Below are 576,716 nucleotides of genomic sequence, written 5' to 3'. Positions count from 1 at the left end.
AACCTTCTCACGTGGTTTGCCTTATGCGATAATTAACATTGGGTTTTCCATTGCAAGGGGTAACTTTTAAAAATGTGAAAGCAGTTATGAAACCAAATTATGATGTGTATTCAGTGGCGTAGCGGCCGCCCCAGCAATGTTCTCTCTGTGCTCTTGAAATTTTATAGCCAGAAACAGATAGTCTAGCTTACAAAAAAAATCGTTTTACAAAACAGATATGGGTCAACAATGACACAAAATTCCAACTCGAACTTCTTTGAGGTGAACACTTCTTTTATTTTCTTCTCGGCGAACTTAGAATACGTATCAACAGAGAAGTATTGTAGGGGTCAACGGGCATCACAAATAACTACACGCCACATTGTTACTTTATTCATTTATTTATTATTTTAATATGTGGAAGGTGGTCGAGTGATTCCCAGTAACATATGGTAAGATTAAAATTACAATTAAAATTAAACACACTTTTGGGTCTCAAGTCTTTCCTATTGACTTTTCATTTTCGAATTGAGCCCCATTGCAGCTTTATTAGCTATCTCTCAAGACTAGAGTTCTCGACTATTTCTTAGTAGTAAATTCCAATTGACCTTGTGATGTTGACCGACACCAATAATTATCATCTGGATGTCCTGTTCAAATCCCAAAACTTAAGTAGTAAGTTTGCTTGAATATATTAGTCTCTATTAGTGTAGTATTATTATTAACTCTTTAGTTAAAAACAGTTGTAGTAAGAAGAAACTTCCCATATTTCTAACTATTTGACTTCGTCCTTTGAAGAAGTGATGTTTGAATTGGTTTGGTTTATTTTTCTTCGCTTTTCTGCCACTTTTAGCTAATCACGAAGATGAAGATGAGTGATCATATGATGAAATTAATGTGGGGACTCTCGCAAAGGACATCCATGCCCAGGTCGGTATTCGAACCCGTGACCCCGTGCATCGCAGCGCGCTGTGCTAATCAGTGTGTGAATGTGAGTAACATTTCTGTTGAATCCCGGGCTGGCGCAGCCTAGGGGATGGCTTTTTGATCTGATGCCCCACCCACGTCAAATTTCAAAAGAGGAGTGTTTACTCTCCTTTAAACAATTCCCCAAAATAGTATTTGTTGGAATATTTGCGTATGTGCATATGTAGTCTAATTCTTTATTATTTTTAATTGTATCTAGAAAAAATACTACAAATCATGCATCACATATGTGACCCTCCTCTAAGAAAGAATCTTGTCTGCGGCACTGCATTGAAGTAAAAGAAAATATTTCTGATTTCTTCTTCCAGTTATTTATCAGATGTTCAGTCCATCCTGATTTATTTTCCAAAAGATGCAACAAAAAATGAGAAGGCAGGGTATTTGGGGTAAATGTAGAATGACCGAAAACGTGAATGGTAGCTGCCTAATAGTTATGCCTATATTTTATGGAAGTGAGAATGCATAAAATACAATGTTTTTTCGCTGTTTTGATGTTTGTGATGCGTTAATTCTGTCGAAATCTGCAAAGAAAAAAACTTATTTGATATCGTTTCTTGTTGTTAAGTGCCGAGAATAGGCAAAGCATAACGATTGTTCGATGCAACCGCATCAGTGGCTTCTTCCTCAAACAATTTAACGTAATTTGCCTAAATAATAACCTTAATTTTCCTAAAATTGCTGTATGTATTGATTCAATTTTGACTGTTGGACACGATAATGATTTTAACCGTCTCATTAGCACAGAATGTCCACAGAGTGAACTCGCGATCTGTACCTCCCATTTCCTGTACTGGGCACACAAAAAATGTCATTATCTTTTTCCCTTTAAGAAGTCCACATTTCAAAAGAAGAATGTTTCTTTCAGAATATTGTTTGTTCCTTCATGAGTCGAATATCAGAGAAAACTATACCACGTGCATTTGAAGTAAGATATATCCTACCTTTAGATTATTCTACATAATCTTTGTATGTGGCATAAATATAATTAAGTTTTGTTCCAAGTATTACAAAAAAATAACTATTATGTTGTGTTGCACATGATTCTTCTGAAACATTCTTTCTTTATTTTAACTATATTGATTCCAAGGTGTTATGAGTATGATTTAATATTTTGCTTTCCTGTGAAAAATCGCTCTACTCTTTCTCTATCAAATTCACTTTCCCCTTTCTAATCCTTGGCCTTCCACGAGGTTAGCTAGCATATCGATTGACGTCACCTCATAGAATGATTATAAATAAACCAACTAGTACAAATAAGCCAATGGAGACAGGTGTCCCATATTGATTGCCTGGAAAATAATTGTTCATAACCTTGTTTGTCCGAAGTATCGATCAGAGCGTAGTGTCATTACTGGCACCGATCGAACAATAATAAGGAAACTTGTAAAGGTACAATTCTTATCATAAAAGTAATTTATTGCTTACTTGTATTTTCTTGTTTCATGTCTTACGTTTGCTGAGCAGTAGATAACAAACAAAGGGGCGGCAAATAAGGTGAAAGGCAAACATTGTCATTACTTTTCGTCAGAACGAATAGTATCTCAAAATATTGCTAACTCGAAAAATATTAATTTTAGCTTTTCCTGATGCAGTACAATTAAAATCTGAAAACACACAAGATTAGGCCGCCTCAGTGTCCGAGTCGGTTGACAGGTCAAGTCACGCCCTCGCCACCAACAGTTCCAAGTTCCTTTGTGAGTGTGTGTCTACTCCCAAAGAGGGGAGAGGCACACACATACATACACACATATTAGGGTGGATCAAATGAAAACGGAACAGGGGCCACAGAATGGAATCAACAAGGTTCATTTCAAACGTAATCTCCAAAGTTACACAAGAACTTGTCCCACTGTTTCACCAAGCAGTGAATACCCTGCTCGTAGAACTCCTTTGGCTGAGATTGGAACCAGTTGCGAACATTGTCCATGACTTCATTGTCCGAGTGGAAGCGCCAACCTTTCAATGCCCTTTTCAACGGACCAAAGATATGGAAGTCGCATGGCGATAGATCAGGGCTTTACGGTGGGTGTTCCAATACTGTCCACCCAAACGTTGCCAACGTGTTCTTTGTAACAGCTGACGAATGTGGCTGCGCGTTGTCGTGCAGCAAAACCACTCCAGAAGATAACAGGCCAGGTGTTTGGCCTTGATTGCTGCTCGGACGAAACTGCTACCCGACCGCCTACGTATATCACGTGCTCCCGCGCCACTATCTGGGTCGAGTCCATTATGCAGTAGGGATTTCCATCCTTACCTTCCGCTCTACCTCTACACAGGGTTGTCGCCATAAAATCACATAGATAAATATAAACCAATACATCCACTGTTCCGTTTTCATTTGATCCATCCTCATATATGTATGTATGTGTGTATATGTATGTAAGGTGTGTTTGTGTGCGTGTGTGTGCGCGCGCGCGTGTTCATATGCATACACAATATTGGCCAAAATATATCAACTTTAAGTTTTTTGCAAGAACATGTATGTGTATATTTATATATATCTAGTAGTAAAGAACTCGAGAATAACCCCTTCTAACAAACAAATAATGTATTCTAACAAACATTTTGTAACCTTACAAAATATAAAATACTATTATTTGGATCGAGAATTATTAAGAGTTTCAACTCGCAGTTATTCACATAAAATATTATAAATAGTGAATCTCTACAAAACTACTATTTTTTATATTTCGAAAATAGATTTATTGATTTTTTTTATGGAAGTTTACACTACTTGGCGTATTTCTGAGAAAACCGGACGTTGATTCATGTCAACTTCCCGAGGTGAGGGAGACTGATAGAAGCACACATCAATATATAATAATATCCAATATGGGGGTATTTTTTTTTCAAAATGATGGCCATCAGCACGCAGATGGCGATTGGCTACTCGACTGAAAATATCTTTATCTTACCAAGTCTCCTGCTTTTATCAAAAAGTCAATGATTTGGAACTTAACAGCTAGACTGTGATAAAGACACACTCTTTTGGAGACATTTCATGCTGTATCATCTATTAAAATATATTAAAACTTAACACAGTTTTTAAGCTTATGAATTAGGCTACAACTTTTATTTGAAACAGTTTCTTGTCATTTAATTTGTTCAAAAGTTACTTACTTACGTACTCTGATTCTCTTCAACCCAAAGGTGTCGAGGTTTTGCAGCGAGGTCTACACTGCTAGATTCCTTGCTTCATCCCATTGAATGCCTCTTCTGGTCAGGATCTGCTCAATGTTCTTGTTCCATGTTTACCGTGGTCTTCCCTGAGTCCTCTTCTTTCCGACTCCTCTTGCTCTTGCCTGCCATATTTCCTTAGGTATTCTTTCATCCTTCATTCTATTTAGTGGCCAAACCATCTTAGTTGTGCCTCGATAGCATTTTGTTCCACTGGTTTGGAGTTTAGTGTTATCCTGATTGTTTGATTCCTAATTTCATCTTTTCTTGTTTTTCCAACCACTCTTCTTAAATATGAAGGGGTCAGTGGTAGATAGTCATAAGCCACAAGTTTGAGTTTTTTTAGTTGAGTATACCATCATGCAAGGTTAAGCAACCCTCTGTCCAGGCAGTGCGAAACGTTGCAATCCATTTGATGGGAGTACAATACATGACTGAAGTTCTTGGCCTCCCACCAGGTGGGAAATCTGTGTAGTGACATATTCATAAGATGGACGCACTCGCAACATCGGCCGTTGGAAAAAGTGGATTTTTGTGACAATAGTGACGAAACGTATGAGTCAGATTTTTTGTATAGTGAAAGTGAAGATTCCTGGCACCCGTCAACTAGCAGTTCAGGGTCGAAGGAACCTTCGGTAATTGTAATAATGAATAACAGTTGTGGTTATGCTCCAGGGGTTTATCCAGGATTTTTCTCTTGGGGGGGTGTTGGAAACTTTTGGGGGGGTGTAAGTTTGGGGATGTTAAGTGAATATTTTGGACCGTTTCTACTTCAATTTGTTCATAGATGTTTCCAGAGATCAACCCCCCCCTTTCCCTTCACGTATCATTTCAGTAGAAAAGATATAGTGAGTGCAAAAAGTGTTTGGACACTGCAGTAGTTACGTTAATAATGAATTCTCTTGCCGTTCTGGATGATGCTAGGTAAGCGGGATAAAAGTGCAATGGTTCTACCTCAAATTCTTTTTTTCTTGGCAAAACAACGAAATAAAAATATCAAAACATAAACAATCCATGAACAATTATAACAGAAATGCCACAAATTATGGGCACAGAAAGTCTTTGGACACTTAGTAAAAAAAAACATTAAAAAGGACCTCTGTGAAACACGATCAATAAACCTGGACTACCATATACGTACCACTGACCCCTTCAACCTCTGGGCTCGCAGCTGTCAGTTCGCAAGTCTCAGTACGGGCAGTAGCTCTGCGTCATTGAACACGATAGTGCAACATGGTTTCCGGAAGGAGAGTGTTCATTTTTTTAACGTCGGCAAGTTATCCGGCTTCACAATCAGTGCAAATCAGTAAGGGAAATGTCACGCTTGTCTGGAATTCCTAAATCAACAGTGCACGTGATCATAGATCGCTTTGGCGAAAGAAAAACAGTAGAAAATAAGCCGAGGACTGGACGACCAAGAGTGTTTTCTGTGCAAGACGAATGGTTTATTTTGCGAACTATAAAAAAAGACCCCCAAAGCTAGTGCTCCGACGTTGGCTGCGAGCCTTCAAGACCGAGCTGAGCAAGTTTCTTCCAGTACAGTTCGTAATATATGCCGACGAAATGCCTACCATAGACGAGTGGCAAGGAAGAAATTTTGGGTTAGTGCAAAAAACAGAAAGAAACGCCTCGAATTTGCCCTATACCACCGCAATTACGATGCAGACTTCTGGAACAAAGTCATTTTTTAAGGCGAAAGCAAATTCAACTTATTTGGGTCGGATGGTAGGCATATGGTATGGCGGCAAAAAATATATAGTTGGAGTCGCGAAACTTAATCCCAACTGTCAAACACGGTGGCGGTTCACCCTTATTATGGGGTTGTATGAGTGCTGCTGGGGTCGGAAAGTTGCATTTCATAGAGGGGACGATGGATCAGTACATGCACATTGATATATTGAAGAATAATTTGAGCGCTAGTGCGGCTAAAATGAACTTGGGTAATGATTACTTGTTTCAACAGGACAACGATCCTAAGCATACCGCCCTTAATACAAAATTTTGGCTGTTATATAATATAACACTCCAAAACAACTTCACCCCTCCCCCCTCAATCCCCAGATCTGAACCCCATAGAAAATGTATGGAGTGTATTAGAGAAAGAGATAAGAAAAAGAAACATATCGGACAAATCCGACCTAAAATTAGTATTGCAGGAAGAATGGAATGCCATTTCACCTCAGATTAATTCAGATCTGGTTAAATCTGTACCAGACAGGCTCCAGGCAGTGATTCGTGTCAAAGGAAATCCAACAAAATATTAAATGCTTTTGTTTTTGCAGAAAATATGGACAAGAATGGCAAGTGTCCAAAGACTTTTTGTGTTCAAAATATGTGATATTTTCGTTATTATTGTTTATAGATGGTTTCTTTTTTATATTTTGTATTTTCCTGTTGTATCAGATAAACAAGTACGTATATGAGGTAGAATAATGTAATTTTTATTCCACTCGCCTACCTGCACCCACAACCCTGAGCGGATCCCTTTTTTACGTACCTTCAATGGTGTCAAATGCAGGAAAAGATGGAAAATAGATTTTTGTGATAATGTTAACATTTCAGTCTAACGTTTCGAGTATTGCTCTCCAATAAAGTTCACCACTTGATTTAATCAATCGTTAGACAAAAGACAAAGGATGACATTGCAAAAGACAAGAGATGACATTGAAAAACACAAAATTTAAACATATTATTACCAGAAACCATTTCATGCAATTCTTAAGCTAGTTTTAAAGAAATTAGGAACACTTGCGCAATATTCTCTAACTTTATTTGTATGTTTCTTGTCGTAGGTGTAAGACGGAGTTCATCTTAGGGGGTGCCCAATTCATCGATGAAATATCAGTGAAAATGCATTGCATGGTTGTGTGCGCGGTTGCATGCCTGAATACAAATATAATATGACTCTTTAATAAATCAACAAACTGCGAGCGAAGCGAGCAAGAAAATTTTTAGAACTATTTCTTTGCAAACTGATAATGCATATTATTAATTAAACATAGCGACAATACTTTCATTTCACAGTATCCCACGATGTTTACTCTTTACAATCTTGCTTTGCTCGTTCGGCGCCCTCTTTACCACAGCACATGCCCCCTGGCCCCTCCTGCTCTAGCTTCAGTCAGTTAGAAAATATGCATATATATAATTTTCATAGTTCTATGTTGCGAGTGAGTTACAAATTCTGCTGTTGTTTTCAAATCTCTATTTAAACAATGATTCACAAACTGAAATAAAGTAATGAAACTACGTATATATTTAGAGCATGGTTATGAAGACTTTAAAATATAGTGGGAAGTTGGGATGCTTTATTGTTTGATTGATTGATTTAGTTTATTTTACTTCGCGTTTTGTGCCTCTTGGCTAATTTGCGAAGATGGGGATGAGTGATGAAATTGATGAATGGACATTCACAAACAACCAAGCCCGACCGGGATTCGAACCCGGGACCCTTGGCGTCGCGGAAGTTGGGATGCAAGTTCATATATGCTTGGTATTGCTTTTGAACAAAATCGGTCAAGGAATTTCATGTTGAAGTCCTATACCCTTACAAAACTTTGGAAAATACTCTTGACGCTGTTCAGAGTTTATCTTTCAAATACTGGACGAGAGACTCTGGGGAATTAGGAGTCATGTGTATCTCTGCCTTAAAAGAAAACTAAAAAACATGTGCAAATAAACGTATGGCATGTTAGCTGCAAAGGGAAGGCAAGGAATTTTCACTTCTAAATTGAAGTAATGTTTTATTTTCAATTATTTTAAAATTGAATAGCATTTATTTCACTTTCCAGCACAAAGAGCACAATGAACCAAACAAATTTTTTATCTCTACGTTTTCCAGCAGGTAGTGAGTGGCAAGCGCCGTCGTGTCCCCACTGGTGCGCTTATGGTCAGATATAAATTTGGGACTTAATGTAAATTAAATTTATTTTTATGTTTAATTCCTTATACTTCATTTGCTTCCTCTTAAAAGTTGCAAAAAATTAAATATGTCATTATGTCAGGGAACCGACTAGCCTACATATAAAGAGGAAGACAATTTTTACTAAATATATATCTTTGCAAACTGACAATAACTTTAATTTAATAGGATGCCAGTAATTTCACAGGTCACCACGACCTTAACGCTTTTCTATTTTTATCTGTTTTGCTTGCTCGACACCCCATTTGTCCTTAGCTCCCAGGCAACCACCTCGTGCGAACCCCCCCTTTTTTACAACTCTCTTTCTAATATATAGTTTTTTTACAGAGGTAAGAACTCTTAGAGCTACAACAATGGTCACATACATCAACTATAGACGTGAATGAATCACTTCGGTTCTTCATAAAATATTTGTCGTTTTATATCGAATACTCTGTCAGTAAATTTTATATTGGTAAAAATAGGTAAAGTGCTCCCCCGTGCTTAGCACCACGCCATGAAGGCGTATAGGGGGTGTGGGGGTAACGCCCCACACTTCCTTGATCCGGTCGTGAGTGGGGGTGATGTGATCAGCATCAAGCCCCTGACCGCCTTTACCCCCCCAGGGTTTCCCCCAGGTACCCATGTTATTCGACGCTGGGTGGGCGCCGGGGCCGCTTCCATCGTTAGAAAAGTTCCCGTATTTCAACCGGCCGGGGATCGAACCCGGGACTTTATGAATATCAGTTGGGAGAAATTACCTACATATAGTGTCACTGCTTCTCTACTCACCCCTTTCGGTTTCTTTCTGTCTGATTTCATTCTCTTTGTCAAAATCCCGTATCTTCTTCAACCACTTTTGCAATAAAGTTTCAGACAGTTACACTAAGCAGAACGACAACTCACGAACTGAGATGCTACACTAAGATTCTGACCTAAGGCCTAAGGCATTTGACAGTTCTCTTCTTTACCACTCCAAAATCATCCATCTCGGCCAGGTTACAGAAAATAGTGTTGCTAACCATAGTAACACAATTCACTACAAGAAGTCAAACCTGTATCTTTGAATATCTTCCCTTACTTTTATCGTACACTTTTCACATGAACGAATCGAAAGGAAAATGCAACAAAATGTAAATTTCATTGACTCAGGGGTTCAATTTACAAGTCTGTAACGTATTTAAGAAATATTTATTTAGGTATTCAAATGCTGAACTGTCAACACTGTGTGCGGTATGTCTCCCTGGAAGGAGGGCGAGAGGTCAGTTTGATATTTTCCAGATGTCAGTGTTCCTTCCAAAGCCTTGTCAAGGAAGCTGGTGTTTCCAGGAAATGACCATGCTGAACATTCCACCCTCCAGGTCCATTGGACTACACTTCTGGTAGAACTACAAATGGTTCCTTTATGTTGGAGTATTGTTATTCTATTGTTGATATAAAATCCATACTTACACCCCCCCCCACAGGGGGGGTGTTCCACTTTTCTGCTTGGGGGGGTGTTCGTCAAAATTTGGGAGGGTGTTGGGGGGGTGTTATGGGGGTGTGGATAAATCACTGTTATGCTCACTGTGGCTTGTGACTATCTCCGTCGACAGTTAATGTGCTGCATAAAACTTTGATTCTTACAATCCCCTGATCACATTAACTAAATATGAGGTATCTATCGTGAAAAGCAAGTAAATATCTATGTCAAACTTGATTCATTAAGTAAGAAGTGCCGTCAAGCAGGCGGTAGTATTGTAATATTTATTTCTTGTGGCTTGATACTATATCTCAGTCTCATGGCAGCTGTCCATGCTGAGTTTTCTCACTCTTGCACCCTAAATCGGGCCGACCAGAATAAATATCGCCACAATATCCCAAACCTTTAAGGAAAAGGTAGCTAAATTGCCCACAATAGAGCCAAGAGAAAACAAAATGGCTACGTAATGCCGGACGCCATTATGTATCAGATAAAACAAAGAAGACGGCGGATGCTGCCACCTTAGAACCTTCCTGCTCTTGTCGAGGGGAAAGGGTACAACAAATAGCTCAGAGAGTAAGAAAATATATTTTAATCAGTTTGGGATCAGGTAGATTTTAATGCCCAGAATATTAAACTTATGGCTGGCATGAAAATGATGCGAAAGGAAAAAGATGAAGAGCAGTGAACAAGATCAGTATTTTTAAGTATTACGTACAGGTTCATAAAGTTGAAATTTCAATCTACAATTTCCCATGGCTTGCAGAACCATGCATGAAGAGTGAGAAATTTTCAACAGCAAATAAAGGATAGTTTAATAATAACAAAACAGGAAGGGATAGGTAAACATGATAATCATCTACATATAATCAGATAACAACGTGCAATCTACATATCTCCGGAGGAAATTGCTGAAACGGAATGTGCACATGAATTAGAATTGGCAAAGGTTGAGAGTGGGCTAAAGTTCATTGCGGGTTAACCACTTTGGCAAAGGAAAATTCACAAGAGTATCACGTAATAGCAATATATATGCAGCACGCATTTCTCACTCCAAAATCTAATACTGCTCCTGCATTTCCAAAAGAAACATTTCACCTAAAACTACAGCATACGTGGCAAGGGTCTTCCTTATCGCACAACACTTTAGCAACCTTGCGTTCCGACGTCACCGGCAAATGCTTTTATTGTTAGGCTAAATGCATAAGTTGTTTGTTTAGGCTACCTAGGTTCAGTTCCCTTAGCATAAATAATAAATTTTCTGTGTATTTATGCTAATACGTAGAACCAAACCTAACAACCTAGGTATTCCTCGTCTGACGTCAGAACGCAAGGTTGCTAAAGTGTTGTGCGATAAGGGAGACCTTCCGATAACACAAATCTGGTATCCCCCACCCCATTGCTCACAATCTGTCACAGGTTTGGCAGTGGTGAATAAACCTTTTCTTTCCTAATCCCTCGTGTACGTACAAAGGGGAGACTTAAGGGCCGACTGACCGGGGCGCCGTCCTCTGGGGAGGGGCGACAAACTGGGACGTCCCGCTTTGATTAGCCCCTTAGCCTTATTTCTGATTACATAAGAGTGGCTATTTATTTGTTTGTCTGTCTGAGATATTTTTTTAAGTCTACTTTATTCACATAAAGCTAATCAGGACTGGGCCTATAGTTTAAAGTGGAATCCAAACCACTACGTGCCTCCATCTGGTGCGTGACTAAAAGAGTTGGATTAATTGAAGTTACTGGTGCATAACATATTAAGTGTATTTCAAAATCACGCAGAATCCCAGCGTTAGATTTGCAGCAATAGGAATCACAAGATCGAGAAGTAGAAGTGATGCCACCATAAAATATTTTGTCGTCTGCATTACTGGACTGAAAATCACGAAAATCCAGAAAGAATACAAAAACCTGTGTTCTTTTAGCTTAACATTACACTTTTTCTCATTGCCCATTCTAATGAATTCAACACAAAAGTGAGAAATTGTGCCACAGCACTTCCGAACAAGTTTCACCGCTTTCGAGACAATCAATGTCGCGACGATGTGTCTACAGGTTTTTAGAATTACAACTCCACTCTCAGATAATCTACAAAGAAGGAACTTTTATTTCGTTCAAACTGGTCGATATATTTCTATTGCAAAAATAGATTTGAAGGCTTCAAGGAATACATTCTCGAAAATCTACCAGGCTCCCAACAAGTTTGTTGCTATCATGTCGAAAAACATGAATAAGGGGGAAAGTGTCAGAACTTCAGGGTTTATCTATTCAAGCTGAATTTCCTTAAGAAAAAAGAAGAAAATTTAAAGAATGCTAGGAAAACTAGAGTTAGATGTTGAAAGCGTTGATGTTCTACTTTACGGAGTGAGTCTCTTTACTCACTCCAACCCTCCTCCTTTCTCATCCGGGCTTGGGACCGGCACTGGCGAGTTTTGTTCAATAGCTACAAGGCAACAACTTTAAAAAGTTCTAGAAAAATTAGACTTTTTATAGATTATTATTTTTAAATTTTAGCAAAACCACTGACATTATCGAAAAATTAAATAGATAATTGAGGACTAAAAGTGGTAAACGTTGTAAGTTCCAAAAGCGAAAGTGTTGGGAAATCGCATCGTTCCGCGCATCAACCCGTAAGAACGTGCACACTAGTGACCTCTTTACACGCCCTTTGAACTACTTAGAGGGCTACCAGCCACATTCCAAGTTTACACATTATAAAGCATGGCATATTTTACAGTTTAACGTGGAAAACGGTGTTTCAATTATTGTGTCACTTACAGCGTTTACCAATTTTAGTCTTCAATTTTTGTTAGCTCATCTAATGAGGATTAAGACTAAAAATATATTATCTGCCTATGACCATTAGTTACGGAGATCAGGTACTGAGAGTCTGGGAAATTGATGTTTGGAGGGTGCTGGGTTGGAGGGAAGGGCGGGGATGTTTGGGATTTTAGGGATTTCTCACCTCTAGTAGTGTTCCAACAACTCACCAAAATTCAGCTTTTACGAAATTATTCCCGACATTCGACGTTTTTTCCTTATCATTGACTGGGAATGTGGAAGCTTCACATTTTCGAGGATGTCCATGGTGTCGAGTCCTTTGCGGACAAAGCACCCCACAGGAGGACCTATCCATTCTATGCTTCATAGTTGGAAACTGGTATTGAGGTTCAGACATTTGTCTTTAGGGAGACGCTACGAAACAAAATAAACTTACTTTCGTTTCTCCAGAACACGTTAGACCATTACTGAGGTGTCCAGTTTATTGGTAACTGCAGTTTCTTCTTCGCGTGTCACTGTCTATTTAGTTCTATACGACTTGCAAGCGACGGCATATGGATCGTTTACGTTGTCCAGAAGTAGATAATTTCTTTACATTGTCCGACTCCGTGAGCTGTGAGTTGCAGCGGAATGTTCTGAGAACGTTAATCAACGAGAATAGTAGTGCAATATGTTCGACCGCTCCTCTAACGCTTGAGAAATTTGGTTACCTTCATTTGGAGACGCCAAACTGCTGCTCTAACAACTTATGTGTCCGTCCTTGTTTGCGGCCCTACATGATGTATTTCTGCTCTTGTTCGTCCTGATCTCTAGCACCAAGCGTCCTCGTCATACTGATCATACAAATAACAACAAATTTGTAATTTCTAGCGGCAAACAGAACGAAAGAATACTAAAAAGAAACACTAAAAGTTTATTTTTGGATTATTAATAGACAGCTTCGAAAATCATATTTTTTGTAAAAATTATTCACACACCAGATACTACACGATAAGGTTGCTATCAGATATATGCTAAAAAGTATTTTGACAAAAGTTATGTAAAAAAAACTAAACAATTTGTCTGTTGGTTTAAAAAAAAATATTTCCAAAATTGGCTGGTGTCGTATATATAGCATAGAGCGAAATAAAGGTAAAGAGTTTCATTTTACAGCCTTTACTAGTTTTAAGTAATGATAATTATACCGTAACAATGTAATAATTGCATCTGATATACACATGAAATGGTAAACTATTCACATAATTAATTATTAAATTCTTCTCCCTTTCTATGCTCTTGCAACTATTTTCATCGCCCTTGTATTGACATATTGTCATATGTTATATATTTTTGTTTCTATTTCGGGCCTCCCTGGATGACGTAGTGGTAGCGTCGTCGCCTTATAATCAAGGGGTACCGAATTCGATTCCCGGTGAAGGCACATATTAGTTCGGATACAACTTTAAACTGTATGTCCAGTCCAGATTAGCTTTACTGTGCATGAAGTAGACTTAATTAAAACATCTATTCAATCAATCTATCTATTTCGGTTAATTTATGTCACTTTTCTACTTCGTTGGTTAATGGCGACGATGGGGATGAATGGTGGATGGATGGAATGGATCATGGAACAAACAAAATAACACATCCATGCTTTAATCATGGATCGAACTTGTAGCCTTTGGTTCTCTAGTGCGTTTCACTCCACTCCCCCATGGAGGCCGACCCCAATGCCGTGTCATCCTACTGTGAAAGTTATCATCAAAAAATATAACTTTTCACACTTGTAAAAACATCAGCACGTCCATCATATATTTTACATCGCAGCGATACATTGACGTCACCTTCTCGAAATAACGTCTCAACACGATACATTTATCAAGTTCTTTTTTTTTAAAAAAAAAATAAACTATACGTTGACAAGTGTAAGCATTATTATAAAATTGCATCTGACATACATATAAAAATGTAAACAATTCATTTAATTAATGATCCAATTCTTAATTGCTAGTAACAAATATAAGCCTTCCACTATGTGGCTATTGAATTTTGAATCCGAAGTGTCTAAACAAGATAAATAGTTATTTGAAACGGTGGGCAGACATTAAAGGATTCTGGAGTATTGCCGATATTGAAAAGGTAAAAGAGGTAGAAAAGGTCTTAAAATTTGGGAAGAAATCATCGATCACATGTCAAATTTAATTTACAGTGCGAGAAATGTATTATTACTATGAATTCCACTCATCCATAAGTTCGCACATTATTATAAAGATTCAAGCACATACTGACGAAGTAAAGGATCATGTTATTTGTAATGTCATGTCCCTCTCTTACATACATGGTGTTTCTGTGGCCGTGTTACAAACTTGCAGGGATGATGGAAGGGAACAAACGCAACAAAATGAGATAAGGAACCTTGGTCCGGAGATGCCCCAGTCAAAAGTTACAAGCCAAAACCTTCGAAGGGCAGGCAACCACACACAACGCGGAGGGGAACCATAAAATATGTCTGGGGAAGTGGAAAACAAAGAATCACTGTAGTGGCTTTAATGAATAGTAACTGCAACCATCATTACAGCAGTTGTTCAAAGTGACGCCCCCCCCCCCGCCTCGATACAAGCATGACAGCGTCGCATCCGCTCTAATATCCCAGGAGTTGTTGGGCCTAGATCACAGGCTGCAAGGATTCTTGCCAAGAGTTCCTTACATTACTCACACTTGCCTCGATACAAACTTTCTGCTTCCATACAGTTCCCATTTGCTCGTCCATACGCAAACACCATATCAGCCAGTTCATCTACCGTATATTCCATTGTAGGGCCTCCCATATGGCGCAGTGGTTGCGTCGTCGCCTTGTAATCAAGGGGGCCCGAGTTTGATACCCGGTGGAGGCACGTAGTGGTTCGGATCCCACTTTAAACTGTAGGTCCAGTCCCGATTAGCCTTGCTGTGCATAAAGTGAACTTAAAACACCAAATCAACCAACCAAGTATACTCCATTGCACTGATTGCAGCCGTAACACTCGTGCTTCTAGGCTACACACGTCGATTTTGACGTTACGTCTTCTCTAGGGCATGCGCGGTGGATTCTTTACCCTTTCCTTTATGGTTCCCCTGCGCGTTGTACGTGGTTGCCTGCCTTTCGAAGGTTTTGGCTTGTAACTTTTGACTGGGGCATTTCCGGATCAGGGTTCCCTATCCCATTCTGTTGAGTTTGTTCCATTCCCTCATCGTTGCAAATCTGTAACACGGTCGCAGAAACATCCTGTATACGTATATATATATATATATATATATATATATATATATATATATATATATATATATATATATATAGGGTGTGTCGCAAAACAACTTCAACAACGCTTGGGTGCTGGTAGATATCTTAAAAACAAGTTATTTGTACTCGAGTTTAAAGTGAAATGCAACAAGGGAACAATGACAGATAACAATGTAGAAAGTGAAAGTCATAAGTCCACTTTATCCGTAAAAACTAATCAGATTTAGGCTTACAGTTTACATGGCACACGAACCTTGCGCGTTTGTGTGACAGTGTTTGGAAGTAATTAGTTACAAGTACGCAGTTACAAGTTACTGAAATTAAGGAATTCTAATTGTAACTACATAGTTGAATTGAATTGAATTGAATTGACTTTATTGCTGGGCGAGGTTCAGCTGTTGCTGGTCTACCACCTAACCCCAAAAAGTTGTAACGGTATAGTTTGTGCTTTTAAGCTGATTCTCAGCAACATACACAATATACACAACCATACATTTTTGAATCCTTGTCCCGAGGTTCAAAACTTGCAGTACCTGAAGTTCTGTGGATGCTAGTTTAGGCAATAGACACGTACTTCTTCAAATTATAGCTAAACGCCCATTTCCTTTTAGATATATATATAGGTTTATTCATAATATATTTACAGAAATTAATTCTTGGCCGTTATTCACAAAATTACATTCCGTTGTACCCTGTCCCCCCTTCCCGAAGAGAGTGTGTAGACTCGCGTAGCCACTGGCTCCACGAGTAAAAAAAAATATAACCCTCAGTACCAAAAAAGGTGGCTGAAGGTATGTGTGTTGTGTACCTGGTTTCCCACATGAAATAAACTATTGGAATAATATGAAAAGAGCAAGTGTGTGTATTAAAAGAAAGAAAGTTAACATCCCCGCCGTCGGTTCACATAGTAAGGAAAGAAAGCTCGCCCAGCCGCTCCCCTTAGAGAAAAAGATACCTCTTACATTGCTGTACTCCGCCAAATATCTGCACTGTAAAAAAAAATACGCTTTCTGAACACTTTTGCAACACTTCCTAGAAACTACTTTTGATCACTTCTTGTACACATTAAATGTGCACAAGAAGTGTACAGGAAGTGCTTCAATAGTGTACACGAAGTGCTAAAAAGTGTACAGGAAGTGTAGAAAAAGTGCAGCAAAAGAAGTGTACAGGAAGTGTGCAAGAAGTACTTCCAATATAAAGGTATCCCAAAAGTGTGTAAGAAGTGTGCTGCAGAAACTACTTTTGATCACTTCTGGTACACTTTACACATTTGGAACACTTGTGAAAATACTTGAGCGACACTTCTTGCACACATGAGATATATCGCAATTCAGTACTCATACTTAGTTTCTAGAATAAAAATACAGTTCACTCACATTTAACTTGACAATTGAAAGAGGAAAAAGCAATAACTTTCAACTGTGAACCTTAAATTTTGTGAGATGCAGGTTTGTTTTTCTGCGACACACGTACCTTCTACTTATATAGTCCAGGATTAAAAAGGTTGCTCATGGGAGATTCACTTTTATTCACTGCAGTACATTTTCTTCTTTAATTTGTATCTTAGATGTTCACATATTTTTCGAAGAGTGTTAAAGCACAATTTTTCACTATGATTACAATCGAACATATCATTATTTGTTGTACAAAAACTTATGTTTCTTGTACACATTTTGACAGAACCATCTAGCGGCCGGTGTAGGAACAACCAGCCCCCCGAAGTTAACGATCTGTTTTGGTGTGCTTTAAAGATGAATAGTTCGATTTAAGAAAATCTATTAATTTCCTCGGAACATTCAACTTTATCCTTCTTCAATTTTAATGAGATTTATCCAATTATCAAATTGGTACATTAAACAAAAAAGTATTGATAGTTTCATGATGCAATGCGATTTCCATGTGTTCCAGGAAAAAAATAGTTATATTTTGTTATTGTTTAATGTTGCTTGCTTTCAAGTGTGTTACTGCTTTATATAATGAAATTGATTTATGTTCATAACATATTCATTTGTCAAAAAAGTATAAAATAACAATCGATATGACCAACAACACAAAATGAAATCATGTGCTACAAAAGTGTACAAGAAGTGTACACTTACTTTAAACAAAAGTGTACAGAAAGCGTTGAAGAAGTGCACACAACTTTGAATGTGTCCCCAAAGTGTGCAACAAGTGTACAAAATTTCGTCATTTCGGGTCGCACACATCTAGAACACTTTAAGTACACTTTTGCAACACCTTCAGTACACATCTTGTGCATATTATATGCAAGAAAGTGTACCAAAAGTGTACAAGAAGTGTATTTTTTTTTACAGTGTGAGGCCGACTGTTCCACTGCCCTTCCTATTTATAGGCCCCGCTAATGACCTAAACCGTTACTGGAAACTTACCGCTCCCCAACGGCCAAGAACCCAAAAGTACAGGAATACATAGCCATACACAATTTATAACATAAAAAAGGATCCAGTAATGATCGCATCATTACAAAGTACATATTAAAAATTAAAATAAAATAAAATTCAAGATTACAAAGAAAATGAACAAGAAAGTACAATAAAATACAAATGGATAAAATATCATACAATAGAACATATAAAAACTAAAAATTAAAATGAAATTCAGATTACAAAGAAATTGATCAAGAAAGTACAATAAAATACAATAGGAATAAAATCATATACATTGGAACAATATTGGCAGTGAATTAGATAATAAAGTAACTGAAGTCGAGAAAGTTGGTAGTAAGAAAGAAAAAAATTCTGGCAACTCTCAGTATTTATCATTATTCATAAGTTGATTTACCCTGCTTCTGATCGTTGATCAGTGATTCATTGAGCATATCGCGAAAACGTCTGAAGTTTTGATTTTGTTACTTTTAAAAGTAAGTAAAAACTGTAAGATAGTTAATTTTTGCATACGAAGTGACGTTTTCAACAGTTTTTTTTACAGTTGCTTTATGCCACTTAAATTGTTAACTTGAAAATTTGTAACGTGGGGAAGAGCTCAATTTCTTAACTCTCTTTCCAACTATATGTCTTCTCTGGATGCTAAGGAGAGATCATTTTCGTGTAATTGCCTAAGACAAGGAAGGTGGGCATCATTGCATACCAAATATAAAACATAGAGCTTTATTGTAATTTATCATTTGTAATTTTGCACGAAAACTTCAGCATTTCGGGTGGATTGCTGAATATTTGGAAAATCATAGTCGAGCTAGAAAGAAGTTATCGCCGAGGGAATGTATCTTGTTGAGCTTGGAATGGAAGAGAAAGAAACAGGTGCAAGCGGGATTGATGTCATCATGTGCAAAGTACCGTGGCTGGAACATGAAGACATTTTTGAATTAAAATGATTCAATCAAAGCTGACTCCTTGTTCCATCAATTATTTGTTGTACAGGGTGTTTCCCCTGATTTCAATATTTATTTTAAAAAATACTACAGTGTGATTTCATCTTAAATCATGTGTCACCTGAGAATTACGAAATCAGCTGAAAAAAATATATGTTAAAGCCCTGCATGACGGACGTCCAATAATAAAACATTTATATTTTCTGTTGATTTCTTACAGTGTTGCAAGATCACAAAGAAAGACACTATTCGATAAGAAAAATACACAAGGAAAATTATTCAATTTTCAAACCACTATAAATCAAAACCCAAAAATTGTAAAGACTTAAGGTTTTCTTTATTTGAAAGCTTGTTCAAAGCATTTCCAAAACCTTATTAAGGAACATATTCATAAAACTCTCTTCAACTCTAAGATTGAAAATCAAAATACAAAAATTTGATTTTTCCCCAAAGTTCTGTTTTTTTTTCTTTCTTTAAGTGAAGAGCTACAGGACATGAGTATTGCTGGGATAATATAAAATGGAAGCTGGGATAACGATTAGCAATGCCATTTCTGCACTAACGTCTAACGTTATGTAGAAAATTCTTTGTGAAATATGAAAAAAAAAAACCTTTTTTTGGAAATCATTTTCTCAAAATTTCTCAAAATTGTACATTATAGTCTTTGGTTACTGTACTTGCAGAAGTTGAAATCAGACAGGGCAATAATTTTGTGTGTAACCGGGGAGGATTTTGTTCAAACAATTTCCTCCATATTCCATATTTATTTTATTTTTACTGTAAAATATGTTACACTGGCAACTAACTAACTGATGCTCATCAGGAAACCTGTAGAGCATCAAAGATATTATTGACATCATTTTGTGCGTGCATGCACGCTCGCGCGCGTAGTGTGTAGTGGTGAGAAACTACTTAAAATAGGGTAATTCCATACCATTTCGACTAACCCTTGTCGCATCATGTTTTTGACCAATAAAAATAATACAATTCTAACACACAATATTTTAAAAAATAAATTATATGTGTAATCAGAACAATGACTACAGTAGTGCAGGAGCATTCCTTTATAGCAAATAGAGTTCGACGTAGACCCAGAGACCTATGATTTTTTTTATTTTTAGCGAAGTACTTTACGATTTTTGTAGTATTCGTCACATTTTTGTAGTATTTCTTTAGTATTAAGTATTATTTTTTTGTAGTATTCACAGAGTAAGTAAAATGTAACCATGTTATTATTATTTCTTCATTTATTCGATTTTTCTTGTACATGTGTGGTCGTGTTGTTGTTTAATTATGTAACCCCCCCCCCCTTATCAGTTCTACAGGGGTTGGCTGGTATCGCCGCCACTGCTTTTCCTGTTGTGTATCAACGTTATTAACATAATCTACCTTTAATCAAGATGTCTCTGATTTTCAGTTGCGGTACATTTCAATTTCAAATAGATCTAATATCGATTAGCCTGTTCATGCTAAACGTTTCCTTTTCATTCTATCGCTGTGTGGAAAAGGATACTATTGAAGGATTTTCCATTTATGTTACTTGAACATTTTCTCTTAGTTGGGAACAGCAACGTCCCCAGAGGGAAAACAGGCGTCCCCCCAGTCAGGCATACTGTTCCCCCTCAACTGGCGTTAATGAAATATGGTATAATAAGGTTCTTCAATTCTAACAGTATTGCGATTAACATCTATCGTCGCCAGGGGTCCCCGGTTCGAATACTGGCCTGGGCATGGATGTTTGTGAGTGTCCATTCATCAATTTCATCATATCATCACTCATCCTCATCTTCGCAAATTATCCAAAAGTGGCACAAAAACGAAGTAAAATAAAGCAATTCAACAGCATCTATCCGGAGTGGTGTATTCTGCATGTAAATACTTTTCCTGCTCATAATATCAAACTTGACTCTCAAAAATTAATTTTCTTTTAGTATATGTGTGTGTGTGTGACTCTAGTTCAAAATTCCAGTGCCGACCTGGAGATTAGCGTTTTTTTTCTTTCATTTATCTCCTGTAATCGTCGCGATTAACAAAAGTTTTAACCAGATGTTAAGAACTGGAAAGAAAAAAATACGTTAAATGCGGATGGACTTAAAACATCATCAAAATTCTAAGAACCACAAAACATTAATTGTAGAACGAGCAATTTATTCTAATAGTGGATGGTCAGTGGAGGACATTCAAAGGTGGTTCAGAAAACCGACACTACATGTTGGTTATTGTAGACATATTGCTGTATATTGCTATTCAGGGGCTTGCTTTTCGAGGTGACGGTGAAACTGAGGGAAGCCTAACAGAGGAAATTTCTTGGAACTCTTGAAGTTAATTTCAAAATACGGTCGCTTGCTAAAATTGAGACCATATTTTTTCCAACTTACGTTTCGTTTTGACAAAAAAAAATATATATATATATATATATATATATTTGCACTAGTTACATGAAGGTCGACTCAGTTGCTACCAGCAAGGAGTACGTGCGATAAGAATGGCATCCACGTCTCCGCAAATCAAGTGTAAGGTGGAATTATCCCCTTAGGAAGTCGCCGCTTCGGTTTCCAGTTTTCCGTTGTATCTACCAGGTTTTGTACGTACAGGTGCGGTCGGTGTGAAACAGTAAACCCAGCGTACCCGGATGCAAAGGGAGGAGGGGGCAGAGAACTGCTTAATTTTAAATCTCTTCCTTTCCACCTACAACTACATTAAACGGATACAAGGACTCCGAAGCAGGGGTAGATGAAGCTTGGGCTTCTAGGTAAAAAGTTGAAGGTGGAAAAAATTCGAGACGAATGCGAGACGACGCGGTCGTCTAGTTGGTAGGGCATCTGACTGCCACACTGGGACCAGGGTTCGATTTCCGGGGTGGATTATCTAAGGTCGGAATTTTTCAAGCCTTGTCCCCGCATAAAGCAGCTCCGGGGCTCATCGAGCCTCGAATCAATGGGTCGGTACCGGGGCAACCCGGGAAGGCGTCTCGAGCGTAGTGCTGATCACATCACCTCCATCGAGAATGTGTGGACCCTACCATCACATCCCCTAAATGTGCCTTCATGGGACGGTGCTATATGTACGGGTAAAAAAAATAATCACACGTGAACATAAGAATAAATGGTGTTACCTCTTTCTGAGGTCTAGAACTAAGCCATCAGGCCTGAACTTGGCGTTTAAAACAAAGAGTAAACTTTTAATAAATCTAAATGGCCAAGAAAAAAAGTTCCTCCCTGGGCTCTTCCGTCTCTACCCACAAGTGCTATCAGTAATGCCTGATGTGAAGAGACTCCCACAGAGGAAGGGCAAGATTGTATTTTTGCTCCCCCCCTTCCCCCCAGTCACGCCCTAAAGAATTAGACTACATCAATTTCAAGTTATCTTGGTTTTGAAGAATATTTGGAAAATTCCCGTAGGAATTCGCTGCTTCTGTTTCCAGTTTTGCTTAGAAGCCTGCCTGCCAGGTTTTGAACTTACAAGTGCCCTTGCATATAACAATACACCGGGGTAGGGAGATAGAGGACAGCTTAAATATTCCGGTGCACTTTCCGAACACGAGCTTTCTTTAAGGACCCCTTGCTGTCAAAAAGGTCATCGGCCACTAGAAAAGGTGCGCCTTGTAGGTTCTTGGGAATTCAAGTCTACGCTAATCTCCCCTTCCCTTTCAAAATTTAGACTTGGTCAGATGACACACAGTCATTCTTCAGAGTAGAATAACAGCAGAAGGTGTGTTTCGACAGTTACTCTGGAAATTGTAGTGATTAATTTGGATTTCCTTCCGCACCAAGCGATAAAACTGTGCATATATACGTGTAAATAAATCATTTGCAGAAAGTAGACCGACTGCAAGGTCGCGTCGGAAGATCACTGCACTGCACTTAATCGTCTTATATAGAATCAAAAGACTGATAAGTTCTACTTCTCTCCTTACGTTTTCTTGACTAATTTATATTTTTTGTGTGAAAGGACAGAAAAAGACGAGACTAGAGATATACCATCAGTTCTCTGCCCATTCAGATTTTAACACTGCAAACTTATCTCGTGAAAAGGGAGGAACTTTTATTTCTTGGCCATTTAGATTTATAAAAAGTTTACTGTTTGTTTTAAACGTCATGTTCAGGCTGATGGCTTAGTTTTAGACCTCAGAGAGAGGTAACACCATTTGTCCTTATGTTCACGGGCGATCTGAAAAGACACGTAAAGTTCAGACTGATTTCAATCAAATGCAATACCAGGTACCTAGCTGCTATGATAATTACAGATCAAAATATCTCATTTTAAAGCAGTTGGCGTAGCGTGGAGACTTGCCCCATATTTGACACCTCGGCCCTCTTCAACCATGCACTATTTGAAAGTTTTCATTGCAAAACTTTAGCTTAGCATATGCTCTCAAATTGCTGATAGTTTCATTTCTTAATCTCAATCTCTGAATAGCAGTCTGAGATTTGAAAATATAAGTAAAAGGTGAAAGAATCCTCTTTGCGTTTTTGTACACCATTTTAGAAGCAGAAATGTTTTATATGTTAAAATATGAAAAATATAGCGCCTACAAAATAAAAGATTTTATGTTGCCGCAATCTCATTGACGTCCTTCGCGGTTAGCCAAAAATGACAGAAAAGTGAAGTAAAATAAAATAAATATATCCTACGTAAAGCTGTAGGTCCAGTTATGATTAGCCTCTGCACATAGTGTAGGCTTGTGGCGTAGGGATGTGACGACCACAGCGTGTGGATGAAAAATGATTTGTACGTGTTTGAAACGTTTTAAAAGACTTGCTCACTACAGGCTGCAAGGTATTAAACGGTCTCATTTGGCTGTCCTTGCTTTTGAGAAGGAGGAATGTCAACTCTTGGACGTACCAGGTGGTTGGTGCATTCTCCAAAGCACACGCGAATAAGAGAATTGCACTTCGCTAATCTGACTTTCATTGTTTCTATACTCAAGAAAATTATTTTCTTCCAACAACATACTATTTATTTTACAAGGAGATTAAACTCTTCGAATCATTTGATTTTCGTAATTTATATTATTATCTTATAACTTATATATTTATATCAGTAGTTTCATCTCAAGATAGACAATGAATTATTTAATTATAAACGGGAAAACTATTTTAGACCATTTTCCAGCTATCTCCCATTATTTAATAAGCCACTAGAAGCATCGCAACTTAGGGCAGTTCCCACGAATAAAATAACGAATTCCTTTATTAAAACGTATCTTATGGAGATAAGTTCGTAAATTAAATTAGGCAGTAAACATCCACCCAGTACAAAGAAGGACAAACACCATACATGAATAAATTATGTACGTACTCGTATATTGTTGTGTTTTCAGTAGTTATATCATTGTAAGCCTACATTACAGGCTGCACTAGCTCGACGAGAGATCATACATGCAGGCGTATACATTGTGTGCAAGAAATTTAACTGCCCCTACAATATTTTCTCCATCCCCACCGTCACTTTCCCCTGGCGCCGTCACTGGTTGTAACGATATCATCTTTTCATAATACGGAATCGCTTTGGATGGGACACGTGCCCCAGCTAAGTCCGGCATTTTCTATCCCTGCATTTGATAATTCTCTGAACCACGTGTAGTATTACTTCGCAATTTCCTCCGAAAACCGATATGTTCAAACGGAGTATTTATTTACTCTGCACAGAAAGTAATGAGGATAGTCAATAAACCAAAGATTAAGAAAGATGGAAAACAAATACCAGAATTTGCTCCATCGCCACTCGATCGGCTGCACTCATAGTCCTTCACCTACGAACGTGAGTGCTTTTGATTTTGTCGGTCTTCAACCACCAAGGTCATCGAACAGTTTGTCTTTCTTTCCAGAGGTACTGCAGCTGGTCTTGAATTCCCAAGGTCTGCATCATTAGATGACGTCACCTAAGGCTCATCAGGCCCAAGGCAGTTTCGCGAAGGAAAAGCGCAACGTACCGAACAAGCAAAACGTAATCAATATTTTATCCGGATACTTACTGCCAAAATTACACTGCTGGATAATAGCCGCGACGGAAGTTCTATTTGAGGTGAAGATTGTAAGGTCAAGTACCAAGGTCGTTGTACATACCAGAAGATACGAGAACCTTAGATTTTGTACTTTACCGCAGCTTTGCAACAAAGTGAGGAATGTGCTTCCTATTGCAAATTTAACATAAGGCACCACAGCCGTAGCTAGGCGAGGACTAGGGGGGGGGTTGAGTCCCTATTGACCTGAACCTACCCCTTCATGTAGTTGGATTCGTTTGCATATTTCAAAATCTCCTTCCTTAGCATTCCTTCGTTTTCTCGCAGAATATGAAGTTCAAAATACACTATTTGCCTGATGCAGAAGAGGTCCGGATTTGTCTATGTGAAGACGTGGGCTAACAACATTGCGATACTCCCCTATAAAGCTCTTCACCGGATGTTTACAAATTTGATGAATTCAGTAGTACCTGCTAGATGCAGGCTTGCTACTTGTTTTCTATCAAAATCACCGAGAAAGCTAGTGATGACAGTTTTCACGCAAATAAAGGTGAAATATTGTTGTTTATATTCACATATTGAAGAAATACCCTTTTCCGTCAAATCCGACAGAAAGAAATCCGTGCATTCAAGAAATAGGACTATTAGGTAGGGACAGTCGGTTGTGCAGCCGATCTGCATATTGATTCAAGCGGTGCGTGGTATTGCAAATTCGTTGCAAGTTGAAAATTTTAATGTAGTAATACTTCAATTAAGTTAAAATGAATTTACTTTTCGAGTGAAATGAAGACGAGGATGGTGTTCAGTGTACAGTCCTGCAATTTAGTTTATTTAGTGATATGACATGAGGGCGGGGGTAAAAAGGGCGTTAAGAATAGATTAGTTTCCCGTATTTATATAATTAACAATATTATCATCTGAATGCTATTACATGGTTTATTTATATATTTCCACACTCTTCCTGTAGCTTTCTACAAACGAGAAGAAGACGAAATCACCACTCCAGGCTAGTTTCTATGTTCCAGTGATTGTTGGGTTCCGTGTCCTTACACATTCATTTGTGTTCTTTGGTATTTTATTGAATTTGTTGGACTCGTGCGAGGAATCATAGTATCAACGTTTATTGTAAGCCACGATTCAATGCGAAACGAGAGATTCGATTTTGTGATTGCGTTTCTCCAACAAAACACACGTCTACAGTTACACCTTATCCTACTATGACTAGTGAATCCTCCCTCCGTGTTAAACAGTGGATTCGCATGACATGGCGACATTTACTTTCCGGCAGGATGTTGTCCGAAATGTCATCCAAGGTCTGGAGCTACACCACAGAATAAACATCCATTTTCATTATTACATAACTAAATATATGACAATCTTGTAAAAAAAGAAAATATGAGTTTGGTTTGAGTTGGTGTTTTAAGTCCACTTTATGCACAGTAAGGCTAATCGGGACTGGACCTACGGTTTAAAGTGGGATCCGAACCACTGTGCCATGTGCCTCCACCGGGTATCGAACCCGGGACCCCTTGACTACAAGGCGACGACGCTACCACTGCGCCATCGGGGAGGCCCAAGAGAAAATATGAGTATGGGCTCGCGAAACAAGAATACCGATATGCAATGTAGCACACCTTCCCTACGCATATAAGCCGGCCACCGTGGCAGAGTGGTTAGCACATCGCGCTACGACGCCAGGGATCCCGGGTTCGAATCCCGGCCTGGGCATGGATGTTTGTGAGTGTCCATTCATCAATTTCATCATGTCATCACTCATCCCCATCTTCGAAATTAGCCAAAAGTGGCACAAGAAGCAAAGTAAAATTAAGCAAATCAATCAATCAATGTATTGCCATATAAATTATTACCGAGAATAAACATTTGTAAAGTCATAGATGGCCTGAAGTCTACTCTAGAAAGCATTTTTCTAACGCCAACCACAACAAATGAAATATCGAAAGAAATGGGGAATTTAAAAGACTGAAAGTCTGTAGGAGACGATTTTTTAGTCAGAGTAATAAAATAAATCTAGGCGTTGTTAGCACCTATTTTAGAATATCTCTTTAATGACTGTATCGCGAATGGTATCTTTCCCACTAAGTTAAAAATAGCAGAAGTCAACCCAATATTTAAAAATGGAAGTAAAAACCTGGTTCAAAATTAAAGACCACAACTTTATTATTACCTGTGCTAAGCAAGATTCTAGAAAAGTTAATAAAGGGGCCGTGGAATAACCGGGAAAGGGATTAAGCGTGAAACGGACTAAGCGCGAAAGAGCAGAACCGCGAAACGTAAAACAGGATTAAACGCGAAAGGAATAAGAGCGAAACGGAACAAGCGTGAAAGGAATAAACGCGAAGGAATCAGCGCGAAACGTTTCAGCGCAAAATGGAATAACAGCGAAAGGAACAACCGCGAAAGGAACAACTGCGAAACGCGAACCCGCCCCTAAAATTATGCTTTCCCGCATGAATCACATAGAATGTTATGGGAGCTGAGGCCCTCAGAGAAGTGGCCCGACATGCAACGGTAGAGCCCCTGGCATGGATGAAAATTTGTGGAAATTATCGTAAGGCCTAGAATTTTAGTTTTCTTGTATTAAGGCGTCCTTTAATGAAATTGTAAGTAATAAAATAATCCGTAATAGCCAAATATATTAGGGTAGGCCCGGCCTCCGGGCCTCTTATGACGCTTCGCCACTGCAGATGAATGTGAAAGCAAGTTCACTCAAAAGAATCAGTCTTAACTCATCATAGAAGTCGTTTAGAAGTTACAATACGTTCAGATTGTCCTTTCAATAAATAGGGCTCCAGTGTATTGCTTCGATGATGCAGAAAAAAATCGCAACAAAATGGATTTAAGCATGACAGTGCCCTTGGCAAGGCAACTGGCAAAACAGCGAAACCACAGGAACAATTCCATTTACGTAGATGTCTAATCTGATTTATATAATTTTGTTATTGTTTGATTTTAGAATTTAACTTCGAACGATTCGTTGTGTTACATTCGATATCCAAATTATATTTTAAACAATTAATGCTCAATTCTAACGATATTTAAGGTAAAAAAAACAAAAACATATTGCATGCGAAATTTAATTTAATGGAAACCTGTTTCTGGGGAACTTTTGGAAAACATCAACAATCTTATTGGGATAGTAAATCCACGAAGTTCATCCCTCCCTCTATATAAAATCACAAGTCGCACCTTGCTTTAGGAAACATCGCTGCTCAAAGAGGAATGGCATCGAGATGGAACGAGTCGAGACTTGTCACAGCCTCGTCTCGTCTACTGTGTTGTAGGGGGCGGATTTATATGCACTAAAAACAGCCAAAATATGCATGCATATATGCACTAAAAAGGCCAAAATATGCACTTAAAATATGCACTAACAACCTTCAAAACAACCTATTTTAAGGTTCTGTACGCCTTACACGGGAAATAAATGTATCAGTAACTGACTGAACGCAATTATAGAAATGAAAGTGTAATAAATTGCGCTATTTATGATCACCAAAAAATACTAATTTACAAATAGTAGTGTAATTGGGTTGGTTCAAAGCAACACTTGGTACGAGGCCTATTATTTTTATTAATTTAAGCACAATGGAAAACCTATTTTGACGATGTTTTTGTCGAATTTATACTATTGCAAATCTGTGTTTTTTCATCTCACACTTCGTACGAGTGTCATAATTTCTTTCGAGTTAAAGTACGTAACACCTACACCTACACCCACCCACGCACACCTACACCCACCTACACTCACCCACACTTACACCCACCTACACCTATTTACTTCCGGTCCACTTCCGGTCTACTTGACAGACACCTGTGAGTTTTTCCAGTATTTCTTAAGTATACAAGTACATATATTTTGGGAGTTCAAACCAACATTTGTTACGATTCCTATTATTTTTATTAATTTAACTACAATGGAAAACCTATTTTGATGATGTTTTTGTTGATTTTATACTATTTCAAATCTGTTTTTTTTTTTCACCTCACACTTGGTACGAGTGTCATAATTTCTTTCGAGTTAAAGTACGTAACACCCACGCATACCTACGCATACCTACGCATACCCACACACACCTACACCTACACCTACACCCACGTACACCTATACCCACCCACGCAAACCCACGCACACCCACGCCCACCCGCGGTATGCAACAAGTTATTACGCAATGTTTACGCAACAAGTTATTACGCAGACCCGTATCTAGCGTGTTGTTGGTTATGACGTAATGGGTGTCTTCTGATTGACTTACTGTTTCGGATGTTTTCATCCGCGCTTAGGTTACTTAAAGGGTTTTCGCATTACAGATCAGTCAGTATCGTGAGAGTGTTTTGCAGAGTACGGATGTGTTGTTGCAGTGTTAAAAGTTAAGCATTTAATTTATTTTAAAGCTACATACTATTTATTATTTTTAAGTTTAAAAAAGTGTATCAAGTGATTTTTTTTCCTAGTAATTTCGATCAGCTTGACTTTTGGTACATTTATTAATTTTTTATACTTAGTACAAATATATATTTTATATATAATAAAAAATAGCTAATATAAAATAAAACGTCATGAATATTTTTGGGTTTAAAAAGCAACAACATAATCAGCCTGTAGAGAGAATTACAGTAAACATGGATGTATTTAGAGAAATTTATCATCAATTGAAAGGGTTACTTCTTGTTCACTTGAATAGTATTTGGTCTCATGTTGACGAGGATACTGGAAAGCACTTATTTGTATTTAATAATAACGTATCATCATATAAGTTACCTGTTAGTGGGAAAATTCAAATAAACATTTCACCATTCAGAGTAAATTAGAGACACTGCAACAGTCTTCACCTACGCAGGATGACATAACGCAACTGCAAGAAATTTTGAAAAATGCAGCTGATGCAACAGAACTCCATGCTATAAAATTAACTCTCACCACACATCAGAATACTGTAGCTGCTTTGCCTACTTCTCAGGAAATCAGAGCTATGAGGAGAGCAGTACATCGAATTTTAAAATCTGAAGATATCAAAAACATTCAAGCAGAAATTGTGCAAATCAGAGAAACTGTTGCTAGTCTCCCCAACAATCAAATAATTAAAGAACTACATGCATTATTTACAGAAATCATGAATCAAGTACACGATCTTCCTACCCAGAGTTCTAAATTGAAACTTGCAGAAAATTTACAGGAGATTATTTCTAATATTACTTTACAAATTACTACTCTTGAAGCAAGTCAAGAATCTGTTTTATCAGGTTCTGCTACTCAACTTGCAACAACTGTATGTTGATGTAAAAATCAAACCTAGCTACGATGAGTTGGTTCGTACTATCAACGAACACTTGGAACCGATATTAAGCAGAATAGATGACGTAGATAGTGGTCAATTTTATTCTATGGAAATTGTTAGGTTACAAAATATTCCAAATGCTCGAGGGCACTGGACGTACGCCAATGCCAAATTATATCCGTACACTCAGGTACATGAATTTTTTGTTGATGGTAGTTTACGATTTCTGAAGTTTAGTTTTCTAAAACATGGAAAACATATTGAAGATCCTCAGTTTACTATAGTGCAAAAAGATGGTATACACAAGGCAGTTCAAATACCTATTGCATACTGGGATGAGTCTACCAATAAATATAAAGTACATGACGACGAACAATTATCAGTTTTTGATATTGAAATTGGTGACAAGCTAGTATTTAACATAAAGCGGTTATACCCTGAGGACAATCCATTTTATGCGATATTCTCACTTCGAACTCGATGTCAAGACAAGATATAGTTCATGAATTACACAAACCAGCCCGTCGCAATTACAAGAGATTAAGTGTAGTAACAAAAGGTATAAATGAATTCTTCCTGGCTGATCTGATTGAGATGGCTCCTCCAAGGGGGAGCACTACAGATACATGTTGCATATTATGACGAATCTGGAAAGAAATATAAAATACATGAGGATCAAGAATTATCTGTTTTCCCTGTGCAAGCTAATGACTAATTATTATTTGAAGTGAAACAATTATACCCCGAGGATAATCCATTTTATGTTATATTTTATTTTCAAACTAAATGTTAAGACAAGATATAGTTAATGAATTACACAGACCAGCTCGTCGCAACCACAAGCGACTAAGTGTGGTAACGAAAGGTGTGAATGAATTCTTCCAGGCTGATCTGATTGAGATGGCTACAGGGACTTTAAAAAATTTGGATAAGATAAATCATGGTTACAAATATATGCTTACAGTTATTGATACCTTTAGCAAATGTGCATGGGCTGTTCCCCTAAAATCCAAGACTGGTACTTGTGTTACCGAGGCATTTAAGTCGATATTTAGTGAGGGAAGGATACCATAATATTTACAGACAGATAGAGGGAAAGAATTTTACAATTCTACATTTGCTAAGTTAATGCAACAACATAATATTAAACATTATTCTACATACAGTGATCTGAAAGCACGTATAGTGGAACGATTCAACAGAACATTAAAAAATCGCAAGTGGAGACAATTCACTCTACAGGGCAATTATAAGTGGGTGCAAATTTTACCCGAGCTAGTTCATGATTACAACTATACAGTACACAGTACTTTCACATGAAACCTGCTGAGGTAACCAAATCTGATGAGCAACGATTGATATCTACTGTTTATTGTCAAAAAAATAAATATACTAGCAAGAAGCCAAAGTTTAAAATAGGGTATCATGTAAGGGTCAGTAAATATAAACAGTTATTCGAGAAGGGTTTTACTAAAAATTGGAGTACGGAGTTATTCTCTGTGGTTCAAGTTTTACTAGGGAATAGAAATACATATATCATAAAAGATAATCATAACAAAATATTGAAAGGGAGATTCTATGAAGAGGAACTTAGTAAAACAAAATATCGAGATACATATCTAATCGAGAAAATAAGGGAGAAGAAAAATAATAAATTGTATGTGAAATGGTTAGGTCTGCCAGACAAAAGTTGGATAGAAGCAAACCAGGTGATTCTTTGACACCAACATGGAATGTGGTACAGCGTTTACCAGATGTAGTGGAAACTAATAAAAAAAATGGAGAGTTGTTACCTGATAACAAAAGATGCCTCATTGCAGGACCATCAGGTTGTGGAAAAACCACTTTACTCGTTGATAATTTCTTGCTTGCCCCCAATTGGCTAGATTGGAAAAATAGACACTTGTATGTATTCTCAAAAAGTTTAGAACAACCGAAATACCAACAACTCATGAAGTTGTACGAGGGACTGGGCATAGCTACATTTGCATCAACAATAAAACATCTCGACCAATGTTTGAAAAATTATGTTGTGGTATTCGATGATGTTATTCTGGAAAATCAGAATGAAATTAGAATTTTTTTACACAGGGTTGTCACAAAAAAATAGACTGCTTTTATTTAGCTCAAACTTATTCCAAAATTTTCAAACAGTTACTACGAGATAATACAAACTTAATCTGTTTGTTTCGTCAAGATCATACTAATTTGAAACATGTATACGATGATTATGTGGGAGGAGACTTAAATTACAACCAATTTTCAAAATTTTGTTCATCTTGTTGGAACAGCGACGATTTTGGATTTGTTACTATCGACATGACTCGGAAACCTAACAATGGTAAGTTTAGAAATAAAATCTACGACTTTTTAAACGTTGAAACGATATAAAATAACCATTAATCAAAAAATAAATATGACGAAACATAAAATAGAAGATAATTCGAAATTACGAGAGTACTTGTCCAAACGTTTCAGAGGTTGGAAATCAGAGAATCGAGGTTTTTACGAACAACACAAGCGTCAAGACCAACCTATTATAGATTCAATCAGTGGTCTCGGTAAAGAGATTAAGAGTGTTACAGAACAAAATAAAAACCCCATCAATGAATTGGTACCTCTTACTGCTAAAAATTATGCAGATTTTCCACCTACCCCTTTATCGATCATCCACTCACCCCTGGTACTTAAGGAACCACCTGCTAAAGCAGCTATAGAAGAATCAGAGAAAATCGAGTTGGGTCCTCTGGCAAGGGATTACCTGAGTACTGGAAAATTCGAAAAAGATGAGGTATTTGGATTGTATCCAACTATGGAGGGAAATGAAGGCGTAGTATGGAAAACTGTCAAGTCTAAAGTAACATTTGAAGGGGATAACATAAAAATTAATTTGGGTGGGAGAAACAGCTGGTACAGATATCCTGGTACCATAGGGCTATGGGAGCTCATTACCAAAAAACAACCAAAAATTTTTACAGAAGATGATTATCAAAGTTACTCTGAAATTTTGACACTCTCTGATGCTTTGTACCAAAATAACGATGCCAGTCAAAAGCGTGGGAAATCGAGCAGCGGGGATAAATACAAAAATCTGATTAAACCTATTTGGAATCAACTAAAAACCGGTAGTGGTATAAAACAATACAATACTTTACCTAAGGAATTTGTATGGGTAAACGATGTGAGAAAACTTATAGATAGGTTGCTGGTTATAGCAGGGGAGGAAAATGCTGGGAACAATAATATCCATAATGAGAAAATGGGTATTGTAAACATTATTAGTGACAAATTAGCTAATTTTATTGTAAACGATCCTAAGGGTATAGGATACTTAATTAAAATTATCAATACTTTACCTCCTAAATTCTGGAATATATCAGAGGGTCGAGGTTTAGTGAATGATATTATTAATAAACTTCTTTTCGAGTTACACGTACCTGGTTACCAATATTGTGGTCCTGGTTCAAAACTTGAGAAACGAATAGAAAGAGGGGACAGGGGTATTAATCCTCTGGATGCAGCTTGCAAAGAACATGATATTGCATACAACACACACAAAGATCTGAATGATCGTCATGTAGCTCATCAAAAACTGGAAGAGGCAGCTTTTGGAAGATTAACAAGCAGAGATGCATCATTGGGTGAAAAAATAACAGCGTTGGGTACAACCATTGCTATGAATACAAAACAAAAATTAGGGTGGGGTTTGTAATATAAATACCCTGAAAAACAATTATAATAATAATAAAACAACATGAAACCAAAAGTAGTTGTATACCAAATACCATATCACGATCTTAAAAATTTAAAACTTAATTCGATTTTAACTAAAAAACAACAAGAAAAAAAGAGGCAATGTATAGCCAAAGGAAACGGAATGAAATTATTACTCAGTACGCCACAATTAAAAGGATTGCAAAATACAAGAAAGAAAACACACAGTGGAAGATTCCTATTCAGCATTTCAGCTAACTTGGCTGCATTGGGGCAGTTGGGAGCCTAGCCGGGGGCAGTGCTGCTATTGCCAAAACTGTGATTGATTCGAAAAAAAATAAGGCAGAACTACAAGAGCAAAAGCTTCATAATCTTGCCATGGAGTCTAGAGCACTCAGAAAATTTTAAAAAAGAAGAAGCTCTTACTAACTAAGACATTGAATCTTTAAATAAAATATTTAAAATTAAACACTTCAGGGTGGTTTTCATGTCTGATTCTCTTCCTAAAGGTAGTCCTCACTCTCGAGAAAGTGGCGTGGTGAATTTGGACAATTCCGAAAACGTTGGTACTCACTGGATATGCTATTATAAACAAAATCACAATGCTTTTATTTTCGATTCTTTCGGAGGGCTACCCCCTACAGAATTAATTCGTTACTTGAAACATGTTAAAATTTATTACAACGACGATCGTATTCAAGATTTCGATCAAATTATATGTGGTCATGTTTGCATTACGATGCTCAGAATTTTAAATAAAATACCAAACATCAAATTACAAGATTTTCAAAAAGCTGTATTATATACTGCTGGACAAAAAAAAACGGACACTTGCATTTTTTGTGATAACGCATACATTCTGATTCGAAGGCTAACTAAATTATTGGAAATATATTCAACAGAAAACAAACTTTGAGGATGTTCTACATACATTAATAAGTTAAATTAGAACAAAAACGAAAGTTACAGAAAACTACCAAACTGAGAGCGTAATTCATAAGTAATTGCAATTCAGATGTCAAATATTAAAGTGTCCGGTTTTCTTTGTCCAGCAGTATATATTAAATATGGGAATTTTTCATCTCTCCAGCGAGACTTCGGTTTTGAAACTACATCTTCACAATGATATTATCTATATAAAATCCATAGCTCTGAGAGCATTCTACAGTATGTATCTGATACCGAATGTAACTACCTACAACAATACTATATTAGTAGGTAATGAAAAAATAATTATTCCTCTTGGACAGTATAACTTATCTACTTTTTCTCAAAATTCTGTAACACACAGAGTAGAGATTGTAACTACCAATGAAACTGTGGACTTATCTACAATGGGATAACTTTTAGGATTCGAGAACAATAGCAAATTAGAACCAGGTGTTAGGCACGTAGGTAAATTTATACCAAAATTCTTAGCTATTGAGACATTGAATATTCACTGTAATATTGCCAAAGGTATGATCATCAAAGCAGAAGAAAATTCGATTGGCAGCCACAAAGAGACAGGTATTATTGCTACATTTAAACCGAATTCGGAATTTATGGAACCTATCTTCTATTCTCCAATCCCACCAGTCTATTTCCCTGTTTCTATTGATAAAGTTAATTACATAGAAATAACAAATATGAATGAGAAAAATGAAATACTCGATTTTGCCGGTGCTAATAGCACTGCGATAATAGAAATTAATATTTAAAATATATAAATAAATACCAAGATGGAAAATATCGAGAGTTATGAATTACAGGCTTTCCCTCCAAACAGGAGGACATTTGCAAACCCCCCCCGCAGGTGCTCTTGGCAGTCTGGAAGAAATAATGCAAGAAAGACGTGAGTATCCTTTTGTCCTGCTACTCTTTGATTCTGCTACTCTTGCTTTCCTTTACTTCCATGTTTGCCCCCTAAAATTGATTTCCGTTCAAGGTTGTGGGGGGATGTGGTTTCGCCACTGCACCCCTTCCCCCGTAGTTGCTTTGAACTTTCATCGGCTTGAAAATACTTAATTTTCTTTAAGAGTATAATATAGTTTAATAACAGCGATAATATTCATCTATCCTAAATTTCTAGGTGAAAATATAATAACATAGGGGCATAGATGTCTGGAAGGGGGGAAGGGATTGCCACACCTTCCCCTTAGAAAATGAATGTCAACCAAAAAGTACGTTTTCACATGTATAATTTGATTTCAGTCATAATCATTTACATTAATTATTATAATGAGGATGCAGGAATGCAATAATGCAACACTATTATCGGGGTAATATGCCCCATGGAAAAATGCCTTGCTTGTCTCTCCGTGGAAAAAATCTGCAGACGTCCATGATTATGGGGGCATTTGCCCTCCCCTGGCTCCCTGGGCGCACGCCTATGATCCCCGTGATGGAATATGTAGCACAAAGCCAGGGCTTTAAGATCAAATTTGTTTTGTTATTGTTTTTATTAGTAATTACCTCAGTTTTGTTCCTCTGAAGTTAAATTATTCATGACGACGATTTATGATTACATTAAAGACATGAATGAACATACACAATGAACCCATTTTGGTCGGAACTCGAACTCGGAACCTTGTTAGGCAAGAAATAAAATTATCCATAAGGCATGAGTGTTTCATTGGAGATGTTCCTCTACTTCCGTCATTTTATCACTAATATATTTCTTTAATATACAATAATAAATCACAACTACCTAAAAAAAAAGATTATTTTGCATTTTCACATGCATATGTTTTTTTACAGTTAGAGTGTGAACTGGCACCTGTTTATTTAGATTGATCTTTATGTTTCGTGTGTAGTTAAAGATAGGAAAAATGCTTGAGTTAGCACAGTGCGCTACGATGTCTGATGTCCTGGGTTCGAATCCCGTCGTGCGTATGGGTGTTCTTTGCGAGTGCCCCTTCATCAATTTAATCATAACACTCATCCTCGTCGTCGCGATTAGCAAGAGGTGAAAGAAAAACGACGCTAAATAAGAAAATCAAAAGACTTATAAGAATCAATCTTATTTCCGGACGTGTCCTACATTTTATGATTGTGTCTGGCCTCCGGAAGGAATTTGAAAGAAATCTCAAATGTCTTATACGTATTTTGGGCATCACGTAACTTCAAATTAGATGGAGAAACAGAAAAACTGAGGGGAGTCTAAGATAACGTGGTTCCTTGGAGAAGTATGCTTAAATCAAAGAGTGTGCATGGTTGCTACTGGATGTTCGGAAAAGCAATTACAATCCCAGCTCAGAAATTACTTCACGATTTTCTAGATCCGGAAAAGTCCGGATATATGTATAAAAATGCTTACTTTGTGAAGTTTTATCGATATAAGTGTCGGTAATTTGTTCGAAGTAACAAGTAATTATTCTCCTTATTGGAGAAATAAGGCACACAATTCTGTTTTTTCCCAGTGTATAGTGTTTTTTTTACATATTAATAAACAAGAACTTCCAGCCTTTGTTTACGAAATTGTGATTTTTTTCCTTCCCGAATTCATGGATTGTTTTCTCTTCCTGGCCCCACATCGACGAACAACGTTCTGTCTTACATACACAAGTTGAAATCACATACAGCCGTGCTATTAATTAACAGTTGAGGAATTTTGAACTCAACCGTTCACTTCAACATTAATTTTTGAGCTGAAGATGTGTCATATTCTCGTTATATGCTAAGATGTCCTAGTAACCTATTATATTTACTGCAAATACGTTCGCGTCCAACATTTTGAGACAATTTGTCCTACTTTCCGCTGAAGAGTGATCTGAGAGCCCTATGTGTGATGGAAACTGTTTTTACTCAATTTCAATTTCTGATATACAGCATTTGGGGAAGCAGTCAGCAATAGCTTCCAGAAACCCAGGTTTGCAGTTTCTGCGACGGGTAAAATATGTGTTGCAGGGGGAATCTGTCCAGGATTTGCCTGGGTATTCCACAACTGAAATTTATTTCTTTATTTGAAAATTCTGAATACAGAAAAATCTATTTTACATCAGGATATCAACACAGGAAATGAAACGAACAAATAATGTCCAGTGGTATCCTGTGAAATGGAAAGAAGATTTTCAAAATACAAAGACTCACTTTCTGACAATCGCAAGAGTCTGCTACCTGAAAACATCGATAGATAACGTCTAGTGTATTGAAATGCTAATGTAAAAGAATAAGATATTGATTAATGCAACGAAAAGAGCATAGTGTTTCCAACAAGATACGTATATTATTATAATTGCAATATTGCAGTTTTTAGAGCGAGCCTCCAGACAAAGAAATCCGTGTAATACAGTATACTCATTTCGTTACATGAAACTAAAAACATTTGTAGTAGTGTAATTGGGTTGGTTCAACGCCGTACCTGGTACAGTGGTGGAAAAAAGTTCTTCCCCATAAGACTTTAATGGCAGTAAATAATGCCGGAAGGGTAGGCAACACACATTGCATCATTAGGTGATCGGGTGATTCTGTCTGTCTCAAGAGCAACTCGTGTTTCATGCAAAAGCCAACAGGCACAGGAAATGTAGGAAAGTCACGTGACTTGTCAGGTGGAATGTTGTTCGTCAGAAAATCGCCTTTTCTCAAGCCAGGTCGCAGAACCGACAAGAGCTACACGTTACATCTCCGAAAATGATTCCCCTAGAAACGTTGAACGAAACGCTAAAACAATTCTTGTGCCGCAGTAGCACAGTCGTTAAGGCGTTTTATTACCATGTGAGAGATCAGGGTTCGATCCCCGACGGGGGATAATCGGGATTTTGTCCACCTGTCCAAACTGCTTCGGTACCCACCCAGCGTCGTATAAAGTGGGTACCTGGAGGAAACTCTGGGGAAGAGGGGGGGGGTAAGGCGGCCAGGGAGGTGGTGCTGATCACATCATTCCCACCTTCGGCCTGATGAAGAAAGCGTGGGGCCCTGACTCCACTAACTCCACACCCCCTATACGCCTTCATGGCTTGGTGCAAAGCACAAGGTAGGACTTTGCTTTTTAATTTACTATACATCCCAATTTTGTCGTAACAAAACTTCCCAATCTCTACGTGGGCTTTCTTCCAAGTTCCGTAGGGATGTGAATAGGCTCCAATATTTCTTGACACAATTCATACATGTTACATTTCCTTATAAGAACAACAGCCGATATATTTTGTGTGCGTGTGTGTAAAGGGGGGGGGGGTATAATCCAAACATGTGAGGTGATCCTTTTACCACAACTCAATTCTCAGAAATAAATCTCAATTCCACACACTGAAAATGCAGCACTTTCTACATCTTAGCATGCAAATATCTACATAGTAGCAAAACGGCACTCTGGAATTTTTTTAGTTTATTTTTTTCAATTTGAATTGACATTCATAACATTCATTAACAATCCCAATATTGACAAAAGAATAGCTTAGTCGTTCTGCTACTTTCAATTCTTCATTATCGTAGTCACCGTAACTCTCCTCTCTCTCTCTCTCTCTCTCTCTCTCTCTCTCTCTCATCCTTCCCGATGGCGCTGTAGTAGAGTCGCCGCCTTGTAATCAAGGAGTCCCCGGTTCGATACCCGGTGGAGACACAGTGGTTAGGATCCCACTTTAAACTGTAGATGCAGTCTCGATTAGCCTTTGTGTGCATAAAATGGACTTAAAATATCAAATGAAAATAAAAATAAAAATCACCGTAACTCTCTACAAACCCAGAGGATCCATTTTTGAAACCTGTTGAGGCTTAGATGTATCATTGCATTCGTATCATTACCCATCATCTTCATCGTCGCGATTATCGCAAGAGGTAAAAATGCGTCACAAAATAACCCAAACAGAAGCTTGGAATCAATCTGAATATTGGTTACGTTGGATACGTGGTAGAACTGTCTTAAATATCACTCCCTGTGATGTAATAGGGTTTTTGATTAGAGACCATTTGTATAATACATATCGGTATTGCGAACAATAAGTAGTTTCACGTTCACCACACTCTTCGGTTGTTTAGAAATCGTAAGGAAGAAGGATCTCCAAATTTCCGCTTTCACATGTCAATGAAACTTTAAAATAAGTTCAGTGTAGGTCACAAAAGAGATTTACATATTGTTATGGTATCTTTTAAACACCACGAAATCTAATTCTAATACAATACGATACTACTCCTTACGTTCCTGTAAATGTTCACCATTAGTCTGGCGAAAAAAAGTAACGAAGATTTCCGTGTTTCCTTGAGGAAAGATAAGGCGCCTGCTTGTAGTAAGCAAGCCTAACTGCTTCGATCAGTGACCTTCACTGCCAGAGTGACTCACAGCTGGCCTTCCCTCGTTCCAGTGTGCGTATAAAACAGGTATTTTATTTCGTTCGTTCCAATCCACAGTTATATCAAGCTAACATTCTAATATTTTCGTAAAATATGTAGTAAACAAGTTGTATACACTTCCAGAGTGTTGTTGCTTGCTATTTACACGCGGGAGATGGGGGTGTTGTAAACATTTCTGAACCCAAAGGTCGAGCACGAAGGAAAAGTCGTGTAAGCATTGGAGGTAATAACAAGGTAATAGAAGTTGAAGGAAATGCTGTATATCAGAAATTGAAATTGAGTAAAAACAGTTTCCATCACACATAGGGCTCTCAGATCACTCTTCAGCGGAAAGTAGGACAAATTGTCTCAAAATGTTGGACGCGAACGTATTTGCAGTAAATATAATAGGTTACTAGGACATCTTAGCATATAACGAGAATATGACACATCTTCAGCTCAAAAATTAATGTTGAAGTGAACGGTTGAGTTCAAAATTCCTCAACTGTTAATTAATAGCACGGCTGTATGTGATTTCAACTTGTGTATGTAAGACAGAACGTTGTTCGTCGATGTGGGGCCAGGAAGAGAAAACAATCCATGAATTCGGGAAGGAAAAAAATCACAATTTCGTAAACAAAGGCTGGAAGTTCTTGTTTATTAATATGTAAAAAAAACACTATACACTGGGAAAAAACAGAATTGTGTGCCTTATTTCTCCAATAAGGAGAATAATTACTTGTTACTTCGAACAAATTACCGACACTTATATCGATAAAACTTCACAAAGTAAGCATTTTTATACATATATCCGGACTTTTCCGGATCTAGAAAATCGTGAAGTAATTTCTGAGCTGGGATTGTAATTGCTTTTCCGAACATCCAGTAGCAACCATGCACACTCTTTGATTTAAGCATACTTCTCCAAGGAACCACGTTATCTTAGACTCCCCTCAGTTTTTCTGTTTCTCCATCTAATTTGAAGTTACGTGATGCCCAAAATACGTATAAGACATTTGAGATTTCTTTCAAATTCCTTCCGGAGGCCAGACACAATCATAAAATGTAGGACACGTCCGGAAATAAGATTGATTCTTATAAGTCTTTTGATTTTCTTATTTAGCGTCGTTTTTCTTTCACCTCTTGCTAATCGCGACGACGAGGATGAGTGTTATGATTAAATTGATGAAGGGGCACTCGCAAAGAACACCCATACGCACGACGGGATTCGAACCCAGGACATCAGACATCGTAGCGCACTGTGCTAACTCAAGCATTTTTCCTATCTTTAACTACACACGAAACATAAAGATCAATCTAAATAAACAGGTGCCAGTTCACACTCTAACTGTAAAAAAACATATGCATGTGAAAATGCAAAATAATCTTTTTTTTTAGGTAGTTGTGATTTATTATTGTATATTAAAGAAATATATTAGTGATAAAATGACGGAAGTAGAGGAACATCTCCAATGAAACACTCATGCCTTATGGATAATTTTATTTCTTGCCTAACAAGGTTCCGAGTTCGAGTTCCGACCAAAATGGGTTCATTGTGTATGTTCATTCATGTCTTTAATGTAATCATAAATCGTCGTCATGAATAATTTAACTTCAGAGGAACAAAACTGAGGTAATTACTAATAAAAACAATAACAAAACAAATTTGATCTTAAAGCCCTGGCTTTGTGCTACATATTCCATCACGGGGATCATAGGCGTGCGCCCAGGGGGCCAGGGGAGGGCAAATGCCCCCATAATCATGGACGTCTGCAGATTTTTTCCACGGAGAGACAAGCAAGGCATTTTTCCATGGGGCATATTACCCCGATAATAGTGTTGCATTATTGCATTCCTGCATCCTCATTATAATAATTAATGTAAATGATTATGACTGAAATCAAATTATACATGTGAAAACGTACTTTTTGGTTGACATTCATTTTCTAAGGGGAAGGTGTGGCAATCCCTTCCCCCCTTCCAGACATCTATGCCCCTATGTTATTATATTTTCACCTAGAAATTTAGGATAGATGAATATTATCGCTGTTATTAAACTATATTATACTCTTAAAGAAAATTAAGTATTTTCAAGCCGATGAAAGTTCAAAGCAACTACGGGGGAAGGGGTGCAGTGGCGAAACCACATCCCCCCACAACCTTGAACGGAAATCAATTTTAGGGGGCAAACATGGAAGTAAAGGAAAGCAAGAGTAGCAGAATCAAAGAGTAGCAGGACAAAAGGATACTCACGTCTTTCTTGCATTATTTCTTCCAGACTGCCAAGAGCACCTGCGGGGGGGGGGGGGGGGAGGGACAGAGCTGCAATTGCCCCCTTGATTTCAAATTTTATACAAATATATATACCTTTTGTAAAATGTTCTTCCTCGCTTCGCTCCCAATGTCTGCTTTTCTTGCAGTCTAGTCAAGTTCATAGCCGTTGCTAGGGATCGACTGGAGTTAACCCTGGACGCCAAACGATCTAGGCTAAATGAAAAAAATTGTAAAGAGAATAATATGGCACTCCATGAATTTTTTCCCATATTAAATCGACATTGTTTTCATTTTGCAAAAATTTGGATGTGAAAATTTATTGGTCGCTTCGCTCGCAAATTGTTTTCTGTAATGCATTTTAAATTACTGAGGAGAGAATTAATCTGCTGCTAAAAGGTTTTCTCTTAAGTGCATGAACAATTGTTTGGAGGAAAAGGAACGCACAGATTTGAGAGACAATTTATATGATTTTTACTGTTGGTATATATGTATGTATGTGTGAGAGTGTGTGTGTGTGTGTGTGTGTTGTATATATATATATATATGTGTGTGTGTGTGTGTGTGTGTGTGTGTGTGTGTGTATGTATGTATGTATGTATGTATGTATGTATTTATATGTGTGTGTGGGGCGGGGGAAGGGGTGTATATATAAACACACCCATCAATGCAATAAAATTTAAACAAGTGAGATGAAATTACGTTATTCTTTTCCGGCCTGAACTATCATCAAGGCTATCCCCCCTAATCAGAGGGTCTGCGCACGCCTATGACGGGGACTGATACTTTACGTAGGTGTAGACACGCTTCGTACAATTTGATGATATCGCGATTACGTAATGGATGTGCAGCCACTTAACTGAACCCCCCAAAATTCACATTTTATTACTAAATTCTAAATTAGCATAATATCACATAGTTTACCTATTCATAATTTGCGGCGCTTTGGTGCACTTTGTGGATTGTGCATTAATCAACATCAGGTTAATCGCGGCAGGCAAAGTGGAGGGAAAATGACAATGAAGCACAATGAAACTTTGTCTACATGCAACTGAGTCGCTGCGTGAAATCGCTGAAAATGTCATTTATTAATTTCTAATATTGCTTTTCTAGCACTTGGCGTCAACAAAGGCGATGAGCATGATTAATGAAGTTATGAAATGGATGATAGGACATGATGATCCATGTCTTCACAAAATTCTAAGTTGGGACTAATGAATATCGATTCGTCTTATCATTTGTCAAGTAGTTGTTTTTAACTCCAATCTTTTTCAAGGACTTCTGCGTTGACAGCATGTGTGTTGCGCGATGATGATTCGACGAAAACCACCATTTCAGTGAACTTTCTTGACAATGACTCTAATATCAGTAAAGAGAACATTTTCTTACGAATAGCTGTTGTTAAGAAACCAATTCCTGAAACTAAATCTGGTGGTCTCACTGCACCCAGCTGTTGTTTGCTATGGCTGGGCCTGGGGTATGACTCACGCTGCTGTCAATACTCAATCATTCTCGAGAATCCAGGTCCGCCAGGCAAATCCAAGTGACAATTTTGTTATTTGGGTTGCATAGACAACAGGCTTTAAGATGTTACGATATCCCATACAGCACAACATGGTTTCAGATACGTTAGCAACACATAAGTCGTGAAACATTGTAATATTGCGGCAATGTTGCAGAACATTACAAAAATGTTTCGGGTAAGTTTCAGTAATGTGGAAATGTCCGCGAACATAACACAACATTGATAATGTTACAGAAACATGTAAATGTAACATTACCGACATTACAGAGACATTTCCCTTAGGTTGCATAATATGTCAGTTACATTACTGCAATGGTATTTTACATTGTGGTTATATTGCATGTATTCATGGATGGCATATTTGAGGGGGGGTTATTGGGGTTAAGCCCCTTCAAAAATTATTACAATATTAGCTTGTAAATCATTTCCTGAAAATAGAATTCACAGGATTTTACTTAGAAAACTAGGTTTAGGCAAGATATCTAAATGTATTTATTTTACCTCTCATGAATTGACCACTTATCTTAATTGTCGCAATTAATATACGGGGAGAAAAACTGCATAAAAGTACTGGATATTAATTCATTAATATCAATTAACAGATAAAGCTAAAAAAAAAAAAGAAACTCAAATGAAAATGAAATATTGACAACTAAATCACTAAATTCTAAAATAACATCAAATTTGTATAAAATAGTGTTATACATGCTATAATAAAGCTCTCCCTGGTTTGTAACACCATGTCATGAAGAAGATAGGATTTGAGTGATGTTATCAGCATCATGCTCCAGTTGCTATCCATCCCCTTTACCAATTGATGAGAGGCTGGGAGGATGTAAAACATTTTGCAGAATCATGGTCATCTGATAATTCGATTCTCTCTGCATTTCTCAGGGATAACAGGGATAATTTTCAACTTTCATGGTTTTTCAACCTACACAGTGGTCAAACTATCAGTATTACACAGGAATATTCCAAATTAGATTTCAAATGTTACAAATTGAGTATGTGGTTTTAAAGTATGTAACTTCCATATACTAAAAATTACCATGTTTAAATTCTGGTATATTCTGGTGTAACATATTGCTCTGTTTTGTAATATTCCTGTTAATAACAAAAGAATCAAGACGTGACTTCAGCCTTTCATCTCAAATAAAATAATTAAATAGAACACTTGCATGTTTGTAGTTTATCAAAACCTTGTATTTACCTACTTGAAATTTTTGACAAGTCTGCATTCTACCTCTGGAGATAATGCAAAGGGTCCTAAAGTAACCTGAATTGGAAGACAATGTCTCTTATACTTACATAACTGGAGAATGTAGACACACATTGACCATGAAAAGAGATTCAGTTAATGAACCAGTAAAAAAATTTTAAAAACTGGGAAAAACTACCTGTTCACAAGAGACAAATGCAAAATGAATAAAAGCTAAACTTCAGGAATTTTTGTGCAGTAACATTACAAAAATGAGAAAACGCCAGACAATTGTTATGATGTTTGGCCGGTTTGAGCCTACACTGTAAGAAATATAAATGAGAGCCTTGTAATCAAGGGGTGTCTAGTTCGATACACAGTGGAGGTACATATCTGTGTATAGTGTGTTTAAAGCAACAATAACAACCAAACAAATATAAATAAACATACTTTGATACAGTTATGATGCCAGCGAGTGCTCAGGCACAATTCATGTCCAAGGGCTTCCCCGATGGCACAGTGGTAACGTCATTGACTTGTAATCAAGGATCCCAAGTTTGATATCTGGTGGAGGCACATAGTGGTTCACATCCTACTTTAAACTGTAGGTCAAGTCCCAATTAGACTTACTGTGCATAAAGTGAACTTAAAACACCAAATCAACCAACCAACCAAGCAATTCATGTCAGCATTGAAGTTCAAAAATTACACATACATTATGTGGTTATGGTTATTATGAAAAAAATAACATTTTTCATAAAATATATCCTTTATTTTTATTTTTGTTGTTTAAATACACTTTTTTCTGTAGTTCAGAATAATTCCATTGCAGGTTCTGCAATATACCCTCATGTTGGAGTGGAATAACATTCAGTTCCTTCCTGTAAAGGAAATACGGTCATGTGTAACATCAATTCGGAATTAACATTCTAGTCAGAACTTTCATTTAAAGAAAAATATTTGGCATCAGTAAAATAACAACAATCCAGATTTTTTTAACTTCTAGTTCCCATATACCAAATATTCTTAACTTCAATTTTATTTCTAAAATATATTGTGTGATAATATCTGCAAAAGAATACCTATGCCACACTAGGGCTTCTAAACAAAGATGACTTTCATCAACAAAAAAGACCAACTTCATCACAGAAAGAATACTCCAGCTGCCTCCATGATGGAGTGGAGTAGTTATCACAACATGCTATGATGCCAAGGGTCCCGGACCGAAGCTTGGCATAGGTATTTGTGAGTGTCCATTCATCAATTTCATCATCCCCATCTTTGCGATTAGTCAAAAGTGGCAGAAATACAAAGTAAAATAAGCCAATTCAATCAATCAACAATCAGGAATATTGCACAAATTTGGAAGACATTTAATTTGAAAATAAAAATGTTGCAACAATGTGAAAAGTGATCAATAAGTAATCGGGAAATTGTGATTTGACCAATGTTTGAAGATCACATTTTGGCATTCTGGGCTGTGCAACAACCTACTGCATAACATGCCAAGTTTTCTTGTGAGATGATAAGAGTTGCAAAAAATCTAGCTTTTTGAATGAACTGTTTCTTTCTTCGATAAAAAGCAGGCTTTTTTTAAAGAAAAAAACAACAGAAATTTTGGCTTTTTACCAATTGCAGCTAACCTATTTCACTTGAAGTTATTATTAGGAGTTTACAGGTTTGTACTCACATATTTTACAACTAGCTACAAAAATTTTACATGATGCAGCAGCCAAGAGACATATATTGGCCAATCTCAGTGGGCACATATTGCATAGTGGTTCAGCTACAATTTTAATCCTAGCTTACCGAGGAAGAGGGGGAGGGGGGTTTGCAGTCCAACCACCTCTTATTTTTTAGATTTTTCAACTGTTTGAAAATAAATTACATGGTTCCCTGGAATGTTCCTAATATTTCTGTATTACTTCTGCTCATAAAAACATAAATGTAATGTAATTAGGAGGCAAAATGCACTTGGGGGACATATCATGCGTCATCTTTGAATGCGTCTCATTCGAGATATTCATGCCAGTGACAGTGTACAATTAGTTGGTAATGATGGTAATTATTGTAATAATTATATTTAATAAACAACTGCACTTCTACAAACTAAAAATCATGGGTTTTGAGAGTTTTAGGGAATGATAAAATATATGTGACACACTCATGTAATAATTGGTTATTATTTTTTATTTGTGATAGTAATTTCTGTAATTATTATAATTAATAAATAACTAGCCATATATAATCAGCAAAGGAAGCAGTGATTCAATAATAGAATGGTTTCAATTTGACACCCCCACTACCAAGCGTTGCTTCGGTCTGAATGTTCTTTCTCTATACTTAACAAGATTATTAGCTACTTCATCCAAGATTAAGATTTATTTTAGCCTGCAAATCAGAGAGAACAATTTGCAAGTACTGTTGTTGGAAAAAGGCCAGATTTTTATATAAGGTACCTTTCATAAAAATAAATGGACCTCTGGAGTGGAATAAATTAAATGCTCTTGCCTTGTAATAAGAAGGGGTCTGAGGTTCAATCCTCAATGGAGGCAGAGTGCTTTGGATCTAATTTCAAACTGTAGGTCCAGTCCCGATCTCTTAAATATTTTTTTGCCATTTGCGGTCAGTCTTATTTGCTTCTGCTTCAGTTTTAATGCTAGTGCATTTCAACAAAAGGTCCGTTGCACCCAGGGGTTGACAACTAATTTAAATCTAATTTCATATTTGACAGCAAGCCTATACATAATTGAACTATGTATTACTCTTTATGATTATGCCATAGTTTATATATTAATATTGAATATTCATTGAGAGTGCATGTTAATTTACACAAACTTTAAAGATCAGAAATGTATTTATGAATGAAATTCTTGGAATCAGGGCATCGACTTTTAAGAAATAAATTTAGTAGGCTGTGATCTCAAAGGTGAGAACCACTGCAACAAGTAACAAAATTATATCACTAGTTCCTCCGTGTCCAGGTTTAGCCACCATTTAACCAAATTATACATTATGTACTGGAAAGCCAGAATACAAATGTATTTTACCGAACACAAACTTTAATGTAAAGAGATTTCATACAAGATTCTCAAAAGATAGAGGAGTATATTATTTTTTGCTTCATGTAAATTATCCTATAACAAATTCAAGCATTGAAAATCATATCATACTATTAGGTTACATTAAAAACACACACAAAACTACTCTAGTTATGTGAATATTTTTATACTACATAGATATATTTAATAAGCCTACCGAAATATGAAGATTACACTCTGAAAGAGCAGCCCATTCAAAAAAGCCAGCTTTTTGTAAAACATTGTTTATATCTAGCTACAAATTTCATAGTGTAAATTGTATTTTATATTTAGAAATGAGTGCCTATTTTACAGTAGGAAGATATACGAAAACCATGCAACAGGAAAAGTACTGCCAACTCCTGCATTTTCATTGATTTGAGCCACTTTTGTGAAAAAGCTCAACCAAAAATAACTACGGAGGAAAAAACTTGTATTTTTTCCCCCAAAAAGCCAGTTTTTCCGACCACTTCCAACTCTATGAGATTATAAAACAAACATGGAATGACAGTTATTCTATACATTTATATCAAAACTTTTACAGCAATTCCTTCAGTCAAGCATCTCAAACTCACTATGCCACATCTAAGGGAAGGGATAGATGTGCCAAAATGAGACTTGTTTTTCTAATGTCTGTGCTTTAAGAATACAATAGGATCAATTTTGGAAAGGGAGAAAATAAATTAATTATGAGCTCTGTATGTTTGTACAATTTCTCAAAGAACCAAAACCATTCTTGGAAAAAATTCTGCATCTCACATAAAAAATGATAACACAAACACTTTATTGCCTCCCTACTGGCATAGTGGTAACGTCGTTGCCTTGTAATTAAGGGGTCCCAGGTTCAATTTCCGGTGGAGGCACCTAGCAGTTCGGTTTCCACTTTAAACTGTAGGTCTAGACCCGATTGCTCATGTAGTTTAACATGGTGACAGTGAGACAACTAGGGTGGAGGGGTGCTTGTGATTTTTTTTTTATTTTTTTTTTATGAATTTTTATGCTTGCCATATGGAGGGAGAAAGTTTCACCAAGTTTTCTAGCCATATATGCCTTTAGCAAGCTGTCTGGTGGGAGGAACAATGGCTGATGGGAGCAATGGCAGATATGTATATCTTGCTGAAGCCAATGTTCTCACTGTAAATCAAGGAGAATGTGATGGTAGATTACACATTAAAACTAGCACAACCACAAGCCCGGCAAATATCTAATTCGTAGTTAGGTTTCTGTAACTGCAGTGTAAATATGTTAATCTGAATCAGTGTATTGCTTTTCATGACTTTTGAGAGTAAAAAAATGCAAATTATTCCAGTTTCCATTACATGTAACTTACTTGTTTTGTTTGTTGTTTCCGAGTTTGACCCGCACACGCCACTTCTACCATATTAGACACTTCTTGCTCTAGCATTTGGCCAGTGTTGGTGAACAGATCCTAAAAGAAGAAATTTTATGAATTAAATCAGTAGTAATTTATTTCTATTTAAATTGGATTCCTAATGTGGATGAATAAACAAAAAAATTACTTATGAATTAACATGTGAAATGCTCGGTAGTGCATAGAAGACAAATTGCAGAAACAATAATGCAACCTTGGACATTGGGTATATTCTACCCCAGCCAGAACACAACCATTACATGCAACAGTCAGTAATGAACTGACAGGATTATTTTCATGGGTGACTGACAGTGGAATTAATGTAGAGTATAAAAAGGGTAGTGGTGGAACCTACCCCACATGCAAGGTTGGAGTTAATGTTTCATTTCCCCCATAACATTGCAATTGAACATTCATTCCCCCCCCAACCGTGGGACCATTATTACCATTACAGCAAATTACTTTTCCCCCACAATTTAATAATGGAAAATTATTCATCCTTGTAGCATTTTAAAATAATAGGATTCAATTGTCTGGAATGGCACAGCAGCATTTATCAATCGTAGCACACTTTTGATGGACTTTCAATTCATCCAGCACTAAAATTGTTGCTTGAGAATAAGAAATATTAGGTGCATTTTTTAATTATTTTTTTTATAAGAGGCATGTTCCTGGCTATGATGTTTATATAACTACATATTAACCATTCAGTACCACGAAGGTCCATCAAACTAGCAGACTCACATTTTCATTTGGTTGACAACCCTCAACCCCTCTCATACAAAAATTCCTGGGTGCACATATGTTTAAAACAAATAAAACTGATTGAATTTTTTGATATTCTCCTCTCCTCGATTGCTGACCTTCCTTGGAACAATTTGGTTTGATTTTAACCACATGCCTATGTATGCAGGGCATCTCAAGCCTCACCAGAAAATAAGTCATACCTCCATCCTCAAAAGACTGGAGAAAAAAAATGAGTAGAGAACATACTTTTTTAAAACAGTTATGGCTTGGCTCTCAAAATGTATATCACAAAATTTAAAGACAGTACTGCCAGATACAATGAAAGGAAAACATTGCATTCTCTGCTTACAAGTGATAAGCCTAACTGAGTAACTTAACGACTGGTGCAAGTAAAGAATAAATAAAATTAGAAATTAAGTTTTGATTAATGGTGAAAATATTGGAAAAGCTGACTAAATATCTGGTGATATGGTCATTCCAAATTTTTAGAGTGGTGCTTACTTAACCCATGCACATAACTGCCTAACCTAATAAGCAGCATGGAAACTAATAATACAACACAATCACTTATGAATTAGTGTGTATCTCGTAACAAACATTCCTTATATTACAATGAATAATGAGACCAGATTCAATAATAATAATAATAATAAAAGCATTAGCTTCATCACCTGGCACACTTGGTCACTGTAATAGGAACGACTGAAGATGACCGAACCCAATTTTCTTCATATTTAGCATACTCACTAATTGAGGCCTCGTAATCACGAATCTGAAGTTAAAAGTTATCGGAAATGTCTAGAAATTGCAAAATAAGTGAAAATAAGGAGTTAGTTTTTGGAATGGAAAAAGTATATTTTCGCAAAATTTTTTGTTGCACAAGCAAATATATATATATATATTCCTGATACTACTACGACATGAAATTTTAACTATGTTTGCCTAACCTAACCACACGTCAATGGTTCGCAAATATTTTGCAATTTCTAGATGTTTCCGACAAATTTTAACTTCAGATTCATCATTAGCAGGCCTCAATTAGTAAGTATGCCAAATATGAAGAAAATCTGAGAGGGGTCCGGTCATCTTCAGTCATACCCTACACTAAGTGATTACCGTTTTATATCAGAGCCAAAATGTGATATTGAGAATTTTTTGAATAATATAAATCCTGATGTGCAGGATATTCTAAATAAGCAAAATAACTCTTATAAATTATCTTTTAAATTATTTACACAATATAAGAAAGCAAATGGAACAAAATTTACACACCCCCACATAACAGAAACTGTAGTTATATATTCAAATACAAATTTAAACAAAATAATAAGTAGTTTGATAGAGCAATTAATTATTAAACACTCTGAATTTGCGGCAAAAGAATCCGGATGGACCGGATGGACCAATGTTAATCTGTCCCATGAAACTGCACTGTGACACTACTGCAAGTCATGGCATGCTGTATCTTTCAGAGGGCTATGGTAGCCAGTACCATGTCTGTTTTGTCTATAATTGTATACTTAAATGTGAAAAGAATTTTGATTAAGAGTGTCATGTACATTTTGTGTTATCAACGGCTAATTTTATTATTGCCACCAAAGGAGCTGAAGTAACAAGAATCGAGATTCAAAAATAATTTACAATTTTACTTCGTGCATGTTGTAGATCCCATCCATATTTTAAAACAAAGTCTGATTGCGTAAGTTTGCAAGAATGTGACAATTATATTTTTGCAAGCAATGTAATCAAAAATAGAGTTGGGAAAAACAGCTTGGAGACATGTGCGAACATGTAACAAAAAATATTTTTGGGCCATTTATACAGTATGTATAAACCTGACCTGCCTAACCTACTGACGTATGCATCCAATAGGTGAAATAACCTAAACTTGACTTACCTATACTATTCACATATTTATTTCTGCTATAAATAGGATGCACATATGAGTAGGTTAGGCAGCTCAGGTTTATGCCTACAAAAGGGCAAAAAAAGGTTTTTGTTACATGTCAGCACATATCGCGAAGCAGGCATAGCTGTTGCTATCTACTCATCTAGCCAGTGTGTAAAATTCAAAAAACTGCATGACAATGGTGCTGCCCTCAATTTACACATTGTAACTATATCGCAGAATGAATTAGTTGAAACGTGAATATTTTTAGATAGAGGCTGGGAACGTAACTACTTATATGGTACAAGGTATTCTACACCTCTTCACTATACACACGAAAGATAGAAAATTTTCTTTTCCAAAGAATAGGGTAAGTTTTGTGCAAAATTAGGGGGGGGGGTATACTGTAAATGCAAAAGGTGTATATTTAGGCCACAGCTTCTTCAACAGGTGATGAGAATAGCATATGGAATTGCTATCACAACAGCCCTAAACCTGGCCTGCCTAACCTAACAAATGCATTTAGGAATGTAATACCCCTTCACACCTACATCGCGGGCATTGTAAAGTATTTACGGAAGAATTTTAATGCTTCAAATTTGAGATGTTTAACCTAACAATGAAAGCATTTTGGTCTGTAATAATTATTCATACCAACGTCAAGTGACATTAGCAGCAGCAGCAGTCCACAACGGAACACTTTCCATTATTCTTCCACGTTATTTTATTTGTGCGTGCTGGAAATGTTCACTTGTCCCTCTGTACCCGAAAAGAAAGTGAAATATCTTGCATTGTTTATGAAGATTTTCTTGTTTATGAACGTTTTCAGTTGATTTTAGCTTTCGGAAATGTGTTATTGTGAAGCAAAGTACGTTTGTTTCCTTAGCATGTTACTTTACTGTGAAGCAGAACAGCCCGAAGGCTTCACACAAGTGAATATAGCACCCAAAACGAATTTCCACAAAAGCAGCTATAATTTTACGTAGTTAGGTTAGGATTGTTAGGTTTGGTACTGATAGTCATTTTCGGCGCGTTCTTTCGCTATTTTACTGTACATACAAACAATTTTTACCAACAAAAAGTGGCGAAAATACTTAGAAATTGAAGATTTCATCTTACGTGTGCCATTCTATGGTATGAAATATATTCGTTATTTGAGCTTTCCTAAAGCTGGAACCACTTTTGCATTACATAAAACATTGAAATCTGTCGATTAAAAAAAATTCTACGTAATTCTCGAGGGGTACAGTGGGTAAACGGTCCCGCGATAGTCAGCCACGCTCGGCAGAATGATAACAAACTCTACATCCTTGATTACGTTGCACGCAGAAATAGGAATAAATTACACGGTACGTAAGTAATTCTGTTGTGTGTGTGTGTATATATATATATATATATATATATATATATATATATATATATATATATATATTTAATATATGTATGTTCACACACACTACTTTAATTTCACAATAAAAGTAACATACTTTTCGCTCTAATCTGAAACTCACTTTGTTTCCAATCATGGAGGAAGCAGAATTAATTATAGTAGCCTATATTTAATTTATTTCATGTTGTGAATTCTGTATTTTCGTCGTAAAAAAGACTACTGTTAAAAAAGTAAATATTAATACACTTACCTCTGCCTTTACAAAGACGATTGTCCCATGAAACAAAGCTCAAACCCAAGGGCTCAAACCACGCTACTCATCTGTGTTTGGTTTCGTCGGTGTGCAGCGTCGTTCAACTTTTTTCGCGCAGTGGATGATGGGAAGCAACGAGTCTGCTATCGCACGTAAAGATCCCTGTGTAAGATGTAACGAGCGCAAAATATGAAAGCAACACGCAACGTTAAAGCAACCACGACAGGGAAACACTGAAGTATGTTATGTAAATGAGACTTCGTAACCTTTCAGAAACATGATTCTGACTTCGTGTGCTGTATGGGATCGTAGGTCTCGTGGCCCAAGAACTACTTTCCATGACTGTACAAGGCCTATTATTTTTATTAATTTTAGCACAATGGAAAACCTATTTTGACGATGTTTTTGTCGATTTTATACTATTGTAACTCTGTGATTTTTCATCTCGTATTTTGTACGAGTGTCATAATTTCTTTCGAGTTAAAGTACGTAATGCCTACACCCACGCACACCTACACCCACCTACACTCACCCACACTTACACCCACCTACACCTATTTACTTCCGGTCCACTTCCGGTCTACTTGACAGACACCTGTGAGTTTTTCCAGTATTTCTTAAGTATACAAGTACATATATTTTGGGAGTTCAAACCAACACTTGTTACGATTCCTATTATTTTTATTAATTTAACTACAATGGAAAACCTATTTTGATGATGTTTTTGTTGATTTTATACTATTTCAAATCTATGTTTTTTTTTCACCTCACACTTGGTACGAGTGTCATAATTTCTTTCGAGTTAAAGTACGTAACACCCACGCATACCTACGCACACCTACGCATACCCACACACACCTACGCACACCTACACCTACACCTACACCCACGTACACCTATACCCACCCACGCACACCCACGCACACCCACGGTATGCAACAAGTTATTACGCAATGTTTACGCAACAAGTTATTACGCAGACCCGTATCTAGCGTGTTGTTGGTTATGTCGTAATGGGTGTCTTCTGATTGACTTACTGTTTCGGATGTTTTCATCCGCGCTTAGGTTACTTAAAGGGTTTTCGCATTACAGATCAGTCAGTATCGTGAGAGTGTTTTGAAGAGTACGGATGTGTTGTTGCAGTGTTAAAAGTTAAGCATTTAATTTATTTTAAAGCTACATACTATTTATTATTTTTAAGTTTAAAAAAGTGTATCAAGTGATTTTTTTTCATAGTAATTTTTCATAATAATATTATAATTATAACTATTGTTTTTTAAGTTAGATTCTATCAATTATCGTAAGTTTAAAAAGTGTTTTTTTTAGTAAATACAATCTTATTGAATTTTAAGTTGATTGTGCGTCTTATTGTTATTTACTTAAAGCATATTAAAAAAAAATCTTATCTACCAAGTTCATCGAATGTTCTATTTGTGGGAAATTCATCTCCAAAACTAATATTAGCAAACATAGGGCAAGATGTAGCGAAACAGGTTCAAAATAAATCATTTGTTACCTACTAAGCCTTGTACTCAATGTAGAAAAATAATTAGCATTACTAATTTAAGTAAACACATGAAATTTTGCAAATCATCAACCGGACATGGAATATTGAAAAGAAAAATTGATCATCCTGAAACTGAAGCTTCTACTTCCAAACAAATTAAGATGTCTAATGACCAAAAGCCGATTAGATCTGCATTCATCAACCAACTCCTGGATTTTCTTTTTACTTCGAAACCAGGCTGTGATATTTCTAGTTTTTTGAGTGAAATTAAAACATCTATCATAAATATTTTGAAAAATAAACTGGAAAACAACTCCATAATAGTATATGTTGATCTAATCTGTAAATATAAGAAAACCAATGGTACAAGAAATATTTTTTTTTCACAAAACGAAAAACCAAGTTCTTGGCAGACATTGATAATTTGAATGTTTTTTATTCTAATCTTACTAGTGAATTGGTTAGGAAACATGATGAATTCGAGGCTAAGGGATCAGGTTGGTCTTTATGTAGAAGTCCTCACAGATTAATCGCTTATGTAAACAAATTTACACCTTTTTCTGCTTCAAGCTACGTTCCACTTCCGGTAGAAATTCAGCATAAGAGAGCTGTGCTGAACATTCATAAAACTGACAATAAGTGTTTTATGTGGTGTATTTTAGCGGCGCTTCACCCGGTTCATTGGATAGATCATCCGCAACAGGTTAGTCATTACACACAATATATAGATGAGATTGAATATGCTATGACAGGCATCCAATACCCTGTTGCTATTTCTGACATAACAAAGTTTGAAAACAGGGTACGAAATGGAGAAGGAAAACGATTAGCTATAAATGTATATTCATATGCTTCAGTTAAGAATTTTGTGCATCCTGTTAGGATAACTAATATTGTTGATGACGAAGCCATGGAAATCAATCTGCTTCTTATTGCTGACGATGCTGTTCATCATTACACGCTAATTCGTTCACTCTCTCGCTTAGTCAGAAGTCAAACAACCAAGCATCCTGCACACATCGAAGTTTGTCCAAGATGTTTAACCGTATTCGAGGATCGTGACCGACGTAATTACCAATATTTCAAAAATCAAGAAATTGCCAAACAAAAACTTGCTGAACATAAAGTCTACTGTGGAGTCAACAGACCGGCTCGCATGTTAATGCCCAAAGCAAATGAATTTGAAGAATTTAAAATGCACAAGGCCTTGTTGGAACATCCGGTCATCATCATTGCAGACTTTGAGGCTTTTCTCAAACCATTGTCCTATTGCGATCCGGATCCCGAATTTTCTTCCACAACACCGTACGAGTTTCATGATCCAAATAGTTTTGGATATGTTGTTGTTTGGCAGGATAGGATAGATAAACCATATATATATATCGCGGACCAAATGTTATTGAACCCTTTTGCCAATCGAAATCAATGCTTCCATTATCCAACGATGAACTTCAATCTTACAATAACATTGAAACTTGTCCGGTGTGTGATCAACATTTCACGGATGAGAATCAAAAAGTATTTCACCATAATCATTTCACCGGAAACTACATTAGTGGAATCTGTAACACCTGCAACCTCAAGATCCAAACGCCTAAATTCGTACCAATATTTTTTCACAATGGATCCAATTATGACTTCCATTTTTTTATTAGGAATCTTGGATACGATACGCAAGAAATAGATATTCTTGCTCAAAACGAAGAACGTTATATTCCTATAAGTAAAAAAGTTAAGATTCCAGGAACGAATGAAATCATAGAGATGAGGTTTCTAGATTATTTTAGATTCCTATCGGCAAGTCTCGATGCTTTAGCAAGTAAACTTACTGACGAACAATTTAAAATTACAAAAGCTAGTTTCCCCAACATACACGTAGAACTGATTAAACGTAAAGGCATTTATCCTTATGAATATGTAACCGATGAATCTAAATTTGACGATGACACTCTCCCACCTCAAAAAGAATACTTCAGTCAACTGAAAAAAACCGGAATAACGAATGAAGAATACGAACATGCGAAATTAATATGGAAGGAATTGAGATGCAATACTCTCGGCGATTATCACTATGCATATCTCAAATTAGACATAACAATACTTGCTGATGTATTTCAGGTATTCAGAAAAACAGCAATAAATATTTATAAATTAGATCCAGCATACTTCTACAGTCTTCCTGGTTTGGCGTGGTCTGCTATGTTGCTCCAGACCAGGATCAAGTTGGAATTGATATCGGATGTGGACATGTTACTTTTTATAGAAAGAGGGATACGTGGGGGGATGGTGCAATGCTCGCAGAGACATGCAAAAGCAAACAATATTCACATGTCTGATAATCAATACGATGCAAATCAACCATCGAATTACATATTTTACGCTGACGTAAACAATCTCTACGGTTTCGCAATGATACAAAAACTTCCATACGGAGGATTCGAGTGGATAGATCCCATTTCAATTGATATTAATAATTTCGACGATCGTGAATTTGGTCTGTTCATTGAGGTAGACATTGAATTTCCAATAATTTGCATGATATTTTTTCCGATTTACCTCCGGCTCCCGAAATTAAATGTCCACCTGATTCTAATCAAAGCAAGCTTATGTTAACTCTAGAGAGAAAAGAGAGATATGTCGTCCACTACAAGAATCTCCAGTTTTTGATTGGGAAGGGTGTTCAGGTAGTAAATGTGAGAAGAATTCTCAAGTTCAAACACTCTTCATGGATAAAATCTTATATTGAGACCAACACGAGATACAGAACAGCTGCCATTTCAGAATTAGATAAAGATTTTTATAAACTAATGAATAATGCCGTTTATGGAAAAACGATGGAGAACGTCAGAAAGCATATAGACATAAAATTGGTTTCAGATAACAATAAATGTAGAAAATTAGTATCTATTCCTAGATTCAAATCGCGAAAAATTTACAACGAGAATTTAACACTTTTTAATCTAGATATAAAATTAATAAAATTCAGAAAACTTATTACGTTGGTGCAACAGTTCTCGACTTGTCAAAACTGTACATGTTCGAATTTATTAAATATTATGTAACCCTTCTATAATGATAAGCTGTCAATTTTGTACATAGACACCGATAGTTTTATTTATGACATACAAACACCTAAACTCTACGAAGATCTTAAACATCCTTCCATGCTTGGGTATTTCGACACTTCTTCCTACCCTCAACCTAACAGATTTGGAATTCCTTCCCACAACAAGAAGGTTCTCGGTAAGTTCAAAGATGAATGTAACGGTGATATTATTGTTGAGTTTGCTGGTTTGCGTTCGAAGATTTATACATTCAGAACAGAAAGTAGCGTCACGAAGAAAGCAAAAGAAACGTGCAAAGATACCGTAGAAAACAAACTAACATTCCAGGATTATATTGATTGCCTTTCTTCACAGTCGAGGATACTTCGAGAGGATAATAGAATACAAAGCTCAAACCATAAGATTACAACGAATAAAAAAAAGTAGCCCTGGATCCACACGACGACAAGAGGTGTATTCTCGAGTGTGGAATCCATACTTTGCGTTGTGGACACTTTAGTTTAGAAGTTAATAATAATTGCACTCAACACATGTGAAATATAAACCTAACATCAAACCAAAATTTTGAAAATAACAAAAAATAAATCTACACGTAGTTTAATTTTTTATATATTATTCTCTCCTATTAAAATGTTCTATCACTCTTTCATTTTTTACATCATAAATATATGATTTCTCCACAATTAAAATTGAACTACACGTAGTATTTTCTGGTAGAGTTTCATGAAATTCACAGATCAATTTTATATTAGTTCGATCATTTATAACTACCAATTTTCTTTTTGATGCATTGATTAAAAACATTGGTCTGTGAATTATGAACTCATCTGGATTATAATACATATCTATGTTACCTTCAGTTACTCTTTTAAATGAACTATAAGCTTCATATAACTTCAAATAATCTTGTTCTGCAATGTTCAAATTATAATTTTCACGAGGGAACACCTCATTTCTGCCATTCTTAAGATACACATTTTTAACTTTACAATTATCAAACTAGCTGTTATCCTTTTCCTGATTGTCATCTCTCCCTGTTTGAAACAGTACAGCTACGAACTCTGGCATGTCATATTGCAAAGATTGAAACTGATTAGTAAGGTCAAACTCAAACAATTTACCCTCCACTGACCTCTGAATGCATTGATAAGTATAAAATTGAATCGGAATTTGAGGATTTTTCAAAATGTTGGCTTTGTATTTGAGAGCATAATTCGATTCATATTCAACTATAGGCATTCGCAACTCCCTAGACTGGATCACACATTTCGCAGCTTCGGGTAAACTAGCCTCATTAGCTGTTCCATCTGCATTTAAAGTTTTGTATCATGATGGTATTATGATCATTGGGTGCTCTGTGAAATATGACACTCAAACCACCTTTCCACATAATTTCTTTATAATCAGAGAAAAATCCAAATAGCAATCTCATGGGGAACAGTACTGTGTGACTTTTTGGTTGAATGTTTGTTCCAGCTTCGAACCCACCAACTTATAATATGCACTCTCTGATTTGGACAGTTTCAATGTCCCCACTGTAGTGGTATGTAATTCCAGGACAATCAATCCTGTCACTCACTGTACCATGCTTTCTGACTTTAATTTGAGAAAATTAGAATGGAACAAAATTATCTATAAGTTTTATATTAGCCCCAAAGAGGGGATATTCTTCACCATTACTTTGTTTTACAATATCAAATTTTATATACAGATCAGATCTATGTGGATGAATAAACCCATCCCCCACCGTGATGTCATACTGTATCTCTTTGTTGGGCTGATTCAAATTTGCAAATGTCCTCCTGTTTGGAGGGAAAGCCTGTAATTCATAACTCTCGATATTTTCCATCTTGGTATTTATTTATATATTTTAAATATTAATTTCTATTATCGCAGTGCTATTAGCACCGGCAAAATCGAGTATTTCATTTTTCTCATTCATATTTGTTATTTCTATGTAATTAACTTTATCAATAGAAACAGGGAAATAGACTGGTGGGATTGGAGAATAGAAGATAGGTTCCATAAATTCCGAATTCGGTTTAAATGTAGCAATAATAACTGTCTCTTTGTGGCTGCCAATCGAATTTTCTTCTGCTTTGATGATCATACCTTTGGCAATATTACAGTGAATATTCAATGTCTCAATAGCTAAGAATTTTGGTATAAATTTACCTACGTGCCTAACACCTGGTTCTAATTTGCTATTGTTCTCGAATCCTAAAAGTTATCCCATTGTAGATAAGTCCACAGTTTCATTGGTAGTTACAATCTCTACTCTGTGTGTTACAGAATTTTGAGAAAAAGTAGATAAGTTATACTGTCCAAGAGGAATAATTATTTTTTCATTACCTACTAATATAGTATTGTTGTAGGTAGTTACATTCGGTATCAGATACATACTGTAGAATGCTCTCAGAGCTATGGATTTTATATAGATAATATCATTGTGAAGATGTAGTTTCAAAACCGAAGTCTCGCTGGAGAGATGAAAAATTCCCATATTTAATATATACTGCTGGACAAAGAAAACCGGACACTTTAATATTTGACATCTGAATTGCAATTACTTATGAATTACGCTCTCAGTTTGGTAGTTTTCTGTAACTTTCGTTTTTGTTCTAATTTAACTTATTAATGTATGTAGAACATCCTCAAAGTTTGTTTTCTGTTGAATATATTTCCAATAATTTAGTTAGCCTTCGAATCAGAATGTATGCGTTATCACAAAAAATGCAAGTGTCCGTTTTTTTTTGTCCAGCAGTATATAATACAGCTTTTTGAAAATCTTGTAATTTGATGTTTGGTATTTTATTTAAAATTCTGAGCATCGTAATGCAAACATGACCACATATAATTTGATCGAAATCTTGAATACGATCGTCGTTGTAATAAATTTTAACATGTTTCAAGTAACGAATTAATTCTGTAGGGGGTAGCCCTCCGAAAGAATCGAAAATAAAAGCATTGTGATTTTGTTTATAATAGCATATCCAGTGAGTACCAACGTTTTCGGAATTGTCCAAATTCACCACGCCACTTTCTCGAGAGTGAGGACTACCTTTAGGAAGAGAATCAGACATGAAAACCACCCTGAAGTGTTTAATTTTAAATATTTTATTTAAAGATTCAATGTCTTAGTTAGTAAGAGCTTCTTCTTTTTTAAAATTTTCTGAGTGCTCTAGACTTCACACCTTTGCCTATTTTTTTCTCCATGGCAAGATTATGAAGCTTTTGCTCTTGTAGTTCTGCCTTATTTTTTCTCGAATCAATCACAGTTTTGGCAATAGCAGCACTGCCCCCGGCTAGGCTCCCAACTGCCCCAATGCAGCCAAGTTAGCTGAAATGCTGAATAGGAATCTTCCACTGTGTGTTTTCTTTCTTGTATTTTGCAATCCTTTTAATTGTGGCGTACTGAGTAATAATTTCATTCCGTTTCCTTTGGCTATACATTGCCTCTTTTTTTCTTGTTGTTTTTTAGTTAAAATCGAATTAAGTTTTAAATTTTTAAGATCGTGATATGGTATTTGGTATACAACTACTTTTGGTTTCATGTTGTTTTATTATTATTATAATTGTTTTTCAGGGTATTTATATTACAAACCCCACCCTAATTTTTGTTTTGTATTCATAGCAATGGTTGTACCCAACGCTGTTATTTTTTCACCCAATGATGCATCTCTGCTTGTTAATCTTCCAAAAGCTGCCTCTTCCAGTTTTTGATGAGCTACATGACGATCATTCAGATCTTTGTGTGTGTTGTATGCAATATCATGTTCTTTGCAAGCTGCATCCAGAGGATTAATACCCCTGTCCCCTCTTTCTATTCGTTTCTCAAGTTTTGAACCAGGACCACAATATTGGTAACCAGGTACGTGTAACTCGAAAAGAAGTTTATTAATAATATCATTCACTAAACCTCGACCCTCTGATATATTCCAGAATTTAGGAGGTAAAGTATTGATAATTTTAATTAAGTATCCTATACCCTTAGGATCGTTTACAATAAAATTAGCTAATTTGTCACTAATAATGTTTACAATACCCATTTTCTCATTATGGATATTATTGTTCCCAGCATTTTCCTCCCCTGCTATAACCAGCAACCTATCTATAAGTTTTCTCACATCGTTTACCCATACAAATTCCTTAGGTAAAGTATTGTATTGTTTTATACCACTACCGGTTTTTAGTTGATTCCAAATAGGTTTAATCAGATTTTTGTATTTATCCCCGCTGCTCGATTTCCCACGCTTTTGACTGGCATCGTTATTTTGGTACAAAGCATCAGAGAGTGTCAAAATTTCAGAGTAACTTTGATAATCATCTTCTGTAAAAATTTTTGGTTGTTTTTTGGTAATGAGCTCCCATAGCCCTATGGTACCAGGATATCTGTACCAGCTGTTTCTCCCACCCAAATTAATTTTTATGTTATCCCCTTCAAATGTTACTTTAGACTTGACAGTTTTCCATACTACGCCTTCATTTCCCTCCATAGTTGGATACAATCCAAATACCTCATCTTTTTCGAATTTTCCAGTACTCAGGTAATCCCTTGCCAGAGGACCCAACTCGATTTTCTCTGATTCTTCTATAGCTGCTTTAGCAGGTGGTTCCTTAAGTACCAGGGGTGAGTGGATGATCGATAAAGGGGTAGGTGGAAAATCTGCATAATTTTTAGCAGTAAGAGGTACCAATTCATTGATGGGGTTTTTATTTTGTTCTGTAACACTCTTAATCTCTTTACCGAGACCACTGATTGAATCTATAATAGGTTGGTCTTGACGCTTGTGTTGTTCGTAAAAACCTCGATTCTCTGATTTCCAACCTCTGAAACGTTTGGACAAGTACTCTCGTAATTTCGAATTATCTTCTATTTTATGTTTCGTCATATTTATTTTTTGATTAATGGTTATTTTATATCGTTTCAACGTTTAAAAAGTCGTAGATTTTATTTCTAAACTTACCATTGTTAGGTTTCCGAGTCATGTCGATAGTAACAAATCCAAAATCGTCGCTGTTCCAACAAGATGAACAAAATTTTGAAAATTGGTTGTAATTTAAGTCTCCTCCCACATAATCATCGTATACATGTTTCAAATTAGTATGATCTTGACGAAACAAACAGATTAAGTTTGTATTATCTCGTAGTAACTGTTTGAAAATTTTGGAATAAGTTTGAGCTAAATAAAAAGCAGTCTATTTTTTTGTGACAACCCTGTGTAAAAAAATTCTAATTTCATTCTGATTTTCCAGAATAACATCATCGAATACCACAACATAATTTTTCAAACATTGGTCGAGATGTTTTATTGTTGATGCAAATGTAGCTATGCCCAGTCCCTCGTACAACTTCATGAGTTGTTGGTATTTCGGTTGTTCTAAACTTTTTGAGAATACATACAAGTGTCTATTTTTCCAATCTAGCCAATTGGGGGCAAGCAAGAAATTATCAACGAGTAAAGTGGTTTTTCCACAACCTGATGGTCCTGCAATGAGGCATCTTTTGTTATCAGGTAACAACTCTCCATTTTTTTTATTAGTTTCCACTACATCTGGTAAACGCTGTACCACATTCCATGTTGGTGTCAAAGAATCACCTGGTTTGCTTCTATCCAACTTTTGTCTGGCAGACCTAACCATTTCACATACAATTTATTATTTTTCTTCTCCCTTATTTTCTCGATTAGATGTGTATCTCGATATTTTGTTTTACTAAGTTCCTCTTCATAGAATCTCCCTTTCAATATTTTGTTATGATTATCTTTTATGATATATGTATTTCTATTCCCTAGTAAAACTTGAACCACAGAGAATAACTCCGTACTCCAATTTTTAGTAAAACCCTTCTCGAATAACTGTTTATATTTACTGACCCTTACCTGATACCCTATTTTAAACTTTGGCTTCTTGCTAGTATATTTATTTTTTTGACAATAAACAGTATAAATCAATCGTTGCTCATCAGATTTGGTTACCTCAGCAGGTTTCATGTGAAAGTACTGTGTACTGTATAGTTGTAATCATGAACTAGCTCGGGTAAAATTTGCACCCACTTATAATTGCCCTGTAGAGTGAATTGTCTCCACTTGCGATTTTTTAATGTTCTGTTGAATCGTTCCACTATACGTGCTTTCAGATCACTGTATGTAGAATAATGTTTAATATTATGTTGTTGCATTAACTTAGCAAATGTAGAATTGTAAAATTCTTTCCCTCTATCTGTCTGTAAATATTATGGTATCCTTCCCTCACTAAATATCGACTTAAATGCCTCGGTAACACAAGTACCAGTCTTGGATTTTAGGGGAACAGCCCATGCACATTTGCTAAAGGTATCAATAACTGTAAGCATATATTTGTAACCATGATTTATCTTATCCAAATTTTTTAAAGTCCCTGTAGCCATCTCAATCAGATCAGCCTGGAAGAATTCATTCACACCTTTCGTTACCACACTTAGTCGCTTGTGGTTGCGACGAGCTGGTCTGTGTAATTCATTAACTATATCTTGTCTTAACATTTAGTTTGAAAATAAAATATAACATAAAATGGATTATCCTCGGGGTATAATTGTTTCACTTCAAATAATAATTAGTCATTAGCTTGCACAGGGAAAACAGATAATTCTTGATCCTCATGTATTTTATATTTCTTTCCAGATTCGTCATAATATGCAACATGTATCTGTAGTGCTCCCCCTTGGAGGAGCCATCTCAATCAGATCAGCCAGGAAGAATTCATTTATACCTTTTGTTACTACACTTAATCTCTTGTAATTGCGACGGGCTGGTTTGTGTAATTCATGAACTATATCTTGTCTTGACATCGAGTTCGAAGTGAGAATATCGCATAAAATGGATTGTCCTCAGGGTATAACCGCTTTATGTTAAATACTAGCTTGTCACCAATTTCAATATCAAAAACTGATAATTGTTCGTCGTCATGTACTTTATATTTATTGGTAGACTCATCCCAGTATGCAATAGGTATTTGAACTGCCTTGTGTATACCATCTTTTTGCACTATAGTAAACTGAGGATCTTCAATATGTTTTCCATGTTTTAGAAAACTAAACTTCAGAAATCGTAAACTACCATCAACAAAAAATTCATGTACCTGAGTGTACGGATATAATTTGGCATTGGCGTACGTCCAGTGCCCTCGAGCATTTGGAATATTTTGTAACCTAACAATTTCCATAGAATAAAATTGACCACTATCTACGTCATCTATTCTGCTTAATATCGGTTCCAAGTGTTCGTTGATAGTACGAACCAACTCATCGTAGCTAGGTTTGATTTTTACATCAACATACAGTTGTTGCAAGTTGAGTAGCAGAACCTGATAAAACAGATTCTTGACTTGCTTCAAGAGTAGTAATTTGTAAAGTAATATTAGAAATAATCTCCTGTAAATTTTCTGCAAGTTTCAATTTAGAACTCTGGGTAGGAAGATCGTGTACTTGATTCATGATTTCTGTAAATAATGCATGTAGTTCTTTAATTATTTGATTGTTGGGGAGACTAGCAACAGTTTCTCTGATTTGCACAATTTCTGCTTGAATGTTTTTGATATCTTCAGATTTTAAAATTCGATGTACTGCTCTCCTCATAGCTCTGATTTCCTGAGAAGTAGGCAAAGCAGCTACAGTATTCTGATGTGTGGTGAGAGTTAATTTTATAGCATGGAGTTCTGTTGCATCAGCTGCATTTTTCAAAATTTCTTGCAGTTGCGTTATGTCATCCTGCGTAGGTGAAGACTGTTGCAGTGTCTCTAATTTACTCTGAATGGTGAAATGTTTATTTGAATTTTCCCACTAACAGGTAACTTATATGATGATACGTTATTATTAAATACAAATAAGTGCTTTCCAGTATCCTCGTCAACATGAGACCAAATACTATTCAAGTGAACAAGAAGTAACCCTTTCAATTGATGATAAATTTCTCTAAATACATCCATGTTTACTGTAATTCTCTCTACAGGCTGATTATGTTGTTGCTTTTTAAACCCAAAAATATTCATGACGTTTTATTTTATATTAGCTATTTTTTATTATATATAAAATATATATTTGTACTAAGTATAAAAAATTAATAAATGTACCAAAAGTCAAGCTGATCGAAATTACTAGGAAAAAAAATCACTTGATACACTTTTTTAAACTTAAAAATAATAAATAGTATGTAGCTTTAAAATAAATTAAATGCTTAACTTTTAACACTGCAACAACACATCCGTACTCTGCAAAACACTCTCACGATACTGACTGATCTGTAATGCGAAAACCCTTTAAGTAACCTAAGCGCGGATGAAAACATCCGAAACAGTAAGTCAATCAGAAGACACCCATTACGTCATAACCAACAACACGCTAGATACGGGTCTGCGTAATAACTTGTTGCGTAAACATTGCGTAATAACTTGTTGCATACCGCGGGTGGGCGTGGGTGTGCGTGGGTTTGCGTGGGTGGGTATAGGTGTACGTGGGTGTAGGTGTAGGTGTAGGTGTGTGTGGGTATGCGTAGGTATGCGTAGGTATGCGTGGGTGTTACGTACTTTAACTCGAAAGAAATTATGACACTCGTACCAAGTGTGAGGTGAAAAAAAAAAACAGATTTGAAATAGTATAAAATCAACAAAAACATCATCAAAATAGGTTTTCCATTGTAGTTAAATTAATAAAAATAATAGGAATCGTAACAAATGTTGGTTTGAACTCCCAAAATATATGTACTTGTATACTTAAGAAATACTGGAAAAACTCACAGGTGTCTGTCAAGTAGACCGGAAGTGGACCGGAAGTAAATAGGTGTAGGTGGGTGTAAGTGTGGGTGAGTGTAGGTGGGTGTAGGTGTGCGTGGGTGGGTGTAGGTGTAGGTGTTACGTACTTTAACTCGAAAGAAATTATGACACTCGTACGAAGTGTGAGATGAAAAAACACAGATTTGCAATAGTATAAATTCGACAAAAACATCGTCAAAATAGGTTTTCCATTGTGCTTAAATTAATAAAAATAATAGGCCTCGTACCAAGTGTTGCTTTGAACCAACCCAATTACACTACTATTTGTAAATTAGTATTTTTTGGTGATCATAAATAGCGCAATTTATTACACTTTCATTTCTATAATTGCGTTCAGTCAGTTACTGATACATTTATTTCCCGTGTAAGGCGTACAGAACCTTAAAATAGGTTGTTTTGAAGGTTGTTAGTGCATATTTAAGTGCATATTTTGGCCTTTTTAGTGCATATATGCATGCATATTTTGGCTGTTTTTAGTGCATATAAATCCGCCCCCTACAACACAGTAGACGAGACGAGGCTGTGACAAGTCTCGACTCGTTCCATCTCGATGCCATTCCTCTTTGAGCAGCGATGTTTCCTAAAGCAAGGTGCGACTTGTGATTTTATATAGAGGGAGGGATGAACTTCGTGGATTTACTATCCCAATAAGATTGTTGATGTTTTCCAAAAGTTCCCCAGAAACAGGTTTCCATTAAATTAAATTTCGCATGCAATATGTTTTTGTTTTTTTTACCTTAAATATCGTTAGAATTGAGCATTAATTGTTTAAAATATAATTTGGATATCGAATGTAACACAACGAATCGTTCGAAGTTAAATTCTAAAATCAAACAATAACAAAATTATATAAATCAGATTAGACATCTACGTAAATGGAATTGTTCCTGTGGTTTCGCTGTTTTGCCAGTTGCCTTGCCAAGGGCACTGTCATGCTTAAATCCATTTTGTTGCGATTTTTTTCTGCATCATCGAAGCAATACACTGGAGCCCTATTTATTGAAAGGACAATCTGAACGTATTGTAACTTCTAAACGACTTCTATGATGAGTTAAGACTGATTCTTTTGAGTGAACTTGCTTTCACATTCATCTGCAGTGGCGAAGCGTCATAAGAGGCCCGGAGGCCGGGCCTACCCTAATATATTTGGCTATTACGGATTATTTTATTACTTACAATTTCATTAAAGGACGCCTTAATACAAGAAAACTAAAATTCTAGGCCTTACGATAATTTCCACAAATTTTCATCCATGCCAGGGGCTCTACCGTTGCATGTCGGGCCACTTCTCTGAGGGCCTCAGCTCCCATAACATTCTATGTGATTCATGCGGGAAAGCATAATTTTAGGGGCGGGTTCGCGTTTCGCAGTTGTTCCTTTCGCGGTTGTTCCTTTCGCTGTTATTCCATTTTGCGCTGAAACGTTTCGCGCTGATTCCTTCGCGTTTATTCCTTTCACGCTTGTTCCGTTTCGCTCTTATTCCTTTCGCGTTTAATCCTGTTTTACGTTTCGCGGTTCTGCTCTTTCGCGCTTAGTCCGTTTCACGCTTAATCCCTTTCCCGGTTATTCCACGGCCCCTTTATTAACTTTTCTAGAATCTTGCTTAGCACAGGTAATAATAAAGTTGTGGTCTTTAATTTTGAACCAGGTTTTTACTTCCATTTTTAAATATTGGGTTGACTTCTGCTATTTTTAACTTAGTGGGAAAGATACCATTCGCGATACAGTCATTAAAGAGATATTCTAAAATAGGTGCTAACATCGCCTAGATTTATTTTATTACTCTGACTAAAAAATCGTCTCCTACAGACTTTGAGTCTTTTAAATTCCCCATTTCTTTCGATATTTCATTTGTTGTGGTTGGCGTTAGAAAAATGCTTTCTAGAGTAGACTTCAGGCCATCTATGACTTTACAAATGTTTATTCTCGGTAATAATTTATATGGCAATACATTGATTGATTGATTTGCTTAATTTTACTTTGCTTCTTGTGCCACTTTTGGCTAATTTCGAAGATGGGGATGAGTGATGACATGATGAAATTGATGAATGGACACTCACAAACATCCATGCCCAGGCCGGGATTCGAACCCGGGATCCCTGGCGTCGTAGCGCGATGTGCTAACCACTCTGCCACGGTGGCCGGCTTATATGCGTAGGGAAGGTGTGCTACATTGCATATCGGTATTCTTGTTTCGCGAGCCCATACTCATATTTTCTCTTGGGCCTCCCCGATGGCGCAGTGGTAGCGTCGTCGCCTTGTAGTCAAGGGGTCCCGGGTTCGATACCCGGTGGAGGCACATGGCACAGTGGTTCGGATCCCACTTTAAACCGTAGGTCCAGTCCCGATTAGCCTTACTGTGCATAAAGTGGACTTAAAACACCAACTCAAACCAAACTCATATTTTCTTTTTTTACAAGATTGTCATATATTTAGTTATGTAATAATGAAAATGGATGTTTATTCTGTGGTGTAGCTCCAGACCTTGGATGACATTTCGGACAACATCCTGCCGGAAAGTAAATGTCGCCATGTCATGCGAATCCACTGTTTAACACGGAGGGAGGATTCACTAGTCATAGTAGGATAAGGTGTAACTGTAGACGTGTGTTTTGTTGGAGAAACGCAATCACAAAATCGAATGTTTGTGAGTGCCCATTCATCAATTTCATCTTATCATCACTCATCCCCATCTTCGTAAATTAGCCAAAAGTGGCACAAAAGGCGAAGTAAAATAACTCAATCAATCAGTACTACCAAACATGAACCTAGTGACTTTACATTTTTCAAATCATTTTATAATGTCATATCACAGACACATACACACACACACATTTTTTGCATTTTAGGCTGCACAAGTCCAGAAAACTTCACTAGAGTTTTTCAAAGCCTCACTTATAAAGATGCCTGTGTAATTATTTTCATATTTATTTACTTTTTATTTTTTATTTTTTGTTGCTAACTGTTAAAACAACCTAAACAGACATCCTGAGAGTAAGATGAAACTACTCGCTAAAGGGAGGTAGCATTTCCCTACAAATAGAAAGTATTCTACACATGTCAATATATTTTGCATTCTAAATATTTGGAACATTTCACACTTTTTGCATTATGATATAGTGTACGATCTCAGTCCTTCTCGGATATTTAAAAACATAATAAACACTGTCGTCGTCTCCTAGCATGTAGCAGAGAGATATCAGGAAAATTAAAATGTGATCTGAAATTACATTACACTGTGGACACAGTGGAAGGTCCAATGCTTGCAGCAAGTGTCGATGCGGTAGACGGGTGTGTCCAATATGACGACGTTAGGTAATTCAGGTAATTTTTCCATGGGACCCAAGACCATAACGGTTTTTCCATGCAGACACGTGGCTGAACAATGAACAAGCGACCGAACGGGTATAGGTCTTCTGAACACCAAGGGGTGCCACAAGAAACGTGCCGAGAGGTCACACGCAAAGCCTCAAGCATAAACGTAGTATCGGAATAAGCGCGAAAGGAACAACCGCGAAACGGATTAAGCGCGAAACCAAAATTAAAAACAGGAATAAGCGCGAATGGAATAATAGTGAAACGGAATAATCGCGAAAAGGAAACTGAACACAGGAATAAGCGTGAAAGGAATAACAGCGAAACGGATTAATCGCGAAACAAAATTCAACACCGGAAAAAGCACGAGAGGAACAACCTCAAAACGGAATAAGCGCGAAACCAAAATTAAACACCGGATGAAGCGCGAAAGGAATAAGAGCAAAACTGACTAAGCGCGAAAGGAACAACCGCGAAACAGATTAACCGCGAGAATTTCACATTCGCGCTTAATCCCTTTCGCGGTAGTTCTGGCGACCCTTAATAAAACGTCGCCTTGTATAGTTCATTAATAAACACAACATATTATCAAAAGAACAACACGGATTTATTGGAAACAAAAGCACAGCAAGTGCAACACATACATTAATCGACTCCATCTTGCAAGGTATAAACGATAAAAAATTAGTACTGGGAATATTTTACGACTTGACAAAAGCCTTTGATTTGGTAAACCACAAAACATTAATTTCTAAAATGGAACACTATGGGATAAGGGGTAATGTGCTTCAAATTATGAAATCATACTTATCAAACAGAATGCAATGTTGTTAAACTTAGCCACGAAAGAGATGGAAACGTAAGAAAATACATATCCACTCTAAAGACGTTAAAATATGGAGTTCACCAAGGATAAATATTAGGCCCGCTACTTTTTCTGTTGTACATAAATGATTTACCATTAAATATACAAAATACAAAGATTTTGTTGTATGCAGACGATACTAGCGCAAAAGTAAAGGGAAATGATGTGAACGAGTTAGAAGCCAACAATCAAAAAACAATGGAAGAAATTAAATCTTGGTTTAACAGTAACAAATTACTATTGAATGAACAGAAAACAAATTACGTGCTTTTTCACACTAAACAAAACAATAAAATTAGAGCTGTAGTAAAGAATAGCCATCTTCCAGTAATATTAGTTAGCGAAACAAATTTTTTAGGAGTAACTATAAATGAAAATCTAAATTGGTCAAACCATGTAAAAATACTAGTTAAAAAACTAAATTCCAAAATATTTGCACTGAGGATATTAAAACAAACACTTAATACAAATTCACTAATTCAGGTATATTATGCAATGTTTCATTCACTAATAAATTATGCAATATAATTCTGGGGGAACTCGCCGGCAAGTTTAGAAGCATTTAGAAAACAAAAGCAAGCCATTAGGATTATAGCAGGAATAAAGACTAGGGAATCGTGCAAGACGTTGTTTAAGAAATACAAAGTATTAACCCGTATGAAATGTCATTATATGCGAGAAAAAATATTGCGCTACGAAGTTCAATAGAACATACATATAACACCCGAAACAAACAGCTTCTAAAGCCATACTTCACGAGGCTAACATTAGTTCAAGAAGGACCCGAACAGATGGCAATTACAATATTCAACCATTTACCAAATGATATAAAAGCAGAAAGTATGACAAGTTTCAAAAACAAATTAAGAAAACTGTTAGTTAATAAGGAATATTATAGCGTTAGTGAATATCTAGATTGTAAATTATAGAAATTTTGTAATTATATTTTCTTATATATGAACTGTACTGAACCCTCCAAATACCAATGTTATATGGTTTATATAGAGTAATAAATTCAATTCAATAATAAATTCATTTTGAATTCGAAATGCATGATCTAAACTATTTTCCGCACATTTTTCGTAATGTGATACACATCAATCGTCAAACATATTTCCTTGATATTATTTTTGTTGCTCAAAATGGATGTGTTAGAGAATTCAAAATTGGCGATTGCAAATCGCGAAATGATTAAAATGCTTACATGTATTTGGCGGCCGAATATCTTTCAAACGTGTTAAGCAATATTCATAGCATGGATCGTGTAGAATTAGTTATTTTAATTTGGGCAAATATCATCTCATTTCATTGCTTCAGCTTTACTTCTAACATCCTCCAAATCTTATCCTCGAGTGCCACTCTCTTCCATTTATTTATATTTCAGTTACTTTTCTACCTCTTGCGTGAAAGATGAGGAAGAGTGATGAGCTGATAAAATGGAAGATGGGAAAAACAATGATTCATAAATCAATGCCTTATCCGTTGCAAATCCTGATATTTCAGTGACATCATTTTTTCAAAAAATCATTCAAGAAAAACACCCAAATAAAAGTTAACATGTAACGGTGGCAGAAGAAAAACTAGGACTGGAAAGTACGATTAAAGTAACAAATGAATCTAAGAGCGAGAAAATATTAAGGGAAGTGATTTTGGAAAGACGACAAAATGCACACCAACTACTTTCAGAGAACTTGAAGCCAGCTCACATTTGGAGTGAATTTATGCAAGGTGCAAATTCGCACGAATATGTGTGAAGTGTACTTGTATAAAACAATGACAAGTGCTGAAAGGAGATTTTCTGGCTACCAGAAGATATTTCTGATTTACCTGCATTATAAAACTCTCTGTTCAGAAAACGAGAAGGTAAACGAAAACAGAAATCGGCTTAATGATATTTTATAAAATGCATATTTTTGGTAAGTTGCTCATTACTTGAAGTAGGATACAGAAAAATGGATGAACAGTTTTATATTACGTGAAATGTGAAACGTTTCATTACTTTGAACCAATTCAGTGATTTCCTACATTTTCATTTCCAACTTTGACAACTGGCTAATGTCACAATTTTATGATGCACGTGGTATTTAAATTCGGTTTGGACCCTTATTTGCTGGAAAAATATGAAATACTTTGACGTCCACTTTCAAAGGATTCAACTATTAATAATAACCCAAACAAATCTGAAATATAGCGCAGACATGGAATAAAGAGGGGAAAACTTCAGAATCAGAGAAATTTATACCCTACACCTTTAAGACCAATCCCTCTCAATAATTTCTTATCGCATAAAGAATGTGAAAGAAATTACTGATCCCTACAAGTTTCCTGCAAAATGTCTAGAAACGAATGTTTACATAGTGACATAGTGATAATATTGGAACACGATTTACTATTTGAATCAATTTGGTAGTTAATCTGAACATTAATTAATTTCTAAACGTTCTTGTAGCTTTGTCGTCCAGGTCGCGATTAACCCAAGAGGTAGAAATGCGACGTAAAATAACCAAAATAGAAAAATGGATTGCATGATGCTAATAATTCAGAAATATGTCAATGTACGAAGTTGCAAATGAAAAACACCTGGTGTGAATATTCCTCACGGTTTGCATGTTCCCTTTCAAATTCAGCTTGCAGCATATTTTAACCACGCCTGTATTATTTTCCCAAAGTTTTAATTCAACATTAAGATAATATATATCGTTTGAAACGCCAGGTATGAAGAGTATTTGCCATTTCTGAAGCCCTCTCAGTAAGCAATAAAATTCGTGATAAAAAAAAAAAATAGAAGTTAAGAAAATGCATGCGTTTTGCAATTAAGATTCATATTGGATTTACCTCCTTATCTTGGATTATGATTTTTTTCAAACTATACGTGTTGGCTAATGCGATGGAATCAAGTGTCATTAAATGGAGAAGAAGACTGGTACAGAGAAAATGGTATTTGTAATGTAGCAGAATGGCATCGCATGTGTTGAAATCCAATGATGAAATTAATCTCCCAAGGACCACTCGATAATTCAGCATTTCCTTCCTCACCTCTTCAAAATATTTTCCACGTCATGAAGCTCTAATGAACTAGTAAGTAAACGAATATGAAATAAGAGTAAATCCTTCTTAGATTTCGATTTAAGGAGAATAAACTGGACCATGCTACCTATATTCCAGAAAATGTTGCATATCAGTGGTTTTCACTGTCTTGTGCGCTTACACTTCCGCTACTTATCGCATTCTTTACTATCTTCCACTCTCTGCCTCTCTCTCAGTTCCGATTCATCGCGAGCCCTCCCCAGAGGGAGCAGCCTTCCTCCTCCAGATAGCTCGCGATGACACTGGTTATCGTTGTCATAATATTGTGGATGTGGCCCCACTACCCTCCTAAATTACACAATATATTATTTAAGAATTTTATTTCATGATTTTGTTCCAATACATCAGTTCGGCTCCCTGCACTTAGAAAATATTTTATCGACAGAGTTTTGATGAAACTTCTACACCACGGAAGAGTGCGCGTAAAAAAGAGAAAATCAGTTTCTCGTCCACCATTTTGAAACTTCCCATCATAGTTTGCTCAAATGCAATACTAAATCGCTCTAAATTTACGGCAGTTCTCGGTTTCACAACATTGATGATCTGCCTCTTTGCCACCTCCCCCCTCCCCTTTCTACCCGTCCTAAGACATTTCAAAGTTTTTAATGCCTAGTTACGAGGCTACTGATGTTGAACTCTACGAGTTGCTATCATAAGCTCCTAAACTGTAAAACCGTTGTTCGGGGCTCAGATTCCATCATGCACAGTGTATTTTCTTACATTCAAAATAAAAATAAGATTAGGACACTAGAATTCTTTAAGTGCGAAAAGCGTACAACTAAATGACATGTATGAAGAACGCGCATACTTTGAACGAGTGCTTAATAGCGTGCAGCAAGCGGCGAGAGATGCTGTAATGAATCCAGTGTTTACGGAGAACGCCCCCCCAAGAATCACGCCTGCAAGGTTTTTGTGTTATCATATTACAATGGAGAGCAACAGACGTGATGACTCACTCGTTTTCCAGCGCATGACTGCTGCAACGCAAAGGCCCTTTGCACTTCTGATAAGTCACGTTGCTTAGTACAATAAATGTTTGAACCGTGATATGCGTTCAAAGTAAACCGAGGTAAGCAACGAAATACTCGAATTGGTTGCACAATGCATCGATTGATTGAATTGCTTTATTTTACTTCGCTTCTTGTGCCACTTTTGGCTAATTTGCGAAGATGAGGATGAGTGATGATATGACGAAATTGATGAATGGACAATTACAAACATCCATGCCCTGGCCAGGATTCGAACCCGGGAACCCTGGCGTCGTAGCGCTATGTGCTAACCACTCTGCCACGGGGGCCGGCCCTCCATGCATCGAATAGCTTTAAAATTTGACATACTAAAAAAAAATAAAGAAATCACGATGACGACTATAGTTTCAGTGGCTTCAGGCTTTCTTGTACTGGTGGGTCACAGGATGGCTGTCAAAGATTTGGGTGGGCCACATCTTCTAAGAAAAATGTATTTCTGTATTTATGTTACGTGGCCCAAACGAGGAAGGCTCCCATCATGTTCATGTTTAATTATTTTTATCATTTTATTACATTACATTACATTTATTACATTTTGATAAGGAGGGCTGGTGGACCAGAGCGATTTTGGGCAGGCCGTGGCCCCCTCTTTAGCCCATTCTTCGCGCCGCCCCTGAACAGTTTGCATCAAAAAACAGCTTTGTTTCGCAACTTTCCTTTTGCTAAAGGTTTGCACTAAGCCAGGGCGACATGGCTATTCTGACACCTGTATTTTACATAACCAGTTAGCCTCCTTCTGCTTTACTTTTGCCGGCCCCCGTGGCGGAGTGGTTAGTACATCGCGCTACAACGCCAGGGGTCCCCGGTTCGAATACCGGCCTGGGCATGGATGTTTGTGAGTGTCCATTCATCAATTTCATCATGTCATCACTCATCCAAATCTTCGCAAATTAGCCAAAGGTGGCACAAAAAGTGAAGTAAAATAAAGCAAATCAATCAATACTTTACATTTTTTAAAACACATCTGTAAGCAGGGACGGCGACAGGGGTGGGCACGGGTGGGCAAGCGCCCACCCAAAAATTCCTATGCCCACCCGATTGCCCACCCAATCAAAATCTCTAAGTAGATATACTTGGGGTTATGTGAACGTTTCAATATTCTGGTATTCATTACATGTATATTTTACTCATGGATATTATCTATGCTAGAAATGTTCACATATCATCATCCCATAAAAAGCTGTCTTAACTTTGTCATAAGAAACGAAAAAGAATTACTGGAGAACTTGTAACAAAATAAACTGTCATCAATTGAATACTTCTATGATTAGAAGCAGCTAGTAGGCTCAGGAGGCGCAAAATTATGCAGGATATGGTCAAGATGAGATCAGGATTTAGGGTGCAGCTCTTGGCTTGCACTGGGGAAAACTTCTTAGAAAAGTACTGCATAACGAAAAAAAAGGAGGTACTTTGGATGTGATGAAAAATGTAGAAATACGTATAACTAACCACCTCATGTAGCTTAGCGAAATGTTACAACTGAAACTGTGGAGGGGATTGGGGTGGGATCTTTGTAAATCCCGGCCTGCGCATGTAATCTCTAAATAAACAATATTCTCCAGCAACACAATAAATTATTTCGACTTTTTACTTAGGTCTACATTGAAATTCCAGAAGTGTATCTTTCTTTATTCCATTACAATTTTTACATACATGTCATCTTCAAATATCTACGTGGTATAAAAACAACGACTTGTATTCGTCCCCGATGGCGTAGTGATGGTAGCGTCGTTCCCTTGTAATCAAGGGGTCCCGGGTTCGATATCCGGTGGAGGCACATAGTGGTTCGGATCACAGTATAAACTGTAGGTCCAGTCCCGATTAGCCTTACTGTGCACAAAGTGGACTTAAAACACCAAATCAAACCAAACCAAACCAAACTAATAAATACTAATAAGAAGTAATCACAATAATCACTACAATACCGAGGTGTATAAATTGTGATGTAACAGTTATGTGGGTTTGGAAAAAGCTACAGAATTATTGAATTGATAATAGCCTATTAGTTACGTAATCATCCAATTTTTCTTTTGATTAACTTACGTAGAATTAAGAGAAGAAAGGGGTTGGTAGGAAAGCTTTGTTATGAGGGCGTCAGAGAACTAATCAATCACGATGAGAATGGTTTAAACTTTATAAGCATCAGAGGTTCAGCCGAAAAGGTCGACAGAATCTGTAGATGCGGATGAAGTAAAGAAAAAAGGTGTCACGAAGTATCCATTAGAAAACTTTGTTTGTTTGTTTTTAAATACACTATTATGCTCAGATAGGCTAATCGGGACTAAATCTACAGTTTAAAGTGGAGTCCTAACCAGTGTGCATTGTGCTTCCACCAGGGGAGGGGGCAGTATAAACCAGAACAGAACCTCTTCATTATAAGGCGACAACATTATACCATTGGAGAAAAAAAATATGCAGAAAGAACTCACAGGAAACGTGTCATTTTATCACCACAGAAGATGCGTTTCATTTAAGAGCGAGCGTGTTTTTCCAGAGACAAATATTTGAGACTTTCGGAAAACTACGTTATTGTTCACGGAGTTAGCTGCCTTGATCCAAGAATGATTTGATTTGATTTGTTTGGTGTTTAAAGTCCACTTTATGCACAGTAAGGCTAATTGGGACTGGTCCTACAGTTTTAAAGTGTGATCCGAACCACTATGTGCCTCCACCGGGTATCGAACCTGGGACCCCTTGATTACAAGGCGACGACGATACCACGGCGCCATCGGGGAGGCCGATCCAAGAATGAAACAAGGTGAAATTGAAAAGACCACCTCAACTTTCGAAGGGGTATTAACTAATGAAACTCCACTTTTGGAAGAGTAAGTTGCTGATTCGACTGATTTGTTCTATGTGAAGTCACTTGTCTGCTAATTTGGCTAATGGCGACGATGAGGTTCAATGGTGATTAGGTGAAAGTGACGAAGTACGAAAACATATACACCCAGACACTAAAAATACAACCCCACACAATTAAATTATTATTTTGACTGTTCAGAGTTTCGTTCACCTGCAAGATTAAAGTTTCCAGGTTAAACTGGGCAGGATAGAGGTTAACATTTGAGCGCTTTCGAAAGGTCGCGGCATACAAATCAAGTCATCTATGAAAAAGAGATTAATTACCAGGTATGGCGATCAATTTCGATGAATTCCTTGTGTCCAAAATCACATTCTACAAAATGTAAACTATTTGATACCTCAGGTCATGTGTTCATCTAACCATACGTGTGTTACTTCTCCCGCATGAGTAACGAAGACTAACTTCAGAAAACGAATAGCAACTTAGCAAATAACTCTGCAATTCTTAACAAATTATTACTTTTGTCAAAATAGCCTTTCATAAGCCTTGGGATACTTTATGCAGAATGAAGAAAGAATTGTCTTTTTTTCCGCGCGTGTGTATGTACATTCCCAATAAGACATAAATTTTAATCAAAATATTCAGTGCCGGCGATTTGGAGGAGCAAGGGGGGAAAGTTTCCCCCGCCACATTTTGCCACTTGTTGCACCCGCACTACGGCCTCTTAATGCTAAGACTTTTCTACCAAAAAAAGTAAACTGTCCTTGCCCTAAGTTTGGGCACCCGATCGCCGTTACTGCAAACATACATTCAGATACATTTGTCAGTTGCAATAACCTTATAAGCCAAGAAAAGTGAACATCGTTGCTTTTTTGGAGTGTAGGAAGAAGTTATGGTAAACTGAGGAAGGTTTGAAAAATGAGTTCGATTACAGTCGCACAAATCGCTCGTACTATCCATTGCATTTAGAATGTTACCTGCGGGCCCACGCACAAGGTCCTTGTCCCCTTGAACTATGACATTTTGTAATGTGAACCTATAAAAACCAACGAAAATAATATTGACGATATTTCAGATTTTGTAAGAATTTCGATTTTGTCTTGTGGATTGAGGATAATAAAAAGTGCTGCTTAAACTTTGAAATTATGCTAAATGCTTCTAAATTGTGCTAGGATATATTATTAATTGTCCTCCTCCGTAGTCGAGCGGGTTAAGGCGTTCACTCGTCTTGAGATCGTTCGCTGCGGGACGGCGTAGGTTCGAATCCGGCTCTGGTCGGAATTTATTCGGCCTACGTATAGGGCCGGTGGCAACCCACCATCGTGAGGAAATGGGGGAGCTCCGAATGAGTGAGCGTAATCCGGTCGAGACGACCTACTATAACGGCTGGGGATACGTCGGGCCGACCCCCCGACTATTCCAATACTGGTTGAAGATCTCCACGCTTAGAGGTGACGAAGGAAAGTGTGGGAGGGAGACCGGCAGTCGGTAGGTAAGCCAAGGCCCTTCATGGGCTGTCGCGCTAAGGATTATTATATTATTAATTACGTTTTCCCCATAACTGCAGTTTTAAGTTTAATTATGCATACACTTTTCGAGTTTTGAACTTGCGTTACTTATTATTCACTACACAAAATTGTGTAGAATGGCTCAACAAACTAAATGGGTTCAGCATAGAACTTTAAACGGTTTGAGAAAATGGTTTGTTTACCCCCAACATTCTATCAATTCACTGCAGTACTCCTCAGGAACAAAATCGAAAGGATAAAGAAAAGATAGAGGATGATGGATCGTCGCATGGTTGTAAAAACATGCGTGTCGCTCTGTGCGCATACTCCCTTTAATTTGAAACAAGTCCACTGGTGTAGTATAAATGAGACTTGGAAGTAATTTTATTTCTATTTCCTGAAAACTTATTCCTTTGAATTCGATTTCCCTCTCCCAGAGACTCGCGTTTGCAGATTATTCTAGATTTAAGCATTATGCCAAAAGCAGGATGCTAGGGGCCAACGAAAATCAAACTGTGCTACGTTTAGCACCATTTTGATGGGGTTGGCACCACTGTTGAGGAACCCCTCGGTGCTTCCTCGCTGTATCTTTAGAAACCGCAACCTTCCCCCCTGCCCCTTTTCCACTGCTCACCCATCTGTCTGTAGGATGACCGCCGATGTTCCTCAGCGAGCGGCAGCCAAACCTGTGAGTCCATCGTCTTTGGGCTGCGGCTGGAAGAAGCGGCACCAATCGACTCTTGACAGTAGCTAACCTAGTCAATTGTACGTACATTGCGCTCATAATTTTATAACGCACATTATTATTAAACTCCTAAAAAGTAGAGAATTGGAAGCAAGTCTAAATGAACTGTAGGAAGTTGCTCACTTCCTACATGGAGGAATCGCCCCTGGTCTACCATCACACGTTCTATCACTGTCGCCGGATATATAAAATTGAGTATGTGCCTTGTGTTTTTTTGCACTTGAAGGACAAAATGTGATGCAACCGATTCACATTTATTTCACTACATTGACATGAATGAAAGAATGCGATTAGAACGTATGGCTGCGCAGACACAAACACTTCCTTGAAATAATTGTGTCCATCGGAGACAAAGAAGTGGAACAAGATGCGAGAATAGATTAGAAAAAAAGAGAAATATTTGAAGAATGGAACGAGAGAAAGTGAAAGGGAGAAAGAGGTAACAAGTTGAGATAGAAGGATATAAGAAGGCATTAAAGAGTAAAAAAAAAGAAAGTAAAGGGAAAGAAGTGTAGGGAAATCAAGAGTGTAAGAGAGGAGAGGATACATATACATATATATGGCCTTACATTTATACCTGACCACCCTAATCTATCAACATACAGCTTCTGCCCACCCGGTTAAAAATTTCTGGCGCCGCCCCTGTCTGTAAGTAACAGTAAAGCCTCTCCCGCACATTCAAACATGCCATGGAGGGGGTGGGGGTTGAGGGAGGAGGGAAGAGAGAAAAGAAAGGGAGATATATATTCACAATCTCAGCCAATTGTGAAGGGGGATGTTATCTGCACCACTCTTCGGTCGCATATATAGGGTAGTCTAGATAGGGTATTGAAAAAAGTATAGCGGGCGGAACAAAAGAGAAATCTATTTTTTTCCTCCATTCTCAGGGACGTTGAAACTCATTTTGGAGGGGAGCCGGCCCCCGTGGCAGAATGGTTAGCACATCACACTATGACGCCAGGGTTCGAATCCTGGCCTGGGCATGGATGTTTGTGAGTGTCCATTCATCAGTTTCATCATATCATCACTCATCCCCATCTTCGCAAATTAGCGAAAAGCGGCACAAGAAGCGAAGTAAAATAAAGCAAATCAATCAATCAATCATTAATTTGGGGGGGGGGTTAAACCACCAACCTATTTGTAATAAACAAATTAACCAGCCAGTCGATGTTCCGTTGACTTATTTAATGGGGAAATATGTCAAACAAGTGCATCGAAACCTTGAAACTATCGCGAGAAGAAGCAAAAAAATGTTGGTAACTGTGTGAGCAGTGTCTTATTGTAAAAGAAACAACAAAAAGCTTATCGTCGGTATGAATTCTTACGTATATTTACAGAAAGTAGAATAACTTTAGTACGAAAACTGCATTGCAACATTCTAAAAACTTCAGAGAGAATGTTTCAAGTAACGTGCGCTATATTTTGCAAAACTGTTATCAGTTGAAGACCTTAGTCTGCATTGAAATAACTCGTCTTTCGTCTTGCAATTAGGTGGATGTATTTTGAAGAGATATTTTCTTCTTTTTCCCTTAGGGGCTAATTGAAGCCAAAGGCGACTTATTGACTTTCTTATTTAATCTCATGGCTTCCTATGGATTTTTCGGAAGATCCCAATTTACGGCGATTTAATGCCAAATTTACCCTCATACCCCCTTAAAATTGATCCTACATCTTCCCCTCCGAATGGAAACTGCTGGATAAATCCCTGGGCCTTTCTCTAGAATAGTTGCTAAACCAGGTATACATCGTGCAAAATGCCGTTATTTATATGCATTTATGAAACTGTAAGGGAAAATGCGACTATATTTGCACCAGAACTAAAAACTATGGCGAATGAAATAAAGATTGGTAAAATCTTTAAAATGAAACTCTTTTAGATTTCAAGCTGTAAAGACGTAAAGAAGATATTGGATTGAACACTGACATCCGCACAGGTGGAAGGAGTCAAAGAGGATACTTGACCCTTTTCCAAGACAGAGAGAAAAGTTGTTTCTTTGCCTTTACCTTGTTCAATGTATGTCAGCTAAAAGCAAATATCCGTAAGTAATCGCCAATAAACATTCTTACGAAACTTTGTTGTCAGACTTATTTACTATTGCGCCTATCTAACTCTAAGCGAGCTGCGACAATGGCAACGGAAGGGTGAAAGAATGTTTCATTTATTCTGTAACTTATAAATAAATATTTTAACCAGTGGAGAAGCGTCCTAGAAAGCCCTTAGGGCGGGCTTGATGTATTTGTCTATTAACGATTTTATCATTTATAACTTCATTAAACGACGATTAATATAAATTTTGCTATAATTAACGCAAATTCCAGTCCCTGCCCGGTACTCGATCTTTGCATGCAGTGAGGCACCTTTGCGAGGGACTTATCTGGTCCCATAAGATCCTATATAGTTCATGCGGGGAAGTATAATTCCAGGGGCAGACATTCTTATAATATACAACACGAAACACGAGGCCGACCTCACGGTGTTTTCTGCTTATTTTATGTTGTCCCACGTGTGCAGTCCATCTGTAAAGTGGCGTTTTCCATAATATACAGCCTGGTAACGCCTTATGAACTTGCGGTGGGCACGCTGGAAATTATGCCGCCATATCATGAGAGAGGTGTAAGGGTGTAATCGCGATGGAGCAGCGAGTGAACATCAAGTTTCATGAAAGCCATTAGGAAATCTGCTTGCAGGAATAAACATTTCTTGAATTCCATTGTTGTGGAGGACGAAACAGAACATTTTCACTAAAACGACAAATCGCAGAATGGAAGTAGCTAAATTTACCAAGAGACAAGAAAATGTAGCTCCAAAAATCAAAGGTGAAGACTATGTTGTGTTTTTCACAATTGAAATTTGTTCCAGAGGGTGAAACTGCAATTGGTTGTTAAAGTGCGCGTCAGATTTCCTGCATATGGCCTTGAACGGCTGAACAGCACCAGCGAATCACAGACGTGCGGCGTTGCCTAGTTCCGTGACAAGGCGTTTCGCTCAACTACAGCGCCTTGAATAACGTAATGTGGAAAACGACCCAAGAAACTGGTTCCCCAGACGGATGAGAAACATAGATGGCAGTGCGATCAATGTCGGTGCTACTTTTCTTATGAAAGTAATGCGGCTTTGTTAGTTTTTGGAATATATTATGTAGATTTGTTTGTCTTGAAAGGCGGTACGTGAATTGATGGAAACAGTTATATTTGTGGAGTAATTTGCAGTCACGAAATGACATTAATTTGGAAAGAAAAGTAAAACAAAATTAATAAATAAATAGCATGCGTAACACAAGAAGAAACATCGCAAAGTGATTCCGGACGTCAGGTGTTGGATTGTGTACGAGAGTTTTATTTTTCTATGTTATTCGAATATAAATAGTATCCTGAGAGATATTTCATACCGAGGCGACAAACCACAAGTGTCGCTTGGAAGCGAGCAGTCGGTAATCAATGCACCCTTTCGAACCGTAGGGATACAAGCTCTGACTGCACCGTTTCCTCAAGGAGATTTTACACCAAAGCGACACGCGACAAACGGTACGAGGATTTCACACCAAAGCGACATGGGTTGCTTGGAAACGAGCCAATCAAGAGCAACATTTCACATCGTAGCGGCATGACGGGAAGCACAGGCCAGCGTTCGGTTGGTAAAATCCTCAAGCGATAAGTGTCGCGTGCTCCTTGTCGCTTTGGTGCGCAATCTCCCTAAAGCAAGACACTCATTGCATCGCGCATGCGCGAATAACAAACCACGGCAACATGTTGCAAGCTATTGAGGAAATGGCCCAGTTTGAGCGACTCACAAGCGACAAAGCGACACGTGTGACTTATCGTGTCGCCTAGATCTGTTGTTGTAATGTGCTGTTTTTCGTGTCGCCTATCTGTTGTTCGCACAATTAGCAGCGAACGCTTGCCAATAGACTGAAGGCACCATGTCGCTTGTCACTTAGTTGGGAACACCCCCTGTAGCGCGTCGCTTCGGTCTGAGCACCCTTCCTTTAAGGAGCTTTCCGACCGAAGTAACAAGTAGCACGCGAATACGCCATATGAACGTGTCATTTGCTGTTTGGACCCTCATGTGCAATGAATGCTATTTTACAGTCTGGAAGTGTGTGTCACTAGTGTGACAGTGTGAACATCTCGTGTCGCTTGTCCCATTGGTTTGAAAGTTTCCTTACACTCATGTCGATGGCACTAAGAAAGTTTTGTGGGGTTCCCCTTGTCGTTTCATGCAATCATCATTATCATCATCGCCGCGATTAGTTTAAAGCGGAAGAAAAGAGACAGTAAATATCCAAAATGCAAATGCTTCAGTGTGTATATCTTTAAAAGAAATGATGATGATGATAATAATAATGAACCTAATTCATACACAAAAATTTAGTTGCCAAGAGCATTCCACGCGTATTTTTTCTCAAGAATTATTAACGAAAGTATGACGATAACAGGACGTGGTCGACTGTCTAGAATGTTCGTTAATATCTTCGCGACCACTGTACCAAATATCATAGCAATTATCACATTCATAGAAATGCTTCATGTAAAAGAATCAGACGTTGCAGCGAAAACTCCATTTACTTCCATTATAAGCAGACGAATACCAAGCACCGGGTTCAACACCAGCGCCTCTAGCGGATCATTTTCGAGTGGAACCAGCCAGAGCGCGCAGAACTATGCCGTTTTCCACACTACGTTATTCAAGGCGCTGTAGCTCAACCACGCTGTCTCTTTTCCGTGTGAGATTTCGACATGGCACCGCTGATGTGCGCTGCTATTGGCTATCGCCATATGCAGGAGATTTGATGCGCACTCTACTATCTTAAACGCACGGCCATGAAATTAGGCGAGTGGCAGAAATTTGCGCTGTTGCCACGTCGGAGCACAACCTCGTGTGCTCGGAGGTTTAAGAGAATGAATGATCTCGTTGTAGAATTGGTCTTCGTAATCCATGTGATACAAACTAACAGTATTTGGTCAGGATCCAGGGATGACACAAAAGTGCCCCGGGGAGAGGTCGGTCTGACGCTGGAAATAGGAAACGCAGCCACACGTTGCCACACAGTGCGCGGGAACCAGCGACTTTTGTCCTGCTCTCGCTTTGCTTTTCCCATATGTGGCACCAGCGCAATTCTGCCCAGCTGCCTCTTTTCATGGCCGGGCGTTTAGTGCTCTGAATGATTAGGAAAGAGAATTGACTGTCTCAGACCTTCCTGAACCGGGAAGTTGGTTCCTGCTCCACGATAATGCAAGGTGTCCGCGAGCAGTGGTTGTCTAGGTATTCCTAGCCCAAAAACAAGTGAGTGTGCTAAATCATCCTCTCTATTCCCCACATTTATCCCCCTGTGATTATTTCCTGTTCCCAAAAGTGAAGCTGCTGCTGAAATTACACACTTCTGATGAACACAGGAACATCCAACAGGTTGTGATGGCCAATCTTCAAGTCTTACCACATAAATACTTGCAGATGTTCCAATCGTTGGCCAGCCGTGCCAATTGCTGTATTGATGTCTCTTGAGCAGTGACGGCGATTGAGTTTCAAAGCTGCGGGGGCAAGGTGCGGAAACTGGGGGGAGGGGGTGCAAGGATACTTTTAATTCCCCTTGGTAGATAAGGTTTAGTACAGTGCGGGGACAAAAGTGGCAAAGAGTGGGGGGCAACTGACCCCCTACGCCCCACCTAATCGACGCCACTGCCCTTGAGTAATAAACAGGGAATGCTCAAATATTTTGTTTCCTTTTCATTATAACGACTGTCTCATTACCTAATTGTCGGACTGTGTACTTTTGTCTGAGCTTGTAATGTTGGCTGTTGTGAACATAAGATTTTTCTTATACGTATTCAGATATTCAATTTCTCATTCCTATATGTAGGAAAATGGACGGAATAAAATATACAGTCCAATGTTCCCAGCATAAAAACGGAGGGGGCAGACGAGGGATGGTATCGAGACAACACTTGGCAGTCTCTTGTCATGGGCGAGGTCTATCTCGTACTCGGTGTTGTATCCAGTTGTACATGTCTGTCTTGCAGTGCTGGATCTAGAAACCGCAAAACCCCGCAGTGTGGGGGGGGGGGGGCGGAGACATGTAAGCCTTTATTGGGCCCTCAGCCCTTGACATAGTAGAGGGTTCTTATATGCGCATGTAAAAAATAAACGTAGGTACTCAGGGGTACAGAAACGAATACAATATATACAAGTATAGGCAAAGTTAAAGTTCCCTGTGCATATAGCACCATGCCATGAAGGCATAATTAGGGTGTGTGGGCCCCGCATATTTTCGACGTAGGCCATCTTGGAGGTGATGTGATCAGCACCATGCTGCAGCCGTCTTTACCAGTCAGACTAGAATTAAAACAGGCTGGAATTTCACGAGAAATACAGTGGTGAAGGTATCTTCAACTATCTTTAACCAGGAAGAAGTTACGACTGCATGATCGTAACAAATATATCATTTTCCAGGTGTGAGACAACATTGTTAATCACATCACCCCCTTGAATTGAATATGGCAGACGTCCACTTGGAACACACCAATGTGGTTCCCCCCTAAGCCTAACCTGTTTCTATCATGACCAATTATACCCAGCCTAACTCCCTTGGTTTTTATAAGGGGTGTTAAGGTACTTTTGAATCATCCTCTAGGCCCTTATATGTGACTTTGTCAACATGAGATCAAGAATTACATACACACACACATATTATACTTCTGTCTTGTACTGGGTCTCGTCTCTTGTTCTCTTCATTCTCGAATTTACAGGGGACTGTCTCGTTTCGACAAGTCTTGAAGGATCTAGTCGCGATTTCAAAGGGCGTCTCCGTCTCGTCTGAATTTATTTTTTTTCCACCTTGAACTTGTTTTTTCCCCGAGAGGGCTCACGTTCACACTGCTTGTTTCTTCCCCCGGTTCGGAGCCTTTGCATCCATGGAATGCAGTTGAAATAGAAAGAAGGACTTTAAAGTTAAGTGTCCTCTGACACCCCTTCCCCTCGGGGGTACACTAGGTTTATTGTTGCACCTGTACAAAACCTGGTGGACCTAAAAGGAAAACTGGAAACAGAAGCATAGAATTCCTACTGGAATAATTCCACGTTTCATTTAATTTGCAAAACCTGACTGCGATTCTTAGTTGGCTTGTCTCGTGTACTTCTTGCTGTTAACATAAACTTGAATCTGCGTTCATTTAAATAGTGCCAAAAAATTTTTGCAAATGTTCTTCAAAACCAAACATAAGTTGGGAAAGGATGTAGTCTCATTTTATACAGGCCCGTAGCCAGGAATTCTTATTAAGGGGGCAAATTTTTAATATATTGTGTTGCATTGGCAGATATAGTAGGGTACAGAGGGGCACTTGTATCCCTCCTCCAAAAGTGATATGTAACAGGAAAGGGATGATATCTTGATACTACAATGAATAAAAAAAGTTCGAGCAACATCAAATAACAATATTTCGATAATGACTTTTCGGAATACCAAAGAATACAAAGATAAAATTTAACATAAATAGCGAATGTATCTACTTTATATTTACAGGTCGAAAAGGTTAATAGACGATAAATATGTACCAACAGCTTTGGGCTTCTCTGCAGAACTGATTAAGGAAGTTCTTTATAAATCGTGCTTCATAATGTTTTCCTCTAGTTTCCAGTATGCAAGATTTTTACGCACAAAGGAATCTAATGAGAATCCAACACCACCATTGTGTTGTGTTATGCAAGAAAAATCTAATTAATTAAATAATAATGATTACATTACATCTACACTTCGATGAATTGTGTAAAAATTTGTAATATATTTTTTGTATTAGTACTAGAGGTTGATGTACGTATCTCCGAGCAGCTTGTTGTAATATAAGCAGAAAGGGTGTAAGTTTCGAATGAGTGGTCAGTGGAGGTTTACGGACTTCAGCTGCGTAGCATGCATGTAAAACTCGAAAATTTCGCATACCATACGACATACTGTGTGCGCTGTTGTGACGTGATCACCACATTTGTTACCATGCACATTACCACCACCATGTGGCTGAATTCGAAACTTACATCCTTTCTGCTTATATTACAACAAGCTGCTCGGATATACGTACATTAACCTCTTGTGTATATAAAGGTTTACTTTTCTGACATCTAAAACGGATCACCCGGTATTTTCCCAACATGTTGAATTTCATATTAGCTAATAATGGAAAAGAAGCAGAGGCCAGCATAGTCGGCCTTTTACCTACCCGCTGCCCGCTTGCACGCGAGGACAGGTATACCTGCTTGCCTGCCCACGGCAACGAGTCGACTTGCGTCTTTACCCGGGTTCTTGGTCTTCAAGGCGCTCTGCGCTTACAAGGTAACTGGGCATTCAACAAGACCCGGGCGCCTGCAAAACCTGCTGGAAGGAAACAGCCCTCCGGCAGCGTGTCGCTCCAGATGTTTCATCACCACGTGGACGGCTGCAGCCAGTGTTGCCTACTTACGTAGCTACTAAATCCTACGAAGTCCTAGGAGGAGCTTCTCCTCCAAGGAGAATTTATATACTTAGCGATTTGAGTTCAGCGTAAGCAGTTTTTTTCTTATTGCCAGGAAATGCACGCAATATGACAGCTTCATTTATCTAAATGAATGATCGAGCAAACAAAAATCTCCTCACTGAAAACGAATTGTTTTTCATTGCATGGTGCCTTAACCACGCACGCAGTGGCGCAACCAGAGGGGGGCAGGGGGCATTGCTCACAACCTTAGACGGAAATTTAGCCTAGCCGAGGGGCCAGGGTGTGGGTCCAACATTAAAGTACAAGAAAAACAGGCTAGCAGAATTTAAGAGTAGCAGGGCTAAAGGGTACTCAAGATGGAATTAATTTTCATATTTTTCTTGCATTTTCCTTCCAGACGGCCAAGCGCACCTGCAGAGGGGGAATGGAGGGGTAATTGCAACCCCTTGATTTCAAATTTTATGAAAGTAGAAATATATTATAAAATATTATACAGTCTCGTCAAGTTCAATGCCGTAGCAAGGGGGTAGCGGGAGTCGGCCCTGGGCGCCGAACGATCTAAGTGAGAAAAGTTTTAAAACAGAGAATGCCATGGCGGCCCGTGATATTATTTGCTATTAATGTTGGTTTGTTACGAGTTGGATGAATTGATTATGTAATGTATTTATATAATATATATGCTTTAATGAAATTTTGAATATGTACACAATTTAGTGTTAGCATATGTATTTCTTATTTTACGTCGCTACATGTGAAAAGAAAATATTGTAGATGGAAATTTTACATGCTATATGTATGTACATTTGGAATGCATTTATCATGCACTTTCTTTCTTTCAAAAACAGTTTGTGTGCTTGTTTTACATTATTAGCTAATGTGAAATTGACGTGCTGAAAAAAATATTTCTAATCCTCTGTTTCAACACAAATGCGTGAGAACCGACTTCCACCCCCTTTTTGCATGATTTATGAGGATAATAATGCCTTTCATGCTACTTTTATTACTATTATTGTGATTGTTGTTGTTGGCACGTTTATCCAAGTACTTGCCCCCTCCCCCCAAACGAGGGTAACGGCAATGCCCCTGGCTGGCTACGGCCCTGGTGTTCGCAGTAGAACAGTGTGTTGTTCGACTCGCGACCTCAAAGTCGAACGTGACATGTTTCAGTCCTGCCCTATATCACTATATATCTATACGTATATTGGTTGTTTACGACATATACTTATGGATCCTGTGCCACGGAAAACCTATTTCAATCTGTGTGTGTAGGGGGGGGGGGAGTAGCAACATTCGTAAATCTCATTTCATTGGCGATGTGGCTTACGAAGCTTTGAGTTCCCTTTTCTAAGTAGTGAAAATATATTGCAGTTGGCAACACTGCAGACAGGTGTGCGCCCGGTGCAGTTTCTAGTCGAAGCAACTACGTCATGCAGAGGGAGGGGCGTGCAGTTGATTGAATGAACGCACTGAGACCTACTAGGTATCTTACGACTGCGGGTACCCGGCGGGTTTTCGATACCTGCCAAGAACGATCTGGGCAGATGGTCAGTCAAGGTGCTCAAGCGAGGGTGTTGCGCAGGTTGCATGGCATTTCAGGAGCGATGTCTCGCGAACGGGTCTGCTCCAGGTCTTGTGCAGGCCTCTAAAAACAAGCACACAAACTGTATTTTTGAAAGACAGAATATGCATGACGAACTTTTTTTTGTACATATGACACGTATAAGTTTCATGTACATACAACATATATTTTACACATATGCAACATGGAGTGACGTAAAATAAGAAAATACATATGCAACATGTTAACGCCAAATTGTGTATGTATTCAAAGTTTATTTAATATATATATATTATTTAAATACATTACATGATCAATTAATACGCCAAATTCTCTCCAAAATGTGCGCGCTCCATTTCCTCAAAAGAATTGTTCGTGCATTTAAGCAGCAACAATCTGAAGTATATATTTGGTCTTACTTCTCTCTCTGGTAATTTATAATGCATTACAGAGAAGAATCATATTGGGATCGAAGCGAGCAGGAAAATCTTTAGATCCAAATATATGCAAACTGAAAACAATATTGATTGAATAGGGCGCAAATAATTTCACGGGGTGCCATGGCATCCTCTTTAACATTTATTTTTTCATTTAGATCGTTTTGGCTCCCAGGGCTTTGGACTATAAGAATAGCAGAACGTGCACTTGCGAGCGAAGCGAGCAAGAAAACTTTACGAAATGTACTTTTATTTGTATAAAATTTGAAATCGAGGGGATAATTGCCCCTCTGTGTCCCCTGCAACTGCCCTTGGCCGTCTGGAAGAAAAATGCAAGAAACACTTGAAAACTAATTCCATCTTGAGTATCATTTGTACTGCTATTCTTAGATTCTCCTAGTCATGTTTCTTTACTTCAATGTTTGCCCCCCTTAGATTAGACTTCCTACCAAAATTGGGGGGGATAATGCCCCTGCCCCCTGCTGTGGTTGCAGCACTCTGTTTGTGAGTGCCTCTTCATCAATTTCACGTCATCACTCATTGTCACGATTAGCTTGAAGTGGCAGAAAGGCAACGCTAAGTAACAAAAATCAAATATCCACTCCCTCTCTCTACCACATGAATCACTATTACCAATAGGTAGACTTCGGAAACAAAAGATTAAGCAGTTCAAACTTCATAGCAACACATCTAATGTAAGAAAAACATCCAAACACATTAGGCACCTTTAACACAAGACTTCTCAAAATGTCACAACTGTTCGAGATACTGAAAATTACGAAATAATTTCCCGAAATCTGAATCAGGAAGGGATTTCCCCGCCTAACCATTCTTCTTCTTTTTTCCTGGCACTATAATCCATCACAGACCCTGGCCTCCTTCAGAATATTCCGCCATCCATCTCTATTCACAGCCTTTCTTCTCCAACTCCTAATTCCCAGCACACTCAGGTCCTCTTCCACCGAATCAACCCACCTTACAAGTGGTCTTCCTACTTTTCTTCTCCCATCCATATTCGTAAATGTGATCTTCTTACACACTATGTTGTCTGGCATTCGGTATATATGCCCCAACCACCTCAGCCGTGTTAGTTTAATTTCCTTCACAATTTCTATATCCTCATAAAGCTGATATAGTTCCATATTATATCTTCTTCTCCATAACCCATTATCATATATCGGCCCATAGATCCTCCTCAGAATCTTCCTTTCAAAGCTTCCGATCATTGACTCAGCCTTCTTGGTTATTATCCATGATTCACATCCATACATTAAAATAGATTTTATTAAAGTTTTGTATACTATAACTTTTGTTTTCCTTCTGATGTACTGAGACTTCATATGTTTCCGAGTCCAAAATAGCTTCTATTTGCTATACTTATCCTGTGTTTAATCTCTGTCAGAAAATCTCCCTTCTCCATTATAGTATATGCGCCAAGATATTTAAATTCCCGAACTCTCTCAAAAGAGAGCCCGTTAACTTCAAAAGTTGCAGTGTTAGTAGACACTTTAGTTATTTCCATATATTTTGTGTTAGTTGCATTTACTGTGAGCCCCATTTTTGTGCTGCAGTGAGAAGGTTAGCTACAGCTTGACGTAATGCTGTTGTTGTTCTGGCTATTATTACTATATCATCTGCATATGCCATAATTTGCACTGATTTGTTTATTATGGTTCCACTAGTTTCTATGCCTGCTTCCCTGACAGCCTTTTCTAATGCAACATTGAATAGCATGCAAGACAAGACGTCCCCTTGACGCAATTCTTGTTTGGTTTCAAATTCTTCTGTTAGCTGGTTTCTTATTTGTACTCTACAACGTACTTTTTGAAGGGTCTCTTCTACTAAGTTTGTTAGCTTCTGTGGGATGTCAAATTCCCTCATGGCTTCGATTAACTCTCTCCTTTCTATGGTATCATATGCAGATTTAAAGTCTATATAAACGTGATATGTGTTCATTCCAAATTCCTTTGTCTTGGCACATATTTGTCTGATTGCATGTATGTGATCTGAGGTTGATTTCCCTCTCTAAAGCCACATTGGTAGTCACCTATTATTTTATTTACATATGGGGAAAGCCTTCGGAACAATATATTGGAAAAAAATTGTATCGAGTGATAAGTTTGCTAATACCTCTATAGTTTCCTGTTTGCAGACGGTCTCCTTTCTTATATATTGGGTATATGATACCTTCCTCCCATTGTAATGGAATTTCTTCATCCTTCCATATTCTATCTAGTAGATTTTGCATGCTTTCCATGAAATCCCTTCCATAAAGTTTCATCATCTCAGCTGTTGTTTTGTCAGATACTGGTGCTCTGTTGTTGTTCAGCTTTGCAATGGCACTCCTAACTTCTTCAAGGCTAGGTCCATCTTTTTCCCGTTCATTCATTTGGAGGTTCGTGGCATTCTGATTTTCTTCCCTATCCTGTATCTGTCCTTGCTCCATTTCATTCTCATTCTGGTTCTGGTCATTCAATAGTTCATTAAAATTGTAATAAAATTTACTTAGGCAAAACGTTAACGAACAAAACAACATTTATTTAACTTATAACTTCATGTTATAAAAACTACATGAAAGACATTCAACAAAAACAACTAGACTTGTTCACAGAATATCTTCTAAAATATTTTATCTTTTTCTTAACTTCTATCAATTCTACCCCTCTAACAAAAAAAAACATTCATAGGTTTCATAGGTCTTGTTATCAAAGGTAAGTTGTAGTTTATCCGGCTCCTTCTTGGATCTAGAAGATCTTCGAAATTCTCTGTTTTTTTATGTTCCTCGCTTCTGCAGGTACAGCTGCATCTGGTTCCTCATGTCCTGGTGCTGCCTCTGTATACATTGGAAACGTCCAGAAATCATCCAACTCCTCTTCTTTCTTCTCAACCTCCCGTCTCTGAACTTTATAGTTGTTCTTAAGCTTTCCCACCTGATGTGTGTGCACTCTTTTTGTCAATCCATTTCCGAGTTTCACTTCTAAAAGCCTTGCTCCTACTCTCTTAATCACCTTAGCCTTTATAAATTTAGGTACTAATGATGGAAAAAATTTTATCCAAACTATTTAACCTGATTTAGGCATCCAAGTTTCAGCCTCATATTTATTATTGTCTATCTTTTCATGTATTTGGCAATTTCGTAAATTGAATAAACTTCTCGGCTGATAACTCATAACTCTTTCTGCTGGAGACATTCCTAATCGTTGCCACTTCGAAAATCTTAGATAGTATAAAATACTATCTATAATTTTTCTCCAGTCAATTCTACGTCCCTCACTTCTACTTTGAAAATATTTCTTTCTTAATAAGCATTTAACAGTTTGCACCCACGTTTCCGCTAAACCATTACTTTCCGGATTCCAAGGCGGTGAATGTAACAATGTTATTCCGTGCTTTTCACAAAATTTCTCAAATTGAATACTCCTGAAAGGCGGTCCATTATCTGACACAATAACAAGGATAACCAAATATCTGGAAATTTCTTTTTAAACATTCTATAGTTTCTTCTCCATTTGTCGTTTGCACCTGCCATATTTCTGTCCATCTAGAGCAACTATCAATGAATAGTAAAAAATGCCTTCCTCCGCATTCAAAAAAGTCAACATGTATTCTTTCAAAAGGAATCTCTGTTTGTTTCCATCCGACATATTTGTTTTTGGATGTACTTCTTTGAAAACTATTGCATTCTACATATTGATTTCCCAACCTGTCAAGATCCTCGTCTATTAAAGGCCACCAGTAGAATTCTCTAGCCATCATCTTAATTTTAGATGTACCTACATGTTCTGCATGTAACAGCTTCAACACTGTTTCCCTGCATTCTTTCAGAATTATTATACGTCTTCCCCACATATGACATTCTTTATTCATTGTTATTTCATTCTTCCTTCTGTAATAATGTAAGATCACAGTATTCTGAAACTCTTTTGGAAATGAATTAGGCCACCCAACATCAACCCATTGTACAACTTCTTGTAAAATGTCATCTTCTTTTGTTTTCTTTACTGTGTTATCTAACAGTACAGGTTCTATTTCAAAGGTGTCAATATAATTTAAAGATTCCTCAGCATCTCCTGTGTCTTCCTCTATTGGCAATCTAGATAAAAAATCTGCTACATCTACACGTTTTGTGTAAACAATTGTGTATGAGTATTGTGATAATAACAAGGCCCATCTCTGTAAACGTGAACATGCTAACGATGGAATTGCTGCTGCCTCCCCAAAAATATATTTTACATGTAGAGAATCACTATAGACTATGAAATGCTTTCCATAAAGATACTTATGAAATTTCTTTATGCCCGTCACTAAAGCTAACGCTTCCCTTTCAAATTGGCTGTAATTTCTCTCTGAAGGCGCTAGTGTCGCCGAAGTGCAGGCAATTGTTTTCAATTCACCTTCAATCTTATTACACAACTTACCCCCAACTCCTACACCACTTCCATCCACAATCAATACAATATCTTGATCTGGATTGTATGAAGTTAATATCTCAGCTTTTCGCAATGCTTCTTTCGATTCAAGAAATTCAGCTTTATGTCGATCTGTCCACGACCACACTGCTCCTTTCTTTAGCAATTCATAAAGATGTGTTATCTTCATAGCAAAGTTTGGCATGCTTCTATGATAAAATGAAATCATTCCTAAATATGATTTCAACTCGTTAACGTTTGTTGACTCTGGACAATTCAATATTGCTGTCTTATTCTTGATTAAAGGTTGAAAACCATTACTAGATATCCTGTAACCTAAATAGTCTACCTCTTTCTTGAAGAACTGACATTTCTCGAGATTAACTTTTATATTGTAATATGTCAATCTATCCAAAACTAGTTTTGTGTTATTGAAACATTCTTCTTCTCCACGGCCTGTTATAATCAAATCATCGAGGTAGCATTTGGCAAATGTATAATCTAACAGTACTTGATCCATTGTTCTTTGGAAAATCTGTGCACTGCAGCTTAAACCCATTGGTAACCTGTTATAAGTGAACAATCCCCATTTAGTATTGAGAACCAATAACTTTTTAGCAAAGGATAAGTTACTTTTTCTACCACTTTATTGACGGTTACCTTAAAATCAGAACACAGCCGTAGATCACCATTATTTTTCTTTACCACCACTAAAGGTGTACCCCAATCAGAATACTGAATAGGTGACAAAACTCCCAATTGAACTAAATTATCCAATTCAGCCTTTACTTTCGGTTGTAAACTGTATGGAACCTCGCATGCTTTTTTGAATATCGGAACTGCTCCCTCCTTGATTGGTATTGTAGCTTTAAATTGCTTAATAGGCTCACAAATATTAACAGAAAAAACTTATTTGTACTTATTTATTAAGTAGTCAACTTTCTGATTATTAAAAGTTAGTTGCTTAGATACTGTTAACAAACAAGTGTCCCTAGAAATCCTTAACTGAAACCAAGATTTCCAATCTGGCCATAATTCATCCAACCAGGTCCTTCCTAAAATAGGTATCTTTAATTTATTTCGGGAAATGTACAAGGGCATTTTTAATCCTCTATTTTCTAACTGCACATCCAGCATAACTCTCCCTACTATTGGTAGTGGTCTCCCATCTGCATTCCTTAAAGTGAGAACACTCTTTATAACTGGAACGTTCGTAAAATTCGTTGTATGGAATTTCTCATCCCAAACAGTATCTACATCGAATTGGACCTCTTTGCCATTGCACATCAACCTAACCAAACAATTATCAGTTTCACTTCTAGAGCTACTCATGTCAACATCCGATTTTTGTACATATAATTGATTCTTATGTACATTATTATCATGTGAAGGGTCACTTGAATTATCATTAAGACTCATTAAGTCTAACCTACTTTTCTTATTACCGTACACTGGTTGTTTAACTTCCACATGTACGCCGTTTAACAACAAAGGCTTCATAGATGTATCAACATCATGTCTCACCTTAGTTGAAGCTTCCTTCCTAATAACATTGCTATTTTTATTCTTACAGCACTGCTGAAAATGACCTTTTAATCCACATTCAAAACAATGCACATTCCATGCTGGACATTTGTACTTTTCGTGTACATTATTACACCTTGCACATTTAAAAGCAGCTTTCTTATTTTGCTGACTAACTGTTCTATCTTTTTGTACATGATGTACATTACTGAATACCGTCTTATCTTTTTGATAAAACAACCTCACATCTTACTCTACCATTTCCATGGTTGATGCTAAAGATACTGCTTTTACAAAATCAAGCTCTGGTTCAGCTAATAATTTCTTTCTTGTTACTTCACTACGTATGCCAAAAACTAATTGGTCTCTGATCATTTCATTAAGAAACGTACCAAATGAACAATTAGCTGCTTGATGTTTCAAACATATTACAAATTCAGATAACGTTTGCCCTTCCTCTTGTCTCAACAAATAAAAAATTATACCTTTCAGCTATGACATTTTTTTAGGCTTGAAATGGGTTAGCAATAAAGAACATAAATCTTCATATGACTTTTGTGAAACTTTTCCTGGTGCCACTAAATCGCTTAGTATATCGTACACTCTTCCGCCAGCTTCGGAAATTAATGTACAAGCTCTTTTATCTGCTGCAATATTATTTGCCAAACAGAATTGGTCAAACCTTTCAATGTATGTTTGATTATTGCCACGTTCCACATCGAACTGTTCAAAAAACTGTACATGATTACTAACCTCCATTATTCATAGCTTCTTATTCATAATAAGACTAATCTTTTTATACACATTATTCTTGTTACCTTCGTTCCATCCCATCCTCGTCGCCAATTGTAATAATCTTTTCTTAGGCAAAACGTTAACGAACAAAACGACGTTTATTTAACTTATAACTTTATGTTATAAAAACTACATGAAAGACATTCAACAAAAACAAAAGACAATCTCTCTCCAACTAGACTTGTTCACAGAATATCTTCTAAAATCTTTTATCTTTTTCTTAACTTCTATCAAAAATGTTCCTGCCATCTGGTTAAAATATCCTGGTCATTGCTTAACAGTCGTCCATCCTTGTCCTTACATATACATTTTCCTCATGCTCCCTCTTCTTTCATTTATGTATTTTCTTTTCATTCTTCCTCAATTCCCTATATAGTTCTAACTTTGTTCTTGTAAAGTAGCTATTTATCATATTTCGATAAGCTTCATTTTTCTGCCCGGTTATCTCACTACACTCCTCATCAAACCATTCACTACGGTTTTGTTTCTTCATTTTCCCTATTTCTTCATCAGCTACTTTTATTATTATGTCTCTTATGTTGGTCCACCCCTCACTACTACTGCTATTCATATCACTTTCCAATTTCCTCAACCTATCAGTAATCTTTCGCTCATACCTTTTTCTTCCGTCTTTTTCCTTTAGTTTATTTATGTAATTTCACTTCGTTGTCTCCCTTTTATACAAAATATTCGGTTTTTAACCTTAGCAATAACCAGGTAGTGGTCTGTATCCACATTAGCTCTTCTAAAACTACATACATCTAAAATGTTATATTTGTGTTTACTATCTAAAATTACATGGTCTATCTGATTACTTGATCCCCCATCCGGAGTTCTCCATGTTGCTTTATGTATATCTTTATGAGGATAAAAGGTGCCTGCTATGATCATTTGATGTATATTTGCGAGATCAATCAGTTTCAATCCGTTATCATTACTCTCGTGGTGCAGGCTTTGCGTTCCAATCACTGGTCTAGCCCAGGTTTCCTGGCCTACCTTTGCATTAAGATCTCCAAGGATTATTTTAATATATCGAGAGCAGGAATCATAGGCCCTCTCCAATTTATCATAGTAGGCATCCTTTTCATCCTCAGTTTTATCCTCCGTTGGTGCGTGGGTTGTTATCAAGCTGTAGTTATGAAATTTTCCTCTAATTCTTGAAATACAGGTTCTGTCATCTATTGCCTTAAAATCCATTACAATATTTTTCAACTTCTTCTTTATTAAAAACCCTGTACCAAATTCATGTCTTTCTCCACAGCTATAGTATATTACTGTATCTTTTTGCTCCAACAGATCCTTCTCAGTCCACCTTACTTCCTCTAATGCAAGAATATCAAGCTTGTATTTATTGAACTCTTCGATAAGGTTTCTTAGGGCCCCAGTTCTGTATAAGGATAATACAGGGAGGTTATTGCAGCATGACACCGCAAGAGCGTCGGCCTCTTGCCGGCCCAGTCATGCAACAGGTGCCGGCAAATTGCGTAACAGATAGCCCGTTACACAAACCGCTTGTTTTGTAATGTTTCCACTTTTCACAATTATAGTTACAATTACAACTTAAATAAGCACGTACCTTGTCGTAAGGATGCTGGAAAAGGTGTCCTCTAAAATACAAATATTTCTGGCACTTTATTTTTGACATGTAATCTTTCTTAGACACCGCGAGAGCGTCGGCCGCTTACCGGCCTTGTCATGCATCAGGTGCCGCCAAATTGCGTAACAGATAGTCCGTAACAGAAACCGCTTGTTTTGTAATGTTTCCACTTTTCACAATTACAGTTACAATTACAACCTTATTTCAGACATCTAATCTTTCTTAGACATCTCTACTTTATCCTCGGTTGACAGAAAGGGAAGACAGCATCGCGACGCATAAAGCAAACCGAAAGTGTAAAATTATATTTAAAACTAATAATAATGATGATCACTAACCTTCTGTGTTATAAATGATGTTGAAAATGACCTCCTTCAACACCAATACATTTCCGGAATCTGCGTATGAAATTCCTCTGAACATCCATAAGCTCCTCAGGTGTGATTCTGGCAATTTCTCTTCTTATATTTTCTTTTAAATCCTCTATTGTACGCGGGTTATTCTGATACACTTTGTTTTTTAATGTTCCCCATAAATAATAATCACAAGGAGTAAGATCGGGGCTACGAGAGGGCCACAACTCAGTACTGATAATTCTGTCCTCAAAAATCTCGGCAATAAAATTAAGTGATTCATAAGCAGTGTGAGCAGTAGCAGAGTCCTGCTGAAAAAATGACTGCTGGCATTCAATGTCCGTTAATTGTTCAAAAAAAGGTTGTAGTATGTCTCTTCGATACCTTTCACCATTGATAGTACCTTCATAAAAAATAGGCCCTATTATTCTGTGCGCATTCAAACCACACCACACACCAATTTTTGCAGGATGGAGCGGAACTTCATGCACAAGGTCAGGTTTTTCTGCGCTCCAATAGCGATTGTTTTGTGAAATAACTCGGCCATTCAATTCGAACCAAGCTTCGTCTGAAAATATGATTAATTCTGGATTTACTCTGCCAGCAACAATATTATCCAGCATCCAGTTACAGAATCGAACTCTAGTCGCGTGATCGCGCGGTTGCAATTCATGAACCACTGTAATTTTGTAGGGTTTTAATCTAAGTAATTTAGTGGCATTTCGTGCTGAGGATTTTGAAATGCCTGTTTCCTGAGCAAGCCGACGGAGGGATTTTTTTGGAGTATGTTCAAGTCGTTCACCAATTTCGTCTAGCTTTTCTTCCGTAAGAACACGTCGTCTGGAAACACGTTTCTTAGGTTCAAGAGATCCTGTCTCTCGTAATCTTTTAACGAGGTTGTAAACAGTATGTCTGTCCGGAACAGGATTGCCATTAAATTTTCTTGCGAATCGCCTGACTACTTTTCTGCAAGAGTTCGTTTTCACGTAAGTATCGTACATAAAAACTCTTTGTTCAAGACTATATTTGTTTGGCGGCATAACTAATGAATGAATAACAAATAACACACGATAAAGCATTAGCACTTTAGCACACCAACTCAATAACACAGTATAAACAACACGAGTACTGATAAACGCAAACCGAAGTGAACACGTCTAAACAACTGGTAGCCGACAGCTGTCGCATTCGCGTAGTATCGAGAGGCTTCTCGCGGCTTACCACTACTCCGATAAGCCGCTGACGCTCTTGCGACATCTGAGGAATTTCGCTTCTAGCGTCGGCTCTATAGACACTGGATGGACCAAATTTTGAGGGAAGCACAACAAAAGACTACTCTATGAGGATATGTAATGCTCCTGCCGCAACTTTGAAAAAAAAAATATGGAAATTACGACGTTCAGAAATTTTGCGTAATTACGGGGAAAATAGAACTTTGGGATTTGGCCCCCGTTTCCCCCTGGACTCACAATTGTCGGAATTTACATAAAATGTTGCTTTTTGTTCATTCTTACATTTAGAATTTAAATTTCTTAAAAAGATGCAGTTGTTGAGCAGTTATAGCCTTTTATATTCAGTTTATCCCATAGTAGCAAAAGGGGAAAAGTGCTTATTTCAAATGGCGCTCTCAGAAAGAAAAACGCACACAGTGTATGATCGCTACTTTACTTCAAAAATATTCACACGTTAAAATTAAGTGACACTGTTAAATAATTCGTTTATCTGCGCTTTCGTTTTGCATAATAATGTATACGTAACCTCCCCCCTCGAAAATCTTGGGCACGCCACTGACTCTAGTGTTCAAAAGGATTAATCTTGTGTTATCTGCAAAATAAGAGTCACGGTTTTGTTTATTCGAAGGCAAGACAAGAATGAAAAATTGAATCCTTTATGTTGGATGAGTCATTGCTGTCAGAAGCGATATGGGCAGAAATAAAGTGCCAGAAATATTTGTATTTTAGAGGACACCTTTTCCAGCATCCTTGCGGCAAGGTACGTGCTTATTTAAGTTGTAATTGTAACTATAATTGTGAAAAGTGGAAACATTACAAAACAAGCGGTTTGTGTAACGGGCTATCTGTTACGCAATTTGCCGGCACCTGTTGCATGACTGGGCCGGCAAGCGGCCGACGCTCTTGCGGTGTCATGCTGCAATAACCTCCCTGTATGTTCCATGTTCCTAATTTCATAACCTTTTCCTTGCCTGTTCGTCTTACATTTTCCAGTCCGGCTCTCTGATTTGAAGGCTTCTCAACAATTGGTGTTTTTACTGGGAGGAATTGTCCGTCCCACGCCAAACCCCCAAACTTGGGGGACCAGGATTTTCCATTGGAGTTTACTCCCTTAGGGAGGCTTGCTTCGCTACGCCTTAAGAGTCCTCCCTACCCTTGGTTTTCTGTCAAGGTATCCTTCTTTTAACCTTCGGGGATCCCTCTCCTCCCTACAAGGCAGCAGGGGCAGTGCTTATTTAGTGGCGGCACTTCCTCGCCATGTCACAGTTTTGTCAGCGGGCTTTTCTAGGATTTTAATGGGGATGGTCCTGCCACCGGCCAACCCTCAGACCCTGATAACACTGCCGCTTCGGTCCGGGACTGCTCATTTGGCATTGCCTTATTCGCAGCTAACCACCATATCCGCCACCTGCGACCCGCCCAGTAGCTGAGGCTCGCCCTGGGCCGCCTAACACTAGTACGATATTATTCAGAATCCCACACACCTTAATAAATCACAAAATCAATAAGTGTCTTTGTTATGTTGCTAGAGTAATAGAGGATATAATTGTATGTAAAGATTAGTGAGAATTCCAGGTAGGAATGTGTTTTGTATTTTTGACAGGGGAGGGGGAAAGCAGGCTCTCAGGGGGGCGGACGCCCCCCCCTGCCCCCCTCTAGCTACTGGCCTGATTTTATAGGACGCGACTGGGGGCGTTTCCCTTGATGATGAGGGAAGTCGACCCGACCCCACTGTCCTCACTCGGTTCCGACGCCCTTGCTTTGTCCTTTCCGTCTCCTTGATACAAACTCTATTTATGAAACTGGGAGATAGAGATTTACAATTCCAGAGAAATGGAATCGTAAATAGGCCACTATCTTAAGGTTCGGAGAGATACAGAAATTCCATGTCTAGTTGCACTATAGACCTAATCACGTAGCCAACTTGTTTCAATACTTACATTACTATGGGGGATGTTCCTGGGTAAACAAAAAATCGATCAGGCAATTCGATTAACGCAGGTAGAAAATGAACTTCCGGTTTGACCAAATTCCCAATGTAAACAAGTGGGATAAAGATTATCTTAGAGCTTATTTTGTTATAAAAGATTGCATACAGAATGGATCGCTTGAAATTTGAAAGCGATATAGAAAAACAAAGGTATTTGAAAAAAATTGGGAAGTTCCCGGATCTTTTGGATGGACAATGCTAATAATTTCCAATAGAAATTCCAATAGAATTTCCAACATTGTGTACTTAAACACAGCCCACTTAATTTTATGGCTTAGGGAGAACCATGGGCGTCGCCAGAAATTTCTGTAGGGGGGTAAAGCCATTGATAAAAGTAATAATAATAATAGTTACCATGGTTATAAGTGTTATTATTCAATAATAATATAAACTAATTAAATAAACAACTTTTATTCGAAATTTATTATTATTATTATTTATTCATGCTATTAGATCCACAATCCGAGTGAATATCCAGCACAACTATTTTCCATTAATTTTATTTTACATTTTATACAGTTACTATACTGAAATGTACAGTTAATTTACTTTGTTATTAACTTTTGCAAGTGTCGTCCAAGAATAGACTTTTGAAGGTAGGAAAAATTTTACTCATGAAGTCTATATTGTGTGACCTTGCCTAAAATTGTAACTTGAAATGAACGATGTCAATTTCTAGGAGGGGGAATCGATGGACACGTTAGACACCCATTCCCGACGCCCATGGAGAGAGCGCTTAACTACAACCACAAGCCAAGTGCGTTTTGCGATTACAAACAGTTCCAACCTTTAAATTTAGTCAACACATGTGCGTTAGACAATTATAATTTTTGAAACATGTAAAATATTTTCATTTGTATTTTTTTTAAATATTTTTATTTGATTTGTTTTACTTCGCTTTTTGTGCCACTTTTGGCTAATTTTCGAAGATGGGGATGAGTGATGAAATTGATGAATGGACAATCACAAACATCCATGCCCAGGCTCATTTGGTTTCCTCCGTTGATGCAGTGCCGAGTGCAGAGCCTACTACCTCGTGTTGGTAGCTTTACTGCCTGGATCCACTGATATTTCCGTATCTGGTCTGTCTGAAAACGATGCATAGATTCCAGAGAAAAAAATATTTGTTTCCTATCTCATGTTGCAACCAAAAGCCACACAATGATTATCGCCTTTCCTTAAGGCACTGCCTGTACTGTACGTACACATTTGTACTCAATGTTATTCTCTCCAAAACCAGAAGCGAAGTTCCCGCCCTCGCCAAAGAAGCACAGAAAATGTAATCATCCGATGAATAGCCCCTATTCTCTTTTTAAAAATTCCCATATGATATTTGAGCGAGCAGTTGGTTGAGGTTACGATTATTTCAGTAGACCACATTCACCTCCCTGGTTGCCCTCCTTTTGTGTGGGTTTGGAGGAAAATATGGAGTTATAATGTTCTATTCTGCATGGACTTCTTACGAACTTTTGGCAATTATTATTATTATAAATTATGGATGCTACGAAGCCGAATATAAGGGGGGGAACGGACCCAGTATTGGAATCGATGAAATTTTAAGGTTTAAGCCAAATCCAATATTCACTTTTATTACTTTCAGCATGTAGAACATATCATATCTTTTCTTTGTTTTTATTTCTCTTATTTTTCAAATTTAATGCGGCACAGTGTTCCCTTGTAAGAGTTGAGGGTATAAAACTAACAAATGTGGTTTTGAGCTCTGTTTTTCACTAATTATTTCAGACATAATTTTATCCATTTCTCATATGTATTTTATAGTATTTATATTTTTGGGTAACTGAAAAGTATTTTGTATTTCTATTCAATAATCACATAAATATTGGCATCGTATTCGATTGAAATAATTGTTGGCGAATATATCGGAATTGATTAATTTCCTGTTTCGTCACATGACTACTGTAAACGTAATTATTTTTACACGGAAAATTTTCTAGAAGGATTTTACATTTTTAGAACATTCTGCTACTCTTTCCGTAGATTTCTTTTCTCACTTATGACACAACAATATATTATGTTGTTGGAGATGCTGATACACAGAAAATGCAATGGAAAGTATGTTCTACCTCTCAGATTTCATTACCATGCTGAGCCAATAAGAAGTCCAACCATCAACAACTCTCTCTTTGTCTGCATTTTCTTTCTAATTGTACTCGAAGGACAAGTGTTGATGCAAGTACACAGTCCTACATACTGAAAATACAACACAGCTAAATAATTTTTCTCAGTGCTTCAGACAATATACAAGGATAAGCTCGATGATGTCAGCTACTATGAAATATGGCGGTCTCATCATCCTTCCACACGTAGCACTTACGTTATAAATAAATGCGGTGTAATGTCTCGAGTCAAATCCTCCGATACGTAGGAAACGGTGATTTATGTCTTATCATCATTCATCTCCTTTGTAAGAGTGAGGAACGCCATACACAATACATAATTATTAGAAGAGTGTGATTCAATAAAAAGAGCTACGATTTATTTCCCCTCATTATTATCATTTTCTCTAATTAACTTAGTATAAAAATATACCAAACAGTAAAAAGCTAAAGTCTTCGAAATTGAATACATTTGCTATTCCAAGTGGCGAACATCTTGCTGTCTGACGCAATATTGTATACATGAGTGGGTGCCAGAATGTGGTGCTGAGATCCAGTGGCGGATGCCTTTACGACCCCCCATCCCTCCCAACTTTTAGCGTCGAGCATACACATGGCCAGCGAGGACAACGCAACGGCCTCTTATCTACCCTCCGGACACCAATGGGGCGAAAAGAATTCCGAAATCTTCCCCCACTGGAGGTTTTTAAACACACGCAATCCTTAACTGCAGTCTCATTTTATCCTACAGAAAAATAGATAAAGTTTCACAATTGCTCCAGATATGCAGCTACTACTCGAACTAAATACATCTCAGAAAACAATATTGTGTAACTTTCTTTAAAAATATCATTAACAGTCGTATTGAGGCAATGAAATCAACTGTGTCACAGACTTCCCCTAATAAATTTTAACATGAGTTTAGTTTGTATACATTATGAATATATGAAAATGTGTGTTTACTGAAGTGAAGAGAGCAGAAGGCCTTCGGAAGAGAACACTCGGACCCTGCGCTCCTCCAGGGTTAAGGGAGGTCTATCGCCTGTCGCCGCCATAACATATACCCCCCCCCTTCCAGCTAGTTTATGCAGTTTTTTGTTCGTTTGTAGGGAGGGGGTGCATATTGGTAGACCGAATTGGGTGTTCGCCTCAACCACCATAGTTCAACGGTTCAACTTCTTTGCCATGTGTTGAAAAATGCCCCAATATTGGTTTCGTTTTATCCCAACTGTGTAAATTGTTTATCAACCCAACATCTATCTCCCGACTTCTTCTATCAACCCTAGTAATGTTATACTGTACTTTGTTTCTGGAATCTGTATAGCAAGGCCGCGTATAACAGAAAAGAAGGGGAAGAAGCAAATTGGCGAAGCAAAGCAGTGTGCGCTACTGCAAATGGCTGCACTCACTTCCCCTCTCACGAGTTTATTGGTCGAGCCCCGTCGAGTCGCTACTTGTCCAGAGACTTGTTTTCGGTCGGTCGCTCCAGGGATTCCCGAGACGGAGTGCAGCCCTTCACCTAAAGCTCATTTCGATCTCATCTTTCGTCGCCACCTATCCTAGTTCGAATCGCGACTTGGGCATGGGTGTTTATCAATTTCATCGTATCACCACTCATTCTCATCTTCGTGATTAACCAAAAGGGGCAGAAATGCGAAGTAAGATAAACCACATCAATCAACGAATCGTCGTCACATATCTTTCGTAGCCTCCTATCTTTCATCTCCTCATGTCTTTCCTCGCCCACTTACCTTTCATCGCCCTATATTTCGTCGCCCCTTATCACTCGTTGCTACCTTATCATTCGTCGCCTCCTATCTTTCGTTGCCCCCTTAACTTTCGTCGTTCTTTATCTTTCGTCGCCCCTTATCATTCGTTGCTACCTTATTGCCACGTGCCAATGCCAATGCACGATCTTGGTACAGGACACTGTCTTTGTCGGAAGGATCTTCGAATCTCATTCCACGCAGCTGATCGTTTCTTGCTTGTTGGGTGGGAAGAGACACGGGTACCTGTACATGAGTACTTAACTGTCTATCGCTACCCATATTGTGAAGTCCATCAGCTGTTCGGGGACCAGAAACTGACTTACGGTTTAATTCACGCTCGTTTGTCACTGGAGGTGGAAGTTCTGGTGAAACTAAACCTGTACCTTCATGGAACGCCGTATCTGCACGTAGCGATAAGTTTGTCACTCGTTCACCAAGATCTTTTATTGTGTCCATTAAGGTCGAGCGTATTTCGTTGGCCGTACTCTGCACATGTGTTCGAAGTCCCGAAATTTCACTTGACAATCGACCACTGAGTCCCATCACTTCTTCCTGTACAGCAACAACTTCAGTCTCTAAAACAGTCTGTTTACAAACGAGTTCTTGTTGTGCCGACTCCACCTGAGCTGAGTTATTCTTTCTTCAGTTAACTGAATCCGTGCAGGAATGGAACTAAGTTGCTGCACCATTTCGGATAACTGGCCCGTAAGCTGTTCATGGCGTCTCTTCTCCTCCTCCTTTTCGGCCTTCAATCTCTCCTCGCGCTCTCGGTCTTTCTCTGAGAAAGCGGCAATCAACTGTCCATGTCTCTTTCTCTCTTCCTCTTTTTCAACTTTCAATCTCTCCTCGCGGTCGCCTTTCAACCTTTCTTCGCGTTCTCTGTCCTTTTCTGTGAATGCTGCGATCAGCTGTTCATGTCGCTCACGTTCCTTTTGCGCTAGGGAGGCCACCAAAACATTGACCCACTCAGGCATCACTGTTGCTGGAGACGAAACAGTAGCCATCGGAGTTGGCTGAAGTCGCACTTCGAAGCATTTCTGGCATCGAAACTCCTGATCACCTCCATCCACAACAGTCTCTGTCATTGGACAGCACTCCGGGTGATAAAGAAGCCGACACTCCAAACATTGGTAACCTGAAGCGTCGCTCCACGGCTGGCTGCAGCACGCTGCTGAAGTATCGGAAGGCTCGGTGCGAACTTGGCTCCTGAGTACCCGACGATCATCAAGATCCATCTTCGGGAAAATGGCAATGGATTGGGTGGACAAAACACTAAGGGAGCACTGGGCAACACTTCACTGGGAAGGGAGGAGTCTTCTTTCTTCGAGCCCCTTAGTAGCTGCGCCACAAAAACAATGCCACGTCCCACCACTCGTAACTCCAGGGTATTGAGATCCGAATTGGCAATACACCGCTCCTTGCTCCGGCTGGTCAGTTGGGAGCACCAGTTCTCACCCAGGGATCGGGATTAAGACGATCCACCCTTCCTCCAGGAAGGAAACCACCGAATTGCGACACGTGACAGTAAATACAATTCAAATTCTTTATAATTAAAATGTCCAAAATCTTTAATCACGAATCGCGCGCGTACATACTGATTCGCACAAGTTAAAATTATATTTTGTTGGGTCATGCACGCTCATAGGCAGTGATAAGCAACTTACTTAACACGAGAGTCCGCGCACCGCCTTCACAGTTAATAGCAAGACCTCAACTGCTTACCTTAAGCGCGAGGCGCAGCATAACAGATTGTTCTATCTTACAATAATACAAACTCATAACATAAAATAACACAAGAAAAACTGATAATTTATATAACACATCAATGTTAATTAGCGATAGTAAGCTAAAGTTCAGGTTGGCAACAATTAAAAATGCCAACGTGGAAGTTTTTACATCGCCAAAAACACGTAGCGTGGTTCCCCCACTACTAACATAAACAGCCAATAGGAAAACGATATTTTATTGAAAACGAGGGAGAAATACTTTGCTATAATATTACAATATTAAACTATATAGAAATAACTAAACTGATTTTATCAAATAAATCATATTTGCCCTTGCACATAAAAAGGATTAAATAAAGATAGATTTAGTATATGAATTTATAACGAAGATTATAATACTTTGATCTTGTCTATTGTTGAACAAAAATCGATATTAAGAAGAAATGTATTTAACTTGTGCTTAAACAACAAAATTTGCGTGAAAGATAGTAATAATCCTAGCCATCTTGGATTTGAAAAACAATGAAAACGTTGCATATATTATTTGGGATAATTATTAGCCTATAAATTCTGAATAAATGTTGCAAAAATACGCGAATAATATTATAACATAAGATAAAACGTAAAAGTAGACCTAAATAGAGAATTGACAAACACCAATTGGAGCTCGGTGGAGCTCGCCTTAATGGTTTCTTCTTGTAAGGCATGAGCTCCATTTTCTCGCAGTGTTGCCAACTCCTACCTACACCCTTTTTTTTTTTACTTGGCAAGGGCTAGAGAGAGAGAGAGACCTATAGCTGGCAACAGTGGTGAGCGAATGCACCTTATCGTAATTTTCCAACTCCGGCAATGTTCGTAGATCGTGACCTTTGTAAACCTACCTCTCTCGGGGGAACGACGTGCCACACACACACACACACACACACACACACACACACACACACACACACACGCACGCGCACGCGCGCGCATATGTATTGTAACACAAACAAACAAACAAAATAATAATTGTTGTTTTTAGGATGCCTGGCCCCTATAACCTCGCCAGGGTGCGTGGTGCCCAACCAAAAATGTAAAAGTTTTCTAATGGCTGCGGTTATAGATTACCGCACCTCTGTAGAGTTTCACGTGTTTTTTTTTTTTTCCCCAAACTTCCATGAAACCCTACAGAGGACCTCCGTAATGCATGCAACGTGTACTAACGACTCTAGTGTTATTTGATGTTGTGATATTTTTGGATATAGAGTTTTATTGTGAGATATAGATAAAAATAATTATGTTTATTATAATATTTTCTTGATGAAGATGGAGAATGTATGTGTGTGTTACAAATAAAGTTGCATGCTTTTTTTCTAGTGTGTGTGTATGTGTTTTTGATGTTTCGACTGCATCTGAAACGATAAAAAAGAAATTTTATTGTTAATTTTCACGTGTAAAAACAACAACAAATTTTTTTGTGCAAATTTTCTGATTGTCTCGTGCTATAGTGCAAAAACTGATAACTAATGAAATTGACATTTGTAACTGATCTGAACTAGTGAAATTCGTATTGTGCTATTGTAACTGATTGTGCTAGTACAAAAAATTACTTATTGTGCAAGAAAATAGATGTTAAAAACTTGTTAAAACTGCTCTGTGACCCTCTCGTTCTTCACGTCGTAGGCGAAGGACTTCTCTGCAATCAGGATGACACTGCATAGGGTATCCTCGGGCAAGGCATCGTGGAACTCGCAGACGACCTTGATGTTGGTTCGATCGTTGACCACAACCTTCTTTCTCTTAGATGTGTTGATGACGGTCATGGGTCTCCGTGCTTTGAACTCGCTGGGCGTGTAGTACATGTCCACGCTTCCCTCGGTCACGCGTTTGTAAGCCGAGAACGCTTCGTAAAGTTTGAGGTAATCGTTTTTGGTCACGTCGAGGTTGTAATTCTCGCGCGGGAACACTTCGTTGCGTCCGTTCTTCAGATAAACGTTCTTGATCTTGCAGTCGTCGAACTTGCTGGAATTTTTTTCCTGATTCTTGTCCCTCCCGGTCTGAAAAAGCACTACGACGAAATCTGGCATGTCGAACTGTATGTTGTTGAACTGCGTCGTCACGTCGAATTCCATGTGACTTCCCGACGCCACCTTCTGCACGCACTGGTAACCGTGAAAGTGAATCGGCACCTGCGGACTTTTCAAGATCTCCGCTTTGTACTTGAGGGCGTAGTTTGTTTCGTATTCCACCACCGGCATTCTCAATTCCATGCTTTGGATGACGCACTTGGCTGCTTCGGGTAGAGTGTTGGCTATCGGCGTGGTGCCGTCCGGACCCAAAGTAGCGTATCGCATCAGTACGTTGTTGTCGTTGGCCGCTCTTCGAAACGTAACCCTCAGTCCTCCCTTCCACATGATCTCCTTGTAATCGGAGAAGAAACCAGGCAGCAGACGCATGGGAAAGAGCACCGTGTGACTTCTCGTCGATATTTTGGTCCCGGCTTCGAATCCCCCGGCCTGGTAGTACGCTGCGTCCGTTTTGGATAATTTCAACGTTCCCACTGCCGTCGACGTGATGCCTGGATAATCTATTCTGTCGATGACGGTGTTGTGTTTCCTCACCTCCACCTGCGAGAACAGGTGAGGCACGAAGTTGTCCACGAGTATCAAGTTTGCTGCTGCAGGAAACGCGTCTCCGCTTTCCTTCTTCACCACGTCGAATTGAAGGTAGAGGTCCGCTCTGTGAGGATGAACGAACCCATCGCCTACGTCCACGTCGTATTCGATCTCCCTGTTCGCCTCGTTGAGATTGGCGAACGTGCGACGGTTGGGAGGGAAAGATTGCAATTCGTAACTTTCGATTTGCTCCATTTTACATGTATGGTTATTTATTATACGTTGATCTCCACGATGGCCGTCGTAGTGGCACCTGCGAAATCCACCACGTCTCCTTTCTCGTTCGTCACCACCAACTCTATGTCGTCTATGCGGTTGCGACATACTGGAAAATAGATCGGCGAAGAGGGCGTGTAGATGATCGGTTCCATGAACTCGGAACTTGGTTTGAAAGTGGCTATGATTCCCGTCTGCTTGTGACTTCCTAACAATCCGTCCGAAGATTTCGTGATCATACCTTCCGCCACGTTGCAGTGTACGTTCAGAGTCTCTATGGCCAAGAATTTAGGAATATTTGTTGCCGTGTGCTTGATGCCAGCTTCGAGTTTGGTGTCGTTCTCGAAACCTAAAAGTTCTCCCATGGTGCCCAGGTCCACGGTCTCCGTAGCGGATAGGATTTCCACTCTGTGCGTGACCGAATTTTGAGAAAAGTACGTGCCTTTGGGTAATTGAGCTTGCAAAGTGGAAAGATTGTATTGGCCTGGCGTGACGACGATGTGTTCGCTTCCGACGCTAATTTTGTTGTTGTGCTGCGTGACGTTAGGTATGAGGTACATGCTGTAGAATGCACGCAGAGCCACGGATTTAGGATAGACGATGTCGTCGTGCAGCGTGAGTTTCAAGATTGAAGATTCGCTCGTGAGATGGAACACGCCCATCCTAGTGATGCTGTTTGAGGTTCCACAGTGCTTTCTGGAAATCCTCGATCGTAGGGTTATTTATTTTAGAGAGAAACGCGAGCACGGAGAGGCAGAGATGGCCGCAGTTCACGTCTCCGAAATTTTGAATGCGTTCGTCGTTGTAGTATATGGAGGTTTTGTTCGTTTTCAGATAATGAATTAAATTTGTAGGTGGAACGCCTCCGAAAGAATCGAAAACGAATGCTTTATCATTATCGTTTTTGTGGTAACATATCCAATGCGTGCCTGGATTTTCTTGACCGTCCAAGTTGACTACTCCGCATTCTCTTCTTTTGACGGTTGAAGGTAACGAGTCGGACATGAAAACTCCTCTGAAGTGCTTGATTTGTAACGGTTCGATCAGAGATTCAATGTCTCGGTTGGTGAGTGCTTCTGTTTCTTTTTTTTAAACTTTCTCATCACACCCTTGCCCCTTTTCTCCATGGCCAGGTTGTGACGTTTCTGTTCTTCCAACTCGGCCTTGTTCTTCTTCGAGTCGATGACGGTTTTCGCGATGGCGGCACTTCCGCCGGCTAAACTTCCAACGGCCCCCAATGCTGCCAGGATGGCCGGGATGCTGAATATGAAACCTCCGACCTTTTGCTGTTTCCGCGAACGCTGCAATCTTTTCAATTGAGGTGTGCTGAGCAGCAATTTCATTCCGTGTCCTTTCGACAAGCAAGAACGTTTCTTCTCGCGTTGTTTCTTGGTGAGTAACCCATCGAGGGCACCTAGATTTTTAAGATTGGAGTATGGTATCTGGTACACGACACCCTTGGGCTTCATGTTGATGCTCTATGTGTTATTTTCACGGTATGTTATTTATATATATATTCTGAGATTTTTTCTTGTGTAGTTTTTTACGGTATGTTATTTATATATTTTCAAGGCCTCGCAGTCGTTACACAAATTCTATTACGTGCTTCGTTTTCTTGCCAAGAAGTTCCTTTGTCCCCTTGTACACGATTCGAGTTTTGTTCTCGATTAAAATAGATAGCTTCTCATCGGATAACATGTTAGCGTATCGATCTGGTAAAAATAGACTGTATTGTGCGTTGAGCAACAGGCGTACCTTGGGACCATACTGGGTAGAAACGATTGAACCGGAAGTTATCGTGTAAGGTTTGTCGACTTCCAATTCCTGAATTTTTACATACTCGACTGACAAATTTAGCATTTGTTTTAATGCTTGGAGATCACTTATTTTTTCGGTCGTCATATCAAAAAAAATTTCAAAGTGTTAGAGAGAAATTTGATTGTTTTTTTTTTTTCACGATGTGTGTTATTTATATATACCGAAGATTATTTTTTTTCACGATGTGTGCTATTTATATATCAATTTTTTTTTTCACGATTTGTATCGTATATATATTATTATTTTTTTTTAACAGAGGAAGAAAGTCCGTGCTTCGGAGAACGCGATGATGTGCGTAATGATATTTTTCTTCTCCTGCTCAGACTTGTACCAATCTACTGTGTACCGTCTTCTTCCCTGCATCGCCTCGTGCAATTCATCTAACCTATCGTTTAATTTCTCCCCTGCAGCCGAAAGCAGAATGTTGAGATCACCACACCTCAGGCCGCTGATCTCCCGAAGATGGTCCTTGAGAACTATTTCACAAGGGATGCGAAATTCCGGCGTTGTTCTTGCTATGATTACAAGTTTATTAACATCTCCGTTTACTACTTTTTTGAATATTTTAGATAGTAGCTCGGGTGGCAAATCAGTTATGCAAGCCATGTTGTTTGTTTTTTTTTTACGGTATGTTATTTATATACCCCACCCCAATTTTTGTTTCGTGTTCATGGCGATGGTGGTACCCAGTGCGGCGACCCGTTCACCCAACGATGCGTCTCTGCTCACGAACCTTTCGAAAGCTGCGTGCTCTAACTTTCTGTCTGCTTCGTGACGTGCGTCCAGATCCGTCTGCGTGGTGTTGTAGGCGATGTCGTGATCTTTGCATGCCGCGTCCAACGGATTCACACCCTTGTCTCCTCTCTCCAATCTTTTCTCGAGTTTGGTACCCGGTCCGCAGTACTGGTAGCCAGGTAGATGCATCTCGAAAGGTAACTTGTTGATGATGTCGTTCACGAGTCCCTTTCCTTCGGCCACGTTCCAAAATTTCGGAGGCAGCGTGTTGATGATTTTGATCAGGTAACCTATGCCCTTGTCGTCGTTCACGATGAAGTTGGAAAGTTTCGTGCTGATCATGTCCACGATGCCAACCTTCTCGTTGTAGAAATTACGGTTGCCTGCATTCTCTTCGCCGGCTATCACCAACAATCGGTCCACGAGTTTCCTAACGTCGTCCACCCAAACGAATTCTTTGGGTAACGTGTTGTAGCGTTTGACGCCGCTGCCCGTTTTGACCTGGTTCCAAATCGGTTTGATGAGATTCCTGTACTTCTCGCCGCTGCTCGATTTCACCCTATTCTGCGAGGCGTCGTTGTTCTGGTACAAGGCATCCGTCATGATCAGAATTTCCTTGTAACTCTGGTAATCTTCGTCGGTGTAATCTTTCGGCTGCTTTTTGGCGACGAGTTCCCACAGTCCCACCGTACCCGGATACCTGTTCCAACTGTCCTTGTCGCCTAAATTGACTTTAATGTCGTTGCCTTCGAAGGTCACCTTCGATTTCCCAATCTTCCACACCACACCGCCGCCTTCGCTGGTTTCCATGCTGGGATACAATCCGAACACTTCATCCTTGTCGAATTTCCCCGTGCTCAGGTAGTCTCGTGCCAAAGGACCCAACTCGATTTTATCCGAAGACGACGTGCTACCAATGGCTCGACGTCGTGCCGGTGCATCCTTCAGTTCGAACGGCGTCGAAGGAATGCTCGAAATGGGTGTGGGTACGGCGTAACTTTTAGCTGCGAGCGGTACGAGTTCATTAATCAAATTTTTATTTTGTTCCGTGACACTTTTAATTTCTTTACCTAGACTGCTGATGGCATCGATCACGGGTTGATCCTGACGTTTCTTCTCTTCGTAGAATCCGCGATTCTCGGATTTCCAACCTTTGAAGCGCTTCGCGAGGTAATCGCGAAGCTTGAGATTTTCGTCCTCGATTTTTCGTTTCGTCATGACGTTATTTATATACGTCGTTTCTCACAACGTTGCAACGTTTAGAAAATCGTTGATTTTGTTTCTGTATTTTCCATCGTTGGGTTTTCTCGTCATGTCGATCGTCACAAATCCGAAATCGTCACCGTTCCAGCAAGTAGAGCAGCCTTCCGAAAATTGATTGTAGTTCATGTCTCCGCCTACGTAGTCATCGTACGCATGCTTGAGGTTGGTGTGATCTTGACGAAACAAACATATGAAATTGGCGTTGTCGCGCACTAACTGTTTTGGAATTTTGGAAAACGTTTGAGCTAGGTAAAAACAATCCATTCCTTTGTGACGACCTTGCGTGAAAAAGTTGCGAATTTCATTTTGATTTTCCAGGATGGCGTCGTCGAACACAACAACTGAATTTTCACGACAATCGTCGAGTGGTTTTATTTCCGAGGCGAATGTTGCAATGTCCAGACCATCGTACAGTTTCATCAGTTGCTGGTATTTGGATTGCTCCAAACTTTTCGAGAACACGTACAGGTGCCTGTTCTTCCAATTTAACCAATTCGGTGCGAGGAGAAAATTGTCCACGAGCAGTGTTGTTTTCCCACACCCCGAAGGACCTACGATCAGACAGCGGATGCTGTCGGGAAGCAACTCGCCGTTCTTTTTCTTCGTTTGACTTTCCGGATCCGGTAGACGCTTCACCACGTTCCACGTACTTACAAGATCACTTCGTCCGCGTCGATCCAACTCTTTTCTGGAAGTCCCAGCCATTTGACAAACAGTTTGTCACCTTTCCTACGCAATACTTTCTCGATGAGGTACGTGTCGGGGTGTTTCGTTTTAGAGAGTTCCTCTTCGTAAAATCTTCCTTTCAAAATCTCGCCGCTACTATCTTTTATTATATACGTGTGTCGGTTTCCAGGTAAAACTCGAACCACGGTAAAAAGTTCCGTGCTCCAATTTTTTGTGAACCCCTTCTCGAAGGTGCGTTTGAATTTGCTGATCCTCACCTGGTCTCCAATTTTGTATTTAGCTTTTTTTGTCGTGGGTGTGTACTTTGGACAGTAAACGGTAGAAATTAAACGCTGCTCGTCGGACTTGGTAACGTCAGCTGGCTTCATGCCTATCGTTCTGTGTACCGTTTCATTATAGGTGTCGACGAGTTCCGGCAGGATGTCGACCCATTTGTAATTTCCCCGAAGCGTGAATCGTTTCCACATGTGTGTTTTCAAGGTTCGATTGAATCTTTCCACGACGCTGGCTTTGACGTGACTGAAAGTCGAATAATGTCGAATCTTGTGTTTTTGAATAAACTTTTGGAATACGGCGTTGTAAAATTCTTTACCCTTGTCTGTTTGCAGAAACCGTGGTCGTCTGCCGCCGCTTTCGCGAAAAATTGTCTTGAATGCTTCCGTGACGCACGTTCCCGTTTTCGCCTTCAAAGGTAGAGCCCATGCGAATTTCGAAAACGTGTCTATGACGGTGAGAAGGTACTTGTTGCCCTTGTTCCATTTATGTATGTTTTTCAAATTGCCGCTGCTCATCTCCACGAGGTCGCTTTGCCAGAGGTCGTCGATGCCCTTGGTTACCACAGCCAAACGTTCGTAGTTACGGCGTGCAGGTTTATGCAATTCTTCGACGATGGCTTGCCTAGACATTTTTTTTGTTTAGAGATTACGTTTCAAGAGAAGCACAAGCGTGATGGGATTCAAAGAGGGCGGCACTTCGCTCGTGTTTTGAATGATCAGCTTATCGCCGGCACTCACGTCGAAAACGGTGAGATCTTCGTCTTCGTGTATTTCATATATGTTGCGCGTTTCGTTCCAACGTGCCAGAGGAATGTTTCCTGCTTTCTGGACACCACGATTCGATATCAAAGTCATGGTGGGAACGCTAGCTTTTCTACCGTGAGACCAGTACGAAAATTCGTTTATCTGAATCGTGCCATCGAGGAGAAACTTGTAGTACGGATGATAAGGATGCAACATGTACAGTTTGTTACCTTCGACGAACGTGGAGATTCTCTGTTGATTGGGTACGCTGTTGATTTCGATGGCTTGCAGAAAATGCAGTTTAGCGAATTTAGTGTCGACGCCGAGCAGATTACTGTGAACTTGTCCGAGTTTATTTTCGATGGGCAGCAAATGCTCGACTATGGTATCCGTTACGGTAGAAAACGACGGTTTGATTTTCACTTCCACGTTCAACTGCTTGTAGTTTTCGTTGAGTTCTTGCAACTTGGCACCGAAAGAGGCCAGCGTCGATTCCTGCGTGGATTCCAGCACTCCAACTTGATCTCTGATGTTGACGACGATGTTCTGAAAGTTCTCGACTTGATTCAATTTCGAGCTCTTCTCGGTAAGATCGTTCACGATGCTTCGCATCTCTGTAAACTGCGTGTGAAGGTCGGCTACGCTCTGGGAAGTGGGCAGCGTCGACACCAGCGAAGCAAGTTCGTCTCGAATCTGTTCCACGTTCGCCGTTTCCGTTTCCAGTCGTTTCAGCATTCGAGATATGTTTCTTTTCAAAGCGTGCAATTCTTTGGAGGTGGGGAGATTGGCCACTTTACTCTCGAGATCGCTCAACGAACTTTTGATGTCGCTCGAATCTGATAGTGCCGTCACCGCCGTTTTCAATTTTTCCAAATCTTCGCTCGAAGGCACGCTCGTTCGTAACGATTCCAAGTCACCCTGTATGTTGTCCAGTACGTGATGGAAATGAGCGAGATTCGTTTCGACGTTTAAATTTTCTAAATATTCGATCTTCTGCTGAACCGTGCTCAACGTGTCTTGAATGCTCGTCAACGCTCTCGCTTCAGCGTGAATATTTTTAATTTCTTCGTTGATCAATTCCAAGGACGCCTGAAGCGTAGCGATGGTGGTTTGAATGTGTTCGAAATCTTGATAGGCCTCCAATTGAATTTTTATGTTCGCGACGCTTTTACCGATGACCTGCAGTTCGTCCGACGATGGTAGGTTCGTCATTGTATCTTCCAAAGTCTGCAACTTGGATTTAATTTCTTCCAACGTGCCGGTGAATTCTTCTTGTAATTTGGAAACGACGACATGCAAGCGTTCTGCGTCTATATCGCTCACGACGGTTTGAAGTTCGGAGAAATTCTTTTCTATTGCGGAAGTTCGTTCTTCGATTTCGAGTTTCAGTTTTTCCAAATCTTCATTTTTCGATTGAAATTGCTGTAATTTGGCCAAATCATTTTGAAGCGAATCCACGCTCAACTGTATATTTTGAACGCTGTCGTAAGAAGGTACGTCGACATAATTTTTTATCAGCGTCTTCAGTTCGGAATCGATTTTCAGAATGGGGTCGAGACATTGCGTTTGGAGCGTAGCGATTTCCGACTCTAAACTTTTGTTTAAGGTTTCCTGCAAAGCGATCAAATCGGTCCTCAACTTCTTAACTCGAATGTCCAACATGAGAATCTCTTCTGCGTGGTCTACACGCTTGGTGTTGCCGAAAATGTCGTTAGGCATTTTTGGTTAACGGTTATTTATAATAGGATAGACGATTCGTAATTCTACGAAGAGAGGAATAAGTTTGTCGTAATCTCCGAGGAGTTCCATGTAAAAATAATCTCCTGCAGACACATCGTACGTAATGTTAGAAAGCATCTTGTCGTGCTTGATTCGAAAAATGTTCTTGCCGGTAGAAATTTTGATTTCGCCTGCGTTCTCCGGATTCATGGTGATTTGAAGTTTCCCGTCGATCGGAATTTCGTAAAAATGTAAATTGTTGTTGAAAATGTAAAAAGTTTTGCCGACGTCTTCATCCAATTTCGTCCAAATGCTGTTGAGGTGAATGATCAACAGACCGTTGAGTTTAGGTAACACAGAAGGTAAGACTTCATGATCTGGTATGGACGGTGCAGTTTCCATGATGATCTGTTTTTTGAAACCGAACAAGTTCATAGGCATGCTGGTTATTTAAGGATACGGTCAAAGTTTTATTTTGTAATGACAGTCAAAGTGTTTTTTTTACTGAGTAACAAAATAATTTTTTTTTGTTTTGTTTTGTTTTTATGAATTTTCTGTTGAAGATGGGCATATGTTGCAGGTTTTGCTTTCTGCTAAGCGATAGTGCCCCCACGGCAGTGTGTGAATTCCGCACTTCAGGATGCACCTCTTATCATCGTGCGCATCCAAAGCAATCTTCCTGACAATGTTGGTTGTCAATTTATGGTTGACGCTCTGGATTCGATACTCTTTTCGTAGAACAGGTGAGCGAGTTTTCAGGCATTCAACATAATCCTCGAATGCGAGATGCTTTTGTACAACCTGCCTACCTACACCCTTGGCCTTCTTGGTGACAGACCCCCCGGCCCGAATTGCATAGGCTTTGGCCCGAAGTCCAGCAAACTCAAGAATAACATCCCCGTCCTTCTCGTCCTTGAGTTTACCGGGCACTTTTTTGTTTCGGGGCAGGATGCCGTACTGGTTCGGCTGGGGATAGCCTGATGTGTCGAAAAGCTCGATGAAAGGTGGAATCGACGCTATATCCTTATATGCATCAACTGTGCGAACATGGTAGACCAAGCTGTCCGTATCTGTATATAAAAGAGAAATGCCACGATCATAATGTTTGCACATTGTACCATAATATGTCTCAAACATATGCAACTTGCTCAAGTCCAAAATAGTAGCACCAACATAAATTGGCTTTGTCAGGCGCACCACCGGTTTATCCATGTGGACCAGAGCCAACTGCTTATTATAAATAGTCCTTGATTTAAAGAACGGGCTTGCAACCAGCTTACGACATCGCTTCGCATTGGTAACCAGCCTAACGTCCACGCGATTTCTCACGTTCTCCATCGTTTTACCGAACACAGCATTATTCATCAGCTTGAAGAAGTTTTTGTCAAGCTCCGAGGTTGCAGCGATGCGGTGTTCGGTATTGGCTTTGATGTAGGGTACTAACCAGTTACTGTGCTCGAACCTGAGGATGCGATGAATTTTACCAATTGTAACACCTTGCCTCATCAACCAAGCAAGATTCAGGTAATGTAGCACATACCTCTCTTTGGGCTCAACATCCATGATAAGCTTGGGTTGATTCGAGTTAGGTAAACGCTTAAATTCTGGAGCAGGTGGTAACTCGCTGAATACATCATGGAGGTTCTCAGAGAATTTGATGTCCACCTCGGCAAAATATCCGTATGTACAATCTTCGAAATTTTTCATGTCGAAATCCGAAGGATTAACCCACTCGAATCCCTTGTACGGAAGTTTCTGCATCATGGAAAATCCATACAGGTTGTTTACATCTGTGTGGAGGATGTAGCTTGTTGTTTTAGAGGGATCGTAACCGGTGGCCATGTATTGATTGTTAGCACGTGCATAGCGTTGCGTCACCTGGACCATACCGCCTCGGATGCCTCGTTCCAAAAAAAGTAACTTTTCCACATCATTAAGAAGCTGGAGTTTAATCCTGGTCGTGAGCAGCATGGCCGACCATGCCAGTCCGGGGAGGCTGTAGAAGTAGGCAGGGTCTAGGTGGTAGATGTTTATTGCTGTCGCGCGAAACGCCTGCAAAACGTCCGCGAGGAGCGTCACGTCAAGCTTTAAATATGCGTCGTGATAATCCCCAAAATTTCGACAACCTAACTCTTTCCACATGGACTGGGCGTGCTGGTATTCCTCATCTGTTATGTTAGAGCCTCTCAGCCGACTGTAGAATTTATCCTGTGGAGGGAGCGATGTTTCCTTGAACTTGTCGGGGTCCGTTACGTACTCGTAGGGGTAGACCCCCTTACGTCTGATGAGCCCAACATCCAAGTTTGGAAAACTAGCTGCAGTGATAGTCAGCTGCTCGTCCCTAAGCTTGCCTGCAAGAGCATCAAGGCTTGCATGGAGGAAACGCAGCGAGTCAAGAAACCGAAGCTCGATAGTTGCTTCCAATTCGGGGATAGACACCCACTTACTCACGCTAATGTAGCGCTCCTCGTTCTGTGCTAAGACCCTGATACGACTATCATCGTAGCCGAGATGGGGTACCAAGTGATGAAAATCGTATCCCGAGCCGTTGTGAAAGAAGATGGGAATAAAGCGCGGGTCCCTAGCTTTTAAGTTGCACGTGTTGCACCACGGACCGATGTAGCTACCAGTACCATAATGGTCGTGGTGGTGCACTTTACTGTTATCGTCGGTGAAGACCAAGTTGCAAACAGGGCAGTTGGTTGCCTCCTCGTGCCTACGCTTATTCTTAGGAGAAAGTCGTCGCATGCGCTTGGGGGACAGCAACACTTTTCCTATTTTTTGGGCCTCCTCTACCATCCTCTGCAAGAAGTGCTTGACCGGGTCGGGACCGCGATAGACATACGGCTCGGGGGCAACACGTCGGTCTCGCCACACCACAACGTAGGCGTAACTCGAGGCCTCGTGGAGTTGGTAAGGGGTGGTGGAAGAAACTTCGGGATCGGGATAGCAGGTGGAGAGGGGTTCGAGGAAGGCTTCGAAGTCTGCTACAATGATGGCAGGATGCTTTGCCATGGCGCTATGCATGCTAAATTTTTCTGTCGCATCAGGATTGGGTAGAATAGTTCGTGCAGGTTTGTTGGTACTGCAGTATAGCATGTGGCGAGCGAGCTTCTCGGCAGCGATGTTTTCTCCTTGTAAGCTCTGGTGTTTTTGTTGTTGGTTGTCAAAAGTGATCAGACACCTTCGACAAACTTCTATGCTACCATGATGCTTGCTTTTTTGACTCGACACCAACCGGGAGAGCGAGCGAATAAGGGCGTAGTGGTGTTGTGTCTCATTCTTCATGAGCAGGAGGTTGACTTCTCGTGCCTCGTTGTTGTTGCTCACGTTGCTCACCCGGATGGGGTAGACCTCATTTTTGTTCTCGGTGAGACCGTAAATGTTTATGGCTAATTGTAAGTTGCGAGCACGTGCCTCAAACTTGCCAACATCCGAAAGCGCCACGGGGCAATCTATTCCCACCATTGCATCCTCCAACTCCGACTCGTACTGCATGTAGTGGGTAACGCGACGCGGTTGTTTTTTCCAGTCGACGGGGTGCAACGCTGCCAGCACCGACCAGACGAAGCACTTGTTATCCCTGTTCTGAATATTCAGAACAGCCTTCTTTGCTGCAACATCTGGTGGTAGAGCGACGTAACTAGACCCGGACATTGGTGCAAACTGACTAAAAGTAACACACAATTTATGGGGTTCTCCGCACAGCGAACCGCCCGAGCCTGTGGCCTCGTGCTCCTCCTGTTTAACAAGCAGCTCTTCGGTAAACTTGTCGTAAATTTCCCCAATGCTGTCACCATCCGCCAGATGCAGCGTTTTTGCTTTCGTTGCATGAAAGAAAGTGTATCTTTCATCGGTCGGCTTCTTGTATGTGCAACATAGCGTACCGTAGAATTTAGTGGAGGAGTGCGTAGCCAGTGCATTACTAAGAATAGAAACTATCTCTGCTCGCTTCTCCTCTAAAAAGCTACGAACATCGCAAGAGCCGTCCGACAATCGGACATAATCTTCTAATATTCCTCCGAAAGCAGACCGGTCTGCTTTCATCGCAGGCTTGACGCGTTTGGCGGGTGGTGGCGAGTCGGCTACCGCTTTCCTCTTGGTCGAGCTGGTCGACGGTTGTGGAACAGGTGCTCCGACGACGACTTTGCATGTTGTGATATGCCTTTTCAGATGACCAATAGTAATATGTTTGTCGCACCTGGGACATGGTTCGGTGGCAGCCAAATGCTTGCCTGGCACGCAGGTGCGACAATGTCTTGCAAAATGTTGGCTTGACATGGTTCTCTTGCACACAGGGCAACTTTTCATGGAGCGCATTTTTTTTCCTTTTTTTCGGGGTATGTTTATTTATATGTGATCTGTTGGTGGTAGAGTGTTTACAAGACAAAAATGCCTTATGAGGAAAATTTTGTAAGCTAATTCTAATTAGTGTTAGTTTGAGGGATTATTTATATATGGGTGGTGTTGTCTTCCTCAAATATGTGCTTTAATCAGCCCTATAAAAAAAATAAAAAAAATATATAAGAAAAATATGATTGTAGATAGAAAAAACACAATAAATATTGTATGCATGTGTAATTCTATTTAGCTTATTTTTGCTAGACACGAAACTTCTTCAGATTTTATTGCCTACTAGTATATTTTTCTACCAATCTAGTAGAGGTGTGAAACTATGAAAATGTTCTTGTTTAAGCACTAATCATTATGTTTCCAATAGGACTCCTATGGGGCGTAAAACCTTGTAACTTTGCTCTATGTATATACTAGTGCTTTTCCAACATATTCACAAAACCTTAGAACCTTCACAGACAAAAAAAAATAAAATTTCCCCCTGTGTACATGTATAATTCGAATCCCACTGTAGGTCCAGTTTCGATTAGCCTTACTGTGCATAAAACAACAAATCCAGCCCAGAGTATCAACACATTCAAAAAGATAAAGTTTCTCCTGTACACTTGTATAATTTTAATCTCCAAGTTCGATACCCGGCGGAGGTGGTTCGGATCCCACTGTAGGTCCAGTTTCGATTAGCCTTACTGTGCATAAAACAACAAATCCAGCCCAGAGTATCAACACATTCAAAAAGATAAAATTTCTCCTGTACACTTGTATAATTTTAATCTCCAAGTTCGATACCCGGCGGAGGTGGTTCGGATCCCACTGTAGGTCCAGTTTCGATTAGCCTTACTGTGCATAAAACAACAAATCCAGCCCAGAGTATCAACACATTCAAAAAGATAAAATTTCTCCTGTACACTTGTATAATTTTAATCTCCAAGTTCGATACCCGGCGGAGGTGGTTCGGATCCCACTGTAGGTCCAGTTTCGATTAGCCTTACTGTGCATAAAACAACAAATCCAGCCCAGAGTATCAACACATTCAAAAAGATAAAGTTTCTCCTGTACACTTGTATAATTTTAATCTCCAAGTTCGATACCCGGCGGAGGTGGTTCGGATCCCACTGTAGGTCCAGTTTCGATTAGCCTTACTGTGCATAAAACAACAAATCCAGCCCAGAGTATCAACACATTCAAAAAGATAAAATTTCTCCTGTACACTTGTATAATTTTAATCTCCAAGTTCGATACCCGGCGGAGGTGGTTCGGATCCCACTGTAGGTCCAGTTTCGATTAGCCTTACTGTGCATAAAACAACAAATCCAGCCCAGAGTATCAACACATTCAAAAAGATAAAATTTCTCCTGTACACTTGTATAATTTTAATCTCCAAGTTCGATACCCGGCGGAGGTGGTTCGGATCCCACTGTAGGTCCAGTTTCGATTAGCCTTACTGTGCATAAAACAACAAATCCAGCCCAGAGTATCAACACATTCAAAAAGATAAAATTTCTCCTGTACACTTGTATAATTTTAATCTCCAAGTTCGATACCCGGCGGAGGTGGTTCGGATCCCACTGTAGGTCCAGTTTCGATTAGCCTTACTGTGCATAAAGTAGACTTAAAACAACAAATCCAATCCAGAGTACACGCGTCAATACCATCCACCATGAGTAAACTAACATGATCATAATTATCGTCCCTCCCCTCCCTCCGATTGTTACCTCGCTTTTATGTTATTCGCGATGAAGAATAGTTTTTTCAAGCGCACGTTATGTATGCTCATATTTTTGTTTTGTTTATCGTAAATTTCGATGTTTAATCAAAACAACACTTCCTGTTCACTAACGCCACTCGAAATTATTATTATTAACACACACACACATGCAAGAGAAATAACAAGAAACAAAACTTACCTACAAAAGGCTGCTAGCAATTTAACACTCACAAATGGTAGTATAATCGCGTACAGTCGCAAAAACTTCACTGTTCTGTCCAGAAGCTTTCACACTACTGTGTTTGATTTGACCTACATCCACACCACAGAAACGAAAGTCATCTGGCCTCTCCCCTTTCAGCGTGAACTTTGGGAGTGGCGCGAATTCCACGCCGGAACAAACGTCCCGCCTGGCACAGAAGTTGATGTTTATCGCGGCGTCACGAATCCCACACCGGCTGCATAGAAGTAGATATTCACGTGTATTTTTCACAGAACACGCTAAACGCTACGTGTATCTGCAAGATTATGGCCTTGCATAAAAAAATCAAAGAATTTAAAAACAATAAAACTTTACCGCCGGGCAAACTGCTCGAAATAGACGCCAAACAGAACACGGCTAAATTAATAATAAATAGCATGTACGGGCAAATGTACGAATTGAAGGACATCCCCGAAGAGATTCGCCCCCACGTCAATCAATTTTACGTTCGAAGGCCGTTAGAGAACCTTTTAATTTTTTGGTTGGGCACCACGCACCCTGGCGAGGTTATAGGGGCCAGGCATCCTAAAAACAACAATTATTATTTTGTTTGTTTGTTTGTGTTACAATACATATGCGCGCGCGTGCGCGTCCGTGTGTGTGTGTGTGTGTGTGTGTGTGTGTGTGTGGCACGTCGTTCCCCCGAGAGAGGTAGGTTTACAAAGGTCACGATCTACGAACATTGCCGGAGTTGGAAAATTACGATAAGGTGCATTCGCTCACCACTGTTGCCAGCTATAGGTCTCTCTCTCTCTCTAGCCCTTGCCAAGTAAAAAAAAAAAGGGTGTAGGTAGGAGTTGGCAACACTGCGAGAAAATGGAGCTCATGCCTTACAAGAGGAAACCATTAAGGCGAGCTCCACCGAGCTCCAATTGGTGTTTGTCAATTCTCTATTTAGGTCTACTCGTAAATATATACATGAAATATGAAAATAATTAAGTATAAATAACACTGGTCGACATGGGTTCTGATGTTTGGAAACTAATTGTGGTTTCTGAAACTACATTTGATGCTGATTTCAGAAGTGACCTTGTTTTTGTTGTATCACCCTCAGTTATTTAGAAATCTTCATTGTTGTATAAATCGCAATTCCTGCCCAGAAATTAGAAGTTAATAATATTCCCGATAGATGGCACCTCTTATTATATTATATGATTAACAAAATTGCTGAAGACGCCTAGTAACAATGAATGATTCAATAAATTTGTTTCTAAGTTTTGTTATTCGATACCAACTAATGCAAATAGTACAGTTTTTAATTTATTTACCGTGTATAAGGTTACGTGATCCGAAAACCTTAGTTAAGTGTATTGTAGATATTATATATGTAAATAGCAGTAGGGAATGCAAAATATTTGATAAAGTTTTCGTGATTGTCGATAGTTCGTGCTGTGTTGTGTCGAGAGACAATGTCGTCGTCGTCCAGGAAGTGTTTGAACTCGCCCCATGTATTCTGTTACATTTGTGGAAGCTATGTAGTGAAGAGGCAAAGACAACGTATCACCACATTTGTGAGGTCTGCTTACCACGAATATTTTGGTGTTAAAGTAGGTGATCAGGACAAAAACTGGGCCCCGCATGAAGTTTGCAAAACATGTGTGGAAGCTTTGCGATTGTGGAAATGTGGCAAGAGGAAAGCATTGCCATTTGGAATACCAATGGTATGGCGGGAACCAAAAAATCACATTGATGACTGCTATTTCTGTGCTATAGATGTTAGCGGTTTCAGTGCTAAGAACAAGAGCAATGTGAGCTATCCCAACAACATACAATCGGCCATTAGGCCCGTGCTTCATGGGCCAGATGTTCCTGTACCTGTACCACGTACGAGTAGTGATAATTGCAGCACTTCAAGTGACACTGAAGTTGAACGTGCACACTATGATGACAGTGACGATTTCTGTCCTGGTACAAGTACAGGCACTCCGCAACCTTTTACACAACATGAACTGAACGATCTCGTAAGAGACCTAAATTTACCAAAGGAGAGTGCCCAACTTCTTGGTTCCCGACTGAGTAAGAAAAACCTGTTGTCTCCAGGAACACATTTCTCATGGTACAGGCATCGAGAGACAAAGCTACTCCCATACTTTACTGAAGACGAAAACCTTGTTTATTGTAACAACATAAGGAAAGTCATAGAATTGTATGGTATTTCTTACAATGTAAGTGAATGGAGACTTTTCATTGATGCATCACAGACTAGTCTGAAGGGTGTTCTGTTAAATTACTGTAATGTGTTCCCATCGATTCCAGTTGCATATTCTGTGTCGCTTAAGGAAACTTATGAAACTTTGAGGTTCATGCTACTGAAAGTGAAATATGAAGAACATGGTTGGTCTGTCTGTGGAGATTTCAAAGTGATAGCTTTGTTGTTGGGTTTCCAGGCTGGGAACACAAAATTCCCCTGCTTCTTGTGCGAATGGGACAGTCGGGACAGGGAGAATCATTGGAAAGTGAAAACGTGGCCAAGTAGAGAATCTCTCTCTCCAGGGAAGAAGAATGTGACACAACGGCAATTAATTCAGTCGTCTAAAATACTGCTTCCTCCGTTGCATATTAAGTTAGGGATAATGAAACAGTTTGTGAAAGCGTTAGACAAAGACGGCGAATGCTTTAAATACATTGCCAGGAAATTTCCATCCGTCACTGAGGGTAAGCTCAAAGAGGGTATTTTTGTTGGCCCTCAGATACGGAAACTGATGTTGGATGCAGATTTTGAAGAAATAATGACTGCTACGGGAAGGGATGCCTGGGTAAGTTTCAAAATGGTGGTTTCTCATTTTCTGGGCAATGAAAAACACGTTAACTATGAACATTTTGTGAAAAATCTGCTAACGAATTTATGTAAACTTGGTTGTAAAATGAGCCTCAAATTGCATTTCCTTAACTCACATCTAGATTTCTTTCCGAGTAATCTCGGACACTTCAGCGAGGAGCACGGGGAAAGATTTCACAAGGACATAGCAGAGATGGAACGGAGATACCAGGGACGATGGAATGTTTCCATGATGGCAGATTTTTGTTGGATGTTAAAAAGAGATGTTCCTACTTCGGGTGTCGGGGAAGGCAGAAAGTCAAAAAGAATGAAGTTTGATCCTGAGTCTCAGTAATTCGAAATGCACTATGTTATATCTCTTTCTAGACATAGATTTCACAATCTCAATATATGTCCCACTGATTACTATATTTGCAAAAATTATTTATTCTATGTGTCTGTAATAGGGTAAGGACGGGGCAAACGGACACCCTAAGGATATATTGCAAAATAACTATCAAACTGTTTATTGAAAAATTATAATTATGGTCGATATAGAAAGTGTGAACATTGAGCTAACAAATAGTACAATGTATAATTCAAAATAATGAACGTTGTCCTCCAAATTGTTAAATGAATCAGTGTGTGTAGCAGTGTCCGTTTGCCCCACTATGGCGGGGCAAACGGACATGTGAGAGGGGCAAATTTACACTAGCTCATTTATGGACTGTCATGTCTCTCAGAAGAAGAACACACAAAGTATGGGTCATTTCCATTCGCAACGCACTTTACGTGGAACCAGACAGAACACACTAAGCACTGCACCCAGTGTTGACCCTGCTTGTACACAACGTTGCATACAAGGCACACATCTTTTGCGGTGCGTTTAACATGCTTTCCCAGTCTTGTTGTTTGATTATCTGCAGTCAGTTTTTCTCTTTGAGGCGAGCGAGGAAAGAAGGATCCGTTAATAAGTGCGATTCCCCCGTTTTTCGTTTCCTGCTCAAGGTCCCAGAAGTGGATGTCAAGGGGTTGAGTTCTTGTCATCTTCCTTGGGATGAGGCATCGTCTGTCGCTAAAGGTTCTGGTGATCGCTGATCTTGACCATTCACTTCATGGACAGTTCCAGGAATAAATACGTGCTCAGGCAGGCGTTGTGGATTAAATGGATGAATCCCACACGCATGAAACCCATTTACTGCATTCCCCACTGTGGCAGCACGATTCCAAGCCTCTGCAAAAATGCCACCCAAGGCCAATATATTGATACCATTCCCCGGATTTCTTCGAACGTAAACTCTACAGCCGTCGTTGTAAAATGTTTTAAGTGGCCCAAAGAACGAAACGTCGAGCGGCTGAAGTTTGTGTGTGCTGTGTGGATATAAACACAGAAGGTACATGTCATTGGCTAATGCCTTCTCCAGAGTTGGGGATCTGAGCAATGCGATCCGTGTCCATCAAGAATGAGCACTACAGGAGCAGGGGGTTTGACACTAATAAAATGAGCAAACTATTCCCATTGCATGTAGCCACTATCCGAAAGAACTATTTTCGTCCCAGGAGGCATGCCAATTTCATAGTTCTCGTTATATCTTTAACCCTTCATGATAACAAAAGGAGGCACATAGTGGCCAGTTGCAGATACACATGCCATAACACTGATTGTTTCTCCCCTTTCACAATTCGTTTGGCTCACGACTTCTCTTGCCCCGCATTGATGACTCGTTTTGGTTTGTAGATCAGTTACATGCCTGTCACGTCACAGTTGTATATGTTGGCAGGTTTGTCCCACATATTGTGTTCGTCTAGCAACTTTGATAAATTATTGTAAAAGATGTTAACACTTGCCTTAGATAATCCTTTAGCGCAAGCATATGACAGAGCCTCTGCAACACGCAAGCTGAGTTGCTTGTGACGAGCTAAAAATCCTTGTATCCAGTCCTTCCCTGCCATTTGTAGATCATTAAAGGAATGTGGCACACCATTTGTAAATGCATACCGATATACCAAACTGCGGAGTTCCTTATAGGTCAGACCATATCCTATAGAATCAAGTTTTAGAAGGTGCTCCACCAGTTGTACCTCCACTGCAATTGAAGCGTAGTGTGCTGGCCAAATTTCGGAATTTGCACGTTGCTACTCACCCGTCTCTGTAAACTGATCCGTGGAACAATGTTCTTTCGGCTGTAGCTAGAGGCATGCCATCTTGTACTGCATTAACAGCCCTCTGCATATTGTCATCTGTCCAGGAACAGCGGTCTGTGGATCGTTCACGATGTCGCACTATCCTGTAACAAGGACACACCATTTCAGAAAGACATACATCTGAAGGGTAAAACATGCATTACATACAATTCACACATGCCCTTTCGTCTTTGAGTTAAATGTAGATTAGTTGCTGAATTACATAATACCTTAGTAGTGTAATTGATGCTATTACTGGGGCGATAAATGATGAACCCCCTTTAGGCAGATTTGCCTACACTTAAAACTAGCTCAACATGCCCATATGAGCTTTTTGCTCAAGCGTGGTTCTCTGTCTAATCCAAGATTTTTGTAAAAATGCCCTCGGGAATTTCCCGTGAAATGATGAGCCCCCTCAGATTGATTTGGCTACACTTACAAAAGCTACATCTGTCAGATTGTTGTCCATAAGCTTGTAAAAAATATGCCCCTCTTGATATTTTTTTTGGATACACTTAAAACTAAGCCAAAAAGCCACACACACCCACACCCACCCACACACACACACACCCACACCCACCCACACACACACACACCCACCCACACCCACACCCACCCACACCCACCCACACCCACACCCACCCACACCCACCCACACCCCCACACCCACACACACCCACCCACATCCACCCACACCCACACACACCCACCCACACCCAGCCACACACACACACACACACCCACACCCACCCACACACACACACCCACACACACCCACACCCACACCCACCCACACACACCCACACCCACACATATTTACTTCCGGTCCACTTGTGGCCTATTTCTGGTTTATTTATATTGCATCATGTTTTGCAACAAATTATTACCCAATATTATGCAATAAATTATTAGGCATGTGTTGTTTTCTGATTGGTTGGTTATGACATAATGTGATGATGTGTTATATTCTGATTGGCTTATTGTTTCAGATGTTTTCAATGCGGTCCGTGCTTAGGCTATATAAAGAGATTTTGCATTGCATATCAGCCAGTATTGTGAGAGTTGTTGAAGAGTAAGGGTGTGTTGTTGCAGTGCTGCTCATATTTTTTAAACACAAAAATATTGCAGATTTGTATAAATTGAATTACAAATCTATTTGATTTAATATACAGAATTTTTTATTATCCATATCAAACATATTTGTAATATATTGAACAAAGGGTTTATATCTGCCCCAGTTTGTTATACATGACACATGGTATACAACCTGTCATAGGTTTATTAAGTATAGAGTTTTGATTTGAACCCCAAGAAATTTTATATAAATACCAAAGCCAAAAATATTAACACACATACACACACACACACACACACAAAGTTTACAAAGCACACTGCTGAACCCAACTGATATTTTTTATTTTTTATTAAGCATAGAATTTTGATTTGAATCCCAAGAAATTTTATATAATAAACCAACAACAAAAAATGCCAAATCAAAAATATTGTAATCAATGCAATAAGAATATATCCAGCCCCAATTGGGCCAGGCACCAAAGGAATTGTGATCCAGACAAATGCAGAACTCCCACAAAAATATGCCCAAAATGCCATAGAAAATATAGCATGGAATATTTCACATATAAACATATGGGTACTTGTTCTGCACAGTCATCAACATTGCCCCCACAACCATCTACATCTGGTCTGAAAAGGAAGCATGAAGCACCTGTTAATGCTAGAGCAGCAAAGCAGCCACGCTATGAACCCATCCATAGCAGTTTTAATGGCCAACTTAGGGATTACCGGTTTGTATCAGAGCAAAAATGTGATATTAAGAATTTTTTGAACAGTATAAATCCTGATGTGCAGGCAATTCTAAATGCACAAAATGGCTCTTATAAGCTGTCCCTCAAATTGTTTACACAATATAAGAAACCAAACGGCACAAAATTTACACAGCCCCACATAACAGAAACTGTAGCTGTATATTCAAATACAAATTCAGACAAAATAATAAGCAGTTTGATAGATCAATTGAATATTAAACACTCTGAATTTGCAGCAAAAGAATCGGGATGGAGCCTATGCGGAACTCCACACAAGCTCTATGTTAATATTTCTGAATTCAGCCCATTACAAGGATCTACATATCTGCCATTACCTGCCAATATTAAAAACAAAAGAGCCGTGGTTAACATAGAAAATAATGATGAGAAATGCTTTTTGTGGTGTATTTTAGCTGCTTTGTATCCAGTTTTAAATAATCCAGAGAGAATAAGTTATTATAAACAGCATGAACATGATTTTGATGAAGCAATGGAGGGCTTAAAATATCCAATGTCAGTTCAGAATATTGATAAATTTGAAAAAAAGGCCAGGGATATCAATGGTAAACAATTATCTATTAATGTATTTATTTGTTCTACTGGCCGTGGCAATTGCTTGATAGCACCTCTCAGAATCAGTACACTTGATGATGATTTTGCTGTTCCGATTGATCTGCTCTTAATTGAAGGGGATGACACACACCATTACACTCTGATACACAGTCTTGAAGCTTTAGTAAGAAAACAAGTAGACAAATCTAATAGAATATTCAAGTTGTGCCGAAGATGTTTAACTGTATTTGATGGTCAAAAAATGGTAAATGGGGTTCGTGAAAAAAATGCAGAAATTGCTAAAAACAAGTTAATTGAGCATCTGAAATACTGTGGCAATCATAAACCTGTTCATATGCTTATGCCTAACCCAAGTGAAAATGCCAAATTCAAAAAATTTGAAGCCTTGTTGGAACACCCAGCATATATAGTCTGTGATTTTGAATCAAACCTCAAACCCCTTGCATTCTGCAGCCCAGATCCTGATGAATCTTCAATTACATCATACCAGTTACATGAACCTTCTAGTTTTTATTATGTTGTTGTACAGGATGGTGTTGTTAGTGAAGAATATTTATACATGGGACCAGATGCCATCAAAAAATTTGCACATAGAATAGAAAATGAGAGCCATAACATAGCATCTAATATCTTATTAAAATCAAAACCTATGTTGCCTTTAACAGAGGATCAGATTGAAGATTTCAACAATGCAGAAAAATGCCCGGTATGTGATTCTGAATTTTCAGATACAAATATCAAGGTGAAACACCATTCTCATACAGATGGTAAATTCAAAATGGCCCTGTGTAATAGCTGTAATATTAAGATCCAGAGACCAAAATTTGTCCCTATATTTTGCCATGGTGCATCCAATTATGATTTTCATCATTTGATCAGGTACGAGGGGTTTGACAAGCAGAATTTAAATATTTTAGCAGAAAATAATGAGAAATATATTGCTATTAGCAAGATAATTAAAGTTAATGGTGTTCCTATTCACTTAAGATTTCTTGATTCCTACAGAATTCTGTCTGCTAGCCTGGCTACACTGGCAAATCAATTATCTGATGATCAATTCAAAATCACATGTGCTTTGTTTCCAAATCAGGACCTGAAATTAATTAGGCGGAAGGGTGTATATCCATATGATCATGTTACTGATTTTTCTAAATTTGATGAGTGTTCTCTGCCACCACAACAAGAGTTCTACAGCAAAATCAGAGCATCTGGAATCACTGATGATGATTATCACCATGCTCAGTTGATGTGGAACAATTTAAAATGCCAGACATTTGGTGATTATCACAAGGCATATTTAAAACTTGATGTCACTCTCTTAGCTGATATACTTCAGGCATTTAGAAAATCTTCCATGGAAAATTATAAACTGGATCCAATGTATTTTTACAGTGCACCAGGCCTAGCATGGTCTGCAATGTTTTTAAACACTAAAATGCAATTGGATCTGATCCAAGATCAAGATATGTATCTGTTTATGGAGCAATGTATAAGAGGGGGCATGGTGCAATGTTCTCAGAGATATGCCAGAGCAAATAACAAGTATATTCCTAATTATGATCCAGCACTGTCATCAAATTATATACTGTATGTAGATGCCAATAGCCTCTATGGTTATGCTATGATGGATAAACTGCCATATGCAGAGCTTGAGTGGGTTTGAAGATTTCAATATTGAAGATCTTAAGGATTTTGATGACAGTAACTATGGCCTATTCTTAGAGGTGGATCTGACAATTCCTGATGATTTACACAACACATTTTCTGATCTGCCCCCAATTCCTGAGGTTGAGTGCTCACCTGGCTCTAAACAGAAGAAGCTCATGATGACTCTAGAGCCAAAACAGGGTTATGTCATATATTACAAAAACCTTCAGTTCCTAATGAATCATGGTGTTCAAGTAACCAAAGTTGGCAAAGTTTTGAGGTTCAGGCACTCAAGATGGTTGAAGCCATATATTGATACAAACACAGAGCTTCGAACATCTGCAATGAGCCAATTTGATAAGACCTTGTTTAAATTGATGGTCAATTCTGTGTATGGCAAAACCATAGAAAATGTCAGAAAACATACTGATGTTAAATTAATTACTGACCCCAGCCGGAGCAAAAAATTGATAGCAAAGCCTAATTTCAATTATAGAAGAATTTATGATCAAAATATGGCACTCTTCAACATGAAAAAAACAAAGATTAAGTTTGATAAGCCTATTTATGTAGGGGCTGTGATATTGGAATTGGCCAAATTACACATGTTAAAATTGTATTATGATGTGTTGAAACCTTTTTATAATGATCGTGTAAAACTGATGTACATGGACACAGATAGTTTTATTCTTGATATTCAGACAGAAGATGTTTATCAAGATATATCACAGCCTGCATTGCTTAAATATTTTGATACCAGTGAACATACAAAGATTCAACCCCACAACAAAAAGGTGCCTGGCAAGTTAAAAGATGAGACACTTGGTGATGTTATTGTGGCATTTGCTGGGTTAAGGGCCAAGATGTACAGCTTTGAAACATGTAGTGGTGCTGTTGCCAAAAAGGCCAAGCGCATTGGCAGAGTAACTGTAGACAAAGAGCTTGAATTTGAAGATTACAAAAATTGTCTCAAATCATGTAGCACAATCAGAACATCAGAATGCAGAATTCAGAGTAAAGATCACTTGTTGACTACAAATGTTGTAAGAAAAGTGGCTCTGGACCCACATGATGATAAGAGAAGTATTTTATCATGTGGCATACATACTCTACCATGGGGTCATTGTGGTTTGAAAAGTGGGAATCAATGCCCAATTACAGAGCATCATTTGAAATAAATAAACATGCCTATGAACTTATTTGGGTTCAAAAAACAGGCTATTATGGACCTGCCAACACCAGCACCCTCTTCTGATATAATATCTAAACTAAGTGCTTTGTTAATTATTCATCTGAACAGCATACTTACAGACAGTAGCGAAGCGTGGTCTTAAGAGGAAGGAAAGCAATGCAGTACTCCGAAAAATGGGGGGGTATATAAATTATACAGCCCATTGCCCCAGTTTTTCTAGGAAAGAAAGGACATTTTAAATAATAATAATATATCCATGAACTCCTCTCTCAACGGCCATACTGCTAAGTTCAAAATTCTTGTCACGTTATTGATAATAAAATACTTGCTATTACTTACAGCTTCCCGTACGAAATTTGAAATATCCATGTTTGTTTTCGTAACTTCACAACACACCAAACAAAAGAGAACACTCACTTCAACCACTCGTTCTTCCCACACAAATGGAAAATATTCCGAAAAGCTCAGAAGCTAACAGATAAGTGATGTCAACCTCGTTGTAAAAATTAATGTTCACGGGGGAGTAAAAGAACTGACTTGAAGCTTAAAATTAATTAAGCTTTCGAATAATAGGTCATTACAATAGGAAGAACATGCGCTGGTTCTTCTTTTTAATAATGTATTATATTAATAAAAATAATATTTCGAGTTGGATAGCATTTATGACTTAACGTTTTTGTTATTTGCAGGTATCGGGATAGAGTTTCATTGCTTTTTTTTGTTTTACATACGTTTTATCGAAAAAAACATCAGTTTATTGTTTGTATGAAAACTTACGATAAATATAGTGTAAATTATTTGGTAGTTGTCAACACTGGCGTGCGTTGTAATTTGAGACAAGAGAAGTGTGAAGCGGACAACAGCCAGCTGTTCTGTAGATTCCAGCGCTCCCCAGTGCCGGAACACCATGTTTGTCTTAATCCCTGAACGTCGACATTATTGACACGTTTTACAAATCTTGAAACTCAAAGTAATGCTTTAAAGTTTATCTACATGGAATTTGGAACAGTTATATTAATTTATTTCAATAATTCTGTGTTTATAATAAAGCAAATATACATCTTCGAGATCATGTTAACACTTATATGTTTTCTGATAGTAGTGTCTGCTTTCTGCTTGGCTCGGGTGTTTTCGAGAAGCCGAAAAGCTCCGAAAAGCAGAGCTTTTATTAGTGGTTTGGGGACCGTACCTTCACCAGCATCTACCCTTCGCCATATGATACTTGAGAAGCGTTGGTTTCCCGCACAGTGGCTGCAAGCAGAGAGGTTGCTGCTTGCCAACGGGCTGCGGAGAGAGTTTGCGGCCGTAAAATTTCGCGAAATCGAGTGCGATAGAAAATAAATAATGCACTCAACGTTAAGTACATTAAATAATATTTTAATAGTGCAAGCAGTGCTTGCTTTGCTTGTACTATATCTTCGCCACTGCTTACAGATGTTGATGATGAAACAGGTAAAACATTGTACATATTTAACAATAATTTAAATCATTACCAATTACCTGTAGGTGGTCAATTACAATTTATTACAACCCCCGAGGGTAATGTCAAGATTTCAGTAGGGAGAAATATTTACAGGATAAAGCACTCAAACATGATTTCTGGCACTGTATATACTGTTTCTGCTGGTGACTGCTTATATATTGAGGTCCCGGGATCCTATGACAAGCTTATACCTTTTTTTATAGAATTAAGAATTAGATATTCAATAATAAATAACCACTAAAACAAAAATGCCTAATGATATATTTGGCCATACAAGACATGAAGATCACAGTGATGAGATTCTTATGCCTGATGTCAGAGTCAAAAAATTAAGAAGTGATTTACAAGCTTTACAAACCACACTCAATGCCAGTCTTCAACTAGAAATTACAAATTTACAATCACAATGCATGGACCCTCTTCTTAAAATTGATTCAGAACTCAAATTATTGCTTCAGAAATATGCTGATTTGGCTACATTGGATAATTTTCAAAGTTTAGAGGAGGCTGTAGCAGCTCTTCAAGCCAAATTTATGACCCAGGCCACCAACTCTGAGCAATTGAAACAACAATTGGAAGAGCAGATAAATAATGTCCAGACACAGCTCCAAACAATTGTCAAAAGCATAAAATCACAAGAAGATTTTGATCTAGTGATTTCCACTCTAAAAGAACAGATTCAATCACTGGAGATTCCTAATCTGGGCCCTCTCAACAATGCCATAGCCGAGGTTAAAGAAAAAATTGAGACACTTAAAAATTTTATGAACAACTTGCCATCTTCTGATGCTTTGAGTGCAATAACTCGGAGTGTTGCCAACATTAAGCTGCAACTTGAAACATATGAAGATTTTGGAAAAATTCAAAGTACCATAACCCATCTTGAGGGTACAATAGCAGCAGTGCAAAGTGATTTGACAAATGTACAAGAATCTCTAGAATCCCGCCTGCCTGGTATTGTAGATACCCTTGCCAGTGTCCAGCAACAGATCACAAAACTTGAAAACCCCAACACTGAATCTGAGCTATCTCATTTTCATCACTTGATTGATGATATCCAAACAAAACTTGAAATTTTACAACAATCAACACCCACTCAGGCAGACATAACCCTGCTCCAAGATGCTATGCGTGGTGTGGTTGATGCTTCTGAATTAAATGATGTGAAATTGGCACTTGAATCTTTGCAAAATACTGTATCAAATCTGCCTACTTCACAGGAACTTAAAAATATTAAGAGAGCTGTGAATCGCATATTGAAATCAGAAGATATCAAGAATATCCAGACAGAGATCAAACAACTTACTCAGACAGTGGCCACTCTACCAACTTATCAACATATTAATGAATTGCATGCCTTGTTTGAGGATATCAGAAGACAAGTCCATGATCTTACTGCTCAAAATTCAAAATTGGCAGTTGTTGAAAATTTACAGCAAATTGTAGCTAATATCAAGCAACAGCTAGGGACCATGGAATCCAATGAAGCAAATGCTCTGTCTGTTTTTGCCACACAGCTTCAAGAAATTGTGCAACAATACAAAAAACTTGTTGTGGACATAAAAATCAAGCCAGGCCATGATGATGTTGTTAGGACTATCAATGAGCACCTTGAATCTGTAACAAGTAGATTGCTTACAGCAGAAAAAGAAATAACTGGCATAATCGAGAATCCTAAACATACAGTAATTCTTGAATTGTACAGTATCCCCAACAAAGAATATGATTCACCATTTACACCAGGTGGCAAAATATATATGCTGTCCCCTGCACAATTTTATTAACAATTTTTTGTTGGGGCACACTTAGACCAGTCAAGATGAAATATTGGCTACAACCACAGGCACACCAGTACCCTACCTTATCAATAACAAATGCTGAGAACAAAGCAAAAATCACCAGTGTAGAGTTAGAAGATTTTACAGACCCCGATACATTAGAAACATCTTATGCTGAAGATGATGGCTCTCTGGAATTTAATATACAAATAGGAGACAAACTGTATTTAGAAAATCCTGTAGTATCAGCTGCTGAACACCCTATAGTTGAAATATTCTTGTTTACATACTATGTCTAGACAAATTATTGTTGATGAATTACACAGACAAGCCAGACATAATTATAAGAGACTGCCAGTAGTCACAAAAGGCATAGATGATTTATGGCAGTGTGACTTGGTGGAAATGGCAAGTGGACAGCTGAAAAACTTAGACAAGATCAACAAGGGCTACAAGTATCTACTCACTGTCATAGATACATTTTCAAAATTTGCCTGGGCTGTGCCACTCAAATCCAAGACTGGAAAATGTGTTACAGAAGCCTTCAGGACAATCATCAATCAGAGTGGAAGATCACCGTGCTATCTACAAACAGATAATGGCAAAGAATTCTATAATTCTGTGTTCCAACAATTTATTAAAAGCCAGTCAATACAACATTACTCGAGTTACAGTGATCTCAAGGCCTCTATTGTAGAGAGATTCAACAAAACCCTAAAAAATCATATGTATAAACAATTCACCCTTCAAGGTAATTATAAATGGCTTAATATTCTTCCATAACTTCTACATAAATATAACAACTCGGTCCATTCCACAATCAACATGAAGCCCTCTGAGGTAACTTCATCTGATGAGCAAAAATTGATCAGCACTGTTTATTATCCTAGATACCAGCCAACAACAAGGAAAGCCAAATACAAGGTAGGTGATCAAGTAAGAATCAGCAAATATAAGCACTTATTCAAAAGAGGCTTTACCAGAAACTGGAGCACTGAATTATTTACAGTGGTTCAAGTTAAACCTGGGACCCGATACACATATATAATAAAAGACCACCGAGGAGAAATTCTCAAAGGCAGGTTTTATGAAGAAGAACTCAGCAAAACTAAACAGCCTGACACATATCTCATAGAAAAAATCATCCGCAGAAAAGGCAACAAGATACTTGTCAAATGGCTAGAACTCCCAGAACACAGCTGGATCGATGCAGACAAAGTGATACTATGAACACCTGGGATGTTATAAAGAGGCTGCCAGAACCTGAACAGCAGATTAAGAGAAATGGCAAGTTGCTGCCTGATAATATTAGATGTCTTATTGTTGGGCCATCGGCTTGTGGTAAAACTACACTAATGATTGATAATTTTTTATTGGCACCCAACTGGTTAGACTGGAAAAACAGGCACTTGTATGTCTTCTCTAAGAGCTTGGAACAATTAAAATATCAGCAGCTGATGAAGCTATATGATGGACTGGATATAGCCACTTTTGAACCAGATGTTAAGCCACTCCATGAATGTCTTGATAACTCTGTTGTTGTGTTTGATGACATTATACTGGATAATCAAAACAAGGTTAGAAATTTCTTTACACAGGGCCGACACAAAAACATAGATTCCTTCTACCTGGCACAGACTTTTTCTAAAATACCGAAGCAGCTGATCCGAGACAACAGCAATTTTATATGTGTGTTTCATCAAGATCATACCAACCTCAAACACATACATGATGAATATGTAGGTGGTGACTTGAGCTACAATGATTTTTCTAAGTTTTGCAGTAGGTGCTGGAACCAGGACAGTTATGGCTTTGTCACAATTGATATGACAAGAAAACCCAATAGTGGCAAATAAAGAAATAAAATCAACAATTTTCTAGACATTGAAACATATATAAATAACCATGAAAAGGCCAATCATTGATGATCTTAAATTAAGAGATTATCTTGTAAAAAGATTTAAGGGATGGAAATCAGAGAACCGAGGAATCTATGAACAACACAAGCAAACAGAGCAACCTATTATTGATGCTATTAGTGAATTAGGTAAAAATATCAAAACTGTTACAGAGCAAAATCAAAATTTGATTTTGGTACCTGTAGCTGCTAGGAACATATTAGATTATCCAATCACCCCACTTTCTAGTATTCATACACCTAGTCCTGTTCCTCCTCGAAGAATTGAAGCTACTCAGGATCCTATTGAATTGGGTCTTCTTGCTCAAAAATATTTAAGCACACCTAAAGACAACAAAGATGAGGTCTCTGGCCTATATGCTGACACAGAGCGTGATGGTAGCATCATACATAGTATTGGCAATTTCAGAGTAACATTTATGGGAGATGATATAATTGTATATTCAGAATCTCATCTTGGAGAAAGAGGTGCTTTTGTTAAGTATCCTGGCACACCTGGATTGTGGGAACTGATGACTAGGAAGAGACCTGGCAGCTATACAGATCAAGATTATGAGCATTACAAAGAAATATTAATAAAATCAGATGCTCTATACCAGAACAATGATCCCACACAAAAAAGAGTCAAGTCTAGCAGTGGAGCAAAATACAACAACTTAATCAAGCCCATATGGTCACAGGTCAAGACTGGTAGTGGAATCAAACAATACAACACCCTGCCTAAAGAATTTGTGTGGGTTGATGATGTCAGGAAACTTGTAGATAGGTTGCTGGTGATAGCTGGGGAGGAAAATGCTGGCAACCACAATTTTTACAATGAAAAGGTTGGAATTATGGACATGATAAGCACTAAATTGTCTAATTTTATAGTGAATGACACTAAGGGGATTGGATATCTTATAAAAATTATTAATACTCTACCACCTAAATTTTGGAATATTTCTGAGGGTCGGGGGTTGGTTAATGATATCATAAACAAGCTGCCATTTGAACTACACATTCCAGGCTATCGGTATTGTGGTCCCGGTACAAAATTGGACCATAGATTAAACAGAGGGGACCCTGGTGTTAATCCCCTAGATGCTGCTTGTAGAGACCATGACATAGCATACAACACACATTCTGATCTTGACAAGAGACATGTTGCAGACAAAAAATTAGAAGAGGCTGCATTTGGTAGATTTGTAAGCAAAGATGCTTCTTTAAGTGAGAGAATAGCAGCATTGGGGACCACCATAGCCATGAACACCAAACAAAAACTGGGGTGGGGGTTGTGAATATGTATATAATAAACCTAGGATGAAGGCCAAGGGTGTTATGTATCAGATACCTTATGCAGGTCTTAAATCTCTTAAAACTATTGATAGTCTTTTAACCAAAAAACAGCGCAAGAAAAAAAGCTCTTGTCTTGCCAAGGGCCATGGTATGAAATTATTACTTAGTACCCCCCAATTAAAAAAATTACAGCAATCTAGAAAAAAATTGCATACAGGGGGCTTCATATTTACTATCCCGGCCATCTTAGCAGCACTTGGGGCTGTGGGGAGCTTGGCTGGGGGATCAGCTGCCATAGCAAAAACAGTAATAGATGCCAAAAAGAATAAGGCAGAATTAGATGAATTGAAGCGCCATAATCTGGTCATGCAGAAACAAGGCAAAGGTGTTAAGAGAGCCATGAATAAGTTTAAAAAAAACAAGAGCCGCTTACAAACCAAGATATTGAAGCTTTAATCAAGCCACTGGGCATCAAAAATTTTAGAGGTGTGTACATGTCTGATTCTTTACCAGAACAACCACTCAACAAAGAGTGTGGCATAGTCAATTTGGATAAGTACAAAAATCAGGGCACTCACTGGATCTGTTATCTTAAATATTTAAACAATGAGGCATTTGTGTTTGATTCATTTGGAGGTATTCCACCTGGAAATGTAGTAAAATATCTAAAATCAACTAATCTTTATTACAATAATGCCCGTGTTCAAAACTTCAAAGATGTTAATTGTGGACATCTGTGTTTATCTGTTCTTAGATATATGTCTCAAATAAATAAACCATCAATTGAAAATTTTCAAAAAGCCTTGTGGTATCTGAAACATCATGGGGGTATTCCATCTCACCAGCCAAAATTCAATATTGAAACTTAGATTACATGATGATATAGTGTATATCAAAACAATAGCTCTCAGAGCATTTTATGGCATGTACTTGATCCCCAATATTACACACCACAACAACACAATTGCAGTTGGTGATCAAAAAATTGTCATCACTCCAGGGCAGTATAATCTGTCCACTTTAAATGCTCAGTTACCCAGAGGTATAGTGTTAACTCAAAATTCTGTCACTCACAGAGTAGAGATTGTATCTGCTACAGAAACAGTGGATCTGGGTACTATAGGAGAGCTGTTAGGCTTTGAGAACAACACAAAACTTGAACCGGCCATTAAACACACTGCTATTAATATACCTAAATTCTTAGCCATAGAGACTCTGAATATTCACTGTAATGTGGCCGAGGGTATGATCACCAAATCAAATAGCATAGGCACTCACAAACAAACTGGCATCATTGCAACATTCAAACCTAACTCTGAATTTATGGAGCCCATCATCTACACTCCATCACCAACATTATATTTTCCTGTGTGCCATAATAGAATAGATTACATTGAGTTGATGGTCACTAATAAAAAAGAAGAATTAGTTGATTTTGCTGGAGCCACAACAACTGCAATCATAGAGATTAATATTTAAATAAAAATACATACAAAAAAATGGAAAATATTGAGAGTTATGAGCTACAATCATTCCCTCCAAACAGGAGGACATTTGCAAATTTAAATCAACCCAACACAGAGATTGAGGTTGATCTTGATGTAGGGGATGGCTTTATACACCCCCACAGAGCAGATCTATACATCAAATTTGATGTTGTAAAGCTCGATGGTACAGATTATCCGGCAAATTCAAATATAAGATTGGTAGACAATTTTGTGCCACATCTGTTCTCTGAAATTGAGATCAGAAAACATGGTGTTGTTATAAACAGAGTGGATTACCCTGGCATTACCTCTACAGCTTTGGCCACACTAAAATTATCCAAGACTGAGGCTTCTTACTACAAAATAGGTGGATTTGAGGCTGGTGATAAAATTATATCTAAAAGCCACACAGTGCTGTTCCCCATGCGCCTGTTGCCAGGATTCTTCTCAGATTACAAAGATATTATGTGGAAGGGTGGTTTAGGAATCACATTTAGAAGAGCTGCCAATGATAATAATGCTTTGATGAGGTACAGTACATTAAACTCTACAGGGGAAGCTCTGCCTAATACCCTACCTGATGAAGGCAAGTGCCTTATTCAGACTATGGAGCTAAGAATCCCGGTTGTTGAATATGAGGACAGTTATGCTCTTAAATACAAAGCAGATATCCTAAAAAATCCACAGGTGCCTTTACAATTTTATACATATCAATGTGTACAGAAGCCTGCCACTGGTACCTATTATGAGTTTGATGCTACAAATTCATTCTCCAGTATACAATATGACATGCCAGATTTTGTGGTGGTACTGTTTCAGACTGGAAGACACAATAATCAGGAAAAAAATTCAAGTAAATTTGATAGCTGCAACATCAAGAACATATATCTTAAAAATGGCAGAAATGAGGTGTTTCCTAGAGAAAATTATAATTTAAACATGTCCAAGGATGATTTTCTTAAATTATATGAAGCATTTACAGCATACAAAAGGGTCACTACTGGCAATACTGACATGTATTACACACCAGATGAATTCAAAGCACAGAGACCCATGTTTGTCATCAACACTTCAAAAAGGAAACAAGTTGTGGTTAATGACAGGACAAACATTAAAATTATCTGTGAATTCCACGATACACTCCCTGATGACACCATATGTAGTGTTATTCTTATAGGGGAAAAATCATATGTTTATGATGTAAGAAATGAGAGAGTCACAGAGCAATTCTAGAAAGCCTCTGCATATAGCACAAGTTGGGCCTGGTGTCCAATTAAACTTAAACCGGAAGTAAATATGTGTGGGTGTGGGTGGGTGTGGGTGGGTGTGGCTTTTTGGCTTAGTTTTAAGTGTATCCAAAAAAAATTTCAAGAGGGGCATATTTTTTACAAGCTTATGGACAACAATCTGACAGATGTAGCTTTTGTAAGTGTAGCCAAATCAATCTGAGGGGGCTCATCATTTCACGGCAAATTCCCGAGGGCATTTTTACAAAAATCTTGGATTAGACAGAGTACCACACTTGAGCAAAAAGCTCATATGGGCATGTTGAGCTAGTTTTAAGTGTAGGCAAATCTGCCTAAAGGGGGTTCATCATTTATCGCCCCAGTAATAGCATCAATTACACTACTTACCTTATACCGTGCGTTCATTTCGATCTGCAGCCGAGAGATCGGGAGAAGCGTGGCGGGCGGCGCTGACGGAGATGCCGACATTTGCGGCCTGTAATGCCCGCTTATTTTTATAGACATATGCAGACATTTATATAAATATTGCAAAACGATCACTAACCTGTGTTATAACACGCAAAAGTTCTTCTGTAATTCATCCAAGTTCTGCTCTTATATACACAAATAAATACGCTATAGAAACGATGTTAAGAGCCACAGATAATAAAGCATTTTAATCATAGTTTTGACCAGTAACGTCCTGTTTAAGTTTATATCCTTGAAAGAGTTTTGTGGCCATGGGAATCGTTTGGAGGTTTCGAATGTGCAACACTGTATCAGGATTGCACTGCAGACGAAAACGATAAAAGTGAATGGTTTTCGTGAGCTTCCTTGCAATCCGAAATATCCGAGCTCGAGTTTTTTGTTCCTTCGCGACTAGATGAAGACAGAGTTGTAAATATAGTGGCGAGCAATGTAAACCAAGACCTTGTTAATTTCGTACTGTGCGCAAGAGTGTTATTCTTGGTTACTTGCAGTTACTTGTTTGTGTTATTGTAGTGTGTATGTGTGACGTGTCAGTGAGACGATTGGAATGCCAGCTGCAAGATTCACGTTAGAACAAAGATTTTTTTAATGTATGACACGTACCTACGTGAAAACAAACTCGTGTCGAGACGTGTGTAGGTAATTTGTACAGAAATTCCCATGCGTTTCAACTCCACACAGAGATACGGTTAGACATCTTGTCCTTAAATTACGAGAAACTGTATCGTTAAATTTTAAAACACCTAAGCAAAAACGACGGATTCTAACCGAAGCAAAACTCGATGATATTGGTGCAGCTTTAGAACGTTCTCCAAACAAACCTCTACGCCGTGTTTCACAAGAGGTGGGCGTGTCAAAATCATCGGCACATACAGTCACTAAGCTACTAAAATTAAAACCATACTCTTAAAACACAGGTTAGTGCTCGTTTTGCAATATTTATATAAATGTCTGCATATGTCCATAAAAATAAGCGGGCATTTCAGGCCGCAAATGTCGGCATCTCCGTCAGTGCCGCCCGCCACGCTTCTCCCGATCTCTCGGCTGCAGATCGAAATGGACGCACGGTAGTATTTAAATGATATGCACTTTATGCATGTCCGTTTGCCCCAACACAAGCCTGTCCGTTCGACCCGCCTGTAGCCTTGGGCTTTACATTTTCGAAAGCCCACCAGATGGCAGCAGCATGTTGACACAGGCTGTGTATGTCGAGGAGGCAATGACATATCGACACTACAAAGCGCAGCTTTGGCGGGACCATCATAATCCAAGCAATCCTTATGTTCCGTACACAGATTTTTACTGTTTAGGTTTTTGCTAGTACAAATATCCTTACCTGGTCAGGTTTTACGGCTGGATTGGCGTTCTTCTTCAAGATTTCAACCGATGTTCAACACACCTTCTCGCCAACGTTCTGCTTCAAATCACAACGCCAACCGATACACTGTTGCAAACTTCAAAGCCAAGTTATTCGTATTTTTCTTAGGGACTGTCCGTTTGCCCCGTCCTTACCCTATGATTATATAAACCCCAAATGATTCCAATAATACCATAATAGACCCCTATATGCTATTCAGTTTTCACGATTTGTGAAAAATTGTGACGTGATGGAGCAAAACGGTTTTCAAATTTGAATTCAGCATGAAAAATCCTTTCAGGGTCACCTATTCATTTCAAAACATCGTTCAACTTTTGAAAAAATGTCGACCAGTGTAATTTAATCCAAGTTCTTAACTTGAAAGCATACGAATAAGATAAATGCCAATATACGACTGAAATCTGCCTAACATGGCGGTCGTTACATTATCATTGGGCGACCGCCCGGGGCCTCGCCTCCCATGAGACTTACGCAAAAAATGTAATAAATAGAAGTGAGAAAAACAGATGGAAAATGCTAATTTTGTGGGCGATAAAACTACAACATTCTAGTTAAACGTTACAATTTGAATGAATACGACAAACATTTAGTTGTTTTTTTTTAATCCTGGCAGTAGGTGCCTGATTTTAGAAGGCACCCCGCTATAAATAAGCTATGAATAAAATAATTTATCGTTGTATCGAATCTGTGATACTTGATCGAAAAGTTTAGTGGGTCACTGATGAAATATTCGAAAACGAATAAAAGGGAAAGTGTTGCAACTGACGAGAATATAACAGATGACGATGAGTGCCAAGTACCGGTTCACACAGAGGATGAACTTTCAGTGGATAGTGTGGGTGACCATAGTGTAAGGGGATTTCATTGTATTACTGATACAAAAGATCAGGCCCGTACCCAATGAGGGGCTAAGAGGGCCATGCCCCCCCCCCCCTCGAGCCATGAAATATTTTAATGCGAACCTATAAAAAACTACAAAAAAACACGGGCAGTTTTTCACATATTGCAAGAATTTCAATTTTCTTCTTGCATAAATGAATGGGTTGTTTCTGGAGATAGGTAGACACCAGAAGTCTGCATTGTAGTATATTTAGTAATTTTAGTTTTATAACCATTTATGCAAAGTTACCAAACGTCCCAATTTGGTCGGGACAGTTCACTATTTTTAATCCCTGTCCTGATTTTTTCGAACTGCAGATTTCAGAAAATCTCTCTCTCTTTTTTTTTTGTTAATTCACATTCAGACATGTTCTTCATTATTCCTAATACAAGTCACTTAACTTATAAATATATTACTTTGTAATCATAGATTATCGTTATTACAAATCAAATCAAATCATGGCTGTTCAATGGTGGTGGTATAAGAAAATTGAAAACATTGTTAATTTGTGAATATTGTTTTATTCAAATACTTTTGAGAATGGAATGTAAGCAATAAGCACCAAGCTGTACGCCAGGTGACAGTTTTTTTCTGTAAGCAACTGTATTTTTGATTGTCGGGTCAGGGAGAGAGGGAGAGGGGGGTATCACTGAGTTGATTTTTTTCCCGTTACTTTGGTCCATAATATTGCAACACTACAATTGTACATCCAGCTGCAATACTACCTTAGCGTTGGTGGTCACATCCAGGGTACGAATTCCCATGGCAGAGGGGGGGATCTCACACCTTCCCACCAACGATACTGCTCTATTAAAATTCACCGCTCCCCCCTCCCCCATCAAAATTTCCATTATAGTCACCCTATGCTACTGGAACACGTAAATTAGACCGACCTGCTATTTCTCCTCCACTTCTCACCTCCTCTCGTCGGAAGTAAAACATAGCACTTACATTGAATTTGAATTTAAAATTTTGGGTGCGTCAGCACTTAGGCTATTTTGCACCCGTCACATTATACGGGGCCCAGCCCCTTACCATAACTAAAATAGCATAATTGCAGTGTCGTGTTACTAAAATATTAAAATATTTTGACTTTCGTTAAAAGCTGAGGCTGTAAAGAGGCACTCAGCACACATAAAGACAAAAAACAGGACAACACACAGAATTATACTGGCCATGGGGCCAGTCGCCAGAGCCACGTTCGTCTGCAAAATGCAGTCCAGGGTGTACTACGTGGAAGTGAGGTTGACAGTTGGGTGCACTACGTGAAAGGTCACCCCTTACACCCCCATAGCACTTACATGTTAATTTAATAGGAAACTAATGTGTTCTCAAAGTCTCTTAATTTTCAGCCACTCCACCTAGTTACGTATATCAGATCTTTAATTTGCAATCGTATTTGCAGATGTGACCAATACCACACACTGCTTGAATGAAGATGAGGTGGGATGCACAACCGACTGTCCTTTTATTAGCCACATTTCTTGAATGCTAAGTTTTATTTTCGTCGGATTCAACGGAAAGATTAGGTACATAAATTTTCTTCATTGTCTAAGTATGTGAGCATCATCTAGGCAGGCAGGGGTGTGCAAATTCGGTGCAGGGGGTGCGAAAATCTATTCTCGTCCTGGGCGCTGAAATCTCTAGCTACAGCTCTGATAAGAAAATATTTCCTTTCGAGAGACCATTAACAGATTTACACCATTATAGAAACATACCACAATAAAAGTATGAAGTTTTGTTGACCATTATTTATATAAAGCAATAATTAAATAAAATCTAACACTTATGAAAAACATTTCACCTATTGTCTAATTTCTCGACATTTTGAACCAGTTGTTAAAGGAATTAATTTGCTAGTTTATAAATGTACCAAATTAATTTATTTTTACATGTTTAATTATATCAATTAATTATTTAATAATTGGCATATATTTCATGACAATAATATATATATATATATATACACGGTTTCGGGCTTGCCCCCCCCCCCTCAAGAAATCCTGGGTACGGGCCTGCAAAAGATAATGCGAGTTCCCGTTCATCAGTAAGCAAAAATGTAAGTGGATTGTACGTACGAGGGGGTGCTGAAAAGTTCGTAGCCCAACCCAGAAGGAGTGCACGTGGAATGATGAAATTTTACAGTTATTCTACATACTCCCCCCGAAGTTCAATACACTTCTTTGCACGGTGCTCCATTTTTTGCAGACCAGTGAAAAACAATTCTGAAGGCTGTTCCACACAACACTGTTCCGTAGCACTAATCACCTCCTTATCAGATCCAAAATGGCGTCCTTTCAAGTGTTGTTTGCGTTTGGGGAATAGGAAATAGTCTGACGGAGCTAGATCTGGGGAATAAGGGGGATGATCTAGACATTGAAATCCTAGATCATGCAATGTCAGTTGTGTTTGCAGTGCAGTATTGTCCTGCAGAAACAGAATTCCTTTTTTCATTTTTCCGCGGCGTTGCACTTTCAATTTGTCTTTCAATTTTGTGAGTAATGCAGAGTAATACTCTACGTTAAATGTCTGACCCTTGGGCAGGTAGTCTGTGAGTACGACTCCATCCTTATCCCAGAAGAATGTTGCAAACACTTTCCCAGCCGACTTCTGCCTCTTGAACTTCTTGGGACAAGGGGAACCTGAGTGTCGCCACTCCATTGACTGTTGTTTCGTTTCAGGATCGTAGTGGTACAACCATGTTTCATCCATGGTTAATATCCGTGACAGAAATTGGTCGGCATTGCGCTCAAAATGGGCAATGACTACCCTTGATGTCCTCACTCTTTCACGTTTTTGATCTGCTGACAGATTTTTGGGAACCCATTTTGCCGAGAGCTTGCGCATGTCCAAGTCATTATGAATTATGGTACCAACGCGTTCCCGAGAATGCCCATAATCTCTGCCACACGTTTTGCTGAGATTCTGCGATTTTCAAGAATAAGGTCATGAATTCCATCCACGATTTTGGGGACAGTCACTGTTTTTGGTCTTCCTGCACGTGGAGCATCATCTCTTGAAAAATTGCCACGTTTAAACTGTGCCACCCACTTCTTCACCACTGCATATGATGGAGGAGAGTCCCGGAGTGTTCCACTGATTTCCTCATGAATTTGCTTCGGCGACTTTCCTTGGTGGAACAAAAATTTGATGACACCTCTGATCTCGATGTTTGTGAAATTCGCTGGCTGGGCACACATGCATCACTTCAGGGGCCTGAAAACCACAATAACAATTCCGCTATTAATATGAAAATTTGCATGTGTACATACCACGATATGTTCTTTAAAACTGTAAAGTTTCATCATTCCACGTGCAATCCTTCTGGGTTGGGCTACGAACTTTTCAGCACCCCCTCGTACATGTCCGCCATAAATTGCTTGACGATATTTTTATAATAGTAATGGGACTAAAAAAAATAACTTAAATAAACTGGAACTATTATGATATATTTAATAATACAGTTTATAAATCCAGTGAGTCCCTGGTTGGGAGGTGTCGTTCATAAATAGAGGTTGCCCAGTCAACACACTAACGTTGCCACAACGTTGTTCGAATGTTGTATTTATGATGAATGTTGTATGTAGGGGAACAACGTTGTGATAACGTTGCCACAACGTTGTATGCTTGTTGTTTTTATGATGAATGTTGTATGTAGGGGAACAACGTTGTGATAACGTTGCATCAACGTTACAAAAAACATTCCACTGAATACGCTTTAGTTTGGTTGATCACCACCATGAGCGCCACAAGCGTCAGATCGGAGTGTTTTGTTTAATCTGAATTTGTGTGTGCACTGACCACCAAACCTTATATTTCCTACAGCATACACTAGATGGCAGTGCAACTCAAATGCAAAACATACATAACTTTTAGTAACACAAATAAGGATACTTTCGATTGTAATTAGTGAAAAAATGTGTTTTATTATCCTTCGAAAGATGTGTGAATATTGAAGTTGTAAGGAAGATCAGAAAATGAAATGTGTTGAATACAAGTGAAACTCCCATGATAAATATTTTTATTCCAGACTATATAATCAGGAGCTAAGTACTGCAAAAAGAAACTGATTACCAGGTGTAGTTAGATGGGTTAATTCATCAAAATCTCCAGACTAACAATTGCCTATTTTGGTGGAGCAGGAAAAGTTTTTATAATATGTAAAGAGAAACTGTGACGTTACAAACATGTATTATATACAAAAATGGCTTGGAAAGATTGCTAATAGCTTACCATGCGAAATAACCATATTTTAAATATGCATTGTTATATTCGTAAATTACACAGGCATCAAGGTAATGTTAACCCCTGACATACCTAACGTTGCTACATAATGTTCAGTATATGTTGTGACAACGTTGTCAACCAACGTTGAAAAAAATGACCCTTAAACGTTGACACAACCTTGTATCAACATACATTCAACGTTGTAACAACGTTAGGTATGTTAGGGGCTAACGTTGTGGTAACATTACCTTGTTGACTGGGTGGAATGGTTCAAGACAGAAGGTAGGGAAATTTCCCCCATCGCCTTTCAAATAGCACTATGTATTAGAATGAATAGATGTGTGTTTGATCACGACTTCTTATTATAAACTTCTGATTGTTCATTCCATTAAATTACAAATCAACCAAAAACGAGGAGCTTTATATGTTTCTGAATTCTTATCTGACAGAAATTCGTGTGTGCTGTTCTAAAATTGAATTTTCCATGCCCCCCCATAAATCTTTCTCTCTCTCTCTCTCTCTCTCTGTGTTTTTGTGTGGAGGTTAAATTTTGTACCCCCAAATGAAAAACGTTCCTGCGCCACTGCTGGCATACAAATCATTCACGTAAGTGAATTAGAAATAAACAAACACAAGAAAATGCTGAATAAGAGATGGAAACATGTTCCGGTGAGGGACTGCATTCCTTGCATTTTGTACAATGCCATGACAGATAAAATTTGATGGTTGGACAAACTTGAAATTAAAAGTCTCCGATGTATAACCGTTTTTTCAGATGTGGTCAATGAACCATCCATGGAAGAAACATGCAAGTGCAAAAACAGTTATCAAATGAAATCACACCTGGGGGTGTATTGCTTTGAGAATTTGAAACTTCAAGAAATAAGTGGCAACCTACACAACTCTATTGATACGCTGGTATTACTAGGAGCTTCCTTGAAGAAGATGGTGAAGTTAAGAGGAATGTAGAGGCGTCCAGAGTTAAAAAAAATTACAAATGAAAGAGACATACCTTATGTTTCCTTTGAGCTGTTTGTTGTCATTTGGATAGAAATCCAAGTATTATACATAATTTAGTTAATAGTACAAGGTATTTTACATTTATTTTTTTTTTGTTTTAACTTTTGATTTACTTTTGTGTTGTATTGTGTCCCACCCTTGACATCCTACTGTCCCACTTGTGACAATAAGAAACAATTTATTTCTTCTTTAACTGTTACATTTTCTCTTAAACTCCACTAGAATATTCAAAGGTCAATTAATTGCTCTCTTTATCAAAAATATTTTCTTTTCATCACTTGAAGAATAACAGAAATTAAAATAAAGTTATTATGAAATAAAAAGGCAGTTTTTTTTTCTGTCCACCTGTGACACAATATGGATAACTATAAATCTGGAAAAGTATTCTCAGGGTAATTATACTTAATCAACAGTATTTAGTTAAGCTGTAAAAAAATGTTGGTTAACTATTAGTAAAATACTTATTTTAATGTAAAAAATGTAATCTGGGTGTCCCAACCGTGACAATGTAACATTTATAAATATTTTCCCAAAAGAGTCAATTATGGCAATGGGCCTATAATTTTCAATACCTTTGAGATCTTGAACTTTGAAAACAGGTATAATTTTAAATGCATAGTGTTCAGTACCAAGATTAGTATTTTCTTTATGTTCTTTAAAATCGGTCTACTTTGTTAGAGTAGACAAAGAAGCATCGAATTTCAAGTACTCTATATTAGTAATAAACTAAATCTAAGACATTATTTCTGAATTGAGAATAGAATGCTAAATTTACTTCTTTGCAATTAAGTACCTCTAGTAATTCAGGATGTTTGTTACTTTTCAATTCAGGAGGTTGGAAATTACTAGGGGAGAAGTGCCGAATATCGCACCCATTTTGTTTTTTGTACATGGCAGAGCGAAAATAGGCCAAAATAAAAATGTAACAAGGGCAAAACAAACTATGGAATGTTTGCCAAGACGTCTGATGGTTCAAATGTTTTTCAATACATTATACACATGTACATAATGTTGTAAGCAAAACTCTACGATTTTGAGAGTTGAAAAAAAGTGTGCATAATATCGGACCCCGGTGCGATATTAAGAACACATTCTGTAACAGCACAATATTCCAAGACTTTATTACCGAAAGTAAGGACAAGAAGTAGTAATGAAGTATTTCATTAAACAAACGTAATAGTAACTGTTAAGGTCCTTCATATGGCAATACACATGTGTTACAAATTACAAATGAAACATGGAAATTGCAGAATACAAGCTACAAATGACAAATGAAACATGGAATGAACGCTTTGAAAAAACATCAGCAAAAAAGTAGTTTAAGAATGAGCCAAATAAAAAGCAATGCGGTTCAATGTCCACGTCAAAAGCAATGTAGAAGTGTACACATATTCTAATGTTCCAAACAAAAATCGCACACAAACCGTTTGTAGTCCTCAGTACCCGCGCATTGCTCATGACACCAAGTGCTACACTGAATAGAAATGATTCATTTTTCACCTGCTTTGTCAAGTGAAAATGTTCCGTTACAATAGGGACATTCACAGTCCTCATTTTCACTATCTTCATCATCAGTTGACACTACTTGAAGAAACATATCCAAATCTTCATCACTTGTTGTGCTAGGGCTATTCGTAATATCGCACCCGTGCGGTATTTGGAACACATGCAGCGTGTGATATTCGGCACAGCTGGGAAAGCCAACATGGCACCTATTTCTACCACAACAACGGAATCCACTTCACAATATACACTTTACACTACAACTATATAATGTACACATACCATTTATGCACTAATTATATGACTATATCATACCTTTGGCTACAGAATATGTCAATGATGACAACCGGGGCCCTCCCCCATGGCGTAGTGGTAGCATCATTGCCTTCTAATCAAGGGGTCCCAGGTTCAATACCCGGTGGAGGCACAAGTGGTTCAGATCCCACTTTAAACTGTAGGTCAAGTCCCGATTAGCCATACTGTGCATAAAGTGGACTTAAAACGGCAACTCAACTCAACAATTGACGACAATCTTGCAAAAATATTTTGGGCTTCACCGAAATTTAAACCTCTCGTGCTTTTCTTCCACCTGCACGCAGTGCGACGAAACTCTCTCCTCTGGAGTACCTACCTCAGTCGATTATAGTACAACTGTTCACACCAGAATGCAGCACTTCCTGGCCGAAATACGACGGGGTACGGAATTAGGAAGGGGTGTGATAATCGGTACTTCTCCCCTACTATTGTATTCACTCCAGTTAATAGTAGGAATATTAAAGTTACCAAAAAGGATTTTTGAGCAATCAATAAAGTTATCTATGATAAAGTTTATGTATGATTCAAATATGTTAGTCGATACATAATCAGGGAGAAAATGCAAGCGTAACACAACACTGGTATTTATGTAGAAAATCTCTACCCAAATTATATCTAAGCCATTAAAATTGATATCCAACAATTTGTACTTAATATTGTTTAAGGCCGATAACACCCCTGCTGGAAATTCTACTGTTCTCAAATGTCTTCTACTGTGTACTGTCAAATGTACTGAAATTCTATTGTAGATCTACTGTACAGCTACTGTACTCTACAGTAGGACTACTGTACTGTGCAATAAGGCTACTGTACTGAAAAAAAACTATGTAAATAATAATGCATAATACTTCCTACTATATTATAAAATCATTTATTGACTCCAAGAATAGACAAATTCATTATTGACACTATATTTTCAGCGATTTTGAAGTGAATTGGAAAAACAATATATGAACTGAATTTCTACTGTTTTTGTAATGAATACTACTGAAGTCAGATATATCTTAATGAATAAGTTACTATAATTCTTTCTTAAGAAATAACGCAACCTTAAAGCAGCTAGCAGTTTGAATACATGATCATATCAGTTGATTTTTTTTTCAGCATGGAATTTCCATGGTTATAATTATATCTGTGTAATGCAATTGCAGAAAGGATCCATTTTTTGATCAACGTAGTCAACAGTGTTTGCTTGTTTTGATTTTCCAAGCATTGAGGGTCAGGTCTTCATTTAAACTAATTTTTTGCTGTTTTCATGTGAATATAGGACTAACAATATGTCAACTTATGTATAAGAGAGTATGTTCTTCAATTTTCTACAAGTGCGTTAACCACAATGAAGCTAGACACTTAAAAACGTGTTCACTTTATTTGATTTCTTTGTTGTGTGAACAAATTCCTAAGTAGCAAGTTCCACATGCTTTACCATACAATTATTTTAGGTTTATACAGTTATTCCATTGCATTTTCAGTTGTGTAGATAAGAAAATTTTCATTACTGTCAAGAGTACTGTTTTCAGACAGCAATATACTGAACACAATAAAATATGTTAGTTGTACAATTATATTACTGCAAACGTTAAGAGTACAGTTCAACTACTTAAGATAGAAAAAACAGTTGTGCTACCAAAAACAGTAGAAAACATTAGCAGTACAGTTCATCTACTGAAAACCTAGCAGTACAGTTCATCTACTGAAAACAGTAGAAACAGTTGGGCTACTAAAAACAGTAGAAAACATTAGCAGTACAGTTCAGCTACTGAAACCAGTAGCCTACTAAAAACAGTAGAAGACAGTAGCATTACAGTTGATCTACTGAAAACAGTAGATGTTTCAAAACACCCATTGATCTACTGAAAACAGTAGACAGAATTTTCAGTAGGGACAGCCACCTCAACGAGACCTAAAGAGATTTTGCAAATTTCTATCTTTACGTATTACTTGATATTCTGGTAAAATATCAGTAAAATAAGATTGATTTTCATAAAACCAAGTTTCAACAAATAATAATATCATAAGATTCAGACAGTATAGCCGGCCTCCATGGTGGAGTGGTCAGCACATAGTGCTATGATGCCAGAGATCCCAGGTTTGAATTCGGCCTGTGCATGGATGTTTGTGAGTGTCCACTCATCAATTTCATCACATCATCACTTATCCCCATCTTCACAAATTAGCCAAACATGGCACAAAAAGCAAAGCAAAGCAAAGATTCAGACAGTATATTATTTTGTAGATCATCAATTTTGATATTTAGACCTCTTATATTTTGAAAATAACAAACAATCTGCTCATGTTTCATAATTGATTTGTCCATCATGAGTTTTCTGGGAGAGTTAGGTTCACATGATCACTTTCATTTTTATGCTTAAATTCAGTAAGTGCATGTTCTTGATCTGCTGGTTACTAGTTTTAAGTGGAAGTTATAATTTGGATTTTATATATAAATTTATGATATATTTTATTGCTTTTCTATTAGCTTTGACTGCAACCACTGGTAGCAATTAGGAGATATGGGGCAAGTCCCCCCCCCCTTTTCTGGCACTATGGTCTCTTAATGCTAACCCTTGTGTACCTATAGTGCCTCCCCATCTCCCCAGTTTTGGCTGCAACTAATTGTGGCAGAAAAGCAATGCAAAGTAACAAATCAAATCCATTCTTCACTTCTTTGTGATGCCAGAGGCCTGCATATCTTCATGATTTGAAGCTTATCCTCATGAAAAAGCCAAGTAAATTGTTTCGTCAATAGTTTGTTAATTATGTCACTCGTTTACGTTCACTACACGATGCAGCACAGATAATTCAAAACATATATACGTAATTCACTTACTCAATACACTTAAGAAAATCCACACAGTAAAAAACCTAATTTTCTTAAACTTCTTTCAATGCGATTTCCACTCGCAAAATGCACTTTGTCATATCCAGCCAGTCAGTCATAAACAAACCAGCAGAGGGGTTGAAAAACATTGTAAAGCGTGGTTGGTTGAAGGTCAGCGGCCTGTGATTTATGCATGTGTTCGATGGGACAGTGTTGTTTTGGCCTAGACCAGAAATTCCCTATCACATGCCAGCCACTCTTTTCCCATTCCCATAATAGTAGTTTCCTTTCAAAATTTCCCTTACCTGGGAAAAATCCCGTGCTGGTTAGCGAATTGGCATTGCTGTAAGGTTTTTCCTCCGTTATAAAATGAAGACTTCCCTGTCCACGCTTGGGCATGGAAGCTACTACAAATATGTCACTGATCACCTCCAGGTGCTGGTCGGGGAAGAATTTAACTAATGAAGCCTGGTTGTAGCTTCAAAGGAAAGGAGCCCATCCCCATGTACTATTGTTTTCTCCCACGGTCGTTATTTGAGAGTGAAGCATCAGTCACATTTGCTAGTTGATTATTTCCTGTATTTAATCTGGGCTTCGGAGATATCCTAGCTACCCTAGAATATACGTGTTTTGCTGTTAGAAAACTGTAGTTTTTTGGTTAATTTGGGGACTGATATTGTTGTGATTTATATTAAGTATTACTGAGATGTTGGCTCCACTGTCTCTTAATTTGATAGGCGAAGTTGGTTTATTAAATAGTGGAATTGGCTGATCTTATTTAGATTTTAAAGTTGTGCATATACTTTACATTTATATTCCTATACTCAGCATGCTATCTGGTCTATTTCCTTGTTAGGTGGGAAGAGTGTGAGAATATTTATTGTTGTTTTGTCATTTATTTCCTTTAAATATATTGTTCTTTAGCCAATATTTTCTTTGGCCAAAGTAGTTTAAATAAAATATTAAGTTGTAGACTTAGAGATGGTATAAATATAATTTATCCTTGAGATTGTAGGAAGCTAAGGCAATGATTTTTAAATTTTCTATTATGAAATATTATTAATTTACAGTGGCTCAGTCGGTAACACGTTTGACTACTATGCTAAAGGTCCCAGGTTCGATCCCTGGCCGGTTCAAATCCGGGAACTTTTCTAACGATGGAAGCGGCCCCGGCGCCCACCCAGCGTCGAATAACATGGGTACCTGGGGGAAACCCTGGGAGGTAAAGGCGGTCAGGGGCGTGATGCTGATCACATCACCCCCACTCACGACCGGATCAAGAAAGTGTGGGGCGTTACCCCCACACCCCCTATATGCCTTCATGGCATGGTGCTATGCACAGGGGAGCACTTTACCTTTTTTACCTAATAGTATTATAACATTAATATTTGATTGAACATCTCTAACATTGATAGGGTTGGTAATGTATGTTTCTTCTATAGTTAATTATTATAGTGGACAATATATGGAGGGGAATTGTAATATAGATGCCCAGATGACTTTTTAAAAATAGCAATGAGACAAGACTAGATCCTTCAATACTTGTTGAAACAAGACCAAGAATGAGACAGACTTCTGAAAAATCAAGACTGAGAATGAGATGAGACCCAGTAGCTACAAGACAGGCATTCGCAACTAGAGACAAGACCGAGAACAAGGTAAACCCCCTCCTTGAGATGAGAGACTGGCTTCTTCTGCCCTCAGTGGTGGAATATAAATTTTCTCTCAGAGGTGGAGGATGCCTTCATGGCGTCCCTTTCCCAACTTAAGATAAAAATATATATGTTTCCTGTTCTCAATAATTCCAACAATAATCTAAAGTTATTTTCAGTGCCTGAATCTCCAACCCCCCCCCCCCTCTGCCCCGCTTTCAATGCCCGTGACATTAGTCTATGCCCCTGTAGCTACAACCTTACCATGTGTGTTGTAAGATGTCACAATATTTGCTATATTTCACTCCAACTGTGCAAATCAAATGAATTATCAGTATCTGAGGTAAGGTAAGGTAAAGTTTCATGTTTCATGTGCCATGAAGGCACATTTAGGGGATGTGGGGGTAGGTAAAAAGGTAAAAAGGTAAAGTGTTCCCCTGTGCATAGCACCACGCCATGAAGGCGTATAGGGGGTGTGGGGGTAACGCCCCACACTTTCTTGATCCGGTCGTGAGTGGGGGTGATGTGATCAGCATCACGCCCCTGACCGCCTTTACCCCCCAGGGTTTCCCCCAGGTACCCATGTTATTCGACGCTGGGTAGGCGCCGGGGCCGCTTCCACTGTTAGAAAAGTTCCCGGATTTGAACCGGCCGGGGATCGAACCCGGGACTTTGAGCATGGTAGTCAGATGCGTTACCGACTGAGCCACCGCGGCCACAGATGTGGGGGTAGGGCCCAACATATTCTCAATCTTGGCCATTTTGGAGGTGCAGCACCACATTCTGGCTGCGTTTCCCCAAGTTTCCCATTGATTTGAGACTGGGTGAGCCCCAAAGCCACATTATATGGGGACAAGGCTGGAAAAATTCCAATGTCCCACTGACTAGACCACCCTGGCTCTACCAGTATCTGAGAAATAATAATAATAAAATCGTTTTATTAGAGTGGGCTTGTTTCAGCCGCTAGGGCCACTCTTACAACAGGCCCTTGTTTGGCTGATTATTTCAAAGTAAAAATGGAATCAGCGGTGGCTCGTGACTTTTCACAGATGCATGCTACAGGTAGATGTTGTTTCTTGCACTTACAATTATCCCCCCACAAAAACACATACACATTTACACACTCACTAGGAGTTGCTAGCGTACGCAGGGTTTTTCCCCCGAGTAGTGTTGCCCACGAGACGAGACTTTGGCCTGTCTCGTCTCGTGGAAATGCTCTCTCGTCTCGAAAATATTTGTTTGTCTTATGACACATGGTCAATCTCGTCTCGTCTCGAATTTTTAAAAGCCTGTCCCGTCTCGTCCCGTGGGCAACACTATTCCCGAGGTGTCTGGAATTGTAAAGGTCTGCATCACACAGCTGCTTTCTACGTACGGTCGGAATAAACTATAAAATATTTTGCAATCACCGATTTAAGCCCTCATTTTAAGTTATTCAAAGACAAAAATGGTAATCGCAGATTATTTTAAGGGGTGTTTGCATTCGTCCGAAACTCAACATTTGGAGATGGGATGTAGCCCCAATCAATTTCCTAACCCCAACCTCTCGTACGCCACTGCTTCGAACAACAGAGCACAACTGTCTTTTACAATAACTGCTCCATATGCCACGCGCATGACCCGGAACCGCACGAAAAAATTCCTGTCTGATTGTGTAAAGCTATCCGCAAACTTTCTTCTTATACTGAGATGACAACACTTACCGTGCTGTGGATCTGTGTAGCATGCTAGCAGACGAATTTCGTGAGCTGATTGGCTCCGACCCTACCTCCCCCGTAGAAGCGAGGAGTATTCGGCCAGATTCGGTGAGCAGCGAGATGGCGAAAGCGTGCTATGAAGCCAATAGCACGGTATTCGTTGTAGAGCGTGAGGAAAATACATAGCGCGCTGCAAATTTTTGAGCCTCTTAACGTGAGAAGTTTAATTTCACTGCAGTGTTTTATTAAACTTCTTCAATCTATGAAATGTGTCCCTTTCTTTCTTTCCATTTTAGTAAATTGAGTAGCGTGCTATAGCACGGTAGCACGTATTATGCAGCCGCCACTGAATAGAATACTAATTACATGTAAGCTTGATGGATACTAAGACCTCCCCGATGGCGCAGTGGTAGCATCGTCGCCTTGTAATCAAGGAGTCCCGAGTTCCATATCCGGTGGAGGCACATAGTGGTTCGGATTCCACTTTAAACTGTAGGTCCAGTCCCGATTAGCCTTGCTGTGCATAAGGTGGACATAAAACAGCAAATCAATCAATTGATGGATACTGAATATAAAAATATAAATTGAATAAAAAGAGGAAGAGAGAAAAAAGGATTGCATTTATAAACTAATGCACAGAGATGTCTAATGTTTGTCACTTTCATCTTTAGTACATGTATGACGGAGTCAGCTGGAACAATAAATGAAACAATAAAGCAATAATAATAATAATAAATTAAAAAGATAAAAGAAAATAATGAAGTTTCGAATGTTAATACTAGGGTCATCCACAAACCAAGTACAATGGTGGTATGTACAAACTGGTATAATAAGTGTTTGACCATAAAATTTTTGTACACATCATTTGTCGTTTGTGTTTTACACCAAAACGTTTCTTTCTTTCTGGATGATCCTCATAGTTATAAGAAGTTATATGCACACAGTTGCTAATTATTACAATGGACATATGTTTACAACAGAAACGTTGTTTGTGATTAAGTGCTTAGCTGCCTTGCAAGTACATGATTTTTAAGTTTCTATTTAAATTGCTTATGAGACTGAGTGGATGTTGAGAGGTTGGAAGGGAATTCCATACTTTGGTGGCAGATACGGTATACGATTTTCCGTAGGTGGTTGTACTATGTATTGGGCCTGACTTATTTTTCCATCACGTTACACATTGAAGCTTGCTCGAATTTTTATTCAGTTTCTCAATTAGATACTCAGGCTGCTTGCTGCATAGTAGCCTTCTTTATGTGTTAAAGTTAGTAATTGATAATTAACAAAATTCTAAGCCAATTCAAACTGAGTAAGTACTTTGAAATGTGGTCCCTTTTTCTGAGTTTGTAAATAAATCTCAAGCATGCATTCTGAAGTTTTACAGATGAAGTTATTTGCATTGAAAGCAACTTGGCTCTATAGATTAATGTCGACAACCTTTGGTATGTCCAAGACTTGACATGCGTGTTGAAAAGTAATGCCTCCTATTTTGATATTGAAAAACAGTTGAATTTATTTGAATAAAAGAAATGCAGGTAAGTTGTTTCTAGAACTTTATTCTCCATATCTACACAATTACTTTTCCACAAAATCGCCATGGCGATCAACACATGTCTGCTAAAGAGAGACCAGTTTCTTAATGCCATCACTGTAGAATTGTTGATCTTGAAGACAGAGCCACAGCCTCACTTCTGTTTGCACTGCATTATGAGAATCAAAGTGAACTCCTCTCAAGTGTTCCTTAAGCTTTGTAAACAAGGTGAAAATCTTCAATCACCTTCAAGTTCATAGTGCTGAAGCAATTGTTGGCTAATGTCCAGTCTCTTCTGCTTCATGTCGGGAGTGAGCTTTAGAGGCACCCACCGTGCACAAAGTTTTTGATATCCCAGATCTGCAATTATCACCTGCTCTTGCTTCTGTGATATGTCACACTTGAATGCAAGCTCTGCCTGGGTTATGCAATGGTTCTCTCTAATGAGTTGATCAACACAATTCTGATGAACTACATCAGTTGCAGTACACGTTCATCCACTCCATTCTTTGTCACACACGTTGAGAGTTCCTCAGGTGTGGTTTTCATTATGAGCATGAACTGCCCACCATCATACAGTACTGACATCTATATATTCATCCCCATAAAAAAACCTTCATTCTCCAATGAATGTCAATTGAAGGCACATTTTCTGCAGTTAGAAACTCGATCACCGCATGCTGATTCAGGTGCACCAACATAGAATGGTTACGTGCTGCCATTTTCCTTGCTATAGTTCAGCACCCCCTGAAGATAGAAGTTTGAAACCTGCAATGGAGAAGCAGGAAAATCTGTTGAGTACAATGTGTAGTTGCTCAAAATCCAAAATGCGTTTACACCATAACAAAAATATAAGAGGCATCACTTTTCAGCATTTCCTCGTACTTTGCTAGGAAATCGATTAAATCTATTAAATGGACTATATTTGTTCCATCTTTGTAATGTTGAAGAGTTTTGGGCAAAATCTGCATTTCAACTTTCTGGGCAACAATATTACAGGAATAAAAATTTGCAAAGGGTACAGTTATCTCATAATTCAAGAAATATTCTGAACCTGGTACACCTCTCACTCTCACTCTAGTTCCATCGTGTGTTTGTGCTACATAATTACAGGCATCTATGAAGTTCTTGGAAAGAAGTCCTTTGCAAAGAGCGAACCTGCATCTAATGATTGAAGAGCAGCGAATCCTAAATTGTGTTCTTTTACCTGCTCTTCCAGTTCCTGACTTATTTTGCTGAGAATAAGTGTGGACATTACGCAGATTAATTTATTTTGAATAGAATTATGAGTATACTTTGCATTTAAAGGTGCAAAGTCAAGTTCTGAATAATAATGTCACATTTTGAAATTAGTATCAAGAGTTCCAAAACATTTCCTCTGTTAAGGTTTGCTTCATACCCATCATCATCTCGAAAAGCAAGCCCCTGAATAATAAGATGCATCCCCACCAACTAACATGTAGAATTATTTATCTTGTAGCCTACAGTTATTGCAAGCATAAAGACACATCTTTTCGTTATGACATTTCAAAACACACACTCCCTTCATCAGACATTTATTTTTAGTTTCATTAAAGAAAGATACAGTTATAACAATTGTTAAAAAGTTTTAACAAAAAAGAAGCAGTTATACAATGGATGTTGTCAATGTTACATTGTTGTAATATAGCAGCTTAACTGTGAAATAAGCAGTCTTTTTTATTATTATTTCAGATAAAAAATTTTGAACATGAACATGAAAAACTTATATTATATATTCCTGTGGTTTCCACATCTGGTACAGATTTTCTCATATTGTATTCATTAAATGTACATTCCAAACTTCTTGGTTTGTGATGCAGAATACATCACTTAGAAAAGATGAAAATCGGCATACTCTTAGAAATGAAGACCCACATTATTCAATATTTCTTTAACGTCAGCTGGGGAATGGGCTGTAGAGTGTCTGACTGCTCCCTCTGGTGACGTCACCGATTTTATTTTGTTAGGAGCCTAATAACGAATTTTTATAGTGCCTACAAATACATATTATTATTATTATTATTATTATTATTATTATTATTATTATTTTACTCCTGCCTTATTTTGCAACTTTGGCTTTCAGTGTGTTGTAGTAATCTATGTCTTGTTTATAATGAACTGAAAAATTGACAGATTTATCAGATTGCAATGAATTTAAGATTCTGAAAATTCAAATTTATCAGGAAAAGCAACCTGGATAGCTAGAGTTGGTTGAAAATGCTTAAAGAAGAAACATCTGCAAGCCTGTTACTCGAGCTTGAGTTTTATTTTAAGTTTAACTTATGCACAGATAGGCTAATCGGAACTGGACCTATATAGCATTATCACCTTGTAATCAAGGGGTTCTGGGTTTGATACCCAGTGGAGGCATATAGTGACTCAGATCTCATTTTAAACTGCAGATCCAGTCCCAATAAGTCTATCTGTGCATAAAGTGAACTTAGAACATGCAAACAAAAAAAAAACTTAAACTGGACCTGCAGATTAAACTGGGGTCTGAACTGCTATGTGCCTGCATCAAATAACGAATCCAGGATCCTTTGATTATAAGGTGATGATGTAACTACTACGTCATCCGGGAGGCCCAGAAGCCTGTGGATTGCTGCAGATTAATGGTGCACAGGATCGATCTTGGGGCCAGGATTGGATTGGGACAAGAAATGTTTAAAATTTTCCATCACTGCAAAAATTCTGAAATGTACACAATATTTCTACACACTATTGGAATAAATACTGCAATTTTCAAGAGGTTTCATACATTTATAGTGCAGAAAACATCGAGAATTAACCACTTGTAAATATGTTCATTTCGAATATCCCAGCTGGTCCAGACCCCCAAAAGTTGGGAAATCATTTCTCGAAGTTGGAATCAGGATGGGACCCCCCCCCCTCCCCAAATATCAACTTTTTGGAACCCCACACTCTCTTACAGCAGATACCTGTTGTGCTACTGATGGAACATTCATTTACTGTCAAACTTTTATGAAGGAGGTATGTCTGTCTATCTGTTAAAATAATTTAAAAAATAATTATTTATTTCTTGCAAAGAAGTTGTATGCATATTGCTCTATCTTTTGCTTTTCTTCAAAAATATCTGTGGATGTGATTTGATGCTGTTCTGAAAGCTCATACAATGTTTATTCCTATCTGTCTATCCACAGAAAAATGAAGGTTAGGCTGTGTCTATGTGCCAGAATTTGCAATACCAGTGCCAGAGAAGGGAGGGGCAAGTACCGCTCCTCCCAAGTTGAGCACTCCATCCACTTGCTGCTTCCCCTACAGACAAGAAAAATGCTAATTCAATGGACCTTTATCCTGAATATGCATTTTAAACATTAAATTTAAGGGTATATTAAATATGTCTCTTCCATCTCTCTGTAAAGTTTTCCCACCCCATCTTTTCAGTTGTTGTTACTGAAAGTTTGTCTTTTTGGCACCGTTTTCAAAAACATGAATTCATGGACAATAATGGGGGTGTGATGAGTTTCAACAGTCTGTTGATATCAGAACACTGGAGAAATGGAACATTCCCTAAGCTATGTAGGACAGTGGCTTCAGTGGCATATTTATGATATTATTTTGGAAGTGACCACAAGCACTTCTTTGCTGTCCACACCCTTCATGATTGCATCAAAACATAAATGCATTGAAAAGAAAGACCATTTAGGACCGATTTTATTTTCTCATGTCTTTTTTTCATGGAGATTCACTTTCTATGAGGTAGAAATAACCTTTTCACAATACAAGAACATCATTTACTGTGAAAAACTTTAAAAAAAATACTTATTCATCAATTGTAATGTCAATGCAAATCAATAACTGTAAAAATGACGAAAGGAAACTGAAATTACAAGTTCATATTAACTGTCTATTTTGATGACTTTTTGCTTTATAATGCCTATTTAAGTGCCTAACATAATTTTTGGTGCATATTTCCTTGTCTACTTTAGGTTTTGAACCCCCAAAAATCTGCCACTAATTATATGACAGTTCAGTTATCATGAATACAGGTATATTAACAAAATTTGAATTGAAAGAAACATAATTTCAAGCAAAACTTGTTATTTATTACTGGAATTTGATAAATTCATTAGGAAATTTCTACTTTTTTGAAAGACTGTACAAGTAAATACAATGTTATATACATCACACAGTTATGCATACACAAGAATTACATACTCTACAAACATTAGTAACACAAGTCACACTACTCAAAACAAAACAATAATTTCCCCATTCTGAGGAAATGTGGAAGAGCATTTTCCCTTTCTTTACCTCAGGCTAAAATAACCTGCAGCAAACTGAATGAATTTTTTAAAAATCTCAACAGATACATTTTTATATTGCAAGGTATGGTGCACATCTATATTAATATAATCCTAATACTGCCATCTAAATGGATTCTTCATTGCATACAAACGACTATAATTGGTATTGTTGCTGTAACAATGCAAAGGCCCAGTTCATCAACCACAAGAACAATTAAGTTTTTTTTGTTTGTTTAGATAAAATATATGTATATATATATAGTCATGTCTGTGTGTTGATGTGTGTGTATACAGTGTTTATGTTTATTACACATTCTATTTACCAAGTATTACACTTTTAATAAAGGCTAAAGAATAAGTATACAACAACAGCACAATTAGCCCGTCTCCTTGAAGGCAACAGAACATCATATAACATCATTATGGAAACTTAAGTGCTAACGACCTTCCACACTTATTTGGGGAATAGAAGACTAGCATGTACAATGGCACAATTTGTATGTGCCTGACTCAGAACAATGTATTGTTATGATACAAACATGACAATTACATGCTCAGAAAAAACTCCATGAATTTGACTTGTTAAGAATAGGCATGTAGTAATAACAAATTCATCGCATACCTCTCGTACCATTTCTCACTTTCACAGGTCAAACATGGTGGACATATGTACAAATAACAAGTGTATTTATTCCATATATTATATTCCAAGAAATTTGGAACACATACAAATTACCATGTAATTTTCTGGAATATTTTGTATCTTAAAAAAAGTACTTCTAGCAAGTACTGCCTGACAGATATTAACTTTTAAAGTTCTACTGGACTTGTATGATACCACTGTGTTGTTTCAAATGCTTGTGCCCACATTAAAGGCACTTCAACAGTACTTATGTAAGCTGGCAACTGTGATTTTTCTGTTTATTGCAAATAGCTATATTTGTAAACAAATTAAGAATTTCAATGGGAGAAACCATTCATATAACTGTTGGATTTCGTACCATTGGTAACCATACTTCTAGGTAAATATTCTTATGTGCACAATACCATCACATAAATAATATTGTGCTTTTCAAGTGCATAATGAATGTGGACATTTTCTGAAATTTGGTCATTGGCAAGTCTTCAAGAATTGTCTGAACATTTAAAGTGTCAGTAAGATCTAGGAGTGTTGTATGGCAGTGCTTCTTACCTGCAATTTGGGAACCTACTACATGAAGAAAGCTGACTATCTGATGGGATTAGTCATTGGTATCTTTGTAATAACTGATGTGAAAATTATATGCATGGTACATAATGAAAACAAGCAAGTGCAGCATATAAAAATAATATTATTTAACTCAGTCATTAAAAGTTCTTTAATTATTTTTTCGATTGTCTCAATAACATATTACATTTGAAATACTTAAAAAAGATGCAATATAGATATTTCAATTTCTACTTTCATTCCTTGACATGTTACACTGGTATCCTATATAAGGCAAACTACTTTGACTATTAAGAGGACATATATTTTAAAAAAAACATTCTGTAATCATTATTTTGTAAACCATTTTGCAAACTAGTTTTAGCAACACTAACTCGCAAATTTTATTACTTAAAACAAATAAAATATTCTTGAAACAAAGGTCCCTTTTCTAGGAGAAGCTTGTTTTAAAGTCCATTGTATGCTTCAATTGGTTAATCGGGACTGGAGATATAACTTAATATGGGATCTAAAGAATGGCTACGAAATGTGCCTCCACTACGAACCTTTGATTACAAGGTGTTTGTCACCATGATTGCATGATTACAACCAATGATTCACATTTCATAACACGATACCAGGTTGTATTTTAATTTTCCTGCATATTCCAATTCAGCATGCCTATTAATGATTCCAAGAAGTAAAGATTTGAAAATTTATTACCTTTTTTAAATTTCTCTGTTTTTATTTTGCCTATTATCTGATGGCAGTTGAATTTGTGCGCATTCGTGTGAAACTTGTATGAGCACTGGAGTTTCATATTCAGCTAGTTATAACAGATTTATCATTAATTAGCAAACACATTTGTGTGAAATGCCAATATATTCACATTTTTCTCTTTATCATTGTCTCTTGCTTTACAAATACATACCAGACAGATTATCATATTCTGATTTAATTGCATTCAAAAGCGACATATTCTGTTTTGTCAAAGAAATTTTGAATATAATAAACTACTTGTGTGTGAACAGCATTTTATCACAGTAACATGAAGTATTTAATATATTGTTTGTTGCAGAAAACCTTGCAGAGTAATATTCCAGTGCTGATGAAACTAAATATTAGGGTTATTGCGTGGTCTGCTAATCCATCACAGAAACTCAAGATAAGCCTCTCAATCATGTATGTTGTGGAGAGAGAGAGGGTGGAGGAAGGGAGAGAGAAAAATATATAAATATAATGGATGATACTCTTATCATATATTAATTGGTTATATCAATTACAAATTGAGGAAATTATTAGTCTCTCTCTGCATTTAAGGTTTGACATGTATTTTGAATAATAATGTATAGGTAATCCAGTATCAGATTTCAGCTCTAGAAAGATACAAAAATTAAAAAGTAATATTCTAAAGACTGTATTTCCAAAACAAGCAGATTTGACAAATGTCAAACAATGAGATTATTTTTATTTTAAATCAGTGTTTGAATTGAAAAGGATTCTATCCCCTCATTCTACATAACTATCACTGTTTTTAATTATTATTCAAGAATAATTTGTGGCATTAGAAATTGATTTTAAGGAAGAATTGGGCAATAATTGAGCTGACATGTCAAATCTCTGATGAAAATATAATAATCCTGAAACTATAACAACAAATTAAATATTTCATTTTCAGAAAATGGACTGCAGCTTTTTATAAGTACAGTATACTACAAGCATTACAAGAGTGTAGCTATTGTCGTTACAGTGATACAATTTTAGTTACATACTTTCTACTATCTATTAGATCATGACACTTTAAAAAAATCAAAAACTGAAAGGCAAAATTTGTTTCATGAAAATTTTCACATAAAACTGTAGTTCATTTCTCATAGTTCTCTATACGTTCACTGCATATTGTGTACTGTCCTGACTTTTTATCAGCTGTTTTCACTACTTTTAATATTGGTGAAGAAGTACTAAAATATGCAAGAAATCACAGTACTATTAATTGATTAATAAAATCTCCAGCATCAGCAATGTGATTCTGTATATAAAGTCCTTTCAAAAGTTAGGTAGTGAAATACCTTGTTTTGGTCAGACTTGATCCCTGCTCTCCAATGAGTGCCTGGTTTGTTAATCCATTGCAGGATCACAGAAAACCACATGGAGAGAATAAATAAAAGCATGTAGCTGGATCATGGTATCCCTACCAGTTAAAATCAAAATTGAAAATGTGTAAACATTAATCCTTTCCTCCATTTCATTTCATGACTTCAAGTACAGGCAGGAATGAGTATGTTGTAACAATGCAAGATTTTATATTTCTCATACAACAAAGTTGAAGTCTTATAAACGGGCATTTTCTTATGCATAACGATTCCTAAATGCTGTACTATCGAGAAAAATTATGAAGTAGGTGGACAATCATCTTGAATATTGACATGTGAAAGTTTCTTTTTTCTATCATTTCTAGTGCTGTAGAAATCTTTGTTGATATTTTCATGTTAAAGTAACAACAGTTTTAAAACACTATCCAGAAATGCCAAGTAGCAACTATTGTGTATATCACACAAGATTTCTGAAAATGCTCAATCTGCAATTGCTTTCACATTAAATATCTACTTTTTTTTGTTCGTAGAAAAGATCTGCATCTCTTATTCTTTATTATTGACTTTGCACATTTCTGGAAAAACTGTCCTGTATTGGTGTTCTCAAGGATGGATGTTTTGACAAAGTTTTAACAGTCATAGCATTTAATCAATAAAAGCTATACCAGTATCAGTTGTAACTTCAGATACATTTTGTAGCTTTGTAGAATTTACTACAAAATGTGTAGTTAGAGTAACTATTATTCAATACACCATTTAAAAATGTATCAAATGGAGATAATATTGCAAAATGCATGATCACTTTTTTAAAGAAATAAAGATATATATATAATATTTTGAGCTATGAAGGACAAGTAACATTCTTGTACTTCACATGAATTTGGTTAATCAGCCAAGCACAAATGTAAACTATGTTAATGAGCATGTGACAAATACTTAAGATCTATTTCAAGATTACTTGATATTTATATCATACTACATGCAATGTTTTATTGTTTTCTTTAGTTACAAAAAGTGGAGCTCTCTCTACTTGATACTCAATATTTGTAAAATTTTCTCAGACGATACAGTGCAAGCAAGATTTGCAAGCAGTTGAAGAAGAGTTCTGAAGCATTCCCCAAGGATATATAAAAATTAATAAGCACATTTTAACTAGTCTTTCTAGCCTATGTTGATGACATAAATGCTTGTTCCTACATGTAGCTGCTATATTTCACATTGTAAAATATATTGACATAACTTGATTGCAAGTATGGAGAGGTTAATTATCTGTGACAGATTACATTCATCATATGTATAGGATTTTAATATAAGACTATGTCCAGTCTGATAATGCTTCTACTATTGTTTATAGCCTTTTGAGTCAGGTCAGAATGTATGTGGTTCCACTAGGAACATCCAAGTTTCCTTCTTAAAGAGGAAATGTTTCTTTGCATTTCACTAAATGCACTTTTAATTCTATGGGCACTGGCAATTCACAAGAAAAGCATAAGCACAGTTTTTACCATAAACAATGTCGGACAACAAAGTATTTATCTTTTCTAAATCTTCTTTGAAACTTACTTGAATAATCACACTTCAAGAACATAAAATGATCTAGTCAATATTTTATTGTTACATTTCAATACAGAATTATATGAAAACTGCTTTTTAAAATTAATTATTGAGCATTTCACATAAGGCAAAATACAATAAAGAGCCACCCTGAACATTTTCAAGAACAGTCAAACAACAAGCAAACCTTATGGTAGCTACACTAAAAAAGAATTTGGTATATATTTATGTAACCACTGGTATATTATTACAGATATAACTCAGAATTTAAATTAACCATAATAAGTAGGCCATTATTCTGCAATAACATTGACATCAAGATACAGCTTGACTTCAGGATCATTCCCAAAATAATAGTTACACGTAAGGGAGAAGATGAAAATACAATATATGTTTCAGACATTTTCATGTCTATACTAACATGGTTTAGTAATAATTGCCAAAGTTAGAAGAAAGTTTAATATAAAGGAAATTAAAAAGAAATCTGATTTATTGGATTTATTTTAAGTGTTAAATATCTTTAAAATTCCTTACAGATTCAATTTCACAGAAAAGAATAATATAAGAATTACATTTTTTTGCAGTTATTTTTCATAGTCTTGCACTAGCAAGGAAAATTTATGCTGTTCAAATGTTGCTGTACAACTATGAAGTTAAAACTCTCGGCAAAAACATGACAATTAATGGAACTATTGTGCCATTATGATGAAACTATTTTTCACAAGGTTAAACATGTGAGTTATTCTAAAACTATATTCATCATTATTGTTTACAATATTTCAAAAGTAAGACTTGTCAGTCATATTCATGCAACTTTTAACTCGAGATGGGTCAAACTGGTAACCAACCAATAACAGCACATCTCTAGATAATTTCTAAGAATCCAATGTTTCTATACATAGTCTGTAATTTGATTGCATAATTCTGCCATTTTGTCAAAATCCATTTACCTTATTCCTTTAAAATAAATTTCTAAATACATAGGTTCCTTGCCTAAGGCAATAGCCATGGCTCACATGCAGCAATGAAAACAAATATATATCTTTCACATTCTTCATGAAATCTTTGCCGTTTTATACTTGATCTGTACAATATTGATCATGGATAAAATACCCTCTCTCTTCCCCTAAAAACTTCACAAGGAGAAATTAAGTGCCAAGTACACAAGACCCATGCCAATAGTCAAAACACCTGAGTATTTCACCTATTATAAGTGCCCTGCTATCATCTGTGCCAAGGTATAAAATTCTTTCCCAGAGAAACCTAACATACTTTTTAATTTCACAATGGTTTCAAGGACAGTGGATGGATGATGTTTTGTGTATGCTGTAGTTTGACTCTTATGTGAAAAGTTAACACATTGAATCCCATGAATATGGCGAGTGTCCCGTGCACGTGCATAGTACGGGCAATATCACTTGAATGTTTGGAGTCACGATGCCGGGCCATGCACATGCAGAATGTTCCTGGGAGTTCTTTTGGTATGCCTCTGCATTGTGCTGTACCCTGGTGGTGAAATTTTGAACAGTCTTCTCATTGAACGAAAAGCACATTCCTTTCATTGATGGCAGTACTAGGCCTAGTACTTTAGTGCTTTATCATCACTCACAGACACACACACATACGCACACTTGACCATGGACACCCATACGGGGGCAGGGGGGCTCGAGCTCCCCTTCCTGATTAATGGAATTTAGTATGCTAACATTACTTTTATGTTGATGACAGGATCCATTTCAGTACAACCTACATATGGAATCTTGAAGAGTCCCCCGAGAAAACTCATATGGGCGCCCATGCACTTGAGCAATATGCTTACTTGAAATATCGAAAGAAATGGAACACTTATTAATTTACTTGTAATGAGTTATTTACTTGCACACCACCTGTGTTTCATACTAAGGGTAGTATTAGAAGTACGGACTTTTTCATTATATGAAAAACAAGGACTATGTTGAACATCTCTAGCACATGCAAGAATACACAGATTCTAATTGTTTCTTTTTTATTGTATAGGCAAAGAAATTGCATTTATTTTGATGTATAACACGTGTATAGCAAGACCAAAAATAAATTGTTTCAGATTGTTGAAAATCACATAAAATGCCCGGGTTTCTGAGATATTGTCAATTTAAAAACCCTGGGATTCAATGTGTTAAGAGATGCTTTCAATTGTTCTGCATGCACTTAGGCACCTAGTTGTACTCAGTTCTGTTTAATAGACAGTTACATGTAAGGATGCTATCTGCTCCAGCATTTTCTTTGAAATTACACAAAGTTGATTGCAATTAGATAAGATTCTATTGATTATTTGATGTAAGCTTCTTCCTGTTACCTTTTCTATCTTGGAAACCATACAATACATGTATGTTAGTTAATCCATTGGCAAGGAAAAGATTCCGATCACATCTCTGTTGAAGTGTCAATAAACTGCTAGAACATTGCATACATTATTGCCTCAGTAACAGAGAGCATTGAGTTGTCAACTCACCATCTGGCTACTCAAAGTTCCAGGTTTGTGTTTGGCCTGGGCATACATGTTCCTTTGTAAGTGTCCCTTCAGCAATTTAATGCAATCACCTTTCATTGTCATCATCACAATTAACCAAAGGTGGCAGAAAAGTGTCAAAATAAGAAAAAATAAAATTTACCTACCTTGCATACAATGGAATTTGATATTAGTCATAATTCTACATAACTTGAACTAGAATATTTTTTTTCCAGAAGTGAATTCAAGTTTGAAGCTGAGATAGGTTGCATGAATATGATTGAACTTTACCCAAATAACTTATTTTCTATGTTATGTTGTTCAAAGCTTTTAAAAAGTTATTTCCAGGAACAAAAGTTAACTTCTTACTTTCACTGTCAGCTTGTACATGAAATCTTACTAGTGGTTACATTGGTAGGTAGAAGATTTCATTCAATAAGAGGTAGTTTTACAATCCATCAACAGGTACAAGATATGTCATTTCTTTAGTAATTATTGGTATCAAGTAAAGTAAAATATACAATATTAACAAAAAGAATGATGAATGGCAAAGGAAATTTGATTCCTTTACTAAAATTCCTAGAATATTTGTCCAATTAAAAACAAAACTTTGAAAAATGTAAACAATTGTTGATGAACTTTCACCAACTTAATAAAACAAACTTAAAATATTTAATGAAGAGACACCTCAAGTACTGATGTTATTTTTTCAGTATGACTAGTAAAACAAAGGGCAATAAGAATATTTACAATTGTGTGAAACTTTCATTTTAAGCCCTTAATATATTACATTCATATATTTTTTCATACAGTTCAGCATGAATTTTCATACTGAAAATTACATGACTCTACAGTCCATGGTGAGAGTAAGATCTTCAGGAAATGAAATTAATTTTTAAAAAATAATATTACACATATTTCCCCATTTCTCTCTTTCTATACTACACTTTGTACAATTGTAACATCTATACAAATATCAGATACTAAAGACATATTGTTCAACATAAAGATAGTTACAATGTGAATTCGTGATGGTCATTTATTTTTACACTCCATGCTTATTTGAATTGACATCAGATGTATCTACTAAAATGTTTATTCTACAGAGAACTTGCTCTACAGAAAGGCATATCACAGTGCCACCTACAGACCAACAATATTCACTTCTGGAATATTGCCACACATAATTAAATACTTTCCCAGGCACTTCTTTGTAGCTGATTTCAGTCCAATACTTTCTGCTTTTATATTGTTTATATTATTTTTTTCTCCTTATACCTTCCTCCCCCAAAGAAGGGGAAAAATTCTGTTATGTGTATCAATTTTAACGAAACAAACCACTAAAAAAGACTTTCAGTTTCTTCTTATTGTTTCATTTGTATTTAGTTCTGAAGATAACATATTTATATTCACTGTCTTACTATAAAGTAAAGCCAAGTACTACCGACATGTTACAGAAATACCAAAGTTGAGAAATTTTAAGTACATAGAATTACTGCTACCATTTGATACAGTATGACATAGCTTTCATCTTGCCTCCAGTTTACTTTCTAAATGCACTACTTTAGATTGAGTATATCATACAGTTATGTTCTTTAGTATTACCACTTAAAATACTATCATAACTGGGAATGTAGTGGATTACAAATTAAAAATTTCATATTAGAATTACACTACTTATGTGACTATTACATTATAACATGCATTATTCAACAACTTTTGTTTCTAGGAGACAGGAAAAATAAAGTCTTACTCTCACTTAAAAAAATATCAAATTTCAGTTTTACTTTCTGCAGAGCAATCAAAATTCCAGATGTAATCAACCTTCCCATTTAACAATTTAACAGCTTTCAGCTATAGCTCTATAAATCCAGTATCATGAAGCAATATTCAATTTCCAGCAGAAGCAAGAGCACACAATTAAATATAACCAAATTACTTTACTAGACTTCAATTCAGCTAATTTGGTTTCTCGTCAAATTCAACCAGAACTTCAAATTACTACTTGATTTAGAATTGATAGTAGTTATTATAATAGCAAAGAAGATAACAAATTGAATGATGAAAAGTCATACCCCATCTCCTGAACTGCATTAAGACTAATTTCATGTCAAGAATTTTGTGTTAACTGTGGACTTAATAAAGGAACATGTAAGTCTATAATTTCTGTTGTCACATATTGATAAAATTATCAAAACAACATTTGTTACATGTTAACTACAGTAAGTGTTGTTTTTGACAAGCAAATACAACTATTACGTGCAATTATCAAATAAAAGTGCAAATTAAATGGAAGATGATTGTGTTTTTACATTAATTTAAAATGGTTTCAAGAATTTGTAAACAGTGGTGATGGACATATAAGAATTCATCTAGATGGACACTTAAGTGCAAAAAAAAATATATTCATGCAAGGTTAAATTATGACATACATCTAAAACATCATCGAAAATAGGAACCAGATACTTTAAATCTAGACACAATAAAATATTTGCATAAAGCCTGAGATATATAGATATATAAGTATATATATATATATATATATATATATATTTATGAAGATTTAATTATTTGTCCAATAATACATTAAATATCACCACAGGTTCACTGGTTAAGAAACAGTCATAAATTTCAATCCTATCATACTTTACCACACATCACCTTTCACTCCTGTGAAAACAGAAGACAACACATAACACTTCCACCACAAATTCACATTCATATTTTGGAAAGAATAACACTGATATCTGACTGTTAGGTAAATAATAAACAATGCCCACAACTAGTCTGCATCCTTCTTTATAGATTAGATTACACTTCAGTACTTCGGCTGAAAGGGTTTGGTTCTTCAGTACGGGATGACTTTCGTTCCTTTTTCCCAAAGAGTCCACCAAGGAATGACTGCTGGTGATTCATGGGTTTGGCAACCTTGGCACTTGGAGAAGGCTGTATATTTTGAGGTGAAGAATCTCTGCTTACAGTGCTTGCCGATGTTGAATGAAATGATATAGACATTCCGCTATCCAGTGATCCAACACTTCCTCGTCTTTGGGGTTTATCACCTGGAACTAAATTACAAGAGAATATTATTGCATATGACCTGAACGTTAAGAAAGAAAGGTTTCAAAGCAACTACAATGGCTTCACTATAGTTTCATAAAACTGCTTATTCAATGAATTTCTGGATATTTTAATGTTAAAACTGCTGCAAGAAAAGCATTTAACCTTTAGTGGATGATCAGTAGCTATGTTTACTGGATCATGTATTTTGCCTGGGACAAGTGGTAACTATGTTTACCACCTCCATGTGGCAGCAAGTCATGCGTAATTTCTTCAAACTACACATGACTTCTGTCCTTTTTTGTTCATTTGTATATATATGAAGGTATGACATGCATGTTACTATTATTAACAAAGGGAATTTGAAAACGTTGATAATTTCCTTTAACATATTATGGGTTAGATTTCATAAATGGACTATTTATTCTTCATGCAGTGCTTTCTGCTGACATATTTTACTTTTACCAAAATATATGTTAATAATGTGCGACAATTAGGGGTCTAGCAGCAAACGTCCAATTTTCAAAATTTACCGAAAATTAAGGTTTTCTAAAATTTTGCATATTTTCAGGTTGTTTTTTTTTCAAAACTGAGGAATAGGTGTTACATGTCCTCAAAGAGTGGTCTTATCTAGTGCTTCCCTGCAAATTGGGTCCACCCAACTTCCATAGGGCCAACTTTACAAGCGATTATCCAGAATTTTTTTCTGTAAGCTGACAACACAGCTTTCCTTACACATTGTTATTATTTTTTCTCCAATCAATTGCCACTGCAACTTTGCATGGTTCTACACTGCTACATACTACATTTTTGCATTCATTTGGGTCACAGGAGCATGCCACAATGATTTTTTTTTAAAATAGTTTTCTTCTATTTCTTCCTTTCACTTTTATTATTGGGAGGTAAAATCTATAAATTTCACCTCTGCTAAAAGCCCTGTCATTAAAATAATAATAATAATAATAAAAGATTTCATCTCTCTATGACAATTAGTTCTTGAGCTATGATTTTTTTGTACTTTGCGGCAAGATTGAAAAGAACACACAATTGGAAAGTGCTCATCCGGAAGAGGCTAACCCATGGGAGAGCCTCTCGTCCACTAAAGGTTAAAAGTTTATGGTTTTATAAAGTCCTTGTGATGCACATTTTAAGCAGTAATCACATTATAACTGTAAGAAATTTACTGCAACTAGTACTACATTAGCCTTCTAGACTTTTTTTTTTACCACATTACAATAAGGAATTAGCTCACTACAGCTATGTACTAAATTTACAAGCTACTTCACATTCCACAAAACAGGAAATATTATGTTACTTTGCATGTAATACATGCAGTTTTAATATTCAAAATTGCCTGAATCATCACAATCATGAAATAAAATAAAATTAAACTTGTGCTTATAAGAGCATGCTGAACTGTTGGACAGTTATTAACATTTTCTGGTATCATCAAAAGTTGTACAGAATTTTTTGCTAAATCTATCTAATGTAAAATAAGAAGTTATACATAAAGAGACTACTTTCATGTAGTTAGGAAAAACCAGGAATTAAACATTAATTTAATATTTACAAATTTTCTTCTTGTAGTTGGAATTTAATTCATGTTCAATTCTAGTTAGACCCAGTGCTTGTCCCACTTTTTTGTTTGACACATAGATAAAAACTGCATACAAAAGATACACATAAAAGAGACCAATATGAGATTCTCTTTCTTTCTTAATGTGCTGTCACCTCTTGTTACTATGAGCCTAAGAAGCAAGGGTTGAGAATATTTTCAGTAATATTTCAAATCTTATAGTTTTGCAAATAATGAAATTGGATTAACCCTCCATCATCCGAGTCCTCATTGCAGCAGAAATGTCCCGTGTGCGGCACTCAGTGCTGCCTCATCAAATCCGTTATTTACGTGAATTATTGATGCAAATCGAGGTTGAATTACACCAACGTTTACTGGATATCAGGCGAAATATACATGAATGCAAATATGTCCATTTCAGACATTTTTATTACCTATTAGAAGAAAAAAAATTGACACAGAGTCTCATACAATTACAAGCTTAGACTCTTGAAGCAAATGCACCAAAATATTATTCTAAAAGTAATTAAAACTTTGCCACATAATGAAGGCACTAAAAAATTAAATCAAAGAATTTTCCAAAAATTTTCAACGCATTTTTCAAAACTTTTCCACATATTTTTCAAATCAAATTGAAATCATACAACTTATATGGGTGTAGAAAGGAACTATTTGTTCCAAAACTCTCTGTCAAAATCTTACTGACTTGCAGAAAAAGCAATCAAATGTGGAAAACACACCTCGAAGAAACTTACAAAATATTTTAAAACGTTCAAATCTCAATTTGTTTCTTGTACTCTTAGGAGGTATACGTAAGAAAAGACATAGTGACTCAAATACTATAAGGAACTGTATGTTGTTACTTTTCAATATCGTTATTTTGACAACTCTGACATCTCGTATGGGTACTGCAATGGTTTCTGCATACAAATAATTTGCATTCCGAAGAACCTACCGTGGTCTTATTCTTCTAATTTCCCCCAAATTCATGGCTTGCGTGCTGTGATTTAGGATATGAAACGTTCCCACGCGCGGTACTGAATGCCGCAAAAGGGGGACTGGTCACTTCAGAGGCGTGTAAGCAAATGAAAGAATGACAGGAAAAAAGGCGCCAACGCATCTATGTTTTCGGTGGAGTAGTGAAGATAAGTTACCTAGTGCTTTCACGAGCATTATTGCGCTGGTAAGAAAAATAATTCAAAATTTTAAAAAAGACGGAGGGTTAATTTGCATACCTGTCACTGCGTCATCATACAATGCCAGATTTCAATCATGACTAAGGCATGGATGCACGTTTGTTCCATAACATATTTTTATCACTCATCATCTTATTGGTATGATCAGCCAAAAATGGCAACAAAGCAATGTTACATAAACTAAATTTAACTAATCCAAACACTCATACAACAGTTAACCTAAAAGATATAACAGTGATATAAAATAACCAGAATATGGTAGAAAATATGCATGAATAATTGATATTCATGATTTTGTTCATCAGTTCAATCAAGGTCGTAATGCAACTCTAGAATCAAGTGTAAATGAGCATCGTTTTTCATGTTCAGTTCCTACAGGCTACAGCATAGTATGAAATATTTAAAAAAAAAAAAAAATTGTAGTAATTTTTAGCTCGAAGATGCTTCAAGACTAACAAAAATGTTAAGAGTGTATTTTGATATCTGACTATAGACAATTTTTACAACGCTGATTAGATGATACAAGAGGAAAATAAATTAGCAACAATGCAAAAATTAAGAACAACTGCATTTGTCCCCTTTCTAAGTTAAAACAATTTCATAAGTAAACAAATGTCAGAAAGACACTGGAAACATTGTATTATTTTTTAACATGGAATCGTAAAATATGATTCCATGTTAAAAAAAAATAGTACAATGTTTCCAGTGTCTTTCTGACTTTTGACACTGGAAACATTCTACTATTTTTTAACATGGAATCATATTTAATGATTCCATGTTAAAAAAATTAGTACATTTTTCCAGTGTCTTTCTGGCTTTTGTTTACTTATGAAATTGTTTTACCCTAGAAAGGGGACAAATGCAGTTGTTCTTAATTTTTGCATTATTGCTAATTTATTTTCATCTTGTATCATCTAATCAGTGTTGTAAAAATTGTCTATAGTCAGATATCAAAATACACTCTTAACATTTTTGTTAGTCTTGAAGCATCTTTGAGCTAAAAACTACTACTTAATTTTTTTTTTTTTTATGGAGTCATTACATATGAGCAGCCTCTCCGATGACGCAGTGGTAACGTAGTCACCTCGAAATCCAAGGGGTCCTGGGTTCAATTTCCGGTGGAGGCACATAGTGGTTCGGATCCCACTTTAAACTGTAGGTCCAGTCCGATTAGCCTTACTGTGCATGAAGTGGACTTAAAACACCAATTCAATCAATCATTAAATATGAAGCAAATGAAGCAAAATTATCAAGATATTTGCACAAATCCAATCTTGGCAATGCACCTGTATTGCCTATGAATGTCTCTGACTCAGAACCGTTACCTATCTTGCATAGAAATTTTGTAACTTGCAGTTTTCAATAGAACTTTGTTGTACAAAATACACAAATCGGTAACTTGTTGGTGTGATGAGTACCAATAAATGAAACTGCACATACAAATTATTTTAAACTAAAAACTTATCTGTTCTATCCAAATAGGAATATAATTTTAACTACAATAAAACTATCCTCTTAAAGAATCTATGTGGGATCCCTACATTACAAGAACATTATTCATTAAAGAACTCCTTGATATTATACCATGCTATTAAATTAAAACTGATGCTTTCCAAAAACCAATATTACCCATAATTTTTTGGTTACTTTATGTTCACTTACTATTTCTTTGAATCAAATTAGCCATTTTTTTCATATAATTTTAAAAACAACAAAAACTAAAGGTTCAAAAATAATACAGTAAAGAAATATTGATTTGGTTTATTTTACTTTGTTTTTCTGCATTTTGTGAAGATGAGGATAAGTGATGATATGATGAAATTGGTGAAGGGACATCCGCAAAGAACAACCATACCCAGGCCAGAATTTGAACATGGGACCCTTGTTGTGGTAGCACACTGTGCTAACTGGTCTGCCACGGAGGTTAGCAGTAAAGAAATAAAACTAAATTTTCTACATTGAACTCAGTCTATACAGGCAAGTCAAATGATCTTTAATATATTTTGACAAGACTTCAACGCATTCTCAACCTGGTACTTTTCAATCTACATTTAGAATGATAGAAAATGTTAATGCCCAGTCCTTCTGTTGAAGCTCTTACCTCAACTAATTCTGAAAATTGAAAAACTGGCTTTAATTCTTAGCACTAATATTATTTGGTTTTATTTATCACTTGTAATTTCTCAAAATGTTTTCACATCTACAGTTTCTATCTGCTGAATGCTACTTGAAGCACTAGCAACAATTATAGTGTAATTTATTTAAATGCAACAATGCTGCTAAATATTAAGTACAGGTGTTGCTGTTAAGTGAAAGCATACCTAAATGCAGGATGTATTCTGCACACATTATCTACAGTTAACACAAAACTGTTTAAATATTTCCCTTTATAGTTTGTCCCACTTTTCAGTCCTGTTGAAAGAAAGTGTTCACGTACAACTATAGAAGAATATATTGTATCCATGATGACTTTCATCTAATGTACATAGACAGAAGAGTAAGATATTTTGTATTAATGTTGGTCACTACTATGTCTGATTTATACAAGTAGAAATTAAATTCCAGGATGTTATTATAATCAAAATTAGTGACAATTTTCATCAAATTTCAGTGTAATTCTTAGTTCAATTCATTTTACTTTAGTTAAAATCAACAAACACTACAATGCCAAAACTTATTTCTTCAATATTTCTGAAGATTATGGTTTTGTTAAATATAATAATAATAATAATAATCAGTGATGCAACAGCCCATGAGGGCCAGGGCCTACCCACCGATTGCTGGCCTCATTCTCACCTCCCGAGGTGAAAGATCATCCAACCAGTTACGGGGTGATGTGTGGACCCTCAGTCATTCTTGTAGGTTTCAGTGACCTGGTTATGCTACTCATTTGTAGCTCCCAAATTTCCTCCTGATGGTGGGTGGCTGGCCACCAGTCCCATACACAGGCTGAAATCTCATGAGAAAAGTTGTTACGCTTCCTCCCAGGAGACTCAAACCTGCATGCATTCTGTTGCCGGAGACCAAAACATGATGCCGTAGACTGCACAGGCATGGTGCGGGATGAGTTTGTTAAATATCATCATTATTAAAAAAAGGGGTGGAACAGATTAATCGATATTCTATCAATATCAGCCGATATAGGCATTAATAGTTTTATTGGTAAAATTACTGGTAATTTTACTGATCTGATATCTGTATAAATATCTTCTAATTTAGTGCAATATTCGGTCATTTTTTAATTATTTTTATGGAAATAAACATGTAATATACATGCTCTATTTTTTAAAAATTATTGTGTAAATATGCAACTTCTTCTTTTGCATTGCAGTCACCTGGTAACATACATTTATTAGGGTGGAGAATGAACTGTTCAGATTTCTCACGGATCATTTGAAATTTTATATTGGATCCATAGAACACTGGTTATCATTATAGGTACATTTTATATCAGTACTTTATCAATATCAGCCAAAAATATCATCAATTCATCTCTAATAAAAACTAATCCTTGAAACTTGTAAAAATGAAAACAAAATAGCATGTAACATAAGTCAAAACTTCATATCAGTTTCCCCTTTATGAGCTTTATTCTAGTTTTTTCCTGATGTAGGTTCATATAGAACTGTCTGGTAAGGCTGGTTCTGACGTCAGCCTGCAATGTAATTCAGGTGGATGTGTATGTTTGAAGTAAAGAAGGAAGAGAAACAACATAGGTTAGTAATGTGTAAAAACATTTACTTGGGGAAAATGCCCTATAGTTTCTTGAGTTTGCACTTTTAAAGGTAGTGTACAAATGAACCCATTATTTCTGAAAAGTCAAAATTTCAAACATGAAAGTATATAATATGCATTTGGTAATGAAATGAAAAATGTTTTCTCCATCATTCGCTACAAGATTACCTGACCCTTTCACTCTTAATGCCATGTCTAAGGTATTCCTAATTTTATCTACCCTCACCCAGTAACGATGATTGGAAACTCGCCCAATACTTTTGAGTTTTTACTTTGGCTGTAGGAGGTCATCTGTTAACATTGTGTGGTCCAATGCAAATTTTTGCCTTATGCACCACCACTTTGTAATTTCTATACTGGCATATCAGCTACAGAAAATTTTTCTGAGGAGAACATACTTTGATAATGAGACAAATTTATTTTAAGTTGATGGCACAATTGAGTACAAGGAGCAACCAAGCAGAGTAAGAACAAGTGCTTAACATACCGTATTTACTCATGTATAATGCGCACTTTTTCCAAATTTTTTGCCCCCAAAATCTGTGGTGCGTATTATGCACGGAATAATTCAGACAGCCAACATGAAACCGTACAGGGTCATTCCATGATTTTGGGACACTTGCATTGATTTTTCATGTTTACGGAACCCAATCATGTTATATATCATTGTAAAGCTGCAGTTTCTCAATATGGAAACAGTATTCCATACAAGATAACGACATTAATGTGAAATGCAGTTGAAATAAGTTCATCAAAAATGAAGAAACGTTCTCATTTTTATGGTACTTTGGATGAAAGAAAACATAAGGAAAAAGATAAAAAAATTAAAATGTATTACTGGCCAAATAATATGACATACATGGAGCACGTAAATTCCTTAATGGAAGAAATCTTGTGCTGCTAACTGCTATTTAGAAGGTCCTGAATGTGCCTCATATAAATGTTACATTAGTCACGGAAAGAAAAAGTATATATTTTGAAAAAGAAGGAATGAGCAATTGAATAGGTATGGCATCATTCACTCTTGATCAGCATAGCAACAGATTTACAACCTACAACTAAGAAAGCCATTTCTTGAAACTGGATTGTACTGTACATTATATACAAGATATAATGTTTTGTCACTTTTACCTATCCAAAACCAGAGTGCACATTATACACACATACGCACCATACATGTGTAAATACGGTATTATGACAGACCACCTGGCAGAAAAAAGCAGCCAACAAAAAGTCCTACTGAAGCTTGGATATTACTTTTTATGAATGAGATGATAAAATTATAGCTAGTACAGAAGAGGATATTATAAAGAACTTATATCTCATAGCCTAGGAATAATTGCACATCTTATACCTCTGTCTTCTTGGTATTTTAAAAATTTTATATAAAAAAATTGTAAGCCTACTTTTCTAATCAAATAAATGGTTGAAAAAAATGGCCTATACGTGTCCCTACAAGTAAGAGTCACCTATGGTTAACTGCACATTTTCTTTCAAAGAAATATCCGTACTGCGTAATTTTATTCACAAAGAGATAGTGCTTTTAAAAGTACTATTATCCTTCTAAAGTGATCATATTAGGAAGATTTATCAACACACTTCCTTATAAATATATTTGTAAATTTTGTTTTAAATAATGATGACTAGGATGAGAAAGGTTAGGTGAGCACTGCTCATGCAACTGCATATTCACTTGATCCTGATTATACTTGGGATAAGAACCTAATTTTGTGACCGAGTTTATGTGTGCGCCTCCATACAACCTTAAGTCTCAAACTAGAAGAGCTACTATGAGAAACTCCATCCTCTGCACAATAGTAAAATATTTTTTCAGTGTATCTGCACTCATGAAATTTGCCATCTTTCTATTTCAACAGAAACAATAACACAATGAAGCATAAGCAAAGAAGCATGTTGCTACAAATGCTATCATGCTTTTGTGTATAAGTTCTATAACTGATGTAAATTTCCTGCCTCTTTTGCTTTCTTCAAAATTGTGTTTGTGTAACACCTCTGGGGTTAAAGCAAACAATGACACAGACAGAGTGAATATTTTTGCAATATTAACAATAATTTTTCTTGGGAATCAATAGTGGAGTGTAATAGTATGCCCTTTGCAGAGAGAGTGTTAAAGGCGAGCTATCTATTCCAACACATTTCTCTCCTAAGAGCTTAAGATAATTTGGATGTGCTTGCATGTGTGTGTATTCACATGTATTACACTACTTAGTCTAAGTTATGAAATGAAAATATACAAAACATACCAATATTTTGCTCAAGGTAGAACCCATATAAGATTTGTATAAAATAAGGATGAAATGTGAATTGTATTTGCCATCCTGAAATTTAAGATATCAGAATTGAAATATTTAAAAATATATTGAAAATGTGTTAGGGTGATGTTAGATGAAACTTACATTTCAAAATTTTTGAGTAAGTTTACAGTATGTAGCAGGTATAGATATGAAATAAAAAAATATGGTTTTGGTAATCAGTCAGGTTGAATCAGAGTTTGTGTCCAATGTTGTGGGAACTGACAAAGCTCTCATCTTGAGGAAATATAATGGAGAGTATAGTGCATGGAAATGTGTAGAGGTTCGGAATAGGCCCACCTGGATTTTGTAATCTGATTACAATTAATCAAGTTAGGCAAATCAGAAGTTTACTCCCGAACTCCTATACCATATTTTGTAACAATTTATCCACTAACAACAAAAGTGTTGATATATTTTGTACGAGCCTAAAAAAATTTAGACAAACTAATGTCAATAGAGTGGAACCTCGTTTACATTTTTCAGGTGACCAAGCTAAAAATAAAAACCACAAGTGTGGGAAAATGTAACATCGGGAAAAAAATTTATAACATTTTGCTACGATTGAATGTATAATGGAAGAAAATGTAAAATCCGGGAATGTACACTTTCACTGTACATCCTATTAAATGAAATCTTTGCTAAGAATATTGTGTTCATTAATTGAATTTATGTATATCTACATGTAATCAACTCTTCTATAATTCTATAATCTCATAATGAATTATGTCAGTGCCATGCTCTATCATATTAACAACACTTATTCTCTATTTCTTATGAAATTATGAACTGCTTAACTTCCAATTTGAAATTTGTGTTTTAGAAAGATGTAACGCAGTTGTCTGTTGTGTTCTTAATAAATAATAAATAAATAACTATATATTCCTTGAAGACAAGATCCATGAAACAGTGGACACAATCTTTAATCTAACCTGTTTGAATTACGTGGCAAAGCAAATGTCTCATTTCCTGCAGTCTATATTTCAGTATATACATGAATATAATACATGCCTCACAGATGTATATTTTAGGAATTGAAGGAAAACTGTTCTCAGTGCAGTAAATTCTATGCATGTATGACATTTTGACATAAGAAGGCATGAAAGAGAGATGACAGATCAAAGAAATAAAATTAATATTAAATCAAACATCTTGAGATATTTAATTAAGTCAAAATTTCCCACATAAATTATATGTCAAAGTAACTGTTACAAACTGTAACACATTCCGGTCATGTATACTATTTTAATGAAGAATAACTAAATTGAAGATATTTTAAATTGAATTATTTTTGTAAGGTTTAAGCTCTTGAATCACATTTTTCTACAGTCAACTGGCATCAAATAAACAAATAACAACTTGACACTGCTGAATGCCTGTGCATACAAAGCCACAATCTTGCTTAGTATTGCCTTTTCACTTGCTGATGATGATAAAAAAAAAAGGCAAAAGAGGGCAAAACACTCAGGGAGGGCAGAGGGGTTTTGCATTTCACTAACTTCACATGGACATGGTCAAAGTCATAAAAACTGGTTAAAAAGAAGAGAAAGTTGTCCTTTCTTTTCAGTTTCATACAGCTGTGAAATAGTTGAATTGCAGTAGTTACGAATTATTCTCCGAGTTATAGTTACAAAGTAAAGGGGTGCATTTTTCTATGGCCTTAAAATCAATAAGTTTTCAATGTGCATGTAAATTTGTGGGTAACTTCATCTAATTTGTATACCAAAAATTACAACATGTTATTGTTAAATACCAAGTAATCAAATATTCATTCCACATATTGTTTAATTTGTGATGTAATGGATTTTGGTGTCCTTTTCCACTTTTATTTTAATCAGATTTCTAGGGGTTTTATAAATCTGTTTAGTTCACAAATTTAGTCTCAAACAAAATCTGACCATTAGATTTTATGTGTTTCTAACTAATTATGAAAAGTTGAATTTTAGAAGATAAAAATCTTTTCTAATCATTATTATTATTCTATGTTTAATATGTACATACATTTTTATGATAATTACAATGATATTAAGAGAAAATATTGCATTTGTGTGTCATACTTCATCATATTTCACCATGATTAATGAGTCAGTTATTCAACCTTTCTACAGTTAGATATTATGCATGTGTGTGTGTGTGCGAGTGTTGTGTTAGAAGAAAAACAATAATTTTAGGAAAGCCATCAATAAACTTCCACTCTGTTTTAGTAAAAACTTACATTGATCATGAATATCCAAAAGAGAGTTACTAAGAGCAGATCTCTTCAGGCCACCTTCTACACCAGATCGTTCTCTTTCTCTCCCCCTGTCTCTACGCCGGATGACTCCCTCATCACAATTTTGTCCACCATCACAACCTTCACTATTTCCAATCACTTCTGTAACCCTCTCGGTTTCATGTTCTCGTGGTAAAGTGTGAGGAGACACTTCTACATCAGCAACACCACTGTCTCTGTTCTCAGTAGTAGCTCTGCTACGTCCACTTTTCTGCCGTTCAAGCTCAGCTTCTATTCGAAGATTTTCCATTTCATCCATTTCACTTATGGACTCCCGCAAATCCTCAGCAAATTTGCACCTATCATGCTCATTGCGAGCATTGAAAGTCACCAACACTTTATTGTCTACACGCTGTGACAATCTGATACCATAAGGGTAATCTGAAAAAAAAAAAAAATCTTAGTATAGTTCTTGACTTTCTCATAATATGAATAAAATTGGACAATATATTTTCTAACTGTATTATACAATCAAAATCATCCATACATCAAATTTCAATATATATATATATATCTGAATTTAGCTTCAAGAACATATTCTTATTCATCATTAAATTAAACATGTACTGGTGGCAATTGTGCAATAACTTTTTACCTTAAATATGAATAATTAGATAGTATATATAAAAATGTAATTCAATACTAAACTGGAATTGCACTGGAATCCTAATTTTACATTCCTGATTTAGCATTTTTCCACATTAAACTTTCAATCCTCATGGTCCAAACAGTGCAGAATAATATAACGTTTTCCAAATTTTACATTTTCCTGCATTCCAAGTTTTGTCACCCTCACCCTCAATTTTACATTATTCAGGGGGTGAGGGTGACAAAACTTGCAATGCAGGAAAATGTAAAATTTGGAAAATGCTTTCCAGCACAAATACTTTAGCTATTGTGTCAAACTTATCAAATTTTTAAGATGTAAGTGAAATTGAAGAAAATACGAAGACTCAAAAGCTAAATACATTGACTTGGTCCAACTATTAAAGCTAAATATGATGAATTGGATCAATTATTATGAGTAAGTCAGTATCTTTTTAAAGTTTATATTTTTTTGGAAAGTTTCTCCCACCATGATACCATGACTTGCTCTGTTAAAGTTATGCCATCTGGAGACTGATACCAGATTGAACCAAATAAGCACACAAACAATGAAAGTATTGCATTTTTTGAGAACAAAGAGATCTCTTCTAATTTTCAATTACACAGAAACTAGATACTTACAAGGTACTTCAAAGAGGGTCACCATCATACCACATAATGGAAAACTATGGCGAAAAGTGTAAGTCACTGAATTTTTCTTCTTGCTGAAGATTTTGGTAATAACAAGAAGGTCATTAAAAAGGAACACCTCACGTTGATGTACACCTGGTCTTTCTTTCTTATAAATATCTGGTATTTCATACAGTCGACAATAACAGACTAAACGACGATGTGGCAGCGCTAAATTCTGAAATTGCAAAGTAATGCACATATTAAGTATGACACAATTGCCAAAAAATGTGAAGAAGAAACCTTATATATAATTGTAACATACATGAAATACACACATAAAAATTAGTCTTAATATGTCCTTTATTTGCAAAAAGGGCAATACACACTGTCTTTCTTTCTATTTCAGTTCATTTACATCACTTTCCTACCTCTTGGGACAATTGCATTTGCATGTGTGTTATTTGCCATCACTTTTCACCACATTAGGCTAATCATGATGAGGATGAGTGATGGTTTGATGAAGTGAACTAACAAAGATGATGCCTAGGCTGCGACTTGAACTTGGAAATTTTGGTGGTGAGATCAAGGGTTAATTCTGATGATGAGGATGCATGGTGGGGCAAACATAATGATACACCAATGCATTAGCCAGGGTTCAAATGTGGAACCTTTGGCTTAAAATGTGTCATTAAGTAGTGATGAATTGATATTTTTTTTCCTGATAATGAAAAAATTATAAAAAAATTACTGATACTTATAACTGAAATTCTACCAATCTGATACAAAACTGCAAATGTTTCATGAAAACTCTTAATGGTTCATTTACTTTCTCAATTAATGTATCTAACTAGGTGACTGACAAAAAGAAACTGCATATTTTTACATTTTACAATACCAGAGAATAAGAATTTTACATTTATATTCATAAGAATAACAACAAAATGACAGAATCTTGCACTAAGTTGCAGATTATTTATAGAAATATCAGATCTGTACAATTACCAGCCATTTATTGATATTGGCAGACATTATCCATAGGAGTGCCAATTAATTTATCCCACCCCCAATGTCAAGTTTTGAACAAAGACTGGCATTTTTATGTTAAAAAATTTAAGATAGGCAAAACAAATGGCTGTAGCCTAGAGAAGCAACCATTCATGACAAACCATTCTTGACATGCACACAGTACATGAATGATCTGTAATGCCACCTCAGATGCAAAGAAAACCCCTGCAGTTAATAGACATACTACCGTGCGTCCATTTCGATCTGCAGCCGAGAGATCGGGAGAAGCGTGGCGGGCGGCACTGACGGAGATGCCGACATTTGCAGCCTGAAATGCCCTCTTATTTTTATGGACATATGCAGACATTTATATAAATATTGCAAAACGAGCACTAACCTGTGTTATAAGAGTATGGTTTTAATTTTAGTAGCTTAGTGACTGTATGTGCCGATGATTTTGACACGCCCACCTCTTGTGAAACACGGCGTAGAGGTTTGTTTGGAGAACGTTCTAACGCTGCACCAATATCATCGAGTTTTGCTTCGGTTAGAATCCGTCGTTTTTGCTTAGGTGTTTTAAAATTTAACGATACAGTTTCTCGTAATTTAAGGACAAGATGTCTAACCGTATCTCTGTGTGGAGTTGAAACGCATGGGAATTTCTGTACAAATTACCTACACACGTCTCGACACGAGTTTGTTTTCACGTAGGTACGTGTCATACATAAAAAAATCTTTGTTCTAACGTGAATCTTGCGGCTGGCATTCCAATCGTCTTACTGACACGTCACACATACACACTACAATAACACAAACAAGTAACTGCAAGTAACCAAGAATAACACTCTTGCGCACAGTACGAAATTAACACGCTCTTGGTTTACATTGCTCGTCACTATATTTACAACTCTGCCTTCATCTAGTCGCGAAGGAACAAAAAATTCGAGCTCGGATATTTTGGATTGCAAGGAAGCTCACGAAAACCATTCACTTTTATCAGTTTCGTCTGCAGTGTAATCCTGATACAGTGTTGCACATTCAAAACCTCCAAACGATTCCCATGGCCACAAAACTCTTTCAAGGATATAAACTTAAACAGGACGTTACTGGTCAAAACTATGATTAAAATGCTTTATTATCTGTGGCTCTTAACATCGTTTCTATAGCGTATTTATTTGTGTATATAAGAGCAGAACTTGGATGAATTACAGAAGAACTTTTGCGTGTTATAACACAGGTTAATGATCGTTTTGCAATATTTATATAAATGTCTGCATATGTCTATAAAAATAAGCGGGCATTACAGGCCGCAAATGTCAGCATCTCCGTCAGCGCCGCCCGCCACGCTTCTCCCGATCTCTCGGCTGCAGATCGAAATGAACACACGGTATATGCATTATCTGCATGTGATTTTATGACAGAAGAATTACAATGACAACACTTTAACAAATTAAAGGAAGTAACCATATTTATTTTTACACATAATATACAAAACACAATTTAACTGAAAAGTTATCCAGGGTAAAATATATAGGCATCATTACCTACACACAACCTCATTTGGTACATATATTAAGAACATGCCTTATGTGTAACTGAGAAAACCAAATATGTTCTCTGCATACATCACACTTAACAATAGTTTAGTGGCCTCCTCAATGGCATCATCGCCTTGTAATCAAGGGGTCCCGGGTTCGATACCTGGTGGAGGCACATAGTGGTTCGGATTCCACTTTAAACTGTAGGTCCAGTCCCGATTAGCGTTTCTGTGCATAAAGTGGACTTAAAACATCAAATCAACAACAACAACCACTAGCTTATTTTTTTAATCAATTTCCAAGCTGCTTAAGATAGGACAAACAAATGCAAAAGAATTTGGAAGATCAAATATAAATAAAGGATGTAAGGAGTGACCTTCAATGAAGGCACCCAAAAGTGAACCCCGGTAACTGCTCCTTGAAGGCCAACGAGGCCCTGGCATCTGGACCTATGGCCAGTATAATCATCTGTAGGGATGATACACACACTCAAAGTGTTGACTGTATTGTAATTATGGAAGGCACATAAATAATTCATTTTGTTCTGTAGCAAATCTAGCATGGTGGTCCTCACATAAGAAAATGGGAAAAACTTTAAGAATTCAAGAATTGAAAATAGCTTCTTAATTCAGAACACCACGTCCCGTTATGGGTAGAATTTGTACAAACTTCTTGCTTCTCTCAGATTCAGGAAATGTGTTGCATTTAAAACAATTTTTAGAGCAATAAATGTATGTATAGTAATGAAAATGTAGCATTGTTATATAATTATTGTAACATGCCAAAATTGCAACCAATTACACCCTTCAATAAAAGACAAAGTTGGTGTATTTATATATAGGTCTACAGATAAATCATAGGAATTTATTTTGTTTTAGGGAGATTTCTCACTGAAGTGATAAGTAACATGTGGGAATCAACAGGATTATTTCACCCATAGAGGTATGACTAGCTATGGAAGTCTGTATTCAATTGGTGAAATACTCAAGTGACATATGAGACTACCATGGTCCTTATCAACATGGAGAAAATTAGAGTCCTAAATTTATTTGGATGCACTCTTTGGAAGTGTCCCATGTCATACAAAAATTACATGCCAAAAATTTTAGAAGACACAGAATATAACTCAATCTCCATTGTATTATTATAATTAAAAAAAAAAGAAGCATAACTTAACATTGAAATGAGAGCAGAATGAACTTGGCTAACATGGAATTGAAATAAGATTAACAGGATAATTAAGACCTATCTGTGTTGCCGACTAAGAGAAGCTGCCCCCGTGGCAGAGTGGTTAGCACATCGTGCTATGATGCCAGTGGTTCCAGGTTCGAATCCTGGCCTAGGCATGGATGTTTGCAAGTGTCCATTCATCAATTTCATCATGTCATCACTCATCCCCATCTTCGCAAATTAGCCAAAAGTGGCACAAAAGTAAAATAAAGCAAATCAAGCAATCAATCAACCAACTAATAGGATTGAAAAACCTCCAAAATCATATTAAAACCCCTTGTTTTAGATCCAAAACTACTTGCATTTTGTAAGAAAAAAGGCATAAGAAAATTATGGTTATGATTTCTCTCATATTTCTCTTCACTCGATAAATGTAAAGCTAGTGGCCATGATAATTACTATGCACATCCCAACAATAATGGTAACTGCTGAAGCCTTTAGTTGTTGATATGAGGACACTAGTTTTGAACAGGTTTTCAGTAGAGTAGTTATGAAATACTCTTAGAGAAGAGAAACCTATGGCCTCCCTTGTGGTGTATTGGACCATGGTTTTTCCAGATTTCAGTCAGCATAGAACATTCGAGGTTACCAGTGGAAATATCCTTTGAAAGAAGCACTGAGCTGCTGGGTGGAAATGGAAAGATGTAGGAATACAAGCACTTTGAGACAGATTCTTGTTCATCATAAATTTTTATGTTGAAGCTTGTTGCAATTGTTGACATGTCGTGAAAGCAAATTAAAATGGCTTCCTGTTTCATAAAGCATACAGAATATCCTCACATTCTAGTTTCCCCAGTAGGCTTTATGCATTTTAACTGGCCATTTGTGGTATTTGGCTCAGGAGATAGTTGGTCCTAAAACAGATGAGAGTGGAGAAGATGAAGAGTGGAAAAGGAAATAGTGAACTGCATAATCTAAATTCATCCCCAGATATTATTACACAGATTAAATCAAGAACCCTTCAGTGGGCAGGCAATGTAGCAGCAATAGAAGAATAGGAGAAGATGGAAAAGTTTACAGAAACCTTGTTGGGAAACCTGGTGATGAGAGACCTGTATGAAGGCCAAGATGGAATGGCAATTTAACCTTTTGCATCCAGAGTGTCTCGATAAAGATCCTACATGTAACCCCTTGCATCCCGATCGAGATCCTCTAGCATGTTCGTAGTTTTTACGTTATAATGTCGCTATTTTTGGCTGGATTTGGATTTTCTTCTTTTACATTATTGTTAACACATATTCTGCACCGTAAAGACACTTGCACGTATTGTCTTCCATAAAAAGGGTGGGAAATGGCGGAAAAATGGGAGGCTTCCTTTGAAACTGAGTACGTGGCACATAGACATATCTTTTGGGGAGGGGGTACAAGTTGTGTTCTATTGCTCATATGATAATAGTGCAATTATTTTCTTGTGCCAGACATGCCAGCGATAATTTCCATGTGTTTTTTGACAATGTCCTGTACTTTGTTGTCCAGGGGCGGAGGGGCATTTTTTCTGAGATTTTGGAATTTCCGGTTCCTCCCCCCCCCCAATCCATATATACACTCAATGTGCATAAATTTTATATAGTCCGATTCTATGGTTCATTCAGAGTAAAACGATATATCATTTGTCTGTCTACGGCAATTAGCGTCCGATCTACACTTGTTTGAAGGTAACTATGCATTTTGTTGAAATTCGAGATTTTAGTCAGTGGCATGCAGACATGTCATTTTGGGGATGTAAGTCGTATTCTATTGATCATCAGTGCAATTTCTTGTTCCTAACTCCAGCAATTATTTCCATGTGTATTGTTACAATGTCTTGTACTTTTTGTCGAGGGGGGGACCCCATTTTTTCTTCAAAAATTTTGGAATTTTCAGTTTCCTCCCCCCCTGCTCCCTCCATATATACGCCGAATGTGCATACATTTTATATAGTCCAAATCTATGGTTCATTTCGAGTAAAACAATATATCATTTGTCTGTCTACGGCAATTAGTGTCCGATCTACAGTCATTTTTATAAAACTTGGGAGGCTAAAGAGGCTCGGGTGACTAAAGGTTAAAGATGAACCTGAAGGAATTGATAAGGATATTTTCAGAGTTGATTAATCTTGTCCAGGATAGAAACAGATGGAAGAATTATGTTCTGGCAATAAACCTTCAGGTTTAGGAATGCCAGAACGTCAATGGTGTGGTTTGAAATGTCAACAGAAAAATCATGCCTTCATGTCTGCACATAGTAAGAAAAAACTGCTTTTCGTCATGTGCGGTGATGTAAATGTTACCATTTGGACCAAAATGTACACCATATGCAAAATAAAGCAAGTATTCCATTCTTAATTTCAAGGGTTTTGAGGCACCACTTAAACTCATTCAACTGGGCTGGAATTTGACACATTTTAGTGTCATCATAAATGGAACCATTCTAGAGGATGGCCCTCAAGAGATTCCGATATTATAAAAATGGGGCCAACCTAAAGCTTGTCACTTCAGTGTGAAATCTCCCTTAATGATTCCATAAGAATATTAAATTTATCATGGTTGCACATGTGTACTGGTTTGAAAATTGTTGTTCACCATAGGAGAGAAGGAAATAATTTAGTATAGTATGGAGATGGTACGTGTTAGTATCTTTGGAAATTACATTGAAATTGTTAACTGCACATTATTTCTTTGCCCAATTTAGTGTTTGGAGACCTCCAATAATTGCAATTTTTAATTTACTTCTTTGCCCAATTTAGTGTTTGGGAAACTCCAATGACTGTGCAATGTTTAACTTACAGAGTTACTAAATTAGAATTAGAAGATATGTTAATTGTATACATTAAAAAAAAAATAAGTCTGCTACAATAGCAACTGCATGTGTTAGGTACTACCATGAGGATAAATATAGTTTGACCTTAAAGACAAAGAAAGAAGGAAGGAAAACACCTCTATATACCAATTACACTACAAGTGAACTGTATTTATACAATACTTACTGGTTTCTTTCCAACTATAGTTGATTGTACTTTAAGAACCTGAGTAACATGATCTGAACCTGGTTTAAATTCATTGGCTTTAACTCTTTCATATATCCCAACAAGCATATCACGATCAATGTCTCCACCATCATCAATATCTGCAAGAAAAGTATTACTTAACACACACAAAACAATAAAAATTCAGGCAGGCATGTACAAATATTCAGAGTAGTAGAGGGAATACTTTAAGAAAAGGATAGGAAGAAATTACATCTAATTCAAACAAAAACCACACTTTGATACCTTCCTCTCTTTTTCCACAGTAATTATGGTAACAGGATTACACATCACCCACCCTTCCACCACACACACACACATTATGGATATATTGATACAATGAGAGAAAATAAATGAAGAAATTATTATCAATACTGATTTTTTACCAAATTTGTGAACTGTCTTAGCAGGTGGATAGCTTTAAATAAAAAAAAACTCTAGTCCATGAATGAAGCTTATGCATCATGTATAAAAAATGAAGTAAATCCTCAACATTTTTATTTTTGAAAATATTCTTAAATTAAAAAAAACAAACTGTCACAGGTGTTTCAAATGATCTTGATCATGTGATCGTATTAAAGTTCAATACCAAATATACGTGATAAAAACAAAAGTGAAACAATAAAGTCATTGGATACATACAATTTGATATCTTCTAAAAGTTTTAATTAACTTAATTTTTGTTTAGTTTAAGAACAAATATTTCCCCCAATATTCTCACTTTTCATGTATTTGCACAACAGCATGTGCAATTTGCAGGTTTTCTATTGTAAGATGTAAAAAATAATATATAAAAATTTACTGGAAATATTTCAATGCAAAAGATCACATTTCTAGTGAAAATGAAATTAAATAGGATGCAATACTGTTAATTAAAAGAGAAAATTTAATTTTAAAATTCTGAATAACCATATACAGCAAATATTACAACTGGATGTTTCCTCAGTTACTTTTGACCCTCTACTTATATTTTGTGAAAGTTTTATGCAAAATGAACAAATATTATGACTTGTGCAAAATTTAAATGCTAATTTACGTAAATAATGTAGGGAATTTTCATGGTATGCAAAACCAAGACACATTGCATATCAGTTACAGTACACTGTCAGTACCTTTTTCAATCCTTCACTGCATAAAGTGTACATAAAATGTTTGCCAAAGTATGTTTTCAGTACCACCATGATCTTCATCTTGCAATTATGGAGCTAAGTATACTTAGCTGATTTGGGAAGCACACTTGTTTGAAAATAACACCTTGATTACACTAGCAGAGTCTACATCAATAATGATATTGTCAAGTTTGTTTAAAGTCCACTTTATGCACAGATAGGCTAATCAAGACTAGACCTATGGTTTAAAATGGGAACCAAATCATTGTGCCTCCACTGGATATCAAACGCAGGACCCCTTGATTACAAGGCAACAATGCCGCTATGCCATTGGGGAGGCCAATAATGAGTGGTGAGGTAGAAGGGAGGAATATTTTCTGTGGGCAGCGACATTTAATATAAGCCTAAAACACCATAAAAAACTGTACTTGGAATAAAGAAAAATAATTTATCAAGTTTTACTTGGCTGTTGGAGGAGCACTTGCCACCCACCCTGTATCATCACTGGTCTACGTTGTTCATTGTGAGCTATGTCAAAATAAACACCAACTGGTTAGAAATGTAAATGTTGGCTCAAAGTGAAAAGGCAAAGCTATCTTCTGCGCATCGCACTGTACTATGAAGGGACATGTTGCTTGAATAAAAATAAAAATGACTTTAATTTCTATACCATTACAGTTGAACCTTGATTTTACGTTTTTCAGGAGACCAAGCTAAAAACACTTAAAATGCGGGAAAATGTAAAATCGAGGAAAATTTTATAGCATTTTGCTCTATTGGAACCATGAATATTGAATGTATAATGCAGGAAAATGTAAAACCAAGGAACGTAAAATAGGGGTTCCACTGTATTTCATATTAAAATACTTTGATTAGCAAAACACTATTGCAAAATGCATACCAGCTCTATATATGTGCTATATATTACATATAACACCTAACATTTACAAATTACTGCATTTATAATACCTGTATGTTAATTTGCAAAGAATCCTTTCTCAGTGGACAAAAAATTGGATAGGCTACATACTTATATATCTAGATAGTTTCATCATTTCTATTTGGCAATATTGCATTTAATAAGACCATCATCAATATATATTTTGAACTTTCAATATATTTGCAATGTACCAGGTTTTCGTAAATGATTGTCGGGGTTTCCTCATTGTTGTAATCGATCTGGGTGAATGACACGGTGAACACAAATGCACGATATTGTTGAGAAACTCAACAAGTTTTGTTCCTTATTTGTTTCATAGACCTTTGATCCCCGATTCTGACACCAGGCAGCAGTTTTCCAAAATGGCGGATATTACTAGTGAGAAGGCATTCTGTGTCCTTGAATATCATGCAACGAGGTCCGTTACAGTTGTGCAACGACATTTTCATGTGCGAAATCGGAAAGATGCACAGTCAGACAATTCGATTAGAAGGTGGTATGCACAGTTCAAAGAAAAAGGTTGCATTTGCAAAGGCAAAAGCAGTGGTCGACCATCAGTGTCGGAACATGATGTGGAGCGAGTTCGTGAAACCTATCTACGGAGCCCGAAGAAATAGATTCCTGCTGGATCCAACGAACTAAACATTCCAAAGACAACATTATGGAGTTTTCTATGAAAACGGCTAATCATGAAACCATACCTACTAAGTCTGCATCAAAAGCTAACATGTAACGACCATTGTGTACAGGAAATGTTCGCCAGCGATATGCAAAATCTCATGGCTGACGATGACAATTTCATCAAGAATTTAGTTTCCACTGACGAGGCGACATTCCACCTAAGTGGAAAAGTTAACACACACAATGTGCGCATATGGGAAACAGAAAATCCTCATCAGTTTGTTGAGTTGGTTCGGGACTCACCTAAAGTGAATGTGTTTTGTGCTGTGTCACAAGAAAACGTGTATGGTCCATTCTTCTTCATGGAGAAAACGGTTACGGGTTTGTCATTCTTGGATATGTTGAATGAGTGGCTATTTCCTCAAGTGGAAGAAGATTCTAACACCTTCATCATGCAATTGGATGGAGCCCCACCTCACTTCCACTGTGAAGTGTGATCATTGCTCAACAGAAAATTACCACAACGTTGAATTGGGCGCGGGAGTGATGAGGATGAAAACCTTTTATCATGGCCGCCTCATTCCCCTGACCTTTCTCCTTGCGATTCTTTTCTCTGGGGATACATAAAAGATACTGTTTACTATCCTCCATTACCCACTACCATTGAGGAACTGAAAACACGCATAACAAATTCCATCAACAGTGTTACATGTGATATGCTATCCCGAGTGTGGCAAGAAATGGACTATCGCTTAGATATCTGCAGGATATCGCGAGGCAAGCACATGGAACATTTGTGACTTTGTCATAAAAACTTGGTGAGTGTTCTAACATTTTGGAAAAAATTGCATGTATCTATCTTTATTACGTAAAATACAGTGCTTGTTTGTAACCCCAACAATCATTTACAAAAACCCTGTATATTTTAATTCAAATAATATCTATTTGTGAGTTTATACAAGAATGAAAGTGAAGCAGAAAGTGTAAAAATTTTCAAAAGTTAATAACTCAGGACCTATAAGTGGTACAGTATACAAAGCTATATAGAAATACATCAGCAACTAAAGCTATGTAGATTATTTTATTGTAGGATTGTGTCTTACACAGTGTTACAAATTTAACAAAAGAAATCCACTTAATATACATTTATACGCACTTACCATTTCCAAAGTATTAAAAGATAGATATAAGCATATTGCACATAAAATACATAACTTGACAAGAGCTTTCCAACTTTGTAATACGATTTCAATTAGCATTAACAGTTTTAGCCATTTTATTTGGTAATAAACTTGATGTGAATGAATTGCAGTTATACTGTATGACAACATATGTTGCAACAGCCAACATTAATGCCATATTTATTTTTCAAGTACAATTCTGAGTGGCTGTGTGTGTGGATAGGCCATAAACCTATACACTGCCACTTGAGACCAATGCCCTACACTACTTAGGAACTCCACACGACCAGGAGTATACCACATTCTCTATGAATGTACTTCCTGATCATATTATCATCAATTATACTTGGATCTTTTTTTTAAAAATCTGATAAATGTGGGACACCATTCACTGGGAAAACAGGATGCAGAGAGGAAATAAACATCAAATCTACATTAGACTGTTCTAACCAGAAAAGTTAAAATTAGCAGAACACAGCATTACCAAATGTCACAGAATTTTTATCGCAAGACACCAAAATCATATCCAAATATGCCATTTACTGGGACAGAAGAGTAAAGAAGTCATAGCCATTGCCCAAGAAGGCATGAACCTCAACAGGGAAGTGGAACCACAGTTCAGACATGCCTAGTATCCACTTCTCCATAGAAGCACAACATCTGCCATGAAACACTGGGATACAGAGCAAACCAATCACAAAACAGAATCTGTGCTTCACCTCCTCATCCATGCATATTTAACCTTACGCTTGGTCTCCAATCAATATTCCCTCTTGATGCGAGCACCCGAAATATTGGAAGTGAATGCTGACTTAACCTAGCTGGTAACCCAAGAACACTTGTTTGAATCATGTCGCCAGGAAAAATCCAATTCCTAAGTAACCAAAGCATGTGTATCATCATATTTTATGCGAAATAATACAGAATACTTCTGGCATTTGCATTTCATATTTTGTGGCACTTTGTTGTCTGTATCAGGATGAGAATGAAAGACGATTAGATAGAATTGCCAATAAAATAAACACCTGTGCCAAGGCCAGGAGTTGAACCTGGAACCTTCAGTATCAAAAACAAGAGTGAAGAACTCAACATGCACAGCCACCATAGCAGCAGAATACATCCTGTATTTGCATTCACTTGTATGTCATCTTTTCAATGTGAGGTATTGATTACAAATTAAAAGGATTATCCATTTCATTAGTTTTAAAACTAATTATGAAAAGCAGATGCTAAGAGTAAAACAATTATTCTACATATCTTACATCAACACCAAAATCATATTCATGATTTTATTGTTCTTTAACTGTTTATTGGCATTTTGAAGTGCTCTCCTTTGCTACAAAAAGGCTCTTAATTATAACTATATTCCTGTGCAAATAAATTCTGCATGTCATGTTGCTCAAAATAAAAGATAAAAGAATATGAATTACAAATTTGTTGAAAATGAGTTCATTATATCTAACATAGAAAAGAACTACAAAGTTACATTGTACAAGAGAAGAACTACTGTCCTAGCTCCCCCTCCCAAAGCATTTTGTAACATACAAAATTACCAACGTAACTGCTATAAAAGTTTGTGGGAACCCATATTCAAGGAAAATTTAAATTAACTCCATGAAAAGCAAGTTGAAACTTGTGGCTTAACCAACTTGATTTCCATTAAGTTATTGCAAGGTATAGTGTGCCTAAGAATTTGTATAATTCAATTATATTTTCTGCACCATCAACAAAGATCTCTGCTAAACTTACATTAGAAATCATGAAGATGATAGCAACAGATGCATGGGACCTTTCTTAAATATTCCCATTTCTTCTATTTCAATATAGAGAAATTTACAATCAGTTAATTACATAGCAGATTAAAAAGGACTATTTTCCATAAAGTTCTCATTCTTTATCTTCATACAATGGATAATGCAAAAGTACCACTGGTAATTAAAACCTCATGCTGGGAACTAACACTCACTCAAAATTCAAATGGCACTACTTTAGCTTGAGAACTGAACATTAATTACGTAAGAGAATTATATCATGAGCTAGAAAAGTAGTTCTTCTAATAGAAAAGAGAAAAAAGAGAGAGTGAAAAAAAAAGATAGTTCACATTATTCAACATAGAGCATGAGAGTACTAGAGCCTATTCATTTTCAGAATATGTACAACATAAAAATTTTGACAGAAATTAAAATGACTACTTCGATTTCATATTTACCCCAACTTGAAATACAAGACAAGAATTGCATCACTTTGTTGTGAGCTGTTATAAGTGGATTTATCTATTGTTCGATTTCCTTCAAAAGTATGGAGGGAGTTAATACCAGCATAAATTAAAGAACTAATGAGTGATACAGTGAGAGTGGCAAAGAGCCCAAACTAAGGTTAGACTGTCAAACTAAGCCAAAATATAAAGGACACTGTAAGATAAGAAAAAGATGCTATGCTGTATCACTTACCCCTAAGATTCTTTACAAAGTCTTCTAATTTCATCCTTCTGTCAGGTTTCAAATTAGGAGTATGGAGATCGGTATTTAACATGATAATTGCAAAGGCTAGAACAAAAACTGTATCTGGACTTCGAAACCTTGCAACAATATCTCTATTACATTGACAATATCGCTGACCAAATACTTCCATAAGACGTTCAATTTTCTGAGCTTCACCAGGCATACGGAAATATGTCTGGAACTTTCGAAGTGCTACATCAACCTGCATTCCTGACAAATCCAATTCTTGAGCGAAGCAACTAGTAAAAGATAAAATCACTTATTTTATCAAAATTATTTACAAAATTGCAAATAAGTTAAGCATAGGAAATACAGATTATAAATATGAATTTCAAGGATCTAAAATTTAAATAATTTTTAGCAAATAATTATGGCTACAAAACATATACTGTAATCCTTCTAATGATTAGGCAAATCACAATACTGAACTCTCTGCCTGACTGTTTTTGTAAATACTTGTGCAATATTGAAATTGTAAAAACTCACAGAGAAAGATAACTGCTTTGGTTATTGAAACATTCATAAAATTCAGTTTGTCAGTGTATCTTGAAGGAGCAGAAAAAATTACTAATAAACACAGACATACTCAAACAGTCAAATCTTCAGAGAAAATATATTATCACATACTGACACAAAGTACTTTCCAGGATTTTGTAATAAAACAATTATTTATATATATGAGGGTTACAGCAAAAGTCATGGCAACAATTTTTTCCCATGATAATGTGGGTCAGGCAAGAAATTTAAAAACATACAATTGGAAGGTCACCATATATGCTAACGTTTAATGTATAGATTTTGAACAACATAGAGATCTGTATCAGGATAGAGAAAAGGACAAGATAAGAAACATCAATCATTTATTAAAATGTCACCCTGAACGTTGCATGTCGGCAGTTGCTTCTCTTCCATGCAACAGTTCAGTATGATAGAGCATAATTTCCTAAAGTTTCCAGAAGCTCAGTGTGACATTCTCTCTCATTCCTTCCATGGAGAACTGCCATTTTTACATAAGAATGCTGTTCATGCTGGGTCGCATTCATCTTGCATGACTGTTAAACACGCTGACTTCCCACTTCCCTCAGTTCAATGTCTTGGCAACCACTGCCATCTAGTGGTGTCACAATACATTGCATGTGATGGGGTATCCACTGTATATTTTAAAATTTCTTGCCTGACCCGCATTATATCCTCGTATATAAGGGTAATTGGTATTGACTGGTTTGATAAAATCAGATAAAAGTAGTGACTAGAGTTAACATAACAACCTTCTGGCAAGCACTGGCCCTCATAGAGCTACCATGTCATGCTTAGTTACAGAAATTAGCACTGAGAATTACACAAGGAAACAAAAACAGAATCACTACAAATTCAAGTGCTATCTTGTGCTATGACAGCTCTGACTTTAATGACAATGACACTCATTGACCACAAAATATTCAGTACAACTTGATTTAATAAGTTTGTAGTGCATATTTTTGCACACATTAAAAAAAACGCAATGCTAATTTCTACATCCAGCTTAATTGCAACTAAACACATATAAATAAAATTTATGTGTAGTTTATGTTGTTTAATATACATACTCAAGCACAGTCATGTTGAAAGGATTTTGAAGATTTCCGAGGTATTCTCCAATCATTTGTTTGCTAAGACCTTTTCTTGATATAAGAAATCTTGCTACTCCTTGTGGCGAATTTTCAAGGAAACCTCGTTGAATTAAATAGGTGATACCTCTTTCAGGTTTCTTGTTGAAAAGGTTGAGTCCTACCCTGTATTGTCGTTTCCTAATAGTTTCGGATACCTACAAAACAAATAAAGCCATAATCTATCATTATATCAAAACAATCACAAGATCTATGAGAAAAGTCATTTTTCACCAAAATTAATACACTTAAATTCAACAAGAATGCAAATATTGGATCATCCAATAAGTAAGGTTGTTTTCTGCAAGGCCGGGGAAAAGGTGCCATGTGACGGGTGAATTACGAACTAATCCAAGGCCAGGATACTATCAATGGAAAGGACAGTTCAGTGGGAAGTGTTTCCTTAGAATCTGTCAGATGCTGGATAACTATTGTTAGAAGTTATTTATGTGACAATGTGCATACTTCTAACATGAGTAAGAGGTATACACAAAGACAACCACACTGAAATATGTACATAAAGAAATGCAAATATGATTGGTTTTAGAAATTAAAGTAACATGCATGATATGATGCCGGAAATTCATGCAAACATTTTTGTGTTCCAAATCGAAGCAAGTTTTATGCACATTAGCTTGCAACAAATAGATAATATTAGTTTACTTTTCATTATTGGATAAAATCCACACGCACGTACATATGTATGTGTGTATGACTGTATGTTAAATTATCAGACAAATTCAAATATTGGAAAGGAAAATGGACAACAGAAAGTTCAAGTGATAGCAAATACAGAGAAGTAAGCGAGGAATAAATGTTAAATAAAAAGTTGAAATTATATGCTATTTAAATTTTATTTGGAATGTTCCAAACCTAACCAAATAATAAAAAGTTCACATTCCAGTTCAAGGAAGCCCAAGGAAAGTTTGATAAAACATCACTTTAAATATTGCAAACCAGTTGCATGAAACTTTTGTTATTTGGTGTGTGTGTGTGTGTGTGCATGCATCTGTGCATGTGTGTGTGTGATAATTTATACAGTATGCAAATTACAACAATGTAACAATGCAGAAATGTGATTTGATGTAATTACAAAATCCAAAATGTATATCTGCAACTTGAGATCAAAACATAATCACAACAAACCTTATACATTGGTTGTTGTCCATCAGAATGTCCCCGAAGTGGAAGTTGATATGAGGCATTAGAATGAGAATGAGCTCTGCTTATCTCTTTGCTTGATGGGACTATATTATCTGTTGAAGCTTCAGTGTGAGACATATGTCTGTCTTCTCCATGAGTACTATGTGAGTAACCTGGACAAGAAGGCTGGAAATAAAATTAATAGATGTTAATAGATGGATGTTAATGTCTGATTTAAGTCCACTTTATGCTGAGACAGACTAATCGGGAATGGGCCTGCAGTTTAAAGTGAGTTGAGTTGAGTTGTTGTTTAATGTCCACATTATGCACAGATAGGCTAATCGGGACTGGTCATACAGTTTAAAGTGGGATTCCAACCACTATGGGCCTCAACCAGATACTGAACCTGGGACCCATTGATTACAAGGTGATGATGTTTCCACTATGCCACCGGGGAGGCCCAGTTTCAAGTGGGATCCAAACCACTGCACGATGTACCTCCTTTTAAGATCGAACCTGGGACCCCTTGATTACAATATGAGAGCATTACCACTGCGATATCAGTAAGGCCCTAGATGGATGTTAAGTTCACTATAAACAAGGCAGTGTAAAATAAATTCTTCACTTAGACATGAAGGCAATAATCACATATTAAAATCTGTCTGATAAGACTCAAGATACAAGAGAAATAATTTTATTTCAGTGTTATTATTTTCTGGTGGCGTGGCTGCAAAACTTAAAATGCAGTAAAATCCAATAAATAATTGTAACATTTTGTTGAACTGGGCCCAGGAAAGTTCAGTGTAAATGAAGGTAAATATATAATTGAGGAACATAAAATCATTATTTTAACAGCTGCCAGCTAGCAGCACTCCAGGACATAAACTAACTCAACATCAACTCCTTTTCATTTGAATTTTTAACATTAATCAAATTCAGATTTGATTTGCCAGTTTCTACATTGTAGGATAATACAGACTGTCTCAAAAGTCACACAACCCAAACTTGATCCCCTGTAACATGAAAACTATAACAGACACTTACACTGGATTTTCTGCATTATAAAGTCTCATGCATTGAGATACTTTTCAGTACTTAACATTATCAGCTTACTCCTTACAGAAAATTATATAAATTAATAAATCGTGGCAGTCAGTGTTAATTTTTTTCCAGAATGCCACTTTTGAGTGAGAGAAATATATAAGAAATCATCACAGGGTCATGACTGATGCCATATTAATATGTCACTTGCAACCAACATTGGTCATGTGTACCATTTGATGGGTTTGGGACTGGCAATTATATGGGTTAAGTGAAAAAGTGCCATTTTAGGGACATACCACCTTAACATGATAACACTAGCAGGTCGAAATACTGTCAATAGACTCAAGCACATGTGCCTAAATATTGGCCATATACTTGCATTGATTGATTGATTGATTTGGTTTATCTTACTTTGCTTTTCTGCCACTTTTGGCTATTCACAAAGATAAGGATGAGTCATGGTATGATGAAACTGATGAAGGGACACTCATAAAGAACACTCATGCCCAGGCTGGGAACATAGCATGCTGTGCTAACCACTCTACCATGAAGGTTGGCTATATACATTTACATGAAAAATCATAATATTGCACCATAATTTAATTTTTAAGTGTAAAATTCTATGCACCTGACAACACCGTGATGGCATGCCAGTGGCTGACATGGCTTGTTTATAAATGGCAAGAATGAGTCATAAATGCAGGTACTGGCCATTCTGATTTCATTGAGACTGCATATTCCTATGCCAACTTTATTTTTCATTACATTTGAACATTAAATGTCATGATAAAATCATTAAACTAACCATGAAAGCTATAATTGAGCTAATAAATTTGTATGATCCTACCCTACATACACTTCCAGTTTCCCAAAATCGACTCACCAGTGATGAAATTGTTGCTTTGTGAGGTACAGTAACACCAGGGTATTTTTCCTGGCAGACCTCTTGCACACGAGTATAAGAACAAGTAGCTTTTGTATTAGCCAGGATCCTCTCATGACTCCAATTTTGGTGCAAAATCATGATTTATGATCTTTTATGTAAATATGTGGCCAATATTTTGGCACATGTTGCTTGCATCTGTTGACAAAATTTGAACCTGCTAGTGTTTGATATGCTTCTAAAATAGCACTTTTTTACATAACCCATATAATCGCCAGTCACAAACCCATCAAATGCTGCACATGATCCATATTGGTCTCAAATGACAGAATGGCAACAGTCATCAGACATCTACTTATGATCCTTTCATAATGTGTTATGTATTTTTCTCATTCAAAAGTGGCATTCCGGAAAAAAAATTAACACTGACTGAAAACATTTATTAATTTATGTAATTTTCTGTGTGCATTAAACTGATAATGTTAAGCATTGAAAAATATCTCAATGGATGAGGCTTTATAAAGCAGAAAACTCGGTGTAAATTTCACTTACGGTTGTCATATTACAGGCGATCAAAGTTTGGGTTCCGCAACTTTAGAACCACTTTGTATTACCTATTACTATTGTACATCAATTTGAAAGATTAGACCAATTCCAACAACTTTTGTTGGAAAATATTTTTGTTATAAAATTTTATACTTGTTTTTGCATTAGTATTTTCATTATACAGGGTGTAACATAAATATATGTCAATACTTGAGGAACATATGCCTCACATGGAGACGATGAAATAATGTTATATGAACATGGGTCCGAAAATGCGTCATTGACGCGTTAAGAGTGCATTTTGGAAAATGCTGCACACTCTGTACGAGGCGAAAGCGGTGTAGTGTGGAATGTTGAAACAGCTGTCAGATGCTACATACCCCACATCTGAACTGGCAGGAAATATGGTGGGAGACATTGGCATTGACCCCAGGTGAAATTGGGGGGGGGGGGGATTCAAGAAACACATCGTAGTCAGGAAACGCTTTATTGACACATTACAGTTTGTATGCTACTACATCACACAACACCCCATACCAGAACACACAGTCTGCATGTAATGTAGTAGACATTCTGGTGAACCCTCCAGATGAACGTATGTAGGAGGGGAAGGTACAACATGCAGTTCGGCGGTTTACCACAAGTGGCGTCCTGTGCGCACAGGAAGACGTAGTGAGCTTGCCATGCGAATTACATCAATGCTTGCCGGGCCAGCATCGAGGAAGTACTGTCAGTTGTTGTGTGTTCGTCACGGACGTGGGTGCAGGTACAGTCAAATGTACAGGCATTCAAATGCAGAATTGGCCGATGCCCATTTCATGTATGGGTTAGCAGGCGGCAATAGTAGTCGCGCTCAGCGTTTGTACCGCGAGATATCCAGAACAACAGTGCCCAGACAGGAGAATGTTTCAGGCAATACATCGTCGTCTGAGGTAACAAGGAACATTCACGCCTGCCACATGTGACAGGGGGAGGCCAAGAAGGATGAGGACACCACAACCGGATGAGGCGATTCTGCATGCCGTTGAAGGCGAACCGAGTGTCAGCACAAGACAATTAGCAGCCAGACGTAATGTGGACCACATGACTATCTGGAGAGTGTTGCGTGACAACCGGTTGTACCCGTACCATTTACAACGCGTGCATGCACTGTCAGCAGCCAATTTTCCCGCATGAGTAGTGTTCTGTGAATGGTTTTGCCAGCAATGTGCAAATCTTGACTTTAGTGCAACTGTGCTGTTTTCTGATGAGGCCTCCTTCCAACGTGACCAGATTTCCACAATCAGCACGTATGGGCCGACACGATTGTGCAATCACGTCATCAACACCGGTTCACCATCAATGTGTGGACTGGCATTGTGAGTGATTGCTTGGTGGGGCCCTATGTGCTCCCCCCCCCCAGGCTTAAATGACAGACATACAAAGCGTTCTTATGGGACACCTTACCTGTGTGAATGTTCGTCGGTTTCTGCATCGAAATTTCCGTGGTAGGTGGATCGGTAGAGGTGGACCCATTACATGGCTCCACGCTCTCTCCAGACCTCAACCCACTAGACTTTTATTTGTGTGGACATTTAAAGGCTCTTGTGTATCCAACATTGGTGCACGATGCTGAGTCTCTTCGTGTTCGTATTATGGATGGATGCAATACGATACAGAATTCTTCAGGGATTCATAAACGCATCTGGGAGTGTATACAATTGCAGGTTGCTGCATGTCTCTGTGCACATGGCGAACATTTTGAGCATTTCTTGTGAACCTGTTTGTCTGTTACCTACAGGTCTGGTGTGCAGTGTTCTGCTATGGGGTGTTGTGTGATGTAGTAGCATGTAACGTGTCAATAAAGCGTTTCCTGACTACGATGTGTTTCTCAAACCCCCAATTTCACCCGGGGTCAATGCCAATGTATCCCACCATGTTTCCCACCAGTTCAGATGTGGGATATGTGGCATCTGACAGCTTTTTCGACATTCCACACTACACCGCTTTCGCCTCATACTCAGTGTGCAGTGTTTTTGAAAATGCGCTCTAACGCGTCAATGACGCATTTCCGGACCCATGTTCATATAACATTATTTCGTCGTCTCCATGTGAGGAATATGTCCCCCCCGTATTGACATATATTTATGTTAGACCCTGTATATTTTTTCACTTTGTTTTGAAATTGTGAGAAAATGAATATATGCAGGGAAAAAGTGAAGATAACATTTTATATTCAACATAATGAAAGGAAGGTTTTAGAAAATTGATGAAAACTCTGTGGTGATTTGTTTGCAAGTTGTTTTAATGGCAGAAAACCTGCCATTGAATTATTTTGGATTTTTGGTGGCTGATGAGGAAACATTGGGCTACACATTCCACAAAGCTTGAGACTTTTATTTGAAATGTCAAAGTGTGGCTTCTTTCTTTCCTTGTCTAATTTCACTGCACTAATTACTTTTCATGTTTATTTTTATGTTGCATATTTTCAGTGCTCAGTCTAAAAATATGCTACATACAAAATACACAAACAACTTACCTGGCCTTTCCTTTTCCAAATTGGAGAAGCTACTTCCCTGTGAGAATCACTCTCTATACTCTCAGAGGTAGTACGATCTGTAGACATTGAAAGACTACTATCACTGCCCGATGACTGAACACTGCAAAGGCTTCCATTTTCTGCAGTCTTTGTTAACTCATTGGTCCCAGTCCCATACACTGTGGCGGCCCCTCGGTGATGGCCAGATCCAGTTGAAGAAGGGGTTCCTAGGCTATTAGGGCTCTGCTTTTTAGTTTCAGTAGAGCGAGATGAAATAGATGAGGTTCTTTTGGGTACTTCTGGAGGAACCTTCTTTTGAAGATGGTGAACATTACCACTTGGTCGTAAATTATGTGCAACAGATGTTTTTGTGACACTTTCTTTCTGGCTCCATGTTCCATTGTTTTGATGTGACGGTATTGTGGTTATAGTTTGCCTAACTATGGAGTCCCTACTCAAGCTACTTTCATGGCCAAGCTACAAAAACAAAAAAGGAATCAACTTTAAAAAAACTGGAACTAGGATTAAGCAACAAAGTCAATGGAATGCAAATTTCTTACATTAAAAATATAAAAAAGCAGAGTGTGCTGCAAGATAAGACAACATGGGAGACAGATTTGGAACACATGGCCAGTTTTTCCACATGTGCTATAATAAACCCAAAGCGTAAATTCTCATATGTACAAGGTGCCACTAAAATGGCACCCATGAACCACAGAAATGTATAGTGGACATCAAAATAAATTACTTAGTACCATTTATGTCATTTGTGTGCCATTTGCCACCTGTATGCTTGCAACCCAACCTAACATTTGATCACATGTATGACATTTATTCCTGTCCTGAAACGATGTGAGCCAGTGTTAAAAGGAACACACATTCTGAGAAAAATGACAAATTACCAACCTCATGTGTGTTTTGAATGTTCGTAGTCACCGTTTTGGTGCACCAACAACAAAAATGGAACTCAGACAAGATGTTTGTTTTGATGTCCTCTATATGGAACTCTGTGTATGGATATGTGCGTGTGTGTATGTATATAAATATACACACATACATACACAAGTATCATAGGTACTATGTTGTAGTATATTTGCATCTAATAGTACTCGACTCACTCCTTCATACATACTATTTGTTGTTGAAATACATTAACAGAAGAACTGTGACATATCTAAGGTGAGTGAAATTTAAATTCTTCATATCAACTTGAACACAATGTGTGTGTGTTGTGTAATTTGAAAGACCATTTGTTGTTTCCTCACAATTTAGTCAAACCACCTGCTACATCTGCTTTGCAAACTGAAAAATTAGTAGTGAACTTTCAGGTCATATTCTTTTAGTTTCTTCAGCAATGGGGTACTCCCCGATGTCACAGTGGTAGCGTCGTCATCTTGTAATCAAGGGGTCCTGGGTTCGATACCCGGTGGAGGCACATAGTGGTTCGGATCCCACTTTAAACTGTAGGTCCAGTCCCAATTAGCCTTACTGCGCATAAAGTGGACTTAAAACACCAAATCAATCAAATCAATCAATCAATCTTCAGCAGTGATTTGATCATTTGGACTAAACTAATATCTGAAACAGAGCATATGTATTGCTCAAAAGCAACAAACCTTTCTTTTAATTTATTTCACTTGTATGATGAATTACATAGCATCAGCATGGACTTTCTATTCTGTAGCTACATGCATACATACATAAACACACCTATATGAGTGCTTAAAGCTAAGCATATAAAATTATAAAATAATAAAATTCTACTTACTCCACTATCCTCTAAAAAGGCCTCCTTTGAAGTATAGTAATGGCTGCTATCACAGACAGAAAGTGAGATACCAGTGCGATCTGAAGCACTATAATGGCAGTTGCGGACCCTGGAGGGATCCACCCACGTATGACGAGAGTGGTGAGGACAGGGGGTTAGTGACGTAGGCGTATAGTACATACAACTTTCTTCAAACTGGCTGTAGGAGGGTGTATCTCGGTCTGAAAGATCTGATTCACCTTCCACTGTGTAACTTGACCTTGGAGTGCTAGCTGACTGACTTCTAGGTAAACCAGGATTTTCGTATCCTGCACCATTTCCATCTTTGGTAGTATTCATTTGTACAACACTATTTACACTACTCACTACATGGACTTCTACGCTTTTACTTGCACTTTGTGATAAGCTGCGCCTTTCCCGCATGGACATTGAGCGTACAGGCCTTGGGGGTCTCGAGCCTTGATCTTCACGTAATTCTCTATAAAGTGCAGCAAAATTGTTCCTAATTACCATTTCAGCATCTAGTTCTGTACCACATTGATCACACGACCCAGATCTGTCTTGTTGCCACTCATTAACTGTGTTTCCCTGTCCTGTTCCTCCTACAACACCAATATCTAATGCTTGGAACCGTCGACTAAGCCTTTTTTCAGCTTTGGCCATTGCAGTGATCGCCGTGAACTTTTTGACCATAGTGTAACGACGAAATGCACGTTGGATAGTAAGAGCAGCATTTCTAGCCTTTACGCCACCATATTTTCTTTCCAGCATTTCAATCTGCTTCTCCAGCAGATCTTGGGACAGTTCATACCTATGGGGAAAAATTAATACCTATTAGAATATGCTACTGTGTATCTTCACAAAAAGATTAAAATCTAACAGAATATGGTTGCAGCATTGATTAAATAAAAATAATACATTAAAATTAAATTTGCTAAAGTAGCTTTTATAAATTTCAAATCAAAATATTGGTAAAATACAACGAAACGACTCAGACAATGTATCGTTCTGTTGTTATATATTGAGGGAAAAAAATCATAAACGTCCAAATTATATGTGTCGTTTTTTTATATAATTACAAAAATGAAAATATAAAAATCAATAATGAACATGAAGTTCAATATATAACATATATATTGTTATTGTGCACTTTTTAATAAATTGGGAACTTAGGATTGTAAAAGCTCATTAAACACAAAAAATGTATATTAAAATGATGAGAAACAAAAGAGCAATAAGTACTAATGAAAGCAATTCAAGGAGACATGGTAAGAAGTAAATCACACTAAAAAAAATACAGTTCCTTGAATTTTACACAATCTGGAAAACAAGTGCAGCACCACAAACATAATGTAATTCTTTTCCTTTATATTTTGTTTGTGTCACTTTTCATAAAAGGTTAAGTGTGATGACAAGGGTAAATAATGATTAGAAGAAATACATGATGTTGATTGATTTATTAATTTGATTTATTTTACTTCGCTCTTGTGTCACTCTTGGCTAATTTGCGAAGATGGGGATGAGTGATGACATGAAATTGATGAATAGACACTCACAAACATCCATGCCCAGACCAGGATTCGATCCTGGGACCCCTGGCATCGCAGTGCAATGTGCTAACCACTCCGCCATGGGGCCAGCGAAATACATGATGTGTTAAACAGAGTGACTCATCCATGTCTTACCTCTGGTTTCATAGTACATTATGATAACCATGCTGCCACAGAGGCCAACAGAAGATAACTGTAATATGTGCATGAAAGTGTAGGGTTTTAATTACTATTTAAAAACAATATGTTAATTCTTTAATTGTTCAAATTCAAACTCTATAAAAATTACATATTTTTACTCAAAATAACACACAATGAAATATGGTAGAAATAAAATGAACACATTGGGAATAATACTGTATGAGAAATTGTAATCGACAAAAAATTAAAATTGCAATATAAGGGCCTTCCCGATGGCGTAGTGGTAGTGTCCTCGCCTTGTAATCAAGGGTTTCAAGGTTCCATACTCAGTGGAGGCACATAGTGGTTCAGATCCCACTTTAAACTGTAGGTCAAGTCCCGATTAGCCTTACTGTGCATAAAGTGGACTTAAAACACCAAATCAATCAATCAATTAAAATTGCAACATCCGAATATTCCAAATTTACATGCACAAGATTTAATAAATTCCCATTACTATCAAACAAGCAAGAAATTTGAAGTAAAAACAAGCAATTAGGGGAGACAAAAATGTGTCGATCATGTTTTTATGTTTAAATTTTTGCAGCTATTAAAAATTACTATATACTAATGATGGAATACTATGAGCAATACCTATAGTTTCTTCAACCTCTGTGAATTTTTAATTTCATCATAGTACTAAAGCTTTAAAGTTATTGCTTGTTTCTTCGAGAGGTGTGATAGTATTGTCAATCCACTCTGTATATGGGCTTAGAAGACTATGCATGTGGGGTCAGTTGACATTATATGTAATTAATGCTACACCTCATACGCTTTGGAATATTTAATTTCAAACAATAGACTGTCTTAAAAATAACAGATTAAAAAATGTATTCAAATGAACAGTATAATATTAAACATTAAAGTTTCAAACTTTTAAGAAAATATATTACAATAAGTGTTTACTCAATTTTTTACCTACCATTATTTTTTTTATTTTTACATCACAAATACAAATGAAATAGACTGCCCTATGATTCTGATCTAATATATATTTTTACAAATAAGTTGCTTATATAATGAGCTATTTTCTATGAAACAATTAATTGAAGAACAATTTTCTCAATATGCCTACAGTAGGCTACATAATTGTCTTTACAGTGAGTTGCAGTTTTTAAAAGACAAAACTTTTCTCCTCTATTTGTTATACGTGGACTGTCAGTACATATTGAAACCATTTCTTATGTTTCAACAGCTATATTTGCACACAAAATTCTAAACTTTTGCAATGTAAATTATATTAATTATAAATATGGTTCCTGAGATGACGCACAATCCCAGTAACCTGCAATGTCGCCAATTCTCATCTGGTAGGAATAAAACACACTTTGTCAACTCACCCTGGTCTCCCCTACTGGCAAAAGCTGATATATTCTACATGCTCATAATCTGGTAAAATTTGGAAAATCTCCATATTTCACTTGGAAGTGTGTGACACACACTAATCATGAGAAATTCTCAATATTAGTATTCAGTACATGAAAGACTTGTAAATTTCCCATAATTATTAATCTTGGAGAGTACATTACTAAAACAGGGGGAAATATAAATTATTTCTTTTCATCTATTAATATACTTAATATAAGTGTACAGTCATTGGCACTTCTGGGTTGTAATGACTCCAATAATGGGAGTATAAAGGAACCATTACACATTACAACCCCAAAATGTCCATCACTGTAAGGTACAGTGAGTGTATGAAGGAATACAATTCCCTGTGTGTCACACACCATGTTAACTAATAGCCACATAAAATTCCAATTTAGAATAACAATAATTATTTGAAACCTCTCAGATCCAGAAAGTAAAATTAAAGTTATGTTGCAAACTGGGAAATTCATGTTAAGGAACGCTGTCGCTTTTGGTAAAACGAAGATTATGCAGCAAAAGAATAATGGAAAACTTGAAATTAAAAGAGTTGATACAGCATCCCTAAATTACAAAACTTGACCATTACCAGAATATACACACACCTCAGCTCTTGAATGCAAATCGTATGTAACTCAAGTACAAACTACAGTACATAAAATAAAAATAGGAATGAGCAAGAATTATAATAGATGGAACAAGTCACTCGATTATTAAGCTAATATTAACTGAAGAACTCTCAAGCAAAGGAAAAGGAAGGCTCCTCAAGCCCACAGATACTGTTTCTTCCTATGTCATGATAAAATTTGTAATTATTATTAATGATGTGTTCTGCATTTCCAATATGAAAATTCTCAAGAAGTTAAGAAAAAAAATGTTTCTCTTGTGGGGTCTGGGACTCCATCCCTCCTCGTTGGAGAGTTTTAGGGGTATATCTTGTTATACAAGTTATCTTGTTATGCCTTAGTTCATAATCTATTGTCATATTGACATTAAAGAAAGCAATGTTCACAAAAATAAACTTTGCAACTTAAATGGGCATTGTACTTAAATAACCTAACACTAAAGCAAAATGTTGATGTAAACACATGTGCAGTAGTACAATACATGATAAAAGATCTCTTATTGAAAATTAAGAAACACTATACAAAGAAAAATGTTTGCATCCATCGAACCTACGTTGGAGATAACAGCATGGTAGTGTCAGGGTAAAGGGGGAGGAGAAACGCAAATTATTTTGACTAATTATCATCCAACAGTGTGTTTGCCTAGTAGATGGGTCACACAATCAGTCTTGCTTCAAAAATTAATTAAAATAAATATTTGACTCCAGGTCTCAGGTGCACTTAATTTGGACTTGAACCCAACAACCCTGGCTTGATTTCAGCTAAGACAAATGATAGATTAAAAAAGACCTGCTCTCAAATGTCATGTCTCACATTAAATTGATTGGTGTAATAAACATTGGGGTTTTCATCTTCTTACTATTATTAATAATAACCAAATATGCGCCGTTCGTTTCTCCAAATGAGGTGGGGGAAGTTTTATTCAAGGATAGTTGAGAAACAATTTTGTTAACTCACATCGCAACGTTAATATTGTGAGTAAAGATGACGAATTCAGCTCCACAGACCAAATGCAGGGTGGACGGTCGCCGTCGCCCCCAGGACGTCTAAAGTTAAAATCAATAAGTTCTAACTCTACAGGCAGACATTTATCGAATATCATTTTTTTAAACATTAAAAGCCAGATTCTTCTTTTCTCATTCATACCATATCAGAGTATATTTAAAAACCCAAAACAGAAATTTAATAAAAAGTAATAATAATAATGCACGCTCTTTGAAAACATCGCACCGTTGGAAATTACCAGAAACTGATGACAATGTGGATATTCGAACCGTAGTTCATATGTTAGCCGTCATAAACATTTTAATCTAAATCGAGAAATATGCACACTATGCTCGAGGTTTGCGGAAATCGTGTTACCTCACTCCGATTAGCGTAATGTACAGATTAAACTGACGTGAGAACAATAAAACATTCTCACAATTAAGAAACAAAACAATTGCGGGAAAATGACACCACTGGTCGTTGCCCTGTGAAACAATATCCTCCTCTTTGCATCATTTGTTACTAAGAAGAAAAAATGCCACTGCCTTCACACTTCCTGCTCATCCTCGACGCCACGTTTGTTGCATATCCAGCAGCGTGATCGCGAATTTTATAAAGATAGTGCGACCTACGAGCGGATGGGAGTAGTACTACATTTTATCATCTGTTGCTGTAACCCGGTTTATATATATATATATATATATATATATATATATATATATATATATATATATATATGTATGTATGTATGTATATAAAAGAAAAGGTGGACCAAGGGGAGGGGTATATCACCTATCAAGTCCTCTTTGACGCTCCAATGAGTTATTGAGATTTTAAAGTTGACTTCAACTGAAGTAGGCATTCGACAGTCGTGTTAAACATTGCAAAGCCAGGGTTCTTGGGTTCGAATTACAGATCAAGAACGACTTTTTCTGGGAGAGCTCTCTCATTAGTTCGTCGATCGGCCCTATGGCCTCGATTAATCTAGAAAAGCAGAAAAGTGACGTAAAACGACAACTTCAAACGGTAGCTGGGAACGAATGTGCTGCAACAGATCAATACGAGTAGAAAAGGATTAGTATAGCCTAACGTCAATTGCATGATAACCGATCAATGTTCCGGACGTATCTTGCAGAAAATCTGAAAGGATTATGAATAATTATTGTTATTCTAAATTGGAATTTTATGTGGCTATTAGTTAACATGGTGTGTGACACACAGGGAATTGTATTCCTTCATACCCTCACTGTACCTTACAGTGATGGACATTTCGGAGTTGTAATGTGTAATGGTCCCATTATTGGAGTCATTACAACCCAGAAGTGCCAATGACTGTACACTTATATTAAGTATATTAATAGATGAAAAGAGATAAATTATATTTTCCCCTGTTTTAGTGATGTAGTATATTCTAAGTTTCATAATTATAGCAAATTTACAAGTCTTTCATGTACTGAATGCTAATATTTTCTACTTTTTGAGAATTTCTCAAGATTACTGTGTCTTAAACACTTCAAAGTGAACTATAGGGATTTTCTACATGCACATAATCGGGTAAAGCTGGTACCCGTAAGAGAAAGCTGAGGTACTGAAGGGTGAGAAACAATTTTTCAGAGTTCCCGAATACATTTAACGCTATGTTTTTCACGTATTACCGGGCTAACCGAACAGGTAACTTTACATTATAATCGGGGTGTGTATATGCTGCGGACAAAGTTCTCCAAAGTTTAAGTCCCCTTTATGTTAAGACAGGTTCATTGGGACTGTAACAACAGTTTAACTGTGCAATGTGCCTACACCGGGGATTGAACCCGGGAACCTTTGATTACAAGATGACAGATTTATCACTACGCTATCGGGGAGGACGGCGAGAAGCTATTGCAAAGCATCTGACATTGTGCAAACCGTTGTCTACTAAATCTGTTCTTTTTTCGTACTAGAAAATTAGTTCCTTGGGGGTGTTGAATTCAGCTGAAATCTCACTTTCATGGAAAATTATTCATTTACTTATTATGTATTATCTTAATAGGGTTACATTTAAGCCGTACAATATTTCATTTAGTTCATTATTAATACAAGTAATGGCTTGATGTCCTATAATGCTGGCCTTCTCCCAAGACATTAAACACACTCATTATATATATATATATTGATTGATTGATTGATTTAGTTTATTTTACTTCGCGTTTTGTGCCTCTTGGCTAATTTGCGAAGATGAGGATGAGTGATGAAAGGATGAAATTGATGAATGGACATTCACAAACAACCAAGCCCGATCAGGATTCGAACCCGGGACCCTTGTTATATATATATATATATATATATATATATATATATATATATATATATATATATATATATATATATATGTATGTATGTATGTATGTATGTATGTATGTATGTATGTATATATAGCCGAATGGTTAGCTCTCTCGCTCCCTTGGTAAAAGCCCAAAATTTCGGTGTTGATCCAGCATCGTGAGGACAACTAGGGTGGGGAGCTCCTCGAAAAGAGTAGTGGGAAAACAGAATATAGAATATAGTTTTTGGTAGTGGGCCTCAGTCTATTAAACGATGGCGATGGAATTCCATGCACTCACAACACAACGTCCAATGAAAAGCCTCTTGGCAGGCCTTGCTCCTCAAAGGACTGCTGCGCCGTGGAATTTAGTGTAGTTAAATATCTGTAATATGTCTTATGCGCGCAATCAATGTGTTGATTCTCGCATTTTCTAATTGTATACCAGTTTGATTTATTTGCTTGATTTATGTAACTGGGAGGTAAAAATATATTTCGTTGCTGTAGTGACGATCCTCTGGCCACTTCAGTAACATTGTTTATTTTTATTACAACTGTTTTCTGTTTATTTCAAAAGACTGACAGATTGATTAACATTTTTTTTAAAAAAAAAATGACTACCGCACCGTTACACTGAACCTAAGAAGAACCTTCGGAGAATTTCAAAATAAATTTTAGCACTGCCGTAGTGACTTCTTCTTCCATTACATAGAAATTAGGTCTGCAGATTTGGTGATTCGGAAACAAAACAAAAAAAGTTGAAATGTGTGAAGGATATGGTCGTCTCGACGATTTGCCTGCATGCGAACATTGTAGTAAACAAGTTGTTCAAACCCACCTAAAATACACATTTTCATTTGAATAGGTCGCGGATTACATGTGCATTTAAACCAAATTAAAAAGTGAAGTTCCCCGTGCATATATAGCACCGTGCCATGAAGGCACATTTAGGGGATGTGGGGGTAGCGCCCTACACATTCTCGATCTCGGACATTTTGGAGGTGATGTGATCAGCACCACGCTCCAGCCGACTTTACCCCCAGGGTTGGCCCCAGGTACCCATTGATTTGAGGCTGAGTGAGCCCCAGAGCTGCTTTATGTGGGGACAAGGCTGGAAAAATTCGATCTAAGATCACCCACCTCGGGAATCGAGCCCGGGTCTCCCGCGTGGCAGTCAGACGCCCTAACGACTATAGACCCCGCGAATCAAACCAGAGTAACAAAAAATTAAAACTGTTAAAGTTCAATTGCTACTTTCACGATATATGGTACCATCTGTACTCAGGCCATGTCGGCAGTTACATCAGTTACATTAAAAAAAGAGACAGATACACTAAACAGAATCATATTGAGCTTGATTCGCCTCTAAGCAGTTCAATTTCTCGTATATTTTAAATACTGGTTTGATCTCCTAACAATGTATGAAATAGGCAAGAAAGTAAATACTTGTACTAAATACGAGTAGATATAGGCCACATAGAAACTCAGTAGTTCGCATGGGGAAAATAATATCTCGTGCACCAAAACTTGACTGCAATTAAGGTGTACAGCTTTAACAAACCACAACACCACAAGAAACTTTAACGCAAGGATTTCTTTTGAAATCCAGATTCTTATTGACTACTGAATGGATGCTTATAATCACTTCAAGGTATAGTATTAAGATACAACTGCAAGGCAAAGTTGTACGGATGTTCAACGGATGATGTGGGCGTTGGGAAATCATGGTCCAGGAGTTTTTATAATAAAATCCTGAGTAACGAGTGGATCCTTGTTTTTAAGATTAACACACACACACACAAATAGTCCACCTTATGCATGGGACTGATCCTAGTGCTTAGAGTGGGACCAGACAAGATTAATTAGAACATGCCCCTACTAAGTAGTGCCCGCATATTCATGTATATACTATATACGATACCTCTAGGCGTAGTGGTGACTTTAGGTTGCATAACACAATAGTATATCAAGGTCAAACTAACGACAAACTACAACGTGATTTATGACGCGAGCGAACGTCGGAAGTAAACACGCGAGAAAACACACACTAGTAACTTTTATATTTCAGTTACTATGATTCGAATACAATTTTACAAGTACGCAGACTTTTAGATTTGATTGTATTGGAAACATGTGAATTACTGTACTTTATGTTGGTTTTTTTTCATTTAAAAAAATAATATAGTGCGTTGTATTTAAACTTGAGGTAAATATGCATTTACGGAAGAAAACTACACTCGAGCAGAAGTGCAAGATAAATTCAGTAAATTTATTCAAGCTAGCAGATTCAGCACCTGCACGTTCATTAGTATGGAGATCACACTCCAAGTATATTAATTATGCAAGCACGAAATATAAAGGTGAAATGAAAAGTTTGTTTCCAGCCGAGTAACTACAACCCTTGGCCCGCCCCCACCACACACACACACAAATTACTCTCCATCAGAACAATACATACAGTACAAAAAAGTGAGTATAGGTACTGGTCAGGAATTAAGGGAGGCTTGGGGGGGAGAATACATAATGCCAGATCTCCAGCTGCAAAGGGGCTTCCACTGTGGAAAAAATATTTTCGAAAGAGACGGAACATGAAAAACAAAGATATTTGTTTTTTGTTATTTAGCGTCGCTTTTCTTCTACTTTTGGCTAATCGCGACGATGAAGATGGGTGATGATATGACATTGATGAAGAGACACTCATAAAGAACACCCATGACGGGATTCGAACCCGGGATCTATGGCGTCGTAGCACGATGGGCTATCCATTCCGCCAGGCCGAGATATTTGAATATAACTAATCATCCGACTTGTATAGTCCCGGGCTCCACATATATAAATCCTGGCCCGACAAGACCATACAAAATGTGTATTTGGGGTAAAGTGATTTGAAACATTAAAATTTTCTTGCTTTTTGTGGGGGGGGTGGGCAGACTAGCCAATGTAAGGGCGCTCCTCCCGTTTTTGCCACTCCTTTGGTATCGTCACTACAAGTACGTACCTACGACCAATATTACGGATAACTGCTTCAACTAATTTAAAACAAGGTAAATGATTCGCATCTAAACTGGGTGGGCAGGCCCTGCTACGTGGCGGATGAAGGAATGAGGCCCAGAGATAGAACAATGGGACGGACACATGTAAGCATATACAATATTTCAATGCTTTCTTTCTGGGAATGAAGCTAGTGGTACAGCCAACAGCCAATAGTCTGCAAATTGTCCATCGCTAGTTTCATTCCTTTTTTTTCTACTTCTTGGGTTAAATGTCATTTATTATTATACCTCTTGCGTTGTTTTAAAATGTGGAATTCTGTTGATGTGAAGCAGATGTTCTCCTTTGATCATTGACGTTTTTATATCAATTCATGATGATCACATTGTGGAAAACAGTCTGAATGAAAATGGTGATGGAAAATTTGCATATTATTTATTTTGCCGTTGGGTGTACTTTTCACGAATCAGTTCCTTATCCTGACAAAATTTATACTGATGCAAACTTAATCATAGGAGCTACACAAATGTACTGAATCATATATGAATACGCCAAGAGGGAGACCCTATTACACGTATGTGTATGTGTGTATATAGTCTATGGTTTCTCAGTGCTCTATGCATTCGCTAAGGAAACTTTATAGAAAGTGATAGGACAGGAAAATATGTTTAGTTGTAATGTGTTTTTATCCATCTCATGCTACGGTTTCTGGCGCTACAAGGAACGCTTGATAATCAGTTTGTTTTCCGAGAGTTCCCTTCAAGAGCATTGAATACAAATAATAGGGAAAATCTTACTGTTTTACGGGATATCATTTATCTACGTAGCAACAACGAACAATCCTTGTAATTTCATTTGCATCGAAAAATGAAATAGCATTATAAAAAATTAATCCTCCGAAGGCATACTAGCAAATAGCACAGCATCACTTAAAAATACAAACGTTTATTACACACGCAATACGCAATGTGGCAGTTTTATTCTACACGAAACTCTCAGCTGTAATGACGTCATTCCTACCATAATCGAATAGGTCTGCCACCGCAACAAGTCATGCTTCTCAACACGAAATGCTGATACTAGCTATCGAAGTACTTCCGGATATGGGCGTGCTGAGTATATCCATATCTGGTTGCCACGTAGCAAATTCAAGGACGTGGAACTAAACGTAATATCGGTTGGGAGGCAGTTTTCCATACCGAATGTATATGTTGTTTTGTTTGTTTTACATCACGTTCACAGTTCAGTTAATTGTGGTGAAGGATGATGAAATTACATTAATAAATTACACTAATTTGATTAAAAGTGTGGTAGTACAATAACATCTATACAGCCGAGGCTATTGATTCTATTAGCATCCTTGCTTCCTACGTATCATGCTTTTCATGCGAAGGCTGTTAACTGCGTTTCACATTCATTATATACAAAGTATATAATAATAATGAACAATTTACAACAAGGACAAGAACAAAAACGTAAAATTATACGTATAGTTTTGAAAATCACACATGCAAGTGCGCATTAATTTGCCAACCAAATAATGACATTTTATTTTTTTTAAATATAGAGAATAATAATTTCATAACGTTGTCCTTTTTTCTATAATAAGAACGTGAGTCGGTGTAGGTAAGAGATATTCTCTGCTTCACATTAAATTGGTGTAAATATACTTCCACGCTGAAACACCGAATTTCACGTTCTTAAACAAACAAAATTAAGAACTTGAATTTCAAAACAAAACAAATAAGAGTCCCAAACTTATATACAAATAATATTTGGAGAAGAGCAAGAACCGGAAAACTTTTTCAAGTTATTTTACGGTATTGTTGTCCCCCCCCCCCCTCAATGATATTTAAACTACGTCCATCATCAGAAGTCGAGCAACTACGATCATGAACTGTCGGAAGTAAATCATGGGGTTGAAACATAATAAGAGTATCACAAGGGAGGAGACCTGTCCCGATGCCTGTGCATAGTGATCTTCCCAAGTAGCTCGGCATTGGTAACTCCTTGTAAAGTACGTTCCTACGGATCATATGAACTCTGAACCCGCCATCAAACGGAAGGAAAGGCCTCACAATGGAAAATTCGAAATGTGCCAAGCGGGTCACTGCACTCCTTCTTCAAAGAGTAATTACATGGCCCTGTAAACACGAACAGGTGTAAGTGCTCCATATGAACAATGGGCAAGTGCGGTTGCTGAAGAACACTTCGTGGGACTACATCCAATTCGCAAGCATGTCAAATGTCGCATGACCTTTGAACAAAAAAGAGATACATGGCTCTATTTCAGAAATGCGACTTTAACTGGAATGTCATCAAAATAAAAAGAATGTGTTATATACGAGAAAACAAAACTTATTCCGTCATAAGAGCATTATCTTCATAAATACTTGCGTCTTCCTTCTCCATTAAATGTCGATAGCGAAACAAGGAAGTCCATAAGTGTAATGAGGATATGTGATAACGCCTGGGCGTTGTTTGGGTAATGGATATGTGTGACAAGGAAGTCGCACAAATCATCTGAATTCACAGTGCTAAGGTACATGTCTTCAACCATTGTGACCCCGATCAGAAAAAATATATTTAATATTATAGCCCAATTTTCTATAGTGCAGTTCATTGCAGCATAACCACGGACCTTTGTACTAACACTGCAGTGGTCGCGCGGATCACAATAAGTGCTACTGCATTTTGGCAACACCCTTGACCTTGACATATACCTTCCTACAACAGTCCAGGAACTATGTTCGTTCAGTCGTTATAAGTACGTTTCTCTAAATTATGTTACAAATATAAGCAATGGGTGTGTCCAGACCACCAAAAACCTCTGCGATATTTTTGGGAATGAACATAACAAAAGTAAGATTCTAAGATATATATATTTGTTTGGATGCATCGCATCCAAATGCAATGCACTAGATTTAGAATTTCCTCCCTCTTGTAATGCGTTTAGTGAAATAACTTCAATTTTTTTTAAGTGAACCAGAATACTTAAAAAAGGACATTCTCGCTATAACACCAGGTAAATTTTTACAAATAATGGGCAAAAAAGGTAATATTCTATGGATCACAATAGTAATCCGCGCGAGTAATGACGCGAGTTTTTTTTTCGCGCGACCACTGCAGTGTTAACCTCGTTTCGTAACAAGATGACGGAAAAACTCGAAACTTTACAATTCCACCCACTCCCTCTTTACAGGTTTCAAAGTATTTCAGTTATACCTCAATGTAAGAGGGAGAAAAGTTTTGGAAAACGATTCCATGAATTATTTCTACAATTTATTCACGTTTAACATTCTGAACTAATGAAATTTACAATATTCTTGTTGATAATTATATGACTACTTTATATACATTTATGTCTGTACCAGTGTTTAATTTAAATCCATGTTTGTATGCACGTATGTTTTAACTCGTCGTATTAATGTCCAATTTATGCAAGTCCCAAAGTCCTGGAATATAAGGGTAAAACTTTCCCCTATGTCATGAAGACCTTCCAGGAGAAAGTGGAAGTAAAGCTTCATGTATCTTGAACTTTGATCGCAGAATGGGATGCTTGAATATTTTCACTGAACCTATAATTCACTCTGTTTAAGCAGTCCGAGGTTCGAAAATAGCTACATAATGAAGCAGTAGGCAACCTCTTCCCTAGCATCAGTAAAATTCACTCCCTACAAAACTCGTACGATGTAATAGGAAATTACCTGGTAATATTTATGCACCCTACTGCACGTCCTCCGTAGTCACCCGATAGCTGGCTGGCTGGACAAGGCGACAAGCTTAAGGTTGCACTGAAGCTTGGGACAATCTCAACAATAACTATTTCGAAATAGTCTCTCTTCTGGAAGATATTCTAATTCAGAAGGGAAATAATTATGTTTAGAATATCTGCTAAATATCGGGAGACCCTTGTATAGAATGGACTGCATTCCCTTTTGTGTCAATATTTGTAATAGCTTCGTGGCACCCTATGAATGTAATCAGCATGATCATTCTCTAGAATGATCTAGGAGTAGCGTAAATAAATCTAATTTTTTGAATGTTCAGAATATGAACTTTGTATTCATGGGTAACAGGTAAAGTAGGGCAACAAGCACCTAGGGTGCCAACTACCACCACTTGAATTCTGCACTAATTTATGCTCCCTTTAAGTTGCTAACTCGTTTTTTTTCGTATATTTATACATTTGATAGGCAAGCGAAATAATTCAAAATTGTTGGGGGGACGAAGTTGAAACTGGTACAGAATCTATATTGTTGTCACATAGGAAAAACCAATTAAAACTAATGGGATGCAGATCGTAGGAGGGTAGGAGAATTCCAAGAATATTGCATCCGTCTTGGAATTCCAATCCACGGATACTTAAACTTGAGGCATGCGCACATACTACCACTACAAATTCGGCCTAACGGACGGATCAGCAACGAATTATCTCCAGCGGCGGCATGAGGTGAAGGTTACGTGCACTGCAGCAACAGCGAAAACTAGTCCCAAATAGAATAAAACAGAATATCTTCTCTGCTATATCAATATAGAAAGATATGTCACTTTATCTATATCAGGCCAGAATTTATACACGTGGAAGCCCAGGAAATAAAATCGTGACTATCCGCTGTATATATTTCTTTTTGCAATATTCCAGTTCTTTTGTTCTCACTTTGTGACCCCTTTGAAAGTATTTTCTTCCTAATGGAAGCCTCACTGCAGATGAAGGACGAAGCTGTAGCATCCCTCCCCAAGGCCATCCCCTAAAGCCAGGTTTCATCTACATAAGCTCAAAAGAGCTTACAATATTACTTATTTTTTTAAAAAAGAATTTATCATCTTTAATATAGGCAAGTTAGTTATTCCTGAAATGGAAAACATTGTCCCCAAGTCTTGGGCGAAATGGAGCTTGGCTTTCCCTAGTTGTTTATGTTTGAATAATCTTTTATAAACTAGGGCGGGGGCACTGGTAATGAGTTCACGGAACCAAGGGGGCGGTGACAAGACAACTGAAACAATTCCGAACACAAAAGAAACAAGATGGATATTGTCTGCACAGCAGTTACACAGTGATCAAGGCAATGAAAACACTAAGAGTAGACGTAAAGGACGGTACTTTAGTGGAATGAACCCGAAGATGCTTGCTTTCTGTTCTCAACAATCAATTTACTAAAATGTCCCTACACAAACAGAGAGTAGCCCAATTGCGACAATGCCAGAAACTACATTCAATTTCAACTTTCACGAGTCGGATTTTAAAAACTCGAAATATCATCAGAGAACGATATCTGGTGAGCAGTTCTTATCCATATTAAGAACAGGAACAAATTGTTGCATAGAAATTGACATTTCTAAATAACAATTTCAGTCTTCCCTGTCATTATTACTAATACAAGGGCAACAATAAAAATCGGTAAGAGCTTTTGTTTTTCAGTTTCGCAAGTGACGTCAGGTAGTACCACCGCTGAGCTACAATGTTTGTTTGATGATCCCCGTGCTTATTTAACAGCAGACACATTTCCCCATGTGGCGTGCGCCTTTGTGAAGCACAAAAAAGTTCTACAAGGTCTTCTCGGTTTATTTGATCAGCAACAGCCACGACAGAGACAAAATCCACTTGCCTCTAGCAGAATCCCCGTGTACTTGACACCGCGAGCAACGAAAAAGGGTAAAAAATAAGGAGAAAAAAAACACATGCAAATACGTTTAAAAGTTACAAGTTAATTCGGGGCTGTACGTAAAGTTCCAATCGAGAAACTTTGGAAGACGCCACAAGACACACTACACGCCATAGATTTAGTTCAGGCAGGAAACATTAGCCCTCTATAAATGATGCAGGCGCTTTCGAAACACAGGGGAACCTGGGGCACAACTGGGTACCCTGCTTAAAACCTCTGGTAGATGGTATTTGCACGAAATTAACTCATTTGACATCATGAAACAACTAGAAATACGCAAGAGATTCGCTAAGTTTAGCGCATCGAAAGGAGAGCCTACACCTACACCCCGTGCTCAACCGTCCCGTTACGTTTCCTGTTGAGTGTGTGTCAGGCGGGCCAAGTCATCGCAGCAGGTCTGCGAATCCAAGTCCTTCGACCACTTTCCTCCCGCTCTTGAAGGTCATAAGAGACCTTTTTTCAGCCCCCTTGTTTACAAACACTGCAGGGTTTCTGTGACATCAAGATGAAACTTCTCAGAATGTCCAGCACTGTAAAGCATGCAACGCTCTTGACATTTTTTTTAAAGAGAAAATCACATACTGAAGATTATTGCAACACAACTTACACAGAATACATGAATGTGCATAAAAATAATATAAGTAAGCAAAAGCATAAATCTCCCCACGGTTAGGGCTACAAAGAACGGGAAAAAACAGCAGTTCTGGATCCATTGTATTTCCTTCATAATAATTTCTCTTTTTAGTTTCTTTGGATCCTGCGGTTCAAAGATTTCGGAGAAAAAAAATGTTCTTGCTTTACGAAACACGAAGTACATCCTGTTGTCCTGTGTTTACTATGCTTACAAATGAAAAACTGATCAAGATTTTTGTTCTCGAGGCAGACATACTTACTCAGACAGAACTTTTAGCACATCTTACCTTCACCCTACGTATAGAAAAAAATATCAGGATTCCGGAAATTTTAAAAATCTCGATTCGCAAATTTTAATACCCGGATTTCGGAGGCAATCCGAATTTCGGAGAGAGAGCTTTAACAATCTTACATTTTTTTTCGGGTAGAATTTATTTAGAAAGTTTCGTCTTCCTTATTTTCATTCTCTCTCGGGGATGCAGGAGAACGTCCTCTCTTTTAATCCACCTACGCATTATAACAAAAAGGCAATGTGCCAGTAGAGCTCTGGAAAAACTTCTTGGAAAAATCTCATAAATCTTCACATTTCGAGAATTTATATAAAACTAAAGGAAAGTTTATTTATTTTTTAAAACGAACAATATGGTACTCACGCTGTCTGGATACGTGATCTTTTGATAACGTCCCCGTTGTTCCGGACAGAACCTTTCTTATTGAGGCCGCCGCTGATGGAGCGCTGGCGTGCGTTCCCCCAGGGAAGCCCCGAAGGAGGAGACCCTGCGTGCTCGCCAGCGTGCGTCTTCCCGTACGGTTGTGTCTGTGGGGGACCTGGACCACAGGGTGGCCGATCAGGTTTCTGTGGAGAGCTGGAAAAGAAAGAATAATATTGTTTGAACCATGCATCACGACTTTCTCAATACAGAAGAATGGAAACGTTACGATGGAATACCAGAACTGAAGCGATGCCGATGTATCGGTATCAGAAAGTATCGATTGAAATTTAATCACCGACACCCGCCGATACTTTTTCCAGAGTACGCGAGAGTCTAAATATCCTGGAAATTATGCAAAATGCATAATTATAATTACTTCTTGTAACAACATTATGGAGAGAAATGAAATCTGTGATTATATGCTTATATGAAATGATAAATATTTTCAAGCAAAACTCTGATAGCGTGTGATAAGGCAGAGTTTTAATAAAAGATGTGTATGTTAAAATCCATAAATATGTGAATCACTTAAGATTGTTTACAATTTCAAAGCGTCGGTATCGGTGGGAATCGGTAAGAGTACCGGCATTGATATTGTTATCGGCTAAGCCCTATGGAATACTCTTTTCAAAAACACTAATGATACATGAAACATTAAGGAAAAGTTTAGTACTTAGGTAAATATACGGAAAAATTCAGATAAATTTTGCTTAAGCACACAGAATTCTAACTAAAAATAACTGAAATGTCATCTATATTTCATTCTCGGAACCATGAATACTAAACATGTGAATAAATTACAACAATTAAAAAAAACATTTCTATTAATTATTGCAATTGACTTACTACAAAATTCTAACCTAAACCACATCAAAGCAGATTGAACATACTCTGCAGAAGACCGGATCAAGAAAGTGTGGGGCGTTACCCCCACACCCCCTATACGCCTTCATGGCGTGATGCTAAGCACAGAGGAGCACTTTACTTTACTTTATTGCAGAAGAGTGTGTATGCATATTAATAATGCGAGCTGGTTCGTTGTATGTGCAACTTATAACATAAAGCTGTATTTTTTATATCAGGCATACTTAAACGACATGAAATTGAAATACGGAACTCCCTTTGAGCGACCACTTGATAGTTGCCATTTCCATTTCCATATCAATGACAAAATTACGTATGAAATAAATATGATATATCTTCTTGGTTTTTACCCTGGATAAAAGGCTGTGCATAAAATGTATCCCAGATGGTTCCCAGATCTTTGCATTTAATTCACATAAACCAGAAGTAATTAAACCATCACGGATTTCATTCAAGTTTCCCGTTATATACATATTTGGTCATTTCTCGTTGTATACACTGGGTTGATCTTCCTTAGACCAATTTTTTTCTCAAATGGAACGTAAAATGTTGCGTTAACAAAACCAATTTCAAATCATGTCTATCGCACGTATTTCATCTCGCATATTTGTGGCGACTAAAAGCAGGAAGCGAAAATCATGGGCTTGAACACTCCACGTGCTCCTTGAACGATAGCCAAGACAGCCTAAAAAAGATATGAATGGATGATTTGGTTTTTCTAACCGCTATTTCCTGCACGTGGAATTCCAACTTAACAAGTCCAGCTGTGCTCACACATTAAACACACCTTCTTTGAATAAAATGCTGTACAGTCACGAATACTTATGGGTTGTAGCATTCCGTTGACTTTCAACGGGCTCGTTATAAACAAGAAGCGTTCGCGACCGTACATATATTCAGCTTTGCAAAATAGAGGAGACTTGACGCAGTCTCGGTGTTCTCTCCCTCTGGTCTCGAAACGAAAACTCCCCATAAACTCCATTCTTTCATCCCTAGGCCTTCTTAGAATTAACAGTTGCAATGATATAAGAGACCCGCTATAATGAAATGTGGCAAGTTTGTGTAAACCAAATTTGGATTTGTCAAGAAGGTGGATTCTTATGCTTGCGCAGTCATATAACAGGTAAAAGGTAAATGTAATTTACCTGTTAAAAATATGCTGTATCTGGTGTAGTAAAAGTAATACTTGAAGAGGTTTGCAATGAATATTTCTGGAACATCTCACTTGTTCCATATATTTTGAAACTACGTTAAATAACACATAATATAACCTCTCTGGCTATAGGTGTGTCTGATCTAGTGGCATACTAAAGAAACTTTGATTTAAGAGTCATTTTCAAATACTCTACATTCTAGTGAACTCTAACGAGACGAGACTCTGGGACACTAAACCTCGGTCTCATCTCAACATTGCAGACGATAAAAAGACAACACAAACAACCTCTGTTCCCATTGTTATCGTGCTTCAGACATGAAACATACCTACATATTAAAATATGAGAGATATCTTAAAAGTAAAGCAAAATACGGTGATCGCATACATCTATAAATTATGGGAGAGATGAGTTACCAGTTACATGCTGTTGTTTATTTTCTACGACAACTGTTTATGAAACCTAAAATATTAGGAATAAAACGCGGAAAAATGTTTTCTTCTTAAAAAATAATGTAATAGTGTTACTACACTCAGGGCCGTATCAAGGTTTGTGCAGGCCCCTGGGCAAAATGTTTTGTGGAGTCCCCCCATATTTTTATTATTTTTTACTAGGAGCTTTATAAGCTCAATATGTTAACCACCAATTTTCAGCAGTTGAAATGGTAGACCTGATTTTAGAATCAGTAGTCATTCACAATCGAACATATCGCAGATAGGTTTGCAGGGAGAATAGCGCAGCAAAATAAACTTACAGGACGAAAATTGTAGCGCTATAGCAGCAGTAAAAATCTGCGTCTAAATGTCTACAGTATATTATGAAGAGTGAACACCATAACTACAATATATAGTAAATAGTAAGGGGGTTCAGACGGAATTGTAGTAACTACACTTTATTTAAGAAAATTCCCAAAGGTTTAACACATATAGTAGACACACAATTTTTTCCCCTAGAAAAACTCACAGTTCTAATACGATGTTATTAACGAAAGAAAGTTATGTATTTCGTAGGATTATTTATTATCTTAATCGAATCTGAGAATTGATCGTTTGAATAAGTGTGCCTTATTTCCACACCACAGCCACAGCCAAATCAATCCATGGTATAAAGTATACTGAGCTTCAGATATCTACAAACAGATCGACTGAAAGCTGTGCTACAATTGGGTCCAGAAGAGTGTAGACATACGACAATATTGAAGTGTTTTTTTTTTTTTTTAATATTTAAATTACAACTTCTTATGTAATTTTTCACAAGCATAGCCAGCTGGTTAAAATATTTTTTTGGTGGAGGCCCTTCACAGCTTCCTTTTGGTGGGGGCCCCGGGGCAATTGGCCCAGTTGCCCATAGGTTAATGCCCTGACTACACTTAGGATTGTCAAACGTAAATCACATTACAAGGACTGACTGGGTGAAGGAACAAAACAAACAATTTATTGTAACTCAAATTACTGGCAGAAGTTTAATATCTAGAGGTCAAATGATTTCTTAAATTTGGGGAATTAACAAAATCAAACATTCACATGTGGTTGTATGAGAAAGCTTTTCACATGTGGTCTAGTTTATTCACCATATAGTCATATCATGGCTTTAATCACAACATCGAAAAAACTATCCACTATCGCCACCAACTAAATGTGACAATGTACCTGAGTGCGCATGTATATTACAATGCATAGTTTGCTAGTTATTACGAGTAAAGAGCGGAGAGAATTCCAATATCCACGTAAAAAATTGCAGTCGTCTCCTTTTTAAATTGAAGGGACAGAAAAGGATTTCTGCATGCAACTCAACACAACAATGGCGCTATTGTTCTCTGCTTCCATTTTCTTTCAGTGGAACATATACCTTGATGGCCATTGAACCCATAACCAAGTTTTCTGTCATGCAAGAAAAACTTGTCTTGTCAGTCATACCTCACGCGTTCATAACGATTTTTCGGTTTTTATTGGAGAATTATTGTAAATATGAATGTCTTTCTTGCTTTCACTAACTGTTATTTTATGACCTGTATGTGTTAAGATATGTCTGCGTCCTTCCTACGCTTTATTTCCACAACATTTCACAAAATTCGACATACAATTACATGAGCCAAAATAAAACGCTAACCTGTAATGTATTGCGATTGTCATGGCGCGTTTGATGTAATAATTAGTGGATAGTGACTTTCCGTAGAACAAGAATGAAACTACCAAATCATATGCTACATAATGCCTCCACGCAATGTTTACGAATTGCTACTCGCGTGGTTGATTTGGATTTGGTTTGCAATAGGACAAATTCTTATCGAGTCCTCTTGCATAAACACTTATAATTCAGAAATCTTATACGTTCTAAGGGTTTGCACAAGATGCAATTGTATTCAAACTAATCTTCTGCCTTGATGTATTTGTTTGTATTTTTGAACCTCATATTGGCAAGAAACAGCGAATGAACATAAAATGGACAATTGTGTATACATATGTTTGTGGTTTTGTGGACGATTGTGCAACAGCTAATTAGTTTGTGAATTGTCCTCAAGTATTTCAGACAATATATTTAACAATGAAGAATGTGATAGAAATGACATTTTGGGTGAAAAGTGGAGAAAATGAACCAAGCCCTATGGAACTTGGTGGAACCTAGGGGACCGAACAACGCCCCGAAATGTATGGCGATACTACCGTATTGATCGACTACCACCCCCGTGCTACGGTTATCTTTCCAGCAGATAAATTCTATTCATACAGTACCAGATACTGTGAATGCAATTTACAAGGCGGTTCGAGCGCTACACCAAACTCTGCAAGGATGTTCGCCTGTCCTTGGAAAAACTTTTAAAAAGCGTTGCCACCACTTCCTCTCTCGGCGGTTTACTGCATCCATGATCCGTAACAAGCTCCTCCTCTTACGAAGCTGACGACCCCGAAGGCTACAGTGCAGAGGCGTTTACACAACGTTGCATCTAAAAATCTAGACCACGCTTCTGCTTCTAAGCAACCCACATATGCACAAGCATCAAACCATTACAAATTGAATAACAACAAAAACTAACTTACCACGTAAGAATTGATTGAATCTAAGTATCGTTCAGTTTCAGAGCGTAACCAGCAACTCGGAACTTGTATCGTTTAGTTTTCCACACAGGTTAATCGCGACGAGGAGAATGAATGTGGAAATGATTAAATGGATGCGATAACTAATCCAGATTCAGATGCAGATTCAGCCAGCTAACAGATAAGACTCACAAGGTTGGCCCCGAATGTTACAATCACTTGAAATGAAACGTACACGCTTGTATCCCGCTCTCTCATAAAAGGCATGCAATAGTGTCGGATGGAAATAGAAATTCCATGAAAAAAGGAATTACATCTAAAATTCCCTATTGCCTAGCAAAGCTGCGATACACTACTAAAGTCGACGGTTAATGAATGTGATCATTAAAAAAGGTTTTATTACATACTTTGTTAGTGGTGGTTTTCCTGTCAGTTCGATCCAACTGAAAGTACAGTCGAGGAGCTCTTCGGTCTCTTTCGCCAGTTGAGCAGCTGCCACACACTGCATTAGTTGAAGTACTCAAGCATTACTACACAAACTGGTTTATTCTAAAAGTTTGCTGTGAAGTACGAAACTCGACTGACTGAATGAAATACACGACATTTGGCTCCGTGCGTTTACGTGTCTAGAAGGATGGGAGACACAGGTGTTCCAAGAACTGTTCGTAAAAGCATCCATTGTTCTGCCTGGGAAAGAACGCAACAGCCTTCACCCAGGCCTTCTTCTGACCCTGGTTTCCTGTCTAGCTGGCTCTTTGACCGAGAGGCCTTCGCAGCTAAAGCACCTTTCCTCTTTCTTACACAAAGCGCACGGATTTTTATAACTTTTATTACAATCAAAACTCATGTTCAAAGCTTGTCTTACTTTAAATTCGATACCAAGAATTCAAGTATTATCTCATTCATATAATCTTAAGTTATAAATGTGAAGGTGAGCAAATATATGGTCTACTGCATATAGAAAGAAAAATCCTCACCTTATCTCCATCTGTCAATCATTCATCCCCATCATGAAACTCGAGTTAAGTGACGAAAGACAAACAAAATAGATAGCAATAGAGAGAGAGAGAGAGAGAGAGAGAGAGAGAGAGAGAGAGAGAGAGAGAGAGAGAGAGATGAAAGTAATATTACTGAAGATCATCCCTTGGAATCAGGGGTCTGCGCTTATACTGATGTATCACAATTCGCAATGACAAGTTTCCACAATGCACATTTCCAACTACTACAAATATGACATCAAGGGTTTCGGCGACATAAAATCTTAATTGATCACCACTTTTCTTCAACCATGTAAAATTTGGCGTCATAAGAAAAACTGCTTCAAATTATTTTCATTCCATTTATCCATGCGACCAATCTGTATCACAAGTTCGGCGTTCCAATCTAAGGATCACTTGCCACTTCCTGTTCCCGTTTATACAAGGATCTCCCTTTTGGCACAACACTAGAGCAATCCAGTGCTCCGACGTCAGACGAGTAGTGCCTACGTTGTTAGGTTTGGTTCTATTAGCATAAATACACTGAAAATCTATTATTTATGCTAAGAGAACTAAACCTAGCTAACCTAATCACTTAGGCATTTAGCCTAACAATAACAGCATTCCCCTGTGACATCAGAACACAGGGTTACTCTAGTGTTGTCCAAAATGGGAGACCCTTTATACAACAATCCACACAGTATCTGAGTAACATCCAAGCACCAATACTAACCTGTGAAATACATGCGTCGATGCTCCTACCCACTCGGACCAATCGCATTCCGACCTGATGGTGCTACAAATAACAAAACCCACAGTTTTCACACACGTCATTCCTCTGTCAATTGAGTGATTATTATTTTTAAAGCAGCTTCCTTCACAAAGTGACAGCAAACAAACTAATCACAAGAAATATTACCGAGAGCCGAGCGAGATGATAAAACCTCGCCATCCAACGAGCTCGCTACCAAAGACCCCAGGATTTCTCACAAAGTTACGGCACGTTCCTTCTTCCTTATAAGAACTGATTTGTGGGATGCAAGGTCAACTGGATATTTCATTACCGTGTATGCAAAAGCCGATCTTAAGGTGTGAACTTGGCAGCGATCCAATAACTCAACAATCCTTGCCGTTTCTCTTACCGGTATTTGTTACTCCCACGCATTGTTCTAGAAAGAAAAGTGTCGCGAAACAAAAACACGAAGCTTTGTTCCTACAGTCTTATAACTTCATTGAAAAATCAATTGACCTGCCCTTGGCGAGTCTGTTGGACGAACGCAGGTGTCGGAAGCAAGGTAGGCAAGCTGGCTGTTGGATTTCTTGGGGGAGAGGATGAAAAGCGCTTCTTTGCGCAGCAGATGCAACAAACGACCCGACCCCATTCTGGTGTGGGGAGATCCATAGACCGTGCATGGCTCCCAAGCAGCAGCAGTTCGTGGAGGGGGAGGACACCAAAAGCCCTACGGGGAATTTTCTGACTGACAGACAATAACCAATCTCTCCTTTTCCTAGAAAGGAAGATCTTGGTTCAAGGCGAGAGAAACAGTGCTTCCTCCTCAGTTCTTTGTTTATATTGATATTCAATCACATTTTAATAAAACCTGAAATTCGTTGACACTAGGTCAGTCCCAGACCTTCACTGGGAAGAAAAAATGCTATGAAAGGGGGCACATTTTTTTTTTTTAAAAAAAAAGGTGGCATTTGAAATGTGTTAAAATTATACGAACTAATAATCTAACAAAACACTTGGGGAAAGAGATATAACTAAAATTATATATCGCTTGTCAGTAACAGGGTCTCACAATGCTTTTAGTTCCGAGCCTCCATATATAAAATCCTGCACCGCACTATCCATTTTGCAAAGACAAAATACGTCGTTTTCCTAGTTCTCTAGTTTAATCATGTCGCTGAGGATGAAATAAATGATGGGACAAATCCACATCTAATCCTTACCCAAAATTCTAACCAAGGAGCCCCGACCTGAAATTCATGATGCCAGAAACAGAACATGTCAAAGCTGGGATACTTGAACCTAGCAATATTCACCTCCAGCTGGATACGGAATTATAAAATTACAATTGCTCATTTGGTCGGAAATAAGATATATGGTCAAATACAAGAATTGAGTCACATAAATATCCTGACAAAAAACAAACAATATCGGACAATTGTTTCTGTCATCCCTGCCACAACCAGAAATCGGGACAGATTTTGGTTAACACAATCAACGAGTAAATAAATTACAAAGATTGCGGACTGTGCTTCACGCGCTGCACAACAAAATTATTACACGGAATAAAATAATATTACAATAGTATTAATGATGGAAGATGTGGGAAACACAATCGGACTCTACTTACTTCGCGAAATAAACAAAAGTTCTTGTAAATACTGAACAATACACATATAATACTTTCAGTCATTTTGGAGTCAAGCTGTACTGAATATGGTTCTGGCAGGAACACAAAAGTCTATATTTGACGTTAAAAAAAAACAACACAAATCTTAATATGTTTGAAATGTGTAACTATTAAATAAGAAATAGAGATATCACAAGGTAAGAAAGAGATGCCTCAATACTACAAATTATGATGTTCTACTTCGTAATTACTCGTATCTATCCTCTATGAAAAACAAAGTCATTTTGCGAGACTGTTATGCGCAAAAACTAATCGAGACGCTGTGATAACTCTTGCCAATTTTTGTTGATTTGCATTGCTGCAAGGCATTCAAGATGTTCGATCTTGTATGAAGGTTAATCGGAATAATAATACATTCGAAGAGACATTCTACGTCAACCGCTGGATCATGAGGTCCACCCTCATACAGTTTCGTTAGGTAATTTGTAATTGTTATTTTACGTCGCGTTTCTCCCATTTTTGGCTACTCGCGTAGATAAGCATGAGTGGTGATTAGATGAACCTGATGAAGGGATACTCACAAAAAAACGCCCAGGCCGGGATTCGAACCCGGGCTTCGGTTACGAGATCAAAAGTCGACCAGATAACGCGCTCGACTATTGAGACCGAAGTTTCATGTCACTGAATGATAAGACATGCCGAGGAGAGTCACACGCACACGCATTCATACATCATAGACGCACACAAACAAACTTGTTAATATATCCAGTGCAGTATTTGAAAAATTCCCAGTCGGGGAAGGATTCCAGTGACATCGAGGCATTATATGCATTATACACGCATCCTTCCACAATGGCCAATAATTTACAAGGGAGGGGGCACTCCCGCCATCGCCCTTTCAAATATCATCCTGCATATGCACACCTACTAGATCCTTGGATTAATCGCTAACAGCCGGTCTCTGCGGAGGATGTGGTCAGCGTAACTTACTTCGAAGCTATAGGTCCCAAGTTCGAACCCTAGTCCCCTTATTGGTTTCGTCAGTTCAACATTCATTCTCATCGTCGCAAATTTTAGAATAGGTAGAAGAGCGACGTACAATTACCGAAATACAATGGATGAAAGAAAGCAATCGTTAAGTGCACGAGAAATATATATATATATATATATATATATATATATCATGGTGTGTTCCTCCGTGAACTAAACACAGTACCCATGGAACTTACAAGGCGTGACGAAACTATAATCATCTGCGCCGGTATCGTTAAAAACGGAGCTGTGTAGTTATGTAAGGTAATGAGTGCTCCAATATTTATTTGCGAAAAAAATTGAATTCTCACGCAACTGCTTCAAATGATAAACACAATCCCAAATTTTGGCCTGGATTTGAACAACAGGTCTCCTGAATTCGAAATGACTGCCCAAAACGGTTGTCAGATAATGGATTCATGTATAAACATGCAATTGCTGCATAGGCGTAACACGCGGGGAGTCGGGGGACCTTTCCGGAAAGTTTCATTGGACACTGCCTAGACTTGGGCCTCCCCCCGATAATTGTACAATTGTATACAATAAAATAAAACTTGAGGGTTAAATAAATTTGCGCATCATAAAAAAATTATCCTAAATAGAAGAAATAATAATACTAATTATAGATCTTACCCAACAACGAATCCTGACACACAGATAAGCATTGCTCGCAGAAAACACACGAACTATGTCTTGGACAACTGCTGGCTGACTGCAGCTGAGGAACGTGCACCAGGTGCTCGTCCCGCTACATTACTTTCGGTCTCACCCTATCGCGTGCCAAGAAAAGCTCCTTCGACCAATGTGAACACGGCAGTCGCGAGGCACCGGCCAACTGCAGCCGAGGAAAGGGCAGGTGTTGTGCGTGAACCAAGACGCCGGAGATGTAGAACGCAGATGTTCGGCTCCTCTTGGTAAGAACCGACTCCCGTCGCACGTGGCGTTTGCTCTCCCTGCCAGCTGTCACTTGCGACTGAAAAACTGGTGACCTTCACAAAGCACTAACCTATCAAATCCCAACGAACCATCCAAACAAAGAGCACCCTTTAACTGGAGCATCTGGATGCATACAATAACACAATCTGCAAGGGCACTGACAAGAGTCTGAGTATGCAAAATACACCACTGTAACTGTATGTTTATATTATATACATATATGTAGGTATATTTTTAAATGTTGCTGACTTTTCGTTGTTCGTGGTCAAATTCTGGAAAATGCACTTTTGTAACCCAGTGTGATAAAAATTATGTATCGGCATTTCACGAAGAAATGTTTACAAATCAAAATTAAATTATCCAAGTGTCGTGTGTACTCCTATTCTTTCTTTCCAAAAACTTTAGCAACAAAGGTAGGAGGAGGAACAGACTAGGGGGCGAAAAAAGGACCAGGGATTATTCGAAATTCAAAACTGTTCGCTGCCGCACCAATATGCAAATACATATAAGTTCCATTACCTGGTAGAAATAGTACTTTCAGGAGGATTCCAACACAGTATTTAAACGTTGCCTTCTTTCTTGCTATTTCAGTTATTTTATGTCGTTTTTCTACTTACTGGATTAATCGCGACGACGAAGTAGTTTTATAAAAACAAAACAAAGGACCACTAGTTTCATAGTGTTTTGGCTGGATTAATTTGTACAGTTAGATTAGCCGCGTGCAGATGAGAAGCTAGGGTGGAAGGACAAGGGAGACAGAAAGTGGAAGGAAGTATTGACCTTCATTAAATATACCATCCCATTATTCACCTAGTGACTGATGAAACTGCCGGGATAAAACTCAGCTAGAACGACTGGTCACGTCATATGTTTCAGTCGGAGTTACACTGTAAAATGAACCTCGACCTCCTCTCATTGATTGATTGATTTGTTGTTTTAAGTCCACTTTATGCACAGTAAGGCTAATCGGGACTGGACCTACAGTTTAAAGTGGAATCCGAACCACTATGCCTCCACCGGGAATCGAACCCGGGACCCCTTCATTACAAGGCTACGACGCTACCACTGCGCCATCGGGCGACCTCCTCTCATAAATATTATTGCCCTCCCTTCAATCTTTAAGAAAAAAACCCACTAAAGCTGGACCTGTGCTGTTGACTGCACTGGCTACGAATACACTATTTTATATTTCGATGTTCCCAGGACACTTGTTTAAAGAATAAACTTATGAGATGCATTAAAGTCACATTTATGGACCGAATCACTGTTTTACCTGGTAACCTTAACAACAGTTAAAACCAATGTATATGAATTAATTCGATGATTATTCTGCGATGTTTAATTATCAGGCTGAACACCGTACAATAGAGTGGTGGATTAACGACGACTTAGAGAGGAGTTTCTTTCAGGTACCTCCCGCGGTGTAAACTGAGGTTTCTTTTAAATCATAAAAAGAGGGGGCGCTCAATTTTCGATTTCAAAAGGGTGGAGGACGTTCGAAGATTTATTATAAGTTTTGGACGCGTTCGGGAGAGCGTTTACCTGCACTCAATCTATTTACAAAAGCATTAGTGTGTCATTAACACTCCTGTATATTATAATTTTCGCACTATGAGATTCTTCTAATTTCTATGAGGTTTCTGGTGCAAATATTTAAGGCAAAACACGGCTGCTTGATTTTGATGGTAAAAACCTCAACAGCAGCAATGAGAATGAAAAGAAAGAGCGGTGAGAGGAATCTTGTCCTACAATTTATCGCCATGTCACTTATATCCTAACTGCTGAATACATGCTGTTGCCCTGGGAGTTTACTTGTCAATTTGTACAATATGCAGCTACGATTAGCAGTATTACTCAGTTGCTGATAACACGCTTATCGTTACCGCACCTTAAATTTGGAATCTAATTTCAGTGTCTTATTTGTAATTCTATGTTGGTTATTTTACGTAACTTTTCTACCTCTCTCCGATGAAGAAATTCCATGCATTAGTCAGAATTCGAACCCAGGATCTCTGGCTTCGCAACGCACTTAATTTATTTCTCGTGTTAATAAAAAAGTAATAATTGAATTGGGTAAAATGTAAAAGGAAAATTGGAAGTTTTGAATCAAACTAGTTTCGCCATGGCTAGGTAAGCAAGGTTAGGGAATGAAGCTCAACAGATACTTTGGAACAATGCCACACACACAGTCCTGAATTAGAGATGCGATGTTGCATGCTGCTACTGCGTACAAAACACGTAGACGATTCGTTTGCATCTGCTGGCAGGACGAAGCTCGTTTACAATTCGAAGAAACTAAAGTGGATTATGTCGATTTGTTGTCCACTGTTATGTCAACGAATAAAAGTAATTGCTGTTTGAGACTTGCATTTTAAGAACATTCCTTTACGACAAACTTCGATGTAAAAAACAAATATGATAGCTTTTATATATTCAAACTTTATTGCATGTTTCCTGTTTCGAAAATGTGTTTGCTTCACAATTAAATTTTTAATTCTGGACGAACTTTAACCAGATTACGAACAACATGCTAACTGTATATAATGAGAGGTAGCGACGTAATGAAGAAGATGCTTGATTGCTCTTAATTTTCTTCATGTGCATAAAAACGGTTAATTCACAATGAACCATTTATTGCCAAATAATGTGCATTTTGGGCCACATTTTCAAGACCAGTAAGTTGTATTTAAGTAGCAATTTAAGTAAACTGGCTCGCTTATAAATACGTTACTCGCCATTATCAATATATCATTGTTCAACTGATTGAAAAAGTAACATTATTATTAAAATTGTTAAAATGTATTATTCTAACGAAAACAAAGTCTTGAATGCATTACAGACAAGAACAGTGGCAATACTGGGAATGAATGAGGAAAAAACGAAGTTCAATATACCCTCTTCGAGCACAGATCTTCTTTGTACGTATGTGATATTATTTTTCTGTCAGCGATCATACTAAAGACTTCAGTACTCTATGGAAACGGGATCAGCTAGAGCCCTTGAGATTATCTCTTTCGCTTAATTCATGCATTGTTGCTTATCGTCATAGGCGTAGCTTGGCGGGGGCACAGGGGTACTCGCTCCACAAAGTTTCCAGGCTTGTAAAAATTTACATGTTAGGGGAATTTATTTTAATTTTCTGGAACCCAAGGTTCATGTTAACCCCCCTCCCCCCAAGTTACGATGCTGTTTATCTTTGCATTAAAGACTCGTTAAGTTTTGTTCATATATATGTATATACTGAGGACGATCCTTTCCTATCTCTCTGCAACGAACTAAATATTTTGTGGCATATTCAGTGTCGGGAATCTGTGGAGCATGGCCGCACATAACGGAAGAGAAAGCGAGCTGGCTGAGCAAAGCAGTGCACGATGCTGCAAACGGCTATGCACTCACTTCCCTCTCGTGCGTTCATTGGTCGAACCTTATCGAGTCACTACTAGCACAGAGACTTGTTTTCATTCGTTCGCTCAGATTCCCTGGACAGTGTGTAGTAACCACAAATGTGCTGGATGGGCGCAAGCATACTGAATGAAAAAGTTATTTCTGAGGGCAACCCGACGTCAACGAACAAACTGTTATCAAATGAAGTTGCTCGCATTGACGTCCTCTAAACGCTGTGAAAGTTTGTATGTGGTTCACAATGACACCATGAGTATTTGCATATCCATATAATTACTATATAAATGTGTTTGTGTGTGTTACCCAGTCTTCACATATTGGTATTGTAAAATTATAATCATTTCGTATGGTTTTGGTAAGTGTCGTAGGGGGAAATTCCTTTAGAAAATACAGAGAATACAATAAAGAGAAAAAACGACTTTCATACTTACAATCCCCGGCTTTTTGTGTATCAAAAGACTGCAATCGCGTCATCGAAGTCACTTTCTAATCATAATGTGGATGGCGACTGTCTTTTTTAAGGATGTTGGCTCTCAAATACGTCTTGATTGATTTTAAACGACAGAAGCTCCTTTCCCCACTCGTTGCTGTTACAGGCGGTGTTAATCGATTTTTTTAAAACGTAAACTGCAAATGTGATACTTCGATGGAAGGCGTTACACACTGCTGCTTCAAACGATAATGACTTGACTTGAAACTTGTTGGCTCACTGGCATAGGGGTAAAATATGACAAAATCTGTAAACGTCCCTTTTCAAGGAGTTTTGAGGAATAAAAATAAAAATATCTCCTGATTCTGATTGCAATTTCAGCTACGGATGTCATTCACACAATAGGTAATATTGGCTCGGGACAAGGTCCCCTGCCACATGCTCTATCCTCTTCTTTTCATCTTTTCTCAACTGAGCCACGTTCCGAGCAATAATTACGAGTCAAACTGGTCGTGAGACTCTATTTACATAGGGCCCCTTATCCAGTTCCCAAAACCAGAATAGTCGCCACTGCTTCTGCTGATGTGTATTAACGTCATTATCGCAGTATTAACTTTATCGACATGTAATCCAGTTGTCTTAGATTCGACTTTCAGTGGAGGTAAATTTTAATTTCTGAGAGATCCAGTGACGATTACTTTACTTGCTTAACTTTCTCTTTGTTTTTTCTGGCACTCTGGAAAGGATATTTATTTAAGGATTCTACCCAGCATTTTATGTTGCTTGAACATTTTGTTTTGTTGGGATATATATACTTAGTCATCGCTTTGGGGGGGGGGGGCACGTGCCCACCCTGTTATAACCATCAATGTCTATTCATGCACTGTTGAATGGTATTTGCCGAGTGGCTAGCACATCGCGCTGCGACGCCAAGGATCCCGGGTTCGAATCCCGGTCGGGCTTGGTTGTTTGTGAATGTCCATTCATCAATTTCATCATTTCATCACTCATCCCCATCTTCGCAAATTAGCCAAGAGGCACAAAACGCGAAGTAAAATAAACTAAATCAATCAATCAATCAAATCAATTGAATGGTATTTAAAGGGAGTACATCTCCCCCTTTGTCTCCAGCGATCCTGAGACATTTAACTAGCAATTCCACAGGGAAATATAAATGAACTTAGGCCATTTTCATAATATTAAATTCTACTATCAATACTATATTTATTCAGAAAAAAACTAAAATAACTCAAGCAACTTTTACAAGTGGATAATGACTTTCAGCGACCACATCCGATATCTATTGCTCTTTTCTTGTAGTTCTAAATAACTTAGCTGCGACTCGAAAGAACAAATGGCCCTAATTAATGATGGGAAAGCCGCGAACTTTACATATTCTGTGCCACTCAAAGAGGCAATGGCATAACATTAGCGTGACTACTTTTCCCACCATCAAAGTTACTCAAATTACAAGGCATTACTCTTCTCTTTATTGGATACAGGTAAAAATCCTACGAGAAGCGTATTACACCAAAATATCGAATCGCTACCTTTTGTTCTGCAGAGGTCAACATCAACGGTGTTCGATTGTAACTTCTTCTGAAAGGTGAATGCAGTGCTGTCGCTTGTGCTTAATATTTTACGAATCGAATACTTCTACATTTTGTTACCAGACACCGCAGCTTCCATCGTGTTTCAACGATGTTGCGCATTTAGTCACACCTGGGAACTCAGCTGGTATTTTACTTTCTCATTTGAAATCAAGATTCCGTATCAGTCCTGTACTACTTGTCAAGTTTGCCGCAGTCCGGGTTATCTCTTCTTCCAAACAGCAGTCATCTGATTTTGCAAAGCATTTCGAGCACTGAAAAGGGAGACTTCACAGGTGATTTCAGCAGGTCAAAGCATCCTTTACTGCCATACGTTCCTTAGGTTGCTTGTTTATATTATGCTGCCTTCGCCTTCTTACAAAGACACGGTACCATGTAATATCAAAGCAAAGTGATACAAAAGTGTGATATTGTTGAAATTGTTAAGCCTTTCAGAACTGCGCGTATTGCTGGCAGCAAAGCTACGTCCCGTGTGGAGAAACTAACTGATGATAAATTGCCATAATTTGTTGGCACGTAAAGATTGATACTGCTTACAAACATCACTACAAATTTTAACGGGAAGAAACAATAAAATGATGCACGTCAGTAACGTAAAGTATAGTGGATTTTTGAAACATTGTCATATTCATTCTGACAAATCCATTTCAAGCCGTGTCCCTTAATGTCAAAATCAAAAAATTAAGTTTTGGATTACGCCCCTTTCATACATTTGTCGTCATGCTCCAGAAACAAGTTTGACAATTTTCATTTACGTAAAATAGGCCGGCCATCATATCTCGTTGGTATAAATCCATGCATAATGAACTAAATGCACAGAATGGCAGGTATAAAAGCAAAACACTCCGCTTGATGATGCTGATGTGTGAAATTGTGTAATAAGTCACAGGTGCTTCGTTGATATAAAATAATGTTTCCACTGGAGAAGGATATGTTGAAAATAATATGTAATGTGCAATCCCCGGCAATAAAAATGGGACACCTATATCCTGAAATACCCGCTTCCCTGCAAGGTGTTATGTGTTCTGCCTAATTATACGGCGATAACCTAATTTTAATAGCAAAATTTCAATATTTCAGGATACAGGTGTTCCGTTTTTATTGCCGGTGACTGTACATTAATGTAATAAAAAAAATACCATCGTCATGTCGCTCTTCTGCCTAGCTTCAATATACAGGGTGATTCAAAAAGGACCTTACAACTTTGAAAGCATATAGAAATTTATTCAGATGACTTACAAAGTCGGTTGAGATGCCATTGCAAAGCAAAACACGTCAAGGTTTCACTCACGTAGTCCATTAGTACCGAACTCACCCACCAGTAGCGCTGTCAACGTTGTTCTTCAAAATGGCTACTTTTACTGGTGCGGAACGTGCTCGCTGTGTGTTTTGGTTTCACGAGACGCAATCAGCAACTGAAGTGCAACGTAAGTTTCGTATGGAGTATCGTAAGGCGCCTCCTAGTAGGCCTACAATTATTTACTCTTGGCACCAAACCGTCGATGAGACTGGTTGCATGGCCACCTCGCTCCCCAGATTTGTCTGCTAGATTTTTTTTTTTTTTTTTTTGTGGGGTTTCATTAAAGATCGGGTTTTTGTACCACCTTTACCTGCTGATCTTGCTGAGCTGAGACTTCGAATTAACGCCGCCGCTGCAGAAGTGACGCCTGACTTACTGGTGAAAGTCTGGAATGAAATCGACTTCAGGTGGGATGTATGCCGCATTACAAATGGTAGCCACATCGACCCAAAATGAATGTTGTATGACAAACTTGATGTGTTTTGCTTTGCAATGGCACCTCAACCGACTCTAAGTTATCTTAATAAATTTATATATGTTTCAAAGTTGTAAAGTCCTTTTTGAATCTCACCCCTTTATATAGCTACAAGAGCATACAATATAGCACAAGGCGGCGTTAGGATTGGAAAGGTGGTGCAGATCTTACTATGAGGGGTACGAAATAACAAAATCATTTATTTATTAATGTAGCCTTATATGCTGTGACTTACGGTGAGCTGATTCGTTCAATTGTGATAAGTAAATAGGAAGTAATCTTTGATGACTGCTTTAAAACTATTTCATATTGTTATACAAATTAAAGAGAGGCAATCCCATTACACACAGAAGGTAATCTATCGACCGAAAGTTTGGACATGTCTGTCTCCACCGAAAAAGAAATGGAATGTATGACAAAAAGTGGAAAAATACTGAACAATACTTACTACAGTAATATGTGACAATAACGTTTATATTTTAGTTTAAGACGCTTGTGTTATATCTTTAATAAAATAAAACGCACGCACACATTATATATATATATATATATATATATATATATATATATATATATATATATATATATATATATACCGTGCGTCCATTTCGATCTGCAGCCGAGAGATCGGGAGAAGCGTGGCGGGCGGCACTGACGGAGATGCCGACATTTGCGGCCTGAAATGCCCGCTTATTTTTATGGACATATGCAGACATTTATATAAATATTGCAAAACGAGCACTAACCTGTGTTATAAGAGTATGGTTTTAATTTTAGTAGCTTAGTGACTGTATGTGCCGATGATTTTGACACGCCCACCTCTTGTGAAACACGGCGTAGAGGTTTGTTTGGAGAACGTTCTAACGCTGCACCAATATCATCGAGTTTTGCTTCGGTTAGAATCCGTCGTTTTTGCTTAGGTGTTTTAAAATTTAACGATTTAAGGACAAGATGTCTAACCGTATCTCTGTGTGGAGTTGAAACGCATGGGAATTTCTGTACAAATTACCTACACACGTCTCGACACGAGTTTGTTTTCACGTAGGTACGTGTCATACATAAAAAAATCTTTGTTCTAACGTGAATCTTGCGGTTGGCATTCCAATCGTCTCACTGACACGTCACACATACACACTACAATAACACAAACAAGTAACTGCAAGTAACCAAGAATAACACTCTTGCGCACAGTACGAAATTAACACGCTCTTGGTTTACATTGCTCGTCACTATATTTACAACTCTTGTCTTCATCTAGTCGCGAAGGAACAAAAAACTCGAGCTCGGATATTTCGGATTGCAAGGAAGCTCACGAAAACCATTCACTTTTATCGGTTTCGTCTGCAGTGTAATCCTGATACAGTGTTGCACATTCGAAACCTCCAAACGATTCCCATGGCCACAAAACTCTTTCAAGGATATAAACTTAAACAGGACGTTACTGGTCAAAACTATGATTAAAATGCTTTATTATCTGTGGCTCTTAACATCGTTTCTATAGCGTATTTATTTGTGTATATAAGAGCAGAACTTGGATGAATTACAGAAGAACTTTTGCGTGTTATAACACAGGTTAGTGATCGTTTTGCAATATTTATATAAATGTCTGCATATGTCTATAAAAATAAGCGGGCATTACAGGCCGCAAATGTCGGCATCTCCGTCAGCGCCGCCCGCCACGCTTCTCCCGATCTCTCGGCTGCAGATCGAAATGAACGCACGGTGTATATATACACACAGTATATACGAGTATACAGTATATACACACACGTGCATACATAAATAAATTGATCTTGTTATGACTTCTTCAAACTGGTAAGGATATACCACAGTACCACAGAGAACAAAAAAATGTGTCAATTGGCACAAATATCTTGACTACAGTAACACATTAAAGTGCATAAACTGCTAATGATGCACTTTTGGTGCATCAAAACACACAGAAATGCAGAAGAGGGTACCTTCATAAGCTGGTGTTCCGTGCAATGCGATAAAAATGCATCAATTGAGAAGATCAGACGCGATGATTTCAAACAAACCGAAATTACACGTTTGACTGTGTCAATTGATGCACCAAAATTGCATCAACTTTGATTTCATGCATTTCGAGTCGTGTGTGTAGGTTAGAGCTGATTTAACAGAGGCTAATAAAACGCATACTTTTAATGTCGTTTTAATTCAAGGTGAACATGTCAATGGAGGCGTCGGGGCGTAGTACCAGAGTAGATTGCTCTTTTAGTAGTCCATTGAAGTGTTCAATTGGTCATTATGTCAAAGTTAGCGTAATTCTACGAAAGTCGAGCTGTACATTTGTTAACTGTATATTGTCTGGTAGCAAAATTACATACCCGACACACAGTAATAAGCTACTGCTTACAATTTATTGCTGCAAGTGGTGCGAATATTCTGTTTTATGAAATCGACATGTGCAATTATTTTTTACTCGAGATTACGTCAATCTTATCTTTGTGTCATGCCTATTAGCCAGTATTAGCTTTTAAAAGATGCCCCAGCGAAGAAAAATAATTTATTTAATTTACCTCATTATTCTTATTAATATTACAGGATAGTCACTTCTGATCTGTACAGTACGTCACGTGAAAACACTTCTGCCTCGTCCCTAATTTGCAGTCAAACTGATTGACTACGACGATGCGGGCGAAGTACTTATAAACTAATTTCCGCGCACGACTAAATGCATTTTCTCCTGACTATGTGACATTGACGAGATGCTGACAAGATGAAAACGGCAAATTTGACCTAGTTCGTGTTAATAAATGAAAAGAAACGCCAATTCGGACAACTCAAACATATTTAACTACGTTATAACACCTCTCGAGCTTAGAAAGGATAGTGCAAAACGAAAACTTTGTACTAACATGTGCACAAATTGAAACTTATGAGTTTTTTTAAAGACAAGATCAATGGTATAAAATAGTATTGTCTCTCGTTCAAATTAATACAAACATGTTAATCAAATATTACCTGGTCCATAGCGTCCATGTCACGCCAGTCCAACTGTTGAACACTCGTAGGAAAGTGCACTAGTGGCATGGTCCGACCATTGCTCTCAGGGGAGAATATAAACAGTCAATGCACAATCTTGAATTGATAGACGTGAAATGCAACTCTCAGGTCTAAGTCGCAACTGTCCAATGGAACCAGTAACGCAAAATCATAGACAAGCATTTATACTGAGTAATTAAGCTGGTCATTGAATTCCGAAAATAAAAAGCTGTCCTGGTGATGTATGCAAACTGGCTTTGTATTGACAACTTTCAATCCGTTCGTCTGTTGTTGCGTCCGGTTTAGTTGTGTGTTTGTTTCTGCCTCGTCCTATTTTTAGTTTTACCGCCTACTATCGACACCTAGCCCGGGCATAAGTATTTTCAGTACGTAATGCGGAATTGCGATGCAGTGCTTACCACTTGCAATTTTTGCATTACACACACAACATCCTCATGACGAAGGCACAAAATTTATAACAAAACCATGCAAATGAATGAATGAACATGTTTCGGAGACAGGGCAACTGCTCTAACGTCTCAGATAATTGAGTTAGTGAATAAAAGTAAACTTACTTTTTTTTAGCAATGGTTGGAAACAAAAAAAAAGTGCAAGCCAGTTGTTCAAGCTTGGTCTAAACCGAGATTTGAAAATATCAGCAGAATTTGAATGGCCCAACATGGAAAAAGTCGATTATTCGTCCGCCATCTTGAAATGATTTGTCCGAGTTTACTTAAATAACAATACCAGATCAGCCATTCAAGGCTGATATGCGATTTTTTGCTTAAAATATCCAATTTTGCTGCAGATTCCGCGATCACAATATCGATGTATTGACCACATTTCGATCCTCGCCCTTACGCGCACTATATGACATAGATACTTTTTTAGAAACCCATAATTTGAGTAATGCCAAACACATCTGACAGTTTCCTTTTTTTATCTCCAGAAATGTAGTCTACAATTACAGTGGCGGCGATTAGGGGGGCGAAGGGGGCAGTTTCCCTCCCCTTACTTTTCGCCACTTTTACCCCCGTATTATACTAAACCTTATCTACAAAGGGAAATATACTGTCTTTGCCCCCCACTTTTGGAACCTTGCCCCCCCCACCCGGTTTTGAAACCCAATCGCCGCCACTGTCTACAAAGATATGTGCAAAATTTGAATCTCAACAAGATATGAAAAATCAATTTCTCGTCCGCTATAAAAAAGCTCCATCTAGCAGTTGCAAAATTTACAGCATGCCACAATATTTGAGATTGCAAATTTCTTCCTAAATTACGCAATATATATTTCTAAGATTTTGTTCCAATGTATGCCCTAGCATTGCTGTGAGTTTAGTTCCCAACGCTCAGTAAATGTTTTCTCGACAGAGTTTTGAAGGAAAATCTACACCAAGGGAGGTTGCGCACAACACAGGGAAAATCGGTTTTCGTCCACCATTTTGAAACTTTTCATCCGATTTTGCTCAAATGCAATACCATTTCAGTCATTTGTGATATCTAGCTCCAGTGCAAATTTCAGTTCCATCGCAGTAAACTTTCAGTAGTAATAGGTTTGACAACATTAATGACCTGCCCTCCTTTTTCTCTGTCCCTCCTAAACAACGCAATAAACGGACCAAATGTGGAAAAGAGTACATCGTTTCTCAGGTCACAGTGTTCTTGAGATCGATGCATAAAACGTGATCCGGAACTCGGGTTCCACCACGACAGTATCTTCAATAGTACATTTTCCTATCCCTATGATTAGTGTATTATGCATTCGATTAGTCAATGTCAAAACAGTCAATACTGCGACACGAGGAACATAAATCTGAGTAAACACCATGTGGATATATCAATTTAGTTACTTATGACCAAGTCTGCAGAATATGTGAAATAACAAAGAAATAGAAAGGGCATTAGTTGCGTCAATCAAAACTATTTAATGGAAAGTACATTAAGCACGATGGTCCGGTCGGTAGAGCGTCTGACTGTCACGTGGGTAGTGTTGCCCACGAGACGAGACTTTGGCCTGTCTCGTCTCGTGGAAATGCTGTCTCGTCTCGAAAATATTCGTTTGTCTCATGACAAATGGTCAATCTCGTCTCGTCTCGAATTTTTAAAAGCCTGTCCCGTCTCGTCCCGTGGACAACACTACACGCGGGAGATCTCAGGTGTGTATTTGGTTCTGACTAGATCATATAGCGGTTCATTTCTCGTGTAGAGCGGCTCTGAAACCCACCCAGTCTCAAATCAATGGGTACTCGGAGCAATCCTTAAAGGAGGAAGGGGTAAACGCGTTCGGAGCGTGGTGCTGATCGCATCAATTCCTCCATGGTCGAGATTGAAAACGTGTGTTGTCCTACTTCGACAACCCCTACGTGCCTTCATGGTAGGGTGGAGTGCGCAAGGCATAATATTATCTTTTTAAACTTTTGGCTAAAAAGTTACTAGGGTAAAATTACAATCTGAAGTAAATTTCGTTCTCCATTAAATTATTTATTTATGAAGTATGATTATTCGTAATGTTCGAAAACTTCAAAAGTTGTATATTTAACAATCTTTAAATCTGTTTCATGTTACTTTTCAGAAAAGTAGTGTTATAAAAACTAATAAAAATAACTATCGAGTTGAATATGTGTACTTCAATTTTATTTTCCTTTGGATAGTTGTATCTAAAAAAACGTTAATGTTTAATAAGCATTAATTGGAAGCAAGGAAATATTAGAGTACTTATCGACGACAACTCCCATAACATACGTTGCGGAGAGGACGAAAAGAGAGGATCACGAGGGTAACCTTTGTTATTTTAGAGTTGTAACTGATGTTCATCAACGCCGAAAGAAAGAGGGAGAGGAGAAAGAAAGAGAGAGAGGTTTGAATTCTCATTCTCGCATTCTCTACCATATCATCCATCCATTCTCGTTGTCAGTTGATGAAGTGGAAGTAGTTCTTCAAAAGACAAAACACCGTTATAACTTTATCTCAAAATATTTGAAGCATGACTTCTGAAAAAAAAAATGGTTCATAATAACGTAAGTACAAAGTTTAAGTACTTATTGACGTTAATCTTATCTTTAAAAAAAAAATGACCCGAGTATTTCATCAGCTTTCTTGATTTCTATTCGTAGATAACAACAAACAAGATATAGGTTATATCCAAAGTTCTGATCTACAGCGAAGCAAACGGCAGTAAAAGAAAATAATTAAATAATTTATAGAGTAACAAAAAAATAAAAAAGTTCGAATTATTATGAAATAACGCGAATGTATTTGCGTGTAGTGAAGTCTTTGTAAGTGAGGAAGAATTAATCAATTTTCGGCATTAAAACAACACACGCCACATATACACTCATGCTATGTTCTTTTCAGTTCACTTGACTAATTAGAAATGCCTACTGAATGTGTTTATACTGGTCAGAATAGCCTGATTACATCACAATTGCAGAACCCAAACAAGCGGTCAGAAGTGAAAAGTCAAAAACAGAATTACATGCATGTGGCTCATAGCTTCGCACACAAGCGCAACATTATCATTCCTAATAAAGTTGTAAATTTTGTTCTACAGACTTTATTTTCTTATAAGCAACTCACGTGGATATCTAAGCAAAAGTCACAACGAACTCATTTTGATTTCTCTCTATTTATTACTGCCATAAACAGGAACGACAGTTTTCTGTGGCACAAGACATTTAATAGCCAGCTCGGTGGCCGAGCGCGTCAAATAGTCGACTTTTGTTCTCGCTACCGAGGCTCCCGGGTTCGAGTCCCGGCCTGAGCATGGGTGTTCCTTGTGATTGTCTTCTCCATCAATTTCATCTAATTATCACTTATTCTCGTTGTCACGATAACTAAAAGTGGCAGCAAAGCAACATAAAATAACAAAAATTCAAATACGGGATATATTTCATTACATGATGCGAGAGCAAAGGTGCAAGATTTGTGTCTCGGATTAGGTAAAGATGTGTCCTTGTAGTTGTTATTCCATCTGTTTCATACCCACCACCACCACAATGGTAGAAGAGGGACATAAGTAAAACATGTAAGTATAAGTATGTTGAGGTAAATATTTGAGAGAATATCAGAATATCGGTTCGATAAGGTGAAGAGTATACCTATTATTTAAATATTAAGTTGTATAGAAATGTACATTCGCAACGCAATATTCATAGTAACCGATCATGATAGTTTTAACAGTAATAATCATATTACATGGTGCAGGTAAGTGTAGCTAAAAGAAAACTTAATCCACAAAAAAACTAGAATTTGCTGTACGATATTTTTCTTTGCTTGCTACCATTTCACGCACAGCACAAGAAAATTTAGAAGTTAACTGCTTCCGCATCTGCCCCTTTCCCTGAGACCGAAGATACAGTCAAATGGTATGGAAACACAATCAATTTACGGGAATTTAAGAATTCGTATTCTGTGTAGAAAAGTGGAGTGCGTGTGTTATATCCATATTTTTACACCGATTGGTAGCCTATTCTGATTAAGCTCCCAGGAGAAAATTGTCGCTGTTATTATTCCATATAATTAAAAAGCGTTTTAAAATTCTATAATTTATATTATTTTTTGGCATGTAAGCCAGACAATGAAAAATATCAAGAGGCAATACAGATACCAGGTTGTTTTTAACGATGAGTTGTAGGAATTTCAGCAGGTTTTTCTTCAATAAGTTCCTAACACGACAATTTACTCCTAACTATATCATCCCACTCCTTCTACATGCCATAAAATGCTCTGTTATTCAGGATTGTATACATTACACCAATTACGACAAATGTCCTCCAAGACACTGCCAGAAAAATGCATATAATTTGTGAGAAAAAAAAACTGTACTTTTGTGCTCTGTTTGTCCTACTTTCCTTTCTTCCTCTTGGCTTGTAATTTATACTGTGGCGGACGTGCAAATGTTTAAAAAATTACGAATTCCTTGCCGCGTTTCAGTACACCGACTATATTTCTTATTTTCATTTTTACCATTTTAATTCCCAGTAACGCTGCACACGTTCTCCTTGGAAATCTTAGTTTCAGGGAGGCAACATCTGTTCCTCGCCAAGATTTTGGTTTCTCTGAAGGCAGAGAGCCTTTTGTATCTGGCTCCGCCTTCCACAGACAGCGGCGAACGTTACACCACGTTAAACAATTAAAGCGACATTGCAGCACGATTAAAGCGAAAACAGGAACTAACCATTGTTATATTCAGGACTCATTGTTCCGTTCGTCGAAAGTATTTCCATTTGTACCAACCCATGACGGCAGGTTAAAAAAAACACCGGGCTAAAATTTAAAATCTATTAAACAGAAACTCTCAAGACAAAAATTAAACAAGTTTACAAATGACAAAAAATGTATCCGGAGTTAAATCCGTAAGAAAATGCTGTCAGTATGATAAAGAGGAAAATATGAGTAATAAGACGGATGTGATGGTGTCAGATAAAAAAGGAAAGGAAGTGTTTTATATGTAGCAGTTATTAACAAGAAGAAAATACGCTGGTTCAAAAGTAAGCCTGTAGAGCAGAATATAGTATTCAAATTACGAAGGTGTGAATGTTAGTTACCATGGCTACGTATTAGGGGACCTACCAGCAGGAAACAAATACAAAAGTCACCTGGAAAAGAAAAGACACGCTCGCTCAAATCGTATCGTTAGAATTACAGTTAAGATATGTTCAATAATACAAAGAAATTTTATGGAGGCTCAACAGTTAGTTTTCTCTGAGATTTAATGCTACAATTCTTATCTTTTACGGCATACGGGATCAGGACGTACGGTATTATACAAATAAATGCTAATACAATATATTGCATACATAAACTGGTATTGAGCTCGAAACACAAAACACAAAAACGTGTTTGAATAATTGATATCCTACCTTCTTTTGACCAAAGATAAAGTGACTACATTATCCCAAGAGAGACTTATTTGGATTCCAGATAGGAGGTCCGGTTTCAAATCACGCTTTAAACTGAAGGTCCATACTTTAGTAGCTTACCTGTGTCTGTATCGGGTTAACAACAAGACCAAAAGAAACAATTTTCCCCTAGACTTTCAATTAAGATTTGTTGCGAAAAACTTGATTGGTATCAATTTTTTTTATTGAGTAAAAAAAATTACATGATGTGTGCTGGACTTGCACCCTGGATAATTTCTAACAGAGGACGAAAACCTTTTAAGACTATAATCTTTGATGTGTCATTACTAGGAGCCTGTTCTCAAATTTGGCCTTCGAGTTTAACATTTAGGAGGGAGGAGGAATCTAGAAAATGTAATGTTTTACAATCTCGCATTGTAATCAATTGGTCCCGATGTCGATCCACGGTGGAGGAATCACAGTGGTTGGGATTCATCTTTATACCTCTCCTAGTACTTTATTTATTTGAATTACATATACTCGATGTGCACGGTACTCACGTATTTTACGTAATTTAAATGTTGTTTTCTTTTCATCCTACCCTTTCGTTCATCATCTTCTGTTTTATTATAATAGAACAGAAGAAGATGAACGAAATACATATGTAGTCATCTAAATAAATGTATCCCTATTGTAAATGGAGTAGTGGCTTTGTTATAGGCTATAAATAAATCACTAAAACTTAGGCTAGCCGCACGCCGGATCGGGCACGACACTACACAAGACCGGAATCGAAGACCCGACACGACGAGTTATTATATAATTACATTCACAGTAATGTGCATTAATTATTATAAGAGGCTGAAAATTACAAGTAAGACTTGTGTAGGTCGTCGAAAGAACGCTATACAGTTTTCAAGTGTTTTCAAGTGAAGCAGTGTTTCTGATGGAGCAGCACTGTTTGGGGAGGAAATGTCTTTCTTGCTTTCCTCTAGGAGAAACGTCTTGCTTGCCGAAAGTAAAATTTCAAGGTAAAATTATTATTTTCGATGCGGTTGTATAGTCGCTGCTTCAGGGCATGTTGACCGCGTTTGCTGAGAAAATGAACTGAATGGATATGCTCAGAGCGTTTTGTCGTACCCCAGCCCGAGACAGGACAAATTTCTACGGACCTTCCTTGTTTCGTTGCACACGGTCTAAAAATATTTACGACAAATGTTCGCTAGGTGTGCGGCGGCCCCTAGACTACGGGTCTGTGCAAATACCTTCCGTCACTGGTTGTTATAGACAGTGTCGTGCCGTGTCCGATCCGGTGTGCGGCTGAAATTATTTCATTGTTCGCGCATACACTGGCCAGATATTTTCAAGGTCGTGAATGACTCGGTAAGTATTCCGAAATACACGCATGCTCCTACACGCGCACACATGTGAAGTGTTACGCAACAAGACTGTATCTACCTACCCATATCTCCTACATGCATGGTGATTGCGCGCCTACACGGCACAAGGCAATTTCCCGCACCTTAACTTCTAATCCGCTACGTTTTCCTTCAATGCAAGATGTATGGTTCCATGAGGGCGGTGGTATCTCGCATCCGGAAACCCACGCTGAAATGTTCTCAGTCTGTGCAAATTTCAGAATGGAAGATCGCCAAGGATTTAACTTTAAGTCGTACAAAACATCATCATCATCGCCTTTTGTAATCAAGAGGTCCTGGGTTCGATACCCGGTTGAGGCACATAGTGGTTCGGATCACACTTTAAACTGTAGGTCTAGTCCCAATTAGCCTTACTGTGCATAAATTGGACTTAAAAAATACACCCAACTTGTACAAAATATTTTTGTCACTGTCGATACTCAACGACATTGAAACAGGAACGTGTCCTACAGCCTCAAATCAATGGGTACCTGGGGACAACCTTGGGGAAGGGGGGGAAGGCGTCCGGAGCGTGGTGCTGATCACATCACCTCCAAAAATTGCCGAGATCGAGGATGTGTGGAGCCCCCTACCCCCCACACCCCTAAATGTGCATTCATGGCACGATGCTATATGCACGGGGAACTTTACCTTTATGCCTTTTTTTGAGTGTCCTTTAGAGTTCTGGTTTGATTTCCTGTAGTGACACAAATTTCTGCGATATTACATATAGGTATACACACAATTTCGAATTGCTCCTGCACATTACGATAGTTTTAACAAGATTTACTCCGAACAGATTATAGTACATATTCGAAATAGGCATTATTCCGAAACCGAGGTCACTGTTGTTAGTGAACCGAGACAAAACGAGAACGATTCAATATATACATCTGTGGTTTAGACGCAGGGACGAAAACGGAACAGGGAACCCCCAAGATATACTTTCCTTTTGATACTTCAATAACTCTTTCAAGCATGATACCGATTCCTTTCCCTCATCGTAAATCCACATAATTTTCCGACTTGACCGAAGCATCCATACCCATAGGGTTGGTTTCGGGAAGAGACGAGCTTCATTTTTAAATGCCTGTTTCGTCGTCGATCTCGTCTCGAAACACACAGTACAAACAACATACACAGGGTATTGCCGCACGAACATTCACGGTGTATCAGGGTCATTAAGGCAAACAGCTTTTGGTAATATCGATTTTCTTTCTGACAATTCATTCCAACGGTACACACAGTCGAAAAAACTATTTTTATCCTGAATATACGTATATATTCATGCTGCACAGGTTCACAAAATATACCTACAGTAGAGTATTTTTGTTTTGAGTAAATTTTCAAATATCATACATTCTGTTCATCAAAGTCTCCAACGGGATCGAGAGTCTCAGACACTAAGTCTCGTCTCGTCTCGATTTTACAGAGATCTGTCTCGTTCTCGGTCTCGTAGACATGCATCGAAGGGTGTGGTCTCTTACGCGCCTCAATTTTTTAACGGTCACTCCGTTCTCCATCGAATTTCAAGAAGACACGAAGACTTGTCTCTGTATCTTACATACATACCCTATATACATATAATATTGCAGTTTCCATAACATTTTCTTGCACTCGAAAAGTTCCCTCCGTGGGGTTGCGTATTACTTTGTGTTGGGCGTTTCGACTTATTTCTGGTGAGTGCCCCTACACATCCTCAGATTTTATCATTTGTGTATCATTTCTAGTCAACAAAGAGTTCAGTCGGCCTACGTGGCGGAGTTGTTAGCGCAACGTGCTACGACGCCAGGGCCCCGAGTCAGAATCCCGGCCGGGCATGGGTGTTCTTTGTGAGTGCACCTTCACCAATTTCATAATTATCATCACTCATCTTCGCGATTAGCCAAAAGTGGCAGTAAAGCGAAGTAAAATCAACCAAATGAATAAATTACAATGAGTTCATCTCCTTATTAGTTGTGAATGAACATTTGTTATTTTACTGAAGAAATCTGGCGATGTTACACTTTTCATAATGTCTTTGTCGCCAGATGAGGCGATGGACCAAATGGTCGACGTGCCGACACATCATATAATGTTGAAACCAATCAAAAATTATTTGTATTATGTACAGTCACGGTCAATTCTGAGTTGTAACAAATCCACTGGCTTTCAATAGAGACATTACAATCCAGAAGTGTCCATGACTGTACTACTAACTCCTGTGTAAAATATTTGTAGCGCTCCTGTTGCTAACAGTGATGCAGTAAACTTAGCTATCAATTTCTTACATGAACCAATAAAAATCCTAAAACAAATATCCGCTAATAGTGCAATGCAACTCAATAATTTAATTTCTCTCATTCGAAGTAAAAATAGTGCGTCAAAGTACCCAACATGAAAATCAATTGAGAAATTTATCTTCCAGTAGGAAGGCCAAGAGGAAGGTGGAGAGATAACGTTGAGATGGACCTAAAGGAAATCGGTAGGGATGGAAAAGAGTATATAGATCCTGCTCAGGATAGGGACAGATGGAAGGCCTGTATTGTTCAAGCCGTGAACCTTCGGGTTTAAGAAGGCTAGAGAGTTAGTTAGTTAGTCAAAAAATAGGGTGGAGAACAATGGCATCCATTTCTGGTTGTTAATCAAGTTGGAAAGGCAACTTGGCTATTCCATTTATCAATTTTGAATTCCATTAACACACTTCCACCAACGTGTTCCTTGTCAACGTAAATTATTTCATGTTAATACGGTCGAACAATAACACGTACAGTGTGATGAGCAAAAGCATTTGAATGCTTGAAACTCATTTATAATTATAATGTGAGTGAGATCACATATCACTAATGGTGTATTGACTTGTGGGATAAATGCTATAGCATACACACGCGCACTTGTTTGTACATCTTGCTGAAAAAGTGTTTGTAATATCTCCTGGTGTACAATTGTCAATGATTGGTAATGAGTAAGAAAAGTCTGATTGTCTTTATTCTGTGTAGATCCGTGGATCTGTTTGCCAATTTTGAGGTATAAATGATGTAATCGGGTGTTTAGGATGGATTATTACTTCAAAGCAGGTCGAAACAAATGTTACGAGACGAGACCAGACCCGACCTTTCCAAACAAGTCTGTGACTTACTGTCCGAGAGTCTCGTCGTGATCAAGGCCCAGGTCAAAATTTTCCTACGTGTCTACATGTTCTACATTAAATCAAACATGTGGGCCTCCCCGATAGTGCAGTGGTTGCGTCGTCGCCTTGTAATCAAGGTGTCCCGGATTCGATACCTGGTGAAGGCACATAGTGGTTCGGATCCCACTTTAAACTGTAGGTCCAGTCCCGATTAGCCTTACTGTGCATAAAGTGGACTTAAAACACCAAATCAATCAATGAAATCAAACATGCAAGAGGATGACTGATTATTTATAGATATGTTATGTGTATTGTTGATGTACCAAATATACGTTTATTTTCTTTAACATTTTTAACACTTTGTATCTATTTGTCGAGATTTGAGACGAACAAAAATACGCTTCCTCTTCCATGAGACGAGATGGCCATGTCTTTGTACCATACCTTATTCAAAGCAATTTGATACACATTTTCATAAATATAAGAACATTGCATCTCTCCTTCTAAAGTTCTACGTTCCAGTACTGAGCGTTGCATTATGGTTGTTCTATAAACTATAATATCTAGTCCTCACTTCTCTCATTGTTACGCCGGCTTCCGTAGCGGAGTGGGTATCACAGCGCACTACGACGCCAAAGAACCCGGGTTCATGGGCATGGGGATTTGTGAGTGTCACTTCATCATCACCACTCATCCTCATCTTCGCGATTAGCCAAAAGTGGCAGAAAAGCGAAGTAAAACAAACCAAATCAATCAATCGCATTGTTACGAGGCCTCCTCATTGGCTTAGTGGTAACATCGTCACCTTGTAATCCAGGGATCCCGGTTTTCATTGTAGTTGGAGGCACATCCCACTTTAAACTATAGGTCCAGTCCCAAATCCAAATTAGCCTATTTGTGCATAAAATGGACTCAAAACAAAAACTCTAATCTCATTGTTACGATTAACCTACGTAGGTAGGAATGCGATTATGTTAAATAATCGAAAATACAAGACAGTAGCCTGTTTTGTTGATTTTTCTTTGATTTTGTTTTTCATTTTATTGTTTTGGCGCGGAAGCAACTAACTGGCCTACTACATGGAGAATTCACACTGCACAAAAAGATTATAGTAATGACAATATTTACAGGATTATGTATTTTTTTTAATAGAGACAGAAATTAAGATTGTTAAAAGTATATTGTAGTATTATGTTACGTAATGAATTATGACATGTGTATAGTGTGATAAACTACGCATATTTCCAAAAGAAGCCATTTCTACAGACTCTGTACGAAATGAGAAAATAAATTATTTCTAGATCTTGATTTGTAATATGAAATGTAGAAGTCAATTTTTAAGACAGGAATATTGTTTTATTGTCAAGAAGTCTGACTAAGACTAAGCGTTAATGCACATGATCTTCTGTTTTCAAGGAAAGTATCAATTCTTGACATGAGTCATCAATCTTTAAAATAACGTAGATGTTGATTTAATTTTCTTTGGGCCCTTATGTTTCACATTCTTTTGATGGATGATATTCATAAATACAATTCCTCTGAATGATCAGATTTATTGTATGCTGATGACTGCAAATTGTTCAGAAATACAAGGGTCGTTCAAAGTTGGCTTGAGACTTTTATTTCTAGGAAAAAATTGGAAAGTCCTACAAGCACCTTTAAAGGAATCCCCCTGAGCATCCAAGCACAGCTGCCATCATTGTATCTGTTCCCTGAGTCCTTTGGCGTAAAGGAAGTTCACTGCTTTGGTAGCCATTGCGGGACATATTTTGTCAGTGCTTCATATGTCTTCAATTTCTTCCGTCTTATGGGGTGTAAGGGGTGACCATTCACGTAGAACACCCAAATGTCAAACTCACTTCCACCCTGGACTGCAATTTGCAGACTAACGAGGCTCTGGCGTCTGGACATACGGCCAGCATCGTGTGCATTGAAGATCATCCAGGTACAGAATAAAGAGAAGAGGCCCAAGAACACTGCCTTCGTGTACACCAGAAGATACAGCTTGATAAGAGGAAGAGATTCCGAAAAGTACAACCTTTTGTTGTCTGTTTTGGAGGTAGTGTTTGAGCAGAAGAGAAATTTTCCATGAATATTGAATCAATGAGATAATTTATGTAGGAGGCAATTGTGTTTTATAGAGTCGAAAATACTGTATGGTAATTATGTATGAAATCAACTTACTAGATAATGAGTGAAGGCGATAACAGAAAGAGAGCTTTAATCTATAATTCAATGAAAAATCACGGAAAGGATTACGTTGAAGATAACCTCACTATCTGGAAGCTAATATTATTGTCGAAGATACATCTCACGAAAATGCTGTTCTTTTTATCTGCATTTATATATTTTTCTTACTGTTGAATAATGGCACAAATTCGAATTAGATTACCTACAATAAATATTCATCTTATGTATCTACAAAACGCATGTTGGTGTATTTATTTGGGTAATCAAATGCACAGTTTGCGCACTATTAAGTAAGCAATTTTTTTTCTCAAAAGGTCCTTTCGAATAACAAATCACTATTGGCTGATCTGGTGTTGAACCATAATTGTGGGAAAAGCACAACAATATTAAATGTTTCAAATTTAATGTAAATAAAATTAAGTAATAAATATCTACGTACAGCTGAATGAAAGGAAGGCATTGCTTTATTGAAATAATTTTGTACATATTATGTGACAGGCCAATGAAACTCAATTTGCCGGGTCTTTTTTTTTTTCGAAATACTTACGCAAAACGGGAAAGCGTCAACTAGCAACTTGCAACTTTTCCAGATTTCCGCTCCGTTTCTGTTCCACTGAAACTTGATTTTAAAAATAATTTTTAAATAATGTCCGAAAGTGGGGATATAAGTGGAAAATTAATTTTGCTTTGACTGTTCCACACTCTTACAACTAAATTCCACAAAACACCTAGTAGTGTATCACCAAGTAATAACCTGTTCCCTTCTAGTTGTCAAAATGACTAGAATAAGGAGTTACTTAATAGCGAAACGTTCCCGAACACTCACGCATGATGCAGAGTGGCAAATATTTCACACCCTTTTAAACGTCCTTGAGTAGCAAAGCCTGTGGAGCAGAACCATTATGGGTTTCCGACTTATATTACTGCTGCTGTGTCAGATTGTTGCACTGTTGTTACATGAGGGCATGGGCGTCGCCGAAGGTCGAACCGTAGACTCCCTTCAAAATCGGGATCATTTGGTTTCAAATTTTAAAAAAAATTGCAAAACGCTCATTATTTTGATAGTTGACAACAGATATAAAGTTCAGTTAATATGTTAATAGATATTCAAGCAGAAGAACCAAAGAAAAAATGAGATAGCTCGAAAAATTGAGTGGAAAATAAAGGAACCAGATCACAACCTCGTGTTTTCATATTCTAGTACGCAATCCGAAGAATAAATGGTTTCATACGTTTCAATATCAAAATCGCAATTTCACAATATTAAAAAAAAAAAAAAAAAGTCTTTGGGTTCGGGCCACGTGACGCTCACTGGTTCGAGTCTCCTGGAGGGAAGCGTAACAACTAGGGCTGAGCCGATATCACTTTGAACCGATACCAATGCCGATACTCTTACCGATTCCCACCGGTACAGATACTTTGAAAATTGCAATAAATAAAAGTTGTTCAAAATATTGATTAATATTAGTGTATAAATATTCTTCAATTATATGCATCAATTGACCAAGAAATTTGCTTTAGAATATTCAAGAATTACATCAGAATATTAAAATAGATGTTACATAACCACAACATCCAGTTTTTTATGCAAAATTGGTGCAAAATAAATAGAAAGTTTGAATCTTGCAAAATTTCTAGGATAATTAGACTTCGCGAAAGTGTCGTTCCTAATTTTTGCGGACCCCGTGAAAGACCAAAATGCTGGAAAAGTATCGGCTGGTATCGAAAAATGAATTCCAACCGATACTTTCCGACACCGATACCGATACATCGGCATCGGCTCAGCCATAGTAACAAGTTTTCTCTTCAGATTTCGGACAATGTATACCGGTGGAAATTGGGGAGCTACGAATGAGTAGCTTAACCCAGTCATGGAAACCTACAACAACTTCTGCAGGTCCGTCGTGTGGACCACACGTCTTCCGTAACTGGTTGGAAGATCGTCCACCTCTGCGAGGCATGTGGGAGTGAGGCCGGCAGTCGGTAGGTAGGAAATTCCATTTTATAATGAGGAAGCCCTTTACAAAAATGCTGGTGACGTCCATGCATGGGATTGGGCGGCATCAACTAAAGAATTAATAGTGATAATGGTATATTTTGGCCGTTATGCATAAAAGTTACACAGATGTGCTTCTTGGTTCTGCTTCTTATTCTGTCTACAGCGTGACTACTGGGGAAAAAATCCATGCCCAAAATTCCCATACCCACGGAAAAAAACAGTCATTGGAGCACACGTCATGAAGAAATTTGGAAATTATCGTTTAAATCGAAGAGGATTACTCAAAAAAATGGTAACACACTTAGCGTAAAAATTACGGAAAAAACTTCCTTGTTTCATAACCTCTCCAAAACGATACAAATGTTGTCAACTGGCACACGGGTTGGGGGAAAAATCTGAATAAAAAGCGGAGAAGGCGCGTTGTAGACTCCCATCATCTGACAAGAATTCTGTGGACGGACGAATGCAAATTCGACCGCGATGGTATTACGAATTTTCATAATGCGCATTTTTGGTCATAACCCCAGAAAATCTAAAGAAAAGGCTCACCAGAGAAAATTCTCACTAAATGGGAATCATCCACAATCATGTGATCGGGCCATTCTATCTGCCACAAAACCGAAACGGCATTACCTACGATAACTAATGGAAGAATTGACGACGCTGCTGGAGGATGTGTCGCTCGCCACAAAAAGGGGTATGATTTATCAACAGGATGGCTGCCCAGCTCACTATTTCCGGGGTGTGCGACAGTGGCTGGACGACAATTATCACATGCGATCGATTGGTCGAGGCGGCCCGACCCCTTGGCCGGCGAGGAGTCCGGATTTGACGACATGCGACTTTTATTTTTGGGGTCACATGAAAGAGTTAGTCTACAGTCCACCAGTGGATTCCCAAGAAGAGTTGAGAGAGAGAATTGTGACAGCCGCCCAATACATAAGAGACTTGAGTGTCAACGCGAGTGACTGTGTCTGAAGTACGCCGCAGGCTGCGTGCTGGCATACATAACCGGGGAGGCAATTTGAACAGGATTTGTAGTTTTCGTACCAGTTAATTCTGACAACCTGGAATCATGAGAATGGTAAATAACATTATTTCACTCATTTTCGTTCCTTTATTTCTCACAACCGATAACTTCTTTTCACTTTACAAAGAGGTCTACAACGCGCCTTCTCCGCTTTTTATTCAGATTTTTCCCCCAACCCGTGTGCCAGTTGACAACATTTGTATCGTTTTGGAGAGGTTATGAAACAAGGAATTTTGGGCATGAATTTTTTTCCCAGTAGTCACTCATTCGTCAGCTGTTAGAAACATGTCGATTAAGTGCCCAGGGTGTAGTAGTTTTTTCACAATTAGTAGTTTTTTGGTCGCAAGTCGGAATATGTCACGAAAATCTACAAACTGCAATAACTCGAAACCCATTGATTTCCGACCCCCAGTGGATAGGGTCAAATTTGTTGCAAATAAGTCGAATTACCAATCACCCTGTATATATATATATATATACACACACACCAAGAGCATGGATAATCTATTTCGCGTAAAGAAAAGTTTTCTACTTGGTGTGTAAAATACGCGTTAAAACCACGTAAAATGCGAAAAGTACGTAAACAACTTACAAACCCACAGATTGAAAGATGCTGCGACAAGAAACTATAGCAATCCATATAGTATACATTATTTTATTAATTATTATTAGTACACATTTATTAGTCTGCTATTTAAGAAAACAATTATGGTGCACTTTCCAGGTAGAAGAGAGATTATAATGGTCTACAGCCAAAAGTTTTCGGAAACCTAACTGAATTTTAATAATTGGAAGGTGTTAAAAGTTAAACTCCTACTGTTCGAATATGCCGTATATTGTGATGCGATATCCTCCCCAGAAATACTGGGGTATTTGTTATACGTGGGTGAACCTATTCCTGGCCTAGTTTATTAAGTGTATACCTGAATATTTTTAAAATAACTGGTGTGTGTGTGTGTGTAGTTTTCGAAAAAATATAAACTGTTTCAGAAGGACATTTATTCACGATGTTCTTAATATGTTTCCTTGATGTTAAAAGATGTCGGAAGTGGAGTGTCCCTATTAGTTCATGCACAGGCATGAGTGGTGTTCAGTTTGCATTTCAATTCAAATGACTAGATAATGTACTTACAGAGACTACGTTGAAAGTTGCCTGTACAGTATATCAATAATTAAAAGTAGGCTCTCTTGTTTGTCTGGGAAGATCCAAAAATTTTATTGCCATTTTCGGACTCAGCACCTCGAGTTCATTAAGAAATGGCGGTTTTCATTTCTGAAGCACACAAATTTACATCTTGTAAACCAGTGTTATGCCTAAAATTCTCTCCGTCTCCTCCTTCTTGTCACTGATTTAGGTTACAAATATTTCACTTAACTAATTGGAATTGTAGCTAATCTTGATCTTATACGAAATAAATGTATCAATTGTAAAATTTCAGGTTTCTGCAAGTCATGTTACGTTGCTAACCTTGTTTTACTTGTGCACGTCAACAATCCTGATGATGATGTAGTGGCCTGATTTTATTTCAGACTAAGTTAATGTTTTTTGTCCTTTTAGCGGCCTGATGATAGTTTTTACCCTCTGTACACTCAACCACATATTGGGAATGCTGGTATTAAAATAATAAGGGCAGTACGTTAGAAAATGTAGGGTTTCTAACTTATTGGGAAGAAAGGCTTACAGTCAACAATTTATTGATGACTGGGGGATGGATTATTGCATAAATGAATATTTGTTTTATCTTCATGAAGGCAGTACGTTTGAAAGGTATAAATCTATTTCAATGTCTGTATCACAAACAAACAAAATATACAGTGCGCATGCTATTTTTATATATGTAATTGAACATTTTTAGGATCAAATTAACACGAATTTTTTTATTTTATTTTGGTCCGGTACTTGTGGATAGATGGGATATACAGAATAATATGTTTCGCAGGAATTTTAACCCCCTAGTACCCAACAGGCTGTCCTCCTTCGTGCCGTGCGGTCTAAGGCGCTCTGCTTTGGAACTGCGAGACGGCATGGGTTCGAGTCCGCCTGGGTTGAGTTGTCTCTGGGTTTTTCGGCCTGTGTATAGGACCGGTGGCAACACACCATCGTGAGGACATTGGGGACCTACGAGTGAGTAGCGTATCCCGGTCTGGGAAATCTTCTATAACGGCTGAGTGTTCGACGTGCTGACCCCACGTCACCTCATTACCGGTTGAAGATCTCCACACCTCTAGGTAGGATTGTGGGAGGGAGACTGGCAGTCGGGAGAGAGGCCAAGGTCCTTCCAGGGCTGTAAGGCCACGGGTTATTATTATTATTACTACTACCCAATAGGCTGGGAATCTTGGATTTGCGATCAATTGTGTGAGAATATCCTGAAAATCAGTCTCCAACCTTCCCATCATTCTTGTTTACCACCAAATCAAATCAACTGTTGCAGGACAGACAGTGAGCACCCACAGCGAATTTGGAACCCGCTAATTAGTTATTTTAATTCGCTATTTCCATGTAGATACTATATGAATCCACTGTTTAATAGCGTGTAAAAAGAAGATTTTGGGGAACTGAAAACATTTAGGAGGATATTCAAACATGATAGCGCCCAACTTGACTAAAATTAAGTATGCCATACTAGTGGTGCATGAGGCATCCCTTGGTTAAAGTAATCGTAAAAGTTATTCACTTGTAGTAACAATTCTACGGCGATAAGCAATATTTACCCGGTAATTGCAAAGAATCTGTGCTGATGTTTTAACATTATGTCTGTCTCATCAACTTCACGACAATCGGCTTTGATTTACATTAGAGTGGAAAATGTTGCACATTGTCTCTGTGTGACTTTGCTGAGAATGTGTAAAATACTTGTTATAATTACATATGTATATTCAAGGAAAGGATTGAGGAAGGAGTGTCTGCTAAAATATGCATAATATGTGTAACATTGCAGCGGATTGTAAAAGAATGGAATGAGAAAATGTAAATTAAAGAACCTGTAAAAATTACACACATGCGTTTCCACACTTAATATATGAATCTATTTAACGCTAATGTTCTTTTCTTCTCTGGCAAAAAAATAATGCATTCAGTGAAAGTCTAAATATGATAAAGAACAACGGAAAGATTCTACAGGACTTTTTAAATCTCAGCTTCTTTAAATGAAAATCCTGTTCTAAAGTTACGACATAATCTACATCTCCACCAGATGAAGGTGTCATGATCAGTTCAAATTTCAGGTACCACTTCATGTATTTTCATAGCTGAAATATGGACAACTTTTATAACCGTGCATTACACGAAATTCAATTTATTATCTGATGTCTTATCTGGTGGTTTAAAGAAAATGAAACGGAAATGCGTTTGTTGTGTGTCACAACAAACAAGAAGTATTTGTGTTCTTTATTTTAGGTTCTCTCTCTCTCTCTCTCTCTCTCTCTCTCTCTCTCTCTCTCTCTCTCTCTCTCTCTCTCTCTCTGTGTGTGTGTGTGTGTGTGTGTGTGTGTGTGTGTGTGTGTGTGTGTGTGTGTGTGTGTGTGTGTGTGTGTGTGTGTGTGTGTGTGTGTGTGATAATCGGGACGATGGAGATGAATTGTGAAACGTCCATGCCTTGCTCAGGTTTCGCGTCTCGAATACCTTTCTCGGTAGCAGGTCAAGGAGGCTCGCTCGTACCGGGTCGTCCCGTTTTGCCGAATCCCGTTTCGTCGACTGGCCCAGACGTGCATTATATCAGATTTCACACCTAAGTAAAATTTTAGGCGAAAGGGAAAATCCCGTTTTGCTGAATCCCCTTTCGCCGAATACTTTGAAGGGACATTTCATGTGTAAACAAACAGAAAACTTCTTAAAAAGTTATATGGTGAAAGATACCTAGAGGAAGGACCTATTTATGTTTTTGTGGATCTGGAGAAAGTATTAGATAGAGTGAATTGGATGAAACTTACAGAGGTAATGAAAGGATGGGTGTAGATTGGAAAGAGGAGAGGCTCATCAATCTGTAAGTACATGAAACAATGAGTTAAACTGAGAGTAGAAGACGAAATGGCACGTGGGAGTGAAATTTGGGAACAAAGATCACCTTCAATATTCAACATCTGCTTAGAAGAAATAGGAAAGAACTTTCTCCCGAATGGGGTGGTGGTAATTATAGGAAGAACTAAAATTTACAAGATTTGCGAACGACATGGCTTTACTAGCATAACACGAAAGGGAGTGAATACTTGAATGCCCACTGTGAGCATTCGGGATGTTATTAAATTGAAACAAGAGAGAGGGTTATTGGGAAGAAATCAAGGAAAATTAACGTGAGAATTCGAGGCCAAAGTAAAGGAAAGGTTGACCCGGGATGTATCATAAGCATTGACATGGGCTGCAGTCAGGAAGTGAAGTTGAGAATAGCAGTGGCAAAAGAAGCCTTTAAAAGAAGAAGTGTGTTTGTGAAGCTTTGGACAAAGAACTAAGAAAGAGACTAATGAAGTGTTTTGTGTGGAGTGTGGTGTTGTATGATGCAGAAACCTGGACCTAAGAAGAAGTGAGGAAGATCAACTAGAAGCTTTAGAAATGTGCATATCGCGAATACTGGAGCTTTTGAAATGGACAGACCAAGTAAGAAATAAAACCACATTGGAAAGAGTTCGTGAAACAACAGCAATGCTCGAGAGATCAAGAAAAGGAATATACATTGGTTGGGACACTGGCTAAGAAGGAACTGCCTGCTAAAAGACATACTGGAAGTAACTACTACTTAAGATTCACTTACATCAGCCATGAAAATGTACAACAAGTTTCTGATTTCGTTGAAATTAATTTTCGCTTCAGTCCCTGAAATTTTAAAGCACAGGGAAAACTCTCTACCTTCAAAATATTCGGGGAAAGGGGATTCGGCAAAACGGGAATTCCTTTCTTGCCGAAAATTTTGCTCAAGTGAGATATTTGTCTCTGGGCATTCGACGAAACGGGAGTAAATCACTCGTACATACAAGAACAAAGGCGTAGCCAGGATTATTTTCGGAGGGAAGGGGACATCCATCCATTAAAAAAAAATAGCATGTTAGAAAATTGCTAAAGGAACACAGTACTGAATTAAGAACATTGAATGTATCTGACACTATGAATATCAACTGTAATTACTGTATTAATAAAAACAACTACTTTTGCAGAATGTTATAGAACATCTTAATCTCGCATAGCAGAAAGTTTATTATTTTCGAGGTGTTTTTCATCGAATATGTGCAATTTTTTACAAAATTCATGAGAAACACTAACGATCACGTAAAATACTGAATTTTACTGTTTTATTATTGTGAAAATTGTGCACCTACATTTAAGACATGATAAAATAGTTCCGTTACATTTCCATGCTTAACATGAAAACAAGCACCAATCATCAAATGTTGATGTCTTCTTCTTCTTTATTTATATATATATATATATAATTGAAATCAGTTTCTATTGTTATGGAATAATTATAACAAATGTTAAAACTAAGAATGTACTTACGTATTTCCAGCTTACGGTTCAGTAATTCGGAGGCAACTGTCGTTCGTATCAACACGTGAGGTTTTTCCTCTCTCTCTAATTCGTTCTGTGAAATGAGCACACAAACCGCAACCTCCATGAGATTACATGAACACGGGTAACACGAAACTGTTACGCGCTCCCAACTGTACACTAACAACAATATGCTTTTCTATTTCAGCCCGGAATCAATCTCAATTTAAATATATGATCAAATATAAGAATAATAACAGACAAGATAAATGCACCGTAATTACAGACTTGAACCCGCGAGTCATTTCAAGTTTGCATCTGTCATTTGAAGGCCAACATGACACGTAATATGCTAGTGCAGCAGGCAGTAGCATAACGAATTAAATAAGTTTAAAAATCTACTTTCACCTTATTCAATAGCAAGTATTTAACCGATCTTACTGAAGCAAAAATATGATGGGATTACAGCTGTTGAATTTGTAGACGTAACCTTCAGGGACATCTGACTTGGAAACCCCGAAGCGCAGCTGCACGGCAATGTACGTACCAAGGATAAATGCTTTACGCACGTCAAACTTTCACTATGTAATACACAACTATATTCCTCACCTATGAAACATTGTTATGACCAACAACAAACTAGTTGTCCCACTAACATCTGGCAACACTTACGCGCACTACACTTCCTCATCACACAAACACGTCCGTATTACCACTGAGTGGAACTGAGAGCTAAGGTTGTTCGCTCGCTGGACCGGTCCCTCCCACACCTCCAACCCCTCCCCCTTATCCGAGTGTTCCACATAGTCAGCGACCAAGACGGCTGACTGGCAGTGTATCTGGTTGCTGGCGGAGAAACTCTTCCACAAATGCAGAGAAGATTTTCCGAATTACCGCTGGGTATTTTGATAACGGTTACAGTGGCACGCATGGCATTGGTTTAACAATCCATATGTATAAATATATATTTATAAATTGAAGGACAAGGCTGATAAATTGGGAAAATTGCTAACGTTCGGAACTTTATTTCGAATTTTCACTCGTGTTCAATTTCAGTATGTTCGAAACCTTGAGTAATTGTATTAAGTTCACTTTATGCACAGATAGGTTAATCGGGGCTTGACCTACAGTTTAAAGTTGGATATGAACCACCGAGCAATGTGACTACACCGGGTATCGAACCCGAGATCTCTTGATTATAAGGCGACGACGTTGCCATTACGCCATCAGGGAGCTTCAGTATGTCCGTATATTTAGCTTTGTACATCTACTGAACCCGTAACACGTCAGGAATTTCTAGGGGATATGTGGAATTCAACCCCTCTAGTTGCAAATGTTTAGTTTTTCGGGGACATATATAAATATCCCTATGCATCGAATGAACTGGTTGGACATACCTCACCAACACCGGACAGTTGCATGAAATACAGAACGATTGTTACCTTATCTCATCTTAACGTAGACACTAATCAACATTTGCCTGTCTGCATCTGAATTATGATAAATCAACGTTCTTGCTTTAATACTCTATTGTAAATTACTATTAATACTATCTGTCCCCTCTTGATGTTCGTAACTTTCAATTACATTTAAAATTTACCTATTAACTGAATTTCATAAGCTTATTTCTGTTGTGTATTCTTATACTCTTATGGCATTCAAAGCCGTGGATTATGTTGTTTTTTTTGTTGTTGTTTTAAGTAACAATTCTGTAGTCACACAAGTTATTCCTTCAACTAAAATGTAGACGACTTTCCAAGTTGTAGTGCAATCTCAATCCTATTCACCTTCTACTGCAAGGCAACTAAGTCTCTCGAATGAACAATGAGCTAAACGTTAATATCCATTACAATGGCATTCATTGCATCAGTTAAATATCGAATTTGGGGATGTTGTGGAATTCATACTATTTGTAAGTAACCGACATGAATAGCAAACATGTTGAAAAACAGTATTTCCCACAACAAATATAAATAAACACATAATGGAAGTATCCTTTATTGCCATTCCAATTTATATTCATGATGGGTACGTGGAAAATATATATATATATATATATATATATATATATATATATATATATATATATATATATATATATACAGGGTGTTTCTAAAGGTCGTTTACAACGCTTGGGAGGTGATTCCTCACACGAAAACAAGCAAAAAGTGGAGTTCCATTTTTACGACTGAGGCTTCGTTTCCGAGATAGGAGCCTCGCAAAAGGTGACAAAGTGAACGTCACACCTAACTGGGACGAATACTTTCACAGATAGAGAGGCGGTTCCAAGGGAATCATAAAGAAATCGTATGTGCTCATTCCGGAAGTCACTATGAAAAGTTCACTGCACGCATGCGCAATGGAGTCCTCAAAGGAATTGGGGATTTCCAGCAAGAAGAATGCATGGAAAGGGTATGTAACGCAGCAAGAAGGACCGTGACAATGAGAAATGCGTTAAAGACAACACACCCCGATCTCAAACATCAAAATATGAGCACGGAACACAAAATCCGAAAAGATGAGCACGGTTGCATACCCCAGTTACACACGAGTAATGAACGAATCATGTTATGTGGCATACGAGGGACACATTACTCCACCAGGAGGAGGGAAAGAAAAACACAATATCAGATTATTGCGACAACGTGTATTTTTACACGCGACAACTACGTAATATGCCCCCCACACACACACTCAACAAAGAACAAATGCTACAATGTCTTACGCACAGACAGTGCGTGTCACTGTACACCAACTGAAGATGTTACTTTCACCACACAAAGGGGGTGGGGAGCAACACCAAGAGTGTTCTCACTGGGATTTTCCGAGGGCGATAATCACAGACGGTTTTCAAAATGTCTGCCGTTCACTTGTACTCAGAGATGACAGCGACGAATCAAGGATTGTCGAGTACGAGCAAACAAGCCAGGTGTATCTGCTACCGGCGCGGCGGCGACGTTGATGCGAGCAATGAGGGCCTCAGCTGATGTGACTGGTGTGTCGTGAACGAGGGTTTTCATTTCTCCCCAGAAGAAAAAATCGAGATTGTTGAGATCTGGCGACCTCGGTGGCCAAGGCACAGGCTCATCCCTACCAATGAACCTATTGCGAAACACGTCATGTAGGAAATGTCGTACATTACGATCGAAATGAGCTGGTTCCCCACCGTGTTGGTACCACATTTCTTGCCGCAGTGCCAAAGGTACGGTCTCAAATAGTTCAGGCAGAACCTCTCTAAGAAATGCATGATACGTGCGACCATTCAGGCGAACAGGGAGAATGTATGGTCCAATTAAATTATCATGTACTATCCCGCACCACACATACACTGAAAACCTGTGCTGGTGATGGGCCACAAAAAGTGCATGTGGGTTGTCAAAGTCCCAGACATGACTGTCTCTACTATTGAAGACATCCATCCTGGTGAATATGGCTTCATCTGTCCACAATACCTTTGCCCCGAATTGAGGGTTTGTGTCCAGCTGATGCAACAACCAATGGCAAAACTCCATACGAGGGCGAAAGTCACGAGGTAACAGTTCTTGTACTTTCTGCAGTTTAAAAGGGTGCATTCCTTCCTCTGACAACACTCGCCAAACATTCACATAAGACGTGTTTCGTGCCCGAGCGAGCACGCGCGTACTGGTGCCAGGATGTTCTGCGTCCGCTGTTAACACATCTTCTGCAAACTGATGTGTGCGTACACTTCGGGGTCTTCCAACTTCTTGCCGCGGTGGTAACACTGACAATGTTTCACGCAGTCGACTGTCCACTACCTGAAAGAAGGCGTGAGACGGTAAACGTCTATGTGGAAAGCGTTCTCCATAAAGACGCCTTGCCTCACTGATATTACCACGCACCTCCCCATACATGAGATGCATGTCTGCTAGCTTCTGAGTCGTATACGCAGCCATATGTGTAATAGGGAGCGGGAACTGCAAAGTATCGTTTTTGTTTAACACGAGCACACTGCACAAATTGGCCGTATCACCGTACGAACACCACAGACCAATTGTTGCAATACTTGACTTGCCAACTCCACCACGTCAACTTCTTTCAATACAACATACTAGTACTCTTCAATGCGTATGACAACCTAGAGTGAACTGTTGATCATATCACAGCACCTGCAACACGAGTGGAACGACTGCCGGAGAGAACCAACCCTTCGAGCTCCTCTCGCGGGTACAGCAGTCATGAAGGTCAAACGTAGACTACGAGAGCCAGACTTGCCTGCACCTTGTCGCAATCATCTGACATTGTGTTTTTCTTTCCCTCCTCCTGTTGGAGTAATGTGTCTCTCGTATGCCACATGACATGATTCGTTCATTACTCGTGTGTAACTGGGGTATGCAACCGTGCTCATCTTTTCGGATTTTGTGTTCCGTGCTCATGTTTTGATGTTTGAGATCGGGATGTTTTGTCTTTAACGCATTTCTCATTGTCACGGTCCTTCTTGCTGCGTTACATATCCTTTCCATGCATTGTTCTTGCAGGAAATCCCCAATTCCTTTGAGGACTCCATTGCGCATGCGTGCAGTGAACTTTTCATAGTGACTTCCGGAATGAGCACATACGATTTCTTTATGATTCCCTTGGAACCGCCTCTCTATCTGTGAAAGTATTCGTCCCAGTTAGGTGTGACGTTCACATTGTCACCTTTTGCGATGCTCCTATCTCGGAAACGAAGCCTCAGTCGTAAAAATGGAACTCACACTTTTTGCTTGTTTTCGTGTGAGGAATCACCTCCCAAGCGTTGTAAACGACCTTTAGAAACACCCTGTATATATATATATATATATATATATATATATATATATATATTATATACGAGAGCTAGTCAAAAAAGAGTGAGAATGATTTATTTTTTTAAATATCACACAGTGAACATGCAGCGGTGAAACAAATTTGCGCGAGAAGAACTTGTCTCGTGGAATAGGCAGATAAAATTGCAAGCGCGTATACGCATGCGTCTGGTAACACTGCGCAAATAAAACGCGAATGGTCAGAAGTCGCATACAGAAAATGTAGTCGGTTCGTGAGGAGCAGTACGCGGCTTTGAAATTTTGCGTCCGTCTGCAGAAATCCGCCACGGAAGCATACGAAATGTTGCAGCAGGCTTACGGCGAAGATGTCCTTCCACAATCAACCGCATTTCGATGAGTCAAACAGTTTAAGGAGGGCCACAAAGCAGGGCGCTCCGGGTGAACGAGATCATGGTTAACACAGCTGCCTTCATTGTTCGGGAAGATCGCCGAATAACAATAGATGAACTGGCGGACGTGTTATACATTTCCCATGGTAGTGCGTTCACCATTCTGCACGATCGCTTGCACATGAGACGCGTATGTGCAAGATGGGCGCCGAGATTGCTAACGCCTGAACAGAAGCAGGAGAGAGTGGAGGTGTGTCGGGAGCCTCAGAGTCTGGTAGCGGAGCATAGCGAGGCCTACCTGAATTCCATCATAACTGGTGACGAGGGTTGGCTTCACCACTACGATCCCGAAAACAAACAGCCAAGCACAGTCTGGAAATCACCCAGTTCTCCGACGCCAAAGAAGTTCCGTCGGCGAATAAGGTAATGGGTGATTTCCTTCTTCGACTACCGTGGAATGGTCTACCAACATGAAGTGTCCCCGCATACCACGATTACTGGGCAGTATTACGTGACAGTTTTGAAGAACTGGCTGAACACATCTGTCGAAAACACCCTGAGCTTCATCCATCTGGTTGGCGCCTACACCAGGATAATGCACGCCCTCACGCTTCCAACGTTGTTGCCCAATATCTGGCTCGACAAAACATTGAATGTGTCCCGCACCCTCCATGCAGCCAGGATCTTGCTCCGTGTGACATTTTTTTGTTCCCTCGTTGGAGAAGGCGGAGGCGGTTCTGAAGACGATGTCAAATGACGGGTTCCTGCACGTCTTCCAGGACTGGCAGACACGTTGGTCCAAGTGTATACAACTCGACGGGGACTACTTCGAAAAATACCATATCAACCTGGACCCTGCCTAATGTATTTCGTAAGTAAAAAAATCATTCTCATTTTTTTTTGACTAGCCCTCTTATATATATGCTTTCTTATATTCTGTGTAACCTTAAGGACTTAATCGGAACAAATGCAATGCCTATACCATATACAGTGGACTATTTTTTTATTCGAACTTGGTCAATTCGATTTATTCGGTAATTCGAATATTCCCATTGAAATCATCTTTAATTATAGGCTACATGTACTTGTTCTTTCGAATTTCTTTCGTGTCCCTTCGTAGTTTAAATTTAAAAGGGCCTACTGTATATTAAGACGTTTACTACAGCTCTTTATTATTGTGGTCGAAATATACCTGTGACTCAGTTCGGAAATATTCATTTTTCATGTCAATGAAAACCTCTCTGTAATGGAAGGAGTTTTAAACGGTTTTTCTCGAAGTTAACTGCCCGACCCTGTGGCCGAGTGGTTAGCACATCGCGCTGCGACGCCAAGGGTCCCGGGTTCGAATCCCGGTCGGGCTTGGTTGTTTGTGAACGTCCATTCATCAATTTCATCACTCATCCCCATCTTCGCAAATTAGCCAAGAGGCACAAAACGCGAAGTAAAATAAACTAAATCAAAAATCAAATCGAAGTTAACTTTCTATATTGCTTCAAATCACAGCCCTAAGTTATAGTTTGTTTCGTTATATAACAAGCCTCAACGCAATTTATGCAAAAAGAAAGAAAGAAACTAATTTCTCCAATAAACCAGTGTTGTTAAAGGTCCAGGAAGCCATAAATTCTAATGAGTTCTATTGGGTTCCGCTGCAGGACCGGAACCTTTCTTTCTCGGACAATTTAAATTCGGTTCAAGTTGCGTATTGGTTCATTGAAAAAAGGTTCCTGGACCGTATTTAAATTCAGCCGGAAAAAAGGTTCCTGAACCCAATTGAAATACTTTACAGATAAAAAGGTTATTTACGGTCCAGAACCCATTTACGCTTGCTGATTTTCTCTCTTGGACCGGAATTGAATTTATTTAAAATTCCTGGACCTTTAACAACCCTGCAATAAACACACTTCCACAGAAAATGTTGCATTCACTGAGACCAAGACGAGGTGATTGTGGTGTGAATAGTCGGGATCTGTATTCCTGCGTAAATGTAAAGAAGGAAGAGGATATGAAATATCCAGGGAATTACATTTTGGTCCTTTCATTACTGCTACAGCTTTATTGCATCCACAGATTATATCAGGTCGCGGGTTCGAATCCCCGATGTTCTTTGCGAGTGTCCCTTTACCAATTTCGTCATACAGGGTGTACACAAAGTGTCCGACACATTTCAATTATTAATAAATTAGAAACTTACGAATATACAAATAAACTGGTGGAAATGATACATAGATAAACTCAAAAAGGTTTAACGTCCTGTATCAGTACATTTCTATGCGTGCTCCTTTTGTCGCACGGAGAAAGTCAAGACGATAATCGATTTCTTCCCACGTTCAGGTCAGCATGTCGACATCCACAGTCGCTATCGCTTTGCTTATTCTGGTTTTCAGTTCATATGTTCGTCTCTTTTGCCTAAAAACAACGTTTGCCACATATCTCCAGGGAAAAAAAATCAATGGGGTTGTGCCAGGTGACCTTCAGGGCCAAGGAATCGGACCACCACGTCCAATTCATCTTTCCGGAAGCGTTCGTTCAAAACCCAACGAAGAATGGTGACGAACCTTACAAAAGTGATGAACATTGATGAACTGAAATGTACTGATACAGGATATTAAACTTTTTGAGTTTATGTAACTATCATTGGCACCAGTTTATTTGTATCTTCAATGAGTCAGAAACTTTGTGTACACCCGGTATTATCACTCATCCTCATCGTCGCGATTAGCCAAAAGTGGTAGAAAAGCGACGCTAAATAACACAAATAAAAATCAAATAACATTATATCAAAGTAGTTCCGTCTTCACGTGGCGTTCCTACCCGAGAAAGGAGACGATTTGGTGTAAGTTCTTGCCTCCACCACGAACTCAATGAAGCAAGTCATTTATTTTCTCTGATCCTGTTAGCAGTCAACCTTCAAGGACGCAGTATTTGCGTAGGAAGCAGATGGCATAAGTGACTGACAAAGAACTCATCACAAGATTTTTTTCAAGCTCTAGACTACAAGAAGAAATTTGGAGCTTTTTGTGGTCTTGTGAGAGTGAGCACCCAGATTGTTTAACAAAATATCCTTATTTACAGAGATTATTTGTGGTCAAGTGTACAGGCTTATGTTTACAAATTCAAGATAAATAATAATCGACGGGGCATCCTCAATCCTCTTCCCTAAAATATTTAAATAAGAAGTTTCCGGAGGGTCACACAAGAACATAACTACTTCCTGCAAAAAGTCTTACCATCCGGTGAACTTTGTAGAATTGGAAAGTGTATTGTGGTGTTTCCTTAATGGCATCCAATTTTAGCACTAATCCACACACAGTGGTGAAGAAAATTATTTATTTGTATGTCCTTTCAATATGTTTTAAGTATACATACACTAGATGCATTCATTTAAACAGACATTTTACTTTTCAACATATTTATTTATTTATTTATTTCCGTTAACGAACCCAATAGGCTGACGCTCAGTTAGAGAGAGTTCATGTTACATAATAGCACAGAGATACAGGTTATCAGACATGCTTCAGTGAGCGTTATTTGAGTGATTTTATTGCAGCATGTTTAAATTGCATGCAAGACATACAGAATAAATCAATATTTTTGTTACGCTTTTCGAAGGCATTGCAGAGGACACTCCTCTAGAGATAGGGGATCTTTTGAGAATATTTGTTTGCGCCCTATTAACATAAAAGGTTTGATGATTAGGTCGCGTCTTGTTGTTAGTCATTTAAATTGTGAGATCCATAGAGGAGAGCGAAGTTTCCCCTTATATATTTTCCAGACAGCAGCAGGTCGCGGGCTTGCGGAACTCGTCAATTAGATTACTGTACATTTCAAATTTGGAACACTTCAAGTTTCTACTTCATTTTCGATCGTACTCGCTCTTATTTGTAGTCTATATTATACTGGCAGTATTCCATATAACAGACCCAAATTCAAGTTTTGTGCGTACTAAAGCGTTTGGATGATTCTAAAGCCCTTGCCCATTTTAATAATGAACCCGATAAGTTTGTAGGCGTCGCTTATTATTTTGTTAATATGATGAGTGAAAATTAGCTTCGAGTCAAAATAGATTCCTAGGTCCTTTGACGTTTCCGATTTTTGAAGACTCGTAATATTAATTTTATATTGAAAATCAAAGGCTGTTCTTTGTTTAGAATTAGAATAAGTAACAGAATAGCGTTTTGCTGCATTTTAAGGAAGACCGTTGCACAAGCACCACGCACTCAATCTATCCATGTCTTGTTGTAGACAAATACAGTCTTGAATACTTTTTATCCTTTGGAAGAATTTTAAGTCGTCTGCAAATAACAGTTTGTTAGAATTAATCAAGTGTTCTGGTAACTCACTGATTAATAGAAGAGGTCCTATATTGGACCCTTGAGGTACTCCGGAACGTGCTAGAAATTCGCTGGATGTGTGGCCTTTAGACGAAACATATTATTTGCTATTCACTAAGTATGACGCCATAAATTTCCTCAGAGGAAAGGAGAATTTGAAAGTGCCAAATTTACTTAGTAGTACATCATGATCTACAGTGTCAAAGCTTTGGAAAAATCAGTGTACACTATCTGGCCATTCGTCACCGGACACCCCACCAAAGGCATGTGGAAGCATCATGGTGTGGTCATGCTTCTCCTGGTATGGTCTTGGTCCCCTTGTGTTAGTGCGTGGAAACATGAATGCAGATGCATACCTAACGATCCTGGACAATTCTGCGCTACCGACATTGTGGGCACAATTCGGTAGTGGTCCTTATCTGTTTCAGCACGACAATGCCCCATGTCATACGGCAGGTGTGATCAACACGTGGTTCGAGGATATGGGTGTGCAAAAACTTGATTGGCCCGCCCAAAGTCCTGATCTCAACCTGAATGAGCATCTTTGGGACGAGTTGGAGCGCCGGTTGAGAGCCAGGCCACACCCCCCAAAAAACACTAAAGAGTTGTTCGCCGCTTTGCAAGAGGAATGGAGCAGGATTCCCGTCGAAACCTATCGCAATTTGGTGGACAGTCTTCCTCAGAGGGTTGTGGCTGTACTTGCTGCGAAAGGTGGCCCCCACACGATACTGACGGACGCCTGAAACCGGATTAAAGTACTCGTTCCAGGTGTCCGGTGACGAATGGCCAGATAGTGTATATTAAATCCATCTGTTCCCTGTCATCAAAACTGTGCTTTATAAAAAATCCAACTTTTTCATGCTTCACTAATTACTCTGCTTCTTTAGCGGTACTACAGTTCACTGTTAACCGTGGTCTCCTTCAAACTCTTCAGCCAGATGTCAGGAGCATTGTTTCTCCAGCTCCTAACCTCTCCTCATTTCACTTCGTGTGTATGTTTTATAAATGCTGCCGATATTCAAAATCCAACACTTCAGGATTTGCAGTGTCGCTTGAGCATTGGCATCAGGAGAAAACAAAAAATATTCGTTTGTCTGATCCGTTAAAAAGGTGCATTTCTAAAAAGGGAAATTTAAGCATTTTTGGAAACTCTAAATTGTAACTATCCATCCCATTGTTGGGTCATAACACGCGATTCCCCAAAGCCTCCAAAAGACATCCAACGGTTAGCATGACCTAATTTGAGTATCCGTCCCTTCAATTATTATTTTACAATGTGATCAGACTGCAAAGCATCATCACAAAATCGACATCAATCCTGGAAATTGCACGCTGACAGCTTTAGCTGACGTATTGTAAATTCAGATGTTTTATATAAGTATTAAGCCATTTTACAAAAATTGTTCAACACTCATTGGCTCATAATTTTTAACATAATTGTCAAACGCGATGCTATTCAAAAAAATTTAAACTCATTTTAGCTGGTTTTATTGCTGGTTTTTGAGGTAAGAAAACAAACAAAAAGGAAGTGTGCGAAATATTGGGCTTGGTCCTCTTGGACAAACCCTGTACACCAAGTTGCTGAAAATTGCAATTCAGATGTCATGGGTTCGATTCCCAGTTGGAGCACAAATTTAGTGGCTCGGGGGTCCATATAAAATGGTAGGATCGGTGCCAATTAGTACATACATAAATTTATCGCCACTGAAGTTCCAGGATTAGTGTCCCGTCCTAAGCATGGGTGTTTTTTATTATTGTCCCTCCGATCATTTCATCTTGTTCGCAGCAATTAGATGGAATAAAAGTGACGATAAATAACAGAAATACAAATACAAATACTTGCACAGACTAGATTTAAGTAAAGTTTTCCCTAAACGATCTTTCATACTTCACACAATGATGTGGACCTAAATTCTCCAGTTGAGAACAGCGAGATCAATACCCTCGGTCCCTCCCTTTCCTTTTCCAGACGCTTAGCGAATGCGAGACTGTCGGCCGCCACCCTCCCCACTACTTACGAGAAAAAGGCAGTTTTTGGAAAAGGTTCAATTTGACTCGATCTTTTTCTAATGCTGCACTGAATCTCATGGAATGAAACTTTTCTGCGGTAGCAGTAGAAAACATCATTAAATTTAAAGCCAGGTTTGAGAGAGGATATCTTAACACTTAAGTGACACGCCGAAAGTGGCATATTGCATTGAAAGATTCCTAAAAAAATAAAAAAAGACGTGCAAGCATATGCAGCGTGTTCTAATATTTAATGGTGTACACGAGTATGAATGTTAACATGATAATTTATTGATGATTTTTCTTGTAAATATGCCAAAATCATATGAAATCATGGTATATTCAAACTGTGACCATTGTGTAAGAATTGAACCGAACCGAGATTAAACGAGATCAGACGCTTCCAGACTTGCAAGATGAGACAGATGTGTGTAAAATAGAGATATACGGAGAATTACTGTACGGGAGACACATCTCGTTCGAGACGTTAGCAAATTAAAATGTCAGGTATACGCAAATTAAGACTAAATCGAAATTGATTAACATGGTTTGATACGTTTATTTATTATTTAACATTTTAGAATATATTATTTCGGGACTCGAGATGAGATCAAGACCGGGACAAGAACGAGGGTAGAGTTGAACCTGCCTCCGTGGCGGAGTGGCCAACGTAACGCGCTTCTCGTCATTTATCCTCATTGTAGCGATAACCTCCCAGAAGCAGAAAGAAGACGTAAAATAACCGAAATAGAAAACACAACGATGATGTAGTGTAAGATGTAAGGACGAGACTGAAAACAGACGAAATTCGCAAGACTATGCCAAGTCTCGTCTCGTCTCCTCACGATACAGCCGACGATCGAAATAATAGTGGGCGAGTTGCGAACATCACTCTGCCGAAATGTGGGGGTCACGAATTGAAACAAATTGCCAATAATAAGAAGACAATACAGACTTCTCGACATCAACACATTTCCATTCCTTAAAAGAACGCAGGATGTAGGAAAAAATAAGGAAAATAGCGTCGGTCGCCGATTTTAAGTACTTTGCATAAGTACGTGCGCCCTATATATGTAAGTATGATGCACAGCCTCGGTGGTACGAGTTGACTGCTAACGACGATAGGCCTCACGAAGCCGCGGCGATAATAACATGCCCATGACATTTCTACTAAACCACACAATCCGACTACTCTGGTCTAGGTGTTAGGATGTGAGGATAGAGGGTCCTGAGCTCGAGACTAATGCCTTCTTCCCTTTCTTTTTCTTTGTCTCATTCATCACAGTTGCCTACTTTTATTAAATAACTTCTTCAGTTCAAAGGGCCATATTGTAGAAGTAAATAATAAAATAACGTACCCGACCCCCGTAGCGGAGCGGTTAGCACAACGCGCTACGACGCCCAAGGATCCCGGGTTCGAATCCCAACCTGGGAATAGGTGTTCTGCGAGTGTCCCATCGTCAATTTCATCGTATCTTAACTCATCATCACCGTCGCAATTAGCCAAAAGTGACAGAAAAGCGACGCTCAATAACAAAAATCAAATCAAACCAATGGATTTCGCGACCAAACATGTAATAACCTACAATTATGGAAAAAATATTACCTTTCGATTTTCTGGGCCTCCAGAACATAGTGCCTTGGATAAGTTACCGCGATGGTTGTGCCCTACTAATTACCAAATTTCTAATTACCAAGCAAACAGTACAACCGCTTGGCTAAGTTGATTTTTCGCTTCTGGAGTTTTAACTCGACATTTTGCCGTTAACTTTAAATACATTCAACCGTGACAGAGAATACAAACGAAAGAGAAAGAGAGGCAAAGTAATACCTGAACCAAGGAAAAGAGAAGGGGAGGGAGGTTTTACTTCAATGGATGGCGTAATGTAGGTCATTTAGCTCCGCTCTCGCGATTTTTTCCCTCCTCAATGCAGACATTCTTTATTTTTCGTGTACGGATGGCCTATTAAAACTGTCATGAATGCGACAGAACCAAGCTTGAGGCTTCGTACTTTGATCTTTATTAATCTCTTTTTTTTATTTCAAATGTAAGAAACAGTAATTTAACAAGTAGAGGTTGATTGATTGATTCAATTGCTTTATTTTACTTCGCTTCTTGTGCCCCTTTTGGCTAATTTGCGAAGATGGGGATGAGTTATGATATGATTAAATTGATGAGTGGACACTCACAAACATCCATGCCCAAGCCAGGATTCGAAACTGGGACCCCTGGCGTCGTAGCGCGATGTGCTAACCACTTTGCCACGGGGTCCGGCAACAAAACTATTGTCAGAAAAATCATTTTACCAGTCACGAAGCTGAGAAATTATGCCAAGAACCTATTCACATTTGAGAAAAGGGTGAAAATACGATGTGTACATGTGCACTGAAGACTAGTATAACAAACTAAAATGTCCAGAGACATAGGCGGATCCATTTTTTTTTCTGGGAGGGGCACAGCATGTGCTGTAAGCATGCATATTATACGTATCTGCGTGAGGAGGGCGGGTGTAGTGTATACAGGATGTCTCCGAACCATCGCCAATATACTTTCAGAGGGCGTAGAGAGAGACTTTTTATTCATTTTGGACCTCCCCGATGGCGTAGTAGTAACGTTGTTGCCTTGTAATTAAGGCATCCCAGATTCGATCTCCGATAGAGGCGCATCGCACAGTCGTATGGATTTCACTTTAAGCTGTATGTCCAGTCCAGATTAGCCTCTCTTAGCATAAAACTTCTGGTAGCTCAGTCGGTAACGCGTCTGACTACCATGCTAAAGGTCCCGGGTTCGATCCCCGGCCGGTTCAAATCCGGGTTCTAACGATGGAAGCGGCCACGGCGCCCACCCAGCGTCGAATAACATGGGTACCTGGGGGAAACCCTGGGGGGTAAAGGCGGTCAGGGGCGTGATGCTGATCACATCACCCCCACTCACGACCGGATCAAGAAAGTGTGGGGCGTTACCCCCACACCCCCTATACGCCTTCATGGCGTAGTGCTATGCACAGGGGATCACTTTACCTTTTACTTCTACTTTGACCCCCCCCCATAAAAATTGACATTTTATTTTTGTCATTTCAATGTTACAAATCTTAGAAAAACAGCATTTCCTCTATGTATGCAATTACGCCAGGAGATTCAAGGTTGCCACTGGAAAGTGGCAAATGTGTAGCACCATACGGATAGGCTAGGCATTCTGTGGAGTGTTACGAATTATTTATTTTATTGAAAGGCATTGAATACAATAAACAATATATGTGTGTGCGTGGTGATAAATGCATTATCTGAAGGAAAAGACCAAGATCAGTGACAGGGCACGATATTGTTTCCATAGGGTACTGTCATTTAGAATCTCATCAGACAGAAAAATAGATGTCAGTGGCAATCACGTAGCAATCCATGGGATTTCATACATTCATGATAGAAAATTCCATTTTTTGATGTCTTGTAAACGAGTCCTCAACGAGCAAACTGTTACTGAGAAAAGTTGTTCGCCTTGATGCCCTCTACACACAGAGAAATTAGTCGCTGTTGCAAGGCGACAGCTTGTGTATTTGTGTTCAAGACAAATAAAGTGGCAAAAATTCAGATTGACAGAATATCTTAAATTATATTCTACCTATTTCCTTATGTTCATTTTATATTTAAATATATATATATATATATATTGTCTGTTAAACGTACTCCTGGCACAGTCTATTATTGACAATGCGACTCTTCTGCCTTGAAGGGGTTTCTCCTATTAGGTGCATTAATCCTAAGCCATTCTGTGACTGTCAGAGTCAATAAATACATTTAGAGAAACTCGAACGTTTGGGAAGGAAGATGAGGTTTTGTGTACACTTCTGCTCAGTTGCGGCGATAAAGGCCCCGCTGCCCGCGGTGCGTGGATGGGATTGGGGGAGGAAAAGGTGGGCTCAAACAGGTGGATTCCTGCCACTGCCATTGTGGTCATGCAAAAAATCCCCTCTTAGAAACTTAATATGAAACATTAATGGCTCCAAATCGAAGAAATCATCCATTATTCCAATTTATTGTTTTTATCAAATGCCAAAGAATTGTTCTTGAGCAACAAAATAATAATGCAATTCTAACAATGCATAGAATATTTTGCAACATTATCTACGTAAGAATCCCAAGAATATACGGGATGGTAAAAATAATGGAAACAATATCTGAAGGAAGAATAGAAGGCGAGAAAACACATTGAAAAAGCCCAGGTTGCTAAACTAAAGAAATAGTGAAAGTTAGAGGGAACTGAAGACTTTAGAAGAAAACAGTATAAAATTGAGAACTGCAACACATTAACAGGCAGACCCGTGGCTCGCCTACTGTAATTACAAGGTACACAAGTTTTTGTCAATGTTTGTTTTAACTACACTTATGTGCAGATATGCTAATGGGGAGTCGACATACAGTTTCTCGTGAGATCCGAAAATTGAGCAATGTGCCTACACCGGTGATCGAAAGCGATACCGTAACAGGTTCCGGATTCGAGATCTGACCTGGGCATGGGCGTTCCATTGTAAGTGTCCCTTTATCAAGTCCATCTAATCATAGTTCATTCTCGTTGTCGCGATTAGTCAGAATCAGAAGAAAAGGGACAACCCAAATTTCAAAATATAGGCGCAAACTAAGAAGGAGGTGGGAGGCATTATCGAGAAAATCCTCAAAAGTGGACCGTAGAGTATGAAAAAAGAGTGTAAAGTTTGGGTAAAACTAAATTATGCACAAACTTCTCGAAGACGTATGTACTTATGAATACTATAAAATGTGCCCAAAGTAGAGCAAGTACACTGAAAGAAATGTGTGTTTGAAAAGTGTGGGAAAAAATATGCATTCACAAAAGCTCTGCCTCTACTGAATAGGGCCTATTCATGACTGATTCTAGCACCAACTTCTTGCTTATTTGACCGAGCTTTAACTTCAGTTTCGTCACCTCCAAGCAAACATTATACAGTATAACACACCTGAAAATAAATCAATACGAAGACAATCAAAGTCAACGGTCAAATCTTATTTTCCGCACAAGGTCATTTGGGCCCTTTGGAAACTATCTGATTGGCTGGTCCGGCAGGGAATTGTTGCGACATAAGGAAAACATTCTTCTAACTTTTTCCTTCTCGCAGTCTGACGCAAAGTACAAGTGACGTAACAATATAAAAACCAATAATTTTCTTGGAACTGGCTCACACGTCAATGAATACACATAGATTCTAGTAAAATGTTAAAAGAACACAAGAAGGTTTTTTACCTAGTAAAAGTTAAGTAAGACCTGTTTAGTTCCTCCAGAATTTCTGAGACATGCATCCCGAGCTTGTAAAACTTTAAAAGTAATGAAAAGTATTGTGCTCTGTACAACAATCGCCATTTGAAAAGCAGGGTTCCCAAACAAAATTCCGTTCGTTTCCACGGTTCAATAATGGTTAACAAAATCCCTACCAATCCAATACTTTGATTACTAACAAAAGGGAGGACTCAAAAGTGGGGATAGGATGCAAATCATTACCCAAATTTATTAACAAATAATGACCAGAAATGTATTAACTCACTGGTAGGTTGATGAAACTGTGTCTGGAACGGACAAAAGTCAGTATGACATACAGGAAAAACATACTTAACAGCCCACGTTATTACAGAGCCAAACTATGTTATTAATCCATTTCCATAATTGAATGAGACTTGAAAAATATAGCACTCCCCGGAATTGTTTCGCTACGACTTTAGACATTGGAAAGTCACACCCTAGAGTTCACACAATTGAATGGAGAATGACACAAAACTTACTGAAGCATTCTTACAAAAAAAACCAAAAAAAAACAAAAAACATATTGAACACCAAGGTAGGTTTTATTTTACAGTGCATAACAAGAAACCATACATGAAATATGGGTTTCCTTAAAACGAGTGCCCTTCGTCATTTCATTCTTTTCATTCTACATATATGAACAGACAGGTTAATATTAATTATTAATCGAATATTAATATTATTGAACAATAAAATATTCTAACGGGATTCTCTTTTCATTCTACAAGGCGATTTTTTATATGACATTTTTTCAAGCTCTGAAAACAGGAAATATTATTTTTACTAAATAATTTGACAAAACATTAATTTTCTCGTGATGAAAGTACTATTTAATACACTGTTAAGCGAATCATTTTGTATTATATAAAAATGTGTCTATAGTGTGTCGTATTCAGAATATTTCTATTCTTTGTTTTCTAGATATTTCCTTGAAAGTTGAAGGATGAGGGAAAGTGAAACAAGGGGTGTCTACTTAGAAAACTGTAAAATGATAATAAAAGCGTAATATCGGGTACTAAATAAAAAGCTAGTTGGTGAGCAACCTTTCCCGCAAAATTTCAAATAGACATCTTGTGTATTACTGTTCTTTCATTATTATTTATTTCCTTGACAAAAACCAAATCCCTTACTTTGAATTGCAGACAGACTTTCTATCAGGGCTCATCCCCCCCTCACCAATCACACCCCAGCCCTCAAATGAATTAATGATTCACCATTCCAATTATAAATAAACATCTCAATTATTTTTCCAAAAGTCATTCTCTGACTTATCCAAACTATCGGCAGTAGTTTTCAGTCCACTAAATAGTAATGAACAGAATATCCTTGCTGATATGCTTTTCAAAAATGATCCTATGGATATATTTGGCAAAATTGGATGATTTAATATATATTTTTAATAAAAGATATATGCTGATCAGTCAATCGCTTGGCTTTGCATGTCAGATTCGGTTTCCATTTTGCTCTAAAAGAAATCCTCAAATAATTGTAAGGACACAGAAATATTTTCTAGTATTTCGTTGTTTTAAAATCTGATATATTTTTTTAAAAGATTACGATAATTAGTGCAATAAATTAAATAAAAAACCTCGAAGACATAAAATTGCAAATCTATTTTAAATTTATATTTAACATTTAACAGGTATTTATAGCAAGAAAAAATGTGTATTATACGTATATAACTAGACCTCGGATTTTTAGGTTCTAAAAAATGTGCTTTTAGGTTCCTAAAATAGGCTCTAAAAATTCTAAAATAGGTTCTAAAAATCCTAAAATAAGTTCTAAAAACCTTAAATTCGGCTCGAAAAATCCTGAAATAGGTTGCAAAAAGACTTAATTTGGTACAAAATTCCTGAAAAATACTGATTAGATACAATCGTTGAAAACAAAATTTCACAAGAACCGTAGTAACCAAATATTAATTTTTTCTAAACAAATTTTTATTTCTTTATATCATTTTCAAAATGATCTACAAATTATTACAATACTGCCCTTGTGCTTGTTAAAAAAAAGTTACTTGTTTATATGAAAAATGAATTACGTATGTATAATTTGCTGCACAATATCAGGGTGGCTACTCACTTGTATTTCCTTGAATTAACCGTGGGAATTACACGTGAGTTATTGGCTCCGGAAATTATGCAAGAATTATTGGCTCTGGAAATTATTCATGAATTTTGGCAAAACATGAAAAAGGTACAACAGAATGTTTTCTCTATTCCAATTTTTTCTCCGTAGACGTGAAAAATTGCAACTTTTATTAGTAAAAATCCCATTAAATTTAAACATGTTTATAAATGCCCTGAGGCAAGTTTCTCTCAGTTCAGCTTTCATTTTATTTTATTTTTTAGGATGAAGTAGAAAGCTACATGGAAAATAAAACAAAATTTTCTCAATCCGTTAACTTCGTTAGTGTCTTTTGCAGAACAATCTATCTGACAATAGGAAGATTATTACAAAATAATATATCTTGAAGTTGATTAGGTAAATTTTTTGGTACATTGGAATCATACAAACCCTTTACATTATTAATATTTTTGTGTGTGGAAGGGAGGGTGAGAGTCGGTAATACGTAAGGTTGGAATAGAGAAGACATCTGCTTGTATCCTTGAATTTTTGGAAAGTTCGCCTTGAAAACAAGGAATTACACTAGAATTTTATCATGGTTCTAGTGACCACCATATATCCTTTTGCGTTATCCACACTCAAACTCCACCTTTTGTCTGTGAAGATCATTTCCTGCGCTGAAAACTATCTCAACAGAAACATAGTACTGCAATTGTAATCAAGGGGTTCCGGGTTCGATAACCGGTGGAGGTTCATACTGGTTCGGATCCCACTTTAAACTGTAGGTCCAGTCCCGATTAGCCTTACTGTGCATAAAGTGGACTTAAAACACAAAATCAGTCAATCAATCAAAGCAAATTTGAATGCTGAAACATTACTTTGCAAGGCGTAAATGCCAAAAAGGACCAAACTGGCACGAGAGTGAGCAAGGCCACGCAGATCAGAAGTTTGCACTTGGGACTGTGCAGGCAGTAGAGACGATTGGCTGCCAAAACTGAGAATGGAGAGGAGGGGGGTGGTGGTGACAAGGACAGTTTACTTTATCTTAGTAGGCAAGGCTTAGCATTAAGAGTCTATAGTGCAGGGCTAAAAAGTAGGGAGAAACTGTCCCCTTTCGCCGCCACTGTCTGCACGTAACAGTGACGCCAGACATTTTTTGTTTTGTTTAAAAAACTTTGATAAACATCATATACTTGCGAAGGAGGGAAATCGACAGAAAACATGTTTCAAACATGCCAGTCATTGAATTATTTCACCACCAAACCTAGTAAATACCTCTGTGAGATATAAAAATCCTGTAAAACCTAAAAAATATATAAAAAATAAAAAAAAAAGTTTTAATTTAGGCACATAAAAATAAAATAGGTTCTGACAAGCAAAATAGGTTATTTTAGGCACTATAAAACTTCGTCAGATGTTTCGTTTTTTTTAAATGAAACGCTGATATCACTTGTGATTTCTTATTTACCTGCAAAGGAAAAAATAGGTTAAAAACCTAAAATCCGAGGTCTATATATCACTCAGAATATCCGAATACAATAATACTAGAAACCATAGTTTTCAGTAAATCGGTTGGATATTTTCATCGTAAAATGTGTATTATTAATATTGTATGTGTGGTGATGGTAATTTGAAGTTTATTAAGTTGCACAAAATGTTGTAATGACTTGAGGTAAAATGGTTTTGTTTAGTCTTAATTTTTTTTTATATATTTTTCAAATTTTTTATATTTTCAGTGCTGTATTAAGGATTACATGTTAACAACACGTAAGTAAACGAATTTCAAATATATTTATACAGTGGCGCAGGAACGGGGGGTACAGGGGTACAGTGTACCCTCCCAAATTTTTGAAGGGGGGTATTGTACTCCCCTAAATCCGTAAAATCAGTTGTACCCCCTCTACCCCCCTTAGATAATGACAGAGGCAAGGTACTACAGTAGTGTATATTGGTTGTTTCAACGCCACACTTGGTACGAGTGCTTTTTTAGCCTCTTTTTTTATCAATTGAATACCACTTTTTGACAATTTTTTGTCGACGTTTTAGCGTTTAGCGATGTTTTTGTAAAATTTCCCATTTTTTCCCTTTTTCCCACTCACACTTGGTACGAATGCCACGATCTTACGTGATATAACTTAACCTATCCTTTTTTATTACGTGCTAAACTACACGAGAGCCTCTACTAGTAGTGTAATCAAGCCGGTTCAAGATCATCATTTGGGGTTCAAAAATACGTCAAAAACTCACTTTCTCTCCACGTTCCGCGCCTCATTTATTGCGCTGACGATGTTTCACAGCGAAGAAACCAGCACCAAAACATCAAAAACTCGCTTTACTCATTTGGGGTTCACCGTAGTGCAGGTGCCCGGGGATAAAAAAAACCCTCAAAAACTCACTTTCTCTCCACGTTCTGCGACTCATTTATTGCGCTGACGATGTTTCGCAGCGAAGAAAACAGCACCAAAACATCAAAAACTCACTTCAATTCACTGAAGTGAGCCACAGTGTTGCAAAACCTACGAAAATTTCATCAAAACCTCAAAAACTCACTTTCTCTCCACGTTCCGTGCCTGACGAAGGTTGGTATGGTACGTTCTGGAACCATCCTTTTGATCTATTTTTTTATTATTTTACGATGTTTTACGGGTTAATCTAACCTACAATGAGAGAAAAGTGGACAGAAAAAAAAAAAGCTCTGGCATCACTTTTTTAAGCTCCTCCTCCTGCAAATTTTTGCTCTCGTCCTTTGACCTACACTTTTGAAATGACTTACGACATTTTCCTATAAGTCTGCTGTCTCCTCTTACTGTAAGATCCCTCAGTGTAATCTACTACGACCTTGTGCTCTCAGCGTAATCTGCTACGATGTTTTTTTTGTTTTTTTTTTTAAAAAAACTCATGTGTGATCTTCTGCGGTGTGTGTGTGTGTGAGATAATCAAAATTATTTTTGTTAAGACCCTCAAAAAAAGAATAAAAATATCCCGCCATAGAGAGGGGTGCGTGGTGCCCAACACCAGTTCTAAATGGTCATGGCTATCGAAGCCATGCCTCTGTAGAGTTTCACGAGTTATTATTTTTTTTATTTGCGCACCGAACTAACTTACATTGGACGCCGATCGTGGTATGCAGCGTTAATTTGATCGGAGGTGCCTTATCGGCTGGATCGTCGTCGTTTTGCAGTACCGTCGAGGTGAAGTCCAAATCGTACACGCGCATACGAAAGCATTTCGGCAAGCGCGGAAGGGTGTGCTCGGACCAGTGTGGAAATTTATTTTTAGCACCACCGAGGTTGGTTGCGAGAGTCTTCGTACTCGAAGTGGTGTGCGAGGGGCTTGTTGTGGCCGAAGATGTGTCCGTCGTGCTGGCGATGCTCGTCATTGTGGTGGTATGTCGTTTTTAATTCGTCGATACTAAGGCTTCGATCAAAAACGGATTCAAAACAATCCTGTCGGGCTGGCGCAAATCCAAAACTAATCCACTAGGGTGGTGAATTAATTGTAAATTTGCAGCATCGACGTCGGACGACGACCTAAACCAGGCGCGGCATTTTTGGCATACTGTAATTGTTCGTGATGGGTTGCAACGAGGAAGGTTCGGTGCCTACGAGTATAACTTTCAAATCCGAAGAAATGAGCGTCGTGGGGTTGTGTTGGTCAGCGTTTGTAGGAATCACATCGTGTGTAAAAATTCGCAGCACGAGTCCGGTACGTCGCAGCAGGAGAATTCGATGCGAAAGTTGCCCGGGATGAAATGGAGCAGGCACGCTTCGTTCTCCTGCGGGTCAATCTGGTCGAGGATCAAGCTGAATCCCAATTTCGGAGAAACGACCGCTTTCACGGTGTTGTTGTTCGCCTCGGTTCCAAATAATTGCCTGGCTCCGAAATTGCGATCTTTCATGTGAAAATAAGAAAAAAGCGTTCGCACGACGTCGACCCACGGTGCGGGAATCTTTACCCAGTTTACGCGCTCGATACGCTCCCGAACGAACGCGGAATCCTTTTTGGGAAAGTAGCGTTCTTTGCTCGCGTCCAGGTTGAGAGAATCTATGTACACTCAAAATCGAATGAAACGTCCCCCCTTACGGTTATGCAACCCGGAATTTTATATCATGTAGTTTCGCCAGGAATATCAGCTCGCGAGAAGCGTAGTGTTTCCAACTCTTGAATCTAGCCACAGATTCACGCGACCGGGTGGAGATCTTGCTTTCCTCTTGATTTGATTTTAACGGACAAGAAGTTTATTTTGAGAATGTCTCTGGTAATAATAACAAGTGTTATTAACATTTATGCTTGAGTTTTTTATTACTCTTTTACCACTTCCGAACGAATATGTGAAGATTTTTTTTTTTCATTTTGCAATAACGGTTTCGGCATTTTTCCTTCAGAGTTATTCTTTTGTTTTTCAATTTTTGGCGACATCTGATTTGGAAAAAGTTCCACGAAGTTTGTTTTAAATGTAAATGCATCTGGACATACAGCGTAGAGTGGGATTCGAACAACAAATATGAGCTTCCGTCGCTAATCGAACCAGCGCTCCTTTCATTGTTTTCTTTCCACGTTTATTACAATTTGCTTCCTTCAGCCTACTTCCGATTGTCGTATATTTCAATTCGTATTCCCGTTTTTTTTTTCATTTGCATTGTTCGAGCAGTGATAACTTTCTCTCTTAATCTGGTTATTCGAATACTTTTATACTTAATTTTTTTTTCCTTTTCTCGATTTTCCCTTCGCACTCATTACAGATTTTGGTATCGCGCTTTTCCATATTTTCAGTAATTTAATTCTTTGATTATTTTTAATTTGCCCTTAGTCCGAATCAAGAACATATGTTGGGAAATGTTTCCCGTGTAAATCTTATTGTATGGTGGTGTAAAATTGATGCCAGCTTTTTCTTGCGATAAGGGTTTTGAAAGTGCAAGGGTCTCATTTATTAACCATGCTGGGAAGGGGAGGGGGCGGAGGGGTGCCAGAAACCTTCCAGTCGGAATATGCTTGAAACGAAAAGTATAGATCGACCAAAACGAAAAAAATCCTTGGGACGAAAAGTACCCGCGCAGATCTCCCTTCTTCCCATCAGTTCGGGCCATAAGGAAGCATGGTCCACTCTCCCCCGCCCCTCCTAGCGGAAGTACGGTGCACAGGAGTCGTGGGTCTGCGCAGGTTGTTTTGCTTGTGGTTCCACTCTTCCATCAGCAGGTGCGTGCTGAGAAGGCTATTCTATCTGCGAGTGAGGGGGAGGGGGTGACGAGCAACACTGCCACAGCGAGTCGCTGTAAATGATTTCATTGTCTGTGCTGGGTGAAACCGGTTCTTGGTGCTCCTACACTTTTCCGATACATTTCTGCCAGCCTTTCTAGCGAAGCGAGGTCATATGTTCCAGATTCGAACTCTGGTCAGGCATGAATGTATCACTGAGTTTGTCCCGCCACAATTTTATAAATTGATAATTCATCCGTATTATCGCGATTAACTCAAGAGGCAGAAGAGTGATGTAAAATAACCGAAATAGAAATTGATACATTTGTGCCTGGTGCTAGTGTAACGACGAAGTTAACTCTTTATAAATGATGCAATAGGTAGCCCTTGCGCTCAAATACACTTATACCTTGCCACAAAAAAAAAATCTAACTTATCGCTGATCTCTTACTACATTTGGAATACAGCCAAGAGCGATGTAAAGCAATGCAATTACATTGTGAATGTTTCACATCCTATAGTCTTTCTTTTTCTCGTAGCGGGGGCGGGGGTTCATTCATTACAAATATCTAGGAATGGATTTAGCAGCAATCCGTGATATATTTAAATATCATAACATGCTGCGTAGCCAGGGTTCTTGGGTCCTAGCCTCTGATAATGAGTTTTTCTTTTTCGTTGTTTCTTCAATCTTCATCAATTTCTCTGAAGCATCATTCATCCTCTGTCGCCATTGGCTATATGTAAAAATTGACATAAAATTAGTAAATTTTGAAAAGAAAACACAAGGATCTGCTTTTCTCATAGCTCGCCAAACATGCACATTACTGTATTTTATGCTTTCAGCGCTATCATTATTCTTGGCAGGCAATGGAATTGAAGCAACTCTCACAACTAACGTAAACTACATATCACTCAGGCATGACAATTCTCGCAGGCAAAGTGGATTTCTTTGGCACATGGTAGCGCAATAACTATCTTCTGGCCTAGATTTAAATCCGTACTTTTTATTCCAGTTGAGTGATTGACTCACAATTTTGCCATTGAAGGTTTGGGTTGTATTTGGGTTATACGTATTGTGTTTTTGGTGCGCTAGAAAGAAGCAATCCCAAAGGTTCACACTGAACAGAAAATTGTGTGCTTTTCCTCTCTCTCTCTCTCTCTCTCTCTCTTCCAACTCCGTCCCTCTCTCTCTCACCCCAAGTCCCCACTATTTAGGTAAACTGTTGTTAGAAACATATTTTCCGAAGAATATCCACATTGAAAATAATATTCCCCAATTGTTTTGATAGGGCATTTCTATTGCTCCGAACGAATTATCTCCGTAAGAGGACTAGGGCCTCCCCTATGGCGCAATCGTAGAGTCGTCACCTTTAATCAAGGGGTCCCGGGTTCGATACCCGGTGGAGGAACATAGTGGTTCGGAACCCACTATAAACTGTAGGTCCAGTACCAATTAGTCTTTCTGTGCATAAAGTGGACTTAAAAAAAAAAAACAATTCAATTCAATTCAATTGAATTATCTTATCAATATTTTTAAATCTGCATGCACCTGCTTAATTTAATAGATTATACATTTATATTCATTGCGGGCAGAAATGTGCGAGAAAACAATGCATTTTTTTCAGGGAATGCATGAGTCAATAATAATGTATATTTTACGGTATATACTTTTTTATATTGCATTGAGCCCGACCCTGTGGCCGAGTGGTTAGCACATCGCGCTGCGACGCCAAGGGTCCCGGGTTCGAATCCCGGTCGGGCTTGGTTGTTTGTGAATGTCCATTCATCAATTTCATCATTTCATCACTCATCCCCATCTTCGCAAATTAGCCAAGAGGCACAAAACGCGAAGTAAAATAAACTAAATCAAATCAAATCAAAAATATTGCATTGATTCAATAGTATCCTTATTTCCTAAAGCAAGCGTGAGTTTCTTTGCACACACCACGCAGGCCCTGCTTGACGTAAATCTCAGATGCAGTAACTTCACGGTTGCCTTTTGCCACCACGCTTTGGCTTTAATTCGAGCCCCGGTGGGTGCTTCGTTCGAGATCCTGCAGCAGTTTTACTCGTATCTATGCCTTGAGCATGCCACTTGCAACGGAACCAATAAAATGAAACTTTCTGCACCGGAATGGGCGTGAAACTCTACATGCACCAATGATAAGGTGTTTTCAAGAGGCATGTGCCACGTGCAGCATGTCCCTTCGGTCCGAATGTTCCTTTACGATATCATTTCATCATGCCTTACTTTCGGAATTTACAAGAGACAAGATAGTCCGCATGTTCTTGTGCGGCGGATCTGCTGCACTACAGATTGCTACGACCCTTGGTGTGGACGATTCATGCGTCAGGCGTTGGATTCGGTGTTACGAGGAAGAAGGTGACCAAGGAATGAAGTGAAGACCCAACAAAGGCCGGCCGTGGAAGGCAACCAGGGAAAAAGATGCAGGCATTATTGAGATGAGCGAGGGCAATCCCTTCATGGCTACAACGAAGATTCGCCAAGAGTTGAAACTGGAGTGCCATGCTGCAACAGTTCGGCACCGTCGAGCGGCAAAGAATGAAGCAATGACGCATTTCCATCACGAAGCACGGGTCAGTTTTCTTTACAATATTTACCAGCTCCTCAAGAATTTTGGCAGAACGTAATTTTGAGCGACAAAAAAGTATTTTCGTCTGACGAAAATGGTCAGGTTTATGTTTGGAGGCGCAACAAAACTCGCTACGGCCCCGAGAACATTTCTACCCATGCTAGGAGTGGCAGGATATCCGTGGCGGTGTGGGGATGGATCAGTTCGTCTGGAGTAGGTGGATTGGTGGAAGTGTCCTCGAGAATGAATTCGCAGGAATACATCGCAGTGCTGGAAAACCACACGCTTCCCAGCGTGCGAGAGAGACACCTTGAAGATGAGATTTCGCACGTGACTTTCGATCAAGACAACAGCAGCGTCCATACATCGAAAGCGAACACCACCTGGTTTAATCAGCACCCAGGAATTTCAAGAGTAGATTGGCCAGCGAAGTCTCCCAATCGAAAACATTTTCACGTGTTTGATGTTTGGGAGAGTTTAAGGAGAAGACCAAACATCTGCTCGTGGAATCCTTGCCTCGTCGACTAGATGCAGTGCTTGAATCCAACGGCGGGTGGACACAGTATTGAAACCCCGCACGGTTTAACCGATGTTCTTTGCTACATCCCAGAACAAAACTAATTACACACATCTCCATATGCAACTTATGTTTCCAATTCTTTTTTATTGATACCTTGGTGCTCATGGTTACTTTTTCACACACCTGCACCATTATATTATATTCTATAATATTAATATTCACATTATTGACAGATATGATTCACATAAAATTCAAATGCGCAGCACACATGCACCCATCCCTAACACTTAACTATTAGTTACATTACACCTATCACGTTGTCACAGTTCTAAATCAGTGGTGCCCAGGGGGAGGGGCATTATGGCACAGACTGTGATGGAAATTTGACTGAGTAAACAGGGAACAAGTTTAATTACGTTATCAATTAGCCATTGCTGTTATACAAATAGTAATTTGTAGATTGTCAGGGGAATTGTTACGGGTAATAAGTAATATTGGTGGGGGGGGGGCGATATCCAACTCTTACATATTAGGCCTTAGATTGATAGGGAAATTATGGTGGGCGATTAATGAAGTTAGTGGGATTTTCAGGTAGCTGGATTGATAATTATTTTGGGGGCAGGGAATCCCAACTCTTGTGTATTACTATTACGTCTTAGATTGCTTTTTTGGAGGGAGCAATATCAACAGGAAGTCTAATATTGGCTTGGAAATTTGGTTGGGAAGATTGAGTATTAAATTTGAGGTGGAGGAGATGTGAATAAAGTTTTGATAAAGTGTTATGTCTTAGATTGTGAAGGGACTCGAACCCGGAACATTCGGTGTCTGGATCGTTAGTCCATCACTAACTGCGCTTGGCCGCAGAGAAGGTTCTCTTTGGTGGCCAAGCGCGTTAAATGGTCCACTTCCGATACCACGAAATTTCCGCGTTCGAGTCACGGCTTCAGTATTGGTATCATGGTGTCAATTTAATCTAATCGTCACTCATCCTCATTAGCCGAAAGTGGCAGAAGAGCGACTTAAAATAACAAAGAGGTACAAAAACAACTTTAACTCTCTAGTAATTTCTGATCAATAGATGCGTATTAGCTTTGATTGTTGACTCTTTAATGATAAGCTTACGATTATTATTGTTAATATGGATTGCCATCCATCAACAGAAGGACGGACCAATCGATCATTTAATTCATGACGTTTTTTTGGTATTTGTTGTCCCTTCGGATCAGCTTCGAAACATAAGGAAATGATTAGATGTCTGTCTGAAGTTAGTGACAATGGTTCTTTGATTTTCCGTCGCTCTTTCAGCCGGCGCGGGAACCACCTTTATGGCAGTGATCCTCTGTTGCCGCGTTTACCTACGAAGGAACTCGTGGCCAAACAACGAATTAGGTCTACCGCTTGGGCAAGAAGCGGCAACTTCACAAAGCCCTCTTCTCCGAAGCAGCCAGCCGGGAAACAGAATTTTGTCAAAATAACCCTTCTGCTCTGTGAATGAACACCGGTTCTAACAGCGTTTCTATACTTAATTGGACATTATCCATTGTTTTTCTTTTTGATTGACTATATATTCTATCTATATATTTCGAGACATATCAAGAGATCACCTCTTCTCTCATCTTCAGGCGATCAATTTTTGCTATGTCTGTAGTGTGATTGGAACAATGACAGTCCGTGATTTTTTCCAAATCCGGTCCGCTAAGCAACCAGTCTTAGATGCCCATTCGAAATCGACAGCTATAGAGCAAAATATGTTTGAAGTGAAGAGTCTTATTGAATGAAACATAGCTCGACTCACCCTCACATTTGAATTTTTTTTAGATAACTTGCTTGCACTTCGTATAGAAAGCACCACGAGACTGAAAATTCACACTATTTGTCATGGCAAATAGACCTTATTCCAGCTTCGCTGAAAGTTCGATGTAGTTGTCAGTCATTAAGTTCAACGCTCTCTGCGCGTGTGTTGTGATGGGTTACCGTGTTCCAATTTTGTTTTAATTCCATTTCTTGCTCAGAAAGGCTACCCGAAGTGGGACCTACAGTTGAAAGTGGGATCCGAACCACTAGGCAGTTGTATCTCCACCAGGAATCGAACCTGGGATTCCGTGATTATAGGGGGTTAACGCGTTCATGGCTTTACAGTTTCGTGAATTCAAGGAAGCCAAGGTGAGAAAAATGTGAAGAACTATCTTCTACACGGAGCTAACTGTGTGTATGTATGTAAAACTTTCTAGCACATCCATTTTCCTACCTTCATTTTATCATCATTACGTTGAATTTTGCACCAGTGATTTTTCACTACGTTCTAGGTCACGTCACTTTGAGTCGTAAAGTATTGTCTGTAATTCAGTTTTAGTATAGTTTGTAGCCTCTCACCCAAAAATTTTTAAGGTGGGAGAAGGGAGGGGGGAAAATAGTGCGAGTTCAATTGAGAATACGAAAATAGAGCGGAATGATTATATTGCTACAATATCTTCAGGAAAGTAAAGCGTAAAATTGAATTCTGCCTCTGAGTGAGTCCATGATATTGTTTATGTTTGAAGGTAATATATTAAACATGACTATCAGCATAACCGGACGCATATAATGAGATGATTTATTAGTGTTACCAGACTAAAGGTGTGGAGTGCGGCCTGTTTCCTCTTTCATTACGGAATTCCACATGTAAAAATTGATCAGCTCTTATTGCTAGTAACCATTATAGGCTTAGACCAAATTCTGGCGTTTATATTTCAATTCACTTCCTCAACAAATCCTTTCTCGATTGACTAGATTTTAAGCGGAGCGTCATTCAGTTGTTTGTGAGTGTTCTTTTTGCAGAAGCAACAGCAGCTCGCTCGCACACACAGTGCCCCGCCCACTCGACGAGACGCGTGGTCTGTGCAGTGCAGAACAATGACAGTGTTGCCTCTCTATTCGATCTTTGTATTCTCTTTTGCCTGCCACCACACACCCATTTCAGACAATTCTTCCCATACAACAAATGGAAAAGCAATCAGGCAACTGTTAAATGGCTCTTTTCTAGATTTTCTATTAACACTTTCCACGGTCAAGATATGTTAACTTGGTTCTGTTTCGTATTCCCACAATTTGGCTTCGTGCAGTAGGGCTTTATATTGCAAGCTAAAAAAACAACGTAGGCAGGTATTTTAACATTTTAATTTTCATCCGTTTCATGATTGTGTGAAAGAATATGGTGGAAAAATACACTACTTGAGACAATATCACTAATAATAATTGGCCGCCGCTGTGCCCGAGCGTTGTAAGCCGTCGGCTTTTGATCTCGCTGCCGAAATTCCCGGGTTCGAGTCCCGGCCTGGGTATGATTGTTTATGAGTGTTCCTTCATGAATTTTATCATACACTAATCCTCATCGTTGCGACTAGCCAAAAGTAAAGTAAAAAGAGATAAATATATTAGTAATAATAAAAATATGAATCTAGCTCCCCATGGTTCCTTTATGACTGTCCTTTTATCAATTCCATCGAGTCATCATTCATCCTCATTGTTGCGATTAGCCAATAAATGGTAGAGAAGCTGCGAAAAATAAGATGTAAAATAATAACAGAATTTTCTCCACAGAAGGAAAAATAAATGCTCCAGAAAACATGCAATACAGGAAAAGAGTGTCCTGTAATGTGAGTCTGTAAACCAAATGTAAATCACGAATGAAGAAGTTACGTGAAGGTTTCGTCTTCTACGAAGCAATACAGGCTTGGATGGCGTAGTGGTAGCGTCGACGCCTTGTAATCAAGGGGTCCCGGTGGAGGCACAAAGTGGTTCGGATCCCACTTTAAACTGTAGGTCCAGTCCCGATTAGTCATACTGTTCATTGTGGACTTAAAACACCAAATCAACAGCCAACCAACCAATACGGGGGTTGGAAACACTACGGTTATAGGTTTGGAAACACTGCTCCTCTCGGGAACTACTCTACCAGGCGAAACTAGACGATATAAAATACCGGGTTGCATAACCGTAAGGGAGGCGTTTCTTTCGAATTCCTCTGTATGTGGCCCAAGACCACACGTGGTGGTGCTGCTGCTGCTGGTCGCTACCCTCTACAATCTGGTGGAAACGAAAATTATCGGGCAGGATCGTCCGTTCGAAGGTTTTGTACTGATTCGATTTTCTCTTTTCTGTCCTCAGGAGGCGCAGAAATTGAGTTTTGAACGCGTCAGTTTCGGTCACGTCCTGGTACAAATCTTTCAGGACGTTCAACTTGTTTTCCAAAACAGTATAATGCAACACCAAGTAATTGATGTTGCAGTGTATGATGAAGAACGTTGGGATGATGCAGCAGAATCGATATATAAGACCCCAGCCGAGAAAATAATGCGTGTGGAAACGATGTTGGGTCGTCCACGTGAATTCGTTTAGAATGTGGCTGTCGCAGACGGTGTTCGGAAAAATCGTTCGCAGGTACTTGGCCGGATCCTTTCCGAAAACCTTCTCGAAAACGTGACGCCAAGCTAGAGCGTTGATGCAGTCGCTTTTGAAACTAGCCAGCGGAGCTGACAGATCGAGCTTCCTCCCCAAATCGAATTGAGTCGCGTGCCTTTCCACGAACTCCAGGTAAGCCTTCGCCGTGGGCCACACGATGCTCGTGACGATCTGTTCCCCCGAGAAATTCTATATAAAATAACATACCTGAAATTCTATTCACAGTATAGATTGATTTTTTTTTTTTTTGAGTTTTGTAATCACCCCAAGAAATTCTATATAAAATAACATACTTGAAAATTGTATTCACAGTATAGATTGAATTTTTTTGAGTTTTGTAATCACCCCAAGAAATTCCATATAAAATAACATACCTGGAAATTATTTTTTTTGGTTTGTGTGATCTGAGAAAGCATAATGGAATCCACCAGTTTGATCGAATGTGTTACTTGCAAAAAATTAATATCTAAAACTAATATTAGCAAACACAGGGCAAGATGTAGCGAAACAGGTTCGAGAATTAATCGTTCGTTACCTTCTAAGTCTTGTGCTTGATGCGGAAAAATGATCAGCATTGCACATTTAAGTAAACACCTCAAAATTTGCAAACCATCGACCGGACAAGCATCGAAAAGGAAAATCGAAAATTCAGAAACGGAAGCTTCCACTTCCAAGCAAATTAAATTATCTAATGAACGCAAACCAATTAGATCTGCATTCAACGACCAACTCCAGGATTTTTCAATTAAGTCAGAACCAGGTCGTGACATCCTTAGTTTCTTGGACGAAACGAAAACATCTGTACTAAATATTTTGAAAGATAAACTTGAAAACAACTCTATAAAAGTATACGTTGTTCTGTTTTCTGAATACGAGAAAGTTGATGGCACAACGAGTATTTTTTATCATCGTACAAAAAACCAGACTCTTTATTTTGCTGACGTCGAAAATTTGGACAACTTCTATTATAAAGTTTCCAACGAGCTGGTTAAGAAACACGACGATTTCGAGGCTAAAGGGTCGGGATGGTCTCTATGTGGAAGTCCTCACACGTTAACTGTTTACGTGAACCGATTCTCGCCTCTTCGCGCTTCCAGCTACGTTCCTCTTCCACCGAACATTCAACACAAGAGGGCTGTGTTAAATATACAGAACAGCGATAAAAAGTGTTTTCTCTGGTGTATATTGGCTGCACTGCATCCTGTTCATTGGTCAAATCATCCAGAACGGGTTTCTAATTACAAACAATACGAGACCGACTTTCAAAGTGTAATGTCTGACATTGAATACCCGGTGACATTGTCGGATATAACAAAGTTCGAAAATCGTGCAGAAAAACGCATCGCTATTAATGTGTATTCCTTCACGTCAGATAAATATCTCGTGCATCCCGTCAGGATAAGCGATATCGACGATGATGATGCTCGTGTGATTAATCTTCTTCTAATTTCAAACAAGGATGTTCATCACTACACGCTAATTCGTTCACTATCACGCTTAGTCAGAAGTCAATCAACCAAGCATGCAAACAACATCGAAGTTTGCCTGAGATGCCTAACCACGTTCGACGATCGCAAACAATCCAATTATCGAAATTACACCGGACGTCAGATTGCTATCGAGAAACTTGCCGAACATAAAATTTATTGCGGTGACAACAGATCGACTCGCATGTTGATGCCGAAATCAAAAGAGGTCGAAGAATTTAGGATGCATAAGGCATTCTTGGAACATCCCGCAATCATCATTGCTGATTTTGAGTCTTTTCTCAAACCGTTGTCGTACTGCGAACCAGACCCCGAACTTTCTTCCACAACACCGTATCAGTTGCACGAAGCCTCGAGTTTCGGATATGTTGTTGTGCGACAGGATAGGATAGATGAACCGTACGTTTACCGAGGACTAGACGTAATCAAACATTTTTTTGAAAAGATGGTTGAAGAGGTTGAGACTATTGGCAGCCTCTTACGCGAATCGAAACCAATGCTTCCATTATCCAGCGATGAACTTCAATCTCACAATAACATTGAAACGTGTCCGGTGTGCGATCAACGTTTCACCGACGAGAATCGGAAAGTATTTCACCATAATCACTTCACCGGAAACTACATCGGTGGAATCTGTAACACGTGTAATCTAAAGATCCAAAAACCTACCTTTGTCCCCATATACCTTCCTAATGGCAGCGGTTACGACTTCCATCTCTTAATACGGAATCTTGGATATGATGGACAAAACATAAATATTCTAGCAGAGAATGAAGAAAGGTACATCAGTGTCAGCAAGCGAGTATTGATTCCGGGAACAAACGAAACTGTGGAGATGAGATTTTTAGATTCTTACAGATTTTTATCTGCGAGCTTGGACGCTCTTGCCAGCAAACTCTCGGCTGAACAATTTAGAATAACGAGAGCTAATTTTCCCACCGTAGACATAGAAATGATTAAACGTAAAGGTATTTATCCTTACGAATATGTTAGTGATAATTCTAAATTTAACGACGACACTCTTCCACCTCAAAAAGAATTTTACAGTCGACTCAGAGAGAAAGGAATCACGGACGATGAATACGAACACGCGCAACGGATGTGGGGCAAATTAGGATGTAGGACACTCGGCGATTATCACGATGCCTACTTAAAACTGGACGTGACAATACTCGCGGATGTTTTTCAAGCATTCAGGAAAACGTCGGCGAATATTTACAAATTAGATCCTGCATATTTTTACGGTCTCTCGGGCTTAGCGTGGTCTGCCATGTTATTACAGACAAAAATAAAACTCGAATTGATACCGGACGTGGACATGTTATATTTTATCGAGAGGGGGATACGAGGTGGAATGGTGCAATGCGTACAGAGACATGCAAAAGCAAATAACGTTCACATGACAGAAGAATACGATCCTAACGAACAATCGAAATACATATTTTATGTGGATGCAAATAATTTATACGGACATGCTGATACAAAAACTTCCTTACGGCGGGTTCGAATGGGTGGATACCACTTCCATTAACATTAATAATTTCAACAACTGTGAATTTGGCTTGTTTATAGAGGTGGACCTCGAATTCCCCGACCATCTACACGATTACTTCAAAGATCTACCTCCTGCACCCGAACTAAAATGTTCGCCCGATTCAAATCAACGTAAGCTTCTGTTAACATTGGATAGGAAAGAGAGATACGTTCTCCATTACAAAAATCTTCAATTCTTAATTGAGAAGGGAGTTCAAGTAATAAATGTGAGAAGAATAATGAAATTCAAACATTCCGAGTGGTTAAAACCTTACATTGAAAAAAAATACGTATCATAGAACACGCGCCACGTCAGATTTAGATAAAGATTTTTTTAAACTCATGAATAATGCTGTTTACGGAAAAACAATGGAGAATGTCAGGAAGCACGTGGACGTGAGATTAGTTCCCGATTCAAATAAATGTAGAAAATTGATAGCATCGCCGACGTTCAAATCACGAAATATATATGATGAAAACCTGGCCCTGCTTGTGATGGATAAAAAAATAATCAAGTTCAACAAACCAATCTACGTGGGGGCGACGGTTTTGGATTTATCTAAACTGCATATGTTTGAATTTCATTATAATGTCATGAAACCTTTCTATAATGAAAATATAACACTTCTGTACACGGACACGGACAGTTTTATTTATTCCGTACAGACATCTGACCTCTACAACAATTTGAAACAACCGAAAATGATTGATCATTTCGACACATCTTCCTTCCCTCAACCAAACAGATTTGATCTCCCTTCTCGCAATAAAAAAGTGCTTGGTAAAATGAAGGATGAATGCAACGGAGAAATCATTCTGGAGTTCGCCGGCTTACGTTCCAAAATGTATGTGGTGAAAACAGAAACCAGCATCACCAAAAAAGCCAAAGGTGTTGGTAAAAATACCGTGAAAAACAAGCTTGTGTTCGAGGATTACATCAATTGCCTCTATTCACAGTCGAGGATTCTACGTTTGGAGACAAGAATACAAAGCGTAGACCACGTGCTTACCACAAACAAAGTTAAGAAAATTGCGCTGGATCCGCATGACGATAAAAGATGTATTTTGTCTTGTGGAATCCACACGTTGCCTTGGGGACACTATCGTTTAGAAATTAGTAAAAATTGTAGGCAATGCAAATGAAAAAAAAAACTTTAACTGTCTCACATACACAATAAGTAACTAGCAAGGACAATGAATCTTTTTGGTTTCCGTAAGCAAACAATGGAGACTGTACACCGCACGACAGATCATGAATTTCTACCTTCCGTGTTAACTAAACTCAACGGTCTGTTGATCATTCACCTCAACAGCATTTGGACGAAATTGGACGAGGACGTGGGCAAGATTTTTTACGTCTTCAATAACAATTTACATTTCCACGAAATTCCGATCGACGGGAAACTTCGGATCACAGTGAATCCCGAGAACGTAGGCGAAATCAAAATATCTACCGGCAAGAACATTTTTCGAATCAAGCACGACAAGATACTTTCTAACAGGGCGTACGATGTCTCTGCAGGAGATTGTTTTTACGTGGAACTCCTAGGAGATTACGACAAACTCATTCCTCTCTTCGTAGAATTACGAATCGTCTATCCTATTATAAATAACCGTTAACCAAAATGCCTAACGACATTTTCGGCCACACCAAGCGTGTAGACCACGCAGAAGAGATTCTCATGTTGGATGTTCGAGTCAAAAAGTTGAGGAGCGATTTGATCGCTTTGCAGGAGACCTTAAACAAAAGTTTAGAGTCGGAGATCGCTACGCTCCAAACGCAATGTCTCGACCCCATTCTGAAAATCGATTCCGAACTGAAAACACTCATAAAAAATTATGTCGACGTACCCTTACGACAACGTTCAAAATATACAGTTGAGCGTGGATTCGCTTCAAAATGATTTGCTCAAATTACAGCAATTTCAATCGAAAAATGAAGATTTGGAAAAATTGAAACTCGAAATCGAAGAACGAACTTCCGCAATCGAAAAGAATTTCTCTGAACTTCAAACCGTCGTGAATGATATTGACGTAGAACGCTTGCATGTCGTCGTTTCCAAATTACAAGAAGAATTCACCAGCACGTTGGAAGAAATTAAATCCAAGTTACAGACTTTGGAAGATACCATGACGAACCTACCATCTTCAGACGAACTGCAGGTCATCGGTAAAAGCGTCGCGAACATAAAAATTCAATTGGAGGCTTATCAAGATTTCGAACACATTCAAACCACCATCGCTACGCTTCAGGCGTCCTTGGAGTTGATCAACGAAGAAATTAAAAATATCCACGTTCAAGCGAGTGCGTTGACGAGCATTCAAGACACGTTAAGCACGGTTCAGAAGAAGATCGACTACCTGGAAAATTTGAACGTCGAATCCAATCTTGCTCATTTTCATCACGTACTGGACAACATACAGGGTGACTTGGAATCGTTACGGACGAGCGTGCCTTCGAGCGAAGATTTGGAAAAATTGAAAACGGCGGTGACGGCACTATCCGAATCGAGCGACGTCAAAAGTTCGTTGAGCGATCTCGAGAGTAGGGTGGCCAATCTCCCCACCTCCAAAGAATTGCACGCTTTGAAAAGGAACATATCTCGAATGCTGAAACGACTGGAAACGGAAACGGCGAACGTGGAACAGATTCGAGACGAACTTGCTTCGCTGGTGTCGACGTTGCCCACTTCGCAGAGCGTCGCCGACCTTCACACGCAGTTTACAGAGATGCGAAGCATCGTGAACGATCTTACCGAGAAGAGCTCGAAATTGAATCAAGTCGAGAACCTTCAGAACATTGTCGTCAACATCAGAGATCAAGTTGGAGTGCTGGAATCCACGCAGGAATCGACGCTGGCCTATTTCGGTGCCAAGTTGCAAGAACTCAACGAAAACTACAAGCAGTTGAACGTGGAAGTGAAAATCAAACCGTCATTTTCTGCCGTAACGGATACCATAGTCGAGCATTTGCTGCCCATCGAAAATAAACTCGGACACGTTCACAGTAATCTGCTCGGCGTCGACACTAAATTCGCCAAATTGTTCACCTTGCAAGCCATCGAAATCAACAGCGTACCCAATCAGCAGAGAATCTCCACGTTCGTCGAAGGTAACAAACTGTACATGTTACATCCTTATCATCCGTACTACAAGTTTCTCCTCGATGGCACGATTCAGATAAACGAATTTTCGTACTGGTCTCACGGCAGAAAAGCTAGCGTTCCCACCATGACCTTAATATCGAATCGTGGTGTCCAGAAAGCAGGAAACATTCCTCTGGCACGTTGGAACGAAACGCGCAACATATATGAAATACACGAAGACGAAGATCTTACCGTTTTCGACGTGAGTGCCGGCGATAAGCTGATCATTCAAAACACGAGCGAGGTGCCACCCTCTTTGAATCCCATCACGCTGGTGCTTCTCTTGAAACGTAATCTCTAAAAAAATGTCTAGGCAAGCCATCGTCGAAGAATTGCATGAACCTGCACGCCGCAACTACGAACGTTTGGCTGTGGTAACCAAGGGCATCGACGACCTCTGGGAAAGCGACCTCGTGGAAATGAGTAGCGGCAATCTTAAAAATGTACATAAATTGAACAAGGGCAACAAGTACCTCCTCACCGTCATAGACACATTTTCGAAATTCGCGTGGGCTCTACCTTTGAAGGCGAAAACAGGAACGTGCATCACGGAAGCATTCAAGACAAATTTTCGCGAAAGCGGCGGCAGACGACCTCGGTTTCTGCACACGGACAAAGGGAAGGAATTTTACAATGCCGTATTCCAAAAGTTTATTCGGAAACACGAAGTTCAACATTACTCGACCTTCAGTGACGTCAAGGCCAGCATCGTGGAAAGATTCAACCGGACTCTGAAATCGCGCATGTGGTCACGCTTTACGCTTCAGGGAAGCTACAAGTGGGTCACCATTCTTCCGGAACTCGTTAACGACTATAATCACACGGTGCACAGAACGATAGGCATGAAGCCAGCTGACGTTACCAAGTCCGACGAGCAGCGATTAATTTCTAGCGTTTACTGTCCAAAGTACACACCCACGACAAAAAAAGCTAAATACAAAATTGGAGACCAGGTGAGGGTCAGTAAATTGAAGCGAACGTTCGACAGGGGTTTCACACGAAACTGGAGCACGGAACTTTTTACCGTGGTTCGAGTTCTACCCGGGAACCGTCACACGTATATAATAAAGGACAGTGGCGGTGAAATTTTATTGGGGCGCTTCTACGAGGAGGAACTCTCTAAAACTAAATACCCCGACACGTACCTCATCGAAAAAGTTTTGCGCAAGAGAGGCGACAAACTTTTGGTGAAATGGCTGGGACTTCCGGACACGAGTTGGATCGATTCGAACGAAGTGATTCTATGAGTACGTGGAATGTCGTGAAACGTCTACCTGATTCGGAAAGTCAAACGAAGAAAAGAAACGGCGAATTGCTCCCCGACAGCATACGATGTCTGATCGTAGGACCTTCGGGGTGCGGAAAGACGACACTGCTCATTGATAATTTTATCCTCGCACCCAATTGGTTAGACTGGGAAAACAGACACCTCTACATATTTTCGAAAAGTCTCGAACAAGCGAAATACCAGCAACTTATGAAACTGTACGAGGGACTGGGCATTGCAACTTTCGCAACTGAAATCATTCCACTGGACGATTGTCTCGAGAATTCCGTTGTGGTGTTCGACGACATGATCTTGGAAAATCAAAACGAGATTCGTAATTTTTTCACTCGAGGACGTCACAAAGGATTGGATTGTTTCTACCTGGCACAAACTTTTTCCAAGGTTCCGAAACAACTGCTACGCGACAACGCTAATTTCATATGTTTGTTTCGACAAGACCATACCAATTTAAAACACGCACACGATGATTACGTAGGGGCCGACATAAATTACAATCTATTTTCTAAATTCTGCTCCCACTGTTGGAACAGTGACGATTTCGGATTCGTGACCATTGACATGACTCGAAAAGCAAACCATGGAAAATATAGGAATAAAATAAACGTTTATCTAGACGTCTCAAAGGCTAACAAGAGGACAATTTCAGATTTGCAACAAGAAAAAAATCCAAAAAAAATCAAAGGTCGTGAGAATCTAAAAAATAAAATTTGAAAAAAACGTTCTTTTTTTTCAAACGTCTGACAAGCATATATAAAATAACCATTACAACAAAAAGTGAGTGTTAGAAAAAGTGGATAGTCTCAAGCGGGTGACAGCAAGAAAACTACGAGAACCGAACGTATAGGCTGAGAATTCGACGTTTCAAAAACGTTTCAACGTATATAGAAAAATGTCAAAACGTCAATTTCAAAAAGACGAAAATCTCAAGTTGCGGGAATACCTCGTGAAACGCTTCAAAGGTTGGAAATCCGAGAATCGCGGATCCTACGAAGAGAAGAAACGTCAGGATCAACCTGTGATCGATGCCATCAGCGGTCTAGGTAAAGAAATTAAAAGTGTCACGGAACAAAATAAAAATTTGATCAACGAACTCGTACCACTCGCAGCTAAAAGTTACACCGTACCCACGCCCATTTCGAGCATTCCTTCGACGCCGTTCGAACTGAAGGAAGTACCGGCACGACGTCGAGCTATAGGTAGCACGTCGTCGTCTTCAGATAAGATCGAGTTGGGACCTTTGGCACGAGACTACCTGAGCACGGGGAAATTCGACAAGGATGAAGTGTTCGGATTGTATCCGAGCATGGAAACCAACGAAGGCGGCGGTGTGGTGTGGAAGATTGGGAAATCGAAGGTGACCTTCGATGGCAACGACATTAAAGTTAATTTAGGCGAGAAGGATAGTTGGACCAGGTATCCGGGTACGGTGGGACTGTGGGAACTCGTTGCCAAAAAGCAGCCGAAAGATTACACCGACGAAGATTACCAGAGTTACAGGGAAATTCTGATCATGACGGATGCCATGTACCAGAACAACGACGCCTCGCAGAATAGGGTGAAATCGAGCAGCGGTGAGAAGTACAGGAATCTCATCAAACCTATTTGGAACGAGGTGAAGAGTGGAAGCGGCGTCAAACGCTACAACACGTTACCCAAAGAATTCGTTTGGGTGGACGACGTGAGGAAGCTCGTGGACCGATTGTTGGTGATAGCCGGCGAAGAGAATGCAGGCAATCGTAATTTCTACAGCGAGAAGGTTGGCATCGTGGACATGATCAGCACGAAACTTTCCAACTTCATCGTGAACGATGACAAGGGTATAGGTTACCTCATCAAAATTATCAACACGCTGCCTCCGAGATTCTGGAACGTGGCCGAAGGAAAGGGACTCGTGAACGACATCATCAACAAGTTACCTTTCGAGATGCATTTACCTGGCTACCAGTACTGCGGACCGGGTACCAAACTCGAGAAAAGATTGGAGAGAGGAGACAATGGTGTGAATCCGTTGGACGCCGCATGCAAAAATCACGACATCGCTTACAACACCACGCAGACGGATCTGGATGCACGTCACGAAGCAGACAGAAAGTTAGAGCACGCAGCTTTCGAAAGATTCGTCAGCAGAGACGCTTCTTTGGGTGAACGGGTCGCCGCACTGGGCACCACCATCGCCATGAACACGAAACAAAAATTTGGGTGGGGTGTATAAATAAATAACATACAGTAAAAAAAACAACATGGCTTGCATAACTGATTTGCCGCACGAACTGCTTAGAAAAATATTCAAACAGGCAGTAAACGGAGATTGTGAGGATATAGGGAAACTTTTGATCATAGCTAAAACGACGCCGGCATTTCGAATCCCATGTGAAATGGCTGTCAAGGACCGTCTTCGAGAGATCAGTGGAATGAGGTGCGGTGATCTCGACACTCTTCTTTCGGCCGCAGGGAAAAAATTAAACGAGAGAATGGACGAACTGCACGAGGCGAGGCAGGGGAGAAGACGATACACGGATGATTGGCGCAAGTCTAAGCAGGAAACTGAAGATATTATTACGCACATCATCGCGTTGTCGGAAGCACGGACTTTCTTCCTCTAACACAGACAAAAAAAAATCTTCGATACAAAAATCTCGTGAAAAAAGTAGCCTATATATAAATAACACACATCGTGAAAAAAAAATAATCTTCGGTATATATAAATAACACACATTGTGAAAAAAAAATTTCTATAACACCCTGAAAATTTTTCTCTTCGATATGACTGAAAAAAAATGACTGATCTCCAAGCATTGAAACAAATGCTAAATTTGTCAGTCGAGTATGTAAAAATTCAGGAATTGGAAGTCGGCAAACCTTACACGATAACTTCCGGTTCAATTGTTTCTACCCAGTATGGTCCCAAGGTGCGTCTGTTGCTCGACGGACAATACAGTCTATTTTTACCAGATCGATACGCTAACATGTTATCCGACGAGAAGCTATCTATTTTAATCGAGAACAAAACTCGAATCGTGTACAAGGGGACAAAGGAACTTCTTGGTAAGAAAACAAAGCACGTAATAGAATTTGTGTAACGGGGCTGTGCGGAGTATATCCTTGAAAAAAAAAAATACACGAAACAAAAAAATCTCGGAACATATATATATAAATAACATACCTTGAAAAAAAATTACACGAAACAAAAAAAAATCTCAGAACATATATATAAATAACATACCGTGAAAAAAAAATTACACGAGAGGGAAACAAAAAAAATCTCGAAACATATTTATATAAATAAATAACATACCTTGAAAAAAAATTACGCGAAACAAAAAAAAAGTCTCAGAACATATATATAAATAACATACCGTGAAAATAACACATAGAGCACAACATGAAGCCCAAGGGTGTCGTGTACCAGATACCATATTCGAATTTTAAAAATCTAGGTGCCCTCGATGGGTTACTCACCAAGAAACAACGCGAGAAGAAACGTTCTTGCTTGACGAAAGGACACGGAATGAAATTACTTCTCAGCACTCCACAATTGAGACGCTTGCAGCGTTCGCGGAAACAGCAAAAAATCTGAGGTTTCATATTCAGCATCCCGCCCATCCTGGCAGCATTGGGGGCCGTTGGAAGTTTGGCTGGGGGTAGCGCCGCCATCGCGAAAACCGTCATCGACTCGAAGAAGAACAAGGCGGAATTGGAAGAACAGAAACGCCACAACCTGGCCATGGAGAAGAAAGGGGGCAAGGGCGTGGGCGTAATGAAAAAGTTTTAAAAAAAAGAAACAGCACTCACCAACCGAGACATTGAATCTCTGATCGAACCATTACAAATCAAACACTTCAGAGGAATTTTCATGTCCGACTCGTTACCTTCAACCGCCAAAAGAAGAGAATGCGGCGTAGTCAACTTGGACGGTCAAGAAAATCCAGGCACGCATTGGATGTGTTACCACAAAAACGACGATAACAAAGCATTCGTTTTCGATTCATTCGGAGGTGTTCCACCTACAAATTTAGTTCATTATCTGAAAACGAACAAAACCTCTATATACTACAACGACGAACGCATTCAAAATTTCGGAGACGTGAACTGCGGTCATCTCTGTCTCTCCGTGCTCGCGTTTCTCTCTAAAATAAATAAGCCACAGGTGGGAGATTTCCAGAAAGCATTGTGGAACCTGAAACAGCATCACGATGGGCGTGTTCCATCTCACGAGCGAATCTTCGATCTTGAAACTCACGCTGCACGACGACATCGTCTATCCTAAATCCGTAGCTCTGCGTGCATTCTAACGTCACGCAGCACAACAACAAAATTAGCGTCGGAAGCGAACATATCGTCGTCACGCCAGGCCAATACAATCTTTCCACTTTGCAAGCTCAGTTACCCAAAGGCACGTACCTTTCTCAAAATTCGGTCACGCACAGAGTGGAAATCGTGTCTGCTACGGAGACCGTGGACCTGGGCACCATAGGAGAACTTTTAGGTTTCGAGAACGACACAAAACTCGAAGCTGGCATCAAGCACACGGCAACCAATATTCCTAAATTCTTAGCCATAGAGACTCTGAACGTACACTGTAACGTGGCGGAAGGCATGATCACGAAATCCTCGGACGGGTTGTTACTGGGAAGTCACAAGCAGACGGGAATCATAGCCACGTTCAAACCAAGTTCCGAATTCATGGAACCGATCATCTACACACCTTCGCCGATCTATTTTCCAGTATGTCGCAACCGCATAGACGACATGGAGTTGGTGGTGACGAACGAGAAAGGAGACGTGGTGGATTTCGCAGGTGCAACGACCACTGCCATCGTGGAGATCAACGTATAATAAATAACACACATAGTGAAAATGGAGCAAATCGAAAGTTACGAGTTGCAATCTTTTCCTCCCAACCGTCGCACGTTCGCCAATTTGAACGAAGCGAACCGGGAGATCGAATACGACGTGGACGTAGGGGATGAGTTCGTTCATCCTCACAGAGCGGACCTCTACCTTCAATTCGACGTGGTGAAGAAGGAAAGCGGAGAAGCGTTTCCGCCCAATGCAAATTTGATACTCGTGGACAACTTCGTGCCTCACCTGTTCTCGCAGGTGGAAGTGAGGAAACACAACACCGTCATCGACAGAATAGATTATCCAGGCATCACGTCGACGGCAGTGGGAACGTTGAAATTATCCAAAACGGACGCAGCGTACTATCAGGCGGGAGGGTTCGAAGCGGGAACCAAAATATCGACGAGAAATCACACGGTGCTCTTTCCCATGCGTCTGCTGCCGGGATTCTTCTCGGACTACAAGGAGATCATGTGGAAGGGAGGACTGAGGATCACGTTTCGAAGAGCGGCCAACGACAACGACGCACTGATGCGATACACCAACTTGAACGCCGACGGCACGCCGATAGCCAACACTTTACCCGAAGCAGCCAAGTGCGTCATCCGGAGCATGGAATTGAGAATGCCGATCGTGGAATACGAAACGAACTACGCCCTCAAGTACAAAGCGGAGATCTTGAAAAGTCCGCAGGTACCGATTCACTTTCACGGTTACCAGTGCGTGCAGAAGTTGGCGTCGGGAAGTCACATGGAATTCGACGTGACGACGCAATTCAACAACATACAGTTCGACATGCCAGATTTCGTCGTGGTGCTCTTTCAGACCGGGAGGGACAAGAATCAGGAAAAAGATTCCAGCAAATTCGACGACTGCAAGATCAAGAACATTTATCTCAAGAACGGTAGGAACGAAGTGTTCCCGCGCGAAAATTACAACCTCGACATGACCAAAAACGATTACCTAAAACTTTACGAAGCTTACACGGCTTACAAGCGCGTAACGGAGGGAAGCGTGGACATGTACTACAAGCCCAGCGAATTCAAAACCCACAGACCCATGTCCGTCATCAATACCACGAAAAGGAAGCAGGTGGTGGTCAACGATCGCACCAACATCAAGATCGTCTGCGAGTTCAACAGTCCGTTGCCCGAGGATACTCTATGCAGCGTCATCCTGGTCGCAGAGAAGTCCTTCGTCCACGACGTGAAGAACGAGAGGGTGACGGAGCAGTTTTAAAAAAAAAATAATTCGTAAAAAAAAAAATTGCCACATACTAAAAAAAATCAACAAGGTTATATAAAATACAATATAAGTTAGTTCGGTGCGCAAATAAAAAAAAAATAATAACTCGTGAAACTCTACAGAGGCATGGCTTCGATAGCCATGACCATTTAGAACTGGTTTTGGGCACCACGCACCCCTCTCTATGGCGGGATATTTTTTATTCTTTTTTGAGGGTCTTAACAAAAATAATTTTGATTATCTCACACACACACACACCGCAGAAGATCACACATGAGTTTTTTTTAAAAAAAACAACAACATCGTAGCAGATTACGCTGAGAGCACAAGGTCGTAGTAGATTACACTGAGGGATCTTACAGTAAGAAGAGACAGCAGACTTATAGGAAAATGTCGTAAGTCATTTCAAAAGTGTAGGTCAAAGGACGAGAGCAAAAATTTGCAGGAGGAGGAGCTTAAAAAAGTGATGCCAGAGCTTTTTTTTTTCTGTCCACTTTTCTCTCATTGTAGGTTAGATTAACCCGTAAAACATCGTAAAATAATAAAAAAAAAATAGATCAAAAGGATGGTTCCAGAACGTACCATACCAACCTTCGTCAGGCACGGAACGTGGAGAGAAAGTGAGTTTTTGAGGTTTTGATGAAATTTTCGTAGGTTTTGCAACACTGTGGCTCACTTCAGTGAATTGAAGTGAGTTTTTGATGTTTTGGTGCTGTTTTCTTCGCTGCGAAACATCGTCAGCGCAATAAATGAGTCGCAGAACGTGGAGAGAAAGTGAGTTTTTGAGGGTTTTTTTTTATCCCCGGGCACCTGCACTACGGTGAACCCCAAATGAGTAAAGCGAGTTTTTGATGTTTTGGTGCTGGTTTCTTCGCTGTGAAACATCGTCAGCGCAATAAATGAGGCGCGGAACGTGGAGAGAAAGTGAGTTTTTGAGGTATTTTTTAACCCCAAATGATGATCTTGAACCGGCTTGATTACACTACTAGTAGAGGCTCTCGTGTAGTTTAGCACGTAATAAAAAAGGATAGGTTAAGTTATATCACGTAAGATCGTGGCATTCGTACCAAGTGTGAGTGGGAAAAAAGGGAAAAATGGGAAATTTTACAAAAACATCGCTAAACGCTAAAACGTCGACAAAAATTTGTCAAAATATGTCAAAAAGTGGTATTCAATTGATAAAAAAATAGGCTAAAAAAGCACTCGTACCAAGTGTGGCGTTGAAACAACCAATATACACTACTTACTACTGTTAAAAAAACATTTCCAATTCACTCAATAAAAAAAAGTTTAAATTGTATATAACTTACAAGCATTATCTTCCTTAGCACAGGAATTCAAACCATTGTTCTACTTATTCTACTACATTGTGCTTGCTATTAGTTAGTTCATTGACCTGTGTTCTTGGAAACCTCTTTAAACATTGTTTAAAATATATGTGGAACGATGGGATCAGGTAATAAGCTTACTCTCAGAAAATCACACTCCAGAAGAATTCTCTTTTGCGTAAGGGGGATACACTTTTCTAAAGAAGTGGTCGCGTCAATTCGAAGATAAGATGCAAATCTCTATCAGAGGAGTATTATCACTGGTCTCCTTTTCAATTGAATTTTTCAAATGGAATTTTCCAAAACGAAATACTTACACAAACGACACGAGACACGACAGACCAATTTGGGGATACAATGTACATCATCCATAATTTTCATAACTTTGTAAAAGGGTGTTCGGAAAACTATACTTAAACTTATATTATTAAGATATTTTTTGAAAGTAGAGATGGTACTGAGACAAGAAAAGTCTGTGTTTCCTCTCAATTTTCTAGACGAGACTGAAATAAATCTCTGCAAAATCAAAGCGAGACGATCCTTGATGTTCGAGACGATCTCGTTCGAAATTCTGGTATCATATTTGAAGACATTGCTTAAAATAAATTTCTATTTGTCTTATCCAGACATATCAAGCTTATATCATATTGATTTTTTCAAATAAGTAGTATATTTTGTTTACTGTAATTGCAAAGTTAATCCATTACTGGCAATTGCGAGCCTGTGCTGCCCGTTTTCATCTATTCAGGTTAAAATTCCATATTTCGACGGTTCGCAGCGCCGATACAAGATGTAAAGCAGAAAAATGTTATTAAGAAAAGTTTTTGCTTTAATGGCTTATATACGTTGTGGAACTTTGAGTGGTGACACAATGTACGTGTTGCTTATACTAAACATTTCGTTTGTGAGGATGAGATAGATATCTTGCCTTGTAATTAACGGGTCCCACATGCACAATGCTTTGGATTCCACTTTAAACTGTAGATCCAGTCCCGATTAGCCTATCTGAGCATGAAGTGAATCTAGAATAAGTTTTAATAACTTCTGAGTGGAAACCGAAAGAAAAATAAGCACAAACAAGAACGAGAAGGGCCTCACTACACAGGAGACGAGATGAGGTTGTGACAATTCTCGCTCGACTCGTCGCATCGCGATATTATTCCTACGTGAATGTTTCATAGACAATAAAACAAGGATCAATTTGTGATTTTATTACAGGGGAGAAGGACTTATTTTTACCCATGTATTAGGTATATTTAGAATTGGACATTAATTGCTTAAGATCTAATTTTGATATCGATTGCAACACAAGCACAACGCCATTTTAAGTTAGTCTAACGTCAAATGTAAGAAATTTACATTAGTCAGATGAATGCACGAGATAAATGAGACACTGCAGGTTCTATGGTTTGCCAGTTGGCTTGTCAAGGACACTGTGATACTTAGACTTGATCTAATTTCTTGCAATTTTTTCTGGATGAAAGCAGCGCACTGGGGGTCGAAGGAAAGGAAAAGTAATTTTTAAAACTTCTAAATGATTTTTCTAATCAGTTAAGGTTAGGTTTGTGGCACTGAATCCGCTTTCACATTCACAAGATCTTTCAGTGAGATGGAATGGTTTGATTGGCTGATTTGGTTTATTTTACTTCGCATCTGTCACTTTTGACTAATCGCGAAGATGAGGAGGAGTGATGATATGATGAAGGGACACTCACAAATAACACCCATCCCAGGCTGGGATTCGACCCCGGGACCTCTATGCCCCCCGTTGCTACCCTAAAATTGACTTCTGTCGAAGTTTGGGGGATCAATGATCCCCCTGCCCCCTGTAGTTGCGTCACTGTATAATACAGACATATTTAAGCAATATACGTTTACTTTAGATACTTTAGGTTCACTGCCATTGTTCGTCAACCTTATTCTGCACAGTTTGTCTGCTCGACTTACCTTGTATTAATGCCATCCAAACCGATTCTAAAGGCATAGGAGGTGGTGTTTCATTTCAACCCTATCGCCGCGATCACCCACAGTTAGGTAGAAAAACTAAACATAATAACCAAAACTAAAAATCATTAACAAGTCAATCAAACGATGCGATGTGTGAAGATATATAGAATTAGTATAAAATTTTGACACCCCAAAAAATTTCCATGACGCAGGCGCGTCATAAACCCCCCTGTGGGCACCCCTGTATACACACACACACACACACACACAAGTAGGCCTCCCCGATGGCGCAGTGGCAGCGTCGTCGCCTTGTAAGCAAGGGGTCCCGGGTTCGATTCCCGGTGGAGGCACATAGTGGTTCGGATCCCACTTTAAACTGTAGGTCCAGTCCCGATTAGCCTTACTGTGCATAAAGTGGACTTAAAACAACACATCGATCCAATCCAACACACACACAAGTAAAGTTATTTTTACGTTTGTTAAATTTTTGTTATTTAGCGTCGCCTTTCTGGCACTTTTGGCTAATCGCTACGATGAGCGATAATATGATGAAACGGATGAATGGACATTCACAAAGAACACCCATGCCCAGGCCGGGATTTTAACCCAGGATCCCTGGCGTCGTAGCGCGCTCTGCTAACCACTCTGCCATGGAAGTCTGCGTACAGTTATTTGCGCTTGGTCATGTCGGTTGTATCTGCGATCAGAAGTTAGACCCAGTGAAAAACATCCGCGTGGCTGGCACTTATTCTTTTCTTCATTGTGACTATGAACGTGGCCTAAAAACTATTCTGTTACTTAAAGATTGAAGATGAATGCCAACCCTCACTTTCTGCCACTCTTCTGTACACACAGCAGCATAATGCAACGCATGCTATACAAAGTTCCTAAAATTATTTCTGCGCATTAAAAGAACGGTTTCGAAGGATCAAAAAATACGTATTATGCTGTGCTTCATTGCAATGTGGCATACATAAATTACATTGCATTACGACAAACTATTCAAAATTACACTTTCACCTCTGCTCACATAAATTTGGAACATGGAAACTTTTCAGAAGTAATAAAATCGACAACCTTGAAAAATTCGCAGAATCTTCTAGATTCATGTTCCACGTCGCTTTCAAGGAGAGGATCTCTCCTTCTTCGAAAGATATTCTGCAAAGAAGAATGATTCATGTTTTCTCCCAACCACGCATACGATAAAACTGGTTGGAACGCAAACCAGCCGCTTCCACCGTGTCGGATCAAGCCACACTGGTTAACCTTCCCTCTCGCGAAGATTGCTCCCAGAAGGGTTTTCGCCTAAAGATAACTTCTCCCATTCTGGCGCATTGTCATTTGCAGACTGCACGCTGATGGACACAAGGGCACTTATTTTCTTTTTTGTAATAAAGGCAGGATTGGCAAGACAAATAATAGTTTGTGATTCTAACTCTGTTATTTTACGCCAGTTTTCAATCTCTTGGGTTAATGATGAACTAACGAGATGGATGATGGGGCAAACTTCACCATGCTTGTCCTCGGTTCGAACCTCATGTTTCTAAAGTATTATTGCCGGACCCTGTGGTTAGCACATCGCGCTGCGACGCCAAGGGTCCCGGGTTCGAATCCCGCTCGGGTTTGGTTGTTTGTGAATGTCCATTCATCAATTTCATCACTCATTCCCATCTTCGCAAATTAGCCAAGAGGCACAAAACGCGAAGTAAAATAAACGCAAAGCAACTTTTGATTCCTGTGTTCCTTCAAATTCTACCTAGATTTGTGTTTATGAAAAAATCGATTTGTTTCACCTTACGATAGGAATTTCAAACAGCAGCTCCTATCGATATCGGAGATCCAGGAAGACAATGCTAGCAGTAACGGCACCAGAAAAATGAGTCGGTAAGTAATGGAGGGCGAGTCACATTAAATAAATAAATTTTAAAAAAATCCCTAAACACTACTTTAAAATGCATATTAGGACTAAAGGAGAACTTACTTCGTGTTTGTTGCGGGATGATACTGGGATCGGTTAATTCGACAAAGGGCCCTTGCCTCCCTGGGATAAGCAATGAATCGTGTTTTGCTAAGTCTACTCTGTTCAACTATACAGTACTAATCGCTTAAATCACACAATGAAGATTCATTTAATAGCTCACGCGTGTAAACAAAAGTATAAATAAACGAAGATGGCATAATAAATGTTGAAGGTTGAAGAACAGATAAGAGGTGCTAGATATGTGCAAGAACCAGCAATAACCTCCTTCAGAATCTATAAATTTCTCATACCTCTATTTTTATTATTATTACGCCCATAAAGCTTATTTTAATACGATCGTAGAAAAGGTAAAGTCCTCCCCTGTGCTTAACACCACGCCATGAAGGCGTATAGGGGATGTGGGGGTAACGCCCCACACTTTCTTGATCCGGTCGTGAGTGGGGGTGATGTGATCAGCATCACGCCCCTGCCCGCCTTTACCCGCCAGGGCGCCGGGGCCGCTCCCAACGTTAGAAAAGTTCCCGGATTTGAACCGGCCGGGGATCGAACCCGGGACCTTGAGCATGGTAATCAGACGCGTTACCGACTGAGCCACCGCGGCCACGATCGTAGAGCATTTTCTTTTTTACTTCTTTCTGCAGGCCTGTATTTAGGTTTCCCTTTTAGCTTATACAAACGTGCCAGGCTAGTTACAACGCTTCTAAATAGTGATAACGTGAATAGAATGAGAAAACTTGGCAGCAAAACACGGAAGAGAATTTTAATTACCGGAAAGGAAAAACAGTTTGCTTTCAACCTTCCAGCTGCAAATTTCTTTAATATTGTGGCATATTTAAATAATACATGCAAGCATTAGAATAATGGCTTTCCAATATCTGCCAACATTTTCTTGTGTTTTCGTTTTTTGGTGTAGCACCATAAAAAAACATGAATAACTGAGTTTATTGCGATTCTTAATTTTCCTACACAAATACGAGACAAGCGAAATCGTATACTAATTTTCGAATTCCATCGCAAATTGAACTAGATGCCGTGATTACAAACACAAACATCAGATTATGGAACATGTCTAAGATGAAGATGGGGATGAAGGATAAAATGAGGAAACTGGCCACGTGGACGTGAAAACACACACACACATACAAATACGAATAATATACATGTACTCTATTGGACGGACTGTACAAAAATTATACCGTAATTATGGGTGAACGGACAAGTATAAAATAAGAACAATAAATAAAAATAACGATGGAAAGTGACTAATGTTCACACTCGTATTTAGATGTTAATATTTCAATAACGATATTACTTTGAAATGATATTCCCATATTATCCTGAGGGTTCTGGGATGAAAAGTGACCTTAAAGAAAGGTGTAATAAAAATTGCCCTTCTTTTCATTGGCAATGTCACAAACTAGTTTTTTTTCCATCGCTGCCGAACCTAACGGTGAAAATGTGCCTACAAGTACATACTACACAAAGAAAATTCACATAAGAGTTTGGCTGATATATAACAGGAAGTTTCCAAGGACAGAATTAACTCAAAGTTGTGGCTGATGGCTTTCCTAACTGCAGTGTAACGAAATTTCAAAATCAATCGTCCAAAATTCAATTCCATAAATCGAGAGAACTACGTGCATCTGATTGTTGATTTAAACACACAAAGAAAGAACCCTGAATAAGTAGGAAACGCACAGAGTGGTTCAAATTTCGCGAAACCCTAATTTTCATCGATGATAACTTGAAAAACCGTAAGTAATGTTTAGACCGGGCTTTTTGCGTCCTGAAGCCTCGTCCTTTGACATATTTTAAAAATACTTTATAGTGCCAACTTATTCTATACAAAATGCTCCAGGAATTGATTAATGAGGCAAGTCGGTAGGGAGTTTATTTCCTTCAGAATACCAATTTTCGGGGACAAGAGAGATGAGAATTTTTTTTCCGGAGTCATAATGAGATTTTCTTTTACCGATATCATGCTAATCTGTGGTTTGCGACCAATTGGTTTGCAATGTCTGATGGGTTTAGGAATATGAATGAAATTAATAAAAAGGGAAATTTTAGTGGCGTATAATCTTAGTTAGCAACACTAGCATTTCAGAATTTTATCAGCAGACGCAGGTATTGCCCAAATATTACAACCTCGTAGAAAATAATAAATTATAATTTTGCTCTGAAATTTTACTTTTGAGGAAAATTTATTGTTGTGCCTGGCAACACTACTTGGATTATGCTAGTAAGCAAAACGTCTCCGTGGATCTCCAGTACAGCTGGGGAATAAAGTAAAGAAAGTCGAACTAGGGCAGCCAGGAACAACTCAGGATTTTTCCTGATGCACTATTTCGGGGTAAAATTATGATTTAAGATTTCTTATGCAAATGTATAGCCAATACTTATGCAAAAGATGTCTACATCTGTTGACAAAATTCTGGACTGCTAGTGCTGCTAAGATTATATGCCCCTGATCCCATTCAACCGCTACTCATAAATCGATCAGACATTGCAAACCACAGATTATGATGGCATCAGTCACAAAACTTCGAATTATGAACCTGAAGGAAAATAAATCATGATTTTCTCCTCCGAAATTAGTATTCTGAAAAAAAAAAAAATATCTCCGACTTGCCGAATTAATTAAATTCTAGACCCTGAATACGATGTACACGATACGATAAGTTAATTACAAACGTGAACAAGGTTTCAAGGTGCAAAAAATACAGTGTAAATATCGCTTACGACTTTCAATTTATTATTGATGAAAATTAGGGATGCGCGACTTTTGAAATACTCTGTAAAATGCCATTGAAGAACTCCTAAAGACGTTTGCCATTCCCCGTGAAGATTTTGTATGATCCCACTAGACTGCTTCAAAGTCATGGGTACCAAATTTGAATCACTTATAACTGAATTCTATAACAAATGCCACGACTCGACTGAGAGCCCTAGGTTGATGTTTGTGTTGCGAATGGATAAAGAAACATGTTTACGGATATTTCATATAGGTCACCTGGATTCGTACTTTGCGTTCTTTTTCGCCACTTTAGGCTAATCGCGACGACGAGGATGTAACTAGATGAAAGGACAGTAACAAAGAAATAACCATGTTCATGCCGGGACTCGAACCCGGAACCTTCGGAGGCGATATTGTGAATCTACAACTCAATGCGCTCGGCCACCGAGGCGGCTCCCTGGCTTCGTTGCTTGTTACGCTTACCATTACACGAAGGGGACATGGTCCCTCCTTATATTCCGGTCATACTTTTCTCCCTATCTTACACTTTCAACTAAAATGTGCCCTGTTTAAATTATGTAAAACAATATTGATGGTATAAAGCAGCAAGCACTGAGAGCCGTAACGTGCGTTCGCTCTCAACAATCTTGCAGAGTATGCAGCAGTCACGCCACTGCATGACGAAGAAGCACAACATGGGTTACGTTTGAGTATAGAAAACTTGTTATCGACACACGCTCTCATTCAAGCACAAGGATGCGAAGACCTCTTCGATGGCCTAATGATAACGTCGTCGCCTCGTAGTCAAGGGGTCCTGGGTTCGATATCCCGTGGAGGCACATGATGGTTCGGATCCCACTGTAAACTGTAAGTCCAGTACCGATTAGCCTTTTTGTGCATAAAGTAACTTAAAAAGCAATATCAATCAATCAATCAAGGTTACGAGAAACTCAAATTTGCAGATGAGCGAAATAATAACAAACAATGAGCGAATATATATACCAAAAATAAAATAATTACATTGTTACGAATGTTAAATGCTGAATAAAAAATTCCTAATTTCTATTAAATAAAAAGATGTTGCTTGGAACAAGTTATCACTGCAACCTGGCAGTCGCCCAGTTCGACCAAAAAATTCTTCGTTCATTTCTAATTTACGGTCAGTAATTGATATAACAATAGGGACCCCAAAACTAATTCGTTTGCATGTGATTTACTTGGTACAGAAATTTGAATTGGCCGCAAAAAAGCACTGTGCCCAAAAGAATATAGTTTCTGGCTTTTTGGCCCCTGAGTAGAAACCAAGAGAAAAAGAAGGAAGAGGGTGACAGACACAATCCTTACTCGATATCCAGATCCCCCCAATGTGAGCTGAAAGTAGCCCTATCGCGCATGTTACAATGATTTACACAGTGTTGGCAATTTCATTGGACCTTGTGCAAATATACAATCAGAAACACGTGTCTCACGTCAAAATAACCATTTCCTGCGTTACGTACTCGAACCACTACATATGACAGCGCTTACCGTGCAAAATCTATATTTTGATTGAAAATGAACAATATTTTAATGAAAAAGTAAACATTTCTACCGAACATAGTTTTGTTTGCTGTCTTGCGTAGTCCTTTGTAAACCAAATGTCTGCATCCTTTAAACCTCACTTCAAGATCCATAATCCGTTTTAGCTCTAGCTCGGCAAGCATTTACTTAGGGTCACCACAGTTCCCGACCTACAAACATCGCGTCCCAAAAACAAAGGCCTCCCTATTCAAGCACTCATTCGCAACCGCGTCAGTTCACCTTCTCCAAGCTCCGTGGAAAATCGATAGAAAGTCGCCTCCCACTGGAAACTCAGCTTTCTGTAATACATCGCGTCGGCACGGTGGTCTCTGGAGTAACCAAAAGAAATTATATCATCCTTCCAGAGATTAAAGAGTAGGGGGTTGCCCAGCCCTCCATATGTTAGCAGAAGTCACTTTTTTACTTGATGTTTGCTGAATATAAATATAAATAGTACTTCCTGTTGTCTAACATATTAATTACCTTAACAAAAATCAGACTGATTGATTGATTTAGGTTATTTTACGTCGCTTTTCTGCCAGTTTTGGCTAATTGCGACTATGATGATGAGTGATGATATTTTATTTAAAGGAAAGGGGAGTCCGTGAAAAAAAAGCCTTCACTCGCATACTTTCAGGGGTACGAGCTTATATCCTAGTACCTTTAAAATAACCCAGAGCGTCAGTTCCGCGAAATTTAACGGTTTCCCCGGTTTTTGTATTGCACTTTATTGTTTGTTATTGGAGTACATATTATATGTATGGTAGTGTATAATATGTATGATAGTTTGTATGGGTACCATACTCATTTCTGGCAGCCAGAATGAGCATGGTGTACATTGTCGTAATTGGTGCACAAATGTGTTGGTGTGAACTTAGCAACAAACAGAAAACCATCCATGTAGCAATAAGCACATACCGAAAGTCTGAATTCATGAGATACAGGAGTTATAGCAAAATATATACGTAATGCAGAAAATATAAATATTACTGAACGTACGAAACTGTACATGCATTTATTACATACGACCGAAAAAGCAAGTTACACAGAAAACAAACATTTCTGTGAGCGATTTTCTGTATTCAGTTCTGACAAGTTTGATATGAGCATAGTGCAACACTACAGTACAGCTTTCCAGTAAGATGTACGTAGATAACTTCCCCTTTGGCACCACTTGTACATACATCAGGGTCAACAAAAATTTTCATACGAAGGACGATTGAGCAATTGGTGGCGCCCCATATTACATTTTCGTTACACTGGCGACAATGCCTCAAAATTACATTAAAAAAAGTTTTGTAAATACCACGGGCAAATGTGACCCGTGGGTCGTAGTTTTGGCGCCCCTGAGTTATATCATCGAACCACAAAAAGCTAACTAATGTTGCCCACGAGACGAGATTTTGGCCTGTCTCGTCTCGTGGAGTCTCGTGGAAATGCTGTCTCGTCTCGAAAATATTCGTTTGTCTTATGGCACATGGTCAATCTCGTCTCGTCTCGAATTTTTAAAAGCCTGTCCCGTCTCGTCCCGTGGGCATCACTAAAGCTAACTGATCCCATCCCTGGCACTGGCGACTGGAATCACATTTAGGATACCCACCCGAGGTATTTCCTCTTCTGTGCCGTTCCTTGTTTTTCTCAGGTTGTCTCCACATAATTGTGGGTGTCCCATACAGCTTGACCATTAACACAGTCACTGTGAACGATTTTGGTCATCTTATTCTGATATAAATGGGAAGAATATTACGACAGGATCTTCTGAATCGACAGACGGTTGTCAATGTTTTTTACTGTCCTGCATGGCGCGAGGAATGTGAAATGGACTCTTGGTAGGCACCTCAAAAAATGAAACAAAGTGTATTAACGGGTAATCCTAATGACATTACCCATCCCATGTCTAATCGAATCTATGACAGACCTGGGTATTACTGCTGATTCAATGCTATAACCATTATTCTATCATCTCCCACGATTCTGAACTAACAATCTTCGACACTGAGTTGCTAATTATATTTTATTTCTTAAGAAAGGGTTCGAATTTACACAGACACGTTGCTCTCAATGCTCGTATCGAAATTAAAAACTCGCAGGAAAGAAGAATGTTACTTGCCAGATTCGTAAATTACTCAAACGACAGATATGCTAGAGAATTTAACAACTTTCACTTTATACAGATGCTAGCGGTTAACCGGGAATACAGTTTGAAGCGTAGCCGGTTGGGAATTGAACCTGGGGTCCCATTCATTCTAATGTGATCGGAGAGGAAGACAAATGGCAAGTTTGGAGGACTAACACCAAGCAGCGATTAAAAAGGGCATGTTACATTCCCGGGACCACCTAGATCAAACATATAATACTTATCAAACCGGATTAAACCGCATTCACGTACGTATTTTTGTATCTATGTTCACTTGCGGAAGCAAAGGCTGTTAGCACAAGAAAGAATGAAATAAAATGCTTGAAGTGTTATTTTTTTCAGTCAGCGTTGAGTAAACAAATATTATCCAATTTACTTTTCTCCGTGTTATGTGATAATAACTACTTAAGAATCACTTAAAATCTGTTCTACTCCAGAACCTCCGTAATCTTATCGACAAAATCATAATTATTACGGTAAACCAACAATAGTTGGAATCTCATAACTTGCAGAATTAATAATATATATATATATTGTAGCTTTGTCTTGTATTTATGTTATTTAGCGTCCCTTTTTGCCACTTACAGCTAATCGCCGGGATTCGAACGCAGGAACTTCGGTGGCGAGATCGAAACTCGGTAGCCATGTTACTTTGTCGGAACTGTTTTTGAAGTGTTTCTTTAAGTCCACTTTATGCACAGAAAGGCTAATCGGGACTGTATCTACAGTTTAAAGTGGGATCCGAGCCACTGTGCCATGTGCCTCTACCAGGTATCGAACCCGAGACCATGTTACTCTCTCGTATAAATATTTTACTAAATAAGGAAATTCGAATTCCAGTCAAAAGAAAAACATGTCGCTACAACAACCACTGCTCTATAATTTTCATGCTATTTGAAAAAAATGATTGTTTTGCGTCCTGAATATCAAATACTTCAAGATAAAATGATGCAAATATGAAAAATGCTTTAAGTTCAAACTTCAAAACTTGTAAATATGTAATTCAAACAAAAGATATCAATCTTCTTTATATCATTAAGAATTGTCTAGAACAGAATTATAATGTGTCTTGTACAGTCTCTCTCAAAAGTTTTAGGACAACGACATTTTATACTAGGCAACCCAATTTACACAAGGCGTTGGTGGGTTGCCTGTAGAGTTAGGCTCAATTTCAGGGTTGCCACATGCACAATAGATATTTATAAAATACGCGAAAGAAATAAAAACAAGTATTATTGTATAAAATTATTTAAAATATTACTATTATATCTCAAGTGACAAAATTCTTTCTAAAAAAAATAATAATAAGTTTTCTAGTATTTCATCGCTGATGAGTCTACAGAAAAGAAAAGAGGTGAGAGAAAACGAAAGGTGACAAAGAAGAGGAGAAAGAGAAAGCGAAAGGAGAAGAGGAAAAGTAGAGGAGAGAGGAAAGAGAGGATAGACGAGGAGATGTAGTGAGGAGATGTAGTGAGGAGAATGGAAAAAGATTCTAGGAGAGATGAGGAAAATGGAGCAAAGAAGAGAAAAGAGAAGGAAAACGAGATGAGAGAAGAGGAGACAAGAAGAGAGGAGTGGAGAGTAGAGTAAAGGAGAGAAAAATAGAAGAACGAAATGAAGAGGAGAAGAGTGCAGTGGAGTCGGAAATCTAAGACAGGAGAGGAGATACGAGGAGTGGAAATGAGTGGGATGGAGATAAGATGCGAGAAAAGTAGGGAAGGCGATATGAGACAAAAGCAGAGCAGAAGGAGGGAGAGAAGAAGGAAAAAGAGAAGAGAAGAACAGAAGGGACAGAAGAGAAGAGGTAGTTGCAGAAAATATCGTCTCAGCGTCAAGAATTGATGCATTGGTCAAATTATCGACATGAAACATTCAATAATATTTTGAAATGTATTGAAGAATGTACTAGATCAGTTCGAAATGCCTTTTGGTTTAGTTCAGATTCAGGTAAAATCTTCCATGTAAGATCTTTGATTTTATCTGCGATTATACCACTAAAAACATGAATGTAATTTTAATATTTATAAGAATTATCCAAATTTTGTCCACTTCTCGGTTCGTTGAAATGGAGATTTTGTCATTTAATATTTCCCCTCCCCCATCGTTAATTCCAAACTTCTTCTCCTTTCGCTTTCTCTTTCTCCTCTCCTTTGTCACCTTTCGTTTTCTCTCACCTCTTTTTCTTTCTGTAGACTCATCAGCGATGAAATACTAGAAAACTTTTTTTTTAGAAAGAATTTTGTCACTTGAGATATAATAGTGATATTTTAAATAATTTTATACAATAATACTTGTTTTTATTTCTTTCGCGTATTTTATAAATATCTATTGTGCATGTGCCAACCCTGAAATTGAGCCTAACTCTACAGGCAACCCACCAACGCCTTGTGTAAATTGGGTTGCCTAGTATAAAATGTCGTTGTCCTAAAACTTTTGAGAGACACTGTACACATTATTCGAACGCCAATTTTCATTTATTGTGTGTGTGAAACAGAAAAACACTATTTACCTAAGTATAATGAACATCACAAACGCGTTTCACTCCATTACAAAAGTATAGATAGCGTAAAACTCCTCAGAAGACAATGTAAAAGTAGATGAAACTTTCAAATTAATTTTTCCTGTAGGAAAAGTTAAGTTTTTTTAAAAGTTACACGCAAGATATAACTGAATTGTAGCTACAGCTTCTTATCTCGAGTAATACTTGAGTTGTTTATTTGTCGAGAATATTAGAAAGGACAGTCCGGGATTTGTTTTCTGGTTAAGGCAGCAATCTCTACGTGTGTGATTGTGCAGAACCTTCAATTCTCTTACAAGCGAAACAGTAGTTACTATGTGTAAAATGGGCAACGAGCATCGCATATCCTGCGTCATCTATAGTACGTAGTTGGTTACAAAAGTGTGCAATTCCTGCAAAGAGCAAGGTAGACACTCCTTAATTTCAGGTTAGGATTGAAGTTAAAACCTCTTGAGGCAAAATACTTTGGATCTGCAGCTGTCCTGGTGGCAATTTGAGTTAGTGGTAGTTTGAGAGGCATGCGAGTCTCATTGCAAAAAGCACCTGCTACTTCAGCTCTTGTTTCCTGCGTCCAAAAGGTGGACACATTCTCAAAATATAACTCCGGGTGTTCTTCGAACTTCACAAGTCACATAAATGTTTTTAGGAAATGACTCCCGTAGAACCATTTGCTGAGTTGCGTATGCATATTACACACACATTTACGTGAGTGTGCGCGCGCGCTTGGATATACATATACAGATGAAATGTAAATTGTAGGAAGTGCCTTCAGCACATAAAAAGTCCGAATAACATGTCAGAAAATGAATATGGAAAGGTTTTCCGCCGCGAGGAAATGTTAGTGACGCAAAGCACGAGAGAAAGGAGAATGTAGTAAGCAATGCCATACGGCATGAAAACAAAGAAAATAATTCAAAGAGTGTCCAAAGTAAAATTTAAGAGAAGATGTATGCAAGGGCGATTCAGACAGGGAAACGTACAATCTCTATTTATATCTTAATATCAGTTTTTCACCTCTCCAGCTTCATGAAACGGACGAAAGAAAATCCATGCTTTGCCTGGCATCCCTGATTATTATTTTTAAATAGGCCCCAAATTGCCCTCGCGATGCTAGATCGGAATGTAAAGGGCAAACTTTTCGTAAGGTACTCAAATGTCAACCTCTCTTGCACATACTACACCCAGATCACTGCATTCTTGTAGGGTAACGAGGCCCTGGCGGTTGTACCCACAACCAGTATAATCCTCGCTGGAGTTCGTGTTCATTCTGTGTTTGCTTGTTATTCTTCCTTCATCGATTTCACCTTTCATAGTCATTGTCACTAGTAGCCAAAAGTGACTGAACGGCGAGGTAGAATTTTAAAATACACAAATACTATAAATACACAAAAATTTGCTGTTCTAATCGGAATTCGAACTTGATACATCAATTTCAAGCGGCCGTGAAAACAAAACTACATGGTTTAACTATCATACCTGAGCCTGACTGAGAGCAAGGAAGCCACGTGGGCCAAAGGTGAAGCAATGAAAGAATTCCTTTAGCAAACATGTAAATCTTGCACGGTTCATGTGTATGTAAAGCATTCAGTGTGTATTTTACAAACTCGCTGAAAGTAATATTCTTTTCCCCATTTCGTGGTGGACATACCCAAAGTAAGTATATATATAGTTGAGGACATACCCAATGTTTGGGATCTGTGTACTCTTTGTGACGTCCCAAGTACCGTACCTACTGGTGTGTGTACGTCACCGCAAATATAATTGGGAAGAGGTGCCGGCGACTGTAATTAATTTTACAGGGTACCTATCATGGTGAAGTGTGGACGGTATAACATCATTGTCAGTTAAATACATTATTTTTTTGTACGCAATATTTTATCAACTTTCGCCGACACAGTCAGCTGTTGTTCTGTGTTTATAAAATGGCAACTTCAACATCATGTAACCTCTGAACGAATATGTACGTGGAACCAATTATCCTTGAACTTTGATGTTGGTACAATATATTTGCTCTATTCCATCGAGTGTTTGCAGTCCGAAGGCCTCTTCGATAACGTAGTGGCTAGCGCTGTCACCTTATAGTAAAGAAGTTTAGGGTTCGATTCAACTTCAAACTGCAGGCCCAGTCTCTTATCAACCTATCTTGGCAAAAAACGGATTTAAAACAAACTTTGCAAACTTTGTCGGTAATATTTTCAAAGACAAAATTGTTTCATTAAAAATACTTCTATTACTACTGTTACGCATAGCACAGTTATGTTTTATTAAGAAATTTGTACAGTGAGTGTAAAAAGTGTTTGTACATGTCGAATTTTTAACTTAAAACAGTTTTCTTGCAGCTATTCGACCTCAATTTCAAATAACACTTTAAAGTATGATAGAAGGCAATGTTTTTACATTATATTGTAGGTTGACTTGTGTAAAATGTTTAATTGCATGACTGATTGAACCAGATTATTTTACGTCGGTTTATAAAATTTTACACTAATGTAAAAATATGCCGGAGAAAATAATAGATTTCTTGAAAATGGAGAAATGAAGCGCACAAAATATATGTACACTCAGTTTATTATCATAAATGGGAAGATAAGATAATTTAACGAGGTGTCCGAAATAAAGGTGTTACATTAGGGTTCATAGACAATTTGAATTGTCATGTTATGCATAAAGGATTAAATGAAGGTAGAGTTTAAAACTCAATTCAGAATCGATTGTTTTCAAGCAATCCAAGGCAGTGCACTGGACTCGCGGCACCTCTAGCCGAAAGATACAAGCGTTACCCACTACTCCAGTGTAGAATGATGTCATTGGCCTGTTTTGAAGATAGCGGAAAAGGTTTAAGAATCAAGGAGTAAAACTGGCCAAAGCACAGAACAAATTTCTACAGAATAACCAAATCATTGGGTTATTAAAATGAAACCTGCAAGAGTGATCGAAAGTACGAAAATTGCTCTTTTTTATTTCCAGACATGAGTAATTGTTATTGATGGGACCTAAGATAACATCTTGAAATAAGATGAGAGTCATATTATGAGCCAGGAAACATGAATGGAGTGCCATTCTAAGAATTTTATTCTAAAAACAATCTATTACAGTTCATCATTAACAGGGCAGTTCTTTCAACCACCAGGATTGGATTGATTTGGTGTTTTAAGTCCACTTTATGCACAGTAAGGCTAATTGGGACCTACAGTTTAAAGTGGGATCCGAACCTCTATGTGCCTCCACCGGGTATCGAACCCGGGACCTGTTGATTACAAGTCGGCGACGCTACCACTGCGCCATCGGGGAGGCCTTTTTCACCCAGCAGGGTTACAAGACTACTACTGTCGGCAATCTAAATACTACTGTGTGTAGCAATGGAAACAAATCGTATTTTAATATTCTAAAGGGAAAACCCGCTTTGACAATTGCACTGTAGCCTATACAAACAGGACACAATTAAGATTGTTATGTTCATAATCTCACCCTAAATTAGACATTATCTATATTTTTGTTTAACCTTATTTAACATAAAATACTGTTTCAATTTCACTGTCGTATGTTTATCATTGTGTCTCTTATATGTACAACTTATTACTCAATATCTCTATTACACTACTACTATTTACATTTTTATAAGCTGATTGATTACCTCTATAACTTGTATACACATGTTACATAAGGGCCTCCCCGATGGCGCAGTGGTAGCGTCGCCGACTTGTAATCAACAGGTCCCGGGTTCGATACCCGGTGGAGGCACAAGTGGTTCGGATCCCACTTTAAACTGTAGGTCCAGTCCCGATTAGCCTTACTGTGCATAAAGTGGACTTAAAACAACAATTCAATCAATCAATCAATCAACATGTTACATAAACTCTATCAAATCAAGCAATATATGAAATCAGTCATGTTTATAAGTATGTTGTAGATTGAAATGTCATATTTCTCACTTGATGTAATATTATTTTTGTATTTTGTATTACCTTCTTGTTTACTCTGTGAACACTGTAATTGGGCATGTGCCTGTGTGTTCGAAATAAATAAATAAAACTGGATTCTGCAAAAAATTAAATTTTAAAAGAACTATATTCCAAACATATGACGCTACGTGTCAGGGTTTGACTGCTGCGCAACACACCAAAACAACTGCACATCTTCACTCACTGTGCTTAATCGAAAAAAAATATGAAGCCAATATTGTTAAAATAAACATTAAAATCAAGGGAAACCAAACACAAAGAACTTGAAATAGATATTCCAAGAAAATTATGCCTTATTTCTCTATTAATTAATGCTAATGTGGGCAATTCAATGTTACGAAGTCCCCTAATTAATACGAGTTCGAGATTGCATCAAATTAAGTGATAGTGTAGATATTTCATTCATCACTATAAGTAAATAAAAGGTGTTTGATCCTCCTTTAAGTTCCACTCTTGCAAATTGTATAAGTTTCTTGGAGGCATATTTTCCAAAGTGCAAATAATTGACATCAGTATATGCACATCTATTGTATTTTAAAGTGTTCCTTACCAGGGCGGCCAAATTACTGCCAGAAAACTACTTTAAGTAGGTGTACGAATATTTTTATAGTAACTGTAAATTTAAAATTTTACGACAGTATCACATCAGTAAGAAAAACTTTAAAAAAAAGACAATGTTACATATCAATTGCACTAAAGAAAGCGATGATACAGCACAAAATTGGAACAATTAATTTCTGTGTGTGCATTATTTCAGTTGTTAATAAGTTACCTTAATGATAATCTATAATGCAGATTAGAGATACTGATACAGACTAAAGACTTACTTTACCCTCGAACCTAAAACCCCTTGATTACAAAGCGAAGGGGTTGACTTCCTATTACGACAGTCCTGGGAATTTCGTAAAGGAGGGTTTATGTCTTACTTTATAATAGTCAGTGATAGAATTTAAAAAAACTTTCCATGCATCAGAAGTTATTTTATTTTAAGAAATCCTGGCCAAGTAGAGTACTCTACTCGCTCTTCTGGCCACGTCACTGTATACCACTACTTGTAGTCATACTTGGCACAATTATACAAAGAGTAACAATTAAATTAAACCATTAGTTTTTCTCTTCTTCATTTACAGAATAGCTCTGAAAGGAAGAAACTGTGCTAATGTACACCAACATTCAGGGGAGAAGTTACGTGGCCATATATTATATGATTATTCTATGTTACTCTACCCAAACTCACATTCGCAAATAAAATAAATCTATAGAAGTCCAAACTTCATTACAAAAGCTTGTTTTATTCTCTGGACACTTTCAGCGTGGGCATAAAAATTAGTACTAAACATAATGTTTAACGTACAATACAATACATGGAAGTCTTTCAGAATATTATCAAAATGTATGTGTGTGTGTGTGTGTGTTTGCTTAACGTTTGTATTTTTTTAAAAAAAACTTTGAGCATTTGGTTAATCTGCTACTGTTGAGTATAAAAAAGATACAAAGATACTCCAGTAGGAGGAGAGGAAAAAAGCGGAAGACGAAGGGAAAAAAATTAAGCATACTTGGCTAAAGCAACATTTTCTACACACAGTACATGTAACAACAAAATTGCCATACCTTTTCTAGAAATATAGTAGCCGTATCTAGCAACTCAGTATCGTGAACTACAAGGCATGAACAAACATACTCTGACGTAACAAGACGTCCCATGCAAATTTCACTAAGCCTCAACACCCAAGGACACGCAAGTGATGTTAAATACATATCGTGTAACAAACCGCAAAGATAACAGCAGGTAAAAAAAAATACCTATTAATATTTATACATGAAGTTATAGAAATTGGAGTTTTTCATGTTCGTGCAGAAGAATAATGAAGTCAACTAACACACACACTCACACTACTCACTCTCACTCCCCCCCCCCCCCCTCTGCCTGCTTGAAACTGCAATGCAACTCCTGGACTCACGTACGAATATTGATTTAATCAACAACAATCTTCTTCATTAGCAAGTTTTGGATGTATGTACGTACAGTCAACGGCAAAGATAATAGTAGGCAAATTTTCCATCACTATTTTCATTCTTCTCTATTCTACATCCTGTGTTGTTTTAAGGCATGGGATTCTGTTGATTCGAAGCAGATATTGTCCTTTGTTTATTGACGTTTTTATTTCAATTCATGATCATCATATTCTGGGACACAGACTAAATAAAAATGGTGGTGACAATTTTTCTACAATTTCCTTTGCTGTCTGGTGTATATACGTGCATAGCTTCTTTTGAAAAATGTAAATTGAAAGATGACTCTACTCGTATTTTTGGTTCTCATATCAAAGGTTTAAATCCAATGCATGATCAGATTAAATAGTTTTAAGTACGATCCCAGCCACTCAAATGTGAGCTTCATATCGTCGGCTATCTTATCGAAATGAACGCAAAGCTTACATTCTGTGAAGCAACTTATAATTTTATTGGCAATTGAGTCAATCTCTCGTTTCACTGTAGTATAAACTGTTGGGGAGCACCTATGTATCGAATGACTTTGCAATTGCTAAAACGGCCTCTACACAAATAAATACTAACACGATAAAGTACCTTGGAAGGTAATTATTAGCATACTACGAGCATCAAAATTGTCAATAAATATGAACATCCGAATCAACTATTCCCAAAGCGTGAAAAATTATATCTCGGAAATTAGTTCGTTTTAGTGATAATTTATTCTTATGTAAGACTACGAAATCTTTTGATTTGTTGTCCAAATTATTTTTAATACTAATACATACACTTGAAACAAATTTGCAATAATGGCATTTTACATATTGGTACGAGTCGTCCACCTAGTACTACTGTCACCGTAACCAGTGCACTTTCTAAATAACTACTAATAGCTGGAAATAAGGAGAAAAATTGAAAACGTTCAGCTTATATGTCCCAAGCAATATCGATGGATAACAGAGTTGGCATAATGTATTTATAATATATTTTTCTGCTGTTCTTTTACAATGAGATTTTCACTAGTGGAAGTGCAAAAGAAACACGGTAAACACGCGTAAAGTCGGTAATTTTGCGATGTCAGCAAAATTAACCTTCACTGCTATTGCGACGTAAGCTCTACGCTACTAAGCAACTTTTCAGTAAAGAAAGACTATTCATCAAAAATGACAAGATCCTAATATTATCCTCAGGACATTAACAACAGAAAAAATTGCAATATACGCAATGCTTTTACTTATCGTTCGCATAATATACGTTCGTGTTCCACCAGCAGCAAAAGCTTCCGAAACTGACATTTAGTAGAGACCTGAACGAGCCGCTGCCTAGAATTTTAAAATTCAACTTCGTGCTAGCAGACAAATTCCGAGAAACAACAAAACAGCGATATATCATCTTACCGTCTTTTGGATTCAGCATTCGGTTTTCGTAGATCCCGAATCCACACGAATTCACAGAACAAATTCGGAACATCCATTGACGAAAAGGATCGCAGACTGTAACGCAGCAGGATAAAAGCATCCGTGCACGCACACACACAAATTCACGCACTCAGACGAAGCCGTGCACGCACGACATTACACTTCTTTGTGAACGCATCGTCCAGGCACCCAAGCCAGCCAGCAGCTTGGCACGGCCGCGAGAGAATAACCGAGCGATTGCGCTAGTTACAAGCAAGCGCCTCGGTGCCGCAGTCCTCCCCGCCGCAAGCTATCTCGCCAACACGGTAGCTAAGGTTCACGTGAGGCAACGGCAGATCGCTAAAGCTACTTCCCGTCAATTTTCCTCCGCTGACGTCAAACAGTGTATGACCTTCTCAGCCGGTGTGAACAGCTCCCCCTCGCCTCGATGCGGCAGTCTTCAAATGTCTCCAAGAAACAACTGCGGTGTCTCTTATTTATCGGATTGTGTTCAATACGCAAATATCAGGTAGAAATTGCAGATAGTGAACAATTGAAACGCTTAAACTTTTTTTCGCGGCAGAAGCAGAGGGAAACAACACACACACATATACATATTCTTTTTTTTTTTTACTTTTTGAGGATTTTACTTCCAGCTTGCACGCAGTGTCGTTGAAAGAATGCGAGTTGCATGCTGCTTGCCGCCAATGGAACCCGTCGGTTACGTGACTGAACAAAAAGAAAAAAGTATCTAGTGCACCAACCTTGAACCAATGGCCAGCCAAGATAACAAAATCGAACACAGACTAGGATTTAGTACCGGAATAAAGTACTCCCATATCGAATTAAAAATCAAATCAAATCATGGCGCTCACATCTGCAATCGAACGTTTTCATTTGTGAATTTACTCTGATGCTCAATTTCGCGATCTCTACCATTAGATTTGTTTAATCCAAGTAGGGACTTTTTGTTATTTAGCGTCGCTTTTCTGCCACTTTTGGCTAATCGCAACGATGAGAATGTGTGATGATATGTGAAATTAATGAAGGGGCACACAAAGAACGCCCACCCAGGCCGGGATAATGATAAGGTGGATGGCGAAAACCAGGGCAGAACGGGGCTATTCTGGAACTACGTAGTCTACAGTTTTTAACTGGGATTTGAAACACTCAATAAATCTTCCGTAGATAACGAACCTGAGACACCATGGTTACACAGCAACAGCCTGCAAGACAAAATCGTCGGGAAGAAAACTTAACTCATGGATCGATGCAAATATGAGCGTTTTAAACTGTACTCGAACCTGGACCACCTAGTTTCGAAGCAAACTGCTGTAACAGCTGGGCCACGAAAGCAGGTGAGTCTTAAAGGGGATGCAAAGCTGAAATTTTATCAATTCACGGTTCGGCGTATTTACTCGTATGTAGGAGGGATAGAGAGAAAATTCAAAAATAGTGTTATTAGAACCGGTGATTCCCAAGGCACACACTAGTCACTGTCCTAAATATTTTCAATTTTTTTGTTGTACGAACACGAAAACACTTCACTACATATGCCCAACCCACTTACAAGAGCAACAAAGTATAGTTAAAGGAAAACATTCGTTGCATCAAAGATTATAGAGACTCCTGTGTGTTCATATCACACGTAAACGTTAACACGTGTAAACAAAACAAAATACTATCTGAAAATATAATGTATGGGTGCCATTAAATATTTTCAAAGAATACAGTAACTGAACTCGTGCAATGAAGATGTTGGCAGCCTCCTGTGGCGCACGAAATGGAACTGCAGAGCAGTGAGTGAAACGCAGGTGGTCAGTGAAAAAGGTGCAGACATACGACAGATAATAATAAAAAAAGGAAAACTATGGAGGAACAAATTTTAAAAAGGGAAAGGGAGGATGAAGAACAAGTGGTTTGAAGAGTAAATTATTATTATATTTTTCCCTTTCAACAGTATGCTATATCTTGTCCCAACTATCTCTGGAGCAAGGCCGCGCATAGTGGCAGAGATGGAGGGGGGGGGGGGAATCGTGTGAGCAGAGCGAAGCATTACACGCTGCTGAAAGGCTGTTAATTCCAGCAGTCGTCCGCTCCCCCCGTTCCCTCTCGCGCGTTTATTGGTGGAGCCGTCTCGAGTCACTACTTGCACAGACTCGTTTTCGTTCTGCTGCTCCAGAGATCGTTAAGACAGAGTGTATAGTGCGTCTTGCTTCCCGAAATGTTCCTTGTTTATTTACACATTTCGGCGCCCTCGGTTGGTTACCCAGTTCGTCGCCCCTGAGACTATAAATAATGGTATAACTTTAAAACATGTACCAAAAACTGAATAACGAGCACCAAGTTTCGTTCAATTGCGACGATGATGTAACAGACAAAAACCGTTTTGACAATACATACATGTTTGTTTACCGCGCCGTCAAAAAACACTTTCGCTTCAGCGATACGAGAACAAATGTCATATTTGAGCCTTTCTCTTCGCTAAAAAAGAGAGACTTCCGTAAGTGATTCATTTATTCAAGGGACAGGTTGCGCACTGACTCCGAGGCTTCTTTTCCAGGTGCAAGAGGAAGCGGAGAGGTAGAACGCAGAACCTTTCTATGTAATACAGAGGTGTATAAATTTGCCTCTGAATAGTGTTGCCCACGGGACGAGACGGGACAGGCTTTTAAAAATTCGATTCGAGACGAGATTGACCATGTGTCATAAGACAAACTAATATTTTCGAGACGAGACAGCATTTCCACGAGACGAGACAGGCCGAAGTCTCGTCTCGTGGGCAACACTACCTCTGAAGGACAGTTTTCTTTTTCCTTCGCTCGTTTTGTCCCTCCTTTACTCTTTCCTCCTTTGTCTTTACGGATGGAATACGTATGCAAGAAACGTGCTTGATGTTATCACAGATGTGTGATGTTACTTTCAGTTGTAAAAAATATCACTGCTAAAACACGACAATTATTGTATAATGTATCAGTGCTCAAATTTAGAGGTTGCAAATTGCAATATTTTTGGTTGTGCGCCTGGGTTTGCAAGTCGGCACTTGTGCACATCGCGCTACGACGCCATGGGTCCCGGGTTCGAATCCTGGCCTGGGCATGTGTGTTTGTGAGTGTCCATTCATCAATTTCATCATATCGTCACTCATCCCCATCTTCGCAAATTAGCCAAAAGTGGCACAAAAAGCGAAGTAAAATAAAGCAAATAATAATAATAATAAAAAAGTCGGAACTTGTTGACTGATTTGGTTTATTTTGCTTCTCTTTTCTGCCACTTTTGGCTAATCGCGAAGATGAATGATGAAATTTATTTCTTCTCACAAAGAACACCCGGGGTTTGAACCCTGGACACCTAGCGTGATAGCGCGATGTGCTAACAGCTCCGCCACGAAGGTCGTCAAGTCGGCGCTTGTAGTGACTAGATAACGACTACGTTAGACAGAGTGGTTTCCAAAGCTGTGCACTAATTACTTACTCGACGCCTTATTGGTGTTACTTGACTCGACTATTCGACCCACAACAGCTCTTTCGGTAACGCGTCTGACTACCATGCTCAAGGTCCCGGGTTCGATCCCCGGCCGGTTCAAATCCGGGAACTTTTCTAACGATGGAAGCGGCCCCGGCGCCCACCCAGCGTCGAATAACATGGGTACCTGGGGGAAACCCTGGGGGGTAAAGGCGGTCAGGGGCGTGATGCTGATCACATCACCCCCACTCACGACCGGATCAAGAAAGTGTGGGGCGTTACCCCCACACCCCCTATACGCCTTCATGGCGTGGTGCTAAGCACAGGGGAGCACTTTACCTTTTTTACCTTTTTTTTTTTTACTAAAGTCCCTGATATTAACTTATAAGTCAATAGAACAATATGTTGAATTATTACTAAAATATTCCGCATTTTTAAACTAACAATATTTGTAACAAACTGCAATTGCTGCTAATTTTATTATTTATACTTTTTGATTATTACCAACGTGGCAAATGTTTTGTCCTTCAGAGAGTCGAATTTGGTAGTTTATATCAATATATTTCGCGATCAGGTTTACATTTGGTGACCAACTTTGATGACTAAGTTTCATGTACTAGGAGCCAAATGATGCCTAAGGCTATGGTCACATTGCATCCGGTTTCGGCCGAACTTGAACACTGGCGTACAAGGCTTATAACGGCAGAACAAACTACACCATGTGGATAAGTGTGGGCGGTCACAATGGAGTCTAGATACTCTGGTGTGCACGACCGAGTTTCACCAACCAACGAACTGAACCAAACCATTTTCTATTTCGGACGAATTTGCCAGAAGAAAAGTGGCGTGAGCTACTTATACTTGCTTGCGTTCGTTGGGCGACAATAGTGGACAACGAAAAGTTTATTAAGTTTGTTTACGAACGAAAACCAGTGAGAGGTACAGTCGTGGAAAGAAATACTTCCCCATAAGACTACTGGTATTAATCCTCTAATGGCGAAGTACTTGTGCCATGACTAAACAACAATCAATAGCTACTACTTGGGAGCCAGGTAACTCTGGATTAAAACTGGAGGGAATTTGCAAAGCATCAACTACAATTTCTCATTAAAAATACTCACGTACGCGTATATTGTTGTGTTTGCTATGTTTTCCTAGTCATGTGTTTATCCCAAATCTGCATCAATTAGTGACTGGATAATTCTGCCGAATACTTACGTTTGAAGTGCCGCTGCACAAGCAATAAAACTTCACCGAGTGGAGGTAGCACTTTCTCTTACGAAGAATTCACATTGTGCATCTGTGTAACTTCTCACACGATCGGTGACCCTGTTGGATGACAATATACGAACGACTCAGCTTTTCATCTGCGCTTCCCAGTGCAGTTTCGCAACCAGCAAGATTGGTGACGTACGTATTATCTCTATCTGACACTTTCGAATACATAAACACACGTGTTTATGTATACGTAGCTTCAAAGTACTTTCGTCATTCACCAACTATAAATCATGTTGCCTGGGTGGCCGAACGATCTTGCCACTGAAGGTTCTGAGTTTGAGCCCCCAGGATTTTTCATTATGGTTGTTCTTTCATATAATCATAATTCATCCCCTTCGTCACTATCAGCCTAAGTAGAAAGGTAACCCTAAAACATATGCACATTAATTATTATTATTATTAGATATAACAGGTCTTATAGTTAACCACTCGACTTACGGACATCGTGTTTAACAGTAAACGTAGTTATGAAACAACAGTAACTACAACCTGTAGACAACGTAGTTTTCCTCGACAGGCTACTCGAGATTGGACCTCAGTCTAAAATGAGATCCGAACCTCTGTGCAATATGACTCTACCGGAGATCCAACGAGCGACTATGAGGCAATAGTGTTATCAAACAAGTCAGGTGGGACAGAGACAAACATTCAACACATGTAACTAAACATGTTGCTAGTGGAAGTGAGAAACGAGCTCCCTCATGGCCAACGGTATGTATCCGGAATTCCATACTAGAGGCTTCGATTTGAATAACGGATAAGATGTTGTTTCATCCATTATCATTCTCGTAGCTAACGTGGTGATATAAATAAACGCAGTTATCGGACAAACAGAAGGAAACACTAATGTGGTTCTGCAAAATTCGTAACTTTAATCGAAACCTTGTTCAATTGGAACACTGAAATAAAAACCGCAATTCAAATACAGAGAAGTGCTTCTTTGTACATTACCTGTAACAGCCTATTGCCGGCCTGACTCGTATTAAAATAATCTGAAGGTTAAAATAAATTCTGAATGCGGTGTCAGGGTTTGGGGGTAAGGGTTAACCTCTTCGGAGGGAACTCAAATGTCGACTACTCTTCCACGAAATGCAAAGTTGTGTCAGAAGTTGCCATAAAATGTACAATCAATTGACAGCTTAAAATTTAACAGTTTGTCTTTAAATTTATAAAATCTGGACGCAACCGTTTTCTATTTAAATTTGAGTACCTTTTGTATCGTGCATGAAGATAGATAATGATCATAAATTGTAGTTACGTGAACCATAAATATATTATTAAAAGCTGAGCCTTTAAAATTATATTAATTCGGTTAACTATGTAATGGCCGTTAACACTTTACAAACGGTCATGGTCATTTTTACGGTAGTTGGATGGCAGAAGAAATTGACGGTCCTAGACAGTCATTTCTAGTAAACTTTTTAGTGTATGCTTTGGACGCTAATGCAGGCTAGTGAGAAATACAATACAATGATGTGAATGACTAAATTATATTACTTCTACACACTCAGTTGTAGAACTTACTATGAGTTTGTAACTGTGTAGTTGAAGAGCGTTGACGGGAGGGTGGGATGAGACGAATAGGGCGCCAGAGATCCTTAATCACGCACCCTTCAAGGCTACAGAGTACACTGGATTGCAATTGTGGGGATCAACGACATCATTTGGAATCTTAGACTAATAACTGAATAGAGCATCCACGAAGGGACGGCAGCAAACAGGAAGTAATGCCTGACATCACCGCTCTAATGGCGTGAGAGAGAATGTGAGTAGTCCAGTATTCCTCCGCATCCTTCGGTTGTCTTTCGTTAGAATCCAGTATTCCTCCGCATCCTTCGGTTGTCTTTCGTTAGAACCATAAGTTTTTCCTTTAGATCTTTTAATTTAGTGGAGAGTTTATTAAAATAAAATAATAAATTCGTGTTCGAGTTTCCGCAAAACATACTCTTTCAAATGAACAATTTGCAATGTTTTGAAGAAATTCATTACATAGAAGCAGTCTTTCAGAATTGTTCATGTTAGTTTCATTGCAAGATCGATATAACAGAGTTTTCTTACTGCAAACACAATAGTACTCTATAGAGTACTTACGATTTTCAACTTAGTTCTCGTTTGATTACCAGCTCTTCACTGCGAAACGGAAGGGAATGAAGTTCGGTTTTACAAAATGCACAAAGAGAAGACGTACTATGATTGGCGATATCACCTTTGGTGCGAGCGGTCCATGGTTCGATACCTGGTGGAGCTCCAGAATTTCAGCGTTAACCTACAATCTTGAGGACAACTTGTGTGCTAATTGAAATAGCAGAGTACTCCCTCTCTAGAAAGCCAGACCTTGCAGTTAAAACAAATTCCACTTCAAAAACAAAAATTAAAATCTACATGTACTCGCTCATCTTCATTTTGTTGATGTGCCGTATAAGCATTCTGATGACAACACTGAACATCTTATAACTCGTTCCACGTTTCAATATAACCATGGGGTCATCTTCTAGGAAAGAACCAGTTTGCAGCAAAACAATAGCTAAGCTTTCTCCACGAACTGCTTACATATCAAACATTGTTTTCTTTATAATAGTAGTTCATCCGACATCCTTAATATCTCAGGACCTAATGAAAGCCGCCGCCGCCGGGAAAGAAATGATTATCTCAATTTCCTACATACGACAACAGTCTTATTTCAAGTTTCTATAGTTTTGAATTTAGCCCTGTTTTTCTTATCCGTTTCTTTTCTAAATACTGTTAGCCAAATGATATGGAATAACTCTAGTGAACATTTCTGAAACAAACCTTCAGTCACGTTTCGTATTTGCAGTGAGTTCACAGCAGAGAATAATAAGAACAAGCAAGTTCTTCCGAAGAAGGGCTCTCGGCTTCCTCCGGATGTGAAAGTTTCAACATACACTTAATTAACTACGACCAAGCGCGAACCTTATTTACCTTTTTTCTGTCCGATATCAACAAGCAGAAACCTCGAAGATCATAATTAGTAGCTTACGGAACTATAGATGATAAATCTATACTGTACTACCTCCACAGGAAAATCTTGTCAGTTACGCCGAAAACATTCCTATCGTGGTGCACAGTTTCAATAAAAAACAAAAAAAAACACTTAGAATATGTCTCCATTGTGCGGAGACCAGAAAAGGCAACTTAATTTTACTCTTGATTTCATTGTGAAATGTGCCAAGTCATAGTAGTCTTACACTTGGCAAAGATTTTTCGAAAATTTTTCTTAGTTTCAAAAACCAGCTATGATATTCCAAATTCTGAAAAGTTATATCTGTTTAAAAGTCCTTTTGGGGAGAATTCACACCGAAGAGACATGCGAGACGCTGCAAGACACACGTGTCGCTTGTAAGCGAACTCTCAGTAATTAATTGAACCTTTCGAACCGAAGAGACACGACAATCTGCACTTGTCTCATGTCGCTTGCGTGTCACTCGGACTGTGCCGTTTTCTCAATACCGTGAATTGTGTCGCCTCAGTTTGTGAATGGCAAAATCCGCTGCATCACACTGCTTGAGGAATTCCACTTTAGAGTACCTATGCGCACAACTCGCAATACAAGAATATTTTATACAAAAAAAAAAAAAAAAAAACTAGACTAGAAATTCAAAAAAGATCTATCTTTTACAGACTTGCCACACAATACAATGATCTCTCGTCAAGAATCGATATAGTATTTTCCTCCGAGTTTGCCTTTCGGTCATCTATTAGAAGAAATGTTTGTAAATAATATGAAATAAAGCAATATTTTACTTATTTTTTGTTTGTTAATTTGCTATTCACTTTTGTGTTATTTTGTTACTTTTATTATTTTTAACATGTTTTGCCTATTATTATTATCATTGTTGACAATTTCAGTGTAAAATGGGCACCTGTGCTGTATCTAGAATTTTCTCAATAAATAAATAAAATAAATAAATAAGTATGAGCAGCGAATGTTTCACTCCAACGAGCTATTTTAATCGAGTCCAACCGGAGGCCTTACATGTTTGACCCTCTAATTTGTTGATATAATAAAGTATCGATATGTACAATGATTTAAGATTTAAACACAACGTTCTTTTCGCTTTATCAAGTTTTTTTGGTGCAGTAATCGGCTGTAATTTGCCTTCAACATCGTTTAAAGAGGACATGTTTGGCCATTTAGGGCATGACTGCTTTTATTTTTAAAAAGCCATAACATGGAAGCACTTTAGTTCAAAATAGATCATTCAACGTGGTAAAGTACTCTAGTGCATTACTTCTCAACCGTCGGGCCCTCGTATCAACTATACTGAGCTGCGAAAAGTTCACATGAAATTGGTTGACAAATAACACAATCCCAATATCATATTTGAGTTGTGAGTTTTCGTTTTTTAAGTCCATTTTATGTACAAATAGAGTAATTAGGACTGGACCTACAGTTTAAAGTGGGACCCGCCACACTATGTGCCTCCACCGGGTATGGAACCCGGGATTACTTAATTACAAGGAGACGACATTACCGCTTCGTCATTAATATTTTTATATTTGTCAACAATCCTACACGTAATCCAACTACGTATTATTACTCTTTTTGATTATGCCAGAATTTATTTATCAATATTTCATTTCATGGGTACATGTTAATTCATGCATAAAATCTTAAATATTGGAAAGGTATTTACGAGGAAAAGTTTTGGGCTAAGGGCATTGACTTTAAAAAAAAAATACCGGGACATGGTTTCACGAAGGTTGAGAACCATTTCACTAGCGCTTATGTCTTCGCTTTATCCAGGCTGGAAAGTATAGCGTATACAGTTTGAGGTCAGTGCATATTATTTCTCATCTCACTTTCTCATGCACAACATGCCTCTCCCGAGTTTCAATAACTTGCGCAAATTCTAAAACGCGATTTACATGTAACAATGTTTCTTGTTACGTTTTTTTCGGGTAACTAATAAACTGATTAATGCAATTATATCTGTACCATCATGTGAATTGAGCAAAGAAACAAGTGTCTCTTTCCGCGTGTCGCGTGCACCTTGTCTCTTCGGTGTGAAACTCTCGTGTCGCGTGTCTCTTCGGTGTGAATTCTCCCTTAGAGTATTCAAGTGAATCTTGCGGTTTGCTTTTCTTGTTGTCCAGGTATCTGTGAACATTTAAAAAATGGGTTTACGAGTGTCACGAAATTATTTTAAATACTCGTATCTACACAAGAACGAAACAAAACTACACGAAGATTCACTGGAAGAAATTCTAAATTGATGTAATTTTTCATAATTTGGAATTATCGTAAAAGGTGTTCAAAACTTGGGAAATTCTCGAAAACAAAATGCTAAAAAGAGCAAAAGTTCCACCACCTTAATTGAGTTTAATACGTTAAGGTCTATTTCTACAGGCGACGACGATGAAATTAAGTTTCACGCGCAAATTCTCATCTAGTTTCAACAGTAGGAAAATCTTATCGGTAACAAAAACAGGTGTACAACAGTGAAAAAGGGTGCCAACTGTCGGACAGCAACAGGGCAAAGAAAGTTGTGCAGGACTATGGGCTGGCAGCAGGCACAGAAAGAAAGTTGTGTTTGAAGAGTTCCATATTAAAAGGCCTAATTTAAATACTTTTGTACCACAGTCACTTTCAGTGTGTAAATTATAAATTTCGCTTTGGAAGAAAACCATTTGATTGCTTAATTTGAGTGCAACTAGAATATAAAATATACATAAAATTTGTGTTGAAAAATAATATCTTTAATAAAAATGTACTACTGCATAATTATATCACTGGAGATCATTAATTTCATAATAGTCTTTATTTTCCATACCTAATTTTCCACTGCTTACTACAGTGGCATAGTTTTTTATTATTATTACTCACACTGTTATTGCAATTTGCAACATTTCCTCAAGTCTAGATACATATACGTACCTCGTATCTCGTACCAATCATTGAATGCGAAAATGCTACATCTGTACAATATGTTGCACTAACTCTAATTGCTTTTTTGAATTGATATATTAATGTTTATTGATACATTACTTTTACAGTCCAGCAACAACCGAGCTTACAACAAAGATGTTGCGGTCACTTTTCTAATCATAGGCCAAGTATCGTGTATTTTTCTCGGTGAGAAAAATTAAAGTTTGCGCATGTTATTAGCTTCAAGAATTGAATTGTATTTGAAAAGCTGTAGATATTAACATCACATTATCAAAGGAAAAAAACATAACCATTATGTGCCAAGGATGCTTTGTCTCGAAAGAGGGGGGGCGGTTCCCGGCACTTCCCCTTCAATCACACCCTGTTATTACTGCTCGTTTCCTATATGGTGTACTTTGTATTGATGTTCAACGTTGTTCAATTTACCATTTCCAAATTTAGCACAGCGGTAAATATATATTCACATTCAGCATGCGTAGAAATAATAATTCACTAATCGACAATTACTTACGGCCAGAGACATGTATTTAATTTACAAGATGTGATGAGCAAAGAAACTTCTGTCAATTCTTCAGAACAAAAACTTACGAGTGAGCGATTCGAAAACTTGACATGAAAGAGCAGGAAAACACAACGCTGGTTACTTCCATCGTCCACAGCCTGGGGAACCGCATCACGTAGTCACATTGCCGTGTCCGTCCGCCTCACGGCAATTTCCTTTTACTCTGTTTATATTTCATTTGAATTTTAAAGGCCACAATGCTTCAATGGAAAAGAAAAATATCCATTCACTCAAGAGAGCAAACTGAAGAAGGAGTAGGTCAAGACAGGGTGAAAAGCAGTCTTCTCGGAGACCCCCAAGTCCAAAGCGCGTAATCCCCTTCCGAAAATCAATGAAGGAGGAAGAGCAGCGGTCGGACGACCAATAACACAATGGCGAGGGCAAGAAGGGAGCAGGGAATATCTTTGCAATCAATGATGTCTGTTACACAGCTCTACTGGGTAGAAAACAGAACTACTGAACGAATAGTCACCCCCCCCCTTAAAAAAACGTGTAGCATCAGACATCCTACAAGAATACGACAATGGATTCAACACTCGATCTGCAGGCTACAATGTAACAAAATCCATAGATTCTGTGGTGTGTATCTAGGTTTACTAGACGTTCTCCTTTTCCGGGACATGTTCTACATTTTAGCCTTATGCCCGGCGTCCGGGAGGAATTTTAAAAAAGTCACAAATGTCCTACATTTCGAGGGTCACATAAGTGGAATTAAGAAAAGGAGTGTTTCAGTCGAACCAGGAGAAACATCATGCTACTTGCAAATGTATGGACTGCACTACCAAATTCAATAGTGCAATTTATTTTTATTCAGGCATTCCAAAAAAAAAATGTGTTATCCTAGAACAAAGAACGAAGCCATTAATTAGCAAAGTTTGGTGGCCACATTCTGTTGATATCTTGCTTTGTGGATCATTCTTGCTTTCATGGATCCTGTAAGGTGTTCACCATACTCATTCAGTATATTGATTGTAAAGTAGGGGGTATACAGAAGAAAATTATTGAACTAAAAGTCACCTCAAATGGAACTTCTGGAACCATTTCAAGTTAGAGAGAGTATTTTCATTAATGTCAGAAGAATGAACTGATGAGAGAAATATATTTCTCACAGAGTCTGCAAAACGTTTGCTGCTGGTTCAATATAATTTCGAAGTCTTTGACTATTCAGAGTTTCATAAGTATATTTTGACTCAACCTGAAATTTTGCGAAAAATTTGATCCTCTGAGAAGTATGACTGAAAACACGTGTAGTAAGAAGTGTAGTCTTTAGTACTGATTACAAGTGTAGGAATTTTGTATTTAAGAAATCATTCAAAAATCATTATTTGTTAAAAACTGAAAATGTGTCAGTCGTACATTATTTGCTAAAATGTTGTAGTAATGTGTATTATTTACTGAGATTGATTTGTGTCCTACATTTTGAGACAGCATGTCCTACTTTTTCCTTATAGTGATCTGGCAACCCTACGTGTATCCCCACGTAAGATCTGCTAACTAAGATGCAACAAAAATATAAAATTGTAGAAGCGTAAACAATAGGATTTTCACACGTTGAGATACACGTCTACATAACAAGACAGAGACAACTGTCTGCAAGTCTCCTTTCGTTCGAGACACGATTGTAAGATATATGAATATATCACATAAATCAATATTGCACGACTGAGGAACATATTCAGTCATACTAATTATTATTCGCAGAGATTTTTAAGTCCACTTTTGGCATAGATAGGCTAATCGGGACTGGGCCTACAGTCTAAATTATGTGTCAACATTATGTGTCTCCACCAGACATCGAATCCGGGACTCCTTGATTACAAGGCGACGACGTTATCACTACGCCATATGCGAGGCGCTATTTAGAGAGGTTGTGTTTGTGGTTTAACATGTAAGAACTAGTTTGATGAAGTTTTTTTCGGAATATCAACCAGGTAATTTCCGGATAGGCTTCCGAGAGCTAACGTCGCTCTCATCTTCAGGGATTGAAGAGAGTTGATAGCCCGAGAAAATATCTTCATCATTCGCCGCCAGGAAAGCTTCAAGAATTATTTAATTTGTTTTAATACTTATTTTTACGCTTGTGTAAAGATCTCATTTACGAGATGATACAAGTATATGTCAAGTCTTGTCTCAGTATCACACTCAGTTCACACAAGACAGAATATTCATAGAAAAGCGAAAATCGATTAAAAGAAAAACTCAACAACAGTATTTTACCAGTTAAGCTAGGTTAAAATCATTATTCTCGGTGATGTAACGATTAGTGCAGGTTTGCGTGCGAAATCCGTGATCTTCGGATTGAACTCACAGTAAGACGTGAATATTTACCCTCTCGTCCATTGCATCATTCATTCACCTGTCCCATACTCCTCGTGTGTTCGCAACCTTCAAGTGCAACGGTGTTAAATATGTTGCCGAACGTTCAGGATGTAGAGATCGGTGTTATGTTATTTTAAGGGCGATTTCACACGGCAATGAGAAGCGACACTCGACAACTTTTTTCTTTTAATTTCATGGTCGGCGACAAGTATTAGTTCCCGCGCAAAAGACCAAACTACTATCTCCCGACATTTTGTAACATCAGTGTTTTCTCTAGAGCAAACCGACTGTTTCACCTGTCCCACTGAGAGACGGAAAGGTAACCTCACGTTTTTTCTTTGGATAATAGGGCCTTATTGGAATAGATCTATTAAACTAGAGTGAATTTTACATAACTTAATGAGATGAAATGATTCAATGTTTTTGCTCTAATAATCTCACAAAACAGAAATTGGTGCACGAAATATATTGGATTATAACTTTTTGTCCTTGAAACGTTTGTTCAAACTCCATTTTCTGCTTACACAGATAGTAAACACCCCGGGATCTGTTCTTTAATCGTTTTCTATCGGCAACAACGTGTAGTGTTCCTGAAATATGTGATGATTAGTAAACAAATTGTAATTACAAATCACTCGTTGTTAGATTATATAGTCCAAGTTGCAATGAACACAGAGATTTAAAGACTCATCGAATTTTTACCCCTTTGAACTCTCGAATTTCAACACATGCAGAAATAAAGTGAATCCAGCATAGGTTTATATATATACATCACTATATCGTGTCCTGTAAATTGTCCTCAAAACAACAGAATGTAATATATACCTATAACAAACAGTATCGGAAGGTAAATGTTGAAAATTAAACCAAGAAACAGCTACTTCTTTACATTTTCCAACATAATTATGTTGTGCGTCATACAGCCAAGTCAGCATGTGTGTCAGTCTCTGGTTAATTATGCAGTAACCAGGATACGGTCTGAGCTGTAATCCAATTTGGAACACGTAATCTCTCACTCCAGATGTCACATGGCAAAGAGCAACCCTATAAGGGAGACACGATACTGAAGCAGTAGGAACTTCCTGGTTCGATCTAAAATCAACGAGAACTTCTAACTTTCATACGAGTAACCATTACAGTGTAGACTATACTATGCTTTCGGCGTATGTATGAAATAAGTTTCTAATGGTATTTTAAATATCACACAAAATTTGAAAAGAGAAGCGTTAATAGTGTTTCAAGGGAAATGTTCCGTATTGCTGCGCTTACATTGAAATGGAATACATTTCTAGATCAACACCATGGTCATAAAATAAATGTGAGTATAGTAACAAAGATGAATGTTATAAATGCGCCTTCATGGCACGGTGCCATGATATGTACGGGGTTGCATACATCGTTTCTAAACAGTATCAGTTACGTAATTACACCAGAGAGCACATGAAAGTTATTTGACTACCAGATATTACAATAAGAGGACATTATATTTATGAACGATGACCAAATTGAAATATTTGTGCTTATTTTTGCTACAGGAAAAAGTACAAACAAGTTCAAAGTGATTTCAGTGAATGTCAAATTTACGGTTGCGTCAGCACTGGAGGCCATTTACACCCTTCATATTTAAACACGATGAGTTTGTGTGCTTATTGAATATGATGTGTGAATATGAAAGTGTTAAAAGCACATGTAATGCAGTTTTTACTATTTATTTCGCAACTGCAGAGCAAAAATTTATCAGCATTTATTGTGCGACACAAATATTTTAAAAAAATCAACACACAATTTTAACATGTTTATGGTGCTATCTACTGAAATCCTTGTAAAGAAAAGGTTCATTAGTTAAATATATGTTTATCCCGAGATACTGGAAATTGCACTAGTTTCGATTAATAATTTTGGTGCATGATGTTTCATTATTCTCTAATTAAATTTAAGGTGGACAACACTTTCAAAATTTCCATATTGTAGTATTATGTAGATTTGAAAACGGGGTTTCTAACCTTGATTTAAACAAAAGTTAATACGAATATTTTTCATAGTCTTAAATTAACGTTGAGATAAATAAAAAGCAAGTTCAGTACTGACATATAAACAGCAATGAATCAACTGAACCAGATTGAACATCTTAAATTTGAGGCATTCTTAATAAAAACAAAATGTACATTTTCATTACACAATATTTAAAAGAAAAAAGGGGGCAGCTTTCCGACAGTTTTTCATGATTTATGAAATGAAAAATAGTCTGGCATTTGCAATTCTTATAATAAATTAAGATACTACTGAATTAGTTAAAGCATATTACTGGGCAAATTCTCAAGACGGGACACTGTCATCTTAAGTAATAGATCAATTGGAGTTGCATTATCTACTGCGAAACAACGATATCATGTGTAGCCTACTAATTGTTTTTCACACACCCATGCCCAGACCGGGATTCGAACCCGGACCCCTGGCGTCGTAGCGAGCTATGATCACTTGGGCACGGGGCCGGCTGTAAATCCAGATGCACATCAGTGTATAGCCTCTAATATGTTCAGTTTTAAATTAACGTTATTCTTGCTGAATTAATATGCCTAAAACACCATACTAGATAACATCATACTAAAAGAAATGAATGAATTTCATGTGAATTAAGCAGTTATCAATATGTATTTAGTAAGACAAGCAATTCATAATTTTATAAGGTTTAGTTTTCAAGTAATAATTTAACTGTTATTTTCAAAAACCAAATATCAATTAATGTAGTAGTAGCTATCATTTAAACAAAGACAATGGTTTTAAAAATCTGGTTTAAACATTGTATTTCATTATTTACTTCACAAAAAGCGTGCATCGAATAATACTCTATGTTTCACTAAAAAGTTGATCTTTAATACGAATGTGGAACTTGCATTTCCTTGCTCAAATTCATTTAAAGTCACATACGTCAGATATTTTCATAAAAGCTCATGCCAGAAATGAAATGTAAATTATAGCTATGTAGGAATTAAATTTCGCACAAGGAAGGAAAATTTTAAATCACTTACTTTGTATTTTGATAGTGAATAAAATATCAGCAAATATGCACTTGATTAAAATATCTACTTTAAACAAAGGGATGACGTATATTTAACATCTAATATTGAATATCAGTTACAGGTTGGGTATTGGGCACAATTCTATAAATGCCGGCCGGCCATGAAAAAAACTGTAGCGAATGGCAATATCTTTACATTTGTATCAGGCAAATTAAGTAGTAACACACAATCAAAATATTTGTTTGGAACTCATTAATCTATGTGTCAAATTTTAGTTTCTCTGGTAACCTTTTAATTTACAATAATTAAACTGGTACACAGAACACGATCAATTACAACGAATGAGAATGGCTATTATTGAATAATTGTGATGTCATATCATGTAAAGTCAGAAAATGTAAGCGTATTTGAAGTTTCGGTAAATAAATGCTGTGCGAACAAATGTTTTGCATTTGATCTGTCAATACGTAGTCTGGCAAGTGTTAGTATCAAGCATATTATGTTCCTGTGAAGAGTTTGTGAACTTAAGAATATTTCAGAGATCTCTCACAATTGAAAACTTTCGAATGAACTTTTCAGGCAGCTACAGACCCGAATTTGGAGGAAGAATAAAAATATAATGAAATTTTAAAGAAGGAGAAAGGCCGCATTAAAACAAACACATACAAATCACTTTTATTCGTATTCTTCCTGACAATTAGAACCTTAAATTTTTCGCTTTTGTGTATAATAGGACTTCTAAAAATACTGCAATTTAATTACTTTTAACTTTAATTACTGAGAGGCAATAAAATAAAAACAGAATTATAGAACAACAAAAACAAGATTTCTAGTCCTACGGGGAAAATTGAAAAGCACACAAGCACAGTACTATGCTGCAGTACAAACGCCGGCTGGAAGATTGGTGGGAGACATTTAATTTGTGCTTTGCTAGTTGTAAAGGTAGGAGGTCAGAACATGAACGTGAGAGACAAAACATGCAGTATTCTTCCGCCACGCCCACACTTGTGTATCAAAAATAATACATCCATCCCTACTATACTGACGGCCTTCCAGAACAGTCCAGAAACATGTTAATTCAAACTGCAAAACTGACAAGCCAGCTATAAAAATACAAGGAAGAATGTTCTTGATCGAGAAATTTAATCAATTATAAATAAGAAAGAAAAACGGCGGACGTTTTTAAAACAGCGTTCATGTTTCAAATAGCTAAACCAAAATGCTTTAACAACACCTTCTTTGGTTTGGCTTATTGAAATCTACTTTCACCTTGTAAGTAGTATGACAGAAGTTCACGTTATCTGTTTGTTCTTTGCACGTCACTGTGTTATGCAGACTCATAACTGGGCTAATGTGTTTCATACTCATCATTTCCAAAAGTGTAAATGAGAATTGCATTTATCGTAAATAACTGCACATTTCTTCTCATTATTTCTCAAATACGGTAAGAAGGCTAAATGTGTAGATACATGTTAATTTTTGCCCCGTACCGATGCTGACTTTCAAGTTCCTAGATAAGTTGTATTGGAAATAAGAGCAAAACTGGGTAGCTTAATGTTGATTAACAATTCAACAAAATACCTTTAATTATAGTTAGTGAAATTCTCGTAAAGGAAAGTTTCTGTAACGTTAATATGGAAGCGTAAAAAGTAAAAAAGAAAACAGATTTCTATACATGCTATATTAAAGTTCACTTAGATAATAGTAACGTTAGGGTTAATCCTCGATCATTACCTGTCGTAGTACGTGGAGAATCGCCGAAATTTAAAGGCCATACTGCAGCACACAACCACACCTTTCCATTGAACATCAATTCACCTTCTTCTTTGAAGTAATTCCAAGCAGGAAATCTAATTAACGACTAAATTCACTGTTCTAACATGATCTAGCAGACACGTCTTCTTATTTCAGTCTCTCCGGCTTTACGTTCGAATGACACATACGACTCGTTTACTCAAGCGCACATCTGAAGACAACTGGTGGGGCTGGCTAGAAATAAGCCTTCAGGCCGCCTGGCTTCAATCAGAAGTCGGATCACCCGCATGAGAGTAGAGAACACGTGGAGACTTACTTGAGAGGGTGATTTTCCACCCCTCAACCCCAGCGCTAGGACCAAATTTAGATCGCGGGAGAAGCAGGGAGTGCTCCTCGCTCCTAGCAGCACTACCCGGAGAATTGACAGCTCAGTTGCCAAAGTTGTTATACTTCCTGTCCGTGAGGCGGCCTGCGCGAGAATCTTCTAAGTACATAACAGGATCAACGCTAGGGGGATCATGAAGTAGCCACCAAGAAATAGCTCAATTATCAACAATGATGAAAATAATAATAATAACCTCGACACTTCACGTCATTTATCACTTGTGGTCGGAAGACGATAAAACTGTCGGCAGCTGTAAAAGGAAAAGGCCATTTTCGCGAGAAAATTTCAACAACTTCAACAAATGAACTTAAAAATTCAAATAATGTGGCATAATACGACAAAATGTTTGTAAACAAAAATATCACAGAAAATGTTTACCTACGTATGTACTGTGGTTTAGAAACAATTTTTCAAACACAATTCACAAGAATACAAGAAATTCGCCGTTGTCTTGTAATCAAGAAGTACAGGTTTGATACCTGGTGGAGGCACATAGAAGTTCGGATCCCATTTCAAACCGTAGGTCCAGTCTCGATTAGCCAATTTGTGCACAAAGTGCTTTACACAAAAAAAACTCAAATAAAAGAAATTATACATTTTGCTACAAGAATTAAATCAGAATTTCCTCTTTAAGAAAAGGTTGTTAAAAGACATTCAGCAGAAAGTTTGCACATGTTCTACGCTCTCGATCCAAAAACATGATATCCAGCAACACGAACTTCGCTCAGAAAATTTAGTGCTGAAAGCGAATATGCAAATTCAACGAAGCGACTGATTATTTTCGTTAAAATACTTTGAAAGAAACTTAAAAACGATAGATAAAACACATGAAAATACTACAAATTTGCATATTTTAAATAATGAATGAATTTGATTTGATTAAACATAAATATATGAGAAGATACATTCTAGATGTACATGTAAGTTTTAAGTTGCATTATTTATTCCTCCTCCAACCTTCATAACGGTCTGTCTGTCTTATCTTCCCGATTTAGCGGTTAACTCAGAACACTTCAAACAAGATTTCTCTTTATTTCTATTTCCGTCATTTTACGTCGCTTTTCTATCTCTTTGGCCCTAGCAGGACCAAGGTCTGATCTGTTTCATGCTGGACTAAGGGTGGCATTTTGTGCCACTTTACTATTCCGCTACATTTGTTAGTTATGTTGCACTACTATTATGTTTTGTTTAATATAAGTCATAGTTTGTATAATTTTAATGTTTGTTAAATTTATTATTTTTACTTTGAAAGTCATATTTTGTATATTTTTAATGTATGTTAAATATTTTTTTATTTGGAAATGTACATCTGCATATTTATTATTAACAATAATATAATAATACATTATAACATTATAACACATTTCAGTTCTACATTGTCCGTAAATTACAGTTCCTCAGTATTACTCACTATTATTAGAAATAACACAGTTGTCACAGATCTGAACTTTCATGCAGTGTCTTCCACAGACACATTTACCACAGTCATTGCATGAAATTGTAGTTCGTGAGAGTTTGTTTCTTCTTTCTCCATTGGAAATGCAAATGTAACACCTATTTCCTTTTCTCGAAGCAGTTGCATAAGTAGATATATCTATGGGATTGTCAACTGTTGACCTAATTTTCCTTTGAAGAACGTTTTCCATTGCCGTAACTGTATTTGCATTCAATCCCTCAATGCTCTTTGCTCTATCTGCTACATGTGGCTCAATCAACTTCAGTTTAAAAATTAAAATGGAGATAAAATTTTCTCTTGAATTTTAGCAAATATGAAAATACACATCTGAATTGACAATAAACAGGATTTTTAATTCAATTGCTCAAGGCAGTTTCGATTACCAACACAAAAACTTCAAATGTGGTACTTTATGCCACACCTTGGTCCTGCTAGGGTTAACTGTAAAGATGAGGACGAATGAAGTGAGAGATGATGGGACAAACACAATGATAAATCCATGCCCTAATCTGGCTTCGAACCTGGGGCCGTTTGAAAACCAGGGAGAAGCGTCATTTTTGTATTTAAACCTCAATGTACTAATATCCACTCGGAACGCAGACAAAGAAATAAAAAAGTCAACTTCAGGGAGCAACAGCACCCCGAGGGCTTGCCAAGTGACTTTTTTTATTCGGTGACCTAGACAACGCGTAGAGTCGCCGCTGTATTCTGGCTTTCGAGACTGGAGCCCTCTACTTCTTTTCAAGTAGTTCCCCAATTGTCATCAGGATGCGGGAGGAATCCAATTTTATCAACATTTATTTTGATTTTTTTTGTACACCCAGAAGTTTATATTCTGGCTCGCACCAAAGGCGAAAGAGCTATTTGAGTACGGGGAACAAAGAAATGCAAGAATATAAAAATACATAGAATCCCTGCAATACAGCAACACTTCGATGTACAGTATGTACAATCCCCGTGTTATTACATGGAAGAACGCACCTGTCAATGACTTGATACACTGAAGCATACAATTTACTGATAATTCTCCACCAAGGAAAAAGATAAGCAATTGTTAAAATTTTGTAGATAATCATTTCTGTAGCATTACATAGATGAATGCTTATCTTCAGTCTTCATGCACACTTCACATGATGTCATTTTAAGACATAAGTACATTTCTGTATTTTATACATAGAGAAAGACGTATCAAAGTTTACCATAGAAAATTGGACTTCAGTAAATAAAACTCGAAACTTTCACGAATATCTAGTTAAAAATAATATACTTGCGTAATTGTACTTTGAAAAACTTACATGAATCTCTGAGTACAATATCTTACCAAATATGATCAATACTGGTCATGAATGGTCCCAACGCACAGAATGAAAGAATGCTAAAGTTTTGGGGTGCTTCGGCACATATGGCCATTTCCACCCTTCACATTATACGAGAAAAAAATCCCCTTATTTAAAGTCCCTACCTAAAATATAAAGTGGTGTAAAAAGCCCCTTCAGAAAGGTTAAAAGTGCAGGTTGTAAAGGGACCTGTGGAGGACATACACAACGCATTAAAAAGTAAGGAGGCATTAAAAACTTCCTCAGAGACAATATAAAAGGGCCGTGCTTCTCAAAAAGCTAAAAACATTTGTTAAAACGCTGTCATCTTCCAACATGGAAAACAAAGAGTCGGGAATTCTTTTTTCTGAGCACATTAAAATCGGCACTTTTGATGAGGATGTGTTGAACATTTAAAACATCTAACCACCCCGCCACGGGGGCCGGCCCATCGCCATCTGCATCAGCACACATAATCAACAGTTCCGTCGCCAATTTCTAGGGGTCTTAAGGAACAATCGACAGAATACTGGATGTCAATTGATGACTTGATTTATTTCACTTCGCTTTTCTACCACTTTTGGCTAATCGCCAAGAATGGTGATAAGATGAAAATGATGAAAGAACAATAACAAACATTTGTGAACAGCACAACACAAGCCCTCACAGAATTATACTGGCTGGGTCCAGATGCCAGAGCATCGTTGTCCCGCAATATTGCAGTTACCGACTCGTACCTTGGATGTCCTTACATGTAAGACAATTGTATCCCTGTGTGTGGAAAGATAAGTGAAAACTGACACAAGTAAAATCTTATGAAATCCTTTGGCAACATTTAATAGTTAGTATATGTATGTGTGTGTGTGTGAGAGAGAGAGAGAGGGGTTGGAGCAGTGGCGTAGCGGCCACCCTCGCAACCCCGCCATGCGAGGGGGACCAGGAACGTTCTTCCTCTGTGCTCCGAAAACTTTATATATAATCCCAGAAATTGAACAGATATTGTCGCTTATTTAAAAAATGGATTTACGAAACTGAAACTGCGTAACATATCATATGACGACGTCTGCGATAATAAGCAGTGGCTTATTGTCTCAGCCAGAGGGGCCCAGGCAACTTGACACATGGGTCTCCTCCGAAGTGCAGATTTAACTTACTTGCTCGCAGATGGCAATCGATAGGAAAATTCTTTCATTTCATACCTTTATAGCTACGCACTACGCAGTTTGCCGTAAACGCAGTGTAGTGTATTGTAGTTCATACATGAATCCAGTAGAAAGATTCAGTTACTCAGCCAGTCGATGCCTTATTGTTACATAATACTTAAACAAACAAACTTCATAATTCATGACCTTATTTTTACCAGTAATATTAGTTTTAGACGTGATATTTAAAATGTAACTTCCCATCAAATATTTCAAGGGGCCCCAAGCCTCAATATAAAATTGAAATAAGATCTGAAATAAATTTCCCACATTGTCCTCACCTGTTACGTTTAACTTCAAAAGGGCCCAAAAAATCAGTAGGTGGAGCCCAGGAGCAATTATACCTTTGCCCTTAGGTCCAGCAGTCACTATTCCTCCACGCAGGGTATACAGTGTATACAGTGCTCGAAGTTAAAATTCCTAGATGTGAATTTGCTTGTTCGAGTTAGGGGATAGAAGGAATGATCCTTATGTGGATAACGTGTAGGCAATACAGTAGGTGGAGGAGGATGCTAATGCAAATTATCCTAGCTGGGGGATGCTTTATGATATTTTTCTTTGCTGGGGGATAGCACGAATCAAGGATCCCCAACAAAATATTTGGCTGTGTGGAGCCTCCCCCTCCTTGAAAAAGAATCCTGGCTGTGCCACTGCGATGAAGTACGACAAAAAATTTCTAATTTCTTCTTACAGTTATTTATCAGAAATTCACACCATCCTTATTTACTTGTGAGAAGCTACTAAACTTACTTACATACAGCCTAAGTCGATTACAAAAAATGGGAAGATAGAGTATTTGCGGCAAAAGTTAATTTATTTTACAACTGGGGGAGGGGGACTAGCTAACTATTGTGCGTCCGTCCCACTCTGGCATCATCTCGATATTTTTTTCCACTAAGGGGCCCCCAATATTTTACTTGCAGGGGGGGCCAGAGAACTGCGCTACGCCACTGGGTTGGAGAGATGTGTGCGTGTTTGTCTTATCCATAATCTGAATCTTGCCATGGAACAAGCATATCTGCGTTTAGCTGTTAATGTTCAATGGTCAACCTGATGACCAGTCCTTAGCGTGGCAAACATTCGTAACGCACGCACATTGTAATGTATAAAAAAAAGCTCCATATACGGCAACGACGCGTGAGGACAATATCAGTGGCTAAATGCTGCATACATGACGTCGACCGCGAGTGGTTCAGCAGTTAAGGGCGAGTTCCTTAAGAATACAGAAACATCGCCTACGCAAAGTTTTCAAAGCGTGTACAAGAGGCTTTTAAGGAAATCTATTACTTCTCGAATGCTTCAGTGCAGATTTCTATAACGGAAGCAGGTGGCTTTTCTCAGCAAAATGGACAGGAAGTCTTCGAACTTTTAAAAGTACTAGTATTAGTATGAGCATTTCCCTTACTTTACGTCACTTTTCTGTCACTTTCGGTACTCACGAATGTAATGAAATGATGATGAAATCGATGAAAGGTCACTCACAAAGAAACGCCCACGCAAAGAATCGGCAGCTCTCGGGAGCGAGATAATGATTCGATCTCTCAACGAGCTCGTCCACGGAGGACACGAACTTATTAGTCAACTCACACAGTCAGGGGCGGATTAATCTATGGACAACTGAGGCAATTGCCACGGGGTCCCCACCACCAAAAAATATTTTAACCAGCTGGCTATGCTTGTGAAAAATTACGTAAGAAGTTGTATTTTAAAAATAAAAAAAAACTTCAATTTTGTCGTATGTCTACACTCTTCTGGATCCAATTGTAGCACAGCTCTCAGTCGATCTGTTTGTAGATATCTGAAACTCAGTATACTGAGTATACCTCATCACTCGCAGACAGGATTTTACCCTATGAAATTGTCGCAAAGAGGTTCAGTATTCTAAATGAACTTGCAGTGGCAATTCCATCACAAATTACACCTGCAGCTCGCGAGCTTGTGAGCATCTACGAGGAGGATCTGGAACCCTCGCTAGACTGATTGATTGATTTGGTGTTTTAAGTCCACTCTGTGCACAGTAAGGCTAATCGGGACTGGACCTACAGTTTTAAGGTGGGATCCGAACCACTTGTGCCTCCACCGGGTAAGGAACCCTCGCTAGAAAATGAGCTAATACAGTTTGCACATCTAGTAAGCAGTAGCAATGTCAAACATCAGGAAAACATCCCAATGGAACTGTCAATGTATAATATTGTATGTAAGGACCTGTTCCGCAGTACATTTCCCAATGTCGAAATTCTCTTAAGAATGTAGTTGGTCTTAATGGTAACAAACTGCAGCGGAGAAATATCTTTCTCAAAAATGAAATTAGTGAAAAACAGGCTTCGTGCTGCCATGGGACAGGATAGCTTATCCAATCTTTGTTTATTAAGCACTGAACATGAACTTCTTCGTGAACTGGACTTCGATGATATAGTAGATGAATTTTCGGCAAAAAAGGCAAGAAAAGTGTCTCAACTATAAGCGTTAAGCCTTTGGGAATTTTCTTGAAGAAAGTAGTTACTACAATTCCCACAATGAACTTGTCGGTAATTATCCAGTAGATGGACCGTGCATATGTAGTGACATTTACTCTTAATTGTAAATAATATCATTTATAATAAATTATGTACTTAAGTAGAGTCTACTGCTCAGTTCTGTTTCCGTCTGAACCCCCTTAGTATTTACTATATATTGTATATTGTAATTACGGTGTTCACTCTTCATAATATACTGTAGACATTTAGACGCAGAATTTTACTGCTGCTATAGCGCTGTAATTTTCGTCCTGCAACTTTATGTTACTGCGCTATTCTCGCTGCAAACCTATCTGCGATATGTTCGATTGTGAATGACTACTGATTCTAAAATTAGGTCTACCATTTCAACTGCTGAAAATTGGAGGTTAACATATTGAGCTCCTAGTAAAAAATAATAAAAAAAATGGGGGGCCCCTACAAAACATTTTGCCCAGGGGCCTCCACAAACCTTGATACGGCCCTGCACACAGTTGCTACACAACATAAATTGTACATTAGGAACATGGTTTCGTAAATAGAAAATATTTATTTTACAATACTTCAATATGAGAAACGTATCCAGAAGCAACGCTACGACCACCAGCAAAAGCCAAGAGGAGTTACGATGTCGGAGGGGGGCGGGGGACGGAGAGGGAGCGACCGTTCCCAACAAATAGTTCGGTAATTAAAATTTTACCTAAATTGCCCATTTTTCATATAACATTTCGGTTTATAATATAGGTGAATTCTATCTTGCAGCTCCCCTATCACTTTTTTGTTTCTGATACCGTCATAAATACAATTAAATTAGAAGAATTCAAACTCAATACACAGCATATTGCTGTTAACAGCTACTCAAAAGCGTCAAGTGAAGTTACACACATCCTTCTACAAAACAAACCCCAAAATAGTCTACTCCAATAGTGTGAAGAAACTATGCTTATTTTATTATTTCCTCAAACCCGAATGTGCCACAATGACCTCACTGCTGGAGCAGTGTTCGGCTTCTAATCAAGGGGTCCCGAGTTCTATACCCGGTGGAGGCACATAGTGGTTCAGATCCCATTTTAAACTGTAGGCCCAGTCCCGATTAGCCTTACTGCGCATAAAGGGGACTTAAAATACTGTGCATAAAGTTGACTTAAAACAGCAAATCAATCAATAAGTCAATCATAGCTCGTCAATTTCCTCACGATGGTGGGTGGCCACCGGTCCCATACACAGGCAGAAATCTCTGGAGAAGCTTCCCATAGCAGACTCGAACTTGCGCGCTTCCGGTAGCCGGAGACCAAAGCTTGCGACAGCCATGGTGCGTGACATAATTATATATTACTTTGTAATAATTTTTATTGGTATATTATTTCATTAATGCTATTCTTATTATATCCCTGGGAATTCTTTCTATCGCTACACCTGTTGAACAAATATCTAGCACAGGTGTTTATCTTTAGTATTTTTCAGATGTCACTCGATAAATGCTCTGAAATACATGTAATAGTCCTTGTTAAAATTTATATGCACGTTAATCAAGGAACATCTTCGAAAGCTGATGGGGAATTTTCGTTACGAAATTTGTTGTGCAACTTTTCACGTGCACACAAAGAAATTAAATTTAGAATATCATTTCATTTATTTTTTGAATAAGTGGTGGAACATGAATACATTATTTCTTACTTGATTTCTACACTTTGCACCGAACTTACGGAGTTAACTCGGTTTTACCTTCGATTATTGTGTTGGAATGCCAATTAACTTGAATTTATTTCCTTTATTGAGTGTCATAAATATAAGTGTTTTTCTCGGATCGTGAAATCGGCGTAAAGTAACTGAAATATAAACAAAGGGTGGACGACACAGGGAGGCAGTGTATTTCTAATAGATATAGTTCAGCTGAATTTGTTGGACTTTGATCTCGGTTTTCATTTCTCTACTTTTCCTACGTCTGTGGGCAGATGGATGATTATCAAGTGTACAATCCGTGAAAATAAGTGCATGTATGTAACTGCCGACAAATACTTCTACGTTTGATTGTACTTTGTGCAATGATGCCAATTTTGAAGCTAATTTCACTTTCTTCTTCTCTTTATGAAACTAACCGTTCGAATGAAAATTCAACTGACCATAATTACCTAACGAACAATGCTTGCGTGACCAAAGCAAGCAGGAAAAGAAATGAGCATTGTTTTGCAACTTGCAGTGTGACGCGAATGCACACAACACAATGAAGCTCCACATCCTACACATGGAACTGAGAGCACGAAACAGCAAAGCATCATATTAACGTTGCTCGGGAGGGAAAAAGGCGGATGAATATAGAGGAAGAGTGCATCAATTCACTCAACAGGAGGCGTTAACAATGATAGCAAGATAGGGTTAACGCCCACGTAAACAATGCTTCATGAAGATTACGCGATTCAACTAAGCAGTACAAACTCTGACAAACAGATGGCGACTCCAACCGACGCAATTCCACTGAGGGAAACCTTTGCGGATGGCGCTGAGTCCAAGTTGAAATTTACCGTTTTGCATTGGTACCTATGCAGAAACACGCTTGTAGGTTAATTTCTCCAACCCAAGTTCAATCCTAGAAATGAAATATTTAAACAAAGAATTGCAGTGACTTATTAACACACTCCAAACTCTCAGCAAATTTAGGGCTACTGTGGAAAAAATACTTTTATATTCCATTTGGAAATATTTATATTTCATAATTATTTCCAAAATTCCGGAGCAGTTCGCACTAAGGTGACAGCTTAATAAGCTGCTTTCATTGTCTATCAGAGCGATTTATCCACGACCATACAAATAGCCCGACATTTGGGGGGGGGGGGAGCCAAAGATAAGCAAAGCATAAATATCGACTTCTTTCCGTTTGCGGGGGGGAAAGATTGAAAGTTTTTTTCTTTTTTTTTCTTAGTAGGGATCTAAGAAGAAACACTTGAGAAAAACATTTGAAAACTTGTAATTACAATTAATTAGCTCTGGAAACACAAACTTATATATCAGGGTACATCGAACTTTATTAGCTGGAAGAAAATCACTATATTTTGATTATATAATTAACAACTGTGAAATACACGTAACCGATTGACAATTTGATTATCACGTTTTGTTTATGATACTTACTCCCTATCCTTTATTGTAGTTTAATTTGATTTTGATTTGATTTTTGTTACTTAGCGTCGCTTTTCTGCCACTTTTGACTAATCGCGACGATGAGGATGAGTGATTAAATTATGTTATTGATGAAGGGACAATCATGCCCAGGGTTTTCTTTGTTATATAATTTTTAGCATAATTCAGGGCACATGTTATTTATTTGCCTAATAGCCTGACCGAGTGGTGAATATTCATATTGAGATATGAACATCGAAAGCTGAAGAGACTGCACACGCTGATGAAATCCAGAACAGGTCACTTGAGTCACTTGTTTCCCTAGTTAGGAGCATAGCTTGGATATCGAAATATGTCTTCATTCCTGTTTGCTTTCTACTGAACCTCCTTTCAATCTCATTGGTTGCTGTGTCAAACATTTCAAAATACTGAATTCTAAAATAACCTTTCGTCATCCTGAAATAACACTTTTCATTACCTGTATATCGCTTTGGTGACGCTCTTTTCCAGGAGATGATATTGGTTGAAGATCCTGTTCAACAAATTTCTCAGCTGCATGAGAGATGTGCTCAGTATTCTCCTCTTTTCTCATTTCTTGAAACAATAACTGTACAGCTTCAAAAGCTAAAAGTGCACCCGAAATGCCTTGCTGCTTACCTTGCAGACTCCGGTTAAGATTTTCCAGAGGACTCAAAACATCATTAGCAATTTGCAGGTCAAGAACAGAGTTTTCTTTTGTGAAACATTTCCACAGTCCAGAAGCCGTTCCGTTGCCTCTTTCCTTACAAGTTCAAGAGCAGAGAGAACAAGTGCATAATGGTGTATTGTCCTTAAAATAGGTGAGACACGAACGAATCATCTTGTTGGGCAAAGCAGCTTAATATTGGATGAAGAGCCACCGAAAGAAGAGGAAGTTATATCTCTTAAAGTTTAAATCAAAATAATATATCATGCGTTTTCACTGTGTGTTCGATAGAAGAAATATTGAAATAGAGTAAACACACAGGCATGATGGATACTATAAAGACTCAGCTGGGTAATTTCGCATTGAGTTGATATACCTGTTTCAGAAACGAATCCTGCGTAATTCACAGTCTCTTTGTATGCAAAATTCCTGTGTGCAAAAGTTTTATAATCGTAAATAAATGAAATAATTCGAATTAGAAATCTGAGGAAATAACAACCTAAAATATTTTCCCACAGAACACCCAATTAATTTATGAAATTTTCATCACACATTTAATATTTTGTTGGAAAATAAAATAATGTTGATAGTTATACACTGGGCCCCCTTATAAGAGGGGCCTAAACGAAGTTTGAAGGGGCGGACCCCCTGGCTCCCCCGGTTTCGGCTCCCCTGACCATACATTACGCGACTTTGAATAAACGAATAGCTCATGGATTCCAATACGGGTTGAAGAAATGGATATGTTCATGTCAAGAGATAAGCAGCATTCGCAACGTTCATATTAATCTGAAGACAAAGAGAAGTGCTGTAAAATAATCAAAATCCAACTATATACAAATTCCAAGTAAAACAATATGTAAAGTACCCAGTACAAATGTGATCTACCAGTATTTTACACGATTTATTTCAAACTTTTCAGCACTGCAAAGGAACGCAATAAGAAAGCGGAGTTCTTAAATTATTTCCATAAATCATTTCAACAAGTGCATGTTTTCTCTTTTATTAGATAAACCAGACTGCAGATTCGATAAACGTAATGTGTTGTTTTACTACGCCACTGGACTTGCACAACTAACACTCAAGAACACAACAGTCACTTGCATCTGACACCTTCAAAGGATAGATCATACACTTCAAAAGGTCAAAATCCTGACCATAGAAAGAATGCAAAGTCATACGCGCTGATTCTTTAGTTAGGCACGTGTTAATTCAAGTAACACGTCCTGGACGGATCAACAAGGACTTTCAACGAAAGACAACAATTAGCATGTCTCACAGAGAACTTTCCCGTAGCCTTACAATCGCAATTTTGCACTAAACCAGTACATGGTGTGTAAATACGTTGTATCCACCATGGGTAATCAACATGGACTTCTAAATATCATGTATACAAACTTAACCGAGGATTGTGAGAAAGAAGTTTAGATGAAGAAGAAAATTACACCTTCGTATTTTCCGCCACATTTACGTTAAAATGAAGCTAGAAATAGTAAGTTCTACGTCAAAACTTCAGTCTTTTTTCAATCTTACCTAAGTTATACAATATTTAAAACTTGAACGTTAAAGTAAGACATTGGTGGCACCGATTCTTTTCACGAAACCAAACAGTATACAATTTGGTGCAATTGGCAAAACATAATGAAAGTTGTCAGGGAGAAATGACATTCCTGTTAACAATTAAATTAAGGGGAACGGGTCGTTAAAAGTGTATATTTGTAAAATACAAACAATAACAGAGCATGTCAAGAACAATAGTTACAATACTGACAACCGGCAGCAAAACGACTGATAACCATGCAGACGACCTCGGTTCGATTCACGCAAGGTGTTCGGATTTGTCTTCAAGTTCAATTCAAGCGTCTCCGCCGAGTTCGATTCCCCGTGGATGCGCATAGTGGTTCGAATCCCACTTTAACCTGTAGGTCCAGTCCCGACTAGGCTTACTGTGCATAAAGTGGACTTAAAACACCAACTCAATCAATCAATCAAGCGTTTCCGATCATGACACAATACTACTGAGGAGGAGGGTAAACTATAAGGTCGAGTTTGTCGTAACGTACTGATCATCATACTACCTGCATCTACGAGAATAAACTAAAGCGTACGTGTGTGTGTGTGTGTGTGTGTGTGTGTGTGTGTGGGTGTGTGTGTGTGTGTGTGTGTGTGTGTGTGTGTGTGTGTGTGTGTGTGCGCGCGCTCTTCGTAATATCTAATTTCTTTCGAATTTGGATTTTTCTTATTTTACATCATTCATCTCTCACTTTTGGCTATTCGCGACGATGAGGTTGAATGATGACGAGATCATGTCAGAACTCCAAACTTGGAATCTTCGATGGCGAGGACGCAAGTCGAACACTTAACGCACCCTGTAGCCAAGGCGGCTTTTATATATTTCGTCATTAGATTTTTGTAATCGTATTTCACTTACTGAGACCATATACACCTTGTTCAAAACGAACAAGTAGTCAGTAATATTCAAGGCAAAGTAAACAAGAAAAAATAACTAAGAGATGTCACTACGTGAACACTTTTGTTCTTGTGCTATTGATGAGACCAAGATTGGAGTCCTTTATGTTTGCGCTTTCTATCCTTGCGCTATTTTTAATATACTGTTTTTCAAAAGTCGCCTAACGAAAACTTTGATGGTTTATAACATAAAAGCCGTAAGAGATATTTACACCGGGTTTTCTGCATTATAAAGCCCACCCACTGAGATATCTCTCAAAGCTTAATGAACAATGATTAATTCATTGTTGATCAGTGCCTATCCTTTATCTTGTAATAGGAATTTATGTGGCCACGTGCGGAAAATGAAGAAATGTGGTAATTCATCCCAAGCATAAGCATGTATCTTGGCAGCTCCGAATCAAATTATCTGGTGAAGAAGCTGTCATAATTAATACTGAAGGTAAGCATAGTGAGGAGGCAATTTTTCAGGATTTACTTCCTTCTCTATCAATAGAAAGTAAATAGCAAAAGCGTTCTTCGTCAGTAAACCTATTGCACTTCAAAAAAGAAGAAGAAGAAGAATACGTCAGTAACACCCAAACGATGGCAAAAGAACTCTAGCACTAAACCTGGTATTTCTGCATTTGTCCAACAAGACATAGAAGAATTGTTGATAAGTGTAAATGTAACACTTAAACAAACTACAACCACGAAGATTGTATTGAACTAATTCGTAAAGGGACGTATAAATATAAATGTTCAACAACTTTTCACAACTTAAACTTTCTTGATCTTTCTGCATTTTTATTGTAAAAATAAATTATGCGTACGACCTAATGCAGTTAATTTGTTTTTTTTTCTTTCTCATAAATTTTACTATTTAAATAAGAAAAACTAACAGGTCCTACTGATTGCAAACTATAACCGACATGTCTGCATTTTCTTCAAAAAGGAAATTTTCCCACACAAAAGTACTAGTCTTATGGTTCTATCATTTTTCAGTTCTTCATCAATCAGCTATAGATGTCTACAAATCTTAGGTAGAGGCCATATATTTACGCAAAAGAAATGAAGCCATGCAGAATTCCGTCAGGCACATGTAGCAGACACAACTCAAAAACATTTTTTTAGACTATACTGTTTTTATTGAACATTTCACAACCTACTTCCCGAAAAATGTGTGACTGCGCGATAAAAAAGAAAAACATGCAGTAGTAAGCATAGTTGAGTAACATGCTCTAGCTATAAACTGATGTAATCAACTACAAAAATTTATATTTTAACGTTTCTTAAAGTTAACACATTCATTTGTTGCATATGAATGCAAGCCAAAGAGTGGATAACTGAATAAATAAACCAACCAAAGTATTACATAAACTACAACGTTGAGAAAATTATATTAAAAATCAATTAGTTCTGTACTGTACTTGCATGTCAAGTATCAAAATAAGAGATCACAAATTATAAATAGTATTATGTAAATACTCAATTACGAAACATATATTCGAATACAACTATATACTATATACATCTGTTTCAATTTATTTAAAGGGCTGACTTCTCACATTCTATTAAACCATGTTCGTCACGATATCAGATTGACAGTGCAATGTTTAAATATCTCGACAATTCCGAAATTTTGTTTGGAATTTGTTTACTCCTTCCCAGAAAATACAAGCAAAATTAGCTTTACAAAAATATTCCGTAAATTGTATTTCAGTATGCATGTTTTATTTCTTCTTTCGATACTACTGTATTAATGTCTACGATTGTCAATAAAGACGCACTTCAATAAAGACCTGTACCAACGTAGTATTGTGTTAGTAATCACTTTGGCGAAGTTATTTGAGCCATCTTACACAGATGCATTCTGTTTAAGTTGTAACGAGTTCAGAGAATATGCAGAACACGCAAATTATTGTCTTTCAGATTGATGAAAAAGCAAGAAAAGAAACTTACCTGTCTAGCGAGTTAGACAACTTTCCATTCATCTGGGCTGTTGTCATTGTTATGTCCTCACTCCCAAGCCTAGAAGGGAAAGAAAAATTTGATGAAAAACACTTGAAAACTACCACACACTTTGCAAAGATTGAGACTAACGTCTTGTGTCCCTTTAAGAGTATTTACCGCTTGTAAAGTACGATCGTCAGTCAGGTCGATTGCACAATCGAAATAAAACATCCACAACATTTTTACATTGCAGTTGTCCTTGGAGAACACGAATCTCTCCTTTCTCATTATAAGCGTTACGTTCGTCTTAAGACATTATCTAAGCGATAAGAATTTTTAGTTAGTATAGAACTTACGTATCTACCAAACTTTAGCCTGAAACTTGCTGTTGTACATATTTCAAATTATTATCTCCATGTGTGTTTATTTATAATATATCTTAATATTTGCATACAACTGGGAAACTGCCGGCCCCCGTGGCGGAGTGGTCAGCACATCGAGCTAAGACGCCCGGGGTCCCGGGTACGAATCCCGGCATGGGCAAGGATATTTGTGAGTGTCCATTCATCAGTTTCATCATATCAGTATCTTCGCAAATTAGCCAAAAGTGGCACAAAAAGCGTAGTAAAATAAATAAATCAATCAACAACTGGCAAGCTGTTCTTTTCTAATTAATGTTAACCACACAAAAATCAGAACGAGCATATTCTATAGCGAATGGTAATATCCGTAGTGCTCCGTTTGGAACAAAAATGACACATTTCAACACAGGAAAATTGATGTCTATAATGAGTAGATCTCGGATTTTAGGTTTTTAACCTATTTTTAACTTTACAGGTAAATAAGAAATAACAGGTTACGTCAGCGTTTCATTAAAACTCAACAACTGATGAACTAAATTAACCTGTTTTGCTTGTTAGAGCCTATTGTAGGTTTATGCGCCTAAATCAAACCTTTTTTTGTCTTAATGCATTTTTTTAAAGGTTTTACAGGATTTTTATATCACACAGAGGTATTTGCTCTGATTGGCGACGAAAAGTTCCTATTACTGACATGTTTGATATATGCTCTCTGTCGAATTTACCGACTGCCGGCCTCATTCGCACATGCAGAGGTGGGAGATCATACAACCAGTTACGTGGTGACGTATGATCAGCACGGCGAACCCCCAGTCGTTGTTGTGGTTTTCCGTGACCGGGTTACGCTACTCATTCGTACTCCCTAATTTCCTCACGGCGGTGGGTGACCACCGGTCCTCCCATACACCGGCCGAAATATCAGAAGTTTTTAAGATTTTTTTAACTTACTTCAGATTTTTTTTAGCCTACTTTAAAATTTTTAGAACCTATTTTAAGATTTCTTAATCTATTTTAAGAACCTAAAAGCACACTTTTTAGGACCTAAAAATTCGAGGTATAATTATGAGCTATAGTTTACTTCACCATTCCCACATAAAAAGAATGTCTAACCTTTCAAATTTCGACGGGATAGAAAGATTTTGTTTACCATTGTGGCTCGGATCTAGAATCTTGTGTGACGAGACAGATAGGGGAGAGAGGAAAAAAGTATACCAAATTACTGTTAATGTCAAGTAAACTGGCTGCATATTGGGCGCCTGGAAGTTGTCACTTATATGTAGGAGGTCAGAGACTTTTGTTCCTTACTTTTATCTCGGCCGGGATGCCATATATATATACAGCATTCAGTAAAGCCATGTGCACTACAAATGCTACAATAATAGATTGGTCAGGTTTTGTTTGTGTTCAGGTAGGCTAATTGCAGTAGCGTGCCCAGGATTTTCGAAAGGGAGGGGTTACGTACACTTTTTCTGGTAGTCAGCTCTCATTTTGCCACCTTTTCCTACCTTTGATGTTCTTTTTTTAGGAATACTGGACCAAAAGGGGGGTTATAACCCCCACCAACCACCCCTTTGGCACGCCACTGGCTAATTGGGACTGATCCTAGTGAAATCCGAACCACTGCACAATGTGCCTCCGACAGGAATCGATCCAGCAGGACTTCTCGATTACAAAGAGATACTACGCTATCGGGGAGGGCCAAATTACATTATATAAATTATTACTAGATGATTGGTTGATTTGTTGTTTAAGTCCAATTTATGCACAGTAAGGCTAATCGGGACTGGACCTACAGTTTAAAGTGGGATCCGAAGCCGAACCACTGCATGTCTCCACCGGGTATCGAACCCGGGACCCCTTCATTGTAAGGCAACGACGATACCACTGCGCCATCGGGGAGTTCCTATTCCTAGATGATTGCATAGAATAGGAACATATACTTCAATTATCATATTTAAAATACGTGTATCTTGTTAAGTACGAAACGGTCCACAGGCAAAATTAACTTCTGTAGTGTGGTTGCTACGGAATGACAACAAGTTGGACTTGTAGGAAAATGGTAAGTATGGCCAAGAGTGAATTGATCTTGTTTGGAATATTGCTACGGCAATAAACCATCGGGTTTCGGAATGCCTGAGAGTTAGTTACTTAGGTGTCTGTTTCTAAGTGTTGTGTCCATCAGGCAGCAAGGATGTGTATGTGTGTTCTTATATGTTTCACAATTTACACTAATTTTCATCTATTTTCTAGTAACTATCAATAAAACTATGATATTATATTAAAGATATAGTGACTGCTCCACCAATAAGACAAAATTTAAATACAGCGTGCAAAAATTCAATTTGAAAAGCTCATAATTTTTAAAGAAAGTTTAATATTACCACTTTGTTGCAGGTGCTGAAGAATACGTACCTGCAACTTAGTTGCTAAAAATGTGTAACAAATTCTACAGCCCGAGTGTGGGCGTATGGTCTGGCATAATGATCTACCGTATTACGAGCCAGCTTATTACACGAAAAGACTGAGACATATGTTAATTACTTGGATATGCTTGAGCTGTATGTGTATTCGCATTTGGAAATCCTTGACACTGGGGTTACTTTCCAACAGGATAGAGTTGATACTAACATTCTAAAAAGAACACGGGTACTTGATGCCTGTTTAGAAATCCTTAAGGTATCTCTAAAAACGTGACGAGTTTGTCCAACTAACCTCAGTTGCGTTCTTGCATAATTTATATTAAATGTTTCCGGCCATTTAAAATTGGTTGCACCTTAAAGGTATATCCTGTATAATTCCAGGTTTCCGAGGACAAATTACGAGAGTGCGTGAAGGTCGTTATCGGACCCCAACTATTAAAACTAAATTCTACCATACTCAGGGATTACATTAACTAGTACTATCGCTTAAGAATTAAACTGTGTAATGGTTACAATTATCGCTGCAAGTTCATATTTTTGCTACGAAGGATCGAATCTGCCACATGTCAGGTCACTTTCTAGTTTGCTGTATCTGTAATATCCTCAACAATAGCATAATAAAACGATGGGGGGAAATATTTTATTTGCTACTGAAGAAAAAGGTGTTTCAATGATAAGCATCCTTGTGTACAAATATTTTTCACCGATTTTCTGGAAAACACGAAACTGTTCCAATTAGTATTCGTTTGGTTTATGTTCAAAATGGAGTTTCTGAAGGACTAACTTTTGACGTTATTGAACAAAGTCACGGAGATTTCAAGCTTATTCCCGTAATCCAAGGAATTTCCGGCACCTTTCTATTCGCAAATAAAATATTCTACGTTGTCTTGTACCTTATTTATCATACCTGCCCAAAACCGAATTTTCCACGTTAGTATATTTCAAATCCGGTATCTGTTATCCAACAAAAGTATGGGAGGTTTTCAACTAATATTTGCTAACGATATACTTCTGATTATCTACTAATATAAAATAGAGTGTGATGTAATAATTAAACGAACTTCGAACATCTTTTAGGAGCCGACCGAATAATTGGTAATTTATCGTTGAATATTATCATTGGCAGACAAAGGAGGCCGTAGTTTTGAAGCAATTTATTCATCAATATCGACAATAAAGGGTAAAAATAAAAAAAAAATACTAGCCTACTTTACAACAATGTAATGTACTAACAAGCATGAGTTACAAAAGCACAATAAAATTATGTCAAAGTAGTGCTGAATACAAGAGAGTCCCAGAAAAAAATCGGTACAATTTCATCTCCCTTCTTCTCAGAGACGTTGTGGTTAATTGATGTGACAGATTCAAACCAACCAATAACTTGTACAAACTTGTAGATATTGCTACATTGACTCAAGTATTTAACTTTTAATCAAGAGGTGTCTTGCTCGATTCTCAGTTAGGTTATATTTCAGCAGCTCTTAATTCGAACTAAACTAACTGTATGCAATGGAGACTCGAAAAAACATTGACATTTTCTTTGAACAAAAAATCATATCACCGCAAATACATATTTCTAATAATACTTACGACAATAATAGCATTCTCTTATTTGCAGTGTGCGAATTAACGATGCGATTTCCCAACCAAAATTTTTATCCCGGGTGAATATTTTTTAAAAAATCCCTGCCAGGGATGATTTTATCCACGCCAAAAAAAATGGAATTAAAAGCATAAAGTATACCATTTCTTAACTATGGAACAAACACCATTGAAAAGTAATTCGGAAAAATAGTTAACCTTTAAAACAACTGCATCCTACTTTGCGTCTGAAGTTCTATTTTTGAACAGTCCATTGTTTGTTTGTTTACATTGTCGTCGGGTGCAGAGGTTTTACAAAAAGCTCCCAGACTAGCACCTTTACTTTGTTCGTTGTTAAATAAACTACAAAAACCTGCCGCCATGGCGTGGCAAGTAGAGTTGATTTCGTCAGCTTTATTCGTTGGAGGTAGATCAGATTACATTTCTCGCCACGCGGTCATTGAGTTGAACGAGCTATGGAAATGTGGTCAAGTTTTCTCAGTCCCTTTTTGTGTATGAGTTTGGGTTTTCATCGAACTTAAGAACACTAAGTGTTTCAAAATTATGCGTAAATGTTGTCATAAGATTTAATGTCCTAGGTTAGAACCAGGATGCGCCCTCCCCTTTCCCCCAAGGCCAATGAAGATCATGCCACAGTCTACATGAAGTGTTTACCGTAAATACGACAGCCTGTCTACTGCTATCCTATTACTGAAAGTTTTTTTTAATTACTAAGGAAATTATTCTGATCCTAACCCCCCCCCCCCCACGCCGCCTTGATTTGATTTGATTCGATTTATTTTACTTCTCTTTTTGTGCCACTTTTGGCTAATTTGCGAAGGTGGGGATGAGGGATGATATCATGAAATTGTGAATGGACACTAACAAACATCCATGCCCAGGCCGGGATTCGGACTCGAGATCCCTGGCGTCGTAGCGCGATGTGCTAACCACTCCGCCGCCTTATCGCACATATTGCAACATGGTGCTAAGGTGTCAACTTTTTTTTCCATATATCTTAGAATTTAAATTAATTTTAAGTGGAAATCGCCTCCCCATATTCTGATGGTTCGGTTCGCACCATAATTCTCTCCCCTGTGCTGAGCACCCCTAGTTATTACAATTTTTTGATGTACTTAGAACTGGAAGGCAATAATATACAGGGTGTCCCAAAAGTCCCCATGCATAGGGAAATACGCAATTTATGTTTATTTTGTTGCAGGTGAACAAGGGAAATGCCATTGTATCGAGAGACGAGGGCCTGTGGAATAGGCGTTCCGGTCTCCGGACCTCACGCCCCTTGATTTTTTACCTGTGGGGACATTTGAAGTCCTTCGTCTACCAGGAGAAAATCAGGGATATGCTTCATCTGAATGCTCGCATCATCGATGCCTGGCACTCACTCATGTGACGCCAGACATCTTGCTACATGTTCCGCGAACGTGTTGATCTGTGTCTGAGACTTGATGGCCACCACATTGAGAACATTCTGTAACACGACTGAGTAAAGTAGTTTTTCGCTATGTATGGAGACTTTTGGGACACCCTGTAGTTTCTAACTCGTAAACAAAGAAATTTGCACACCCAAAAAACCTATCGCCCCCCCCCCCCCCCCGAAATGAAATCATAAATACGGAACTGACAAGGAGAGGGCACGGCTTGGGAAATTGAGTTTGGGACGAGACTTCGTGTAGTGGCAGGGTACGCTATAGGTACTTATATGCCACGGTATTAGTGCGCACTAGCCAGTCATTTCCGAGAAAAAGTGCTTCAAAATTTCGAAGTTTTCCATGCCCGTTTCATTAGGCGAAGTTATTGTCCAACTGCCAAGTGGCCAGGTGGTAGAGTATCAGTTTCACGTGCCGAAGTTTCTGGTTCTGCGCAAGTAGTGACTCGAGAGGGGTCATCAATGAACGCAGTGAAAGATGGAGCATGGAACTGGCAAAGCGACTGCAGCTACCAGTCGCTTACAGCAACCCGCACTGCCTCGTTCCGCCCACTCGCTTTCTCCCCTTCCCTACAGTTACGCATAGCTAATACTTGGGACAGAGCATATAGTGAGCAACCCTGAAAGAAAATTTGATATTATTTTCATATTTTGAATTCATTACAGTTCGTTATAAGAGATAAGCTTCCAATTCAATTTCATCAGAGCAAAATCCAACTGTTCCACTTCAAACTGTTTGAGTAAAATGTATGGGCATGGGCGTATATATAGCTCAGTAGTAGAGAAATACGCCAAGGCCTGCCCTCGGGCGATTAATATTCGCAATTAATTTTTATGTACTTATAACTAATTTGCACGGGTTTTAATTAATTCGCATGTACTTAGAATTCATTTGCATGTACTTAGAGTACTTTACATTTATGTATTTGCTTAATTATAACTTTTTATGAATATATATTTATTTATTTTATGAAAAATATGTATATAGAAGGTAATTAGAGGTACTAAACGCTATTCATATGATTTTATATTCATTACTACAAAGTATGTAATGTATAAAATGTTAATATTAATGTTTATAGTATTGAAAATAAGAGTTTATGGTTTATGAACCGCTATGAACGGTGGTAATGGGTGTAGGTACAGGTCCAATTACGATTGGGGACGGTTCCGGTACTCGAACCCACGATATGTAATGTTATTAATTAGTACTATGTAATAATGTATGTTATTATGGTATGAAAGACGATGATCTCAGACGCCAGACAGAATACTGTCTCAGAATCTCGACTCGGCTGTGAAGGTAGACAGAGAGAATGAATTAATATTCCGCGCAGGTAGAGGAGAAAGGAATTTAGGGAGTGTGCGTTCAAGGTCAAATGACGTCAGAACGTCAGAACAAAGGAAGAACCTGATTGACCAATCAGAGAACGCGTCGGTAGGTTTTCAGAACCGGTTTTTTCAAGGTTAACCAGTACGCAAGAACAGGGGAAAGCTATACATTACTGTAGGGCAGGGGAGGGATTCAATCAGACAACAAAGGATGTCTGAGAATGCGCAACAAGGGTCAAATCTCTGAAGCTATGCGGTTTCCGCCGCCAATTAATATTCCGCTCAGGTTTGCCTCCAAGGCACAGGACGCTTTAGCGCAGGTTTTTTTTTATCTGTACTATGAAGAAGGGAGAGCTATTAGGGACGGGGCCTACAGTTTTCACCATTTGCTTTTATCACGGGGTAACGAACCTAGGACCCTTTGATTATTGATTTAGGTAGTAAATGTATGTTACTGTGTGCTATTTAACTTAATTTTGAGTTTATTTTTTACCAAACTTTGACTTTATGTCAAACATTTTCACAGCTTATCCTTATTTTTACCAAAATAACACTATTTGTACTATTCAGGCAACACTTTTATTAAATTTTGGACTCACAAAGACATTTTTTTCAACGTTTAACTTATTATTTTACAACTTTATATTAATTTTTTACCAAAATAACACTATTTGTACTAATCAGCAACATTTTTTATTAAATTTTGAACTCACAAAGACATTTTTTCAACTTTTAACTTATTATTTTACAACTTTAAGTTAATTTTTTACCAAAATAACACTATTTGTACTATTCAAGCAACATTTTTTATTAAATTTTGGACTCGCAAAGACATTTTTTTCTACGTTTAACTTATTATTTTACAACTTTATATTAATGTTTTACCAAAATAACACTATTTGTACTAATCAGGCAACATTTTTTATTAAATTTTGGACTCACAAAGACCGGTGACTCAGTCGGTAACGCGTCTGACTACCATGCTCAAGGTCCCGGGTTCGATCCCCGGCCGGTTCAAATCCGGGAACTTTTCTAACGGTGGAAGCGGCCCCGGCGCCCACCCAGCGTCGAATAACATGGGTACCTGGGGGAAACCCTGGGGGGTAAAGGCGGTCAGGGGCGTGATGCTGATCACATCACCCCCACTCACGACCGGATCAAGAAAGTGTGGGGTGTTACCCCCACACCCCCTATACGCCTTCATGGCGTGGTGCTATGCACAGGGGAACACTTTACCTTTTACCTTTTTTACTCACAAAGACATTTTTTCAACTTTTAACTTATTATTTTACAACTTTATGTTAATTTTTACCAAAATAACACTATTTGTACTATTCAGGCAACATTTTTTATTAAATTTTGTATTTACAAAGAGATTTTTTCAACTTTTAATTCATTATTTACAAGTTTATGCCTATTTTTTACTCAAATAACACAATTCTATCTGTTCAGGAAAGACTTTTAGTTACATTTTCGACACACAAAGTGTGTGTTCTCAACTTCTATCTGTTTATTTCACAAGTTTAGGCTTATTATTACCAAAATAATACAATTCAATCTGTTCAGGAAAGACTTTTAGTTATATTTTCGACACACAGAGTGTGTGATCTCAATTTCTATCTGTTTATTTCACAAGTTTAGGCTTATTATTACCAAAATAACAAAATTCAATCTGTTCAAGAAAGACTTTTAGTCGCATTTTCGACACACAGAGTGTGTGATCTCAATTTCTATCTGTTTATTTCACAAGTTTAGGCTTATTATTACCAAAATAATACAATTCAATCTGTTCAGGAAATACTTTTAGTCGCATTTTCGACACACAGAGTGTGTGATCTCAACTTCTATCTGTTTATTTCACAAGTTTAGGCTTATTATTACCAAAATAATACAATTCAATCTGTTCAGGAAAGACTTTTAGTCGCATTTTCGACACACAAAGTGTGTGTTCTCAACTTCTATCTGTTTATTTCACAAGTTTAGGCTTATTATTACTCAAATAACACAATTCTATCTGTTCAGGAAAGATTTTTAGTTACATTTTCGACACACAAAGTGTGTGTTCTCAACTTTTATTTGTTTATTTTACAAGTTTAGCCTAATATTTACTCAAATGACACTATTTATATTATTCAGGCACCATTTTTATTACATTTTGGACTCTCAAAGACACACACACACACACAGAGAGAGAGAGAGAGAGAGAGAGAGAGAGAGAAAGAGAGAGAGATTTTTTCCAAGTTTACAGGATTATTCTCTAGTTTACTCAAATAACACAATTTAGATGTGTTTTGAATTATATTTTGGATGCAAAAGTATGTTTTGACAAGTTCTACCCTTTTATTTTACAAGTTTAGGCTTATTATTACTCAAATAACACAATTTAATCCAGTCAGGAAGGATTTGTTATTATATTTTGGATGCACAAAGAGAGGTTTTCAACTTTTTTATTGATTTTTTGCAGGGTATGTATTAATTTTTATTTATTTTGTTTTGTATCATATATACATTTACAAATTTTTAACTTAGAGTTTAGTATTTATTTAATTTTTTTTCAAAAACACTAAAAAAAAGTACTTTTAGCTAAAATGTAAGCCGCAGAATATATTATTATTATTATTATTATTATTATTATTAGGGTTTACTGATTTCCACTATGCTATTTTTGGTTCTGTATTTCTATATGTATTTATTTAGGGCAGGTTACGCCTGCCACGTAGGAAAGTTTGTTTATTTTAGAGTTTGCTGAGTATTTTGTTACTGCTATACTAGGTAAAAGTTTTCTAAATATACCAGATAGAGCTCTATATACTTTTGTTTTTGCTATTTTGGAGATGATGCGATCAGCACCACTCTCCATCTGCTTTTTATTTTATGTACCCAATATTATTTTGAGGCTTAGTGAATTCTAGAGCCTATTTATGCAGGAGAGAGGACTTGAAAATTTTGATCTCAGACAACCCACAACTATTTGTCAGAGTATTTTAAAGGATATTTTATACTTATTATGTGCCACTAGAATATCAAAGCTTGCTTAATTTTTATGTCTGTAACGCATTTATTGTATTTCTAGCTAAGGCTTACTGGATAAAGTACACGAAATGTTTAACATTTCAACTATTTGCTTTTATACGAGGGCAATTTTTTAGTGTAACGAAAATTATGATGTGTCTATGAGGTCTGAAACCCCTTTACCGAGGGTCCATATTTGGACGCTTACTAATATTGTTTTTTTCCCCTTACATATAACAATTTAACAATATAATTACAATACGAAGTTAACAGACGGCTTAGGGGCCTAGGTCCACTTTCCAAACTTTTTTACTATTCTAGAAGAATTATTTAGCTTTATAGCCTTTTTCAAGGTATTTTTGAAGTATTACTGGTTTCTTTGGGTGCATCAACACTTGGGTTATTTCCATTTGGTTTATTATACGAGGTTTATTTTTTACTCTAAGATCAATATATGTCTCCGAGGACTAAAATACATTTATTGAAGCTAAAAGCTTAGGCTGTAACTAGGGACTTAGCATGTATATCGACAATTTATAGGACAACACGAACCTTACAAAGGATTATAGGTGACGTACGACCACACGCCAGAGCTTTGTTAATCTGCAAGAAGCAGTTGCAACTAATGCTATGAGGATATAATGTTAATTTTTCATTGTTTCACAAGGAGGCTATTTTTTACACAACCAATATTTGCTTTTTCAAGTAACTACATGTACCAGAAGCACACATGCCAACACTAACTAGATTTTGACTTATACTATCTCAGGTGCTAAATGTATCAAGAACACTGATTGTATATATTTTTGAGAATCCAACTATATCAGGATTTTTCTATGTAAGTATATTTTTATTGACTGGCTTATTTAACAGATCAAACAGAAAGACGGCAAAATTCACTAAATGTAGGTGATTTGCATGAAAATAACTAGATCAAGGGGTGACCAACAGTGAGCTGAATGTATATATAGAGGGTTGCGCTCTATTATTCTCACCTTCGCTGGATTGGCGAAGGAACGCACTTGTGGGCGGTAGAACCTGAACGGGCTCCACCATGGCATCGGAGACTCGAAGCAGATGCTTTGGAGGATGAACCCAAGTAGGGTCATAGGCGCTACGACCAATTTGGTCATTGCTTTTTATATGAGGAACCAATTTGGCCCACTCCCAAAATTAACTTAGATTGCTTATAACTTATGAAATTTGAAGTCTGCACAAGATCCGATGACAAAATCTAAAATTGTAACAACCCTGCCAGGGACTTGAACCCTGGACAGATAGGTAGAAAGCCTAGCGCTATACAAACTAAGCTACCTGCATTTTTAAAAAGTTAGTTATGTTAAGAAATATATTGAAACACCTGAGAACACTCTTGGTCTGGTTCGACAGAGGAGACAACATTTCCAAATTTTTACAGACTGGGTGTATTTTTCCACTATAGAGGCCTTCACTATATGTAATTCGAAACGCTAAAGTTCAGCTAGCTTCCAAAATTGAGGTAAAAATTGTGTTTGGCGAGATTAACAAGTTACAATTATATCCAGTTACGGACAAATAAAGCTAAAAGTCTAAGATTTGCTGTACTAGCCAAGTTTTAGTAACATTTTCTTCACTTTAGTACAAATATCAAAGAAATAGGTATATTTTATTTATAATTTGACAAAATGTACTAGTATTTAATTCACAAAGTTAGGTAAAAAACAGTATTTTTTAAAAATATTGTTACTGCCTTCAAATTTTATGTTATTTAGCCACTAACAACTGGTTTACACTGCTTGGCATTCTTTAAATAGGAAAAGAAGAAATTATTTGTTTAGTATTTTTACTACTTTATATTTATTTAAGAAAACAATTCTACACTTTAACTTAATTTTAACAAATTGTTACTAATTTATATATCAAAGTTATGTTATTTAGAGTGCATAAAGGCATATAAAGTTAATATTTGTACTTGTACTTCAACTAACAATTATATTTTACACACAAAAGATACAGTTAAATTACTTGAATCAGAGAATAATATTTTACAGTAATTGATTCATTCAGCACTAGTCAGTACTTTTATGCATCAGAAAATTTTCTTAATTTTCTATTACGCATGCTATTTTGGGCTATTCTTAAAATGTATTTCTAGGGCAAACTGGTTTAATTTTCTGCTTATAATGCAAAGTTGACAGTTTTCGCACAATGCATTGTACATTTGTTATATTCTCTACGTACAATCCAAATATTATGCTTATTTAATGTATAACTAACTAACTCTCTACCCTTCTTAAACCCGAAGTTTCATGGCTGCAGCAACACATGCCTTTCATCTGTCCCTGTCCTGAGCAAGATCTATATACTCCTTTCCTTCCCCACCAATTTCCTTTAGGTCCATCTCTACATTATCCCTCCATCTTTGTTTTGGTCTTCCTATTGATCTTTTACCATCAGGTTTCCCAACAAGAATCCTGTATACTCTTCTTTCCTCTCCCATTCGTACCACATGATCTACACACCTAAGTCTTCTTGATTTAATCATTCTAATAATATCTGGACATGAATACAAATTATGTACTTCTAATTTATGTAACCTTCTCCACTCATTTGTTTCCTCATCTGTTTTAGGCCCAAATATTTTCCTAAGGATCTTATTTTCAAATAGTCTCAATTTATGTTCCTTTTTCAATCTAAGGGACCAGGTTTATTTACTCTATTTAACTTTTATTTTTTGTAATTAACAAAAATTAAAAGCTTATACTGTAGTTATTATATCTTTTTCTATCAGCTTATTTTGAAATTAATATTATTAGTTTTAGTCTTTGATTTATAACTATATTGCTTTTTTATCAATTTATCTAAGAGTACACGCAGACAAACACATGTGTACACACGTTTATGTAAATAGATATGCCTTTTTTCAATATTTTAGTATGAAGATTGCACTTTAGCTATTTAAGCAAGGGTAGGAAAGGTAGGATTTCTGAGAATTTGTTGCAGGATTTTGTTGTCCAAGTATAGATGAGAACTGAGCTGGGAGACTGTTTTGAACATTTTCATGAGAGTTTGCATGTGAACTGTATGCAAATTGAGCACTATTGACTGTGCATGCTTCTAAGTTTTGCTGTTATTTCACATCAACTTTGTGAGACTGTAGACAGTTTTCCTATTTCAAGTAGTTTTTATTGATTGTATTTGTATATGTTTTGGGGACTTAGCAGTTTTATGTTATGAGGCAGTTTGTTGTAGAATATTTTTAACGGATTGTTTTGAGATATTGAGTGTCTGCTGTTTTACTTGTAATTATTTCCCTTCTTGTGTTGTGTATTTGACTATATTTTGTCCAAGTTCGTAGTATTTAGAATAATTGTTATTGACTTGTAGATGTAGGGAGTAATAATCCTTTGCAAGATGCTCTGTACTTTAGTCTGAACATTGTTCTTAGTGTTCACTTTTGAAGCCTTAGTATTCTGGTAGTATTATTAATGTAGAGGTAAATTAGGCTGAAATGTAGGCATTTTTCTGATACATTATACTCACTTAGTTGTTTCAGCAGGTAGAAGTTGCATGATGGTTTACTGCTGATGATGTTAATTTGCTCTTCTTATGTACTACGTATGATGTAGCTTATTTGAGTAATTGGAATTTTCTACTGAAAAAAGGATTGCTTGTCTATTTTATTCCTATGTTGTTAAGTTTGTCCATAAGCAAGCCATGTTTTTACTCTATCCTATGCCTTGGAAGAATCTAGATATATTGTGTTGGCAGTTTTATGTTTCTCTAAGGTTTCAGCTATGTAGTTTTTTAAACTGTGCTATGGGTGTGACTATTGATTTCTCTTTCTGGATGCCATGTTGGTTTCTGTGTATTCCTCTTGCTGCTTGAATTTGACTTAGGTTGTTTGCTTTTTTTTCTTAGATCTTTATATGTTTATTTGTTCAGTATTTTTTATTTTTTTGAATTTTAATTATTTTAATTTTACATTAACTAACATATTTTACTTTAACAACAAAATAATTTACTCTAGTAAAAAAAAACTTCTACTAACAAAAATGTACTATTATAACTTTTAATTTTAGAAAATTGTATTTTTAAAACTTTAACTTTGAAAAATTGATGTTTAATTACTTTAATTTTACATTAACTAACAAATTTTACATTAACAACAAAATAATTTGCCCTAGTATAAAAACTTCTACTAACAAAAATATACTATTATAACTTTTGATTTTAGAAAATTGTATTTTTAAAATTTTAACTTTGAAAAATTGAATTTTAACACACTTTGACTTTAACAATGTACTTTGATTTTTTATGTAAAAGAATATTAAAAAAATAAAAAATACTGAACAAATAAACATATAAAGATCTAAGAAAAAAAAAGCAAACAACCTAAGTCAAATTCAAGCAGCAAGAGGAATACACAGAAACCAACATGGCATCCAGAAAGAGAAATCAATAGTCACACCCATAGCACAGTTTAAAAAACTGCATAGCTGAAACCTTAGAGAAACATAAAACTGCCAACACAATATATTTAGATTCTTCCAAGGCATAGGATAGAGTAAAAACATGGCTTGCTTATGGACAAACTTAACAACATAGGAATAAAATAGACAAGCAATCCTTTTTTCAGTAGAAAATTCCAATTACTCAAATAAGCTACATCATACGTAGTACATAAGAAGAGCAAATTAACATCATCAGCAGTAAACCATCATGCAACTTCTACCTGCTGAAACAACTAAGTGAGTATAATGTATCAGAAAAATGCCTACATTTCAGCCTAATTTACCTCTACATTAATAATACTACCAGAATACTAAGGCTTCAAAAGTGAACACTAAGAACAATGTTCAGACTAAAGTACAGAGCATCTTGCAAAGGATTATTACTCCCTACATCTACAAGTCAATAACAATTATTCTAAATACTACGAACTTGGACAAAATATAGTCAAATACACAACACAAGAAGGGAAATAATTACAAGTAAAACAGCAGACACTCAATATCTCAAAACAATCCGTTAAAAATATTCTACAACAAACTGCCTCATAACATAAAACTGCTAAGTCCCCAAAACATATACAAATACAATCAATAAAAACTACTTGAAATAGGAAAACTGTCTACAGTCTCACAAAGTTGATGTGAAATAACAGCAAAACTTAGAAGCATGCACAGTCAATAGTGCTCAATTTGCATACAGTTCACATGCAAACTCTCATGAAAATGTTCAAAACAGTCTCCCAGCTCAGTTCTCATCTATACTTGGACAACAAAATCCTGCAACAAATTCTCAGAAATCCTACCTTTCCTACCCTTGCTTAAATAGCTAAAGTGCAATCTTCATACTAAAATATTGAAAAAAGGCATATCTATTTACATAAACGTGTGTACACATGTGTTTGTCTGCGTGTACTCTTAGATAAATTGATAAAAAAGCAATATAGTTATAAATCAAAGACTAAAACTAATAATATTAATTTCAAAATAAGCTGATAGAAAAAGATATAATAACTACAGTATAAGCTTTTAATTTTTGTTAATTACAAAAAATAAAAGTTAAATAGAGTAAATAAACCTGGTCCCTTAGATTGAAAAAGGAACATAAATTGAGACTATTTGAAAATAAGATCCTTAGGAAAATATTTGGGCCTAAAACAGATGAGGAAACAAATGAGTGGAGAAGGTTACATAAATTAGAAGTACATAATTTGTATTCATGTCCAGATATTATTAGAATGATTAAATCAAGAAGACTTAGGTGTGTAGATCATGTGGTACGAATGGGAGAGGAAAGAAGAGTATACAGGATTCTTGTTGGGAAACCTGATGGTAAAAGATCAATAGGAAGACCAAAACAAAGATGGAGGGATAATGTAGAGATGGACCTAAAGGAAATTGGTGGGGAAGGAAAGGAGTATATAGATCTTGCTCAGGACAGGGACAGATGAAAGGCATGTGTTGCTGCAGCCATGAAACTTCGGGTTTAAGAAGGGTAGAGAGTTAGTTAGTTATACATTAAATAAGCATAATATTTGGATTGTACGTAGAGAATATAACAAATGTACAATGCATTGTGCGAAAACTGTCAACTTTGCATTATAAGCAGAAAATTAAACCAGTTTGCCCTAGAAATACATTTTAAGAATAGCCCAAAATAGCATGCGTAATAGAAAATTAAGAAAATTTTCTGATGCATAAAAGTACTGACTAGTGCTGAATGAATCAATTACTGTAAAATATTATTCTCTGATTCAAGTAATTTAACTGTATCTTTTGTGTGTAAAATATAATTGTTAGTTGAAGTACAAGTACAAATATTAACTTTATATGCCTTTATGCACTCTAAATAACATAACTTTGATATATAAATTAGTAACAATTTGTTAAAATTAAGTTAAAGTGTAGAATTGTTTTCTTAAATAAATATAAAGTAGTAAAAATACTAAACAAATAATTTCTTCTTTTCCTATTTAAAGAATGCCAAGCAGTGTAAACCAGTTGTTAGTGGCTAAATAACATAAAATTTGAAGGCAGTAACAATATTTTTAAAAAATACTGTTTTTTACCTAACTTTGTGAATTAAATACTAGTACATTTTGTCAAATTATAAATAAAATATACCTATTTCTTTGATATTTGTACTAAAGTGAAGAAAATGTTACTAAAACTTGGCTAGTACAGCAAATCTTAGACTTTTAGCTTTATTTGTCCGTAACTGGATATAATTGTAACTTGTTAATCTCGCCAAACACAATTTTTACCTCAATTTTGGAAGCTAGCTGAACTTTAGCGTTTCGAATTACATATAGTGAAGGCCTCTATAGTGGAAAAATACACCCAGTCTGTAAAAATTTGGAAATGTTGTCTCCTCTGTCGAACCAGACCAAGAGTGTTCTCAGGTGTTTCAATATATTTCTTAACATAACTAACTTTTTAAAAATGCAGGTAGCTTAGTTTGTATAGCGCTAGGCTTTCTACCTATCTGTCCAGGGTTCAAGTCCCTGGCAGGGTTGTTACAATTTTAGATTTTGTCATCGGATCTTGTGCAGACTTCAAATTTCATAAGTTATAAGCAATCTAAGTTAATTTTGGGAGTGGGCCAAATTGGTTCCTCATATAAAAAGCAATGACCAAATTGGTCGTAGCGCCTATGACCCTACTTGGGTTCATCCTCCAAAGCATCTGCTTCGAGTCTCCGATGCCATGGTGGAGCCCGTTCAGGTTCTACCGCCCACAAGTGCGTTCCTTCGCCAATCCAGCGAAGGTGAGAATAATAGAGCGCAACCCTCTATATATACATTCAGCTCACTGTTGGTCACCCCTTGATCTAGTTATTTTCATGCAAATCACCTACATTTAGTGAATTTTGCCGTCTTTCTGTTTGATCTGTTAAATAAGCCAGTCAATAAAAATATACTTACATAGAAAAATCCTGATATAGTTGGATTCTCAAAAATATATACAATCAGTGTTCTTGATACATTTAGCACCTGAGATAGTATAAATCAAAATCTAGTTAGTGTTGGCATGTGTGCTTCTGGTACATGTAGTTACTTGAAAAAGCAAATATTGGTTGTGTAAAAAATAGCCTCCTTGTGAAACAATGAAAAATTAACATTATATCCTCATAGCATTAGTTGCAACTGCTTCTTGCAGATTAACAAAGCTCTGGCGTGTGGTCGTACGTCACCTATAATCCTTTGTAAGGTTCGTGTTGTCCTATAAATTGTCGATATACATGCTAAGTCCCTAGTTACAGCCTAAGCTTTTAGCTTCAATAAATGTATTTTAGTCCTCGGAGACATATATTGATCTTAGAGTAAAAAATAAACCTCGTATAATAAACCAAATGGAAATAACCCAAGTGTTGATGCACCCAAAGAAACCAGTAATACTTCAAAAATACCTTGAAAAAGGCTATAAAGCTAAATAATGGACCCTCGGTAAAGGGGTTTCAGACCTCATAGACACATCATAATTTTCGTTACACTAAAAAATTGCCCTCGTATAAAAGCAAATAGTTGAAATGTTAAACATTTCGTGTACTTTATCCAGTAAGCCTTAGCTAGAAATACAATAAATGCGTTACAGACATAAAAATTAAGCAAGCTTTGATATTCTAGTGGCACATAATAAGTATAAAATATCCTTTAAAATACTCTGACAAATAGTTGTGGGTTGTCTGAGATCAAAATTTTCAAGTCCTCTCTCCTGCATAAATAGGCTCTAGAATTCACTAAGCCTCAAAATAATATTGGGTACATAAAATAAAAAGCAGATGGAGAGTGGTGCTGATCGCATCATCTCCAAAATAGCAAAAACAAAAGTATATAGAGCTCTATCTGGTATATTTAGAAAACTTTTACCTAGTATAGCAGTAACAAAATACTCAGCAAACTCTAAAATAAACAAACTTTCCTACGTGGCAGGCGTAACCTGCCCTAAATAAATACATATAGAAATACAGAACCAAAAATAGCATAGTGGAAATCAGTAAACCCTAATAATAATAATAATAATAATAATAATAATATATTCTGCGGCTTACATTTTAGCTAAAAGTACTTTTTTCTAGTGTTTTTGAAAAAAAATTAAATAAATACTAAACTCTAAGTTAAAAATTTGTAAATGTATATATGATACAAAACAAAATAAATAAAAATTAATACATACCCTGCAAAAAATCAATAAAAAAGTTGAAAACCTCTCTTTGTGCATCCAAAATATAATAACAAATCCTTCCTGACTGGATTAAATTGTGTTATTTGAGTAATAATAAGCCTAAACTTGTAAAATAAAAGGGTAGAACTTGTCAAAACATACTTTTGCATCCAAAATATAATTCAAAACACATCTAAATTGTGTTATTTGAGTAAACTAGAGAATAATCCTGTAAACTTGGAAAAAATCTCTCTCTCTTCTCTCTCTCTCTCTCTCTCTCTCTCTCTCTCTCTCTCTCTCTCTCTCTCTCTCTCTCTCTGTGTGTGTGTGTGTGTCTTTGAGAGTCCAAAATGTAATAAAAATGGTGCCTGAATAATATAAATAGTGTCATTTGAGTAAATATTAGGCTAAACTTGTAAAATAAACAAATAAAAGTTGAGAACACACACTTTGTGTGTCGAAAATGTAACTAAAAATCTTTCCTGAACAGATAGAATTGTGTTATTTGAGTAATAATAAGCCTAAACTTGTGAAATAAACAGATAGAAGTTGAGAACACACACTTTGTGTGTCGAAAATGCGACTAAAAGTCTTTCCTGAACAGATTGAATTGTATTATTTTGGTAATAATAAGCCTAAACTTGTGAAATAAACAGATAGAAGTTGAGATCACACACTCTGTGTGTCGAAAATGCGACTAAAAGTATTTCCTGAACAGATTGAATTGTATTATTTTGGTAATAATAAGCCTAAACTTGTGAAATAAACAGATAGAAATTGAGATCACACACTCTGTGTGTCGAAAATGCGACTAAAAGTCTTTCTTGAACAGATTGAATTGTGTTATTTTGGTAATAATAAGCCTAAACTTGTGAAATAAACAGATAGAAATTGAGATCACACACTCTGTGTGTCGAAAATATAACTAAAAGTCTTTCCTGAACAGATTGAATTGTGTTATTTTGGTAATAATAAGCCTAAACTTGTGAAATAAACAGATAGAAGTTGAGAAAACACACTTTGTGTGTCGAAAATGTAACTAAAAGTCTTTCCTGAACAGATAGAATTGTGTTATTTGAGTAAAAAATAGGCATAAACTTGTAAATAATGAATTAAAAGTTGAAAAAATCTCTTTGTAAATACAAAATTTAATAAAAAATGTTGCCTGAATAGTACAAATAGTGTTATTTTGGTAAAAATTAACATAAAGTTGTAAAATAATAAGTTTAAAGTTGAAAAAATGTCTTTGTGAGTCCAAAATTTAATAAAAAATGTTGCGTGATTAGTACAAATAGTGTTATTTTGGTAAAAAATTAATATAAAGTTGTAAAATAATAAGTTAAACGTAGAAAAAAATGTCTTTGTGAGTCCAAAATTTAATAAAAAATGTTGCTTGAATAGTACAAATAGTGTTATTTTGGTAAAAAATTTACTTAAAGTTGTAAAATAATAAGTTAAAAGTTGAAAAAATGTCTTTGTGAGTTCAAAATTTAATAAAAAATGTTGCTGATTAGTACAAATAGTGTTATTTTGGTAAAAAATTAATATAAAGTTGTAAAATAATAAGTTAAACGTTGAAAAAAATGTCTTTGTGAGTCCAAAATTTAATAAAAGTGTTGCCTGAATAGTACAAATAGTGTTATTTTGGTAAAAAATTAATATAAAGTTGTAAAATAATAAGTTAAACGTAGAAAAAAATGTCTTTGTGAGTCCAAAATTTAATAAAAAATGTTGCTTGAATAGTACAAATAGTGTTATTTTGGTAAAAAATTTACTTAAAGTTGTAAAATAATAAGTTAAAAGTTGAAAAAATGTCTTTGTGAGTTCAAAATTTAATAAAAAATGTTGCTGATTAGTACAAATAGTGTTATTTTGGTAAAAAATTAATATAAAGTTGTAAAATAATAAGTTAAACGTTGAAAAAAATGTCTTTGTGAGTCCAAAATTTAATAAAAGTGTTGCCTGAATAGTACAAATAGTGTTATTTTGGTATAAATAAGGATAAGCTGTGAAAATGTTTGACATAAAGTCAAAGTTTGGTAAAAAATAAACTCAAAATTAAGTTAAATAGCACACAGTAACATACATTTACTACCTAAATCAATAATCAAAGGGTCCTAGGTTCGTTACCCCGTGATAAAAGCAAATGGTGAAAACTGTAGGCCCCGTCCCTAATAGCTCTCCCTTCTTCATAGTACAGATAAAAAAAAACCTGCGCTAAAGCGTCCTGTGCCTTGGAGGCAAACCTGAGCGGAATATTAATTGGCGGCGGAAACCGCATAGCTTCAGAGATTTGACCCTTGCTGCGCATTCTCAGACATCCTTTGTTGTCTGATTGAATCCCTCCCCTGCCCTACAGTAATGTATAGCTTTCCCCTGTTCTTGCGTACTGGTTAACCTTGAAAAAACCGGTTCTGAAAACCTACCGACGCGTTCTCTGATTGGTCAATCAGGTTCTTCCTTTGTTCTGACGTTCTGACGTCATTTGACCTTGAACGCACACTCCCTAAATTCCTTTCTCCTCTACCTGCGCGGAATATTAATTCATTCTCTCTGTCTACCTTCACAGCCGAGTCGAGATTCTGAGACAGTATTCTGTCTGGCGTCTGAGATCATCGTCTTTCATACCATAATAACATACATTATTACATAGTACTAATTAATAACATTACATATCGTGGGTTCGAGTACCGGAACCGTCCCCAATCGTAATTGGACCTGTACCTACACCCATTACCACCGTTCATAGCGGTTCATAAACCATAAACTCTTATTTTCAATACTATAAACATTAATATTAACATTTTATACATTACATACTTTGTAGTAATGAATATGAAATCATATGAATAGCGTTTAGTATCTCTAATTACCTTCTATATACATATTTTTCATAAAATAAATAAATATATATTCATAAAAAGTTATAATTAAGCAAATACATAAATGTAAAGTACTCTAAGTACATGCAAATGAATTCTAAGTACATGCGAATTAATTAAAACCCGTGCAAATTAGTTATAAGTACATAAAAATTAATTGCGAATATTAATCGCCCGAGGGCAGGCCTTGGCGTATTTCTCTACTACTTAGCTCACCTAAGGGAGGGGTTCAACTTTTGATCAATTACGGTTCCTATATTTCATAAGATAATCCAGGACACTACTGACCGGTAGCTTGTTAGGGCGCGGGGGGGGGGGGGCTGGTCCCGATAAGGTTGTATGTATGTGCAACATAATTGTCATTTACATTACACATTGTGTGGGAACTTTATTTGAGAGCTGCGGACTGAACAGATAGGCACCCAAGCACTGACTCTTTATAGTAAGCAACAATGGAAGAGAATCGTAACTGAAATTCAGCACTGCTAGCAGACGGCGGCGCGATCGTAAAGTCAAAGATGTTTGCAGTACCGTCTGTATCTCGTTAACTCTTGTATTATGGAGAGGGAGTGGTTCAATGTAGAGTTAGATTGTTTTGTAAAATGAGCATTTTAAAATTACGTCCACGCATTTAAATATAAAAAAAGTTCAGGAAAGTATAGTCTTAATCATTTCTTTTTTCCCCACCTGATTCCAGGACAATTGTGCAACCCGAAGAAACTATTCGGAACACCGGGATAAATTATACCATTTTGGGATTGTTCCTGAAAATCTGGGACGTATAGCGTCCCTAGGTATGATCTGGCTATCAAAATCCACTCTGCCACCACATGAAAGGTCACACATTAATTAAATTAAGTCTATCTACGAACTTCTAAGTTTTCTACATAAAATGAACAGAAAATGCTTTTGAAAAAGCTAATCCCAGCTTCTCTTTAAAAAAGAATTACAATGTTAGAATTAGTCTTTTCCTCCTTACTACAAAATTGAAAATAACATCATCGGTGTTATTTTAATATTCGTATGTATGTACGCACACTTAACAGTGCAGGGTCCATTAGTCGAGGATCTCCCGTTCAATTGCGAGGACAATATTTCATCCTCCTTAATGTTCAACACATCCTCTCGGGTGTTGAAGATGAAACTGGCAGTGTAGCCAAGATCACCAACAATTTGGGCATATTTGAGTACAAGAGCTTGTCACAATTTTCTACTGCCTACAATGTAGACCCTGGACATGTCTTTTCAATTACTGTTTGCCACATTTTTCATTCAGATTTGAAAATGTAAAAAATATCAACCAGGCTATCCAACATTTTGACACACTGTTCCAATGAATGAGGAATAGGCATTTCATATTGGAATAAGTTGTTGCAATTTTTCAATGTGTTGACTGTTTTCAAAGAAACTTGGGTTCATTTCTACTACAAAATGGTCCAAAAATGGACAACAGCAAAGTTTCTACTATTAGTGTATACGATTTCACAAGTCACCCTACTGAGTATTGATACTTTTCTGTCAATCTTGTGTCAAACAACTTGAGAGCGTTACAGAACTTCCCTAGCTACCTTGCACTGCATTTTTTACAACCAAATTACTTTGAGAAGATTGATTGATTTAATTGCATTATTTTACTTCGCCTTTTGTGCCACTTTTGGCTAATTTCCGAAGATCGGGATGAGTGATGACATGATGAAATTGATGAATGAACACTCACACAAACGCCCATGCCCATACTTAAATTTTGAATGGTAACAAACCATATCGGGAACTTCTAATGTAATTATAATGTTCGCGCTATAAGTTCACAAGCCGCTGCTTCGGGCAGAAATTACATGTGGCATTATAGAATTTGTGAAATGTCAGGAGTTTTCTGAGTATTTTCCAGAGAAATTCCGAAACTATCAGGAAATTGCAGACATTTGCTTTGCAGTTCCATCTGGTATGTGGAATTAATTTCTTTCCCATCCGTATCCCGTTCTATACGCTTGTAATTTATGAGAACAAAATAAGTTTGAAGAATTTTTTACGAACAAGTCTCTGCGCATAGCGGATAGAACAGGTAATCTGGTAATTTTACTGAACCAAAGGGGGATTTGGACCCGTTGAACCCCCTCCTTAAATAGGCCCATGTGTATGGGGAGTGTTACACTTAAAGCACTAACCTGAACAAACCAGGCAAATTGCAAATACAATCAAGGAGGCCAGCGCCCTAGTCTCCTAACCCCCAACTCTGCTCTCATCGTGTTTCACAGCGCCACCTTGTCTTGTCTCTGGGCGCTTCCCGAATAAATTATACGCCTACCAGGGGGCGACGCCATTCAATTTGGGAACCACCCCTGTAGGCTGCAAAATCAGTGCATTCTCAGCTTGTATATTCACCGCGAACGCAGCAGCACACAAAGTATTTCATTCGATTTAGGACGTGTGTGAGTATTCAAAAGAATGAAAAATCTACCATGAGTCTGTATTTCACATCATACGGAAGCAAATATAAAGATCACATAGCTCTAATGCAACCTAAATCTAACAGTTGGGCTGAAAAGTTCGTAGGCTAACATAGTAAAAAATATTTTTTTGACAAAATTCGATTTGATTATTCAATATAGTTGCCTTTGAGGGCGATACAACGGTTATAGCGGTCATACAATTTTTCGATGCCATTTTTATAGTACGATTTCTCTTTAGCCTCAAAATAGGCCTCAGTTTCGGCGATTACCTCTTCATCAGTGCTAAATTTCTTTCCAGCGAGCATTCTTTTAAGGTCTGCAAACAGGAAAAAGTCACTGGGGGCCAGATCTGGAGGATATGGTGGATGGGGAAGCAATTCGTAGTCTAATTCATATAATTTTGCCATCGTTTTCATTGATTTGTGACACGGTGCATTGTCTTGATGAAACAGCACTTTTTTCTTCTCCAAATGGGGCCGTTTTTTCGTGATTTCATCCTTTAAACGCTCCAACAACGCTATGTAATAATCGCTGTTGATTGTCTGGCCCTTTTTGAGGTAATCGATGAATATAATACCATGCGCATCCCAGAATACTGATGCCATAACCTTGCCAGCCGACTGTTGCGTCTTTCCACGCTTTGGATTCGGTTCATCAAGTGCAGTCCACTCGGCTGACTGTCGATTGGACTCTGGAGTGTAGTTATGGAGCCATGTTTCATCCATTGTAATATATCGACGGAAAAATTCGTGTTTATTACGGTTGAATATCGCTAAACATTGCTCCGAATCATCAAAACGTTGTTGCTTTTGATCGATTGTGAGCACGCGCGGCACCCATTTTGCACACAGCTTTCGCATGTTCAAATATTCATGCACAATATGTCCAACACGTTCCTTTGATATTTTTAAAGTCTCAGCTATTTCGATCAACTTCACTTTACGATCATTTAAAATTATTTTGTGGACTTTTTTGATGTTTTCGTCGGTAACGGCCTCTTTGGGGCGTCCACTGCGTGCATCGTCTTCGATTCTCATTTTGCCTCGTTTAAATTTAGCAAACCACTTCTCAACGGTTGATTTTCCTGGTGCAGAGTCCGAATAATGTTTATCAAGCCAAGCCTTGGCTTCAACAGTATTTTTTTTCGCCAAAAAGCAATGCTTTATTAACACACGAAATTCTTTTTTATCCATTTTTTCACAATAACAAAAGCTGCTTCACTCACAATGCTATATCTCACGAACTAATTATCCGGCAGCTGTGAAATTTATACACGTATCTTTTAAAGGTTAGTACTAAGTAAAAATCACATGGATTTAATTCTAGTAACGCCATCTATGAGTCAGCCTATGAACTTTTCAGCCCAACTGTTATATGTATTTATGTAGCCGCACGCAGGAATTGTTCATGTGATTAACACATTCCTTTTCTATTGCGAGCACGTTCTTTCAATATATGTTTTTTCTCGTCTCTTGTTCAAATTTAACGTCAAAATAGCTTTCATAGACCAGAATTACAAAATATTTTCTTATCTTTATTAAGTTTAAAGTAACTATCACTCTTGTATCCGGTCATGGAAACCTACAACAGCGACTGGGAGTTCGTCGCGCTATTAAGGAACGTGGGAGTAAGACCGGCAGTCGGTAGGTAGGCCCTGGCCCTTACGAGCTGTTGCGCCGCGGATTTTTTTTTATCACTCTTCTATAGTTGTGGGGTAAAATAAAATGGGTGATCCTTTTTTAAGACACCCAAATGTCATCCTCTCTTCCACGTAGTACCCTGGACTGCATTTTGGAGACTAGTGAGGCTCTGGCGTCTGCATCCACGGACGGTATAATCTTCTGTGTGGCTTGTGTTTTGTACTGTCTACATCTGTTTGTGATTGTCCCTTCATCTATTTCATCTTCCCACTGCCCATCCTCATCTTCGCAATTAGGCAAAAGTGTCACAAACGCGAAATAAAATAAATCAAATCATTCAGTTATTCTTGTATAGTTGTATTTTGTGTGTAATATATTCACTATAATTTTACTATACATTTGAGTGGAAGAAAAGGCTGTTGCGGCCTTAATAAAACTACACTCAAGTGCTAAAAGTCATGGGATAGCAGTATGCAAATGTTCAGGTCGCTCTAGCATCCCGAAACAGGCGTATAAATAGGCAGAGAGTCATCAGTGCTTGCAGTTGTACTCTTGCGAGTCTTGTGACAAGTCTTCTAAAGTGATTATGGCTATACGGCGAGAATTATCAGATTTTGAACGCGAAATGATAGTTGGAGCTAGGTGCACATTCCATTTCTGAAGTCGTTCGGGCATTCAACGTTCTTCGATCCACAGTGTCAAGGGTGTACCGAGAGTACATAGGTACCTCATTACAGGCATTACCTCCCACCACGGGCAGCGTATTCTTAACGATCGTGACCAGCGACGTCTGAGCAGAATCGTCCCTGCTAACAGACAAGCGACATTGCGTGAAATCACATCAACAATCAATGAGGGACGTACGAGAGACGCGTCTGTGAGGTTAGTTCAGCGAAATTTGGCGTTGATGGAACATGGAAGCAGAAGATCGACTAGAGTGCCTTTGCTAACAGCACGCCGTCTGAAACAGCGCCTCACTTGGGTCCTGCACCCTAGAAATGACTGAAAAAACAGCTTGGTCAGATGAGTCACGATTCCCGTTGGTACGAGCTGATGGAAGAGTCGGGTGTGCTGCAGACCTCATGAGGCCATGGACTAAAGTCGTCAACATGGCACTGTCACCATAGCAACGGCGGACTTGGGTTTACACAACGAATTCCCCACTTTCACTCCATATGGCTACCATAGGTAGCGGGTTGCGGGGGGAGATATTTCACCGCTAATATCAGCACTTAAGAAACGAAATGGTAGCGTGTATAATACATAAATGTAACAATAAGATTCGGAAGATTACGTAGATAAAATACAGGTTGCTTGCAGGTGACAAGTTAAAGAAGAAATGAAGAAACAAAAGCAGGCATTTTCCAAGAAAGTGACCGGCAAACAATTGACCGGAACTTATGATTTCTTCGGTTTAGCTACCATAGACTTGCTGGCGTGTAATGGAACGTGAAGTCACATGGTTTTTGCATTGTTTCTTGAATGCCTAGTAGCCTAGTGCAAAGGCAGGAAACATGTCTAATATTTGCAATCATACGCGAAGCAATAAGACATATCTGGACAAAGCCGGACCGCCAACCACATATGAATAGAACGACAACTATTGCTACTACTAATAATAATAACAATAACAAATGCATATTAAGATAACAATGGTATTATTAAAGTCTGTCTTCCTGTCTCCCAAATCAGCCATTTCAGGAAATTAGGTTCCCAATTACATCTTAAAGGAATAGCACTTACCAAAATATGTTATTTTTCTAAATTTCCGGAAATACTGAATAATCGTAACTCGTAAATAAGCTAATTCTAACCGGATATATTTACTTCCATATATAGATTATCAAGAATTGACATAATGTAATTATTTCTAAGTGGTTTTATTTATTACAGTACAGAACTGACAATGGTAAACAGACAGCAATAAGAAATAATTCTCCTCTAGAAGCTTATCTTCTCGCTTCTAGGAAATTCTCCCCTCTTCTGAGGTATGCATATCGCTTTGGGCATGGGGGGGGGGGGGTGGACTATCCAACAAGAGATTAAACATGTCATAAACTTGCCATCTTGAAATGCCTGGCGCCAGGAACCTACAGATTGCCCACCGACATTTAGTACAAGAACTTTTTCTTCTCCTCTTCATCTATTGTTTACAATAGGAATTAACCTAACAAAGAATTGGCTTCTGTACAGTGTGTTAAAAAAAATAGATGCTCAATGTCGCAGCACGAACTGATTTGCGGGAACGGAGTTCCGATGCGTTCCGGCTCATTTTAAGCCGTGAGTATTAGCAATAACAACTATTATTATTACAGTTATGATTGTTGTTATGCAATGAATATTATAAACTCATAGATATGAACCAATTTTATTCCACAATATTATTCTTATTATTATCATTATTAGTAGTATATCCTTGGGAAGATTCTTCTACTCGATCCACAAGATGAGTCAATCTAGCACAACTGTTTTTCATAATTTGTTTTCACATTTCCTGTAGTTGGTGTATTGAAATTGAAATGCATAGTTATTCTAGTCTGTTACTAAATTTTACACACAAAAGTTAGGCGGAATTTTAGGCCTAAAGTTTGTTGTGTGACCTCTCTCATAAAACTCTACTTTTTGAAATTTTGTAACTGTGAAACCATTTATTCCTTGAATGAAATGGTAGAATGTGAAAACATAACCTTGTTACTGTATTTTACACTATTTTTTCAACATAATGCAGTTTTTACTTTGGTTATTCAGCTCTTTATTTGTCTTATTAACAATAACTTTTCTGTTGATTTTTTTTTTGTTTTTTTTTTGTAACTTGAAATGAAGTACGTCAATTTCCATGGGTGTCTAAGGACCGGTTCGACTCTCCTTCCCGACGTCCATAATTCACGCTAATATCATTTTCTTTTCGAGTCCAGAAATTTTCCAGTACCCAATCTTCATCTTTTGTAATAAAAATGAAGCAAAGAATACTAGGCCTAAATGAAAGTTATCAGTACTGCTGATATTTTTGTTTCGAGGATTTCAATTATTTTCTGTAATCTCATGAAAAATAAATTACTGTAGTTACATGAACTTGTCCACTTGTTGGTCAATTCTGATCCACCTGAAGATGGTTTTACCTTGGCAGACCATTACTAATTACAACAAAATTGTTTTCATTCACTTTTTTTGCATAAAAAACCTGATAAGTTGGAATAAGAACGACATAATAATTACGAATAGAGGAAACGGCACATATTGTTTTCAACTTTTGTCCTCGTGATAACTTCGTAACAAAGGAATACAGACCACATTCAGGCCCGTGCCCAAGGGGGGGGGGCAGGGGGCAATGGCCCCCCTCGAGCCATGAATATTTTTAATTTGAACTTATAAAAATTTTGCATGAATTTCGATTTTGTCCTTGCACAAATGAATAGGTTGTTTCTGGACAGAGGCAGGCTCTAGAAGTCTGCAGTCTGCAATATTGAGCTATTTTACTTCTATAACCATTGATGCAAGGCTATCAGACGTTCCAATTTAGTCAGGATAGTCCATTCCTTTTAATTCATGTCCTGACTTTTTCGTCTCGGCTCGGACACTACATGCTATAAGGGAAGAAATACTCTTGCGCCACTACAGACATTGTACTGATTATGTAGGACTTTCTGTAGAATACTGCGTTCATTTTTAAAATTGTCTGAACTTTTTGTTAGTCAAAAACAGTTGTTTGACACTCGACAAATAGGAACCCCTTGATTGTTGAATGGTTTCTTCTAGGGATGTGACGAAGCTGAAAATTTACCGATGCCGATGTACTCACCGATAATTTTTGGAACCGATACCGATGCCGATATTTAACCGATTCCGAAAAATAAGATTATTAAACAGAAATGGGATGTTATTTTCTGCATGACAAAAATAAATTTGCTATGTACATTTCTATTGCATATCATATGTATATACATAGATATTCTCAAGAGATGCTAATGTACATTTGCATCTACAAAAGGTTATGTGAACCTAGAGATTTAACATTAGTACAAGCAGTTCTTTGAAATGCAAAATGAATTCCTGTTCTGCCAGATTCAACTTCAGAAATACGAGATTTGGAAGCACTTCAGGAAGTAACCTACTTCTTCTCTTATCGCAAATCTGTTCAGCAACATTGAACACTCAATCACTGAATACTGATGTAGCAGGTATGCTCAAGTATTTTCTCAGCACTTGCTTCAGGTTTGAATACTCATTTTTGAATTTCCAATACAACAGCAATGTACTGTTTTATTTCCGATTTATAGTTAGGTTCATCCTCTGAATGAGAGTTTGCAATAATTTTATTACAAAAACTCTACAATAATGACGAATCATAACCAAATTTTCAATAAATCTTACAAAAGTAGAATATAAAACTTGTTAGAAGGTAAAACTTATTATAATCTGTACCGGTTTAAATATCGGATTTTTGCCGATTCCGATACCGATGCCGATATGTCAATTTCTGCCGATTTTCATACATCTGTAATCGGCTTCGGTACATCCCCTTCTTTTAGTGTCACTAATGTTTCACATAATTAGAATAGAGGGGAATTTTCTATACTCTTTACATTATGGAAGAAAGGTTCCTCAATAACTGCAATACAAAACCAACCATATAAGGGGCATTTAGCCCTCCACCCGCACCGCAAAGTCTGTGATCCCTTTCGCCACCACTGAGCAGAAGGATAAAAAACTCTGTTTTCTTTCTCCAACATCAGGGTTTTTCTTTAACTGATGTCCATTCTGATACTCAATGGCATAGGGTTAATTAATATTATGTAAATAGGAGAATCCACTTCCTAGCAGAATCGTTGCTAGATTTTTGGGGCCAAAAATTTCCTGAAGTACTTTTAACATGTATTGTTATTTGTCCAAGAAATTAAGTACATTATTATTTACGAAATTTTGCCAGTCGGAATTTGTTTTACTGCAACTTTTCTTTTTTTCTACTTGCAATTGTCTTGAACATAAATACAGTGGTGTGACCGAACAACCGACAACTTTCACAGTGTGCAGAGGACATCAAGGAAAAAATTTCGATGGTACGAGCCGTTCATAATGGCATTTTCTATCCCACATGAATGCAGCCCCATTTAATAGCTTCTTGATTGCCACTGGCATTTATTTTTACTGTCGAATAAGATTCTAAAAGCGAAAATACACCTTAGAAACAATATTATGCCAGCAGACACACTGCCAGTGTGAAGTCACTTAGCCGTTCCCTTCAAATAATTTATTTACAGGGTTTGCACTGACTCCAAAGTCCTGGCAAGTGGAGGAGTCAGGAAAACAAGGATAGGACTGAGGTCATTGGAAACAAATGATTTTTTAAAAAAGCTTTCAAATCCTGGAAAAGTCAGGGGAATTAAATGATTTTTGCTTAGCTGAATTTGTAACCAGAGACACGTTTCCTTTCATCTTCCTAACAATCTTCCTTCTTGAGTAATATTGCTTGTAAAAAGGTTCTTTCATTTTATTTTTAATTTATTTTCAAAAATGTTCAACAAACGTGATTCATTTGATAAACTTACAAACTTGAAGTGTAATTCTTATTTTTTAGCATGTTAATTCATTACACAGTTATGTAAAATACCTGGAAGTCAGGGACTTTGCAAAATGTGTGGGAACTCAAGAGTCTATCAATCCCGCACACATATGTTGCTTTTCGTAGACTATTTGAATTGTTTGCACTATGCACACTCATGTAGTCTACCCGTACCATACACTATTTTTTCGCTCTATGACAAAAAGAAATGCCAGTGTCAACTGCAAATATTTGTCACGTGGTTGCATACATATAGGTTAGAAAATGCTGTTCTTCAACATTTCGTAACAAAATGAGCAAATTTCTCTATCCATCCTCTCCTATACACCCCCACACACACACACTATATATATATATATAAAACAGTGTATAATATGACAGAAAATTTATGAAAATTCGCCTATAGGTGTGCCCCCTCAAAAAAAATCCTGGGTACGGGCCTGAACACATTGATTAAATAATATTAAATCTGATTCACGTTAACATCTCTTCGGTCACACACAAAGTTATTATTAAGAAAACTGCTGTAGACATTTCGAAAAAGTGCTAGTCGGAACATGTGCGACATCATGCGAGTAGCAGTTTCCTTAATATCATATTCTATTTCGTTCATGCTTCGTTGCACCCTTCCTTCGATGACACCTTCTTATCTTATGTATCTAAAACTCTGCGAGTAGATTTCCTTATGTGCTAACTCTCCCTTCTTCATTGTTTTCGGCCCATCTTTCCAAACCGAACCAACGCACAATAGCGTTTCGGCATGTGGCGGCTTAGCAACCACCCTAGCAACCGGTTGTATAAACCCAACATCGCCGCACCCATGCGCGGGGCTAGCAGACGACGCCACCAGCGGAGCGTGTTTACATGACATGGTTTGGGCCCTCTGGTCAAATTGAACCAGTCATTGACTAGGAATCGCTATGTTCAGCTGCTTGGTGACCATTTGCAGCCCTTCATGGACTTCGTGTACCCTAACAACAATGAGATTTTTTCAGGATGACAATACACAATGTCGCCGGGCCACGATTGTTCTCGATTGGTTTGAGAAGTATTCTGATTCTGGACAATTTCAACGAATGATTTGTCCACCTAGATCGCCAGACATGAACCCCGTGGAACACATTTGGGATATGATCGATCCATTCGTGCTATGCGGCTATCGAAACTACACGGCTGAACATCTTCAGGGGACATCTGCCGACTGGTAGAGTCTATGCCACGTCGAGTTGCTGCACTTCGCCGAGCGCCGGGCTAAAAGAAGTCCCACACGATATTAGGTAGGTATCCCATGATTTTTGGCAATGGAGTATATTTATATGTTCATATTGTTTTCAAACATTTGTTCGTCTTTCCCCTCGATTTTCTTGATGTGACAATTTTCTGTCTGTCAATAAAAGTTACTTTAACACCGTGGATATATTTTTTTAACCCTGATATATGTACATGTTTGTGTTTCCAGAACTAGTTAATTGTAAGTCCAATTTTTCAAAGATGTTTCTCAAGTCTGTTCATTCTTAAATTCCTACTACTGAAAGAAACCTGCCTACCCCCTCCTCCCACAAACGGAAAGGAATCGGTGCTTAGCTTTGCCCCCTCCCCCAATATCAGAAAAAATCGGCGCCTATGATTCTGCTTTCCTTTCAGCAAGTGCAGTCATCAGACTTGGTATTAGCCTGCGTGCAAATGGTGCGCAGATGCTGCTTTCCAAGTCAGGAAAGACAACTGAAAGACGTACTAAAAAAAACAGGAGGGATAACTACACATATATTGAAACTACATCTTACGCCACTTGACTTTATTATTAAAATCTCACATGATAGTTATTGATAACTTATTTTTCGTGTTATGTCCGTACTTTATTTCCGTGCTTTAAAATTTGCAATTCTTGTAACTCTGAACACTTCGTCTTTCTTTATCTGTATAATATAAAAATCGATATATGTATGTTTGTTCCGGCATAACTCTTGAACGCCTGGAGCGATTTCAACCCAACTTGGTACACATATGACTTACAATCTGGAAAGAAATACTGTGGGGGTAAGACGCCTCTGGTACCCCTAGGGGTGGTGATGGGAAGGGGTGACATGTAAAAAGAATCGAAAACGACCGATATTAGTGTGGAATCCATAGCTTTCGGGGTCGCTAACATGATTAGTGACACTCCCAATGCCGTTCAATTTATTTATTCTTGCTCCTGGAAGTGAAACTAAAAATGTTGTTTATAATCAAGTTTTGAGTTAAATTAATATTATAGTGAATTTGTAAAAGATTTTACTTTATAATTTGTATACTGTACTTATACTTTTAAATACCTGTAAATAAAATTAGTTACATTTTACACTATAGTTAAAATCCATTATTTTCATGTCTAATAGAAGATTGGGATAAATAAGTACCCGGGCAACGCCGGATAATCAGCTAGTCTCAAATAAACTACATGTAATCTAATACGTGGAAACCGCATCCACTTTCTAGTACCCAGTGCCATCTTTTATTCGTTTCTTGAACTACTTGTTCCTTGTTTCTCGTGACATATACAAAAGTCCGATATCGAGTTTAAAACATTCGTATCTTTCTGGGTCGCATCAACTTCCATATTTTTGTGCCCCGTGCAACAGGCCTTTGAAGATAAAAGTCTACCAGAAAGTTTCTTATTGGATGATGCGTGCTCAATCCTGTTTATCTGCACCAAACATCTGACATTTCTTAGCAACTGTCCTTACAATTCTGAGTTAAAACCCAGGATGAGGAAACATTGTTTTCTGTTTAAACTTTTGTTTTTACTCGTTTTAACAAGCTTTTATGTTGAATGTGATATTATAATTATACGACTATTATAATTTAAAAAATCAGTAAAATCGCTTGATCAACATGTTATATCACTTCTTTGCTGCTGAATTTTCGTTGTTTCAAACAAGCTAAAATATATTATATTTATCTGAATGTTGAACCACATAAAACATATACTGTAAAAAGATAGCGCAAAATCAACCACACGGACCATAGCCAAATAAATATGTTAAAATGGTGTTAATTGCAACTATTTATCTGTGTCATTTTAACACAATTCAATTTAAAACCAGTGAATTGCCGTTCATTGCAGCGACAAAAAAGTGTTACGTGAAACAACTTTTAGTTGGGGGGGGGGGAACTTAAGACTCTCAGAAAATGATTCTCACATTCAAAACTTGGTAAATATTTGGTATTCTTACCAAAAACAAGATCTAAATTGTGATAATTTCCTCCCTAATATTGTAAATATGCTATTTACATGTTAGCTGCTGCAAATCTAATGGGAAACCACAATATAAATCAGGTTGGGCATTAATAAAATATGTTTCTCAGCTTACTGGTTTGGTTAAAAGAATGGATAACAATACACTATAAAATGTTGTATTATAGTTTGTATCAAACACTGCCAAATAACAAAATAGTTCACATGTAAGTAGCTTACCTTCCTTAAAGGTGACATTTTGTCATAGTTCCTGTGGCTATTTTAAACCAAAATTGAGAGATTGACAAATACATATAACTCTCACTAAAAAGCTGCAATCGAAGGTGTTCTCGAGTAGAACTAAATATGCTGTGTTAACTAACCATGAAGTGTGAGTTTCATATTGTTGAACTGAGAAAGTCGTGGGAAATTATAATTTTACGGAATAAAGGAAATTACGAATAATGTTCAGGGATTAAAACAACTTAAAAATTGTGATATTTCATTACTTTCAAAAATGTATAGTGGGTTGTCAAAAGAAATACATACAATATAATTATAGTTTATTCCATAGTACCTTAATTCACAAAGCAAATGTTAAACCGTCTTGCATTATATAAATATTGAAAAACGAAACTCATACCAATCTCAGATAAATCACTGTCGATCATGGTAATTGCATATTGTATTTCGTTGTAATATTATTTCAAGACAGCCTCATTCAATTTGTACGGAACTATCACTATTTGTGCTAAATTGGTCATCGATTTCATTGTTGTTCATGAAAAAAAAATTCTTGAAAAAGCTAATTGGTTTTAATATTGGAAAACAACAGCGGATCCTGGCCAAAAGAGATAATTTGAAACTCCACCGTAATCTAACTCGGGAACGTTCAACCCAAAGGTGAGAACTCTTTAAACATTAGACTGCGAGAAGCATTCGTTCCTAAAGTGGAAAACATATATGTTCTTGTTTAAACCAAATCTGATGTAATAACGTGAACGGCTTCAGAAATTTGTCGAAAAGTGAAAATAATTTTGGTTGAATGGAGAAACTTTACTTTCAAAATGTATTAAATCCTACAATCCTCGCAGTCCGTCTTGTTTTAATACCGTTGACGCTATCTCGTTCCTAGTCCCCACTAATCGAAGAACTCACCCCCTTTTAACCATTCACCACTACGTTCACCGAAGGTTTATTCTTAATTTTTCAAGGTTCAGGCAGAATGAACGGTATTTTGTTTTTTACCTTGAGGGGTAGGCGATGGTCATTTACTTTTTCGTTAATTGTCGATTTATCAATACTTTCAGTTCCCACCGTCTTCTCTTAAATCCGCAAAATAAGCATAATGCGTCTCATATTCACTTCGACCAATGCACACGAAAGCGTAAAATATAAGCGCCATGCTTCACAATAGTGCAGAGAAAAGGGAACTCCTGACCCAGATTAGACGAAAGCAACAATTCCAGTTGTCATGTATAAAAGACAGTGACTGCATAAGGATTATGCCAAACCGCTTGGCCTGTCAGCCTCTGACCTCACCGAAAACATTTACGAGCTAACAAAGGACTGACATCCTTGGAGCTTGACCATGGAGATTAGACTCTGACCTCTCTTCACAATGAAAAGTCCCACTGCTAATTGTTGCATTGTTCCTATTTGTACGAAGTGTGCTTGTCAGTTGCCCAGAAGCACAAAGGTACTTGTCATTAATGGCGTAGCGCAGTTTTCTGTCCGAACGAACATAAGCAATGATGACGCCAGAGGGGTGGACGGGGGTTTAAGAGTTGGCCAGTCAGCCCCTCCTCTCCTCCCTGCCCCCAGTTACACTGGACAGGAAATTAACATGTAGCCCCCAAAATACGCTCCACACTACGTTCCCACTTGATCTTTGCTATCGATGTGGTCGTTTGATTTGAATTGTTATTTATCGTCGTTTTTCTGACACTTTTGGCTAATCGCGACGATGAGGATAATATAATAAAAGTGATGAAGTGACACTCACAAAAAATACCCATGTCAAGGCCAGGATTCTAACCCGGAATCTCTGACGTCGTAGCACGCTGTGCTAACCACTCCGCAAAGGAGGCCGGCTTATCGATATATACAGGGTGAGTCAAAAGTCAGGAACCATAGTGTTATTCACTTCAGCTTATATTGTCTACATGATATGCTCAATATATAGGTATTCACCCTCTTCAGTAAGGCACATGTTCAGACGACGCTCCCAGTTCTTCAGGACACTGAGGATTGTGGCAGGAGGTGCATTCCGTTATCCTCCCTTGCAGATGGTGCAGGTCGCGAATCTTGGTGGAATAAACCATTGCCTTCAGGTGATCCATAGGTAGTAATCCATTTTTGTGAGATCTGGGGACCTCATGGTTCACTCAACCGGGCCTCGCTGACCTATCCACCTCCTTGGAAACTGGGCGTGAAGCCACTCAAGTACGATTAACCCATTAGTCCTATGGTTCCTGACATTTGACTAACCCTGTATGTATGTATATATATACATATATATATATACATATATATATACATATATATATGTGTGTGTGTGATGGTGTGTGCGTGTGTGTGTGTGTGTATCAGGGAAGTACTTTGGGTGAATTAATCAGTACATAAATCTCTACAAAAATGTGGAAGGAGGCCGCAGCATAGCGCTGATCACATCATCTCCGCAAGTGATAAGAGACTGTGTATGTGTGTTGCCCTAATTCCACATCACCCGGTAGTATGCCTTCACAGATTATTGATACATGTCAATTTCAAAAGTATTAATAGTATTATGAGATCACCGAAACGTCTCCTATTTGGGCATCCACGTGCAGAGACCCTTGTGGTGGAATCTGAGCTATGAACCGTGTTTTATGCGTCGAAGTTGATGTGTAAAACACGAATATAGGCCACATGTCGTTCAAAATATCCTCAGTAACAAATATAAAGGGTGATTATAAAGTCACTATACATTTTAGTGGTAACGTGACGCAATACATGACACAGGCGATGTGAAACAATGCCAACAGTAGAAGAAAGTACAGACATTTTTGTGGCCATCTGCGTGGAATAGCGAACGAACTGGGGCTGGACACGTGGAAATTCAGACAACGAGGCCCCACCTGACTGGCTATCAAGAACCTGGTCAACAAATTCAAGCGAAATGGTGATGTCCGGACGAAGAAAGTCCTGGGAGGCCGCCCCTGACGCCACAAACAGTGCTAAGTGCACAGGAGTGCACAGTGCGCATCTACCAGGAGTCTAAGTATATTAGCTGTCAGCCGGTGAGCCGCAAGTGGTATCGCAACAAAGGCCTTTCTTATTCTAGTTGTTGGTGGTGGAGCATTCTCAAGAGATGGATGGACTTGTTTCCTCCCTATCATCTACTATCTTTAAACATGATGACCAATTTTTCTCAAATACGATGTGAGACCAATCCTTCAACTTATCTTGCAACTATAAAAATTGCAACTCAAAAGCATTGCATTTATGGCAGTTATAAAAAACAGAACGTGTGTGATTTTACCTTTTACCACCACTCCTCTCCTAAGCTATAAAATATTATTTTAAAGGTTTTACTGCAAAATTGTGGACCAATTAAATCTCTAAAATGACTCAGTTTAATTCCTTATACTCTGAAAATGTATTCTAAACTGTTTTGAAAATGAAAAAAACATTGCAGAGCATAGCATAGAGCCTGCAACATGCGGAAAATAAGTTTTTCATCCACCACCTTGAAACAAATTGTTCAATTTTTTTCACTGGAACAGCCATTCAGAGCAAAGTTTGGGCATGTGAAGATAATCTGTGACTTTGCAAAAGGGAGTTTTTTTGTCTGTAAGTTTTTTATCTGCAGAAATAATTTTACCTAAATGATTTTAAATTTACAGCAGTTATCATGGTCACTAAATAGATGACTTATCCCTCTGTGCCCATCCACCCTAACTCATGCTCCTCTTAATCATGCGTCCTTGCCTTGTAATCAAGGGGTCCAGAGTTCGATACCTGGTGGAGGCACATAGTGGTTTGGATCGCACTTTAAACTGTAGATCCAGTCCCGATTAGCCTTACTGTGCATAAAGTGGACTTAAACATCAATCCAATCAATCCAATCCTAAATCATGCACCATATTTTTATAATTTTATTGTCAAATTATAGTGCAAGTGCATAATGCTCCCGTAAGTTTCGTGCACAAAGCTGACATTGTGGTAATTACGAAGATGCACAACTTACATGGGTATAGAGCTCCTAACCAGACATAAATAACATTTTACTGAATAGGCAATCATTAGGATAATTGATTGATTGATTTGCTTTATTTTACTTCGATTCTTGTGCCACTTTTGGCTAATTTGCGAAGATGGGGATGAGTGATGATGTGATGAAATTGATGAATTGACACTCACAAACATCCATGCCTAGGCCAGGATTCGAACCCGGGACCCCTGCCATTAGGATGAGAAATGACAAAAATAATTTAAAGAGTGTTCCAATTTAAGTATGTCACAATTAACGACATTTCAATAAAATGTACTCAAGTCTCCCTTGTAATGTTTAAACATGCAAAAATGTATTGTATCAATTGATCATCACAGTTTAAACTATGATGTGCCACTATGGTTTCCCCCACATAAGGAAGTGACTGATAACCAAAGTGCCCAAAGTGTTACCACATTTCAAAATTATAAGCTTTGTTCCAGTATGCTGCCGGCCAACCCTGCATCATTTGAGATATAATTTACCAATAAAATGGTCTAAATGGGGCCATATCACCAACAGTGTGACAGCTACAACTTCAGGTAATTCAAAGGTTTCAAGATGGAATTTATACAGTATGTAGATACGACAGATGACTAAACTGGTATTGTATTTTAGCGATATTGGTTAAAACGTTTCAAGATGGTGAACGAAAACTCGGTTTTCCCTGGGTTGTTAGTTTCAGATCATTTCTGGAAAGCAATTTTAAAGACTTTAACAAATAAAACTTACAGCCGTTTTAAGGCGTCAGCTAGACTATACTGCAGAATTAAATTAATTCAATTTAGTGCATGGTTGAGATGAGGCAGGGAGCGCGAATTGGTAGGCAATCACTAATAATGTGAGTTCGATACCCGGTGGAGGCACATAGTGGTTCGGGTCCCACTTTAAACTGTAGGTCCAGTCCCGAATAGCCTTACTGTGCATAAAGTGGACATACAACACCAACCCAACTCAACTCAACTAATAATGTGACTAACACTAAAAGAGAATACATTTGTCCATGATAAGTGCCATACATTCAGAGTTTTCGATCTGAGATTGATTGTTATTGATTTGGTATTTTGAGTCCACTTGATGCACAGTAAGGCTAGTCGGGACTGGACCTACAGTTTAAAGTGGGATTCGAACCACTGTGCCAAGTGCCTCCACCGGGTATCGAACCCGGGACCCCTTGATTACAAGGCGACGACGCTACCACTGCGCCATCGGGGAGGACCTTGTCGATATGAGAATCTTACAGTATCTAGATACCACAGAAGACTGACTACATTACCTTTGAACAAAATTAGTCAATGTGTTTCATCTTTGTAAAATGCACCCAGTGCGAAGATATGTTTATTATCTCCTAGGGTTGTAAGACGAAAAAAATTTGCACGAATTGTTCTATGTCTCTATCTCTATCTCTCTCTCTCTCCCTATCTATCTATCGAGTTTCAATATATTTTTAAATAAACAAAATTACACTAGGTATGACAAGCCTTATAAAATCATTATCATTACCAATATTTCGTACAAATAACGTATCAATGTTGAAAATCCGCTTATCAGGTTTATATTGCGATGTGTTACAGAATGTTTAATTCGTCAATAATCCACAACACCAATATCGTCTTCTTTACAATATAATTTAACAAGCTTTAATCCAAAACACCCATTAAACGATTAATAGGCGGCAGTTATCGAGCACAACGGAACAAGCCGTCAAATGTGTGATCGTTAAATAACAGATCATTAAATCAGAAGGCATTAAAAACCTGGCGAGTTGGCAACTCTGCTGAGAGTACAAAACGATGAGTGCGTGTGAGAGGACGTAGGCATACAGCAGGTAGAACCTCGAATGCCATATCATAATCCGTTAATTCCTCAAAACATAATTTCGGTAAAATGTAAAACGTGCAGAAATGTAACAAACAATTAACAACTTTATTCGTATGAAATCCTTTCAGACAAACTACCGGGAAGAACCGATTTCACGGTAGTTCATTGCACTCACGCTACGCTTCGAGTTTTACATCTAGTCGAAACAATGCAACCAAACGGACAAAAACATATGCCCATTAGCTTAATTCGTAAGCAAGCTTCCTAGTATTCCACGGATACAGATCTCTGTCATTGTTCTTCAACCTGCAAGAAGGTGTAAACTCTTTCAACTTCCCGCTAACTGGCAATTGATCTCTAGTGTATTTGCATGTGGTGTGTGGTCAACATGGAAGAGAACAGGAAGATTACTGGGACTGAGTAAATGAACTACGCATCCAGGAGAGAATTCTCGAAGAAACTCAACGATCGAAACTACTGTATCCCGTGATCTACCATTTGCCAGCAAGTGCTAAGAATAACCGGAACAATTATTTAATAACCTCAGTCCTGTGAAAAAGGAAGAAAGATGCACATATAATGAACGCACTTTCCTGAAAATGGGAGTTATGTCATTTCTCAAAATGTTGAACATAAACTCCAATCTAGCCTGACTAATCGCCAGAGAAAAGTTTCAATTCGTACACATAAATCAATGTGCCAAGGGAATATAATTTTCCTGTACAACTCTCTGTACATTTTTCTCGCAAAATGTTGTGGTGTAACATGAAGCATAATAATGTACATTCTCACACACGCATTAAAGATGCGCAGATTTCTCATCCAGAGAATCATATTTCAATGTAAAGTATAAATTTCTCCAAAACTTAGGCCCTCGTCCCCACCCCACATCATCACCAAGGATGTTTCCAAGCTACGTTTATAACACATTTCAAAAGTTACTCATTTCCTGTGAAAATTCCACACATTTGTGCAGATTCAGTAAAGTTTTTTTGCACAAAATGCCGCTGATAAACGTAATATATGACTTAATATTTTCGTCGTGATGATCCGAACGGATTCGAAAATTTATATAAACGTAGACTAGACGTAGACGTAGGCTAGAATATAACTTAATTACAACAATAGCTCGAGTACAGGTTTAGCAGGTGACACACGTGGACTTGAATCACCTAAACTTTCAGATATGAATCAAACTAAAATTAAATTCGTGCGTTCATCGTCTTACTACTAGTTATTTTCTAAGCTTTGAGCCATTTAATGTTTCTACACGAAGCTTTATACTAAAATTCTACGTTAATATTTCTATAGTTTTTCATCACAGCGTTAAGATGTAATCATATTAGTATTGTATTATTACTTCATTTATTATAATTTTTGGATCTTAAAGGTGTCTTTCTGATCGTTAAACTCTTAGTCATTTTTGCTACGTAAAATCAAGCAGTACCGTAGGTACTGTACCTTAGACTCAGGCACGTATCTAAAAATATATTTCGGGGGGGAGTCCGAAACAAGTGTCTCGGAAATAATAATAATATAAATGTTTAAGTAAAAATGATTAAATTATAATTAAAATGTTAATTAAATATGCAAATTTATTAATATTGTATTTTTATTATTACATACATACGTAAAAACATGGTATAAGAATAGCGGTAAAACAGCACGTTTTTATTATCTAGCTTGCGTGTAGCTACTTAAAAGATCGCCAAAATTTCTATGAAAAACAAGGAAATTAATGTCAGGTAGATAAAAAATTGAATATTCTATTGAATAATAAAAAGCTAATTAGATCCAGCTGACGAAAAGTAAATTAACTGATTAATATTTTATGGATATTATCGTAAGTAGTAGTGTGCATAAATCTTCTTTGGAACTGTCCTTCAAAGCAGTAAGATCCCAATTGCCATTAAACTTCAAAGGAAATAAATAACCATCGATTATACTAGGTCATTCAAATATGACCGGCACTGATTTCTTTACAAACAACCTGCCATGCGCAACAGTTGTGCGTCCTTGGGAGAATAGAACCACAACCCCCACCCTCCCTCTCGCGCAGGTTAGAACCTGCTCAGTTAGTTTGAGTGTTGCTAGAGTGATGAGCGAACAGAAGGTGCCGCCGAGCGTGGAACAACGCATTGTGATCAAATTTCTCGTTGGTGAAAACGTCCAGCCATCTGAAATTTTGCAGAGACTCAAACAACAGTATGGGGAAAAGTGTCTCTCATGAACCCGTGTGTTTGAGTGGTGTAAGTACTTCAGAGAGGGAATAGAGCGCGTGCAGAATGAGTCCCAGCAGTCATCACGTGAGTGGCGGCACACCGGTTCTCCCAGACCCAAGAAAGAGCGGAGGACCCATTCGGTAGGAAAAGTGATGGCAACGTTTTCTAGGGACTGGCAGGGGGATATCCATGTAGACTTTCTTACAGATGCCAGAACAGTCACTGCAGCTTATTACTCAGAACTCCTGACAACAGAAGTGAAGGAAAAGATCCGATCCAAGCGGAAGAGAGGTGGAAAGCGGGTAGCCTTCCTTCAAGACAATGCACAGCCTCATACAGCCAAAACAACTATGGCAACCCTCAGCAAATTGAAATGGGGCCTTCTGCCACACTCGCCATACAGCCCCGATTTGGCCCCAAGTTATTTCTATCTGTTTGGAAGGCTTAAATCAGACTTGGAAGGCATGCGGTTTGCGGATAACGAGGCCGTCATCGGCAGTGTTAGGGAGTGGATACGCAGCCAACCGAAAAACTTTTATGAAAGGGCATTAAAATGCTTCCAGAACGTTGGGAAAAATGTATGGATTCTGGAGGGGAGTACTTTGAAGGGTGACATGTGCAAATAAGTATTTGACAATAAAGGATTTGGTATATATATAAAAAAATCAGTTCCGGTCATATTTGAATGATCTAGTAGTACAAAAAATGTTAGACAAGTACATGTTCATTATTTTATTTTAATACTTGGTAAGTCTTTCGGGGGGATCCGGACTCCCCCCCTCCTAAATATGTTTAGACTCGATTTACTTAGGACCTCTTCTTTAGTTCTGCAGGGATGCCCAGAACAAGTATCGCCGTCACTGCTCCCAGCAACAAACAAAATGTTCTGACGACGACCTAAAGGTGACAAATTTTGTCCTTAGTGTGAAATGAGTTACATGGTCACGTACATGATTACAACAGATTCACTGCGAATTCACGAGAGCAGACAAATAAAATCCACGACCTCCATGAGTGCGCCTTGTAATCAATGGCTACCTGGTTCGATCCCCGGTGGAGGCACGTTGCACAGTAGTTCGGGTTACAAGATACAGTCATGATTAGTCTACCTGAGTACAAAGTGAAGTTGAAACAAAATATGACATTTTTCCAAAATTTGTTCCGCAATCTGATCGCACATCATGATGTCAAAATGTTTGAAAGAAACTGATGGTTCCAGTTTGCATACTTGAAAACCCTTGTTGCAAAAATAAATTCTTTGCGGATAAAAGAAGCAGCTGATTTTGCATAAGCGGATCTTCGTGTTGAAAAGAGCACAAAGTACACTCAGAAAACGCAACGCTGATGTGACATGTTTGCTTTAGAGAGAACCAGGATATAAGAAGCTTGCGAGCCAGACGGCCTTCCACCGCACACAACGAAGCAGGAAGAGAGATACACCAACACGGTTATCATGAATTCAGTCCTGAAGGCCAAGCAAGGCCTCAACTGCTGTGGAAAAGACATCTATGCCTTTGGCCTCGAAAGTTGCTCAGTCATGTTGGAAAGAAAGGTGCGTTCTGTCTAGAACTGAGAAAAACTAATATTTACGTTGGATAATCAATTGTAAACAGCACTCTCAACTGAGATTCGAAACTATAGCCATTATATACGACACGGAAAATGTATCACTTTTCTCTCTGTTACTTCTTCCAATGAAAGAGTATTTTTTGTATATATCTACTATTTGGGTTGCTTTTCTACCTCTCTAACCATGATCACGAGGATGAATGACGAGATAAAATGATAGAACAAGCCCAGTTACACACCAATGCGTCATCACGATTTGAATTTAGAACCCTTAGATTCCTGGATCGGTGTTCTAACCACTTCGTCACAGACGCTGGCTAGAAAGTAATAATCTAATGAGCATTTTTCTCCCTCTAGGAGCAAGGCATTAGTTGAAAGTCTCTTCTCACTTGTGCTCATAATGGACAGATTACAAGAAGGACTAAATTTGATTAAGTTCAGGCAAATGCTATACTTAAAACTGATTTATGTTCAATTATCACGTGAGCAGTTTTATTAGGAAATACTAAAACAAACCTGACAGGTGTAATGTCAGGGGGAGTGAACAATCATAAATATGTTCTTTTGGGAAGTTCTACGTATAAATCACATTGCACGTATAAGTTTTTTCGGTTAAATAATTAATGCCTTTGGCCTCGAAAGTTGCTCAGTCATGTTGGAAAGAAAGGTGCGTTCTGTCTAGAACTGAGAAAAACTAATATTTACGTTGGATAATCAATTGTAAACAGCACTCTCAACTGAGATTCGAAACTATAGCCATTATATACGACACGGAAAATGTATCACTTTTCTCTCTGTTACTTCTTCCAATGAAAGAGTATTTTTTGTATATATCTACTATTTGGGTTGCTTTTCTACCTCTCTAACCATGATCACGAGGATGAATGACGAGATAAAATGATAGAACAAGCCCAGTTACACACCAATGCGTCATCACGATTTGAATTTAGAACCCTTAGATTCCTGGATCGGTGTTCTAACCACTTCGTCACAGACGCTGGCTAGAAAGTAATAATCTAATGAGCATTTTTCTCCCTCTAGGAGCAAGGCATTAGTTGAAAGTCTCTTCTCACTTGTGCTCATAATGGACAGATTACAAGAAGGACTAAATTTGATTAAGTTCAGGCAAATGCTATACTTAAAACTGATTTATGTTCAATTATCACGTGAGCAGTTTTATTAGGAAATACTAAAACAAACCTGACAGGTGTAATGTCAGGGGGAGTGAACAATCATAAATATGTTCTTTTGGGAAGTTCTACGTATAAATCACATTGCACGTATAAGTTTTTTCGGTTAAATAATTAATTGTATGTAATTTTTGAAGTATTTAATTCTTGCCAGAAAGATGCATTAACAAAATTTGGTTGTATATGCTTTTTGTACTTTATTAGTAAAGTAAAGAAAGTGTAGAGTGAAAGTGCAAAGTAACAGACACTGCACAAGTTCACGAGTTGAAGCAAGTAAGATATTAGTTAATAACGGTTGCAGTGATCAAGTTTACCCAACTGGTTAAAACACAGCAGCAGCTGTGCAAAAACGTTAGAAATGAAGTCGAACCGAGGGCAAGGAAACTAAGTGATGAATAGATTTTCTCGGGATATCTACCAAGTGAATTCTTTAGTGTGAAACTGAACTCGCCGGATCGACACCCAGAGAAAACCCCTCCATCATTCGCTGATAGGAAAGCTTCAAGACGTTAGAAACCAGGTGTTCTTTCTGTCCCTAAAATGCGATGAGAATTGCCTGAGAAGCAAACACACGAAGAACACGTAACTGATGAGAAAGACATTTGCGTTTGGAAGAAAAGGGTCCGCAGTCATCATTTAAACAGAATTTCGCACGTTCAATTGACACGAAAGATCCGTCTCCTCATCATTAGCTTGCTTCCCATTACCACAGAAAGTCTACTAAAGAAAGAAAGGAAAAGATACTCCGAGCTTCAAAGATTGATTACACAAAATCATTACGTTTAAACTTTAAATAATCAAATAAACTTCTCGTTTATATAAATTTTCGAATCCGTTCGGATTATCACGACGAAAATATTACGTTTATAACACATATCAAAAGTTCCACATTTCCTGTGAAAAATCTACATGTTCGTGCAGATTCAGAAAAGTTTTTTTTTTTTTTTTTTTTTTTTTTTACAAAATGCCGCTTCGTATTTGTCCCTCTTCCTTTTCTCTTGCGGACACGAAAGTTTGACGCACTCTTAAATTACAGTCTACACTTTCCTTCCTGATTTATACCCATCAAAAACGAATTTTAAGCGTTTCATAGCTAGCCAATAAGTTCAGTAAAACAGAAAGTAACCCAACAGCTTTTAATTTCTATTCTAGTATGACTCGGCCACCTTACTTCCATTGCGTTATTTAGTTCTGTAGCATTCAAGTCAAAAAAACTAGTTTCTACCCCACTCTCCTTCCACTTAATCCCAAGGCCGTAAGATGAAATAACTCATTCAAAAAACAGGTACACTTCGCAACATCTTATTTGACCGCCCTGAAACATTTCAAAGTCCGGAATTCGTAAATTTGGCAGCATAGCGCTTCAGAGCCAACTAAGAGTAGCCAACTTTGCACCATTTCTTCTTTCTAAATGAAAACGCTCCTGTGATTTTTTTTTCATTCTTTCACATCCCATAAAGAAAAGATACCCTAAAGCAGTAATAAAATATATGAGTAGACAAAAATTGTTAAGTTGAAATACGAATGTTGAAAATATTTCAAGATTCTTCGTTCTGAATTTGAAAATAGGAAAATGTATGTGCATTGTGAAACACTGAACAGGTTCTCATTCACCTGGAAAGAATTGCGGTCACATTTGAATGCAAGAAGGCAAATTTATGATGATTTTATGCGAAATGTTTAGTAAAGATACCTTGCACAACACCACACGATTCTGCAAAATGTCTCTTTTCCTTGGTTCTTGGCGAAAAATGGTTCGAAAATCCGGCACAATGTTGCTTCAAGTGAGATGAACGTGCTTTACTGAGATTTCTGTTAGCAATCTCCTGTAGTAGTTGGTTAGATGACAACACTTTCGTTTTTTTTACTGCTTTCGTCAAGATCGAAACATCGTAGGTTCAAATCCCACCCTTTCCTTATTATTTTTTCCTTTTTATTTACCGAATACGAAGTGTTCTAATAACGTAATATAATATTATATGATATTACTGTAAATATTTATGCGATGCATGCTCAGTGGCAGCGATTGGGTTTCAAAACTGATGGGGCAAGGTGGGGGGAGAGGGGAGGGCAAGGACAGTTTCTTTCCCTTGGTAGATAATGTTTAGCATAGTGCTGGGTCATCAGCCCCTCCACACTCCATTATCGTCGCCACTGTGCATGCCTCAAGTAATTCTTCTACTAATGTTTTTAATCTTTCAGTGATTGGCAGGATTTTAGGAAATACTTTTCCTTTCATTCAGCTGTTATAAGTTAACACATATTAAGAACTTACATATCAACTTTCTGCATCCGGAAATGCTGGACATAAATCGCATAAATATCAAAGGAAATATCCAAGAAACGTAGATAAGCATTCTCGTCCAAAGCCGTTTACTTCCCGAAAAAGATTTTGCAAAGAAGTAAGTTTGAACCCATGACCTTCCACTCCATAAGCAAACGATCCCCCTACACCACACGGTTCACGTTATTTTATGCACTCGGTTCGGATCCCACTTTAAACTGTAGGTCCAGTCCCGATTAGCCTTACTATGCATAAAGTTGACTTAAAACACCAAATCAACCAATTCATCTCCTTTCAGAGTGGGCCTTCTATGATACTGTAGTCGGCCACCATCCGAAAATACAATTCTGCTTCGCGTACACCAGAGTGTAATTGCATTTAATATTGTGACTAATTTTACTTTAAAACTACAGATTAAAGCGATAATATTGTCCAGAAAAAGAACCTCAAAGTAGATCTTCACACAAAGTATTTTAATCCATTGCCAAACATTTCAGTTAAGAATAATATTATGCTTTTCCATTGACCGTATTTTCGATTCATGGTGAATGTGCTAAAGGACCATGTCAAGACATCTAAATATGTAAGTTTTACTAGTAAATGCACTTAAAATGCACGAAACAACAGGGGAGGAGAAAAATAAGCCTCAAAAATAAGTAAAAATGCAACAAAAACTGTTAAAAACACTGACAAATAAACTAAAAGCCAAAAAGGCCGAAAAATGCAAAAAAAAATGTAAAATAGAAAGTGTTTTCCGGCTCTAACTGAAGGGAAACGGACATGATATCAGGTTTAGCATTGTTTTTAAGGGTTAGAAAAAAGGTTGATTTTTCATCAACTTCCGAACCCTAATTAGTAATTATGACCATTGAAAAAATTGGAGGTAGCTTACTTAAAATTCTCTTGCTGAGGGATCGTATCGTCCCATATCCCCACTTTATAATACAGAAAAAATCAAGTTCATATTTCGAAAATGACTTGGAGTTTTCCACCACCAAAATATGTTTTTCATAGTTTGAAGTTCGTTAGTATTATCTTTCAAGGTTTCCATTGTTTTAATTTCAAACATATTTTATATTTCATACGTTGAATATCCATTTCCTCTCTCTTTTCATACAGTCTTTGGAAAAAAAGCTGAAGTTTCTTGTCAAATGGGGTCTGGTTCAAATAACTCCTTTTCGCTCTCCTGTTCCTACTTTAAACAAACAACAACATAGCCTACTTCGTAACTAAACGATTGCTTGTTCAAAACACGGAATTTTTACACAATTTACAAAATATGACAAAACGCCAATAGATATGTTCATCATTTTTCCCTTTCAGCGATTCTCGATTTTATCTGAATTCGTTTCCTCATGAAAATTGCCATGAGGAAATTATAGACATGACATTGTGTGAATTGGTTTCTTCAAACTGGTAGCAAATTTTAACATGAGCTATCTGGAGAAGAGGTAGCATGCTTTATATTCACGAGGGAGGTCGTAGGTTCGATTCTCCACTTAGGCAGGATTTTTTTCAGGAGTTTATCGTTGGATGTAAAGTTTATCCACCGTGCTAAGAAATTAACATTGGTCTCTGTATTTCACAAGAGAGGAAATATTAAGCGGAAGTTATTTCGATGATAGCAGGAAGTCACATGCCACGTGGAATGCGCAGAATCAAGTTATATAGAGCTAAGTCTGTAATGGTGGTTTCGAATATTGCAAAGTTAGTGCGGAAGGTTTGTTATATCTGATACTCGTATGTTCAAAGAAGACAAACATTTTAGATACAAAGCAGTGAGGAATTAACGATCATTATGAGGTTTTGAATTTTCTGTTTGTCACTCACTATATAAATACTTATTAGTAGTTTCTTATCGAATCGGCCTTCGTCGCAATAACAATTTATTTATATTAATTAGCGATTTACTATTAGTTTTAGACGCATGGTAAGATGGTGGTGAGGGGATTGACAACAGTCATTACGAAGGAACGGACATAAAATTAACAATCTTAGCAATTTGAACTCATTAAACGCTCTCCTTCGTTACAGTACGGGACTACATCACTACTTAACATAACTGTATATCTTTTTTTAGTATATCGAAATCAAATAATCAATATTTTAGGTGTCAGTGAAGAACAAACAATACATAACTTAAATAACATTACATTTTGCATCCTGAATACATATATGTGATTTGTGAATTAATCATGATGTGTGTGTTAACACAACATATGAACAATAATTAAAAATAAAAGTTTTAACTTTAAATCCTGGAAATCTCCAAGTTCTAAGGGGAAATATGCGCAGAAGGGACGTCCCTCAAGTGTGCATCGGATTAATTTTTTAAATATTCTAATATCGACGGTTAAAGCATTTTTGTTGGAACAAACGATTTTAAACATTTTTTTTTAAAAAAAACGTTCAATTTCACATTAATTAATAATGGAAAACAAGTACAGAAACTGTATTTTTGAATGGCAGAAAATGCATGGTAAATGCATTCCGAATATTATTATTTTTGTACATATAACATGTATAACTTTCATGTACAACATATGTTTTACACATATTCAAAATGGAGTGATGTAAAATAAGAAAATACATGCCAACACTAAATTGTGTACGTATTCAAAGTGTTTTAATACATATATACACGCATATATATATACAGCATATAGGTCTATTATTTATATTCATTACATAAGCAATTCATCCACGTCATAACAAACCAACAGCAAAAATGATATAAATTGTCTCTCAAATGTGCACGCTCCTTTTCTCTCAACAACTGTTCATGCATTTAAGACAATCCATTTCCAACATCTCTACAACCATTTTAGTCTCCAGCGCAAATCAGGTGATAGAAAACGTCGAAATTAAGTTCAAACCTAAAGTTCTTTCGTCTTCAATGCAAATGAGATAATTGAAAAAGTCAAAATCAATAATCCAAATCAAATCGTCAAATTCCAGTCATATTGCCACGATAGAATGAATGAATAGCACATAATTATGAAGCATTACTTTATTTCAATATCAGTTGGTATCAAAAATTAGTTTTCATATTTACAATTATGAAGCATTAGTCTAGTACAATATCAGTTGGTATCAAAAATTAACATTGATAGGAATAACGGGCGCGGACCATAATTCGTTTAACTAGATCAATGCAAAAACACAACTCAACAGTAATACACACAGCTGCATCTGTTGAGAATGTTAGTTTACAAATATTTTCATGTAAGTCTTGAAGCTTTCCTGGCGACGAATGATGAAACTATTCTCTCGGGCTATCAACCAGGCGAGTTGTGGAAAATATTCCAAGCTTTCGAGAGCTAACGTCACTCTCATCTTCAGGGTAGAATGTTCTAGGTCCAGGGTCTTGGGTTGTAAACGTATCAAAATTTTAAAAAATCCCCCCCCTTTATGGGTTGAATTTACGAAATCCCCTTCCTGGTGGGTGCTTATGTCGAGGAAGCCCCCCCTAAACTTTCAGGTTTCTAGGGCCAGGGGTTTGGACTGTACGTTGATGAATCAGTCAGTGAGGACATTTTGTTATCGCAGGTTTACAGGGGTGAAACTCGCTTTGTGTCTATTTAAACTCATGATAGGTAAAACCACTACCCTGAGATCTATGCATTTGCAATAAATGTGAATCAAAACTTTAATGCTCGGCAAATAGAAGATCTTTGAGGGTGCACAATGACTCTTGACTACTACATTATCATTTCAGGAGTTAGTCCTCATTTTCGAAAGTCCAAAGATTCCATGCATAGAGCAATTATATTCCCAGAACAAAGTGAGCCTGGCATGGTTGCACACACCACAATTCTCGCATCATTTATATTAACTTACCAAATTCATTCACACATCTGGCTCAGAAACCTGCATTGAACTTCCATACACAGCTTCATCATCAGGGCTATGATTTACATGAACGCATATTTTCTGTTAGGGTATTTTCAGTAACAGTTCATATCTTTGCAAGACACAAGCTTGAGAGTCAAAATAAATGAAACTTTTACGTTTCATATTTTGTTTGAAATTGCATGATTTCTCCTGCATACCCAGGGAAAACCAAAGAACTTCAGAAGCACAATTTTATCTTGTCAGGAAGTTTCGGCATCGTGAAAAAGACCATTTAGGAGTTGCACCATGCAAGGGAAAATGGTAGATTTTATGAAAAATAAACTGTACTCTGTATTGGCAAATAACCCAGGCTACCAATAATGTGCAATAAAAGTGCTGTGGTGAGTGGTGTAAAAAGTACCCAGTTAGAATCAAGAGGTATCCTCCAGCAGATATTGTAAATTTAAAACATGCTCCAATCACTTCTTGCGATGCAGAAAAAAATTTCAGTTCAATCCATACAAGTCAATGTTAAGGGACAATCAATGAGTGTTTCTTCTCGTGACTTCAGACGGAGTTTTGTAAAGCCAGTCTCACACGGCGGTTAGGTACGTCCTTACTTCACCATCGACTTCTAGCTTCCTTACTTAATGATCGTGTGAGAGCTTTCTCTTATTCAGTTCCCGCCAGAATTAGAAACCGTCTCTAAATCCATCGTTAATACCATAGACCTACCAATCAGAATTGAGGAGCACACTGGCCAGCTGAAGTAGGGCGTAGAAGAAGAAGAAAGACAATAGATGTTCGACTGTTTATTCAAAGCAGCTTAAAGAAGGAAAAGATACGAACAATAGAGCTATATGAATAATTGGGGCGAATATTTTATTTGTTGAGTGAGGTGAAGAGTCTATTAATTATTATTGTTTTAAATAAATAGTTCGTATGTCTAAATTTCCTACTGTGATACTGTTATTTTACTTTCACAACCGACGCGAATGCTATTTTGAAGTAAACACTCAACAGCCACAAATAGACTGTGCTGCGTGTAGCACCGCAGTATATAAATCTGCTCTAGTGTTGTAATGATATATAAATTATGAATTGTAATTAGTTCTTCATGGATTTCAAAGTAAGTATTTTAGGAGCAAAGAAGTGTCAATGAAACATTGTAACTTAATGTAAACACCACAATTTTCGCAATTTGAATGTTGTGAAGTTTATGGAATTTAATTGACTAATTCGTATTGAGGGATATATTTCAAAACAGTAAGAGAAGGGTTTCATTAGAATATACAACTTCTATCGTAATATACGGGTAATGCAACTTTATGTAGTGTGTCCGTAAAGTGGTATATCAACTTGAAATAGCATATGACATTCACTGCCACGGGTTACATGTGCTGTATTTTTCAACAGTGCCAATGTTATTCTCTTATTCTTTTAATAGAAAACATTATTTTCCCTTATCTTCAGCAGTTATTAGCAATTAGCATCTAAACTTGCGAAGTGGTATACCGTGTTTATGCAGTCACCATTTTTACAGATGCTATTTTAAGGATCGTGTGAGACCATGGCCGTAGACAGGAAAAATTTTCGGGGGCGGTTCACTCATAATTGTTCCCATGGGTGTCGCAAGAAATTTGAATAATAGAAATAACAACAATAATGATTATTAATTAATAATAATTAAAAATTTTATAATAAATAACTAATTGATTCCAAAAGTATTATTATTGCTGTCCTTATATCCTTGAGGAGACTTTTCTACTCTATCCATCAGAAGTGTGAATATGCAGCTCAACTGTTTTTATTTATTTATTTTACGTTTCATGTAGTGTATACTGAAATCAGTGCCGGATCTACAAATCTTGGGCCTCCCCGCAAAATATTACCAAATGCCCCCTCTACTTACCTACCTTTACACCCCCTCCCCCACATATATATAGTATAGACACACACATACATACACACATATGATGTGTGTGTGTGTAATTCTTGATCTCATGTTGACAAAGTCAAGAGCCTAGAGGGTGATTCAAAAGTCCCTTAACACCTCCTATAAAAAGAACTCAATTTTTTTTTTAAATGGGAAGGGGGTGATGTGATTATGACACTGTTCTCTCACACCTGGAAAATGATACATTTGTTACAATCATGCAGTCGTAACTTTTTCTGATTAAAGATAGGTTGAAGAAACCTTCACCATTTCATTTCTCGTGAAATTCTAGCCTGATTTGATTCCAGTCTGACTGCCACGCGCAAAATCTGGGGTGGGTGATCTAAGGTCGGATTTTTTCCTGCTTGGTCCTCGCATGAAGTAGCTCTAGGGTCCTCCCAGCCTCAAATCAAATTATACCGGGGGACGTAAAGACGGCCGCAGCGTGATGCTGATCACATCACCTCCAAGATGGCCGACATCGAAAATATGAGGGGCCCTACCCTCCCATACCCTAAATGTGTCTTCATGGCACGGTGCCATGCACAGGGAACTTTAACTTTACCTTTATATATAATATTCGTTTCTGTACCCCTGAGTAACTAAGTTTATTTTTTACATACACATATACGAACCCTATACTACGTCAATGGAGGAGGCCCCATAAAGGCTTAATTTTCTCCGCCCCCGCACTGTGGGGTTTTGCGGCTTGTAGATCCGGCACTGACTGAAATGTACAGTTTTTAATTTTTGTTATTAAATTTTGGATACCCCAAGAAAAAGCTTTAAAAGTAGGAGAGAAATTTTAGTCATAAAGTTTATGTTGTTTGACCATTCACATAAAAATTAATATTTGGAATTTTGAAAACTGTGGAAACCAGTTATGCTTTGGATTAAATGGTACAACATAACCTGGTGCCTGTACTGTAACCTCAATTTTTCGATCTAACGCCGTTTCTCTTTGGTTATTCTGTTCGAATAGTAACTAACTGGACTTTATTTCCGTTATTAACAATAAAACTAAGGAACGTTCTGCTATTTTGTAACTTGCAATAAACGATGTCAATTCGAGAGGAGGGGGGTTCTATAGACTACTTCGATCCCACTTTCCGACGCTCATATTGTTCCTATACTTACCAAACAGCATTATATACAAGCACTATGCACTATATAAGTATGTACTTTATAGGACCGCATATAGGTTAAATATATGTACTATATCGACCGCTGGGTGAAGGGTAGTGGATGTAATGCACTACGAAGCTGGATATCCTAGGTTTGAACTCTTATAAAGGGCGATTTAAGCCCTTATCGAACAGGGAATTTAAAAGTTGGAATGGGAATTTTGGGACAATCACAAGGGAATTTTCAGTCTGATCCAGGAACAGCACTGGAAAGAGGACAGCAGAAGTGAAAATGAAGGGGTCGCGGGTGGGCTGCTATTCTGAGAATTAAACCAGTTTCGCTCAAATTTCAGAATTCAAAATGTTTGAAAATTCTAGCTCGATCATTTCAGAATTGTCTCTCTGTTGTATTTATGTGAAACTGCGAATAATTTTTTGAAAATGTGTTACAAATGTTAGTTTCTGAACTCCCATTAATCCAACATGCCAGAAGTTTCGGGGGGGGATCCCTAAAAAACCTCCCTCTAAATACGGCCATGTGCGAGACCCCTCTTGCTGCCTTCGCGAACTGAAGACGTAAAAAATCTTATGGTAGTTTCGAGTCGGAGGTGGGCCGGGAAGTGAGGACCTACTTAACCACTGTGTGAGACTGGCTTAACACATTGCTATGGAACCAGATATATTAACTCCCAAGCTTGGTGATTTTCATACGAACTTTTCAAATTGCCAAAAAAAAATAAAACGGAAAACCTTATTTTAAATATTTTAATTTCCAACAATATATTATCAATTAAAAATTCTTTAACGGTTTTGAAATAGATTTTTAAAAATAAATACATTAATCTGTTGTATCTTCTAATGGAAAAATGACATTTTAACCTACAATATAGAAATAAAAATAATAATATAACTAAAATATAACCAACAATATAGATATAAATATGATTAAATAAAAAGAAATATTGAAGTTTCGGCAAATGGAAATGCATGATTACGAATCTCACTCCAAGCTTGTTTATCCTACCGTTTCAAGTGCACATTTAAAGCACATTTGAAGGAAAAGATCTGTATATATTTGAATTCCGAGCTCTGTTCATCATGCTGCTTCAGGAAATCTATTGGCTGTTTTTGCTCAGTCACACTTCAGAGACCATTTTACCCTGTTACCTCACTGATTTGCTACATTACAATGCTAACAGAACATTTGCAGTTTTCATTTTAATATTCCCTTGTAAATATCATGCAAGGAGTAACCAATAAATAGCAGTACTTTGCCATCCATTGTTAGCGCAACAGGCAGAGTGGATAAAAATTATTTGTAATAAACAAATCATTTTTGATGTTTTTTTTTAAATTTAAATTAGTTTTATATTGGATTTCTTAATTATTGTTTTTTAAAACACGATTAAAATTGCTTGTATGTTTTTCGGCACCGTACATATAAATACAATCTTTTTCATAGAAAGGCACTTTCTGGTAAACCGCTCTGTAAAATATTTGAAAAGTTTGATTAAAGCAAATAGAAAATTAATGTAAATATACATTTTTCTGTTTCTGATTCTGTACATATGAACCTACTTTGGAAAAGTTTGTTGAGTGTGTTAATGAAACTATAATAATTTCAGTAACTTTTCTTCCAGTGAAACTAAAACATTCTGTATGTATTACATAATTATTAACTTAAATATTTTTAATATTCTTTGTAGCTGAATTTTGGCCATAATTTTTAATGATAGTTTGTAAAATATCAGCTGCCATGATTATTTACAGCTTAATGATAATGACACTATTTATGGTTTAACATGATTAGTGTTTTGTACATTATTCTACACAAACTTTTTGCAATTTTTGCCTATTAATAATTATTGGATTTTAAATCAAGAGAAATTTAAGTGTGTTTACAGTTTACATACTCCTTTCGTATAAGCTTCACCCCATCAGTACATATATTTCCCCCCATGCTTTTCCTATCTTAGAGCCTAATTAACATCATTGAATGATTACAAGATTAATGTAGCTACTTTCAGCAAATGGGATTCTGATATCTACCAGTGGCGGATCCAGAAGTTACAGTTGGGAGGGGCGAATATCAGTAGTGTACCTCACCTCACCAAGAAACCATTCTAGGGTGTTTTGGGAAAACGCAAGTTTACAGCAGATAGTTTGTACGTTTATTATTTTAAAAGCAACCATTACAGACATGATATACACGTTAGATCCTGACTGTTTAGAATCTTTACGCATGACCAATATAAAATTACTTATAATATCGCGAATATCCCCATATTCTTTAATTGGTTCAGTGAGACTTTAAAGAAAGCACCAGAAAATTGTGACTCATTTGCCTTTTCGCAAATACCCTAGAATTCTAACCTATACTTGCCTTTTTATTACATAAACAATACATCATACTGTAAACAGGAACCAATCTGACTTCCATGTTACAGAGATTAAAGCATTGTATTGCAAAAATATGAACCCACGGCTGGAATAGATGGTTATTATTGCATGTTGTTATCATATTTCCTCCCATTGCTACTGTAAACTGATCCGTCACGTGAGGAATAAAGTGAATAAACAAAGAAAACAAAAACCTATTCTATCAAGTGGTCTCGGGTTCGATCCCGTTTTTAAGCATATTGCACAGTGGCTCGGATTCAAATGTAAACTGTAGGTGCAGTTCCGATTGGCCTACTTTGACTATAAAGTCGATTTCAACTTTAAAAAATATTACCGAAGCTGCTAAACTTGGCGATAAAAGACAGAACATTTCAGTCTGCAAAAATATTAGGCTTAACCAAAAACCTGGTAGTTGGGAGGGGCGATCGCCCCTATCGCCCTCCCCGTGGATCCGCGCCTGATATCTACAAATTACTTATGTACATTATTCTATAAATAATTTCTTTGGAGTGATTCAAATCAGTGATTTATTTTTAAAAATCATCCGATTTAAATCTTGATGGATTACAATTGATTAGAATTAAATCGCGATTTAAATCAACCTAATTTAAAACACCTTGGCAAAACATAAGGAAGCTACAGCAAAGGTGGCAATAAACCCCTACAATCAGCTCTATGATTCTATGATTAGGAGACAATGTAAAGTACCAGTTGTGTAACAATAGTTACTAAGCTTGTGGAGTAGTTCTAAAAATTTTCCCATATTCTAAGTTTACAAACCAATTACAATGAGTTTGGTTTGAGTTGGTGTTTTAAGTCCACTTTATGCACAGTAAGGCTAATCGGGACTGGACCTACAGTTTAAAGTGGGATCCGAACCACTATGTGCCTCCATGGGGTATCGAACCCGGGACCCCTTGTGTACGGCCAATTACAATGAAAAAATATGCAAAAATAAGAGATAAAAAAATTATATCCATGCAATTTGTCATTAGCATGTATTAAAGTTAAAATGTAATTCTTTCTCAAATGTTACTCTTTTTATTCATGAATTAATTTCTTTTGTGTGTGTAAAATAAGTATGATAATTCATAATACCATGAAAAGAAAAAGCAATCAACAATACAATAGAATGGGGATGCTAATATTTTTTTCCCCCTAGATATGGTCATCAACATGGCCAAATTTTAATTTGAGTTTTGGAAGGCAGGGATATTATTTTCCTTTATAGTAATAGTACATACAGCAACATTATTTCAAGCTACACTGAGTGACCATGTGCTTTGGAGGTATCTAGATAGACTAATAACATAAAATGTACATATTTTATACATCCAGACAAAATACAATTTCGAATTATTTGTGTAAATGCATATTTTGGAGCTAATGCATAAAACAGATGAAATATTGAAAGATGGTTGTTTACAAAACACTATGGGGTCCCTATCTGCAAATCTAAGCTTTTTGTGTGGCGTAATAGAAAACTTTCACACAACTGCTTTTGTGTTGTAGTTTGTGTGCAGTTGAAAGGAAATTTAACTATATCATGGACGGGCTTACTTAAAGTGCTTTAAATTCTTAAATCTGTTCGGGGAAAAAACACAGGGTACCACAAAATGTGCAAAGTTGTTCAGATTCTGGAGAGTGAACATGTAGGGGAAATTGATGGTGTAAGTGTGCATGATATCCTGTACTTCAAATATATACTGTATATATATGTGTGTCTGAATACGTGTGATATGGAAAGGTCCTTTTCACAATATAAATCATTGTTCAGAGATAATCAGAGTGGACAATTTGGACATGTGCTTCCTTGTATATTGTCATCAATAGAATACAACAAGCAATTAACATCCTGCTGTCACTGGGGAATATCTATTTATTCGAATGAAAATATTCCTTTTACTTCCAGCCACATATTCCACTGTTTCTAGAAAATATATAATTTTTCAGGTTTTTAGCACCTAAAAATCCACTCTAGGCATTGGCATGGAGAATGAAATTTTCAATAAGTAAATAAAAATGTATTACTGACAATTCAGTTATTCTACTTATATAATAGAAAATAATATACATCTAGTAACAACAAAAAAAAAATAACTTTTTGATCCACATTTTATTTTTCTAAGTCAAAAGTGTCCCCTAATTGTATAATCATCCAAATAGACTATCCCATCCCCGTCAACACAAGGGCATGAGCTTTCATGTACAGGGTTTATGGGATAGTGAGAAACATATATTATTTTGACAGGCAGAACCTAAAGCACATGGAATTGCCATCTTAGCAGTATCTGAACCTACTGGCTGCAAATCCACATTCATCAGTTTACCAAAAATATGGCACCAATTTTAAAAAATCCTCACTAATTACAAAATTTTAAGCTAGGAAGCACTTACGTATTACTATGAAATGTTGCACCCCAGGCAAGAGTAGATTTTAAAACCCCTGCACCCAATCACCCTCATTCTTGGGACAAATGTTATTCTACTAGTTTACAAAACTTTTATTATTTACAACTCCTCCACAACCCCATAAGAAATCATAGCAAAACCAATGTTAATAATGTTAGTGCAAATGCTCCCCTACAACATAAGCTTTTGCTTTTTAATTGTAACAATGCGAAGAGAAAATTATCATTCAACAAAAAGTTTGAAATGAACATTTGACACTAATTATATCTCTATACTGCTATGCAACATCAGTGGTGGTTCCTACTTAGGTGGCAAAGTTGTCAAACCACTCTTATTTCTAGACTTACACATATAAATACTAATATTAATTTATACAGAGAATAATAGTTACATAATGTAATCTGTGCTGACAAAGCTTTAATACAAGCAATGTAAGCACTGCTTACACCATTAACATATTATTACATGTATTTAATATTTCTGCCTTTGCAAAAATTTACAGTTACACACTCCCTCAACCACTCTGCTTTTGGCCACTATATGGGAAACCAACATGAAGCAGTGCATAGTGGAAACACTACTAGCATAAACCAGAACCAGTAACCAATTATTTGCTTTCATGAATATGTACACAAGATTGCAATAATAATAATAATAATTCGTTATTAATCCTATTATAAATGAAACAAGTTATTAATATTGTTCTAAATTCCATACAGATAATCTTAAATTACAAACTATCTTAAATTTTGCAAATTGTTAAATGCATCAAAGACATTGGCATTTAGGAGTTTATACACAGAAAGACTAATTGGAACTGGACTTACAGTTTAAAGTTGGATCTGAACCACTATGTGCCTCCACCAGGTATTTAACTAGTTGAGCATTGGGCATTTCCAGGATGGAATATGTGCATCCTGCATCCAGTTTAGTCCTGCTTAAATTACGTCACCAGTGTTGACAACTAGCAAATTATTTATATGGTAATTCAATGTAATTGAATTGTTGTTTTAAGTCCACTTTATGCACAGTAAAGCTAATCGGACCTGGACCTACAATTTTAAGTTAGGATCCGAACCACTATGTGCCTTCACCAGGTATCGAACCTGGAACCCCTTGATTACAAGGCAACGACGCTACCATTGTGTCATCGGGGAGGCCTTGACATTGGAATCATAGAGAGACTTTTTCTGTAAATGGGAACTAATAGTATGATATAATTTCCAATGCTTGAACTATATCTTACATTGAAAATCTGTTGTGAAAGCCCTTCGCACTTGTGTTCAGCAAAAATAATTTGTATACTGGCTTTCAAGTATAATTTGACTTAATGAATGGTAAACCTGACCACAGAGCAACTTGCAGGCACATAGTGCAGGGGATGAGACTGCAGCCTGCTAAATTTTTTTTAAAAAGTTTATGTCCATATCCAAGCAATTTTACTGGTAAATACCTTTCAAGTTGTTTTGAACTTTATACATTAATTAATATGCATCCTTAATATTAAAGAATAATAGTTCGATTCTGTGCAGACTTGTTGTGCCTCCACCAGGTATCGAACCTGGAACCCCTTGATTACAAGGCAACGACGCTACCATTGTGCCATCGGGGAGGCCTTGACATTGGAATCATAGAGAGACTTTTTTTTGTAAATGGGAACTAATAGTATGATATAATTTCCAATGCTTGAACTATATCTTACATTGAAAATCTGTTGTGAAGGCCCTTTGCACTTGTGTTCAGCAAAAATAATTTGTATACTGGCTTTCAAGTATAATTTGACTTAATGAATGGTAAACCTGACCACAGAGCTACTTGCAGGCACATAGTGCAGGGGATGAGACTGCAGCCTGCTAAATTTTCTTTTAAAAGTCTATGTCCATATCCAAGCAATTTTACTGGTAAATACCTTTCAAGTTGTTTTGAACTTTATACATTAATTAATATGCATCCTTAATATTAAAGAATAATAGTTCGATTCTGTGCAGACTTGTTGACAAATATAAAATTAGGATTAAATTAGTTCTCAACCACTGGATCCCTTGCAACTCGGTATAAATAATGCCAGGGCCCAGTAGCAGGCCGCATCCCAGCAGTGAGAAACACTGGCACTAAAATGGAAGCAGAAACTGAAATAGATTGGCCACAAATGGCAAAGTCCATATTTAAAAAATCTGGATTCTTTTTATAATTTTGTTGAAGTCCACTTTTTAAAAGTAAAAAAAAAATGTTTATAGGCTACTTAGGACTGGCCCTACAGTTTAAAATGGGATCCAAATCACTCTGCCTAGATTTTGGATTGATCCTGGGACTCCTTGAATACAAGGTGAAAGCATTACTTGATACCATTGGGGAGGATTTGTGTGTGTGTAAGCCTTCAATCAAAAAGTCGGCTTTTTTTCCCCAACAACTTTGGGCTCTACAGCCTAAATTAAATCTTCATCTCCCTTGAGGTAGCATAACGACCTTAATTTTTAAAAGAGTTATAAGGTAAAGTACACAAATAAGAGACACCAGATTAACTTCTCCATATAGTCTGCCATTAGTCGGCAACTACAGGAACTCAATGCTTGTGCTCTGAAGGTGTCATGGTCTTTGTCTGACGTCAGTTAAAAGTAAACAACAAGAGCATGGTAAATTATTTGCCACATTTTGAATTTTTGTAGCGGTTTCTATTGATGAAAAGAACTGCAGTACAACAAATTTAATCAATTTGCTGACAAAATATTACATATACAAGTAATAGGATAGATTACTAATACAGAAGATTACAATTTTGACCTGGAGCGGCCAATTTATATTAATTCATTGCGTTCCCTAATAAGAGATAGCTAGGGTTTCTATTAAGAGAGAGTATATCTTGCTTAGAACCTTTATCTTATGTATATTTCAAACAAAAACTTAGTTAATAACTGTTAAACATATTAAATTTAATGTATTATTTTCAATTAATGCTCCATTTTCATGAAAAACCTCTTCAATGTAATTATTCATTTCCTCCTGATGTTAAACATAATTTAAACAACCATTCCAAGGATGAAGAATCTGATGTTGATATGGAATTAAATGATTCTAGTGACTCAGAATGTGGAGGAAATGATGATGATGCAGAGTGTTCATTTAGCACTAGGACTTTTTTCAGAGGACAGCAGGGAAGAAATATAATTGAAGACTGTGGTGCTGATGAAGAATCTTTCATTTGTCCTACTTACTCCAAACAAATATCAAATGAAGGGGGTCAGCAAAATAAAGTTAACCCATTATTGCAGTGGCCCCTTCAATTTTAAAATGTTCCTATAATTAAAGTGTAAATGATTTGACAGTGTTATGGATCTGCTCAGTAATGATCATAATTTTTATCTATGTTTACAAATAAATGTAAAAATGCATGTATCCCTTATTTGGAACCCCTTTCTAAAAACACAAATAGTAAAGTAAACACAAAGTATGTTTTAATTGATTGGATTTATTGTACTTCCCTTTCCTGTCACTTCTGACAAATCGCAAAGATGAGGATGAATTGTGACAAGATGAAATTAATGAAAGGACAATCATAAACACATGTGAACTACACAACATGAGTCCCATGGAGGATTATGCTGACTGTGAATCAAGATACCAGACACTCGGTAGTCTGCAAAATGCAGTCCAGGGTGTACTACATGGAAGGAAGGTTGACACTTGGGTGTCCTCAAAAAGGGTCTCCCCTTACACCACAAAGTTTAAGTCCTCAGCTCTAATAGGCTAATCAGGACTCTACTTACAGTTTATACCAGATCCAAACCACTGTCCAATGTGTGTCCACCAGGAAATAAACCTGATACCCATTGATTATGCAGTATATTGTTCTATAGCACTACTTTTACCTTCTTAATCAATGAAGTGTTTATTATGCATAGGGCTTGAAAGTTCATAAAATATCATATATTTTTTTTGAGCCTTGAAAAAATTGCTAGTTCACCATTAATTGAAAACACTGTCAATGGAAAAGCACAATATTATTTTTAACTGAAATGTTTGTCAATGCATTAAATAATTAATTGTGGAAAATTTATTTTTTCTCCAGCAAACATAAAATACTTTGTGTGAAGCCTACTTTAGGTTCCCCTACTGGCCTCTATTATCACTTTAATCTGTGATTTTAAAGTAAAATCAGTCACAATATTAAACAAAGTATATGGAATCTGATGTACACAAAACACAACAGCAGTGGCGAAGAAGCACCATTGCACCATTAGAATATTATCTATTGTACGAAATATTTTATCCTTATTTAGTTTACATCACACTCAATTTCACAGCCACAAACTCCCTCAGCAGCCCGTGGGCAAGCACCAACCACTCTGCTTTCAACCACTGTGTGGCAAAACCAATGCACCCAAAGGATCATGTGGTGAAGTGTGAAATTAAAGCTGAGCATTCTATAGCCTTAGTGCTTCTCGGAAAGCAATTGTTAGCACAAGGAGACATGGCCAGCAGAAACTAATAAACAATGTGTGTGTAATCATCCTACATGTAAACAAGATCAAGGTTGGAACCAACAATATTATAATATATATATATTATAATTATATTAAAGAATTATATTACCGGACAGTAGAAAAATTCAAAATTTTCGGTAACTTCGTAGCATCATCGGTGTGAGGAGAGACGGAACCGGAAGTTGGGGCCCTGCAGAGTTGCCAGGTGCCCATCGAAGAAGAAGAAGCGGTGCGTAGAACGAAAAAAACACTGTTTCGTCACCAGGCTCGTCTGTGGGTGGGTGGGATGGGTCGGGAGGGACAAGGTATGTTGGGAGGGTGGGATGAGGTGGGTTAAGGTAGGGACATTACTGGTTGGCCTTGTTCAGGCCAGGTGAAGTGGTTGCACTCATGGCCGATATATAGGCCCTCTCCCATCTTTTGCGAACAGAAGTGTTGGCTGGTTGGGGTAGGAGATGGATGATCGCTAGCCGGAAGCAGTCATTGAAAGGGATGTTGTGGTGGTTGGTGTGGACGGCGACAGTGAAGTCCAGGTTGTGGGTGGAGGAGCGGTGGTTATTGATGCGGAGGTTGAGGGCAGTAGATGTTTCCCCCAGGTAAAAATCATCACAGATGTTGCAGGTGAGGATGCAGATTAGGTTTGAGGCATGGCAGGTCCCCTTGGGATGGAGGGTAAATTTGCCAGTGGCCGTGTGCACCTGGAGGGTGTGAGAGGTAATGAGGATGGGGCAGGTCTTGCACCTGGAGGCAGTTGCATTTATGGGCAGGAGGGTGTTGGATGTGTGGTGAAGGAGTGTTGTGGACCATGATGTTTGGAGGTTGGGGGCATTTGAAAACCACTTTGGGTTTGTCGGGAAATAAGATTTTGGTTTCAGGATCACTGTGGAGAATTGGGAGAAGGGAGTGTAGTGTGTGCCTGATTTTGTTGAGGTGGGGATGATATTGGGTGATGAGTGCAGGTGGGTTGGTGGCAGCAGGTTTCTTGGTGGTAGTGGTGTGTGAGGCAGCTTGCGATATTTGTTTGGTGACCAGGGTGGAGGGATAACCAGGGTTGACCAGGGCCTGGTGTAGGCGGAGGTTATAATTCTGGCGGGAGGTGGGTGAAGTGTTCAGGTGCTGTCCTCTGAGGGCCAGAGAGAATGGAATGGCTTTTATGGTGTGGAATGGGTGGGAGCTGGAGAAGTGTAGGTATTGCATGTGGTTGGTGGGTTTTATGTGGATGGATGTAGTCAGGTGTTCTCCCTCGATGTGCACGTCCACATCCAGGAAGGTGATCTGGTTGGGGGAGTGCATCCAGGTGAATTTTAGGGAACGGAAGTGGTTAAGTTTGTCCAGGAAAGCTGACAAGGATGGTTCTCCATGTGTCCAGAGCATGAATATGTCGTAGATGAAGCGGAGCCAGAGGAGGGGTTGGGTAGCCAAAAACTCTTGCTGAAGTTTGCCCATGAAGAGGTTTGCATAGGATGGGGCCATTCTGGTACCCATGGCTGTACCTCGGATCTGTAGGAAATTTTGGTTTTCAAAGGTGAAATTGTTACAAGTGAGGACAAGGTGGGCTAGGTGGGTCAGGAAGTTGGTGCTGGAGTTGTGAGGTTTGGGTCCGTTATTGAGGTAGAATTTTATGGAGAGGAGTAATAGCTGTCCCTCTGTGAATTGGGACTCCAAATGCGGTTATTAGAGTGCCCACATATTCTCAATTACAATCATGCAGCGTAAAACGAACAAACGAGTCCCAACATTTTGTCATTTGCCCATATTAAAAAAATAATGCACAAATAAGGGTAATCAATAAATAGGAAATTCCTTATCCCTTTAGTCATATGCAGAACGTTCATTTGTAAGGTGTTTAGTACTTTATGAATAACGTTACCAAGAATTTGACATTAAAGACGATGATTGTGAAGACTATGGATTAATTTTTTTACCATCACTTTATTATAATTTGACAAATCTAGTCTTTTCTTTTGTCTATAAAACTTACTGGGTCAATGAGGCTAGATAAATTTACCCCCTCATGGCATGCCATTGTACTATATGCATTGTTGTACTGAACATCACTTGTCTCCTTTGCCAGTCCACGCTTCACTACTGCACAATGGTATTTTCACATGCTGTCCGACTACTGTATCATGGAAGGTCCACTCTGAAAGGATGTGAATGACGTATGCAGAAAAACCTTGTGGTGCGTTTTATGTAACCTTGTAATAAAAATAAAGATAACTACATTGGCACTGAATTGCTCTTATCCTTTTGCTTCAGTAGCTTAAACCACCAAACAAAGGGTTTTATCAAATTATTAAAATTACTTTCTTGTAATTTATTTTAAAAAACCAAGCTTTCATTTTCAGAGCGAAAATTATATTTAGGTCATTTTTGACCATCTTAGGCCATTTTTAAATAATTTTAAGCTCATTCTAAAGATAATTTTTAGGTCATCAACTTACAAGCCCTAATTATGTATATGCATTAGCATGTTTGTAATGTCATGTGTTTGCAACAATGATAATCAACTTGTATTCTCTTTCTAAATAGGCTAATTATAATTACATGCGGAGAGATTACCACAGCACACTATGATGGCAGGGGTCCCATGTTGGAATCCCAGCCTAGGCATATGTGTTCTTTGTGAGTGTCCCTTCATCAATTTCATCCTAATCATCATGATTGGCCAAAAGTAGCATTAAAGTGATGCTAAAAAAACTAAAATCAAATTTAGATACTCATATGCCAGATTTACACCTAGCTCTTGTTGATTTGTTGTTGATTTAGTTTATTTTACTTCGCGTTTTGTGCCTCTTGGCTAATTTGCGAAGATGGGGATGAGTGAGTGATGAAATGATGAAATTGATGAATGAACATTCACAAACAACCAAGCCCGACCGGGATTCGAACCCGGGACCCTTGGCGTCGCAGCGCGATGTGCTAACCACTCGGCCACAGGGTCGGGCATTTACACCTAGCATGGAACAATGACTACAGTGATGTAAATTGTCTGATAGAAATTATCGTTAAATATGTTTCAGTTCTTACTTTATATGATGTGAACTGATAAACATTAAGAAAAATCCAACAATGTGAACTTCTAAAGTTTATGAATGTCCGAAGTTAAAACAAGAAAACTGAGTAAGTATAGAAGAAACTAGACTTTATGTGAAATTTATGTAAACTTAACTTATTAACAACATGTTGCCCAAACATGTCACATTTTTTTAGCCCATAAAAAATAAATATTTTTGCATTTTTCAATACAGACTCGTACACATTAGTTATACATGGCAGTTTGTGATAAAAATATTTACATTCCACAAGCATAATGGGGAGGAATTCACCCTTAGTTACTTATACCCACTCCCTCCCTGGTTATAATTTCTAGTCTCAAGGGATATATATATATATTACAACCTGTTAAACTTAGGATAAATGGAAGGAAACAGTAAACACCACACAAAATGAAAATATCAATATGTCTTGCCAGGTCACATATTCACTGAAGAAGAAATGGCATCATACTGCAATGCAGTCAGGAAATAGAAGAAGATAGCAATGGGCATTACACAACAATACACTTTCACCAGATGGTTAGTGAGCAGCTTAATTATGATAGCATGTATAACAAATATGTAGGATCTTTACCAGCTTTTCCGAAGAAATGTGATGGGGGTAGTTGGTGTGGCGGCAATGAAGAATCGAAGTTTTGGATGGATGAGCAGTGGGGGTTATACACCCCCCCCCCCTTTGGCCCAGTATTCCTAAAAAAAAAAAGAATATCGAAGGTAGGAACAGATGGCAAAATGAAGGCTGACTAGCAAAAAAAAAAATGGGAATAACACTTTCCTTTCAAAAATCATGGGCACGCCACTGGTGTCTGTTGATTCTGAGGTTAAGGCAGGTTGAGACTTCGAACAGATACTAAGGTAGAAGATTTAGCTGCCTGTGACAGTGTGAATATGAAAGATCGAGAAAATTAAGAAAATCTTGGACCTTGGTTTGTTGCATTTATGGGGTGGAGACTACAGGGTGCGGGTGGGAGTATTTTGGACCAAAATGTTTCAAAGGTTTGGTAGATGACAGAAACCCACTCTAGAACTATCCAGGAAGACATCCCTAGTGTCAGGATCACTGACAAGGAATAAGTGTTTGATTCTGGTGAGATCCGGGTGATATTGAGTTACTAACACAAGAGAGTTGGTTCAGTTTCTTGTGTGTGGCATGTCCGATTAATGGGAAGCAGCTCTGCCTATTTGTTTGTTTACATGGGTGGGGGTAGCCATGGTTGACTAATGCTGGAGAAAGGCAGCTTGGTGTGGCCAGCTATTGGTAAAGATAGCTTGCCACACCAATCTGCCTTTCCCCATCATCTGGTTATACTGCAGTATGATAACATCTCTTCTTCCTTGAGTAAACAAGTGACAGAACATTAAAGTAAAGAAATTTTAATTTTGTATAATGTATTCACGGTTTTCTTCATTTTTTTATGTATATTCACATTTTTATTCACCCTTCTAGCACTTTCCTTCCCTTTTCTATGTGTATGTTAGAGTGGAGTGACAAAAATCAAAGTTATTTTTTTTCTAAATCAATAGCATGCAAAAGTTACCTCTGGTGTTGCTTAAAATTCCTACATGTATTTTTTTTTTCAATTTCTGAAAATTTCTTCTCCTTCGCCAACTGCATTCAAATTTGGATTAAATTAGGAATTTCTAATTATACATAAAATTTATTTTGAAAAATAGAAATTGTGATAATTGCATCTCCTACTGTCCATAAGCAACCTGTTTAGTTTAGTTTATTTGCATCCAAGGACTACCAGTGTGTACAAATTCCAGTACATGGTAATATAGGACATGTCAATACTTACATTACAATACAATACTACATTAATAGATTTTACAAATACAAAATATATAGCCAAAAATTGTAAAAAAATTGGGTCTTACTCTGGTATTATATCAAAATCACAAAAAAATATAACATGATAAGATATAGAACATTGCAGCCTACTTCTAGGTGATACTAATTATCCACTTTCATTTGACATTTAATTTTACAAGAATAATATGTGATTATACTACATTATGTACATTTGTCTTATGTAAAAGTCGCTTCCATGTATTCAGCTATAGAATAAAAAACATGCTTCAGAAGCATTGATTTTATCTTGTGCTTGAATATCATCAATTTTGGTTCTTTCCTCACATCTTGTGGTAGTTTATTGTAGAGATCTATGGAAGAGTTTAAGGGACCTTTCTTACATAAGTTAAGGCGGCAGTGTTTTATGTGAAGTTTGTCTTTATTTCTTGTGTTTAGGCCATGTATTTCCTCATTTGTGGCAAAGTTGGAATACTTATGAATACTGTAAAATATCTTTGACTTCTGATAAGTTCTTCTGCTTTCCAAAAGTTCTTGAATTCATAGATAAATGGTTGTATTTCAAAACATAGTGTTTAATTTTATTACTTGTAGTATTCACTGCACTTATAGTCATCAGTCACTTTGTTCTCATTTTAGATGATAGATAATTGGCTAAAATGCACACCACAAGATAGCATTACTGTGATGCAAGCAGGTAGGTAGCTGGCATAAGAAAGAGGTGGACATGAATAGGCTGAATCAAATTATTATTCTTAGAATTTTATATTTGGTTTAGTACCATGTGTTAAGTCTGGGATGACCAACTACAGGACCCACGGAACACATGTGGTCCACAACATCTTCTCTGTGACCCTCAAATTATTATTTTTAACCCCTTCTGGATGAGCAAATATAGCCTGTCATACACAACTACCATCCAATAAATTGGGCGGTGGACAAAGACTATCGTTCACTACAAAATTCTTTTAAATAAGTTACGGGCTATAATGCATGTCTCTTGTGCACATGTGTTGCAATCAACTCTTTCAAATTCCAACTGCTAAATGCTGAGTTTTCTTTGTTGCTGAATTTTACTTGTACTCGTGTCAAGTTACATTACACTTTTGTTTATGCTCTTGAAGAATAGCACTGAATAATTTATATACACATTGTGGAATTTTTTTACGAGGATTTAGCTTCGGATTTTGCAGTTAGTGATGATTTTGGTTCTAATAGGAAGTTTTTAGGTTTTTCGGTAAATGTCTTTTATAACGGAGACACATTAAAATCAGATATTTTGTGTTTTGGATGGTTCGTACTTACCAATTGTGTATTGCGGAACATAGTTGAAGGTGCCATTATGCTTTTTACATGAAAATAACTTCGATTTTTTACATTACGAGTAATTCTTTTGGTTCTTTTCTTCCATTGCGGAACATACAATATGGCACGCACAGCTGTAGATCATCGCACGTCGTGCTTGTGTTTTGTCGATTTGGAGTGGGTATGCAGTGTTTCCACCTACTTAACCGAAAAATACCTACTTTCGTGTTCATTATGTCATCACAAACCATTGACGGATAGCCCCATGAACCATTGACGGATAGCCCCACGGACCATTTCCGGCAAGGTTAGCTTAGGTAAGCATACTTAAAAAAAAAAACATTTTCTTGTAAAAAAAAGGCACGTTTGGATACACTGGCGAGACCGCGTGACGTTTGACGCTTGCGCCATCTGCAGGTACATAATGGAAACAACGGCATAATGTTGTCGCTTTGCACAAAATGCAAGTTTATTATATCAAAAGTGCTTATTTCTTGTTGTGCAGCATTCTATGGTGAGAAAATACCTCCACGAACTTTCAAAATGCTACACAAACTCATTTCCGTAAGTAGTTTCTTCTGTAAAAATGAAGAAATGTGTCTCCGATATAACAGACAATTACCGGTTTTTCATTAATTAATTCTATATTATCCATTCAAAATATGTTTTCAGTAACTTTTATAAAACTTTATTATATTTTATAATTATCTCTATATTTAAATCATATATGGTACCAACTACTGTAACCAAATGGAAAAACTAGCAGATTGAGGTATTTTTCAATAAGTACTTATTTCACCCATTATTTTCAAAGTTTCGAGAGTTAAGTCACGCACACTAACCATAAAGCATAACATGGAAATATAAAGATTAGTATTAATGTTATTATTTTACTATTATATAGAGCAATTATCCCAACTAGGCTATCTCACCTACACACTATGGATATTTCCAACTGATTACTTTTTAGAGAGACACATGGAATCTAACTACCACACAGCGCAAAATGAAAGAACACAAGAGAACGTGTAGGCTATATTTTATATACGAAATCCCCACACAGTGACAAATTCTCAGACCTGGTGAAAATAGTTCTAAGTCTAGGTTCACCACCTGGTAGTCAATTTGATTAGAGTACCTGTGACAAACAGTATCATGGCCAGAAAAGATACTGCACCTTATTTGGGTTGTCAGTGCTATATTCCATATTTTCACCTACCTGATGGCTTATTAATTTATATATTTGTTTTTACAAAATGTGATGCAATGAAGGATTAATTCCAATAACTTTACATAATTAAGAATATTTAAAACTAGGCATTTAACATGTCGGTCACAAACCCCAAAAATGTTCAGTGTGTTCACAACATGCTGAAAGAAGTACACTGATAGACTTGGCCTAAGAAGGACTTATTGATGTATAAAACATATGGTCACTATCGATGTACAAGTAGCATATCCACATTAGATACTTCAGATATTATTTTAGAAAAATAAAAGAAAACGGAGGTTGGGTGGACAAACATGACGTAGAACATAGCTTCCTAAGTCAGCATAAAAAAAATAGTGCCGTACGTGTACACGGCTGTAAAATTATTATTACTTTTTTTTTTCAATAACAACGTGTGCGCGTACAAATCGCTATTGCATTCCACTTTTTGCATGGAATATACAAATACTGCCAATTCAAATCCACACATATATATAAAATTATATCCGATGGCTACGTGCAGTTTTCATATTTTGCAATTAATTTGACCCTTTAGTAGATTTTTTTTAAGATACGTTGTCGACGTCCTTGAACAAAATATCTTTTCCATAATATACGTACACTTGTCATGCCATAGGTGCGGGGTGGAGTAACTATGGAAGACGGAAATCAGACTATTATAGCAACCCGGAAACAAATGCACCCGTTAACTGAACAGTGCTGGAAACAAAATTGAGCCAACAACACTACTTACTCTATATGTGGCACGGTGCACTGAAACGTCAAATTATAATTTTGTTCAATTCTGAGTAGACAGGATTGAGTCACGCAAATTTTATTATTTATTTTTTTCACAGTGAAGTTGCTTCTGCTAGCCGAGACATGTCATGTCTCAGACGATATTTTGTTTATGCCTCCCTAGATACCGCCCGGATGTTACAATGTAATTTGTTTACCTTTTTTTTTCTTACGGTATACACGATAAGGATCGGGTGAAAGGGTTTATCATTTTGTTGACATAACATTATTTGTACATATTCTGTTACATATATCAACGGACGTTCAATACGCATCACACATTTCACATTTAATATTTTCCCTCGACTTCGGGTGTCTTGCATCAGGCTACAAATATGAATAAGGAGAAAATAACTATACCTTTCCGAGAGGGCCAGGGCGTGAGTAAATCCCCAGGAAGAACACTTTGTACGTGGATTCCCGACACGCCACACAAGTTCACAACTAACAGGCGCGCACACATACATACAAACACACACAAACATACGCAAACACCACAGCTGCTTCCCCTAGCATTTTGAAGCCAGACTTCCCACGCTTGCGCATAGTTCGCTTACCGCCTTTCCCCTCTTGTATGAGCGTATTGACAAGGTTTAGTCGGGAGGGCCCACTACAGTAAAGGGGTTAGCGGTAGCTCCTCCACACTTTCACGTAAGTTGGTTGTCTACGTCAGAATAAACCGGCTGTGTGGTATGAAACCCGTCAGTTTGCTGTATCCATACATCACGGCTCTCTCCTGCATGTGCACTATGATGGTATGATTGCGAACCGTATGGGAAAAAATACTTTGAACGTGGTAGACCAAGGGTCTTTCTCATTCAATGTTTGTAGAAGCAAATGAATGAATTGTCGAAGGAGGGGAGGGGGCGATGGGAGCTACAACCCCACCTCCTAAATGTGTGAGCAAAAAAGTAAATACATTTTTAAAAAAATGGGGATGAGATGCGCGGGATGTGTCGTTTCGTAGAAAGGACGACAGTGATAACTAAAATATGTTCAAAAGAAACATTATATTCCGTTCCGGATGATTCAATTTGAGCATTGGTGTAAAATGCGATTTTTACTCATTAAAGGTGGCAGAACAGCCTCAGGCTGAACCTCGCCCACGTAAAAAATAAATAAAGAATTTGAATTTGAAAGGCCGAATCACAGGTAACTGGATTTCCAGTAGGAATGCCCTAGTTGGTGCTGGGCTGGCTACTTGGCTGGAAATGGTGGCTGCTAGACAGGCACGTATCTAGAAATATGTTTCCGGGGGGTCCGAACCAAGTGTCTCAGAAATAAAAATAATTATGATAATAATTATAATAATACTAATAATGTTTAAATTAAATAATTATATTAAATCAAATTAATACTAATTACAATACATAAATTAATATTATATTATTATTACACGATTAGGTAAAAAGACTGTAGCTATAAAAATAGAGATATAACAGCGCATATTCATTACGTAGCTTGCCTTTAGTTAAGATCGGAATAATTTACATAAAAACAAGTGCTCTGGCAATAAAATTAATGTCAAATAGATGAATAATTTAATATTTATCGAATAACAAAGATGATGTCACATGTAGTTGAAGAAAGTGTTTCTGATTAAAAAAAAAGTTCAGAGGAAATTAATAACCATCGATTATGCAAGAAATGCTAATATTTTCATTACTTAATTTTAGTACTTGGTAAGTCTTTTGGGGGTTCTGAACCCCTGGACCCCTCCTAAATATAACGTCCGTCCTGTCCCTCAAAGCCGTATGATCCCAATATAATCCTCGTCTTCCAATAAGTTAAGGAGGAAATTATACAACAAACGCTAAACGCATTGATTAATGGCGACCAACGTGTGGGGCTCGATACAGACCAGAGGTTGAAATAACGCAAAGAATAAGATTTTGGAAAGATAAGTAACGCGAAAATGGAAGAAGGAAAATATATATGTTGTGGCGAGGAAGGAAATAAGGAAGAAATAATACAGTGTAAGATATGTGAAGAAATGAAACACTGGTTATGTGAAGGAATCCGGAAAGAAAAATATGAGAAGATATGTGAAAGAGGAGAAGGATACGAATGCAAGGAATGCAGGAAAGTAAAGTTAAAGGAAAAGGAAGGAAAAAAAGAAGAACAAAACACGATGGAGATGTTGATGAAAATGATGATGGAAATAAAAGAAAGTCAAGATCACAACAGCAGAAGGTTGGAAGAGAAAATAGAAGAGATGGCGGAGGTATGCGAAGAAAACAGGAAAGCATTTGAGAGAAAGATAGAAGAAATGATAAGGATGTCAGATGAACGACATGAAGAAACCAATAGAAAGATCGAAAAGGAAGTTTCAAGAGTGAATGAAGAATGCCAGCAGAGAAGTACCAGTTTAGAAAACAAAATTTTGGCAAATAAGAAACAGATAGATATTAACATTTCCAAAATAGATGAAGTAGAAAACATAGTAGAAGAAATGAAGATTGCGACAGAAGAAACAATAGTAAAAGAAACTTTAAAATTAAAGAGAAATTATAATTAGAGAGCGACAAAAAGTTGGGGAAGAGTTAGAGGAGAGTAATAAGAAGATGCAAACCCTCGAAAGTAAGATCGACAAAGGAAAGCAAGAGAATAAAGTACAACGGAGAGAAATAATACCTAAAATAGAGGATATGAGAATACAAGATAAGCCAATAGGTTTCAATCGAGAAGGAAATGATGGAAAAGAAGAGTATGAAAAGAGAAGAATAAAAAAGGAAAGTAGTAGCGACGAATCGACTACAGAGGAGGAAATAAAGCATAAAAGGAATCATCAGAGGAAGAAATGGAAATGGAAAAGTAGTGAAGAAGGGAGCGACAATGGAAGATGGTTGGACAAAGTAAACGGAAGTAATTTGGAAGTGGGAAAATATAAAACAAGAATCCCTAAGCCTAATGAATTACAACACTTGCCCAAGTTTAATGGAAATATATCTGACAAGTGTCCACGAAAATTCCTGAAGGAACTAACAACTAACGTGAAGCTAATGAGAATACCAGGAAATATGATACTGGACCTAATCGAAGGATGTTTTGAAAAGTCTGCAGCAGGCTGGTATCAGTTAAATCAGCACAAGTTTGGAACATTCGAAGAGTTTAGTAAAAGATTTTTGGAATATTATTGCAGTGAGGAAATTAAGGAAAGGCAACTGGAGACATTGAAAAGAAAATATATAGATTGGTCCAAGGTTGAGAGTTTGGAAGCACACACATGGGAAACATTAAGGAGCTTCAGAAATTTGAATGAAAAGTGGAATGAGGAAGAGTTGGTTAGACAAGTAATACCAACGCTACCAATATGGACACAAAGAGCGGTGGCTGTAGTAAAGATAAGGAAGGTGGAAGATTTGATAGACTACCTCAGAACAGATGACATGCTGAAAAAGACTCGAAGGTCATGGGATAAGGAAAAGGAAGGTATATATTATCCTAAGAGGCATCATCTTGAAGAGGAACAACGTCCAGAGCAGAAATTCCGGAAACAAGAATTCGGGATTAGGAATATAGAGGTCAGAAATGCATATAGAGGCAGAGGAAGGGTATTCTTAGAAGATAACGGAAACGGCAGAAGGCGAAATAATGTTCAGGAAGAACAAAGAAATTATGATAGAAGGAATATAGGACCGTGGAGAGGAAACCGCGGATATAGAGGAAGAAATTATTATTGGCAAAATGCGAATCGAAGAAACTCAGAAAGAAGGATGGAGATAGATGAAAGGCAACCTAGAGGAAACAATTACAACGAGAGGAACGAGAGGGGAAATACTGAGATAAATGAAGAGCGAAGAGAAGCAGTGGAATTAGTCAGAAGCCAAGTGCAGAACGAAGTAGGAAATGCTGGGTGGCAGCAGATAAATGAGGAGTCGAGGAACGTGGAATCGGTCGAGAGGCTAAACTTGTAGAGCTCTCGCAGCAACTCCCAGGTGTGAGAGCAAAGGAAAATGTTGAATATATGAAGGGAGAACATAAGATAAATGAAGAAGGAATTCTGAAGTTATTTTTAATTGGAGAACTGAGTTTTGAAAACTTAAAACCTGGAAGATCATTGTATGTGGAAGCAGAAATAATAGAAATTAAGGTTAAATGCTTGATCGATTGTGGGAGCGTTGTCGAAGTAATGAGCTATAAATGTTGGCAAAGAATTAAAGAGAAATACCCACAAGCAAAATTAGACGCACAAAGTCAGATTAGTTATGGCTGCGGGAAATGAAGAATACAAAATTCAGGGCACGGTACGCATCATGATGAGCATCAAAGGAGCGAATTTCGAAGTAAAATTTCTGGTGATAAAGGGTTTGAGGTGTGATATAATCCTAGGAGTACCTTTCTTAGAAAACTACAATGGGCACATACACATAAAAGAAAAACGGCTAAATCTAGAATCAATGGAGAACATGAAAGTAGATATCCCTATGAAGGATGAAATAAAAGGTTCCGAGAGCGAAATAGGCATTAGGAAGCAAAGTCTTGTATATCAGAAACATGATGCAGTGTATAAGAAGAAAGAATACGATGATATAATTGAAAATGAAAATGTAAAAGGTGAATATGAAAAAGATGTCGAAATAGAGGACCATAAATACAAGACATCGAAAGAAGAAATACAAGCCAAAGTGGATGAGTGTCATTGGATCTCGGAAAAGGAAAAATAAAATTTAAGATATATTTTGTTGAAACATAGGGGAATATTTAGCCAACGCCCAGGAGTGACGGATGTATACACCTATAGGATTGAGGTAGACACAGCGAGTCCAATAGTGTCAAAGCAATATCCTATACCCTTTGCAAAGAGAGAAGCTGTAGAAAAGGAATTGAAGAAATGGTTAAGTTGGGGGATAATAGAGAACTCCAATAGCGTACACGTAAGCCCAATGCACGTGGTAGACAAACCAGACGGAGGTGTGAGGCCCGTACTGGATTTAAGGGAGCTAAATAAACACGTACTACTTCCCAGAAATCAAGTAGAAAGAATAAATGAATTACTACACACTTTTTCTGGCGGAATATATAGTTCACATCATTTGATATGACTTTGGGATACTTTCAGGTAGAAATAGAAGAAGAGTCTAGAAAATATACAGCATTTCGATATGGATCAAGGTTATTTTAATTTAGAAGGCTCCCATATGGTCTTAATTCATCAGTATCAGCTTTAATGACGGCTCTAAATAGAATATTTAGTATAGAGACAAGAGAATGGCTTGCTATATATGTGGATGATATGTGTATACATACGAAAGATTGGGAGACACACATAGAAAAAATAGATTGGGTATTAAGTAAATTGGCAGAAGCAGAATTAACTGTCAAATTGGAAAAATGCTCTTTTGCAAGGAAGGAAATACGTTTCCTAGGTCATGTAGTATCTGGAGGTGAAATAAATATGTGCTCAGACAAAAATGACGCGAGAAGCAAGTTCCCAAGGCCAAACACAATGAAACAACTTCAAAGATTCCTGGGAGTATGTAATTGGCGATCGAAATTTATACACAATTTCGCAAGCAAAGCCAAGCCATTATATGAACTTCTCAGAAAGCATATAAAATTGAAATGGGAAGGAGACGAAGAGGAGGCTTTCCAAAGACTTAAGCAAGACCTTATACAAGCGCCAGCCATAAGCCAACCTGATTTTGGGAAAATGTTCTTTTTAGGCACAGATGCATCGAACATTGGATTGGGAGCATACCTATTTCAGAGAAACGACTCCAACGAAGATAATGTGATAGAATATGCTAGCAGAAGCTTGAAGAACTTCGAAAGAGCGTATACGATAAGTGAGCTAGAGTGTCTGGCGATAATATTGGGAATAGAAAAGTTCTCTGCATATCTGAAAGGCATAAGATTCAAAGTGGTATGTGATCACAAGAGTCTAGTTTGGTTAAATTCTGCAAGACAGTGGAATGCAAGGCTGACGAGATGGGCGATCTTACTGCAACAGTACAGTTTTGATGTTATGGATATAAAAGGAAAAGAAAACCATGTTGCAGATACTCTAAGTAGAGCACCTTTGAAGAGAAATCAGGAACCAGAGGAAGTGATTAGGCTAGAAATCAACGCTATCGCTGAGGAAGAAGTAAATGGTATTAAAGAAGAGGAATGGCGAGTTGGAACAGAGGAAGATGAGGAATTAAGGGATATTATCAAGGTGTTGGAAGGAGAGGAAGGAAACAAGAAAACAAGGACGTCTAAGATAAAGAGCAGATATAAAGTTATAAATGGCATCGTTTTCCAAGTTAGCTATGAGAATCCGAACCAAGTAAGGATAAGTGTACCACGAACCTTGATAAGAAGAGTACTTGAGGTCGTGCATGAAGGATCTGCCCACTTCGGAGTTGATAAAACGTTGAGACTAGCTAGAAGATTTTACGTATGGAAGACTATGAAGAGTGACGTTGTTAACCATGCCAGAAATTGTACAGTTTGCGTACAAACTAAACCCTCAAAGATAACATTCAGGAAAGAAGAATTACATATTATCGCTAAATGGCCATTAGACATGGTTTCTATAGATCTAATAGGACCATTACCTAGGTCTAAAGGATTTTTGTATATATTGACGTGTGTGGACGTATGTAGCAAGTTTATCATGTGCTATCCTTTAAAGAAAGCTACAGCCAAAGAAATAGTCAAGAAGTTGGATGAAGGATTCATCAACCATTATGGTAGCCCAAAGAAAATGCTGACAGACAACGGGACTCAATTTACTTCAGAATATTTCAAGGAGTATCTATATTTCAAAGGGATAAGGTTGATTAATGTTACAAGATATCATCCAAGTTCCAAGCCAATTGAGCGTTACAATGGAGAAATTGTGAGATTACTTAGAATGTACTGTCATGATCATCATACAAGGTGGTGTGCATTAATTAACAGGATAGTTCGATTATTAAATAACTGTATATCAGCTGAGGCAAATATGAGCCCGATAGAGATTTTCTTGGGATATGAAGCAGAGCCGATGATTTTCGATGATTTAGAATGGCCAAAGAAGGTTAAGGAAAGGGAAACCAGGAAAGAATTTTTCAATGACTTGTATAACAAAAGAAAGAAGAGGACGTCAAAGGAGGAAGTTAAAGGGAAGAAGATAGAAGTAAAAAAGGGTGATATAGTTTATTGTAAAACACACCCAATAAGTAAGGCCATTGATCGCACAATTAAAAAACTCTTTTTCAAGTATGAAGGTTCGTATATTGTATTAGATACGTTTAGGAATACTATAGTTATACAAGACACGGTGACAAAGGAAGTAAGAAGAGAGAATATAGATAATGTAAAAATATATAATTGTACGGAAGATGCTAAACAAATGATGAAAGAAAGACATGAGAAGTGAATAGTAAGAATGGATGTTGCAGAAAATTTTTCCTTGCATACGAAATTTCTACGAAGGAAAAATTTTACCCAAAGGAGGGGAATTTTGTGTCACGTACACAAACTGCATTGTTGTTCTTTGAGGTATAGGATCATAGATGGCAGCATGCAAAAAGAACGACGTTTATATTTGATGATACATAAAGCAGCTTAGAAAGTGGGCCAGAGATGGCAGCACCCAAGAAAACTTATACAATTGTAAATAGAGAAAAAGGAAAGCGCTGATGTGGTGATATAATGATTGTAGATATTAATACTAATTATAATGAAATAAATAAATGAACTTAATACAATAACAGGATACAAATAAGGTGGAAAGGGTGATTAATATTCAGTAATAGCATAAGTGATCATTATATAAAAGTAAAGAAGTCGAATTGTAATTGCAATTCTGGGTCTTTTTCGGTTCCCACGAACTGAGAGTTTCGTGTGGCTTTTGGGTTGTTTTGTCCCAGGTGTAGCGCCATCTCACGGCAGGCACCCAAGCACTTTTGGTAGGCGCATCTATTGCAGCTCCAAGTTAAGGTTAGCGCCGGCCAGGCGGCGATCTTTAACTAACCCCTTTCTCTTTGTCTGGGAGATCGATTTTATATTTCCGTCAATTTGGATAAGATCGATATAGAAAAGAAAGAAGGAAAAACACACAATATGTAATAATTACAAGAACAAGCAGCAGCATTAGTAATTATAAGAATAATAATTAGTAATTACAAGAAGATGAAGCCTTAGTAGTTATAAGAAGAAGATGCCTTATTAATTATAAGACGAAGAAGCCTTAGTAGTTATAAGAAGAAGATGCCTTATTAATTACAAGAAGAAGAAGCCTTATTAATTATAAGAAGAAGAAGCCTCAGCGATTACAAGAAGAAGAAGCCCAAAGAAGATTGGCTACAATTAATAAGAAATAAAAATAGAAGAAAAATATCGTATGAAAAGATTTCCAAAGTTATCTAATATTTGTACATGATTATTCAAGAATATATTACGAATTGTACCCTCCGTAGTGGGTTAAATCGATTGTTTCTTTCCATATATTCGTAGTGTTAGTCACCCTGATCTGTACCCAGAGGTATCTCATCGTTTCTACCCTGTGCTAAGCTGGTAGATGCTCACGTGAGAGGACGTGGCATTACTCCAAGCAAAGGAAAGCTGAATCTCGTGTCTTCTTAAACTAAACTTCCACTACACACACACTCTTACGAACTTAATGCAGATATATTTTTACAATATCAGATGGCATATGAAACACATTTGGTACAACATTATTGGTTGATTGATTTGTTTTATATTACTTCGTTCTTCTGCCACTTTTGTCTAATCGAGCGCTGTGATAACCACTCTGCCACGGAAGTCAGTGTGGTACAGCATTAGAATGAACTTCTGCAATCTTTTGAAAATATCCTATCCTTCGTTCATTTGGTGCAAGAGTTTCAATCACCTCCGCGGTGCGACGCTAGAACTCCTGGGTTCGAATCCCGGCATGGGCATGGATGTTCTTTGTGAGTATCCCTTCATCAATTTCATCATATCATCACTCATCCTCATCGTCGCGATTAGCCAAAAGTGGCAGAAAATAAAATTATAAAGATAATAAAAATCAAAAATCAAATTATATGTGAAATTATGTTCCCCTCTTGGTTGAAACTTTCACCAATTTATTAAAGGAGAGAAGTGAAAATATTTTGGGAGCAACTGCTCCTCTTGACCCCCTGCGTATGTCCATGTGCTGAAAATAGCAACTACGTAGGACTGCAGTCATCGGTTAGATTTTAAATTACAGTAAATAAGACTGATAAGGAACAGTTGGGGGATGGGGCTGTCGCTAAGGGCGCCGAGTCAAAATGAGTGCCGTACATGCAAAAAGAAAAAAGTAAAGGTCAAGACACCCTATTAAATTTTATTGTTACTGTTCGAAGTCGTATGATATGATATGATAAGATAACTTCGGGAGATATGCCCCAGTTGCCGTAGTTTCCACGGTAGCCACTAAAGTGTTCTATCGTTAGGTGCATTATGTCAGCCTGAGGCGGCCATTTTGAAGATCGTTTGAATAACACTCAATTTTTTTAAATGGAAACCTAATTTTTTAATATTATTTTTATTCCTCTTACAAAAATGAAAAGAATAAACCTTTTGTAGAAACCATCTTTCCAGTGGCGGCGATTAGAGGGGGCGAGGGGGGCAGTTGCCCCCCCCCCCCAATTTTTGCCACTCTTGCAACCCGCACTATGCTAAACCTTAGCTACGAGGAAAAGTATACAGTCTTTGCCCCCCCCCCCCCCGAGTTTTGGCACCTTGCCTCCCTAGTTCTTTAACCCAATCGCCGCCACTGCATCTTTCCATTCATCGCGTAGTTTCACAGATATTTGAGAGGTAAGAAGTGATAACAGAAATTCACATGTGTGTGTGTGTGTGTGTGTGTGTGTGTGTGTGTGTGTCTGTGTAATTATTGAATATTGCTTGTGTTAACTTCCTGAAGAGAAAATGTTCCTGTTCATGTAGCTATGCTAATATGTTAGAGACCAACCTGGAAATACCTATAAAATATACATCTCACGATTAAATAAGTCGAATTCATCACTTTCTTTTGTGTGCACGTGGGTTTTTGTGAAATATTTATCAGTGTATCCTGCAACCAACGGCAAGTTAGGTGGAAAAGTATTTTCTTGCTGTAAAGATAACAAGAAAATAGAAAACAGTGTAAAATACTAAAAGATGGTTAACACTTATTTCTCAGTAGTTGACTGAATCAAAAGCCCATCATTTGTATTCAGTTATAACAAAAGTTTTCGACAGGATCTCATTACTGAGGTAGCCTACAGATTTTTTACTTCATTCTTACTCAATTGCTCAATAATTCGTGTAACTGAAACTGAAAATACGCATCGTAATTCACATTGACATTGAAAAAGGGGTAGCTCTCCTCTGCCCTCCTTTCTCGAGGATGTATCAAATATCTATGCATAAGATGGCATGGATTTCATTCCCACGTTTCTTAGATTTCTGAAATTCCTCGTGTTTAGTGGGAGGTGGAATGTTGACTATTTCGTCAATTTTGTATCTCAACAATAAATCATCAATACTAAAATATGTCTCCTGCGCCAATATAGTTGAATCAGTTCAAAGTCTTTAAATTGACTCCAGTTATCATGATCACAAAGTTGGTGATTTTCCTCCCTTTGCCACCACTTCTGAATATCTCACCATATCTCAAAGGTTTTCTTTCTAAACTGTAACACTGTAACACGAGTGATAGTCAACATTCCTTTTAATTTTTTCAGTAAGCAACAAAAATATGAGCTACATCGAGTTTTGGAATTGTTAAAATTGGCGGTACGCAACGGTAAATTTTACACCGTACAGGCCCCCTTTTTGATGGGAATAAAAACCAATAACTTTTTATTTTAACAAAGAAAAATGAGTGTGCCTGTAACTCCACGAATGCACGATCATTTATGAACATACCACAATATTTTGAGTAGCGTGGAGGAAGCGCCAAGTGCAGGTCGTTCTGGACTCGAGACGCATCCTCCACACTATGATGTCCTTGTTGGAAGGCTGATACCCAACTGGCTACCGCCCGATATGGCAAGACTTCATTGCCACAGGCTTCTCGGAGACCAGCATGGCATACTGTTACGTTTCTCTTACGCGCTACCTCACTTAATACATGTACGCTGCCAGGCACGTATCCAGGAATTCCTTTCGGGGGGGGGGGGTGACTCAACACCATTTTTTAAGGGGTATAGTAAGAACCTCACAATTGTATGTTTAAGACCAGTGGTGGCAATTGGGTTCCAAAACAGGTGGGGGGCGGAGGGCGGTGCAAGGAAAGTTTACTTTCTCTTGGTAGACAAGGCTTAACATTAAGAGGCCATAATGTTGAGGCAAAAAAAATAGGGAGCAAGTATCCCTTAAATCGTCTCCAATGTAAGGCTGTCATTTTAATCAGAACGTGAAATCGGAACATTTTTTACCACTCGACTCCTCTGTTTCCATGCATTAACATTGTGTGCCGGAACCATCTCAGTATGTGCACAGAGGTGTTTGTCCATTTCTTCTCATCAGGCATAAAACATCTATGGTGTCTTTGAGTGTCTTTACGAAGCTGTTACACATGCACGGGATGGACAATCCACTCGACAACGCGAGATTGGCTGCGAACTGGACGCAGACAGCTCTCTAATATTTCTCTCTGATTCGAGCCTGAACACCACTAACGTGTCTTGTCCTCCCATGTTTGCAGCTCTTATAAAAGCTTAAACCCACCAAATTGTTCAGTTTCAGGCCTTAGCACTCACAAGTGTTCAAAAATGCCTGTCACAGCTTCCGCTGTCTTGTCATATATCGGCACGAAACAAAGGAAGTATTCTCGAATACAGGTGAATCACGAAACAATTAATGCACAGTGAAAAACCCTTCCGTTCCCAACACATCTAATGTTTCGTCTCCCAGTATGATCAAATGCTTACTCATTTATCTCCAGTGACGTTCCCAAGGGAGGGTTGGTGAGGTCATAACCCCATTTGGCCCAGTATTCCTTTTTTTATAAAAAAAAGAAAGAAAGAAAAAAGGAACGTCAAAATCAGGAAAAAAATGGCAAAATCAGGACTGACCACCAAAAATAGTATGCGTAACCCCTCTCCCTTCCGAAAATCCTGGGCACGCCTCTCTTTATCTCGGACACATTTTTTAAAATCAACTCACCAGAAGTTGTTATCATTCCGTATTGGAGAGAAGTAAGATGCGTTCTTCCTGCAGGTTTGGATATGATCCTTTAGGGTGCTGTCGTCTGCCTGCCTTCATACCTAACCTTAACAAGGCCCTAATTTTCCATCCTTGTGACTTGGATTTTCAAGACTTAGGAAGGTTTCAGACCGAAAGGACACGCGATACATGTCGATTGGAATGGGCCAATCAACAGCAACATTTCACACCGTAGCTACACAAAAGGCCGCACAAACCTAATCTTCAGGCGACACGGTGTGAAATCTCCCTTATTAGGCCACTGTAATTGTCACCTCGAAGTAGTAGCTCTTGTTGACCACAGAAAAAATTCTCCTCAACCGGTGGGAATGCTCCTCAGTTTTCTTCTCTCTCCTATATTTTCTGTGCTTGTTCACTATACAGGCAACACCTTACGATTTGATATACACAGGACATGTACTATGTAGACATTTTAACGAAAAATCGGTTGAAGTCAAGGATGGATAGGTAGTTCAGTTGGTAGAGCCCTGATTTGGGTCCTGGTAGAGCCTGCAATTTCCGCCTAAAATGTCTACATATGCAACATCATTTTGCTTTCTCTTCTCGACATTCATAAAATTTTCGGCTATCTCTTTATGGTAGTTAAGTGTTTGAATGTGTTTCGAACCCAGTAGGCTTAAACAAAAGTATTTTTTTATACCATGAAATTCTCCGACTGCATATACGAAATTTAGTTCTGGCAAAACTAAATCATCACTCAAAACTTTGATTTTCAATTGATCTATGCAGCTTATTTATGTTTTAATAAACCACTCCAATATCCGGTACTGCTGAAATATTCAGTTTAGAGAGAGAGAGAGAGAGAGAGAGGCCTTGATCTCTTCGGCCCTCGAACCGAACTAGCACTACACTGAGGCCCCGGAAGTTCTGCTGTCGCCAATGTCTTCATTTTCGAATCACTATATCTTATAAAGCAACCAGAGGATGCTGACTGATCTGATCCCCAATCGACTGTATGAATTGTCACACTTACCTCTGAAGTCTCATTAACCGATTCTTTGTACAGATCAACCGAAAAATTGAATCCACGTATTTATATCCTCATTATATTCTAGAATGTTCCGCAGATAAAACGATTCGTTTATATTGAAAGTAGTTGACTCCTTCTCTCATTCAAAAACGTACCGTACCCTCTCCCGCCTTCCAGGGATTAGAAATTACAACGAATCGCCCTACGTGTGGCGCTACCTTTGTTGTACAGCTTCCAAATGCTGACCAGTCTCTACATAGTGCTCAAGTGCGCTGCGACAACACCGAAAGCGCAAGAAAAGTTTACGTGCAATATTATCAACTACAGGGTTATAGAACATTCTCCGTCTTGCCTCGATAATTGTCTATCTCCTTAAATCATCGTCACATTATTCAAAAAGCCAAAAACCTAATTTTATCTAGTGTAAAATAAAAAAAAAATCCTGAAGGGGGGGCTCGAGCCACCTTAACCCCATCTTTGATACGTGCTATTAACAATAACAGGCTTATAGAACATTCTCCGTCTTGTCTCGATAATTATTTCTCTCAGATTTATAAATATATTATCTTTAAATTATTCAAGACGCCAAAAATCTAATTTTATCTAGTGTAAATTGAAAAATATCCTGAGGAGAGGGTCGAGCCCCCTGTGCCCCATCTTGGATACGTACTATTATCAATAACAGGGTTACGGAACATTCTCCGTCTTGCCTCGATAATTATTTCTCTCCTTAAATTATTGTCACATTATTTTATTTCACACCACAAGAAACCAAAAAAACTCATTTTATCTAGTGTAAAAATAAAACTTGGGGGGGGGGGCTCGAGCCCCCTAAGCCCCCCCTCTGGATACGTGCCTGCACGCTGCTCTTTCTTCGAAAGCATTTAGAGCTGTTCGATTTCACACCACCTCTTCACAGCTCCATTATTCGTCCGTCTGCACGCACTGCACTAGCGACAATGAGTGCGTTGAATAGCTCTGCTTTCTCTCTAGACGTGCTGAGAACAGCAATTCTCTCTCTTGATCATAAGCGACGTGACGACAGTGTTGCCACTACTTTCTTTCCAACCTCCGTATATATGTACATAATGTGTGTGTGTGCATATACGTAAGAAATATATATATATATATATATATATATATATATATATATATATATATATATATATATACTGGTTTTGAGGGCATTTGAAATGTCATATCGTATATTCATGTTCTAGAGCTCGAAATCTATGCAGGAAGTCAGATTCTAGTATGGAAGTCTCAGCAATAGCGTTATTGTATAATTTTATATTGGACAGTAGAATATTAATTCTCAGGACTTCCTTTGTTCTGAAATATATATTTGTAACTGAAATCACAGAAAGGAAGTTCCGGTATTCAATTAATTGTAAAATTATATAATTTAAACATGTTTTGTGGGGGGGCGGGATAAATTGTTTGTAGTAAATGTATCGTCAACATTCTTTGCTAAGTTATGTTAATATGTACGGGCTGCTTCAAAATGGTGAGAACGATTTCAACTCCTTATATATTTTTTTTCTTTTTCGTCCAAATTGCTTTAAATTTTACATGTAATTCCTAAAACTGTCCAACTTTCTTTGATAAAATTTTAAACAAAGTATCTCACAAATGCTCTATGTGAGCCCCCTTTGTTACCCTGCATATATCAATTCGGTAATCGAATTCCACCCAGACCCGTTTCAGCATGTCTGCATCAACAGTTTGCACTGCAGCAGTAACGCGCTCTTTCAGTTTATTGAGATCTGCGGGTAGAGGAGGTTTGTACACAATGTCCTATAGATGTCCCCACAGAAAAAAATCACAGGGGGTTAAATCCGGGGATCTTGGTGGCCAACGTAGTAACTGTTGATCATTTTGAGTAGATCGCCCAATCCAGCGGTCTGGCAGTCTGTTATTAAGGTAAGTTATAGTAAGCATGTGTAGGAATGTATGTCCAGTCACAGTTTCTTGTGAAAGAAGTACGGACCGTACACTTTGGTAGATGAAATGGCGCAAAACACATTAGTCTTCGGTGAATCACGCACAACTTCAACGATTTGACGAGGATTCTCAGTCCCCCAGATGCGAACATTTTGCTTGTTCACTCTTCCTGTCACATGGAAGGTAGCCTCATCACTGAACAAAGTTTGTCAATAAAATCATCATCACCACTGCATAATTCTAGAACTGACTCATAAATTTTTTTACGGGACGTGTGATCATTATGTGTTAAATGTTGTAACAACTGCACTCAATAGGGATACCTCTTTAAACGCCTACGCACTACGCGCCAAACAGTTGCTCGAGGCATTGTTAGCTCTTGACTCACTTTCCTTGTAGACTTTTGGGGGCTGCGTTGAAAACTAGCTCGAACTCTCTCGACATCTGTTTCAGACGTGGACGGTCTACCGGACGATTTTCCTTGGCAAATGCATACCGTTGTCTTGAATTTATCAGACCACTTATGTATGGAGATCTTGGATGGTGGTTCTTTACGAAATTTCGTACGAAACTCACGCTGAACACTAACAACAGAACGACAAACGTGAAACTGTAGGACGCAAAAACCTTTCTCTGCAGCACAGACAGCCATCTTGGAACTTATCACCCTGCCCCACCTAGTGGAGAAATTTGGAACTACTACGACCATTGCAAACAAAACTCGAGGATATGGTGAAAGTATTTACATAGAACTTTAATTGTTGCTAAAGTTTTATCGCTCCTGGAACGGTTTCTTATCGTTCAAACCATTTTGAAGCACGCTGTATATAAAAGAATAACCCTACGATGAACGCCGAGAGTAAATCTTGTTGACTGTGCAGAACTTTAGGGAATATAAATTGGTTTAATCAACTTTAATGTTAACCCCCCTCATTAGTAAAACTAATCATTGACCTCTCTCCTTCCTGAAGACAAATATATATATCCTCAAGAAAGTACCAGTAAAATGCTATCCGCATGTTACACGAAAACCACTTCTAATCATCAGGAGTGCAATGTATATGTATACATTGTACCCCCCAAAAAAAATTTGGGAAGGGACACAGAACCCACTAAATCCTTTCATCACCTAATTGTACCCCTTGTGTGTGTGTAAGGTGATCCCCTGTGCTTCGCACCACGCCATGAAGGCGTATAGGTGGTGTGGAGTTAGAGCGTTAGGACTCCACACTTTCTTGATCACGGTCGAAGGTGGGGATGATGTGATCAGCACCACGCCCCTAGCAGCCGTTACTCCCCAGAGTTTCCTCCACTTTATATACGACTCTGGGTAGGCGCCGGAGCCGCTTGAACAGGTGAAAAAATCCCGGTTCTCCCCCTCCCGGATCGAACCCGGGTCTCTCGCATAGTAGTCAGACGCCATAACAACTTTTTTTTAAAAGGAATACCCCTATGCGGTAGTATCCCCCATCATTCATACTTTTTCTCTACTTTTACACATATCAATTTGTACTATATTTTCGGTTTTCTCATTACGGACGAATACAAACATCCATGTCCTAGCCGGGATTCGAACCCGGGACCACTAGCGCCACGGAGGCCGACAACAACTGAGCTACCGAGGAATCGTGTTTTTAGTTGCTAATCGAAAAAAAAGTTTATTTTGTCTACATCATCTCTCTGTTCAATTTTTTTTATTTTTTAAATAAAATCGAACCACTGCAAACCTATTATACTACATTGTGGTAATGGTTCACTTTAGCTGTCGGAATACTTTGATGAAGTAAACTCTGTTTAAAATGAGTGCAAAACGATTTAATGAGGTTCAGGGTTGTATCTCTTCCGGAATTGTACATGTTTCTCAAACGCATTAGAAACTCTCTTGAGAATTGCCATATTAAACAGAAAAATTAATTCTATTTTGTGACTATTGTTTTTTTTTTTTTATTATTGGCAGTACAAGATTTTGCAAATTCTACTGTGTGCCGTCTTCTAAAATACACAGAGAGGGAAAGGAAAAGATGAGACAGGCCTATATATAGGCAGGCACGCTCCCATACTCGAACACACACACACACACGAATTCTGTTTACAATGATGTGAAGTGTCGATTTCCATTCCAAACATAGTAACGATTTTGGTAACCTATTGAAGGAAACGTCTTAGGCCATCAAATTTATGACAACATTGTCATAGATAGTGCAGTTCGAGGCGACTTCAGAAGACACACGTTCAACTGTTGCGCTTCGACAATCAGACCGACCACGGTACTGACTTCTTTCTTCACAAGTACTTCGCTAGAACACTTCAACACTTGGAGAACTTTCAAGTGAGCATGGCGTCATACAGTATTGAAATACATATGAACAAGGATCGCTGTTTTATTATGTTATTCACTGAAATAAGGCTACTGAATTTCACTTTGATTTATGTTGTGTAACCATGACGCTGATATTAGTGTGAGAAAAATGTTATTTAATAGTTTTTTTAAATCCTATTTATCTCAAGAATACTTGTTTGAATTTATTTTAATTGACCTATTGATTACAAGGCGATGACGTTACCATCACGACATCGGGGAGGCATGTCACCAGTTCATGCGTAAGATTTCAAATCCGTCGCCCTTATAATCAAGGGGTCCCGGTTCGATACTCGGCGGAGGCACAAAGTGGCACGTATCTCACGTTATACTATAGGTGCAGTCCCGATTAGCCTTTCTGTGCATAAAGTGCACCTAAAACAAACTCAAGCAAGACATAAATATTCATGTATTCGCTAACGTTGTCTTGACAAGCTGTTATTTCGGTTGTATTTTTCGAGTTTAATTCTATGCCCTGGTCTTCCATCTCCACTGATTCATTACCACGGCTACAACTCACCTCGTCGGGCACCTCTTACTTCCGACTACACCCAAAGCACGAACAACAAAATCCGTAGGTCCAGTAAAACACATAGAAAACCTTAAATACCGTGGATAATAAGGGCAGATGGTTATAATTAGACATGCATTTTATTTTATTTTTTGCAAATCATAACAAAACGCTCAATAATTTTATATATCGTGGGATTTATTCTGTACCCAGTCCCGTAGCACATAGTAATGACTGGCCATAGATCTGGTCACTACTGAACTCTGTAGCCAATGGCTTGCATTTGTATTTTTCTTATTTTACGTCGCTTTTCTTCCTATTTAGGCTAATCGCGAGGATGAGGACGAATGATGAGTAGACGAATAGTTGAAGGGCCACTCACATTCTCGACTCAAACTTGAGACCGCCAGTGACATGACGAGATCATGAGAGCAGCACTTATCGCACTCCACGATCTAAGCGACTACACACAGAACCTAAAATGTATCAATTGACATAAATATGTTGGCTCCAGGAACACCTTCAAGTACATAATATGATAACGATGCAATTTTGGGGCGCCAAAATACACACAGGAATCTGTGTGATGCACTAAAAATGAATCAGTTGAGAAGATTATAGACGATGATTTCAAATTTAAATGGATCAGCTGATGCATCAAAAGTGCGTTAACATTGATGTGTTGCATTTGGAGTTCTGTCTGTCCATAAGATCAGTAAGAAGTAATCGAACTTGTCAAACAGGATGCCGCCAGTATGAAAAGCACATATACTCTTTAGAAAAAAGTGTCGAAATTTGGACAGTTATGCCTAGATGTAGCCATATACTCGTATATGAGGTCTGTTTAAAAATAATCCAAACTTTTCTTTTAAAAAAATACACTTGTTATACAGCTATTAAGCTTAATCAGATTGATCCACTTCAAAGTAGTACCCTCCATTGTTAATATACCTCTCCCAGAGTTTCTCCCATTGTTGGAATGTGTTTTGGTACGCGTTTTGTGGAGTGTCCCTTTCAAGCGTTTCTCGACATGCTTTGATGAGCAAGGACGACTTTCAGAAAACAAATGGGAAGATGAAGCATCTGCTTCTAGTCTTCTTAAGAACTTGATATTGGTAAAATTGGCTCGATCCATGCGATGATTTTTTTCAACCGATAAATCATGTATCTTTTTTCTCAATAAAAAATGCTGCTCACACCATCAGTGTACAAATTTGTCTATGTCTTTTGGTGGATGCATTCATTTCCCCCCATATAAAAAAGTTCTCTGGTCCAACTTCTGGTTTTACAGATTTCTGAAAGCAGACATTTCGGCTGTAATCTATATATATATATATATATATAAATGGATGTATGTGTATTTGTTTGTTCCGGCATAACTCTCGAACGACTGGAGCAATTTCAACCGAACTTGGTACACGTATCACTTGCAATCTGGAAATAATATTTTGGGGTAAGACACCTCTGGCACCCCTAGGGGTGACGTGGGAAGGGGTGACATGTAAAAATAATCTAGATCCACCGATATTAAAATCCGCACAAACAGACATCCGTGACTCTATGCAATCCGCACAACGATAGTGTGTCTCGGGTTGTCTAACATTCAGGCTGTGTTGTGAATGGAATCCATAGTTTTCGTGACACTCCCAATGCGGTTCAACTCCAAGTTCATCACCTATTGGCATGGGGGTAAGAGGGGGTGAAAAATAAAATGCCACAAATGTCCTAGATTAGTGTCGAATCCATAGTTTTCGGAGTCGCTTAGCTAATTGGTGACATTCACGATTACATTTAAAATTCGTTACATTTTACACTATAGTTAGAATTAATTATTTTCCTGTCTAATACAAGATTGGGATAAATAAATACCCGGGCAACGCCGGGTAATCAGCTAGTAACTAATAAAGAGTACGCACGTATGTTATGCTGTTCTTCTGAACACACCCACTTTGTGCCTCCACAGGATATCGAACCCGGGTCCCTTTGATCATAAGGCGACGACGTTACACTAAGCCATCGGGGAGCAGGCTACCTTTGTTTGCTTGCACGAGTAAGTTCTTCTGTGTTTTGCTCATAGTACAGCCTCGGTTCTTACCTTGTGTAAGGAGATTTTAAAGACAAACATGGTGATTTTTTATACATTGTAAGGGGCTTGGCTTCGTATAATGTGACGGGTGTAAATAGCCTAAGTGCTGACGTATACAAAAATTTTAATTTCAATCAATCAATAACATTTTTCAATGAACATCGGTAACATTTAAACAAAATTCATGGCTAGTTGTAGTACTACTACAACAAAACAACAACTCATAATAATAATAATAATAATAATAATAACAACAACAATACTAATAACAATTATTATTATTATTAAATGTTATTGCATGTATATAGCAATAATAGGCTATACTATTCAATAGTCAATACCAGTTACAATACGTGTAATTAAATAGGACTAAAACGCATCCTGTTAGAAGGATTTGCTGGACACTCTACATAATTCGTTAGTTTTATATGAATTCTAAGGTGAAAACCAACAAGAGTAATATATCAAATTAAAGGTAAGCATTTATGCTACAATTTTTGTTTGGAACATTTTCTTCTCAGATGCCTAGATTATTAATAAATTAATGATAAACATAAAATTAATAGTAAAAAATACGATTTGTTTTTACTAATCCGTGATTAACTACTTAACGGTTGCTCTTATCGAAAAACATAACATAGCATTAAATGTAGAACACATATTAAGCTTTCATTTGAAAAAAAATCGTTGAGATCGGACCTTTGGTTTCAGAGACATAGTTGTTTTTTTTCAAATGTCAACATCCGCCATCTTGGATTGGCCGCCATTTCTATTAGCTACCACTTTGAGATCGCAAGCATGTTTTTTTTTGTATCCTTAGACACCCATTAGTACCCCAAAATTGTACCAACATCTTGGCTGGTCCATAGCCTAAATAACCCGCACCGACGTTTCATTAGTCTCTTCTTGAAGCATCGTCCTTTCAGGGTTGATTTCATGGTCGGAAACAGAAAGATGTCCACAGGTGCCAGTCATTGTTATGGCGCAGTATACACGTTTTGTTTGGCCACGCTTCGAGCCTATGAAAATCATCACATTATTACCTCAATGCAAGGCTTGCACATTGGATGTGAAACAAGCACAGTGACGAGACCAACGGAATACTATGTTGCTAAAAAATCCCACTACGTGGCACCAGTAACGGTATAACGAGTATTTTTACATTGGCGCACAATTTCGAAAGCCCGGTTTCATTTTGTACAGACCTCGTAAACCTCCTCTCCTTTCATACACACACACAAACACACCCCCACGCACACACACACACACACCCATACACACACACCCCTACACACACACACCAAGTCCTTAAGTATGTAGTGCAAGATTTGAAACTTGGGAATGTGTATTTCATGTGAATCATCATTGTGCATAATAAAAAATCCTCTGTGATGGAGGCTCAGTGTAACACGCTATGGAAACAGAAGTTCCAGGTTCGAACCCTGCGTGAGGCATGGCTGTGGTATCGTGTTTTCTCCATCATCCATTTTATCACTTCATCATTGATCCCATCCTCATGATTAACCAAATAGGTAGAAAAGCAACGTAAAATAACCTAGAAAAAGAAAGTACGTGTAATACAAGATAGAATTACAATTTTTATAATATAAAATGTGTACTGACTCTTTCCATTAATAACATTACAGTAGAGCGTCGATTATCCGAAGTAATTGGGGGACATGGGTGTTCGGAAAACTGGTTTGTTCGGATAATCGAACTGTACATGTTTATTTGCCAAAAAGAAGTACTGTACAGTAAATTTATTCATAAAAACAGGCATCTCTTTAAGTATGTATTACAAAGTAACGTACAAAGGCAACTTTAGTAGGAATATATAGTATGTGGTACAGTTTATTAAACAAAAATATGTACATATTACATACGCATTTTGCATGAACAATACACACAGTACACAAAATTAACGTTTAAAAAAATCCTTTATTTTGGTCTGTCTAAGCAAGCCTACACGCTTACGAGCAGCTAAGTCACGTACTTTTTTCATTACAGATATCTGAAAGTGAGCGAGTACACAGTTCGGTTAAGCGGTCGTTCGGTTGACCGACGTTCGGATAATCGACGCTCTACTGTATAACATATTCACACGCTCTTTGATAAATATCCAACTGAATTTATCCCACCACTCAGTCCGGGTCATGTGGCAGCAGAACAAGCATCGGGGCTAATTGACACGAACACCATCCCATCAATCTGTCCAAAACACTTCATCCGAGCTGAGCATTCTCCAAATGATAATGCGTCGTGTGTTGGTTCTCCATGTGTGGAATAATGTGGATTTATGGCAAACGTTTCGCTCAGAGTGACTATCTTGTTGGCAATAGAATGTAAGTCTCGTTGTTGATAAGAATAGACAGCTTCTATAGCAAGTAAAGTTAAAAGTAACCACGCAGCAGCAAATAAAAATGTCTTCATTACAACGGAGTCGAAGGGGTAGAATAATTTTATACTAAAACCTAGGACTTCTGACGTCGTACCACAGATGTCTACATATATCATCGTTTTGTGCGACTATGTTTATGTTATTTAAAGGTCTGTTTTTTGTAAGTATTAGTGAACAACATCCTCTAACAATATACTTGTGTAATCTTCAGTTCAAATTAAGAATAAATAGGAAAACAAGACCTGAATTACAACGTGGTGAAAGACCCAAATATATTTTTGAATTTTCTCAGGCACTTTGATTTGTTTTATTCGTAAAATTATACAGTGTCTCTGAGCACTACCACGTTTCACACGATTCGATCACTAGTACGTATTTGGTTTCAAGTAGAGTGCAAAGGTCGATTTTTGTTTGCAAATTTGTGGTTCGTTCCTAACAAGCAATAATCTAATTTAATGCTATTTACCTTTCTCACCCATTACTTGACGTTTTACAGGGGAGTAGACTAATTGTTGGCAACGTCAGTACGAATAAAACACAGTTTCATTACTAGTTTATCTGCATTTGACCCACTTTTTCTAAGTTAGAAACAAGCTTACTTCCTGAATTCACTAACTGCTGTGTTAGGTTTTATACCGCCAAGCACTTAATATAAACTATTACTATTAAACTATTACTATCTTGCTTTTTCAATCTTCTTGTACCCTTCCTGAAACAAGGGATGCTTCAAGAAAGAGAAATGTTAATTTTAAGTTTCTCTCAGAAAAGTGAGTTTTCTCCTGAACACTCTTCCTTTTCCTCATGCGTGTAATATTTGCAAATTCCTGCAAAACTTTTCTTTCTCTTACAACAAAGCTTCGCTAACGATAACGATTACATTGAAAAGTGAGTACAGATGTGTCAACCTGAAAAATAAAAATACAATAATTAAAAAAGACAATCCTTCTTTCTCTTCACGGACTTTTCAAATAGAAAATGAACAAGTTATTGTTAATATCAAGAAAATTATACTGTTAATGAAAATATTGCAATATCATCACGAGTACTCAGGGAACAGCAATGATAGGAAGATCGATGAATTTTGAGATGCAGGACGATGAAGTTTCAAAATTATATTGAATTGTTGCAGTAGTCAGAGACCGCCTAGACGAAAATGGAATGACAATATGAAGATGTCCCCCCCCCAGGATTTCGCACCCTGTCCTCCCCCCAATAGCCGGATAAAATCAAAGAAAGCTGAATTTTGCACAGATATTTAGAATGTTACCCAATATGACATATTAATATCGGAGTTGAACTTTCGCCTCCATATTGGGGAATGGTCGATAATTTTAGGTTTTCACTGGAGAAATATGAAAGTAGTTTGAAACATAAATGGTTTAATCTAAAAAACTGCTTTTCTTTCTTAATTTTTTCGTAATTCCAATCGTTGTCATGTTCTCTGAATTGTGTTTTACTGGCCGTAAAATTTTATTTAAAAAATGACAAATATTAGATAATTCAAAAGTAAAAGTAATTAACTAACTTTTAGGAATGTGATGCAGTAAATGAGAATTTCAAACAGCAGTAATATTTGTAATATACTTGATTACATTACAAATATTGTTTCTCTTTTTCAGAGATTTGGCAAGAGGAATAATTAAATATCACATTTTCTGTAGGTTTTGAGAAATTGGTTCAATCCAACACATTTGTGAAATTTATGCAACAAAGTGAAAACAATATGTTGAATAATTACGCTACCATTCATAAGTAATGATCAAGAACCTTGGATTTTTATAGTTCGTAAGATTGACTTTTGAATCAAAAAGTATATGTATCTTCTATACGATACATTTAGTCACGGTTTGCATTATTTCACATAAGTCACCTGAACAATCAGTGTTAAATGTTGAGTCGTACGTATAATAAAGGGCACATCGAGTTTGTTTATGTCTCAGTAAGTAAGTAAGTATTTGGTAGGTTCTATCAAAGTTCATTTGAGCTGCTTTAGTACTTTCTGAGAAAACGCGTCAGCATGTTGACTCGCGAAGATCACCCAGGACAATTTATCCCGAATTTAATTAGCATTTGAAAGGTAGCTTCAGTACCTTCTTTGATAATGATACATACCTTGATGCCGCCCCTGACATTACTGATTAACAAATCTAAAAACACTGTTAAATATACTTGATGTACTCTCTTAAAATATCTAATATTGAATATCGGAAATATTTATTTATTTATATATATACAGGGTGATTGGTAATTCGACCTATTCCTGGAAATGGGTAATACTAGTGCACATTTGCAACAAATTTGACCCTATGCACCAGGGGTCGGAAATCAATGGGTTTCGAGTTATTGCAGTTTGTAGATTTTCGTGATATATTCCGACTTGCGACCAAAAAACTATTAATTGTGAAGAAACTACTACACCCTGGGAACTCAATCGACACGTTGCTAACAGCTGACGAATGAGTGACTACTGGGGAAAAAAATCATGCCCAAAATTCCCATACCCACAGAAAGAAACAGTCATTGGAGCACACGTCATGAAGGAATTTGGAAATTATCGTTTAAATCGAAGAGGATTACTCAAAAAAATGGTAACACACTTAGCGTAAAAATTACGGAAAAAACTTCCTCGTTTCATAAGCTCTCCAAAAATATACAAATGTTGTCAACTGGCACACGGGTTGGGGGAAAATCTGAATATAAATTTCGCATTGCATTGTTAGTTGTTAAATGCTCTAAATTTACGGAAGTTGTTATGGTCACAACACTAATCCCTTGACCCCACTTCTCCCTCTGCCCCTCATAAACCACGTTCTATATTACGATATTGCTTCAATTTTCGTTTCTTAATCTCCGAAAAGGTAATCTAGACTGAGCAGTGGCTTGCCCAGGATTTTCGTAAGCTGAGATGTGGCCATATGGGAGAGAGTATGTGTTCTATTTTTAGTAGAAATTCCCTTCGGGTATTGCTTTCCCTCCTCTGGTTTATATTTATCTTTATAACGATTAAATTGTTCTTTGGTCGTAGTACAATATTTTAATATAATTTGATTAACCTAATAATGTGAAACCTTTCTCTGGTCAAGGAGAGAATAGACGAACTAGAAACGTTTAACCGAGTTTAGAAGTTGTAGAGTAACTTGCTATTGATCTTTCCACTGCTGCTGACTACTGTTGGAGCCGAATGTGGTGACCGTATCGAGTGAAAAGCCCTAGTAGGCAGCCTTTCCCGTGACACGCATTTGTGAATAAAACGAACGTGTTGCAGTGGAGAGGATGGTTTCCATGTCCATGCCTTGAGGGGGCGGGAGGAGCCCTCAAGTTGACAACTGAATAGTTGTCATCAATCTCACAGGTTCCCAGTTGTTACTCTCAAGATTAATAAATTTATATTTTTAGCTTATTCTTCCTTGTGGAAAGAGGGAGAGAGAGAATAGGATTATAAGATTTATGCTCAGTGCACGTGCGTGCCAAATGAGTCCTCGGGGAACTTTTCTTGAAGTCTTCTTAATGCTCAGACACAATAATACCCAGACGTTTGGTGTAATCGAATCGGGAGATTCGTGATGAATCATAATGACTAGGACTAGGATTTTGATGACCTTAAAATTGCCAAAAAATGACCTTTGAAAAATGCATTTATGACCTACTACATTCAAGAAAATGCCCTATAAAGTTAGAAAAATGATCTAAAAATTCTGAAAGATTTGTAAAACAAATTTATAAACTACCAAGGGAAATTCAAATTACAAATTAACTTTCCAGTATCTATCACATGTTCATTGCGTATGGTAGTACAAGTAAGAAAGTTCACTTTTTGTCATCTGTTACACTTTAAGTACTGAGTTGCAGTACACAACGAAAATTATATGCAAATTTTCAAAAGTGAATGATTGTCGGTTTTCGGACAAGAGAGCCTTGTACAAGGAAAAATTTCTCTCAACTTCCACCGACACAAGAGGAGCGTACTTGAAATGAACAATATCACTTGCTGTTAAGTCACTTTCTATTCCATAGAGTGCAAATACCCTGACAAAATGTCCGATACAGAGCACAAAACTTTGTACCTCTTGTTTTTTAACAATAATCCGTCTGGCGACAATGTACGAGTATTTACTGATAGAGGGGTAAATCACATTCTTTGAGCTGAATTGTTACACAACAGCTTGTGTCAACAATACTGCACAGAATTTCTTTGTTTCTTCAAAGACAGTCGTTCAGAACTGCGCTGAAGGCAATGAGACAAGAGTCGGGAACCTCTCTCCTTCAAAGGGTTACATTTGCATGTAAAATGCCCCTTCTTTCACCAAAATGTAAAAAAAATGCATAATATGACTTTTAAAAGGCGGAGAAATGACTTAAACGGTTTAAAAAGTTTTAAAAAATGACCTTTACTCCAAAAAGGGTCAAGAAATGCAAAAAAATGCAAAAGAAATGCCCTAACAAAGGCATCCCAATTAATTCGCGTACGTGTAAAACACGTTCCTATCTACTTATGCAATGTTTCTGTCTTACCAAAAGAAAGATGCATTTGCATCAAAATCCTAGCCCTAATAATGACACTCATGTAATCATTTTAGAAATGGTGTTATGATGATTCGGCCTTAATAAGTATAATTATAACACGTTGTTAGAAGTTATTCTTATTTCCTTCTGTGCTCTGATATCTAAGGGTCAAGTCATGGTCTGCAGCCTGTGATGCAACTCTAACTCTCTATATTTTTTTCTTCTTCTTCTTCTTCTTCTTCTTCTTATTATTATTATTATCATCATCATCATTCCATTTTTATTGTTGACAATTTCAGTGTAAAATGGCCACCTGTGCTGTATATGGAATTTTCTCAATAAATAAATAAAAAGCCAAATATGTCCTTTCTTCTCCAAAGTGTCCAAACGAAAGTCCTCTCTTTCGTAATTTCTACTCTTGTGACTTACAGATACAACTTTTTAATGCCCTGGCGACATATGCACATACGCACGTATGTATGCTCGTAAGTACTGTACATACCTGCTCAATTTCTGTACTATTCTCAATCACATCAAACTGTGAGCTCATGTTCGCTACTGGATCAGGTGCTCACTGATGGAGTAGGTGCTCCTCGTGTGAGCAGATTTTCAGCCTTTGCACTAAAATTTGGAATGAAAATTTACCTTTATGGGACGGTCGTGTCTGTGCGTCTGTCTGTCCGTCCGTCCACCCGTGTCAACTATCGATTTATCAGAAACTGCAAGAGCGATAAGAACAAAATTTGGCGCACTGATAGACCTACTAAATAGTAACAGAAAAATCAACTCGATCAGTAGATCGGTGGCCGCGGGAGGCAACAGAGCTCAACAAAAAACAGCAAATGAGATCTAAAATTTTCTACCAATGAAGTACTAGTAAATGCTATATTAACACTACCCGTCTTACTGTGCGGTAAAGAATCGAAAGGCAACGATCGACGTAAATTAAAAGCTGTGATATCTCTGTAATCGAACTAGAAATACGAAATTTCGTGGTTGAAAGAACTGTGAATCTCGACCGAGCTGTCCATTTCTCCGTTCCAGTCAAAAATGGAAACCAATAGTTATCTATCGTATCTATCGATTTCTCAGAAAACTAAAGATAGAGACATAAAATTATGTGGACACAAACATCTGCCTAATAGCCTACTAATCTAACGTCATATCAATGATCTTGATCTGATTGTTTGTCTGTCTATGGAAGTTAAACAATAGAAAGTCAATGATCCATATGTGTTAACTTTCGATATCTCAGCACTAAATAAAGATAAATGTAATTTGGTGTATCGAAAGATATATGAGGTGTTAACTTAGGCACAAGGTACAGTACTACTAACTACTTCAAATACAAAGATATAATTTCGTCAACTCATAGAGTACCAGATTCTGGTATAGTAGGATGTTTAATCTCTATCGATCTGTCCGTCCGTCTGTCATTGGTAGTTGAAAATTGACAATCATTGACATTACAGGGACTTGATCGTAATCAATGAAAACACAAATGTATTTTGTAGGTCAAATGCCGATAAGATAAAAAAAGCTAATGAAGCTAGTTAGGCTATATCGGTTTGGTTCTTTAGAAAATTATAAATGTTACCAAGATTAAATTTTGTATATTGAATTCGATAGTAATGCTTGATTGATTGATTAATTGAATTTGTGTCTCAAGTCCACTTTATGCACAGTATGGTTAATCGGGACTGGACCTGCAGTTTAAAGTGGCATCCGAACTACTATGTGCCTCCACCGGGTATCGAACCCGGGAACGATTGTAATGCTAATTAATTATGATATAAATTATATTCATTAGTAATTAGGAGGATAGGTTATTGTACTGATTAGTATCATATCGTGGATAGGTCTAAGTAGGTTGTTAATTTGTTGATTTTTGTTATTTAACGTAGCTTTTCTGCCGCTTCTGGCTAATTCCGACGATGAGGATGAGTGATGAAAATTGATGAAGGACACAAGGACCACCCATGCCCAGGCCGGGATTTGAACCCGCGACCCTTGGCGTCGTAGAACTCTCTGCGCCTATGTAGGAAATTCAGCTCCAACTTGTTTTACATACGACCCATTTACTTAAACAGTTTAAAAATAGCCTCAATAGGAAGTATCTTAGAAACGGTAGTTGGTTTGAATTGTGTTTAACCAAAGACAAATGCACCAACTGAAAGAGTGTTTCCAATATTGAATGCTAATTGTACAGCCAACAAGTCTAAGGTGAAGGTGAAGCCCTTACTTGATAATCACAAATGCACATGTTCTTAATTTGAAGTTTTGATTTAGAAGAAACTAATTTGCAATGCACTCAAAAGGTGTGGGCCTCCCCCATGGCGCAGTGGTAGCGTCATTGCCTTGTAATCAAGGGGTCCCGGGTTCGATACCCGGTGGAGGCACAAGTGGTTCGGATCCCACTTTAAACTGTAGGTCCAGTCCCGATTAGCCTTACTGTGCATAAAGTGGACTTAAAACACCAACTCAAACCAAACTCAAAAGGTGTTGAATAATTCTTGTGCATTAATTGATAGATTCATTATTTTGATTCGTTTATATAACAACAAACAATTTGTTTTCGTAATTACTTGGTAAATTAACCATTTTTTTCTTCATATTTCCGTTACGTGCGTACGTGTGTTTGTTGGAAATGCAGGTGGAGAAAGGGAGTAGTTCAAACTTACCTAAAGGCTCCCACAGAAAGTTTTCTAAACGGGACCAAAATCGCAATTGCATCCTAAAAAGGGATATGTATTGAAGTTCGCTTGACGCCATGTTTACGAGAGAAATTATGAGTTTTGATTTGCATAGAGGCATTAGTTTAATTATTTATAACCATTAATTATCAGATGGAACAATAACAACCAGTTCATCTACAAGCTCGACGAAACAAAATGTGAGAGATAGAGAACAATACAACATACAAGAAAAGAAGAAACATAATGTATTAAGAGAGAAAAGATAAAAGAAGAAAGTCTATAAAAGAATCGAGACAAAAATGATAGAGACAGAGAGAAAACAATAAAGTAAATCCTAATGAATCACATTATGAGAGAGTCAGAGAGAAAGAAGAATTAATATGTAAAACGAAAAAGGAAAGCGGAAATGGGAACAAATAAGAGATAAAAGTAAAAGGTAGTAGTAAATAAAAGAAGGACATGGAAGTATGTAATGTTTAGGTAGACATGAGGGCTACTGGAGTTATCCTTTGTCCAGAAGGGGTCAAGTGGTCCCTCATGACTCTCCCTGTGGGAGCCTGTGGATGTCCTGTTTTTCGTTTCTGGTCAACACATTTTATCCAGAATATCAAATCAGAGGGCTGAAAAGCAACTTTATCGCTAACACTATACCTTTGTGAAAACTTTTAGAAAAGTGTTGGTAGGGGGTGGGCTGAATAACCACATTCCGTAACAAGTGTCTGGCATGATAACTTCTACAGCACACAGGCAAGAGTATTAGTACTAATCATAAAAATGAAAGGACCTCCCTGATTGCGTAGTGGTAATTTCGTCGCCTTGTAATCAAAGGGTCCCGGGTTCAATATCCGGTGGAGACACGTAGTGGCTCCGATCCCACGTGAACTGTGGGCCCAGTCCTGATTAGAATTTCCGTGCATCAAGTGTCTTAAAAACAAGCTCAAAACAAAAATGAACTTTGAATAAGTTTGATATTTTTTGCATATATATACTTTCTAATATCACAGTGAAAATCTCTTGCTTTCCTGAGTTGAGATGTGTTTCATATCTTTACATCTATCTAAAAGGTTCAAGCACCCTGGATCAATAGGAAATGACATGGATGAAATTCCCAAGTGCCTCACATGTCATTCTTTTTTATGTGGGTAACAAAGTATAAGGAAACAAGAAAAAAAACGGAGGATTCTTGGCCACACCATCGAAAAAACTACTTATTATGGTAAAAATTGCTTTGTTGTTTGATAATGACCAGTCAACATAAAACTAATGTGTGCGTACATGATTAATATACACGTACACCCTCAAGAGGAAGTTGGTAAAAAATAATTGATCTTCAAGTTCACAATTTGAAATATAATGTATAAAATATCTGTTTGAATTCTCCAGATGATATGAAAGTAATTTTTATGTACATTTTGTTTTCTGTGGATGCAGCAGTACGTATTACGTTGTTTTCAAACATCTAAAAATTGTTGTAGCCTCCAACATAGCAACACGAGACTTCCTACGTCGTTGAAAGCGACCCACGTAGCTTCCAAAGTGAGGAACGGAATGTGTCAGTTGCAGGAATGAGCAAAACTGGGCGTCTCTCTTTCGCAAGATATTAGAAATTAAGAAAGTTTTTTTTAAAGTTTTATATCAAGAAGTTTCAAATGAAAAATTAGCCTGTATATTAAGTTCGGGTGACAAAAACTCAACTTTCAAATACACTTGAATTTCAGCATGAGTTATGAAAGGAAAGAAACATGTTCTTTTTCTTTCATTTCGTAAGTTAGTTCTTTCCTTGGTATCAGAAAATAAATGTGATTTGCTGAACAGAGGGTTGATTGAGCAGTTTTATGTCCATCTGATTATATAATGTTTTTTTTTATTTTAACTTAAAATATACGTTTAACGATTAAACTTCAATTCTTAATTAGCATACCATGAAGATAATCTAGTATCTTTAAAGACGTTCATTCTATTTCAAAATCCGTTTTATACACAGAGGCTAATTAAAAATTGACCTACACTTCGAGCGTAATCTCATCTCAGGTAGCTATTTGTTTTTTCATGAATTTGAAACCTCTTGATTAAAAAGAGAGAAACAAAATTACTAAAAAATGGCTGTCAAATATCTCATCCATAATAACCTTCGAGAGGGTTATACACTCTCTCCGTTATTTAGAATTTCATTACTCATGCTTTCATTCTCATATGCATAATCGTTAAATTCGTCATCTAAGGTAAAGGTAAAGCAATAAGTTCACAATGCAAAATACCATGAAGGTATAAGGGCCCTGTGGAAGTATTAATGTTCTTGCTAATGACATATCAACTACATACGTTTCATTTCCTAAAGGCAGCTTCTACAACATTTTCTTGTCCATATTGGTCGAACTGATCCAGCTGAAATCCCAATGGCATGAGTCTGAATACAAAACAGTTTCTGTTTCGAGTTGACAACGTAGCAATCAATATTTTAAAAACGAGACAGGGAAAAGGAGTAGAAAAAATAGCTTCTCTTCGAGCTCAAACCTATACGAAAGTCGATAAAAGGATGCAGGCAGCTTTTAAAACATCGAAACAAAGATTGATGGGAATTTGTTACTTAAGGTTATAGATTTCCGACAGAATGAAAGCCTCAAATCAGTTTAGATTGGAACTTCTATCTTTAGACCGAAATTCCTTTCTTCCATGTTGGATTTGACGTCACTGCGGGATCTCGTAAATGCAGACCAAGGATGTATTGGGGAATGGAATTGACATCATTGGAAGGGAGGAAAGTGAGTTTTCCATTTGTGCACACTTGGCCGCACAGCGACAAAATCACCAAGGGTAGGGTAGCTCGAGCGCGGAGGGCAACAAAAAAGCAGCAACCATGAATCCGTCTACACCGCCATTCAACTTATTATTGGAAGACCCTAGCCCTGCCAAAAGCAAAAAAAAAAAAAAAAAAAAATACCTGCTGTTAAAAAAATCTAACCACTGCTACTATTACAAGTGAAATTCTCATAATCATGCTTTGAGGTACATTTTGAGATGAAAGCATTATTTCCACATGAAATCAGAGAGGTTTGGGTCCAGATCCAGCAGTGATATGAGGGTGAGGGGAACAATGATGGAACGTATAATCAGGTGAGCGAAATAATTTCACCGGATGGGAACGAAGTTTAAAATGTGGAACGGAATATTTATTTGCACACGCAACATCCATTATGTTATTCGGCCTACGTATAGGGCCGGTGGCAACCCACCATCGTGAGGAAATTGGGAAGCTCCGAGTGAGTGAGCGTAACCTGGTCAAGAAGACCTACAACAACGGCTGGGGGTTCGTCGGGCTGATCACCCGTCACCCCAATACTGGTCTGAGACCTCCACGCTATAACAGGTGACGGAGGAACAGTGTGGGAGGGAGACCAGCAGTCGGTAGGTAAGCCAAGGCCCTTCAAGGGCTGTAGCGCTGTGGGTTATGTTATGTTATTACATCCATGATGTTCATTCCAACATCCCTCTCCAAATTGTCCCCGACATTCCCTCCATAAAAATGTACTTAAACCCAGGTCAACCCTTACTATCCACAAAGGTTTGATTCCCTTGAACCTTGAACGAATACGAGCAGCAAAGAAGCAAGGGTTGTCAGCGTCTGTGCAAATTTTCGCCATCTTCCAGGCTGCAACACGAAATTGGAAAAAAAAATGTGAAGTGACACTGACTGGATGAGGCGTTCTCCGTTATTGAACACTGTACTTTTCACGCGATTAAAGGGACCGTAGGTGTAGCATGCCAAACAAAGATACAGGCTGTTTTGTTTTGGGATGGAATCCTAGCTACAAAATCATTCCGTTGTTAAAAAAGAGCCTGCATTATTCCCGGCCTCCAACAGTGAAAGGGCGAGGGAAGATTCCAAGAATACGCTCGTCTGATTCGAGTAGGAAAGGCAACACCGCAAGTCACCAATCACGTCGCCTATTTCCCCCATTGACACACCAATCTATACTCTGTCCCGGGTATCACTGGAGCAAGCGAACGAAAACAAGTCTCTGCGCAAGTAGTGACGCGAGAAGGCTCCACCAATGAACACGTGAGAGGGAACGGGATGATGTGGAGGGGAGAAAGCGACTGCAATCACCAGTCTTCGCAGCAGCGTGCGCTGCTTCGCTCTGCCCACCCGATTTCTCCCCTTCTCTGCCGCTATGCGCGACCTTGCTCCACAGATTTCGGTGAAAGGAGAGGCTTCACGCCGAAAACTACTACTGCCATAATATAGTGGCTGTTCATGGAGGAGAGAAGAGTACTGTTTGAGTTTTTTTAGTCAACTTTATGCTCAGATAGGCTAATCGGGACTGGATCTACAGTTTAAAGTGGGATTCGAACCACTAAGTGCCTCTACCGGGTATCGAAGACAGGACCCCTTGATTGCAAGGCAACGACGTTACCACTACGCCAACGGGGACCCACACTTGCCTTGGGAATCAGCAGCAGTTACATTTGTGACGTTTGCACCAATAATTTCTTCCAGCGTGGAGAGAAGTTTCTCCATGTATACAAGCGCCCAGGCACGTATCTAGGAATTCTTTTCGGGGGGGGCTCAACACCATTTTTTAAGGGGTATAGTAAGAACCTCACAATTGTGTGTTTAAGACCAGAAGTGGCAATTGGGTTCCAAAACGGGGGGGGGGGTGCGGAGGGCGTTGCAAGGAAAGTTTACTTTCTCTTGGTAGCCAAGGCTTAACATTGAGAGGTCATAATGTTGAGGCAAAAAAATAAAAAATGGGGAGCAACTATTCCTTAAATCGTTGCCACTGTAAGGCTATCATTTTAATCAGAACGTGAAATCGGAACATTTTTTACCACTCGACTCCTCTGTTTTCATGCATTAATATTGTGTGCCGGAACCATCTCAGTATGTGGGTTTGTCCATTTCTATTCATCAGGCATAAAAACATCTATGGTGTCTTTGAGTGTTTCTACGAAGCTGTTACACATGCACGGGATGGACAATCCACTCGACAACGCGAGATTCAAATTGTGGGCTGCGAACTGGACGCAGACAGCTCTCTCTGATTCGAGCCTGAACACCACTAACGTGTCTTGTCCTCCCATTTTTTCAGCTCTTATAAAATCCGAAACCCACCAAATTGTTCAGATTCAGGCCTTAGCACTCACAAGTGTTCAAAAATGCCTGTCACAGCTTCCGCTGTCTTGTCATATATCGGCACGAAACAAAGGAAGTATTCTCGAATACAGGTGAATCACGAAACAATTAATGCACAGTGAAAACCCTTCCGTTCCCAACACATCTAATGTTTCGTCTCCCAGTATGATCAAATGCTTACTCATTTATCTCCAGTGACGTTCCCAAGGGAGGGTTGGTGAGGTCATAACCCCATTTGGCCCAGTATTCCTTTTTTTATAAAAAAAAGAAAGAAAGAAAAAGGAACTTCAAAATCAGGAAAAAAAATGGCAAAATCAGGACTGACCACCAACAATAGTATGGGTAACCCCCCTCCTTTCCGAAAATCATGGGCACGCCTCTCTTTATCTCGGACACATTTTTTAAAATCAACTCACCAGAAGTTTTTATGTATTGGAGATTGAAGTAAGATGCGTTCTTCCTGCAGTTTTAGATATGATCCTTTAGGGCGCTGTCGTCTGCCTGCCTTCACACCTAACCTTAACAAGGCTCTAATTTTCCATTTTTGTGAGTTGGATTTTCAAGATTTAGGAAGGTTTCAGACCGAAAGGACACGCGATACATGTTGATTGGAATGGGCCAATCAACAGCAACGTTATGACAATCAGTTTTTGTCACGTACTTTTTTTCATTATTCTATATCCTAGGTTTTCGTTATTTTATATTTTTCTGTAACCTTCGTATCCTCGTGAAGCTTCGGTAGAAAAACACCACGTTTCGGAACCTTTGGTGTTTTTCTGCTTTTGTCGACTTTTCCCCCTTTCGGTCGTAGGAGCTCGGGACCAACAATGTGCTGTGATAAATCTTTCACTGTTTTTGAGCGACTTTTGTGCATTTGGCGACGGAAAGTCAACTTGGGAGGCCAATTACTGAAGGAACATGTTACGTACCGGATGAGGGTAGAACTATTCTTTTCACCCCATTCTAACGCAACACGTGTGCTTGAAGAAGCTGGACCAGGCAAAAAATGGACGCTTGACCACCAACGTCGTAACTTCAGATTCCCGCGCCTAAAAGTCAGTCCGTTGTATTCGAAGTTTCAAGCTGTCTTTATATAGTGGCAGAACGAACAAACAAGTACAGTCTACCGCCAGTTTTCGAACCGACAACACCTCTGCGACAGTCGGAGTAAAGATTCGGGACTTTGTCTTTTTCTACCGCGCCGTGTATTTTATCCTGCGTGAGTGAGTGACAGTGACTAGTTGTACGAATACGCAGTGTTAATTAGTGACCTGTGCACTGGATTCGCGTTATTCGTTTTGTGACGAGGAACATTAATACCACTATGGCGGGCTAATCACGAGAGAAGGAGGGCCTTGGGTCTTCCTAGCCTGCATGAAGCCGACAACGCAGCAGATCATCGCTCAGCGTCGCGACGCCACACCACTAAAACGCCGCCACAAGCGCTACAAAAGCCACAAATGACGCCCACAGCCCGATTAGAAGCCATGAAATGATACCGCCGAAAGCCGCCAGTCGAGACGCCGACGCCCGACGAGAATTCTACGGAGAGAGAAAGAGAGAGAGAGAGAGAGAAATTGGAAGATGAAGCGACACCAGCCCACACTTAGATCTACCGTCTAGAAGAGAAGATTGAGATAATGAAGCGACACCTACTGCGTCTTAAGACGACGCCGACGTCCCGCGTGAGATTAGCAGCGAGAATCCACGAGTACCCCCGGTAAGGAAACTTCGCCCGTTTTTCGCCGTCCCCCCAGAAAGAGAGAGAGAGACGATGCGAAGCAATTAATCGCTCCATTACGAGGCCGACAAGATGATCGCCGTGATGTTGAAGCGTGAAGGAAGGTGTGTCCAAGAAGATTGCGAAGTGCCGCTACAAAGAAGTAGCGTGGGGAAGTGTTAGTGTCGCAAAGAGGACCGCGGGTTAACGTCACGCCGCCGTTTAGAGGACTACGGTAAACGTCGCTGAAACGTCTAGAACGCCGAGATGGTATAGTATACTATTGTTAATTTTCTATATGTGTGAGTGATCATCTACCCAAGCCTCCAAAGATCGGCCGTCGGACGAAAAGATACCTGTATTTAAAGTTAAAGGTCGCAAAGGTATTGATTATAATTATTTCTCGCCAACATCATCTAAATTTCACGACAATTGCTAATTCGGAAGATATATTCACAGCATATTGTTGTTTTTCCACGCTCTGCGCCGAACTGTTGAGTAATAATGTTTATTTATGTCACCTTATATGCTTTACTCGGTAAATATTTGTTTAAAACGGCATAAATCGTGTATCTCTTGCAGAGATCACCTCTCAAGTTTGCTAAGGGAGGAAGTAAGTTAACTTCGTGCTATTTTTAATATATATTCATACATAAGTGTCTTCACTTTCCAGTCTGTAAACATGTGTGTCTTGCAGTTGATATCTAAGCCTAATGTTATTGAAGTTCCAAGGCGCATTAGTGATAATTCTACAACAATTATTTAAATGTCTAAATAAAGTGCAAGAATAAAAAGTTTACGTGTCATGCCCGTTGGCAGAATGTAATGAGCACGCGCAGATGAAAGTTTAGTATCTTTAATTCTAAGCACATTAACGTCTTCGGACGCAGTTTAATATTCCTATGAAGAACTAAATATTGCATGGTGTCTAAAAAAGGGCCAATGTATTTATATTAATGTAATTTTTCCCCTGCGGTATGAGAGAGTGTGTGAATGCAGAGTGATAGCGAGGGGTTGTGTAATACGTATTATTTTTGTGTGTTATATAATATACATTTTTGTTATTTATGATTTGACTATGATTTGTGTTCATACAAATAGTATACTAATCCTCATAACTGGTGGTATTTATATTTTAGTTCAACGTTAAGTCAGCAAAGCATTTCTGCTGGCTAACATCAATTATTATTATTATTGATTATTATTATTATTATTCAACGTCACTTTATGCACGAGTCGGCTATTCGTCGGGGGTAAAAACCGATCCGGTCACACGTACCCTGGAATCAAAACCGTTAGCTGGGCCCGACACCTAGGAAGGGGACTTCGGTCTCCGGACTAAGTGTCAAACATAGGTCATGTACCAAAGGTCCCGGTGAGAACGTTTCACACTGTAGCGACACAAAAGGCAGCACAAACCTAATCTTCAGGCGACACGGTGTGAAATCTCCCTTATTAGGCCACTGTAATTTGTCACCTCGAAGTAGTAGCTCTTGTTGACCACAGAAAAAATTCTCCTCAACCAGTGATAATGCTCCTCAGTTTTCTTCTCTCTCCTATATTTTCTGTGCTTGTTCACTATACAGGCAACACCTTACGATTTGATATACACAGGACATGTACTATGTAGACATTTTAAAGAAAAATCGGTTAAAGTCAAGGATGGCTAGGTGGCTCAGTTGGTAGAGCCCTGATTTGGGTCCTGGTAGAGCCTGCAATATCAGCAAAGATGTCTACATATGCAACATCTTCTTGCTTTCTCTTCTCGACATTCATAAAATTTTCGGCTGTCTCTTTATGGTAGTTAAGTGTTTGAATGTGTTTCGAACCCAGTAGGCTTAAACAAAAGTATTTTTTTATACCATGAATTTCTCGGACTGCATATACGAAATTTAGTTCTGGCAAAACTAAATCATCACTTAAAACTTTGATTTTCAGTTGATTTATGCAGTTTATTTCTGTTTTAATAAACCACTCCAATATCCGGTAAAGTTGTCGTCCCGAAAGCAACCTCACTTTACTTCAAAGAAAGTTCCGAAAGATCAGTTTTCTCCCTAACAGCCACATGTCAGGTCTACGTGGAGTGCAATAAATCGTCCCCTCAAACCTTTCCCACCAATAGCGTCCGTCCAAGAAATGACAGATCTTGTCAAGTCCACGTGGACTAAATGAGATGTTGCCAATTCAGTTTCTTTAGAGATTTCTAAACACGAAGTTGCGGTTCTCTATCTTTGCTAGGTTGTGTTATTGTGTTTTGCTATTTTTTTATGCAATATAAAGACCTTGGGAGTAAAACGTCACAGTGAATGAATGGATGCCTAAACACTGCAGGCAAAAGTGACAACAGCGCTTTGACGAAAAACAGATGGTGGCTCGAAACCAGATACGGGTCCGGTCGGCTTCCTCTGGGGTTCTGTCAAAGATGCCGAACTGGTGATACGTTCAAGACTAGCACTATACTGCTGAAATATTCACTTTAGAGAGAGACCTTTGATCTCTTCGGCCCTCGAACCGAACCTGCACTGCACTGAGGCCCCGGAAGTTCTGCTGTCGTCAATGTCTTCATTTTCGAATCACTATATCTTATAAAGCAATCAGAGGACGCTGACTGATCTGATCACCAATCGACTGTATGAATTGTCACACTTACCTCTGAAATCTCATTAACCGATTCGTTGTACAGATCAACCGAAAAATTGAATCCGCGTATTTATATCGTCATATATTCTAGAACGTTCCGCAAAAAAAATGATTCGTTAATATCGCCAGTAGTTGACTCCTTCTCTCATTCAAGATCGTACCCTCTCCCGCCTTCCAGAGATTTGAAATTACAACGAATTGCCCTACGTGTGGCGCTACCTTTGTTGTGCAGCTTCCAAATGCTGACAAGTTGACAGGTTGGTAGAGTAACGCCATGAAATTTCATTATGTTAGGAGGTGGAAAACTCTCGTTTACTGGGCAGTTTTCGAAGGTTTTACTACATTTACCGGTTTACTGTGGCTAGTCTATTGACTAGCGATCAACAGTTATAAGAATGCAGGGATTGTTTAGGCAATTTTTCTATTCGTTTGGTGACGAACGAACTTTTCTTCTTCTTCTTCTTCTTCTTCGATCAAATGAAGAGGATTATTTCTTAATCGGAAGGCAAGGGGATTAAGGGACGCGAATTGCAATTAACACTTCCCGTTGATGAAGAATCAAGTACTTTGTTGCCCAAGCCACTGGTTATCTGTGTAGATTCGACAGTCAGGTTGTCATTTTATTCAATCTGAGATTAAAGGAACAGTGACAGTGGGCCAGGGATTCGCTACAGTTTCAATAAATTGAAAGATCAAGCCTATTTTCTCTTTTGCGTGATTATTTTTTTAATGAAATTTTATCAATCCTGTATGGGAGTATAAGCTCATATACGTACATTAGGAATGGTATTGACTGTTTAGGCAGCATACGGCTCATTTTTCCTATTTCAGAATGATAATTTCATTGGATCTCGCAGTCTCTTTTTTATTTGGTGATTTTTTGCGTAACTCTTTTGTGTACGTGCAGCTAATCAGAAAATAAATAGCATTTCTATCGTTAAACTGAACGCCTGGGCTATAATTCAAGCAAGAACTAAGTTTTTCCAAGATTCATGGTCATTGGTGTAATATTTGGTACGTCAGATAGTATCAATTCTACTTTTAATTCGATAGAACCGATTAATTTTTAGATTTATTTTTGTAAATCTTAGGAAGTACCAGAAAACATCAGAGGTCGAGCCAAAACTGATTACAACTAAGGCAACGCTAAGTACATATTACATACCTCAACGTGGTGTTGATGTCAAAAATCATTATGCACCATAGATGTGTGAAGCGACACAAATATGTACGTAATTTTCTTATAGTTTCTTCTGAAAGTTCCATAACCTTAAGAAATTAACTAAATTAACTAAACTATCTAAATTCCGTGGTACAATAGTCCATAAATGGACCAAGCCTTGCAAAACAGTTTTTATCTGGTGGTCACGCGGTCAACGCAACGAGTTCATTCCTAGCTATTTTATAGTTTTCTAAATCGTAGTCCTCTGCTATTTCTTTCAAGTGTTGCTCAGTTGTCCTTGCGATGTTAGGCCAACATCGAAATTTAGTCACCTTCATGGACCTCTCGTGTCAAAGGCGAGAGTAGTAATCATTTGGCTACGCGGGAAGCCAAAAACGAGATAGTGAAAACATTGAAAAAGACACAAAAATATATATTTTCCCAGACTTCATTAAACATTTACTCAACAAATACTACAATTGCAAAAGAATGCAAAAAAAAAGTGCGTCAGCACTTAGACTATTAGCCCTGTTACACTATAAGGACACCAGCCTTACCATAACTAAAATCAACACTTGTCTCTGAGGATTAAAATCTCATTGCCAAGTTAATAAAAGCTGAGGCTGGGACACTCAGTACACATAAGGACAAAACACAGAACAACACACAAGCCTACAGAGGATTTCTCTCTTTAGAAGAAAGCATTGAAAGAAATGGAAATATCTTCTTGGTACACTTTAACAAGAAAAAAAAAACTTTAAGAATATATTAACAAGTATAACAAGTATACTTCATAAAGATGAATTACTTCACAATATGAAAAGCAAATGCTTTTAAAGATTTTTTCACAAAGCATTTTCAAGAAAATTTAGAATAGATGCAAATAATGTTAAAATTAATACATTTGTTAATTACATTGGTATAGTAGAATTTTAGAAGAAAATGTGACGAAGGCAATTTGTAAATTAAAAAGTAGGTCTGCAATTGGTCCAGATAGAGTAGCTAACTTTATCTTGAAAGCTAATCAAGAAGTTCTGGTTCCATTACTTACAAATTTCTATATCAGACCATTAGCAAGTGGCCTTTACCCCAAAATTTGGAAATATGATTTTATTGTTCCAGTGCTAAAAGCAAAGAGGGAAAAGTAAATGATATAGACGACTAAGTTCCAATGACCATCTTAAATGCAATAGCTAAACAGTTAGAACACATAATTGCAGATTATCTGGGATTTTCTTTCAAGCAATATATTAATGTTAATCAGAACGGATTTATAAAAGGTAGATCTACTGTTACTAACCTGTGAGTTTAAATTGATTCTATGAAATCAACTATAGTTAAGAAATCGCAAACATACATTATATTTATAGACTTATATTATAAGTATATAAATATAATGCATTAAGTATAAGTATTATATTTATAAAACGATAAATTATTATTACATAAACTGGATATTCTTGGAATATCACTCAGTGCTCAATATAACGCTGCCTCTTGTCTAAGATACGGTGGGCATTCGTCCCAGTTTCACCTGTGGTTTCACACAAGCCCCACATCCCGGCCAAATCACGGGACACCTAATGTTCTGGTTTTCTTCAACTTTTTTTTTTAATTTAAAATAACCTTTTTCATGCCAAATGTGATTGACAATAATTATTCGTCGTATGTAGTGTGAGTACAAAGCTTGGATTTTTTAAAATCCATGTAAGGAATTGGATGTTTCGGAGTAATTAAACTAACATAAAACTGACAGAAAGAACACACAAATAAGAAATTAAAGTCGAATTTAACATGCAGAAATTTATTTCAAAATTTGTCCAATTTACAGAATATAGTGGTGGTGCATTTTCACATTACTTTTCTTATCGTCATATTTTATACCAGGATAGCAATTGGAATGCAAATAATATATGTGCTTATTAAATGTTCGTACTTATTTAGTAGGGCATCAATCTGGTAAAAGCCAGAACTGTATTCACACACGCCTTTATGTAAGAATGGGGTCTTAACAGGGATATCGTTAGGGGGGACACGCGGGGGCACTAGCCCCGGCAAACGCCCACGTGGCCCCGGGAAACTGTTCTGTATTTGCTGGAAATTTTATGACAAATATTGCAAAATAATTCTTCAGTAAATTTTGTTTGCAGTTTGAAACACTTCTTCAATTTTCAGTAGCACGAACCCAAGCAAGGCATTTCTTTCTTATTTCCCTCTTTCTTGCTTGTTGAACACAAACAGATGTATTGGCAGTGGACGCAGTTAATGGTTTTGTGGTCCGCCCCGGTCAGGGAAGTCTGAGACCTATTGAAAATGCAATTGTCCTCCCTGCTGCACACCAGATCCAGGATCCCCCAAAAATCGGCACTTTATGTTCATCTGACTCTGCACTGGCACCATGGGTGCCGAAAGAACGAAACAAACAGGAAGATTTAGTTACGGGTGGCTAGAACTTTCTGGGTTAATTATTTTATGGTTCAGAAAAGATATCCCCATTCGTTTCAAATTCCAAGAACAGAATTCTATTGCTTGTCCCTTTTTCGGCGCGGGAATGAATGACATAGCGGTTCTTCTCACATGCACTCAACCCTCCTGCTAATGACCTGCCCTGCAAAGGAGGGGAAAGGCCACTTTCTGAAAATTCGGAGAAACATCGATTCATCTGTTGATTTGGTGGACAATTGATATCTGTCAGATAGTTTGAAGTAGGATTTGTGGTCCGAGCGGTGGTAAACTTCTGTAAACGCGAGAAGATAGCATCACGAAGTGTTTGTGATCTCGTTTTCCTACATCGCGAGTAAAATGTCGAACGACAAGCTGCCACATTGTCTTCCTCTGGAAACAATGGATCAGGATCGACTGATCGACCAAATATCCAATATATTAGCATTCTAAAAGAGAGTCTGACTACCACACAAGATCCTGGGTTCGATTCCCAGGGTGGTTGATCTCATGTATAATGAAGAATAAACCACGTTTCAATTAAGGAAGAAAACTAGGTATGTAGCAATTGTTTTTACAGCCGTCTGCATGCTCTATAAGTATTATGTTACAACCTTTGTTTATCTTTCTGACTTTCTGTGATTTTTCTTCACTTAGCCTCCACCTGCAAATGTGGAAGCTGCTGCTGCTTAGGTGGCTAGGTTGGCTAGACATACAAATATAATTAATCCCTAGTCATACAGCGAATAATACTTATAATATGATCATGAGTTATGAAGAAGCAAATATCTTATTAAGCATTTTCTGTTTCTATTTGTTGTGTTGTGGTTAACAATGTGCACTACGATGCCAGGGGTCCTGGGTTCGAATCCCGGACTGGGCGTTTGTGTTCTTTATGATGGTCCTCTCATCAATTTCACATCACTTATTTTCATCTTCATTTTCACGATTAGCCAAAAAGTGTTAGAAAAGCGAAGTAAAATAAACCAAATCAATCATTTATATATTTCTATATTACGCCGCTTTTCTCTCTCTTGGGTTAAATGCGACGATGAAGATGAATGATGGGCCGAAGGAATGGCGATGGGACAGACATGATACAACCATACCTGTCCAATGTCCGAAGCTTGGACCTCTGGTTTCGTAGCATGTTATACTCAGTGGAATTCTTAGGAAGAAAAACTGTAAAAGTAGGGTGAAAAGAAGCAAAGTTGTACGATGCACAAAAAGCCATGTTTAGTTCTTCTAAAACCTTCCAATTATCGAGTTCGTGTATTAAGTCCATTGTATGCACAGTAAGGCTAATCGGGGATCTGAACCACTATGTGCCTCCACCGGGTATCGAACCCGGGACCCCTTGATTGCAAGGCTGGGACGTTACCACTGCGTCATCGAGAAGGCCGAGAAAAACTTACAATTAGTCAGTATAATTAATATTGAGGGACAAGGGCTGCGAAGAGTTCTTTCATTCGATTGCGCGTGGTCATCACATCGAGACCCATAGTTTCGAGAGCAGAATTTGCTTCCACATCGCTTTCAAGTACTTCCCAAATTGTCCTCACGATGTTGGAACAGCACAGAAATTTTGTAACTAATACAAGCAGGCACATACCCAGGGAAGGGGCTCAGGGGCTGCAGTCCTTTCCCGAAATCCTACAAATATCTGATTTTAATAATGTGTAGTAGTAATTAAATTTACTTCATTAATAGGATTAAACATCTTGTATATGGGAAGTTGCAATATACCAAGAAATTCATCTTCAGCCCATTTACTCCACCCCAAACTTTTCATCTTTAGATGGCGGCTGCCGATAAGGGATAAGCCCCTTCCGAAATCAAATTCTGGCTACCGGCCTGACCACCAGGGATCGAACCTTGAACCTTTCTAAGTCCAGTTTATGCACAGTAAGGCTAATCGGGACTGGACCTACAGTTTAAAATGAGATCCGAACAAATATATGCCTCCATCGGGAATCGAACCCGGGCAGGTTGTTGAACCTGCCGAACCAAAGACGAGAGCGTAATCATTTGAGCGTGTGGTGACTTTGTTTTATCCAGTGCCGTCATATATTCAGTTTTCCACACACAAATAAGATTAATTTTAAGAAATTAGTCGTGTGCATATAATTTCTTATCGTCACCATTTCCCAAGTGAACAATCAGTGCCATAGAAGACCCGGGCCCGCCCTTTAGAATAGTGCTTAACGCGGTCGCCTTGAACTAAGAGATACCGGATTCGATTCCGGTATGAACTGTATACATAAGGTGCCTAATCGGGACTGGTTCTACAGTGTAAAGTGGGATCCGAACCACTATGAGCATCCACCGGGTATCGAACCCGGAACCCCTTGATTACAAGGCGACGATGCTACCATGCGCTACCGAGGAGGCCCTTGCTCCTTTTCTTTCCAAGACTATATATATACACATATACAGTAGCGTAGCAAGGAGTGGGGGAAGTGGGCGACCGCGCCTAAAGGGCCCTTGCGTCCCAAACGGTTGATACAAAAAATATAGGCCTAATAGCCTAAATGGAAGTGAGAAAAAATATGGAAAAGGCTAATATTTGCGTAATAAAATTAAAATATTCTGCTTTTCTCTGGTTATAAATTATAGTTAAATGTTATAATTTGAATGAATACGTCAAATCATTGGCGTAACATGAATGGACTATCGCGACTAAATGGGGATGTCTTTTAGCCTTGCATCAATTGTTATAAAACAAAAATTACTCACTGTTGCCTGCAAACTTCTGGAGCCTGACTCTCTCTCCTCAGACAACCCATTCCTATATGCAAGGACGAAATCGAAATTCTTGCACAATCTGAAATATCGTCAACGTTTTTATATCTCTACATTATAATATTTCATAGTTCGAGGGGGGGGGTCATGGCCCCCATGATGCTTCCGTTGAGTACGGGCATGCCCTACAGCTTCAGATTTCATCTTCCTCAAATACACTTTCCTGGTGAGTGAAATTATTAAATATAATTTTCGTCATCAATTAATTATTATTATTTAAATATGATAAATTGCTGACGTATCCATGAACATTTAGTATCAATTTACATTGAGATTTCAAATTTAAAGAACGGATGGGGGCCTCGCGATCTGTTGCTATGCCACTTTATGTATGTACAGTATAGGCCTATATGGTGTATAAACAGTTTGTTAATTTATAATAGTTTGATAGAAAAAAAAATACGTTTGGGCCCCTCCCCCCCCAAACTGATCAACCTAGCTACATCTCTGGATCTTAATATTGATAGCACTAGCTGCTGAATCCTAGTTTGCGATATTAATAATTAGAAATAAAATCTACACGCTTCACTGTTTCACTTGACACAATAAAGAAATTGTTGGTAAGACCTGAATGCTATTTTTCGTCACAAATACAAGTGTTTTCTTATCATCGAGTTGTTACTCAGTCGTTAGACACTTGGTAATTGGTTTGTGAAAAGTCAACTATGATGACCATAATCTGCATTCAACCCAAAAAATCAAAATTATCTTATATGTTATACAGAATTAAAGTGTGCTTTATGCAAAGTCACCTAAAAGCAAAGAAAAGCAACTTAAGAGAGTTAAGTATGTATGGATGGGTGTGTATATGTATACACAGAAGGGGCTCATGGGGCTACAGCCCCCTTCGACGTTTTGAGGAAATCAACATAACCAAATAAAAGCAGTGAAGAACTTCGCAAAAACCAGAGTAGTAAATGCAAGGTACGTACCTCAAAAATGACATCCGATTGCAATTTTAGTTCTAAATACTTGAAATATCTAATTGTATATACCGTCCCTCTAGAAAGAATTTATGTACTATCCACATTTACAATTCCAGCCCCTCCCGAAAAAAATCCTGCGTACGCAAGTGAATATATATATGTACGGTACCTATATATATTGTTCATGAATTTAAGTTTATAATCTTCTTTAAATACAGTTCTGGCTTTTACCTAGTTCTTTCATCTTTTCTTGAATCTCCTTGATTTCTTTTTTCTCGAACTTTTAATAAGTTTCTTCTTCCTTTTTCATCTCTTAAGGCTCTTAAGGAAAATAACTTCATTTGACACAGCGCTGAGTTTGCAGGATTGTGGCATCTTCCATCTTCTTCAGAGGAAGTGGAGTCAGCACCAAGGTGATTATTTTTACGCTTTTGTGCAATCTCAGCACAGCAACAAAATAGACAAAAAACAACACATCAGCTCACAACGTTACGAATAAGTTAAATTATAATGAATATTACTAAACACATGCAATGCAAATGCTTTTGAAAAAGTACATTAAACAAGAGAAAACAACTTATTCATAACAAATTCATATTTGATATGTTATTTCGTACATTGTGACAGTGATATAATGTTAGTATGCAATCTTAATTGTCCATTGTCCTTTACCTACGACGGGTTAGGGTACGGCACACACATACGCCCAGTGTGTGTGTGTGTGTGTGTGAGAGAGAGAGAGAGAGAGAGAGAGAGAGAGAGAGAGAGAGAAAGAGAGAGAGAGAGAGAGGATATAATGTACAATTAAGATTGCGCGCTAATACAGAACACCTCTCTCTCTCTCTCGTACTCTCTCTTTATCTCTCTCTCTCTTTCTCTCTTTCTCTCTTTCTCTCTCTCTCTCTCTCTCTGTCTGTGTTTGTCTCTCTCTCTCACACACACCATTCAGACAAGTATTAGCAAGTACATGTAGAAAGCGAAATTTAGAGGCAATATGGAGAACTACAGCAGGAGAAAGATATGTTTTATATTTGCAATCAATGGCGTTCCCCCAAATGATGTCAGAATCCCCATAAAGTATTTAATTACGACAACGTGTCTACTGAAAGTAACTTTTCTTAGTTTTGCTTAACACTATACTTGATCTCCCCCTCCCTCTAAACAGAGGTGCCGATCCCACCCAAGATCGTGGACGTATTAGAGCAAAAGCGTTCATCATAATCCCCCCCCACAAAATATATGGATGAATACGTATAATAATTAATAGATTGGATAAGTAACAATAACCTGTTAAACTGTCAATATTTTTGTAATTGTTCAAATTTTCGAAATACCGGAAAGCTAGCACATTGATTGGTTAAATGCTTAAGTTAATTTCAAATATAATAAAGTATATTACATAAATATGCATTTAAACATGGTTTGTGAGCGGAGAATAAGATTTAAGAAACCCACAATTTGAGTACTTAAGGCAAATTGTACACAACTTAAGATAGAAAATTCAACCTGGGTAAACCAAACAACGTGCTGCAGTTGTATGTTAACCAAAAACTGGCTTGTTCATGTGACCGATTTAATTATTGTTTCACGAGACATATGCAGAACCCTAGAAATTCCTAAGGAGGGGCTAGAATGTAATAAGCTACCTCCTTCGAAGAATTCGCCCCTCCTCTGCTTGGGATAAATATAAATGTTTTAGTAATTCGTGGATTTTATCTTAACTGCAAAGTTCCCTTGCTAGTAAGTAAATTTATCCTGCGACAATAAGTTAGATATGAGAATTTGACGTTATTTATTTTTCTGTTTTATCGAGTAATGTACAAGATGTTAGTTACTATGAAGTACACTTACACATTACAGCATACAGGGAATTAATAATACAACAATATTGCTAATAGAACTACTCCATCGAAATGATGCACCCGCTTCAAATAAAGTAATGTACCAACAATAAGCATGATATTTTAAGAAATTATATTATTAATCAATATCGAGAATATTTGTTATGTCTCTGCAATGCAGCTATAGTATAATTCTTCACAATCACCTCATGAAAACGCAAAACACACATTTTTGCAACCCATTATTGCGAGCAAGAAAATTTTTCATCCATTTCTTTCCAGGTTTTCAATAATATTAATTTAATGGGGTGTCAATACTTTCATAGGATTCCGCGATATTTACACTTGTTGCACGTTCCCCCACTACAGAAATCCCTTGACAATCTAAGAATTAATACTTTGACCGACATCTACTTGTCACTGGACACCACGATAATTAGATATAGATCCCTCCCCAAACTCGGTCCCGTAGCGGAGTGGTCAGCACACCGCGCTACGACGCCGGGTTCGAACCCTGGCCTGAGCATGGATGTTTGTGAGTGTCCATTCGTCAATTTAATCATATCATCACTCATCCCCATCTTCGCAAATATCCAAAAGTGGCACAAGAAGCGAAGTAAAATAAAGCAAATCAATCAATCAATTATAGATATCCCCCCTTACCCATTGCCATTTGTTAGTTATTTTCAAAGTCTAAAATCATAAATTTTAATGTATTTAACCAACCCAAGAATGCAATCTACTTCGCGTACGGGTGATATTTGTCTACATAAATTATTGTCGCATTTACAGGTATAATGATGCTATTTAATCAGATTCATATGTGAATTGTAATAAAGATTCTGAATTGAATTGTTGAATGGAAACTTCTTGTCATGAAAATTTTTAATGTTATATGAAAAAATCTCGTTTTGGCTTAATAAAAAGAATAATTGAAAGTTACAATTATTCTCGTACATTCCACACTCTGCAAATAAGGTAGTTATTTGTCGACATTCAGTAGAATAATTATAGAGAAAACTTGATTAGTCGTCCAAATTAGATTATATGCATTAATTCTAAGGGTGGTGAGAGTATGTAAAAGCCACAAGTCCCTGGCTGGGCAAGCCACTATCTTTAGAGGATCCGGGCGTAAGTAAATGTTAATCGATATGATTATGAATAGCAGTGAAGTGGGGACAACATCTTCATTTTCATTTTTTACAAATCAACAACATTATTACTTTTTTATTACGCAAGACTGAAAAAGAAGCCCGCCTCTTAAGTGAAGGGATTGACTCAATGTCAACTGAAGGAGATAAACGGCTGTCGTTACATGAGGAAATAGAAAGTAGAAATGTTTCGGTTTTTAGTCCGTATTGAGGACCCCTCCCCACTTGAAACGCCAAGTTTAAATTTCGATCCAGGGTGTGGTAATCTCTCAAGCGAGGAACCCGTTACAAAGCGTCACACCTAACGAACGGAAATTTGAAATTTGACCTGCGATAATCGAGACTTTAATGACACGACGGATTTACGTGGTATATGCTTAGTTACCTAAAGTCAGGGTGGCATTTAAAACTTCTTAATTGGGGGAGGGGAGGGGATAGTTCAATAACTAGTATTGAAGCATCGATATGAATTATATCGTACATAGTCCCCATCTTCCAGGGCCAAAAATTAGCTATGAAAGGGAAATTTCAAATACAACTTTGCCGACTGATTGAATAATATATTTCGAGAAGAATGTCTTGCTTTGTGTCCAGCCGAATACTTTTCCATCCGTTTCATACATCTCTTTAAGAAACACTCCTTCACTTTTTCGTTCTTTTTGTCAACATTTAAGTCCATTTTATGATCAGATAGAGTAATCGAGACTGAACCAATAGGTTGTATTGAAATCTGACCCACTGTTCAATGTGCCTTCGAACCCAGAGCCTCTTGATTACAAGGTGGCTGTGTGAGTAATACGTTATTGGATAAACCACGACTGTTCATTTTGCAGCAGAACCGTGACAATATATTATTAATTATAATATTATCCTAACATTGTGCGTATTTGCTACTTTAAGTGTACCCATATACAGAAAACTAAATGACAACTGTATCAAGGGTGACTTTTCCCGAGGGTACTCTCTTCCACGTATTACATCCTGAAACTGCATTATTGCAGGTAAAATAGCTTCTGGCGGCTGGACTCACAACCAGGATAATGTAACCACCATTCATCCTCATCGTTGCGATTAGCCAAAATGTCAAAAATGCGACATTATATAAATCAATCAAAACATCCCTTTCTCTAACACCCAAACGTACATTTTAACCATATACAATGCTATAGTTTCTCATGGTACATCCTTCCTAACAAACTGTACACTCAAAAAATCAATTATAATCAGTCTCCGCTCCTCATAAAGAAAAGCTATTCTAAGAATGTCAGGTGTATTTCCTACTACAACCACATAAGCACTCCATGTCCTTATGCCTTATGGCCTATAGACAAAATTATGAAATTTAAAGCCTGCAAGAATTGGTTTCGGAAAGGACAGGAGGATAAAATATTGGAAATCTTAGGGACAACACCCACAATATTAGATATTAAACGAACAATTATACAAGAATGGCAGCGGGAATGGACCTCGGCAATACAAGGAAGAAGAGTTGACATTCGACCTTCAAGTTGATTTGTTATTGTGTTCTTCATAAGAACTGCTCAAAATATTGTGGTACGTTTATGAATGATCGTTCATCCATGTAGTTACACACACACGCATACACACACACACACACACATTTCTTTCGTTAAAATGAAAGGTTATTGATTTTATTCTTACCTATAAAATGGTGCTGGTGCAGCGTACCTTTGAGTACCGCCAGAAAAAAACTCTGATTATTATTGTATAGTACAGCGAACAATGTTTCCTCCCAGCTATTACGAAATTAATTCGGCATGTTGAATACAGAATACAACATTTACTCATTCTATTGATTACATGCAATTTCTTCTTTAGTATACAGTATATAAAGTTCTATATTGTAAGAATTATTGATTGTTGGTGCTATATTTTGGACTACATCTCTATCTCTACAACCATGTTATCTTGAAGAACAAATGTTCAAGAATAGGAACAAGATGTATGTTGGTAATAGTGAGAACATTTGAAGAATTATTGAAAGTGCACTAATCAATATTGTGCAATACATTTAGAATTGAAACAAATGATATATTCCATAGTGTTACTTCACATGCATTAAAGTTTATTTACTCTATAAAAATTCAATATGCTGACCAAGGCAGTAATTTAATTTTATTATAAAACATAAACTAAACGTAACGTTTCAACCTTATAGCAAGGTCTTCTTCAGACTCTATACCAAGTGCAGAAGAAGACCTTGCTATAAGGTTGAAACGTTACGTTTAGTTTATGTTTTATAATAAAATTAAATTACTGCCTTGGTCAGCATATTGAATGTTTATATAATGGAAACAAGGCTTAATGGTGATTTATTTACTCTTAATTTTTCGAAGACACACTTTTAGTAGCATCATCCATTTGGAGACACATTTAATGGCATATCTTTCAATAAAATACATTAAAAAATATCATTTTAAAGTTTATAAATTAGGTTACTAATTTTATTTCAAACAATTTCCTGTCATTTACTATTCAAAAGTTAAAAGTTAAATACTTTAAAAAGTACCAGAACAGTTACATTTTAAGGATTTTTTAAAAATTGTGGGAAATGCACTGACATTGGCGAAAAATCAAATGGGACCTTTTTTTGGCCTATTTTTATGAGGATGAACCCTGAAAAAAATGGTTATCTGCTTATAACAGTTAGAGATATAGGTCAGGAACTGAGAGTTTGCCAATCTGAGGATTGGGAGGCGATGGGGGTGGGGGGGAGGGTAAGAACGGAGAATTTTGGGATTTTTGCACTCCTGTTAGTGGTCTGACAAATTCAGCTTTTACGGAATTATTCCCGACATTCGACTCTTTTTTCCCTTCATGATCAAGTTCTTCCTGAGGATGAAAGAGTCCGAAAGCTTGCAACTCTCTTGGTCGATAATCCCAGAGAATCTCTTAATTAACGTTCTTCCCCAGAAGATCTTCTAGACATTTTCTTATGTTTGGATATCGTAATGATTGACGTGGTGAAAAAATAAAACCTGCTACATTATGTTTTACTTATTTTATTCGGAAGGATAAAATAATAAAGTGAATGTAGACCTTTGTAAATCTGCACTTGCGAAAGGCGCTGATTTTGGGGAAAAGATGGGTGGAGATTCAAATTGCACTTTATTGCTACCCAAGCAGGTTTTACCAATTGATCAAAGGTGTCTCCAATGATCCTCACCCCTAAAAACTCCATGATTTACCCCGATAAAGGCCATTTGAAACACACGTGATGGGTTTCAAATAGAGACGCAAAGTTTGTATTACAACGTACTGTTTTACATTTATTATACATTTGACTTCCCATATAATTTACAATAAGTAAGCAATGTAATGAAGTGGGAAAATAATAACACATGCATTGTAATAATTGCAAAATATAGATTGCATGATGAACACTTATGATTGCTTAGTGAAATGCTCTGGATGTATTCCTTGTTTTCTTTTTTATTTGGTATTTGAGTCATAATTTAAACAGAGCTAAAGTGCAGTCATTATATAGAATAATGACAATTTGTCAAGTAAGTACATGTCTGGGTGCGTATTTTTCAATATGAAGAAACGAAATGCAACTTTGAATGTGTACCACGTACATATAAATAAAATATATAGGACCCAAACGAACCGCGAGTTACACATGCTTGGTTATAATACGCTAGGATTTCATATACGTATGAGCGGTTCGAATTCTGGGTTAGGGATTGGATTGCTTTTCTTCAGTTACTGTGTCATTTTGGCCGCGGTGGCTCGGTTGGTAACGCGTCTGACTTCCATGATCAAGGTCCCGGGTTCGATCCCCGGCCGATTCAAATCCGGGAACTTTTCTAACGTTGGAAGCGGTCCCGGCGCCCACCCAGCGTCGAATGACATGTATACCTGGGGGAAACTCTGGGAGGTAAAGGCGGTCAGGGGCGTGATGCTGATCACATCACCCCCACTCCGGATCAAGAAAGTGTGGGGCGTTACCCCTATACGCCCTCATGGCGTGGTGCTAAGCACAGGGGAGCACTTTACCTTTTACTGTGTCATCTATTTCCAACTACATTGTGTCGTTTCACCTGTACCCTGGAGAGGTAAACTTAAAAATAAAGTAGACTCAACCAAAAAATAGACATGTCTTCTCGTTGAACTCTCTTGCGAGATCGGGAGGAATTCCTCTAAACTCAATGTTGTCGCAAGTGACCAAATAATCTTTCACAAAGTGGCACGAACATATTTGCGAGAAGGCCATCAACTATTCAGCCTTCCAAAGACTGTTTGCTCGTAGCTGTCTGGTCCCAAGCGTCGTTGTAGAAACTAGGTTTATAAATTCACAAGAGAGTGGGGAAAGCAGGTTCTGGTACTTATTAAGATTCAGCACAGAATTAGAACAGGAAAGAGATGCCAATGTGTGGTGCATGGAAATTGCTTCTCGTTAAAAAATAAAAAAAGCTGGTGCTGTACTAGCACAGTCGATACAAATGCGGCAAGGTTTTGATGATTTTTTTTACTGGTCTTTAAAGTTACATAACACTCGCTTTCTCATGTAACGAACACCTGCATGTTTGTGTGTACGACTTCAAATGAATAGTTTGTTTCAGATTTTGTCTTAAGTCCACTTTATGTACAGATAGGCTAATTGGTACTAGACCTATAGTTTAAAGTGGGAGCCGAACCACTGTGTGCCTCCGCCAGGTATCGAACGCAGGAACCTTCGATTACCACTACGCCATCGGGAAGGTGAATGAAATTAATTGAATGACCACCAAAATGTATTAGCTCTCAGGGTGCAGAAATATCTAGCAACGACTCTGCCGAATGCTCCCTGTGGTACGTACAAGACGGATAGAACTGTACTTCAATAAGAGATATGTTGATCTATTAATCTATATTATATAACAACAAAGAGTCTCTGCCTTACGGTCTGGCACACACAGGAGATGTACTATGTAGTACAGCCTGATGGAGACTGCACTTTGAAATTCCTACGTAAGTTTCTGGTGCATGTTTTTCCTACCTTGTCATGTCGTTGGAGATTTTCAGTACAACTCACACATCTGGATGATTCTGCTATTTGCCGCTTAGTTTTCGCTCCAGCTTAAATGCTCCTGGTGAGAGGGATCTCCTTCAATGATTTCAAGTCATTTGTAATAATATTTTGTTATAATGATTACGCAATTCGATCAAGTAAAACTCTTAGAATGCTAGGAAAGAAATGTTAGTTGCGACGTTCATATCGCTTGACATCTCACATATAAATCTCATATTTGGAATTCGGAAAATGCTATCATGAGACTCATTTTTGGAGTTAAACCTAGAATATTAATAACAAGCCAGACCCGGCTCTTGCATTTTACACTCTTACTTCAAGAGGTGAATTATGTTTCCTTCTGTTATTCTACAGGAACGGTAATAAACAGCCTATTTATTTCATTGGCTTCCGTCCAGGGAAGGGGGACGACAGACTCGCTTGACCCCTCACGTCGCTTATGTGTACGCACATTCCCTACGTTGTCACTATTCCCATCACATCAGCTCCCCTAACAGAAGAATAGGCTGCTTCTTCTGCTGGATAATTCGTAATGGCACTCTTACTAAATATGCAGGCATCCCCCCTCCGTCATCTAATCCTCCGTGTCTGTGTCACTTCCACTCTTATCTCTCTCCTCGGAAGTTGTATAAAGTTCAAGTCCTGATCCGAACGCCACTTTACTTCAAACAAAGTTCCAAAAGATCAGTTTCCCTTCCCTCAGATTATGTCAAGTACACGTGGAGCCCAGTAAATCATCCCCTGAAACCTTTCCCACCAATAGCGTCCGTTTTCGGAACGGACAGTACTTGTCAAGTTCACATGTTGCCAATTCAGTTTCTTTAGAGATTTCATAACGTAACCTTTGCTAGGTTCTGTTATTGTGTTGTGCTGTTTCTTTTTATTATTACAATGTGCAGACCTTGGGAGTGTAACGTTGCCGCAGTTCGTGTTGGATGTCTAAACTCTGCAGGTAAAAGTGGCAACAGCGCTTCTCAGAGAAAACAGGTGCTGGCTCCAAACGAGATACTCGTCCGGTCGGCTTCCTCTCAAGCTATGTCAAAGATACCGAACTGGTGTTCGAATCATGACTTGAACCATACACGGTGCAAAGAAACACATGATCCACAATGAGCGGCGTACCCGGAGAGGGGGAAGTTGTAAGCGCATTGACAGTACTTTCGTGAAAAAAATATATCCAAACGAGAAAATAATGTAAAATATCGGTACCGAACATCAACTGGACCGAGCGTACTTTCCAAGGCTATAAAGTTCTCCATCTTGAAACTCGTTAGCATATTTCGCCAAAATGTGAGTGACCAGTCCCATGAGGCATATAGGTACTTTATGAACGTTAGCTCCAAACCTCTGATATTATGGTAGTTACCGCAGCCACCTTCCACTCCCACTACCTTCATCCTTAAATATGTACTACTGAAATGGTGCCTTAAAATCGCTGTGAGTTTTGCTTGTCAAGTTCACAACATGTTGCCCAGACAAATATTTGAAAATATCAACAGAATTTGTAGTGATCGCAAAATAGGAAAAAATCGATTTTTCGACCATGCAATTCTTCCATCAATTTTGCTCAAAGAAGAAATCAAAGGAGCTATCTAAGAGCTAAAAAAATTGAGCTTAAGAGCATTAAACGTACGCTGCCCCCACTCCATTTCTTCGCTGCTCACTATATTTAGAAAGTTTTATCACCAAAGTATTGCCAAAGCGCAGTACCACTGTGTAGGTGGTGGCTGGTCAGCTGTTGAGTCGAGAATGAAACGCACTCGCCACCGAGTTGTCTATTCCCGCGAATACAAAAGTTGTTATAATATGAAAAATTAGGGTGTGTGTGGGTGTCTTCTAGCTTCCGCTTCCCCTATCTGAAACACGTATCGCTTGTCACTTGTCGCTTGTGGCTTCGATGTGAAAGCTGCCTTAGAACAGTGACGTCACTCCCCCCGACGAAAATTCCTGCCGATGTCCATGAACGCTTTGTGCGGAGTGAAAAGTTGACTATTTCGGAAGGCAGTTAAGTGTCAACTTTCCTTCCATGCAACACACTCTACAAAACTGCATTTTTGGCACCTGAGCATACCGCCAGCAACATCCTGTTTCGAGTTGCGTGTTGTCCTGAGATTTGGCCTTATGAGTGCTGAATAGGCCAGCTACAGTCTCTGCCTTTATCATGGGTGTGGAAATTTTTATCCTCATTATAAATTTCACCTTTTGGTGATAAGGATTGCGTGTACTAAAGATGAGTTGCCCTCGATTCGAGAGATTTGTCTCATCTCTCGTTGTTCTCATGTGACATGTCAGGTACGTGCAATAGGCCAAGTGATGACGCACCCAAAATATTAGTTTCAAATCGACTAGTGTAACCAAATTTTAAAATTTTAATATTAGACTATGATTTGATTGGACTTTTGTTATTTAGCGTCGTTTATCTTCCACTTTGGCTAATCGCGACGATGAGGACGAGTGGTGACATGATGAAATTGATGAGGGGACACTCACTCATAGGTGTTCTACCCATGTCCAGGCCGGGATTCGATCCCGGGTCCCGTGGCGTCGTAGCGCGCTGTATTCACTCTGCCATGGAAGTCGACTACACTATGAATACGGGAGTGGGGGTGGAACTACAACGAACCCTTGATTTTTATATCGATACCTTACCACAATGTCCCTCAGGACGTTATTTTTGGGGAGGAGGGACGTTGTACTGATTACTCTTTTAAGGGAATAGTTTAAATTTTTTTAATGTACTTTTTTGAAAATTTACTGAGGGAAATGATTCCAAGGTTAGGTTCCTACCACTTGCAGTGACGACACGAGGGGGGGAGGGCCGGCGGGACGCAACTCAACAATACCATAATATATCTGAGAATTAAAATCTTCGACATTCACGCGGTCGATCCAGGTTCGATTCCCGGGATGCATGATTTTACGTAGGATTTTTTTGACAATGTGAGCGCATGACTCAACTCTGTGGAGAGCACTCACCCACCAATCTGGGTGATAGGGAGGCCTAGCGAAGAGCTGATCGCATCGCCTCCACTACGATCGAAAATGTGTGGGACCCTCATTGATTGATTGATTGATTGAGTTGGCTTATTTTACTTCGCATTTCAGCCACTTTTAGCTACTCGCGAAGATGAGGATGAGTGATGATATGATGAAATTGATGAAGAGAGATTCACAAGGAACACTCATGCCCAGGTCGGGAATCGAACCCCTCTGTGCTAACCACTCCGCCACGGAGGCCGGCTATGTAGTACCTTCGTGGCAAGTTGCAATGCACAGCAGACAAGTTATACCGAGATGTAAGTTAGAGCACATTCAGCCATTCAGCATATAAAAGGACAAAATATCTTACCTATGAGTCGTGGGATTAACCTAGCCATTGGTCCAGGCGCTAGCGATAGAGAAGCCAATGAAGTTCCCAGAGTATGATCCGCAGAAGAGAGGTTGACACACACTTGGGTGCTCTCCGAAAACCCACCCTCTCGGCGTTTTTAGCGGGAGGGGCGCAAGGCTCTCCCAAATGGGATGATTAAGTATTGTGAAAAATATAGATAGCATTATATTACAGCAAAAAAAATATCTTTGAGCAATCCTTTTCCAGATAAGAAAACAATAAAACAAAGTGTAATTTAATCGGGACTAGAATTACTCGACACTTGTCAGTTACAAGGCAATATCTGTAACTGATGGACACAGTAGATCCAATATTTCCCATGTTTGTAACAATTTCGCACGAGGAAGTGAATTCTCAATACTTTCTGTAATCGTTGTTTATACATATGACGTATTTCACCAAATTTTACTAATGCTAATGCCATAATAATAATCAAAATGTACTTGAGTTCATGTCCTGGTGGAGGTACAGTCACCGGCGAAAAATTGGACACCTAAATCCTGAAATACTCGTTTCCCAGCAAGGCGTTAGAGTGTGTTGCCTAACTCTACGACGATGAGTTGACTTTAATAGCCAATGTTCAATGGCAACTTCTACCACAGCCGTAGAGTTACGCAACACACATAACGCCTTGCAGGGAAGCGAGTATTGCAGGATATAGGTGTCCAATTTTTAATTCCGGTGACTGTACACTGCACAGTGGTTCGGATTCCATTTTGAAGGTCCAGTCCCAATGAGTTTACCTCACCATAAATTCGAGCTAAAACGAACCCTGTAATTATGCTGATGTGGTTATATATAAGTCTACATTATGCACAGTAAAGCTAATCGTGACTGGACCTAAAGTTTAAAGTTGGATCCGAACTCATATCTGTATCCACCGGGTACCGAACCTGGATCTACCGTTGCTCCCCTGATTACAAGGCGACGACGCTACCACTGCGCCATCATATATATATATATATATACATGTGTGTGTGTACTTACATAAGTATATAATACTTAAATGTATATTTAAGCTGTTTTTTAATGTGACATTTTTCGGCACAATGTTAGATCTCATAAAATAATTCCAGATCCTACCGTGCCTCCCCCACCTTATCCCACGCTCCTAGATTTACGTGGAGGCACGCACATTCGGTAGCTTCAGAGTATCTTAAATTTTGCACATTTATTGAGTTTTTGTTTTAAGTCCACTTTATGCACAGATATGCTAATCGGGACTGGACCTACAATTTAAAATGGATTCCTAACAGGGAGGACTCTTTTTAAAATTAATATTAGTAGTAACGTACTTACATAACAAACAAAATATTATGGCAGTGACGACGGCTAGAAAGCTAACTAACTAACTAACTCTCTAGCCTTCTTAAACCCGAAGGTTCATGGCTGCAGCAACACAGGCCTTCCATCTTTCCCTATCTTGAGCAAGTTCTATATACTCTTTTCCATCCCTGCCGATTTCCCTTAGGTCCATCTCAACGTTGTCCCTCCATCTTCGTCTTGGCCTTCCTACAGGTCTCTTACCATCAGGTTTCCCAACAAGAATCCTGTAAACTCCTCTTTCCTCTCCCATTCGTGCCACATGGCCTGCCCACCTAAGTCTTCTTGATTTAATCATTCTAACAATATCTGGACATGAATACAAATTATGTAGTTCTAAATTATGTAACCTTCTCCACTTACCTGTCTCCTCATCCCTTTTAGGTCCAAAGATTTTCCTAAGGATCTTATTTTCAAATACTCTCAAGTTATGTTCCTCTTTCAATGTAAGGGACCAAGTTTCACATCCATATAATACTACAGGCAAAATTACGGTTTTGTATATTTTAACTTTTAGTTTCTTAGATATTAAACAAGAAGACAAAAGTTTATGAAGAGAGAAGTAACATGCATTTCCTGAATTAAGCCTACTTTTTATTTCCTCTTTAATATAATTTTCATTTGTTAATATTACTCCTAAGTATTTGAATTTGGAAACTGGTTCAAACGAGTTGTTATCAATAATTAGATTTTGATTATTACCTAACACTTGGTTTCGGCCTGTAATCATATATTTAGTTTTCTCTTTGTTAACTTCCAAACCTATCTCTTTAGCAGTTTTGAAAAATATTTTAGCATTATTCTTAATTGTATTCACATCATCCCCCAGTAAGTCTACATCATCTGCATATGCTAACAACTGAGTCACACCATTTAATTTTAGTCCTTCTTTAGATTCTTTTACCTTCCTAACAGCATATTCTAAGACAAAATTAAAGAGCAATGGAGATAATGCATCTCCTTGTTTTAATCCATCATGAATTGTAAATTTGTCAGACATATTAATACCCACACGAATTTTACTTTCTGTTTCACTGGTGCATATTTTTATCATACTAACAAGCTTCTTAGGTATTCCAAACTCTACTAATATATTATATAATTTATCTCTTTTGACCGAATCATATCCTTTTTTGAAATCAATGAATAGTTGATGGACATTTTGATTATATTCCCACTTTTTTTCAAGTGTCTGTCTGATGTGAAAAATTTGATCTCTAGTTGATCTGTTACGTTTAAATCCACATTGATAATCACCTATAATTTCATTAGCATATGGGGTTAGTCTTGTTAAAAGAATGTTAGATAATATTTTATATGTTGTTGAGAGTAGAGAAATTCCACGGCAATTATTGCAGTTCATTTTATCACCTTTTTTAAACACAGGAACAATTATGGATTCTTTCCACTGTTGAGGGATTTCTTCTTTATTCCATATTAAACAAATTAATTTATGAATTTGACATATTATGTCTTGTGTAGTAGTTGTGCTGTCTAATGTGTTTGTGTTCGTCTTGTGTAGTAATTGTGCTGTCTAATGTGTTTATGTTTGTCTTGTGTAGTAGTTCCTCCATTCATATTGGGGGTTAGGCGTAGAGCTGACAACTCTGCACTGTAAAAAGAAATGTCAAGAAACAGCAATATAAGGCCATGGATGTTCCCAAGGTAAAATATTCCGGAGGTAAAATAGTCCCCCGTTTGGATCTCCGGGTGGGGACTACTTAGGAAGGTCCCTGGACTGAGGATAAGATCTTCATTAGGAATAAGGATAGTAAATTAGGCACCTGGAATGTTCTGAGCCTTTACTGGCCTGGTGCATTTCAGTGTACAGTTAATGAGATAGTTAAGTATAAATTAGATGTAGTAGCTGTCCAGGAAGTTAGGTGGCCAGGAGAAGGGAATTGTAAATCTAAAAATTATACTTTTTTCTATGGTGGTACTCAAAATCATAATTTTGGAACAGGCTTTTTCATAAATAATAGAATTATCTCGGCTCTTAAAACAGTAGAATTTATTAATGATAGGATATCATATGCAGTTTTACAGGGTAGGTGGTGTAAAATTATTTTAATAAACATACATGCACCAACGGAAGATAAAGATGATAATACTAAAGATGATTTTTATACAGAGTTAGAACAGGTCTTTGATAAATTTTCTCAGTATGATATGAAAATTCTGTTAGGTGACTGTAATGCACAGATTGGCAAAGAAGAGACATTTAAACCCACGATTGGTAAAGAAAGTCTTCATGAATTAAGTAATGATAATGGTATAAGATTGATTACTTTTGCAACCTCAAAGAATTTAATTGTGAAAAGTACCACTTTTAAACATAAAGATATCCATAAATATACATGGTCTTCTCCAGATGGTAAAACTCATAATCAGATAGATCATATTCTCATTGATAAGAGAAGGCATACTAGTATAATTGACGTTCGTACACATAGAGGTGCTGACTGTGCCAGTGACCATTATTTAGTAATTGCTAAATTAAGAGAAAGACTCTCAGTGATAAATCATAAGCAACAAAATCTAAAAGTTCTAAAATTTGATACAGGAAAGTTTACTGATGAAAGAATTAAGAAAGATTACCAAATTAAACTGTCAAATAGATTTGATGTTTTGCAGGATTTAAATGATGATGAAAATATAAATGAAGGAGACGTAAATAAGAATTGGGAGCACATACGTAATGAAATAGAATCAGCAGCTAAAGAAAGTATAGGATACCATAAACCGAGAAAAAGTAAGCCATGGTTTGATAATGAATGTCATAATCTAATAGAAATAAGAAATCAGGCTAGACTTAGGTGGTTAAATAACTCTGATGATACAAATCTAAACAATTATAATAGAATAAAGCGAGAAGTTAACCGCACGTTTAGAAGTAAAAAAAGAGATTACTTGAAAAACAAAATTAACGAAATTGGAACAAACAGCAAAAATAAAAATATCAGAGATTTATATAAAGGTGTAAATGAGTTTAGAAAGGGGTGGCAACCTAAAGTAAACTTGATAAAAGATAAAGACGGTGAATTTCTAGCTGACCCAAGCGACGGCTAGAAAGATGATGGTTATTTATATGTGTGTGTCTGTGTGTGTGTGTGTGTGCACGCACAGGCGCACAATTGTTTCGTGGATATCAGGTTGTGAAAGAATGAAAGTTACAGAAAGGAAAACTACAGATTTCATTTACTCTCTCATATAAAGATGAGGGTCTGGTGGGGGGGATTGATTGGGGCCATCTCCTCCTTGCGGCATCTAAAACAAACCAGAAATAAACAGTTAACGTAACGCTTGTGCACTCTCCTTGACACCTAATGGCAACCATCCTTTCAATAAGTTTTGAACCTCGATGCATGTTGCTCATTGATTTTCCCCCCATGTCATGCATTTCCATATCTTCAATATTATTTTTTGAATGATTCAATACTGCCATTACTAGTAATAATCTCACACAATATTATTGTAGTAAAATATCAGCTCTTTAGTTAAAAGTAGGGAGACGCAGAATTTCTAATTTTATCAGCTTATTCTAGTAATCAAGCGCGGGTTAACTGGAAAGGCGATAGGGGTGATTGCCCCTCAGTGTAAATTTTTACATACATTTTTCCTACAAATTTTGTTTAAATTATACTTTATTATTTGTATGTCAATATTATGTATATCGTTTGTTTCTTTGGTGTACTGTTATTGTAAGTCTTATAATTCTGAAGCGTGGTGGAGGCAAGAGGGTGGCTTTTGGGGCTCAAGCCCCTCCCAGAGTCCAAATGGGAAGGACTTATTATTCTTTGAATATTATCCCCAAACTGTAGTTTCTTCTATACCTGTTACAATTTTCGTATGCGTGTATAAACATAGCATAATTTTCTTTTTTATAAAAATTCATTTTGGTCCTACCTTACTTAAACATCGTTAGCATAGTTTTAGAAAGTAAATCCAGCTTTATTTATCAAGTTTCCAATACAGATCTACTAATTCCTTTCTTTCATGATGTAATATAAAATGATGTTTGAGTCAGATGCTGATTAAACTTCGATTTCAAAGCCCCCCCCCCCAAGTTACAAACGATCATGCTGCCCAATGAAGCCTTCACCAAGAAAGAATTCTGGCTGCGCCACTGATTCTGGATGTCCGTTATTATTATTATTATTTACTGATTCTGTATTGGGACATTTCATTAACAGCATTTCAAATTAAAATACGTGAATAAAAATGTAACAATGTCAGTCAGCATTATGTGTATGTTTTGGTATTTTCTTGGCTTAACTTGAAGGTCATGTTTCTGGACAAAGGCTCTTCTTTCCTTGTCTTTTCATTTGATCGTATATTGATATCGTTATAGTTATTGCGACTCCGACAACTACTTAGCTAGGATGTGGGCCCATGAGCCCTATTTTGGCATTGTGTTACTCTTATCCCTAGACCAACCAGGTCAGCTATGTTCTTGTTTTCACTATTACGAATACATAGTGTTTACATAAAAATTATGCAAATGCAGGTTGGAATATTTCCGGCTGAAAATCGCACCTCGCATGTGTCATTTCTGGATCCGTCACTGGCATGAATTCGAAACGATAACTTTGGTTTATGAAGAATAGAATGTGTGAATAATTAACTGCATGTTACAGAAATAATTTAAATCGAGCCAGCATTTCCTACTCAGTGCTATTGATTTCGACTACTTATAGCTCATTAATACAATAATCTGTAAAGCAATTTCCTTCTAATGTTCCATTCAAGCCACCGGAGCTCATAATGTGGTTCATCGTTCGAGGATCTCTCTTTACGCAATAACTTCAAATTTGTCTGCTCAGTCCCAAATCTGTTGAGGAAGGAGAAAGTTGCATCTTGGTTTATCCGACCGAGTGAAAGTCTGCATGCTTTCTTGCGCTCTCTGCTCGAAAGAGAAACTAGAAGAGCAACGCAAAAGCGTTTGACGGCGCACACCTTTGCTGTTTAAAAATATACTTAGTTTAATTCAGCCCTTCCTGGGGAGGAAGGAACGGTCTATGCTTCACCGAACACGGATCATCATGGTCCTCATCATCATCATTATTACCCATGTGATTATCATCATACTGGCCGTTCCGCAAAGAAATTAGTGACTATTCTTGCTGATAAACTTTGTAATTTTTCAAAAAGGAGCAACAATGGATTAGTTATATGCACGAAAGTTCAAACACAGAAATTTGGGATTTTTTAAATAAGCAAGTTTCATTTTTGGGATCAGAAATAAAAATGTCAGAATGAGCTCTACAAATTTAACACATTGTTAAAATAGTTTAAATCCATAAAGAGTAAATAATTTGAATTCTAGAATTTTAATTTCCATGTGAAATATTAGTAGCTACTTAGCCTTTTCCACGAATTAAATGCTGGATAAAACAATGTCATGATTGAGATTGAAGGCTGATTGCGAAGAGGAAGGAACAATATGCTAGTCAGCCAGTCCATTTCTTCGGAAACCTCCCAAATGACAACTTAACGTGTCTTAAATATCACATAAACTTCTAATTATATGAAATAATTACTGCAATATACAACTAAAGGAATGAAACATGTTATACCTTAAATCTCATGGTGCAGTTGGGACCAACCGGAATATTCTACCCCTTCGTCGCGTGGATGAGGCGACGGATCAACTGGATTAACGCTGGGAATACAAAGATTGCTTCCAGCACAATTCAAGTATTGACGTAGATACGACATTCCATATGTCTGTTGTTTGAAATCCAAGGAAACCAATTTATTTTCTTCTTTAAATTTATTTTACGTCCCGATTCTCGTCCGTTGCCATAACGACAAGAAATGGACGCAAGAACATCTGCAATTCTCCGCCAGAGGCAGCATGGCGCAGAGGCAAGCTCAGACCAGTAGTTGACTTTTCGTTCGCTAGAGGGCAGAGGCTGTCAGCGTGGGGTGACTCGCTGTCCCCACCCGTTGTGCCATCTGGTGATTCTTCACAAGCAAGAAATAAACGTCGAGGAAAAACTGGAGCAATATATTTGAATTGAAAGTATGAAATTAATAAGGGTAAAATAACTAATACATTTTTTCTAGATCAAAAGATCTGTAATTAATCATTTAACTTAAAGATTGTCTCATTTCTGTGAAAACGTATTTGGTACTAATAACATACGTACATCACCCCATATGGGCGGTATTAACTGAGAGTGGAGTTTCTTCTGTAGTTTCGTTCAGTCCTAAGCTGTTAAAATACAATTGAGACCGAACCGAAGGGAATAATTTATTTCGAACAGTAGAATATATATCAGAGATCACTGTGCGAATTAAACTTTTGGCTTGGGGAGGGGGGGGGGGTTCTCACTCCCCAAGGCCTCCTGCAGGATTTTTCTTGTCCTTCAGTCATAAAAACTTGTATTGTTATTATTATTATTATTATTACTACTACTTTAAAATCATAAAATTCAAATTGAACTTAAAATACTTTGGCATTGAATACAAGTCCAGACTCCAGTCCGCTATTTAGATAGAAACTGGATTCACCTTACTTCCTTTGCATAAACACCCACCTCATCCGTGAAATGTACTGTATCACTTTGTCGATGAACAGCTCTTTGTCTTTTTGTACTCTTTCACAAAGCACAGATAACAAACAGATATAGCTTAATCTATTTTTTCTTTCATGGAACCTCTGATTCACGTTTCTACATGCCGAAGAGTAGACCTACTGTAAAAATTAATTAATAAATAAAATAAAATAATAAATTGAAACTGACGGGTTGTGAATTCGATGTCAGATCCCGACTTTTCGTAATTCCGAATAGCCGAGAAATAACAATTAATGTTATTTAAATGAGGCTAAGTCTTGATATTTACTGCACTATTAAGTGTCTGGAATTTCTTGAAATTAACAGTTTTTATTCCAGAAGTGGAAAAACAATCACTTGAAGAGAAAATAGTGTGTACAATTGGAGATTTAAACCGCATTTGGAAATTTCGAAAATTACCCGTCCGCAAAATTTTACGACCTGATCGGGAAAATGAGAATTTTTTCAGTCCCGAAAGTAAGAATTATTAATATTTCCTTCACGATCCCATCCCGACCAAATTTTTTCCGTTACCCGTACCCCTGGTTAAGGCAGTCAACATGATTCTAATGTCTACATGTTCTCTCACTATTTTGTTGGACATGGGAGTTAATTGCTGTAACAGACAGCCTGTAAATCGGAGGAAACAATACTCTTTGTAATAAAATTTCGCTACAATTTCACCATTTGAATTACATTAACATTTTCTAGATATCTGGGGTGGGCGACTGCAACTGGCCCGTAGCCAGGAATTCTTTGTAGGGGGGGGGGGGGGCGAAATCAATCCTAGAGGGGGCAATTTTTTAATATATTGTGTCGCATTGGTAGATAGAGCAGGGTACACAGAGGCACTTGCCCCCTCCCCCCAAAAGAGATAAGTAACAGAAAAGGGATGATATCTTGAGACTGCAACGAACACAAAAAAAACTTCGAGCAACATCAAATAGCAATATTTCGATAATGACTTTTCCAGATTTCCAAATAATATAAAGGTTAACATAAATAGGCTAATAGGGACTGTATCTACTTGATATTTTCAGGTTGATAATGTTAATAGACGATTAATATGTACCAACAGCTTTGGGTCTCTCTGCAGAACTGATTAAGGGAGCTCTTTATAAATCATGCTTCATAATGATTCCCTCTAGTTTCCAGTATGTAAGATTTTTACGCACAAAGGAATCTAACGAGAATCGCCCCCCCAATCCTGATACGACATTATACGGAATCCCACACACCCTAATAAATCACAAAATCAACAAGTGTCTTTGTTATGTTGATAGAATAACACATGATATAATTGTAAAGATTAGTGAGAATTCCAGGTAGGAATGTGTTCTGTATTCTTCACAGGGGGGCAAAGCAGTCACTCAGGGGGGCAGTTGGTCCCCCTGCTCCCCCTCTAGCTACGGGCCTGACTCGGTGGCGTATTTGTGATTTCATTTTGGGAAGTAGTTTTTTGGGGGGTTGCAAATTTTTATATGTTACCAGTCAGTTAACTAAGCTATTGCCCTGCGGTTCTTAGTATCGTGAATATTGGTTCTAACTAGGTCATTAAATCTTACTTAACTTAATACATTTATGACGTAATTTGGAAACAGTGTATTCGCATTCTAAGAAGACCCAAACTCGTACACAAAAAAAGCTATCGAACTAGTAACACCGAAAACTTATCTAAAAAAAAAATGGTGGGTAGTGTTAGCCGTGTGCAGCTGAGCGCCAAGAAGAATACATATAGGTAAGTGGAAACTAAACATTTGTAAGCAAAAGTGATTAGTGAGGACTCTTATACATACGAAGGATCATTAACAATTATTTTCGTAAACAAAACTGCTGTCATTCCTTATGCTAACATTAAAATAATGGAGTGCACGCCGACCTGTACCAACTGTGCGGAACTGCTAAAGTCAAACCAAAATCTCCTCCGGGAACTCTCTTAGAAAAACGAGATAATTAAATTACTGGAAGCAGACCTGAGAAAGGTTGGTTGGTTGATTTGGTGTTTTAAGTCCACTTTATGCACAGTAAGGCTAATTGGGACTAGACCTACAGTTTAAAGTGGAATCCACCTGAGAACGGCAACGGAACAAGAAAATAAGAGACAGTACAAACAATATGCTGCACAACGAGAAGAGACATGGAGCCAAGTGGTAAAATCAACACGCAAAGCAAAACTAGCACCATAGCTAGCACTCATTCGGCACACAGCCGAGGCACAGGTTACTCACCAGTCAACTCATTTCAGCATCCCAACCTTTTTGGAATATTAAAGCCCCTATCACACGGAACTGGATATCTAGTTGGAATGCCCTAGTTGGCGATGAACTGACTTTCTAGGTAGAAATCATGGCCGCCTGGCTGACTGCTTGACTGGTTTTGAGGAATAGGACATGTTCTAATTGCTACTAACTTTCTTCGACTAGATTCTGTGGAACAGCCAACCAGAGCAAAGTTTGCCCATGTGAAGATAATCTGTGAGTTTGCAAAGTAACCTCTTTTGTCTGTGGTTTCCGAGTGCATACAGCACGAAAGGCATGTTTACAATTGAAAAAGCTAAAATATTCTTCCACACGTGTATAGTAAACGTTGTAAAGTATGTATTTTATTACCGCCGGTCTTCTCTACCTAAAACCATTTAATGCGATGCGATATTCCTCTCGGTTGAATAGTTATCGTATTTTAAAAGTGTGAAGTGATACGTTGTTTACATCTCGCGCGGCCGCCATTATGGGAACGAAAGACTAGTGACAAGTACGGTATAACAAGTACCGTGTGAGGCGAAAACTAGCAAATGGGTAGCCAGTCCAGCGTCAACTAGAGCATTCCTACTGGATTTCCAGTTCCGTGTGATTTAGGCTTAAGAAATGAAAGCATAGAAATAAGTAGAAGTAATGCGATGCAATACAATGTGCAACATACAAAGGCAAGAAACAACAAACGAAAGAGAACAAATCCAAGAAGCCAGGTCACGGTGACTGTGAGAGTAATTTTCGTCCTTCCTTCCAGAAATCTCAACGAGAAAAAAACTGCACTGCTACAAACCCAAGGATGAAAAAAATTGCAATATTTGGCGACAGCCACGGACGAAACCTAGCACCAATTATCAGTAGACTTGACCCAAATAAATTGTGTAGTGGTAGTGTGAAGCCTGGTGCTATGTCACAAGAAGTGACAAGCACACTCCTGAAAGACATTAAAAAACTAGGTTCAAACGACCATGTTGTTATTATCTGAGGTAAAAATGAGGGAAATAATGTATCCCCCACCGCCATGACCTCATTGAGGAATCGTGTGTGAACATACAAATAAAGAGAACTAACAAGAAGATATCCATCATGGCCAAGTTTCAAAACGCAAAAATACTTCAACTACATACAGTGGTAAGAGCATTCCACACAAATCATGGCATGCACTTGAACAAGGCTGGAAAGAGAATAATCTCTTCATCGATTCTGGACATTGTTAACACAAACTCATAAGCCAATCTTGAGGCCATCCTCCTCCACTGGAATGTTAGCAATCCCCCCAAAAAGTGAAGTACAGGAGTAGTACATTACCGGAAAACACGATAGTCTCAAGAAGAAAGAAAAAGTGTCTACAGATTTGCCTTGTCCAAATAGTGATTGTGCTAAATGCGTAAATAGTGTTGTGTATCAGTGTCCCATTAATCTCAGTTCAATCCCCCACCCCTCCCGTGAAGTGCTACTACCCAACATTACAGAAGAAAGTGAAAGTGAACACAAAAATCAGGAAGAAAAAAGTGTGGACAATGTGAAAAATAATAATAAAGTGCCAAATGAATGCAGTGTTGATATTGATATGGTTGATAGTGATATAAAGATGGGGAATTTTCAAAGGAATGATCCAACTGTAAGGGTGGATGATAAGGATTCCACCAATATAACACATAATCATAATGATTTGTGTACTGACAGGGTTAGACGCTCTGACAGAAAAAAAATCAACTCGCGCAATCGAAGCACTGATTTTTATGGTAAAATCAAACAGTCCCCAAATAGCTTCTGCAGACAAAGTAATCAGTTTACAAAGCTGAATGCCAGTGTAGATGTACATACAATCAATATAAACAAAAATGAACAACTTCCTATCTCGGAAAACAAAAATATTTTTAGGCTAATGAGTCAAAATTTTCAGTCATTAAGGAACAAGGTCCATGAGCTGGATGTGATTCTTGGATCCCTCAAAAAAGTCCCACATATAATTTGTGCCACTGAACATTGGTTGCGAAAAGAAGAGGTTTCTTCCACGAAAATTCCAAATTTTAATTTAGCCAACGCATATTGCCGTGAACACCACAAGCGAGGTGGTGCCACCATTTTAGTTAGAAGCAACATACCATTTGAAAACATAACGAAAACTGATTACTTAAATGAAGAATTCAATTTTGAACACACAGTAGTGAATTTCAAATTACAACACAACGAAGTAACAGTAGTTTGCTTATACCGAACACCAGATGGACATTTAAGCACATTTTTTGAAAAATTAGAACCAATGTTGTCCATTCTATTACATAAAAAAAACGACCCATTATAGTGACGGACGATATAAACATAGATTTTTTAAAACACAGTCCAGAAAAAAAAGAACTAAATACAATTATAACCTCCCATAATTTGATTGCAACAATAAATTCACCAACAAGGATAACACCAACAAGTAAATCATGTATTGATCAAGTAATAATTAATCAAGATTTTTTTGAACACTCCACAAATATTTTACCTTTAGCCTTGTCCAATCATGAAGCAGTTTTCATAAGTTTCCATACACCAGAGAATATAAAACAAACGAATGCAAAATAAATCACTACTATAGAAAAAAGAAAATTCACCAAAGAAAATATAAGAAACTTTGTATACTCCTTAAAAAAACAAGACTACACTGAAGTGCTCACGGATAAAAATTTAAATACAAAAGTAAGCCTATTCACAAAAACAATAAAATATCATTTTGAAGTAGCATTTAAAACATACAAACAACCCCTTAATCAAATCAACTCAACTTCCTGGATAACCAAAGGGATAAAAAAAATCCTGTGAAACAAAAGAAAATTATATAAAGAAATCCAGAAGAACAAGAAGCCGTACTTAAAGACCACTACAGAGAAATGTAAATATCCTCAGGAAGGTAATAAACAATGCGAAGAAATTAGCCATTGCAGATAAAATAAGCAAATCCGCAAACAAATCAAGAAAACTATGGGAATTTGTTAATGATGAAACTGGTAAGAAAGAAAAGAACGTGAATGAAAAAATAGAAATAATGTCTGATGGAAAAAAAATAAGCAATCCCCTTGATGTAGCACAAATTTTTAATACATATTTTGTGAACATTCTCAATACCGTAAATAAAAATCCAGTAATCTCTACACCTGCATTAAGAACATATTTAAGCAGTCCCCGAAACACAAACACTATGTTTCTCACCCCAGTAACTGAAGGAGACGTCGAGAAAGTAATTATAAATTTTAAAAATAAGTATTCATCAGGGCCAGATGAGCTTTTAAGTTCTCTACTCAAAAAATGTGCGAATAGTATATTACAACCACTAGTAAGTATTTGTAACACATCTTTAGAAACAGGTATTTTTCCTAGTGAGTACAAAATAGCAAAAGTGAGACCATATTCAAAAAAGGCAACAAAGAGGAATGCTCAAACTATAAGCCTTTTGTCAGTTTTCTCTAAAGTAATAGAGAAAATTATGCTAAATAGATTATTAACTTTTTTTTGTAAAATACAAAATTTTATCCAAACATCAATTTGGATACCAAAAAAGTAAATCAATATCAGAAGCTATTTTCAAATTTACAAATAACATACTACAGTCCCTACCAAAAGTTTAAGACCACCTTGTCATGTGTTTTTCAGACAAACAGAAAAAGTACATATGCGAGTGCTTTTCATGAAATAAACACTTTAATACAAAACTGGAATTATTATGTAATGTTATTGAAAGGTATATCAAGATCAAGAAAGTGTAAGGACATACAGGGAGGTTATTGCAGCATGACACCGCAAGAGCGTCGGCCGCTTGCCGGCCCAGTCATGCAACAGGTGCCGGCAAATTGCGTAACAGATAGCCCGTTACACAAACCGCTTGTTTTGTAATGTTTCCACTTTTCACAATTATAGTTACAATTACAACTTAAATAAGCACGTACCTTGTCGTAAGGATGCTGGAAAAGGTGTCCTCTAAAATACAAATATTTCTGGCACTTTATTTTTGACATGTAATCTTTCTTAGACACCGCGAGAGCGTCGGCCGCTTACCGGCCTTGTCATGCATCAGGTGCCGCCAAATTGCGTAACAGATAGTCCGTAACAGAAACCGCTTGTTTTGTAATGTTTCCACTTTTCACAATTACAGTTACAATTACAACCTTATTTCAGACATCTAATCTTTCTTAGACATCTCTACTTTATCCTCGGTTGACAGAAAGGGAAGACAGCATCGCGGCGCATAAAGCAAACCGAAAGTGTAAAATTATATTTAAAACTAATAATAATGATGATCACTAACCTTCTGTGTTATAAATGATGTTGAAAATGACCTCCTTCAACACCAATACATTTCCGGCATCTGCGTATGAAATTCCTCTGAACATCCATAAGCTCCTCAGGTGTGATTCTGGCAATTTCTCTTCTTATATTTTCTTTTAAATCCTCTATTGTACGCGGGTTATTCTGATACACTTTGTTTTTTAATGTTCCCCATAAATAATAATCACAAGGAGTAAGATCGGGGCTACGAGAGGGCCACAACTCAGTACTGATAATTCTGTCCTCAAAAATCTCGGCAATAAAATTAAGTGATTCATAAGCAGTGTGAGCAGTAGCAGAGTCCTGCTGAAAAAATGACTGCTGGCATTCAATGTCCGTTAATTGTTCAAAAAAAGGTTGTAGTATGTCTCTTCGATACCTTTCACCATTGATAGTACCTTCATAAAAAATAGGCCCTATTATTCTGTGCGCATTCAAACCACACCACACACCAATTTTTGCAGGATGGAGCGGAACTTCATGCACAAGGTCAGGTTTTTCTGCGCTCCAATAGCGACTGTTTTGTGAAATAACTCGGCCATTCAATTCGAACCAAGCTTCGTCTGAAAATATGATTAATTCTGGATTTACTCTGCCAGCAACAATATTATCCAGCATCCAGTTACAGAATCGAACTCTAGTCGCGTGATCGCGAGGTTGCAATTCATGAACCACTGTAATTTTGTAGGGTTTTAATCTAAGTAATTTAGTGGCATTTCGTGCTGAGGATTTTGAAATGCCTGTTTCCTGAGCAAGCCGACGGAGGGATTTTTTTGGAGTATGTTCAAGTCGTTCACCAATTTCGTCTAGCTTTTCTTCCGTAAGAACACGTCGTCTGGAAACACGTTTCTTAGGTTCAAGAGATCCTGTCTCTCGTAATCTTTTAACGAGGTTGTAAACAGTATGTCTGTCCGGAACAGGATTGCCAGGAAATTTTCTTGCGAATCGCCTGACTACTTTTCTGCAAGAGTTCGTTTTCACGTAAGTATCGTACATAAAAACTCTTTGCTCAAGACTATATTTGTTTGGCGGCATAACTAATGAATGAATAACAAATAACACACGATAAAGCACTAGCACTTTAGCACACCAACTCAATAACACAGTATAAACAACACGAGTACTGATAAACGCAAACCGAAGTGAACACGTCTAAACAACTGGTAGCCGACAGCTGTCGCATTCGCGTAGTATCGAGAGGCTTCTCGCGGCTTACCACTACTCCGATAAGCCGCTGACGCTCTTGCGACATCTGAGGAATTTCGCTTCTAGCGTCGGCTCTATAGACACTGGATGGACCAAATTTTGAGGGAAGCACAACAAAAGACTACTCTATGAGGATATGTAATGCTCCTGCCGCAACTTTGAAAAAAAAAAATATGGAAATTACGACGTTCAGAAATTTTGCGTAATTACGGGGAAAATAGAACTTTGGGATTTGGCCCCCGTTTCCCCCTGGACTCACAATTGTCGGAATTTACATAAAATGTTGCTTTTTGTTCATTCTTACATTTAGAATTTAAATTTCTTAAAAAGATGCAGTTGTTGAGCAGTTATAGCCTTTTATATTCAGTTTATCCCATAGTAGCAAAAGGGGAAAAGTGCTTATTTCAAATGACGCTCTCAGAAAGAAAAACGCACACAGTGTATGATCGCTACTTTACTTCAAAAATATTCACACGTTAAAATTAAGTGACACTGTTAAATAATTCGTTTATCTGCGCTTTCGTTTTGCATAATAATGTATACGTAACCTCCCCCCTCGAAAATCTTGGGCACGCCACTGACTCTAGTGTTCAAAAGGATTAATCTTGTGTTATCTGCAAAATAAGAGTCACGGTTTTGTTTATTCGAAGGCAAGACAAGAATGAAAAATTGAATCCTTTATGTTGGATGAGTCATTGCTGTCAGAAGCGATATGGGCAGAAATAAAGTGCCAGAAATATTTGTATTTTAGAGGACACCTTTTCCAGCATCCTTGCGGCAAGGTACGTGCTTATTTAAGTTGTAATTGTAACTATAATTGTGAAAAGTGGAAACATTACAAAACAAGCTGTTTGTGTAACGGGCTATCTGTTACGCAATTTGCCGGCACCTGTTGCATGACTGGGCCGGCAAGCGGCCGACGCTCTTGCGGTGTCATGCTGCAATAACCTCCCTGTATTAATGCACTTATAACTTATAAATGCAACTAAAGGTACAATTTGTAAAATCATTAAATCTGAACTTTGAAAATATACTTGGGAAGAAACATTTATCCTGAAATTAGATGAATGTAGTGTGAAAATGTAATAGTCAATAGGTCCACCTTTAAGTTTCAAGCACATTTGCACACGTTTTCTCGTGATGCGGACAAATTCCTGGCATTCTTGGGGCGTAATCTCATTCCATAATTCGGAGATCTGTTCACGAAGTTCCTGGATTGATTGATTGATTGATTTAGTTTATTTTACTTAGCGTTTTGTACCTCTTGGCTAATTTGCAAAGATGGAGATGAGTGATGAAATGATTAAATTTATGAATGGACATTCACAAACAACCAGGCCCGAGAGGGATTCGAACCCGGGACCCTTGGCGTCGCAGCGCGATGTGCTAACCACTCGGCCACAGGGTCCGGCACGAAGTACCTGGGCATTCCTTGGCTGGCGTCTGGCTACACGAAGACCAATGGTATTCCATAGGTTTTCTATAGGATTCAGGTCCGGACTTCGTGCTGTCCAAAGCAACAATGGGATTTCCCTCACTTGAATCCAAGCCATTGTTGCTGCTGACGTGTGGCAAGTCGCGTTGTCCTGCTGGAAGAAGAAGTACCCGTTGTGGAGCTTCTGGTAGGGCGGGAGCATGTTATCTTTCATTGTTTCGATCTATTCTCGTGATTCCATGGAGCCAGGAATGAATCTCAAAATCCAGGTCCCTGCGGCAGACATGCATCCCAAGATCATGACTGATTGACCCCCACCCTGAACAACTTGCACGAGACATTCGGGGAGAAGTTTCTCGGTTGCTGTCCTCCGAACTCTTACTTTTCGGGAGCTGTATAGCACGAATCTCTATTCATCACTGAAAAGGACCTTACCCCAATGTTCCATGGACCAGTTTCTTTTATTTTTGCATCACTTCACACGATTTATCTTATGTACATTATTGAGCAATGGCTTTTTGAGAGGAGCGTAAGACGAAGTCCACATTCCCCCAGACGACGCGAAATGGTCATCTTTGAGACCCTTTTATTATATTCCCTCATTATCACTGGAAGAGGGGCTTTACGGTTATTCTTTGCCACTCGCGATAATCCGGTCCTCGCGTACAGACGTTGCCCTGGGGCGGCCGCAGCGTGGTTTATCAACCACTGTACCTTGCTGCTTGAATTTGTTTATTGTGTTCGCCACGCAGGTTTTACACACATTCAATGCGACTGCAATTTCTCTATGAGACCTATTGCATCTCTACATACCAATTATTTGCCATTTCACGGCCACGGGCACAGATTTTTTCCCCATTATCATGCAGCTTGCGATTCAAACAGTCTGTTTATTATCAAGCGTAACGAAAACAGGTTTGGACTTGCACAATGCTGCTACTCGAGATAAGTCTTTCTGCGCCATCTATTGACACATATTTCAACTAATGACTGATAAAATTTGTTCACTCCAGCGAAGTCGCTGAGGAAGATATTGTTATCTGAAGACCTGTCAGTTTTCGCTGCATTTTTTTTATTTTGCGAATTTTAGAAAAAAATAAATAAAACACGAGAAAAAAAATTGGATTTTTTTTTGCTCCAAAGCCTTCGTTCATGTTCCACAATACTGGAAAAAATTCAGTACTGACTTAACGACGTCGGTTACGTGTATGCACATTCATCTGTACTTCAAAATGCTGGATTTTTTTGTTAAGAAATTTGATTTTCCACTTTCGTATCTGAAGAAATACAAGACGTACACCAATATTTTTCGGCAATATATGCCTAGCACACTATATTACTTCCATACAATTTCACTCCATATTTGTACCAAAAACCTTCGGTCAGGATTCATTTATATGAAAAAAGTTGGTGGTCTTAAACCTTTGGTAGGGACTGTACAATCGACAGGCAAAAAAATGCATGTGTATCAGAGGCGAGGCGTCCGGTCATCGGGAGATGCGGCGATGACAAAGCAAAATAATAAAAATATTGCTTTTTAAATATTTTAGGGAAGAAGAAAAAATAAATCAGAATATTCGCATATATGAGCGAAATTAGTCAAGTAACACCATTAAACAGCTAGAAATACGCAAGAGATTTGCTAAGTTTAGCGCATCGAAAGGAGAGCCCAGTTCTACACCTCCTCCCCCCGTGCCCAACCGTCCCGCTGCGTTTCCATTGAGTGCAATAGTGTCAGGCGGGCCAGCTCATCGCAGCAGGTCTGCGAATCCAAGGTCCTTCGACCGCTTTTCCCCCGCTTTTGAAGGTCTGGTCATGAGAGACCTTTTTTTCAGCCTCCTTGTTTACAAACACGGCAGGGTTTCTGTGACATCAAGATGAAACTTCTCTGATTGTCCAGCACTGTAAAGCATGCAACGCTCTTGTTTTTTAAGAGAAAAAAAACATATTGAAGAACATCGCAAAGCAACTTACACAGAATACATGATGAAAGTAATGATGCATAGAAAAAAATATAAGTAAGCAAAAGCATAAATTTTCCCACGGTTAGTGCTATAGCTCGACCACAAGGAAGAAAACCTTCCGTCAAAAGCGTTCGCGCACTTTCCCTGCAGTTATCTGTGCTCGGGTCAGTGTTGCCAGGTCAGACTTGAAAAAATCGGGAGATTGTTCCTTGGGAAACCAGAAGATCTGCTACAAAATCCGATGATCTAATAGTAGCGGATGAACGACGTTCTCGGGGGCGGAGGGGCAGGATAGGCGTGCGCACTGGGGGGCAAGGGGTCGTCCGCAGATTTCTTGCAGCAAGGGGGAAACAATATATTTTTATCAGGAGGGTAAACGAGGCATATTGCCTCGTAATAATGTTGCCCTCTCAGAAAACACCACTTGAGTTTGAAATTATCGCGTTCCTACATCCCTATTAAAAAAATGGATGTAAATTACTGTGACTGAAATCAACTAATACGTCTGAAATAATAGGTACTTTTATGTCAACATTCATTTTCCAGAAGGGGAGGGGGTGGCGACCATCCTTGCATTTCCTTCTGGACGTTCATGCCGCTATATAATTCTGTAGAAAATTAAATATTTAAGTATAGAATAGTATATTAAGGATAGAAAACTAACTATTTTGAAGCCCATGAAAGTTTCAAGCAACTACGGGGAAGGGGGTGCATTATTCCCTTTGTAATTGAACTATGCCGCTTCGTTCTCTAGCAAATTTCTTGTTATTAACAATCACATGTTTTATTCGTCAGTTATGCTGCCTCTATGTTTCTTCATTTAATATATATATACATTATATATACATTATATATATATATATATATATATATATACACACACACACACATATATATACTCCTAAAATGACACTAAGGGAATTTTCGATGGTTCCTGACGCTATTTAAAGCCCCTGTTTTGTACCCACCAATACAATAAAACAGTGAGATGGAATAAGGCTTTTTTTAACTACTGAACATTTATCAAAGCTTTTGCCCCTCTAATCCACTCTATCTCTCCCCTCCATGTTCAAGTAAGATGAGCAGAAAGCGTGTTTTTGAGCAGGCCGTTGGAGGTTCCATAGCAATAGTTTAAGGAATTCTCCCGAAAAATCAATAGGTCTGGCAACTCTGACGTGACCGCGCTGAAAAACTCCTTCCCCCCATCCTTTCCCCCACCCGCCAGCGCGATGAGGTTCTGCGCAGGTTTCTTTCCTTGTGGTTCCTCTATAGAAAGAACTGAAAAAAAAGCAGTTCTGGATCCATTGTATTTTCTTCATAGTATTTCTTCTTTTAATTTTTTTGGATCCTGCGGTTCAAATATAGATTTTTTGGGGAAAAAATGTTCTTGGTTTACAAAACACGAAGTACTTCCTGCTGTTTTGTGTTTACTATGCTTACAAATAACAAGATTGATCAAGATTTTTGTTCTCGAGGTGATAGACATACTTACTCAAACAGAACCTTTTCCCTAACATATCTTACTTTCAGATCAGGGATGGCCAAAAATATCAGGATTCCGGAAAATCTAAAAATCTCGATTCAAAAATTTTACTCCGAATTTCGGAGAGAGAAGTTCAACTTTTTTTAAAAAAATTTAATTTATTTTTTATTTTTAGAAAAGATTTAGCCATCTCTACTTCACACGTCATGTACGAACACTGTTATCATCATTATCAATGTAGGAATGCCCTCTCCCCCTTCCCCTTCCCGGGTTGAAAGATTGATCATGACGTTTCGCAAGTTTTGCGATGACTACGTAAAAATGTCACGCTTCGCCACTGATGTAAAAAAGGTAAAGTGCTCCCCTGTGCATAGCACCACGCCATGAAGGCGTATAGGGGGTGTGGGGGTAATGCCCCACACTTTCTTGATCCGGTCGTGAGTGGGGGTGATGTGATCAGCATCACGCTCCTGACCGCCTTTACCCCCCAGGGTTTCCCCCAGGTACCCATGTTATTCGACGCTGGGTGGGCGCCGGGGCCGCTTCCATCGTTTACGGATTTGAACCGGCCGGGGATCGAACCCGGGACCTTTAGCATGGTAGTCAGACGCGTTACCGACTGAGTCACCGCGGCCAATGATGTGTATGGATTATTTTTAGATTTTACCAAAGCGTTTGATTTGATACAGCATGACATTCTACTAGATAAAATGGACCATTATGGAATCAGGGGTTTAGCAAGAAAATGGTTCACTTCTTATTTAAGGGACAGATGTCAGTATGTAGATATCAAAACCAAATCAGATAAATTGTTCCTCAAAACAGGTGTACCGCAAGGTTCAATTCTAGGACCAGATTTATTTTTACTTTACATAAATGATCTTCTAAAAACTTTATCAGAGTCTCAAACAATACATTTTGTGGATGATACAAATATCATAGTAAAAGCCTGGAACATAAGCAACTTCAAAATAATTCTATTTTTACAATGACACAACTAAACACCTGGCTAAACAACAACAAGCTTTCCCTGAATGTTAATAAAACAGTTCTAATAAATTTTAATCCAGTAAAACAAACAAAAAACTTAAATGTAATTATTAACAAAGAAGTAGTCAAACAAAAAGCAATAAAATTCTTAGGAGTATGGATAGACAGACACAAACCTGTCATGGGACATGCAAATTACTATTTTAACTCAAAAGCTAAGCAGGCTCTGCTACATGATGAGAATCCTGAGAAATGTTTTGTCTTTAAATGATTTAAGGACAGTATATTTTGGACAGATTCAACCTGTACTTACATGTGGTATCTCTTTCTGGGGCAGTTCACCCAAAATGCAAAAAAGAAAAAAAATATTTGGCAAGAACCGATATTAAAAATTATGAAAAATGTATCCATCTCAAGCCCAACGAAACAAATTTTCAATGAATTTCAAATATTACCTCTTCCATGTTTGTACATATTAGAAACATTGTACTTTATTCATACAAATTCTGAAATATTCTCAAAAAATCTAGGCATACACAAATACAGCACTCGTAAGCATAACTCCCTCCACCTTTCTACTGTCCGCACATCCAAAACACATAATGGTCTAGGATTTCAAGGTCGAAAACTTTATAACAAACTGCCAGAGGAATTCAAGAATCATAATCCAACTAAATTTAAAATGACAGTAAAGAGCTTGCTAATGAAGTATTTGTTTTATAGCAAAGAGGAGTACTTAGATCATATTTTTTATTAATAGATATAACCTTTGATTTTTCTTCTCATTAACAGACATAACCTTTGATCTTTCGTCTTATTTATGTTATTTTATACTCTTTTATACTTTTTAATATGCTTAAGTATGTGTTAATTCCTTTGTACTCAAAATTATACATGTAATTGACCTATCCTATATCATAGTGCTATTTGTACTCATATGATCAAGTGGATAGAAATAAATCTATATCTATATTAAACTTAATGTCCATTTAATCACACGCAAGTTTCTTGTGAACACTTCAATACAAACGCAGTGAGGTTGGTCACTTGCAGGATGGTCCTCCTTTAATCCACAAGATTACATACTTTTCGGTAGGGAAATCTTTGATGACTTGACAATTAATGGACACGAATAATTTTTCAGGTGTGTTTGTTACAGTTGAGAAATGGTGTAATTCCATTTTCTACGAGGGGGATAAAAACATCTCTGGCAGGGATAAAAATAATTTTCTTTTGCCGGAGATAAAATGTTTTGTGGGGGGGGATCCCCGGCATCCCCCCCGTTAATTAGCACACTGTCAGAGATGACCCCGAATGGTGGCAAGTGATGTGTACTCGCTTGCAGCCCCCTCCGTTGGTAGATAAGTAAACCATGGAAATATAATTAGCTTTTATCTCTAAATTCTGGATGTGAACTGTCCAAGCAAATCAAACTGGTTGGAATTAATTCAGGCATATCTTCAAAATATGGTCGTTTTTTTCTGATGCTGCCTGTCAAGTAAATTCCAACTAGTTGTTGCAAAACCTCACTGAATGCAAATTGCTCGTATCCACATATCGTCTCAAAGTTGACACTATAGATGTCACCAAAGGGGGCAGTCCCCGCCCCCCTCCGAACTGACGTTAATAAAATATCATTGCTAAGAATATGGCGATTTTCATCTTTTCTAAGTAGTTTATTCTGCATATTATCACTTTTCCTGCTTATAATACCAATTCGACTAGCATAAATTAATTTTGTTTTAGTATACCATGTGTGTGTGTGTGACTCGTTCAGGATTCCAGCGGCGCCTGGGCATAGGTGATTTCTCATTCATTTATATATCTTGTAATCGTCGCGATTATCCGAAGTTTTAACCAGTTTTAAGAACTGGAAAAAAGCGTTAAATTTGGATGGTCTTAAAACATCATGAAAATTCTGAGGGCCACAAAACATCATCTGCAGTACGGGCAAATTATTCTAATAGTTAATCGTCAGTGGCAACTTTAATTAGTGAAAGACATTCAAAGGTGGTTCAAAGAAAACCGACACTACATGTCAGTTGTTGTGGATGCATCGCGGTCAAGGACGTATTTAGGAGGGGCGTCCAGGGGGTCCGGACCCCCTCCCCCGAGTACTAAAATTAAACCATGAAAATAATGAAATAATTAAAAATTATTTATTTCCGCCGAACTTATTGGAAGGCAAGGATTATATTGGGATCATACGACTTTGAATGACAATACAAAAGAAGATTTATGCAAGATTTATTAGTATTTATCATAATATGCGTGCAATATTACCAGAAACTTTACTTTGCGTCAACTGGATCTAACATCCTTTTTTGATATTCAATAAATATTCAATTCTTTATCTATTTTACATTAATTTTCTTGCCAGGCAGTTGTTTTTTTTTTACAAATTTTGCCGACCTCAACTATACGTAAGTTAGATAATGAATACATGCTTCTATATCACTATCCTTATACCGTCTTTTTACCTATTCATGTCATAAAAATTTAATATTAATTAATTTGAATATTTTAATTATTACTATTTTAATTAATTTAAACATTATTATTATTATTATTATCATTATTATTATTATTATTATTATTATTATTATTATTATTATTATTATTATTATCTTGAGACACTTGGTTCGGACCAGCCACCGAAATATATTTCTAGATACGTGCCTGGTCACTGAATATTACTATTCAGGGGCTTGCTTTTCGACATGATGATGACTGATGAGTCTGAGGTAAGCCTTAACAGAGGAAATTTCTAGGAACTCTTGAAGCCAATTTCAAAATGCGACGATGTTATTCGGAAATGTATTGAACTTGGATCTTAGAATGCAAATTATACTCACAATTCGATTCAAAACAAATTGATCTGCGTAATGTCCCACTTATTCTCAGCAAAATAAGCCAACGAGTGGAAGAGGAAAGTATTCGCATTGATGGCAGATGAAACAAAATACATTGCGAGGAAGGAACAGGTTGTTGTTTGATATTTGTATGGCGGAAAATAACGCTTTTTCAATCATTACATGCAGGTTCGCTCTTTGCATGTATCAAAGAACTTCTTTCCAAGAACACCATAGATCAGGCCCGTACCCAGGGGAGGGAGGGCAAGGGGGCCATGGCCCCCCTCGAGCCATGAAATATTTTGATGCAAACCTACAAAAATAACATGGATAATTTTTAAGATTTTGCAAGAATTTATATTTTCTTCTTGCATAAAGCAATGGGTTGTCTCCGGAGAGAGGCAGACTACAGAAGTCTGCAGTCTACTATATTTAGTAATTTTAGTTTTATAACCATTTATGCGAATCTACTAAATGTTCCAATTTGGTCGGAACAGTTCACCATATTTACTTCCTGTTTTGACTAAAACGAATACATTATCTACGTTGTTTCTAAAATACTCGACTCTCTTTTGTCTTTCTCTTGAAAAATGGTATCAATTTTGCAAATCATCTAAACCTGAAATGTCTACCTAAGAAAAGAAATGCCTAGATCCAGGCCCGTACCCAGAGGGGGGGGGCAAGGGGACCATGCCCCCCTCGAGCCATGAAATATTTTGATGCAAACCTACAAAAATAACATGGATAATTTTTAAGAGTTTGCAAGAATTTAGATTTTCTTCTTGCATAAATGAATGGGTTGTCTCTGGAGAGAGGCAGACTCCAGAAATCTGCAGTCTACTATATTTAGTAATTTTAGTTTTATAACCATTTATGCGAAGCTACTATATGTTCCAATTTGGTCGGGACAGTTCACCATATTTACTCCCTGTTTTGACTTTTTTCGAACTGAAGTCTTGATGAGAAAATGTCCTCTTTTTGTGGTTAATTCACATTCAGACATGTTCTTCATTATAAGGATAATTCCATAGCATTGGTAGTCACATTCAGGGTACGAATTCCCATGGCGGAAAGGGGATCTTCCACCTTCCCACCAACGATCTTGTTCTATTAAAATTTTTCCTCTATTAAAAATTTTCCGAGGGTAGGAGTTTGTGTTATAACAACAAAGATAAGCCATTAGTTTGTACTTCAAACATACTTTACTAAGAATAACATCATAAACACATACAAAGAAGGAATAACAAAGAATGATGTCTGCCTGTGTGTGAATGTTGCATACATCTTTTGTTCTCTCTCTCTCTCTCTCTCTTTAGGGCTGGTAACAGCATGGGGTAAAAACGTACTTCTACAGACATAGATAAGATTTTAAAATTATATCAAATTGGACTAGTAAGAAATGGAGCCGTAGCTGCGAAGGTAGTTGTCATTGTCACCCTAGGCCCCTGGAACTTTGAATTTAGACCAACCTGTCATTTCTCCTCCATTTCTCACCTCCTTTCGTCGGGAATAAAACATAGCACTTGCATGTTAATTTAATAGGAAACTAATATCTACCTAAAGTTTCTCATATTTTGTCTCTCCACCTAGTTATCTTTAATTTGTAATCTATTTTGCAGATGTGAACAATAACACACACTGCTTCAATGAAGATGGTGCGTGATGCACAACCCACTGTCCTTTTATTAGCCACATTTCTTGAATGCTAAGTTTTCTTTTCATCGGATTCAACGGAAAAGAGTAAGTACACAACATTTCTACAATGTCTAGGTATGCCAGCTACATCTAGGTAGGGGGGGGGGGTGCAGGGGGTACGAAAATCATTCTCGTCCTGGGCGCTGAAATTTCTAGCTACAACTCTGATAAGGAAATATTTCCTTTCGAGAGACCATTAATATATTTACACCATTATAAAACATAACACAATAAAGTATGAAATTTTAATTATAATTTTTAATAGAAGCAATAATTAATATCTAACACTTATTAAAAAACATTTCACCTATCTTCTAATTTCTTGACATTTGAACCAGTCGTTAAAGGAATTAATTTGCTAGTTTATAAATGTAGCAAATTAATTTGTTTATATATGATTATAAATATAAAAATAGATTAATTAATTATATTAATTAATTTAATTATTTAATAATTGACATATATATCATGAGAATTATATATATATATATATATATATATATATATATATATATATATATATATATATAACCAATGTTTCGGGCTTGCCCCCCCCTCAAAAATATCCTGGGTACGGGCCTGCCAGATGCCTGTAATTGTGTAGCAAAACATGCGATGGAGTTAGTGCTATGAGTGGTAGAGTGAGAAGTGTACCAGGGTCAGAATTGTTCTTGAATTGTGAGAAAACGTTTTCATTTTTTTTTATTCCTGCAATATCATTGCCCTGAAAGCTGAAATGCAGATCTTGCCCAAAACTCTTCAGCGTTACGAAGATGGAGCAAAAGTAGTCCACTTAATGGATTTCGTCGATTTCCTAGCAAAGTATAAATTGGCATTTCAGAAGGTTTACACTCTAGCTGCAATCTCTGTAACAATCCCAGTTTCCAGTGTATCTTGTGAAAGAACCTTTACGTGTTTGAAACCTTGTTCGAAACACAACAAGGTTTGGCTGTTCTTGCTATGGAGAAGGAGGAATGTCAAGTCTTGGACGTACCGAATGTGGGTTTTCCAAAGCACATGCGAATAGGTATTGCACTTCACTAAGTGGCTTTCGTTATCTTAAAACATGAATATTTATATCACTAATTTCATCTCAAGAAAAATGATGAATTATAAAATTATAAATGGGAAAACTATTTTTGACAATTTTCTACTTGTCTCCCAATACTGAAATAGGCCACTAGAAACAATGAAACTACGGCAATTACCAGATCAAGAATTAAATTTAGGCAGTAAACGGACAAACACCAAACAACATACATGAATAAATTATATACATACAGTGGCGGCGGTTGGGTTCCAAAACTGTGCCAGGGGCCAAAACCGGGGGTGGGGGGGGGGCGAAGGACAGTTTACTCTTCCTTGCTAGATAAGGTTTAGCAAAGTGCGGGGGTAAAAGTGACAAAAAGTGGAGGGGCAACTGCCTCCACGTCCCCCCTAATCGCTGCCACTGCATATATATGTGTGTGTATGTATGTATGTACAGTATTGCAGAAACGTTTTTCATTTGGGGGGTTATAAGATTCAGCCTACCATATATATATATATATATATATATATATATATATATATATATATGTGTGTGTGTGTGTGTGTGTGTGTGTGTGTGTGTGTGTGTGTGTGTGTGTGTGTGTGTGTGTGTTTACTGTGCATAAAGTGGACTTAAACACCAAATCAATCAGTGTGTGTGTGTGTGTGTGTGTGTGTGTGTGGGTGTGTGTGTGTGTGTTTACTGTGCATAAAGTGGACTTAAACACCAAATCAATCAGTGTGTGTGTGTGTGTGTGTGTGTGTGTGTGTGTGTGTGTGTGTGTGTGTGTGTGTGTATACTACACAGGTATACCTAGGTATAATGTGCAGGGCCGTAACGAGACTCGTGGGGGCCCAGGGGCAGACTATTCAATTGGGGGCCCTCCAGTAACTGCTTTCTTAGTGACTGGATCTACGAATACAAAAAATGTGTAATTTTAGCATATGGGGTGTAAGCAAATAATATAATTCGCTTTATTATGATCAAAGATGTGTTTTTGTTTTTGATAAATTCTAGAGACGAATAGTACAAAATAGTAGTTAACTAATGAAATAGATACTGTGAAATGCATTCTTTACTCATTAACAAATTGAGATTAACGATTACCTTGGTGAGTATCTATGCCCAGACCCTCTTGTGCAGGAACAATGATGGAAAAATTTTCCCAATATGACCACCCAGGGAATCGAAATGGGTCCCCCACATGGTACGCTGAAGCCATAACGACTGGACCACCGTGGTTCGATCTTCCTTAATGAATTGCAATCCTTACATTTTAGATTAATTTATTATCATTTATGCAAAAGCATCAATTGTGATATTTTTGGCTCTGTCATTTTCAGTTGAAAGTAAAGCCAGACAATTAAGACGTTCCTGACTCATAGTTTCATAGATTGAATTGCTATTTCAAGTCCAGTTTATGCACATATAGGCTAATCGGAACTGGATCTATAGTTTGAAGTGGGATCCGAAGCACTGTGCAATGTACCTTTACCGGGTATCGAACCCGGGACCCCATGATTGCAAGGTGACGACGTTACCAGTACGTCATCGGGGAGGCCACATACTCATAGTACTGCGTAAATAAGTTTTTTAATTATAAATTTAGAAAACGATTGATCTGCAGTTGCTAGTATGAGAGGAACAGTAACGTACAGTCGTCGGCAATAAAAATGGGGCACCTAGATCCTGAAATACTGGCCTCCCTGCAATGTGTTATGTGTGTTGCCTAACTCTACGGCGATAGCAGAACTTCCTATTAAAAAGTTGTTATTGAAGTCGCCGTAGAATTGGGCAACACACACAACGCATTCCAGGGAAGCCGGTATTTCAGGATGTAGGTGCCCCACTTTTATTGCCGGTGACTGTACATGAAACAAGCCGTGAACACATCAGGATAACGGGAAGTCAATAAAGTATGTTGTATCACAAGGAGATGAGAAAGCTCTTTCACATCATTTCTATCTTTTATCTTGTTTTTGAAAGAACTTCTGGTGTGACTCAAATAAAGGTTTAGAAATGTTTCTTGCTATTTTTTTCAGGTTCATTGCAAGATCAGTGTTTGTAAATCTTGGCAAAAAGAAGGTTGTATCACTTTCTGTGAGTCTACAACTGCTTTCGTGCCTTTAAAACGATTATCCAGCTGTGAGCAAATTGTATCTATCATCCACTAAAATAGGACGTTGAACCAGCTCTCTCGGTTGACAAGTCCTTGGACAGATTTCGTCAAAGTGCGTCTTTATCTTTTTGATACTTTTGTCATAGAATTAACTTGAAATCCTCCTACTTGGCACATATTTTCATAATTTCAACACATGATTCAAATAGTCCCCAAAGTTTAGTTATTTCTAAGAAAGTTTTTTGAGAGTTGGGTTCATCTTATTTCTTGTTCAAGATTTAACTCTTGCAATCGCAGAATACTATTGCCAAAATATAAATAATCTCAAAAAACTTCATCCAACACGACTGGCAGGAAGGCGTGTATGCTCTTTTTGATGTTTTGAAAGTTTTTTTCTTATGTAATATTAACAAGCATGAAGCCAAATAAAGGAAGTGGGGCTTTTGGCCTTAAGGGGAAAATTCAATCTTTGAGTTTCATTTTATTATTAACTGTTCAATAATCTTGAAGCAAACGAATATCACTTCTAAGTCATTACAGGTAGACTCTTATTGTACGTCTACATGTGATTTTCTACGGAACATTCTCTCAGAAATAACTGAAATTTTGAGACTATTTGAATCATTTGTTGAAATTATGAAAATATGTACCAAGTATTGCTTAGTATAGTGACATAATTACTTCTGACGTGCAACTATAAGAAACCACCAGCTTTGGGCCTCATATGTCACTATAATCTGCTTGCAGCGGGCTAGTCTAACTAGTCAAGAAAATCCACGACGTCTTCCGGCCTTTCGGGGCCCCTTTACCTCGGGGCCCCGGCTGCCCCAGCCTAGTTACGGCCCTGATAATGTGAAGGTATGAGAAATATTTCATTTTAGAACAGCACACACGAATTTCCTGTTTGTTTTTTTAATCAAAATTTGCATAAATAATTTTTCTTTCTTTTCTTTCTTAAAATTTATGGTTATTTGTAAGAGGTCTAACTTTGAAACAATTGTAAAATATTTGACAAAACATTTATTTTTAATATAATTAGCTGTATCTAATGACGCCCCTCAAGCACTGAAAGTACTATCATTACAAATGCAAAACCGAAATCGTTCAGATCTCTGAGCAAGCAAGGAAAAAAAAAAAGCGCACGAGAGTTTTTTTTCTTCGGTGGACAATATGAAGAGCCGGCCAAGGTTTGTTTTCGTATGCAGTGGTATTAAATGCAGATACATGCGTGTGTGTTTAGGGTGACATGTCAATTTCTCGTTTATGTGAAAAAGTGAACTTTTAAGTCAGAAAAAGCATGTGTGTGTCTCAATTAAAGTTTCTCGCATCTACAAAGAAAATCCGAAACACATTCCCACTTCGCCAGCCTCCGTGGCGGAGTAGTTAGCATAGCACGCTACGCCCCCAGAGAGCCCGGGTTCGAATCCCGGCCTGGGCACAGGTGTTATTGGTGAGTTTCCCTTCGTCAATTTCATCATATCGTCACTCATCATCATCTTCGCGATTAGCCAAAAGTGGCAGAAATGCAAACCAAATAATCCAAATCAATCAATCAAACATTCCCTTCTCACTCAAAGACCTTGTGAATCCAATCCAAACTTGACCAGTATATACAGCTGAATGTGAAAACCGGTTGAATGCTATGAAACTCACCTTTACTGATTAGAGAAATCCTTTAGAAGTTTTAAACCTACTTTTCCTTTCCTTAGACTCCCCAGTGCATTGCTTTCATGAAGAAAGATTTGCAAGAAATTGGATCAAGTCTAAGTTTTCCCTTGGCAAACCAACTGGCAAACCACAGAACCTGCAGTGAGTCTCATTTATCTCGTGCATTCATCTGGCTAATGTAATTTTCTTACAGTTTGACTTTAGAGTTTAACTTAAAATGGCGTTTGTGTTACATTCGATATTAAAATTAGATTTTAAGCAATTAAAGTCCAATTCTAGGTATACCTAATACAAGGTAAATATAAATCCTCCCCCTGTCATAAAATCACAAATTGCACCTTGTTTAAATGTCTAGGAATCATTTCATTTCACATAGGAATGATATCGCGATGAGACAAGTCGAGAATTCTCAAAGCCTCATCTCGTCTCCTGTGTGGTGAGGTTCTTCTTGTTCTTGGGTGTGCTAATTTTCGTTTCGGTTTCCACTCAGAAGTTATTAAAACTTATTTTAGATTCACTTCATGCTCAGATAGGATAATCGGGACTGGATATACAGTTTCTATAGGAATCCAAAGCACATTGCATGTGAGACCCTTTAATTATAAAGCGACAAATCTCATCCTGACAAACGAAATGTTAGTATAAGCAACACGTACATTGTGTCTCACCACTCAAAGTTTCACAATGTACAATATGTCACGAAAATCAAAACTTTTCTTAATAACGTTTTTCTGATTTACATCTTGTTTCGACGCTGCCAACCGTCGAATTTCGGAATTTTATCCTGAATAGATGAAACCGGTCATCACAGATTCCCAATGGACATCTCCACTTTGACATGAAAAGCGTTTTAAATCCATTCATTTTACAGATAATGACACAAACATGAGATGTGCAAAATATCTCGGCGATATTTGTTTCGGTTCTCGAGAAACACGCCTTCAAACACCGCTGAAATTCACCTCCTACGTCACAGATTTGAAAACGTTCTCTCCACAGACGGGAGGTCCTCTGACGTCATCACTTAGAAATGCGTGGAGGCGGGGCTTCTGCTCGTCCCGTCAACTTAGCATGAGCCGCGGAAGCGACAGAAAATTCACTTGTTACTGTGTAAAACAAGTATCTTGTAACTTCCAGTGCAAAAATCTGTGCTCCATTTCTTGGAGATGAATTATGCCCTAGCAGTATAGTAGTATTTACTATAATTCAGCCACTCGGTAGAGGGTTTTCCCATTAGGGTGACAAGGCAAAGCTTGTAACAGTCAATGGCTGAACACGTGAACAGCCTTGTTCATTGCGAATACATAGGTTAGTTCTGACTGGCAAGAACTTAATGTTATAGGAATGCCTTTTCTGGAATTACAATTATTTTCGTCATAATATTTTCTTCACAAATTTTAAGATAATACTTTTAGAACTGGTTTACACGCCAATTTCTGCAATATAAGAGGTGATACGGTATAAAAAGGTACGGTGAATTTTTTAATTTCCTGCAGTAAATAACAGTTTTCTTCAGTTAATATACTATATTGCAAATTTTTGTATTTAGCCTACTTTTACGTCGCTTTTCCATTCACTTTGTTTAACCGCAACGATGAGAACGCATGGTTAATTTATTATGTATCATCTCTAACATCACATTTCTTCCCACTTTTGGCTAATCGCTACAATGAAGATGAATAACTACAAGCAGTATTCGAAGCCGGAGTGCAGGAGTACACCCCCCCCCCAACACACACACACACACTACCACCAACTGCACAATCTAAGTATCACCCAACCTGCCACGATAAGAGACGAACTTTTTCTTCTGTCCCATCTCATTTCGAAATCATTCACTTGTCCCATCTCCTTTTATGAGACGAGACGGAACATGCCTCGTCTCGTGATCAACACTAACATTAACAATAGAAGCATCCCCCTAGCTGTCCCCAAAGTCTCGAGCAAACATAATTATGTAACAATTTCCAGTTCAATGAAATGTCACTCACAAGGAAACAGTCATGCCCAGGTCGAGTCAAACCTGGAACATGCGACTTCCTCAGATAGGCATGAATTTTGTGTATAATAATTAGAACGCCAGTTCATTCCTGGTAATTCTGAATCTGTAGTTTGGTTTGCATATATGAGCAGGATAATATTTAGTTTTCGAGGGCTGTACCGTCGAAACGAGGAGTCAAATATATACTGGGTAAGTCTTTTAAAAGAGGCCCCGTGGAAAATGTGCTCCTTGCTTGTAGGCAACCCTGGTACACCGAAAAGAAGAGCGGGGCAGAGAACAGTCCAGGATATGTCATGTCATGTCATGTTGTCGAATATGCTTGGCACCGATATCCTGGACTGTTCTCTAACCCGCTCTTCTCTTCGGTGTACCATGGTTGCCTACATGCAAGGAGCGCATTTTCCACGGGGCCTCTTTTAAAAGACTCACCCAGTATATATACAGGGTGTTTCTAAAGGTCGTTTACAACGCTTGGGAGGTGATTCCTCACACGAAAACAAGCAAAAAGTCTAAGTTCCATTTTTACGACAGAGGCTTCGTTTCCGAGATAGGAGCCTCGCAAAAGGTGACAAAGTGAACGTCACACTTAACTGGGACGAATACTATCACAGATAGAGAGGCGGTTCCAAGGGAATCATAAAGGAATCGTATGTGCTCAGTCCGGAAGTCACTATGAAAAGTTCACTGCACGCATGCGCAATGGAGTCCTCAAAGGAATTGGGGATTTCCAGCAACAACAATGCATGGAAAAGGTATGTAACGCAGCAAGAAGGACCGTGACAATGAGAAATGCGTTCAAGACAACACATCCCGACCTCAAACATCAAAACATGACCACCGAACACAAAATCCGAAAAGTTGAGCACGGTTGCATACCCCAGTTACACGCGAGGAATGAACGAATCATGTCATGTGGCATACGAGAGACAGGAGGAGGGAAAGAAAAACACAATATCAGATGATTGCGACAACGTGTATTTTTACACGCGACAACTACGTAATATCCCCACACACACACACAACAAACAACAAATGCTACAATATCTTACGCACAGACAGTCCGTGTCACTGTACACCAACTGAAGATGTCACTTTCACCACACAAAGGGGGTGGGGAGCAATACCAAAAGTGTTCGCACGCGATCATTGTGACGTAAAAGAGACCAGTTTTGGAAGCGCTGCACAGGCAAGTCTGGCTCTCGTAGTCTACGTTTGACCTTCATGACTGCTGTTCCCGCGAGAGGAGCTCGAAGGGTTGGTTCTCTCCGGCAGTCGTCCCAATCGTGTTGCAGGTGCTGGGATATGATCAGCAGTTCGCTCTAGGTTGTCATACGCATTGAAGAGTACTAGTATGTTTCATTGAAAGAAGTTGACGTGGTGGAGTGGGCAAGTCAAGTATCGCAACAATTGGTCTGTGGTGTTCGTACGGTGATACGGCCAATTTGTGCAGTGTGCCAGTGTTAAACAAAAACAATACTTTGCAGTTCCAGCTCCCTATTACACAGATGGCTGCGTATACGACCCAGCAGCTAGCACACATGCATCTCATGTATGGGGAGGCACGTGGTAATAGCCGTGAGGCAAGGCGTCTTTATGGAGAACGCTTTCCACATAGACGTTTACCGTCTCACACCTTCTTTCAGGTAGTGGACAGTCGACTGCGTGAAACAGGGTCAGTGTTACCACCGCGACAAGAAGTTGGAAGACCCCGAAGTGTACGCACACATCAGTTTGCAGAAGATGTGTTAACAGCGGTCGCAGAACATCCTGGCACCAGTACGCGAGTGCTCGCTCGGGCACGAAACACGTCTCATGTGAATGTTTGGCGAGTGTTGTCAGATGAAGGAATGCACCCTTTTAAACTGCAGAAAGTACAAGAACTGTTACCTCGTGACTTTCGCCCTCGTATGGAGTTTTGCCAATGGTTGTTGCATCAGCTGGACACAAACCCTCACTTCAGGGCAAACGTATTGTGGACAGATGAAGCCATTTTCACAAGGATGGATGTCTTCAATAGTAGAAACAGTCATGTATGGGACTTTGACAACCCACATGCACTTTTTGTGGCCCATCACCAGCACAGGTTTTCAGTGAATGTGTGGTGCGGGATAGTACATGATCATTTAATTGGACCATACATTCTCCCTGTTCGCCTGAATGGTCGCACGTATCATGCATTTCTTAGTGAGGTTCTGCCTGAACTGTTGGAGACCGTACCTTTGGCACTGCGGCAAGAAATGTGGTACCAACACGATGGTGCACCAGCTCATTTCGATCGTAATGTACGACATTTCCTGCATGACGTGTTTCGCAATAGGTTCATTGGTAGGGATGAGCCTGTGCCTTGGCCACCGAGGTCGCCAGATCTCAACCCTCTCGATTTTTTCTTCTGGGGAGAAATGAAAACCCTCGTATACGACACACCTGTCACATCAGCTGAGGACCTCGTTGCTCGCATCAACGTCGCCGCCGCGACGGTAGCAGATACGCCTGGCTTGTTTGCTCGTACTCGACAATCCTTGATTCGTCGCTGTCATCTCTGCGTAGAAGTAAACGGCAGACATTTTGAAAACCGTCTGTGATTATTGCCCTCGGCAAATACCAGTGAGAACACTTTTGGTATTGCTCCCCACCCCCTTTGTGTGGTGAAAGTGACATCTTCAGTTGGTGTACAGTGACACGGACTGTCTGTGCGTAAGATATTGTAGCATTTGTTGTTTGTTGTGTGTGTGTGTGGGGGGGGGATATTACGTAGTTGTCGCGTGTAAAAATACACGTTGTCGCAATCATCTGATATTGTGTTTTTCTTTCCCTCCTCCTGTCTCTCGTATGCCACATGACATGATTCGTTCATTCCTCGCGTGTAACTGGGGTATGCAACCGTGCTCAACTTTTCGGATTTTGTGTTCGGTGGTCATGTTTTGATGTTTGAGGTCGGGATGTGTTGTCTTGAACGCATTTCTCATTGTCACGGTCCTTCTTGCTGCGTTACATACCTTTTCCATGCATTGTTGTTGCTGGAAATCCCCAATTCCTTTGAGGACTCCATTGCGCATGCGTGCAGTGAACTTTTCATAGTGACTTCCGGACTGAGCACATACGATTCCTTTATGATTCCCTTGGAACCGCCTCTCTATCTGTGATAGTATTCGTCCCAGTTAAGTGTGACGTTCACTTTGTCACCTTTTGCGAGGCTCCTATCTCGGAAACGAAGCCTCTGTCGTAAAAATGGAACTTAGACTTTTTGCTTGTTTTCGTGTGAGGAATCACCTCCCAAGCGTTGTAAACGACCTTTAGAAACACCCTGTATATATGGTATATATATGGGTGTATATATATATATATATATATATATATATATATATATATATATATATATATATATATATATATGAAAGGTTTTTTTTGTATTTGTAATGATAAGCCTTTGCATACGTTGTTAATTCTATATTTTTCTAGACTTGAGACGAGAACGAGAATTGCCCTCCCAAACCGAGACGGATGTTTATAAATTGAGACGAGACTGTCAATGAGACATTTACAAATAAACACGGGACAGACATTTACAACTCTCAACGGGAACGAGACCAAGGCTGCCATGTCTCGTCTCGATAGGATCCTTAGTGGTGAAGTTGTGAACCAACCAATTAATGCGTTAGAGGTAACGAGATGAGGCGGCTTTTTTCGCAGTACAAAATTCAAAATAATTATATCGTACCATTTCAGTATGGGATATTGTTATACACATGGGTGTATATATAGTTCACGGGGGGGAGGGATGGATCAACTTTTGGTATGATTAGGGTTGCTTTATTTCGTAAGTGAAAATCCAGGACACTGCTGGCCGGAAGCTTGTTGGGGAGCAGGGGGGGGGAAGGGGTGCTGGACCCGACAAAGTTGTGTGTATGTAGTCACACTACTTATTAGTATTGATACTTTTATGTTCATCTTGTGTCACTACGTTTTTAAGAACCAAATTTCTTTAATATGATTCGAGGGGGGAAAAATAACTGATTTGACAGTCTCAATGTAGTTTCTTATCGCAGAAATTCCGAAACTATCAGGAAATTGCAGATATTGGTCTGCAGTCCCATCTGGTGTGTGGAATTACGAAATTTCCTTCCCATCCGTATCCCGTCCTATACGTCTCTAATTTAAGAGAATGAAATAAGTCCGAAGGAATTTTTCATGAACGAGCGGATAGAACAAGGAAACTGGTAATTTTAGTGAACCAAAAAAAGAGTGGGGTTGGACCCGTTGAATCTCCCTTAAATACGCCCATGGTTATACACATTATTTCCTCGTAATAATTATACATAAACTAAGTATAGATATGTACTGTGCAACTAATGTAATCTTCTCAGTGTATTTTCTCTTATCTGCACAAAAATATTTGATCATAATATGCGCAACAGAAATGGAACACAAACTGAAATTGCTTTATGGAAAAGAAAGTTAAATAGGCTTTATAAATAAAGTGAAGAATGTGAAAATTCCTATTTTGCAGTACATAGGTTACGGTAAATATAGATAAATATAAGTTTAAAAAAATATTTTTGAGTGTCTGGTCAGCAACCAATTTTATAAGCAATATTTTTCGCATGGCCTGAGAACACACACGCAGCTGAACCCCTTCATTTATCTTGCACGTGAGCAGCACGGATATTTCAAAGAAGAATGATCATTACAAAGCATAGCTTTCCTTTCTCCTATCGCTCCTTCTTCCATTATTTAAATCGGGACAGATTTGTAAAACTGCTGCACGTATTCGCTCACCATGGGCTACCCATCCGGAACTGGACGCTCGAAGCAGACGACAAACGAGCTCTCCCTAAGGAGTGACGTAGTAACATGGCGGCGGAGTGTTTTCAGCGCAACGCTAGCCTCGCAACTTTGGAAGTCTCGTTTCTGCCTTAAACTGGACGCAGAGAAACGCGAGAACTTGCAGGGGTCATTTTTCCAGGGTGTAGGTTTTAAAATTGTTGTAAAAAAAATTGAGTGGAAATGTCCAATTAACTTTGCAATTACGGTAAACAAAATATACGACTTATTTGAAAAATTAATGGTATGTTTGGACAAGATACATAGTAATTTAAATTTATTTTAAGGGGTGTAAGGGGTGCCGCTTCCACGTAGTGCACCCAATAGTCAACCTCACTTCCACTCAGTACACCCTGGACTAAGGGGGGAACCCCCGAATACAACCAAACCTCCACCCGTATGCATTCGAGGGCATACGCTTGTCCCAGTGCCTCTGCAATAAACTGGGACGTCTTTTGCTCGAATTACGGTTCCCCCGTTATCGTTGTGCACTACTATTTTATTGATAATTGCAGATACATAAGACTGAAAATAAAAAGAAAACAATACAAGATTAAATAACATAGTTAATAAATTGAGTTACATTACATTACATTTGTAGACAGTACAATGCTATACATTTTTCCACGTGAATAAGTATCTTCCGTTACATATTGTTTGTATTACAATTTTAGGTGATATGCTGTAATGTGTGGTGATCTAGCATAGTACAGTACCAGAGTACTGCAAAGTCTAGCTTTTGGCTACCCGTGCTTCTTGCCCCGCGAGAACAGGTTTACCTGCTCGCCTGCCCACGGCAATGAGTCGACTTGCATCTTTACCCGGGTTCCTCGTCTTCAAGGCACTCTGCGCTTACAAGGTACCTGGGCATTCAACAAGACCCGGGCGCCTGCAAAACCTGCTGGAAGGAAACAGCCCTACTGCAGAGTGTCGCTCCAGGCGTTTCTTCACCACGTGGACAGCTGCAGCCAGTGTTGCCTACTTACGTAGCTCCAAAATCCTACGAAGTCCTAGGAGGAGCTCTCTGCTTTAAGGAGAATTTACAGTATATACTTAGCGATTTCAGTTCATTGTAAGCAGTTTTTATCTTATTGCCAGGAAATGCACGCAATATTACAGCTTCATTTATTTAAATGAATGATCAGGCAAACAAAAAGCTCCTCATTGAAAACTAATTGTTTTTCATTACATGGTGTCTTAACCAGGCACGCAACCACAGGGGGCAGGGGGCATTGCTCATTAACTTTCGACGAAAATTAAGTCTAGTGGGGTTGGGCAAGGGGGGCAAGCATTAAAGTACAAGAAAAACTAGGCTAAAGGATACTCAAGATGGAATTAGTTTTCATATTTTACTTGTATTATTCCATCCAGAGGGCAAAGGGCACCTGCAGAGGGGAACGGAGGGGCAATTGCAACCCCTTGATTTCAAATTTTATGAAAGTAGAAATATATTAAAGTATATTATACAGTCTCATCAAGTTCAATGCCGTAGCTAGGGGGTAGCTGAGGTCGGCCCTGGGAGCCGAACGATCTAAATGAAAAATGTTTTAAAACAGAGAATGCCATGGTGGCCCAATGCCAACATTGCTATCAATGTTGGTTTGTTATGAGATTGATTAATTGATTATGTAATGTATTTAACTATGCATTAAAGAAACTTTGAATACATACACAATTTAGTGTTAATATGTTGCATATATATTTTCTTATTTAACGTCGCTCCATTTTTCATATGTCTTCCATGTAGTACACCCTGGACTGCAGACTAACGAGGTTCTGGCGACTGGCCCCATGGCCAGTATAATTTTGTTTGTGTTGTCCTGTTTTTTGTATTTTTGTGTGTGCGCCGAGTGCCCCTTTACAGCCTCAGTTTTTAACGAAAGTCTGAAGATTTTAAGATTTTAGTTATGCAACGCTAGAGTTGTGTGTAACGATAAGGGACTGGACCCAGTATAATGTGACGGGTTCAAAATAGCCTTATTACACCCAAAATTTTAAATTCAAATTCAAAAAATTTATTTTAAGCAATTTCTTCAAATATGATAACAGAGTTTCGAACGAGATCGTCTCGGACGTCAAGTATCGTCTCGCTTTTATTTTGTAGAGATTTATTTCAGTCCCGTCTCGAAATTTGAGAGGAAAGATACTTTTTCTTTTCTCAGTACCATCTTTTCTCAGTACCATCTCTATTTTAAAAAATCTCTTAATATATAGGTTTAAATATAGTTTTCCGAACACCCTCTTACAAAGTTATGAAAATTATGGGTGAGGCACAGAAGTGCATTGTAAGCCCTTAAGTTGGTCTGTCGTGCCTCGTCTCGTTTGTGTATTTCGTTTCGAAAAATTCAATTTAAAAAAATTCATATACTCTTCTGATCTTATCTTCGCATCGATGCGCCCACTTCTTTAGAAAAGTGTACCGCCCTTACGCTAAAGAGAATTTGTCTGGAGCGTGATTTCATGAGAGTAAACTTTATCTGATTCCATCGTTCTACACACATTTTAAACCATTTTCATCTCCTTAAAGAGGTTTCCAAGAACGCAGGTCAATGAACTAACTAGTAGCAAGCACAATGGTTTGAATTTCTGTAGTAAGATAGATAATGCTATGAGTTATAAAAGATATAAATATTTTAATTGAGCGAATTGAAAATAGGTTCTTTTAACAGTAGCACCTTGCGTCGATCCAACTATCTAAGATGGTTACAGGGGGTCCAATTGAATGTACGGATATAGGGAGTTACAGTACCCCCTTCAAAAAATTTGGGGGGGGGGAATTTACCCCTGTACACGCCACTGTGTATGTATGTGGTGTTTTCAGATGTTTTATTGAAACTGCCTCTTACAGTATTTACTGGCCCTCTTTCCAGTCCAGTCATTTCCCCTGGTGCCGTCACTGGCTGACGCATGAACGTTACCAGGACTTCTTTAGAGGTAAATAAAGGCCAGTTTGCGAATTTAGCTTATGTCTTTTGGGGGCGGGTCCAATCTGGTGTAAATATCCCATATTTTGCATGGAAATGTATTCCATTTTGGGGAGCGATAAATGCACATTAGATATTATTATTTTTTGCAATCGACATTATCAAGAAAACAGAACTTTTTCTTGTCAATATTAATGAAACCATTCTTGAAGATTTCCTGGGGATATCAACCCTGAACTTCAATCCCTGAAGATGAAAGTGACTTTTGCTCTCGAAATTACCTGGTTGATATCCCGAGAAAAATCTCTATTAATGAATTTTGAATTTGATTTGCTGTTTTAGGTCCACTTTATGCACAGTAATTCTAATCGGGACTGGACCTACAGTTTAAAGTGGGCTCCGAACCACTTGTGCCTCCACCGGGTATCGAACCCGGGACCCCTTGATTACAAAGCGACGACGCTGCCACTGCGCCATCGGGGAGGCCCTCTCTATTAATGAGACTGTTTCTTTGAACAAATGAACAAAGTTCGCCTCTAAGTCCAATTTATTTGCTATTTTTTCATCAATGATCTTACTTTATGTTTTAATTCAAGGACATATATTTTTATGAAGATGATACAAAATATTAAAAAAAACAACATAAGTACAAATAAGCAAAAAGGAACTTGAATAGAGTTATGTAACTCGAATGGAATTGAAATTAATCTGAATATGTGCAAAGTATTAAGGGGTACTAGGAAAATTCAATACATACATTGCATAAAATTAATATATTTAAAAAAATGGAAATGGTACTGACTAAGAATTTATGAATTTTAATTGCCCTTCTCTTCTTCTTGGCACATTTCAGAAATTCGTTATCGAGCTAATCAGTGTCGATGCCAGACATTCTGGTGTGGAGGCCACTGGATGACTTTCAAAAAATTTCAGTGGGATATATCTTCAAAGAAAAATATATTTTGAAATTCACATTATTATTACGTGATCCTAACAAGGATTAAGAAATAATGCATTAAAATAGTAATAATTTCACAAATTGAAGTGTTTCATTAATAAGGTTTTTTTATGTCCGGACCTCCTTGATCCCGGGGTTGGTAGAGTGCGGTCCTGAACCAGAGATCCTAGATTCGTAACTTGTAAGTTTTCTCATCATATTAATCATTATCTTTGCACTTCTTTTATTTTTATCACGGAATTTGTCAATTACATTATGACAAGATGGGCCAGCAGGTGCCCCAGCTTGATGGCTCACTTGAACACTTGAAATAAACTAGGATAAACGACCCAGTTATTGGCACTTTCAGACACAGTTTACGAAAAATCCAATTTTCTTCCTTTATACAAAAAAAATCACACCTTGTTCAGTATTAGGGCAACATATTTTTATGAAGTGGAGGTCGGAAACACACCTGAGTACTCAGGAAAAGGAAATAAAAATAGCATAAGTAAATCCCAGTTATTGGCATATCTTTCCCAATTTTTGTCATCATATATTAGACTTGTTGGCACAGTATAAAATTAGGTATATAATGTAGAATTTAAAATATATGGCTCTTCTTTTTAACTGCCCTCAAAGCTAAACTATATTGAAATTTTGTGTTACAAATAATAAGAATTATAAAAAATAATAACAATCTTAATTAATGACAAGCTCTCTACTGTGAACACAACATTTATTTTGATCGAACAGTTATTGAATGTTCAAAATCTGACTGCAGCAATTAAATCGTAAAATGCATCATCAACTGGAAAACATTCATGACAAATCATCTGAATCACCTGAACGTGGATTTGATGTCCCTATGGGATGGGATGCGTTTCTCATGGTACATCTTGTTGCAGGTACTGCATTCTGATCCTTTCTGTTCTGTTTATATCTCACAGTCACTGGCATACGTAGGATTCTTATTTTTCCAAGAGGGGTCTAGGATTGCGAAGGTGGATATTACGTAGCTGCGTTCTTAGGCGAGGGATACACTATAAAATATTTCATAATTACCAAGTTTAACCTTCGTCTTAAAAGTTGTTCAAAGACAAAAACTTGTAAATGTTGGTAATTTTAAGGTGTGCTTTTAGTTTTCGCTTTGTTTCTCCCCGAGTTCTTGATGCTTTCATTTGAATTTTTCCTTGTAAAATAACACAATATAAACGTCACATTTCAACCTTATGTACTCTGTCCCGGCTACCTCTGGAGCAGGCGAACGAAAACAAGTATCTGCGCAAGTAGTGATGCAAGATGGCTCCACCAATGAACACGTGAGAGGGAACGGGATTGCGTGGAGGGGGAAAGCGACTGTAGCTGCCAGCCTTTGCTTCGTTCTGCCCACTCGATTTCCGCCCCTTCTCTGCCGTTATGAGTGTGGCCTTGCTCAACAGATTCGGGGGACAGAAGGTCTTCCAAATATTAAAAAAAAAGCATGTAAGAAGATTTTTTTAAAAACATGTTCAGATTCTGAGAAAGGTTGCTATAAGGTTGAAACGTAAATTTTATATTGTGTTATTTGACAATAAATTATGCCTTGGTCAGCATTTTGAATGTTTTATTAAAGATGTAAAAACGGCTTAATAGTGCTACCATTGAAAATTTTGATTTTCTCAAAATTTTGGGAGGGGCTGTAGCCCTGTTACTTAATCCAGTGCTCACAATACGAGCGCACTTGCAGAAAATTCCGATTGTTGGACCCATTCTGCCAGTGGAAGATTCAAGAATATCAGTTGAAGTCCCCTGTTGCGCAAAAGTCAATTAGTGCCCATGAGCATACTGGCCACAAACACAAACACAAACTGAGATTTTAGCCTCACAATTACAAAGGTGGAGTGTATTTGATGAAAATGTATCTAAATCAACTTGTGTGAATAGAAAAAGTTCACTTCCTTCTTCACCCTTGTAGCATGATGAGCGTAGAGACTCTCGGAAACGGTTACAATCTTGGGAGCGGAAAATGTCCATTGACTCATCTAAGGCTTTTGAAAGCAATGCTCCTCATAAACGAGATTTCAGCAATTCCAATTTGACATAGGCTCTATGTAGTTTCCTTGAAGAAATGTTATAAAAATATGCAGCATCTCCTTGAAGTCATCAAATATGGTGACTTTCCGGAACAGAGTTATGGTGTATCTGCATGCACCCTTAATAGATTGATTGATTGATTGACTTGCTTTATTCTACTTCGCTTTTTGTGCCACTTTTGGCTAATTTGCGAAGATGGGGTTGAGTGATGATATGATGAAATTGATGAATGGACACTCACAAACACCCATGCTCAGGCCGGGATTCGAACCCGTAGCGCGATGTGCTAACCACTCTTCCACGGGGGCCGGTTGCACCCTTAATAGGTAGGCAACTAGGATATACGAAATATTGTCGTTCAATTGCCGAATATAAAAGTTTTAAGAGTGTTTTTACAGTTTTTGGAGAAAAATCAACAAATCTCAGTGATATTTTGGGTGAGCTTCTGCCATAAAAGGTAAAAAAAAGGTAAAGTGCTCCCCTGTGCTTAGCACCACGCCATGAAGGCGTATAGGGGGTGTGGGGGTAACGCCCCACACCCCCTATACGCCTTCATGGCGTGGTGCTAAGCACAGGGGAGCACTTTGTCTCCAAAAATCCACTTCCTTCACGTCAATTTGGAATTCTAAAAGTGTTCTTTCGTGTTATCATGAACGAGATACGTGCGAAATATTGTATGTAACTGGCAAAATTGTGTGGAAAGGTTTAGGTGAAAAGTGGTTGATACTAAAGATAGGTTATTAGTTATTATCTAGTCAATATTAAATTACGTTAAAAGCAGAAACGTAATTTTGTTTAAAATTTCTTTATAAAAGTAACTGAATATTTCAAGATAATGATGGTTTTTACTTGTATTTATGATTTATTGTCCTAATATTTTTAATATATTGTTATATAATAAAATTCGTATTTTAATATTATTTATATTATTACGAACCCCTATTTCTGAAACGAGAGCTAAGTATTTCCTTTCATGTTCATATTTCATCTAAGTATCATCAAATGAATGTAAAAAAGGCCTAAATTGAAGACGTTTATGTAAAATACCTTTGTCTGTGTAGAAAGTTTCGATCAAAATTTGTTGAACAGTGTTTTATATCAAGGTTTGTATTAAGCCCAGTTTAGGCTCCCATAGGCTAATCTAGACTCAATCTGCAGTTCAAAAGTGTTATCCGAATCATTGCACAATATGTCTCCACGTCGTTCTTGATTACAAGGTGACAATGTAATATTTATTATACATGTAGAGCAATTTGTATAAATATATTATACGAACGTACGCACCTATGTGTGTATATGTAGGTATAGAAAGTAAATTTGTTGTAGTTAAAAATTCAGGTCATCAACTGTGAGATAAATTATTGACAGTAATTCGAAACTTTTGTAACATAAAAATGTGCGCAAATATGTCGGCCATAAAGAAGTCCATTCTTACTTGGAAAGTTAACTATTATCATTAACGTATCAACCTATAACCTAGTTTAATTGTAGGCTTAATCATATTTTTTTGTTTGTATATTTGGTTATTTAATTAGCTTTTTCTGCATGTTAGGTTAATGTAAACTATGGGAATTATAATGAATCTGTGAAATAGATAAGAGACAATCAAAAATAAAAATGCATTCGAACTCATGACCGTTGGATTCAGAGTGCACAGCAATCCCTACACCATGGAGACTGGATAACGTGGTTTTCATTTCACGAAAAGGACATCTTACAGATGCCTTGTGAGTTTCTAACCAGAACTACAGAAAATTGATTTTATAGCTATCAGAGTATGCCATGTGGGTTAAGCCACCATTTTAACATTAGTGTATTTCCAGAATGCCAATGAGGTAGGGGTTCGAGATGCAGTTTTGATTTTGAATGATCCTCATTACATTGTGTGAGAACCAGAGGAACGTAACTCCCAAAATGCTGTTTTCAGTTTTGTTTAAATAAACTCCTCTGAAGAGCTCTATTTGGAATCAGATCGACACATCTCCACTTCTAATCCTTAGCAGTAAGGTGGAGTCATGTATATCCAATTTACTGACTCTTTTTAAGAGTCAGAAATATTTCTAAGAATACATTAGTTCCTCTTCAGTAAACTTAATAAATTGGATCGAAAAATTGAGTGTAAAATGTAAAAAACAACTCACGTTTTCATATTCTATCGCTTAATCCAAAGAATAAATGATTCCATGAGATCACATTTTTTTTAAAAAAATGAGATTTTGGTGAAAGGTCACACATCGTAAACTTTATGATTAATATTTGGGAGGCCCAGAATGTTTCGCCATGGTTTTTGGAGAGGATCATAATTTCCACATAATTCTCTCCCGGATGGCGTAATGGTCGTCGCCTTGTAACCAAGGGGTTCCGGTTTCGATACACGATGGAGGCACATAGTGAAAGTCGATCTCCGTGGCGGAGTGGTCAGGGGCAGCGAGCTATGACGCCAAAGGCCCCGGATTCAAATCCGGGGTAAGATATGGATTCTTGAGTTTGTCTTGAATTAATAAAATTGCGAATATTGAGTAAAAACTCGCCCCGGGCTGGAATCCTAGTAGACCCTGCATTTTTCCGTCAGGTTTCTGCATATACTAGGGGAAACCGGGGTAATCTCGAACACAGAGATAATGGAGAACAGACATGGATTTTTTTTTACAAAATTTTGAAAACATTTCAAGCTGGTTGAGAATTGCTCTGAAATGTTTGTACCGGAAGTTACGTACTCTATCTATTCCTAGGTGCTTTTGAGTTTGAAGCTTCTACTAGAGTTTTTGATTAGAGGGATAACGTACATTCTGCCGAAATCCCTCTAAATATATACAAATAACTTGCTTCTCTAAGTTCTAAAAAATCTTTACATCATGCCATACAGCTAGCCTGTGTTCATTTATGGATGTTTCTTAAATATTTCTAATGTATTCATTCTGAGAGCTGAAATATGGAGCAAACCCCCGACTGGGAGCGGTCAAACGTTGACCGCTCTATTCTTAGAATTTCTGTCAGGTCAAGCAAAAATTCTCCCACAAATAAAGAAGTTACCCCCTGTCCTCTGGCATCTGGCACCACAGCAACCTAGTGCTTCACCCCTCGCTCCGAATAAGGAATGGGCTACCTCGTTTTTTTCTTTAAATAAGAGGATCCTAGCTTTTAACTTTATGGAAACTTTCTTCACAGTTTCGAAGCCATCATTTGAAAAACTAATATATTTTAGTAACACAAAATTACCAATGGGTACAACAAAGATTCCTTAATTACTGTGCTACAAAATCAATCGTTCGCCGCCACTGATGGGGAAAGGGTTATATTTGTGTGTTTGTGTAAATATGTGTGTAATATATATATGATATAATATGCGAGATATTATTATATAAACTTGATAAATTTGGATTTTGAGATAGTTGTTACAAATGGTTTAGAAACTACCTTGTGGAAAGAAAATTTAAAGTTAATAATTCTTACTCAGAAATAGTCAACATGAAGAGTGGTGTACCCCAAGGTTCATCCAGGGCCGGCGGAAGGGGGGGGGGGGCGAACCGTGCCACCGCCCAGAGCGGCAAATTTTCAGGGCAGCAAAATTTGAAGAGAAGAAAAAAATAAGCCTATTGAAAACTTGAAAGTCATAATATTATATTATATAACGTGAAAGTTAATATATTTCAACCCACCGTTTTGAAGGAACATATCAGTAGTCTCACTTTAAAACTTCTGAGTGCCACAAGGTGGGAAAGCGGATTCGATGTTCTAACTCCGTTGAGACATCAAGTGGGAGAGGTCTATGATGCGCTCCTTCAAGTAAGTGACGACAATAGAACTGTCCGAATTGTCCCACATGAGGCCCAGTGTATTGCAAACCAGTTTTGTGGCTTCACATTAATTTGCTCACTAATTATCTTGTATGATTTTTGCTCCACGTAATGTAATGAGCAAATGTCTTCAAAACATTAATCTACGATGTGTTAGATGCTGTTAGATTTCTTGCAAACATATCCGAGCTTTGAAAAAAGTAGGAGTGATGAAAAATTTCGAAGTTTCTTAGACGCCACTTGCCAGCCTGGCAGGGCCTCCCTCCCTCCACTCGTGGAGGCGTCGGGGGGCGGCGACCTGTGAGTCCCGGTTGATGAGAAAAAATTGGCATCGAATTTAGATATACTTTGTAGATGATCCAAAGATAGGCAACACTGTATAGGGCCGAAATCGAAAGAAGAAGCAGTTTTAGTATGATGAAACTGTTGAAAATCCACAAAAACGGTACACAGTTGAGTTTCATTTCCAGGTCCTAGACGATTATTTTAGCTCTAAGAGAAAGATTTGAGCAGCTAAAGAATCATAGTGAATTTTCAATGTATTTTATGATATTATTAAGCATAAAGACATGTCATCTGATATTATGTCTGAAAAGTATAGAAAACTTACCGGAATGTTAACACATGAAGGCTACTAAATTAAAAGATGAAGTAAAAGTGCTTTGGGCTATAATAAAACAAATACACCAAAGGAGACCTTAAACTGATAAAGGGTCATGATCTTGCGCCTAATGTGAGTGTAGAACTTCGAATTTTTAAACTTTGTCGGTAACTGTGGCAAGTGGCGAACAAAGTTGTTTTCTTTTAAAACTAAAGCTAATTAATAAAAACTATCTTGGCCAATCATGTCTGAAACACGCTTGTTTCCATTTTATGCAAGATAGCATTATACGAAAAATAATATTACATGCACAGGTAAAGGTAAAGTTCCCTGTGCATATAGCACCATGTCTTGAAGGCACATTTAGGGGATGTGGGGGTAGGGCCACACACATTCTCGATCTCAGCCATTTTGGAGGTGATGTGATCAGAACCACTCTCCGACCGCCTTTACCTCCCAGGGTTGCCCCCAAGTACCCATTCATTTGAGGCTGGGCGAACCCCAGAGTCGCTTTATGCGGAAACAACGTAGGAAAGAATTCAGACCTTAGATCACCCACGCGGGAGATCCGGAAATATTACATGTAATTCTTTTAAAAATCCAATCATATATCATAGGCCTACAACGGTAAACATATGATGTCAATCCTTCATTTCTTTCCTAATACTTGTTACATTTAAGATACGTTTGAGAGAGAGAGAGAGAGAAAGAGAGAGAGAGTGCTAGAGTTAGTTAGTTTTCATAAAATATAATAATAATATAAAATTAGTGTCGCATTTTAAAAGTTTAACTGTGGTCGAGCGAGATATCCTTTTGTGCTTAATAGTATTGAAATAGCGTAACAAGTCTCATTATTTATTTTATAGTTTAATGTTTTACTTAGGAATATATTAATTTTCAATTTCCTGTTGCTGCGTAATGACGGGGGTGGGGGGGGGACCTTCGAAAGGGAGCGGCATCTGCCGCCACCGCCCAGGGCTGCAAAATGAGTAGCGCCGGCCTTGGGTTCACCTCTAGGACCACTATTGTTCTTTCTCTTCATAAATCGGGCCTCACCGATGACGTAGTGGTAGCGTCGCCACCTTGTAATCAAGGGGTCCCGGGTTCGATACCCGGTGGAGGCACATAGTGGTTTGGATCCCACTTTAAACTGTATGTCCAGTCCCGATTAGCCTTACTGTGCACAAAGTGGACTTAAAACACCAACTCAATCAATTAATCTTCATAAATGGTATGGAACATTCTCTCTCAAGTAGCAATCGCCTATTACATGCAGATGATGCCAAGGTGTATAAAGAAATACATTTTATAAATGATTGTTATTTGTTACAGAAGTATCTGTATTCCATAAACAAATGAATGCAAAACAATCAATTGCAACTAGATGTAAATAAAACTAAATTTGTAAGGTGTACCAGAAAAAACGCAATATATAGTCTATAATTATAAGGTTAACAATGTATCAGCAGAGAATGTAGACAATATCAAAGACCTAGATGTTATATACGATAATAAGCTTACATTTAAACCACACACACATATATATAATTGTTAAAAAGCAAGATCTATTATGGGAAACCTGATACGTAGATGGAAAGAAATCAGTAATTTGGAACTTTTCATCTTCATGTACGTATACCATTATGGTTATGCCGTCTTTAGAATAAGTCTATCAAATATGGCATCCATTAAATTTCAAAAGAAATACAGTGCTAATTGAAAATGTTCAACGTACGTTTTGTAGATTTATGTAATAAACTTAAATTATGTAACCTTGAATGTAGAAGAAATATATTCTGTCATAAGTTTATAGAAAATAATATAAAAGGGCCTGAGTATAACACAGAAGACGTCATAATGCAATTGCAAGTACAGTTATGAAATCTAACTCTTGGATGGATAATTGGTAACGCTAATGGAGGTAAATGTCCCAGTGTTTAGGAAATTCGACAACAATGTAGGCTAATATAAGAACTATTACCTTATATATTTTATATTATTTTTATTTCTGACTTATGTATTGAATGTCTCATGTAGCTAGCTTACTCTGTAAAATAGTTTTATTCATGTATGTTAAATATACGGTGTTGTATAAAGGTGTATATCTGTTCACAACACTTGGATATAAATACATTTCAATTCAATTCAATATCGAGATGGTTCTAACGAAGTTATTGGAATTTTCGCTTCACACACAAATTTTTCAAACACCCCTCTGCGGACGACAATGTTTTTTCAACACATTCCAATTGTCAATTTGTTGTGTCTTGGAACGCTCTGTTCCAATGCCAATTGAATTGTATACTGGCAGCTTTACGTAGTAAATGTTTCCATTCGATATGGTAAAATTGTATCGATTACTCAAATAAGCGGGGTGTAAGGGGTGACCTTTCACATAGTACTCCCAAATGTCAACCTCACTTCCACGTTAGTGCACCCTGGACTGAAGACTAACGAGGCTCTGGCGACTGGCCCCATGGCCAGTATAATTTTGTTTGTATTGTCCTGTTCTGTTGTCCTTGTGTGTGCTGAGTGCCCGTTTACAGCCTCAGCTTTTAACAGAAGTCAGAACATTTTAAATTTTTTAGTTATGCAACGTTAGAGTTGTTATTTGTAATGGTAAGGGGCTGGCCCCCCGTATAATGTGACGGGAGCAAAATAGCCTAAGTGCTGACGCTCCCAAAATTTTAAATTCAATTCAATTCAATTCAATACTCAAATAAGCAGAGATAATTTTGAATGTACTACCTAGATAGATACATTTAACCGTTTCAATTCATGTATTATAATGTCTATAATTTGAATTGAAATACTTCGAATTCTTTGTAAGTAATGTGCAGAAGGTGATAGCTAGTTGGATGATTTGATTATTTACTTATTTATTGCTAGATTCACCTAATAGGCCTAATAGATTCACCTAATGAAGAACTTACTCAATGACAGATTAGGAAGACAAATTGGTGACAAATTACGTTTATGAAAATTGTAATACATAGATAGTCATACTTTAATAAATTTAGTTATTCAGAACATACAAGCTATACTCTACCCCCAGCTAACTGTGGAGCAGACAAACGAAAACAAGTCTCTGCGCAATTAGTGACGCCAAACGGCTCCACCAATGAACACGTAAGAGTAACGGAATTGCTTGGAGTGGGGGAAAGCTACTGCAGTTACCAGCCTTCCCAGCAGCGTGTACTGCTTCGCTCTGGCCAATCGATTTCCTTCGCTTCTCTGGCGCTATGCGCGGCCTTGCTCCACAGTTAGCTGGGACAGGGTATACTTCATTCACTTTGGGTCATACGTATTTGACTATTAAATAAACATTCAAATTACCATCTAATAACTGAAGTTACGTGAAAAGGAAAATAACATTCACACGTTTACCAAAAATAATTTACCATTTTTTTTTCAGGAATGTTCATAATTCCAGAATTTTCAGATTTTCTTGAACAAAACTTCTCAATATAATAATCCATTGTATTTCTTTCTACCAGTAAAATTTCTGACCAAATTCTTGAACGTTCCTAGTTGCAGAGATTGCTTTGTTGATCAAGTCGAATCGCTAGTTGCATTAGCATCACGGCCGCTAGTGATGTGAGTGTGGGCCACCGTTTCTAATATTCAGAAAGCCCACATGCACATCACATGGTCCGCGATAGACAGCAGGATCCATGGATATGTCTTGTCACAAGCAAATGGAATCTGGAAATAATAAATCATCATATACCACAGGGCACATAATGCATAAAACACAACATGTGCACATAAAAAGAAGCTTGTAGGAGGAACATCAGGCCAGACATGAGTAGGGAAACCTACGCCAAATAGTCAGAAGACAAGTTGCAGTGCAGGAAATGTTTTACATGAAAATCAATTAGAATATCCAGATTTTTAAACAACTTACGATGAAAAATATCTATTTACCCTTCAAACAAACTCCATGCACTTGCCACACAATTGATTAACTTTTGTATAATAGTTCGAAGTATACACCCGTGGTTCTGGTTTAGTTGGTACATCAGTTTCATACAGTGACAAAAATATCAATTATGTTACACACATGCGCAAGCAGTGTGATTCAAAAGCACAACACCATAGGACACCTCCATTATTACTGCAACTGGCGAAAATGGAAAGTTGTTGGAAATATGTAGTTTTCCATCTAACGTACAGTCACGAGCAATAAAAATAGGACACCTAGGTCCTGAAATATTTGCTTCCCTGCATGGATTCGTGTGTGTTGAGTGAGTTTAAATGGTAAATTTTCAACGGCAACTCCTGCTAATCTGGATCTAGGTGTCTCATTTTTATTGCCAGTGACTGTACATTCATACATACGCGCGCGTGCGTGTGTGCGTGTGTGCGTGTGTTCACACTTGCCTTCAGCGCTCACATGCTGAAAGGTGGAACTCTTGTGGTTACGTGGCAGAGGTTTCATATTAATCACTCCATTTGTCTTTATTTTGTAACAAAGTAAATATGGCCGTGCTGCTGGCAGTGTGCATTGCTTTATTTTAATTTGCTTTTTGCGCCACTTTTGGCTAATTTGCGAAGATGGGGATGAGTGATGATATGATGAAATTGATGAATGGACACTCACAAACATTCATTCCCAGTCCTGGATTCGATCCCGGGACCCCTGGCCTCGTAGCGCAATGTGATAACGGGGGCCGGCCCAGGAGACTCGAACCTGCACGTGTCCCGTAGCCGGAGCCCAGAGCCTGACGCACACGTCCATGGAGCGGGACAGCGAAAATATTTTCAAATTTTGGGGGTGATTGTATGCCATTGAAAAATGAATTTGTAGCATTCAGATTGTATGTGATAATAATGCAACTTTTAATTCATATGTTTTTAAAATTCAGAAAACAAATTTACCCATCCAAACTCACAATGAACAAGCCGTACAGTCGCTGTTTGTGCAGGAATATTGCACAGGAAAATTATATTCACCACAACTCTATGAATATATTGAGGAGGTACTTACCTAAAAAATATTTTTTTTAAATGGAACAAAATGGATGATGGGATTTTTTTTAAAAAAATTGTCAATATTTCTAATTTTTAAATTATTATTTGTTTGAACCTGTCAATGTGAAGGAGCTATAAAATAGGCGTTTTGTGAGATCTGCATCTCATTTAGAAGTGAGATAATAGATGAAACGAGCAAGTAATAAAAATAAAAACTTCAAAATTCTGCAACTCGGAAACGAGCAATTAAAAAAATACTTCTATGCAGAGGGGACCTGGGGAAACGAAGGTGCAAGTTTGGTGAAAATTGGAAGGGGTGGTCGTAAATTTATCATTTTTTTCTGTGTTTTGATATGTAATGAAATTGAAGTAGGTATATTTCGTTTGAAAGTACTTTACAGTTTCAATGCGTAAGGCTATTGTTAGGTTTTGTTTACAAGCAGTGGCGGCGCCAGGATTAATCATCTGGGAGTGCTAAGGGGGTGCAGAATAAAATTTAGGGGGAGCTATGTTGAAAATAAGGAAAGCATGAAATATGCATGCATGTTTTAGCAGAGGCGCAACCACGAATTCTTGTCTGGTGGATGGGGGGGCAACTACCAGGATAAATCTGCCAATAATAATGATAATAATAATAACATTATTATTATAATGTACACTGGCACATTCCCAAGCATTTGGAAACTCGCTTACATATGCCCTCTGGCTAAAATCACCAACCCAGTAAGCGCTGAAGATTTTCGACCGATCAGTATTCTCCCCACTTTGTCAAAAGTATTTGAAAACATCGTTCACGAGCAAATTTTTAACTATGTGCAATCGAAAAAATTGTTAAAGTCCTTCCAGTCCGGTTTCCGCCCACAACACAGCACCAGCACAGCGCTCATTAAAGTGGTGGATGATGTAAGGTCGGCGATGGATAAGAGATATCTGACAATGCTAGTTCTTCTCGATCACAGCAAAGCCTTCCAAACCGTAGACCACGATATCCTACTGGCGAAATTGTCATCTTATTTCAACTTTCCCAACCCGCTGTTGAATGGACTTGCTCATATTTAGCAGCCAGACAGCAATGCACACTTGTTTCTGGCTGCCGACGAATTGCGGTGTACCCCAAGGTAGCGTTCTGTCTCCGCTGCTGTTCTCCATGTACGTAAATTATATATCTGAAACCTTTCAATCAACAAATTACCATCTGTACGCTGATGACGTCCAATGTTATTTGTCGTTTCCTAAAACAAGCATCAATATGGTCATAAAAGACCTAAACGCTGATATTATGAACGCCTTCAAGTGGTCTCTGGCAAACGGTCTGCGAGTAAATGTTGAGAAACCGAAATGTATTTTAATTGCCTCACGTCAGCTCATTTCCACAACAGAGAAGTCCTCCATCCCTGACATTCTTGTAAAAGGAAACCCCATTTCGTTATCGGTTTCGGTCAAAGACCTGGGAGCCGTTGTGGACGAAAACCTTACTTGGAGTGACCATGAGGCCATATGCAAAAAATCCTACGCAGTATTACACTCGCTGTATCGCCTTAAAAACATTTTACCACAACAAGAGGTAAAGAAAACACTCGTGGAGTCGTTAGTTCTGTCTCAAATAGAATACTGTGACTTGACATATATCGACCTCAACGGTGAACTAGCAAGACGTCTACAGCGAATACAAAATGCATGTGTGCGCTACATTTATAATATCAAATTTTTTGACCACCTGACCCCGGCTTTCAAGGACCTAGGCTGGTTCGACCTTTCCACTCGCCGCCGCTTTCACGCTCTTACAGCGCTCTACAAAATAGTAAACTCACGAGAGCCGTCCTACCTACTTTCTCGATTTCAACCCCTAAGTTCAGCACACACCTTGGCCACCCGTTCGAGAGACAACTCTCTGCTGGCCATTCCCTCCCACAAGACAACGTTTTATGGAAATTCCTTAACGGTCACTGCTACCAGAGCGTGGAACGACCTCCCCAACGACATAAGAAACTCTTCTTCTCTTCTCTAATTCAAATCAAAATTAACAAATCATCTTCTGGAGTCAACTTACCAGAACTGAAAACAGGGAAATAAAATTAAACCTTCGTGTAAACTTGTAGGACCAACACCCACCGACTTTTTCTGTAATTTGACTATGTTTGTTGCGTGTGTGTTTATGTTTTACGTGTATTTTTTTTTTACTTTTCTTAGTGTGTATGTATTTTTCTGTTTTTATTTTTTATGTTTTTTGCGTGTTTTTCTTTTATTTTTTCTTGTGTTTTTCTTTTTTGTATCTTAATGTTCTTAGTTTTTATATATTTCATTTTTTGGTATCTTAATGTTTTTAGTTTTTATGTATTTCACAAACAGTTAGCTATAAAAATCAATTTATAAAATGTAAAGTAGAGATGGTTAAGTGGAAGAAAAGGCATTGTTCCTTAACAACACCAAACAACTAATTTATTTATTTATTCCAAAACAAGGAATAAATAAATAAATTAGTAGAATAATAGTAGTAGTATAATAGTAGTAGTATTAGCAGCAGAAGCAGCAGCAGTAATAGTAGGAGTAGTATCAAAGACGTTATTATCCTCGTAAATCACACAAAAAGGGGAGAAGTCGGTTTTAAAGCATTTGTGTGGGACAAGCGATTTGAAATATTTTTTTAACCCATTCAATTTCACATTAGCTAATAATTGAAAACAAGCACACAAACTGCATTTTTGAAAGACAAAAAATCGAAGAATATAATTCTTTTTCTACATATGACATGCATAACTTTAATGTCCAAAATATGTTTTACATATATGCAACATGGAGGGACGTAAAAAATAACAAAATACAAATGCAACATGTTAACACTAAATTGTGTACGTATTTAAAGTTTCTATAATACATACTATATATATATAACATTTTATTTAAATGCATTACATAATCAATTCATCCGCCTCATAACAAACCAAGGGGGCCTCCCCGATGGGTCAGTGGTAGCGTCGTCGCCTTGTAATCAAGGGTTACCGGGTTCGATTCCCGGTAGAGGCACATAGTGGTTCGGATATCACTTTAAACTGTAGCTCCAGTCCCGATTAGCCATACTGTGCATCAAGTGGACTTAAACACCAATTCAATCAATCAATCAATCATAACAGCAGTAACTAAGCTGTAAAAAAGGGCCCATCTTATTGTAGTCACGCTCAATCTCAACTGCATAAAGCAGGATCTACTGTATACAGAGTGCCAGTGAAAGTAAGCTGTTGTCCCAGTCCATTCTTCTAAAAAATTATTTTTACGAATTCAAACCAGAGCTTATATCTTTTCAAATTTATTTTTAACAATGCCAGAAAATAGAATTCTAATAGACACCTAGTCAATACTTCCCTTTCCCTTTATATCAAATTCAAATAAATTTATATCCTACAACTTAATTGATTAATAATTGGGGGACAATACGTGAGTAGTGCCCGCGGACATACGACCGAGAATTATAGATTAGGTTCCTGGATACTAAAAACTAATAATAATCTAATTATCAATTGAAAATATAACAAACCTAATATTGAACAAATTAATAAATATCTCTCTAAAGAAGTAAAAGGAACCCCAATCTACTTACATCCCCCATCGCATAGCCACACTCACCATTCACGTGTACAGTGTCTCTCAAAAGTTTTAGGACAACGACATTTTAAATTAGGCAACCCAATTTACACAAGGCGTTGGTGGGTTGCGTGTAGAGTTAGGCTCAATTTCAGGGTTGCCACAAGCATAATAGATATTTATAAAATACGCGAAAGAAATAAAAACAAGTATTATTGTATAAAAATATTAAAAATGAGGAAAATGGAGCAAAGAAGAGAAAAGAAAAGAAAAACGAGATGAGAGAAGAGGGGAGTGGAGAGTAGAGTAAAGGAGAGAAAAAGAGAAGAACGAAAAGAAGAGGAGAAGAGTGCAGTGGAGTCGGAAATCTAAGACAGGAAAGGAGATACGAGGAGTGGAGATGAGTGGGATGGAGATAAGATGCGAGAAAAGTAGGGAAGGCGATATGAGATAAAAGCAGAGCAGAAGGAGGGGAGAGAAGAAGGAGAAGGAGAAGAGAAGAACAGAAGGGACTGAAGAGAAGAGGTAGTTGCAGAAAATATCGTCTCAGCGTCAAGAATTGATGCATTGGTCAAATTATCGACATGAAACATTCAACAACATTTTGAAATTTATTGGAGAATGTATTAGATCGGTGCGAAATGCCTTTTGGCTTAGTTCAATATCTTCCATGTAAGATATTTGATTTAACCTACGATTATACCATTAAAAAAATGAATGTAATTTTAATATTTATAAGAATTATCCAATTTTTGTCCACTTCTCGGTTCGTTGAAATGGAGATTTTGTAATTTCATATTTCCCCTCCCCCCATCGTTAATTCCAAACTGAATCATTCCATTTCACATGACGTGGACAATGAACACAATGGGATAGGTCTAAAACTTACGAAAATTTTCTGCCACCGGAAGGGTTTGAACCTACCACCAAGAGATTGACAGTCCTGAACGGTAAACACTACCCTACAAGCTTTCGCTCCTGAAAGTAAGTAGAAGGAGCTGACCAATGTGAAATGTAGATGCAACTCTCGTCCTACATGTAATGTGCAAACAAAACTCGTTTGTAACAAAGAAAACGAAGGTAGTGCGACTCGGCGAAAACATTTAATGGAGAATTGCACATGATGAGAACTTTTCATTCGATATTTGCGGAGGTATCCTTGTATTGAACTCGAGTGGGAAAAGGGGTAAAATTAGTATGTCCTGAATTGCCACAAATATAAATAGTTATTCCATTAATATTTGTCAATGTCTCTGAAGCAGTCTCGCAACCCACCAACGCCTTGTGTAAATTGGGTTGCCTAGTTTAAAATGGCGTTGTCCTAAAACGTTTGAGAGACACTGTACAGTAAGAGTCACTCCACTCTTTCCCCCTTAACGCATGCCTCCCGACTGAGCAGGCTTGATTCTTCCTCATGGCTCTGAGCATTCTAGCCAATCAAAATGAGGCAAGACGTCATACAATGATACCAACTCATTTTGTGGGCAGCGGGTTATACAGTCTGAAGTACACAGTTGGTCTTACAATATTCTCTCTCTGGTAATTTTCAATACATTACAGAAAAGAATGTCATTACTCGCTTCGCTCGCAAGAAAATTTTCATATCCAAATTATTGAGAACTGAAAACAATATTAATTTAATAGGGCGCCACATTCTCTCTTTTATAACATTTTAATTTAGAATGTTCACCGCCCCCTAGCTACGGCTCTGAACTTTTACGAATGTACGAAAAAAATTACGAAATGTATTTTCATTTGCATAAAATTTTAAATCGAGGATGGCAATTGCGTTTCTGTGCCCCCCCTTCTTTCCAGGCGCCCTTGGCCATCTTGAAGAAAAAGTAAAGAAATACATGAAAACTAATTCCATCTTGAGTATCATTTTGTACTGCTACTCTCAGATGCTGCTAGCCTTGCTTTTTTTACTTTAATGTTTGCCCACTTTCCCCCATAAAATTGATTTCCGACCTAGGTTTGGGGGTGTAATGGCCCCCTGCCCCCCCCCTTAGAGAACAACAAGTAGGCCGACAATAAAACCGTTTCACAACAATGTCAGAAAAAGAACTCACTGGGCTGTAGGCAAATGTCGAGAAACACAAAGAGGCCACTTAAAACAAAAGAAGAAACAATTCTTAACAACAATACTGACGGAAGAAAAGACAACGGCCTCTGATCTTTATAGACAGTGCCGACAGTACAGGAAAATTTATGCGGCTTGTCTTTCAATGTTGGCTGTTGCATACAATAACAGTGGTTTCACTACAATACCTAACTTTCGGGCGGTCAATGTGACTACGCCATATGACACTGTAAGAGTTAATGTTTTCAACATAGGTTTTGAATAGGGGCGCTGAAGGGGATGCGAAAGAAAATTAGGGGTGCGCAAGCACCCCTTCCCGCCCCCTGTTTACAAGCCACTTGCGTAGCACAATACTCGCACGCTTTTTCCTACTCTGTGGGAGGTGAAAAAATTGATGCGAAAAGAAAATAGCTTAAATAAAGCTCCCAGACAGAATTAAAGGAAGCAAATTTAACTCCCCAAATTCGTGCGCCCCTGGATCCCGGCCTACTGGGAGTAGACTTAAATTTGGCCCTGCATGTTCTCAAGCCGCAAGCCCCGTCTAATAGTTGCATGCATCCAAGGGCTGTACCCCGTATAACGTGACGGGTGAAAAATAGCCTAAGCCGGCCCCCGTGGCGGAGTGGTTAGCACATCGCGCTACGACGCCAGGGATCCCGGGTTCTAATCCTGGCCTGGGCATGGATATTTGTGAGGGGTTACAGTACCCCCTAAATCCATGGATCCAAGTTCTACCCCCCTCAAATAATTTGACAGTCGAAAGGTGCTGCTGTTAACGAAATTATTTTCTAATAGCTCAACACAAAACTTTATATGTTTACAACATTATCTTCCTTTCTAATAGAATTCAAACCACTGTAAACCTATTCTACTATATTGTGGTACTAGTTAGTTCACTTCATCTGTGCTCTTGTAATCCTTCTTAAGAAGATGGAAATCATTTAAAATGAGTGTCAAACAATGGAATAAGTTTAGTTCCAGGTAGTCAAGCTGCCGGCTAATGCTCCTTTGTTTCAGGTATGGAGTCCACTTTTCTGAAGAAGTCAATTAGTTGGTAAGATATAAATCTATATAACTGACCTTTCCTTTCGAATTTATAAAATAGAATTTTTCGAAACTAAATACTTTCACAATTGTCACAAAAGAAATTGGGGGGAAATTTTACTACCTTTGAAATTATATAAATTATAGCCATTCTTATTCCTTCACTAAAAGCACAATTTATTTTCCTCATTTTATGCATAGATAAATGCATTGAAAAGTCTTGTAATTTTATCAGATAAATTATTCGAAGATATTATTATTTATATTTAAACTGTAAATCCAGTACCGATTAGCCTATCTGAGCATAAACTGAATCTTGACTAAGTTTTGTCAAACTTTCGAGACGAGTCTGAGACGAAACAAGCACAAACAAGAATGAGAAAGACCCCATCACACAGGAGGAGAGACGAAGCTGTGGTAAGTCTCGACTCGCCTTATCTAGATTCCATTCCTAGTTGAAATGGAGCAGCGAGGTTTGATAGACAATAAAACAGGGTGCGACTTGAGATTTTTATCAGAGGGAGGGATGGACTTAGTGGGTTTGCTATCTCAATACCTAATCTTGTACATGTTTGTCAATAGTTCCACACAAACCCAGGGCTACATTAATTGAATCCTCGCATGCACTGTCTTTTTAACATATACTGTATATTAAGTATAATAGATCGAATAGCTTAAAATCTATTTCAAATTAAAATTTGAATCCAAACTATGAGGAAATTACGAGATAAATCAGCTGAATAGGCAGATGAATGGGACTGTTCCTGTAAGTTCTATGGTTTGCCAGTTGCTTTGTCAAGGGCACTGTGATGCTTAGACTTTATCCACTTTGTTGCAAGTGTTTCTGTATCAAAGCAATGTACTAGAGGTACGATTATTGAAAGTAAAAAATAGGTTTAAAAGTATTGCAACTTCTAAATGATTTCTCTGATCAGTTACAGTAAGTTTCATTCAGCTGTATTGGTACAATTTATATTGTAGTGATGTCACAACGTGTTTTGGATTTACTTTGTAGATGTGAAATTTTTAACTAGTGACGCCGCACTTGCTTTCACTTCAATTAAAGTTCACTTTTTCACATAAAAGGAGGGATTGGCATGTCACCATAAACCACACGCTTATTCGAAGCCATGTATCTGCATTTAATAAGTCAACATTCAGAAAGAAACTCAAGTCTTTAAATTGACTACATTCATATTGTCCACCAAAGACTGAAAAAAAATCTTTCCAACTTATGCGACATTCCTCTAACTTCTGAACTACTCTTCTCGTACACTGTGAATCAATGTTACAAAAATTCTTCTAGCTATGTAGTTTCTTCTGTTGAGCTAAAGAGCATATGCAATTATAGTACTTTCAGTATTTGTAGAGCGGGGCGTAAGGGGTGACCCTTTCTAGAGACAACTAAATATCGACCTAGTTCCACGTAGTACATTCCTGAATATTATCGTTGCAGACTAACGAGGTTCTGGTGCCTAGAACTGCAGCCACGATAATACTTTGTAGGGATCGTGTTGTGTCGTCGATGTGTGTTGGTGATTGTCCCTTCATCCATCTCATTGAATCACCATTTATCTCCATCGTCGCAATTAGCCAAAAGTGCCAGAAATGCGAAGTAAAATAAAATAAATCAATCAAGTATTTGTAGATCGTCGTAAAGTACAGCAAATTCCATTATAAACAAGTCATTTTCAAATGTTTTACCACTCGCGCGAGTCGATTGAAAATCTTGAAGATTAGTTTTCTTTTCTTCATAAAAAATAGACCCAACAAAACACTTCAGATAGCTCTCAACGATTAAAGGACGAAGTGACCAAACACACATAAAAAGAGGCACAGTTTTAGTATTGGATGGTTTGATTTCATTATTTTTTTTATAGCGTCGCCTTTCTGCCATTTGTGACTATCGCAAAGATGAGGATGATTGATGATAGCACAAAATTAATGAAGGGACACTCATTACGAACGTCCATGTCAAGGCCAGAATTCGAACCCGGAGCCATGGCATCGTATCACTCGCTTATAACCACTCCGGCATGGAGGTCGGCTAGTATTCGATGGAAAAGTGCTTGTGGCCTCTACATGTCTGTGAAAATACTAAATACATGTCTTCTAAAAGTAAATAGATATGGTACACATCCGCAATAAATTGCTTTACCATATTTTTGCATGCAGCTATGGAGCTCTAAAAGTAACTGAACTGGAATTGAAAACTAAAATTGGTAAAAGCTGTAAGTGCCACAATAATTCAAACAACGTTTTCCACGTTAAACTGTGAAATGTGCCATGCTTTATAATGTGGTAAACGTGAAATGTGGTTGGTAGCCCTCTAAGTAGTTCAAAGGGCGTGTAAAGAGGTCACTAGTGTGAACGTTCTTACGGGCTGATGTGCTGAATGATGCGATTTCCCAACACTTTCGTTTTTGGCACTTACAACGTTTACCACTTTAAGTCCTCGATTCTTTAAGTACGATATATTTAATAATACAATCTACATACCTAGTGAGTGTGAAATAATCATTCCTTAGTTGGGATGTGTCAAAGATTGGAATGGATCAACGTAGATGGTTGATCCCCTTCAAATCGCACCCCTCATTAAAATTAACAGATTTTTATTCGCGACTTTCATATTCCAAACTTCTGATTTTTCTGTTCCATTCATATGTTTCGGAGTTTTTAACTGTTTTTAAAATAACAATAAATTTAAAAATTATTCATCCAAACTTTCCATTAAAAGAAAACAAGAAATGCATGTGTGCTGTTCTAAAATTGAATTTTCCATGCCCGACACACGTATGCAGAGACTGAATTTTGTACCCCCTCAAATGAAAAACGTTGCTGCGGCAATTCAGATAAGATGAAACTAGTACAACCTGTTACAACGTGAACTGCAAGCGAAATGTTCCTTTTTTTACGCACTACCCTTTATATTTTTTGTAAAATTATCTTGAAATATTTTTTAAATATGTGATATCGATCAGTTTGCTCAATCTTTTTAAAATATTCCTTATAGGTATTTATTATTTTTAGTGTTAATTTAAGGTTACCCGAGGGTGTCTGCCGGGCATCTTGAATTTTGTTTTTTAAACTGTGAAAATTCACAAAAAAAATACAATATTCTCTATGGTGTTCACAATGTTTCTGTATTACTTTTGTTCAAAACATCATAAAGGTAACGTACATGGAAGGCAAAATTCAGTCGGAGGGCCTATCGTTCCCACCTTGGGATGCATGTTCCGACATGACATTGATGTGACAGTGAATAATTGGTTCTTGTTTTTTTTATTATTGATAGTAATTTTTGTAATTATTACATAACTGCCCTTATGTAAACAACGAAAGAAGCAGTAATACAACAACAAAATGGTTCCTTGAACTTTAGTGATAAAAAAATGTGTGGGCCTCTATCTCACCCCCCTCAGGTAAGAAACTTTCTTGTAGGGCACGGATAAGCTAGTGTTAAGACGAAAAGTATTATGTGTTGCTGTTGAAATGTGCAGAAAAGTAACCATAAAAGTAACTCTTAATTTCGCTACACTTACAGTTAGTACACTAAATTCAAAAATTTATATTTTTGTTATTCGATTAATTTTTGGTTATTTTTTATCTGTTGAGTTAATCGCGACACTCGTTTCAAAAAGAAACTATTTACCTCTATTAGATAAAGTAACTGTTATTTCGAAACACTGTTAAAAGGAAAGGAGTACAGTACCTGTCTTCGTCCCCCTTGCTGTGGCGACTTGAGACTTGGGAGTATCTGCCGTGACATTCCTCGGTGACTAAATGTGCCGTCAGCACTCGCACCTCCCCAGCTGCACTTTGTTCTGAGTGGCTCCAGAGGTCACGAAGGAACTCGCAAACACTGCCAGACCTTCTCCAATGTAATTCCAGCGACCGTCCAGCCAATCACATCCACCCGCGGCTATCGTTGCCTCTGCAGCATTTCTCCCATTGTTAATTATGTGCTAGCAAATTTCAAATTATTTTTTTTCTTTTAGCAAAAACGGTACGTGGTGCTGATTTTTAGCATTGCATGCAAAAAATAACAGTGTTCATTATACATCGGAAATTGATATACCGAAATGCAGCTTCCAGATAAGTAAATCAAGGTAAAGTTCCCGTATAGCACATTTAGGGTATGTGAGGGTAGGGAGGGCTTCACACATTCTCGATCGCGACCATTTTGGAGGTGATGTGATCAGCATCACGCTCCGGCCGCCTTTACCCCCCCAGGTATCCATTGATTTGAGGCTGGGTGAGCCCAAGAGCACTTTATGCGGGGAAAAAAAACCGACCTTAGGTCACCCTCCCCGGGAATCGAACCCGGATCTCTCGCGTGGCAGTCAAGACACTCTACTTACTTTTTTCTTCAAAAGAAGGCCCTTAAGCATCAGCCTCCCCCACACATCAAACTCGTAAAATCAATTAATGTATTTTTCATTTAGGAAAGACGAACACAAACGTCCATGTCGGAACCGGGATTCGAACCCGCAACCATTGGCGTCCTAGCGCGCTGTGCTAACCACTCATCCACTGAGGTTCACTTTTCTTTTCAATGTGCCTCCACCGGGTATTGAACCCAAGATCCCTTCATTACAAGGCGACGACGTTACCACTACGCCATCAGGGAGGGTGTTTGGCTAGACCACCGCGGCTCTTTTCCAAATCAGTAAACTGTAACAAATTATAGAAAAATTCGGGGAAAAATTTATAAATAATAGCAACTAACATTTAAACTCCGTGATATTGGTCCTTGAAGAGAAAGACATAATATGATACGTAATTTTCCAAAATTGGCAGAAAAAAAATGTAAAATGAAATATAAAAACAGATCCAGTCCAAAAAAAATGCCATAATTTCTTATTTGACTATCAGAATATTAAAGCTATTAACATTAAAATACCAATATATTAAAACCTATCTATATAGGCCTACATTTTCTTTCAAGATTTGTAGCACAGTATATGTTCAAATGGATTTTTCGTCGGTTTATAATCGCAAAGGACTTCCATTTCCTACGATAGAGATAGATGTAACTTAACTTAGAAGACTAAAAAGTGTCAATACAAATAAAATCTGCGTATGTTGATTACACTATAATTTCGAGACGGGGGAGAGAATGATATCTGATAACAAAACGAAAATTACCAAACAGTTTTTTTGCTATTGATATAATAATTAATGTTGGGTAACACGCAGTTTACTTGATGTTTTGTTAGTGAATCCTGTTACTACATTAAACAAGAAGATGCTTTATCGCTTTCGCATTATAATTTAGCCATAGAATGCAGTTAGAAACAGAAGAAACTAAATAAGAAATAAAATCAAATGGTGTAATTTAGTTGTTAGCTTAGGCAGATGATGTTGACATGGTAATTAATAATATAAATGTAGTTTAGAATAATTCTAAAATCCTTAACCCTTAAACACTACGATGTTTTCCTTGCCTGCTATTACTAGGATGGGTGAATTTTCACCCATATAATTTTCTTTTGAATTCTTGTGGTGTACATGAACTATAAAACTTCTGTAAAAAAATATAAGCATGCGAGAAAAAGTTTTAGAACATATATTTTTCTCAGGGTAAAAAGAATTATATTTTATTGTCAAAATATATATTTTTTGTATGATACATGGATAACAGTTTTTAAAATGTTCACCTCTTTGTTTAAAGTAGAAAAAAAATAATTCAGTTTTATGTAATTAAATTTACACTCTTGAAACTCTTAATTATCAGAAGCTTTCAGAGAAAGATTAATCTTACACAAGAAAAGTGATAAGTGCCACAGATAGTTTTACGTACAGTTTTGTATGGTCTTCTTCCATTTGGTCGCCTTCAGAATCAAAACATTTTGGCACTCGTCCTCATTCACGTTTTCATCATTTAAATTCAACACATCTTCCAAAGTCTTACACATTTCAAATTCAGAGAGTTCTTTCTTATAATATGCCATTTTCATTAACTAAATCTATAAATATTAGAAAATTTGGTACCGAGAATATGTTACACTATTACTAGGATGGGTGAAAATTCAAACCCGAAACACTCCTCTAGACCCAGAATCTTACTCTTCACTGAACTGCTTGAGAATACTCAAGAAATTGTACTGATACTGGAGTAGACGTCGGCTCTTTTCTGTCAGTTTTCGAACCTCGTATTGCATATTCAAAGTAAGTGGATGTGGTTTATTTTACTTCGCTTAACTGCCACTTTTGGCTAATCGCGAAGATGAGGATGAGTGATGATATGATTAAATTGATGAAGGGACACTCACAAAGAACACCCATCCCGGGATTTGGACCTGGCCCTCTTCTGTCGTAGCGCGCTGTGACTTCAGGAATCCTAGGTTCGAAACCCGGTCTGGGCATGACTGATCTTTGTGAATGTCCCATCATCAATTTTATCGGTCTCCCCAATGGCGCAGTGGTAGCGTCGACACCTTGTAATCAAGGGGTTCCGGGTTCGATACCCGGTGGAGGCACGTAGTGCTTCGGATCTCACTTTAAACTGTAGGTTCAGTCCCGATTAGCCTTACTGTGCATAAAGTGGACTTAAATACCAACTTACTCAACTTACTTACTCAATTTTATCATATCGTCGCCATTAGCCAAAAGTGGCAGAAAAGTGACGTAAAATAACCTAATTCAATCAATTTATTTGGCGGAACTTTTCTAAAGAAAAATTATTTATTATTCAGGTGAAAATTTCACAATACGGAACTGACTGCTAAAAAATACTTTCAAATCTTTCCTTACAATATTCCTGGGCGCCTAAAAAGCTGGGCACCGATGATTACAAATGTAATGATTTTTCATGTGATTTTATATTCATTACTTATTCTAGTCTGCTAGTGTTGCTAACCAAGATTTTATGCCACTAAAATGTCACTTTTTGCTTCTCCCGTATGTCGTTAATCTCAAATAACACGGGATGCTAATTCATTATTAATTTTTTCTCACTCTAAATTGACATTGTGGGGAAAAATCACTCAGGCTTGACAAAATTGGTTTAAAATATCTGTCTGGATGAAGTTTCTTAATGCAGAAACCGTGGTGTGAATATCTCTTCCAGTGTTCATGTTATAAGCGATCACATTTAGGGTTAACCGACTTTTTAAACATTCTGTATTGGGACGACAAGTCCCCGCGCAGCTTTCCCTTCTTCCCTCCACCTCGGGCCATAAGGAAGCATGGTCAACTCTCCCCCCTCCCCTACTCGCGGGGGTACGGTGCACAGGACTCGCGGGTCTGCGCAGATTGTTTTGCTCGTGGTTCCACTTATAGTATCGTCATCATTACGAGCAGGCCCGTAGCTAGGCAGGGGCCAGGGGGGGCTGAGCCCCCCCTGGCATTGTCGTCAGCCCCCCCTGGCGTTGTCGTCAGCCCCCTGGTATTAGGTAAAACTATTGCATAATTTGTTTGCCGTGACAAGTGAAAATATAGAGAGTGGATATTATTTGCTCATAACTTGATAGAAGGATAAATTCACAGAACATGAAGAGCAGCTATCTCATTTGTTCATCTTGTTTATAAACCGAAGTTTAAGTAACGGGAAGTATTTAGAAGGTTGTCTAAAGTTCTTCCACAGGGGATCTATGCACCTTCGCTCCCCCTCTTTCGGCTTTCCCTCGTAGCAGGTCCTTTCCATCTGCATCAAAGGTCATCGGCTCCCAAGTTTTGCGAAGGGAAGTTTTATTGCCCGGTCGGGGGTGGAATATAAGGGCTTGCCCATGCCCTGTCGGGGAAAAACATTGACAAAGACACTTCGTTGAGTTCTTCATTCGTGTAAAGAAGGTTTCGCGTTTGCGCGGGTGTTATTGTGTTTCGTATCTTCGTAAAACTGATTCGTGTGATAGTGAGTGGTTTTAGTGACGAATAATATAACCATGTTTCGTCCTTGGTGTGTAGTATTGTGATATTTTAACGATTCCCCAGCACCATGGATAAATTTATAATTCGTAAAAAAACATCTGAATCTTTGACCACGGCGACCACCGTACCTACTCTTTCCCCATCTACGGCTGGCTCCAATCAAGAAGAGGATTTCTTGCCTACAGAAGTAAAGGACATTTCCAATCCAGGTGAGGAAATTAAACAGCTAAAACTCAAACATTACCCCTGAAATTCTGATGGACGGTGTTTTCAAAGTGACTGGTTTAAAAGGTTCAAATGGTTAGAGTATTCACAATTTTTAGATGCAGCATTCTGCTATGCTTGTAGACAATATCGGCCTTTCGGATGCAAAGAAGTGGCCTTTACATCTAAAGGTTTTAAGAACTGGAAGGCAGCTCTCGATAAAACCAAAGCAGGGCTAGTGAAACGTGATGCGACACTTACACACGTAGAAGCAATGTCAAGGTGGGCAGAAAAGCAAAACCGTTCGTTGGTGGGAAAATCTATTTCTACACTAGTCGATCAGAATGTTCTTGAAAAGAATCAATATTATATCAAGAGCATTGCTGAAGTTATTCAGTTCCTTGCAATAAATGAATTGCCTCTTAGGGGAACGCACCACTTAGAAGAACATGAGGAACAAAGCCTGTTTCGATATCTTTTTGAGTTCACGCTTCGAAAAGATGAGAAACTCGCAGACTGTTTTAAGCAGGTGCCTAAAATGCATCTTACTTGTCCCCTGAAATTCAAAATGACATTATTGAAATAATGGCTGACATCGTACGTGAAAACATTGTTAGTGACATTAACAGTGCAGATGTTCCTTTGTATACTTTGCTTGAAGATGGTACACAAGATAAAAACAACAGAGAAAACGTAGCCATAGGAATCCGCTATGTAAAGAATGGGACAGTCATGGAATCAATTCTGTGCATAGAAACACTGTCAGCTTTTGATGCAGAGTCTTTTGCAGATCTAACACTAAATATTTTTCAGAAATATGGTTTGGATAGTGCGAAATTGCTCAGCCAGTGTTTTGACGGGGCTTCAGTTATGAGTGGGAAGAAAGGGGGTGTGCAAGCTTTAATCCAGCAACGGCTTCGGCGTCTAATTCCTTACGTTCATTGTTTTAACCATCGGTTACATCTGGTAATTGTTAAATGTGTGGATGAAATTTCTCCAATTAAACACTTTTTCGAACAGAGTTCCATGTTGCACAATTTTCTAAAAAAGGGAAAAGTTGCCATTTTATACGAGGGGAGAAGTCTTTCGCGACTTTTAGAACAACGTTGGTCAGGACATTTAAAAATGACGAGAACAATATTTGAAAACTACAGAGATATAATTCATGTTTTGCAGTTGGTGAACAATGGAAATTTTAACGGGGATGACGTAGCGGCAAGTGTTGGTTTGCTTGTAGTCATTAGCAAACCTCAGTTTCGGTTTTGCTTAGTGTTCATGAAAAAGATCCTTGAAATATTAAGCCCAGTTGATAAAATGCTTCAAGCACGTAATGTTCATTTGGATGCTGGTAGAAAGATGATTGAAGCTGCCACAGAAACATTAAGGAGCATGCGTCAGGAAGATGTGTACGAAAGCATTCTGCAAGAAAGTAATGTACTGCTAGAAGAGGATGGAATTCATGACGAGATTGTTGAGCACCCCACAAGAAAGAGAAAACGAAATACACAGTTGCAAGACTTCGTTATCACTGACGTTCTAGGAGAGGAAAAGCTCACACCTCTCACACAAATATTCTACGAATGTTTAGATCTTGTGCTAACAGAAATAAATAGACGTTTTACCAATAACGACGACTTATTGGAGGCTATATCATCGGCTGAGTCCCTTCAATTTAGCAACATTGAATATTTATCAGCCTTTGGAATCACCATTCCGTCAAAAGAGGAACTAACTGTTGCCAATGCATATCTCAAGAAACGGGATTCCCCTGATACTTTTAAAGAACTGTACAAAACTAGAATAGACTACGAAGACACTTATGCTCTACTTGCTGGCATAAGAACTTTTGCATGCAGTACAGCGTTGTGTGAATCCACTTTCTCTGTGTTAACCCGCATCAATAGCCCTCAGAGACTGTCAATGTGCAGCAAGCGCCTGGCAAATCTTGTTTTTCTGGCATTTGAGAAGAAACGAGCATCGAACATAGATATGTCGAGACTGCTTCACAGGTTCAACAACATGAAGAATCGCCGACTCCAACTTTTTTAAGGCAGAGGTATGTACTATAGTCACTATTATTGAATATTGTGCATTTTTCATATGCTAACTAACTAACTCTCTAGCCTTCTTAAACCCGAAGGTTCATGGCTGCAGCAACACAGGCCTTCCATCTTTCCCTGCAGCAACACAGGCCTTCCATCTATCCCTATCTTGAGCAAGATCTACATACTCTTTTCCATCCCTACTGATTTCCCTTAGGTCCATCTCAACGTTGTCCCTCCATCCTCGTCTTGGCCTTCCTACAGGTCTCTTACCATCAGGTTTCCCAACAAGAATCCTGTAAACTCCTCTTTCCTCTCCCATTCGTGCCACATGGCCTGCCCACCTAAGTCTTCTTGATTTAATCATTCTAATAATATCTGGACATGAATACAAATGATGTAGTTCTAAATTATGTAACCTTCTCCACTCACCTGTCTCCTCATCCCTTTTAGGTCCAAAGATTTTCCTAAGGATCTTATTTTCAAATACTCTCAATTTATGTTCCTCTTTCAATGTAAGGGACCAAGTTTCACATCCATATAATACTACAGGCAAAATTACTGTTTTGTATATTTTAACTATTAGTTTCTTAGATATTAAACGAGAAGACAAAAGTTTATGAAGAGAGAAGTAACATGCATTTTTCATATGGGATACAAATATTTGTGTAATCAAAAATGTATGAAGTGTTTAGTAAGGAATGAGGTCAGTAGCATTCAATTAACACTTCGAGAGATGACCGTGTTTTAGAAGATATTGAAAAAGAGGGTATTATTTGTATTATATTTATATTTCTTTAATGACCCCCTTAACACACACAAAATAGCTTACCTTTATTTAATGTGAAACGTTTTTTTAAAAAGTCACCTGATAAACCGTAAGCCCCCCCTGATAAACCGTGAGCCCCCCCTAGAGATCAATTCTAGCTACGGGCCTGATTACGAGTCACATGAGAATGTCTCCTCTCTCCACAACTGTGGTTTATGAGATCTGATATTAAAACAAAATGCAAGAATTGAATTGAATTGAATTGAAAAGAGTTTTTATTTAATACAGAGCGAGATTCAGCCTTGGGCTGATCTACCACCTAACTCTGGTGATTAAAAGTTACAATACATATCAACACGGAACCACACTCATCTTGAAGCTTAGAAGGCTTATTGGAAATATTTGTTCAAAGTAAATGTCTAGTTGCTTTGACTAGCTGATATCATTTGTGTCCTCTGAGGAAATGTTTATGATGGGTATTTTTTTTCGGTACACTTCTGACGTCAGTTGGGGCTTACAAGCAGAGAGTCTCGTAGAAGTTGAAGCCCCAGTTGGGTTGCTTAGGAGCATGCGCATTGCTTCAAGCATAACGAGTGTACAAGGGAGAAGCATTATGAAGTAGCAACATCGAAGAACAGGCTGCAAAGCTTTGTTATTGCTCACGTCTACCTAGCAAGTTCGTGCCACAGTAAAGTAACAACCTCTTCTGCATCTGAATAAACAACGCGGGCATCCTAAGGTTTGGTTGCAGCAATGGAATGTTATATAGTTCAGAAGCAAGAAAAGTTGTGAATATGGTACAAAAAATAAAAGGTTTAAAAATAGATAATAAAATACTTAATGATAATTCATGCTTTATATCTGAAATACTCTTTCTCTCTTTATACATATACAGGGTGTCGCAAAACAATTTCAACAACGCTTGGGTGCTGGTAGATATCATAAAAACGAGTAACTTTTAATATTAAACTTTACCTCGAAAGAGCTTAGTTTTTGCGCTATAAGCGCTTAAAATATATCCTGTATGTATGCAACCCAACACAGCAAACGGCCTCTCTGACATAACTTCCAAGGGCGCGCGGCAGGGTTGCCATTAGCGTCACTTGCCAGTCTTACCTGAGCAAAATACAAAAGAATAATGATACTTGCGATGTTGTAAAAAGTATTTACAATACTTACAAACTTACCAAGATAAAAGGATTTCAAATAAATGAGGACTGAAATTCAAGGGTGTTCATTCTAAAAAGTCCATCGTGTTTCGACTGTCATGAAATATCAATAATCGCAAGAGACGTGCGACAGATGTTGAAATCGACGAACGAACAAATGCTAACAGAATGTGCTCGCCGCCTCGTATATTTGTGTGTGTGTGTGTGTGTGTGTGAAAGATGTTTGGTTACAGAAGAGATAGGATATAAGTTTTACATATTTTAATAATAAATCTGGGTCGAAAATCGATAGGCTGTTGTTGTTTTTAGATCAGTTTACTTTTTAACTGAAAATGACCGTATGATTCCAGTATGATCGTTACATCTATCATTATGATTTTAAAAACATAAATAACATAATTAAATAGTTTGCATGTTCTTTGGCCCAATGTATTTTATACTGAATGAAGAAAAGTTCGACGATTAGTCTGTGAAAGGGATGAATATAATCAAATACGAAAAAGTGTTGCTTATACTCTGTTTCGGATATCTATGGAGCAAGCGAACGAAAATAAGTCTCTGCGCAAGTAGTAACGCGAGACGCTCCATCAATGAACACATGAGAGGGAATGGGATTCCGTGAAGGGGTGAAAGCGACTGCCGTTGTCTGCCTTCGCAGCAGCGTGTACTGCTTTGCTCTGCCAGCTCGATTTCCCCCCTTCTCTGCCGCTGTGCTCGGCCTTGCTCCAGAGATAGAAGGGAAAGACTACAGGTATATTCTGTTCCGGGAATCTCTGGAGCAAGCGAATGAAATCAAGTCTCAGCGCAAGTAGTGGCTCGAGAGGTCACAACCATAAACACGTGTGAGAGAAAGGGAATGTTTGGAGGGGGAAGTAACTGTAGTTTCCAGCCTTTACATCAGCGTGTACTGCTTTGCTCCGCCCACTAGCTTTTCTCCTTCTCTACCGTTATGCTCAGCCTGGTTCCAGATATTCCCGGGATAGAGTATAGTTTCTTTCTTTCTTCTTCTTCTTCATTTTTATAAAGTTGTATTTTTCATTTTCGTATGCACCGTTTGGGAATTCGAGGTGACGTGAGAAAGAAGCAGTGGATCTAAGTTGAGATGAGGCCTCCAAGAAGGTAGATTTTCTCATTCACGAAACGAGACTATGTTTAGCTAAGTCTCGCTTTGACGCTACCCCTATTCAGTTATAATCGTTCCTAAGGCGTATATACTTAGCGCATCCATTCAACCTTGCATTCATCTCGTCGCGAATAAACCAATGAGATAGAAAAATGACGACCAAATTTTTGGTAATCAGTTATCCTGCTATCAGAACCAAAGACATCGAATCTGTTTTATCTTCGTGAAAATAAAATCAATCCAACCAGGCCTTATCTTTCGCAACCTGAAGTGTGTTTGCTTGACATTTCGTTTATTTATACAGAGCTTTGCCTTGTCATGCAATCATAAAAAAATTATCTTTCTCAGAACTCTTCTTATCTCCGCAGCGTTAACGTCGTCGCCTTGTAATCAAGGTGTCCCGGGCTCGATACCCGGCGGAGGCACACAGTGACTCTGATAGCACTGTAAACTGTAGGTCCAGTGCCGATTTGCCAAACAAAGAAACTCAAAACTCTTCCTTCACATTCTTTGTAAAGTGTCTTCCTCAGTAGTAATTATGAAACAACATTTCCCTATCCTCATTCCTTAACTTCTTATAACTATATATTCTAAATTTTTAACCTGTAACTACTAACTACTATTAGTATCGTATGTTTGGAAAGGAAATGTGGTGCCGGCTTCCGTAGCGGAGTGGTTAGTTAGCACAGCGCGCTAAGACGGCGGGGGTGCTGCGTTCGAATCCCAGCCTGGACATGTGAGTGTCCTTTCATCAATTTCATCCTATCATCCATCACTCCTCCTCATCTTCACATCTGCCAAAAGTAGCAGAAATGCGAAGTAAAATGAACCCAATCAATCAATCAATTAAAGTAAAAGTGGTAGAATGTTTCACTTCTGCCGGAGACCATGCCATTTGGGGTACGGATGCTACATTCACATCTGAATGTAAAACGCCCCAGACCCCAGTTTTTAAGTTCACGTTCGTCTGCAATGACAACGTTTGTTTGATTTAGTTTTTAAGTCCACTTTATGAACAGAAAGACTAATCGGGTCTGGACCTACAGTTTAAAGTGGAATCCGAACCAAATGAACATGTGACGCGCATACCGCTTCCTTCCCCAGACAACTAGAAAAGGCTAACTGGCTCAAATGAGAATCCGACTACAATACTTACTTTACATTGTGCCATTGCGTGTGTCACACATTCAAGTTTTTTACTTGTTTACTTTGTCTATAATTATCGTCATCAATCTTAATTTACCCAGTACTATGCGGAATTGCCATGGTATACAGTATTCCGACACAACCATGTAACATTTTCTGCTACCAATGAAGCTCGTATCAGTGTATGTACAGACTGATTGGTACATGCTACGTTGAAAATTCATGCACTTTAGATTGAATGAAACTTGAAACTTTTCCTCCTTGCTAGTAAATTGAAAATAACATCATCGACGTTATTATAATATTCGTATATAGCTATTTACACTTAACAGTGTAAAGTCCATTAGTCGAGAATCTCCCGTTGTATTGCGAGGACATTATCGGATGTTGAAGATGAAACTGGCAGTGTTGCCAAGATCACCAACAATTTGTGCATATTTGAGTACAAGAGCTTGTCACAATTTTCTACTGCCTACAATGCAGACCCTGGACATGTCTTTTTAATTACTGTTTGCCACATTTTTCAATAAGATTTGAAAATGTAAGAAATATCAACCAGGCCATCCAACATTTTGACACTGTTGCATTGAATGAGGAATAGGCATTTCATATTGGAATAAGTTCTTGCAATTTTCAATGCGTTGACTGTGTTCAGAGAAACTTTGGTTCATTTCTACTACAAAATGGTCCAAAAATGGACAACAGTTAAGTTTCTACTATTAATGTATATAATTTCACAAGTCACCTTACTTAGTATTCATACTGTTCTGTCCATCTTGTGTCAAACAACTTGAGAACGTTACAGTATTTACCTGGCTATCTTGCACTGCATTTTTTAAAACCAAATTCCTTTGAGAAAATTGGTTGATTGATTTCCTTAATTTTACTTCGCTTTTTGTGCCACTTTTGGCTAATTTGAGAGAGAAAATTGATTGATTGATTTCCTTAATTTTACTTCGCTTTTTGTGCCACTTTTGGCTAATTTGAGAAGATGGGGATGAGTGATGATATGATAAAATTGATGAATGGACACCCACAAACGCTCATGCTCAGGCCGGGTTTCGAACCCGGGCTCCATAGCTTGATGTGCTAACTACTCCACCACGGGGGCGGCTCCTTTGAGAAGACTCGAGGGGAAAAATTATAACTGATTTGACTGTCTCGATATCGCAGAAATTCCACAGAAATGTCCAACAGCCATGGTTAAAATATGTGCTGAAAAATGTACACTTCTCTGAAATTATTTATCTGACCCCCTTAATGCTACCACTCATTACATCAGTGTCACGGTATCTAGTGACATGTGAAACGCAGTTCGATTTAAAATATTTTTTGTTTATTAATTCATTTTATGCACAAACATAAAAGTGTGAGGTTTGATTTATTTTGTGGATAAACTTGTATCCGAGCCAGACGTCGGGAGTTGGGAGACGGATTTTTCTTGAGTGACAGCCGAACCGTCATTTCGGCTTAGAACATGACATATTTGCACCAACACGGAGAAAAGGAAAGATTATTTTCGTCGAGACCGGACTTGAAATTGCAGCAGGTGGGGGAACCCATTTTCACGGATGACCAGGAAAATCAGCTGGAGCCCAAGCCTGCAAGGATCGAAGACGCGTTGGTGACCGCGTTTCACGACAATGGAGCAGAAATCGAAGCCAAGCCACCTGAGCGTGCTTTTCAACGGACGAATTTGAATCTCTTATAAGAACAAGCGTACTAGGATTCCAGACACAGTTTTGACCCGGATTTCATAGAGAGAGCATCTCCGCGCTACACTCGCGCGTGACTATTGTTTCGTCTCCGTGAACTTTGTTTCCTTACGTACCGCGAGCGAATTGCAGATAGACAGTTAAATTATTTATCTGACCCCCTTAATGCTACCACTCATTACATCAGCACCATCATATCATTCACCAACCATTTTTTTCTAAATCCACACCCACCCAACCCAGAGAGAGTAGAAGTACTAATAGCTGAAATATGCAGTTACAATCTCCAATAGGGACAAATCGGAAATAAAGTTTCGCATTCCGATCTAGACTTTCGGAAATGATTTATCGACCCTTCGGGATTATCAAACAGTTGAGAGATTTCAAATTATGAAAAAATTAGAACCTGAGGAATACTTAATTCTTGAATGGTAACAAACCATATCGGGAACTTATAATGAAATAATAATATTCGCACTATAAGTTCACAAACAGCAGTTTCGGGTAGAAATTACATGTAGCATTATAGAATTTGCGAAATGTCAGAAGTTTTCTGAGTATTTTCCAGAGAAATTCCGAAACTATCAGGAAATTGCAGACATT

General features: G+C 37.8%; 2 protein-coding genes across 8 annotated transcripts; both read right to left on the bottom strand.

Moving 5' to 3' along the window:
• Nucleotides 1–91,875: 91,875 nt before the first annotated feature.
• LOC145983162 (uncharacterized) lies at nt 91,876–92,295 on the bottom strand. Its single transcript, XM_083116417.1, has one exon. The coding sequence runs from the start codon at nt 92,293–92,295 to the stop codon at nt 91,876–91,878; it is 420 nt and encodes a 139-aa protein (XP_082972543.1).
• A 73,599-nt stretch (nt 92,296–165,894) lies between these two features.
• On the bottom strand, nt 165,895–443,031 carry siz (Brefeldin-resistant Arf-GEF family protein schizo). 7 transcript variants are annotated; one of them, XM_083117508.1, is made up of 12 exons: nt 442,847–443,031; nt 370,235–370,303; nt 228,438–228,650; nt 211,485–212,295; nt 209,717–210,193; nt 204,729–204,911; nt 203,523–203,740; nt 201,886–202,175; nt 195,546–195,685; nt 188,817–189,042; nt 187,533–187,970; nt 165,895–176,506 (listed from the first exon to the last, which is right to left on the bottom strand). In XM_083117508.1, the coding sequence occupies exons 1-12, from the start codon at nt 442,969–442,971 to the stop codon at nt 176,250–176,252; spliced, it is 3,447 nt and encodes a 1,148-aa protein (XP_082973634.1). In that variant the 5' UTR covers nt 442,972–443,031; the 3' UTR covers nt 165,895–176,249. The 7 variants fall into 7 exon arrangements, with proteins under 7 accessions (XP_082973634.1, XP_082973638.1, XP_082973640.1 ...); XM_083117512.1 differs by lacking the exon at nt 204,729–204,911; XM_083117514.1 differs by lacking the exon at nt 209,717–210,193.
• Between the last annotated feature and the right edge of the window lie 133,685 nt (nt 443,032–576,716).

Source organism: Lepisma saccharinum, chromosome 2, assembly GCF_977018435.1.
Source record: "Lepisma saccharinum chromosome 2, izLepSacc3.1, whole genome shotgun sequence".
Taxonomy (NCBI): Eukaryota; Metazoa; Arthropoda; class Insecta; order Zygentoma; family Lepismatidae; genus Lepisma; species Lepisma saccharinum.
The sequence above is the reverse complement of the archived record's forward strand: the minus strand, read 5'-3'. Positions and strand labels throughout refer to the sequence as shown.

What these genes read in the sequence shown, in the direction of transcription:
- siz (XM_083117508.1), bottom strand. Translation starts at nt 442,971, where the DNA reads ATGTTTGTGTGTGTTTGTATGTATGTGTGCGCGCCTGTTAGTTGTGAA. An exon ending in AGATCACGTATCCAGACAGC is followed by an intron (nt 212,296 to 228,437) that starts GTGAGTACCATA and finishes TTTTCCCCATAG; the next exon opens with GTATGAACTGTCCCAAGATC. An exon ending in CTTTGTAAAGAATCTTAGGG is followed by an intron (nt 195,686 to 201,885) that starts GTAAGTGATACA and finishes CTTTTCTTGCAG; the next exon opens with ATATTGATGATGGTGGAGAC.
- LOC145983162 (XM_083116417.1), bottom strand. Translation starts at nt 92,295, where the DNA reads ATGTATGGATGTGAATCATGGATAATAACCAAGAAGGCTGAGTCAATG.